This window comes from Cyprinus carpio, chromosome A14, assembly GCF_018340385.1.
Source record: "Cyprinus carpio isolate SPL01 chromosome A14, ASM1834038v1, whole genome shotgun sequence".
NCBI classification, from domain to species: domain Eukaryota; kingdom Metazoa; phylum Chordata; class Actinopteri; order Cypriniformes; family Cyprinidae; genus Cyprinus; species Cyprinus carpio.
Window position 1 is genome coordinate 14,445,486 of NC_056585.1, and position 569,039 is coordinate 15,014,524.

At 36.3% G+C, this 569,039-nt stretch overlaps 9 protein-coding genes across 19 annotated transcripts; 4 read left to right on the forward strand and 5 right to left on the reverse strand.

Annotated features, from left to right (window-relative positions):
- The first annotated feature begins 82,871 nt into the window (after positions 1–82,871).
- On the forward strand, positions 82,872–251,506 carry LOC122147428 (netrin receptor UNC5A-like). 4 transcript variants are annotated; one of them, XM_042769978.1, is made up of 16 exons: positions 82,872–83,478; positions 173,135–173,356; positions 193,142–193,285; positions 202,527–202,630; positions 204,532–204,712; positions 209,475–209,642; positions 218,151–218,315; positions 226,715–226,936; positions 227,640–227,939; positions 229,368–229,455; positions 230,047–230,215; positions 233,444–233,677; positions 243,033–243,182; positions 246,126–246,290; positions 246,961–247,139; positions 248,998–251,506. In XM_042769978.1, the coding sequence occupies exons 1-16, from the start codon at positions 83,388–83,390 to the stop codon at positions 249,161–249,163; spliced, it is 2,748 nt and encodes a 915-aa protein (XP_042625912.1). In that variant the 5' UTR covers positions 82,872–83,387; the 3' UTR covers positions 249,164–251,506. The 4 variants fall into 4 exon arrangements, with proteins under 4 accessions (XP_042625912.1, XP_042625913.1, XP_042625915.1 ...); XM_042769979.1 differs by having other exon boundaries at positions 226,715–226,903; XM_042769981.1 differs by lacking the exon at positions 209,475–209,642 and having other exon boundaries at positions 82,873–83,478; positions 226,715–226,903.
- Positions 251,507–252,318: 812 nt separating this feature from the next.
- On the reverse strand, positions 252,319–290,156 carry LOC109101630 (PDZ and LIM domain protein 7-like). 2 transcript variants are annotated; one of them, XM_019115010.2, is made up of 11 exons: positions 290,000–290,156; positions 287,037–287,135; positions 277,725–277,876; positions 273,667–273,697; positions 271,950–272,125; positions 261,016–261,077; positions 260,285–260,522; positions 258,975–259,155; positions 258,242–258,362; positions 255,077–255,192; positions 252,319–254,334 (listed from the first exon to the last, which is right to left on the reverse strand). In XM_019115010.2, exons 1-11 carry the CDS (start codon positions 290,018–290,020, stop codon positions 254,248–254,250), a joined length of 1,284 nt encoding a protein of 427 aa, XP_018970555.1. In that variant the 5' UTR covers positions 290,021–290,156; the 3' UTR covers positions 252,319–254,247. The 2 variants fall into 2 exon arrangements, with proteins under 2 accessions (XP_018970555.1, XP_018970556.1); XM_019115011.2 differs by lacking the exon at positions 290,000–290,156 and adding an exon at positions 288,501–288,652.
- A 1,066-nt stretch (positions 290,157–291,222) lies between these two features.
- On the forward strand, positions 291,223–297,334 carry LOC122134046 (clathrin light chain B-like). Of its 2 annotated transcripts, XM_019115019.2 has the most exons (7): positions 291,223–291,313; positions 291,422–291,658; positions 292,735–292,784; positions 292,914–293,031; positions 293,742–293,853; positions 294,872–294,925; positions 295,879–297,334. In XM_019115019.2, the coding sequence occupies exons 2-7, from the start codon at positions 291,484–291,486 to the stop codon at positions 296,048–296,050; spliced, it is 681 nt and encodes a 226-aa protein (XP_018970564.1). In that variant the 5' UTR covers positions 291,223–291,313; positions 291,422–291,483; the 3' UTR covers positions 296,051–297,334. The 2 variants fall into 2 exon arrangements, with proteins under 2 accessions (XP_018970564.1, XP_018970567.1); XM_019115022.2 differs by lacking the exon at positions 294,872–294,925 and having other exon boundaries at positions 291,267–291,658.
- A 151-nt stretch (positions 297,335–297,485) lies between these two features.
- Positions 297,486–299,904, reverse strand: LOC109101635 (HIG1 domain family member 2A-like). Its single transcript, XM_019115024.2, has 2 exons — positions 299,657–299,904; positions 297,486–298,427 (listed from the first exon to the last, which is right to left on the reverse strand). The coding sequence occupies exons 1-2, from the start codon at positions 299,838–299,840 to the stop codon at positions 298,261–298,263; spliced, it is 351 nt and encodes a 116-aa protein (XP_018970569.1). The 5' UTR covers positions 299,841–299,904; the 3' UTR covers positions 297,486–298,260.
- Positions 299,905–300,895: 991 nt separating this feature from the next.
- Positions 300,896–305,784, forward strand: faf2 (Fas associated factor family member 2). Of its 2 annotated transcripts, none has more exons than XM_019115009.2 (11): positions 300,896–301,043; positions 301,929–301,997; positions 302,107–302,241; positions 302,526–302,602; positions 302,706–302,844; positions 303,025–303,110; positions 303,206–303,297; positions 303,424–303,601; positions 303,735–303,906; positions 304,637–304,780; positions 305,051–305,784. In XM_019115009.2, exons 1-11 carry the CDS (start codon positions 300,981–300,983, stop codon positions 305,231–305,233), a joined length of 1,338 nt encoding a protein of 445 aa, XP_018970554.1. In that variant the 5' UTR covers positions 300,896–300,980; the 3' UTR covers positions 305,234–305,784. The 2 variants fall into 2 exon arrangements, with proteins under 2 accessions (XP_018970554.1, XP_042625917.1); XM_042769983.1 differs by having other exon boundaries at positions 302,107–302,184.
- A 2,794-nt stretch (positions 305,785–308,578) lies between these two features.
- Positions 308,579–322,967, reverse strand: LOC109101627 (RING finger protein 44). 5 transcript variants are annotated; one of them, XM_042769985.1, is made up of 11 exons: positions 322,675–322,967; positions 318,269–318,470; positions 317,967–318,186; positions 316,746–316,913; positions 315,745–315,918; positions 314,298–314,459; positions 313,017–313,132; positions 312,754–312,841; positions 312,484–312,605; positions 312,309–312,408; positions 308,579–311,517 (listed from the first exon to the last, which is right to left on the reverse strand). In XM_042769985.1, the coding sequence occupies exons 2-11, from the start codon at positions 318,373–318,375 to the stop codon at positions 311,455–311,457; spliced, it is 1,320 nt and encodes a 439-aa protein (XP_042625919.1). In that variant the 5' UTR covers positions 318,376–318,470; positions 322,675–322,967; the 3' UTR covers positions 308,579–311,454. The 5 variants fall into 5 exon arrangements, with proteins under 5 accessions (XP_042625919.1, XP_042625920.1, XP_042625918.1 ...); XM_042769986.1 differs by having other exon boundaries at positions 322,596–322,967; XM_042769984.1 differs by lacking the exon at positions 322,675–322,967 and adding an exon at positions 320,482–321,195.
- A 1,996-nt stretch (positions 322,968–324,963) lies between these two features.
- On the forward strand, positions 324,964–342,676 carry LOC109102670 (cadherin-related family member 2-like). The gene is made up of 31 exons (XM_042769990.1): positions 324,964–325,934; positions 326,477–326,539; positions 326,778–326,843; positions 326,933–327,072; positions 327,210–327,263; positions 327,345–327,434; positions 328,718–328,807; positions 328,892–329,014; positions 329,243–329,389; positions 329,597–329,672; positions 331,130–331,248; positions 331,452–331,676; positions 331,780–331,935; positions 333,652–333,810; positions 333,899–333,960; positions 334,088–334,331; positions 334,611–334,850; positions 335,058–335,130; positions 335,259–335,843; positions 336,344–336,415; positions 336,521–336,570; positions 336,730–336,887; positions 337,035–337,131; positions 337,217–337,305; positions 337,462–337,530; positions 338,682–338,829; positions 338,921–339,042; positions 339,485–339,598; positions 339,708–339,791; positions 341,191–341,254; positions 341,808–342,676. The coding sequence occupies exons 2-31, from the start codon at positions 326,497–326,499 to the stop codon at positions 341,958–341,960; spliced, it is 3,912 nt and encodes a 1,303-aa protein (XP_042625924.1). The 5' UTR covers positions 324,964–325,934; positions 326,477–326,496; the 3' UTR covers positions 341,961–342,676.
- Positions 342,658–345,857, reverse strand: LOC109102103 (G protein-regulated inducer of neurite outgrowth 1-like). The gene is made up of 2 exons (XM_019115421.2): positions 345,546–345,857; positions 342,658–345,063 (listed from the first exon to the last, which is right to left on the reverse strand). The coding sequence occupies exon 2, from the start codon at positions 344,980–344,982 to the stop codon at positions 343,402–343,404; it is 1,581 nt and encodes a 526-aa protein (XP_018970966.1). The 5' UTR covers positions 344,983–345,063; positions 345,546–345,857; the 3' UTR covers positions 342,658–343,401.
- A 4,681-nt stretch (positions 345,858–350,538) lies between these two features.
- LOC109102104 (synuclein, beta) lies at positions 350,539–367,846 on the reverse strand. The gene is made up of 6 exons (XM_019115422.2): positions 367,688–367,846; positions 366,781–366,911; positions 362,743–362,772; positions 361,317–361,435; positions 357,654–357,740; positions 350,539–350,678 (listed from the first exon to the last, which is right to left on the reverse strand). The coding sequence occupies exons 2-6, from the start codon at positions 366,899–366,901 to the stop codon at positions 350,649–350,651; spliced, it is 387 nt and encodes a 128-aa protein (XP_018970967.1). The 5' UTR covers positions 366,902–366,911; positions 367,688–367,846; the 3' UTR covers positions 350,539–350,648.
- Between the last annotated feature and the right edge of the window lie 201,193 nt (positions 367,847–569,039).

A 569,039-nucleotide genomic window follows, 5' to 3' on the forward strand; every position in this document is an offset into this window, starting at 1 on the left:
CACTACTTCATAACAATGGCAGTATGTTAATATTTTGATATTTTGATATATACCAAGTTGAATTATCACTTCCATGTTCATCTACCATTATATTTATATAGTACTTAAAGGTGGATTGAAGAATATCATGCTATTTCTATATTTTGTGTCAAAAAATATTAATAAAATGTTGTTTTGATATAAAATGTGCTGAATGCCCTTAAAGTAATGCAGTGGTACAATGGTGTTAACAGACAGTAATAATTTTCTGGATCTTTTAAAGTACCATTGTACATGAATAACTTGTATATCAAAGTACTTAAATGAAAACCATGTTATTACCATGATATGTCCAAAAAAGCATGGATCACCTTAAAAAACATGGTAATATCATGGTACTTTGATTATACATGGGCCATTCCACCGAATGGGTGCCATTTGCTTGTTGTAACTCTTCAAAAAATGCAAAAAAGTAATTTTTTTTTTTTTTTTTTTTATTTTTTTTTTTTTTTTTTACTGAATTTAGTTGTACTTTTAGATGTAATGTTAGTTTATGTGGTTTTTTTATGTGATTTTTTAGTGGGTTTTGGATGCATTTTTCTCAGTTCTGTTACCAAAACTCTTAAGTCTTTTAAAAAGCATGTGTATATATATGCCAGCTAATTTCTTTTTTTAATTTCTTTCTAATTAGTTTTCCCCCACAAGCAGGTGTTTATTTTAAAGAAATTGATAGTGTCTTGGTCAACATATTTATATTTATAATAAAAAATAACTATGTATCTATGCAAAGTGCATTTTTCTAAAAACAAAATCCCATTTTTTTTATTTTAAAAGCAACTCAAACCTCAAGTTTATCACTTTTTTTGATGTAATTTATTAAACAATGGGATAAATGATGGACCAAACTAAATTTAAAAATAGTAGTTTAACTTTATTTTATTATTATTATTTTTTTATTAATTTCTTACAGCACAGCTCTCACTCAAACACCATTCCATGTGTGGTCTAATACTTAACTGATGCAGGACAGCAATTGCAAGTACATTTTCTGTAATACTTGCAGCCAGGAATATAATATAAAACAACAATGCAGGAACAACCATAAATAACATTGAGAAAAATATGCATTTTCAAATTTATTAAAGATCAGTATGAATGTAGCCCAGAGGACACTACTCACTACTGTTACTCTTACTCAGTCCTGTTACTCTTTCTATGAGTAACAGGACTGAAAGTAACAGGATTGAGATTTTAGGATAAAATAAGCAAATACAAACAGTATAATATAGCCAGATGGAGTATATGCTAATATTATGAGGATATTCAGCAAATTTTAGTGATTTGCAAAATAAAAATGCAAAATAAAGATTCCTGAAGGATTTTAAACATTATATTTCATGTTAAAACATAGAATTAGAGACTGGGGACATAACAAATGCTATATATATATGTATAGGTATTTTAGGGATTTTTTATACATTTTGTAAATTATATATTTTAAATTTGCAGTTAGATTAATGTGCAGGACACTTTGCCTAATAATTAAAGTGTATTTTATAGTTAATTTTCATGCATATTTGTACACATAATGCCCTGGGGACAGAAATGGCACTGATTTGGTGGAATGGCCCATATACCTTAGGGTTGATGATTTCCATTATTCATCTACATTATATTTACATAGTACTCCAAGGTAGATCAAAGAATACCATGGTATTAGCATGGTACATGTCCAAAAATATTAATAAAATGGTATTTGCGGGTACCCTGCTTCTGTGATATTATATTTAAAACCATGGTACAGAAGAATTAACATGGCATTTACCTTGCACTCCATGGTACCATGTCAAAAAATTATGGTTCTTCTGTTACATCTTAGTATTTTATTATTATTATTATTATTATTATTATTATTAAGTATGAAATGATGTGGCAGCATTGAAACAGGTGGACTTACTGTCAAACTAGTGCATGATATCTTGTGACAAACATATGAATCTGTAATCTGTCCCTGTTGAATCTCTGAAGGTTAGCTGTCATCTGGAATGGTGTGAGTCCAGGAGAGAAGGACGATGTTCGCTCCACCTCAGAGGACAACATCTCAAAAGCTCCTTGCTTCCGTCCCATCATTTCACCAGTGGATTGGATGCCAGTTTGACATTTCAGTTTCTGTTTTGTGACATTTGGTTACCAGGAAGACTGAGTGGAGATGGCGGAGACATGTAGTAGCAGGTGAGGCTGAAGAAGAAAAAGACCTGTCATCTCCCCGGTTATCACAGCAGTGTGCAGATTTCCAAATGCCCTCTTTTCAAATAGCAGTGTATGTATTAACCGTTATGGTGTGACATGGCAGTTTTGAGCTGCAGGGGAGCTACTTTCCAGTGCTGCAGGTTCCCCGGCCCTCTTGTTTCCAGTAAGATCTCAAACAGGTGACTTGAAAGACAAATGGACTCTGACATTTAACATGAGGAACATAGGATGGTGTCAGAATTTTATCCCCCAGGTGGCCAATGGGAAGCTGCATTGAAACAGATTTTTATAAGCACTCAGATTTGCATTAGACAAGGTTTTTTTTTTTTACATCAAAAATAACTTCATTATACGTGACACTTTTCCGCCCTCACTATGGCTTTTTGAAGTGAATTATTAAATTTTTTTCCCATGTGTAAATGAATGTAACAAATGTTTGTAATCGTGGGAAGAAGGAGGCTGGAACCGGCGAATATTTAAATAAAACTTTAATAATAACATAAACACAAAACAGCGCGACAGCCCCTCACAGACGACTGTCATGCACTAACAGAAACAAAACACAAAACAGAATCCAGGGGCCCGGTCTTCGTACGTCGCTAACTCAGTTAGCTGGATTTGATTGTTGGTGATTTTGCATGATCTTGGATTGGTTGGTTCCCCCGAAACTCATCCGGAGTTGCTGTCATAGCACCAGGTCCTTAAAGTGATAGTTCACCAAAAAAATTTAATTTGATGTTTATCTGCTTACCCCCAGGGCAGCCAAGATGTAGGTGACTTTGTTTCTTCAGTAGAACACAAATGATGATTTTTAGCTTCAGGCGTTGCAGTCTCTCAGCAGTACAGTGTTTGGCAATGGTCACAGAATCTATGAGAGAAAAAAAAAACAGGCACAGAAAAATCCAAATTAAACCCTGCGGCTCGTGGCGATACATTGATGTGTAAAGACACAAAACAATCGGACTCTACAAGAAACTGAACAGTATTTATATAGGTTTTTTGTTTTACCTCTGATTCATACAATGTCCGAACTGTTAGAACTCTTGTGAACACGCTTCACAGCAGCCTGCATCACCTTCTTCTTTTGGCCTTATGGCAGATCGCAGACTTATAAGTGCATTACCGCCACCTATCTCTCAAATTGACCATTAACACTCTATCTACAATCTCAATCAGGAGTGTCAATGGTCCACTTGAGAGATTTATGTAGTTTTATTCGCTTGGCTGTTTCCTTATAAAAGTCCAGAAATTTGTCATGTTTTTCATCAGGTGTCTTTTTTAATTATATGATGTCATTACGTCTTGCCGCCAGCCAATCGCTGCACTGCTGATCGTGGTTTTGAGTATTGATACATAACCCCTTTTAAACCAAACCATGAGTGTCTAATTATCTCAGATAACTCAATCCAGCCATACTAATCATCAACAACAGGTGTGTTCAAAGAACCAAATTAGCCAGATCCTGATTAGCGCTATGATATCATCTTGGATGTGACATTTCATCTCGGATGTAATAAGCGACGTACGAAGAATGGGCCCCTGGTCCTCTCTCGTCCAACACTGGTGACACTCCTCCTTTTATCCTTCTGGAGCTCCTCCGTGGGACTCGAGACCGGTGAGTGATGCAGGTGTCGCGCATTCTCATTAACTCCACCGGCCTCGCTCCGTTCCCACGGCTCTCGGCACCGTCCCTCTCGTCACAATAATGTCTGTCATTGGCTAAACTCAATAACTGTATTTATTTACTTGAGTTCATTATGTCTGGCCAAGCTGCTAAATACTGAATATGCCTTCATGGTTAGCGTGGAATGAAGGCGTGAACAATATATAAAATCTTCACAATATATTTGTGATGATTTTGCTGATAATATAACAGGATTTAACATTTTGGAAATTATAATAATTATAATAAGCTTTTACCTGTTGTTCCTTGAAGGTCATGTTATTAGACTAGTTTGGTCATGACAACTCTCAAAGTGTTTAACATGGTATTATACATGGCATTGTTGTTGTGTTTGTTCTTGGCAGAATAGATCTGCTACACAAGTATCGAGACTTGCTACTGCCAGTTACATCCACAGACATGCTATTGTGAGCATGTAGGAAATACTGCTTCTGCACATAACATATCATATATGAAATAACCTCCCAGCAAAGCAGGAGACACAGAAATGGACAATGCAAGCCAATATATGCATGTCATTGAGTGTAAGAATATATACTGCTCCATCAGCGGACATGCATATATCCACACACACATAGAAAGAATGACAAGAGATACAGCAAATAAATCAAATGAAAGTAACAGCTGTAAACTAGTGAATGCACACTTAATCTAAAAGATTCTGATTGGAGTTGAAAACTGAACGAGTGTCCCCTTCCTGTGAGAGATGCAGGTGAAGGCAATAGTGGTGTATTTAGTCCTAAAATAATTTTATAAACAATCTTAGCATTTGTTTCCCCCACAGTACCTTATAGTATGCATACTTTATGAAAAGAGAAAAAAAAAACAACAACAACAACAAAAAAACAATGCCAATAACAAAGAAACTACATTTTAACACTATCAATCACAAATAATATTACTATATAGTCTAGCCATAATAAATTATTACCAGAAGATGCATTGCTGATAATAAATTGCATCATTGATAAGAAAGGACATGTGAATATGTCTGTCGATGGGTCACTTATTTACAGCTTACTTATTACATTTACACCTCAGATGATCGTGAACACCAGTGACCGAGTATAAAACATTCAAAACATTTACACCAGAGCAGATATTTGCGAACAAAGGCTAAAAAGAAATTATTAATAAGCACACTATAAAGATCTTCGCGAGCAGAGCCTATAGTAAAGTTTAGTCTAAACATTCTTACCTTAATATTATTAAGATGTAGTGGACAGCACGTTCCAGGGCCCAGTTTATGGCCCTTAGGACCTCTGGATGCAGCCGCAATGGGTGAAACAAAGAGAGATCACAGAGATTCATCCAAATCCATTCATAACTATGTTCTTAAACCTTAAACTGATGCAAACTACAAAACACACATCTCATACTTATTCAAAGAAATAAGTATTCTTAGTGACAGTGATGTTTAGTGCAACATCTTACACAAACTCAGCTGTTAATGGACAAATGAATGCATGCATGACAGTCCAATCTTTTTCCATCATGTTTGGACTTATTGTGTTCGTAACATTGGCAAATGTATTATAGTTTTAGTTTAGTAAGTGAGAAATGCACCGGTAAAACTTTAGTGACACTTTTCTGAATGTGTGTTTGGACTATGCAAATAAGTTCCACACAAGGAAAGAAGGGTGGGCCACACCATGTCCCCTCACTTTGATGGAAACAGCCAATCACAGCCTGGAAATGGAGATGCACCAGATTGCAATCTCCTCCTCACCGGAAAGAGATAAAGATACCTTCCCAAAAGAAAAATTGTTCTGAGTCTTTGGCCTGCAAGGGTGAGACACTAACAGATAAATCTAGGTTCTGAGTACTGCAATGGAAAAGACGTTAATAGATACACTGTTCTGAGTCCTGTTACCAGGAAGACAGCAACAGAAACAACCTGTTCTGAGTCTCCTGTCTGCAAGGGTGAGACAATAGCAGATCAACCTCCGTTCTGAGTCCAGTTCTGTCAAGGAAAGGACTGCAACAGATCACCAACGTTCTGAACCTTTGGCCTGTGAGGGAAGAGGCAATAACAGATACCAAGTCCTGAGTCTCCAGCTTCGAGGCAGCAACAGATACAACTACGTTCTGAGCCGCCAACCTGCGAGGAAAGAGATAATCTATGTTCAGACTTCATTCAGTGTCTTAGGACGTGCTGCATCTATTGTTGTCTCGCTGGACTGAGTCTCCATCCTAGAAAGACAAAGTGGACTGACCAAGTTCAGAGTCTCTAGCCCAGAGAGGCAGAAGACACACAGACATCTGCTACAAGGTTAAGCTCCGGCGAGCAAACCTTCACTCCAAGGTACCTTTGCTTGCGTGTTCCAGGCTAAGGACCTTCTTCACCTACTCCAGGGTTGCATTCACAGCTAACGGACTGCTCACTCAACCACAGTGAACGTAAATATCACTTATCCAAACCTCTTCCAGAGACCTTGGCATTATTAGATATTATTAGTATATGATTTTTCTAATTTACATTAGATATTATATAGCTGATTGCAGTTTATATCAAGTCTTCCATGTATTTGTTTGAATCCTAATAGTGTTCTTCACCTTATTTCTTTCAGAGTAGCAACAGTTTATCTTTCCAGATAATGTATCTCTGACAAAGCAACACCCAACATAATCCCTTGCATTTTATGCATCTTATGCACTTTATTCCTATTTCATTTATGGTATTCATTTAGCAGTTGTTGATTACTCTTGTCTATGTTTTGTTAATAAAATCTTTTTTATTACACTTGTGTCTTCCTTGTGTTGATGATACAGAAAGAGGTTCTGCAAGTTAGAGATCCCACCAATCTTTCTTATGTGATCTACTCATAACCACACCTTAAGTGACACGTGATCCAAATGTCATAATGTCTTCAAACGTCACTACAAACATTATAACTCACATTACTTTTATATTGTTGCTGTCTATTTTATAGAAAATTAAAAAAAAAAAAAAAACATCCTGTGAGACATAGTTGCAGTCAATGAATCTTCATATTTTTTCACTTGATTATACATTTAGTCAGAAATCATGGTTTGGAAAAAGTCTAACTAGTAAAATATGTACAAGTTACAGTATGTCATAGTAACACAATAACAACTAATGCAAAAAGACTTGTGTAAAAGATATCCTCCACTGGATATCAAGCTACCACATTCTTCTGAGGAAAATCCAAAGCTTATTCCTCTTAGCGCTCTTTTTGAGGTGAATTCTGTTTTATTCCTCTCAGCACGTCTTCTTTAGGTAAATTCTGTCTTATTCCTCTCAGTGCCTGTTCTTCCAGAAACGAACAGTAGCCGAGACGAACTTGAGGAAAAGTCTCGTTGCTCTGTTTGCTGTGATGTGGGCGTTTACATGCCACACGTCTCACGTAGACTATTGTAATATCAAAAGCACAGTCGGATTGTGGGCATGGTCATATTAGAGATAATGAAGGCAGATGGGAAAGATTGGACATTGTGTTGGTTTCATACGGATTACTTTATCACAGATTTTTTTCAATAAGAATTGCTTCATTTAAAAGTAGACATATCAAGCTTTCGATAGATATATCTCTCATGTCTCTGTGTCGAGTATTCACTGAGTTTCAGCTCATTTTTGTGACGTGTTTCAAAATGAACATCAAGTAGACCAGCGTTCACTTGTCTTAGATGTTGATTTCAGATGCTTTCTGAAGCGCGTTGCAACTGCTACAGTAGTGCTTGCTGTACTTGAATGTTGAGCAACAAGCTCATTGGCTGCTGACGCGAAAAGAAACCAATAATCTGCCCCATGTGTACAATGATGCAATTATATCAGATTGAGTAAGAACCTATTGGCCTGTGCCATCGAGAGTTTCATCAATTTTTTTATTTTAGTGAGTATTAATAGTGTCTTTGAATTACACTTAATTTCAGTGATTTAGTTCAAATTGTGTTTCAGTGAATCAGTTATTATTTTAGATCTCTGATTTAAAGGGGTTATATGATGTGATTTCAAGTTTTCCTTTCTCTTTGGAGTGTTACAAGCTGTTGGTGAATAGATAAGATTCCTAAAGTTCCTAAAGAAGAGATATTCTTTATAAAAGTCAAGACTTGTCCACTCCCTCCTAAAACACCTCATTTTAAACACGCCCCCACATGTCTATGTCACTGTGTGGGAAGATTTGCATAACATCACCCAAATGTTCACGCAAAGAAAGAATGCATAACTTTTATTCTTGCTGTATTATTGTTGCTGCCACTGCCATGTCGTGGAGACGCTGTGTGTTTCATGTCTATGTCACTGGTGGAGACGCTGTGTGTTTCATTGTGAAAGTGAAACAACTTTGTGGTTACTCCAGCCCAAAATGAAAATTTTGTCATAAATCACTTACCACCATGTCAAGGACTGTTTCCTGGGAGAGTAGCCTACAATGCCGGTGTTCTGACAAATAATGCTGACAGCCTTTAAATAGGCTATGTTTTCATATTTAAAGGATTTGCCACTTACTATTCAAACGCGAGTTTTGAGCAGTGTAGAGCAGTGCTGGTTGTTTGTCGTTTCTCCGATAAAATGCAGTTTGCAGACATGGATTTATGTGTAAGCAGCACAATGCAACGCAACGCGTAAAAAGACAGTATAAGCCATTATAATCAGTAATTATGTCCCCACTGGATGCTACAAATGGCTCGTTTGTAATGGGTTTTATAGTTTTTGTCTCATCACGCCGGCCCGAGACACGGCATCACAGTATGTTAAGGGGCGTAACATTTCTGTCACACACTTGAGGTATTCGGCCAGTCACAACGCACTGGAGAACTGGCCAATCAGCATACACCTCGCTTTTCAGAACGATGAGCTGTGTAAAAATCGACACGTTTCAGAAGGCGGGGCATAGAGGAGAAACCATAATGTACAGTATGTGGAAAATAATGTGTTTTAAGAAACTTAAACCACATAAACACATTTCATTACACCAAATACACAAATTCGAATACAATTTTTTTTTTACATATTTAAATAATTTCTTTGTTGGTATTACAGATTTAATTGTAAATTGTTGTGACTTCATCTTGAGACCTTTGAAATGTTGTGGGTGGTACCACAGTCATGTCGCCGTGGAACATATGGTACTATTTGATTTGTCTGTGCCAAATAACCTCCTGAAAGGCTTCCTAGTGGCCGCACAATATTTGGCCTCCATATAGCTGCCATGAGTCATGATTTATTGATTCATTTTTGGCATGAGTTATGGGAACTTGTGCCATGGCACTGAAAATGAATAGCATAGGATTATATTCCCTAGATGGCACCTGAATATTAATCAGATGCCTTATAATTTATAACAGTCAGCATTCAGCTCTTTATCACATAAATTTGCCATGTTGTGACACTCTTGCTTCCGGATGGTGGCATGAGCTGTTGCATTAATTTTATCAATATTTAAAACACATATGACATAAATATATATATATATATATATATATATATATATATATATATATATATATATATATATATATATATATATATATATAAACAGAGCAGAAATGCTAGAAGTGAATGACGGGAAAAATGTAACATTACTTCCTTTAATTTTCACACTGACGGCAGGCTGTTTTACGCACACAGGAGCAATAATGCGTGAAGAGTGCAAACTGTCATTTCTGTCCTGATGAAAAAGAATTTCAAACTCCACTCAGCATATAAATTGTATGGGCTCTCGTGTGACGATCGTGGAGAGGGAAATAAGTAGAATTGAGAGCAAAAGGGAAATCTTGCCCATCTGCATGCTTCCTGTAGTTATTTGCCAGCGATTACATCCAAGAATAGCAGCTGCCATTAGTGTCCACATCATTTCCATCACTCGTAATCTTTTTGAAAGTCTGTCCCGTTCACCTAACAGATGAATTCCTACTTTATCATCAGCCATACACATTTTATGAAATCTTTAAGTGGTTTTATGAAGATGATGAATGTAATTTCACATGCTATCAGAGTCCGTTCTGCTTTGCCGTCGTCTTCCGATGACCTTTTGTGCCATGTGTGCTAAAAGACTCAAGAGACAAGACTGTGCGCTGTCAGTAAATGGTAGAAGACATCCTGGATGATACACACGCATGGCATGTGTAAATATTTCAGAGCTCTAACATTTTATCAGCGGCTCATTCAGAGATCCCGGAGGTGAACGTGTTTCCGAAATGTTTCTGCATCGGTGCTCTGAAAGCGGGTGACCAGAGCGTGTCGCCACCTGACAAGGGATGCAGATCGGCCCAGGCAGGTGTACCATGGACCGGCATAGAGCCGAGGTCAAGCCCACCTCACACTCCTGACCCCTCTTTCAGCCCCATAGATACACCTGTCCATATTGATTTCCACAGTGTAAAGGATCTTTTGGGCCCCGACAGACCTTCAGAAGAAACAGAAGCCGGCTACGTAAGCAGTTTTGAAGACCATGCTGAACAATGGGAGGTTCTTCGTGTGCATTCAGACTTAATCAGAATATGTTTGTCCTTCTGAAACTGACCTCATTTTTAAGCTTTTAATTAAATTCTAACATCAGCCCTAATGACTTAACTGTCTGAGAATTGCTTTGCAGGTGTGTGATTGTGTGAGAGAAATAAGGCCATGATGTTCACTCACACACACACACACACACACACACACACACACACACACACACACACACACACACACACACACACACACACACACAGACACACACAATACTATAATCTCCACTTTATTTTATTAACCCACACATCTGTAATTGCATTTCAAGTTAAGTCTTCTCGTATTGCTTTGTGAGTCACTTCCTTTGCAAGGAAACGTTCGCAGGGACCTTGGTGTGATCAGTCTGTGAAATGTAACGTAATGACATTTTTATTCTGCTGATTTAATAACTAATGTAAACAACAAGAAGAATTAAATCTCTAGGGAGCAGCTCAAATTTGCTAATCTTCGCTGTGTACACCAACAATGTGCTCTTTCCTCCCACCTTGGGCAGAATAGATATCGGTGTAGTTTTACCCCTGAAACGCATCCTACATCACATTTAATTTATCAACTAGAGCAGTGTTTCTTTAAACATTTCAAACAGGCAGTACAAGGGCTGCAACCTGATCAATTACTCCGTCCTCTTCGCCTCCTGCCTCACTTTGTCATCTCTGGAGTCTGGCAAGCAGCGTTCTCATGTGTTAATATTTACAACGGAATTTCCAATATTACGCTTTCCTGCTTCATTCCCTTTTCTGTGTCGAAATTGGTTCCCTGTAGAACAAAACAGTTATTTATGGTAAAATGCACTAGTGCATATTTTATCATGGCATTGCATAATTGTTTCTTTCTCCTCGCTTCTGGTGGGATCTTTGTGCCTGTGCTGTTTTCCCCCTGTATTTATTTAGCTGTCATTGCGTGACTTTGTTTTGATGGACTGTGAAACGGTGAGCAGTGGCCACAGTTCACCAGATGCCCATTGCTTCACTTTGCTGAGTTTTGTATGCAAAACTCTAATTCTAATGTTGTCCTACGTATGCACAGTCTCTGTGATGTGGCCTTTCTATATTGTCTCTCTCTGGCCTACATAATAGCCAGTCCTCTATTCAGAAGAATCCTGAGGGGCAGGTTTAATAACCCAGATAGATAGTGCTGTTAGATTTCTATCTGCAGGCACTCTGTCTCTGCCTGTGAACGACCAGGTGCCTCACTCTAAGCATTCACAATGCTTCCCCTCACCATGTAAATAACATTTTTCACCAGAGAAACAGGTATTGAGAGAGAGAAAAAAGGGTGTTTGTGTGAGAGAAAGAGAGGGGAAAGGAAGCCAGGTGAGAAGTATCACACTGCTGGTTCTATTTCTGAGGATGAAAATGAGCAATGTTTTTGTTTTGTGTCAATTTTTGATTGTGCAAATGACAGAAACCGTTAGGAATTATTGAGAGAGCTCACACCAACGTGTATTGATACTGAAGCTGTGGCGCATTGTACTTTGTCCTCTAGGCAAGGAGAAATGAGGTGGAGGTAAAACTAATAAGTCTAATTATATTTCAGGTTGTCTGCCATCAAATGAAATTAGAAATATGGCATTTTAGAAAACTAGCTTGCACATAAGGTGTGCCATGTCAAGGTGCAAGTTGAATAATTGGTGAATATGTGAATGATTTGCAATTTAAATGAATATAAAAAAGTTACTATTTTCTAATGCAGTATTCCATTTTAAAGTCAAATTTTCCTGCATTTTCAGTAACCATTCAGAATTTCATATAAACACACACACACACACACACACACAAATTCACACACACACACACACACACACACACACACACACACACACACACACACATATATATATATATATATATATATATATATATATAAGTTTTTCTACGTTGACATATCTGTAATTCGTAGTAAGGAGAATTCAAGGTGAAATCAAGCTGTTTTTCATCTTCCTAGATGTCATTATTTAATTTAACCATCATTCAGCAGGTCTTGTCATCTTCCCCTGGGCTTCACTTGTCCTGTTGCCAGTGTAATCCAGAGTGAATTTTGCATTTTAATATTAACAAGGTTTGTCAATGTTAAGCAATCGTGTGGATGCAGAAAAAGTTGAGAGCTTATTCACCAGGGTTTCACCCTCGAGGAACTGGAAAATATGAATTATTACACCCATTTAATCTACTAATGCAGCCTCAATAAAAATCATATTACTGTAATTTAAACCCAGCTCATTAAACTTTTCCACAGACTCTGAGAGATTAAATAACTGTCAGAAAAAAAGAAACAATATTGAGAACAGTCTAATAAAGTTTGTGGGTAAATGATAAAAAGTGCAGGTTGCAGGATTTTTGATAATTAAAACAGTGTTTCAAAGGCGATGTGAGTTTTGGCAGGTGAATGATGATGTGATTATTATACTAATTGTTGTTATTTATTAAGATGTCTTTCTTGGCACTCAGTTAATACAATCTGAAGCCTAATTAAGCAGTTAATACACCAAATTAGATGTTGTGCCTGTGTAGCATGGATATAATGAGGATAGCGGCTGAAATCGTGATAGTTTCAGTCTAGCATAGCTGGACTTTGGACTGGCATAGTCTTTGCCAGTTTGCAGTTTAGAGGAATTTTGTTGGTTCAATACAAGTTCTGTTGCCAGAATTTGGGATGTAAGTTTTTCTTCCTCAAAATTAATTTTGACACTGTTTTAACTGAGGTTATGCAATCTTTATTATTAATGATTATGCATGTTGTGCAACATCATATCTCACAATGTGTTTATATCTTGCAATTTGACTTAATAATATGGCACAATTTGAGATTGTATATAACAATTTGATTATATGTGACTATTTTATGGCTTAATATATCACAATTTGACAGTTTAATTTTATATTTCAACCCAGTCTTATTTGACTGCATCTCTCAATGTGACTTAATATAGTATATATTTTTAATTTGACTTAATATTTTGCAATTTTACTTTGTATATCACAGTTTCACTTCATATCTCAATCTCAGTCTCAATCTCACAATTAATTTTGTAATGGCTTTAATGGGTTTTTTATTTAAATGGGCTTCCACAGAAATTGTACATAAACAGTGAAATTTCTAGATTTGTTTTCTAGCTACTATGTGTCTCTAACTTAACACTGAATATTTTTTTCAAGACTTTGTCATAAACCTTGCTTTGGCGAATCTGATTTGACTATTTCTTTCCCAGAAACACTCATGGTAGCCTTGTAACTACCTGGCAGACTGATTAAAAACCTGTCCACACTGACTCCCAGAAATTGTGTTCAGCCAGCCAATCAGATTAGAGCATAAGAAAATGGTTTTCCAGGCTGTCTGAGACCTTTGCTTAAGATTATGAATACCATGAGACAGACAGTGTCAAACATTTCTTTTGCCTGTTAATGTTTGTCATCTGAAGACTGTTAGCAGTTTAAACGCATTGTCTCTAGGCTGTTCGCACTACGCTATGACAGATGAGTCTGCAGTAGAAATAGGACATTGTCCTCCAGTGTCATTTATTAGTGAGGTTCTACAGGCCGTGGCCGAGGGATACAGGCTGACTCAGAGGATGTAGATCAGTCACACGGGGCAGTCACAGTCATTCAGCTTGACCAGCAGTACTTCTGGACACAAGATTTTATCCTTCTGGAAGGAGACTCAGATATATCAAATGCTTTCTAACACACCAGATGATTCCCTATAGCCTTGAATGTAAACGATAGATCGGTTAGCGGAGCATGGTAGCGTACAAACAATGTGATATTTCATTCTTAAGAATAAACAAACAGATGAAGAAAATACGTTTTGAGGATCAGTTTGCCATGATGGGTTTCTTTTGTTACAATAAAGCCTGTCACAGGATCAAGGGAATCCATCCTCTCTTTGTTGAAGGGTTTAGAGTTCAGGCGAATGCGCTGCGGGACGCTCCACAATGCATGACTGATTTGAATTCAGCTTATCTACCCGTATCTGTCCCAACTGTCTGATTGAGTGAAATAGGGCAAATCATTCTGTCACCTACAAGGGGATTCTGCTAATGCATCCACCTGTCCATCTTGTAATGTCAACATGTTTATGGTGGGATTGCTTGTTTGAATGTGTGCGCTCAGTTCAGTTCGGCTGGCAGTACACAACAATGCAAGTTCAGTTTTAGGTCATTCACAAAATTTGGTAGCAAAAATGTCCCTGTGCACAGAAACTCCATATATTAGACATCATTCTAAATATTATTAAATTATTCTTCTATATGTTACCAACATGTGCAAAATAATTTCATGATATTTAATAACATATGTTATAAAATTAGTTTTTTTAGTTGTTTCTCGAGGTTAAGCACTGAAGTGAGTCTTTTATGGTGTTACGCTGCCTTCATGTGCTGCAACATCCTACTTTTTTCTGCCTACTTTCCACTTCTGAAGTTGTAAACAAATGTCACGTTATTTGTTTTGTGGTTGGAGAGGATACAAAACATGGAGGACAACCGCTTAATTTTTGTACACTTATTTAAATCTATGTAAAAATGTACTTGTAGATCATAAATGTATCTGATTGAAACTGCAGCAGATAGAAAGTTGTATTTCGATAAATTAATAATTACCATTACCATGCACAATCAAAACCATCCTCTTCTCCACCATGAAATGTTATGGGTCGTCCCAAATGGATAAAATCAGACATTTCACATACGCTTGTGAAATCAGCATAATACTTCTCCTGAAGGAACAGCTCAGTGTACAGTATGTGGATGTGCTCATAGGAAAGAAATAGTTTTTTTTTCCAGTACTTTTTATTTGTGCATGTTTAGACTTCATAGCTTCTGGAAAGGATCTTAATATTTTATAAGGCTGCATCTTTAATGCAAAAATCCAGAAATCTAAGCATTTCTGCCTGTAAAACAATAAGCTAGGAATTTGTGATTACATAGACCCAAAACAGCAGAAACCTTCCTTAAAGCATTACGCACCAAAAAACTTCATACATGCACAAGCTGACTTTGTTCATTATATTGCATTAAACCGATTTGTGGTTAGATGTTAAAAACATGCTTTTACTACCTTATGTAATTATATGAATTTCCTTTGATTTTAATTATATTTTACTATTACAATTCAAATTCTGGAATTCATTTAAAGGCATTCTCTATTCAATTCTGATTAGCACCACAACCCTTGTTGCAATATAATTTAGCCACTTCTTTCAACAGTATTGTTCATTAATGTTCCTAGCATATCTATCATAGTTACTCTACTCTGCTCTGTCATCTGTCTCTGCCTGTTTTGCATGAGAGCAGTTGTTCTTGTCTCATTGGCATGCATCTATTTACCTCCAGGCTGTTGTTTATTTTAATACAACAATAGTACAGTAAGCACTTTGGAGAGAAGCTACGGTGCCACCAGTAGTCACTGATGGAAAGCCACAATGACAGAAATTTATCAGCGTGGTGCAATTTATGGGGTGCCAAGTGCTACACTCGACAAAAACAATCTTGTCAACTCCGACACATCACCTGTGCTGTGCCAAAAAACAAAAACAAATTCCACACACACCCTTTCACACAAAACTATAAGGGAAGAGAGAAGGAGAAAGTTTTGTACTTTATTAGGTTAACCATGTGGTGGTTGTTTGCTAATCCAAGATTGTGGAATTTTTTAATACAGCTTCAGGGTGAAACTGGATCTCATTGAAGAAATAAAACTATTTACACTGCAAAAACTATTTTATAGCTTGACTGAACTATTAAATGTAGAAAAAGTTGAGTTTACTTAATAGTTATTAAATAAAGTCCATTTTAGACCATTTAGAATGAGTTACTTAGTTACTTAGTTATTAAACAGCAAGAACTTGACGCACTCAGAAAATAAAGAAAATGCTACAAAAGCTTTCACTCAGGCAGTACCTTTTCAAAAGGTCCACTTTTATACCTTATTTACCCTTAAAATATGCGTATTAGTTCCCTAAAATGTCATATTATTATCTTGAGTGTACATATTAGTACCTAAATGGTATATATTATTTCCCCTTGAAATGGTACTGCCTCAGTAACAGATTTTGAACCGTTTTTCTGAGAGTATGGTGAAGGTCCAACTATGTTCTGTAAAGATTCTTCCATTTGAATTAGCATAAACCTGATACAGTGTATAGATGTATTTCTGTTTAAACTTTTCAGTTTGCTAAACAAACTGAAAGACAAGTTTGATAAATTCCAAAAGTACAACATAACTTTTATGTAGTGTGCTCTGATTAACCTGAAAAGCTTTTTAAACTTGGATCGTTCCTTAAGAAAAAATATTAGTTATGAGTTTCTAGAACTTATTATTTTTGATAAAAGCATAGGACAAACTTGTTAAGTTGATGCCACATTTTTTTCTATAAGTTGAAGTTTTATTCTATCAGTTCCTTATTCATTATTTTATCCACTAGGAACTGATAGGATCTTGAGTTTAAGTTGAAAAGTATGAGGGATTGGTGCTGTCAGATGAAAATAAATTTTGTCAATTTATTTAGTAAAATGATATCAACAAATGGTGCAATTAAAAAATAATAAATAAATAATAATAATAATTAAAAAAAAACAGTGCTTTAGACATCTGCAATAATGTATTGTCATTAAAAAATTATTTAGGGAGTTTTCTTAGCAAATGTTGATATTTGTGATTTGATTAAACAGGAATTATATTTATTTTTTTATTGATATATAGCTCTACTTTAAGCATATAATATGCAATATCACACTGGGATTACATTTTCCGAAGACCGTAACTTATGGTCTTTGTTTTCTTCATTATCTAGCATTTCTTAGCTCCTCTTTTGCAAAATGCACAGTGGCTAATTAATTCCTCTGAGAAAGTCCTTGTTAGTTTTAAATTGTTAATGACAACAGAAATCTCTGAACTTGTGAATACCCAAGCAGAATATAAAGTCTAAATGGCAAAATGAATGTACCACTACCTGAAGTTTTGGTTTTGTTCTAGGGATCATAAAAGTGAGATATGGAAGCTGGATCACTGTCTTAAAGTTTGGAGCTGGAAGAGGAGGAATAACTGCATTATTAATAGCTTCACGTCCTTATGCAAAATCCTGTGTCAATATATTTATTTAACACAAAATGAAGCTCTCATGAGTCTCATCTCTGCCAAGCATAAAGAGGGAAATTAATGTTGAATCACCCGTGTGAATAATTTCATACACCATGTCAGAATGAGCCTTGATTTCCTAGTCTGAGTGTTTTCTGGATAAAATTTAATCCCCCTTTAGGTGAGAACGAGGGGTTTTTATAGAGTCTCCACCAGTCCACATATCAGTAAGGTGTAGAAAACTTGGAGAAAGCTGTCCTTTAGTATTCCTGTTCATCACAATTGATGCTGCTTGACGGGTGCAAGACACACTGGAGTATGCAACCTGCATACTATCATCTCTGATCCACACGGCTTCAGAAAACATTCAATCCTACATACCCAAATTACCAAACTACGAAATAAATCACAGGTATTTATAAATAGTGTACAGTTTTGCACCCATACATTTTCATATATATACATAGACATGTATAAATGCATTGATCTTATTGACAGCATCTAAAACTTAACCCGGAGAGGATTCTATTTTTACAGAAAATGACAAAATGATAATGATATCGCACTGGACTAAAACATTCAACTTCCCCAGATTATTATTATTATTTTTTGGATAATTTTTTCCCCACCTTGTGGCACTTGTTCCTGGTCATAAGTTTCTTGTTTTTATATATTATTACCAAATATTGGATTCAACCCATTCAAAATTTTTTTGGTGAAATATGGCATAATGAGAGATTTACAAGTGATTTTTAAAAGCCCGGTCATTTCTGCCTGGAAACACCAAATTAGGTAAAGGATTTTCAGCATGGCACAAGGGTTAAATGTTTACACACAAAGAAATTTTACGAAACTGTTAAATGTTTAAATGTTTAGAAATTTTGAGATTTTTTTTAGGTGGATATTTATTACATTATAACAGTTTAATTCTGTTCTGTGTGTATTCAGCTTTTTTATTGGGGGCACAGAAATATGTGTACTGTATGTATAAATGGTTAGGTTTAGAGTAAGGGAGGGTTCAGGAGCCCCAAAATATGTATTTTTTGGTTTTTTTGGTATGATGTTTTTTATGTTTTTTTTTTTTTTTTTTTTTTTTTTTTTACTTTTCTTTGTTTTTTTTTTTTTCTTATTTAAAAAGGCAGATATGCTTTATGTAATGTAAGTACATCCATATTGTGTGTTTCAGTGTATATCTATGAATACTTAATGAGATCATGGTGGATAAATCCATGCTTTATTATGTTATCTGTCATTTGGATGGTGATAAGTATAATATTTACAACAATTTCCAGCAGATAAACTACTGTAACTACTGTCCTTGAATCAGCTTAATGTATTCGCTTTACAGGTTCAATATCTGTCATGTGACAGTGGAAGATTCATTAGTTATTGTTAACACGTCTTTGAATATCTCTCACGCAGGATATTGGTGATTAGCTTTGTTGATTAAAAACATAATTTAAGGCTTTAATTTAATATCTTCATATGTAAGACCAATATTTTAATATCTCCACTGAATGATAACCTCTCAACCGCGTATGGAAATCTAAGTAACCATTCATCACAAGTAAATCTAATGAGACCGTAAGAAGGCTCCTGCTCAGAAATTATTTTCTTCATTCTCTATGTATTGAAGACATCATGTCTTCAGCATGGCTTCCTTGATTTTCTCATTATTCAAGTGGAAACCTGCTGACTAATATGGGGGACCATTTATGAGTTCCATGTATTGTTAATGGGAAAGGAAGACATTGAAGCCCTCCTAAGGCTTTCTGGGAGATTTCACATCTGGTTTGTACGTCAGCAAGCTGTCTGTAACCATAGTGACAGGGGGACATATTTAATGCTTTGAGAAATGCAAGATATTCACAGGCGTCATCAGGAATAAAGACTGTAAAAGAGAGGAGAAGCTTTGAAATCCAAATCTAAAGACAACTAAACATCAGTCAAGAGCCATAAAGACTGCCCCGAAGGATTTCCTCATGCCTGATCTCTGAAATGCTCCTATTCTGGGGTTCTGTTGTGTTTCTGAGTCTGCTGTAGTTAAGGAAAAGATGCATCTTCAAATGCTGAAATCGTTTTGCATAAACCATAACGGGGTTGTATTGAAAGGAAGATCTCGGAAAAAATGCACTATATGGCCTTAAGTCTGCATGCTGAACATTTCAAAGCAAAGTCATTGGCGTTGGTCGCCATGATTTTGCCAAGTCTTTTGTTGATCCTGGATCAACATTACTGTCCAAAAATATAGACTAAACCCAATCCCTACCCCTAAACCTAACCTTACCCATAATTTATTCCTAAAATCAGTGTGAAATGATAGCTGATTAACAAGTGTGTAGAAGCACCTAACCCTGATCGTAAGCCTAAAACAGATAATTCCTGAAAAGTCATCCCTCAGTTCTGATTGGTTAATTGGAATATTATTCCAGGATCAACAAGAATGTTGATCCAGGAACATGTTGTACTTGGTGAAATCACGGTCACTGCGTTGGCGTTAGTAGGGATTTGTTTCTTCCTAACAGCTTCTATCCTTCTGGGAATACTTTCCTCTAGATCAGGGATAGGCAACTTCGGTCCTGGAGGGCCACTGTCCTGCAGAGTTTAGCTCCAACCCTAATTAAACACACCTGGGCGTCGGCTAGATAGCAGCTGCTGCAAATTGGCCCTCCAAGACCGGATTTGCCTATCCCCTAGAAGGTGTGCAGGTCACTCAAAGTTCTTCCACATCAGAGTCAGTAACCCATTTATTTATGGTCTTTCTAGATGAACTTGTGGACAGTAACATAGCCATGGCCAAAAAGGAACATTTCTTTTTAGAATGTTGTAAACACACAGTTCTCTGGAATGTCAATATAGCATTAAGACTAATCTTCACTGGAACAGCCTTTTAATTTCAATTTAATTATAAAAGTGAATGTTCAGATACTTATGGCCATATAGTGTATATTTAATGGCATACTTTCAAGTGATGATTTTATTAACATTTAAAGTTATAGAAAAAGTAAAGAAGTAGCAGCAGACCTTTTTTCCCCATATTGTTTCATATATATATATATATATATATATATATATATATATATATATATATATATATATATATATATATATATATAATTATCAAAAAATAAAAAGAAAAAGAAAATAATAAAAAAATAATGGTGTGCAGGGACTTGATCCATTGGTTGTTGATTGGATGAAGGCATATCTGAATGCAAACTTGCAGTCGATTGTAAGAAAGAGGTGGGGGTTAAGTGGACTAAATGACTGGAGGAGTCTGGCATACATCTCCAGAGAGTCTGTTTATTAAAAATTACGAGGTCAAAATATGAAACATGCATGGAAGAATTGTTCACAATAAGATTGTTAAAATGCATTTAGAAAATCCATTTCAGGGTTGATTTATGGAGTTTGTACACCAGCTGTATACAAGGGTTAAACAGTTTGAATTTCCTTCCCAATAAAGATCTTTAAATCCACTATTTAGACTATTTAGAGGCCAACATTGCTTTCATGGAAATGATAAATAGTGCACATTTGAAGAAATATTTATACATTTTTAAGTTTGCAGCAATAGCCATTTGTTAAAGAAAGAAAGCCTCAATGATCTTCCCAAAACTGCTGCATTTCTTCATTATACTTCACAGGTCTTCAACAAAAAAGACACACAAATACATACATACAATTTTAGTTTGTGATCGTGTGATGAGTGGGGCGGGGCCGAGAGCCGTGGGAACGGAGCGAGGCCGGTGGAGTGATTGGGAAATGAGCGACACCTGCTCCACTCACGGGTCTCGAGTCCCACGGAGGAGATGGGAAGGATACAAAAGAGGAGAGACGACAGTGAATACGAGAAGAAGTAAAAGGTAACCTGAAATACTAAAACCATGAATTACACACTCCGGTACAGTAGGTGGCGGTATGCACCGGAAAAAATTGGTTGCGACCCGCCATTAATACTAGAGAGAGAAGAAGAAGGACGAGAGAGGACCAGGCCTGGTTTCTTCTTCTTCTTCTTCTACTAACTTTTTATTTGGCAAACCATAGGCCTGGGTTTTATTTTGTGTTTGGTTTTTATTTGTGCGCGGCAGTCGCGCGTGAGGGTATGTGATGAGTGGGGCGGGGCCGAGAGCCGAGGGAACGGAGCGAGGCCGGTGGAGTGATTGGGAAATGAGCGACACCTGCTCCACTCATCGGTCTCGAGTCCCACGGAGGAGATTGGGAGGATACAAAAGAGGAGTGACGACAGTGAAGGACGAGAGAGGACCAGGCCTGGGCTTTATTTTGTGGTTTGGTTTTTGTTTGTGCGCGGCAGTCGACCGTGAGGGGCTGTCGCGCTATTTTATGTTTATTTTGGTATTAAAGGTTTATTTGAATGTTCGCCGGTTCCCGCCTCCTTTCTTCCCGTAATTATGGAGTTTTTATAGTATTACACTGGTGAGTGGAGCAGGTATCGCTCATTTCCCAATCACTCCACCGGCCTTGCTCCGTTCCCACGGCTCTCGGCCCCGCCCCACTCATCACAGATCGGTTGGAATGAAATAGTTTGTTGAAAGTTAATTTAATATTGTATTTTGTTTAACACAAGAATCAGTTTGAGATCAAACAATAATTTGCTGGTGAAAAACCCTGGTATACACTGTGAAAAGCTTTTTACATTTTGCTGGTGAAAAACTATATCTGCTTTTTGTAAAACCCTGGTATACACTGTGAAAAGCTTTTTACATGGTTTAAGGGTACATACAAAAAGCAGATATTGTTATTTACTAAAATAAGTGACAAAATGTACATAAAAATTAGCAGTTGTGACAAATTGCTTGTGATGTTCTTTATTTGTGAGTCGCCTTTGATTAAAAGCATCTGCTAAATAAATAAATGTAAATCTAATGTGTAAACAACTTCGTTGATTATAATGAGAGCGGTCTAGTTTTGTCACATTACGTTGCGCCTCTAGCTTCCAGCGTAGATGTGTTCTTGTTTTCTGTCCCTATGTATGTTGGTTTAATTTATGAAGCGTGGTCTGAATTTAACCAATTTAAGGTCTGGATCTGGGCCGTAATTGGCTAATTGTGAAGCGTGGTGCTAGTTTAAGGCAAGATTAATGAGTAAGATGTGTGGGATTTGTTGACATATTTTTCAAGTGTTTTGCGACCTTTGATATAATTAATATAGTTCCATAACCTTCAATACCTGAATATGTTCATTTGAAGAATACACACTGGAAGATGTAATGGTTGCCAGCCGGGCTGACAGGGTTGTATAAATCTTATACGATCTCTCTTTATGAGCATGAATGGTGACTCTCATATATCTTGAGAGCTGAACAGTAGCATGCATCAGTGTACATGCTGAATCCCCAGAAGGCTGAAGGAATCGACTTCTGTCCTGCATGTCAGACATGTCAGTTTTTTCTCTGCTTATTGAAATCACAGAGTATGTGCGGCCTCTTTATTAATGTGCGATTCTCACCATCTTTATCAGAGCATGTGGTTGCCATGGAGGTTGGACCTGTGCTTGGCAGCTTCCATTCGGTGCTTTATAGATCCATGATGATCCCTCTGACATTCGCTTTGAGCCCTGAACTCACTGACCCATAGCCTGGTCTGCCAAATATTTTTTGTTTTCTTTTTTCATTTCTTACTTTACTTTTGTTTAATTTCTTTCAGTAACCACTTTTTTCTTTTTTCTTTAAACAATATCACAGGAGCAAGATCGCTAAAATACTGTTGCTTTGTGTCTGTTGTTTAATCAAAGCTGTGGTGATGTTCAGTAGCTACAACAGCAGGATTGAGAGTGTGATATTGCTTTCATTCAAATGATTTACATTTTTATCTTTATGCATTGACTTTTATCCAAATCGTATTGAAGTCCATTCACTGTATACATTTGTTCAGTATATATTTTTTTGCTTGAAGTTTTGCTTTTAGATTATTATTATTATTTTATTCATTTACATCAACAACAATAATAATGTATACAATGTATTAATTTATTGTTGTTGATGTTTATTATTATTATTATAAAATAATAATTGTGAACTGTATAGACCCAGTAATATTCAAAAACTCACTCAACGTGTTTTCTAAATGTCTTTTGAATTTCAATACTTTCATTAATTTTCTCCTTTTAAAACTTGAAAACCCTATTTATTTTGCTGTCCTATACCGATGCTTGATTATATAATTATTTGTGTTGTAATAGTTGCATTTCGTTTTGTTAGAATCAGATATGCATGATTATTGGGTCACACCAGCTGAGATCCATTGATCTTCATGACTTGTTGAGGATCCGTTGAAAATGAACTCATCTTATTGATTTATACTGGCAAGATTTTATCCTACATATGATATATACAGTAATGGTCTTAACATGAGGAAAGACTGCATTTGTTAATCTGCTCTGTGCAAGTCTTGACTCTTGACCTTTAGAAGTCTAATGCAATGGCATTTTCAGCTATACTGATGAAAAAGAACTTGTCTTCTTTTGTCATTAGTACACATACTGTATCATGTTACACTACAGTCTTCTTTTCAAGTCATGTTCAGATTGCTAGATCTGGTTGTCGTTGCAACCAAACACTGAACATCCACTTGTATTCCAGATGGGGAATCATAAACCAAACCTCTGAAGGCTACAGCCTGAACAACTTTAGCTGATATCGACTATCTGACAGAAGAGAGAAAATTACTCTGTTCAGACATGAGTAACACCAATAAAAAATAAGGAAGCACCATAAAGCATTAACAACTCTCCACTAGCATGGACTCTGTTGACTTGCTTTCTCCAGCACATTTTTAGTTATTTTCAAATGTTCAAATGATGCCCGTTTAGCCGAGTAGATTAATTTACACATGGGTTGTTATAAAGAAATGCTGAATGCGATAAAACTATGGACGGGGAACTCATATGGCTGGAGGAGCCATTCCGTTTCATTAGGAACTGGAGCAATGCCTCATTACCTCCATTAATCTATTAAACAAAGCATTTGAAAATGCAGTATGTTTTCTATAATAACTTTTCACAGGTTTATAATGAACAGGTTTGTTCACAGAAAACATATTGTGTTTTTAATTGCTTTTACACTAGGGTGTTGCTATGCAATTGCTACTATAAGGTGTTGTTTGGTAGCGCAAGTCAAAAGAAACTATAGATGGGCGTTTCCTCTGAGGAGGTAAGGGAGGCTCTTCAAAATATTGGATGAGAAAAAAAATTGTAGTACAAATATAAAACAATGCCAGTATTACAAAATATAACATTAAAAAGTGTATAAATCACAAAAAAACATTGCCCACCAGCGACACCAGCAGTAACAGCTGGAGTCCATATCTCTCTTGCCTCCCCTTAGCCCATTGAGTTTTAACAGACCCCCTAAAGCATACAGTGACTTTGGTGGGGGGTAATTCAGAATGAATGGGGGAATGTCACGTGAAAGGAGGCAATGCCTACATCGTGATATGATTGGATATGACTGGTTATGTTCGACTGTGATTGGTTCATGTGATAAATCCCTGTGATATGATTGGGTTTGAAGAGCTTAATGAAAATAGTGCTAGGTCGATGAAAAGAGTACCTAATTTTTTTCTAACTTAATAAAGTAAAGAACATCATTTACCCAGCAGGTGTGAGACGGAGGATGAGGGCTCTTCCAGTTCAGGAGAATTAAATGCCTAGCCAAAAGCGATAAAAAGGCTACAAAGTCTGAAAAATTAGAAGGCAAAAAGAGACCGGGTGGGAGAGCCCTGAATAAACCAGTAATTGGACAGGGTGGAATATCGACCAGAGGTAATGGCTGACAATGAAACAAAAATTAGCCTCTAAAAAGTAGACAGGGCAGGACAGGACCAGAACATATGTATTAAAGTAGCTGGACCAGAATGACACCTGTCACACTCAGGGTCAGTAGAGGGGTTAATGCGAGCTAGCCTGCTCTTAGACCAATGGGCCCTGTGTACCACCTTGCACTGCACATGCGACAAAGGTTATCAGAGAAGAACTGCAAATGAACAATTATATAAACTAATTTAGAAAGTGACCCTTTAGCACAAGGATCCACACCCAGTGTGATGTCCAGATCCAAAGGAAGAGGCGCATTTGGAATGTTAACAATTTTTTTGTGCACAAAATCTCGAGTTTGTAAATATCTGAAAAAATGGCTTTTGGGGATATTAAACCGAGAGGTCAACTGGTCAAAAGAGGCAAAAACACCAACAATTTAAAGGTCACCAATACAGACCAATCCAAAGTCTCTCCATGAGGCTTAAAGGGTTAGTTCAGCCAAAAATGAAAATTATGTCATTAATGACTCACCCTCATGTCGTTCCAAACCCGTAAAACCTACGTTCCTCTTCGGAACACAGTTTAAGATATTTTAGATTTAGTCCGAGAGCTTTCAGTCCCTCCATTGAAAATGTATGTACGGTTTACTGTCCACTGCAGTGTTGTAAACGCACTCACAACAGACCCGGAAGAGAAGAAAATGCTGAATAAAGTAATAATTTTTGTTATTTTTGGACCAAAATGTATTTTGATGCTTCAAGAAATTCTAACTGACCCTCTGATGTCACATGGACTACTTTGATGTTTTTATTACCTTTCTGGACATGGACAGTATACCGTACATACATTTTCAATGGAGGGACAGAAAGCTATCAGACTTAATCTAAAATATCTTAAACTGTGTTCCGAAGATGAACAGAGGTCTTACGGGTTTGGAACGACATGAGGGTGAGTCATTAATGACATAATTTTCATTTTTGTGTGAACTAACGCTTTAAGCATCATCCAGGATGGAATGGTAGAACAAAGGATTGGAGTGTACTGGGGATAATAAAGGTTTATTATGAAGTCTAAAATGATGCACAAATTGGGTCCGGACTTTAAGACTGTTTTTTACAATTATATTATTTGAATATTTCATTGGGGTCATTGTACATGGGAGATATAAAAGTGAGGCCAAAGAGGAAGACTTATTACATGAGGCATTCTCAATGTGCAGCCAAGAAGAGAGATTGACTAAGTTAGATGAATGGACCCAATGCAGAGTAGAATGCATATTCGCTGCCCAGTAGTAAATTTGAAAATTTGGAAGGGCCAAACCACCCAATTGTTTTGACTTCTGAAGAATGTTCTTCGAATCCTGTTTTTTTTTTTTTTTTTTTTTTCTCAGAGAAAACTGGAAATAGAGCTATCAAGTGTGACAAAAAACAACAACAACAACAACAACAAAACTTTGGAATAAAAATTGGAATACATTGAAATAAGTATAAGAATTTAGGAAGTATGTTCATCTTAATACAGTTAACCTTACCAATCAGGGATATAGGAAGGAGGGACCAGCGATTTAAATCCTGTGTAAGATGATTAACTAACGGGACAAAGTTATGATCAAATAAGTCTGAAAAGTGTTTTGCCACATTTATGCCCAAATATCTAAAACATATTTGGGCATAAATCTGTGGGGAAGATTTAACAGGCAAAGATGCTAATGGGTATTCCAAGGCTGCTTTATTAATGGGCATCAATTCACTTTTATTCAAGTTTAGTTTATAGCCCAAAATTGGGTCAAAATGTGTTAACAGATTCAACACCAAGGGAAGGGAGGTACCAGGGTCAGACACATATAGCAAAAGATCATCTGCGTATAGAGATAGCTTATGCTCCATCCCTCCCCTCCATAAACCAGCCATTGAACTAGATCTTAAAGGGGTCATGTGATGCTTTTTTAAAGATCATTATTTTGTGTATTTGGAGTAACAGAATATGTTGACATCCTTTAATGTTCAAAAAACACATTATTTTTCAAATACTTAACATTATTGTAGGCCCTCTATGCATAGGCGGAGTTTAGGGGGGGCTAGGGGGGGCACTGCCCCCCCAGACGAGAGCCAATAATGATTTTGTCTGAGCTATGAATAAAATATAAAAATTAAATAATTAACATTTTCTCATTTTATTTGTATTATTTTTATTATTTTAGTGGTTAGAATAAGTACGTTTTGGGTTAAATTAATTATTTAAGTCCCATATCCTCCCGAGTCGCGGATGGTTCTTAACTTGAGAGAACATGAGAGGACTCTCTTTTCGTTATTTTCCAGCTTTAGCAAGTTAACAAATATTCGTTGTTTTCTTTATAAACTCGCTAATAAAAATGTGGTGGACTGAGTAATTTCTGGCTGAATTGGACAAGCGATTTGAAGCGATGGCCTTGAGTGTGGCGCGTGATTCAGTATTTAGTTAAAGCACATACACAAGGCTTATTCACCCTTGGCTAGTGACAGCTGAGGTGGATCTTGTGAAATGTGCGATCGCATCGTCGATTACTCTTTAGAAACTTAAAGATGACTGTGCATACCATGAGCGCTCAGACTGACCTGAGATTTGCCCTGCTGCAAACATTTCAGCAGTTTATTATAGGCCCGTCTGTCCCCGCATTTCTGTCGACTGAACCAGCCATGCCATTAATTATGAATTTATCAGTCTTTTGCATGCCAAAGTAAATTTCTGCATATACATATTACGCCAAATAGAAGCAGAAAACCGTGCTATATTTCATCATGAGATCGGGTTAGCCCTCAACAATTAATTTGTTGGCCATTTTACAAATGGGAATACAAATAATTCATGACAATATTTAAAATTCAAGCTGCCCATAAAATTTATAGTAAAAAAAAGTACTTTAAAAGCATCTGGAATGCAATAAAGTGTTTTTAAAGCTGTTTTTAAAGCATTTGCTGAATGGATAATAATTTTTTTTTAAATAGGATAAAATAAAAAATAAATAAAAAAAAACTCTGTGCGTACCCTCGGGAAAAATTTATTTATTTATTTATTTATTTATTTATTATGTATTTTACTGTTGAATATATATTATATAAATATATGAAATATAGAACAAATAAAAAAAAAAGTGTTCATGGCTCGTCTGCCAGTGGGTGCCCCCCCAAGCATAAAAGTGAAACTCCGCCTATGCCTCTATGCCCTGCCTTTCTCAAACGCGTCGTTTTCTACAAAGTCCCTTCTTCTGACAAGCGCAATCTGCTCTGATTGGCCAACTGATCCAGTGCATTGTGATTGGCCGAACACCACAAGCACTCGTCAGAGATGTAACGCCCCTTTCCATAATCGCAAGCTTCATCTTTCAAAAATAAATGTAAAGACAGTTAATAATGTCCTTAGTTTTACCATCAGTTCTAGCCCGAAAGGGGAACAGAGTCGCGTGACAGAAAACAGTGATGAAGCTCATATGTGTTTGCAGTACACAAGACAGCTGACTCCACTGTGTGACCCTCTCTCCCTCTCTCTCTCTCTCTCTCTCTCTCTCTCTCTCTCTCTCTCTCTCTCTCTCTTTCTCTTTCTCTTTCTCTCACACACACGCGGGCACACACACACATACACAACGTGCAAAACTCCGCATTTAAACAGTCAGTAGCAACTTAAACTAATAACAAAACATACTTACAGTAGCTGATTTAGAAGAGCCAGATTGTCATAGCAAAGTCAGAATTACCTTACATAATAATAATATTACAATAATATTACATAAAATGTGTTGCTGTTCTGTTGTAAGTAATCTAAAAGATTCCTAAATGCATCTACTTTCGGAAGGCCAAATAAACTACTTTTGCTTTCGCCTAGATACACACAGCATCCCCCTGACATGGCTGCTTCTAGGGATGTATCGGTACTAGTATCGGTACCAAATGGCTCCCGGTCAAGTTCCAAATGGAAGTGATCATCCTTATCCCCTTGGAGTGGGGAGTTTGGAGTGAGCAGGGCACATGCGTGCCATTAAGTAGTCGTTAGGAATGCACTTGGCAAATGGATCGACATAATTTCCTTATTATCTTCAGCTGGGATGTTCCCGTTACAACGCAGCACGTGTCTGTCAGCAGATTCGCTGATGGACACCGACATAAAAACAATATACATTTTATATTTTAAAAAGTTTTACATATATTAGTTTTTATATATATTATATAGCATATTTTAAAAACTTTTTTAAAATATAAAATGTATGTTTTTTTTGCAACAGTTATGCTAACAATAATAAAAAGACATTTATGACAGTAAAACAGCGACATCTGCTGACTGACACGTGCTTCGTTGTCACGGGAACATCCCAGATAATGAGGAAATTTTGTCACTACTTTCGCCAAGTGCATTCCTAACAACTATTTAATAGCACGCACGTGCCCTGCTCACTTCAAAGTCCCCACTCCAAGGGGATAGGGATGATCACTTCCATGTGGAATTTTCCTGGGAACCGTTTGGTACCGATACTAGTACTGGCACATCCCTAGCTGCTTCAACACTAACTGCAGTTCCTGAAACTATGCCTTCTTTCTTTGCGTGAACATTTGGGCGGCATTACGCAAATATTTCCACATAGTGACGTAGACGTGTGGTGGCGGGTTTGATTGAGCCATTTTAGGGGGGTGTGGAAGAGTCTTAACTTTGATAAAGAATATCTCTTTGGATTTGAGACTTTAGTCTTTGCAAATTTACAGATCTTCTTCATGTACCTTGTGAGCTTGTAACACTCCAAAGAGAAAGGAAAAATTTAAATCGCATCATATGACCCCTTTAAAGCAATTGCCAAAGGCTTCAATGGCTATTGCAAATAGCAGAGGGGAGAGTGGGCACCCCTGTCTAGTCCCACGACCAAGGGTGAAATACTTAGAATAATTATTATTTGTTCGCACACAAGCTGTGGGAGATGTGTATAGAAGCCTATTCCAAGCTATGAATTGATCAGGAAAACCAAATTTCTTTAGTGTGTAAAACAAATAGCTCCACTCGACTCTATCGAATGCCTTCTCAGCATCCATGGAGATAACCAATTCTGGAGATACATTTGAAGAGGAAGAGTAAAGAATATTCAAATGGTGTCTTATATTATGAAAAGAGTGTTTATTTTTAATAAATCCTGTTTGGTCTGGTGAAATTATGGCAGGCAAAAATTTAAAATTTGTAAAAAATTTACTCACCTTCAGGTCATGATGTAGATGAGTTTGTTTCTTCATCAGAACAAGTTTGGAGAAATGTAGCATTACATCACTTGCTCATCAGTGGATCCTCTGCAGTGAATGGGTGCTGTCAGAATGAGGGTCCAAACAGCTGATAAAAACATCTCAATAATCCACAAGCAATCCACATGCCACCAGTCCATCAATTACCATAATGTGAAGTGAAAAGCTGCATGTTAGTAATAAACAAATCAATCACTGAGACATTTTTAACTTCAGACCATTACTTCTGGCCATACATAATATTGTGATTTATTTTGTGATTTTGATATTTGTGTGAACTATTCCTTTAAAGCTTAGGGTTAAGGGTTTGTTTAGAGGTTGAAATGTTCCTTTTTGAGTCTGAAGGTTTTTTTTCAACCACTGCCACATCATCTTTTGACCCGGTTGGAATGTTTTCTTAACCCAAATTTGATCTCCATCCCACAGGGTTGGCCTTTAACTTCTGTTAACTCTCTTCATTGACATATTCCTTTGATGTGTCCACACCGACTGCACTGATACAACAGTATAGTTTAACCTACAGCATTGATTCCGGAAAGACTTGCTTTTTAATTTACTACACTCTCCTCTGGCTCCAACTGGACTGCTATTTAAAGCCTTGCTTTTATAACATGCACATTAAATTAACCTTAATGTCAAAGTGGTGTAGCTACAATTGTTTTTTGAAGGAGTCAAGGATAGGAGAAACAAAATGTTCTCATTAATTATTGCCCGAGTGTTTTGTTCAGCTGATGAAATGACATTTGTGTTTATTTTTGGACTCAGGTGAATAGTCCATGCGCATCTGTTTTTCAAATGTGTCGTGTTAGGATTGAAGCTAATGGATTGAGATGTACGTTAGCATCATGACTGAAGGGTATTGTTTGGAATACATCTGCATTTTATTATTATATAATTTTGTTGATACATATGTTATACCCAGGGATGCATTAAGACCTTACTGGGCCCTGGGGCTATGACTTACTGCATGGCCCCCCATCACAATAATGATATCTATCTATCTATCTATCTATCTATCTATCTATCTATCTATCTATCTATCTATCTATATATATCTACTATCTATCTATCTATCTATCTATCTATCTATCTATCTATCTATATATATCTACACAAAGTATGCAATATATATATATATATATGCCAAATAGGGTTTTTATTCTATTAAAATTTTATCAAAATAGTAGCCCAAGTAAAACCAAGCTTACTGAACCCAAGTAAACAGTCACAAATTATAATAGAACAAAGATACATACAAAATCACCCCTCCCCCCCACACCATAAAATGAGTAAGCTTGAACAAAGTTCTTGTGGGGAGAGGATTTTATTGAAGGTAGCAGCGTAGCAGTTCTTCAAAAGTGATGTTAGCATATCTTCCTTTAAACAATCTTAACCCAAGGTACTGTTTGGGAGACCAGACATTTATACCTGGTAACAAATGTGCTACAAACAATACAATAGCACCCCATGGATAGCCAGTGATAGTGTAACCTCATTATGACCTGATAGGACCTCTCCCATGGAGAGCTCATGATGCATTGACGTAATGCTGACCTAATGGGCTAATTACATGGGCCATTTGGGCCACACTTTTGTAAACAGTTTCAGTTGATTGCATCTGAGGCACAGTCATAATGTAAATACACCTGACTAAAGATACACATAATCTTTCACCGGGCATGCTGAATGCTGGGACACACATGCAGGTTAAATATGTCCGCAATAGTTTTCAAAAAGAATTTAACATGCGGCAAGCATGTGGACGCCGAATGAAAGGCATCATGTGAAATCCTGCAATTTGAGTCTTTTAAAAGCGAAAGTGTGGATTAGCTTTGTGATTATGAGGAGGAAAAATGACTGAGTGATTTGATTAATCTTCAGAAGCCCCACAAGCTCGAAGCTGACCAGCGGGGCTGTCATTTTAGGATAAAATGAGTGCATGTTTCCTGCGTATAATGCTAGTCTCTCAGCTGGCTGTGCTTTGTTGATGTCCAGCAGGTTTAAATATCCAATTAAAACTCATTTCCTTTTTTTCCTCTCGCTCTCTTTCTCTTTCCTGTGTCCCTTCTCTTGCCTTCCTCCCTGCGGTTCGATAATTGTTAAGCACACAGCATGTAAAATTCTTGGGCTAAGTCGGCCGATTTTATTGATGATGTTGTTGCTCGGGCTGGTAAATGAAAGTGTGAAAGTGAAAGTGACGTGACATTAAGAAGTGTATGGTGGTACTCAGAATTTGTGCTCTGCATTTAACCCATCCGAAGCTGCACACACACAGAGCAGTGAACACACACACACACTGTGAACACACACACCGGAGCAGTGGGCAGCCATTTTTATGCTGCGGCGCCCGGGGAGCAGTTGGGGGTTCGATGCCTTGCTCAAGGTGCACCTTCATGGTATTGAAGGTGGAGAGGAACTGTACATGCACTCCCCCCACCCACAATTCCTGCCGGCCCGAGACTCGAACTCACAACCCTTTGATTGGGAGTCCGACTCTCTAACCATTAGGCCATGACTTCCCCTGTCATGCTCTGATCTGTTGTGGCTCAGACGTGACAGTGTCTTCCATGTGTATCATGCTCTGTGAGAAAAATGGAAGAATTTTTGGCTGAGTTCTTGCCTGCACTCTGATACAAATTCAATCTAATTATCTTGACTATTTCTTGGATTTAAGCTGAACAAAATGTGTGACTTTGACTCTACTATCTCATCTACATTCAAATTAAGCAATAAGCCTGAGAGGAGATCGTATAGTGATTTTGTAATGGGTACATTTATTAAGCAAATGTATTAACTACCATCTTTCTGGTAAAAAATGTAGTACTTTTATAATCCTAGACTTCTGTGTGGTTGGCATATTGCACTGACAAATCAGCAGGAATAAGGGCTATTCTTTTGCATAATGTAAGGTTCTTTAAATCACATTAATCGTTGCACAATCACTGTACTGCATGAACTTGAGTGGCTTATTATAATAAAGCGGCAACAGTAATATAATAAAGTATTTTCTAATTATTATTATTATTATTATTATTATAAACCCAAATGTTATGCAAATTTGTCTTTTCTCTATATCTTTTGAATTTCAGTGGTTTCATGAATTGTTTCCTCTATTTTTAAAGATTGGATGCCTATTTATTTTTCTAACCTACCAATGCATGATTAAATAGTTAATTATTGATTCATTATTAATAATTATATGATTAATTATTACTTCTACTATAAAATGGCAGCAACCGCAATATAATAAAACTAATTTAAAATTATTATTGCTGTTGTTAATTATCATAAACTGCGTAAACTCAAATGATATGCAAAATTGTGTTTTTTAGTCTTTTAAATTTAAATGGTTTCATGAATTTTCTCCTCCTTTTTTAAGAAAAGTAGCATGCTTATTTTGCTGTCCCGCCAACGCATGATTAAATGCTTAATTATTGGTTAATTATTAATAATTATATGGTTAATCTTACTACTACTATAAAAAGGAAGCAAAAGTAATAAAGATTTTTTTTTATTAAAATTTTACTTGCTCCACACATATATTATGTAGATATCAAGTAAAGTGAATAATATGATCAGAATCAACATTCATTCACCATGTAATATGTAAAAGATAATTTATCTTCAGATGTAAATTATTGCAAAATAAACCTTGACATGTTGATCAAGAACCCAAAGTACTGAGGAAAAGTTTATTTTGTGATGAAATTGACTCATAAAATATTGATTTAAGCCCTACATAGAGTACTGATCAACCTCTCAGTGTGTATTTTGCAATAATGGTGGCCTGACTGTGCATTATCTGGCATATTATACAACTACTTACATAAAACATAAATATTTGGACATGAAATATTGATTTAAATTATTTATTCCCATAAATGTAGAGATTGTGGAGAGAAAGAACACAGCACATATACTGCAGGAAACAATGGTTTCCCATATGAACTGTCAGTCGTACTGTGTTGCTGAGGGCAATGGTCATTATTGTGAAATACTGTATGTGACCACTGAATACTATAATTGACCAATCAGAATCTAGTATTCCTGAAATCCATGTGATAACATTCATTAGAAAAGAGAGTCTGTTTTTATTATGATGATTGTGATATGGTCACTAGAGGCTACTATTTAATATGATTAGGTTTCACAGACATCTTTAAATGTATATAGAAATACGCCCTGATCCCAGAGTCGTGGATGGTCTTTCCATCAGAGCCCATCTGGATTCTGGTGGGATGACAGAGAGGAAAGGGCAGCTTCACTAAGCTGATTCATTCTACAATGAGAGGTATAGCTACTTTGTATCCTGTGACCTTTCCAGCTGTCTCACTCTACTCTCACACCCCCAGAGTCTGTCAGTTTTACTGATCAGCTATATTATGCTACAGCGTTCTAGTCAGGTTCCACAGCCAGCGGATATCACCACTGAGTGGGCTTCTGGGCATCTCTCTCTCTCCTCTGATTGTATCATGGAGGTCTGATAGGGTGAAACACTAGATTTATAGTCTCTCTATTGCATTTTAGTTTGTTTTATTGCATGCTCGTCAAAGTTCCTTGAGCTCTCACATATCTGAAGAGAACAGATGCTAATTTTAGTCTGTCTCCTACTTGTGAAACCGGATCCAATAAGTTGAGCATTTTCGCTTTAGAGAATTGCATTGCTTTCGGTGAGCTGCACAGTATATGTGGAAACTCACAAACGTTAGCTTTCCTCATCATCATCCAGTGAGAATCGACAGGGAAACAGCTCTCTGAAACAGGAAACGACACTCAGACAGAGGCACAGTGGCGTAATTTAACTGCGGGGTGTTTATCTGACCCCGACAGTGTGCTGATGCTCCCAAAATATTACTTAGATGGCTCAATTTTTGATACCATTTAAAATATAAATATTGTGAATAGCATACTCCAGAGTAAACATTTAATAGTTTAGTGTATAGTAAGTACAGTATGCAAATAATGTGCATGGATAGTGCTACTACATTTGTCATGATGAGCCGTATATGTAACAAACACACTGAGTAGAATAATGTATCCCGCAGTGCAGTGTGCCTGATGGAACCTGACCTTCCATCTCTAGTCTGACAAATGGACCAGAAGTAATAGTAAGTTCAAGTAAAGGTTAAAATGCAAAGTAACTTCCACAATGAATAATTTCCAAGATGATAAATTAAGTTAAACATTCAACAGAAGTTCATATTACATAAATGTAGCATACTAGCATTTAAAACATTTATAACTGTGTATTGTAGTTTCATATACTACTTAATAAACAGTGGCAAGTATACAGTATATACAGTACTCAGTATGTAGTAAGCTAATATTCCATTTTGAATGTGTTAAAAAGATCATAGTACTCCATTACTAACACAGCCTAAATTATACCCTTTTTTCAATTACCCAGTGCAAAGCAATAGGCTTATCTTTGAAAGAATATCTGCTCAAGACAGCTTCTGAAATGTCTGAAATGCATTTTTGGAGAACCATTGTTTCTCTCTTGTTGACATGTACATTATTTGTCAAGATGTCTCCTCAAATATTCCTTTTCGTGATACCATTCTGAACCTTTCAAGTGAACTCTAGTTTAGTAAAGTTGTTAGTCTGAAGTATTGGCTAAGAATAAAAAGGGTAAGTGCACATGTGCATGTGGGAGAGAGTTAATGCGATATGTGCGGTATATCCTCCCGTGCAGCTGATGTGCAGGTGGCCTTTAAAAACAGCCTGAGTGAAGCGGCTTCTGGAGTTTCTCCCACTGAAGTCAGCCTTCAAAGCAGAACAGTGTGAAAAATCCAAAACCATCAGCTCAGATGGAGACTGTGAAAGTTGGGTTCTATAGGCTGGAAATGTGGGAAACCACCTGCAGAAAGTCAATTAACACAGGCCTGACATCCAGAATCACAACACAGACCTACAAACAGCGCATTCAAATTAAGCAGACCTGCATACCTACCGATAAAGCCACGCACATTAGAAACCAATTTACCACCTAATACAGAGCGTGAAAGTGAATCCATCAACAATATCCATTTGTGGCACACTTTTCTACCCCCCCCCCCCCTTCTTTTTTCAATTTTGCAAAGATGCAAGTATTTATTTCCAGTGAGAAATAACAAGATCACTGATCTCAGAGTGTTAAAGTCAATGTTAGTTAGTCTCCTAAGGTTATCTGACTGGACAATTTATAGATAACGGCAAGTTTTCAAGCATATAAACAGAACACTGCATCTTTTTGAACACTGCAGCTTTCCTGTATGAATGTTAGCTATTTCAAGCTAATTTTTTCTTGCTCCATTTTGATTAATAAATCACTCTTTCTGAACAGAATTAATTCTGTTCAGGTTTATAAAAAAGCAAAGCTATATTCTTATTAAAAGAATAGTTAACCCAAAAATTATAGTTAACCCAAAAATTAAAAATAATCATACTCAAACTAATGCTGTTTAAAATCCATATTACCTGTTTATCAATGAGAGCAATTATTACATTTAAACATTTATTATTGCATAATGTAAAATGTTGTTAAAAATTGTGGGTAAGGTTTTTTAAATTATTATTATTACTATTATTATTATTATTTTCTTTTTAGAAATTAATACTTTTATTCTGCAAGGATGCAATAAATTGATCAAGAGTGACTACATTTATACTGTTTTCTAAGATTTCTATTTCAATTAAATGCTGTTCTTTTGAACTTTCTAATTATCAAAATCACGGTTTCCACAAAATATTAAGCAGCACAGCTGTTTTCAGCACTATTTCTTAAGCAGCAAAATAAATATTTCTTAAAAAGCATATCAGCATATTGGAATGATTTCTGAAGGATCATGTGACATTGAAGACTATATGGCTGTTTAAAATTCAGCTTTGCATCACAGGTATAAATTACATTTTAATTTAAATTCTTCTTTATAAGTATATTGTAAAATTTATTTTATATTAAAATTATTTTTATTAAATTTTTTTTAAATTGTTTTAATAATCTTACTGACCCCAAACTTTTAGTATAATACAGTATGTATATTGTACTGTACATAATATGCAGATTTTGGTTTTGAAATATCAGTGACTTTTTAAAATAATCTTTATTTTGATTCATTATTTGATTGGACTGAAATAAAAGGACAAATGCTACATTTGCAGTCTTTTGATGTCTTATGATAGCTTTGTGTAAGGGACAGGCTGAAATTTGTAGTAGCTTCTTTTGTGTTCCATAGAGGAAAGTCAGTCATAAGGGTTTGGAATGCCATGGCATTGAGTAGGTGACTCCATTTTCAGTTTTGGGTGAACTATCCCTTTAAAGCATATCTGACGATAGCCAAATCGGGCACCCTGGGCTACGGATCCAACAAATAGTTGCTTGTACAAGGATCTGCCTATTCTCTTGCTGCATTGCACCTATTATGTCCTTTTAACACATTCTCTGTTTCTTTCAGAAAGCTCTAGAAAGCACTCGGAAGTCATTGTGTCACCAGGAGGCCCTTTGTGGCTCCACAGGAAATGAGTTATAATGTTAACTGTTCTCACTATCACTGGAGAGCCCGCCGTAGACGGCTCTCGCTGGGCTGGTGAAGAAACTGCCGGGGCTTTAATTGATTCCTCTGACTGTCAATAACAACAGAATGTTTTCAATGGAGACCCATTTTGGCTGAAGAAAGGGAGGCTGGGATGGACAGAGGGAGAATTTCTGGGTGGCGATGATGTATATTTGGTCTCCAAACTGCAGGATTCGTCTCTTTTCTTCCTCTGAGCCCAGCTCCAAACTGAGGTTTAGGCAGACTGTCGCCTAGCACAATGCTTAATTGAAATGCTCTTTTGTAAGTGTGATTGGAGAGTGATCATGGGGTCTCTGAATCATCCTCCTTACAATTCTAAGCAGTTCATTGGTAATACTTACATGCTGTGCTACAAGCATTACCAAAACAAACCATAGTGTCCATTTATAGCTTCAGGAAAATCCAGAGTCTTTTTTTTTTTTTTTTTGGTTAGTTTTGTTATTACACTGTAATATATTTAATGTCACAATATAACAATGTTTTAATGAATCTCATTTTTGTTTTGATATGACATGCCATATATATATTATATATATATATATATATATATATACAGTATATATATATATACTATATATATATGACATAAAATAACATTTTTTTGATCAAAAAAAGTGAAAACAGTGAAAACAGTAATGTTGTAAATAATAATACTGTGAAATATAATTGCAATATAAAATAACTTGTTAAAGTGTGAATTATTCCTATGATGTAAAGCTGAATTTTCAGAAGCCATTACTTCTGTTTTACAAGATCCTTCAGAAATCATTCTAATACACTAATATAGTCTTTCAAAAACATTTAAAAAACTTAATTATTCCAAACTTTTGACCACCAGATACTGTAATAAACACAGAACTTTATACTTTTCATATTGTTTATATTTAAAAAAAAGTTTATATTTATATAATATACTATATACTGTTTATATTTTATATTTGACTTTTTTATTAGACTTTTCGGATAGGGACAATATTATGAAGCCGTCTCCATATTAAGGCAGTTGTATTACAATACTGTTTAGATGAATTTAATACATGACAACTTTAATATTCATATCTGATAGTTGTTTTGCACTTGAATTGTAATAGCAGTTGTATTTTCCAAATTCTTTGTGTGCAACTTTCTCACTTGTGCTTAGATAATGCATCAGAGGGTGAAATAGTGGAGGAGTCTTTATACAAACACCCTTTGACAAGTGCTTTTCTACCATGAGCTACACCCTTCATCTTGGGATGTCTGGTAAGCAGATTTGCCATATGTTTGTGTGGCCTATCCAAGCTGTGGTGTGAAAAACATCCATGGCATTTGCCCCCCAACCGAGGTCCTGTAAAAATGATCACAACATTTATTATTTATTTATCATCTGTGAAATTATCTGTGTCACAATGGCAGGCAGGTGTTCCTGTCAAGATAGGACACATCCAGGGTCTTCACCAAAAGTGCGTTCATGCGCAAGATTACACTCATTACTTTAATATGTAGTTCATAGGGCATGCTCTTACAGAGTAACTTAAGTCAGCTGTCCAGTATGATACAGCTCAGACGTCTCAGACGTTTGCTGCACTTTTAGTTTATTGAAGAAAAAATAAATACAAAAAGCTAAATTTTTGTATGGCATGTTTAGGGTGAATGTTTGTCTAAACCAGGGATGTTAAACTCAATTCCTGGGGGGCTGGAGCCCTGCAGAGTTTAGATTCAACCCTAATTAAACACACCCGATCCAACTATTCAAGTCCTTCAGGCTTTTTTGAAAACTACATGGTATGCGTGTTGAAGCAGGGTTGGAACAAAACTCTGCAGGGCTCCGGCCCTCCATGGAATTCAGTTTGAGACCCCGGTTCTAAACGGATGCCATTTCACAAGGCCAAGTTTACCAAGTGTAGCTTGTATTTAAGTCTACAGTCTGTTTTAAGATTAATTTAACCTCACCGAAAAGCCAAACGCCTCTTATGTATTAATCAACCGAGGTTCTTGCTATTCATTAAAGTACCCTTGTACATGTTGATGGAAACCATTTTCAGGTCAGTAATGCATATGGTAGATGATGTTAGAACAGAGGGAGTGAGAAAAAGAAAAGAGAAAGAAAGCGTAAAACAAAGAGGTGATCTGAACCCAAAGAGGGTGAATCTGAGCCCCTGAGGAGTAAACATTCTGTAAAAGCAGTGCAGCCTAGATCTGATGTTATGGGAAGCGGAGTGGAGCATGTTCTTTCTTAACGGGGCCAATGTACACTGCCAGGGGATGTGAACCTGTAATTCCTTTTCCCTGTTGCTTGAGTCAACACTGCACGTACAGACACATTCTCAAAGATACAGCAGACTAGAAAGATAGGTCACTACATTCAGAGTAGCTTTGCACAATAATATTTTTATTATTCCTGCAGCAGTGTTTTCAACTCCAGACGTTTATCTGTGAGTCATGTGAATTTTGCCCATAAGAACTTGTTAACTTGTATATAAGCTGTTAGAGGTGACGTGTGTAATTTTTTTTCAGTGTTAAAATACTATCTTTAAGCCCATGTTAATATGCAGAGAACTGTAGGTGAAACGTTTGTAGGCTGATTCCCCTGCAAGCACTGACTCTGTAGAGTTATTAAACATTTATCTGTTTGTTTAAGTATCTTGGTCTGCTGAAATAGTGAACTAGCTCACCCAATAGAATGGGTTTGTTTATCCATTGTTCACCTCAAAACAGCTAATATTTATTTATTTTTATTTTTCTTTAAAGTGTCTTTTTCTATTGACGATCATTGAAATATAGCCTCATGCTCTTGGAATTTGTAGCTGGGAATGGTGTCACATCTAAGTTGAACACATTTGTTTAGACCAGTTTGCTCCACTAAATCACAGCCTGTAAATTAATAATTGTTGCTCTAATGTTCTGTTGAGTGTGCAAAATATGTAGTTTTGTGCAGTTACAGTGTAAACGAGGACACAATCACATTCCGGAGGGGTGTCCCCCTTGGTTGAAATCGTGGTCCGTGGGCACCTAGATCGGACCAAAAGGGCACTTTAGCACCGGCGATCAAAGGGGCACACTGGTTTTGTGTTTTGTGTTGTGTATACACACAACTGTACAGTAGGTCTCTGGCTAACCCACATTATAGTTCTGCTAATCACCGGTGGTTTAAATACTGCAGTTATTTATCAGTACTCCATGTCTGTGTTTGGCTAACGCATAAACCATTATCCCATCGTTGTTCTGTAGCTTATTAATTAATATTTGAGTGCAAGAACTAAAATAAACTTGTATCTGTGGACTAATCATTTTTCATCTATTAGGCTAACTATTAGGAACTATTAGGCTCAAGAAACATTTCTTATTATTATCAGTTGAAAATGGTTGTACTGCTTAATGAAGTGTGGATAAAATTATACAGCGACGTGATTCTTTGATGAATATAAGTTCAGAAGAACTGCATTTATTTGAAATAGAAAACTTTTGTAACATTATAAATGTCTTAACTGTCTTTTTTTTATTATTTCACGGCATCATTGTTGAACAAAAGTATACATTTATAAAAAAAATAATAATAATAATAATTAATTATAAAACTATTTTTTAATGGTGATGTCATGAATCAAATACCAGAATCAAGTTTAGTCAATGTCATTTTTTCACATCTTCTTGTCTCCTACTGTATGGTGTCTTGTTTTGATGCATACATCTTTTTAGATTGTACAAGAATTCAAGGTACAGAATACACACAATTCAGGAAAACTTTACTAAAAACATCCTCCATGCCTAACATTTTCCAGGATTTTGAGTGTGAATCACTATTGAATTCATATTTTTAAAACAAAATGTCACTGTCTCACATAATATCAAACATCCACAACGTTATACCAACATCTAATTGGTAAAAGCTAATCAAGGCCATGATCCAATCTTTATTCCACCTTATTTTTACGTTTTATTTATTTTTATTTTTTTTATTTTTTTTTTTTTTTTTTTATAAAACTTGCCTCTAATTAAAGCCCAATTAAGAATATATTTGTTTATGAAACTTTATGACTTAGAGATTATGCTAAATGAATGTTTGTTGTGCATCAAAATAGATCATGCATTTGTCTCAACGATCATTGTGTATCATCCAGGTACTGCAACACATGGTCAAAGAACATATGACAGAGAATAACATCAGTGTAGGTTGCAAAATGTTTATTAGACCACTGATATGGTGTTGAATGTTATTTCATCAGTTTCCAGAAGAATACAGTTTTAAAACTTAAACAGTAACAGAAGAGCATTGCAATAAATAATTGAAATGATAGTTGGTGCATGTCTATATCTGCGCTCAGTGCAGATGCAATCATCCAGATATTCTGGGATTTTTGGGTTCTCTGTGCAAATGGATCCTTAAACCTTGTGATAAGCTTGCTGTGTTTATCATGACATTACACAAAGAATGCCAATCAAAGAATGCAATCATTCAGTCAGGGGTGACTGCAAAAAAAGTGCTAAGAACAAAAATGTGCACTGCTAACTAATAAAAGCATTATAAACTGTTGTGACATACAAATGTAGTTTAGGCATACATTTGCACAACACTGGAAATATATTTACCTCTTTTGGAATGTTCCATTAAACCTGCCGAGATAGAAAGAAAGTTAACTAAAATTCTCAGTTCCATGCACATGTCCGGGAATCCATGAATATTCATGTATGCCCTGCCCACTGAAACTGAAAATCTCAGAAACCGAAAATCTCGTAACACTGTTTCCGACATACCCCTGTACACAGTAGACTGGGTCATTGGACCAATCAGAGCAGAGTAGCCTCAAGGTAAGGAGGGGTTTGGAAAGATCTTCAAACGAATTGTTTGAGAGTCGTTGAGAAATTAGGTAAAATTAAATGGATATAATAAGAAAATAAAAAGTTTTTTTTTTTTTTTTTTTTTTTACCTTGCATGCATGTAAACCTGTTGTTGGGGACTCCTAAAACCAAATTATGAACAAAATAGGATAATGGGGCACTTTAATTAAATTTGGTTATTTATCATTATCCTTAAGTATCTTATTAATTTTTACATCCAAAAAACTCTGTTTCATCAGTAATTTTGTGAGCCATGAGAATTATTCAAAACAAAATTTGTGTCACCTAAAACATAAATAACATAAAGCAGTTCTGTCCACTCATAGCCACGTGCATTCATGCAAACCGCTTAGTCCTACAATCACTCACAAACCTGAACATCAGGAGGAGGGAAAGTGGGGCAGAGGGTTTCTGTTAGTGGCTGTGGCCATCCCTGAGGTCGTGGAGCGAGGCATCAGCGAATGCCTCCCACTGTCGCTCCCTCCAGCACAAACATAGGACAAACCGCTCCCCGGCTCCATCGCTATTCTCCTGTTTGTGGGCTTCAGTGTGTGAATCACGATCAATGGCCAAAACAGGCAAAGAAACAAGATGCTGGGTGTCAGTCGGGTAATTTTGTTTACCTAGGAAGTTGAGTGTACCTTGCTGAGATGATTACAGGGTTATGATTGTTGTTATCAAGTCATTCATTGTACTCAACCTGCTGTCGCTTTCAATTATCACCGTTTGGGTCTTTAAATCCAAAGCTGAGCTGTTGCGGCCCCCTGAGAGTCATATTACCTTTAAAAGAAAATCCATGCGCATCACACTCTTTCTGCGTCTTCAAGTTTCAAGTCGAGACAGGCTTTGTTCCTTTGGCTTGCAGGTTAGTCTGGGTCAGCCTCGTAAATTGATGTGGCCTTTTTTAGGGGTCCTTTGTGTTACCTCATCAGGGGCATGTGGGATTAGAGTTCATGGACTGCTGTTGAGATTCAGTGGGCCTTTTCTTGTGGTCTCTGGTGTAAAATGCAACTGATATGTTCATAATGTGTTCATAAAAGTCCTCTGATTTACCGCAGGGGGTAAAAATCAGTGGTGCATTGTAATGTTGGTTCTGTTAGCTCATATTTCACATCACATTATGATCGTTCGTCAGTATGCAAATGGTTGTAGCTCTAATGAAGCCATCTTTGACATGACTGATTCTGCTGTCAATGAGCGTGGGTGTCGCATCGCTTATATAAATGGCGCAAATCAGTGTAGTTGTTCTGATCAATGATTTCTGAGTATGTATCATAACTCTTCAGGCTGGTTGCACATGACAAATATTGGTGAAATTAATTAAGCGTAACAAGCTACGTTGCCCACCGAGATTGCGTTCAATATGCATTTTTCTCATCTTGTGTTTTGTTCTCACCTAACTTACTTCTTGACATAATTATTTTTGAAACATCCTGGAATTTTTTTTTTCTTTTTTCTTTTTTCTTTTTTCTTAAGGGATTTTTTATATATATTGCAATGCTGTTGTCACCAATACTGTATGTGTAATAAAACCGATATCCTGGGGTGGGCAGGGAACTTGTTACACTTTGAAAATGAGGGAAACATTTCAATGCTCTGGATCCAATTAAAACTGAGCAACCAAGTGGCTGCCATCCCATAGTCAGCTGCTCTGGTATATCATTAAAGAGCCTCAATCCAGAAACATAGCTGACACAATGGACAAGACAGAGACAAAACTGTCAGGCTTCCTGCTTTGCAGATCCTCAAATGCCATGTCACGCCTGCTTGTTATGTGCAACAAATCTGTTCATGCAACATTCTGCAACATCCAGCTAAAGTTCAGTTTAGGTAACTAGTGTGTGACAACACTTGTTTGAGCTCAAATGTGGCCTGAGTGGGTGTGTGGCAACTGTAGACTCACTGGGGCTGGTAAACAACTGGGGCTGTCAATTTAACATGTTAATTTAGTACAGTTATTTTTTTTAAATTTTTTTTTTAATTGCCCATTAAAAATTAAAAGCATTTATTAATACCCCCTGATTTTTAAACTAGGGGCTTTTATTTGTAAATATGTATACATGTGATTAATTTAGATTATTTTGATCAATTAGTCAGCATATCATGTACTTTAAGGGCCCTATTTTAACGATCTAAACGCAAAGTGTAAAGCGCACGGCGCAGGTGCACTCAGGGCGTGTCCAAATCCACTTTTGCTATTTTAACGACGGAAAAACGGTTGGCGCGCCCGGGCACATGGTCTAAACGGTTGTCCCCATTTCTCTTAATGAGTAATGGGTGTTTTTTGGCCGTAACGTGCAATAAACCAATCAGAGTCTCATCTTCCATTCCCTTTAAGAGCCATTTGTGCTCGTGCCATGACGGATTTGCTATTTACATGGCGGAATTTGGCAAGCGCAAAGACAGAACGCGTCTCCGAGATGAAACGGTGCTGCTCGTTTGCGAGCAAATAGATAGCCTAATTCTGATACATGTGGTGACTATCCATTATGACATGTAGGCATTTTTATATTTAATTAGTCTACAAAAAATTCTTATGCATTGCAATCCTTTATTTTTTTTATATTTGGCATGTTTGTGTGCTGCTGTGCTTCCCCGTGTTTAATAAGCAGCGTGTATGCGCGTTGTGGACCGGCCTATACTAACACGCTCTTTAAATAACAAAGAAAAAACATTGCGCCAGACTTTAGACCAGGATTGAGTTGGTCTATGGCGCAGTCTATTTTCAACTCCTTAAAATAGCAATGCGCCAGAACACACCTCTTTTTTAGACCAGCACGCCCAAGGGTGCACAAGTGGGCGCAAATGCATTTGCTAATTAAACGACCCGGCACCGGACTGAAACTAGCAAACACACTTGCGCTGCGCTTTGCATCGCATTGCGCCGGGTGTATGATAGGGCCCAAAGTGTTTTAATAGATGGAGAGCCTTGGAAAAAATGAATGCAGTATGTTGTGCTGTAGTCAGATTATCCCTGTTATGAATAGTTAGTTAATTTAGTTATTAATAATAATTATAATAATTATAATTATATATATATATATATATATATATATATATATATATATATTAAAGTAGGTAAAGCATTTGAAGAGAAACCTAACTTAATCATTACTGTGCTCTTGAGGAAGTTGCTTGAGGGGAATTGTTCACTGTAATGATTTTAAAACTGCTGATAACTAACTACTGTAAACTGTGTTGGAATTCAGCAAGTTTCTGCTGCGTTTTAGGATTTTTAGTGAGAAAATTTCAGGGGTTTGAAACTTAAAATGCTTAAAACCTTTCGACCAAATCATGTAATTTGTCATCTTGACAGGCAGGCCTGTAATAAAGCAGTGCACCTGCAAGGGAAATTTACATTTCTGTGTAATCTGAATTTTAAATGTGATTTTCATTTGTACATGTACTGCAGCGAAGAAAATCCTATCTATAGGTTGTCCTGGACCTAATGAAAAAGGTATGGGAATTACTGGACCTTTCACTAGCAAATAATAATAATAATAATAATAATAATAATAATAATAATAATAATACTAATACATTTAAGCCTTTAATGAAGTAAAGGACAAAATAAATAAAACTGTGCAATCTGAACAAATCTGTGCATGTGTTCCATTGTAATTTTCTCTCTCATGAATCATAACTTTCTATTTTGAGATCTTAAAATATTCTGTATTTTACTTCGTTATAGTTCAAAAACTGATTTTTTATTATTATTTACACTACCTCATATGTCAAATTTGAATGCTGTTATTTTTCAAGGGACAAAAAAAGTATTTTATTGTATCTGCAGCTAGCTTTTATACAGTAATAGTTCACAGTGATCACATCTCAAGCTCCAATAAATAAATAAATAAATAAATAAATAAATAAATAAATAATAATAATAATAATAATAATAATAATAATAATAATAATAATAATAATAAATTAATAATAATAATAAAAAAAAAATCACCATAAAAGTAGTACTGTTATATTCCAAGTCTTCTGAAGCTTTGTTGCTTTTTCATTTATTTATTTATTTTTGTGCTTTTGTGCTGCAGGTAACATAAACTGACATATTCTGATGATTTTAAACTTATGAACAACACAGTCTTTAGATATAAAAGGAGAAATAATTTCTGTAAATGTAAAAAATATGTTTTGTATGCACTGTAGTTTTTCTTTGTGAGATTATGCATTCATATGCTCATATGTACACATCAGCACTTCAATATGATGGCATCGGCAAGTTTAGTATGAGAGAAGACATATACCTGTTACTTTAGTTACCTATAAATTTACTATGATTTGGGGTGGGGTGGGGTGGGGGGCATTTATCAAGTGACATTTAAAGAAAGAAGGAAAGTTTTAGGTTTGCATTCCTTCTTTGCCAGCTGGAAATTGCGAAAAAGAATTTGAGAATTGACTTAGACTTGTGAAAAATAAAACTTCAGCCTTGACTTTAACTTTCAGTGCACATAAATCAGTGGCAATTTCAGCAAACCACACTGTTTCATTTCTGATATGGGTAGACATTGTTCAGGTTGCTCACTGTCTGCGCTTGCAATAATTCATGAGAGAGAGAGTGAAAGAGAAAGTTATTAATGAATAACTGTAAACACACTAAGATTCAGAGGAAATTAATCCCCAGATGCATACATTTCCAAAACTGTTACGGAAAACTGACCTTAGCAAGGCCATAAAAGTCCAGAGGGCAGAAATAGAAACAAACACTGATACAAAACTTTTTGTTTTCTCTGTTTTTGTGGATGTTGCCTTGTGAGAAAGATGCTGATCTATTGCCCAGGGTAGTTATGTTTTCAAAGTTTTGTTTGTGATTTAGATTACTCATATGAATGCAGTGTGATCATAATGTCAAGGCTTTATTAGATTATGAGATGCCATGTATTATATCTAGTTTTAAAATCCAAAGCTTTCTCCTGAATTCATATTTATCTTAAACTTGAAAAAAAAAGCACTTTCTGTTTCCTGTTAGATGTTGCTAATTCAACTCAAATTCATACTCATAAAAGGTAACTGATTCTTAAAATTTGAGTTTACAGCATTATATTTTGAATATAGAGTAGTGGGTGAAACAAGTACCCTTCAAATATTACATTAAAAACAAATGTTATATCGCCTTCAGTAGAGGGTTATTAGCATACTTAAGAGATAATATTTCATTTATAGAGTGCAACAGCGGGGTTCCAGAAGTAAAAATACCATTCATTGTCTCCACAGGGAAATTGATTTTAGTGCTGAAATATAAACCTTTCAAGACAGAGGTTGTTAATTGTTGGTATATGCCTCTGTCTAAGCCACAAGTCAATATGAGTCAACATTACTGACCTAATGGAGTCTGTCTGTGCACTCTCAAACAACCTAAATGTTTATATGCATATAATTATTTACAGTTTTACTAATAATCAGTGACAGCATGTCAAAATTCAAAATGTAAGAAGCGCCTACCTTTCAATTCACGAGTGTGAATTTGAGTTGAATTTGCCACACCTTAAATTTTGAAGTGGAATTTACTAGAAATGTCATTTTGGAAATTTTAACCAGAATTAGTATTTTGGAAATTGTCCATAACTTTATTGAATATAAAGAAGTGCATATAAATTGAATGCACAGATCTGACATATGTATATATGTGTCTATAAGGCTTATGAAACTTTTAAAATGTTTTGAAGTCATCATTCAGTTGTTCTTGACTTTTTTTTTCTGAAATTCAAGTTTAAATAACAGATATGCATCTTGTCTTGTACTTTTGTCTTTTTCAAATGCGTCTTTAAAAGCTGGTTGGTGTGGTACAAAAGCTCAGAAGTCTTTACTGAAGAGTTTTATTTTAAATGCCTATGAAGGAAATTATTGGGAAACAGTTGAGGTACAAAGCCTGCTTAAAAAGTGTATGGTCACTCTTGAAATCCTCCATTAGGGTTGACAATGTTTAAAACTGATCTTACAACCTTAGCTGCAACAAACTAACCAGAGTTGATTGTCTACATTAGTAGCAACTAGAAAACATTTGTAACTCCATCCAGTTGTTTCTGCACTCAAGAAGGTTGCACATATTGTTTGGACACCTTTCATTCAAACTCATCAGAACAAAGAACACTCACTAACTCACTTTGGGAAACATCCAAATTCGTTTTTTTTTTTTTTTTTTTTTACTTTTGCAATGTGGCAAAGCAGCTGAATGGATCTGGGGAGTCTGTGAAAACATCTGCCCTAAAGATCTGTCAGGCATGTAATCAGTAAACTGTGTGCTGCCACTCAGTTCCTCATCTCCTGCCGCCATCCGCAGAACCTCCAGAACCTTACAGGGTTTGTGAAGTCTTTTGATGAATTTGTCAGCTGCAGAATTAGTGAACGCTTCCATAACTGCTGTAAGTACTGGTGTGATCTGAAAAAGCTATATTTTGCTCAAGTTTCATGTTAGCTTGTGGTTTTCATATACAAATGATGGGCTGATCCTAACTGTTATTTTGCAGGGCGTTTGTACAAATGAGCTGTCCATGGTGCTGAAACTGAAAACTGCTCTTGGATCAACATCTTGTTTTGGTCAGTTTATCCACTCAGTGTTTGGAATTCTCAGTGTATTTGTTCTATTCGACTGAATCCGCCCTAATAGTCTAAAGGAGCTTTGGTTTGTGTCATTGTTTATCTCCAAAAGGGAGTTTGTTATATTGAAGAGGTTAATAGATGGATTTTTTTATTTTGTCTCTGTAAAGGGTAAAGTATTTATACAACATTGGGGAGCTGAAATGCGGGAGAGTTTGGATGTGACTTGTAAACAGGTGATTATGTGTCTTATGATAAAACAGGTACTTTTGTGACTTATGATAAAATTAGATCCTGACCTTTTCTTTATTTTGCTTCACTCGTTCTCTCTCATGCTCTCTAATGACAACTTGATTCCAGTTTCTGGACTGTATATGGGTGAATCTCATGAAAACCTAATGAAGCCTATTTTTAGGACCATTAGGACCAAATTTTGCATTACGACATTATTTTCTTGACAATTAAACATCGCCAATCCATGTCTCATTACCATAATGCACACAAACACACATATATATATATAATTACAAAAAAAAATTCTAAAGTAAAATTTCTTATTACAGTAATGAGAAATTAGTTGGCATAAATGTCATGAAAATAATGTTACAAGACAAAATACAAATTTGTATGAACATTTTGTGAGATTGATCCAAAAAAATCTACCGAGGGACTTGTGCAAAATAAATAAATAAAAAATACAAGAAAGAAAGAAAGAAAGAAAGAAAAGGAGAAAAAAGCAGTGCAAGAAAACATTTAACAGCCCAAAGTAGCTTGATTAAAGGTACTGTATGTAGGATTGACACAGAGTGGTTGAACTGGTAAAATAAAATATTGGAGAGGGTTTTTTTCACCCGGTCCCTCCTCCTCAGACTTGACGCACACACAGATTGCCAGATTGATACTCTGACCCCTTTCGTTTGCCAGCTTCCATGTGTGAAATGAAATATGCTGTGTATCCTGCCAACTGGCAACCCGGTGTGCCAAAATAAAATTGGGTAAAATGGCAGAGGACAGGTTTCACAAACCAAAACAGAGACCGACATTCCGGCCCGGAACGCACATTTTCAAAAGAGAATAATTGACTGTAGCACTGTTTTTCAGGTAAACAAATATGTTAACTTAGCATGTTTCTTAAATATCTGCAAACATATTATGGTATTTTTATGCTTTAGTAGAGTCAAAACTTACATACAGCACCTTTAATCCTCCCAAATAGTGAGCCGTAGAAGGTTCCATTTTACAAACAAATGCAATTAACATTTATCCTTGATGGGGCATTAGAGTGTTTAAATGAATTCTAATGCCAGCAAGAAGATTCAGACAGGGAAGGTGAGAGACATGCAGAATGAGAAAAAGAGAGGAGCAAAGGAGTGCTCTGATTGGAGAACGATTTGCAATGACAAACAGAAGAGAATGATATTGAGAGAAGCAAGATCATTCTATCTCCACCTACCTGAGACTCCTCATTAAACAGATGTGAGCTAAGATAAATCAGTGGAAATGAAATGGATATGTGTTCAAAACTCAGTATTGCAGCTGAGGTGATAGAGCAGGGAGAATTTGCAATGTGCATTTCATTAAGTATGTTTCCTTGTGCTAAGCGACCAACCAGCAGTGCTGTTTATGCATGCACAACTCCTTTCAGCATCTGATGACCCCTTTTTTTCTTTGCTGTAAAGCTCTCAATCTGTCAGCACTTTGATTCTGCTGAGCTCCTCAGTGTTAGCGTTTAGCGCAGAGTCATGTAGTCTATACTACGTGATTCACGCCTCTACGTCAGATAAGCAATTCAGTTCCAGTGCTTCAGCTCGGTCTAAGAAGTGGTTACTCCGTTGTCCATGGAAACGACATTTCATTCATTTTAGATGAAACTGCCAGTCTATATTGTTCAATCTATCTGTATTGTTTTCCTTATACATTGGGTACATTGGAAAGAAATTGTGATATATTTGTCTATTGGATGTCCTGTGAGGATTCTCTAATTGGTAACTCAGAGGCTGCTGGTACAAACAAATATGTCCTTAAACAAGACTCTTAAACCCAGCTTACTCTAGCAAGATTGTCCTTGTAGTAAACTGCATGGTACAGTGTTGAATATGAGAAAGCATTTGCTAAATTGAATTGATTAATTTATGTTTTGTAGTCCTTATCCATACCAGTGTTAATTTTGACAGGCGATTTTGATTAAGGCCTTAGTCTTTATTTTGAGATAAAAATACTTAATAGTCACATTTTAGTCATTTGAGTCTTTCATAGTTTTAGTCGACGAAAAGTCCATTGCATTTTTGTCAACTTTGTCTTTTAGTCATTACTTTTAGTCAAACGGCAGTTACCAACATTTATTTTGGTAGGTATTTTATATGTAGTTTTCAAACAAAAATAGTCATTAATTCTTCTCTCTTTAGACCAAATCAATTAAGCTTATGATAAATTTGAATCAAGGACTGAATTTGGAATAAATGATGACAGTTTTCATTTCTGGGTGAACTTTCCCTTTTATCCCTCAGTAGTGAAAATGGAGCAACTTATATAAATTATAGTTGTTCATATACTGTATAATATATATCTTTTATCATTTTTGAAACAGAAGCAAGAATAAGACAATAAGACAAATACGAAAGAGATACAAATTAAACTAATTTTTTTTGGTTAACATTAATGACACGGATAGGTACTTAATTAGGAATGCTGTCCCTTTAAGACGGAAGGCATGCATGTAATACTGACATAGGTTCAGTTTTCACCCAGTTTACGTTTACTTAATCCATAACCGACTGTATTTATGTGAGATACTCTACACCAGGGGTACCCAAACTAAGTCCTGGAGGGCCGGTGTCCTGTGGAGTTTAGCTCCAACTTGCCTCAACACACATGCTGGGAAGTTATAAGTCTGCCTAGTAAGAGCTTGATTAGCTGGTTCAGGTGTGTCTAACTGGGGTAGGAGTTAAACTCTGCAGGACATTGGCCCTCGAAGACCGAGTTTGTGCACCCCTGCTCTAGCCTACACAATAGACATTTGGACTGCTGTGTGTGTATTTGAGCACAGAGAACTGATCGTGTGCTGTATATGAGAACTGAAAAATTGAAGCGTGCGAGAGAGAGAGCACTTCTATCAGTGTGATTCCACCTACTGTATCCCGCCTTTACTAACTTTAAGCTAATCGACAACAAATTGTGACTGGCCACCTTATCCCTACCCCTTTGTGTGCTAAGGTCATTGTTTCAGATCACTAGTCCACATTTTGGTAGCCTATCCATCCACTGCGGCTGCCATACTGAGAATAGATATGCAAATGCCCCTTATCCGATTGCAATCCAATGACAGGGACGCACATTTTGAAGGACAAGACAGTAGCCTATAGGATGTATTTTGAATGTCCGGTAATCCTCAAATAACATTGTAGTCTAGTGATGGGAAGTTCAGCTCTTTTCAAAGATCCGGCTTTTTTGGCTCGGCTCCCTTAGAAGAGCCAGCTCTTATGGCTCCCAAATGGCTCTTTATTTAGTATCACTCTGAGCCTTCTATTTTAGCCCAATTTAGCAATTGTGAGTTGTTTGTGTGTTGGTAAGCAATTTTGTATTTAGTGTTTTTATTAATGCCTCATTTTTATGCATTTTTATGTGTTTTTTTTTTTTTTTTTTTTTTTTACATGGATACTATTATTTAGCATTAAAAAAAAACTTTAATAATAACACTTTAGTCTTAAGTGCAAGTTGGCATTCAGAAATATCAGACGATTTCTCTTCTCTGTGATTATTTGTCCTGTTTTTGAGAAGACTCTCTCTGAGGGGAACGATGTTGCAACAAATTGCAGTGTCTTCCTACCTTAACCAACATGCTTGCGTTTAAATCCGGCTCCCCTGTCCCTCTCTGTCGCTCGGTGTACCTGGCCTTTACCACTTACACTCGCTATCTTCGGAGCGTGTGTCCCCATTCCTTCTTTCACATAATGGTATGATCCTAGTCTGTCCTCCCATGTGATTAGCTGCATGCAGGGGCGTCCTTAGGGGGGTGCAGCTGGTGAGGTCGCACCGGGCCCCGCACTTGAGGGGGACCTGTGTTGAATGGACCAAGGTGGAACCACCATCGCACCCCCCTAATATAGAGGGCTCCGGTTGAAAATTTGGATCTCCCTGACGGGAGTTGGCTCTTCTTGTTCGCTACAAATAATCGGCTCATAGAGCCGGCTCATTCGCGAATGACACATTACAATTACAGTCCTGTCTTGTCTTGTTAACGACGACGTGGCATACATTTCGTCATAGTTTTTTTCATCAGATATTAGTTTTAGCTCATCAATGTCTTAGTCACAGAAAAAATGTTTGTTAACAAATATTTTTCGTCGTCATCTTCATTGACGAAATTAACACTGATCCATACATAACCCACTGCCACAATGCCAATGTTTTTGAAAGGTTGCTATTTGTTTGCTAAGGTGTTCTGAGTGGCTTTCAATGTATTGCTATTGGTTGCTTTGTTTGGTCTCCTAAACTGTCCTAACATATTTAACATCAGAGAATCTGATTTCTTTTTATGAATTGGTTTGTTTGGATGAATCACAAAGCAATTTACTTCAGTCAGTTTGCTGAAGTCAAAAGTGCCCAAGCTTCAGTCAGTTGGCTGAAATCAAAAGTGCCCAAGCTTTACAATATTCTGGAGTCTAGACAGAAATCGGCTCCCTCATCCATCTCTCTTTCTCTTTTATTTTTTCAACTTCTGTTCAGAAGTTTAGAGTTGGTAATGTATATGCATATATATATATATATATATATATATATATATATATATATATCACACTATATATATATACACGTGCTGGTCATATAATTAGAATATCATCAAAAAGTTGATTTATTTCACTAATTCCATTCAAAAAGTGAAACTTGTATATTATATTCATTCATTACACACAGACTGATATATTTCAAATGTTTATTTCTTTTAATTTTGATGATTATTATAACTGACAACTAAGGAAAATCCCAAATTCAGTATCTAAGACAATTAGAATATTGTGAAAAGGTTCAATATTGAAGACACCTGGTGCCACACTCTAATCAACTAATTAACTCAAAACACCTTCAAAGGCCTTTAAATTGTCTCTCAGTCTAGTTCTGTAGGCTACACAATCATGGAGAAGACTGCTGACTTGACAGTTGTCCAAAAGACGACCATTGACACCTTGCACAAGGAGGGCAAGACACAAAAGGTCATTGCAAAAGAGGCTGGTTGTTCACAGAGCTCTGTGTCCAAGCACATTAATAGAGAGGCGAAGGGAAGGAAAAGATGTGGTAAAAAAAGGGTATAAGCAATAGGGATAACTGCACCCTGGAGAGGATTGTGAAACAAAACCCATTCAAAAATGTTTGGTAGATTCGCGAAGGGTGGGATGCAGCTGGAGTCAGTGCTTCAAGAACCACTACGCACAGACATATGCAAGACATGGGTTTCAGCTGTCGCATTCCTTGTGTCAAGCCACTCTTGAACAACAGACAGCATCAGAAGCATCAGAAGGACTGTTGCTGAGTGGTCCAAAGTTATGTTCTCTGATGAAAGTAAATTTTGCATTTCCTTTGAAATCAGGGTCCCAGAGTCTGGAGGAAGAGAGGAGAGGCACACAATCCATGTTGCTTGAGGTCCAGTGTAAAGTTTCCACAGTCAGTGATGGTTTGGGGTGCCATGTCATCTGCTGGTGTTGGTCCACTGTGTTTTCTGAGGTCCAAGGTCAACGCAGCCGTATACCAGGAAGTTTTAGAGCACTTCATGCTTCCTACTACTGACCAACTTTATGGAGATGCAGATTTCATTTTCCAACAGGACCTGGCACCTGCACACAGTGCCAAAGCTACCAGTACCTGGTTTAAGGACCATGGTATCCCTGTTCTTAATTGGCCAGCAAACACGCCTGATCTTAACCCCATAGAAAATCTATGGGGTATTGTGAAAAGGAAGATGCGATATGCCAGACCCAAGAATGCAGAAGAGCTGAAGGCCACTATCAGAGCAACCTGGGCTCTCATAACACCTAAGCAGTGCCACAGACTGATCGACTCTATGCCACGCCGCATTGCTGCAGTAATTCAGGCAAAAGGAGCCCCAACTAAGTATTGAGTGCTGTGCATGCCCATACATTCATGTTCATACTTTTCAGTTGCCCAAGATTTCTAAAAATCCTTTCTTTGTATTGGTCTTAAATAATATTCAAATTTTCTGAGATACTGAATTTGGGATTTTCCTTAGTTGTCAGTTATAATCATCAAAATTAAAAGAAATAAACATTTGAAATATATCAGTCTGTGTGTAATGAATGAATATAATATACGTTTCACTTTTTGAATGGAATTAGTGAAATAAATAAACTTTTTGATGATATTCAAATTATATGACCAGCACCTGTGTGTGTGTGTGTGTTTGTATATATATATTGTTTGTTTTTGAAAATGTCTCTCATGCCCACCAAGGCTGTATTTATTTGACCCAAAATACAGTAAAAGCAGTAATATTGTGAAATATCATTACAATTTAAAATACCTGTTTTCTATTTTAAAATATTTTAGAATGTAATTTATTCCTGTGAATGCAAAGCTGAATTTTCAGCAGTGATTACTCCAGTCTTCAGTGTCACATGATCCTTCAGAAATCATCTAATATTGCTGATTTGGAGTTTAAATAACATTTATCTTTTTTTTTTTTCCAGGATTCTTAATTGAGCAGAAAGTTCAAAAGAACTGCATTTATGTAAGGTAGAATTCTTTGTAACTGTCACTTTTAATCAGTTTATTACATCATTGCTGAATACAATTATTAGTTAATTTAATTTAAATTTTTTATTTTTTTTTATTTTTTTAGGTATAATGTTTAATTCTTAGCATTCAAATCCCTTTGCTTGACTTAAAAAAGCAATGAAACTATAATAATTGTTCTGGCTCTTTAACTAGCCTGCATTTTTTGAGTATTGAGTAATTTCTTGCCATGTAACCATGATACTAATATAGTAAGAAGATAAATATGGCTTTTCAAAACACTGATAATAGCTCCTTAATGTGGCATGCATTTGCAAACATTTTGTATTCCTGAAAAACCAGGTACAACCTGGTCTGTCTACATGCATACCCCTGTTGACTTTCATGGCGTTATTGATCCAGGCTATTGATTGGTGGGCAGCTATTATACTGGAATGTGTGGAGAATGTAAGTCCCAGACAGTATAGAGCGTGACTCCGAACTGAACAGCAGGACCCTGGAGAACTGCCTCTCTGCTTTGCTAAATGAGATCCATTACAGTAGAGTTAAATGAGTACATCTTGAAAAGAACGGTAAACATAGTAATGATGTGAAATAATGGCGCCCAGTCCATTTGGAGAGTTTTTCTTGTGTTGTTTTGCTGCTGCTCTTGAACGTTAAGCCGTTTGGGTGACTAAATGTTCGGGCTAACAAACTTCATATCTGAATTTATCATTTCTGACTTTCCCTTCATAGTTTTCCATGGCTATTAACGGAGAATGGATAATGCAATTTGGTTGTATGAAATCACTGTAGGGTGAACGGCAGTTTGGCTCATTTCAGCAGTGCATTCTGTTGATATATTTGAAATGTGCGGTAACAATTAAACAGATGCACTGATGGGGACGGCCAGGAGGCTTTGTTTGGAGAACAGACTTTACCAATGAGAAGTGAAGCCCCTCAGCTGTTAAATCACAGATTTAGGGGTGACCGTGAAGCACAGGCCGCTATATCACTGGGACAACGTGGTTTGACCTATGTTGGGGGAAAATGAGGCGATATACTAGTTATGCTCAACTTAATTGTTCTTTGCGCCATCTGAGCACATTTACCTTGTGTAGTTAAGCCAGTAGATAAGCAGTATGTGGCATATGCATCCGAGAGTATGTGCTATATTTTTTCGTACCCAGTTGATTCGTGTCACCCATCCAGCAAGCTTGTTTACAGTGCACTATTTTGAGGCAGTAAATAAAATTACCCAGACTGCAATTTCAAGAAAACTTATTAATATTTTAAGATGCAAAGTGGAGACCTTGAGGTCCGAATTATCTATATAATAACAGACTAATTACTGTTATTATCTTTCTCCCTATCAGGCGTCCCTTTAAACCCTCCCCATCGATCTCCGTCGCCAGCTGTATTTTGCTTGAGACAATTACATCTAATTGTAATCACTGTTTCTTATCTGTGCTATTAAAGGGCATTAACAGACAAAGATGTTCATTGATTCCTCGCTTTTAATCCATCTTACAGGAGAATAGAGAATTTTTAGCCAAAGCTAATTATCTCTGAGGGACTACCCATAAGTCAAATTCTGTTTTATGTGCTTAAGTTTAATTTGAGAACATTTTGTCTGAGAGTTTGACTATTGGCCAAGTTGGGTTTCTTTTTGATGCATTTTACATGCTCTGATCACTCTTCCTTTTCTGATTTTCAGATGTAGAAACTAATTAAATAAAAGTAGCTTCAATATAAACTTAATTTTCTGGTTAGGAGCTCATTTGAACGCAGCAACAGCAGGCTTCATTGCTGATTTTTAATGTCATATTGTATTTTAAATGTACTATTAAATCTGAACAGTAATTAAACTGTCCTGTCTTATATTCAGTTTTATTTATTCTAGTCGATCGTTCATTCAGATAATTCTCAAAAATGAACTTATTCACTTATTCATTTTAGGTCTTTGAATAGCAGGATATTTGATAAAAATCTTATGCTCATTACTAAATTCTGTGATCAGTTATATCAATTTTATATATATATATATATATATATATATATATATATATATATATATTTAATATATTATATGTGTGTTTGTGTGTGTGTGTGTGTGTGTGTGTGTGCGGCAGAATTGAAATGTTAACTGTAATGCTGACACCATATTTATTTAGAACTTCTTATTGAAAAAAAATAGAAGCTAATTAAGAGGGAAATGTCTTATTAAATTAATATTAATTAATGATTAGTAAAATTTGAATAATAATATAATACTGTGAAATAATAATAAAATGTAATATAATATAATGTAATTATAGTTCATTAAAACCACTTTAGTTTCCTTACTCCTTTACTTTACTTTTCTTTTCTGAAATAAAATACATTTTATATAACATAAAATAAAATATAAAAATGATTTTAATTTAGCTAGTTTTCAAGAAAGCATTTCTCATTTTCATTTAAACTTGATGTACTAAAATAAATAAAAGTAAATCTGAATTAAAGATGAGAACTATATATATATATATATATATATATATATATATATATATATATATATATATATATATATATATATATATATATATATATATATATATAAAAGAAAAAAAATATATAGACACATTTTAAAAAAATAGAATACAAATTGCAAAAACACAACAAAATTACACAACTTTTGACTAAAATTAACATGAAAGCAGAAAATATAACAATAAAATCTAATCAAAAACATTAACAAAAGCTATAATAGTATCCCATATGATACTAAAATGACAATGAATATAATGTATTATATGTATAATAATGGATATTAATATAATTAGAATAATTTAATTAATTGTAATATTAATATCAGATATACAGTATAACTACAGTTTTAAAAATATTTATTTATTAGTATTTTATTTTATTTGTTGCAATTTGCTTTTTCCTAGAGCTGTAGCTTGTAGTAGAGCTAACTACTTCTAAAGGTTAGCTTGCCTGTAGGTGTGCTTACTACTATGGGTAGTTTGCATGCATGACAAGTTATAGTTTCAGACTACATTTCTTTATACTGGTAGCCATATAACTTCATATGTGCGTTCTCACACAGACATACGCACAAAAACAAATCACACACACCAGGCAAAAGGTTGTTTGTTTCACCCGGGGCAAGACACGTGTGTAGGTGACAAGGGCTGAAATACCTTACACATTCCAAAAAAGTCTTGTGTTTGCATCCTCATAAATATTAATGTGCATCATCCTTTTTTGTGTAATACTATAAAGCAGTTACAGCCCACAAGCTGCATGGAACTAACACAGATTTCCCATTATAACTGTACTGTTAGATCACACAGGAAAAAAGGGGCCCTAATTACATCCTCGTCTTTTCACAGACTTTAGCCAAGAAGGTTGAAATGCCTCCTTGAAACAAGCACACAGGAAACAGCTTGTCCAAGGACTTGGGAAGGATTACACTGTATCAGTGCTGTATCAATGTCACCTTTATAATCTTCCTGTATGTAAATGATGCTCGCACATTTGCATCTTTTTTGTGTGTTTTTTTTCTTTTTTCTTCTCCTTCTATAAAAGCTTCTAAAAGCAGGAGTGACCATGAGATATGCCCCAGAGGGAGGAAGGCAAAGTCTCTTGAGGAAGTGCCCTGTCACTGCTGAAAGGTATCGTACCGGGGGGCTTCTCATTAATCTAGAACCTAAATTGGTGGACGAGGAGCCGTGCTTCATCTGCTGCAGAACAGCATGGAGAAATCCTTTAGCCGCCCATTATCTCCCATTTTTTATCTCCGTCTTATGGAGGCAGGTTTGGGAAAATGCCTTTATTTTTCATAATCCTCTCCCTGCCTTATCCATATTTCATGAAGAACACTGGGGGTATGAAAGCATCTAAAACTAATCCACTATATGATATTAAGTCCCAGATTAAAATCTCTCACTCCACTGCACTATAATTTTGTTCGTATTGATTGCCTTGCTTCTCAAAATGCAAGTCAAGTATTTTCCATACGTTTTATTTCAGATTTTTTTTTTAATGCTGTCCTTTAGTGGCTCCATACTAATGTAGTAAGAGAGCGGCAATACTAACGGGAGTGAAATATGAAATTCAGAGAGAGCGATTGATTCTCAGACGAGATGGTATGCATTTAGCAAGTTGTTTAAGGCGAGAAAAAAAGATGAGAGGCTAAAACATTTATTTCCCACATCTCTGAAGCATAAACAACACTAAACATCTGCATATATTATACAGTGAGGTCTGAGACCACATTGAAAATCTTGATTTAGACCTGAAAACAAGCAGAAAGTGTTTTATGCTCACTGAAGATGCATTTACAGTAATAAAAATATATAGTAAAAACAGTAATACTGTTTAATATTATTACAATTTAAAATAACTGTTTTCTATTTTAATATTTTTAACATGTAATTTATTCCTATGATGACAAATCTAAATATCAAGCAGCCATTACTCCAGTCTTCAGTGTCACATGGTCCTTCAGAAATCATTCTGGTATGCTGATTCAGATATTTTGTCTTATTACATTTTCAGGTTTAAATCAGATTACAGTTCCAAGATTTTCAAAGAGGTACAAACCAAACATTTAGACATTCAGATTTTTATTTATATGAACTTTTTACTCAGATTGTTCAGTTAATTAGTTGTCACCTTCCCTTCGAAAATAATGCAAAACCCCAGACATTTGCATTACTGTTCAGACATTTGGACCCAACTTTATATATGTATATGTAAATGATGAGTTCAGTAAACCAGATAAATCATTCAGCTTATCAAATCTTCAGTCTGCTCGGAAGACTGCTAGGCTTCATTTGCACATCTTCACAGCTGTCAGTTACAGATGGTGGGGAAGTGTTTGAGCGGCACAAATCTATGAATTTCTCTCTCCAGTGTGTGAGTCGAGACATTTTTACTTTACTGGGACATGTCCTGCCCTCTTCCTTGCTACTTGAGAAAAAAAAAAAGAAAAAAAAAATTCCAGCTGAAATTAGATGCAAGTTGTTCTCATTTTTTAGGCATCTTTTTATTCCCCCAAGAAAATAATTCCAATATTAGAAGTACATGCACTTCTTTAGTACTGCTTTAGAATAGTGTAACAACTAGTCTAATATTTGCCTGTTCTTTCAGCATGAATGCAATCTCATCTATTTTGGTCCTTAATGAGACTGACGTTAGAATAATTTGGCAAATTTCGCGTGTCAGAGCGTTCAGCCCCCAGAAATATTCTCTTCTATCTATTCTGTTCATTTGAGAAATTAGGCCCATTTCATTTAAAGAAATCTGTAATCTGATTGAGACTGGTTCTGCCATGTCAAGCACCCAGCTTGCTTGTGCAGACGCTCTGCTGTGATCAGTGTGCGAATGTGCTGCGACATATCAAAGAATGTGAAGTGAGTGTTTGTTTCCAGCATGCTGCAGTAATCTGAGTGCAGACTGCTCACTCGGGCTGCTGATGTGTCATGTCTGTTTCTCCAAATGACCCAATATGCTCCCTGCTGAAGATTATGTCATTTATGAAGAGCTTGGCATGCAGACAAAGAAGCGGATTGTTGGCTTTCGTGGAAGGGAAGAGATAAACTTCCAGGATGCAGGATTATTTGTTTGTGTTTCTGCCAGTCTGAATGTGATGCAATCCGGTACTTGTTATTCCTGATTGTCAGGGTTGTAAAATGCCTCACCCTTTTCCCTGATGAATACCTTTAATTGGTCATTATTGATTCCTGTCCCAGAGCACATCCGAGTTGAAACGTACATAATTGCATAAACAGATGCCGGATTTGGCAATAAACTGATGATTGAAATTTCTCATAGCTTTTCTGCTCTGACATCTATCTATCTGTCTATCTATCTATCTATCTATCTATCTATCTATCTATCTATCTATCTATCTATCTATCTATCTATCTATCTATCTATCTGTCTATTTGTTCGTCCATCCATTGTTATCTGTCAGTCTATTGTTCCTTCTATCCATATATCCATCTGTCTGTGTTGTTATTTGCCGATCCATCCATCCATCCATCCATCCATCCATCCATCCATCCATCCAATCATCTACTTACACTGAAATTGTGTTTTCTACTTCAGTTCAAATTCAGGATTACATTGGAATTTAAGGGGCATTCTTTATTAAATTCTAAATGGTAGTGTCTAAATGTTATGACAACATGATATGACTACATTTATCATAACATATTGGAAACATTTTCTTTATTTGCAATAAAGTGCATTGATGAATCACTCATAATAAGCAAGAGCTTGTGTTAAGAAAGTAAACAGGGTCAATTTTGATTTCATGTTGACGATGATGTTAACAGTCCATTGGTGATTGTAGCTTTGCTATTTTTTTTACTTTGGGTTCATTGCAACAGTCCAGCAATAAGTGTAGCATTTTCTCCCTTGGGCTCAAGTCCTATAATTTCACTTTGAAAGAAAAGAACTAACGCCCCACTTTTGTACTGTAGTGCACTAGGACTGTTGATTCCTTTGTGGTGCAGTGTTTTAATGAGGCTTATGGTGCAGGCTCTCAGATTCAAGTACAGTTCAGTGGGACTTCTCGTTTTTAAGGGCAAGTACTTGCCTGCATATACCTGCAAATTCCCTTGACAACTGCCTCTTATGATTTTCCTGCTTCTCCTCGAGAAGGGGAAGAAAACTGTGGAAGATCATGGTGGAGACAGCACAATTCCCATATGATACAATTCGTCTACAGCAATTAATTCACTGAGACACTTATGTTATACTGATATTTTATTTTGCAATCCAAAGTTACATGATTTGTGATGTTTTAGGGTGAGTGGAGGCTGTTTAGAAAGAAAACACATCTTTTATTCAGGATGATAATAGACTCTTGGAAACAAATCCTGTGCATGGGTCATTCCTGTTATGTTGTGCATTTCCATATCCCTGTTTGTTTCGGTATAATGGATAAAATAGTAGAACAAATTTTTAGAGATGGAAATCATTTACTATCACAGTTCAGTGAACAGGGCTGAATTTTAAATATTTCATATATATATATATATATATATATATATATATATATATATATATATATATATATATATATATATATATATATATATATATCTATATATATATATATATGGATTGGATTAGGTCTGTGATGTATGGAATTATCTTTTTGTCCACTCTCATGTAAACTACCTGTCAATCCCTCACTGAATGGCTAACTTTAACTCTTTATTTCCATCCTGCTTATTTTCTTATAATTAATACAGTTTAAAAGCTAGAGTTTGACCAAAAAATCTTTCTGATAGTCTACTGAAATTATAACTTAAATTACAATACAAGCATATTCATTCAGGTTCTAGAGATCAAAACCATATACAAACCATAAATGACCTGCGTAGCAGTGACATTGGTGTTCAGACATCAAATATCCAGTGTATCAAATGAGTTTTAGGTTTTGGATAAGCTATTTGAGGTCTTTTAAAAGACTCCCTCTTCTTTGATCGTTGACTTTGTGACATTTTGTGTTATAGTGGGTAGCCAGTCTTCTTTTGTTTTGTGTGTGACAGCGCTGTTTGACGAACTACAGGACTGGTTCATTACGATTCAATCCCAGTGCCTCTCGAGCCCGGAACAGCTGTTCTTGCCTCAGACAAACTTAGAGGAGGGGAAATGTGCTCTCTGCGATCTGTTCCTATTAGTTGTCTTCTAACACAGCTTAAGCACACAACCCTCCAACAAGAATTGAATGTGTCAGTGACTTGACATAGATCCAAGTGTTGCAGTATATTGTAGGCCACATATCTTGTAGGCAGCTTTCAATGTACTGTACACGGATGGTTTTTCAGTTAAGGGAACTTTTCTTTGTCCTTGTATGATTTATTTTATTTTTTTGATAATTATTTTTAATGTTTGTTATTGATCTAAAAATTGTTTTCTTTCAATTACTTTTAATGGTTTACATATTAAAATTACTTACTTTAAAATTACTTTGAAATATTAAAACCTGTCCCCCATTCAGAATTGACTTTCCATAAAAAAAGAATAAAAAAATAATCAGTACTTTTTTCCCCCTAAGATCTTAAAGGTAAGGCTAATTTGTCTTTATAATTTGTCTTTTTTTTTAATGACAGATTTTTTGGTTTCTATTTGATTAATGAGTTCACATTTCTCCCAGAACAGCAGAGCGACAGTTTAAAGATCAGAAATGTCCTTTATCTATTTAAATGTCATTAATTATACTCATTATATATTAATATATAATATATTAACTTAGTATTTTATTTTTATAATTAAGTTTTATTGGTGTCTTTACAAAACAGGTCACTGGTGGTTAATTTGAGAATTTAAATTCAGAAACAAAAAGCTTATAGCTAACTTTGTTTCTAATTTATTGAATTAACAAGTCCAAGGTCAATATTTTCCCCTTCAAAATCTCAACATCACACAAAATATCAAAAAATCTAAACTGTCACATAGTCTACACTTGATCTGATTTTTATTCCAGAACTCATGCTATTTTAACACAAGAAACTATTTAAGAAGCCTTAAATAGTCCAAAGTGTTACTAATTGCAGTATATCGTTCGCAGTAAGTGTTTTATATATATATATTATATATATATATATATATATATATATAGATATATATATATATATGTATATATATATCAACACTGTCACTCAAATGACTCAAAGCAGCATTGAGTGCAGATTCATGTTTTTAATCCAGCTAAGCAGACATAAGCTCTTGCTGATGAAATTTATGATTGACATCCACCAGTTCTGAATATCGGCCTTTTTCTGTTCATTAAGATGAAATTACAGAGCCTGATGAGGATGTATTTCTCTGCAGGTTTGTTGTAGTTTTGTGTGTGTGTGCACATGTTTATTTTTTAAGGTCAAGCACAGCAGGGAAGTTTGCACACGTAAGCGTATAGGTGTGGGCCGATTGCGTTATGGTGCTGTGGATGGTGTCTGCTGGGACACACTCAGCCAGATTGTGGTGCCGATGGGAAGTGCAGAGCGCATCCTTCACAAGCTGTTCCTAAGCTTTCACTGCCGCCAAATACAGTATAACACTACCCGTAGCTACAGGGGATGTTTGTTTTTGCTGAACACTGTTTATTTTTTTTCTTCTTGAAGTATATTTATATATATTTATCACAAAGACACTATGCCTTGCAGTGATGTAATTTACAAGACTTTTCCCAACAATGTAATTCATAAAAAATACATTTGCTTGAATTGCCACAGCACTCGCGGGTGGCTCTCAGTGGTGGAACTGGTTGGAGCATCTCATAGCAAGGCTTTTCAACACTCGAAAAGATAGAGAAAAATGTAGGGTCTCTGAATGAAAGATATTGCACTTCAGAACTTTTCAATTCTACTATATAATTTGAGATTTTTAGAGAACGTGCTGCTGTTATGCTAGGTGTTGAGAGTGCTAGATGTTTGCTAAGATGTTCTGGTTACAAAAATAAAATGTTCCACACAGAAGTCATTCCGTTCCCTAGATGTGACTCTGGTTTCTCCTTAAATATATGCCTGCTGGATTCTCCCACACTTTTGATTGTCTTCCAGGCAAAACGTTTACCTTTGGTGCATTTGGCAAAAGTTTTTATCCGAAGTGACCTACATTGTATTCAAAGAATGCATTATAATATTCCTTGCATTTCCTGCACTCTCACAAAAAGGTATGAAATCTGTCACTGGGGTGATAGCCTTTCAAATGGTAATAACAGACATCTTATAGGAGTAAATAAGGTACAAATGTGTACCTTTTGAAAAGGTACCGCCTCTCTGACAACTTTTGTATTTTTTCTTGAGAGCATGGGGATCAAACCCATGACCTTGCTGTTGTTATTGTTATTGCCATGCTCTACTGTTTGAGTTACAGGATAGATATCATACAAGTTTGATTTCTTAAAAAAGTGACAGCACAGCTCTCCTCAAGAAGCTGCACAATTTTAAAGTGCCCCTGTTATGGATTTATGAAAATAACCTTTCATGCAGTGTGTAACACAGCTCTAAGTGAATGAAAACATCCTGCAAAGTTTTAAATCTGAAAGTGAACCGTGTATAAAGTTATTGTAGAGTCGATAGAGTCGACTCTGAGTCATTTAAATGAGTCATCTTTAAAATGAATCCCAAGCCATTTCATGTTGACGTCACCCACTTGTTGTGCTCGCAGACCCGTTTGTTTTTTTTACACTGCCAAAGGATGAGGCTGTGAAGAATCGATGGTAAAGGTTAATTTTTACAGCACACAGTATAGCCCCAACCTTGTGTCCCCATCATTTTACTGATGACTGCTAAGGCAATTTTAATGCGTACAGCATGGGATTCACAGTACGTAGGATTCTGATACAGTTCCCACTTGTGCACCTAAATAGTTTCTAAATTAATTTGACTGTCACGTGTATGCTTCAAAGTGCCATAAACAATATTGACACTTACCATTGAGAAAGGTCCTGCTCCAATCGTGTTATCGAATGACTTTCTGGTTCATCAGCAACTTTGGACGCTTCCTCTTCGGATTTGGGCTCGAATTGATAAAGTAAAATTTAAGCCATGTTCCAATCCATGGCCTGGAAGTTCACCCATATGAGAAATTATGGAAAGTAAATAAGTCTTGCACAATGAATCCAATTTATCCACATGGTGAGTTGTCTTTCTCTTGTTTTGATATGGTTCCAATTTATCCACATGGCATGCCATGTCAACCTGTTGGGGGAAAAAACCAAAATACCAAAATATGAACCTTAGATCCATATGAAGTATTCATAGATTAAGTATTTAGTAACAGTCAGTAGCATGAATTTGCATTTGCCATAAAAAATTAAAATAATCTAACTTAGAAAAATTAAATTGCGTTTAAAAGTCATACAAACTTATTGGCTTGCTGTCTTTAAAGAGCCCAAATGATGTACAATAAAAAATCTCATCTTGTAATGGTTCAAAGGGAAAACATTTGTCTTCATAATCTTTGGTAAAATGGCATATGAGAAAAGCATAAGTCTTCAACTCGAGCTTTGTTCATTTGATTTAGTAAACTTATTTGGCTTGCTGTCCAATGATGAGGGGCTTAATGAAGCAGCTTCAACTCGAGCTTTGATTTTAACCACAGAGACTTAATGTAGGAAATGATTACAAAGGGCAAAGTGGAGATTGGAGAGGTGGACTGGAGAGAGGTAAGCAGTTGCTTATATACTCTGGCTGTTGATTGTAAGATTAGATGAGGCTCACTTAAGTTAAGTAACTTTAGTAACTTTAGTAACTTAAGTTTAGTAACTTCATAAAGTAGGCCTACCTTCAGTCTTCTTCCGAGTTGCACTCAGTTTAAACTTTCACCAACATGTTTTTTAAAATGGCCTCACACTTTTTTTTTTTTTACTATTTGTACTTATAAAATTAATCCATTTGTAAAATGCAGGCCAGAATCTGTATGCTGAGATAAAATGTTCAAGCCATTTGTTAGCTCTATGGTTTATTTAAGCTTTTCTTTTGAAGCGGACACTCTGTGGACTGAGTTAAAACAGTTAAGGGGATTTCACCTACATTAATATTTAATTTTTAATTCCTTTTCATCAGGGTAAAGAGTTTGTATGCAGAACCCAGCGGTTTCATTTGCACCTCCCAGCATTTATAGAGCTGTTTTTTTTTTTTTTTTTTTTTTTTAAGTTGCCTGTGTATGAAAGCAGGGATGTTACTGTGGGTCTAGAGGGCATTCGGTTACCCTGCATATCAAAGGAAACACCCTAAAAATACTTTGTTTGAAGGTATGAAAAACAGGAAGAGGTTTGTAGTTTGTGTTTTATTGAGAGGTTTAATTGTGCTCAGTTTTACAGAGGAATAAGTTCACCTCATAACAGTGTATATGCTTGTGGCTGTATAAATATAAAAGGATAATATTGTGTTTTATCTGTTTCTGAATTTAAGCCAACAAATTAAAATGTGTGTTAGAGAACAAGTTACCATAACAATAGCGATTGCATAACCTGTAGAAATATGTACAAAGACGCAAAATAAGCTTCGTTTCAAAACCTATGAGTGCACTTCTTTGCTGTTTACTGTCTATATCAGAGGTCTGCAACCTTCAACATCTAAAGAACCATTTTGGTTGCTTTCCCACCTAATAAATTTCACGTGGAGCCACAAAACCTATTTGATCCCTAAAAGGAAGATAACACTGCATATAGCTAAAGTTTTATACTCAGTTATGTTACAGGGCAGGGAAAATCATTTTAGAAGGGGGACAGAAATGTCAAATGTAATAATAATAATTTTTATTTTATAAATATAAATATGTAAAAAAAAAAAAAAAAAAGTTCTTATTTCTTACTTAATTGGCTAAGAAATAAAATACACTGCTGGACAATAACCAATAATTTTTATTCTATAATATTTTGATATATATTTTCCTAATGACTAATGATTATGATTGGTTTATAATACTAAAAACACCTTTTATATTTGTATCATAGTATAAGGAAGAAAATATATTTTATAGCTTCTGTACTGTAATAAATGCTATGTCAGTTAGCACTATATCATTCATATACTTTATTTATTCTGAGTGTCTATTTACACCTTGTTGGCTGAGGCTATTTACATAGCTCCGCCCACCAACGTGTGGTGCAGATGGTGAAACGTGTGTCATACTAATTTTGATGCGATCAACCCGGGATCGAATCCACCTTTTGGCAAACTTTTTTCTCCCTTTTCAAATTTCAAAAAACATCAGAAAAAGCATTTATTTTCAATTAAAATAAAGGAAATAATCAATAAGTTGAAAATAAAGTATCGGCTATGTTTAGGGTTGGTGTAGGGAGGGCTTCATGTGCCAATAAGGTGGCATCCCTTTAATAATTTGAATTAAAATTTACACTCAATACGTTATTGCATACTGTTTTGTAATGTATTGCAATACTGAGGTGCAGATAATTGCCATTATTTGCAATAAGTAGTATAAAGGTTTGGATTTTAAAGGTGTATCAGTGGCATGTAGAACTAACACTATGATTTATTAGGGCCTGAAATGGTGACAAAGCAAATGCTTCACAGATGGACTGTAAATTAAGAGCTAAGTGGATCATATTAGCTGTAATAGATTGAGAACTGTCCTTTGGAGTTGAGTTTCTCATTTAAAAGGCAATGTTCTTTTGCTGTAGTCTCAGGTGTTGCTTCTCTGACAGCTGCGGACGTTGGAAATGAAGTAAGTTTTTATTACCTTCCTGCTGCACTATGTCTTTAGGAGTGCTGTCTTTATATCCCTCTACATTCACAGCTGTGAATCGAACACTGTCCGCCATACTGTCACTTAATTCTCCATAAAATGTTCATAAAAGTCAGTGTTCAGCTGGTTTATGTAAGGATTGACCGAAGTGCTCTGCACACCTGCTATGGCTTCATACACACAAAAGAACGAGAACTATGGCTGAAAACATGCTATCATCTATTTATTTTTTAAAGTGAGAGTAATTTAATATTAATTGTAAAGGCTTTATTTCATAGGAAAAAAAAGTTTATGTTTTATATTTGCACTGGCCTAAACCGTGTTTGAAAATATTCAGTATAGATTTTGTCTGGGCAGGCTTTCAAGTTAAGTCACTCAAACTGAGGGAAACTGGAGACAGCTGCTGTCTTGATATCCATACTCCATCGATACATATCAATCTTTAAACCGATGCAGTGGCAGATCACGAGAGGCCACAAGTCTAATTTGATTTGCAGCATCTTCACTAAATACTATAAAAGGACATAGAGGGGAGAAAAATTAACTCCGTCAGGAAGCTGTATAAAATTACTCTGACACACTCAACCTTCGTGCTTGTAAGTGTATTGCTATTTCCTGTTGATATTTGATTCCCCCAGAATCTATCTTGGACGCCTTCTCTCAGTCAGATCTGAGCAGATCTTTTTCTGATACATCATTAATCAACTTCTAGTCCTGTACGTGGAATCTAAATACAAGTGAACTTGATGGATGCTTGACATTCAGAACAGCCGTGAACCTCTGCTATGAAATCCAGTTAGCAACATTTCTTTGTGATTGCAATGCAGGTCTTGTACATCTGAGTGCAACTTTATTTACTATACTGATACCTTACCGTTCATCTCAAATGCAAGATTTATTTATTTTAAATTCATTCATTCATTCATTTGGTTCAAAATATTATTGCGATTTCAAATAATTTTTATTTAATATATTTTCTAATTTAATTTAATCTCATAATGGCAAAAAAAAAAAAAAAAAAAAAAAAAAAAAAAAACATTTTCCAATCCCATCTCTTAATAATTTCAAGTATCAAGCAGCAAAAGCATTGGGGTTCATTCACTCATTCATGTGCTCCACTAGAGAGCTAAAATGATCTATGCTATATTATAGTTTCATGGTTGTGGGCAATTGTAGTGTCCAGTGGTTAATATATTTCAGTGCCTTATTTCTAAATGAAGACAAATTGATCGGGCGGATGTTTTGCTGAAGGAGAGCTTCAGAAGATGAAAGATGAAAGGAACCTCTGAGTACCACAGCAATGGCTCCTTGAACTTTTTTTACTAACTTGTTTTCAACAATTGCAGCAAAGGAAGAACAACATGTGGATGAACCCTCTTTAAAAAATGCTAGAAGATATAGTTTCCCTGTCTGTTGTCAAGGTCTGAATCTGATTACTGTGGGATACTGCAGCTTTTACTGTACCATCTAAACCAGCGCACATTTTAAGGAAATTTACTAAATGTATTTAGAAGTGAAAGAGAGCCCTAGGAAATAAATAGCATTACATAAATGTAATAATGTAACTGCTGAAATGGCACCTCTTGGGGCCTCTTTGTGTTTTTAAACTTATTATCGGAGTCATTATTGTTTACTCTTTAAAGTTTAGCACCTGCCCTGACAACAATGAAAGATTATACTGCATGCTGTAAGGTTTTAGGAAGCTCAGTCACCTTTTATTTCCTCTCTCATTTTACTGATGAAATGTATCTCCTTTACAAGTTTTCTTCAGCTTGTTCATTAAAGACAGGCTTTTGATTTATGTGACAGACATCTGGATATTAAGTCCCTCTGGCATGACATGCTCTCGTTTATCTGGATTCAGATGATTTTGAATTCTAAAAAAAGATTAATAGACTTTATAATGGTTGCCTTAAAGGGTTTAGAGGGGGACAGTGGCACTAGCATTAGTAAACCAATACTAACAACACCACATTTGGGTCGCTGGCGTGACATTTTAAGCAGTGAAAGCAGTGTGACATTCTGTATACTAGAGCATTTGTTTAATTCTCATATGTGACCCTTGACCACAAATGTTTTAGATATTTTTGAAATTGAGATTGATACATCTTATGAAAGCTAAACAAATAAGCTTTCCATTGATGTATGGTTTGGACAATATTTGGCTGAGATACAACTACTGTATTTGAAATCTGGAATCTGAGGGTGCAAAAAAAATCTAAATATTGAGAAAATCATCTTTAAAGTTGTCCAAATTAAGTTCTTAGTAATACATATTACATAGTTTTGTGCATACGTCTGTATATTTGTATATTTTCTTTTGTATATTTGTAACAAGTTGAGTTTGAAGGTTTAGCTATATGGAGTATACACAAGACTAGATAATGATCTGAGATATCATCGCTCTGCTGCAGAATTTTAATGGTATTGACATCAATTCCATGTGATAATAATATTAAACCTAAAGTATGATTATGACAATGAGTAGGTCCTGACATGTGTTGGCTAACACCAATAGAGTAGAATGTCCATAAATGCTAATACCAATGCATCATTTTCCTTATCTACACATTAAACTCACCAAAAAAAAAGTCTTTATCTGCAGCCAGCACTAACTCAGACAGAAAATCAACAAATTCTTTGAAAAAGTATGTATGATGCCCTGGTGGCCTGTATACAGTAGCCAGTACAAATGTCACATGGGATTTATCATTAGCACTCATTACAGTCACTCAATGATGTTATATAAAGCACCATTACTTCGAACAAATTATACTTGTAACCAGACCTCTATACTGTTATAAATTGTAGCAACCTTTACCTTTTGGACCCAACTCATGTTTATAACAGTAATCTTGGGGGGGAGTTTAAAGTAACATAATCATCTGGTTTTAGCCAGGTTTCTGTCAAACAGAGCATAACTAGGTTATGATCTTTGATCATATCATTTACAAAAAGTGCTTTTGCCAAGCTTTGTCATCTGTTTATCTGTATTATATCTGTTTTATTATTATTATTATTATTACTATTATTATTTTATTATAATTATTTTATTTGTTGAGCATCAATTAAATCATTACCCTTAAATGGGTTTAGAAGTTGTTTTTTTTTGTATTTGCTAGTCCGGGGAACAGACACAGTCTCTATATTTTGATAGCAAGGTGAAATAGTCTATATGTGCTCAGGTGGCTAGCAGACAGTTGGTTTAGACAGTCTGTTTGCTTCCTGACCTGTGCCCCAGTTAGTCAAGTACAAACTCTAAGACTATGTGCCAAATTTCTATAAAGAAGTACGGCACCACCCCTGGAGGGATGAGGACCATCTCTTTTCAGCAGGTCAGGTCTGCATCAAAAACTTGTCCAATTGTCTATGAAACCTATATTATTCTGAGGGCACCACTTAGACATAACACTGAGCTGTAATCCAAACAACTCAGCAGCACTGCAGACAGGAACCGGAAGTCCAGGACAATCAGAAAAGCTTCATTCACTGATTGGCATTCATTGACTGTTTACTGAAACTGCTTAGCTATGATTAGATCATTTAAAACACTCTTTTTTTTCTTTTCTTTTTTTGATTTGGACTTTTCTTTTGATTTTTCTTCTTCAAAAATATTGCTAGTGCATTTATATTTTTTATATTTATAAATATTTTTTTTTTTTTTTTTTTTTTTTTATTTTTTTTTTTTTTTTGTTTTTTTATTTTATTTTTAATATTTTACAAGATTTGTCTATTTTAATAATATTGTGTTTTTTGTATTTAATTTTGTAGTTTATATATATATATATATATATGCTATTATTTGAACATAAATCTAATGAAGAATCAAAGCAAACAGGATGATCTAAAGCACAAAGAGAGTTACAGCATCCGACCATCCACACACAGAGGACACTAGTTGTACGATCACTCTGGGTAGATATAGTCAGAGCATGAGTTCAACCAGACAGGCCAATAACGTTCCTGTCCAATTGGACTGGCTCATGAGTTTTGATTTAAGACAATGACAGCGATAAGGAAGTTTGAAAACAACTAACTTTGCGCCTGAGATATGATTCAAACCAAAATGGAGCCATAACATTAAAACAAAGCACTGAGAAGGAATTATGACCACTCTGTTTCTTACAGCACATACAGTATACAAGATTAGAGATGTTTTGAGATGATGTGAGATCTTTTAGAAACAAAAGAGGAACAACAAAACTGCCATGACTTCACAGTAGTCCTTTTTTGTGCCGTTTGGCTGGTAGACTTATTTGCTGTAAATGTCACTTGGGACAAGGCGTGACAAAATAATGACAGGTTTTTTCAAAAAGACCAATTTCCCAGAATTGAATGAGCAGGATGTGTGGAGCATACAATATCTGCACTTGCCACTAGATTGGGCTGTCTGTCGATATCCATCTGACATGTCTCTGGAAATGTGGTCAGATAAATGGACAGGGTCCAAGAAGAGAAAAAAGATGAAAGCTGCAAAAAGAAATGTGCGAGCCAAACTATGGAGAACAAGAGCAATGTACAGAAGGTCGCCTTCCTTTTGGTCCAGCTCTGATCTGGCATATGGAATATTGAGTTTTTATTCTACTACTCATAGAATGTAATTTGTACATGCTGGTTAATTATTCCCTTTAGTTAGGAGATCATTGGTCTGCCATATTCCAACAAATTTGGAGATCTCTTGACACTACAACAGTTTGATTTAGTGTTCTATGACATCTCTGTTTTCATTATGAAGTGTTGATGTGACAGGCTTTGAGTGGATATGACAGAATGGGAGAGATTTTAATTAGCGGTTACCTTGACAAGCTTTTTGCTCCACATGCACACTGCCATAGTTTGAAATCTGTCTTATTTGAGATAAAGGAATAGTTCATCCAAAAATTACTATTCTGTCATAATTTACTTACCCTCATGCCTTTCAAAACCTGTATGACTTACTTTCTTCTGTTTAACACAAAAGAGAATGTTCGATGAGTATATTGGTCACTGTTGTCAATATAATAAAGGTGAATGTGGTCCCTGCCACACAATATTTCAACTGCTCATGTGAGGAACAGACTGAAATGACAGAAGAAGTGATGCCTGATACTTGAATGAATTGGTCTTTTGAGTTGGATCTATTCAATGAGCCATTTGATCTGGTTTGAGTGACTTATTCATAAAATCTGACTCTTATGGCTTTCGTGTCACAAGAAACATTACAAGTGAATAACAATTTAAATTTTGCTCTGTTCCTCCCACAAAGCTATCATATGGCTTCTGAAGACTTGGAATATAGTGTATGAGTAGTACGGGCCACTTTCTTTTATCTTGCCTTTGCGTTCTTTTTTGAAGCTTAAAAGCGGCAGTTCCCATTCATTGTAATTGCATGGGAAGAAATAGCCAGTATGTTCTTCAAAATTCTCCTTTTGTGTTCCACAGAAGAAAGAAAATCATACGAGTTCAGAGCGACATAAGGAAAGGATGACAGAATGCTTCATTTTTGAGTGAACTATGCCTTTAAGATCACAGTTCAAGCAAGTGAACTAGTACCCGAGAAGGCATTAAAAAGGGATGAAGCATCATTCTTTTCTAAAACTTTTTGAGTCATCAAAAGAGTCATCCCTAGAAGTCTGACAGCCTCCGTGGAATCAATCTGACAGCAACAATATTGTGAATTTGCTTATTCAGGACAACAGGCTGTCTTTAGACCACTGTGGCTTGTAAACCAGAATGGAGAACCTAACAAAAGTTACTAATTCACAAAGTTGGTAGAGATCTCTAGATCTCTAGTCTTTGCACAAGCACACATAGCCGTGACACCATGATCCAAGGATGAAGTAAACAAACTCACCAGTGTGCCAGTGATTTTTACATAAGAAAAAATCATTTGCACATGACTTTATTCAAAGAAACGAAGACCTGCTGCTAAAGTACATGCATAACTGTCTATTATAAGTTTCTTTTGTTTTATTCTCTTTCAACACACTTTATCACGGTAGTTCCTAAAGCCCTTCCTTTCCCAGTCACATTCAATGGATGTGAATGCTGCAAACTCATAAAACATTCAGCGTCACTCAAGGTCTATGCCCGCATTTACACAATAGGATTGTTTATAAAACAAAGGAACACTGTCTCGGGAAGTGTAGTGTAGGAAATACATTTTTTTTTCAAACCGGAGAGAGTGTATAGAATACATAAAAAGAGAGAAACAAACCACAAGCTTGCATGCTTTTTTTCCACTGGAAGATTTCAGGAAAGCAAGCAAACCGAAACACAACCGTCTTCAGTGGAGTTTTGCTTATTAAAGCATAATCAGTTGTTCGAGGAACCTCTAAAAATAAAACATGCCTCTATTTTTTCCCAAGTTCTATGCTTGCTCAAGGATTTGACTGTTCTGCTGGTATGTCTTTCTAGTATAAAACCAATACCTCAACCTATCCAGAAACACATGGTGAATACTAAAATGGGATGTGGGCTCCATAGTCTCAGTCTCAATTATGATAGACATGGATAGTCTTGTTCAGGGAGGTTGCACAAACATCATAAATTCTGTATCAACTCATGAAGATGTTTATGTATATTGTGTCAAAAGACAATGTCTGTCATTACAGTAATTATATTGCTAAAACACGGGGAGGCACAGTGGCTAGAGACTTGAATTCACATACAGTAACAATCGACTGTCAGTACTTACATTCTCTTACTTCCCTCTCTCTCACACACACACACATATACACGTATGTCTGTGTGTGTCTTTACTCACTGATTTGGGCAAGGAACTGTCACCAAAAGCTGTTCCTGCTTAAGCGTTGACATGTTGTGATACATTTTCTATGCATTTTGATGTCACCGCTTGGAGTGTGAAAGATCCCAATGAAGATCTTGCAGGCGACGTGTCTTGAGCACTTGACATTTTTATTCTGTCTCTCTCAAGTTTCTGTCACAAATGAGCATGTGTTTCAGAGAAAGGCACCTTTTTTGTCTGATCACATCTTACCCGCTGTTCACAGGAGGTATGGTGATGCTGCCATCTTCAACAGCAGAAAATATTCACCCAAACTTAGAGGAAAAGATAGAAATAAATAGAAGCATATTTTTTTCCGGATTCTGCCCTATAACTGAAAATCTGATTAATCCAGTGATTCTCAACCAGGCACATGTACCCCAGGGGGTACTTACACAGGATCCAGAGCGTACTTGAAGATATTTTGGTTTTCCTCTTTGTTAAACCTATGAAATAGAAACTATAATCTGCAGTAAAAAAAAAAAAAAAGGACTGTGAAAAAATATAATAATTATAATAATGTAGTGATTTTTGCTGATTGCATGCAGTTCCTACTCAAGAATATGTCTAATTAGAATATATATATATATATATATATATATATATATATATATATATATATATATATATATACAGTATATATACCAGTGTTATTTTAGTCATATAAATTTGATGTAAAAACTATTTTTAAAATAGAAAGACTGAAATAGTATTTTCTTGTAAAGCGTGCTCCAATAATCTTTGTTTTATTTGAAAATAACTTTGAAAAATAATTTTTACACTTTATACCATTATAGTTTTTGCTAATATGTTGAATTAGATTTTATTTTTTTCACTTTAATTTTACTTTGTTGTGTGTTTTTGTAATTTTAGTAATGTTTTTATTGTTATTTTTATTGGTTGGTTTTAGTTTTAGTTATTTTAGTACTTGAACTAAATACAAATTCGATTTTGATGGCAACCAGCTGACATAAAATTAATTTGATTTTTAAATATTTTAATTTATTTCAGTTAACATCATTTTGTTTGAAGTGTATATGTGTGTGTCTAAAAATCAATAAAAACAAAAAAAAAAAATCAGATGGAGTTGTGGGATACACAACACACACACGCACACACACAAACACACACACACACACAAACACACACACACACACACACACACACACACACACACACACACACACACACACACACACACACACACACACACAAATGCTTAGGAAACACTGTATTAATCTGTTTGCTGTGTCTCTGTTGTACAGCCGCACTTATTTCTAATGTTAGTACTTGATTTTTGGACATTTTAAAGTTCGGAAGTAGGACTAGGAACATCATGAGCCCCCTGATGTGGTAACCTCTTGCTGAACTACATCATCAACAGCGAACTTGATGAATTCAGAAGTATTGGCACTTCATTCTTCTCACATTCAAATTTATTTACAATACTGAGACTGAAAGAAAATTAAATCAGCATATCTTATAAAACGACCCTCTGGTGTGTAATATTAAAAAAATCTATTTTATGATAGATGAGCATTCACTGAATGTATTGTTTGTCCCATTGTTCAAATAATGTGAATGGATACTATTAAAAAGAAAGACAGAGTTGGAAACAAAAATGGTTCATGACTCCCTGAACCCATTTCAGTCAACCCAACTCAGGAACTAATGTAACAGTGCCCTCAAAACTACAGGCAGGATAAACACTCTCTGAAGGTCAATGACCTGAAGATTAGATAAAGGAGAATGAATTTAATATGGTCTGTAAATTGAGTTTCATAGTTCACTGGTTTAGGAGCCCATTTCATAAACAACAATTCAACTTGTTTTATTCGTAAAATGTATTTATGAAACATGTTTCTTTCTTGCTTAAGCTGCCTTTTAAATGTATAGTGAGGAAGATAATTTTAATTTATGTTTTTGATTTAAGAAAATGTTAATTTTATGTTTTTGGTTTTTTTTTTTTTTTTTTTAGTTGTTGCTGCTTATAGAATCTAATTAAACCCTATATGGCATTTAATCCATAGGGGGAGATGGTGCTAAATTGGCTCTGAAAATATTATAAGATCAATTCAAAAGATAACAAGCTTTTAGGATGTAACCTGATGTATGACTCATCAGGACTGACATGAGAAAAGGGTCCAGAATTAACACTCGATAAATGTCAAACAGAGTAAAAGTTTGACATGGCAAGTAACTTCATTCATAACTGCAACACAATACAAGGTTGTAGAATGGTAGGCTGACTCTCACTGGTATAAGCGACATGGACAGATCAAACACACACAAATTGTCTATAAGGACAGTGAAAGGCTAATACTATTAAGTTTTTCCCCCTCCAGAACACCCTGTGACAACACGAGTGACATATTTCTCAAAAAAGATAAGTAAATAAATATATACATAAATAAATAATAAATGCTAAAACCTTGTATAATATTGCAGTTACAAAAGTTAGTATTATTAGGGCCCGAGCACCGATGGTGTGAGGACCCTCTTGTTTTATTTTATTATTTTATTTTTATTTATTTTATTTATTTATTTTTTTATTTATTTTTTTGCCCGCAAAATATAGTTCAGTGATGTGTAGGAACCCAATTAAGTTTTGTGATGTCCTCATAAATTCTTGACCCTAAAAATGCTAAATGCTGTAAAATGCTAATTATTGGTTATGATTATTTGGTATGTTGACCAGATAAGATTAGAGCAACATGTGGCATATTTTTTCAAAGAAAGAAAGAAATGTTCTTACAACCTTGCATTATATTTCAGTTAAATACATATATTAATATTAATATTATATTAAGTTAAATAAAGGATTTTTTTTTTGTTTGTTTTTAATGACTCCAAAATACAGTTAAATGGTGGATAGAAACTTATAGGCAGTAAATGTTCTTAATTTACTCATAAACTCTGGACCCTGCTTGAGCACTTCAATGACGTAAAAAGAATACATATTAGACACGGACCCGCAAACAACAACTGAAGATGAATTCTTCTGCATGACTTAAAACATACTTTAGTCATTTTTTTTCTAGTGTTATCTTCCATAGATTGTTGCTTCCAGTGTCCTCTCCCTTGTTTTCCATTCCATGTCCATATCTGTGAAAGTGATAAATTACTTTAGCAGAAAATGATGGGATACTGGAATATGGTCTCATTAGCAATCTCCAGAATTCAAAAGTGCTCCAGAGCAGCCATGATCAAGGCAGTGCATGCTGAAGTGCCACAGATCCCTTAGAGGTCTTTTGTTATTGGATACTGGTAAATTGCACGCCTTCTGAGATGTAATGGTGTTGAAACGTCTTCATAATGACAGCAATAAGAGGAAATAACTATCAATTTGTAATCTTTTATTGCCCTTCTGAGGGCATAAAAATTTGAAGTCAAATATTTATAAAACTAGAAAATTTATAAATGATACATGTATATATATATATATATAAGCACTTTGTTTTTGCAGATAATGCTAATGTCCATGCAGACAGGCTGCATAAAAATCTACTTTCCGTTGGTTTATTTATTACTTTCACCCCTCTTGTATTTGCATCTCTACTGCGTTTTGTATTTTTTTCGAATTTAATCTAACACTAATATGCCATTACACATGCTATGCTAATGTGCAGTAACACATTACCCATGCTAATTCGAAGATGGCACACAACGAGAGTAAAAGGGAAGTATGCAAATTCAAACCCATCATTTTCCTGCAGTCTGGTTAAGTGACTTTCACTATGATGTGCAATCCGCTGACTAGCTATTATGATCGCACAGTCTCTCAGCCGCTGTGTCGTGGCGCTGAAATCTAATTTGATAAAACACAAGTTCAAACTGAGAGGCTGCGAGCGGAGTAGAAGATGATATGATGCAGCTAATTTGCTTAAAGGTGATCAGTGTGTAGTGTGTGTGTGTGTGTGTGTGTGTGTGTGTGTGTGTGTGTGTGTGTGTGTGTGTGTGTGTGTGTGTGTGTGTGTGTGTGTGTGTGTGTGTGTGTGTGTGTAGGTGTTTCTGTGGGTGTTCTTTTCTTTTTATACCTATTCTAGTAGGAAAATGTTACCCAGGTCCAAAACTGTGCATGTTTTTCTGTGGTACAGTAGTGGGTTTTATATGTATGTATATAATATATGTATATAAAATCATGTATATGTATATAAAATCAAAAAGTTTTTTTGAACACAATTTGTAACAAAATATTTCAAATGTCTCACCACCTTCATTTTTCTACTGACCATAGATGGCACAAAATCTCATCTCAACGCTTTTGATGAATGGCTATGCTGTTTTTAATTTTATCATTTCATCAGAATATCAAAATTTGTGAAATTTTGTCATACAAAACAGTAGTTAATTAGTTTTGTAGTTAATTGATCTATTTATTTATTTATTTTTTGTCTCTGGAAAAGTGATCAATGACATATTATGTTGAAATATCAACGTTTTTTGTGTCTATTTGTTAATGAGGGATTTGTGGACATTCATGTTTTTAGATTTGTGAAGTAAAAAGATCAAATTAGACAATAACATGGGCCCCTCAGAATTGACACAGAAGGTCCCAAGTGGCATGTTGGTACTAGGGTTATTATATTTAAACGTAATACTTATTGTAATTAATGGGGTTATTATTCAGTATTTCCATAAATTTGATGCACATTTGAGCTTTTCATTAAAACCTACAGGTTAATAAGTGAAATTGTTCAATTTGCATTCATATTGTTATTATTATGACACATCTTCAATTAAAACATGAGGAATTAAATATCTAATTATTCATAAGCCTGTATATAAATTTGTCTGTCATCAGTAATTCAAATGTTCAACTAAACTTTCAAAATGCAATTTTAAATATGATTTAATTTAAAATAGTATAATGTAGTATAATTCATAAAATACTATAAAAGTATAAAATAGTATAATTCACATTTTTCTATTTTGCTATACCATTTTGTTAGATGCATGGCCTTTGATGTCAAAATATTGGGAGAACTGTTTTCTTTCTTTGAAAAGTTGATAAGCCATTCTAACTATGCTGTTATTCTAACTATGCATGATTACAAAATGGTATTTTATTGTTTTCATTTAGCATTGTTTTTCCATGTTCTCTGTGACCCTCTGTGAAGAATAATTAGAATTTTTTTTTCATGTTTGCACAAATGAAAATATATAAGAAACAAACAAAGACAGAAGTAAACAAATTTTAGATGTTCTTCAATTTAATTGGATGAGCATGTCTATTAAATAGAGCACTACATTTAAGCAATTATGTAATTTTGTTTATTGAATGCCCTAGTTACTGCCATGAAACTTTGTAAGCAGATGTTCAGGGAAAATTGGAAACACAGCCAGTGAATACAAAGAGTCATGCTGACCGCTTCATACCTCACAGATAATTGCTTTGGGGGGCAGATAAATAATGCCAATTCAGAGAAGCCTATCTTGAATATATTGAAAAGTACATCAAGGCTGAAGTAACTTTTACCTTGATACAAACATCGACTGAACAGAGGCAAAACACCTTAAGGAACAGGCTGCTGGCAAAGCATCTATAGGAAGGCTGTTATTGATCAATGGCTACAGCTTCAGCTGCCTGTACAATTCAATATAAAGTGGTGTCTCTAAATCTGTAATCATACTCAACTCAAAAGGCCTAGATGTGTAGAAGTACAGTATTTTGCATGTTTGCCAACTTAACCCTAAGTATACGCTTTTAATTTCAGTTAATGGTCATGAGATCAATAAACAAACAATTCAAATGCCTTTATTGCTAATTAGCTATTTTGCTCTGAAATCTCTAATCTTACACAAATTGAACTTGATACTCATGCACTGAGCAGATAGTAAGGCAGAATGTCTGGCTCATATAACAATGTATCAGTTATATTGTACATATATGTATATATAAAGTAACCCTTAACAAGCTGCTGTTGGTCAGAAATCTAACTGTTATGTGCAATACAGTGAAATGATTACATTTAATGTTATATTTGCATGCACTTACAATCGTCTCTTTAATCTGGCGAAGTATCTAAAATTCCAGATATGTGGAATGGGATAATGTTTGGGTGAAAAGCACTAAGTTTGATTTAAATTTCATGTGTAATCAGACAAAACACAAAGAACTGGGGAGCTGTAATCTGTAACCTTCTTAATCTTAACAGTGCCCTTAATATCTCTAACTACAAGCCATTGGCAAAAATAGACATCGCATTTGTATATGTGAATTCTATAATGCAATATAATTTGTGTGTAACGTTTCCTTTTTATATAATTTTCTGTTCTGTTTTTTTAGTCTTTAATATGTGTGGGCAGGCAAAACATTTCATGAAGGATAGATAAGATAGATAGACAGACAGAAAGACAGACATATTCAGACAGACCGATCAATAAATAAATAAATAATCGGCCAAAACAATGATCTAATATATTTCCATGTAACATTTTTATGATTTATAGGCTACTGTTTCAAGCTGAAAAATCTAGAATAGTCTATTTAATGGAAGGTTACATTATGACAACATAAACCATTTTCGCCGCTGTTCATAGAAAATGACAGCGTGTTTAATGAACTTTATCTTTTTTTCCAGTAGTGGTGGTGATGTTGTTTAGTAGGATGTTTTTTTTTTTTTTTTTTTTTTAGGCGACTAATAAGTATTATAAAAATTATATTTAAACTTATTTATTTTGGCAAAAGTGTGACAACTAACCCCGGTTTCTTCTATTTATAAAACACTAAAGGCGCTTTTATTCACTTATTCGCTTAAATGCCGCGTCGTATCCAAGGGTCTCCGCACTCCATTCCAGTGAAAGAGCTGGATTCCGCTCCGGGTTTTGCTCCCTCGCTGCTCTATACATCGCGTCTCCTCACTCCTGCATTGCTGTAGCAGCAGATGTTCGTGCACTGAAGCCAATATCTACCGTTCTCTCCACCGGAGCAAGTGTTCTGCAGCGGAGAGTGAGAAGACGGAGAAGAGTTAGGACGTTTGCTCTTTCTCCCCACACGTCTGGAGTGTGTGTATGTGGGTGAGTGAGCTGAAGATATTAGAGTCGCGTCTTTATTTACCACACCTGTGATGCGCTGCTGTCTCTGAGCAACGAAGACGCACTGATGGCCAAGGTACAGGAAGAGGATATGTGTTGAAAGAGGACTTATAAATGCGTTGATCGGTGTAATATTACAAAAAACTAAACCCAGACAGACAGCAAATACTACTCGCAGCTCACTCAGCAGATATTACAGACTTAACTTGAACGAGAAGGTGATAAAGATGCCGTTACACCTGGGTCCCTTTGTCCGCTGGAGATCCGGGCTTGTACTCACGTGGATCTGCTTGTTTTCGTCCGGATTTACCTTCATTGGTGAGTTTAATTCATTTTTAAACGCATGTTTCAGTTTCGACTGATAAAGCCATGTGTAATTGTTTTTACACACAGCAGCTGGCTCCCTTTGTGATGTGATTTCCCGAATAATAACACAATATAATATTTCACGGGGTTCATTTGTATTGCGAAATAAGCAGTTTGGTCCAAATTATCATATTATTGTTACTTTTAATAACCAGAACGCGCAGAAATAGAGGCGAAGAACCTATTCGGGAACTTGAACGTGCAGTAAGTTTGATTGACACGAGACTCTCACGGCGCGCCTGAGACGTTACGGCGAAACGTTTCAACGAATATATACGAAACCAAAGGTTTGTTTAATTGGAAATGAGTAGAAATGTATACCATGGGGTTTAAACAAATACATACTGCTGAATATTGCGCCTTGTATTCCCCGTTGCATTTCTGTGACTGTGAGCGTCAGCTTGAATGAAGTACTCGACACGCGCACATTTCCACGCGCCGACATTCATTCGTTCTTGCTGCATTGGCAGCGTTTTTGACAGCTGTACGAAGTACACTGAGCTCCGATGGTCACTCAACGATGCAGGGCACATTTGTTGTGTGCAGATATATAAGATGAGGTAGCCTGTGCATTCGTGGTCAGCTCAGTGGAAAAGAACGGGAACAAATAATCATGCTCTCCTCCCATTACACATCTTGCACTTGTTTCGGTTAGCTAGTATAGCCTTACAAGGAAAGAAGTACAGATTTACTATATGTTTAAAGCGTTTATAATTATTAATTATTAAATAGATATTTTAATTTCATTATGAATAAATTTGTTTTTGTTTTTATTGTTGTATTTATTTGCAGTGCCAGCAATATGACACATTGTCAGTACTGGTTTCTCAGATAATGACTCCTTGTTATTAGCCTACTCCCACAACAAGAATTAAGACCTTAGAATTTCAAAAATGCCCAGCTTATGTGTTTTTACATAAGAATCAGTGTGGATATGCATATAAAGATTCATTAATGACACATTGTTAATGGCAGACATTTCTTATTGTGTTGCAAACCTTTGTGCTGTATTTGTTTTTGTTTAGTCCCCCCCCCCAACTTCATACTGTAAAGAATGTTGCTTATTATAACACCATAATAACGTCAAATAACACCTTAACCTGTTGTTCATGTCTGGACATAATTACAGTTACAGAATCACAGTCCCCTCCAGTGTTTCCTATACAGATTTAAATATTTCTTTAATTGCTAAGCCTGTAAAACTAAAATTCAAGGCTGTTTATAGATTAAACTAATAATTTGATTGGCTCTTACGTGTTGTAATTTAAATAACCATTTTAATAATATTAGTAATAGCCTATATATAAAATTTATACAGCATAACAGTTGAAAATAACTAATTTAGGGCTGCAGTTGGATAAAAGTTGCTGAAACCTTATTTGGCCTGTGGAGGTCCATAAAACAAAGAAGGCTGGGAAACACTAACCTAGTCAACCCACAATGTGTTTACATGGACCGTTTGGGCATGCCGAGATCTGTACTGCATTTTGTCAAGAGAGTAAGTAAAGTAAGGAATGTCTTGGCTGTGGGAAACTTGACTGTGGGAAAGTTGTGTTGCGCTTCTGGAGGTTTTATAGTAATCATCACCACAGAGCCCAGCTGTGGACTGTTGATGAGTATCCTCAGAGCACCGTCAAAATTTCACACTTGGCTTACATTGTTCTGCCCGCTCTGTGCTGTGGACAGAGAGCTAACTTGTTAAAAAGTTGTGTAATTATCACTCTTGCTTTAGGAAACTCTACATGAGAAAGCAAAATTAAGAGGGTGTTTTCTTGTGCATCAATTAGAGAAGGATTTCACATAAATTAAGATGAGGTAAACAGTCATACCCAAGGGAATCATATACTGTTTGAAATATAGGGCATTTCTGAGGTGTTTAAACATCTTTTCAAATGGAGCATTTAAAAAAAAAAAGTAGATTTATATTGTCATATAAAAATGCCCTAAATTCCCACCATCTTCGCATGCTCTGTTTAATTTGTCAAGGACACTTATCTTGCTTCGCTTCCAAATGAAAAAAGATCAGACAGGAACTTTCTTATTCTCCAGACTTGTAAGAGGAGGAAATGTAAATTGGATGGAGGGGAAATAATGGAAGCATGTGTGCTCGCAGACATTGTTAGTCCAAAAGATCATAGAACACACAAGGTGCTCTCGTCAGGAAGAAATGGGCTGATGGTGCATTTTCCAGTAAAAAAAAAAAAGAAAAAAAAAGCCAACTTGTCTTTCCCCTGAAACATAATCCAGTCAAAAATAAAGGTCGCCCTGTCAGTCTTCATCAGAAAGAACACAAGAGACAGAACAGAGCTCTTCCTCGAACAATGTGGTGCCTTCAGGGAGATCAGCTACCGTTGAGCCGACAGGAGGGTTTTCATCAGTCTGTAGACAAAAGGAATCAGCACATTGTGTTTGTGATGTGTGTGTGTGTGTGTGTGTGTGTGTGTGTGTGTGTTTCTTACTATAGCCTGTGTTGGTGGCTTTGTTGGTTTTGCTTCAGGATTTTATATTGACCCAGTACAGTACTAAAATTATTTATTGTATTATTTAGGCTAGACTTTTTAAATTACAATGAACTGCATACTGACATAGTAATATGCAAAAGTATTATGACAAAACTTGCATGAAAAAACAAACAAACAAACAAACAGTGATTAGACGCACAGGCTTTGAAGTCAATAACAAAAGATATGGAAATGCTATTTTTCTATTTTAAATGTTGATAAGCCTCAAAATTTTGCTATCCTAACTAAAGATTATATGGTTTATTGCATTTTCATGTCAGCATTGAGCTTTTTTTTTCACCTGTTGTCCGTGGTCTTATCAGAAAACAAAAAAACAAAACAAAACAAAAAAAAATAGTAAAAGAGAAAAGCACACACAAAGGTCAAACATGGCAAATCGTATATCCAGGAATGTATTTATGCTGCATACCTGCACAACTTTTACTTCATCAAATTCAGTGCACACTCTGGAAGTACAGGAATCAGTCATTCAATCAACACAACCCTGCAGTAAAGTATGGCTTCTTGTTTGTTCCCATCTCTTTGGAAAAGGAGTGATATAATGGACTTGCTGTTTTCGCTGTGTGTGTGAGAAAGGGGCAGGGGATTTTTGTGGTTGGAGTTTGTGGTGGGCTTGTTTCAGAGATTTTTGGCACTGCTTAGTTGTTCACTGAAAGGGATGTGTTTTGGGGTGCAGTGAAGCTCAAAAGCTTTCTTATGTGGTTAAGAAGCTTCTAAAAGGCCCTCGGACCCTAGAAATGTGATTTTACTTTCATCATTTGGATTATTGCAATTAGGGTGAAGCTAGCGTTTTGGCGTCCTGCCTTTTTGTTGTTGAGGGGAAATTATTTTAACATGAATTGAACATTATTTATGCCTTTCACTAAACCAAACCAGATTTTCACTGTATGCAGTATTTGCAGGATGTTTTTATGGTGATGTGCATGTCAAAAAAAATAAAAAAAATAAATAGAAATGAGGAAAAATATTTTTGCCCTTCTACTTGTAAGCTATAAAATCAAATGATGCATGGTAAGAGTGTGGCTAACCAGTGACTTTTCAGGGTGTACAAGAATTGAAAGAATCAAGCAATGAAGAATTGCAGAGAGAAATGGAAGATTTGAACAGATTAATGTCTGAGAGCAGATTTATTTGGAGTCATGGCAAACGCTTGGAAGCGGAACATGATTAAATCCATTTTTGTTGTGTTTCGTTTCACTCGACACCGGCCACATTGCAATTTCACAACAATCTCAACATGTTTTTTTTTTTTTTTTTTTTAAATAGATGGTATATTTCACCCACTCTCACAGTTTCCACACATATATAATATATGTATAGCCGTATTTGAGTTTGATGAATGGAGAGGCGTGATATGGTGTAACAGAGATGAGGGAAAGGGAAACAGTGTAAGTCAACAGCAGCTGGCTTTCCATAATCCAAGAGCATGCTCCATTTGATGACAAATGTGGTCTTTTCTTATCTCACACTGCTATATATGTCTTCTCCATAAGTGTCAAATGCAAACGGAAAAGGAGAGGCGAGGCAGAGAACATGATAAAGCGTGACATGAAACTTTGAGGTGGGGGAATTCTCCTATCAGATCTCAGAAATGTGCCCTTTCACTTGCACATGTAGACTACTGATAATGGGCCTTTAGCTTTTTGAAATTGCCGTTGTGCCATCCAAGGGGTCAAGATTTGGCTGGGTAGCATACAAAAAGCATCTTTTTCCATTAATGAACATTTAAAATGAACTATCATAATAGTTTTTTGGAAACAGCATCTATAATGCTAATATTATACTATAGTAGATGTCTTACCAGTACTCAATTCAGTTTTGGATAGTCTTAAACATGTGAAATGGTCTTATGTTTTTCCCTGTCTTTCTCAATTATAGTGCAGGATAGTCTCTAGCAAGTATTGTAGTCCATAGGTATTGATCTAGATATGATAGACTGAATCTTATGAATATCATCTTCGTCTGTTGATGATATAGACTTCAGATAGACTTGCTTATGGACCAACTTTGACGTTCCAGTATGGTGGACGGCTTAAGTATATTGCATACAGAAATAGTTGCTAATGAGGAATTCTAAGCTGTAGTACAATCTATGTTGTAGGACCCTTTCGTTCAGCACCTGTTCCTCCTGCAAGCAGGATGCAGGCGACGCCCTTCAGAAAAGATGCGGTCAGCAGGAGGAACCAAAGATCAACGCTGTCACCAGAGAGACTAATCGTGTTCTTCCCCCGAGGTGCTGTCAGTGGCCAGAGAAAGCTGGAGTACTGTTGACCTTGAGAGCAGATGCATTTAATGTGCAGACACTGCTTCTCAGCACAATGTGAGCACTAGAGTCTATGAAAGCCTTGGGTGAATGCCCCTCCAAGAAGAGATAAGAGTGCATTTCCCAAGGTGCTTTTGGCTTGCCTTGCCGACTGTGAGATCTAAGTAAGATCTGTCCATTCTAATGATAAACCATCTGCTTTAATACTCAGTAGACTCAAACACTTTGCCTCATCCTGCAATAGTAACGCAACAAAAGGGGTAATTTTTTTCTTCCAACTGTTATTACTCCATAGGGTTTGTTCCGTGGCGACGGAGAACATAAACATGAAAAATTTGCTGTGGCACTCTGCTTGCTCTCAGCCCATCTGTGGTTCATCACCCAGCATATTTAAAGTTGTTTGGGGATGCTCTTCATTCTCCTGTGATCAATAACCCTCTAACTGTTTAATTGGCCATCAATCAATGACAGGGTAGAGTTAAACATGGAGGTGCTCAATCCCCGCCTTTTATGCAAGTCCTCTGGGTCTTTTTGTAGCCTTTAAGTTTGGCCAAGTTGCATCCAGAGTATTGTTATTTGTATGCGCCGCACAGCAGCAGCAACACACGAGACTTCCAGAGGGCTTCCACGAGGGAGCGTTGTCTTGACTACTACCGTGATGTAGATTCAATGCTCAGCCAACCCATAATACATGTAAGGGCGGACCTTTCTTTTTGAACTGCATAAATGGTTCTGCATCAAAAGGAATGACAGTGCATCATCTTGATACTTTGCCCACTTCAAGTCTAATGAAACTCTCAAGCTCAGCCTGTCTCTTTCACATATAGCTGATCTGAATGAGTTTTGTTGAGTTTAATTTACGCGGTTGACCCTCGTGTTTTGTGAGTTTGAAGTGTTAAATTGTCTTTGCTGTTCTTGGCAAATATATTATAATAAATATTATAATCATGATGGCAAACATGAATGCTTTTCAGGGATTCAACTTATTAGATAACTGGGTATTAAAGCAAAGCTCTTTGGTCATTAAGAGATAATGATATTGGATGTGATTGAGGTTTCTTTGTGAACTTTGTTTATTTTGCAGTTGGAAAGTATAGAGGTTGCTTATACGAGAATATTTATACTCTACATATATAAGCATCTCTATTACTAATGCTCTAGGTTAGAGCTTTCAAAATCAAAAGAGTATAAAAATAGTATTAAACTTCATGGTACATGAATGATACCTGAAAGTGTTTTTTAAAAGGAATTTCAAAAGTTTGAAAAATTATTTAATTCTAATTTTCAGTCTTTTTACTTTTTTTTTTTTTTTTTTTTTTAAATAAGTTTTGGGGTTATATTTGTGACATAAATCTATAATAAAGTGATACATAATGACAGTACTTGGGATAGTACTGTTGTTATGGTTACTTTCTCCTCCATAAATCATAAAGAGGGTGAGGTTTTTAAACTTGGACAGTAAACAACTACGCGAGCACCATAGCAACCACATAGCAACACCCTTAAGAAACACTGGATAGCAGCATACCTGGCATTTTATGCCATTTTGTTAAGAAAAAAATACAGTTTATGTTTTATGTAATGTTTGAATGATTTCCATGTGGCATATGAAGCACATAATCTAGTATGTTGGCATGTGTGTTTTAGCATTTAGTGTGAGTGTATGAGCCTGTCTCAAGTCAATACAAAATACCTCAGGCAGGCTGGAGGTGGTATAAGCTCTCTAATGGCAAGGATATTTGAGGGTGGGTTGGCTCAGAGCTCAAAACATGTTCACCCTTTTCAGAGACAAGAAAGATGTTTAAAATCTAAATATTTAATTTTACACTCTGCTGACTTCTGTTACCTTATTCTGTATTTAAATAGCCCCATTATGGATTTTTGAAAACTACATTTCATGCAGTGTGTAATGAAGCTATATGTGTAAACAGTCTGCAGATTTGTAAAGCTGAAAGTGCATCATAAATACAGTTATTGTCTCTCATAAGAAAGAGTCGATTCTGAACCGCTGAAATTAGTCGTTTTAAATTTGAATCCCATTCTGCGAATTTCACACGTCATAAATTCTTACATTTGCATAATGCCCACCTACATTGGGACATCCTGTGCAAAAAATAAAAAATAAAAAAATAAAATAAATAAATAGCTTCCAAAGGATGAGGCTGTGAAGAATCAGTGGTTAAAATTCATCTGTACTAAGATACCACAGCAGTATGATCACAACTTTTTGCTGTGTTCTCGCCATTTTACTGATGACTGCTTCTCCAATCTCTGCAAGTTCAATGCAGGATGGGTGGGATGCATGGGTCACTACCCAGTTAGTTTGGAACAGTTTGCACCTCCGAATCACAACCTGTAAGTATGATTAATAAATTATGTATGATGTTCTGTCGAGCATGGAAAATATGTAGTTTTGTGTGTGTTGTGTTGTGTATACAGTCAGTGTAGCTGTAACTCACGTTATAGTTCTGCTAATCAGCTGTGGGCCTGTTATTGCGTAGAAATATGTTGATTAATATAAAATGTCTGTTGTACTTGGAGTCATGATAAAGGATGGAGCAATACGTTGGTTTTACAAACTGCAGTGCTTTATCAGTACTCTTTGTCTGTGTTTGGCTAACGTGTATACCATTATTGTTTGGGTCTTTACTACCAAGCTGTGGGTCTGGTTTGCTAACATAAGCATAAAACAACATTTTCCCCTCTGATTCTTTCTTTTTAGAACAGAGTGGAGCACTATTATTATTATTATAATAATGTATTATTGATAAGCCATATTCCGGTACTGGTGATGGTAGACCATTCACAATTAGACATTCATGAGACCAATCAGAGCAGAGTAACATTATGTAAAGGAGGGGTTTGGAAAGATGAATCTTTGAACAAATTGTTTGAGAGTTGTTGAGAAATAAAGTAAATTAAGTGCATATTATAAGAAAATGAAAGTTGTTGTTGGGGACTCCCAAAACCAAATTATAAACATTTCAAATAGCATAATTGGGACACTTTAAGTATTTACATTTTGTGATTTTAAAATGATAGAGTTCTTAAGAAATGACATTTCTGGAGTTATAGTTTGCTGTAAATTATGATAATTTGGTATTATCTACCACTGTCATCTATAAACAGATAAAGCTTCTTACAAAGTGCCTTTTGTGCCAGCTCCAGATACTGTGTAAAAATGTAATGTCGCATAAAATTAAAGTTTGTTGTTGTCATGACAATCAGTGCCGCCTTGTTTCCTGTCAGATCATTTGGATGTTTGCCAGAATCAACAAGCAGTAGCCAAAACTAATAGTCTCATGGCTCTGTTTGTTTTGAGAAAATATCTGGCAGCAGGGTAAACAATAGTTTTAATAATGTACAATAATACAGTGTTTATTACAGAAACAGTTTTAATAGGAAACGAATATATAAAAAATTAGTACCGCAGAGGCCAGAGTTCAGTCAGAAACGTACCATTTGACAATGTCATATGAACCTGTTCACTGAATATTGGTTTAATTTTGTCTTTTTTTTCCTGTATTTATATTTACATTATTACATTATTACATTATTATGTATTTCATATAATAAGCCCAAGCCTAGGGCTATCACAGAATTATATTTGCTTTCTTATGACACATATTTTAGTGATATCATGGACATGTTATACATGGTACAATAGTCCAAAAAATGTTTACAGCAGCTTTAATTTATGATTTATCAGTAGAACAATAACAGTTGGAGCTGGTATTTTGGCAGAAGCTACCATGATAAAACTTTTGTGAGGATAGATGTCAGCATCACACTAGCATTGATAATGACAGTATATTCATTTGGAAGACTCAGGGTTGGCAAAAGTAGCACGTTTATGTTTCCTTTGGCAATCATTTTTATTAGCAGCCTCTAGCTTGTGAAAAGTGTGTGGGTAAAGGATTTAATTTTCATCCTTTTACTTTAACAGAGAATAAAATGATGCCAGCCCTTTGCGTTAAGCTCAGTATGTGTGTTAAATGTGGTCATAGCGGACAAGATTTCAGATTTTAAGATGGAGAAGCAGCATTTCTTGGCAAGGATGTTAGGAGCGGTGAAGCCGTTGAAGTAGATTTAAGACTTCATGCTTGTATAATTAATCATGACAGAATTGCTCATTCTGGGACTTTGCACAGCCTATGGATTTTAATGAACACTGTAAATGTGTCATTTGCTTTTTCTTATAAGCTTATACTTTTTTAATCCCTGAGAAGCGCAGGATTTCAGTAAGTTTCAAAGACCTTTAAAGGTGGTCCTCTCGTCACTTTCTCTTTGTTTGTAGTAACCCAGGGGGCTCATTAGTCATACAGGCGTTCCTTTAGGGACCTGACTGTTCGTGCCTCCATGTAATAGCATACAGAGAGAGTCGGTCCATGTGTTTACTGTAAATGTGTTTTGTGTGTGTGTGTGTGTGTGTGTGTGTGTTTGAGTGTGTGTGTGTGTGGTGGTCTAAAATGACTTTGATCATATTATTTTGGTCATGAAAACATGTTTTCAGGTTCATTTACAAAAAAGTGAACTCATGTTAGCATTTGGCTCTCATGCATGTTGAATGAGCTTTTAACACTGAGAGGATACAAGCAACATTGTTTGTTTGATTTGAAAACCTGTTAAGGATAACGGTGATATATATTCTTACAAATTCAACTCTTGGGACTGGTTAAATGCAATTTGTGTGCTGCTGCCTCTCCTGGCTTCTCCTAAACAAAGCCAAACATATCGGATTAATTTTCAGTGTAAATCACACACATTTTCAGAAAAGGCCTGCCGAGATGTTGCATGTTCACCAAGAGTCTCTAGGGGCAAAAGGATTTGAGAGCTGGATCATATAAATTAACAAGGCCTTCTGTTAATTTCTGTTCTCACTGTGGAAGTGAACATCTTTTAAGCTTTATGTGAGGTGTTTGTACATCCCTAGGATATGATGTCACCGCAATAAAAGGTTCTAAAGTGCCAAATGTTTCATTATGTCACATCCTGTCCTTAGAGGACAGTGTGCCATTTTCCTTCTCAAGTGATTGTCATCTTTAGCACATTTTAAATTATAATATTTAAGTGCAATGCAGAAATGGACTGTTAATAATGATTAATGCGTACTGGAGAAAGTGAGAGAGTTTACCAATGTAAATGGATTTTTGCTGTTTTTTATGACTTCAAAGCCTTAAAGGAATATTCCTGCTTATTTACAACTTAATGCCGCTGTCAGCTCACCTGCAAGGCTTACAGTAAGTGTGTTATGATTAAATTATTGCTGCGGTAATTAAGAGCATGCACAAATTCTGTCTTTAGACATTAAGATGTAGTTAACCCCGAATATTCCCTTCAGCTTCAGTCATGGTCTATACACAAGAAGTTACCATGGGTTTACAGAAGACTGTTTTTTTTATAGGTCTGTGAAACAATTTCCAACAAACCTCAGCAAGGTCAATCTTGTTTTTGAAGATAATTTTAAGTGTTAAAGGCATAGTTTACTGAAACGTAAAAATTCTGCTATCATTTTCTCACTTATGACTTTTTCTTTCTTTTTCTTTTGTTGAACACAAAATGGGAATTTTGATGTTTCATAGTGACCATGTCAAAACCCCAAACATAAGAAACAAGACACCATAAAAGCACTTTAAAAGTAGTTCAAATGTCTTCATTTTGGTGACAAGAACAGGCTGATATTTAAGTTTATATGAAAAAAAAACAAACAGATCACTGATTTCTGTAACCTTACTCTAAATTATAGTTTTGACATTTTGTAGTTTTAAAATAATAAACGTTTTGGCTTTTCTTAGATTTTAATCTGACTTTGCCATGGTAACCACAGTTTCTGCCATTATGCTACAGTCAAGAGTTATTAAGAGTTTACAATAAAATGATAAAGCAGTTTTTAGATTATATTCTTTTAGGGGTTCAAATTTTTGTCAGGAATAGACCAAAAAAATATTATCCTCGTTTGACGTCATTGACACTAATTGTACCTTGCTTGTGGAATAACTCAGGAGTTTGAATGCCTTGAATGGATAATGATATTTCATAGCTGCAGAGAAAAGAACTATTTTGTGATTAACTGAAATTCACACAGTTGTCATATGGCTTCAGAATACTTGAAATATAGCACAAAAGTAATATGGACTACTGTTTTGGAAATGTATTTGTCCTTTTCATAGTTTGACCAGTCATGATTCTATCAACCAGTGTGTATCTCTAAGAAAAACTCTGAGGGCAAAATAAAATAGAAAAGAAATTCTCTAAAATTTCTCATAGTGAGTTCTATGGAAAAATAAAACAGACGGTTTAGAACAACATGTGGATAAATAATGTCAGGATGTTCAATTTTGACTGAGCTATTTCTCATATCTAAATGTGTCCACCATGAGCCAAGTAGGCAGCCTCCCCAGCCTGTAGATCGTCGTTTGCTGCTATTTTAAAAACATTTCAATTTTCAGCCCAGACTTTCACAGCTCCCAGTGTAAGAAACATTTCTGTCTTGCTTTCCTCAGAGAAGCGCCTTCATTGAGAGCTCTATGAATCATCTCCTTTCTTCTTTCCCTGACTCACTGTAGTTACTCAAGACTTCACAATGCTGGGAAGAGTAGAGGTGTCCTGGCATTGTCTCAGTCTCAGTGCTCGGGCCACCTAATTACCCAGCCAAGAGCTGGTACTGTAAGCATGCAACTTCACCCGCTGAATCATTACAATAAATCTCACACTGTTAAACATAGACACACGTGTTTCTTGAAATAGTTAAACACTCAGGGTAGGATGTGTTTTGATGCCAAATCAGGTTGTGTATAGCTTAGGTAGTAACAATCTCAGCTTCTCGTTCATGAATTAACCCAGAGTAAAAAGAGCTTTTAGATTCGCTGGTGCTTCACACATGTACTCTATTATTGCTGTTTGGCTGAGATAGTCATATGGTGAAAAGCCTTTATTCAGCCTTATTTAAAGATTGTGTTAAGGTTTTTAATGTGGTTTAAGTGTAACAGTTTCAAAAGCAGACTTGGCTACTTTTTATTTAATCAAGCATTTTCAATGTATACTTCTTTCAGAGACAATATAAGAAGGATGGTTTACTTATACTAGAAATTGTGCAATTAGCTGTAGAATGAAAGTTCTGCCTTCCAGTTTAAATAGCCTTCTTTTTATAAATACTGTAGATCAATGGCTTGGTTATTTTTTTGTTGTTATTTCAGCTGAAGAAGATGATGTTAGTTTCGATTGCTCCCTCAAACTCCATTGCCATTGGTTGAATTTGGCAGAGACTCGCCTCTGCGTTTTCTGATTGGCTAGCATTTGTGTGCTGCAGTCAGATTCTTAGTTGTTTGATGTTGTGTCTCATATAGTATGTGCGTTCGACTTCATGCAGCACTGCTCAGACCGATTGCAATCTGACATGAAGCAGTGCACACCGGTCACGTGTGGTATCAAAGTACCACGAGAGCGTTTCGAGAGCAGCCGGTGTTACGAGGTGACAGGGACGAGAGACGAGTAGATCCATTTGCAAGCTTTTATTCAAAGACATGGTCATAACAGTTGAGGGTCAGACAATGGGAAACAGGTATATTGAGGGCAAGACAGAAGAGTAATCCAGAACGGGCGTGATCGATCAGTGGCTAACAATATCCTGAGGGTGAAGCAAACAGGAAAATCCAGATAACAGCAATAGTCCAGGCAGGGGCAAACAGAGTCTGAAACAGCAAGACAAAAGAGTAAACCAAAATCACAGGCAAGAATCTAAACACAGGAAAACAGGCAAAGCAAGACTAAACAAGAACTGGCTCCATAGAGTAGCTATCGCTGAATGAGGGATAAACACTAAACAATACTCGGCAGTGAATGGCGTTGTGAGTCTGATTTATATACTGTGTGTATTTGGTAACAGCTGTGTGTGATGGGTTTCAGGTGAAATTGTGATTAGTGCAATGGAGCATGGGAAATGTAGTCCAGGGTGATGTGTAACTGTCTGTGTGGTGTGACAGTCAATATAATGGTAGGGCTACCTTTGGTGGCAAGTGGATGGAAGTTCATGGACAGGATTCATGACAGGAGCGCTGATGACGACACCGCTGTTTTACGATTGGCCAGAATCACCGCATGACAACGATCACGTGTTTCGGGTTTATTCGAACCTTTTCAATTCCAATAATGGCCACAAATCTGTGTTTTTAGAACAGTAAAAGCTTTTTTGTAGTCGCACTGTTGTATTGAGTCACGTTTATCATACAACACAGATAAAAGCATATATACCCCCACTTTATTAGTATTTAAATAGCATATGATTATGTTGAACTTTATTCTTGAAAAGATGGCACTGTATTAAACATTATATAAAAAAGTGTTTCTGTTGCTCATGAAAATGTTTCTGAAACATCTGTGTATTTGATAAATATTGCATTTAATTCACTTCGTCTGTGATAAAGTATGCAAACATGGCGTGAGTGTCACTAACGGGAGCAGAAACTGTCGAACGCATCTTTTATTTCTTTATAGAAGCTTTTATTTATAATGTGCTTTAATAATTAAACATATTTATAATTATATAAATGACACTACAATATATATACTGATCAAGTGACAAATCTTTTGTTTTATTCTAAATTGAGCGTAGTGTTAGTTCAGTCAGGCCATGTAGCTATAGTGCTGTGACCAGCTGATGCAGTCAGCTGTCAAATCGCTCCAATCACTACCATTCTCCTATTAGACACGGGACATATATACGTGGCATTACTGCTCGGTAAGTATGCTCAAACTGCTTGCAACCCTTCCTCCCTTCCCATTATAATCATGAGCATATTACTGTGCACCTTCTGGTTGTCGTCTTCTTTTGTTTCAGATCACTAAGGCTTTCAAGTCCCGGCTGGCATGGACCTCACTGCTGAGAGTCACTCATCCTCATAACCAAGCTACAGTATAGACATCCCACTGCCACATCTACACGATTACCACTGATTGCTTTTAAAGACATTACTAAGTGTCTTAATTGTCTATGTATTTCCAAGCTGATGGTTCTTGGGGGTTAATTTTAAAGCTCTTGTATGTTCAGTTAATTTTGGAGCAAGAACCCCCATAAGGAACCATACCACCAAAGGTAAATTGTGTTTCAATAAACTCAAGTAACTTGCCAAAGTGGTCCTGTCTGAAATGTCTTTACTGCTTCAAATAAATTCTGTTCTTTTGAGCATTGTATTCATCAAAGAATACTGAAAAATATGTATCCGTTTACAAAAAAATATTAAGCAGAAAAATGTTTTTAACAATTGATAAGAATTTTCTTGAGCACAAAATCAGAATATTAGCATGACTTCTGAAGGATCATGTGACTGTCACACTCGCTGGTGGGAGATCAAGCGCACAATGCAGGAGATGAATAACATACAGTCTTTAATAGTAATCCACAGCAAAACAGACAGGTAATCCAGGAGGAAGGCAAACCGACGACATGCTTACATAAACGATAACTGCCATGGAATGAATAGAAATGGGGAGTACTTGTACAAAAGCAGGAGAGGGACTAATGACTTAATTAACAGGACACAGGTGAACTGAAAGAACTAATCAAGGGGACTAAGGAAAATTGGGTCAAGGGACTGAAACGAGGAGAACAGAAAAATACATAACAAGGTTCAAACTGTGATGGAGACACTGAAGACTGGAGTAATGACCACTGAAATAACATGCCTTTTGAACAATAATGTATACACTTTTATAACTATGTATTTAGTTATATAAATTATTACAAAAGGAAAATCTTATTTTTCACTAGTATCTTAAACACAATATAAGATATTTTTGTATCGCCTCATTAAAAACATGCAGCCACAATTTCTACGTAAAATCTAAATTACATTTCTGAGAGGTGTGGTATGACTGATTCAGATTTGCTTCAGAAGTTTTGTTGTCGTTTGTCTAAACAACACACTGCCAGCAATGATAAATTACATTCCTGATTAATTCTGCTTATTTTTCCTTCCTATCTTTTTTTTTTTTTTTGTATCATTTACAGTACATGGGCCATTTTGTACCCTCAACAACTCTCCTACTTGGATTTACTAGAAAGTAGAAAAGGATTTGTCTCAGCCAAATGTTAGAGATTTGCTCTGGGTTTAAAGGATAAGGAATTAAAATTGAATGCTGAAACAAGAAGGAATGAAACACAAACCCTGTCATTTTTCTAAATGATTTATGATTCCCCATAGGCCTCTCTCTTACCTACAAGCTTCGGTCCTAGTCTAACAAGCATCTAACATCTTACCTTTCAGATTCTATTAAGTTAATCAGTGCCATACATTAGCTGTCCTAATGCATTAGACGAGACAGTGTCTCATAGAGAGGGATAGAGATGTAGGATAGTTGGCTTTATATTTCTTTTCTTGAGCCATTCTGTGCTCTCAATTAATGACCTTTTCATTTTTATTTTTTTGATTACAAAACACATCAGTGTTTTAATGAAACATATATTGCTTCACTTGGAGGAAAATATGGCTTTTTTCATATCAGTATCCATTAAGGTTTTGGCTACAAAATAAGATTTCCCCAACACCATTTCTAAGATATAAGACTGTATCAGAGCCAGCTCTTTAAATGTGTTAGATAGCATTGATGTAAACCTCTGATTGTCTTCAGTTCTGTTATCTCCTGCCTGGTAGTTTTATCTAGATGCAAAAATACAGAGCCATATGTCTCTAATTGGAGTTGGAATTGATTTTAAGATTTATCTGTTTTTTGTTGTTTCTTAGTTGCACAGTACTTAGGTTGTTCAGGAATGTATCAGATGATAATACCATAGTGCTTTGATTATATAATATATTAATGTGTGATGTGTGATTGCCATATTGATATACCATTATATTTTCATGGTACTTAAAAGAGTATCACCAATAATATAGCTGCTTTTGTTTTTGTAGTGTATATATATATATATATATATATATATATATGCAGTATTATTTTGGTGAATTTGTTTCTGATCTCAGATATCAATAAGAGTTTCCATTTCAAACATTTTACAGTGTCGCAACCCATTTTGCAGGACTCAGATTTGCCTTAAAAAATTTGCCACAGAAATGTAGCACAGAATTGCATCAGTGCCTACTCATAACAAATCTGCAGTTATCTTGTCACAGAGTTGAAGATCTTCAAATACGATCTAATTAAAACCAATGTTCTGCTTTAATGTGTGTCTTTATAAGAAAGCATTAGATTATACCTTCTAATAAAGTTAAACAGTGATTTAAAAGCAAAGTATTATGATCATTTGATTATGTAGTAAGTGAATGTTCCTGGAAACTGCTAATCCTCTACTATAAAGACAACTGCTTTTGGCAGAAGCACAATCACTCGAGAGTTGTGATCGCTTGATATGGAGAAAACTCTAAAGGCGGCAAAAGAATAGTATAGCATTGTTCTTCCATTCAGATGTCATTTCCGTCCACCTGGTTGAACAAAAACCAGTCATATTCCAGTCCATTTCCTCCCACTTTCCCTTCAGATCTCAGGACAGCAGAAGTCAATGTGAGTTTTTTACCACCTGAGAGCGACTAAAACATGTCTATGGTGCGATTATCCCTCAAATGCTGAGATATGCCATTTTTTCCTCACCATAGAATTTTTCATTCTTGCAGATCGCTCTGTGAGAAGGTGTTATTTGACAAAACATTAATCAACTCGGAGGTGTGTGATATATGCTGAGTCTTTGCTATCACCTCTTTCCAGGCCTTGTAGAGGCCGTCTTATCATATTATCCAGCCACTAGACAAAATTGCTTATGTGTTCTTTTCACATGGCATTAATTTTCCCGAGAAAGGCTGTGTATGGAAATAAATAAATAAAAAAATCCTGTCGATACAGAGAAAGGGCACACGTCTCTAATTTTGCCTGAATTCCCTCACTGTGTTTAACAAGTGACGCTAACATTAAGCAAACTATAGGTCGTCTGGGCCAACACCGCCCCCCCCCCCATTTCCCCTGTCTTCTCTCTGACTCTCGGTCACACAATTAGCTGTCCTGTTTGAAAGAGCTAGAACAAAGGTGATCCCTGCAAGCCAGAGTCAGAGGCAGTGACATGTGAGAAGGCTGGTGACACACTTATGGCTATAGGCTGCTATCTTGACAAGAGAAATTCGCTGGCTGTCAGTACCCATCACTGTCTGGAATGGCACTAATGGCATTTCCTAATAGTGTGGGGTGGAACAAAGGGCAGATTTACAGGGGCGAAATCACAAAGATCCTTTCTATTAGACCATCCGGCTTTGTTAGTGCTCACACACAAAGGTGTGGCCTCAGACATGAAGACGTGGCAGGGACAGAGAGAGTGGACGAGAGAGGCTCAACCTCGAATTTTCTGTGGCAGTTTGCCCACAAGCTGAATGTCTCGAAAAGCTCAAGCACAGAGATGCAGGTGTAGCCAAGCCAGTATAACGTGGGCGTGGAAAACTAAGCATTAGTGCTATTTTTGTTAAACAGCATTTTCTAAGACAAAATTATTTCTCTAAGAGGGACTTTATAGGTGAAGTGTGCAAGTTCTGCAGCAATAACAGCCATTTCCTCTTATTTTGAATTGTTCAGAAATCTCCAGACTTAAGCCATTGTTTGAGACAATGCTATCAAATAAACAGCAATTCCATTTGGTGTCACTAGTCGTGCTGAAACTACTGTTATTCACAAGAAATGACAACAGCAATGCATTAATTGCATTAATTTATAGCCGTATGTGAGATAAGCAGACTGTTCTTGTACTATAAATAAAAAGCTCTACCATAAGTAAAAGCTTGTACTTTCTCTATGAAAAGGAATCTTTAAGAATAATTTTAAAAAAAATTACATAAGAAAATGTAAAAATTACATAGAGCCACTGAATTGGGAGCGGTGAGCGCACTGGCACCGTTGTATTGTGGATGCTGTCGTATCATCCAGGTGGATGCTGCACACTGGTGGTGGTTGAGGAGAGACCTCCTCTTGATGATTGTAAAGCGCTTTGGGTGTACAGCAATCCACAAAGCGCTATATAAATGCCTCATTCATTGATTGATTCATTCATTTTTTTCAAAAAGAACGTATTTTAAGTTTTATATACATGATGCTTTATTTATATTCTCATGAAAAAAAAAAAAAAAAACTTTTTATTTACACTTTCACATTAATATTTTTAGGGTTAAAATGTTGACAACCAATCAGAGCAAGTCTGTGAGAGGTTAAAACATACTGTGGCAGTACGTCAATGCAAGCCTGATTATTAGACTATAATCCGTGGTCATTCTGTATATTGCATGTCATGTATTAATTGAGTAATGAGACATTCAACATTCATTGACAACTGAATTTCAAAACCGTAATGGTCTCACACAGTGAACATTTAATGCCTTTGTAGTGGACAATCATGTGATGGTTGCTCTTCACTCTACTAATTATACTCTTTATGTTGATCTACAATAGATGTCACACTCAGTGCTAATTGGATGAAAAGATGAGCTCATTTGCTCAACATGTTACTGTTCTTGCACATTAATGGATCAGTGTATTAGTCTGTTACAACTGGGATAATGAATCATAATGGCTGGATAAATGGTCTAGTGGTGTGAGCCATGTGGTCCATTACATTCCAGTACACATTTGTATCATGTGATCTGATGCTGTTGACTCAGACTTGCTATATATATTTACACACTTATATATAGCCTTTATATTATGTATAAAAATATATTTTTCTCTCACTTTCCGCCCGTCTCAAAATAGCTACAAAAAAATCTGTCCTGTTATAAAATTAAATAAATGAAACTTTCAGCAATTTTTCTGCCTCTGTTTTTAAGGGTGATTGGAGAGAATCCAGAGAACTGGCATAATGTTTGTTGCTAATTGGCTTGCGAATAATGAATGCATAAAAAAGAAGTCTCACAAAAGTAATGAATCAACTTGTCTCATTTGTTTCTTTCTCTCGTCTCTGCATGACAACGAGAGCTCTGAATATCATCACATTAATGCAGGTTTGTAAATGAGTTATAAACGAACCCCATTTGCATTATCCGCTCGTCATTTGATTTCAGTATCTGAAAACGTCTGTAATCTCCATTTATGCATGAGTTGCTAACGTAATGGGGGACTTCTGCATGTCTGATAATTTAAAGGAGTAGTTCACCAAGCAATGAAAATTATACCATTATTTACTCGCTATTTTTTTTCTCATGGAACACATAAGTAGAACTTTATGAAAAATCAGTTCAAAGGTGCTTCAAAAAGGATGAAAAACACAGAAAAAAAATAAAAATAAAAATATAATATAGAAGCAAGGACAAATTTATACCACACTAGTCTGCTCTTTGTGAATTGAGGTTTCCTATGGAAGAAAATACAGCATATGGCTTTGAAACATGAGGATGTTAAAATGCTGAGAAATGTTATGTTTGTCTTCATAAAATTAAATCAAACTTTCCAGTTACTGAATTTCCATGATTAAAAAAAAAACAAACAAAAAAACACATGTATGATTTGATCATCCTCAATTTATGCCAGCAAATGACTGTGACTGCTGGTAGCTTTTTAGTCATGAAAGTACATATAAAGATAAGTACCCATCAACATCAAAGATATGTGCGGATGTTATCAATCTCATAAAAAAAGCTTGATGTCAGCTGGTTTCGTATTTGAAATCTGCTCTCAGTTCTCATAACCGATTTACACTGTAAACAGATGCTAAGATTGTTCACATATTCTGGATTAATGCAGTCACTGACTTTTTTGTGCCGTTTTTAAAGTTCATGTGAAAGCTTTGTATCATTTCATAGTTGAAGTACTGAGTGAGTCGGGCATGAGCGCTCTAGATAAGAAATTCCAATTCCAGACATCTCCATATCTTGTTTAATCCTGAGAACTCTAGAAACATAAAGGAGGTTCAGAAGTAAGGAATTCTGTATGGAAAGGAAGTGTGCAAACTGGCTTTGCTGAAGGGACATGGGATCTGGCGTTTAGATGTGTGTTGAGATTTTCAAGCGTTGAACAGCAGCACATTGCTTTGCATTGCGGCCACTTTTCTGGGGTTATACACATAGCTTTTGCCACTTGTGTCACATCACATCCAAGTCACAATGACAAAGTGTGTCACCTCTGTTCTGCCGGGACAATCGAGGGGGGGAATTACCAACTTACATCTACACAATCTTTGTGAAACTTCCCATTTGCTGGCCGTCTGATGCATATCGGATAATAAAACTTGTACTTTAAAAGTTTTCTTGCAAACTTGAATATGAATGCAACTTTTCCAGGGCAACTTTATTTCTCCCAGTTTGCCTGCAAACAATGTTGTGTTCACTGGAAAGATTTTTTTTAGAAACTGCTAGTATAATTTACAAACATTTACAAAGAAAAAGCAAGTAACACAATGAATTAAACATGACATTTTGAAATCGAAAAAGTGAATTGGCATTTTCTTGAAAAACCTACCCCAGGAATGTTTTATTTACAACTTATACAACTGCATTTTTTTATCTACAATGTTTACAAGGTACCTGGTTGGTACAAACACTTTTGAGGTTAATCATTGAATTTTGTCAGGTTACTGGCATCAAATCTTTTTGTTTTGTTTGTGGCAACTACATATTCATGGGCAGAACAGTATAATATTTACTTTGTTTTCTGAGTTTTATCACAAGTCTGTACTTATTAATTCTATGTACTGTAATTACTAAAGGAATAATAAGTGCATATATATACTAATTATTATATTGTGTTTCTCTTTGTTCAGCATATATATATATATATATATATATATATATATATATATATATATATATATATATATATATATATATATATATATATATATATATATTATGCCTGTTTGTTTTTGTCCTGTAATCTATTTCAGATAACCCTTCAGTGTCCGGTCACTTTAACATGTTGGTCTAATTGGGCGGTTTCTTGGCGAGAATAACCTCAATGTGGACCAAATTTTTTTGTTTAGTCAAAGGTCTGGCTACATGAGGCCACACATGGGCCAGCTCAATCCCAATCCTACTGGTTTATGTTTAATATCTGAGTGATACCCTCAATAGCTGAAACATATCGTGTTATTTCAGCCCAGTGTGCTCCTGCTGTGCTCCTGCGTCTATATCAGGGTCTGGGCTCTCTTTGATGGGTGGTGTTTCAGCATGTTTCTGAAGAGTGTTATTCACATTCTCCTCCTTGTGCTTTTGTGGCCCATCTGTCTGTGTATGCGAATCTCGTTTTTCACATTTTCATTGTTTATGAACATACTGGGAGGGGAATTAGGCTGTCTGTGCTTTTGATCATGTATTCCCGGTTGTGTCTTTGTACTTTTGTGTGGTATTTCATGAATATTGTTCAACTTAAATTATGCAATTTTTGCTGTATTTTGTATTAAATAAATGCAGAAGTGACTACATTTGTCTACTTCAAAAACATTAAAAAATCTTACTAATTGAAAACTTTTGAGCGGTAGAATATATATATATAAAAAAATGTTCACAAAATAGTGCTATTGAGAATAACAAATATATAATTTTGACTTGCAAATCATGGTTCAGAGTTGTGATGTAGAATAGAACCTACATTTAAAAAAAAAAAACAATAATAATAAATACATGAGACAACCTCTTTGATTTGCTCTGCTCTGCCTCCCCTACTGTTTTAAAAGGGAGTGTGGAGGAACAGGATTGTGAAATGACATGCAATCATCAATTTGAGAGCCATACCTCAAAGTAAAAGAGATTATTAAATGAGGTGTTATATGAGGTGTTATATGTTTTTTGAGTTTTTGTCTAATTTTAGGGATGTTTAAACATTTTTACCCCAAACCTAGTCAGAAATACTGTGAAAATGATTTTTCAAGGATCTGTCAGAAGTGCACTGACAGATTCTTTATTTTTCAGATAGTCTTCTGCAGGTTTCTGCTGTAATTTTTTAGAAAATTAATAAATGTAATACAAGTTTTTTTTCTTTAGTTTTTACCTCTGATATGCTTTTTGATAATGTTGATCGTAAAGCTTGGCAACGGTAATTCTGCTGCTGGAAATGCAGGCTGATAAAATGAGGCTGAGCGCTGGTAATAATGGAACAGCATTGCAGGAACCCTTGACCCTATGATAGAGGCCAGATCGGCTGATATACTAACCCCCTCTCCATGTCTCGTTACTCTGTCCAATCACAGGGTTTCAAACACTCTCCCACTGCTGCTATCTCACTATCTTTAATTTAAAAATGCAGCAGGACTGCTAGAGAGGGAGATAAATATCAGGATCGGCCGTCCGTCTTGTCTCAGCATACATGTTGCTCAGCCTTGTCGAATGCCCTTTTACTTCCAACCTCTGTGCTTTAAATCAGCTCTGGCTCCTCTGCCGTTCCCATCTGATTGACTTCTGCTCATCATAGAGATGAAGAGAAGAGCTGAGAGAGCCATAATGGTGGGTTTGCAGGCTCATTTAGCTCTGGAGCACAATCTTGGGACCCCTCTACACACCCGAAATACCGTGGAAAAAATATAACCAGATCAGCACAAGATGCTTCAAGAATCTGTTTTCAGGGCTTGAATGAACTTGTTTATACTTATACTCAACTATTCAACTTTTAACATTTTGGCATCAGGGTGAAGGTGCTGGTCTTATGGAAATGATTTAAAGGTGAAGTGTTTAATTTCTGACCAGAAATGACAACTGAATGACTGTTTTCTCATAGATTTTCTAATTTCTCTCTGAATGGCTAAATTAAAATTATTTCTGCATTTTAAACATTCATTACATTTTTGTCATTATTTACACTCAAGTTGTTTTAAACCTGTATGACTTTCATGCATGTTTGATTTTTTTTTTTTTTTAATTATTAATATAATTTTTTTTTTTTTTTTTTTTTTTTTTTGGTCCATACAATAAAAGTTAGTTGTTTGGACTCCATTGACTGTCTGCACAAGACAGAAATGTATACACATTTTTAATAAGTAAATATAATAATAAAAAAATGAGCTTTTTTCTCATCATTAGCTTTTTTTCTCTTAATTAGCTTTTTTCTTGTTTTCATTTAGTTTTATTTTGAAATGTTTAAAAGACAGACAGTGATGAGTGACAGGAAATTATTAGAGAGAGAAGGGAATGGGATCAGGATGCATAACAGAGCCATTCAATATATGCACATGCCTTAACTGCTGATATATATTTGCTGAGTTCACATTAAGTCAAGTTTATTTCATGAAAGTAAGCAACTTTTTCATCACATCAGTTCATTTGCAGGAAAGAACTGTATTCTATATAATGTTTTCTGTTCATGAATATATTAGCACAGAAATAAGCAAGAAACAAAAGTATTCTGCCCTACATTTTAAAACAAAGTTCTTTATGCAAGTACATGAATTATTTAAAACAGTAATAAATCATACAATAAAAACCGTCCTTGGCCGCTCTCTGATAAAAAGAAAAAGTTGATCTGACATTGAACAGGAAGATGTGACCAGCAGAATTGTTCGGTAATGCCCTGAAGGTCAGCCCTTTTGTTGAGCTGTAAAACCGCATCTGTTTGCATTCAATATTGCCTCTTGTCATTGTTGACCATCAGTAAAGCTATTTCTAGGCGATGCAACCAAATTTTCCTCTCTAACAGCCTGGAGGCAGAGTGCAATTTATGTAAGCAGAATCGACGGGAATCAATAGGATTTTCATCAGTGTTATGTTTTCATACTTCACAAGAAGCCCAGGCTGCCGTGAGGATAAATGATGCACTATCACTTCCATTGCACTCCTCTTTTTCTAACCCCCCTCTTCTCTCATCCATCCTTTCACTCTGTGCTCTAACAACAAGATGAGTTTCAGCACCGGGAAATAATCCACTTTACTGCTTTTCCCCATGTCGGCTGCTGTCCAGTTTGTTAAAGAACATTTTGGAGGATTTTTTTGTCTTTTGTTGGGCTTTCATGTGTGTTAAAGCTAGTGATTTAGAAACTGCTGCCAAGATTTATATTCTATGTATTTATGTATTTTCCACTAAAGCTACAGTTTCTGAGAGATAGTTTTTAGGTTTATGAAGAGTGTGTCTTAGTGAGTAGAATGCTTTAATGTAATTTGCTTTAAGGAGAAGTGAGCTTTTAATTGATTGAAGTGAACATGTATTTCAAAATCAACTAACAGGTGCCTTTCTTAACTAGTCAGCTAATGCATTCTAAACAAGCCCCTAAAAGGAATTTTCCAGGTTCAGTAGAAGTTAAGCTTAATCATCAATATTAAATATGAAAGTATTAATTGAATTAATACTTTAATTAATTTAATCAATTAATTTTTATTTAACATTATACCACAAATTTTGTGGTATAATGTTAATTAAAAATTAATTAAATTAATTTTATTATTTATTAAAAATAATGTAAATAATAGATAATGTAAAAAAAAAAATTAAAAAAAAAATGTATTTGCCAAAAAGCAAAAATGTAGGTGGTGGAAGCACTTAAGTAAAGGAAGCTGTTTTTTGTATTAATGGCAGAATTGTGAATCTTAGAATTTCAAACAGTATAATTTTTACTGTTACATTTTAGGGTCTATGTCATTGCGTTGTCATGGCAATTTTTGTTTAAATTTTAAAACTTTTTTTTTTAACAATGAAACTATGTCAACACACATTTACACATTGTGGCTTTTGATACTTTTAAAGTATTTTGGCCTGTTCACTTCCATTGTATGTTACTCAATGTAACCCTGATTTTTTTCTTTCTTTCTTTCTTTTCTTTTTTTTTTTTTTTTTTGAGGAGAGAAATAATAAAATAGCGTCAGGTGAAAAAAATAAAAAGTGGAAATTGTTTTTTATGATAATCAACATTATGACACAATTGCTGACAATAAAGTTTAACTAGTACTGAACCTGAAATATTCCTTAATGAAGCTTCTGCTAAAAAATAAAAAACTTGACCTCTGTTGATCCATGATTCTTGTTTCTCGGAGAAATTCATTATGATTTATGTTCATATTATTCATATTTCACCATAATCAGATATCCCATAGAAACAGTCATCAATAATAAGCTGTGCGTATTGAATAAAAAGCCTTCATACTCTTCATATCACTTGAGTTACCTTTTTAAAAGGAAAAAATAAAGTCATATTTCCTGCAAATGCATTTTTTTAAGTGTCTTCATGCACTCATGGCAGTGTAGAGTACTTGCATTGGAATCATGATCATCAAATCTATCTTTCGACAATTAAACCCAGGGGGAAAAAAGCGAAGATCTTAAAGTAGTGTGCTTTTGATGGACTCCCATGCAGGGAATTACAATAAACTAACCATGTCCCTCCCATTGTGATTGGAGAGAAATGCACATAATGCAGTCTGTCATTTTAACTGGCCCATATAATTGGCGGCAGCAACTCTGTTAGCAATGCATCATAATCATCTTATTTTAGCTCATTCATTGCGCTTCATGCCATAACCTCATTGTCCTCTGGAAATAACCTGATGCATCTGGTCTGACCGAGAAAACTGTCCATTCCTATTTCAGAAATTTGCATGCTCTTTAAAAGAGAAACATGATGGATAATTGTTGAAGGCCATGTCTATTGCGTACAAGGATGTGGCAGGGCTTATTTTGGTATGCCTGAGCTGACTCGTGATGCTTCATTTATTGTCTATGAAGTACTGTAGGAGTGGCGATTCCCAGGCAGGGATGTGAATACACCAGGGAGTACTGGTGTATTCGATTTTTAAACTTGTAAGTCTTTACTTCTCATCAAAGTTTGAACAAATGACAGTAAATTCACTTGTGGGTGATTTTATATCCATTGAGCATCTATTTAAATTTCACCATACAAAGAGACTAAATGACTTTTCGTTCTTTAATGTTAATTTCCCATCTGGATTTCATCTCTAAATAAATAAATTTACAGTAGGTTTTTATCGGATAAAGATTTTCAGTGATTGCTCCCAAAGCGCTAAAAACTTGCAATACTCTCTCAAACTCACAGGTATCTTATTAAAGACATGGTTCAACCAAAAATGAAAATTTGCTACAAATTTCGTCACGCTCAGGCCATCCAAGATGTAGATGAGTTTGTTTCTTCATTGGAACAGAAATGTAGCATTACATTTACTTGCTCATCAGTGGATCCTCTGCAGTGAATGAGTGCCATCAGAAAGAGAGTCCAAACAGCTGATAAAAACATCACAATAATCCACATGACTCCAGTCTATCAGTTAACATCTTGTGAAGTGAAAAGCTTTGTGTCTGTAATAAATCCATCAAGTCATTTTAACATTAAACCATCGCGGCTTCTCTCTGGTGAGGGTATTTTTTTATTTATTTTTTTGCCAGCAGTATTGATGTATTTTTTTAAAGGGACCTAATAGTATTAATAATATTATTGACAATGCTACATGGCATTCAATATAATACTTGTTGTTGTTGTTGTTGTTGTTGAAGGGCTACCTTTAGGGAAACACGGCTGTAGAGTTCCCTCAAACAATATTTGGTGCTGATTAGCCCAACGTGTACTTCCTGTTTTATTGCTTTCAGCAATTATTTGTGGTCCTTCACTAAGATGATTTATTTTCTCTGTAGAGGAGGTACAGTAAATGGCAATGGTGATGGACCCCCATCTGCACAGATCAGAGGCATTACTCATATTTTCATTATCTTTGATTTCGTTTTGTTTTTTTTGTTTTTTCTTTATGCTGGACTCTTGATGTCTTATAGATAATTTTATTTTATTTTATTTTTCTTTCTTTTTTTCAAACCAGGTATTTTCTTCATTTTCCCATGCAAGCCTTTCAAAAATCTTCTTAAGCAACTTCAGGGTAGAACTGCAGTCCTTTGACATTTTGTCAGCTACAACAACCTGGCATTAATTTGATTCCAATATGTATTTCTTTGCATGACACACTATTCAGTGCAGTGGCATGTTGAGTATGTGCATTTGAAATATTTACCTTGCAAAAAAGGAATTTCCTTAATCAGTCTTGTTGTCCAGAAAAAAAAAAAAAACTACTAAATATCCTTAAAACAACATGCATTTGCTTGAAAATCATAAGCCTTTTATTTTTAACCACAAACGTCATGCAATGGGTTACAAACACTGAAATTAATTCAAAAATATACTCCCTGCAAGTATTTATCTCATGCAGTCATGCCTCTCAAGTATGTTTAGCTATTTTTACAGAGGGAAAAAGATGATTAAGAAAGCAGTGATTAAGAATTATTATTATTTTTTTTTTCTGTTTAGTCAAACCAAGAAATGAGTCACACACACAACTGTGCCTTTGTCCATATTTAAATGAACATCATTTGGAAAATTTAATTTCAAATGTAACATCTCCTGCTAACCGAGAGTCAGCTTACCAGCAGTCGCCCATGGACATGTACCTGTTTGGCAAATATAACATCATTTGGATTGGTGTCCCATCTCAGTGGTGAGTAAAGAACATCAACCTCTGGCTGTGAGTTCCGTCAGAGTTATCTGCCGCCGAGGCATGGAGCGGACAGATAAAACAGTCCTGAAGGGGAAATGATTCTGCTCCTAATCAGATTTATGTACGCAGCCCATAGAGGGAGATTGATGTCTTATCTGACGCAGAAGATTTCAATTCTCTATGCTACAACACAGATAAACACTCAGCCTTCTGTCTGGAAAGCATTTCTTTAATTGTCTGGGTGTGTGTATGTGTTTCTCAGTGCTTGTTTTGTCTGGGCTTCTCTTTATTGTGTGTACTATGCGCATGCATTTCTCTATTTTTTCTTTCTTTTCATGTTGTTTAGTGTCTCTTATATTATTTCAACCAAACAGCCATTGGAGCCAATTAGATTCAAAATGTTGTAAACATCTAGTTAAAAATATCCAAAGCATGTTTTCCACACCATTTTGAACCACATGAGCACAAGGAATAAAAATGTGAGCCGTTTTTATTTATTTTTACTAATGATACATATCAACGGACCTTAACATTTACCTACATATATATATATATATATATATATATATATATATATATATATATATATATATATATATATATATATATATATATATATATATATTAAAACATTTAAAACATATTTTATAGAGATTAAATTATAAACACTTTGTGAACAGTTCTTTAATTGCAAATCATGAGAAAAATCCGGCAAAATCATCATGCAATATGTATGTGCACATGCATACATGTCTTTGTATGTATGAACATCTGCATGACTCTTGGCCTGAAATGCATCTTTAATAACTGTAAACGGCTAGAGATACTCACTGTCTGTTTCCTAAGCCTTTTGTGGATATTTTGCATGGTTATTGAATTCCAAACATCTGCTTCTGCCTCCCTTGACTAACGTTTGAAGATGAGAGCTCAAATGGAGATCAAACTAAAGCTTGCATATCCCTCCATGTTTACCATATTCTAATCAGCGCATGAAGTACCAGCCACCATTTTAAACGAGAGTCAGTTGAATGCTCACATTTAACCTTGAAATGCCCCTGCTCTAAAGCTCACACTTACAGACCACTATCAGACTGATTATACGGCAGCCCTCCATCAAGACTGATTGGATGACTTTACTGAGATATCTTTAAGTGACTGCATTAACCAAATTAAAAGAAAGAGAGAGAGCGAGAGATTGGGGAGAGTGAAGGATTTTCTCATTTTACCACTCACATTAAATGGCCAATTAATCAAAGAACATAGTATAAAATGACCACAAGATAATGGTAAACAAATCATGACAGTTAGAAAGAAGTGCAGACTGCGGTTTTGGCCTCTAGTTGCTTTTCAGATGTACTGTATTTTTAACGTGGATTACAGGACAGGGCTAATACTACAATGGATCACTTAATTTGTAAATACAAAAATTCATCTTTAAGTTTCTGTTTTGTTCACACGTACTGTTTGGTTATGAATAAGTTGACAAACACATTCTGTGTCTAAACTATGTTGGCTAATGAAGGTTTGAACTTGAAAATTTGCTTAAAATGTACTCACCGTCAGGGCAACCAATATGTACAAGAGTTTGTTTATTTATCTGAACACATTAAGATAAATTTAGCATTATATCTCTTACTTGGTCACCAGTGGATCCTCTGCAATGAATGGGTGCCGTCAGTTTCAATCCATTATTAATACAGCACCCATTCACTGCAGAGGATCTGTTAGGGAGCAAGTGATTTAATGCTTTAATTTCTTCAAATCTGTTCCAGTGAAGATAAATTTTCAGCAAATATTTATTTTGGGGTGATCTATTCCTTTTACTTCAGCATATGACTTGTCCAACACTGTTTGTTCTAGGTAGTGGAATTTTTGAGAAGAAATGTGCTAATACTTTCCTACACAACTAGAGTTTTGCATTTTAAATGAGTAAAATGAATGAAAAGTCTGATTATTACTATCATGAAAACAGAAAGAGTTTCAGTTATTCGTTCATACAGTACATTGAGAGTCACATTTGTTAGTAAATGCAATTGTCAGTCTCCAACACCTACTGTGTAAAAGTAGACTTCGTTTTGGCAGAAATGAAGCCTTTGAAAATCTGTAATCAGGAAAGTATAAGATGCTAGTGTGAAAAACTGTCGGGGGAAGAAAACAGTGATGTGTAACTGTCAAATGCAACTACTGTTTCTAACAAACCATGCCAACCCTCTTTCCTGCTCTCTTCCTTTCCATCTCTGTCTCTATGAATACAAAGAGCATTTTGACGGGCAGTTCACATTTTTTTCTGGAAATAAAAAGCTTCTCTTACTACTTTTTACCTCTGCTCTTACAGAATCAAGGCTGTGCCGGTTTAAAGTGATACGGAGAGCGAGACATGTTGAAGAGATCTAAAATGTCTTAAATCTGTTATCTCAGACAAAAACTTGTCGTCTTATCTACTAAGACATTTAACTTGCATCTTACAGCAGGGCCATAACCCCATCCCCTCTCTCCAATGAAGCCTGCAATGAAAAAGCCTTCTAATTATACATAAACGCAGGTTAAGAGCTTGCAAGAAATATTTAACATGTGGCATTTTTACACAGATAATGATGTGGTGGATTTTAGGATTGTGTCAAGTCTGTGTGGGAGATATTAACTGCCTTTAGTGGACTTTGAGGCTTTTGGTTCCTCTGGCAATAAAATTTATGAGAGAGACTGCTGATCTTCCACTCTGAGCACCATTTCTTTGTTAGTCTCTACACGTTTAACATATTCAACACCTTTTTTCACTTCTCTACCCCCTTCGTCAGACCTGAATTGCTGTCACGCTCCATCTTGGCTTAGTATGACCGGCTTCTGATTTTTTCTCAGAAATTAATAAAGCTAGAACAGTTATTTCTTCCTCACAATGTAAATTGATTCACACTTTTTGAATAGTCACTAATGAGTGAAAATTATAATCATTAATGATTGAACTGGTCCTCCGCCTCCTACTTCAAATTCTTCTTAAAAAATTTTTCTTTTCTTTTTTTTTTTTAAACCAAATGCTCTTTAGGACATATCTTAGTCACACTTAAAGGCAAAGTGTGTAATTTTTTTATGCTGTTAAAGTACTCTTTCTTATCCCAGTTTAATGTGCTAAGACCACAAGTAAGATGTTCAGAGGTTGACTTCTGGTCATGAAGGATCTGTGGTGCTTCTAAAAAATCTCCAGAAAACGTTGTGTGTGACAGAATTCAGTGCATTACTCAGAATTAAATTGAGAATGCTTTTCAAATTCCAATTGATTATTACATTTGAATGTGATTTGAAGTTGCAAGCAGAATGCATATTTGCAATTCAAATTTAAATGTTAGGAATTTAAAAATTAATCGAACGCATTAATTAACTGAACTCATGACTCTCATTTCAACTCGAAAAGCAACATGTCTCAAGACATCCACTGAAGAAAACCTTGTTTAAAAGTTTAGAAAAGTAAAAAAAAAACTTGAAGTTTGAAAGTTTATAAGTTGGATGATATTCTACCCAGATCATTTATTCTGAATTTTTTCCTTGTATATGAGAAGTCTGACATGTCAACTTTGTGTGAGTTTCATATTCAAGCCTGAATTGCCTCGGAGTAAAAAAAAAAATACATTTGTAATTGTGAGTTAAAGTTTAATTCGGTTGTTAAAAAATAAAGTTAGTCTGAGACAGAAACCGACTTCTGTACTTTCGTAAGCTCTAAATTTAAATATTAAATATGTTGGGGAGAGATATGCTGTCTTGCTTATTTTGATTGGCAGGTGATTATTGTCAGAAAAAAAAATTGATAGACTGACATTGATGGAGAGGGAGATTGTCTAGAAGTCAATATCTAGGGACCAGAGTATCTTGGCGGCTGGGCTTCTTTGACCCATAAGTAACCACTTAGCAACCACTGAAAAGACCTTACAAACCACATAGCAATATGTAGCAAAATGTACTTATTTTTGTAATTCCATCTGGTGCGGCTCTTGGTGAAAAGAAAAAAAAAAACACTTCACCTTCAATAACAAAAGCTATACAGTCCCACGTTTACCTTCACTGCAAATCTTGTTGAAATTCAGGCATGTCTGAATGAGTCAATAGAGCTACAGTGCTGAGGACAAAATGTGTTTATGTCGAGCATCTGTTCTGGCTAAGCTGTTTTTGTACTTTTCCCTGTTGTTACTCCTCAGTGTCGGCTGTATGCAAATCCAGTGAGTGGATAAAGACTTAGCCGTAAAGTAAAACTCAACATTTATTCAAACTAACAAATGACTGAGGTAATCTGTCAGCCTATGTAAGGGATGTCATATTTCTCTCGCTATCTCTTGCAGAATGCAAACAGAGGAAAGTTACCTGTACTCTTGCCAGATGTTATCACCAATACAACTATAGAAAGTCTGATAGATTGAATGAAGTTTGAATTAAAAGTAGTTGTAAGAACAATAGAGAGAAAAAAAAGAGGAGCAGTCGCATTGAACATTTTGCCTATTTTATGATTACGCAAACTACTCTGTAGATGGTGTATATTTCCTGCAGAGCATGAACCAAATCACAGATAGATTAGATTTAGAGCCAGTGGGAGTGATAAATCTCTCTCTCAAGCTCTCCATTCAGGCACGCTCTCTTTTTCTCATACCCCTGCACCCCATGAATGTGTTATGTCCTCTTTTTGGGGCTTTGTTTGAATGCACTCTTGCTCTGTGTAATTGCGCTCAATAGGTAGCAAATGCATCATCGTTAGTCAGCGCTTTCCTAACGCGGGCAGGTCAGGATGGAGCTCGGCCAAACATTTACCTAGGTTCTCCAACCCAACCGCTTACCTCTCACACCCCCCGCCCCCACGCTACTGGAATAAGTTCAAGGATATGAAGCTTAATGTTATAATTGCTCCGGAGATATTTCGTTGAATATTCTTCTCAGGATGCTTCATTTAGTAAGAGTAGACCAGTGGGATCAGTTGCTGTCATATAGTGGTTTTCTGTAGGGCTCTATGCCAGCTCTGAGAGGCCAGGGAAACGAACAACCACAACTCCAAGTGGAAACAAATGTTTGGAATTGGAGAGCTCCCGGACACATTATTTACCTTATCTGGATGTCTCTATTTTCTGCTCTTGATGAGGGAAATAGACCAGTCAAACTGTTTTTCTATGCTAACAATTGTGTGCTTTGCCCAGGATTGGCCAATGGATGGTCAGCCAACACTTGAAATGTTGTGTGAAATTGTGCTTTTTTCTTTCTTTTTTTAAATAGATCAAATTTATATAATTTTATTTAATTTATAATACTGTACTATATATAGTATTATACTTTAATTTAAAGTATAATACTATATCCAGGCATCTCAGATAAACTTCTGACAAATGTAAGGAAGATGTTTTCTTTTATAAACAATAGTGTGTCTTCAATTTTGATTTGCTAACATTTATGTATGTTTTTTTTTATGTATTCATTTATTTTTACAATTCAACTCAAACCATATATTATGTTGGTGTAATGCCTTTTTTTTTTTTTTCGCTAAAACAAATGTTTCCAGCTTGATGAGTGTTGATTTTGCACCCTGCATAGAGGTGTTCTGGCTGCTTTCTACAAGCATACGTGACTCGTCTAAGAACTGGCAGCACATTTGCTTTGTTAGGGAGAACAATATGCATTATCATCATGGTGTAAAGCAATCTTGTTTAAAAAAACAATCTTGTCGAACAATATTTAACGCCCATCTTTCAGCTCTGACGCCTCACAATTAATTTATGAAGTGATATTTTTATACTGACCCAACAAAGAATGAGCATTATAGCTTTCAATCAAAGAAGCGAAGCGAGATTAACCTTTTCTAAGCAGGGAGAGAGAAATGAACTGCTAACTAATGATGTAAGATACTTAATTACGGCTCAAACTATCCACCAGAGAGTTGCATGTGACACTTTAATTAATCTAGCAACTTGTACTCGTCATTTTCCTCTGAAAAATAATAGTCAGTGATGGCTGTTGTATTTAATCATATTGAACATTGGCAGGGGTAATTGGTAACTACAAACACTCTAATATGGAGGTTTCAACATGGGAATTGGGGTCACGCAATGTGCAGTCCTCCATGCGGTGAAGAGGGAACGGGAAGCTGACACGTCATGCGGTGTGACATGCTATGCTGAATCTAAAATGACATTAAAGAGCATTTTTAAATTCTTCAATGATTGTGCATGCAGCTTTTATGACTGTTTATTTATTAAAAGGCTACAAGGAATATTTGTGTATTAAAAAATATATTTGTCACAGCAGGACCACATAAAATTAATAGTGGTGGCAAAAAAGTGCTTTAAAATTAAATGAACTGAAGAAAATGAGAAGAACCTAAGTCATACCCTTAATTCATAAAGTGGTGACACTGTCTTCAGGAAGTGAAGACAGGGTAATTGATCCTGAGGCATTAGGTTAGGCGGTCACCTTAGCAGTGACCCGGCTGTGACTCCCTGCACCTGGACCTGAAGGACACCTGGTGCATGCACAGACAACCAAAGATACATGCAAGCTGTGGTGAGTGGCACAATGTGTGTCACGTGTGCTTCATCATGTTGCCAGCAGGGGTTCTGTTGTCACTCCCCTCCTCTTGGCCACCCACTGTTGTTGTGAGTGTGGATGTGGGATGACAATAAGTGGACTATGACGACAATGACTTTGGGGTACACAGATCCTTTGTCACATCCATAATAATTGTTTGGGTACCACAGTTAGCTTGAGCTTTATTTTAGTTATTAAGAGTAGTCTGCTTAATGGCTAAGAATGATGGGAATGTGGGCAAGTATGATGGGTAAAGTGAATTTGTTTATCTTTTTTTTTCCATGCGTCTTGTAGTGTTTGTAAAGGCAATGCACTGTCATCAGGTTATTATTGTAAAAATTAACTTCTGGACTTTATCTTCCCATAATGACCAATGACTTTACATTGCTTATTAATAAATTAAAATAAATACATTATATTTTATACACTTTAATTATGCACAATTAGTTGCTTCAGAAAACATTTGTTACTTAGTTATTTATAAATTTACTATATATATATATATACACTGTATATATGTAATTTTAAAATACCACTGACAACCACCAAAAAACACAGGGTGTAATGTGAAAGCCATATGATGAATCAAAACTGATCATAAGTAGCTGAGGAGGTGACATTCACACACATACTAAACACCATCATGACGACACTAAAATAATGCAATACACATTATTTTTAGAATATAATATGTTACATAAATCTCTTATTTACATAAACTGGTAAGAAAAAAAAATAAGGAATGAAAATCCATTTAATGTGAAGTGTTACACGGGGGATTTTGGAAATGTCAATTAACAGTTTTTCACTGTAAATTATAAGATGACGTTCTTTTTCATTTCCGAAAACAGTAAATTTAACTGTATTTTATTGTAAAAGTTCAAGAAATGTCCTGTTTGATTTATTACATCTTTTGGACCATATATTATAAGGCAGTGGTCTCAAACTCAATTCCTGGAGGACCACAGCTCTGCAGAGTTTAGCTCCAAACAGCTTCAACTCTCACCTGCTTGCAAGTTTTTAATAATCACGAAGGCCTTGATTAGCTGGATCAGGTGTGTTTGATGAGGATTGGAGTAAAACTGTACAGAGCTGTGGCCTACCAGGAATTGAGTTTGAGACCACTGTTGTAAGGGAACTTACCAGTAACCCATAAAAATATTTTACAGTAGCATTTTTACAGTCTTTTACCAGTAAAATTATAAACAACTGTAAATTATACTCATGTTATTATAAATATTGGCACTTTATTGCAGAATGCTGAGGTTGGCCAGTCAGGATCAAATTATATTTATCCATTTAAAAGTAGCTACTGTGTTTGTATGTCCTGTTGAGATCTCAAGGCAAAAGCTTGGCTGGACAGAAGACTTTGTATTCAGTATCGGATGCTGTGTGCCATTAGTTGAAGTTCTGTTTCACTGGAGCATTCTTCATTACCATCTGCTATAGCAGCAGTAGCGGAGCAACATTAACAACAATGCTATAGGGACGACCTACCAAGAAAAGCCTTCAGAGAGGAATTTAACAGAGTCGTTTTATCACGTTCAATGCTTTTTCTTTGCTAAAATAGTCAATAGTTTTCTTTGCTAAAATAGTCAATACTTTTCTTTGCTAAAATAGTCAAGACAACATGGAGTTGTCTTATAGGGTAAATCTGCATGCACATACCCGCTCTCACAAACAGCTAATTTGTTGTTGATAAATTGGTTGATAAATTTCTCAATATGAAACCGTCCTCTTATGTTAACTTGTGCCTTTAAATTGAGCCAAAATTGAGAACAGTTGTCCATTTTTGAAGTAACCGTCTGTTTTCCCAATGATAATGTTCTTGGATAAAGGACTGTGGGAAGACAATCTGTTGGGCGTCTGCTGTTCTCCAAATAGAAAATAATTCAGTGATGAGCAGAGGCAGTAATGGATGTGAATGCTGAATGAATGACGCCTGAATGAATCACTGATTTGGAGCACTAACCTTCAAAACTTTGTTGGCATGGGACAGTGTATTGACCCTGTTAAGGCATAAAAATGAGGTTGCTAATTAAATGCTAAATCTCTTGATAAGCTGCTTTGGGAAACTGATTCAGGCCATTTAGCAGATTACTACTGTTTAGATGAGTTCTGAGCTGTGGTCTCATAGTAGTTTTGAGTAGCATAAAGCATTAGCAGCAAAAGCATTCATCTGATATAAGTGCGGCGAGAGGAATTGCCGTCAAACAGACTGACACATGTAAGTCTAAGGCACTGTTGACAGATGGATAGTATAATCCTCTAATTGGCACGCACGGTGTTGTTTGGCAGTGAAAATTGGTGGCCATTCAGAAAATGCGATCTAAACATACGTGCAATGTAATATCTCAAAGCATGTGATAAAATAACATAATTATATATGAAGCATTTGCCGCCTCACATATTTCTTTGATTCAGTGGTTGTTTGCTACAAGAATAAAGGTAGAAATTGCATGCAATTATGTTTGATGTTTTCATACAGGAAAGCCTTTTTTTTTCAGAATGCATTTGCAGCTAAATACATTTTTACAGCTAACAAACATTTTGTCCTAGACTTCACAGTATTTATATCTAGAACTTTTAATTGGTTTTTGGAGCTTATACAGGAGATATTTATGCCACATTGTGCAGTTGTTGTAGTTGAAAGTTGAGGTCTAATTGTTAGCATTCAGCTTCAATGGCTGTGCTTTATTATCAACAGTATATTACTCTTACTATTTCTGCAGTGTATTGCTTGTATACTGTGCCCTGTATGAACATTTTCTGTATGCATGGAGTTACCTGCAGCCTTGTGAAATGTGCATAATGCACAGAGCACCCTGGATATTGTATCCCTAAAGCCATTGCGCTCAGTTCCATTTTGCTGTAGCTGAAGTTTTCAACATACTGTATTTTTTTGGGTCCTTATATAATTGGACTGTCAAGAGTTACCAGATTTTGATGCACAAATGCATCACATTTTAATGTTATTGGTTGGTATATTGATAATTTAATTGTAAATTCTCAATTTTCCAGTATTTAGATTGCTTTTGCTGTCATCTGAAACTCATTCAAAGTTTATTTATGAAAAACATGAGTAATTTAATAACATTGTTGAATGCCATCTATAGAAAATCTCAAAATTATTATTATTATTTTTATAACGTAAGTTATATTGTTGTGATGCCTAAATATTTTTTTTTTTAGATAACAACTGCAGTTTATTATCTGTTAGCCAATCCATAAAAATAACTAATAAATGACAATATTAATTACATTATGTTTGTCGAACAGAATTGTGTCATTGATGCATTACATCTCTAATTTTGATCCAAAAGTGTAAATACATGCAGAGGACACCTCTTGATGAACTGAAGATAATGCTATGTGATCATGTTTTTTTTTTTTTTTTCATGTGTAGTTTTATGTAAAACAAAACTGAAATTAAAAACTATAATAGTATCTCAGTTATACTAAAATAACACTGGTTTTGAAACCTTTTTTTGTTGCACAGTGTTTACTATTTCACATACTGCTACACTAGGTATACAGTATGTATTGTGCAATATATAGTAGGCAAGTATTCCATTCTGAACATTCTCCCTTTACGCAGACGTTCTTACTCCTACCAAGTTAGTTTGATGTTATTCTGAGACAGCAGTACAAGACGTGTTCCTCATTTCCAGTTTCAGTCAGTGACTCTCAATCTGTCGTTCCACAGATGGCAGGCGTGGAGGTAAGTATGGGTGCATAGGCCAGGTGGACCCAATCAAGTTGCTAAATCAAATGTAAATGGTGGAGACAGTGCGGGGCAGGATGACATATCCTGCTTTGTAATGCATTGGCGGAACATGTAGTGTTCAGGCACTCATCACCCTTGTGACGAAGCGACGGGTTGCGACATCTGTCTGTGGAACTGAACAATTGAATTGGGCGACGCCAGGGGAGAAGGTAGAAAAGGAGCGATAGTTCACAGCGTTTCACTCGATGAGGTTTAGCCAATCTCCTGCGTTTTTTTTTTTTTTCTCACTTCCAAACAAGGAGATGAAAGGGCTGAACCTCACGCCGAAGCTTCAAGGTGTTGTGTAATTACCTTTTCCATCGGCATGCGGTGGGAGCGGATTGCTCTTGGAGCTTTGCCAGTATGGCATGTGAGCCACTTCTACAGTACGTCAGCCCTGAAGATGTTTCACCTTTTTTCATTTTCAAGCTTGATTATTTCACCTTACCTCTTCACATTCACAAACACATGCTGTATGTGCATTCGCATATATAAGGTTTTCAGATCAACAAACAGCACTTGGGCAGGTTGGATTGTCTGTGATTCTTAAGGACATTTCAAGAATGGATGTTTTCATTGTAATCGGCACTTTAAGTGGTAGGAAGGCCACTAATTGAATATTAGGATGAATCTTGGTCCAAAAAAAAAACAATTTGTTACATAGATCCTTAGTTATATTCTTTTTTTTTATTATTTCCATGTTTCCTTGACTTTCCTCTGAACATTTGACTGAGAAATTACCAGTGCTTGACAGTTTCATTGTTTATCATACTGGGGGTTAGAATGTTTGCGGCGCTAATATGTACAATTGCTTTGACTGACAGATGAATTTACATTATGTCTGGGATGAACAAAAAGCGCCCCATTCACTCTAAACACCCCTATCTCTCTCACTCTCTAAACATGGCACGTCCCAACTCAATAACACATCAATCCAGACGACATTTGGACATTTAGTCTTTTTTTCTCTCTCTCTCTATTATCCTCATTTTCCACTCAAAGAATAAAAACAAAATTAAACATTGAGCAAAAGACACAGTAAATGGTGACAACTGCCAGCACAAAACAAAATGCTCTCAATGTTTATTTAAAGAACATATTATGCCAAAACTTATTTTATAAATTAGTATTTTTGTCTTGAGTAAAGAGATGGTGATATTTTTACTGGAAAACAAGACAATTAACTAAAGCATATATATATATATATATATATATATATATATATATATATATATATATATATATATATATATATATATATATATATATATATATATATATATATATATATATTAGGGCTGACAAATGATTAATCACGATTAATCACATCCAAAATAAAAGTTTTGTTTACATAATATATGTGTGTATACTGTGTATATTTATTATGTATATATAAATACACACACATGCATGTATATGTTTAAGAAGAATATGTTATGTTTATATTTTAAATATATTTATATATAATATAAAATATAAGAATATAAATATATAAATGTATATACATGTAAATATTTTCTAAATATATAATTTATGTGTGTGTATTTATATATACATAATAAATATACCCTGTACACATACATATATTATGTAAACATATAAACATATAAACATATATATATATATATATATATATATATATATATATATACTTTTTTCTTTATTTTAATTTATTAATAATAATAACAATAACTAACTCATTTATTTATTTTTATTTATTTATTTAAGTATACACCTCACATAATTTTGTTAGATTTATCCTTTAATAAACGTTGCTTCCCAAGTAAATTTATCTTGTTTAAATGATGTGTATATATTTGTACTGGAAAACAAGTCAAAAATACTTATTTTTGCAGTATACCGAAAGAGTGCTGCTTTCTGTCTGCATAGATGCATTGCAAGTCATAAATGCAAATATCTGAATATTGTCAATTATTATTCATAGAAACGTTTATACCCATGCATGCGGCTTTGCCCTGCTGTTGGGTAAGTACCATGGTGGTGTGTTTCAGAGGCGTTCATGTTGGCTCCCACGCTCTCCTTCTTACTCGAGCACTCCCACCGGCTTCTATTTGTAAACTCTGTTCTCTGGAGCCATGCTCCTAATAAACTGGCCTGATTTGATTTCCTGTAGAAGAAACCACACTCCTTCATGGGGCCTCTCTTCCTCTGCCTTTCTCTCACTTTGCACTAAACCTCTCCACCCACGGGTCCCTCACAGCCTCGGCTCATTATGAATCGCTGTTGGCGTGTCAGCACGGTGATGGAGTGTTGGGGCAACACTGCCCCTCTCTCAGCAGGAGATGTACCTAACAGGTTCTCCTTTAAAGTGCTTCCCTCATCGCCTTTCAACTGCAGCATGGCCAGAGAGATGCAAGGAATTTCCTCGAAGGAAATGGTGGCTGGGGCTGCACAGAGTTGAAGTGGTGTAGAAGGGATGTGCACACATCCATATCATCATAAAATAGTTGGTGATGCACTGAAAAAATTAAGAACTCCAATGCATTTTAATTTTATTATGTCCCTACAACAGTAATATAATGTAATGCAACTGCACTCTAAAAAAAATGTAAATTATATATAAACATATATGTATATATATATATAGTATTTTTTTTACACTACAGTAAGAAATTGAAGATACTTTTGTCTTCATTTTTTCACTTGAAAGAGTTTGAGCTGTTATTTTGGCAGTTTTGCTGTTTAATATTTTTGTGAAACCAAGATACTTTTTTTCAGGATTCTTTGAATAGAAAGAACAACACTTATTTGAAATAGAATTCTTGCGATCAAATTCAGACTTTTATTCAGTAAGGATGTATTAATAAAAATAAAAAAAACCTTTTAAAAACCTTTTAAAAACCTTTTAAAACCCCCTGAATATTGTTTTATGTATACATTTTAAATTACATTAATACAATAATTATTAAAAATATTTAAAGTGCAGCTACTGTATTACTCCGCATAATACATCATAGTCAGGCATATAGGCTGTAACCTTTTATTGCACAAAATTATCATAGTCCTCTCAGACCTGGATTAAACATAATAACAGGAACACTATTCACAGCATGTGATTTGAAGTTTGACAGTAATTATCTTGAAATTTCTTTAGTTGGTGAATTTGTTTCAAAAGTGCTGCTTTGATGGCTCTAACAGCGATGTTTTGGAGGGCATCATTTAAAGACGCAACTTCTCAGGGAGAGTTTTAGTGTGCTGACAGTCAAACAGCATGCTAAAGCACAACACGCTGTCAGCATGCTAACAGCCTCTCTGAGAAGAGGCATCTCTTAATCTATCTCTTTTAAAACATTACAGCTGAAAAACAAATCGAGATAAACTAGCTGACATCATGACTTGTTGACCATCCTGACCCTAGTTTGAAGAGAGAGACGAGAGAGGGCACACATAGCAGTCACTCTTTGTTAGATAAATAACACACAACACATGTCCTGAGGTGATAACTAGCCATCATTGATCTCCATCTACGGAGAGCTCTGAGCCATTTCAGGCTAATACCTCACAGTTGTTTTTTCAGCAGATGCCATATGGTGAGGGTTTCATGCCACCTGCCTTTGAGTGGTGTTGTTGTTGGATTTGGAGGTGAGGTAGAGTGGCAGCCTGATTTTTTTTTTTTTTTTGGCAAAGATTGAGCAACATCACTTTGAATCAACTGATGAGTAGAATAGAGATTGTCTCTTTTACATCTGATCTATACCTGCTTTCTTCAACCGTTCTCCTCTAGAGGGTGGAGCAGGTGTAAGCTGTGTAAAATTAGCACAAACAGATTAGATTTATGAGAAAAGCTATGTCATTTACACTCTTTTAATGTGATAGACGCACTTGGGGGAAATCTAAGGCTTTCTATTATCCCAGGGAGCTGTTTGCATGTCTAGTTTATTAAAAGTATTTTTAATGCAATTTACTCAGGGATATTAAGGGGAAAACTCATTTAGGGAGACATTTGAAAAAAGGCCAACTCATCCTGTTTCTTTTGAGATGTTTGCATAATCTAATGCTAGATGCAATACTTGATGGTTTGTAAGGCCTCTACTTGAAATATCTTTATGAATCGCTACACTGTTGAGCATAAATTCATATGAACAGATCAGAAATGTGTACTAATATAAATGCACCATGAGCAATCTTAAATATTTAGATGAATATTGGGAGTGAAGAGCGAAAAAATTATTTTTTCTTTTCTTTTCAGTGCAGTATTTCAGGAACTGAAAGCCTTTTCCACACTTACTTTCTCTGCTGCAATTGAAACGCAATTATCTGTCTTTTCTAGATGAGAATTCAAGGAGAAATGTCTCGGAATGACATTTGGTTTAATAAAGCAATCTTTATACTAGTTTTCTGAGCACTTGACCTTAGAAAGTCTTCCATTATGAATTGACTAATATTTGTGTTTGTTGCAGGAAAAATGGCAAATACCGTTTGATTTTGTGTCAGGTGATGAACCGCGATTCTTCATTTTTAAAGCACTGCAGTTCAGCACATTGTCTTTTGTGGTGTTCTGGTAAGACTGGATGATAGTCGACAGCTCATGGGCATTTTTCTTGTGCGTATTTGTGATTGTAAATGCAAATATGTGAATATAGTCAGAAATGAACATAAACGTTGCTGCTGGCAGAACAGAGATTCTCACAGGCATTTATCCTGACTCTCATGCTCTGTGTTTTTGCGAGGGTTCCCACAGGCTTCCGTTTATATAACAAAATAATAAAATAATAAAAAATGCAACACTTGATACTACAAGATATGCCTCCGATATACTGCGGTTCAGCGCTGCGCCCCTGTTTCAGTGCCTCTAGACCTGATAAACATCTCTGGAAGTCAAAAGTATTCAGTGCATATGAATGTTTATTCAAAACATGGTGAGTGGTACATGTGTGTGGCCTTATTTTTCGTTCACTTTTCTTTTCTGTTTGGCAGGAGTTTTTTTTTTTTTCTTTTTCATAAGAGCAATGTGCATATTTGCTCTCTTAACAATGACTGCCATTAATTCACTGAGGAGAACAGATGGAGTTAGTTACTTTATGTCAGAGAGATACAATGTGTTGTGTATTCAAGGTACCTAAAGGACTGTTGAATTTTTGAACTAAATCTATTCATTGCGTGGGTAAAGTGCTGTCTCTTAGCCTCTCCACATGGTTTATTAACCGCAGCTTTGCAGATGCAGCGATATTCTTAGTGAAGTAAGATTTTTTTTTTTTTGGAGATTTCAAATACGTGAAATGGGCATGATTTATGAAGGTCAATATAACTTTTCTTTCTATATAAAGTATTGTAATTACCTGTTCTGTCAAATTAGACCTGTTAAGAACTGAATGCTTGAATGTATTTAGTGATGTAGTTGTAAAGTGTATTCACATTTACTTCTGACCGTTACCATTTGAAAATTACTGTCGAAAAGTAAAAATACTTCTGCAAACCAAAATTATTACATTTTGCCAAGTAACTCATCCCACTCATTTGTGTTAACAGACATAAATGATAACTCAAATCATACAACTTGTTGAGATTATCTTTTACATGTATAGGCCTATATATTGTTTGTATTATATTTGGTACCGTTCAAATATAATGCTTCTTTTTTCTTAATGAAAGAAATTAACACTTTTTATTCAGCAAAGATGCATTAAAGATATCAAAAACATCTATAATGTTACAGAAGATTTCAAATAAATGCTGTACTTTTGACTTTCTATTTATCAAAGAATCATAAAAAAAGGTGTCAGAGTTTCCACAAAAATATTAAGCGATATTAAGCAATAAGAACAGTTTTCAACTTTGATCAGTGAAGTGTTTCTTGAGCACCAAATCAACATATTAGAAAGATTTCTGAAGGATCACGTGACACCAAAGACTGGAGTAATAATGCTGAAAATTCAGTAGAACTAAATAACAATTTAGAATGTATTCGATTAGAAAACAATTATTTTAAATTGTAATCATTTTTCACAATATTATAGTTTTATAGCATTTTTGAGCAAATAAATGCAGCCTTGGTGAGTGTAAGAGACTTTTAAAAACTGACATCTTACTGACCCCAAATTTTTTAATGGTAGTGTAAATATACATTTTCTAAGGGGCTAATATATTCATAAGAGATCAGAGTTAAATGTCATTCACATTGGATTTAAACTGAAGTTTTTGGTGGTGTGAGTATAATGTTGCTGTATCAGCGGCTGTAGGTTAAATCCCAACAACTGGACATGTGCTGAAGTCACAGTCATGCTCATTCACCACTGTGCCCGTGAGGAAGTTATTCAGTCCCACAGTTATTCAGAGAGGACTGTGTCTGTAATTAGTATTGCTGTGGATGAAAAATGGCAGCGTCAGCAAAATGGCTGGAGCACTGCTGCAGTAAAGTGAGTATGGTTATCTGTACTGGAGGAACCTGTCTGTGTAAAAGATTGAAGCAGAGAGCATTCGCTGAATTAGACTGAACACACAGAGCTTCAAAACTACATTTTGATGTCTCCTGCCCTGGACTTGTTTGGATCCAGATAGGATTAATGAAAGAATTTACTTCTGATTCATTTATTAGTCTTAGTTTATAGACTTTCCCCTGACAACTTAATGCATTACTCACCCACTACCACATCCAAACTAAGAGGAATGTTCCTTATTCAGCCTTTAATGACTTAAAGAGCGATTGATAGGAATTTGATTCAGATGCAGGTACAATATGGGCCGTTCTAATGAGCGTTATTGAAATCTGAAGGCTGCGCTGTAGACTTCAGAAGCAGTATAATAGAGCTGGCTGCTGCCGGTAATGAGATGCCTCTCCCAGCTCCCCTAATTGCCGCCCAGCCCTTGGACTGCTCATCAGAGAGAGCCTAATTGGCCATCACTGCCCATGCAGGCACAACACCATCCACCCTTCCACCAGACTGGGAAAGAGAATATTTAAAGTCATACATTCATTTATGCTACAGCACATAATGAATGTCACGGTTTCTGATGCCTTAATGTGCTTGTGTGTGTGAGGTGTTTGTCTCGAATGTGCATTCTTGGTTAACTGTAGCTTGTACATTGATAGCAACACCAAAGTCAAGGATTAGATACATACGCAGGGTATTGTATGTTTGGAATGGAATAGTAGCTTACTGTTTGCAGTATACATTAAATATGTTCACATCAGGAAAGTGGCCACATGATAAGTTGGAAAATTATGCAGTGAAGTCTTTATCCAGTCATAAAAACAGAATTCACTTTAACGAGGAATGTCACAGAATTTGTCACATTTTGAATGAATTAATCAAAAGTAAGCCATTACACTTAAATCAAATAATGATATGGACTAGTATTTGTAAATTTAAAGCCGCAAAAGTTGATTTAAATATGAATCCTGCATGTTTAGCTTGTCTCTGTTAATGAAGGGTGCAGACGCGCGGTTTCATTTACTACACACACACTGAAGAGTGTGTGATGCTCGCAGTGATTTCAGCATCTGCCCTCTCACTAAAAGAGGATGTAAACACATGAACAGCATCTCCAGAACTGCTCTGAGAGTGACTTCATGAACATTTTACTGTTTGATTTGAGCAAAACTAGCATCATATCACATACACAGAACTGTAAAGGCATTCACGTTAACCCGTCAAACTAAAAGTCCGGTTTGATATGATGACAATGCGCCGTGCATTTTATGTTGTTTATGTCTCATTTTTATTTCCATTTTTTTCACCTATTTTGTCCTTCGAAAGACTAAAATGAACACAGTCTCGTGTCTCGTCTCGTGGGATAAGTGTTTTGTCACACCCCTACTATGCAGTATTGAAAAACAGTATGTACTTTAAACCTTATTTGTGTAATTTCACCACTTGCATCGTTATTTTGCAATTTTGTGTGTAAATGATTTAAAATGTGCAGTTCAGTCAGATAATAAGTCTGGAAATTTTAAAATAGCAACGGTAGTATTTTAGGTTCATTTGTCATATTGGAAATGGAAGGTCAAGTCAAACCCATTGCATTAGGCTATATAGTACATTCAGTGTACTCTATACTGCAGTACTATGTTATACGTATATTGTATATTTTGTAAATTATCACATTGTGAGTAATCTGGGTATTCAATGCATGTAAAAAATGGTTTTGTACTGGATAATATTGCACAATAAATCTGATTTTTAACCGTGACCACGATCCCAATTTATTAAAAATAACCATCTGTGATATTTGCCCACTGGTTATTTATCCTTAATTTGTGTGTGTGTGTGTGTGTGTGTGTGTGTGTGTGTGTGTGTGTGTGTGTGTGTGTGTGTGTGTGTGTGTTTGCCTTATCTTGCATTGATAACAAGCCTCCACAAGCCTTCATATTGCTTGCGGTTGCCAGATGTCAAGAGTTTAAATCTCCCTACCAGAGCTTTTCTCTTTAATGGATACATTTTATGTTCAGTGGTTTACTTAATCTTTCCAATCTGGCAACCATGTGCACATGCTTTTGCTACATTAGAGAAAAAGCATTAATGAGCTGAAAATACTGGCAAACATGTCAGTTGTAGTCACAGTGTCACACGGTCATTTGCACTGTTTGCAGCGACTAAATCTGAAAAAAACATGTGAGTTGATGTTTTCTTGATTTGTGCAACAACAACAACAACAACAAAAAATAGTCAATAGTCATAATTATATTTCTTGGCCAAAATAATTTTGACTAACAGTTTAACCATTATCGCACAGCCCTATAATATTGTATATTGTATACTTGGAGTAGATACTTGGAATTTAGATACTATACAGTATATTCAGTGTTGCTTTAAGGCATTTGCCAAAGAAATTAAACCTTTCATGAAGTCATCGCTTGGTTATTTTAGATGTTATGTTCTGGATTTGAGTTTGCTTGTAGAAGTGGGACTTTTGTGGACCAGAAGTGCATAATTTCAAAGTACAGAAAACCAATTTATATCACTGCAGGATCAGCTGTATAAATACCCAAGCCTTAATGGTTTGGAATTATGAGGCTTCTACAGCTAGTCAAATATTTTGTAAACTATGCAGAAATGAATGCAGGGTTATTGTGGTTTCAGCAGGCTTCATGTGTTTCCATTAAATTACCTTGGTCTTATTTCGCTAATGCATGCTTTGTACACAAACAGACCAATTAATTTGCGCTTGCCCATACAAACATGCTTACACGTGTGTGTGTGTGTGTGTGTGTGTGTGTGTGTGTGTGTGTGTGTGTGTGTGTGTGTGTGTGTGTGTGTGTAGGTCAGCTGTAAGGATCAACGAGTCCTTGGAAAAGTTGCATTTGCTCAGCGAGAGAAAAGAGGCCCGTAATGTGATATTGATTGATGCTTAAATCAGTTTGATAACAGCTTTGTCAAATCAGCTGTTTTAACAATCAGATTAGAGCTTTTAGCATCATCGATTGGATAATTTCGAACCTGAGAGATGACAGTCCCAGAGTAACACTCGTCATGTTAAAATCACTCATGCGTCAAAATAATAATGGTTAAGAGATCGCATTCATCCCTGGTCAGCATGTCTGAAAATGTATTTTGAAAGACAATTAAATGGGTTGTAACTGAAGGTAACAGCAGCAATGGGTCACAATAAAGTTGTAGAAAATAGTAATTACTGCATTTTGAAGAAAATCTTAAATTATGTTTCCAGAGAAGAGCAACTAAATAAATTCACTCATTGTAATTGCTAAAGAATCAATATTGCAGACTTTGTCAAGGAGGCCCTTAAATAAGCAGAATGGATTCTAGATCGCGTATCATTTCAGCTTGGGGTCATGCTAACTTTATGTTTATGAATTGAGACTGTAGGTTCAGGCTCAAGTAAAGGTGACTCGGGAAGTGGAGAGCTACTGAGATTGCAGTCTTGCTCAATAAACATTGTGCCCTTCAGCAAGGCCCTTGCCCTGGGTTACTCAGGATGTAAAGTTTCTGCTATATGCCAAGTGACTGCATGGCTAAGCTTCTATTCCATCAATCAGTGCTGCCTACAGAACCGCAAAGGACCGATGTACTTAACCCTGCATGCATTTTGAGTTTTAAGTTCCTCTCTCAAAAAGAAAATTTCTCTTTATGACCAAGTCGAGTGGGTAAAGATGTGAGCTGATGGCACCGCTGTGCCTATGGCAGGCTACTGACCCCAGCTTGAGTTGAGAGAACTGCATAAAGTGAATGTGCTATAAGTAGGAGTGGGAATCGTAAAGAACTTAATGATTCCGGTTTTGATTGCAATTCCACTGAACATTTATGGTTATGTGATTCTTTTTAGCATACTAAACTAATCTAACTAATCAAAAATAATAAATGAAAATGTTTTTGCACTGTAAAAATGGCAAACTTTTGTGATCAACATTTTAGTTGGCTAAATAAATAAAATAAAATAAATAAAACCAACACAAAAGAGAAAGGAAAAAAATACAAACATTTATTTAGCTACTTTTAATACAAGTATATGGAAGAATATTCAGGACTTTTTTCAAAAGAAAATGCAAATTGTTTTCAATTGCATTTTCCACATGTGGGTGCATAAATTGTGACATAATTTTAATATAATTGCAAATCTTGCATTACCGTTTGCATTTTCGCTTTCACAAACGTACAGTGACTGCCACATTTCAAATGAAAGAGCAAAGTCCATTTGCAACTGTATATCTCATGTTTTACGAGTTATTAGCCTGTCATATTTAAATAGCAGTATTAATAACCACATTTGCTTTTTCACTCTCTCTGCGTCATGTATGTAACCTGCCAATACTCAAATGGAATTGCAATTCCTTTTGCATTTGAATTTCTGATGTCTACACGGAAAGCTGTCAATCAATGTGAGGGGCGGGACTATACTATAGGGCATGTTTGTATTGGGAGGTGACGTCACTCACAGACAACCGTGCCGAATGCTTTGATCAATGGAGGTAATCAGTAAAGGCTCCGCTAAAGGCAGCTCTGCACGACGCAGAGAGAGTGAAAAAGCAAATGTGGTATTTAATATTGCTATTTAAATATCAAGTCAAGTCAAGTCTGCTTTATTGTCAATTCTTCCACATGTACAGTACATACATACAGAGAATTGAAATTGTGTTACTCTAAGACCCTTGGTGCATACAGATAACACTAAAAGTAGAACATTAAATATGGATAATAAAATATAAAGTACAACTATACAAATATACAAATAGGTCATGAAAAAAAAGATAAGATAAGTAGAGCATTAAATGTGGCAGATAGAGTGCAAACCAGTGAAGTAAACAGTGCAGATATAATGATTGTAGTGCAAAAGAGCTTATTCGGTCTGATTAAAGTGTCAAAAATGAGCAGTTCTTTATTAAAACTGACAGAAGAGGTAGTTGAATGAGGTCAGGTAACTGCTGAATGAGGTAGTGAGCAGATGCTGTACAAAGTGTATGGTGCAGGTCCCAGTGTGTTAATGGGCTGGGGGGGGCTGGGGGGGGGGGGGGGGGGGGGGGCTGAGTTCACCGATGCCTGGGGGAAAAAAAGGGGACGGGGGGCAAGGTCGGGAGTGAGTTCAGCTTCCTGACAGCCTGATGAATGAAGCTGTCCTTCAGTCTGCTGGTCTTGGCCTGGAGACTCCGCAGTCTCCTCCCTGACTTGATGAGGTGCATGACTAGCCGTTCAAAGGACTTCATGAGAATAGGGGTAAGTGCAACTGGACGGTAGTAATTGAAGCAGGATGGAGACGGCTTCTTCGGGACTGGAATGATGGTGCTAGCTTTAAAGCATGTGGGAACAACAGCCAGACTAAGCGAGATGTTGAAAATGTCTGTGAAGACATCAGTGAGTTCCACTGCACAGTCTCTCAGTACACGCCCAGGAATGTTGTCAGGAACCAGAGCTTTGTGTGCATTGATCCTGCTGAAGGATCTCCTCACGCTGTCCTCTAGCTCTGAAGGCGGCGTTCCACATCTTCAGGAGTCTGTAGACCTCCCCTGTCATCCACGGCTTCTGTTTGGCCTGGACAGTGATAGTCTTTGTGACTGTTACTTCATCAATACACTTGGTGGTGTAAGCAGTGACAGTCTCTGAGTACTCTTGGAGGTCTGTGGAGTTATTGTATGTGGCAGTCTGCTTAAACATATTCCAGTCAGTGGTGTCAAAACAGTCTTGAATAGCCTCTGATGACCCTTCAGGCCACACTTTAACGAGCGGTCTGTATGCAGGCATTAGCATGACAGTGATGTGGTCTGAGGAACCAAGGTGGGGGTGGGGGAGGGCTTTGTAAGTTCCTTTCTGGGTCGTGTAAACAAAATCCAAAAATGTTTTACCTCTTGTTGGAAAGTTAATGTATTGGTGTATTTTTGGGAACACACTCTTTAAGTCTGCATGGTTGAAATCCCCAGCCAAGATGAGAAAAGCACCAGGGTGGGCTGTCTGGTGCTCACTGATGTGCTGGTACAGTTCATTCAGTGCCTCACTCCTGTTGTTGATGTTGGAGCAAGGAGGAATGTAAACAGCAACGAGCAGTATGGCTGTATATTCCATTTGGTAGATAGAACGGCCGGCACTTAATAATCATAAACTCCACCAGGGGTGAGCAGTGTTTGCAGACCACAAGAGCATCGCGGCACCATGCACCACGGAGCAGACCGAGATCTTTGGAGCTCTTCGGGGTTCGCGGAGTTTAACTCTAAAAAAGTGGTTCTGCTGACATCGAGCATAAACTCACTACTGTATGCGTGCTTAAAGACAGGTAGACGCGATGAAGACGTACAAAAACACTGCGACTCACAAGACAAAAAACACAAAAACACCGTTCTGACGGGAGCGAGAGAAGCCACTGTGTGTGGACGCGCCGCCATCTTGTTTTAAATATGACAGGCTCATAACTGTAAGACATGGGAAATACAGTTGCAAGTGGACTTTGCTCTTTCATTTGAAATGTGGCAGTCACTGTGCTTACATGAAACCGAAAATGCAAACGGTAATGCAAGATTTGCAATTGCATTTGGATTATGTCACAATTTATGTGCCCACATGTGGAAAACAGAAGAAAAGTGCATCTAAAGAATTTGTTACCTATGAAGTTTAGTTGGTGTAACCTAATATTTAGGCTGATTAATTAATGTTATTGACTTCTGAATAAAATTAGTTAATATAGATATTACCACATGAAGCTCTTTTTTATGGTAACTAATCCAATGAATATGTGAGTCATAAGACTGATTCAAACCAAAAACTCATGTCTTTTTTACTTGCAGATGTATTTTTGTGCATGCATAATCTGTTTGTTGTCTTTTTATTGCACAGTGCCTAGTCTTTCTCAATGCATTTAATTTAGACTGCAAACTTTGTTTTTGTTCTGCTGTAGAGATGAAGGATACACTGTCAAGAGTATTTAAACCTAAACAAATGTCCTGTAAATGATTTGGTTCCAGTATTTTTTTTTTATTCATTTATTGAAATGCCCAACCTTAACTTTGGTTTGCTATGCGTAAAAAGCATCAGCCAAATGAGAAGTCAGAAAAATAGGATTCTCTAATAGCCTCATGTTCAATGAGATGCACCATACCACTGACTACTACGTACTTAATGATTTCATAGGTTGAGATTAAATCTAGATGGTGTGTGTCAGTCATATCATATATGTAGAGCAGTGACTGCATTTACAACCTTATTCTCATCTTGAGGGGTTGTCTCACAGCTTGAGAAGGTGAGCGAACATGGCTATTGTGGATTCCACCCTCTCAGAGGTCACTTTATGGCCCATCAGTCTCTGAGTGCTGCAGAGCCCAGCATGGGGTCCCTAACGCCATCGTCACTTCTTCTCTATTTCCCTGATCTCTTAGCAACACCACCTCCACCTCTCTCATCATTTGCTTGCACTCTACTCACTCACTCTCAGAGAAACTCTGCGTTCTTGCCAAATCCATCTGGTTTGGATGAGGGCAGACTGGGTGAATCTGGAGAGTCCTACTGTGTGACCAAGGTTCAGCTTCTTGTCCTTTCCATTGGAGGGTGGAAGGTGGTCACTGGCTGTCCTCCATACTCCTTTCATTAAACTCTGGGAAATATTGTCAAAGCACTTGATTGTTTTTATAAAGACATTTGTAAAGGTTGAGTCTAGCCGAAGCCTCTTTAAGGCAAGTCAGTTCACTTGGCGACCATCTTCTTGGCAACACCACCAGGCAGCTCTTTTGTAGGCTACTGGCATACAAGTATAGCTCCTGTGTACTGAAATGAAGAATGTCAGAAATCTCAATCTGTTTTTGTTTTATTATTTCTTTTTTTAGTTGTTGTTGTTTTTGGTTATAAATACGTATTTCCAATTTACAAATTTGTTTAAATCTAATTTTATTATTTATTATTATTATTTTTTTAATTTGTTTGTTTATTACTGTATATTATTATTGTATTGTTTTATTATATTATTTTTCTTGTTTTTAGTTATTTTAATACTGTAGCTATGTTTCTGTCCAAGTTGAAAAATATATTAATATTAATAATATTGATAGCTATTTTGCGATTATTTATTTATTTAATTATTTATTCATTATTGTGCATAATTTTATTTTACACACAATATTTATCCACCTCAAGCCAAAGTATATTTAGATTTTTCTTTTATGCACATTTTGAAATATTATATTTGCATATTGGTGTTTTCATACAGATTCTTTTAATGCAACATCCCAAAATATGTGAATGGATATCCTAATAAAAAAGCAATACGTCTGTCAAGAAGCCACTTGGCTTGTTTACCTATACAGTATGTTAACTATAGCTGCCATATTGAGTGTCTATACATTTTTCTTTATGTGGATTTAATATATAACCTTTCCTGCTATAGTATCTCTTGTTTAGCTAAATTTGTTTTAACAGTATTTTTCATTAAGTATGGCATGCACAACTGATTATACAAAGGGTGTGATTTTATTGTGATCACAACAAGCCGTAATATTTCTCTCTAATCATTAGCTATGAAACATAATAAGCTATAACTATTTCTCTTGGTTTTTAATAGCTATTTTCACTCATCAGGTATGCACATATAAATGCGTGCTTTGGCCTGTTATTCCCTTCACAATTCAGCAAACTCTAAACCATCAATGAGACCCGGTGTTTACAATTTATCCAATGGGCCAACGCTTGGGTTTGCAAATTTTGACTCCCAACCTAGCGGCCACCACACATCAATAATCACAGAGTGTTTGCGATTGGGTTAAAAAAAGGGACTGTGAAAGCTGGCACAGCCAGCACAGCCTGGCTTCATGCCCATCGTACTGACCTATTTTCACGTTCAGCTGTGATTATAACTATCGGAGAGGCCACAAGCTTTCTTTTGTCCCGTACGCCATATGATACGTGGGTGAGAAAGCATGCATTGATAAGCTACAATGCAGAGGAATTCAGTTTGTAAGCATGTTGCACCATTTTAAAAGTTACAGTGTACACCACATAACCTTCTCACACAGAAAAGAGATGCTTCATCTGAGCTCTCGACAGCCAGACTGCTCCCGTTTGAGTAAACAGCTTTGGGGTCCATCTGTGGAATTAAATTTGCAAATGAGTTTTGCAAAGATCCTCTGTGTTCATTTTGACACAGAACCGATTTAGCAACATACAGTTGGGGAAAGAAAAGAGTTGTACCTCGTGTTACACGATTTGAAGTCCCTCTTTCTTGGTATCTGTAATTCCCTCAATAATAATTGACAAAATTGTCAGTGCATCAGATTATCTTCTGAGAGGATTCGGCTAATTCTGTATGAATTATTGAGTCTTTTCTTTTCTTGCCGGAAATAATCCTGTTTATTTCTACTAGCTTTAGCTCCTAAATGTCTGACTAAAAAGCACGGACAAGTCCTGCATAATTTCAGACAGAGTTTGCTGGAAACCGGTGTGAGGTTATTGATGGCAGTTGTAAAGACCGGTGAGTGGCATGTCTCTTTAAACTTCCGTTGATGAGAGCGATTAAAAAGTCCAGTAGTTTGCAATACAAATAACAATAATTTTGCAATGTCAGACATTGTCAGACATGGTCCTATCGCCTATATGGCTGACCGCCATCTGTAGATGATGAATACTTGTAGATTCAACGTGAAAAGCTATCAGCTGCATGCAAGCTTATTAAGATCTTTGTTTGCGGCAGATGCTACATCAAGAGCCATTATGATGAATACCAGTGTGAGCGACTATCCGCTTCGGTTTATCCAATCAGTGTTAGGCAGAACTAGTTTAGCACATCATCTTGCTTTCAGAAATTTCTGTTTATCCGCAGAATGAAATCAGTCGCTATTTTTCCATGCTGGCATCTGTGCGGGTGCTCTGAAAGCCAATTGTTTTGACCGAATCAAGTATAATCGAGCTGTCGGTGAGGCCTGTGCTCTGTCACACACATCATTCTGGGCACATTAGTTCTGAGTGCAGCACGGTCTCACATTAATGGAGTGGAAAGGAGAGCATAATTGAATTTCTCCAATGTATGAAACAGTGAGCCACCCTAACGTTTAATTCATAGCTTGTGTCATTGTTTTAGAATAAGAAGAAATCATAAAATGCTCAGTATAATTCAGGATGTCCTTGTTTCAGGTCTATTGTTAATGTTTTGAAGCCGATGCATTAACTTCAGAAATACTGCAACCATTTTTATAGTAGCTGAAAAATACTTAAACCAGCTTGGTCAGGCTGGTCTGTCTAAAAAAGTGCATGTACAGTAATGCACCAAAAGTTCATGCACAATATTTTTTTTTGTAAGGAAAAAAAAAAATCATTATACTTGCTTATCAGTATACTCAATGTTTGCATACTTTCTGCTTCCAAAAAAAATAACCATGTGATAAGAACTTTGTGTCATATTGGTTGCAATGCTATACAATTTCTTGATTTGAATGTGCTTTTGTCATTATATATATATATATATATATATATATATATATATATATATATATATATATATATATATATATATATATATTTGCAAGCCTAGAAAAAAGCCAGTCAACCACCTCTTTAAGTCACTGAATATGAGCCAGAGAACTATAGAGCTGAATAAACGTTAAATATGTTCATTGAGGGGATCCTTACTAGCCGACTACACAAAAGTGAATGCAACTCACTGATATTAAGTGCATTTTGTGACTGCAAATCAATACGCACAGTCAGCAGGTGAATGATGCTCCACTCTTGAGGAGGGTGAAGAGAACAAATCTAGACAGCAATTTGAAACTGTCAATTGTAGCGTTATTTTGGGGCGGTCTGTTTGTTTCTTCTGCTTGTCTAGGATGCTAAATACGTTACTCAGCTGACAGGCCATTTGCACAAATGTTTAGTCAGTTTATCCAGACTTAAACAAAAGATCTTTTTTAATCCATGATGAAAACCAATTTGGTTTTGGTGTTATATTGTTGTTCAGTTTTACATTAGTATTTATACATTTCACAGATGCTTTTTTTAAGTAAAGCAACTTTTTTATCAGTTCATACATTCCCAAGGGAATTGAACCCATGACCTTAGCATTACTATCTCTAAATACTGTCTGTTCAAGAAGAATGTGTGTGTGTGTGTGTGTGTGTGTGTGTGTTATATATATATATATATATATATATATATATATATATATATATATATATATATATATATATATATGATTTAATTTAAGAAAATAAAATACATTTTAAAAAATATACTTAAATAGAAATTGTAACAACATTTTGCTATTACTGTTTTTACTGTATTTTTGATCAAATAAATACAGCCTTTGTCAGAATATAGGTTTCTTTCAAAATCATTAAAAAATATATATTAATTAAATATTTTTCAGAATCTGTTTCTCAACACAGAATTATGTAGACATCGGTAACTTCTTGGATTAAGAGCCAGTTTGTGCACATCAACTAGAGAAACGGTTGTATTCGACATTATCAAAAAGAACACTAACAGGAAATGGAGGACAATCATTCATTGTGGCAGATGGAGTTGGGACATGGCCGAATGTTCACTGGTATTTCCTAGAGAATTTTGGCCCTCACTCAAAATGTCAACTGTAGACCGTAGATTACCAGGGTTGTGACTTCAGAATGTGGAGATATTTGAGAGCATGATGAAAAGTTGTAAAAGACGAGAGCTGTGTAAACAAGCACTGGTTCATGGTTTGTTCAATGTCACACTGAAACACCACCACTCGAATCGTTTCTGTGTTCTTCTTTTTTTTTTTGTCAGTTTTTTTTTTTTTTTTTATTTTTTTTTTTTTTGTTGTGTGGTGGTGTTTTGTTTCTTAGAAGAGTGATACAGTACAAACCCTTGTCTTGAATAATTGAAAGTTGTATTGCATGAGCTGTGATGTTCAAGACATGAGTTAAATATCTGATTAAAGTTTTACACAGAGGATGGTTGTAATTGTCGGTTTAGTATAAATCATATTTTTTTCTATGTTGTGCATGTTTTAAGTCTGAATTGAATATGAAGAGATAAGACTTTGTATTGCAAAGTAATGCCAAGAAAATGCGTCTTTCTATTGAGTTGTTCTCTTGTTCTTCATGCAAAAAAAGAGCATGACACAGCCAGTGTAGTCTGATTTACGAACAACTGGCTGTTATGTGTCAATATTTGTAATGAATCTTTCAACAAAGAATCCTGAATTGACAAAGTTACTGGATGGAATTAGTTTGACGAATCTTTATTGAATAAACTCACTGAATAAACTTTACTGAATCAACAATTGACTTTCTGAACTGCAAGTTATCATGTGATTTAATATTATATATTTTCTTTTTTTCTTTATATTGCATTTTTATTAAATATAATTTTGCTGTACATATACTTTTTTATTAAATTATAAATAGTATATAATTAAAAATGTGTATGTACAGAAATTATAAATGGTATATATTATATATTAAGATTTAGTTTAACTTAAAAAAAAAAACGAAATCTAGTAAATAAAAAAATAACTATATGGACATGTTAAAAAAAATTGGGATTTTTTTATTTTCATTATATTTGCAAATACATTTTACAAAGATATTTTTTTACAACCATGTTTTTCTAGCTTATTTCTAATTGCTAATTACCTAGCACTAGTGTTCTGTGTTTTCAATTTTATAGATCATGTCACTCTTCCATTTACCATTGGTGGTTGTCCTCAAAGTGGGCAAATTGCTAAAGTCTAGCACCAAACAGCAATGAAAGGAAATGGCTGCCAGTAGCAATGGAATCCAATGAAAGTCTGTTGTTTTTGAGCAGTCATTGTAGCTGCAATACAGAACCTGCCTGAGTCCTGCATTGTCGATATTGTCATGGGCAGGCAATAGATAAGTGTCTGCTGTGACAAACTGGGCTGCTCTCCGGCTGCCATGTCCCCGGGTGGTTGCCTCTTTTTGGGCACGGGTGAGTAGTGCACAACACTTGTTCTCATTGCGGTAGATTACTTACTTATTGATTGAAGCCTGGTATTGCACAGATGGATGCCCTTAGAGTATGACAAACACTTTAACCACAGTGGAACCCAATGCACCTTAATGTGACTCAGGGTGGGCGTTAAATAATGTCTAGTCTCTAATTCACCCAAATTCACCGCTGCTCGGCCCTGTGCAGAGAAAGGGATCCATCTTGATGGGTTGTCTGCAGGTCAGAGATGTATGACTGCAATTACACCCAGCCGCATGTTGTCTAGCTTTGGACATGTAACAAATCGCGTGAAGGGGTTTAAGTACACTTTCCTGTTCTCTACCTTCTTGACAGTTAAAAGGAGCAATGAATCCCCTCCTGATCAAGTTGCAGCAGTTGATGAAGTGACGAGTCTCTTCTCCTCCTGCTCATCACTGTCACTTAAGGAGCTTTGAAGAAGAAGGCTTCCCACACACACGGTGAAAACCACAGGATACCGAGACAGGATTTTGTACGATTGCATAGATCATGGGCAACTATGTTTACTCAGTCCTTTGTGTTCTCTTGCGGAGAGGTGGTGCCATGCATAATAAGCTCAGATTTGCATATCACATTGATCCAGTGCTGTGTGAGAGCTTTATATGCGGTGATAAACGCCAGATGTTTCTGAAATCCTTGAACAGAATTATGCCTGGCTCCTTGCACGCACGCTAACAAGTTACCTTGGGCCAGCTAACTCAACAAGGTGTGAAATCTCAGAATAGCCCAGCCCAAAGGAACGTCTGCATGGCTTTCGCTTGACAGCTATTTGGTTTGTGGAGTTTCATTTCATTATATTGTTGTGCTGTGGGAAAGCTTTTAATTAACTTCATGAAAATTGTTTTAGTATGTGCTTTTGTTTTAATAGCAGGTGCATGCCTTCCATGATCTGCAAGGGTTTTTTTTCTTTTTCTTTTCCATGTTTTCGTATATACAGTATATCTGAATAACCTTCAAGTAATGTGGATGTTAAGCTGAAAATTAAAGCTTTCATATTATGTTTTGTCATAAACGTAATAATTTAATAATAATAATAATAATAAAATAATATTAATACTTGTTTCATGTTGCAGTTATTCAAGTTTGTGGTAAGATTAAAAAAAGAAAGAAGTTATTAACAATTAATAATTGATGATGATTTAGCATTAAATCAGCATAATAGGTATTAGGTTCTTATGACACTGAAGACTGAAATAATGGCCACTTGAAAAATCAGCTTTGCCATCACAGAAATAAATTACATTTTAAAATATATTCAGATAAACTTATTTTAAATTGTAATAATCTTTTACAATATTACTGTTTTTATCGTATTAGGTGTGTGTATGTGTGTGTGTGGGTGGGGGGTTCTGTGTGAAATACAAAAGAAAACAACATTTTATTATTATTATTATTTTTTTTTCTTTTCTTCTGCTTATGGATGCATTGATGAGTTGTATTCTCTGCACATAATGCACACACAAGTAGGCTAGTATGGTGGTCCTTATGCATTTTGTCACTTAGTCCAGTCCTTTACTTAATAAATGCAGTTCCTCTGCCACAGTTTGACACTGAGAGTTCTTTGTGATGGATAGGCAGACTTTAAACACACAGACTCTTCGCTTCTGCTTCTATCTCACTTTGACGATAAACTCTGTATTGTGACTGAAACGAGAATGTTCAGCTGCAAAGATGCTGTTCATACTACGCTTTCCACTCCCTTTGCACTTTCCTTATTTTCTTGTGGAAAATAAAAAAGATAACAACGAATACTTGAGGGAACGAAGTAAAAGTGGAACAGAGATCAAAGAGCTCTTGCTGTCTCTCACGCACGCAGCATGTCGGCGAGAAAGTGCAACTGTGATTTTGCTCAACTGAACAGTACTCTATAGTCACCATTTACGGCGTGTCAGAGGTGCCCATCATGCACTAGTCATGAGTGCTGCCATAGTGGCAGAATTTATTTCCAAATGTCTTCTGTAATTACCAAATATCTGTGTTCCACCTGCATTCACCCGTAAGCTGAGACAAAGGCGTTTATCGCAATCGCAATTACAGGGCATTTAAACCATGAGAGAAGTTTTGTCTTAAACACAGAGGAGAGAATTTCCATAACAAGGCCATCATCACCTCACAAAGGAGTTTGTGTAAAGATGCAGTCTGGGGTCTTGCTCGCTGCAAAAGCTATATTTGAATGCTTAATTCCCAGGGCGGCCGATCTCTCAGCACGTTTACAGATGTGTTTCAATTGTTAAAATATTTATGAGATGTTCATTAAAGACGTTGTTACTGGAATCTGAATCCAAACACAAACATGCAAGCAGGTACCACAAGAATACTCAACAAAGCCTCCTTGAACTACAGCATCTGTGGGAGTATTTAGATGGGGTCTGCAAAACCAAACAACTATTGTGTTCCACGTCTCGTACCTTCATTTTCAATTTGACTGCGTACAGGCATTCAATTTATGTACGTGGGTTGATGACTTATCAGCATTTAACTTTACTTTTTAGAAGCTTTTAAAGGCTAGAAGCGCTGTGATATCAGTGTCTTGACGCCTACATGCTGCTTCAGATGAATGTTGTCACGGATGTGTGTTTTTTATGAATATGTAGATTTGATTTTTAAAAGTTTCTTTGCACTTTAGCATGGCAAACTTCCAATTCTGTTCATAGATTTTGTTTAGGGCCATAGCTCCTTAGTCAAGCACTTGCATTTGTAGCTTGTTAAATACAACCCTAAATAGTGACCGCCTAGCTATTTCTGCCCTGTCCGGCTGTGCTGAATGCATTGAAGCAGACTTTCATTTTGATTTTTTTTTTCATTTTGTCTCCAATTTGCCTTGATACTTTCCTGTGGATTTTATTTTATTTATTTGTTTTGCAAAGAGCAGCTATTTGAAATAAGCATAGGTGGGTTTCTCAGAATGCTACACAGCACTCTGCTAAAGATGGAATAAATGAGTAATTTCTTTTGGGTCCAAATAGATCTGTGTAACCACCTCTTGCAGAAATGATTCTGGGATTGTTTGTCCCGCAGAAGTAATGGCTTAGTCACACAAACAGGCTTCCTTATGGTGTTATTTGGCCCTCCTTAGACATTACCTTGCCACAACAGATTTGTTGTACTCGTAAAAGCCACAAATTTGTGGTTTTGTTTAAAGTTGTCAAAAACAACACCATTCAGACGCAGTGATGACTTTATGGCTGCGTTTACACTTGGCATTAACATCGACCTGTATCCAGATTTTGACCACATACACATTGAAAAGACAAGTGTAAACGCACTTCTGATCGGAATGTTATCCGATCAGCATGTCCTGGTCCAGAGGTAGTCGAGGACGCATTGTGATCGGATCTCAATGTAAACGCATTCCAGCCATCGTGTCTGCATTCGCAGGTGGACGTCACGCAAAACGCCGCCCCCTCTCTCACGAACTGTCAGAAAAAAAGACAGAGAACACCCATGTGGAGCAATAATTTTGCAGGATCTAAGAATCATTCCTTTCCCATTTCATCTTGTTAAAGCTTTCTCATTAACATATTTTTTCTTCGATGCAGAGTGCAAATAGTTCAGGATGTGTTTAGGTTCTTATTGATTGCTAATGGCATGTGATTGAGAATAAATGTCAATTATGATGTCATTTTGGACTCGCTATTTGACGTGGATGTCTAAATGCCACTTAGTATTGACCGAGAGCTGTTTTCCAGATAAAGGCTTTCATGTTATGGCACTTTAATCCAACCTCCCAGTTCATAGCTGGGGGATATAGCTCATGTTACATGGATGTAATCAAGAAAAATAATCTAAAATGACTGACACACCAGCCACATACACACTGGGATGTTTTGGGAGTGACAACCACATTATAATGCAGAAGCGAATCCCTTGAGTTATCATTCTGTTTGTGTGTAATACATGACTCACTACTGAGATTGCAGTGGTTGACATGCTCATAACTTTAGCAGTGGTTTGACATCTCACCATTGAATAACAAATCATTTGATATTTTAGATGAAATAAATTTTAGTGTTCTGTCAATAAAAACAAACCGTAATTTAATGATGCTTTGGTTGATTTTATCAGTGTATGGATTGAAAGTGCATCATGACACTTTGAAGATCTCGCTGAGTAATATCATAACAGACGTCAGGAACACATATGAATGCATACGAGAATAAGCAATGGCAGGTTTTGATCATATACATCTGTCAGGTTAACAGGCCTACAGGAAACAGACTCAGTCTGTATCAGTGATGTGTATGGCCCTATGAAATCAGTTTTACTTCTTCCATAATTCACACTTACTGTAATTAGATGGAGTAATGGTGTGCTGTCCGGGGAAGGGCTCTGAGCTAGTTAGAACTCGAAGTGTGGAGATGGGGCGGTGGAGGGATGCTGATAAACTGTTAAAGGATAGAGGTAAGTCTGCTGTATTTATACCTCTTGGTGTTAATTGACTTGAGTGGACTCCTCTTGTGTTAATTAGACTAAGTATCTGACATGCTCCTCCCGAACTTTGTTAATAAAACATAATTTCTGTGTTTTTCCCCCTTTTTTGTGGATGTCATTTTAATGATTTAATTATTTTAATAATCAAATAGCATGCCTAATCATTTGAATTCATGACCTGAATTCAATATTTTAACAACTTAATTTATTTATTAAAATAATATAAACAATAAAAGAGCTCTATGAAATGTTTAATTTATTTATTTTCCAGAAATTCTGTTGTCTTTTGTTTGAATTTTTCTGGTTTCATTGTTTTATGATTTAATACAAATTAATTGCAGAGAACAGTGGTAATAATAATAATAATAAAAAAACAATAAAAAAGCATACATCTATAATGATTTAATTAATCTTTTAAAATGTAGGCAAATAAAAATGTAACATGTAATTTCTTTTCTTTCTTTTTTGGAAGTGCTGGACTACAGAGGTTTACTGTTTAAAATAAAACATGAAAGAAAAGTTGTGATATTCTTTAACAAAATGTTTTAATTTACTATTTGTAATAGTTTTTATTATTATTATTACTTTGGGAAGTACATTCTCATTCTCACATACAATAGTGGTCTATTTCTAGCATAATTTCCTCATATTGAACATAAATTTTGTCAGACTGTAGTGTGCATCTGACAACCACTTTATTAAATGAAATGGTAAAATGTTAAAAAGCGATGTATGCATAGTAGTCGAAAGTACACCGTTCATTCGTGCAGAGACACTCAGATTATTTATATAGCAGTATTGTTGCGGTTTAATACAGACACAAGTTCATATCGCGATATGATTACTTGTACACTGCCATATTTTATTTAATTATCCAAAGTTTGCCAAATTCCATGACATTCCATAAACAGTATATTCCATGTTTATGACCGTATTCTTCCTGGGTTTTCTGTCCCTACAAGTAGTGCCTTTCAAATTTGTGCCAATTATGCATTGCGGTTCTGAAACACCGTCCTGCTGAACCTCATATTCCTTGTCTCTGCAGAAATGCAGGCCTGTGGCTCCACACCAGCTCCTTTAATTTCACCGCTGCCACAGAACAGCCAGGTGGTCTATAATAAATATGACTCCATACATCATTTGCAGCACATTACAGATGAAGAATGAAAGCAGAATTCATTGCTCCAGGCAAGACCGTGCCCTGACCTTTTCCCAGGGCAGAAGCAGGGAACTTTTGAAAAGCGTTGCCCCTCCATTGACTGCCTACACAGCGAAGGGAATACGCAATACCATCATGACCTTCTACTGACCTCAACGCCCCCATTGGTTATAAAACTTTACATTTGTCTGTGCTTTTGATTATTCCTGTGGTAAATGGCCCATTGCTTGTGTATTGGCAAAATTATGCACGTTATTTGCCAACCTATCTAGTTATCTACTAAGGATCCTAATTAGTGTATAATGGCTCAACCTTTACCTGATAGGTCATGCAACTCAATTAACAGATTGCTTTTACTTTAATTTATATAAGGAAGCAAATTAGGCTTGCAGTGAGTTTGTGATGCTAGATGCATTTAAAGGGCACGGGAAGGTTTGATGGCACTGTCAGTGGATATTGGGGATGTATGGAGACTGATTAGGCCATGCGGTTGAAGCTAATGCGTGCTGGATGCTATCATTGAGGTTCAGTCAGACCGCATCAGCAGGGCCATACGTCAGCCAAGGGGAGCACTCTGCACTGCACTATTCACCCAGGTGTCGGACAAAGGCATCTGTAAAACAAATCGCCCATCTCACCAAAGAATGATGCAGGGAGAGAGAGAGAACAGGAGAAAGCCATAAAGAATTCCCTTATTCTCAAACGCTTCTATCCCGTTGCCAAATGATAGGCATCGCAAAGGCTTTCGCATACAGCCGTAAGACTCGTTCGTTCTCCACGGACCACTTAGTTTGTGTGGATTTTGATATATAAACAGACTCGGCAGTTGTGCTCCGAGTCTGTTTGTGCATCTGTGACAAAAACTCGCAAAGCACGTGCTAATATATAAATCTTCATATTGCAGGCCCGCAATTATGCTGAATCTGCCCGGGCTGTGGCACACGAAACACAAATCACTTGATGAATAAATCAATAAATGGGCTGATGAAATAAATAAAAACAAAGCCTGTCACAATATGGAAGATTCACAAACCGTGCTCATGCGAAGTTCTGCATTGTGGCCCTAATTAATTGATTAAAACAAATAATAATGAGGAAATAAACAGTTAAAGGGCATTCACTTCACTGTTAGTTTGCTATCCGATCGTGCATGGAATGGTCTGAATTATACTGGCAAAAAGGCAACAAAAAATGCACAAGGAAATTAATCATTCTAATGTTGCCTTGAAAATCCAAATTATGCAATTTTGTGATTATCTCTACACAGGATAATCGTGGCATCCAGGACAGATGTGAATTTAATTACAGATGTGAAATGGGAACCTATAGTCTGAATCTGTCTAAACCATAATTTGTATATTATGGTTCACTTACTGAGATGTTTTGCACATACTTTAGCATTCTAATGAATTAGCATTCTGGGCATGTGTGCAGTTATATGCACAATAAATCCATGTAAGGGGACAGTTAGCCTTTAGTGATTTAATTCCTATAAACAGTTGATTTGTATCTTTTTGTTTGGCTTCAAACCTTTCTGGATTTGAACATATTTTAAGCAAAGATCCAAATCTACTCCATTTACTTACTCCCTAATGTACACAGATATCTGTAACACATGTACAGTCTAATTAGTCACTATTTCTGGTCATTTGTGTTTTGGTCATTTGATCGTTTCATTAGTATTTAATTTACAGCTCTGTGAATGAAGTATGTTCATCAAGCCATGCATTTGCTCTAAGAAAGAGTTTTTACAACTTGATAAAATGTAATCTATATATTATTATTATTATTACATTCTGCTCTCTGAAGTCAGGTCAGAAATCATGAAATTAATCACAAATATTTGGTTCTGTCAACAGTCATAGTTTTTAACTGCCAGAAATGAATTCAAAACTAAATGTATTTAATATTTGTTTATAATAACATTTATCTCCCTTTCCTTGCAATCTTCATCCATAGTGTTTTTGTGGCTTGCTTGCTGGTGGTTGTAAGGCAGTTTTCCTTATAAAGCTACGCTGATTATGATTAATGTTTTTAAAAAAAATTTGCCCTTAACACAATGGCAAAATTAAAGTAAAAAAATAACCTTTATTTAATTTCGCAAGTAACATGTCTTTATAATATTACACTTACTATTTTTTGAACACTGTATAAATGTGTTTATTTATGCAAATATATTTCTGACTCTGTTTTACAAAGGAGGTCTATTGCAAGGATTATCTTTTTTTGGAGATTATAATGTGCAGTGAGATTGCAATATATTTACGAGAAGATAAGAGAGGTGTGGTAAACTCCCAGGGAGTCGCTGTCATGCTAGCATGCTGTGAATAGCTGTCAATGCTAGCATTAGGAGCTTCATATGTTCACGGGCTCCTCAAGGACCCAGATTTGTCACCGTGGCACATTTCAACACAGGCATTGTTTCTGTGGGCTCAGACCTTCACTCTCTCAGTGATGGATCTACCCATCTATGTTTGAAAGGAAAACGACCGCAGCTTTTGCTTTTACCGGGCTGCCATTAGCTCAGAGGCTAACAAATGGCAGACACAGGTTGAACGATGAGAAAGCTAAGCACTTACTTTTGACAAATATGCTTTAAAAATAAGCTTTCCCTCAGTCAGTAAGCAATCCTCGTTCAGCATGCCAACACAAACTATTTGTATTCTTCCCATGTCCTCTGCTCCCCTCCACCAAATCTGTTTAGGGATTATGCCAAGGCAGTAGTTGAGTTTTTGCGCTCTCATAGGCCTCAAACCCTGGCAACCCACAATCAGAGGTTCTTCTCTCTTGTTTTAGAGTGCTTTACAAATATTTAAATGGAGTACCCTAATGCTATGTTGTTGTTAAGGCTCTTTGTTGACCAGTTCTTCGGTGGTTCACTAAAATCCTTTTGTTTGCCTGGCCTGTTGGACTGTTTTTTCACCTTTTGAAAATTAATTACTGCCTTTTTTCACCTAATAGTTTTTATGGTGCCCACCACAGACCATCAGATAAATGTTTACACAGGCACTGTTTACTTGTGTACTTGCAGGCCTGCAAGAGGGGCTGCATATACAGTATGTGAAGTCCACAAAACTGTAGGTTGTCCTTTTTTTTAAAAATAAATGTATTGGAAATGTGAAAATTTGCGTATTATTACATTATTGCATTATATAATGAAATATTATTAATTAATATAATAATTTGTATTATTTCCATATATACCTGTATATATATATGTAAATAAGAAATATGTAATTAACAAAAATGTATGAATGGAATTATTATTATTATTATTATAGGTTTGTTGGTTGTTGTTGTTGTTGTTTGTTTGTTTGTTTGTTTACTTACCCTAGTGCATTTTTGCTTCTGAGTCTAGACAGATGTTTAATGTTTAACAGTAAACACATCCATGAGCCATGAGCTTTCAGACGTTGAGTGCCATTCATTGACAGAGATAGAGTCAATATTGTTTCATCTCTCTTTCTGCTGATTCCTTTTAGCAATAGCTGAATTGGTCACAGGCCAGAGAGAATCTGAATTCCCAATCTGTGTCTGTGCTGTCTTGTTAGAAAATCGGCATCTCTGTGTTACGTTTCGCTACATATTGAGGGTAGTCTTCCATCTGTTATTTTGAGCACAGTATTATGCGAGGGAACAAATTGTACTAAGCACCAGTCGTCTGGGGTGTAGTGCAAAATTCAGATGAGGAAGAAAAGAGGGCAGCATGTAAGTGGTATGTGCGAGGCCCCCTACTGACCGGGATGGCGGGATGAAATCTGTGCTGCAGGCGGTGACACTGTGTGTTCGCCTGCGCAGCCACAGGAGGTCCAGTTTTAGTCAGACTGACAGCGCAGACTTCACAACTATCACATGAAATGTGGAAAACATAGGGTAGAAAGTTGGAGAAGATTTGAAATAGTAAGTTGTTGAAACTTTTTTTCTTCTTCTTCTTTTTTTTCTGAGCACCTTTTCTTTTCATGGCACTTATTTAGTGATTTGTTGTTTGCCGGTTTGTAGATTTATTATAGGCACTATAATCATTTTTATTTATTTATTTATTTTGTACTATACAGTGAATACAATCTTTATATGCATTTAATATTTTTGTAAATGTATTTAAAAGAAAAACCTCTATTATACAGCATATTTATAATAAATCTACATTATAGAATATTAGATTTTTTTGATAATTCAGTGCATAAAATATTTTACAAGTGGAAAGTGGATTTTTACAGTATATGTTTTTGTATTTATATAATATATTTTTAATATGTAAAATATTTAATTGATTAGGATGGACTAATAAATTCACATTCATTCTCTGTTATAGGCTGATTAATATTACAAGCAAAGTGAAATTGATTCCTTATCCAAAACATTTAGAGTGAACCTTTTGTATAAAGCAACTCCGACCTCAAACACCACAGTAAACATAGCTGCGTCTGGAGACTTTCTGTTCTTCAGACTGTGGCTTAATTCCACAATCTAAAGCGTACCCACCACTCATTTCAGCCACACTTTGCTGCCCATACTCCCAAAGGATGAAGCTGTTATTAATATTATTTTATTTTTGGTGATAAATCATCTTATTGGGTGAGTTAGCCTGCACAGTTGCCATAAATTACCCATCATTGACATGACAGCTGTGTGGTGAAAAAAAAAAAAAAAAAAAAAAAAAAAAAAAAAAAAACATAAATTGTGTTTCAGCACTAAGAAACGTCTCCTTCTGTGCTGAGCAGAGAGATAAGCTTGTCCCAGAGGACATGTGTGTGAGAGAGAGGGATGGAGAGAGAGGAAGAAAGCATGAGACAGACTGAGAGAGAGAGAGGTAATATTGGGAGATATTCTAGAGACATTCAGAGACCTGTTCCCTTGTTATCGGCCAGAGCTTGTCCTCTCTCTCCAATTTGTGGTAAGGTGTCATTAACGGCCTACGCTGTCCCACCCCATCCTGATGCCTGTCAAAAAATCATCAGCCCCAGAAAGCAAATGAGGGCACACACACACTGCTCGTCATGACATATGTGTGGTTTCTCTTTCTTTTTTTTCATTTCTGTCTCACTTCTCTCATTTGTACAATGTTAGATGCAACCTTATCTCTCGGCATGTGCCTCTCTCTCCCTCTGATCTAAGGTAGTGTTTGGGGGCATCTCTGCCATGTAATCACATCTGTAATGTCTTCTGTAGTCTTCTGTTAGATTTCCATAATTCATAGTGTACTGTTACTTCCAAAGAATCTAAATGAATGCATGGTCACAATCAACATATGCTCACAATGCACTTGATCCTAAACATCACTTCCTTCCATCGCAAATGTTCTTACTCTATGCATTTCATTTGGTAAAGGTGTTTTCTGTATGCTTTTAAAAATTCAGTAGAAATGTTTTTTTACATATAAATGTAAAAATACATTAATATATTTTGAAAAAAATTTAAGAAAGAAAGAAAGTATTTTGGCCTCCATATTAACACATGTAACCCTCTCCAGAAATTTATTAGAAAACAAGTTATCAAGATATTATGTAATATGATGTCAATTGTAATTATGTAATATATTATAGTAATATAATAGAATACATATTATATATATATATATATATATATATATATATATATATATATATATATATATATATATATATATATATATATATATATATATATATAAAATTACTATTGTAAGTATACTTACAAAACTATACTCTCTCTCGCTCTCTCTTTCTCTCTCTCTCTATCTCTCTCTATGTATATAAAATAACATCACACATATATTTTAAAGTTAGTTTTTAATACACAAACCAAAAGCATGACAGATTAAATCTGAATTAGATGTATGACACTGAGCCAGTTCTTTCTTTTAATGAAAATTTTATTTCTCAAATCAGCCTCAAATTGAGCTATTGGTTAGAATTGACCAATTATAATCTCTGAATTAGTCAGTCTGATTTTCTAGAGACCATATGACTATATGTTAAAAGTTGTTTAACATGTTAAAGAACATCTGGTTTCCAATAGAGTCACAAATTAATTGTTAAAAACCACTTTAAAACAGAGTCATTAAATGCCTTATGATTCCCATACCTACTTATGAATCATTTTACATTTAGAGGAGGTCCCCAATGCAAAGTTTTGACAGATTTAGCTCACTTCTGGGACAGTTTTTTCCCCAAAGTATAGCTAAGTAAACCCACACACATTCAAGCTCACATATGCACATATATTTTGCCATTTTCTAGTTCACCGCATTTGCTGTTAAAATCTATTGTGCTGAGGTCATTTGAAAATCACTCCAAGTAAGTATAGATTGTAACTTATGGGATCTGATAATTAGTTTTTTTTTTTTTTAATGGCATCCTTATGAATAAAAGTATACATTATGTTTGACATAGTTATTTTTCATGTGGCTGCCAGGCATAAACACAGTTTGAGAGAACGGCTGCTGAGCCACTTGATTAAATTTAACTACAGCATTTGAAAAGGATGACTTGCAAAGTCACTTTTTGGCTCGTTCAAGTTTTCGAGAGTTTTCACGAGAGATATGCCAATGAAATGTCAGCAATAATCTTCAGAATTTATCGACTCTGGAGTTAGCAATTCATTATCTGCGAGGAACTCTTGTCCTTCAATAACTTCATATTAATAATTGTGAAAAATAAATCATGCCGTACCGCCAGGGGTCACACGTGCTTCCAAACTGAGAACAAAAATGGGAGCGCATAATAAATGGCAAAGAAAATACTTTGATAATATGATCATATTAAACCCAGAGCCCATCCATCAGAGATGTGATGTTCACATGCAGCAGAGCTTTTTATGTGCATGGATTTCCTTTATGTGATTATTCACGTCGTAACAAAGCAGCATGGGGTACTACGTGCTCCGGCTTATCTTTGATCTTTGGCTTTAGACGGGATGCTCTGAAGGTGGTCTCCAGTCATAAAAGATGTGCTTTTTACGTCATTTGTATTCATGCGTGATTGGAGTCAGAGGACACGATATGTCTGTCGCTTGTGAAATCAGAGCAATCCGTCTGGAAGTTTGCAGGGGGAAATTAATAGAATTGATCAGAACGGCATTTGAGAGGAGCTTGAGTTTCCTCAGCTGCTGAGGGCTGATATCCTAAACCTGCATGTGAGTCTGATCCTGTCTGTTTGACTCAGAGGAAAACTCGGATCAGATTTCTTGCTTTGTCTTTCATTTCTCTATGGGCTTTACTCTTAACACATGTACCAATTGCCTTTCACTTTCATGTGAGAATCTATTCTCTCTCTCGCTGTGTGGCCTGTCGTTCACTGGGACTCAGTCTCCAGATTAAAATGTTTAAGGGTGAGCTTTAATGTCACATCATCTGAAAACATTATGGCTTTAATAGGCATATTTGACTGTGTAGGACTGATGAGATTGAATATTGAATTCTCTGGAAACTAAATCAACTAACTGCCCTCTGCTAAATTACAATTATAGATGAATTTCAAATGCATCTCCAAAGTTAGTCACAATAGATGTGTTGCCAATTAAAAATGTGTCAGTTATAACAGAAGTCTGACAATTAACACTTAAAAATGTGAGTTTTAGTGGTTTGTGCCTTAATTGCATATGAACTGATAGCAATAATTGCTCTTGAATCATTTTTCCTATTATTATTTACCTGCAAAGGGGAACAATGAGTGTTTTTACATGTACATCTTACACAAAGTATGTTTAATAAACTGACAATGTTTAATGTAATGTAAACACCTTGAAACTGTGTTGTTTTAAATGGTAAATCCATTTTCCCAATTTCTGCATGTAAACTTTTTACCAGTTTTCTGGTGGCTAATTTTATTTGTGCATGTCTTAAGGAAATGGTTCACCCCGAAAAACCTGTTCCAAAACTGCATGATTTTCTTTATTCTGTGAAACACAAATAAAATCAGTGGGGTTTCAAAGCGATATGGAACTCATTGACTTTTTCTGGGCTGAAACGATCTTCAAAACATCTTCTTTTGTGTTTCACACAAAATACAGGTTTGGAACGACAAGATGCTGAGTAAATGATGAAAGAATTTTCATTTCTGGTTGAACTATCCCTTTAAACACACAATATTGCCTCTCATTAAGCATTGCAGGTTGTCTTTAATGGTATGGGTAGCCGTCTGTTGGGAGTCATTAGGTCCAATCATCGCACTGTATGGCTCTGTAACAGCCAATAATATGAGGTCATTTGATAGCATCAAGTGCACCCTAGGGTTCGAACACTCTTCCCTAGTGATCTTCCCATATCTAGGATGATAATGTGGTTGCATTCTGCAAAATGTATTCATCTTGAATCTATGATTGAAGTCAAACACCTTTCATGACTTTCCTAATGACCAGATGTGATTGTTGAACCATAATAGATGTTTTAGAGTGGCAAGTTTTCCATCTCCATTTATCATATTTTACTTCTTGGAGAAAAGTCTTCATTCCATTATTTTCTGATATTATTACTGCTGAGGAAGCTTTTAAGATTAATGGGAATGCTAACAGATAGCTTTTATGCAAGCTTGGATCATCATGGAAATTCTACCACAGTAGATCATGTCGAAAATCACCGCAGAGCCCAGAATGACTCCAACACTTGGAGGTTCATTAACTTGTGTTGAAGAAACTTCATGTGCATTATCAGGTTCGACATTGTGGAACTGGTTAATATTTTAGTGCCTATTTTTTAAAGTTCAATTACCTTTTAAATTCACTGTGCAAGCACAGGAAAAAGAGTACTGTGGCACTCTATTGTTTTGCATTAGCATAGCTTGGCTATAATTAGGCCCGAGCAGGTGCTCAGGTGCTCCTTTGTCTTGTTCTTGTTAAGTATTATATTATGTGCCTTTTAAAAAGGAATCTCTGGTGTACTTGCCTTGCTGCTTTGTCACGCTAATTAAACTGCTGAAGTCAGACTCCACAAAGCTCAGCCAGGCCTGCGTGTGGAGGAGGATGTGGATTTCAGGTGAACAAGTTGACAAGTCGCAAGAGGATCCCTCTGGTTTTAGTTTGGTGTAGTCGCAAAGAAAGCATAATATGAAGCACATTCTCCAGACATAATTAGCTAATTATTTGGATAGTTTTCTCACATTAGTTCAGGCATATATATATATATATATATATATATATATATATATATATATATATATATATATATATATATATATATATATATATATGTGTGTGTGTGTGTGTTGAGCCCAAACACCTCTGACATCACTAAGAAAAGGCCAATGAAAATGGCGAGCAAAATTTACATAGCTGGCCATGCAGTGGATATCCGGGTATTTATAGGCCTTTTGCTCACTTGTTCTGTTCTTCGGCGCAGATGCAGTGTCTCTATTAGAGATACAGCACTTCATTCACCTCTCAGTCTCCTCATTGTTGGATCTATGGCACAAGCAGTGGTTTCTCCCTTACTGATGCACAGATACATGTAGTGAGAGTACCCCTGGGTGCTTCAATAATTTACTCCTGTAAGAGCAATTTCTTTAAAAGAACTTTCTGGAAAAGTGCCTTTCTGGTTGTGGTTTGTACATCTCACCCTCTGTCAGGGGCAATCGCTGTGCTCAGTGTTTGGGCTGCACCCATGCTGAAGCAGCTTTTGTGTAAGGCAGGGGTTGGCAACCTACGGCACGCATGCCAACAGTGGCACGCTGAGGAATAATCGCTGACACGCGAGCAATAGGGAAAACTGCATACTGACGTGCATTTTTAGGTAATAACTTATCATAGTCACACAGCCTATTAGGGGCTATAAATACTTTTAAAGTGTGAGAATTAACTTGCTAGTCTACTGATTAATAAAAGTCGCGTGGCAGTGCTGACAACAAGTTTATGAGCTTCTGAATGTTACTTTTTGCACAGCACGATCTCAGATCTGTGTGCCAGTGGTGTGTGTGTGTATGCATGCGCATCAATTACAGAGCGGTGATTGAACGGTTTTAATGCATTGGCCTTGTCACACACACATACAGTGATGTTCAGTACGGTCACACTGTATATCTGTAATTCAAGAAACTTTTGAAAAGTTAAAAAAGAAAAATTAAAAAATCTTCAGAAATTATTTGCATTAAAATCAAATAGGCCTATTGTTTATTTTTTTGTTAGTTTTTTTTTATCCTATCATTTAAAAATGTGTATGTACTGTACAAATCATTAATGCATTCCGTATAATACAGAATGTCTCTGTTGCCACAGTGGTTAACCAGAAAAAAAAAGGCACGTCATGCCGAAAAGGTTACCAACCCCTGGTGTAAGGTTTATGTCATACTTGTGGGGACATGGCTAATGGCACATTGCGCTTACGGCTCATGTTTATTTTTTAAAGAAAAACTTCAAGTCACCTCAGTTGTTTCCCATCCAGGCCCTTCTCCTTCCAGGTACAATGCATCCATGATATGCACTGATGGAGAGCAAGGAGATGTTCTGGGAGCAGTTCTCCGGATGAATTCCCACGGACCTCTCATTCTTCCAACCACACATGTTCTCCAGTAGAGTTTCTGGGTGAGTTTGAGAACCCGCCTCAGTGTGTGTTTGATCTCTCATTTGGAGCTCACATTGAGAATGGGTTGTCTATTGCAGCATCAGAGGATGGGTCTGACCAATCAAAAGTGGATGACTCTACTGACCCGGCACTCCCAGTGCTGTGTATCAATCTGAGCCTGATGCTGAGATTGCAGCCATGCTTACCTGGGCAGCAGAGAGCGGAGACTTGAGTGGACTCCTCCACCCTGTTCTGGGCTCTCTCAGTTGGTCAGTTCTTGGAAATCGAGTGTGACACTCTGCCTCGCTCTGACCCAGTTCCTTTCTTTCCAGAAGTGCACAAGGAGCTGCTGAAATTGTGAAAGGCACCTTTCTATCATAACACGATACACCGGTCTCTCTGTTCTCACCACCCTTGTTGGTGGCCCAGCAAAGGCTTATATGGGGATCCCCTGATCGAGAAAGTGATTGCAGTGCATTTTGTGTGCAAAAATCACGTTTGATTTTGGAAATCACGCTCCTCACGTTTGATCTTGGAAATCACGCTCCTCACGTTTGATGCACCAGGTCTGATCTCGATCCAGTAAACCCAGGCAAGCTTTGGCTCCTTCGTCAGAGGCTTCTATAGCAGACCTGGGGGACAAGGCTGGTGCTTGGTTCAGCTTGACTATGTGATTCAGTTCACTAGGTGCCCGCCGAAGTTCAGTGGCATTCTGTTACCCCAGTTCTAGGGGACAGTGGTGGTGTTCTTTGGGTGAAAAGAGTTACCCTTCTTGTGAAGTATGCGATCGAGCCTGTCTCCTTAGCTGAGAGGATGAGAGGTTCAGCCCTCACTTCATGGTACCCAAGAACGGTGGGGGCTTAGACCAATCTTGGATTGAGAATGCTGAATCAGGGCACTTGAAGCTCCCGTTCAGGATCCTCACCTTGAAACAGATGGTAACATATGCCAGGAACCAGGATTGATTTGCAGCAATAGGCCTGAAGGTTGGATCTGTTCCTGGCTCCTTGCGTCTTTCAGGAAGTTGCTGAGGCCAGCCTTGCCCATTTTAGGCAAGTGGGTGCTCACACCCTCAATTGTGTCATTGACTGGCTTCTTAGCACACTCTCGATACTTGGTGGGTGTACACAGGGACATGTTGCCACATTTCCCAGTCCAACTGGGTGTTCAGGTCAGCCTGGAAAAGAGTAAGATCTGCCCTGGGAAGAGCGTCTCTTTTTTCAGCATAGAATTGGAATCGGTTTCCAGGCAGCACACTTCGAGGAGGTCTGTGCTCCAACAGTGCTAAGATACTTGGGGGTCTCAATCACGGAATAGCGGTTCCTCTTGAATTATTCAGAGGCTCCTGGGCTATGGCATCCTTGGCCACATCTTGCCACCAGAAGATGCTTATGAGACCGATACGTCACTGCCTGTATGACCGAGTTCTGAGATGAGCATGGCACCGTGGCTTGCACCATGTAGCTTTAACACGAGGTGCTGTTCCATTCCAAACCTTGGAAGGACCTTGGATTCTATGGGTGGGTGTGCCTCTAGATCAGTGTCCAAAAGCACCGCTCTAACAATGGATGCTTCCAGGATAGGTTGAGGTGCTTCATGCAATGGGAGTGCAGCCTTAGAGACCTGTTTGGTTCCTGCCTGCATGGGCATTCGACTGCCCAAAATTGCTTAGATTGATTCAGTCAGACATAGACACATTTGTTGCCCCACGGGATCCCTTCCTTTGCCTATTGTGGTTCCCTGTCTGAGGCCTCCCTTGGTATGAACACACAGGCACACAACTGGCCTGGGGGCCTACGCAAGTATGCATCTTCCCCACTGAGCTTCATTGCTAAGGCACGATTTGGCACCCATGCCCAGGTCTCTAGAATCCCCATACTCTGTCCCTTATGGGAGGTCTTTCACCTTTGATGGTGAACACTATCACTCAGACTAGAGCCCCCTCATGTGGTGGTTATACGACCTGAAGTGGTGCATTTTCATGAGGAAAAAGTCATTCTTCCCAAGGAAAGGACCCACAGAGATTTGTTATTGGATCAGTCGTTCCAAGTGGGCCTGGACATACACCCTTTTGCATTTACACACAGTGTACATTGTGAGCCATGGACCTGTGAGTGGCAGATCGATGGGGAAGCACAATCTGGTTATTAGGTTCTTATGACGTGCACAGAATTTGAATCCTCCTAGACCTCTTTGGAATTCTCATTGGCCTTAGGCCTTACAGGAGTGATCCTTTGAGCCTTCCAGTCAGTTGAATTAGTACCCTCTCTATGAAGATGGCTTCCTGACTACATGCTGAGAGGATGAAAAATCTAAGCCCTCTGTTTACAAAACATGCCTAGAATTTGGGCCGGCAAACTCTTACATTATTCTGAGACACTGGCCTGGATGTGTCCCAACGATTGACACTACCCCCCTATGGATCAAGTGGTGGCCCTGCAAACTATTCCTTTCAAGGAAAGAAACCTGGCCGGTTTCTGTTGTGCCTGATGCGAGCCCTGCGCATCCATTATAGTGCACACAGAGTTGCATGTTAATCCAAATGAAAAATCTCCCACTAGACTGTAGATGCGATTTCCATGGCTTATCAAGCCAGAGGCTTACCTGACCCACTAAATTGAGGGCACTTGACCAGGGGCATATCTGCTTCTTCAGCCGTAGCATGTGGTGCCTCATTAGCAGACAGGTTTAGAGCTTCAGGCTGGGCTACATCTCTACTTTTGCTAGGTTCCATATCTGTGAGTGTCCGCCAGTTGATCCTGGATTCAGGGTGACTAGTAAAGTGTCGAGCTTGCATATAGCACCCTTCCCCTCTCTGAGGTGATAATGTGCACTCTTTGAGTCTATTTCAGTTCCTTTTATGAATCCTGGACTGCCTTTTCATCATTCGAGCACTCTTGCATAGCTGAGTTTGGTGGAGAAACTCGCTGCAAGAACTCATTACTTGTAAGTATCCCTCGAGTGAACTCTCGTAATGGGTTGGTGCTCCATATGTCGTGGCTGACTACAGTGGTCCCATATGCATATTAATCCACTGCCCTGTTCCTAATAAGGACTCAAGTGTTTTCCCTAGACAGACAGCTGGTCTTTCGCCTGTTTCTGTGCTTGGCAGTTCTCCCCTTATGTGGATCTCACCACAGAAACCTTCCCTATGTAGTACTCCCTTTTACTGATTCCATAGATTGTATCTCCACGTTACCTCCCTTTCGGGTAGGATGTGGTCTCCATAGTGTTCTTTCCCACTCAGGGAAACCAACCCCTCCCTAACGTTAACAACCAAGACTTTTCAGCCACTATTTTATTATTTTTTTCAGATGAGAAAAGGCTCCGGCTGAGGTGGCCCCTGCCTTATATGGCAGCTCTCCCAGATGTTAGAGAGTGAGTTCATAAATCTAGGGCATTGGAAGGTTATGAGGAGGAGAGGTGCATTTGGTTGTGAAATGCTGGGCTTGTCAACACCTGTACCCCCATGGACTCGTAATACAGTTCAGGAGCTGTGGCATTTAATATAGGAACCCCTAGTGATGGAAATTTGACACAACGTCTCCGTTCCCTCCATCAGGGAACAAGGGTTCCCTATCTGTCGGTCACTACGAGTTATGTCAAATGACATATGGAGACCCCATATGTCATTCAACATAACGTCTCCGCTCCTTGCATCAGGGAATGAGGGTTACATAAGTAACTAGACGTTTCCTATCTGTCGGTCACTATGAGTTATGTCGAACAACGTATGGGGTCTCCATATGCCATTCGACATAACGTCTCTGTTCTAACGTTTCCATACGCAACCTAGATGTTTTTGCAAGTGTTAAAATGTCTTCATTTAAAACCTTGAATTGTCTAGTTGTTATTTTCCAACAATACACATTAATAAGTGAAATTAAACTAAATAAATCAAATGCTGGTTTTGTATTTTTTTTAAGTAAGCTTGAACAGCTTTAAAACAGATAACACCCTGTGATTGAAAGTAACATCAGAAAAAATCTCTAAACAACATGCACTTCAAGTCAAATGCAGATATGTCTGTGCAGTGCCTTATTAAGTTGAACATGCCTTCTATAGATAATGAAAGTAACGTTCCCCAGTCCTGGTTCGTCGTCTTGCCATACTGTTGAAAGAGATCAAGTGATGTCACTTACTGGGTGTGTAAAGAATATTTATTAGGGACCAAGCACTGAAGGTGTGAGGGCACCTATTGTATCCATTGGCATTCTTTTTCTTCTTCCGTTTCTTCCGCTCTTGGGTCTGTGGCCGCCCATAGAACCGCTTGCGGGAAAGTTGTGAAATTTGGCACACTGATAGAGAATAGTCTCAACATTAACCATAGCAAATTTGGAGTCTCTATCTCAAAGTCTCTCTAGTGCCACCACTTTCCCAAAGTTTCACTCATGTTTATGCTAATAACTTTTGAACCGTAAGGCATAGAAGGAAAATTTCCTCTGAATCCTTGGCTCATGCCGAGTCGAATGAAGTCCAAAATTTTAAAATCGTAAGGTTTAGTTTTTTCGCTATTTTTAATTGTTCAGAAAACCTTCTTTTTTGAACTCGTCCTAGATGGTTCGTCCAGTTTTCACCAAAAATGGCTCAGAACATCTTTAGACCATGCTGGCAAAAATTTATGGAATTTAAGTTGATTAGTCAAGCCGTTCTTGAAAAACATCCAAACTAATTCTACTAAAAGCAAACAAAAATGGATGTGAGCAACAGTTTGGCGTATTCAGATTAAACTGTGTTATAACAACCATGACTTGAGACTGCCTGCACTGTTTCGGCGCTGTGCCACCTAGTGGTCAGGAGATATGAAAAATGCATATTTTTGCTTATACCCAATTGTCCAATGTCAGCCATTTTGGACATCGGCCATTTTGAATTTAGCCAAAAATTCTATATTTTACGATTGCTTTGATGTATCATTACGAAACTCGCTATATATCTTCGGCACCATGTCCTGATGGTACTCAAAAAGTTTGGGGGCAGCACCGCCTAATTTTTTAAATGATTATGACTTTTGCTTACATTATCCTATTGTAATGACATTGATGTTGATAGATTCCTTGGATCATGCCGAGAACACCGATACCAATTTTGGCGTAATTGGCTGAACTTCCTGTCCACCATTTTGATTCATGTTAAAAACCTACTTTTTCGAACTCCTCCTTGACTGTTAGTCTGATTTTCACAAAATTTGACTCGGATCATCTTCAGACCAAGCCAGCAAAAATGTATGGATTTTATGTCAATATACAAAGCAATTTTCGTTTAGCGCATCAACGAATTTACAGGAAAGGTGCCAAACTGCATCTGAGGCTGTATCTCTACAAAGCATATTGACACCAAACTCTGTACGTGTCATTGTCAACTCACACAGAATACACCACATCAATTTGATAACAGCACCACCTATTGGTCAAAAGTGAACTAGTTGTTGTATTTATGATTTTTCAGCCATTTGAACTACAATCATTCTAAAACAGCTTTAATTACTCATTGTTGCAGTTGGTCTGATGCTACATGCCATGCTTAGCTCCTCATTTTGCCTCCGGTGTGCTTGGCCCCATAATTGCTGCTTGCAGCTACATTCATTATTATTATTATTATAAAAAAAAATAAAATAAAAAACCGTGATTCTAATGAAATGAAGAAGGGGGAAAAAATGTGGTTTTGTTGCTGTTGTGTGTAGGTCAGATAATTGACTGGCTTAAGATGCCACAGTTCCTATTTTAAACATTTCCATTCAGGGGATGTTTCGTATGAACCTAAAGACCCAAGCTAAATGAAATGTCATGCTTTATTAGCCTGTACATCACACTCAATTCAACAGCTTTTAAGCCCCCCAGTAACACAAGGCTGTAAGTCTGGTCTTTTATTTCTAGTGCCTTTAGAGGGCAGCCTGTGATCTTCTATTAGGCAAATGACCCTGTATTGTTTCCCTGTCTAGTTTTTAAAGTTATTCTAAAGGAAAGTTGGGCTGCTAATGACAGCCATAAGAAAAGGAATCATTTATGTCTACATTTGCGTCCACTGAATTCGCTTTCCTTGAAAAGTGCATATTTTGCAAGTGGGAATGACCAGAGTGGTTAGCGAACAATCACAATAATTTCAATTTTTGCAACAAGCCCTTGTTTGAAACATCCATTACCATATATATATATATATATATATATATATATATATATATATATATATATATATATATATATAAAAGTAAGGTTTTTACCATTTTTGTGGTTAACATGGGGCTTTGAACCTATGAAAAATAAGCCCTTACTCCTTTCAAGGAACATTTGAGAGACCCTGGATATATTGATCAGACATATCTGGAAAAGAAACTAGATAAAACATATTGGTTCCTGTCTGCGTGTGTAAGGAGAGGAGTCTAGTCTTTTTATAGTTGCTCACTAATCTTTTCTTTAATATATGTCCTTTTTTCTTGTACATTTTTCTTATTTTATCGTGCTTATACTGTATGTGTGAGAGACTGAGCTAAAGAGAGAATGAAAAGGAAAGAAAACTTTGCATTACCTCAAACTCTCACAGTCTTTCACTGTTACTGAAACAAGTACCGCCATGTCACTTACAGGTTAGGTTGCAAGGTTGTAGAGGTTTGTCTGACTAGATTTGTTTGACACCTTGCAACCTCTTGCAGGCTTTTCATGCTGAGGCAGAACACTGTGAATGAGATAAACGATAAAAATCCAATCAAATCTGAAATTTGGAGACATCTGTTTCACAGCACAGATATACTCATTAAGGACTTCACACCTTAACAGCGGCACTCACTTCAACAGTTGGTGAACAAATGAACTGTCATATACATTTAAGGCCGAGATTACTGTTGGCATGACTGTTTTAAGTTAATTGTAGACTCACAGTTCCTTTGGGAAGAGGGTTGGGGGGCAAATTGACCAATCATGGGTTTTTGGAGGTATTAGATTAGAATAATGTGATGGTAGTTTTGGATTTTCACAGGGTGAATAAGTGTAAATGTGTACTTAAAGTGACAGCTGAAGAAAGTGACAGTGAGAAGGCTGCTTTTGTTTGGAAACTTAAAATATATGTTGGCTTTTTATAGTCTCTTATGAATCACTATTGAATATGAGTAAGGCAAGGCAAGGCAAGTTTATTTATAAATATATTTTAGTTTTCAAGGGAATTTTTAAAGGATTCATATAATGATAAAACTATTGGTCTTTGTAAGAAATAATATATTTTAGTTTTCATAAACAGATGAGTTTTTTGATTTAAATGTGACTCCCAGTGTTGTTTTTTTTCTTTTATTATTATAACTAAAGGCGGACTTTTTTTCTAAATTGATCTGAGTGGTCTGTTAGGTTTATATTCAGTGAACATATCTGCAATATATTTTAGTTTTCAAGGGAATTTTTAAAGGATTCATATAATGATAAAACTATTGGTCTTTGTAAGAAATCATTTAGCTATGAAAACAAACTGTAACTCAGTTTTGACCTTTTTATTTTATTATTATTTTTTTTCTAAATTTAACTTACATTTAAAAATGGCTGCCCACATTTTCACATTCAGCAATGCTTATTATTATTTTTCAGAAAGAGGACCTGGATCTGCACATCCTTTCCATAAGATGTTAGGAAAGCTAAAGTTTATTTTTTAACGTCTCATCACAAAGATGCAAAGATGATTTTACCGAAATACTATAATAGCATCAAATGCATGAATGCATTTAAAATTTTTTGCCTTTTTTGGTAAAAAAAAAAAAAAAAAAAAAAAAAAGGAATTTTATTTATTTTTAGGTCTTCTCATTACGTATGTCATCCTATTTATTGGACTCCATTCAAAGTAGTATAATAGATGATCCCAACTGATTTACATTTATACATATAAATGATATCATTGTTTACAAATATCAGTTAATAGCTGATTTGAGTTGAGCAGACCAATTACTGCAGTGCTGTTTTGGTAATTACAGATTGTACCTTTTAACTCATTCAAATGAGCTTAATGAGCGAATTGGTTTTGATGGGTAAATCAAAACCATTCCTCAACATTATGGTTCTGCACTGCTTTGGAGAGAGAGAGAGAGAGAGAAAGACAGACCCCTGGTAAGTTAAAAAAAAGCAAGCCTGTTACTATATTTCATTCGTTCTGTCTTAATTTGCATATCTTGGCTATTTTAAAACAGCCTTGCATGCTGCCAGCTGGTCATTTGTGAATGTTTGTCTTTTGTATTCACGTTACCCCAGAATCCTTACTGAAAGCTTGCAATGTAATTAATCTATCACAATGGGTTTTTTTTGTTGTTGTTTTTTGACACCACCTCAGAATAAGATTTTATCGGTTCTGTGTAATAAAAATGCCAATTTATTTTTCATTTACTGTTGTTGTTTTTGTGAACAAAGAAAACTTCCCTCAAAGACAAAATGATGTACAACAGATAATTCATTGTTTGTTTGTTTGTTTGTTTGTTTGTTTTGCCATTGTACAGTATATCTGGAAATTCTATGCTTTTCTTTAGTGAGATACTGCAAGTCCAATCATACTATGAAAATTCACTATGCATTGCTTGCTTAGCTCTACTCATATGTTTATGATTTTTCATTTGAATCATCCAAGTAGAACTTTCTACAGTTTCTACTGGTGACAGTTTGACCCAGGAATGCTTCCCTCAAGATTTAGCATTTTCAGTTTTAGTGAGGTGACACTCTTTTGACACAAATTGGACCTTGTGCATGATGGAGGAAAAAAAAAAAAGGATATTTCTGAATGTGCCTCGTAGCCGAGTTGTATGTAGCCTTCGATGTGAACTGAGCATGTGAACACAGAAGAGAGGCTGTGGCTGGAAAGATTTCCACTAAACCTGGACTCAAGGCAGAGCAAATATTTGTTGTCTGGTGGTAAACAGGCATCAGTCAGGGCCTCAGACAACACCATTTCCTATCTAGACTGTGCATCCTATGTACCAATACCTGTTATCAATCACTAGAACCATTACAAAAAACAGCCTACTGTAGTTCTCACCCACCAGAATAAGACTTTCCCTATTTTCAAGATTTTCACTTGGAATATTTATTTTACAATGAGGTACAGTACATGCATTATTGTGGATTATTGATTAAATATATTGATTTATTGATTAAATTACAGTTTCCAAGATTTGGCCTTGATTGACTCAGGATTTGAAATAGGACAAATTATTTGAAATTTTATAAAATAATAATATAAAAATATTATTTACAAATTGTATTCCTAATGTTGTTAAAAGTGTATTTGGGCAATGATTATTTATTTATTTATTTATTTATTACATTTGTCGAGTTTAAGATTGTCATGACCTGTTATGTCAGACAAATGAATTAAAATACGGAATAAATTTGCACCTGTCCTTATTAATAGCCTATGTACTGTAGATAGCTTCACTATAAACAATATGCATCACTTTATAATAGCTTTAATTAAATGAATGAACTTTATTGCATTATATAGTGCTTAAGAGATCATTAGACATGCAGTGCTGCTGAAAATGTCTTGCCTGAAGGATCCGGAAGCGCAGATGCCTGTTTTGTGACCTCGCTTTAATTTAATCTATAGATTATATATGAAATTGAGAAAATTAATTTCCCTCAAAACGTAGGGCCGTATCAACACTTTGTAACCACCACCGTCACCATGGTTATGTTGTTAAATTACTGGCACATGAAATGGCTTAATAATCTGTATAGTCATTTTAATAAAATTAATTGCTGAAGACATTGTAAAGAGGTGATGACATCATAAAACACATTACAGCCACCGTTCATCATTGTGATTTTAAATTATGCCGAGTGATTGCTCTATGATGCGTTGCTTGAGGGACAAAGAACTGATAAAGGACTTTAATTGGCTTGGAAAGGGCAGACGAAGTAATAGTGGCCGATGAAGAGAGACCTTACGTGACCTTTCTCTGCCATTGTATGTGACCAGTCCCGTATTTACAGTCTGACAATGATTTATTCCAATTTAGCTGATAGAGTCTTCATGTTTGGTTCCAGTTATCAGAAGATTTCGGCTGTGAAGTCAAATGCCAGCGCTGCATCGTGCATCAGATCAGAGAAAGGAAGTAGTTGATGGGAGGCATTTACTGGCTGATGTTGGACGTTTGTTCCTGGTGCGCTCTGGGTTTTGAAGCTGCGGTCTGATCATCTGGTTCTGATTGGTCTCTTTGGTGCTTTGCAGTGTGGTTTTGATGGGTCACTGTTCAGCTGTTGCAAAACCCTGTTGATTTACCAAACATGGCAGTATTTGGAGAGATACGGGCCTGTCTTTTTTTGGCATTACAAACAACCAAGTCTTTTCACGTAGTGTATTTTAATGAACTTGTTCACTTGGATTCATTATTCACAGTTTGGGAACGTTATGAATTGCATCTACCGCTGACGGCATTTGCATGAGAATATCATTTTAGTATTTATTTTATTGAGCTGACACATTTCTGTGGCACTGACAGAAATATCTCACTCTCATAAATATGTTTCATCACTGGTATAATGTTCAGGGATGAGAATGATCATTATCAGATTGCATAGAAGATCGTATCCATTAGATATTAGTTGTGTGTAATATTGGATTTCAAATTCAAATGTTAACCATTATGTAGTGTTTACTTTATTTGTGAATTGATCCATGAGGAGCCTGTTAAGCATGGACGGGCAGTTGTTTTTCTTCTTTGTATGTGTGTGTGCATGCTTGCATATGAAATAAGTACAAAGAGAGTGATGAATATATTAAACCCTATAACAACATAAGTGTGTGAAGCTCATCAATCAGCCTTACAGAATGACTTTAATTTGAAGCTTTGCATGGCTACATGCTCTCATGAATAAAGGATTTAACTTTGTCATGAGCTGGAACGTGTGTTAACAGAACGTGCAAAATGTCCCACACAGTTTGTCCGTTTAGGGTGTAAAGACGCCCTCCTCCGAGCCAGCTGTTTCAAACATTCTCAGTCACACATGGGCAGCTGACATGACCTGTAATTTTACAGTCTTTAAGGAAAAAGGCTATTCAGATGGGCTTTTTTATTCCAATTTTGTGTAATATCTATTTTTCAGCACTTACATGTACAATTTTACTGAGCTGTGAATGCTCTTATTGCTTGTGAAATTATAAGTTTCATTTTAATGCATTAAATGTATTGCAATTATCATTTTTAAAATGAGTGGTCATTAATGTACGTATTGCCTTAAAGATTAAAAAAGTCTATATTGTTTTTTAACCAATTATTAGTCTTGTGGAGTGAGTAAATAATGAATATGTGCATTTTTGGATATCAGATAAATATACACTGGATGGAAATGCCAGGATGTGCAGAAAACCATAAAATGTGCATTAAAGACGTATGTGCTCAGTTGATGCAGATCATTTTTAATATCCGAAAAGAAAACGTGCATTAACTATGATAGAAACAGATTTACCAAATAAACATTTACACATAAACACGTACAATTTTCCCAGGAAGTGACGATTTTGTTCACATGAGTTTGAAACGGTGCTTTATTCGCAAATGTTTTATGCTATATTCTAATTTTCCGCACTAGCTAAATTCACAACTTTGGAGGAAAAAAAAAATAGCTAATAATGATTGAGAAATGTACAAATAAATGTACAAAAAAAATGATGAATGGATAATCAAGTAAACCTAAATAATTTCAGTCCAGTAAGTATTCTTACATTTACTTTTAAAAAATCAGTAACAATTTCACAGCAAAAAGACATGTATCACACATGGATATTTTTACAGTTATGCTGAAAAAGTATTAACCGTCAATTAGACAACAGAATGCATGTAGAAGATAAAGTAGTATCTATCAAATATAGTATTGATACTTTAGAGGTCTTAGATATTGCATATCAAAAAATATACATATTTATATATTTATAGAGTTAATAGGCTAATATATATATATATATATATATATATATATATATATATATATATATTCAGTTTTATTACGTTTCTGAATGTGCAACTAGTGCTGAATTTCCTGCTTTACTTCATTACAGAGCCTTCAAAATAGAGTTAAGCATTGGCATATTCCAGTAAAAATTATATGATTCTGACATATGATGCAATAGCACTTCAGGCAACTTGAGATTGAGTCCCAGCTCATGGTCAATTCTCGATCTCATTCCTCTCTCTCCTGTCCAGTTGTTTCCTGTCTTTCTCTGAACTCTCCTCTCATAATGAAGGCAGCAAGGCCAAAAATATAGCCTAAAAATTGTCCCATGGGATTCTGGGAATAGTGTGCCTTGGTTAGCAGTCAGTGTCTAAATAAATAAATAAATTATGAGGAAAAAAGATGGACTCTTACTGTGAGGGTATCAATTCAGTATAGTGAGAATAACATAGTGCAATACTTTGAAATGCTGAGAAAAAACAATGAATTCATCTCTATTAAGTCCAACATAGCCTGAAACCATTGAGACTGGTCAGGAAAACAGACGTAGACGGTCATGAATGTTTGAAACCTCATTTATTATTGTCATATTTCACCTCAGTCTTACATTGATCCCACCTGGACGAATTCGGCCAGGTCTGCCTGCTGGTTTACCGAGCTCTCATGTTGTAGAAAAGGTCACCATGAGGAGCTAATGGCCATCATCACTGTGCCAAATTAAGGCTCATTAGACGGACCACATCCCGTGGGCGCTCGGTCTTACATCAGCACAAAGAAAGCCATTTTGACCTGCAATAATTGCCTTGATTGCACCATCCTCTGCTTGCAACAGAACGGCTTGAATTCCCGATTCATTTGAGCATGTTTTTAATAAATGAATGTCCCTGTAAGATAAATTACTTGTCTGTCGTAGCACAAAATGTAATGTAACAGAGGGGGGTGAAACTGGAAAGTGATGTATGTCCTTCATTGGACACAGAACATTTAGTTTTTATTAAGAGTTTAACACGTACACAATACATTAGTGGAGGTTCAATAGCCATAGCTTTGCTTCTCAGTATATTTCACCCTGATGAATTAGCAACTGAGCACACACCATGTAAAATGACAAAAGGAAATGAGCAGAGCAGCATTATTATGACGTGTTGCACCAGGCCTGGCGAGGCTGGGTAATGTCTTCGTGTGGAGGCTTGATGTTTATTACTTTGGCTAATGTTACCTGCGTGACCCGGGTTGTGGTTTTCTGCAGGGTGAGATGAGGAAGGTGATGGAAAGGTCAGCGTTAGCCTTGCTGTTTCATTAGTAGAGATGTGCCTTTTGCGCTCTGTGCCACAGGCCATTTTTGATAGAAAATGTCATAAACAGCCAGTCTTCTAGCCATTGATAATTACTTTGTGAATATCACAAATTAGCTTGATTATGTGATTATGACATCGTGAGACCTCCTTTCTACAAAGTGTGTAATAGTTTAAAGATTCTTTAAGTGATTTTGTTTTGATGTGTCTGTGTGCATGTTTGTAAATGTACAGATGTTTATGTAAACATGTCGGGCAACCTGATTTCATAATAAAAATAAAACAAAAACTTTTTTTAAATTGACAATGATAATTGCACATTACAAATAATATATACAAATAAAAGCTAATTTAAAATATTAATAAATACTATAATAGCACATAAATAATACTAAAATAACACTGGTTTGAAGTTATCAAAAGCGGATTAACATCTGAAATCTAATTTTCAGAGTGTGATATCCTGAGGATCTCAAAACTTCATGTGATGTGTAAATCTATAACACTGTGCGACTTAGTTTTCTTGATGTATTGTTCAGTATTAATCCTCAGAGAAAGCATCCAAGCAGTCTATCATTGCTATTGCTAAGGAATGCAACCTATGTTTGTGAAGGCACGTGAAAATACACACTCTCAACTTCAAAACTAATGTAATTTAATCTCATTCGCACCCTCAGCTGGCCCTTTTCCAAACATGATTGTGTTTTCCTGATGATGAGCATCTGCACAAGCATTCCAAGGTTGTTAAATTCTGATGAAGTCAAAATTGAAGCCAGAGAGAATTTAATTCCTTCTGTTTTTGCTTGAAGAAAATCTACAGTAATGTATATGCAAGCAATTTGTGCCTCATGGCTTTGACGTCATGTTTGCTATTTGCACTCAACAAGTGTTTCCATTGAGTCTAAAAACGGAATAAAACTTGGTAATGAGAAACATGCAGAGGGAATAACTATTTGGCAAAAGTGATCACTTTAAAAACTGAATTCAATCCTGAAGGCTATCAGACATGTAGTATGTGTGTGTGTGTGTGTGTGTGTGTGTGTGTGTGTGTGTGTGTGTGTGTGTGTGTGTGTGTGTGTGTGTGTGTGTGTGTGTGTGTGTGTGTGTGTGTGTGTGTGTGTGTGTGATGTACAATGGTAGGGAACCTCCAGTATGAAGAGGGAATAAACAGCCAGCTGAGGCTGCTTGATTGCTCTGGATTGTGGGCGGAAAAGGATAAATTAGCAATTCATTCTTAATTACAAAGACCAGAAAAACATTTCAGCTAATAAATGAAGCAACAAAATTACTGATAGGGGTGCGCTCCATTTCTGTGCCGCACTACGGAATCGTTCTCCCGTAAGTCGCAGGGCCAAGCTCTGATTAATGATGATTTCTCATTGAATCTCTCCAAACATTTATGAATCCAACCCCCTCGGTGCTCCTTCCATAAATCCACGCAGGGGAGAAACATTTCCACCCACAAAGTCACGCAGATCTGTGATCCATAAACATCGGCGCGTACCCCACCTGATCATGCTACCGGGGGTCGTCGGAATAAAGAGCCAGTTTGTCTCACGTTTAATGCAGCCTATTTGCAACGGCGGTTGTCAGTCAGTGAATGGCTGGCAGTCACGTCACTGTGTTCAGCCCGACCGTAATAAAGAATTGAGTTAAAGCCCTAGATACATGGCCTGCCGAGCATATTTTGAAGTGCCGTGGTCATTCAGCAAGAGGGATTTATGGCCTGTGGTCCATCAGCTCTGATCTTAAAAGGCTGTGATTAACAGCAGAGAGAGTAGAGATGGGATTCAGCACTGCTGTAGGCAAACCCTGACAAGGCCATACCACTCAGAAGCTTTTTATTCGGCCTGTTAACAAGGGGACTCACTCTCTCTTACACACACATATTGTTTTTCTGTGTGGGGTGGAATATCATAGTATATGTCTCTTTCAGACAGACTAAGAACTTATTCAGAGACTCTTGAACCCTTTTAGCCCATATCATCTGAACTTTGTCTTGAAACTGACTGATATTTAATTCTGAGTATTTAAATCTATAGATCTAAATATGTATTTAAATCTAAGACTACAGTGCCTTTTTAATATCTCTTGTGAGAATTATAAACTACTGTATTTAATCATATGTCCTTCATAAAAAAATTATAACTATTTGGGGTCCCAGTAAGTCCAGGTGTAAAAATATGATTAAATGTAATGATTTTTTTACATGCTGAAATGTTATTGATATTATCTTTTGCAGCATGAGTCAAATTTCAGATATGTGTGTGTGTGTGTGTGTGTGTGTGTGTGTGTGTGTGTGTATGTAAACTATAAACTATTTCATAATTTCCTTCATTTAAAAAATAAAAGTTATTTGTGGTCTCAGAGACTCCAGGTGTAAAACTATGATTAAATGTGATGAATTGTTACACAATAAAAAATTTGTATTGATGTACAAAGGTGAAAGCAAACAGAGGCAATTTAAAAAAAAATTTGCTTTCACCTTTGTACATCAATACAATTTTTTTATTGTGTAACAATTCATCACTTTTAATCATAGTTTTACACCTGGAGTCTCTGAGACCCCAAATAACTTTTATTTTTTAAATGTTTTTTGCATTGGATAAGAGTCTCATATATGAAAAAATAAATAAATGATAATAAAAAAAACATCTACTTTGTGATAAAAAAAAATAAATACCATTAAAGCTCCAATAATATCTGTAAACTGAGTTTTTATTCGAGTTGGAATTATAAATAACAGGTTCACTTTCAAATTACTGTTATTACTTTTACTCATTAGCATCTCAAATAATATCAAGCCAACATGTTTTCATGTTGCCTTGAATTCGTGGTGTATTAAAATAATTTGTTATTTTTTAAAATACTTAAACTTTACATGTGAGAGTATTCTGGCAGGTGTAATGATGAAGTTCACAAATAAGAAAAAGAAAAAATAATAAAAGAATGACAGCTCACACAAATCACTGTGCAAACAGACTGAATTAGGCTTGCATTTATGTGTATTTATCCCAGTGAATTTGGTATTGACACTTTTAAGTTGTTTAAAGGTTTTATACATTTGTTTCTTTCTTACAATTTTTATCAGACCTAGCAAAGTCAGTACACTCTAATTAATATTCATGAGTTAACCCTGCACGTGTCATAATGCACATGCACACTTTCGGCATCACTGACCCTACTGTGTCTTAAAATACAACCCCATGCCACTCAGGGAAAAGCAAGCATTTTTAAGAGCACGTCATTAGCATGATCTCCCAGACCTGCTGTAGTGGAGACATTTCATCAGCTGTGTTTGGCAGAATATCTGTGTTCTACCAAATACGGATGCACAAGATTAGTATTGCACTCAGGTGCATGTCAAAAGCAATCTGTCCGCTCACAGGGCTCGGAGTATGAAATTAAATCAGATGCGCTCATTATCTCTTTGCACTACTAAAAGGTTAAAGGCATCGGAACAACTACAATCTGTCTTTAAAGTTTTATCTAACTTGCTTTCACAGGCGGAGAGCATGCGGCCACTGTGACGCATCCACTTCCTGCGGCCTTTTCCGACCTGCTGCCACACTTCCTGTTGGAGCCTGATGATGTTTATATCGTTAAGAACAAGCCAGTGACCCTCACCTGCCGCTCAACCCCTGCCACTCAGATCTACTTCAAGTGCAACAGCGAATGGGTTCACCAGGATCAGCACTTGATCGAGCGTGACGTGGACCCTGCCACAGGTAGACCCTCTCAACACTCTCTCCGAGGTTGACAATAAAGCCGGCTGACCCGTAGCATTTATAAAATGACACTGGAAAACAGGAGAGCCTATAAAGGATACTTTCTAGATATTATGCTCTTTCTTCTTCTGTAGTATAGCACAAAATACAAGGACTTCCTTCAAAGCAATTTTCAAAATGTCTTCTGCCCATATCATGAACAGGGCTTGCTTTGTGTACAGTGTATCATGAAGGGCTGGATTAGTTTGGATGTTTCTTGGTTTTTGTAGCAGAGGCAGCAATATTAATAATTAATCTACAACAAATGTCAGTTTGTCAGTATGTCAGTAATCTATTAATAATATAATTTAATAATAAAGCCAAAATCCTTTGCTTTACAGTGAATTTCCCATAGTTACAAGATGTTGCTATGCATATTGAAAGCTTTGATAAAACTGCAGGAACAGCAGTGTTGTGCACTGTAAGTCTAATGTTCTGTTCTATTTATTAATAGTAATCATTTAGCTTAACCGTAGGCTGTTTGTGGTTGCCAAGCAACATTTCTGTCAAAGTTCATTCTGTAAACTTGGCAAACTAATTTATAGGTATTAAGCTAGACATTGGTGTACGATGATGTCATAATTCTTTACAGGAGCAATATAGGGTCATTCTACAGTAGTATGAATAGCCTAATGAACAATATTGGCCTTAAATAATGTATTGTAGCCTAACAAAGAGTTTGTGACCCATGATAAATGATAACAGATTGAAAGCCAGGTGTTCTTTACTGACATATTAGGCAGCCTATCAAGTGCAATGACTGCAGAAATGACCTTATATTTGACAGGAGAAACTGTGCGAAGTTGAGCGGCTCTGTAAAATGAAAGGTAATATTTTAATAGAGTAAATCAAACAACGCAAAGGTATCGGACCATTATCAGAATTACCAAATGCTTGTTTGGTTAACGACACCATATATTCTGAATCAATGTCAGTTTTAGTTAATATGGCTTGCGCTATTATAAAGGCTATGACCCCATGGCATTTTTAAGTTTCATTTTAAAGTTTCTATTCTATTTTAGCTGCTCAGTATATTTTGGCTGTTAATTCAATTGTAATATTGCCATTAATTTAAATGTTGAACGTTGTTGGCATTGAGCAAGATCGCATACTCTGCAGAATCTTATGCAGAAACCTTTTCAGTAGCATTCGGTTATTGCCAATAGCTTAGCATGGGGCTAATGGGTTAAGAAAAGCTCCTTTGATTAGCTTAAAGAAGATAACGTGCTCCATTTTAATCAGGCACTGAGGAAGGCCATTTTAGGACACTGTCAGGGCATTGGTGTGAATATAGTGAACAGTCGGTGCTCAGTGCTGTTCAGCGATGCATTCTGGGAATTTCTAGGGAGAGAAAAATGACTGGCTCCCTGGGCAGCATATATACTATTGTACTAGAGAGTGGATTGAAACAGCTTATATTAATGTTCAAAGATACTGTGTTTCTTGGCAACTATAAACAGCCCCTGTGGTTGGTCTAATGACTTATATTACTTGGCAGAAGAATTGTTTATTATTATTAATATATGTTCGTTTTTCATATTGCCTTTGCTGCTATATTATGAAAACAATAATTCACTGCCGCATGTACCAACATACTTGGTTTTATGTCTTCAAATGTTGCTCAATAAGATTTTAAAGCTGGAACTATCTGTTTTTTAAAATGATTTTAAAGCATCAGCATTTAAGTTGAAGTTGCAGTTTCCCCAAACAAGTTCTGCATGGCTTCTCTTCAGTTTGTGATTTGTTTCTTGTTTTTAAAGACAGCTTCATGTTGCAGTTCCTCAGAGGTTTAATCACTCTCCCCTCTGAGAGCAGTTTAAGAGATGTAGCAAGCACTGTAGCCAATTTGTTCAGCTGTACCTGTTCGTATGTGGACATCCCTCCGTCTCGTGATTGATTGGGATCTGCTGACAAGTACTCAGCTTGGCTTTCTACAATCATATTGTTCCTAGTGTCAGTAGAATAAAAGAATTTCCTAAAGGGTTTTCTGTGTCTCCCGTTCACTGTCTTCCCCTTGTTCTCTCAGGAGGTGGAGGCGGGGAACGGCTCGTCAGCACTCAGCAAGCGGATGTTTATGTGTTTGTTTGACGCTCCTTGGCAGAGGAAGCGTAGGGGCATAGGGATTCACGTCACGCATGTGCTAGGATTCAGAAGTGATCTGTAACTTAAAACCTTCAATTCACAGCATGACAGCTGATTGGGAGAGCTGACGTGTGGATGACATGCTGCAGAGCAGCTGCAACAATTTTCAGGGGAATGTTGCATTTCTTAAGATGGAGGATATGCTGCTAGGTATTAGAGCAGACAGGCATAAACTCCTGTCATCTGTCTTTAACACATGTACACACTAGACTATTAACATTCAGTTTATTTTCGGCAGACAGTACATTGTGTTTATTTATTTAGCTGTGAGTCGCATTCGTCATTCACCGATGTTAAGTCAGCTATTCTGTTTGATTGTCAGCTGAGCCAGGAGTACATCACTTACATAGTGTATGTTTTGCCACCTTTGCAACTGTCGCTTTATTTTGCCTCAAGTAAATTCATGTTGGGTGTTTAGATTTTTTCTTTTTTTCTTTTTTACTGGAAAATACTGATTAAGAAAACATTCTATTATTATTTTGCAGTGTCTTATCAGAAGCATTGCATGACTTCAGTAATTTTCACTCTGTTTGAATGCAATCTACTGTCAACAGTGAGACGGTACAAGGTCTCAACATGACACCCCCATTCCTCTTGCCTCTGTGTTGCTGATGAATGGCCAGCGTTTGGACAGAGATGAAGGACAAACAGATGTCCAACAGTATAGGTTTCCGAAGGCACCCACATTGATCTTTCCCAACTTCCACATTGTGCTTTTAGCAGTGTTTTGAAAGGCGAGCAGCAGGAGGCATCATCTCCTGTGTAGTTTCAGAAAGTCTGGCTCAAAGTTAGTGCTGGGAAGTAAACTAGACTTCTGACTTTTCCTTTTGAATAGTAAAACAACTAAGACATATGTCACCTCATTGAAGCGGAGAGTACAATGTAGTTCCACTTGTCTTGCCAGCTCTGGTGCAAAGGAAATCATTGTTTGATTTGTTTGAAACATGAAAATTTTTGTGTCTTTGTGTTGTTGTGCTAAATACGTTTTTGTCCTTTGTCATCATGGCATTTACATTTTTATATGTAGCTGATGCTTTTATGCAAAGTGATTTACAATTGAGGAAATGCTACAACAAAAGTAATTAACTTCTGCTGTCGGGGTATTATCATTAGCTAAATCTATTAAAACATTTTTGAAAATAAAACTAAAGCTGAAACAAAAAATAAAATAAAAAAATTTAATTAAAAACATGAAAAACTTTCAGTTAATTTTTAAGTTGTTTAAGTTGAAGCACAAAAAAATACTGGAAACTAAACTGGAAAACTGGAAATAAAATAACTAAAAACTTAAATAGTAATAGGATACAAATAAAAGCTAATTCTAAATATTCATTTAAACAATATTTGTGTATATATATATATATATATATATATATATATATATATATATATATATATATATATATATATATATATATATATATATATATATATATATATATATATATAACACAATTTTCTGTACCGGGTATCTGTATTTACATGCATTTCAATTTTCTCTTTTTCTTTTTCTTGTTTTTTTTTTCTTTCTTTCTTTTTTTTCCTTCATTTTAGATTTTTACACTGTTTTTAATATGTGACCCTGGTCCACAAAACCAGTCTTAAGTCATTGGGCTATATTTGTAGCAATAGCCAAAAGTACATTGTATGGGTCAAAATTATTGATTTTTCTTTTGTGCCAAAAATCATTAGGATATTAAATAAAGATCATGTTCCATGAATATATTTTATAAATTTCCTACTGTAAATATATCAAAACGTAACTTTTGATTAGTAAAATGTTTTGCTAAGAACTTCATTTGGACATTTTGGATTTATAAATCTCATTTCGGAAAATTGACCCTTATGCCTGGTTCTGTGGTCCAGGGTCACATATATGTTTTAATATACGTTTTAAGGCTGCTTAAAATATTTGCCAATCATGGTAGTATTTGTAGTACAGAATTAAATTTATGCTGATTAAATAAGATATTGTGTCCAAACAGGATCATTTTACTATTACTGTATTACAGTAATGAGAATGACATTGTTTCACATTAGAGTGAAAAGTGTGCTTTATTCCATAAAATAATAATAATAATATAATAATAATAATAATATAAAAAGTTTTTTTTTAATTTTGGGGTGAAAATATATTTATATATTTCTTAATTACCCCCACAATATCAATATGTTATATATGCTATCAATACTTTAAAATGTCACAAACTTCATCATGTTTCCGCCCTCACCATTAAGACTTAGACCGCTCAGTCCTTCTTTCTTATCAGGGTTTTAGTCATTGGTACCTTGAGGCAGTTTGATCTCATTGAAGGATGTTTAAGTTTGCAAATATCAAGTTATTGACAACTATTAGATATCTGTCTGCTTGGTGCACGTCTCCTTTATATCTGCAGCTTTTACTCGAATGATGAATTATGTTGCGGTCTGTCCTTCCTCTCCAGTGTATCAGTGTCCACTATCGATTCTTTCCTGGGAGTCTATTGGTTCTCATTACCTGCCTCCAGTAACTTATCTCAATTGTTTTTCTCTGGCCAGTTCAAAGTTTCTCCCCTTCAGCTTTAACACACACACACACACACACACACGTCTGAGGAAACTGAGCTAAGACAGGGGAGAGATGAAGACATATCCATTCAAAGAGAAATCATTGATGACAGTGGATTTGCATGGACCAAATCTGGATGCCGGCTGATCCATTGCGGCAATATTCTCGTTTAACTAACTGCAGTCTGAGACATACATAAGCGGGAAAGATTGCAAACACTTTGGATTGTCCGATTATATTTGATTTGTTGCCTCTGAGAGGCTTTCATGGGAGATAAATATTCTTTTGAACATGATCACTTTTATCTCATACAATCTGTCATACCTGACAATATCTCATTTCCCACTTATATGGTCATTTGTGGCAACACTGTGAGAGTAATTGTCAAAAAATCTGGAATATTTGTCTCTTTAGAGATAGTCCTTTGGAAAAGACACCTCACTGACTAGTAGATATGCATTAAATAATTTTTTCCCCATGAGCCCCTTTGACTTCTTAGAGATTGTGGTTTGAATATATGAGATTTTTAATACAATTTGAATTCATTTGTTATAGTTTTGCAGTATGAATTTTTGTTAATATTTTCTTACTCAAATGAAGGTGAACTTGTTTAAGTAAATTAAGTTCCTTTGGATCAGATTCCCTTCATTTATTTTGTTAATTGACCAGATTATAATGATTTTTTTTTGCCATGCCAACATTTTGAGCTTGTTTTTACTGTTCTTGGGTAAAGCTCCTGGGTTCTTACAGACAAACTAAGATGATTAGCACAATCACTTTTAATTGATGAGACAGATTTCTGGCAATTCCAAAGATCTCAGGTAGAAAATTTGAATTTCAGTGGCCCTTTTACCATCTGAATTATAGGAGGAATGTATAAAAAACAGAGCCTTAGTTTAGCCCGTGGGAGAGGAGAGTGAGGTGAAATGAATTATGGGCAATTTTCAGAAACTCATGAGAGTTATTGCCACCCTGTCCACATAATCCTACATTTACTGAATAACAGAAAGAAAAGCAATCACAGGGTTCCATTCAGAGAAATCATTATTATTCATTGTGGGTTTTTTTTTTTTTCCAAGGTTGAAACTACCTGGAAAAAGTGTGAAGATATTCACACTTGATGTGAAGATATTAAATAATATTATATTATTTATCCGTTAAACAGAACAGAGCTGAGCAAAGCTGACAAACATGACCATGGAAGAGTCCAATCTGGACTGCATGGTGATTTGAAGAGAGAGAGAGAGAGAGAGAGAGAGAGAGAGAGAGATAAAGACTTCTTTCAACAACATAAAAAAAATCGTACAAACTTTTGAGTGGAACCGAGTGTGTGTGTGTGTGTGTGTGTGTGTGTGTGTGTGTGTGTGTGTGTGTGTGTGTGTGTGTGTGCGTGTTTGCATGTGTGTGTGCATAAATTATTTTGTTTTATACAGCAATTTTACAGCAAATATCATAAAGGCTACAAATGTATCACAAAGGCTAACAATGTATGAATACAAAGATTAGACTCAGCAGTAATGAAGCAATCTTTAATGGGTTGTTAGAGGCCTGATTTAGTCAGTAGCTGATGTCTCTACAGCCTGGGCTTTAATGAGCATCAAAAGAATGAGTAGGAGGTGAGGACAGTCAGTGTACCTCTAAATGAACATAATCGTCTCGTGCCACCTGCTAGATATCAATCAGTAGCAATGGGGCTAATTGATAAGGCACTATTAGCAACTTTCCCTTTAATGGGAATTGTATTTCATCCTGTCTGAACGGTAAAGAGGGAAAGTGTTTGGCGTTGAGGCATCAGGAGCAGATGGCAAGGTCAACAGCTCCAGTAATCCTGCGAGCAGACAGACCCATTAACTGGCCTGGTCGGGTCAGCACCAGTGAGGGGATCTGCATTACTGCAAATGCTTCATAAAGACACTGTTAGAAACTGAGCACACACAAACAGTCTAAACAAAAGGTATTATCACTGACTACAAATCAGGCTTCCTTAAGGACAGGCTCTCTGGAGAGTCAGATCACATCGGTCTGTGAGTACCAGTTTTTGATAACATTAGATTCAAGACTAAATTAATCTTGGGTTCAGATGGCATGCCATGGACCAAAAACAAACCATTTACAAAGTATATCATGTAGATTGCGGAATAAAATGCCAGAGGTTTTTTTTTTTTTTTTTTTTTTTTTTTTTTTACAAAATTTGCAAATTTGAACTCTTGTTTGCAGGCTTCTTCATAATTATGGGAAATCAGGGTGTGCAGGTTTCAGTTATTCTGCTGTGTTTTGCTGTGCACAGTGAATGAGTACTTCTAAGTAATACTTTTTGTGTGTGTGTGTGTGTGTGTGTGTGTGTGTGTGTGTGTGTGTGTGTGTGTGTGTGTGTGTGTGTGTGTGTGTGCTAAAGACTTTTACATTTTTATAAAATATTTCCATTTCAAAAAAATGTTGACGTTTCTGTTCGTTATAGAATACTGAAAAAAGTTTCAGCTTCCACAGAAATATTAAGCAGCGGAACTGTTTTCAACATTGATAATAATAAGAAATGTTTCTGGAGCTGCAAATCAGCATATCAAAATAATTTTTGAAGGTTCATGTGACACTAAAGTAATGATGCTGAAAATTCAGCTTTGCCATCACAGAAATTAATTTTTTTAAATATATTGAAACAGTTATGTTAAATTGTAACATTATTAATTCAGTGCAATTCAAGTTTATTTCTATAATGCTTTTCACGAAGCATTATTGAAAAAAAACACATTATTAACAATATTACCTTTTTGATCAAATGAATGGGAGTATGTATTGTCAAATAAGTTTTAAGTTAATGTTCTTAAATGCCATCCTTGTGTTCATTTAGTGCAAAATATTCTATTTTACTTCTCATTAACAATTTTGATCAAATTAGCTACAGTAGCTTTTTGGTGGGAATTTGGGTTCCTCTGATTGAAAAAACACACATTTGAGCCATTTCAAAGCAAATACAAATGTATGTACTGAATTGCCTTATTTACCTTACTACATAACCTTGTGTTGATGTAATGGTTTAAATAGGGCTGCCCTGATCTTTGAGTTATTCAGGTGTTATTATGGTTGTTTTGGCTACCTCAAGCTGGTTTTATTCATTGACCCGGTGAGCCCCAAATCTTCAGCATTTAGAGGAAATGTGTGGCACAGAAGTTCTGTTGGACAATGAAAACAACTCCTCTCGGTACACACAGCCTGCACTCCCACAATCCATTTCGGCTCAGACCATAGCTTACAGCTACAGTAGTAAGTAATTACTTTTTGATCAAGAGCTATGCCCTTGTTGTTGCACAGAATGCAATCTAGACTAACAACATGCCTGTGGTGGTGATTCAAGCATTTATTTTTCTCACTGTGCACTAGGAGACCAATGGATTATCAATACTGTACCATTAAGATGTGTTGCTTTTTGTGGAAGAAAATGAAGATTGACACCATAGAGTGGCTGTGAAGAGCCCCAGAGAGCTGTTTACTTCACAATTAAAATGACAGTGACAGGAGTGAAAAAAAACAACAAATGTATTTCAGGATTGGGAAAATGTCCATGGAATGGCATAGAAAATGGGATGTGGTGTCCTCAGGGCAGGTGTTGGAAATATTCATACATTGGGAGGTTTCCAGTGGCACATGTCATGGATGCTTGTCGTGCACTGTAAGATGCAAAGAAGCACAATAATTGGTGAAAGAAGGTTTTGTCATAGCATTTTACACTTTAAAGTGGATCCATATTTAAGTCAAACAGTTTTATTGTTATATAAAAGTAAGTTATATCACATTACAAAATTAAGTGAATAATTTTATATACTTTTATAAAGCTCTTATTTTTAGTTATAAGTTAATAGTTTTTCAGTCCTTTTTTGTCAACTAGATTAGTGTCACTGTTAATTCATATTTTATTTCACTCAGTCCAGTTGTTTTTTTCCTCCATATATCACAAAGCAGAATGAGTGCTACAGCTCTAACTAAAGGCAACAGCTACTAATTTGACTGACATCTGTTGCTGCTCCGCCTTCTTCCTCCATCTCTGATTGTAATTCTCATTCCCCAACAGCACTGTAGCAGCATTTTGCATCATGATAGACACAATAGTTGGAAACAGTTCTACTGTCTTTCTTGTATATCATCTTCCCCTAAAACCCATCATTACAAATATAGTTAAAGATTGGAATTTTTGCACACATTTCATGTGTAGATATACTGTAAAACAGCATTGTGTGGGAGAAGATGGGTGTTAATACATTACAGATATGCAAAAAAAAAAAAAAAAAACAAGTGCTTCTGTGACTAGTTCTGCTTGTCACTCAAGCCTTAACAAACATAAACAATCCAAAGACATTTACTGTTTTTAATCAAGTAAGATGATTTTCGATGCAGATCAACACCTGTTCAGCTCACGTTGCTTTATAAATAGATCAGCCGCTGGGAGAGGAGAGAAGAGATGTGACAGCTTAATAGTCCATGAAGATTTTTGATAGGCAGAGAAACCGGGTGGATGACAGTTTGTGCTTTGTGTGTACTAGCCCTTTGGAATGAATCAGTATAAACTCATTTAGCACTCAAACAAATATCAAAACATGGCTCTTTTTTGTCAACTTGAGCTCCAATTACATGACAGAGGAGGTAGTTTGGGCCAGGAAATGGTTTCTGAATGGATTTGGAGTAGGTCTAGATTGCCACATGATATTCAGGAAAGCGGCTGGGAAATCTGTGACAGTCAGTTCAGTGTGCTGCTGAATTTATTTGCCCTAAAGACTGATGATTTTAGAAATATCCTTTGTTCATCAATCGTGTTATCTAAAAACAGTTTTCGGCACCTTTACATCTGATATTGACATCCCTCTTGGTCTGTTATGCTCACCAAGGCTGCTTTTATTATTATTTATAAAAAAAAATAATAATAATAAAGCAATAAAAAGTAATATTGTGAAATATTCAAAAAAAAAAATGTATGATGGTTTCCACAAAAATATTATCAGCAAAATCTGTAGAAACATTATTAATAATTGAGCTGTAAATCAGCAGCATATTAGGATGATTTCATGTGGTACTGAAGACTTGAGTAATGACTGTACAAATACTGTACGCTCTCTTACATTTTTTTTTATTTAGATTTTCTTCTTAAGCTGTACATTGCCAAAAAGTTTGGTTGTTACCGTATACCAACTTTTGTTTCTTTTTTCAAAATTTATTTTGCTTATTCAATAGGTGTCATTCTGATGAGTTAAGTGATGTATATAGTCACAGAACCATCCCTTAAAAAAAACTGATCACAAGTGGCCACAGGAGACTTGTTTAGTTGTCTTAGTTGTCATTTGGTTAATAAAACTCTTATTTTGCAGTGCTGTCAAACGCCTGTCTGCTAGGCAATATATTTAAGAGATATAAACTTAAAAAGATAGTGTGATGCCAGGTGGTTTTCATGGGTTGGTAGGTCTTTAGCTTGGAGCTATTTAGAATATTTTGGCCGTACTCAGTCCTTAATTGGTTTACCTTAACAGCTACTTGCTGACAGATATGCCTTCTGGTTAAAAATTCTGACAGAAATCGAGGTTTAATGAGGCTGATATGGTTTTTGTTAGCTCCAGTGCTATTAGCTAGCAGATGGATGGTCTCAGTGTCTATCTGTAGCTTTGATAATTTATTACCTGGGGTGTAAATTGTCAACAGAGGAATACCTTCTGTCAGAGCTGGATTTATTCTTGGATGTTGGCCTGCTACAACCAACCATGGCTCATGTGGCCAGTAAATGTAGCTGTAAGAGGAATGAACTAGCAACTCGAGCACGCACCCACTCACACACACACACACATACACACACTTACAGAAGCTGCTGTAAAATCTTAGGGCACATCCCACCTGTCTATGACTCTTAGGAAACATAAGCATTGGAGAGACTGACTTCATATAGTGCTGTCATGATTATATGAAATGTTGGCTTGCGATTAATTGTAATGTTTTCCTTTCTCTTTGGAGTGTTACAAGCTGTTCGTGAATAGATAAGATCCCTAAAGTTGCAAGTCTCGAAAACCGGTGTCGCGCCGGTATTCTGACCGGGAAACAAAAATATGGCGAGACAGGGTTGCCAGGTTTTCACAGCAAAACCCACCCAATTGCTACTCAAAACTAGCCCAATCGCTTTTCAGGGGCGATCCCACAGTAAAAATCGCATTCCGTGGGGTAAAGTACACTTTTTTTGGTGGGGTTGCCATGTTAAAAGTCGCATTCCAGGGGCTAAATATCATGTTATTGGGGTCGCTTCAACCCGCGGACATGAAAAACATCCTGTGGCAACAGTGTAAAAGTAGCCAATTCTGCAGGAAAACCGCGGCCTTGGCAACTCTGTGGCAAGGGGCGTAAAATTTCCATCAGACGCTTGAGGCATTCGGCCAATCACAACGCACTGGATAGTCGCATTTCAGAAAGGCGGGGCATAGAGGAGAAACAATAATGTACACTATTTGGAAAATAATGCGTTTTTTTAACCTTAATGATTTTCTTTAAGGCTTTATTGACATATACCACAGGGTAGGATTAATGGCATGAATATTTAAAAAATACATATATTTTGGAATTTTCCACATTTTATATTGTCATCACATCATCAAGGTAGATTGACATGAATGATAATGGTATTATAATATTAAAATATTTTTAAAATAAAATTTCTGGAACTTATCTTTTTAAAAATAATTATAAACAGATTACCACCAGTAACAACAACAACTAGCAGTTATTATTATTATTATTGTTGTTGTTGTTGTTGTTATAATACCATATTCCGCTGGGATAGGTTTATTGATATATTGCTCACTATAGTATTGTGCAGCGGTAGCCATAATCTATTAGTCGTACGTATGGTACTGCAGTAGTCATTGCATTCAGAAATTTGTCTCTTTAGTTAATTCATTACTATTATGAGTTGTTTTGTTAAAGAGTGTTTGGTTAAAACAATTTCTGTTTTTCGCACAGGGTTGGTTTTGTATCATTTATCGTCACCAGTTGTTACCTGCAAATGATGTTCGTACTGTATGTGTTGACAGTGTTTTCTTTACTCTAAAAATACTAAAGCAAATTAGCATTTTGTCAGCCACTGTCGATCTGTGAATTTCTGTTCTCTCTTCACTGAAGATGCTATGTGTGTTAACACGGAGCCCCCTTCTGCTGCAGTACATGATCATCACATGCTTATTTTACATCATATCAAACAGACTCTCTCCAGAGGCAATTTAGCATCAAACGTCCAATAAATAACAGCAATCAACAGTGACATGCCAATATGGTGCTACGCGCAGATCAAAATGTTGATGCTATAAGATAAAAAATAAAAATAAAAAATCAATCAGCAGACGAATGACAAATTACACCTTGAGTAACCTTCACTAGCTGCCTGTTGAAATAATCTTACAAAACAAAGGAATCTCAGTATTTTAAAGGAATTATTTTAAGGTCAGAGTGGTGTCTTCATGTTCTGTTATGAAATAGTCTACCAGATAAACTCGCATTCACTGTTGCTGGGGCTTCCTCAGGTTTCAGACGCTTAGCATTTAATTTATTTTCAGTCACATAAAAGTCGACATAAAATCATAGTGTTGTCTTTCATGGTGCTTGTAATCACTCTAGCTTGCTTTCCGTGTCACAGTCCATTTCAGAGCTCTGTAGGCTTGAATATTGGTGTATTTCCCCTTTTTCATGCTGCAGATTGACACGTTAGCATGCCAACCTACCTGCGAGTCATTTCACCTTGAGTTGGTATTGGCCTGAACTAGACTGGATTGATTGGTGCCGCAGACACATGCTGGGTCACCAGCCTTAAATAATCCATAATAGAATGGCGAGTGCGAGCAGGGGGCCTTGAACGTTGCATTCACAGTCACAAATGGACAGTTCAATCAAACTAGAACTAACAAAAATATTCCTGTAATAACTGGAATCCTTGAGGCAAGCCTTGACCCAAAAAGTGTGCTGTTTGGGGTCCATGGATATGCCTGTGTGGGCCCCTCCGTGGTTGATGGATTTAATGTGGACCTTGGAACAGTCTATCTGTCTCCTCTCTTCTTCATAGACTGCTGCTCACTGGAGTGAGCCGAGGATTACAGTATCTTATTAGTGCAGGAAAAGAGACAGCCGTTCACTGAGTCATCCTGTCTGTTGGTCCACATGGGCCACACATCCAGCGTCAGAGCGCCTGAGGACAATGGCTTTTTTATGAGCCACTTAGAGTTTGAGAGGTTTTTTGGGGGCGGGATGGATTCTAGTTTTGATCCTTCGTCTATGTGCGGCATTATTTGGGACTTTTTATTATAGGTGGTGCTACCCAAGATGTGTGTTTGCATTTGTAGTGCTTTTTTTCCACCTAAGTGATTCAACTTTTCACCTGCTAGATGAAAAAATATCCCATATATCTAGTGAAGTAGGGCAACGTGTACTGTACCAGTCATTTTTATTTTATTTTATCATTTAATTATTTTTTTAAATTATATGTTTGATTATTTTTACATGAATTTTAAAAATGGTTTATTATATATATATATATATATATATATATATATATATATATATATATATATATATATATATATTAATTGTTTTAACCTTTGGTCATATTTTCTCATATAATATTGTTTACTATAATATTTTATATTTTCTGGTTATATTATTTTTGTTAAATTTATCATTTTATACATTTATTTAATCTATTTATCTATTCATTTTATTTATTATTTACTTGTGGTCAGATTTGAGCTCAAACATGTTAATTAATTAATGATTGTATTTATTTCCATAATTTATTGTTGTTTCATTATTGTTTTTATTTAATTTAATGTTTATATTCTTTTAATATCATTTAATTTAGTTTTATTTAATTGAATTGCTTTTGGAATAAGAATGATGGAGAGAAGAGTGGAGAAGAGAGAATCATGAAGCACATGTGAACTCAAGCTGACCTCACAAGTATCATAGCTCAGTTTGTCGGCACACAGCTCCAGATTCTTTCAGTGTTTTAATGACGTTTTCGAATTGTTCTTATTATTCATGTGTTTGTTTACCTCTCTAGTTTTGGCTGCTGTTTCAGGGCTCAGACGTCCAGAAGTGATAACGGGTAATGAAAAAAGCGTAATGCATTGAAAGAGAGTGATATGTTTGTCAAACAACATGGTAAACACTACATTATTCAACACAGTTCAAAACACTAATGTGTTTTAAATGCGTATTTACTTCTCTAATTCAACACTAATGATAAACATCATTATTGCCACTAGCTGTCTATACAGGTGATGGAAGCAATTATCCGTAAGATTCAGCGCATCGGAGAGTGACACTTTATTTCAGCTGTATTCAATGGGAAGTCAATAGAAAAATAGAAAGTCCCTGGTGACGGCCACACGCTGACCTTCTGACTGATAGTTGTGTGTTGTGTGAAGAGTAATCCCAGCTCCCATTGATGAGTCTTAGCTTCTCGCGCTCTAGATGCGGTCTAATTGAATTTCCTCGGTCAGAATGAAAACTTACTCCAACCTGCCAGTTTTGGGCTGTGCCTTTGATAAGCAAATGACCCCCGTGGAATTGAGGTCACCGGCAGCAAAAACAAGAGTGAGTGAAAAAAAAAAGTCTCTTCACCAGTCAAGCCTCTGTATCGACTCACAAGAGAATAAGAACAGAGATGTCACTGCGGGTCTGTGAGTCTTGTCTGTATTTCTAAACACACACATGCTGTTTGATTTAGCAGCCTCATCCTCTTCACAATAAAAGTCCTTTATAGCAGTAATGAGAACTGCAACTCTCACATTTGAGTGGATAACATACTCGAATAACGCATCTCTTTGCCACCTAGTCATTCCTCTAGCAGAGTTTGCTGCTCCTTTTGGGAGCTGTTGGTGCAGACACAAGAAACAGATGTTTGCCTCTGCAATAATATGTTGAGCAATCACTGCAAAGTCACGCTGGGACTGAGATAAAGTTATGGTGTAGTGTGTCGGAACGAGATGTTATCATATCCCTTGATTCTACTGTAAATGCACTGCTGAATCCAACCAGGACCCTGCTAGATCCCTAGAGGAAACATCTCATCCATGTTTTTTCCTGTGAGACTCCGGGCTTTCTACAAATACCACAGTTGAACGGATAGTTTAAAACTGAAATGATGAAAATGAAGTACTCACCCTCGTGTTGTTCCAAACCTGTAAGATTTTTTCTTCTGAAACGTAAAAGAAGATATTTTGAGAAAATATTTTGCTTTCCATAGGAGGAAAGTCGTACAGCATTGGAACAACATGAGAATGAACAAATGATGACAGATTTTTTTTTTTTTTGGGGGGGGGGTGAACTGCAAGAATAATAATAATTATTATTATTATTCTTATTATTTTTCAATCTGTTATAAAATAATATTATAATTGTATCATATATTATATAAGAAATAATTTTTAATTTACATTGTTGTTGTTTTAGTGTTTTATTTTAGAGTTAGACTGTTTTAATATATTTTATTAAATTATTTTTAGCCATGGAAGTTTTTGAGGGTGGCCTGGGTTTAAAGGTTTAGCTTACCCAAAACTAAAGATTCATGAGTTAAAGACTGATGTTTGCATTTATGCAGCATCTTTCAGAGTGTTGCATATTTAAAGGGGTCATATGATGTGATTTTAATCTTTCCTTTCTCTTTGGTGAGTTACAAGCTCTTGGTGCATAAAGAAGATCTGTAAAGTTGCAAAGACTAAAGTCTCAAATCCAAAGATATGTATTTTTTATAAAAGTTAAAAGTCAACCACGCCCTCCTAAAACGGCTCGTTCTAACACACCCCCACATGTCTACGTGACGATGTGGGAAGATTTGCAGCTTTGTTTGGCCTTCCAAAAGAGGATACAACTTGAAATCAGTGGTTAAAGGGAAATTTTGTACCCCCATGTCGTTCCAAACCCGTAAAAGCTTTGTTCGTCTTCGGAACACAATTTAAGATATTTTGGATGAAGACCGGGAGGCCTGTGACTGTCCCATAGACTGCCAAGTAAATAACAGTGTATAATTTCACCCAATCAAACTGAATCATTTGAAACGGTTCCCGTCTCCAGTACGCACTAATCCACAAATTACTTAAGTTATTCGGTTTATAAACGTGCCTGACATTCCCTCTGCTAAAATGGTAAAGGAGATGGGATGTGGGGGTGTGGAGGAGCTGGTGTGATTTTTGTCCTGCTGGGAGACGGCATCACAGTATGTTAAGGGGCATAACATTTCCGTCACACACATGAAGCATTCGGCCAATCACAATGCACTGGATAACTGGCCAATCAGTGCACACCTTGCTTTTCAGACCGATGAGCTTTGTAAAAATTGACGCGTTTCAGAAAGGTGGGGCATAGAGGAGAAACAATTATGTACATTATATGGAAAATAATGTGTTTTTTGAACCTTAAACCGCATAAATACATTGCATTACTCCAAATACACAAAATAATGTTCTTTTTAGCAACGGCATATGACCCCTATAAAACACTGAAACCAGTTTAAAAAAAAAATAATAATAATAATTTCATTGTCAGTATTCTTTATGATGCTTACATTGAATTCTCGGAAATGCATGGGAACTGGATGACCTTGTGGTCTGTTATGAAAAATGCACTCGGTTCAGCTCACCCAGAACAGAAAGCAGCATCATTATTATTCTTTTTCAGAATTTTATGTCAGTATTTAATAATTTGTTAGATGTCAACGTAGAAAAATGGGACAGGTTATGAATTTTTAACAATTAATTTTAAAGGTGTGCCTCATGTATTCAGTATGCAGACGCACAACACGACACAAGCATAAAGCAATAACTCACGATTACGATTCAGTCTCCACAGGGCCTTTTTTTTTTCTTTGAGGGTCTAATAAATGTGTCTTCATTTTGGAATAATTTCCTCCATCTGTGGGGGTTTAACAGTATTGAAAGTGGGTGCGGGTGCCAAGAGTCAATTATTCTTTAGCTGTGTGACCTCTCAGACCCTAAAGGGATGGTTTCCACAGCGACCTCGCTCAGGGGCTCAGGGGAAAACATTTTAATGGTGTTCCTAGTCAAAGACTTCATACTCTGTTAATTACTAATTATACAAATCTGCATTAGAGTATTATCCTGGCCTATCATGCAGCTAAATCTGTCATGCAGGAAAAGTGAATTTTCATGCCTGAGTAGCGGTTCAGGCCATTTGGCATATTCACATAAGTGAACGAAACCGAATGTGGCGGTCTCAGTGGTTCATCACGGAGCACAGAGGGAATGTGAGGTCAGAAATCCAGGTAATTGCTGCTAAAAGAAATAAAAAGCAATTAATACTGTAAAATAATCAGTGTTTAAGATTCAGGCATATGCCTGTTCCCCTTAATTATATTTTGCGTTATATTATGAATGATAATTACATTCTCAAAAAAAAAATCACTCCTTTTAGTGGTCTAATATCATAACTATTTCCGCTCAAATTGAATTGGTTACACAATTTGAATTAAATGCAATGCGAGCGGAGCAATTAATTGAGATTGTGCTATTTTCAATGCATTTATTTTTGTCTGGATTATAGAGATTTGTGCATTGAATCTCATATTTTTTTGACCCGTTGCAAAAGTGTTTCGAGCCATCAGTGAGGATTAAAGTTGAGACGTTGTGTCAGAGGAGAGCAGGATTGTCTGAGTGGTCTATTTTGATGTTGACGCCCTGAGTAACACTGGAGGGCAGTTTAAATCTAACCATAATTGCATGTGCTCCTAATGTCTGCCGAGATAGTGAGACACAAGCTCTCTATGCTGCCCTATTTCTTTCCTCCTGGAGACTCTCTTGCCAAGCGGTGATGGATGTGATGTACATAGATTTGTGACAGACAGGTTGGAGCAAGAACTCAAATGACCAGCAGGATTTGAGATGATGCATCTCTGTCATATTGCTGGAGCATCTGACAACACCGCAGCTAATTGCAGAATGTGGTTATTGGATTTGTTTTGTGCTTATTATGATGCATTGACCATGCTTGACTGCTCATGCAGTGCAGTACGAGTTTCAGTCTACCAAGACACCTTATTTGGGCATCATAAGGAAATTATGATGTTCAATATAAGTGTCTGCACATATGATGTGCAAAAATGTGTGTTTTGGCAATTTGTGTGTCAATTTGAACAATGAAATGATGTCCAGAAACCAATTTAACATTTGAATGCAGCTATGATGTACTAAAAATATATTTAAGCATTCAAATTTATGCCCGAAAAAAAAAAAAAAAAATCTATTATAATGTTGGAATGATGCCCAAGAATCTATTCAAACATTTCGTTTTACCCAAGCGTTAGTTTGAACAGTTTTTAAATGCACCTATGGTGCACAAACATATTGTGAAATAGCAAAGAACAAACAAATGTTTGAATATCCAAATATGGACAAAAATAGATGTACACGTTTGATCTCAACTATTATACACAGAAATCAATTTGAACATTCACTAAATGGCTTAGAACACTAATATGATGCCCAAAAAGCACTTTCAGTGTCAAAACATATCTAAAATTATTTCAATGCTTAATTATACACACACACAAAAAAAAAAAAAAATCTAAATGTGAGCTCAAATGCAACTATGATGCACAGAAAACATTTTGATATGGGTAGAAATCTGTTTGAGCATTTGAATGTACACATGATGCACTAAAATTTTAACATTTAAATGGTACACACAAATATTTTTTTAAGTTCATTTCGTGCCCAAAAATCTATTTAAAAAATTTGAATGGTGGCTCAATGCAGCTGTACTGTATGAGGTGCAGAAAAAGAAATGCCTAGAAATCAGTTTGAGCATTTGAATACAATAATGATGCACAAGTATTGTTTAATGATACACAAAATACATACATACATACATACATACATGGTTTTTAATAGAATGTAGAAAATGTAAGCATCTCACTAGTTCCAACCCACACAATAGAAAAAGGGATGAAGAGGGATGGAGAGATAATCAAGGTTGGAGTGAGAGAGATTATTGGAGAAATTAGGAGGAAGGTGGTTGTAGAGGGGGATGTGGACATCTTCAAGGTCACGCTTTCGTGTTGAGATGAGCGATAGGAGAAAAATATCAGAGAGGCTTAGGGGTTGAGGAGATGGTCCAGAGATAATGAAAAGAAAAATGATCTTTGTCTAACCCCCTCCCTTCAATTTCAAAGAGAGCTTTATTATGCATTACACAGTTTGTTTTGCTGGTGTTGGTTAACTCTGATGATGTTCATTTGTATTTGTCAGCTGAAAATGAATCATTTTGTTGGATGACTTCACACCAGTTGTATAGACATTATTCACCCCATTGCAAGTATCATTTCATTCCTCTTTTTTCTTGTCCTCTTTTAATTTTCATTTTCAGAAAAGACCTCTGAGCTTTGATGGGATAATCCTAGCCACTCTTGGAAGCGCAAATATTGAGTAACCAAGAAAAATATCTCCCACTGGAAGCTCACATAAATATTCATATCTGTTTATTTATTAATTCATCCCAGAAAGCGTATTCGAGTTTGGGATTTTCTATTTCGAGGTGGTTTCGCATGTCATACACTTCCTGCATTAAGTCAACAATGATTGTTACAGTGCTCAATCATCTGTCAGTATTCCATGAATTAGCCAAGCAACAAAAATGTTTATTTGCAAAAAAAAAAAAAAAAAAATGTAGTTTGTTAATTTGTTTCCACTTATCTCAAATGGCCGGCAGCTCTTCACTGGATGTGGTGAACCTCCAGAAAAACTTTGCAAACAGTGGACAGTTTGCCACATCCCTGAAACGTTTGACAGCTGTGAAAAATGTTGCATTGTTGGCAAAGTTTTGATGCACCACTGCCAGTAAGTAGCTGCTAATTTCCACCAATCAATTTGCCACACATTTACCGCAAGTTTGACTCAAATAAACAGTTTTTACAGGGGCCTGGCGCCCGTCAGCTGAAGCACTGTTTCTGAATGCCTCTCTCTGTCTCTGTCAATGGCGATATGTCTTGAGCACTGAGCTGAACATGTTTGTTGTGTCTGGTTTGTTCCCAGGGCTGCCGGTGATGCAGGTGAAGATTGACATCTCTAGACAGCAGGTGGAGAAGATCTTCGGTCTGGAGGATTACTGGTGTCAGTGTGTGGCCTGGAGCACTACAGGAACCCAGAAGAGCCAAAAGGCATATGTGCGCATCGCCTGTGAGTTCAGCTCTGCTATCTTATAACACAAACGTTTTGACCAAATGCCATCTTATAATCTGTGGTAATGCGAAAAATGTCTAGCACAGTGGGTTCTCAACTGGTGGGGTCCTTCCCCAAAATGGGTCACAGCTCTGTGCTGATCTGGATTGGAGGGGAAAAAATAAATGCAAAAGCTAAATGCAAATAATAAAGTGCAACTAACAATGCAGCATAATAGTGTATATATAGGATACACTTCCAAAATAAATAAATAATATTTATTTTATAGAGAGAGGCACTGTTGGTTGTTTTTTTTTTAATGTTTTTAAAAGACACTTATGCTCACCAAGGCTGCATTTAAAATAAATATATTTTTAAATAATATTACTATTTCAAATAAGTTTACTGTTTAAATTTATTGTAAAATTTAATTAATTGATTACATTAAATATGGGTTTGTGTGGATAAACAAAGTTTTAAATGACCACAATGTGCTTTGTGCAATCAGTAATTGACTTAATATATAATATTGATAATTAATTTCATTATCATTATTTTAATGATATTTATTTGCCTATTTTTTTGCATTAAAAAAAATTCATACCGTGTTAAGGTCATCATTTCAGCCCTAATGCAAAATCTCGCTATCGTGAGTTGTGCAACTAACATTAATAGCTGGTCTCTATGGGTGCTTTGAGTGAAAAACATAGCAGCTACATTAACAGGTCTTTTTTGCCGTAGATGTAAATGTCGTATATTTGAATACTTTAATTCTAATTTTTAAATACTGTGTAAACAGTGTGTTTTGGTAAAAAGCATGTCTAACCAAATTAATTTGACCCTAATGTCTTTAAAGTGCTCTACATCACAGTAGCATTTGCTCTTTTTTTGTCACGCCACCGTAGAGTGTTTTGATAGTGATATGCTTTGTTAAAAGTTATTTTGAAATTCCATTTAGCCAATCAGTTTTCCCCACGGCTGATTGATTCAGTTGGTTTTATATGACTTATTTAATGTTTGATTGGGAAGTTTGATCAGGAAGAGCCTGTGGCAAGGAAATCTGCTAATCTGCAATATAACACTTTGTAATTGCCTCAAGAGGCCTGGTGGTTTTATATCTCTGTGTGTGATTAAACACCAAGAAACCGCACCACCGCACTGCCTCACTCAAAACAAGCGCCAGCACAAAGTAGAAGAGAAGACATCTTTAAAGTAGCATCTAAGGAAAGATACAATACAGTCGTGTATATATATTACATAATCAGATTCCAAAAATTAAGTGATTGTAATTAGATTAAATTGCATTTTAAAATATTTGTAATAATACCAGTTTTTTTAATAATCATATTACATATTATTCCCACAATAGCAATAAATTATTATTTATTATTATAGCATAATTTATTTATTCTTCCAAATACCTCTTTTTCATCTTTTACATGTTCCTTTTTAAAATAGCCTACTGTGACGGCGGGGTGAAGGAAGGACTGGAAACAATAGCGAGTTAGAATATTTAATGAAAATAAATAAACAAACAGGGAAAAGACAATGATGCTGGAAGACAACAATCCAATATGGTGGTGAGGTGGTGAGGAATCCAGATGATGACGGTGAGAAGGCAGCAGGAGAGGATGGCACAGGAACTGCGGGGAATAGAGCCGAAGGTAAGTCTTTGTGGCTGAGTGGAAGTGAGTAGAGTGGATGAGGTTCCCGGGAAAACACGAACATCCAAACGCAGACAACACTGAAGCCAAACAAACAGGGTAAGCAACATAAAACAACGATCTCACAAACACAAGACGTGAGACAAGCCAATATATAGGGAATGAGTAATGAGTGACAGCTGCTGCTGATGACAATTAACGGAGACGCCCACAAACTAATCAGTGCAGACGCGAAACACACAGACTTCACCACAAAGTGCAAACACCCAGAGATCACGGTTTACCAACCGTGACAGTACCCCCCCCCCCCTAAGAGCTCCTCTTGGAGTTCCCAGAAGGGCCTACCTGCTGATTGTATTCATCAATAAGGGAGTGATCCAATATGTCCCTAGCAGGTACCCAACTCCTCTCCTCCGGACCGTAACCTTCCCAGTCCACCAGGTACTGGAATCCTCGTCCCCTCCGTCTCGAGTCCAGAATACGATTAACCGAATAAGTCGGTTCCCCATCTACGAGACGCGGCGGCGGGGGAACCGGAGTAGGCGGATTAATACGTGCATAAAACACGGGTTTAATTCTGGACACATGAAAGGCGGGGTGTATCCTCCTATACGCTGGAGGTAGTTTGAGGCGGACTGTCACCGGACTAATGATCTTGGTGATAGTAAACGGGACAATAAATTTGGGAGCTAATTTATTAGAGACGGAACGCAGAGGAATGTTACTGGTAGAAAGCCACACCTTTTGACCCACGACGTAAACGGGAGGCTTTGACCGGTGGCGATCGGCCTTGGCCTTAGTGCGCTCCCTCACCCGGAGCAGAGTCTCGCGGGCTCTGGTCCAGGTGCGGTGGCACCTCTGGACAAACGGGTGAGCGGAGGGGACCGCGACTTCAGATTCCAAACTGGGAAAAACTGGTGGCTGGTAACCTAAACTGCACTGAAACGGAGAAAGGCCCGTAGCTGACACTGGCAACGAATTGTGGGCGTACTCCACCATAGAGAGTTGCTGACTCCAGGAAGAAGGATTCTTGGAGACCAAACATCGTAACGTCCTCTCTAAATCTTGGTTGGCTCGCTCAGACTGTCCGTTACTTTGGGGATGATAACCCGAAGACAAGCTAACTGACGCTCCTAGCAATTTACAAAACTCTTTCCAAAATTTGGATATGAATTGAGATCCCCTGTCAGAAAACCACGTCTACCGGGAGGCCATTAAGCCGAAAGACGTGATCTAGGACAGTGACCGCTGTCTCCTTGGCTGTCGGTAATTTGGGCAAGGGAATGAAATGTGCCGCCTTCGAGAACCAGTCCACTACGGTCAAAACGACCGTCATGCCATTAGAGGGCGGGAGGGCGGTAACAAAATCTAGTGCGATGTGGGACCAGGGTCTCGAAGGGACAGACAGTGGTTGAAGGAGCCCATCAGGAGGTCGGTTAGATGACTTACCACTGGTGCAAACTGAGCAAGCCAACACAAAATCGCGGACGTCACGAGCCATACGTGGCCACCAGAATCGTTGTTTAACCAACCCATTAGTTCGACTTATCCCTGGATGACAAGCAACGTTAGAGCAGTGACCCCACTGAATGACTTCGGACCTTAACTCCTCCGGCACAAATAAACGGTTTGGTGGACAACAGGACGGAGGCGTTACCCCTTGTAAGGCCGTCTTGACCTTCGACTCGACCTCCCATACGAGTGCTGAGACCACTAACTTCTCAGGTAAAATACACTCGGGAGTCACTGGGCGGGCGGAGGGATCAAAAAGACGTGATAAAGAATTGGGCTTGACATTCTTGGATACCTGGGCGGTACGATAAAGTAAACTCAAAGCGACCGAAAAAAAAGTGCCCACCGAGCCTGCCTGGAATTGAGTCTTTTGGCAGTTCTAATGTACTCTAAATTCTTATGATCGGTCCAAACAATAAAAGGTACCCCTGAACCTTCCAGCCAGTGACGCCACTCCTCTAACGCTAATTTGACGGCCAACAACTCTCTATTGCCAATGTCATAATTACGTTCAGCAGGAGATAATCGATGAGAGAAAAACGCGCAAGGATGTACCTTATCGTCCGAAGCAGCACGTTGAGACAACACTGCTCCTACCCCCACCTCTGACGCGTCAACCTCCACCACGAACTGCCGTGTGGGATCAGGGGCCACAAGGATGGGAGCCGAAAGGAAGCGGTTCTTGAGGTTAGTGAACGCAGCCTCAGCTGCGTCCGACCACCTGAACGAGAGTACTGGGAGAGGTCAAGGCTGTCAGAGGTGAGGCTAGTTGGCTGAAATTGCGAATGAACCGCCGATAGAAATTGGCGAACCCCAGAAACCGCTGTAGGGCCTTACGGGAATCTGGAGATGGCCAATCTATCACAGCCTTAATCTTGTCAGGGTCCATACGTATTCCCTCAGACGAGACGATATACCCTAGGAAGGGAACAGACTGTGCATGGAATACGCATTTCTCTGCCTGGATACAAAAAGCCCATTCTCAAGTAACCTCTGGAGCACTCGTCTGACGTGTTGAACATGTTCCTGGAGAGATGAAGAAAAAAAAATCAGTATGTCATCCAGGTAAACATATATAAACTGATCTACCATATCTCTCAACACGTCATTAACGAGTGCTTGGAAAACCCCCGGGCGAGTTGGAGAGCCCAAACGGCATCACCAAGTATTCAAAGTGCCCTCTGGGGGTATTAAAGGCGGTTTTCCATTCATCCCCTTCCTGATGCGGACCAAATGATAAGCATTACGTAAATCCAATTTTGTGAATACGGATGCTCCCTGCAACCTCTCGAAAAGCTGAAGACATGAGTGGTAATGGATAGGTGTTCTTTATCGTGATGTTGTTCAGCTCTCGGTAATCAATGCAAGGTCGCAGAGAACCATCCTTCTTACCCACAAAAAAGAATCCCGCCCCCGCTGGAGAAGAGGAAGGACGGATGAACCCAGATGCTAAGGAATCAGAAATGTATTTCTCCATGGCCTCCCTCTCAGGAATAGAAAGAGAGTATAACTTGCCCTTAGGCGGAGACTTATCTGGCACTAAATCTATGGCACAGTCGTAGGGACGATGCGGAGGAAGAGAAGCAGCACGGGACTTACTGAACACTTCCTTCAGGTCCAGATACTCTGCGGGCACGTTTGGCAATACCATGTTCTCTTTCTGAAAAACAGAAACAAGGGACAACAGGACAAGCAGAAACCAGACAAGACTCATGACAACTTTCACTCCACAATGTGACTGTGTTGGAACCCCACTCCACTCGTGGATTATGTTTAATTAACCAGGGGTGACCTAACACAATGGGAGCAACAGGGGAGTCCATGAGGAAAAAGGATATGGTCTCGCGATGATTGCCAGAAGTGAGTAGTGTGATGGGTTCTGTGTGGTGTGTGACGTGAGGCAGTTCCTGGCCGTTGAGTGCGGTGACGTGGATGGGGAGAGACACAGGCAGGACAGGAATGTTCAGGTGATGTGCCAGGGAAGAATCAATGAAATTACCTTCGGCTCCGGAGTCCAGAAGGGCATGACAATCGTGAGAGTGATTCTTCCACCGCAGTTTCACCGGAAGGAGGGTCGATGATGGTGTTGAGGACTTCCCAGCGGAGATCCCACCCGATAGTAGCCTCAAGTTTACTACCGGGCATGCTCTTTTACCGGGCATGAGAAGATGTTGTGTTCCGAGCCTCCACAGTATAAGCATAGTCCATGGGACCTCCGCCGTTCCCTCTCCCTCCGGGACAGCCGAGCTCTACCCACCTGCATGGGCTCGTGGTCGTCGATGGGACCGACCGCGTTCTCTCGACTCGAGCGCCCCCTAACAGGAGAGATGGTATGACGTGTAGGACTGGACTGGCGACCCAGGCGATTAATCCGTGCATCAACTCGTAAGGCCAAGTTGATAAGTCCATTGAGTGTGGGGGGCAGCTCGAGGAGGTCGATCTCCTTTTGAACACGGTCGGATAACCCATGCAGGAATCGATCCCACTGTGCTGCCTCGTTCCACTGGCACGCGGCCGCCAGGGTGCGGAATTCGATGGAGTAATCCGTGACAGATGACGTGCCTTGACGAAGGTCTGAGAGCTGGTGAGCGGCCTCCCTGCCGGCCGCGGCTCGATCGAATACCCTCCTCATCTCCTCCGAGAGGGCGTGGAACGAGGCACAGCACGGATGTTGATTCTCCCACACCGCCGTCCCCCATAGGGCGGCCTTGCCCGAAAGTAACGTGAGCGTAAACGCAACTTTGGATTCCTCGGTGGCGAAGGTGCAGGGCTGCAAAGCGAAATGCATAGAACATTTATTCAAGAAAGTTCTGCAAAAGGCTGGCTCACCGGAGTAGCTTTCAGGCGCCGGAAGTCTCGGCTCTGGCCGGAAGTGATCCTTGGGGGTCTCCTGGGGGACGGGCAGCGCAGGCGGTGCGATGGGCGCAGTGGGAGAGGTGAGCTGATGGATCTGCTGGGTGAGCTCGGACACCTGTGCCACCAGCGCTTGGACAGCGCGTCCGGTGTTCGAGATGCTCTCCTGCTGCTGATCCATACGTTTCACACTGTGGTGCATAAAGTCCGTGAGGGTGTTGGTCCTCGCTGCTTCCATATTGGTGAGATCGTTCTGTGACGGCGGGGTGAAGGAAGGACTGCAAACAATAGCGAGTTAGAATATTTAATGAAAATAAATAAACAAACAGGGAAAAGACAATGATGCTGGGAAGACAACAATCCAAGATGGTGGTGAGGTGGTGAGGAATCCAGATGAGGACGGTGAGAAGGCAGCAGGAGAGGATGGCACAGGAACTGCGGGGAATAGAGCCGAAGGTAAGTCTTTGTGGCTGAGTGGAAGTGCGTAGAGTGTATGAGGTTCCGGGAAAACACGAACATCCAAACGCAGAGAACACTGAAGCCAAACAAACAGGGTAAGCAACATAAAACAACGATCTCACAAACACAAGACGTGAGACAAGCCAATATATAGGGAATGAGTAATGAGTGACAGCTGCTGCTGATGACAATTAACGGAGACGCCCACAAACTAATCAGTGCAGACGCGAAACACACAGACTTCACCACAAAGTGCAAACACCCAGAGATCACGGTTTACCAACCGTGACACCTACTGCTTATATAAACTCAGAAAGTCTTGTCAGTTTTGCGGATATTCACTCAAAGACCAGTCACTAGTCAGGTGGCTACACAGCAATTGACCACTGGATTTAAAAAAAAAAAAAATGTTTCAAGTGTTTAGTTTATATATAATCTGATGGTGTTCAGTTTTGTGTTTGTTTGAAGTTAGGGTGAAGTTATTGTTGTTTATGTGTCTTTGGAAGGCCTTTGTCTTTCAAACACATTAAAATGCACAAATTCACATTATTTCTTATTTACATGTAATGCAGGCATTTCCAAACTGTTTTGTCATCTGAACATCTTTCAACTAATGTATTTACTTGAAGTACCCCTGAGGTTTTAAAATAAATATTTCAAAATTAAGTATCACAATTACATGTTCACGGTTCTCTGACATTGGTTAACGGTCACATGACATGCAGGTTAACAAATAAAATTTTTTAGGAAGTGTTTTATTTAGATTTATGTTACTTTAAAATTATTTATTTTAATTTTACATTACATTACTTTTTTTAAATGTACAATGCACAATATATATATATATAGTGCATTGTGTGACTGAACTGGATTTGGGATTTGCCTTATAAATGCTTATATGCTTATAAATATTTTTAATGGATACTGCTTTTTCCAAAATTATATTCACCTCTGATTTCACTTTTGGGTTTAAAAAGGACTTTTAAATAAATACTTTGCTTGGAAGAAAAAAAACTTTTACTCACCCAAGAATGATTATAGCAGCCAGGGGCTCTGAAAAGATACAATGAGAGTGTCTCAAACGGTTTGTGTGCTACATAACTCCATCTGTCCCTGGACCCAAAGTGCCGAACAACTTCTGAGCACTTTCAATGTAGCGCAAGAGTCATACTTTTGTGTTATTTGTATGGTGCTTCAGTCTTTTTTGGAGCTTGAAAGTTTTCCACTCAAGTCAAGACAATGTCATCTCAGGACTTGATGGCCATCTAATCCTTTGTGCCTCTCCTATTCCCATCAAATCCTATTTAATTAAATTGAATGTCAAAGGCCCCTCTTCACCTCTTAATGTTTGCAGAGGCCTGATTGGTGAAGACAGGCATGACATCTGTTTTGAGGAAATGAAATGACTGGCAGTGCCGTCGTTATTGAGAGCGATTTTTTTCCCCAGCGTCTGAACCGAAGACAAGCCCCCTGTCTCAATGGACACCTTCTTCCAAAAGCTTTTTCGTGTCATAACAGCTATAAACGTTTATGCAAATATTGTTTTGAAATTGTGCCATCCATTGTCAGGAGGGCACGAAAACCCTCCGTCAAGAGTAATGCAATTTTGACAAGCAAATACAATTCGACTCGCATCAACGATTGTCCCAGGGGTTTTAGGTAGAGTAGGTGGTCGTGCAGATACCACAGCCATGGTGTGGTATCGAGGAGTGGAGGAAGATTATGCGATTCCTTTTTGTTCATGCTTTGCCTGGGGGCTGCAGACAACCATTCTCTGAAGCAACCAAGCAGGGTCTAATAAGCACTCGGGTCTGTGATATGTATCCTTCTAAGAGAGAATGTACTGTACACGGGGCAAACAAAGCCCTGAGTTATATATGGAGGAGCTCTGAATCCCCCAAAAAAACACATTGCTTTAATATGACACAGATAACATTAGATTAAATAGCTTGGCAGTTTACCTTCCTGGTGATACATGTACACGTTCTGATCCACTTAATGACTACAGGAGAATTTTAGTCAATAGCCTGGCTTGAGAGCCCAAAGGAAAAAAAATAACTTCCAATCCTTTTAAAATCTCAATTGTTTCCCCTAGACTTCCTCCCTCATCACACTGACAGTAATTTTAAAACTAAAGGTGGCAAAGTCAAAATCTGTCTATAAAAAAATCTACACACACAAAAAGACCTGAATTTAAGACTTATGCATTTGAATTGAAAATAAAATTCATGTCCATTTGGATTATACAGTTTTAACATAAACTACTAATCCTGATGCAAATTTGTCAGTAATACATAAATGAAACAAAAGATTTCTGTAATAGTATTAATTAAATAAATGTGTTTTTAATGCACAATAACCAGGTTCATGTATTTATCATGTATTTTGTTTCAGTCTCATACAGTTTTAACTAACAGAATATTGCTAATTCAACAGCTAGTCATATTTAGCTATGTTTGTACTGTATAATTGAATAAATAGTGTTGTTTTCACAATTACAGTTGTGCATAATGCATCATATCATGCACACATAAGCACCACTGCATATCTTCTGAGAATACTACAAAAATTAATGTTACTCTAATTATTACAAATATTTAATATTAAATATACTGTGCACTAGAAGGTCATACCCAACCATTACCTCGTCTTTATTCTAATATGCACATAGGGAAGCTTATATGTTTTAGTTACGGTTGTGCTTATAAGTTTGAACATATATGTTCCAAATGCAACTAGTAACTAATAAATAAAATGATTTTGCTGTACAGATCTGAGGAAGAACTTTGAGGAGGAACCGCTGGGTAAGGAAGTGGCACTGGATCAGGAAGTCCTTCTGCGCTGTCATCCTCCTGAAGGTGTTCCTGCTGCAGAGGTGAGAGCAACAATTAAACATGTTAACACCCAACAGCTCTACTAATTATCCCCCTCATTAATGCACTCGCACAAATATACCATCGAGCCAGAGATCTGACGTCTTTCACCATATTCCGTCTGTTCTGTGAGCTGGACTTGGATGAGGAACTGCGCAGTGTGATTTGGCAGCTCTGGGAGTCCCATCAATAATACATGTATTTTTGCACTGGTGCAAGACTCGACCAGCCTGCGACCAGCTGTTGCTGCTCAAAATGGCCATCCAAACTTCCAAACCCAACAGTAGCGATGTATCAGTGCTTTATTTTCATATTAAAAAACTCTTTTTTCAGTCAGTTTTAAAGGGGTGCTACATGCACTTTTACAACTTATTTGAAATGAAATGTGTGTTGGCAGTGTGTGTTCACTTTTACATGTTTGATCTAAAGGGTTCATCAGGTGTTTTTTTATTTTTTTATCTACTAAAATTTTTACCCCTTTCTCGAATCGAGCCGATCTCAAATGCCTGTCTTTGTGACATCACACAGACAGGCTCCTCTCACGATAGTTTGGCTGACAGTAGCGTTTCAGCACAGACTGGACCGGGGTCTTACCTTAGACCCACCCTGAGTGATCTGTCATCAGTCCGCCATTGTTTCACCGCCGGAGCAGATGTAGACAAGAATGACTCCTGAACGATTGCGGTGTTCTGTTGTTGGATGTACTAATGAACACAGCAGTCGTCATTTACTCCTGACATCTGAGCCGCTGAAGACGTAGTGGATTATGTTTGTTTCTGAAGGGAATGCCCCCCCCCCCCCCCCCCCCGATCTACATAAATGTGTTTATATTCACGCGAATCATTCATGATCCAGCTTCACCTACAGATGAAGTGAGTAGGTTTTTTAATGAATCTTTGCAAATCTCTTTTCCTAATAATGTGCTAATTAGCAAGTTTCATGATGAAGGCGGCTGAAGTAAACAGTCCCTCAGAGAGCGGCTCGGAAGAGAGGAGCGGGGTCAGCAGAGCTCATTAACATTTAAAGGAAAATGCTACAAAATGGCTGTTTTTTTTAGGTGTAAATTGGTGTTTTTTAAACTAACTTTGTTAAATTTTTTTCATTATGTGTTTAAGGAATCATATCAACTTGTGGAAAATGGGCATTGGATGACCCATTTAAAAGAACATTCCTGGTTTTATACAATTTCAGAATTTGTGGCATAATTATAATTACTGTGGTAAATAATTTTGACTAATTCATCAGTTCATTATTATTATTATTATTATTATTATTATTATTATTATTATTATTATTATTATTATTATTATTATTATTATTTTATAAATCAAATTATAAATCAGTTACAATTAAAGCTGATTCTTAAAATAAATTTTAAGTTTAAAATCAGAAAAGTGGAACTATATAATTATATATATAAATATATTTTATTTGATGATAAACATTATACCACAATATATAAAATTGAAATCACAAATATGTCTTCTTTTATTACCAAAGTATTATCATAGTCCCAATTCCTACTTTTAGTTCTGTTTCTGATTTCAAGGTGCTAAAGAAATTTTCTGATTTCCTCAGTTTTCATTGTACAATAAATAAATAAATAGATGAATTAAATCATAATAAATAAATAAATAAATAAATAAAAGAATGAAAGATAGAAAAATGGATGAATTAAATCATAATAAATAAATAAATAAATAAAAGAATGAAAGAAAGATAGAAAAATGCTAACCCACTTTCCAACTGCTCCATGCTTACATTCAGTGGCTGCCAAAATTGAACATCTTCAGCCCAGGCAGGGTCTTTGGGAGCTGCCCAGAATGGCCGCTGGATACGGAGCTTTCCATCCATTTGAAGGAGACTGAAGCTGTGAAATGTTTTCTCTTGTGTATGTCTCTAGGTGGAGTGGCAGAGAAACGAGGGGCTGATCGACCCCAAGACTGACCCCAATTTCTTCATCACCGTGGACCATAATCTCATCATCAAACAAGCCCGCCTTGCCGACACAGGCAACTACACCTGCGTGGCCAAGAATATTGTGGCACGACGAAAGAGCTCCTCGGCTACCGTGATTGTCTATGGTGTGTTTCTTCTCATACTTTGTTCCATTCTTAAATCACAGATAAATGGACTTCACCTTTCAACAGTCTGACAAAAGTTTGGGATGGTTTTGACCCAGAGTCAGGGGTAATTTATTGAGAGAGTTAGGCTAGCTTTGATGGACAACTCTATTTTGATCAGACTTTGAGAACAAAATATACTGACTCCGTGGCTTTGTGAAAATTTGTCAGCATTTTACTGTAACACCACTAGCTGTAGTCTCCATCCAAATAATTTTGAATATTATCTATTATTTTTTTTATATATATATATATATATATAATTTAAGGGTTCCCATAAACCTTAAAAATATATGGACAAGTGATATTTTCAGGCCTGAAAAAAAAAACATGAAAATTAAGTTAATATAATATGAATTTTATATTTAATATATTACATATAAATTATATATTAAATGTTATTATATATAAAAATAATAATATAAATATATTTTTTTTTTATTTCAATAATATACTATATTATTGTTTTGTAAGTTGTTCCACATAATTTCTGTTTTGTGAATAATTTTCTTGAAATATGGAGACATACATCTAGGGAAAAAAATAACCTTTTAAAATGATTTTTTTTTTTTTTTTATTCAGTCACAATTAACTAGAAAGGAAAGTTCACAGCAATTTATCAAAAAGAGTGGCAACCCTGTCATTATCAACGTAAATATAAATGCATTTGCATTAAAAACCATATATTTACTTTGTGGATTTTGCTTAAGTGTCCAAATAATTAGAGGTTATTATATTTCTTGTAGAGATCTTAAAACTGAATATTACAGCATGGACACTTAGCTTTAGCTTAGCTCCTCTAAAACTGTTCATCCTGTGATCATACATGATTGCAGCGCCATTACAACATATCAATTTGGGTACAAAGCAGCCAGGCAGTGTCTCAGAAATCTCAGCAGAGCTGACAAACCCTCACATTGTAGTTGAGCTTGTTGAATTAATGGCAGAAAATGGCTAATGAATGGGGTTTATAAGCTAGCTGACCTTTATTAAAATGCACAACGGCAGAGCATCACTAACCCCAGAGGGGTCCCAGGACAAGCACTGTTCTAAAGGTAGCATTACAACCCTGTACACGCTCGCTACTGATCCGGGCCGAGTCAATCATACACAACATAGAGTACAGTACTGGGACAGATCTACTGAGAATACTCCTAAACCACAGACAGACATGTTAACAATGGAGAATCTGAACTTGTTGGTCTTTTTTATTTTTTTGTCAGAGATAATGCATCAGGTTTATTTGGAAGCCTAGCCTAAAGATAATAAGTCAAGGGACAGCTGTGTAAAAGTGCTCTGCAAAGGTGAGCCAAGAACATTTTCGCTCTATTGTTTGCTCTTTATGCTGTCAATCAATAAAGCTCTCACACAGGGAAAAAGAGAAAAGGCACATGAATGCTCGGTGCAGATCCTTACAATTTGGCAATTTCAAATTGTGCAGTGTTCCCCAAGCAATTTGCTACCATTGTAGAAATTAATTACAGACAAATTCCTTGTGAATACATTTTGATCAAAAGAACTATTAGATATGGTCCTTTATGCTATTCTTTTTTCCCCCATGGCTTCGCATTAAAATGTCAGTTTACTGATTTGAAGTCTTGCGGTCTTGCTTATTGGCTGAACCATAGGTGATGTGAGAGCTGTTATAAGTGCTGTTGGACAGAGGCCAAAATTAATTTTAACAAGGCTGGACTTGACACAACGGTGTGCTAAGAGGTAATCAGGACCCGAGTTGCTGCGCAATTTCCTTCTTCGTGGTGAGCAATCAGTGGTAGAAGAGAGGCTAAAGAATTGATTCGGTCTGACCAGAGTGAGATTTTGTGGAGAATTACGGAGCAGTTCCAAGCACAATATGGACTCTGACCAGCGATCGAGGCTTCAGGACAACAAATCGGTCGAGTTACTGAGGGAAGAAGAAATCAGATTTGCTCTGAATTCTCCCTCCAAGAGAGAGGAGGCTGGGAACTTGATTAAAAACCCTGCATGAACTTTGGACTCGGGATCATCGCGGAATCCTTGCAGGATTATGCATTTCACGAGTCAGGATATTGGTGCCATAAAAACCATACTGTGTATCGGTGTAGAGCAAAAAACCAATATACACCCCACGTGAGCGTTGTGGGATGAAATCTAGGCCGTTTCCTTTAAGACATCCAGCCCACCATATGTGTCCCCCGATTTAGCAAAGACTTTCGTTAATATGCAGCTTTATAAAAGGGGATTGAGTGATAGCATTGTGACTTGAAGGGCAACTGAGGAAAATGATGTTTGGTTACCACATCCAGATGTGGCCAGACATACGCACACTTTTCTTCTTCTTCCGGGGAAGCAAGGAATTTGGATGAGAAAATAATTGACAGTACAAAATTAAACAAATATTACAAAACAGGGGATCAAATAGTGCGTAGAGGGGCAGTAACATTGCACTTTTCATTCCATTGACTATAAAGTCATGGGAATGCTGAAGACCAGAAATGCAAGCTCATACAAAGAAGTTTCACATTTAACTGTGTTCCAAAGTTCAAGTTTGGGAAACTCTGCCTTGCAAATTTGTGTAACGTAAAGATGTGTGACCAGTAAAAGATCTTTGCTGAATTAAAAGAACACAAACTTTAAAGTTGCAGAAAGATGCTGTAGAGTTTGACGTCATATCATGACAGTTGCAGTGTTCAAAGAAATTTTGTGTGTTCAAAGTCTAGTGTGACTGCCCCTTCAAGTACACAAATCAAAATAAACCTATGAAGTTTCAGACTTGGGTAATGGCAGGATGCAGGCAAAGACATGTCAGAGTGGTGCCTCCACTTCACTGAGATTGGCTGGTTAATCTCTCGTTCTGTTAATGCAGTAATACCCTGTGCCAGTAATTAGTACACAAATCAGCCTAAACAAGTCAAACTGGTAGAAGTAGACATGCAAATTACAGAGTAAACAACTCACCAATTTGGAAACATTAGTTGTGTCCGAAATCACACACTCTCTGAGCAGGTACTTCTTTTGAATAAGTAATTGCGTTGCAACCGTTAAAAAAGTATGTTCTATATTGTATGGATGCATGTAGTATGAATGAAGTCCAGACTTACATTTGTCATGTTGTCGTTGTCATGTGACCTATCAGCATCAGTTGCGTTGCTTTACCACCATTTACAAATCCTCTCCCATGGCCTCATGGGATAGTAAAATGCCATCAGATATGCACTTCAGAATCTCACCGGAATTGTTTTAATCTCACCGCCTATTGTTTTATGAATACTGTGAATTTGAACATACTGCTCTGTCCACATTCTGTTTTCACCTGCTATATAGTAGGGAAGTATGAGATTTCGGATGCAGCCATTGTATATTAAAGGTTCCCTAAGGAATTTTGGTCTTTCTATCGCCATCTGTGGTTGAAACATACAATTGCAATAGATTCGCAGTAAATCAATTTTTTTTCTGTAAGGCCTATAAAACTTCAAAATTATAAAAATGTTTTAAGCTTCTTTAGCCTTAAAGATAAGGCTTTGTCAAGCAATCTCACAAAGTTTGTCTTGACAAACTTTTTTTTTCTAGTTAAAAATGATATTAACATGGATTTTATTTCTTGTTGATTCTGCTTACTTAAAATTGCAATTGCAATTCTGCATTATTTTATTATTTTCAAATTTGGTAATTGAATTAAAGATTCTCAGTTCAGTTCTAAATGCTTTTTATGTACTAGCTGAATAATTCATTTAAAGGGGTCATATGATGCGATTTCAAATTTTCCTTTCTCTTTGGAGTGTTACATGCTCTTGGTGAATAAAGAAGATCTGTGAAGTTGCAAAGACTAAAGTCTCAAATCCAAAGAGATATTCTTTATAAAAGTCCAGCCTGGGGTCGTCACATGTGGTTGCTGCAAGACCAAGGTACGCTCCTTCGTAGAATCCGCCTGCCACACCGTTTTCAAGCCGGCCGGGGCTCACTCTAGACTGCGGCTCACTCTAGTCCTCCGGCCTCTGCTCACTCAAGGCTGCGATGTGTGACGTTGTTTCGTTGAGAAAGCGAAACTACTTTGTTTTTGCCTTCCAAAAGAAAACATGACTAGAAATCATGTTTATAACACGTTTATACTGGGTTTTATGTTTTTGTCTCGTCGCTCCGGCCGGACAAGACTTCACAATATGTTAAGAGGCATAACATTTCCGTCTCACGCTTGGGGCATTCGGCCAATCACAGCACACCTCGCTTTTCAGAGAGATGAGCCTTGTAAAAATCAACGCATTTCAGAAGGCGGGGCATAGAGGAGAAACAATAATGTACAGTATGTGGAAAATAATGTGGGTTTTTTTTAACGTTAAACCACATAAACACATTTCACTACACCAAATACACAAAATAATGTTCTTTTTAGGAGCATCATATGACCCCTAAAATAAGATTTGTTGGTATTGTTGGTATTGAGATAAGTTCTGTTTCATTGACAAAGAAACTGTGTAAACATCAAATGAACACGAATTTAGACTGAATGAAAAAAAAACTAAAGAGATGGTAGCCTCTACACAAATACCTCTAATCAACAGTAGAGTTAGCAGAGCGTTGATAACTGTTGATCTTAGCATAGCTTTTGGATGTTGCCGTTGTCCCTGTGGCCTGCCTTTAAGCACAGAGCTCATGTTTGTGGCTGTTTATCATCCTCGTGCTTGTCGGGTAATCCTGACTCGCTGTGTTCGTTTCCCCCTTTCCTCTGCACTGGGCGCACGAGCAGTGAATGGTGGCTGGTCCACATGGGCCACATGGTCAGCCTGCAGTGCTATCTGTGGTCGGGGGTGGCAGAAGAGGAGCCGGAGTTGCACCAACCCCACTCCCCTGAACGGCGGGACGTCCTGCGAGGGCCAGAGTGTCCAGAAAAGTGCCTGCACTGCCACCTGTCCAGGTAACGTCCACCGGGCGTCGCTCACTGCAGAGTAGAGCTGGTTTGGCATTAGCAGACATACCCTTGCACGGTCCCATAGCACCAATAGGACGGCCAGCTTGATTGGCATTAGCTTTTTTGTGCTTAAGCAAAAATGTTCATGTTTTTCTTTTTTTTTTCTTTTTTGAGTTATTCATAGCTAAACCAGTGTGTCCATTCCGCCCATCATATTTCTTTCAGATTTTGTGTGCTCTGTGCTGTTTTCGCTTTTGCTGCACATGTCACAAGACCCTTCAGAACTCATTATAATATGCTTCCTAAGATACAAACTTTTTTTGATGAATAATTACAACTTTACAAATTTAATGCATCCTTGCTGAATAAAAATATTAATTTCTTTCAAAAAAATTACATTTTTTATGTAATTAGTACAATTAACAAAGTTTTAATGTGGTTTAAACATTATTTAAAATAATAATAATAATTAAAAAATACAGTATCAAGGTACGTAGTTCATTTTGGACCTTTGTTCTAAGCAGGTGGCAGAAACCTAAAAAGGCTTGTCTTTAAAACAGTCAAGCAGGGCAGCAAGACCACAGAGTGATATTTACACTTCTACACATTATATAAATACAAGGATTCGCAAATGATCTGATGTTAGCGTTCTATGTCAGCGCTAAAGAAATTTCCCTGACCTCCTTCACTGCTGCTAGTAGTACTTTCAAGGGTTGAGAGGGAACAAGGAAAGAAAGAGGAAGCAGGGAAGCAGTGTGCCTGCTTTTCCTCAGCCCTTATCGATCGCATGCAGTTTGAAATGGAAGTCAGGCTGCTTCATTTACAGGCTGACATTAGATGGGGGAAGGTATTCGCTTGATTACTGCGATAGGCTCATGAGTGTATTTCAGCAGGGACAAAAATGGCATTATGCAGGCACTGCTGACCGGCGGAAAATATCCACGCTTAGTAAACAGGAGAGGAAATCGAAGCTTTTGTCAGCTGCAGCTTGTCTCCCTCACTCACTCCCTCTCTTCCTCCACTCCTCCAGTGAGAGGGTTTATCTACTTAAGCCAATCTCCTGTTTCATTACAAAGCATCCAGTGAAATTTAATAAGACACCACCTTTATACTGCTCTGTAAGTAACATGCTCTCAAAATATGGCATTTTTGATGAGCAAAAATACAAAGCACGGGGGAATGTTTCTGACAGAGCTCTGTGGGGATGGATTTCACATGATTACAACTTAAATAGCATTTCTGTGGGGGAGAAGATAGACAGAGAAGGAAATATAGGCATGAACACAGTTGGAGGCACTGGAAGTAGAATTTTTTGGAAAGCAGTGATGAGAAGTAGAGAGTACACTGAAAAAAAAACAATTCTGTAAAATGTACTGTAAAATCAATGGCAGCACTTTACCGTAAAAAAAATATGATAGCAACGATTTAGGTTTTACAGGGCTGAACTTAAATTTCTGGTAAAAAAAAAAAAAGTGTATATTTCATTGACTGATATCATTTTGATATTCCATGCAATTCAAGTGGTAAAAGATAATTACATTTCATCAAGTAGCCATTCCACAATTGTGGGAATGTTAGTTTTAGTGTAAATTGTAAGATGACTGTTCAAACTGTTTATTAAAACGTATTTTACTGTAAAATTATATAAAATATCCTGTGAGATAGTTTTTCACTCTATACAGTAAGTTTTAATAAGCTTTAATAAATGTAAGAAAGGTGGTTCACTGGTGGCCAGTGCAGGGTTTAGGGTACGGGACATGCTGAGCAAGTGAGTTGAACGTTGTTCCCATTATGGTCTTATTCCCCTCGTGTTTCTCACACTCCGACTGATTAATCCTGACATGGGTGGCAGCGAGGGAGCCGTGGTGTCCTGGCCAAGGATGACTTAGTTGTGTTCCCAATCAAAAAGCGGGCAGCTGCCTGTTTTAGTGTGCTCACCAGAGGACCCCATATCCTGTCAGCGAGAGAAAAGGAAAAGGAGACAGAGTGACCATCCTGTTCCATTTATCACCATACAAAGACACGCACAGACAACTGCAGGCCCTAAAAATGACATCTGAAACTTCATCCCGATTTATCAAAACGTGACTTCTGACTGCAGGAGGTATAAATCATCATTTACTGACTAGCTGCAGGTAGAGGTGGCGTGTTCCCAGAGCACAGTCGGACAGCAGGAGACAGAAAGAGAAACAGCAGAGCTTTGATAAACGACTCTGTATGTGAACATAGTCCATCGCCGCTGTTCTACTGATCCTCAGGACAGGGCGACTTTTAAGGACGTGACGTGATTCTTTGTGTAATGCGGCAAGTGTGTGATGCCGTGTGAATGCTGATGAATTCTTTTTGTAATGCGAATAGGCTGGAATAATGATTCCAAGGTGCTCAAAATGTTATCCTCAGTACCAAGCCTGCAAAATCAATTGAAATAAAATAATGTGATTACTATAAACCGCATAAAGGACATTAGGCTGTGAATGTAATTAAATCTTATATCTTTTTTTATATCTTTTTTCAAATCTTTTCCAAAGGAACAAACCAGTAACTTAACACAATTGGCCAATCAACTGGATGAGTTCAGCTCTAATGTAATAAGTGGGCTTTAAAAGGCTAATAGACCCTGATGAGCCTCTTGTACCTTGTTGAATCACTGGCTGGTTAGACTTTTAGCACGGTGAAGAGGCTGCTTCGTCAAAGACGTCAGACATCTCATCCAGCACATAGACACACACACAAAGACAATCCTCACCTATGACTGGAGAGTCTGGTGATTTTAATGGTCTCTAAGGAGAGCATCACCTAATATTGAATGCTGTCCCTTGGACATCTTCACATTTCGTTAACTCTTTTCTTTTTTGAGTACTTTTAAAGCTCAGAGCAAGTGAAGATTAATTTGGATTCTAAACTTTAGCACTTTTAACATGACATTGAAATATTACAAAGGGGGAGCAAAACAAAAGTTAACATTACAAAATGGTCAATTTTTCTCTTTCACTGATGCATTATCATTAGTCTGATGGGTTCAGCATGGAACCATGCCAGTGTCTTTACTAATGGAGAACAATCAGGCCTTCCAGCTTGTGTTGCAGTATGTTTTCAGGACCAAATGTTTTCCTCTTCCCTGGATGCTAGCCTAGTCCGTTGAACTTTATCTCTTTTTCCCCCCCTGGTTTCCGTATACTATTCTTTTTACTGACGATATAACTAAAATAATGTTATATCTTGTAAAAAAGTTAACAAATGTCAGTGTTGTGATGACATTTGAGATAGGTATTTACTGTTTTTGCTTAGAAACTTCCATTGTTGCCAGAAATCAAGTTTAAAATATTTTTTAATATTTTAAAATTCTTTAATATTTAATCTTATATATGTTGTCATTTATTTATTATTATTTATTTTAATATAAAAGCTAGTTTAAAACATATGTCCAAGCTTTTTTTTAATGTCACAGAACAAAAAGGCTATTATTATAATGGTTTAATAAACATAAAGTTATTTTGAGCAATTTACATTTTGTGCATAATGTTGCCAAATAATTTTATTTTTTATTTTTTATTTTTACCAACAAAAAAATAGTGGCAGAAATGTTGCAACATCGAGCAACACATAGTACTGTAGTTGTGTTTCATTACTGAATGATTCAGTGTTTTTATATGAACAGGTCAAATGAATGATTTAATGACTGTCACTTGTTTTGCTCCCTTAATGAATCAGCGCTTTAAATGAATGATTCAGTGACTCATTCATAAAGAGTCACTGAGTAATCATTTTTTAATTTAATTGATTCAAAGCTGCTGTGTAACCTGGAAGAGTCACTGAGAAAGCACACTCATGCACAGACTGATTAAGTAGTAACTGAAATAGTAATAATCGGCAATATTTATATTCTTAAATTTGTAATAAATAAATAAATAAATAAAAAGTTTTTAAAAAGTTAAAGCCATATAATTGTCTCTTTCATCACTTTCATAATGTTAAGTCATGCATCTAGAAGGTCTTTCGGAAGGGCCCAGTAGGCTCCAAAACCGTTTTAGATCCCTGTATTTAAAGATCTATTCTTTTTGTGGTAATGTTGTATGATGCACTTGAATACAAGATAGGCAGCAGAGCATCGTAACATCATTCTGACCCGCTCAGGCCCCGCCCACTCTAACTCAGAGCCCATGAATCACCAGTAATCTTGTTGTCTTTGTTTTATTAAACATGGAATGTTTAGGTCCTGGTGAGATTAAAGATGTGAGTGTTGACTCTGTCTCGTCCCTGCTGATCTGAAAGGTAATTGTGTGCCTCTCCCACTCTGTTCCTCCTCCCCGCTCAAGGACAGGGCAGCTGGAGGCATCCAGCATTGGCCATTGTGATTTTGAGCAACGGCGAGTTGAAATGAGGCTTCTTGCAGCCCTTGTAAAGAGCAGTTGTAGATATGCCCTTTAGATATGCCCTTGACAAGACGTCCAAATGGACCTGCCACTGCGTTATTGTGTTACAGGCACCCTACACTTGCACAACAACAACACACACTCGTATTCACCCCTACATCAGGATGATAGGAAATCACAGATATTATCTAAATGGCAGGGAGTCTGGAATGGACAATTATTTGCTGGCTTTGGTTCCTTATTAGTGCATCCTTCACTCATGTTAAGCAGGTTTAATATATGATTGTTGCATCTTTTGAAGGGGAAATTGGCCATCACAGTCTATTTCTGCTTCTCTCACTTCATTACTTTTTTATTTGGTTGTTTAAAGTCAACATGAAATCTAAATTGACCCTATTTACTTTCTCAATACCTGTTCCTGCTCTTATTTTGCAAGATTTGTCAGTGTGTGTTATTACAAAAAAACACAAAAAACAAAAACCTTTGTCATCTTTCTTCAATAACTTGCAGTGCGTTTGAAATGAATTTCCTTTTTGGCAGATGTCACCTATGGCAGGTTGTTGGTTAGTGCTAACCAACTGGTTAATACTAACTAATAACCAAATAGCTGTTTAAGCATCGTTTTAGGCTGCTGTTGCTGTTGTAGATGTACACAGTAATTTAATATAATTTGATGTAAATTTCACTGCAACAGTAGCAAATTATGAAACACTTTACAAAGAGATGTTCTCATTGGGACAGGGTTGGGACTCATTTTCTGAAGAAAAAGAAAAGGCAGTAAAACACCAACGTTCTGTTCATACACATTTCTGATTATGATTACAGGGGCAGATTATTAATTTAAAAACACTTATTTTTGTGCATTTCCTTGTACAACATTATGACTTCAAAACACTTTTACCACAGTGCATGATTTGTAACCAAATACATGATGTTTCCATCATATAATTATTTCCATTTGTATGGCTTTTTTGACGTTGTAAATTTGCTCAGTAGCTCACCTGGTACAGCGCTGCACTTGCACTCCTGTGAAACACAATCAAAGTGCTCAAAGACTTGCTTGAGCAAATGTGTTTTATCTCATGTTTGTTTTATTTACCATTATTGGTTAAGTTTAAAGTAGAATTTAATCTATGTAGTATGTTATTTTCAAATATGATAAAGCATTAACCTTTGAGTGCCACTTACCGTACACTTTATTTCCAAACTACCGCGATACATTACAACAACCAGCGTAATAAAACATTGCCAGATTCACGTTGATCTGTTTTGGATGAAACTGAATGGAATTTTAGTGCCACTCACTAAACATCACACTATGAAAGTGTCATTAAAACATGCAAGAAGCAACGTAATATCATTTTGCAGAAATGTTGCTGCAGAAATGGGCCTCGGTTTCTTTAAAGTGACCAAGTCGTCCTTCACCAGTGACTGCAAGCTTCTCCATGTCCGTTCTGCTACAGAATGTCCACTTTTCATAATCCAATCTATTCCCAAGGGATTAAATAAAGCCATACTTTTTTTTTTACTTAATGAAAAACTTTTTATTTGAAAATGTCACATTATCAAGTCAGATGGGTTGAGAATGCCGTTTTATGTTGACTTTAATGTCTACATTGCTGCTAGTGTTTTATCTGCAACTCTTTTCTTCTCAGATGAGTCAAGAGACTTCCTCTTAGATGCTTTGTGCAGTTTTTCTTAGAGAAGAAAGAGTCTTTTCTCCATCTCTTAGCTGTTGATCTCTCATCACCTGGCTTTTAAAATTCATGTGAAGAATCAGAGACAGGAACACGCTTCTTATTGTAATTAAGTATCAGTTCCCAGTTCAGTCAGGCTAGTCTGATATAAGCCTACCTTTCTCACAAATGAGTCCGCTCAATGGCAAACAAGGACAATTATTTTTTTTGCCTCGCTACTCTCCCTGCCAAATGTTTGATCAAAAGCTGTGTCTGCATCTCTTTTAGATGCACTCCACACATTCTTTGTAAGTACGGATATCATTCTGTGTTGCTTAATAATCTCTCTGTATATTTAAATATGAAAATCCCACTCTCGTTTGGCAGGCTATGACTAAATATCTTCTTTATTCACAGCCATTTATAATAGCAGACTCTTCATCTTTCTTATCACTGAGGCACGCAAGTACTTTATTAGCTGGTTGTTTGGCCAAGCAGTGACCTTACTGTACTGTCAGGGTCGGGTTAGCAGAGTAAAACCGCACAGTGAATGTTCTATAAAGCCAGGGGTTAATGAACAGCCCAGCGTGTCTGATCCTCAGTCTGTCGAAGGGAGTCATCAGTAACTCTGTATCCAAGTACCATAATTCACCCCTGCTCTTGGTCCTGTGAGGGCGCAGCTCAGCGTCCCTAGAGAGCTCATTACCAGAGCTACTCACATTAGCCCTGTAGTAGCCTTCCCCAACCTGGCACAACGTCAGCCCGAATAAGACTTCCAAAATGGCCTCCGGACCAGCTGACGAATAATGTGGCCCTGTGAGAAAGAGAAATGGAAATAAAATACTTCTTTCATGGCTTGGGAGGAAATAGGACATTTGAGTGTCGTTACACTGGGCACAAACACACATACAGAATTTTTCTCCTGCCTTTTGTTCTCCTATGGGCTTTTCGCACTTGAAATTGTAATCTGGTTGTCATAGACGTACTATAATATTGTGAATGCAAAGCTCCTTTTTTCATTCCACCCAGACCATTCATGGTTGCTTAGTTGCACAAATGTGTCATACGTGGTTTTGATGTCACAACAATGAGAAAATTAGCATATGGCCACCCACATTTATATATAAACAAATCAGTATTCAGTAGCTTGGCAAACCCAGATAATTAAATTTTTTATTTAATTTTTTTTATTCAGCAAGGATGCAATTGTTTGAAAATCAAAAGTGACAGTAAAGAAATTTATAATGATACATAAGATTTTTATTTCCAATAAATGTATATATATTTAACATTGATAATAATAAATGTCTCTTGAGCACCAAATCAGCATACAAGAATGATTTCTAAAACTCAGCCTCGCCATTACAGGAATAAATTACATTTTAAAATATATTCAAATAGAAAACAGCTACTTTAAATTGTAATGATATTTAGCAATATTACTGTTGTTGATTTACTGTATTATTATTCAAAAACATGTAGCCTTGGTGACCCCAAACTTGGAGGAAAGCAGAGCAGAATTAAATAATTAAACTATATAATTAATTAAACTAGATACCATAATTAAAAAAGATTGTTTGCTACTGTACTTTTAAGACATGGTTTTAGAGATGGTCATGTAAAACAGAAATGTGAGTGTTTTGATAAAAAAAAAAAAAATAATAATAAAAAAAACCTTTACTAACACATAATTGTACTTCAGGAAAAGGAATGAACTGCCACAAATGTGTTCAAAAAATGTCATACTTCATAGCTGTATTCAAGTCTCTAATGCTTAGCTAAAAAGCAGAATAGTGTTTTCAGATGTGGTGGTTGATGTGCTGTATATGTGAGACTGCGGCTGCAGAGGCGGCACGTCTGCATGTATTTGTAGTGTATCACAGAGACAGGCATTGCATCCATCAGTGTGACAGCACTTAAGTTGCATAAGCTGCATTATTTAATACACCGCAACGTCAAAAACTCTGACTGACATAAGCAGAAGGCAGGTATGTGGAGTGATGTGTGTTGCTGAGGTAGGTTAGCTAAAGTCAAAATATTTATAACTAGCTACCTGAATAATAACAGCTAGTTGAATGGCACTACCTCCCCTCGAGTATTGAGATACACTGACAGCCAAAGGTTTGGAATAGTTACATGTGTTTACATGTTTTTTAATGAATTACATTTTAAAATATATTAAAATAGAAAACAGGTATTTTAAATTGTAATAATATTTCACAATATTTCCTTTTACTGTATTTTTGATCAAATAAATGCTGCCTTGGTGAACATAAGAGAACATAAGATCTTTCAAAAACACTAAAATATTTTAAACTTTTGTCCTCCACTGTTACTGCAGATACAGATATTTGAAGTGTTTGCACTTATGTTTGTGCACTTGAGTTGAGTATGTTTCTGCCCTAATGTGTGGTAGATTGCTAATTGTACTTCCTTTGCGTGTATATGTATATGTGTTTGTTCAGTGGATGGAGGTTGGAGCGAGTGGAGTAAGTGGTCGCCATGCGGAGCCGACTGCACCATGTGGAGGAGCAGGGAATGTACCCAACCTACACCCAGCACCAGTGGGAAGGACTGCCAGGGCCTGGATCTTCAATCCCTCAACTGCACCAGTGAGCAGTGCCCACAGAGTAAGTACCACCATCTCTGTCCCTTGATTAATCAATCGATTAAAACACAGGCTTCCTTTATTGATCACTAAATGTGATGTGAAGCCTGGGATGCATCAGTGAGAGTCCCATTAACTAGCAGACAATGGGAGGGAAGAATCTGGGAAGGGCACCTTGGAGGTCTACATTAACACACTTTGTTTAGTATCTCAGGCAGGGTTTGTGTATCGTTGGGTCGTGTATTTTGCAGGAAGGTCACTTTTCTAGATCAGCAATTCTTGAGCTGTCCAAGGTATTGATGTCCCCTGGGTTACGTCCCCCCTGTTTATTTTCCAGCTTTTCTTTCCTCACACAACCTTTCCTGTTCCTGTTGTTTGTCTGTTCTTTTAATGATTTTAAACCTCTCAGTCCTGCAGCCGCTGTTGCCATAGTACCACAGCAGCACTGAAATGGGCATCCTTGGGAGCAGCAGTGTTATTGCCGTTCTTCCGATGATTGTTTTTGATATCAGAGCTTCTGGTGGCCGGTTATCAACTGTTTGTGCGAGTAACGATTGGTTCAAACAAATGCCAGAGGGCAGACTGTGGAGAAGTCACAGCTTTGTGTGATTTCAGTTTTGTGTGACTTACTGGGGGCAGAAGAGCTTCTAGAGCATCTGGTTTAATGTGCTTTCACAGCTATGCAGTCTTTATGTGCTAAAAGTGTTGCAACTAGAAAAATCCTACTTGAAATATTTAAATCTTGAAATGTTTGTGTTGGCCAGAAAGTGATTTAAAATGCTAAAATTGGAATGAATTTATTTGTTTGTGTACTATAATGCATCATCTGTTTAGGGTTCGTATGATTTTATGTTTTTCTCTTATGCTCACAAAGGCTGCATTTATATGAAAATGCAGTGTTAAAACAGTATAGTATAGTATAGTATAGTATAGTATAGTATAGTATAGTATAGTATAGTATAGTATAGTATAGTATAGTATATAAAAACATGATTCATCAGAAATCATTCTAATATGCTGATTTTCTGCAAAAAAAAAATAAACATTTCTTATTAATGTAAAAAAGCTTTGGTGCTGCTTAATATTTTGTGGAAAAGTTTAAAAATCACAGCATTTATTTTAAAAATTATATCTTTCGTTACATTACAAAATGTCTTTATTGTTTTGATTAATTTAATGCAACCTGTTTCTATATATATATATATATATAAACATAAATAAGTGTTATAAGTGCAAATAAATGGTGATAGTTCGGCAACATTCTCTAGTGCAGCTTGGATAGTTATAGACAGGTTGAGTTTGTTTTAGTACATATTTTTTCATCTTCTCTAAGACATTTAAATATTGCTCAAACTTGTATAGTACAGTACTGTATAAAAATTTATTTAGTGTGAACTTGCAAAAAGCTGCACTTTTAATGTCTTGCCCTGTAATTTACCCAATGGTTATCATGAAATGTGGTGAGCTGAATACTTGTTCTTTATTAACAGTTAATTTGGGGCTGTTTCACTCCCAGCAGAAATCAGGGACTCGTCTCTGCTACTTGCTTCATGTGCTATTCTGTTTAATCTCTCTACGGCCATGATTGTTGCTGATACGGATCGTCGACAGAGATAAAGAGAGGCAGAGTGTGTGCAAACACTCCCATTAGTATGTGCAGAAGTAGAGGTCAAGAGTGAAGAGTTTGTATTCCCGTCAATGCAGTTCTAGAATCCTTAACTTTTCTACTAAGGGCCACATGGAGGCATGTCCAATTATAGCATCATCTCAAACCACCCCAGCATATTTGCAGCATTGAGATTTTACGTGCTAAAAATGTCAATGTTGCAAACAGCAACAACAAAAGAAGGAAAATACTGAATATTGCAACCTGCCAGCTGAGCCCAAGGCCTAGTTATTATCATTAGATGTTTACGTTCCTCTGTTCTGGGAAGTTGCGCAGCAGACCGGATGTTATTAATTGGCCCATATTGCTCAAATTAAAAGCACAGAAGCTGGTACAATGGCAGCCATGGAGCAATTTGCTCAGCTGGGTGTCTGGCTAAGCAGATGGGGATCATAGTGTTGTATTCACATCCTCTTGGATTAAAGAGATAGGACTGGCGTTTTATTTTGGTTTTTGTTCTTTAGGTTTTTGCACATTTCAGATTTTAATGTGAGCCCTTCCAAACATCATTTTCACATGGTTGTACTAGCTCAAACTTTTTTAAAGCATACACTTACAGGCAAAAATCCCTTAAAATTGGAATGCTGGCCGCAGAAAAAATTATTGTCCCAATCTGTTCTCAGCAGATGTCTCTCGCCAGACAATAGACCTGTTTTACACAGTAATGAGCAGAAAATCCTGCCTGCTTTGGCTACCCCACTGCACAGGAAATGCGTTTTTTTTTTCTTCCTCGGAGGCTTTAATTAGTTGTTAGTGGAAACTCTTGTTGAAATAAAAGTAGCATTTAGTGTCCTCGTAATTCAAGGTGGAGATTAGCCCTTGAACACCTGCTATGGGTTAAATGCAAGTTAAAAAGCAACTGTGTGATTTGAAGAGCATCAGACTGACTGTTCACTCTGTACTGTGGATGTGGTCGAGGAGGACAGGTTGATACTCGTGCTTCCATCATGCACGTGCCATAAATAGAATCAATGTTTTTGTTAAATATGACGTGTTTCTTAATCAGCAGTTTGTTACGTTGGTGCTAGAAAAGATATTCCCATCAAAAGCAATTTGCTTTTCCAAACAGTGCTTGAGTTCTTTTTACTAAGGTTGTGAGAATGGAAATATTTATATTCAACGTATCTGTTGCGGCAGAGTTTTTAATAATAAATATTATATTATAATATATAAAAATATATAATATATTGACTTCATAACACTGACTTTATAATAACATTATGCATTCAATATTAATAAATAGTTATATCTTATATATTTTTTTCCTAACCACATGTATACAGAATACTGAATTTATATTTTATGCAATTATCTTTTTTATTTTTATATTTAAAAAAATTAAATGCTAACAAAATATTATATTTTTATACATCATAAATACATTTTTATGAGTAATTTTTTTATACCAGTGCATTCACAATACAAGTAATTTATACCAATACAAGTACACCAGTGTATTTCCTGTGAAAAATAAATTGCATAATTACTCATCTATTTTAATATTTCTAAAGATAGGTTGATAGGAATATTGTTCCAGGATGTACAAGGGTGTAGATTCAAAATCACGGCCACCAAATAGAATTTTATAGAGGTGTCTATTGTTTGATTTTCACAAATCAGTGGATAACTACAGTGTGGATTCTGCATAATGCCTCATAACCTCCATTCATCTAGTCAGGATAATTAACAGTTTGGCGCATCACCACCTGGTGAAATTACACCCAGGTGTTGCTGGGAAAAAAAGTGATGATGGGAAGGAAAATTCATGTTGCTGAATTAATGCAGCCTGCACTGATAATCAGGCTAATTTGTGGAATAAAGTAAATTAAGACATTTAAAAGCACTTTGTTTTTAACCAATCAGCAATAGTGGAAATAACATTTTAACCTTTGAGTGCAAATCTACTCTTTGTCTTTCATACTAAGGGAATAAATCAGTAATACCATTTTTTTTTTTTTTTTTTTTTTTTACCACTGTGATAAGATTCTAAAGATTAAATTTTAGACTTTTTTTAATGACCATATGACCTCCACATTTTTATCTTCTCATAAATAACCACAAATAACTATATTGCAACCAATATCTAACTCTCCATGATGAATGCTTCCTGATAACGCCTCATGCTAGTGTTTTATCAACAGCACAACACAGACAGAGACCTAGCATAAACTTCAACACTGGATCTTCCTGACAGAATCACTACCGTCTCTTTAAATCTCATTGTTACAAGTCTGAACTTGTTTCTGTCAGCCATGATAGAAGAATTGCAGGTTGTCGGCTGTATCCCACCGTGAGAGAAGGGGAGGCACTCTCTGAGATTTACCCACAGGCAGAGTTTGGTCCCCTCAGGCCAGGCCTAACACCCCACTGTTAAACAGCACAAGATGTTGGGAGCCCACTCTGTTACACCTCCAGAAACCTGTGTTTCGACACACCTTACATCAGCCTCTGGAACAGCAGGAACATCGCTCGTTCTGTTTTGTGTTGATTACAGCAAAAATGGAGCAAGGGAGGGGGAATCTGATACCGAAAGCAGTTCGGATGCCTTTTCCCCCACCACCTCCACATCAAGCCGAGGTGAGGGAGAAAGCGATTGAAAGCGAGGCAGAGACAAGGTGCTGTGGCGGCAGAATACTGTTGCACGGAATCAGGCAGAATCCATCCAATTATAAAAGCTGATTAACTGTGTCAATTAAAGCGTGATGGATGTCTGTTCATTTATTGAGCAGGGCAGAGGGAATGCAACTTCGGTGATTGGCTCTTCAATACAACATCTGTTAGACCTGATAAAAAGTTGCACGAGGAGGCTCTGATAGGTGCAAAGAGATTTCCAGGTGAAATAAAGCAGGGAGAGGGGGTGAAGAAGATTGGTTCAGGGTAGAGAAACTTACGGGATGAATTACATCCTTGTAGGATGCCAGTGATTGGCACATTAAGCTGTGGATAATGTGATATACTATTTCTGCATATTGCTTTAAAACCAACACTTTTATAACACTTCTTTATATTGTGAAGGGTAATATGTTAACATAATGTCTTTTATCTCTCACAGTTGAACATTTAAAAAAAATAGAAAGTGGAAATTGTTTTTTTCAGTAAGTGTAGTTAACTAAACACACAAAACATATATCAATTAACCATTTGTAGTTGTGGTTGTATTAAGTGATATAACACATTCATTTATATATATATATTTTTTTTTTATTTCTAGAATGGGTTTCACTGAGCACTACAGCTTAATGTGCTGGATCATGCATATGTGTTTATAATATAATTTTATGTACAACTATGCACTTTATATTTTTATTTAATATTTCTTAATTTGTTTAATAATTAATTAGTAATTATTAGTAATTTGGTTATATAAATTGAAAAAATGCATTTATTTAATGAATACAATTTTAAATTTCACACACACACACACACACACACACACACACACACACACACACACACACATTAGTATTATTATTAGTATTATTGATATTAATATTATTAGTATTGGTATTATTAATATTAATATTCATATTTGTTTAAATGATAGTTTGTTTTGGTTATATTAGTGACAACTTATTCATTTTTTATATAAATTCCCAAAATATGTGATATTTATAAAATATATAAAAAATACAATTTAAAATAGTTTTCAAATGTTGTCAGAGATTTGAGATTTCACCATGTAATTTATCATTTTTTTCAATAATTTCATTTAAATTTGTATTTATTTTATTTTACTTGTTTTTTGCTTGTTTGTTTGTTTTCTCTCTCTCTCTACCAGAAACTGCATTTCATAATTCAGTGGAGAGTAAGTTTGCTTCCACTCTGGAGAGTTTTACAGATTTACAGACTCTTCAGCATATTAATCTTCTTTTTTTCATGCTATTTTCAGCACCTGGAGCGCACATGCTACAGGCACAAACCCAGCCCCCATCGTCTCGCAGTGCAACGACTGTCAGTTTATGATATCATAAGTCCTCTTAAACCATGACAAAGTCACTTCCCGCAGACATACTTAATGCATCGTCAATACAGAGACGCAGAAGCGATTCCTGTTTGCATGCGCTCAGTCATTCACGATTGAGCATCTGTCATGAAACAAGGCCTGATGTAATAGCACTTACTGGAGCTAGGCCACCCTCCTGCTTGCACTGTATCATGTCGTATTGACAGAGTCATCAGTCAAACATGTTCAACAAGACATGTCAGCACATGTTGCCGATGACCCCGAGCAGCATTAGCGATACTTTGTTGTCACGTCAGGATAATGGAACTATATTTGGATGAAATTAACTAGACCAGGCACCTGTAGTCCTGAGAAGTGTAGATTGTCTTAAGTAACAACTCCGCTGATAGCAATGAGGGTGTTTATTGCAACTCTGGTGATTAAGAGTGTGATGAACAATTAGAAGACAACTTAATTAGAGTGACGCAGACTTGCATAATGTTAATTGACAGCCCTGTTTTAATTGTCTGTGTGATTTTGGGCTTGAGGATGATTCTAATTTAATCATTTCCTTTGATAATCTCACTCTCATTTAGTCCAAACAAACCAAGCAGAGAGTGTCAGGATGGAAGTGTGATCGTGAAAGTGAGTCAAACTTCCTGTGCAGTTTTGTTCACACATTGGAAAGTAAATAAAAGGCTAATTAAGGGCTAAAAAAAAGTATTTCAAAAGTAAATTGTAACTTTAAATTTAACAACAATATACAAAAGAATGAGTTTACAAACTAACACAAAATTCGTAATGTAGAACTTCTGTTCCATATAGATTTGCTTTCTGTACTATAGATAGATAGATAGATAGATAGATAGATAGATAGATAGATAGATATATATATATATATATATATATATATATATATATATATAGATGTGTATTACTAGATAGATGTGTATTATTTGTTATGTTTTTTTTATGCTTTTTGATGTGTTTTTTTTTCTATTTATAAAGCAATTTTGCTCACATCCCCAAAAACAGGTTTTGTCAGATATTATTTGTCAGCAATTTCTCTCTGAAGTTTTTTGACTGTTAAAGACATGCACATTTATTTTTGATTTGGCCTTCACTTGGACGTAATGCTCAGTAATATGGCCCATATACACAGCTGTGACTCTCCCCCTGAATTCAGGAGCTTTGGCTGAGCGATTCCTCATAGCTTTAAGCTGTCAGTCCATGGAGCATCTAAACAGGCCTGAATACGCCTCTGCAGTCTCTCGTCACAATGCAGAGCCACTGGGTCTCTCCCAGCGGTGAGAGCAGACACCTCTACCACCCAACAAATCAGCATGCCACAGAGACAGCCCTCACAAATCTCATTTCCCACTGACACAATTGATTAGAATAATTTTAGATGTGATTGTCTCTGGGTACTTATCCATAAAGCTGCAGGCCACAATGAGAGAGGGCACATGAAATTATGTGGATACATAAGGAAATCTGCTTTGTGTCAGAAACACACACTCTCCCTCCCTCTCTCTCTCCCTCTTTTTGGAAGGAAGTGTCTTTCAAAATCGCAGCCATAAATTCAGCAGCTTGAAGAATGCTGATGTAGCAGGCTGCCAGCAAACACTCCTGTATCGCAGCCCCCACAATCTTTCCAACTGCAGAACAACCCACTGAAGCACAGATATGATTACCTTTTTAAGGAGGCAGCAGTAGGGAAGCTGCATATCTACTGAAATGTTTTCCCAGCAGTTAATTCCCTTACACACAATGCAAGCCAAGTCAGGTTTAGGTAATTCTGTTTGATAATAATTTCATGCTTGGAGGGAAAAACAAAACAAAACACTGGCATCTGGCAAAATTTGGTTAACGTCTGATTACAAAGTAATACACGAGAAGAACAGGTATTTCATTCTAAAATTGACATTGATTATCACTTTACTCAGTTTTAAACCATCTATTCAGGCAAATGTTTGGAGTGGAATACTACATGCATTGCACAGTATGCAGTGCTATTATTATTATTATTATTATTTTAATGTGAAACCGTTCACATTACATATTTAAAATAGTTATATAGTGACCTCATTGACCTCTTTGTGTTGATTGGTTAATTCAATGTATGATCCCAGACTAAATGTCTTATATAAATCAAGAAGCTATTTTATGCAATGTTCTCTTTTGTTTACTGCACATTTTGGCAGTTACAGTGGGTTATACAGGAAGTTAATACTTTTATTAAGCAAGGACAGATTAAATTGATCAAATGTGACAGGAAAAACATTTATAATGTTACATGAGATTTCTACAAAATTTTGTTCTTTTGAACTTTCTGTTCATCAAATAATCCTGAAAAAAAGAAGAAAAAAAAATCATTTTCCACAAACATTTTTAAGCAGCACAGTTGTTTTCAAAATTGATGATGATAAATGATTCTTGAGCACAAAATCAGCATATTAAAAGGATTTCTGAAGGATCATGTGACACTGGAGTAATGTTTTTAGCATTACGTAAAACAATTATATTAATGTTTTTAATTAATTAAAAATGTATTTGAAAGAATTACAGAGAGAACCTGGCTTTTTTATATCTCTGTTTTAACCAATAGAATTGCTGATAATATAAATATTATGAATGTAAACCAGATCTACAATCTGTGCTAGATCTACAATCCAGAAGTTGTCCTTTTCTGAAACTCATTGCTGACAAATAATAATAATTAAAAAAAAAAATACTAATATTGACAATATGGTAACCAATATTTTGTGTGACTATTACTGACACATATGTCTCTTTTTCTGTCTCTATGCAGCGGCATCAGGTGCTGAGGATGTGGCCTTGTACGTGGGGATCGTGGCGGTGGCTCTTTGTCTGACTCTGCTGCTGATTGTCCTGGTGTTAGTCTACCGCAGGAAGAAGGAAGGTCTCGATGCAGATGTGGCCGACTCCTCCATCCTCACCACTGGCTTCCAGCCCATGGGCATCAAGCCCACCAAGCCAGGTGTGTGGGCACCGCGCAGGGCAGCCCGCAGCAGTAGGCTATTGTTTCTCTACACTATCCAGCCCATCGTCACGGTGTTTCAGACCCATCCTTTCATCCCAGTGCCCATGTTCCTGTGCCACCTGTGGCCATGGCAATTCATAGTCTCACAATTATGTCCATGTATGTGTGGTGTTTGCGTTAAATGGAGGTAGTCATAGTTTTGTGTGTCATCTTCACAGATGTAAATGAATGTGGTGGTTTTACTTAAATCATCTTTGAAGTCATAAGTGAAAGGAGACCTTCACTCTTCCGCCTGCTATATGGGAAGTGATTTGGTAATAGTAGCATTAAGCTGATTTCCATTGATCTTCCCACGAAACAAATCTGCCTACTGCTGTGCACTTTTATTTTTACATATGTAAAATGTTAAACATAAAAAAAAATAATTGTAAAATCACAAAATATAGAGTTAGATTCTGGGAATTTGAACATGAATAAAGCCACACAGAAAGCTTTATTTAAAGTGTAAAAAAATGTAAACCATGACTGGCAGGCTTTCTTTAAACTCTGAATGGAATTGATTTTGGCTGCTAAGAGGAGGAGGCTACAAGTGAGTCTCTCTCAACGCCGGAGGCCCGGCTACATCCATGGATTTGTGCATTTGCACTGAATTTCAATTTGTGTTGTGCACTTTTAACCACTGTGACCTTTCGGAGTGTTTTTTTAACTTGTTTCTTTCTCTCTGACTCTACAGAAAACTCTCATTTGCTCACCATCCAACCCGATTTGACTACCACCACCACAAGCTACCAGGGAACTCTGCGTTCTCGCCATGAAGTCGCAGGGAAGTTCTCCATGAGCAACGGCCCCCTCCTGGAGCCACTTCCTAACGGCTCCCACACACTGCACAACGGCAAACTGCCTAGCGATCCCAATGACTTCATGAACCGTCTGTCCTCTCAGACGTATTTCAAAACGCTACCGAGAGACAACATCAACACCTCCTACGGCACTTTCAATTTCCTGGGTGGCCGCCTAACCCTCCCCAACACTGGTAAGATTATATGACTGCAAACAGTACAAAATATTTTTTGTGCTTAGTCCAGGAGTGTTGTGAAAGAGCTCTGGAGCTTTGTTAAACTGCAACGTTATTATACCGACATGGCCCAAAATGGAAGGGTGAAGTGATCCAATTACATGGTAATCCAAGCAGTTTTATGTAAATCGGGACACGAGTGAATGCGAACACCTTATAAAGACTCTTTTTTTTTTTTTTTTTTTTTCAAGTAACGAGGCAGAGCAGGCAAAGAAGTGCTTCCATTTAAATACTAATGATTGTGTTATGACAATGACCACCATTTTCCTATTTCGACGAAAATAGCTGTAATTGGGGAACATCTTGTTTTATTTGCCCATTCTTTTTTTCTGAAGGATACCTCACTGCATCTTCTCTGAGCTGAGCCAGTGACTTAGTTGTCAGCCGTGGCAATGTAAGCCGATATGCAGTGTGCACATTCATAGTGTCTGCAACACTATCCACTCCAAGGACACCACCAGAGTATATTCAAACCAATTAGTCTCCTTAATCACAGACAGAAGTTTCATCTGGCTGTCACATTATGAATCGCTCGCGGTCAAAGAGACCGCTCACGAGGCAGTGGAAATGAAATAACCAGGACTCCCTCGACTAAGAACATTGCCCTTCAAAATATAATACCTGCAACCTGTTATCCGTGACTGTTGTTACTTTTATTTGTTCATCTTATGATTATTTTAGACTAGACAAGTTACAAGGCAAAGTTTAATGTTTAGAGTTCAGGAGTTGACTAATTATATAATTATGTAATCACAATAGCATATAATTATTTATTTTTATTTTTTATTTTTTTTTTTTATTTTATTTTATATTAATTAAAAAAAAAAAAAAAAAAAATTTGTGTCATCTTCACAGTTACAAGTGGCCCAGAGTAGCCCATTTTATTATTATTATTATTATTATTTTTTAATATATTTGAATTTAATGAAATTTAAATGAATTATCATAAACTATTTAGGATTTCTGATTTCTTACTTTTTCAAGGTAACTTGTAAAAAAAAAAACCTTTTCTGAAAATTAAATTTACAATAGATTTTCTGAAAGTACACATTGTTTAGTTTCATAACCAGCATATTAACTTCTGAAACAATAAGCTTTGATTGTTTGGCTATTTACTGACAAGAAAGAGACTGGACCTCTTGTAACTTTAATTGAATACCCCTGCTTTAGGCTCTTCCTGCCACTGTCCATATCTCCAGGACATAAAGTGAAAGAGTTTTGGAATTTATACATAGTAGATGACATCTTTGACCTTGATCTTGGATTTGTATAGTGTTAATCACATTTACTTTTGTCACATAAAGGCCCGCTGTGAGCTGTGACAAAAGCGGCATTCAGATGGAACAAATGAGCCTACCTTGTCTCTTTTGTTCCTATTTACATTAGGAATCAGCCTTCTCATCCCGCCAGAGGCCATTCCCAGAGGGAAGATTTATGAGATTTATCTCACCATTCAGAAGAAGGAAGACATGAGGTAGGTCCCTGGAACCAATCTGAGGATCTGCCTCACAAAGAAAGGATGCACAGTTTGAATCAGAATTTAAAAAAGGCCAGGCACAGAGCGTTGAACGTAATTGAAGTCAATCTCCACATGCTCGTGTGTGTGTGTGTGTGTGTGTGTGTGTGTGTGTGTGTGTGTGTGTGTGTGTGTGTGTGTGTGTGTGTGTGTGTGTGTGTGTGTGAGAGAGCCGTTTGCTCAGATTAATGACTAATGCTGACTTGAGATATCAAAAGTTTGTGTGTGTGTTGTGTCTTGTCTGTTATATGTAAATGAGCCATGGGCCACAGAGAGGGAAATGTTCTCCTGTTTTAGATTTTCCTGTCGGAGTGAAGCACCAGGTAATGGTCAGGCTATTTTTTGCTCATGCATTCATGCAGTGTTTACAACCGGCTTCCTACTGGCCTTGAATGCAGAGTGTGAAAAGTCAGATCTGAGCACCAGAGCCCTGATTAATAGTGGAACCTCATCTTGTTAAAGGGTCTGCTCTGGGCTTGACATTGTCCATCCATCCAGACCCAGTTGGTTGAATCCTGACCATTGTGCTCCCCCACTGCCTCCCTCTAGATTGCCCCTGGCTGGGTGTCAGACATTGCTGAGCCCCGTGGTGAGCTGCGGACCGCCCGGTGTGGTGCTCACCCGGCCGGTCATCCTCACTATGGACCATTGCTCTGATGCGTGCCTGGAGAATTGGGCCATCCGTCTCAAGAAGCAGTCATATGAAGGAACCTGGGAGGTGAGCATTTGTTTGTATCTGTGTGCACGTGTAGATATATGTATGTATGTATGTATGTATGTATGTATGTGTGTTTATTTTTATGTATGTGTATTATGAAGGAATATATATATATATATATATATATATATATATATATATATATATATATATATATATAGAAGAATTATATATTTATATAATTTGTATACAGTATGTATATGAAAATATAAAATCCACCATGACACTCGTTTATATGTATTTTGAATGTTTGGTAAGCAGAGTCTTATCAGACTTATCAGCCAATCAAATTTGAGGACCAGTGCATTTAATAATGTACAGTATAAATTATACAATACTAAACTATAGATATTTATATATTAATATCCATTATTTTAATGAAAATTGCAGTTAAAATCCACTTGCCTCAAAAATCTGAATGGCATCAATACAAGTAAAATTGCATTTAAAGTGTTTATTTAATATTATTTACATAAATTTATTTAATAAACAAAAATACTACAAGCTTTTACTTGAAAGCTCGACAAATGTACTTGACAAATCTTCTTTTACTGCAATTACTTTTCTATAAATTGCTTTACAGTAGACTTCTGAGAATTGGAGTGTGGGAGAGAAAATATACTTGAATATCCAGGAATTTAATATGCAAAAAAAATAATCCCGAAACCATGTGCTGCAAGAATAAATTCCATCAGCCCAATTAATCATCGGCATGATGATAAATAAAGATTCTGTTCTATACAGATAAATAAATAAATATTATGTTGCACCTAATTTTAATTAGCATTGAACTGTATGTAGGTAGAATTCTGTACATTCACCTTTCTTGCCCTTTCCCATCTCTTTCTCTCTCATCGTCCTGCTACTGAATTGAATATCTTATGGAGGCAAATGGGATGTATTGTCATAATCATTTCAAATAGCCTTTCAGACAATAAAGCCCTGAAGTGTCTCCATCAGCGTACTCCTCATTTCACCTCCTTCATCTCTCATACCTTCACATTTAATCTCCATTTAATTGTATGGATCTTTTCCTCATTCCATCCAATGGCCGTCAGCACCCACCTTTAAACTAAACTGGGGTGAGTCCTTCATTACGCCTGATGGCTTTTCCAAATCTGCTCTGAACCGCATCGGGTCGGTGCAAGATATATCAGGCACAAAGACAAGGAAGAGGAGGAACCTAGGGAGGAAGGGTGGAGGAAGAGAGTGAAGGTCTTCTTTCATGTTTGATACTGTGCATAAATTATTCAGGCTCCTTGGGTGGCAGCAATGGGGCGGCAGTAGAATGAATAGGCCTGTCTTAGATAGAGGGTAGAGCAGCACTTTTAATCATTCCCTGCCCCAAATATAGCCCATCGGTGGCAGGTCGCCGTTCTTGGCCAGGTACAGCAGACGAAAGAGGGAAAAAACACAAGGAAGTTTGTCCTGGAAGGAGCCTTGGCAGACAGACTCGCAGCAATTAATTTCTCCAGAGGACGCAGATCAGCAAAACGTGAGCAGAAGAGAATGAAATACAGTCCATGTCGTTATCGAACCGTGGGAAGATTTTTTTTTTCTGAGTCATTTAAAAAAAAAAAAGATCATGAAAAAAAACCGAGACTTCATTGTGGTCAAATGAAAAACGGTTAGTGCCAATACTAATTTCAGCGATGAAGATAGTGGCTTATTTTATTGATTGCTGGATGTAATTTCCTGGCCTGGATCCTGAGGTGCACGACAGTGGGGCCGCCTCTCTGTATTTGATTAGATAATGGTGTGAGCGAGAGAAAAAGAAAGACAGTGTGCGAGAAATCTTTCTGATGAGCTTCCTGCAGAAGGTTCTGTCGCCACATATCCCACTTGCCTTTTCTCTAATTAAAGCCACTCAGGGGGGCCATTATGTGATTGTATCTGACTGAAGACTGTGAGAAAACGGCATGTTCCCTCACAATAACCTTGGCCTTTGCTAAAGTCACGTTTTCTGACAGAATGCCTTTTCTTCTGATTTTAATACATTTTTCTTTGCATTAGCCTATAGGACACTTGAAGGCATTTCTGATATCTGTCAGGATTCTTATATCCAATAAAAGTAATTATCTTGCCATGCCCTGACAAGCTCTATATTGCCCATGGCAACCTGTTAATTAGTTTATTCTCCTGGTTATTAGTACAGAAGCAGCTCAAACTGTCAAACTCACTAACTGATTAACACAAAACAGTGGGGTGCAAAATGTTGTAGGATATGGAAAAAATCATTAACGGTCATACTTAGTGATTTGAAACAATTTTGAACAAACTACTAACCTTAAGAATGAAACTCATCCTGTACTGAACATGAAAATACTTTAAATAATGTAGCTTTTTGAGGTGTTTTTGTTGTTTGTTTGTTTGTTTTTGTTTTTTACTCTAACTATAAGGATGATTTCTGAAGGATCATGTGAGACTAAAGACTAAATAAGAAACATTAAAATTAAAAATTAAAAAAAGTTATTTTAAATTGTAATAATATTTTACAATATTCCTGTTGGATGCATTTTTGATCAAATAAATGCAACCTTGGTCACCAAAAGAGACATAAGAGACATTTTTTAAAAATCCTACTTGAATGATATTGTTCAGTGAAGCAGCAACCTAAGACATATCTAGGGATCAGAATATCACAGAAACCTGAGCCTGTAAAGTTGCCTAAAAAAACACATAGAGACACGTAGCTTTGTGGCGGCAAGTTTTCCATCTGAAAGCTACAGAAATTTTATTTAGAATATGCAAAAAATCCAGAAATACTGTTTACAGTCCAGAAATAATAAAATAAATGCATAAAATGTGTTTGTTTGTTTATTTATTCATTTATTCGATCAGTTTTATTTTTATTAATTAAAATGTTTTTTAATTGCTCTTCTTCTGGTATTTAACTTATTGGTATTTTCACATAAGAAGTAAATCTGAGCTGTAGAAATATCACACGATTTATTCCCAGAGAAAGGCAAGCTCCGATCACTTAGTGGGCATTACCATGTGTGAGCATTCAGGATGAACTCCTGCTATTAGTGTCTCATTAGAGCACAGAACACAGCTCATTATGCAGATCTTTCAGTTTCTGCTCTGCCAGATCACTTCACTGTATCTAAAATCTGACACCGAACATCCCCAGGGCAGGAGTTGACCATCTCTCCAATAACTCCACTGACACAGCTGCTCTCTGCCCTCCCCTCTGATCCCTGTGTCATTGTCTCATTGGCTCCTCAGGATGTACTTCAGCTTGGTGAGGAAGTGTTTTCGGAGCCGTACTACTGCCAGCTGGAGGCGGAGACGTGCCGGGTGTTCACTGAGCAGCTGGGCCGCTTTGCTCTGGTCGGGGAGTCCCTCAGCATGGCTGCAGCTAAACGCCTAAAACTGCTGCTCTTTGCTCCTGCCTACTGCTCTACGCTGGAGTACAACATCCGCATCTACTGCATGGATGACACACAGGACCTGCTAAAGGTGAGGCCTTTAATATTCAAAATTTATATTATCTTATGACAAAACCCAGCTAAGAAAAATGTGTTGTAAGAAAGTTTCGCTAATGTTCCCATTAAGTTCTAAAATTATCCAGCTATTCTTGGTTATGTGTTAACGTTAAGGAAACATTCTATTTTATCATTTTGCAAACATTATGGGAATGTTACTATTAGATGTTCTATGAACATTTGGAAGCAAGTAGTTATATTTGAAAAATGTTAAGCGAATATCCAACTAAAAAAAAAAAAAAAAAAAAAAACGATCCATGAAAGATGTATAAATTAATTCTTTGTGCTAACGTTTTAAGAACATGATTAAGTAAGGGATAATGTACATCCAGCTGTGTGTTCTCCCGACAGGGTGATCAGGACCCCGACACGAAGGACCCCACTTATTGCTACTTGCCACATAAGTAAATAATTAGACGCGAAATATTGATTTGAGTTGAAATATTTGAATGCAAAGCTTCCGTGAAGACAGCAGTTGCGAGCAAGCAGCAAATTCAAACTAAACAGACATTTAATGGAAACGGTGCAGTCAAACCACGTATTACACAACATTTCACCACAAAATAATTAAGGCAATAAAATAATTAAGACGAAAATGTTTTAAAACCTTACCAGTTTGTTAGTTCTCTTATAATCCATTACAGCGTACAAAACAATCGTAGCAAAATGGCAGCAGCTGGGTTTGTATGAAATGAGAGCGAGTCTGTGATACCAGGATGATGTAATTAAACAATTGTACACCATTTTGTATCGAGTTTTAATATTTTATTAGCTAAACAAACACAAAGCTTCCACCAAGAAAAAAATTAGTTCAAGCAAGAGTACAGCGCCGACTGCTGTTACCCGGATGAGCCTGTGTTATTAGCTTTTACAGGTTGTTATCCAGGGATAACGTACCTCGGAATGTCGCAACTGACCAATCAGAATCAGAAGTATTCCACTAAATTCCATTAATATTCCTGGAAGAATGTTTGTTCCTTGCCAGAATATTAAAAATTATAACAGAATTTTCATTGTTAGGTGAACTGTCCATTTAATTGCCAGTTGACCAAAGATGTCTTGCTGTTTAAGCAAAAATAAAATGCTTTTCTTTTTTCTTTCTTTTTCATCAGACAATCATATTTTTTCAGTTCCTTCTGGCTTACACATTTTTTGTGCTCCCCCTCCTAACAGATCAGGAATAATCAAGAGCTAATGCCAAAGCAGCCTCCCTCGAGGAGCACGTCTGAGTAGACTGTTAAGATTTCATTTGCATGTCTAATTAGTAAATGAAAAGGAGAGACTCTCTGGCCGTGGCCCCTGAGCTCCTCTCGGCTCTTACTGTCAAAGTAAGAGGTTCCGTTCCCTGCTCTGCCCACTCCAGCCTCTGAGAGCCTGCCAAAAAAGATGACCTGCCCTACCCAAAGCTGCCCGCTGGGCCCCACTAGGGTGGGCTGTTGGGGAAAGAGATTACAAAAGAGATGCCAGGATTTTGACCGGTTTGTTTAAAATGAGCTCTTAGCCATGCAAAGATGAGAAGTGCTCCAGTGTATGATGGATGTGAGCACCTCCCCTCCAATTCTCTCCAAAGGGTTCATGAGAACGCTGACTGTTCTGTCATTTTAAAGAGAAGTGTTGAAGTGATGATTTGTTGGACCCCCCCAAAAAAGGTCCTGTTTATTTTTTTATTTTACAGCAGTTGTTGTTATTTAGCGATTGAAGATGTGGAAGTGTGGTGTGCTTTTATATAGCCAGGGTGTTGAGCTGCTAACATAGATTCTTTTTTAACCCATGACCTCCTTTCAAACTAACCTTGCCTTTGATCAGGAGTGGGCCGCTCCAGGGGAACCTTTATATGTGGACAGACTCAGTCATGCAATGCTCTTGTGTGGTGCTGCTTTCTATGAATCCACCCTATCTGCATTTTTCACTGCATAGACTGCTGCAGTGAGCCACAGTGGCCTAATAGGATATGCATTTTTTTACACGGTGGTTTAGTGGGAAGTCGAGTGGACTGTATGCTGATCTTTGTAAGTATGAAAAAGAAGAGTTTTTTTTCTTCTAATGCCAGAAACATACTCTTTGCAATTACGTGCCTGCGAAAGCTTCTGCAAAATTAAATCAGTAAAAAATGCCTATTCTGAAGAATCTAGGTGGTTTGAATTGCAGCCCAAATTAATGTTTACGTTGACTTCTTTATAAAACATTTGATTTTTGAGTTGCTTTGAATAAAGGCATTTGCTAAATAAATTAATATAAAAACATTTTTCTAGTTTTGCTAAAACTATAACTATAAAGTTTTAATAATTAAAATTCTATGAGAATAGGAAAGTCCACACTACAACTATAATAATAACAATACAGAAGAACGGTATCGTTGGAATCACTTTCAGAATGATTTCCAGCTGATGAACAATGAAAACATCATTGACAGTCAATCAGAATCAAGCCACGTTTGTAGAGTTTGAGCATTTTAAACAGCAAACCACAACTGTGCACAAGCTCATAACGAACAGAACATTATTGTCCGTTGATGTGGACACTAATATAGTTATCATTATAGTTACCATTCTTCGTGTAACAGCTTTTAAACTTGAGAACTAGTGATCAAATCATGTATTTGAGTCTGTTCAGATCAGTTCTTTGGCAAATCGTTCTGAATCAATGATTTATGAAACTACCAACAACTGGGGGAAAAACATTAGCGTGAAAGGTCTACGGTCAGTTTTCTCTTACAAATTAACTGCTGTTATTAATAAGGGTTTTTGTATTTGTACCGCTACATTGATGCAAGAATGTATGTAAAGTAATGTGTACATCTTGCAATGCATTTGCCAAGCATTTGTGAGCTCATGTACAGCATGTTTGTGGCCTAACAGGTGTTTCACCCCTGAGAACCACATCTGAGTCCCTGATTGACTTTACTTCAAAGATGTGAGGCTGATTTATTGTGATGGAATTATTATACTAATCGTTGCTGATAACAGAAGGGGATATTAGGAATTTGCATAGCATGAGAAGCAGCAGTCATGACAAAGATGCATTATTATTTTTTTATGCATCTTTCTCCACCATCGTCTTAGGTGAATATTAATTGCATTTTGATTGCCACAGGGCTACTATATTAATAAGAAACGGTAATGCACCACAAATGAAAGAGATGGTGGTTGGTTTTGGTGGTTCATTGAGCGAAGAACTTGCCACACTATACAAATACTTTTTCCTTTCTCTAACACTCAATTTCTTTCTTATTCACTCTTTATTTTTCTCAGTCATCAGCTTTGCTTGTACCTACTGTAAAACAACAGAAATCTTGAATCTCCTAATTAAACCACATTTAAACAATGTCTTTGTCTTAATCAGAAATATGACATTTAGCAGTCAGTGACATTTCAGCGGGGAGGCTTTCAAAATGTTTCTGAGTCTTATGGGACCAATTAGATAAATATTTAATGCACTTTGGCCTTTTTCAAAACTGCTAACACTGCTGGTTTTACTGTAGCTGGACACCTCATAGTCGCCCTTTCCTAAAGCTCAACTACCTGTGAAAGACACTTCCTTTGATGTGGCTAATTATTGTGCTTACTAACATACTTGACCTCCAAATGTAAACCCCTTATTAGGCCATGTTGACCTTATTTGAGCCTCAGTGTTGAACGCACACACCGCTACACTAAGGCTCTGACCCTTTCATTCTTAATCTGATCTCATCATAGTATTTTATTTTTCATCAAAGCATGATTGGCAGTGTCTTCATCCACTGCAGAAATAGCATTAAGATCCAGATTATGGTGCACTAGCATCAACATGTTGCAAAGAAGGTTTGAAGCACCAGCAGAGGAACATTTTGGGTTCACTGATTTATCTGGCTTTTCACCAGGCACTGGAATTGTAAAATATCCTCTCGTTTTAGAGATGGATGAGCGATGACCTTTGGTGCCTCTTTCCAAATGTTGTTCACATTTAATCAAGACCCGTGTTATATGCTCTTCTCCCTCCAGACCTTTCGACCCAGCAGCCAAATGTCTGAAGAGTCAAGTCTGGTGTTTTCTATCTGCTGACTGGGCTAGAAACAAATATAGAGAGAGGAGAGCAAGTGTTCTCATATTTGACCTTTTGTCTAACGTCTGAGCATAATTTGCGCATATGTGCAGGCATTCACGCTTCCAGAGGAGAAACCAAAAATGGTGCACGACTTTGATCACTGATGTAACATTTAATGAGACAGTCGGCTTCATCAGCCAAAGACGCGAGAGAACAAGACAAAACAAAGCCTGTACTGTATGTTATTTACTGTTGCTCTTATTCTTCAAATTCGTCTCTGTGGAATGCTTGTTTGGAAAGCAACTTGCATGTCGTTCGTGTTTTCAGAAGGGAGAGAAATATTTGAGGTGTTGGGTGGGAAGGAGAAAAATAACCTCATCACCAGCTGGAGAAAACTCACAGACATATGTCTAGATGATTTACATCTGTGAAATATTTGCCTCCGTCATTCAGATCTCTTTTCTGACTTTTCTGACTTGCTCATCAGCTTAGAAAGTGCAAAGTCTGTTTTCTCACGCCTGAGAAGTTGCGGAAGATGCCATGCGGAAATTAGTCAATGTCAGTCACTTTGTTATGCTCTCATATCTTTATGTGCTGGGAGACAGTTGAGATTAAGTTATAAAACAGACTGAAAGAAATCTTCTATTACTGCAGATCTTTTCTGTCATTAAAATCAAAGCCTTTTTATTTAGTTTACTGATTTAAGATGTTGCGTAACAAACTTGTCTCGGTGGTTGTTAATTTATGGCGTGCTCATTTTGAGTTTATACGGTATGATGGTTATTTTTCGTACCTTATTACTGTCAAGCCAGTGGGGACAAAATGGATAGAGCCCACTCTGCATTCATGTTTAATAGCTTTTTATTGGAATAGCTCTGAAATAGATTTATTAGAAGGAATTTATTAAGGCATGCATCATTATTACTATTGCTCATACTTAGGGACTAGGAGTTGAACAAACCCCTAACGACAAGCAACTCTAACAACAGAAAATATAGCAACACACAAGCAACCACACAAATCACCCAAGTAACATTACATATTTTTATTTTATATATATATATATATACAAACTAATATTTTATACTACACAGAATTACCAAGCAGTGACTCAAGTCATGCTAGGAATTATGTAGCAATGAGTTTGACAGGCCCTAGCAACTATCTAGGACAGAACACCCTAGTTACAAAACAAATCAGCCAAGCAACCATATAGCGATGAGCTTGGCAACCATTTAGCAACTACCCAGACCAGTTTAACAACAAAAAAATTACCCTAGCAACCATATAACGATGCCCTAACAACACAAATCACCCTAGCAACATTATAGCAAAAAGCTTGGCAACTATCCAAAATTCTCTAGCAACTACACAATTAAGCCTAAAAGCTACTGAATATAGCAATTAGCTTGATTGTATCATAGCAACTATCCAGAACAGAACACACTAGCAACCTCACAAATCGGCCCAGTATTGATATAGCAAGGCCCAAGCAACTATCTATAACACCTTAGCAACCACACGAATCACTTTAACAATAAAATAGCAACAAGCCTGTCAACACCCAAGGAACTACCGAAAACACCATAGCAACCACACAAATCACTGTAGTTACCATACAACAATGTACTTGGCAACATTCTAGCAACAACTTAGCATGAAGAAGTCACCCTAGCAACCATATAACAAGAAGCTTGTCTCCTGAATTCCCTCAACTTTCCCAGAATTCCATAGCAACTAGCAACACCCTAGCAACCATGTTACAACAAGCTTTGAACTCCCTGGCAACTACTAAAATGATCCTAGCAACAATAAAGCAAAGCATAGTAGCGTAGCCATCACCCAGAACTCTGTAACAACAAGCTTGGCAACACCCTAACAACCACACAGCAAATTGCAACAAAACAAAATTTTGACCGCTGTGGTTCAATCTTCTGAGGCTTGATATTAAGTGTTTTATCTTAATGGAAGTTTGGGTCACTGTGAACTTTGTAAACACATTGCCCTTTTGCCTAAATGGCTTTTAAATGTTTTGCTTGTGTGTGTTTGGCGGAGGAGCGTTTGTAGCACGTGAGTTGCAGCAGAGCATCTAACCTCCTTCTGTCAAAGACAGCGAGGGGAGATAAACTATAGAAGAGTCTCTTGTATTCCCAAATGGAGTGCAGCAGAAGTCCGTCAGAGCCCCGGCTCAGCACACCACAGGAGCTGTCCAGGCCTGTGAGGATGAAGGGTTTGTGGGCTTTGGAGGACTGTGGCCATGCTTCTCATAATCCTGTTATCTGTCTCTCTATAGCTTACCACTATTTTGACCCGAAGACACCAGTGTTAACTGCTGCCTCTGTCTCCCTCCATTCGTTTTTTTCTTTCTTTTTTAATCACTCGCTTGCTTTCTTTTTCCCCCTCTCTCACTCTGGTTCTTAGTTTTTCAGTGAGTAAGATGGTCAAATGGTGGTCTTTGTCCTAGTTTTTTTATTCAGTCTAAATGAACTGTCAAAGAACAGAAAAACCCTTCTATTCCCAAGTATTTTATATGGCTAAGTCATCACCATCTTGTCTTCATCCATGAGAAATTCACATTGTCTCCCCCTTGTATATACTTTAAAAGACTCCTTACAAAAAATACTGTAGTTTCTGCCAAAATGGTGTAGTAACTACAGTTCTTGTCAAGGGCGTCATGCACTTCTTTTTTGAAGAGGGACAAGTGGCAGTTCTGGGTTTCTTGGTGCCCCAGGCAAGAAAAGACATGACCAAACAATTTAATAGTTATTTTTGTGCAATGGGAGTTCAAATCAAAATCATATAATATAAGTATACAACTCTGACCATTTAGATGTATTTTGCTGTGTTTGTTTGTTTATTATTATTACATTTTTTTGGTGAGGTAGTTGCATTCAAAATCCATTTGGCTCATAAATACTGTACTTGTCAGACTTTTGGACCTGTTTTGCCCCCGTAGTTCTTCCTGTGTTTCCTTATATGGTCTTTTTCCTGTTCTTGTGTAGTTTTATTGTTTTATGATTCCATGCACTTGTGTTCCCCTGATTGCCCTGTGTTTAAAAGCCCCGGTCTGTTCATTTTGGTTTTATCGGGTCTACTTGTTGGATGTCTTGTGTTTCCTGTCTTTCTGTTGTGGATTTACCCCCGTGATTCAAGTATTACAGTTTGTTGAACATTTCTCAGCATCTCCATCGTTCCTTCCACAGCGAATCATGATAGTACTGCAGATTAATTTCTCCTTTAAGATCTCCTTTGGTGTGAAATGCTTCAAAATGTATTTAATTGTTACCACATTTTTAATGTGTACAAATATCTACGTATATTGTGTATTGTATGGTATATTGTTTCTAAGGTATATTTTTGCATGCAATTAAGTGGTTTGTCATTGAAAGAAGTCATGTTCAGATTGTTTTAATGAAATTCTGTGTTAATTTATTTACAAGACAATAGGGTGTAAACAGGGCCAATATTCACTCAGCCTGAGACATATGTTGAAAGCAAACACACAAATGGCAAACTCAGTTCTTGGCTGAGATGCAGCAGCGGCGGGCCAAGACTGACATGTTTCTGCTCATCATTTTGAGCTGGCCTTGTTAATATACGTAGGGTGGACAGGCTGTTCTCTGGTCTCCATTGGTATGCATGCTCTTAAATGTTCATAATGGGATAATTGGCATGCTCTTGTATTTCCCATTACTAGGCAGCTAGATAGGTCAGAATTAGGATCAAAAAGTCCATAAGCAGCAATTTGCAATGCTAATTTCCTCCCATAGAGTGATTGTATTTAAGAGAAGAACGTAAAATGAGATGCCTGTAGCCTAAATAAAGTGTCTTTTGTCGTGAAGGAGAGATTCTATTCCTCTTCAGATTGGAGTGCACTTAGCCATTGACTGACATACAACCTAATGGCATGAGAACCTTGACCTCTAACCTATTCAGTTCTCTTAAAATTCACCTCAGTGGCTGGGCTGAAGAACCATGAAAGATGTCAACATCTCTATCTTTGCTACACTAATGGAGAAAGACTGTAGCTTGACTTTCTGACTCTGATAGTAAAAGTTTTTAAACTGCTTTCATTATCTCCCATGAAACCACTTGCAGTCTTTAAAAAGATAAAAAGGTGTTTTATGCCAGAGACAAAGCTCTTGTCTAGAATTTTTAGTTTTAGCTTAGTTTGTTATATTAAGATCGGCCTAATTCTAAGGCAGACATAATGCATTGTGACAAGCTCAACATGAGTCAAATTAGATTAAAGTGTCATCATAATGATAGACAGACAGACAGACAGAATTTTTTTTCCTTAAATTAAAAATTGTCTCCCTGTAAGAAATTGTCTCCCAAAAGACAGTGGGAAGCACACTTGCTTTTGAAACTGTAGTTCAGCAGATAGTACAGTACTTGTACAGCAGGTATTGCAAATTAATAATTAACAGGTTCTGTACTGTTTTAATTGAAACTGGGCCTGCCGATACTTGGTAAAGAGTGCAGAAAATTGAATCGTCCATGTGCAGATAAAAATCACTGAGATTCTCCATCTTAATTAGAGGCGCTCTCAAACTCAATTCATGTGCATCCACATTCACACAGAAAATAATCAAACATATGGTAATAACCGCACCCCCCTTGTCTCTCCTCAATTTGTTGTCTGTTTGTTCAAGTAGTTTTGTTTTAGACACACCGCAGCTCGCTTCTCAGGAACGCTTCACCCGTTTCGTTTTTCTTTAGTTCTTACCTTTGTGCTGTTGTTTTGTTAGCAAGTTTGAATGTTATGAAAGATTGCCGTCCTGATTGGAAAGGTCTGCCAGTCCTCTAACCTTGGCGTCCAATTCATCATGTTGTTTGAGCTGTAGTTCCTCTGTGCAAGCCGAGGTCTTTGATGGGAGTCTTTCAGCTTTCAGAGACCTCTGCTCTGCGCACTCCTTTAGCATGAGAGATGTGCCCTGAAAAAGAATTGATAGATCAGCCAGGATGTGCATGGGTATTATTACCTAATTCCAGATGGCCATTCTGATGGCAACAAATGGCCTTGCCATACCAAACCCACTGAGACGAAAACATTAGACGTGCAAGTACAAATTTCTCCTGGCACAGCCGCAGAAATGAAATTAAGCGGATCTTTGATGCAAAAACAATGAGCACTTGACGAATAGCTCAGCTCGAACCTTCATTACCGCAGCACCCTTGGATTTGGAGTGCATTCGCCAGAGTTGCCGTGACCTTGGAGTGACATTAAAGGAATGTAGAGGGAACAGAACCGGGTTATAAGGGCCGTGGCCTGACTGACTGTGCTGTGCCATGTTGCTCCACAGGAGGTGATGCAGATGGAAAGACAGATGGGAGGTCGACTGATTGACGAGCCTCACGTCCTACTCTTCAAAGACAGCTACCATAACCTGCGCCTGTCGATTCACGACATGCCCCAGGCACACTGGAGGAGCAAACTACTCACTGGCTATCAGGTGGGTTTCTATAAAACACCTTCTCTTTCTTGCAGCACTTCTTGAATTTAATGGTGTTTGCTACAGTGAGCGGCTCTATTGCTATCACTCATACGTGGAGTAAGTGGTTTTTCAAAACCCATAACCTCAAATATTAAATGTATTAAACATTAAATATAAAAAAAAGCCTGGAAGCCTGCACACTTGCAAAAGGAAGGGCTTGAATTAGCTAAAGGTGGAGTAGGCAGTTTCTGTGTTACTAGTGTCACCTGGCAGAACTACAAAAATAAACCACATTTTCAGACAAACATTTGCGCACCACACCTCCCCTAACTCAAACATCACAAACACATCTCTCGAGTCTATAAAAGTGAAGGCATGTCTAAACAGGTAAAAGTAGACAATTAGGCTTCTATTTTTAATAAAAGGTCCATCATACAATACTTTTAACTTGAAGTTTAGCTTACCTGTTGAGAATGAACTCAAGGTCATCATGAAACCCAAACATTCCATCAGACCAAATGTAATGATTGAATGCAATGATTGGACAGACATTTTATGGTCCTGAGCTTTCCACAGATATATATTGATTGCAATATTATTGATTGCAATCAGACCTTTCAACCAGTATAACAAAAATGTTTCTGGTAAAAAAATTATCTACCGTATCTTTAACCTTGGATCATTCAAAACCCAGGGAAAGCTGAGTCCAGGGTTATCTTGTTTAATGTTAAACATTGCTCATATTTTACCCGGGGTTAAAAACCATTAGACAATGTTTTCCTCATGACTGTTTATACAATGCACAGTGTTTCTGTGACTGTCTAAATGCGATTGGCTGTCTGTTGCTAAGCATCTAGTCATGACATTCTAACACTGCATCTTTTTACAGTGTACATGTTTGCCACAGCAATGCAGCTTAACAGCACAAATACAGTGCTAAGCCTTCTCTGGATGGTAAATTATAGTACCTTTTAAAAGAGTATCCAATGACAGCTTTTTTTTCTGTGTACCATTTTTATCTAAGAGTGAAGGCAAATAAATTGCATTCATATTTTGAGAAGCAATCGCTCAAAGTCCTAGCAACCACATGACTATCTGCTTACATCCATGCAGAACAATTTACAGTAGCAACCACATTGCGACCGCCCAAACTGTTCTGCCATTGTGACAATAATTCATGAATAAAGTAGCTACAAAGTAGCTTTCCCTCTGTTTCCATCTGTTTAAAATTCTTTGCTTCTGTAACATGTATTGCTAATGTTATGTTTGTCTTTTTGATCTTTGTTGTCAAAGTCTTTTCTAAGAGTTAGCTAGCCAAGTTGTTTTTTATTGGGGGCAAATTTGAAGTGCTGTGCTCTGTGGCTGCTCTGAGCTTTCTAACAGGTTGTGTGATCAGGTATGTCCTCCAGATTGCTGTAATTGGAAATTTCTTTGGTTTTGCCTCATTAGAGTATTTCTGAACATGCAGGGATGCTAAAGAAGCCCATTATAGAGTGAATTGGCGAGCAGGGACCCTAGAACGTCGGCTCTTAATAACATGCATGGCCTTGGCTACGAGTTAACGGCTTCTTGGGTAAAGAAGGATTGAGAGCGCTGCAGTTTTCTCATATGTCTTCCTCACCCGCTCTGCCCATCTCAGGACTCTTTCCCACTGGAGGAGATTAAATATAGACCAATATGTAAATGTTCAAGGCTGCAGCACCTGATTTTCCTCATATTTCCCTTCCTGGATCATATATGCTGGGCCTCAGAGGAACGTCTCTGGATTCTGGAGGATTCTTGGCGTAAAAAGCTCCTCAGAGGATTTGGAGATGCCAGCTAACAGTGTTACAGCACAAATGTGCATAGAGGAAACATTTTCTCACCTGAACGTCCCCTATTTTTTAGACAAGTATGTTGCTTGGCTTGGTTTTCCTGCAGACTTTTCATTCTGTGTAACAGCTCCCCCATTGGAGTAAATTGAGGTACTGCATATTCACTAATAATACTGCCTTTTATTGAGTTGCTGTTTGATTGGCTCACGATTGATGTGTAGTCTTAAATAGTGTGCGCTTATCTTTGTTTTTTGTGTCGCTCTTCACAATTAATTAGATAATATGAGACAAGAGCATGTTATAAAGCTAAATAATTAGTCCAATCAGACTGTCACACTGAACGTGTTGTATTTGATGGACTAAATGTATTTTAATACATGTTCTTATTTTATTTGACTGTGGATATGCAGGCATATCTGCTCTATCTACTGAATTGTGCTGGTTCATAAATTAAATCCAAATCCCTGGTTGTGAACAATTAGCTTTTAAGGATGTTCTACTGATGTCAGAGACAAAGAAACTATTTTGTTGCCAACAATAGATTGAGCAGAGCTTTCATAGACTCGCACCGGCAGCCTCAGCATCATAAATCATCAGGTGTTGGACTTTTTCTTTGTCTGTGTCTCTTACTGGCCATCAAATTCAGCTGGATCTATTGTTTGCAAGTAGAGAACTTTTAATGAAAAGGAAGCTGTGTATTATCTACCAAGAGACAGAATTGTTTTCTCAAGTTTATTTATGTCAGATGCAAAGTTTGCCAAAGTTGGCCAAAATGAGGAAACTTTTGCATAATTCTTGTGTTGCAAAAATTTAACTGCATCCGCTTGGCACTGAACTGTAGCAGTGCATATTAAGCTATTTACTTAACTCTATATCTGTAGATTTTGCATTGTGAAGGAAAATAAATTATGGGAAATAAATTATATATAGTGTAAAAGTGTATTGTACTCTAAAATGCTCTGTTACAGCCTAAAAATGACACACAATTTAAGCTAATTCATGATACTGTTACTGTTAGATTTTATTGCTGATTTATATGACTTATGTTTTTGAAACAATCAGTACTGACAAGGCTGAGACTATAGATTTTAGAACTGATCTGGTATGAACAGTAACAATTCAGTGTGACATGTCTTTGGTCCTTTAGGAGATCCCATTCTATCACATCTGGAGCGGCTCTCAGCAGACCCTGCACTGCACCTTCACACTGGAGAGACAGAGCCTGAGCACCTGTGATCTCACCTGCACACTGTGTGTGTGGCAGGTAGAAGGAGAGGGACAAAGCTTCACCCTGGACTTCAACATCTCAAAGGTAACTGAGACCACCTGCAGTATGATATACCAGTAAACAGTAGAGACTGTAGTAATAAAGCTGCTTTGCGAGATGTATTGTGATTTTGAATTGGATTTACACTAAGAATCGGTATTGAATTTGTTATTTAAATGGATTGACGTTGTATTGTGTGCACACCGTAGATTCTTTTTTGACATTCTCTAAAACCTAGCTCAGGTGATTTGGATTTGGAACAGAATTTAAATAGAATTTTAAAGTAAAAATGTAGAACATTTTACTTAATTGAATTTGACTTTTTTTTACACTCTCCAAAACCTAGCTGATCTAATTTGAATTTGGAATAGAATTTAATAGATTTATTATTATCATTATTATTATTATTAAAATGTAGAACATTTAAATAAATTTAATAGACTTGTTACTGTGGTCTGTACATGCGGTACAGACTATTTTTAAATTATAAACAGAATTTGAAATTTAGTGTGAACTGAATTGAATTGAACTGTAGTCTACTCCTGCTTTTTTTAAACAATTTCTCGAAATGTTTTGAATTCAGTTCAATTTAATACCCACATTCTATTAAATTATTTTCCAAACGTATTCACATGCAAACGTAGATCTTCTCCATAGATCTTCAGATCTCTGTATAGCTGGAATGAGTAACACATTGAAATGTTCTTGACTCCAGGACATCAGACCACTGGACTCTGATTTCCTGTTAATGGACAACTGCACCCCTGCCCTGGCTGGTCCGAGTGCATTCCAGATCCCTTACCTCATTCGACAGAAGATCTGCAGCAGTCTGGACACCCCCTGTCCCAATGGAGCAGACTGGAGACTACTGGCCCAGAGACTGAAGCTTGACAGGTAGGATCTGTCAGTGTTAGAAGGTATTATCTCTAAGGTCAGGAATGGATCCTGTTTAACAGAATCTGTGGATTCTTGTTGTGGGGCTTTTGAATATGTTTTTGCCCATATCTAGAGCAGATGTTTTTTGTTTGATTGTTTGTGTTGTATATTGAATATTTAATACTTCCAGGGGATTTTAAGGGGGTGTTTTTTTATTACTGTCCCATTGAACTTCCTCCAGGTAATGGAACAAAATGGGCTTCATTTGTCCAATAATGTTTACTTGCTACAATTAATTACAATTTGAAATGTTGTGGTGTGCGTTCAATTAGCACACTTACCCAAAAACGCTCAATTTTAATTTACTTAGTTAAGGAAAAGCACAGAATTTTGGAAACGTTCTTAATGGTTTTTTACTCAAGACACTGTCCTCAGAAAATCTTTTAGGACTTGAAAGCAGCGCTACTAGTGAATACAACCCCGACTGTAAACCTTTTCTCACTGAGCATGTAGAAAACAACACTTAGATCGAACAACCCACTTCAGCTTCCTTCGGGAGATGCATCTCGCAACATCTAATACGCTGCAAAAAGGGGTTGCTTTGTTCTTATTGATCAGCTTTGATCCAAAAGGTTCAGCCTGGTCAATGGAAAAAGGTCACATGCAACCTGGGTTTTACCCTTTTAGAGGACTGAGACCCACAGTAGATAATTCATCAAATGAAAATGCAGGCCTGCTTTAGTTCAGGAGTTAATAAAAGGGCGTTAAGCACGTGCTCTGAAGAACTGAGCGTGAGGTTTTTTTTTTTGTTTGTTTTTTTAGTATATTACAATGGATAATATTGTTGTATATTCCTCCATGGAGCAACTGTGTCCAGCTAATGTGTCTTGCTGGACCTGCATGCATAGATTTTTTACTCACCTTTTGAATGGAATGACAGTGAGGCTGATGTATTGGTTTACAATGCAAGATAAGCTTCTTGATGTTTTATTATATTTTAGAGAATAATGACTTACAACTCTCCTGCAATCTTGATTTACTTTTTACAATGAGACAAACCATGCATTGAGAAGCAAATTCATTACATTTCAAATATAGTTGTTATATCTGGTTAAAAAGGAAAAACAGAAGGCTAGCTGAGTGAATCTCACTAAAAATGTTCAGGGCATCCATTACAAAATTAAAATATTTTGTGTGTGATTTGCAAAGCCACTGGTGGGCTTCATTTGCATATTCAATTTAGTACGACAAATGCTATCATGCTTACAGTTTTACCTTACAGTTTAAATAACGTGTCATTAACACTTTACAGTAGTTAATTTTATAAATGTAAAAACATTAGTTAAATACAATGGTTAACGAACTAACAATGAACAACACCTCTAAAGCATTTATTAGTATTAGCTAATGTTAATACAAACATTTCGTTCAAAGTTTAAAAGTTGTATCTGTTAACATTAGTTAATGCCCTGTGAACTAACATGAATATAGACAAAAGTTTATAAATGCTGCAAAAATATATTGCTCATTGTTCATGTTACTTATCACAACTATTGTTAACAAATGAGACATTTTTGTAAAGTGTTATCAATGTAATGATATATGTTTGGATCCATTGCAACAAGTTTTTCTTTCTCCCCCAATTACTGTAATCTCAAACTACAATTGTAAACTAAACTAAAAAATGTATGAAGGAAAACTAAATGTAACACTGTGCATCACTATAGTTTTGGAATATAATAATATGCATGTTATGATGCTCACGAAGTCAGACATAAACTGCAATATACAATTTTTATACAATATAAGACTAGCTCTGTCTATCCAGACTGCAGTAGTATACTGACGATTTCCTTCCCTCTGTTTTCCTCTCCAGGCACATGAGTTTCTTCGCATCCAAAGCGAGCCCCACATCAGTGATTCTGGACTTATGGGAAACCCAGCACTTCCACAGTGGTAATCTCAATCAGCTTGCCGCTGTGATGGCTGAGATTGGCAAGCAGGAGGCCATGATATTCCTGGTGTCAGACGGGGAGTGCTGACACATTAAAACTGAAGCACCGCGGCTGTCTCTGAGTGATGGAGTGAGGGAAGGACGAGACCCTCTGCCCGCCCCACCATAGATGAGAAACAAATCAAAGAACAGGGTTTACCCAACTATATGAGGCCACTTCCCCAGTGAATAGGGAATAAAATAAAAAGAAAGAAAGAAAAACAAAAACAAAACAAGACCAGACTCAGGAGGAACCTGGCAGGGCTTTAAGATGTACTGTGACTGAGACAAATGCCCCTTTCTCAGAACGAAAATCTATTTGTTTTGAAAATAATGGTGTATAGAAAATCCTAGATTCTATGATTCCGGTCCTGCCCTCAATCACTGACCAATATGTACTTTCTAACCACATTTGCACATTGATATATTAATATCAAAATGGAAACTAAAACAAATCGATTTGAAAGATATCAAGTGGAAAATGTATGCTATGTAGGTAAGGTGAATATTTTGCAAACTAATTCAGATTTGTGACATGCATTTTGTAAATGTGTACCATTTGGCAATATGCAAACACACATATCGATGACAATTTCCTTTGGCCGACACGTTTCTTACCTCACAAAACATTTAAAATTTTAGAGCGATTGCTAAATTTCAGGTCGAAAACATTAAGGAAGTAAAGCGTTTTTGATGAGAGCCATCACTTGTTCCTCTGCCCCTGTGCACTTAACGTGTGTTTCCAAACTCATGAAGCCATAAAGTCCAAAATTCACCTCAATGCAATGATATATGTTCTGATCCGGGTGGATAATCAGTAAATAAGCAAAGGATTCTGTGGATGTTTAGCTGCTGAAGGATGGGTGATCAGGGACCTCAAACATTTTCCTAGCAGGTTTGCAGAACATTACGTTTGTTTTTGCTTTCAACAGAGTTTTGAGAATAGGGGTCAGATGTCCATGGCCATCTTATGTCAATGAAACCCTTTCAAGACTAGAGTCCATAGAATTCTTCGTTTATAAAGGAGGAAAAAAATAACACAAGTTCCCCATTGGAAAGGTTTTCTTATTTTATAAACAGAAAATGCAATACTACCAAATGTTTCACTGCTATTCTCCTTCATATTTAATGAGTCTATGTTTCTCTGAAAGCCATTTTGGCTTCAGGGCAATTTCTTATTCGTAGGAGAAAGAATATTTTCATCACCCCCCAACCAAAAGCAAATGTTCCATCCAAGAAAACTTCACCGAGACTCAGCAGCTGTCGTATTTTTCTAAATTCCTCCATCACACGTGTGGTTTGTCACACCCTGTAGAACAGCAACACGTCTCTGCGTTTGGCGCCATGAATGTGCATTACACAGTTTGAAGATTGTCCGATTATGTTTTCGTGTGTGTTTGAATGTGAGAGTATTTCATTCCAAATGAAGGATGATTTGTGAGAAACTGTGGATCACAAATTGTCCACTTTCGTCTGGACCAGTAATGACGGCCACATCTGGAGATGATTGGAGGAGTCCGGCATGTTCTCTCTGCAGCAAGTGGAAATACACAGTCCTGTTTCACTCAGCTAACAGAGAACTCAAGTTAAAGGCCAAAGTGTGCACACAATGTTTTTTTTTTTTTTATTCATGCTTTGTTTCCATAAGGTTTCACTTGGTGATTTCTGTTCAACAATTAGCCAGTCAGCTATTTTCTTTTCTTTGTTTTTAATCTACAAAAATCATGTCTTGTAGATAAGTACTTTTCATATGATGCATCTCTCCGCAACCAAAGTGTATGAGCCATCTGGAGCATTTCTTTCATATCTATGCCGATTTAATTTTATATTTTTGTGGGGAGAGTACAAGGAACGCGTTCCTAAATTGAACACGCATCTATTTTTCTTTCAAGATCTCATGACTCGTGCAAGCTTGTTAATTTCGAGCATTTCGCTGGTAAAACAATTGAAATATTTAATACAGCACTTTGTAAAATAATTGTAAATGATATTTTAATAACAAGCCAAAAAAGACTAGACAACTGACGTAACATTTGTCGAAGTATAACCTGTGAAGTGTTTGCCTACTGTTCATTGGTTATATAGCACTGAGTTCATTCTTTCTGCAGTGTTTGCGGTTTAGACTGTTTTCGCCATAAGTTTGTACTCCATCGTTTTGTTTAGTCCTGAGGCTGTTGGTTTATTGGTGATCAATCCTCACAACACTACGTCATGAGAAGACAGATGCAGCAGTAAATTATTCCTCTGTCAGAGTTTTAGACAAGGATTTGGTGCAAAATTGTCAAAATCCTAACACTCAGGTTTACAAACAGTTCAGTTGAAACAGACATGCTACGCATTTCTAAACATTGCTGAGCACGCAACAAAATGAATTTTTTTTTAATGAATTGTTCTTTTTTATTTTTCTGTGATATAAATATTTTTAAAAGAGTGTGTTTTTATTATCTCAAAGTGTGATTTTGTAACTGTGTATAGAGCAGATGCCATGATATTCACTAAAAGAACCACCGATCTCTCTTTATGACTGTACATTTTGTCAGCCTCATTCATAGCTGTTCTGTGTAAATGAATGTGTGAGTGTGCTATTTCTTTCCACTGACTTTCTTTTGGAACTGAAAACCGTAGAATTGTGTACCTGTGAATGTTCAATTCGATTTCTGAATTCAATGTTCCTTGCCTTTCTGCAAGTCAAAATGCTGTATTTATTACATGCCACAGCGCTTATGCAATTGTACAATTCTTTTTTTTTGTTATTCTTTTTTTTTTTTTTTTTTGGTAAAGTTATTTTTCATTTTTCTCGTCAATGTAAATTGTCGTCGATGATTTTGTGGTAATAAGAAGCCCTCTTCTGCAGAAGGTGTTCTGTACTTTTTGGACAATGATATGGATTTGTGGGTAGAATTTTGGAAATTCGTTTCTAAGTGCTTTCAAGTATTTACTTGGCCTTATGTATATATCTCTCTATGAAATTTCAGAAAAGGTATGTATAGTAATTGAACCTAAAATGGATGTAAATAAATTATATATTGTTAAAAGAGAGTTGAGTGATTTGTGCTCGAGCCATCCACTTTATTTCATGACACATTTCTCATTTGGATCCAATCAGTAGTCTTGGGAATAATCATGATTTATTCTTTCAGATACATGAAGAAAACCCCATTTCACAGCCATTCATATGATTCAGTAAGTCAGCACACAACAACATGACTGCAGGTGATTTATTGACTAAATGTCTCTAGCACAATTTCTTTATAAATGATTTGCATCATCTGACATAGAAAACCTCTCTATAATATGCACAAGAATACAGCAGTTTATCTTGAATCTCTGAATGACACACAATAGTTAAAGGCTGCAAAGCTATTAAAAAAAGGCACTTGATAGTTGATACGTAACACGTTTTCAATATAAAAAGTACAAAAATTGAGCTGTTGGCTTAAATATATATAGCTTTCTAAGAGCAGGATATTGGAGTGTTGCATTTCTTCCGATTAGAGTGCAGGAGATTTTGATAAGGCAATGTTCCGGGCAGCATCTGGTATTTATTTTTTTTTGTCTCTGAACCATTGTTTGGAAAAGCCATAAGATTATGCATACATTGGTGATATCCATAATCAGGATTGCTCAAAAAAAAAAAAAAAAAAAAAACGCTTTCCATGCCCTCATCTTTGGCACTTGCAGCTTGCAGAAATGGCCAAAATGGACACAGAGCTTTAAATAACAGCAAGCAAATACAAACAAAGGCTCTAAGTGACTCTGCTCGTATAATATTGCCGGATCCATTTGCAGTAACGCAAAGTGTTTTTATGGTATCACAGGCCTTTCCTTAATTAGAACTACCTATCTGATTAGAACAGATGAATGTGACATTTAGTATTTAAGCCATGTAGAGACCATTGGTTGGGTCGGGATGAAACGCATACAATCAGTGCTAATGCATTTCAGTGTAGCTGCCAGGGGCATTTTATTCCTCTGTGGTTTGCCATTACCTTAAGTACCCTGGCACAGCAAATCAGGCGGAGCAAAAAAGTAGGCTGCACAGCATCAGGATTGAGGGGCCACTTTAAGATCCTGTCTGAGTAGATCACATGCTCAATGCTTTAGCCTACAAAATGGATTGTACTAGATTGCTTCACTCATCACATGGGAAATGCTTTGTCCTTATTTGTGACAAGAGAGGATAGGATTTTGACTGAAAACACACACCCGAGTGCAGACAAGATGAGCGAATCTCACAAAAAAAAAAAAAAAAAAAAAAAAAAATCACATTTTACAACAAAATTAAATCAAGAATTTTTTTTTTTCAGTATTTACTTTTTTTTTCAGTGGGACAATATTTTCATGCTAATCACATTTTATTATTTGTAATTCCATTTTATATATATATATTTACTGTATTAAAAACAGCATTAAGCCAGAACAACAAATTCTATTATGATGTATACTTTTTTTATTATTATTTTTGAATTACAGTAATTATAATGGCATTTGGAGGGGAAACATACTCAACTGTCATGGAAATAAAGTCACAAAAAGTCATATTCATACAAATGGTTTAATTTTACTTTATGCAATATAAAATGGGGTAAAATGTGAACATAACATGTTTTGTGAGATTCACTCAGATGCCATATTGGGGAATACTGAAACGAAACAATTACTGTATATCTGAAAAGTGATAGTAAAGTGAGCAGTATAAGAGCGTACTATTTTTTTTGGATTGACAAGGTGTCATGAATTTTGGAGGTGGAGTGGGATGTGGAATAACAGCTAAAATACTGCATCCAAATACCTTGTTATCCGTTCCGACGTCTGGCATTGGTGGTTATAACAGTTCACAAGCTTTCCAGTTGAATGACTGGCATCGTAACATAACGAAACTCAGGGCAGTCTGTCGGCATACTGAAGCAAGCTACCAAAAATTCAGGTCCGTGCTTTGCTGAATGACACATACTTAGTAAATGCTGATCGAAGCTGCTAAAACAGCTGGTGAAAAAGAGCGGAGATACTATATTCATCACTCTGTCAGTCAGCCATATGTTACAGGCTTCAAGTAAAGTACTTGGTCTTGTTTGGCAGAGCTATAGACCCACCAGTCTCCGTTCCGGCCCCTCCTTGACGAACAGCAGAGCCTCACACCGGAGAGAAAGCGTGACTTTTACATAATGGCTTGTCCTTCTTTGAAAAGAACGTCTTCCCCTCCAGATTGATTTGACAGATCTGAGGAGATAGGAGGAGGATTAAACAGTAGAAATCAAACTCTTATTCAATCATGGAGCTACTGCAAAGGGGCTCTTCAACAGCGCTATTCTACAGCTGTGATTCATGATTTTCTACTTGCTAGAAGCCAATAACATTAGGGGGAGAAACATTTTAGAGAGCATTTAATTGGATAAGAGTTTGGGGTGCAGTCATTATTTCTGCTCCATTTTTTATGGTAGCTTTGGAGAAAAATGTCTTCTAAGTTAATAAATGCAGGGGTCTTTAAACTGATTAAGCTCATAATCCATTAGAGTTTTCTGTAAGTTTTTTTTCTGTACGTTTTTTTTTTTTGTATGAATGAAATTAATCCTTTTATTCAGCGAGGACACTAAATTGAGTGACACTAGAGACATTTATGCTTTTTTTAATAATATATTTTGTGTGTCGCTATGAGGGGCATGCATTAAAATGAATAAACTGCTTAAATTCCTAAAAAAATAAAAATAAATGGCAAGAGCATATCCAGCGTTATCATAACAGAAAATAAAATGGATGTCCTAGTTTTTCTGGAATTTGAATAAGGAAGAAGAATATTCTGAAAGTTCATTAATTAAGTGCATGCAAACATGGCCAATGTATGAATTTTGAAGAGAATTGTCTAAAGTTCTCGGGATAAGGGACTATTTCTTGATGTGCTGTGTGGTGCAGAAAGTTTAAGATGGAGTTTCGTGACAGGTCCCAATGCATTAAAATGACTTACGGCACAGACAAAGCAAGTGTCATGCCAGCTGTAGCCCAGCGCCTCAAGGAAACGGTCCCCTGCATCAATCTTGAAGTCACAGCCATGGCATTTGGTACCAAACATCTTTTCATAGTCTGCAAAGAAAAACAAACCAACCAAAAAGGGGTTATTATTGATAGCGTGAGGAGGAAATGCTTGGTCAGAAACGAAGAGAACGAGACAAGAAAGAAATGTTACTGAAAGAAAAAAAAGAAAAGGGATTACATTTTCTCGGCCCTCACATGCTCGGTGTGTGATAACAGACACTGGTCCAGATTCCTAACTAGATTGCCCCAGTTTTATCCATTACAGAAAACTTAAAAGTGGCAGGCTTTACGTCCCGCACGCAAGGTAAGTAGTTTAGAGCACAATCCTTTTAAGGTGCTGAGACTGCAGCTATTTTATCAACACTAGCTCTTTATTTCTAACAGAAACAGCTGCCCACTTGCTGCTGACACAAGACCAAAACTCTTCAAAGCTGTAAAGCACCAGAAATGCAATGCAAGCCTGTTTACATAATAAAGACATGAACTCCCTTCAGATAGCTTAATGTCTGTTTATGTAAGATTAGGAGCCCAACAAATGTGACAATGTGATTAACTGAACTACTTAAATATAAATTAACATGGAAGGTGGCTGAATTTAGCAACTTTCTACCGCTCGGGAAACTAAATGAATGAACAAGCACAGCTTAACATGGCAAATTCACTACTGAATTCAAACTGATTTACAGGTGCATCTTAATAAATTAGAATGTCATGGAAAAGTTCATTTATTTCAGTAATTCAACTCAAATTGTGAAACTTGTGTAGTAAATAAATTCAATGCACACAGACTGAAGTAGTTTAAGTCTTTGGTTCTTTTAATTGTGATGATTTGGGCTCACATTTAACAAAAACCCATCAATCCATTCATTCAATATCAACAAATTAGAATATGGTGACATGCCAATCAGCTAATCAAGTCAAAACACCTGCAAAGGTTTCCTGATCCTTCAAAATGGTCTCTCAGTTTGGTTCACTAGGATACACAATCATGGGGAAGACATTCATTGCCAAAGAAGCTGGCTGTTCACAGAGTGCTGTATCCAAGCATGTTAACAGAAAGTTGAGTGGAAGGAAAAAGTGTGGAAGGAAAAGATGCACAGCCAACCGAGAGAACCGCAGACTTATAAGAATTGTCAAGAATTTGAGTGAACTTCACAAGGAATGGACTGGGGCTGGGATCAAGGCATCAAGAGCCACCACACACAGACGTGTCAAGGAATTTGGCTACAGTTGTTGTATTCCTCTTGTTAAGCCACTACTGAACCACAGACAATGTCAGAGACACCTGCTGGTGTTGGTCCATTGTGTTTTTTGAAAACCAAAGTCACTGCACCCGTTTACCAAGAAATTTTGGAGCACTTCGTGCTTCCTTCTGCTGACCAGCTTTTTGAAGATGATGATTTAATTTTCCAGCATGATTTGGCACCTGCCCACACTGCCAAAAGCACCAAAAGTTGGTTAAATGGCCATTGTGTTGGTGTGCTTGACTGGCCAGCAAACTCACCAGACCTGAACCCCATAGAGAATCTGTGGGGTATTGTCAAGAGGAAAATGAGAAACAAGAGACCAAAAAATGCAGATGAGCTGAAGGCCACTGTCAAAGAAACCTGGGCTTCCATACCACCTCAGCAGTGCCACAAACTGATCACCTCCATGCCACTGTGAATTGAGGCAGTAATTAAAGCAAAAGGAGCCCCTACCAAGTATTGAGTACATGTACAGTAAATGAACATACTTTCCAGAAGGCCAATTCACTAAAAAATTATGAAGTATTCTAATTTGTTGAGATTGGTGGGGTTTTGTTAAATGTGAGCCAAAATCATCACAATTAAAAGAACCAAAGACTTAAACTACTTCAGTCTGTGTGCATTGAATTTATTTAATACAAGAGTTTCACAATTTGAGTTGAATTACTGAAATAAATGAACTTTTCCACGACATTCTAATTTATTGAGATGCACCTGTATGCCATGGTTCTCGTGCGGGGTTGTAGGCTGGAATCCGATCCACAACGTTTCCGATCCCCTTCTCCCACCTGTTTCCTATCCTCCGACTAATTTTTCATAAAAGCATCAAAAAGATCCAAAATAAAAGAACAGCTGTCAGAGGCCTGAACTAGTAGGTAGCACACGAACTCTGATACTTAGAGCTATGGAGCTCATGTTTGCAAAACAGGTTTGAATCTAATGTTTACCATTCTTCTTCCCAATAATTTCCTTTTTTAAAGCTCACTAGTCTGTTAAATGAAAGTGGCAAAAAATAAATAAATAAATAAACACTGGCAAAACAGGTTTGAATGTAATGTTTCCCACTCCTCCCAATAATTTCTTGTCATAATTGTCATTAGTCTCACTAGCAAAGAGAAAAAGAAAAAGTATAAATGTTGGCAAAACAGGTTTGAATCCAATGCATGTTCAAAGCACTCTTGCAATGTTCCTGATGACTTATTTTCATTAAAGTGTATCTCTTATCATACCTATAACAAAAAAATAAAAAAAATAAAACTAATAATAAATTGATGGCAAAACAGGTTTGAATCCAATGTTTCCCACTTCTCCGACCCCAGAATTTCCTGTCATAGTTCTCACTAGTCCTATAAATAAAAACATAAAATCTAATAAAATAAATAAATTGCATGTTCAAATCAGGCTTGCAATATTCCTGATGCCTTAAATAATAAATTAAATCATTTTAATTCTTATCATTCCTCTAAATGTAAGTGTAAAATAGGTTTTTAAATAGGACTTCAAGCTGGGGTGCTCATATAGTCAACTTGAGTTTGAATCAGTCTTGTGATTTGAATCTAATTTGAGTAAACAAAAAAGGCAAAAAAAAACAAAAAACAACATTATTAATGGTTTCATTGAGCACCAAAGCACTTTCTACTAATGGCGTATTAAAAGCAGATTCTCCAGCATAAAAGTTCTCAGCAAAGCTCCTAATCAATGTGCAGGGCTGGTATGGAGCAGGTTTGATGTCTGAAGTGAAGTGGCAGCATTTGAATGATTAAACACCGCAGGAGCCCACGCTCAGCTCTCGGCAGGGGCTGTCGATAAGATGTGCGGCCGGGCGTGCGAGAGGGGCCGCGGTCACTCACCACTCTGGCAGTAGGGCTCTCCCTCCTCCATGTAGAAGGCCTGGTTCCTGATGGGCATTTTGCAGGCAGCACACAGGAAGCACTGTACGTGGTAGGTCATCTTCAGGGCGTGCATGATTTCCTGTAGAGAGGACAGAGGGGTGTGAGGGAGCTGCGCATGCAATCTATGAATTCACACTTTGAAAATCACTCCACTCTCACTTTTAAACTCTCACTCACACACGTTAACCCACTGGAACTACTCTTGCTTACAAGCTTCATACAATCAGAATCAACAGCTTTTGTTTGTTTTCGAGGTCATTTTGACATACTGATGTATTTATAACATTACCTTATTTTGTATTTGCTTTTTTGTGTTGTATTTAATGCATTATATTGATTAAATCCTGGTAATGCAATATCAAAATATATCAAATAATTCAAACAAATTAGTGAATATGAAGATTTAGAACAATATATGAATTTAACATATGGCCCTTATGCTGCATTTTTTTTAATTAAACAAAATGTTATAGTATTATAAAAAAAATATTACAATTGTGTAATACATATTTAAAAAAATAAAATAATTAATTTCTTTAAAAAAAAAAGAATTATAACATAAAATTATGCTAGTATCCTTAATGATTTTACAAACTAGTCCACCTCTCAGTTTAATTAGTTCAGTGCAGATACCACTGTGAAACCCTATTCTAAAGAACTGCATTGTGCGTTTATGTTGCAGAGCAGTTACCCCAGCTATCTTCTTCTTGCATTTGGCACAGTTGGGTGAGTAACGGTTGTCGTAGCACTTGGTGCAGTAAATGGATCCTTTTTCCTCAAAGAAGCCCCCCTCGTCCAACACCTTTTTACACTGACAGCACGTGAACTCCTCTGGGTGCCAGGAACGACCCAGCGCCACCACGTAGCGTCCCCTAGAACACGGACACACAAACACAGTCTTACAACAAAAGCTTTTGCACTGAAGCGAAAGGGTCAGCTCGGGCATCAGCAGCTGGGTTTAGCACTCTTAAGTGTTCAGTGTGCAAAAGCCATTCTAATGGAAATAGTAGGTCAGACGCAGAAACCCACTCCATTCTGTATTGATTCTCCACGGCAGAAAGCCCGAGGATATGGCGCTATTTTTGTGCTCTGTGTATTTTAAGAAATATTGCTGCCTTACAAAGTTTGACACAACCTTTTTTCCCTCCCCATGTTTTCTCATTTTTGTAAGTAATGACATTTAGTGCATAGTCATCATTGATTTGGAGGTATTTTGGGCTGTCTGCAGTGGTTAGCTTTGGGATTTGAAAGGAATAGTTAAACCCAAAAATGACTGAAATGATTTGCTAAAAATGTACTTACCCACAGGTGATCTAAATGAGTTTGTTTCCTCATCTGAACACATTTGGAGAACTTTAGAATTACATTACTTTCTCATCAGTGGATCGTCTGCAGTGAATGGGTGCCGTCAGAATTAGAATCCAAACAGCTGCTAAAAACATCACAATAATGCACAAGTCACCCACACAACTCCAGTCCATCAATTATGTCTTTTGAAGTGAAAAGCTGCATGTTTCTTATAAACAAATAATTTAAACATTTTTAACTTGTTTAGAACTGTTTTGAAAGTTTCGATCTCTACATATTTCTCTTCTTATTCAGACAAGATTAATTTTTCACTGGAGAAAGCAATATGATGGACAGAAGACTCATATTTTAGCCGGAAGCAACTGTTAGGAGTTAAAAAAAAAAGGCTGGATGGATATGCTTCTTTTCACTTCACAAGATGTTAATTGATGGACTGGGGATGTGTGGATTACTTGTATTGTGATGTTTTTATCAGCTGTTTCGAATTTCATTCTGACGGCACCCATTGCACACTGCAGAGGATCCATTAGTGAGTAAATTATGTAATGTTAAGAAACAAACTTATCTATACCTTAGATGGACTGAGAGTGAGTAAATTGTCAGCAAATGTTAATTTCTTGGTGAACTATTCCTGTAACTGCAATTTTCAGTCAGTCCTGAAGTTTGACTCCAGAGGCAGAGTTTCAGCCGTACCTAATGACCTTGTTGCATGCGGCGCAGAGCGGGGTGCGGCCGCTGGAGTCGGCAGGGTTCTGCTGCGCTGCCTGCATGATGGAGCTGCGGTTCTGCATGGGAGTGGGTTGGACTGGCTTCTTGTGCTGTGTCACCACCGTGCTGGTCTTGTCTGGGTGGTAACGGTCTGCAAAACTGGCATCCGTCACCCATGGCGGCCGGCAGGCTGGACCGGAATCAGTTGATGCTTTAGCTGGTGCTAAAAACAAAAAACAAAAAGACAATAAAACTCTATACAGATATTTTTTCAGCACTTTCTCACTATGGTTCAACAGAGACCTGTTACAAGTGTGTACATTTATGGGCTGCTATTAAAACGAGTGCAATTGTAGTCTAAATTGGCTTGCTTTTATCCAGGGACCAACCTATAATACAAAGACATCTATCGAGACGCAGCTAACACCATGAGAAGAGAGCATTAGGAGTGGCTCATGGTTTAATTCAGCTTATATAAACCACATCTCAAGAGAGTGATGATTGACTCATATTATCATCTTTGACTATAAACACCTCAGTGCCATTTATGTCTTACTTTTCCCATTAACAACAGGCCTGCCTGGGCCAGCCAGGCCGCTCCGTGAATGAGTCTGTTTTTTATGGGAGTTAAGTCCTCCCCGTGGGAGCGAATCTGGGCTGTGAGTCAGTGTGTACTGTGAGAGTCAATCTATTCTGTCTGTTCTGAGAATTCTTACCTTGAACTTCATCAGCTTTGTCTGCTGGCTTGGACTTGGCAGGACAGGGAGTTACTCCGTGACTGTAGAAAGAAAATTTCCTTTAAGTACACATGGCATGATAAAACAGCTTTAGCCAGAGCCAATGAAAATGTTTTTAAGCTACACAACACAGCCTCTGACATCTACATCCTGGACAGGAAGTACACTCCTGAACAAAGCGATGAGATTGGAAATACTTCATGGCATGTCACTATTATATAAGCAATTTAAAATGAATTAAAAGGATGGGTGTTTTTTGCTTCAATTGCAAAAAAAAAAAAAAAAAAAAAAAAAACTTAAATTTTTACTTACTGATTTTTCACTGAATATTTTTTATTACAACTTGGCCACTAACAAAAACTTCTTTTAATGCTCTTTTGTCTTATTTTAAATAATTGTATGTGGTCTTGGGACCACCTTGGAATTCAGATTTGAGATTTAGACTTGTGTGGCAGCCGTAGCATTTATGAGCTTTTCATTGCACATCATCTGAATGAAATGAATAAGCATATCCAGATCCTGTACTTCATCATAACTACATGATCACACAAGAATAACACAGTCATGAGCGTTCCAGATGTGTGTTCGCGATTATGTGTGCATACTCTTCCTCATGTTTGATGGCTTCCCTAAAGAATTAATGTCCTAGGCGTAAACATGTCATTCACATATATTCACAGAGTAAGTCAAACAAGTCTGTCTTGTGTTTTCATCGCCAAACACTGCTTTAAATGATACCAGCTGGGCAAAGCAAGATATAGAATGATCAAATCATTAGCTGTAAATTTGTACAGAATTAGAATCAATGCATACTGATTCCAAACAATTTCTAAATAATCTTTTATTTGCATAAATCCCAGTCTGAAACAGATTCTCAGTTCTGTTCCAAATCCTAGTGAGCTGCCCACCTAGGCAATATTTTTAGGCACCATAGCCACAACGGGAAGCCTGTTCCAAACAGTAGGCAGCAAAATTACACTCGTTTCTCACCTTTTGCTTTGGAAGAAATCTAAGCTAAAATTGCCAATCCCAGAATGCACTGCACTGAATTTTATCTAGAAGCTGCAGAATTTGATCAAAATAAAACAGTTCCATCTATTTAAAAAATACAGTATTTTACGTAATACTTTTTCTAAGCAGTGCTTAGAATATTGAGCTTAACTAGCAAAAAGCTACTTAAACCAGCCTGGAGTGAATTAAATATATATATATTTGAAAATTAGTCGTTTTTACCATCACTTCCCCAAAGAAAAAAGAAACAGCAGCGCACAAAATGCTAAAAATGTTGAAATGAAGGAAAGAGAACAAACATAGCTTTAAGAAAATAAAGGAGGACAGCAGAGAGTTTCACAATGTTTTATGTACTCAAGAGACATGAGTCAACAGATTCTTTTATCTTATTGTAGACAGAACCAGAGAAAGAGCGACCAGATGACATCATAATAGTGAATTATGTTAAATTACAGTCAGGAAAAAAAAAAGAGAATGAAATATAAAGGAGAAAGAAAGTTCACAAAATCACAAGGGGGCTACACAACACAAACAGAAGGAAAGAAAGAGCAATAGCAACAGTCCTGTGATGGATAACTCCTCTGAAAAAGCACAAAAATAACAACAACAATAAAATAACATGATTATCAGTTTGTAGAAATGATACCACTTGAAAGAGACTATGTCACACCAACAGCATTCAGATATTCCTAACGGGAACTTGACTGTAGGGCTCAGTTTGTGTGGTTTTTCTGACTATGCCTGCATTTTTTCTCACGTTTGTTTTTGCTATTTTTTACTTTTATTTTTTACATTTTTTCATTAACTTGACAACCCCCCCAATCCCCATTTTTTTTTGTCCTTGTATAGCTGGGGTCGGTGTTCACCCATAGCTGGCACACAGTGTTGCAGTGGTGCATTTGTATCTAGTGCGGCTGTATCTCAGCCACCTCGGCCGTCTGATGCCAGGGAGGCAGAGCGTTCAGGACTTGATGTTGAGGGCACGGGCGGATCTCTCGTGATGCCAGTCTCTCAGCCTGGCATAGCGGGGACTCTGAATCTCAGTGAGGAACTTTTCCCTGCCATTCAGTGCACGACAGAGGACAGGAAATTAGGAGAGCGGTGAGAACAAAACAGAGGGAGAGAAAGACATGCATACAAAAAGACAAAAGAAGCAAACGCAAATGAGGTTGAGAGAACTGCAAAACAGAAAGGAAAGAAGAAAGAATAAGAGATGCAACATATGCAAGTAGTGATGAATTCAGGAAAGAAAAAAAATAATAATAATCAGTGGATCTGTAGATAACCAGTCCCAGACAGAATCTGCAGACTTTTTTCCCCCACGTTTTCATTCTTGATTTTAATAGAAAACCTGCTAAATGGAATTGGAGCTGAGAGTTCTACTCGCTTACTGGCAGCACAATCTAATGAGCCAAAAGTTTTAAGGGCATTTGCACACAAGAGAGAGAGAGTTTTGATGGAAAGCAATGCAAAACATGCAATGAAAAAGATGACTTTACTGTCACTTTTAATCAATTTAATCCTTTTAAAAATCTTACTGACTCAAAACTTTTAAAAAGTAGTGTACTTAAAAGCCTTTTCATATCTAACAACTCCTCTGCTCCTGTGGCCTTATGGGACAGCAAAATTTCTCATGCATTATAGAACTCCATCAACTCTTGCATTTGTCCTATACATGAGGCATCATTCCCATCAAAAATCAATGAATTTGAATTGATATCTGACACATAAACTATCGATAAAACTGTATTTTATACATGACATGTATTCATATTCTGCAGAAATCTGAGGGCATGATTCTGTGAAGGTCTGATTATAAGGCACACAACACTCAAGTGTATGAAGTTATACTGCAAATGCACGGATCAGACAACATAATGCCGATCAAAGCATATTTTCAGCATCTCTCCGCAGAGAGCTGAACACCGTGATCTCCTAATGAGGGTGGTAAAATGTCAAAGCCAGCGATTTAATGCTTCAAACCGCACTTCATTAGCAAGTTCACACACAGCTCTTTACCTGGACCTTTTCAAGTTCTCATCATCTGGGTCCTGCACTGAGGGAAGCAGGAGAGATGCAGATCAGACCAACCATCAGACACACAAAACAACATAAAATCCACTGCCAATATCTGAACAACGCTACAAAACACTTGAGGATTGCTCCTTTTAAAGAGACTGCCCATCACCTTTTAACATGAGAGTCAATCCCGGGGGATGTATAGGTACGGTATGGCAACAATGGTTGACTGCACACCTCTTTCCTACCTCTTACTCGAGAGCAAATCAAAGCCACTCAGGCTCTAGATGGCATAAAGGAGAAAATCTCAGCCATAACCCTTTAAGCTATACATAGACAACATTTCCCACTTCTTTATGATCTCACTCTCAATATCAGATCAGCGGTTGGGTCCTCTAGGACATGCTTTCATGCCCTCCTACACTCAGATTAGTCCCTGCCATTAAGTAAAGATGGGATTTAGGAGAGGGAGTTTTTTAGGAACTTGGGAACAGGGCTAGGAGCTAGAACTGTATTTACTGTGATGCTAAAAATGCATCAACCGGAAGTCTTGTTTAGTACACAACGCAATTTTAAAAATCTGACACAAAGTAGAAAAATAAAGATTTACTTTGACATCTTCACTGATTTATAATTGGAGAAGTTTTTTTCCTTTTACAATGTGTTGCTTCTGTAACTTTACAATACATTAACATCAGTTATTCCTGAAGGCTAAAATGCCTGTAGGCTAAAGCAAAATGTTTACAAACATTATAAAAACAGTTATTAGTTTCTCTCCAAAACAAATCCTCTAAAGTTTAGGCTATAAAAACGTCAATCCAAAAACAAATTAATTTAAGGTGAGCTGATCCCTACCTCTCTCATTCGGCACAAATCCAAATGTTTCCATATTCCCGACGTATCTGGATGCTAAAATATTATTTATTATATAGTGTTTGTACTTTCATCGACATAAAACATCATCTTTCACATCGGCTATATCAGCACAGTGAGGCGCGGTCACGCTGAACGTTTGTTTCTTTAACTTCTTATTTGTTTCTTTAACTGCATTTCATTTTGATAATGAACAGGCTTCAATATTGCAAAATTATGCTGTGTGTGTGCATAAGGCGTCGGCGCGATGGTCATACCAATGCTGGTTGGTTATACAGAAGCAAGACATTATTCAAAGCTGTCAAGCTTTTGCAAAATAATTAAAACTGTAAAGCTTTTGCAAAATAAAGAAAACTACTCTCTGCTGTTTCGGTTTCCTTTCCGAAAACGTTGGAACGTGTCACAATTAGACTTGTGCCGGTATTCGGTAATGTGATATATCGCGGTAATGAATATGCACGATATTGTTATCGTGGGCACTTCCAAATACCGAGAATAATTATATATTACAAATTATTCAGAATTTTAAATGCATTTTAAGAATACTTTTCCCATCAACTGGTCAAAATGCACAACATCGTTTGTATGCTGCTTTAAAGACCCGTATGAACTCTGATGTAAACAAGCATGCACCAGCACATGGAGGAACACGTGAGAGACGCGCTGAATGAAAGCACATTCACTCTCTGACAGCAGATGGCGTACTGCAGAAACTGCAGCCCTTACCCTGGAAACCCCATAAATAAAAGCAGCTTAATTTTTTTTTTTTTTTAATCTGGACTATAAACATGTCATATTGTTTGAAAGTGTTTTGATTCTTTATTGTTCATTAACACTTTACATTAGGTTCATTAGTTAACAAAATGATTATTGTGAAATTTTTATTATTTTTTAAATATTTGTTAAAATATAAAGTTGCAACTGTGTTATTTAATGAGCTAACATGAGCTAAGACTTGTATTTTTTAACAAAGATTAGTAACCTTCTGTAGCAAATGTAGCTATTGCTCATTGTGAATGTTAATGCATTAACATGTCTTATTGTAAAGTGATACCTATGGGTCTTTAAAGTTCTTTTGCACTTTAATCGGTGTAAAATTTTTAACTTTAAATATATTTTTTTTGTAAAAATTGCATTTAAATGTTCAGTTATTTTTGTTATAAGAAAAAAGTTATTTAACCTGTTATACTGTATTATGACCACTTTTTTAAAACTTAATTTCAATACCGTGATAATACCGCATACCGTGGTAAAACATGATCAATTAATCGCAACATGAAAATTTGATACCGGCATATCCCTAGTCACAATAAACCGTAATTTTGCACCTTTTTTCTTTCGTTTTGTTTATCTGTCAATATGAGTGAAATATATTTAGTGTATATGCCTATATTCCTTTTTATGCAAGCCTATAGAGTTTTTTTTTGTTTTCTCCATTCACAGAAGATAACAGAAGATAACGTTATTAACCGGTTAATGACCATTTCAAATTTTGATTCTGTTCGGAACTATAAAATTTGATTTCGTTTCTGTCAAAATTTTGTTCATTTCCGGTTTTCGTTTTCGTTCCTTGAACCGGTTCAGAGCCCTGGTTTTTTTGTTTGTTTGAATTTTTTGTTTTAGTTTGTTTAGGAGTTTGATTTTTATTATTTAAATGTGTGTAAAATGAAACAAAATCAAAAAATAATAAAATAAAATATTTTATCATGAATTTGTGTCAATTAAGTTAAGTCAGTTAAGTTGCAAATAACCAGAGATAATAAATGTTATGGAAACTAAATTACTACTTTGACTAGATTAGTAAAAATTTATTGTATTTAATTTGCTTTGGGTTGGATTTCTGGCACAAATATTCATATTGAGATATGCACAGTATGAATAGTTTTATATCATGATTCAATATTTTGGTCCTAACTCCCACCCTTACTTAGGAATGTCTTTTTCCACATTACTTCACAAAATACTGACTCTCTGAGAAATTATCTTTCCAAAGAAACCCACTGACACAAATGAGCTTATGCTGAAAACCCCAAAATGAGAAACACAACTGCTCTGAGAGGAGTATACGGCGCTGACAGGCTGCGGTCTGAACATGTCTGACTTACTGAAGTCAGTGCCTGTGAGCTGGGCCAGGATTCGGAAAGAGCGAGACTGGGTGGTGCCGGTGCGTGGCTGCCAATCCTCCGTATCCTCGATCAGTCTCTTCTTACTGCGATCATTGGGGATGAAGCAGGGCATGTTTTCCACCCGCAGACCGTGCCTGGAGACATGAGTCCTTCATGACCTCTCTTATTCACCACAACAGCACAGCACACCACAAAAAAATCAGCAAATAGCTTCACGGCACAGAAAGAGACGACTACACCAAACACAGTGAGCGAACAGGCAGTACATGAGGATCCCAAAAAAATTAAATTAATGGGCTACATGACTTCCCTTGCAAAAACTTAGCATGGTAAAGTTTCTGACAAAATACAACAGTTACTACAGGTATTGCACCAAGCTATCACAAATCTATTAGAGTAACTATTTTTTATGGTGCAGAAACTATGATTAGCATTGAAAATTTTGCAAGGTGATGTTTTAGCACTAGGGTTTTCAACCAGGGGCCCTGAAGGTTTTCGAAGGGGTCCGTGGAGAATTATTCAAATTTTTAATGCATTTTTTATTATATATATATATATATAGGGGTCCGTGGAGAATATATATAGTGGAGAATTATTCAAATTTTTAATGCATTTTTTATTATATATATATATATATTTTTTTTTTTTTTTTAACAATTTATTTTTTTTTTGTTTATTATTTTTATTTATTTTTGTTTTTTACATTACTTTTATTATTACTTTATTAATTAAATTACAGCAAAAATTACTACATTAACTTGATTACTAAAGGAAACAAGTAAATTAAAAAATACAAGCAAATAAGTTCATTAATAAGAAAATAAATGATTTATTTTAAAATAAATTAACCAAATAAATAAATGAAAAGCAATGATTAATGAACATTAACGATGTTCATTGTTTCATTTGTCAATTTTATCAAACAACTATTTGCGCTTTTGTTAATTATAGTTAATGTAATTTTTATTAATTCAATGATTCATTATTTAATTATATTATATTATATAATGTTGAGATGTTAATAGTGTTCTAGCTTGTTTCCTTTTCCAGCTTTCTAATAGAATAAATGTCATAATGAACATAATTTAAAAAGTTACACTTACAATCATTATTAATTTTATCATTTAATTATATAATGCAGTAATGCTAACAGTCTTCATAAAGGGTCCATGGGTTGGCTAAGAGGTCTGGTGAGGGTCCCTGGGTCTGTAAAGGTTATAAACCCTGTTTTCACACATCAGATTCATAACTACATGCACACAAAATAATACATCAAAACACCCACGAAATGTGATTTCAGTTCAGGCTCCACATCATTGCCTCATGCTCTAATGAAGTCACTGAGAGTTCATGACTACATTTGCTAATAGTTTCAAATGACCCAGCTAAAGTGCCGCATTTCAATACAGTTCAACTACTGAGTGAAAAGGCAATGAAACACGGTCTAACGTTGTCAAAAGCAAGAGTTTATATTAGTGAGGTCAGCAGCAGGTCTACGTTCTTTCAGCGAGTGCATTCGAGCCACAAGCATTCAAGCACTTACTTCCCCTTAGAGTACAACTCTTCATAGAAGGCTTCTCCTCTAATGAACGGGAGAGTGAAGGAAGACAGAAAAAACAGAATGGAGAAAAAAGGAAGAGGAGCACAAATAACAATAGAAAGGAAGAGTGGCAGCAGAACAACAAAGAACACAACAGTTTCCATTAAAGCAGCCTGGCTTTAGACCGAGTGAATGGAGGCCATCCACTGATCTCCACCACTGCGGTCTGAAATCTCAACATTGGAATAAAGCTGTACATTTACAATCCCTTAATGAATAATTACAGAGTGAGATGGCAGCTTAGATGTGAGAAATCTGCCATCTCCTAAAGCCAATACTGCAACAATGCAGGCTTGGGAATAGGGAAAGACATATATGGAAACGGATAGAGGCAGAGCCACAGGGCTGGGATTCCATAGCCAAAAACAATAATTGCACACATTTCTCAGAACGGGGGGAAATAAGGAAAGGCATTACTAACTTGTCAGGAACTTCCATCTGTGGAATGACAAAGGAGATTAAAAAAAAAAAAAAGAGAAGGAGAGAAAATAGTTTAGAAATAAATCACACAGAAATGCAAAGTAGAATAAACAGCATTTAGAAAGACGTGATGCAGAGACAAACAAAGCAAATTGTGGGTTTTAGTGGGGAAAAGAATCAAAGTGTGCTATGTAAGTAACACAATGGAAAACTTGAAAACATGAGCTGTACCTCCTATTAAAGGGGTCAAATGATGCTGCTAAAAGTGCTTTCAAAGTGAAACACACAGTGTCTATATGACATGGCGGCGGCAACAACAATACTACGAGAATAAATGCTACACCTTCTTTCTTTGCGTGAACATCTGGGTGGCGTTATGGAAATCTTCCCACATACTGACGTAGAGATGTGGGGGCGTGTTAGAACAAGACGTTTTAGGAGGGCGTGGATGAGTGTTAACTTTTATAAAGAATATCTCTTTGGATTTGAGACTTTAGTCTTTGCAACTTTACAGATCTTCCTTCTTTATTCACCAAGAGCTTGTAACACTCCAAAAAGAAAGGAAAATTTGAAATCGCATCATATGACCCCTTTAAAAAAGTTTAACTATTCTGTTCCTTTAATGTGCTTTTATTATTAAAAACATCCCTGAAACTTCAGCCAAACATTACAGCCACTAGATCTTACGGCCACTGAGTCTGTCTTCACAGCACAAAACCAACATTACCCTAAATACATGTTTCCCAAAATTTTGACCAATGATTTATGATTTTTCCAGTCATTTGTGACTACTGGATAAAATCATTTTATAGAGATTTCTAGCCAGTGAATCATCAAATATTTGAAAGTTGAGCAAGTAGAAAAAAAATCTATTTATTAGAAAACGTTAGAAAAAAAGTTATGAATTTGTAATAATTTATGAATTTACACAACTGTCTAGGTCTGGGAATTTAAAAAAATATCCACAACATTCCTAGAAGGACAAAAAAAATTAAATAACTAATTTCTTTGAAAAAGGTTTTATATTTTAATTCAAAATGTAATTTATTCCTGTTAATGCAAAATTTTCAGCAGCCATAACTCTAATTTTCAGTGTCATATGATCCTTCCATTTGCAGCTCGAGAAACATTTATTATTTTATCAATATTGAAAACAGTTTTTGGTGCTTAATATTTTTATGAAAACCGTGATACAGTACCATTCCAAAGGTTGGAGCAAGTACAAAAAGAAAATAAAAAATTTTTTATCCAGTAAGCATGCATTAAATTGATCAAACGTCACAATAAAGACATTTATAATGTTACAACAAACATCTATTTCAAATAATTTATTTTTTTATTATTCCTATTCAAAGAATCCTATAAAAAAAATGGGAGAACCTTTATTTCCCGCAAAATTATTGGTTTTCATTATTAATAATAATAAGAACCATTATTAATAACTGAGCACAAATAATGTGAAACTGAAGACTGAAATAATTAATGGCTGCTGGAAATTAAGTTTTGTCATCACAGGAATAAAAACATTTTAAATTATATTCAGATAGAAAACAGTTATTTTAAATAGTAGTATTATTTCACAATACTGTATGTATATATAACAGAATATAATACTTTTTAATTTCAACAATTTAACCATTTTTGCTGATATCATTGCATCAAACACTGCAAGCAACAGTGCCCCTCAGAGTGAACAGTCGTAAAAACAAGCTTGTAGGCATGCAGTGCTGTAAACATGCTCAGAATACTGACGTGACTGAGGTCTCCATGTTCTCTGGAGATCACACACACACACACACACAGTGCTGGATCGCAAACACACTCGCAACACTCCAGCAGCAGAGCTCTGATTCACCCTCTGTCCCTCCACTAAACTCCAAAACTCCAAAACTCCAGAGCTTTTGACTCTGGTTCTTAGCAGAAAATGTTCCCACAACCCAACTGAATTCTTAGTTTTTTTTCAGCTTTTGAATAAAACAAAGAGGACATATATTTAAATAAAACATCCCCTTCATGCAATTTGTTTGTGAGGAAACTTGTGTTAAGGTGGAATCATACAGGAGCCTTTCCAAGTAAGGCTGTTAAGTAATTCAGCACCGGGGCCGTAACGGCACTTTGAGGGCTCAGCAGATTTTATGGGAGGGTCTCGACTCTATAAACAGCAACAGACAACATCAAGTCCTGGCTTAAAGACAGATCTCAACCTTCTGGACCTGGATAGATCAAAACCTTAGACCTTCACAGACTGCTTTGCATGTTTACGTTAAAAAGCAGCACAATTTTCTGTCTTTAACTCTGCCGGACTTGACTGCTAACATCTGTTGTTTTGATCATCTTAAATAAAAGTGCTCGTTAAAATTCAGGACCCTGGCAGAAAAGAGGTGCAGAATGTCCCTGAATAGAGACGACGAAGAATAAAACAGATGAAGACGGCGTGTTCGAATGGATCCCAGAGCAGTCTGGTCACCAGGGTGGCGATGCAACCGCCTGTTCCAACAAGAAAAACAGACACAGCTGCTTAACGCCTTCTTGTTTACTCCAAGCATACACAATAAATCCAGAAAAACACTACAGGCCAGACTCTTGAACTCGCTGACCCCAAATCTCCTGCCGCCACACCTCACTATGCAGGAATGCAAAACAGACTTAAACTTTCAGAGCCACAATCCAGAAAACCGCGGGATTCTGCAGGCGTTCTTACCCATCAGGTATTGCTGCATCATGAGAAACACGCAGCCTTGGGTATGATGAGCTCATTATTGGGGACTAAGCTCATCAAACATGTCCCATGGTGATCAAAGCTCACTTTAAAAGAAAGAATGAGTCTGAGTCTCTGTCGGAGACCTGGCTGGCTGGTCACCTACCCATTGTGAGGCTGCGGCGAGTTGAAGTTAAGCTTGGGGGCGTACGACACCGGCTTGATGACCGGCCCCTTGCTGGCACTGCCAGGGGCTGCAGAGAATGGCCGTGCCATCTTGTTTATGGTCGTGCTCGGTGCAAATGAGTACTTGGGCTGACTGGATGCAGGTCCGAGTGAATCCTGAGTGTGGAGAAAGAAACAGTGCAAATGCAACACCATGCAGGTCAAATCATGCACACACACTAGCAGCACCACAGGTAAATGCACAATCCCAGATATGTTTTTTTATGCTTAATCCTTTCCAAAAGTGAGGATTATCTGGGGGGACGGGGGGGGGGGGGGTGAATTGTCTTCAGGTTTTCTCACAGCAAATTAAGAACACATTGAGAGTGGAAGGGGATTGTTTGAGAAGTGCGAACACACCCTGGTCACAAATATTTATCTTGAGATCAGGCCAAGGTACAACTAAAAGCTCCTCCTTCATTTCAGTTGCACTATACACACACACCTAGCTATCTAAATGCTATCTAAAAGCACTAGAGACTCGTGCTATGGGCTTGTGCAGCCACATGAGGGCGCAATTTCAATTTCTTTTTCAGTTTATTCTTTTTAATGGCAGTTAAAAATCTGATTAGTTATTAACAATCAGTTATTTATTATTATTATTATTATTATTATTATTATTATTATTAATATTTGTTACTGACTCTTTTTACACTTTTTTTTTTACTAATTAGTTATTAACAATCAGTTATTTATTATTATTATTAAAAAAAAAAAAAAAAAATATACTTTATTAATATGCGTCAAATATTAAATATATATATATATATATGAATATATATATATAAAAATATATAAATATATATATATATGAAATGTTTAAAATTATAAATGATATATTTTATAAAATAATATTTCAAAATTATAAAAATAAAATAATATAAAAAACACAAAAATAAAAGAATGTATTAGGTTTATAATTTGCATTCACATTAACTTGCATTTAAATTCTACAGTTGGAAATATAAATGTAAAGGCTACAAGTTTATTAACTTTTGCTGTTATAGTATGTGCAGATGGCCTACGGGGAAATGTAGATTAAATCTGGGTTTGTGCATTTTGTGATGATGCATATTCAACCAAACCAAAAACTGCTGCAAGTTTAAGCAAGACAGACAAACCACCCAAACTTCCGCAATATGCTGCAACCAGCACAAGAAGGCCAAAAGACCCATGAAACTTACATGAGAATGAGTTATGAATGAGCTATGAAGCACTGTGTATTTGAGTAAAATCAACACTAGTTGAAAGCTGGAATAAGTATGTGTGTGGGAGTTTACTTAGATATACTTTGGGGACAAAGTTATCCCAAGAAATTAGCTAAATCTGAGAAAAACTTCCTATGGGAAGTCCAAGGATGTCCTCAAACATAAAAATGATTCATAAATAAATAGCCAAAAATATATATGAGCTTTCTTTCAGGGGCTATATAAAACAAATTAAACATCTACGGCATGGCATTTAGATAGCTAGGTAGGTGTGTGTGTGTGTGTGTGTGTGTGTGTGTGTGTGTGTGTTCAGTTCTGAAGTATTCAAAGCAGCTGAGAACTTGAGAACTGATCTAAATGTGTTTCTTCAGATATCAGGTGCTGGTTGAGTGGACTTGCGAAAGCTTTGCAGTTCTGTCTGACACAAGAGAAAAAGGGCAACTGTCTTACGTTCTGCTCTCCTCCGGCAGGATTAAAAGCTCTGCAGAGAGAAAAGTAGAGAAAGAATTCACTTAAGCTCATTCATAAAAAACTCATTTAACTGCAACGTTTCAAATGTTAACTAAGGACAGTCTAATGGACAGACAGACATCTGTGCCAAATACAACAAGACTCGTGGGAGTTAAATCGGCTCCCCATTTTGTCAGTCTGAATGGAATGCTGCAGCTGTAAATGTGAACTAATACCTGATGGCTGTCCAAATGATTTTGAATAGACTCAGACATGTGGAGTAGAAATGTATCAGATTTGGATGAAAATTTCTTGTTACTAAAGTCATAAACACTAAACCCTGACACTAAAAAGACTTTTTCCAACTTTGCCTTTAATTTTTTTCCTTTTAACTAATTTTTCTTCTATTAACAAATAACCAAAAACTTATCAAATGCTATTTTAAAGGACCCTAAAGCATCACTTAAATATGACTTATAGATGAACATAGTAATCATACAATTATGCATTTGAATAAAATAGTTAGCACTCTTAAATACATTTTAAAAATGTGTTTTAAAAAGTAAATATATATATATTGCAAGTAAACAAATAAATGCGTAGTTTCTCAATTAATCTGATTTCATAAGTACAGCATACTGTCATTGCTATGCGACCCAGATATCAAAGTACCACGGTATTACCATCCAATACTATCACTGTACTCAAGATAAGCATTGAATTCAAGAACTTCTGCCTTAAACTGGACTGTCTAGGTTAGTTGGACTAGGCTGGAAAAATAGTTGCATTCCATCAGTAACCTCCCCATGAGTCTGCACTTCCTGTGCCTATACACCACTTCCTCTGACAGCAAGGGTGTCCTTTTGCACGGTAGCCTGCTTAAAGATATCAGTGTAGAGAGAAAAATGTAGAGAAAAAAAAAAAACAGCACAACCAGGCTGTTTTACAAGAGTTATCTGTTCCAGGAAATGGCACAGGAAATGAACAGTATCCAGTGCAACTGACAATATAGAAATGCAATATATAGCTTCACTTTATTTTCCTTTTTCAATATGCAATCGATTTTCCTGCAAGATAGGTAGGTAGGTAAGCAAATAAATGAATTAATAAGCAAGCCATACAAAGTTTTCCTAAAATGCATTATACCAGCTTTTCTTTGCTTGGTAAGCAAAGATGAAATCTTCAAAACTAATATGCTTCAAATCAATACGAGACTGAATGTGCACGTCATTTTACATCCATTCCAAAACAGGAACAGTAGTTTAAGCCTAAACATCTGTCTATTAGTAAACAGACTGTGCAGCCTACTTAATGTTAGCTGACCAGGAAACCCGTTTCCCCGGCAAAAGCAAGTTATTGCATTTTGACAAGATTATGAAAATAAACACATCGAGACAAATCCATTCTGATTTCAAATTCAATTTAATTCTTTAAAACAAACACTGACCAAAGCACACAGAAAGGGCAAACTAGGAAAACAGTGATGATCTAGAGCAACAAAGCTAAAAAGAGATTTTGTGCTTCAAAGATCCACTGCCAACCACATTTGAAGTGGTTGCCAAAATGGCTATCAAATGCCATGTAAACCAAAAAGGACACCACCCTCTGTAATAAAAATATATTCCGGAATAAATACAGACATGCTCAGACGTTTGTCTTCAAGCATGCCTTTCCATGGGATGCAAACACTGTAATTTATCTGTGATATACAACAACAGAGAGACACCCTGACATGTCTGACAACCAAAGCTCCCAAAACAATAGTCAAGATACTAGTCATCTATCAACGTACTGGGCAAAGGGGTAATTATGAACTTTGATAAACAGATGTTTTCACAGTTATGTCACAACAAACTCCACAAAAAAATGACATCATCTAACCCAGTGTTTCTCAAACCCAGTCCTGAGCGCCCCTCAGCACTGCATATTTTGTGTGTCTCCCTAATCAAACACACCTGATTCAACTCAAAATACAAAATGTGCAGTGTTGGGGGGCGCCCAGGACCAGGGTTGAGAAACACTGATCTAACCATCGGTGATATGACTCATGAAGACAAGCCCACTCTCATTCACACAGCCAATCAGCTCATTCCGAAGATGTGGCCTGTGACAGACAGTGGTCTGAAGAATCGGGAACATTTTCTGACCGAACCGATGCCATTCATTTAAGTCCATATGAGCCCTGTTTCATATGAGCCCTGTTTTATTGAGGGAGGCGTATTTCTCATAACTCAAGCACACGTTTTTATCCCTCTTCATTAAACAGGCCATTACTAACCGCTACAAGCTCTTACCTATGTGATGACATGTAAACGATTCTCGCACACCCAAAAAAGGAAGAAAACCACATTCATAACTGTGGTTTGGACCATTACACAGGCTCTTCGTCTTTTTGTGTTGATCACAGGGACGGCCTAATGACAGAGCAGGAAGGAGTGCATCTGTCACTCTGCAACTACGCTCATCTTTCCCATGACTCATCTTTTAACCACAGACATTAGACTTTTTCTACCAGTAGCTTAAATTCTGTCTGAGGGCAGTAAGGTCCATTTCAAACTTTCCTTTTTTGGACTCTTTCTACAGTTTTCCAAAAGGAGTGCAATGTAAGCGATTTCAGAATTGCGTCCCGAGGCACTGGAGGTTTCCCATCTCTGTGCTGAAAAGTGAAGGTCAGCTAAAGTCACAGAGTTACCACTCTCTCTCAAATTATCTGCTCTGCCTTTAGCCCAGGGTCGTCTGAGACATTTTATTACGCCACACTTAAAGATTTGTTCTATGCATTTAATACCTGCCTTAACATCTGTCTGCACAAAACAAGAGGCCTGAAGATCTAGAGGCCATTTAGTTCTGCTTTAATGCCACACAAGGTACCATGCCAAGTTATCAGCAAGTAAAAGACACTTTCATTTGGAGTCATGTTACTGCCTGTTAGATCAGCTCTCTAGACACAGTTTTGAGCCAAACAAATTTAAATTAAATAAGGAACTGTTTACAAATCAATTTTCAAAACAACAGATAATTAGTAACTAAAATATCACAACAGTGAGACTGCCCAGTTTTTAAGTGCTTTTGGTTTTGAAGTATTTTCCCCATTCATTTTACATTTATGCATTTGGCAGATGTTTTACCCACAGCAGACTTACAGAGCAACAGTTTGTTGTTACCTGACAATCAAACCTATGATCTTGGCATTGCTACTGCCATGCTCTTCCAAACTAAGCTACTCTTTCTCCATAGGCATTTTTTTTTTATTCAGTAAAGAGTTTTAAGAACCAAACCAACCAGCTCTGAGATAAAAAAAAAAAAAAAAAAAAAAAAAAAAAAAAAAAAAAAAAAAAAAAAAAAAAAAACTACAATTGAAAACAACAGTACAATATAAACATTAGGTCATTATTAAGCATTAAATAATATTTCAAATGGATTTTATGTGCTTATATAAAACATTTATTGTTATTTTAGTATTATTCATATCTTATGGTATTATAATTTTTTTTTTTTTTTTTTTTTAGTTTTAGTTTTAGTTTAGGTTTTAGTAAATTTGTTGTTTAATATTTCTATTTAGCTTTAATTTTTTATTTATTTATTTATTTATTTTATTTTAATTATTCTTATTTATGAACATTATGAACAAAACAATAGTAACCCACCATAAACAGACAGTTACATTAGCATGAGTACCAAAATACTATTAATCTAATAACTACAGTAAATTGTGTCAGAGAAGTCTTTGTTTCAAAGCCCAGGAATCTGCTCCAAGGCTTTTTGACGTCATCACAGTTGTAAATGTCTGAGTATCTTTGTCTTGTTGTTTGTAATGTACCACCTGTTATAAAAATCACTGTCTATTTTTCAAGACTGTAATAAAAGGGTTAACAGTGATGTATTAACCAGAGAACTCAATTTCCTGTGAAGTCATCCTCTCTCCCTTCATGTGATACTGAAAATCTAAGACGCTGATGAAAGATGATGAGTAAGTGTGTGTGTGTGTGTGTGTGTGTGTGTGTGTGTGTGTGTGTGTGTGTGTGTGTGTGTGTGTGTGTGTGTGTGTATGTGTGTACCTGCTCAAAGTGAGAGTGAGGGAGTCGGTTGCGGCTCTGATCTTGTTCTGTGCCTCCACATGGGTCATCTCCTCTGCGTTGGCATCAGAGATGGACACCAACCAATCCCCAACACCCACTCCGGTCTGGGCCGCCTTACCGCCTGGGGTCACCTGAAACAGCCACAGAGAACAAACATTAGTCAGTCTGTATGTAATGAAGTGTCATGAGATGACTAACTAAAAACATTTCAAATCTAAACCAGATTTTTACATTTTTTGAAGAAAATGTGAGCGGTGCTGAGAACAAACACAATACAGGGAAGTTGCGAGTGGTTGCCAGGGTACGCTAAAATAAAGAATGTTGTAAAGCACAATGTTGTGTGGTTGCTAAGGTGTTCTGGGTATTTACTATGTGGTTGCTTAATAATGGGCAAAGCCAAAAGTGGTCACCTCCAAGTCTCTATGACTATTCTGGTCTCAACATACAGCTCATCTCACTCCTACAAATATGTAAATCTACAGGAATATTTAGATCGTTTTCTCATCTGTCAAGTGGAAATCGCAAGTCTCATAGCTTAAAGCAACAGCACACATCTTCTCAATAAGCTGCATAATTTTAGGTATCATTTCTTTCTGTTGCATGAAGAAAGGAATCATCAATAGCATAATTAACTAAAATTTAGACTATTAAAAAAAACATTTTTGTTAATTGAAACGAAGCTAAAATAACAAATGTCAGATAAAAAAAAATGAACATTTTGAAATGTCTCCTAGGCAAATAACTTGAACTAAAACAGAAATAAAAATATAAAACTGGAATAACAATTAATTTAAACAACTACTAAAAAAAAAAAACAATAATAATAATAATAATAATAATAATAATAATAATAATAATAATAATAATAATAAAAAAAAAAAAATCACAAAAGCATGACAAAACTACCAAAAAAAAAAAAAAACATTAAAATGAAAACCGAAAATAAAAAAAATAAAAGCTAATTTTAAAATATGAATTAAAACTATAATAGCATATACATTAACACAGGTGGCATTGTGCAGAACAAATTATCAAAGTTTAATACATAAAGTTAGCTTAATTCTTCTTCTAACCCCAAGTATTACCTATAGCAATAGAGATGCTTGCATCAACACCACTAATATGAATCTCCAAAAGGAATTAACTCATTTATTTGATATCTAAAAGCAGCTGAATTCATTATAATCTGACCCAGATTCTGCTTATGTAGGCCACCAGCAAATGAGAAGATGCGACATTTCTCTGAACCTGCAAACCTGTTCTATCAAGTCCTTGTCACTATTTAATCAAGAATAGAACATTACTTTACAAGCCTTCAAAAACACTTTCGATGCATCATCTTAAATAAATGACAAGCATTAGATTTAAAAGCAAGATCAGCTAAAAATGGATATTAGCCAACCACACCTCAAGATGAGCTATTCAACTATTCAAATCCATGTCAACTCTAAAGGCACTGCAGTGAAAGAAGCAGCACCTTCCAATCAATCAAACCCAACCGCACAAGAACAAACAAGCCTGAGAGGAAGTCAAGTCTACAGCATGGACAAAGAACTCACTATGTAATCCTAAACACAATAAATCCTTCATCATAACAAAAAAGCCAGTCTGAAATAATCCAGCACTTTGATGCAGCATTGACTTTTACAGTCTTACTGTGCAGCGTTTTCAGATAAGACCGACTTGGCAAAGAAGTAAACCACAGCATATAAATCACTCAGAAAAAGGCCTGAGGCATCGCCCAAAAGAGAAAGTGAAGAGAATAGGGAAATATACAAGTGCCGGTGTTACATGGAAATGAACGCCCAAATTTTGGAACGTGGAAAATGTTCTACTGCCGTCTGGACTCTGTGTACAATATGAATGGAAAATGACATTCTGTGTGTCATGTCTAGGAATGCATGAGTCACATTCACATGTAGCCTATGTCACTGACTTATGCTAAAGAAGCACATAAGTCCCAAACTTAGGCTTATCGCTTGTTCACTATTGGAATAGCAAAACCAAAATGTGAACCTAGTCAGCCTGTGTCTGATGCTTTCTGTGAAAATAAGAGCAATGACAATTTCAGATTACTACAGAGCAAAGTGTGAACAACCTGAATAACACACACTGATGATAAGGCACAAAACCCAGCCTCAAGATCCTGCCAAACTGATCGGCCATATAATACTTGTGAACATTCTTTCCAAACCATGTGAGCTCTGCCAAGTTTTGGAGGAATTTTCTGACCTATTGCTGATCTGGCAAGCAGTTCAGCAAGATTTCCGTTGGCGATTAACATTTATGAGGAAACTTTCCTCAAAACTCCCACAGAAATGGTAAATAGGAAAGAGCAGAGTCCCAACCTAAAGCTAAAAGGTACACTCATGAGGTTTTCTTGACCCAAACAACAAGGAGAATGTCTGTCAGCATTCCCATTCATTTGAACTGCAGCTGCTTTGCTTTCATATGGCCATCAATGGAGAAAGATGCTTTAGGAAACACAGTGTAGTTTCGACATCTACCAGCAGGGTTAACAAGACTATGAGAAACCTTGACCCTGTGGACTCCAACAGCATCACCACATTTGGCCACAGATAAAAGCAACTCCAAATGCAAAATGCTGTGCATCATTAACAGCACTTAGTGTGTGTAATAACATAATAAGTCATTTGGTGGTAACACCCTAATGAGATCCAGCTTTGCTGTTGGCATGTATTTGAATGCAATGCACATGGTCTGCCCTCATGTCTATATAAAGCTGTACTCCAACCTTCAACATCTGCCCTGGACATTTCAGGCTCCCTATCCCTCCATTCTCCAAGTTCTACCACATTTCCTGTCTCGGCTGCCTGCTATTCACTTCAACAAACATTTTCAAGTCTTCTCTGCTGAGCTCTAAATAGAAAGCTGGAGTTGTACAGCACTGGGGAAGAGAACAAAAGTTATTGTCCTCGGGCCTCTGCCCTCAACAGCCCGTTTGAGACCATGCAAATATTTATGAAACATAAGAAGCATTGTGACGTCATGAGGACATCATGAGGAAATGGCTGGGTCTGAATAACAAACCCACAGAAAGTCCTCCACCAGGTGTAGCACTTTGGTAAGCATACAGGAAACAGACCAGACCAGAAGAGGTCCTAAAGGAAGAGTTTAAACAAAAATCAACATTTTGTCAAAACTGTTAGTCTTGAACCATTTAGAGAAAAAGCCTAATTGTGATTTCCCCTATAAAAATTGTGATTTGAAAGGCGATTTTGTTGTCAACAGTCTGTTTATAAGTGCTTTTCAAAAGTTTGGGAAGATGGTTGGTGCATGTTGTGTTCCCAAATCCGTTATAAGCAACCCAAATTGAGCTGCCTGAATGTTTAAATTAAAAAAGTAACGATAATAATAATAATAAACATGTCCTGCTTCACTCTTCACTTCATGCCGCCTTTGTGGTTTGACAAGACACAATTGCAACTTCAGTAATATAGCCCTAGCCCTACATCATGTTTTTTAAAGAAAAGAAAAAACAAGATAAGCAGAATGTTGACACTGTTCTTTTACATTCAATGGAAGCAAATAGAGACCAGGTAGCTTTAAGCTCCAAAAATAAAAAAACCCGTCAAAAATCACAAAGTCTGTGTGATTTGAGGTATATTCTGGGTCAACAATACTTTTATGGTGCTTTTGTCATTTTAGAGCTTAACAGTCAGACTCTTCTCACTATTCACTTGCAATGAGAAAGAGCATTGCAACATCTTCCCTAACATCCATTTGCGGTCTATGGCAAGCAAAAAAACAAACAAAAAAAAACCACTAGCACTTCAACAGTAAACACATGGAGAAACATAGGCACAACAGAAAAAAAATAAAAATAAATAGAGACACAAAGGAGAAGGACAGAAAACGAGGGAAATGTGGATGGTTGAGTATACAGATAGAGCTGATGGACACGACCACCTGTGTTCCTGGCTCAAGTTCAGAGCCCAGCTGTTCCTTGACTTGAGTCTGGTGGCCGTAAAGTGCTGCGCTAAGACCTTTTACAAGTCAAAGGGGGAAGAGTTGAGAAACCTTAAGCCTTCTGACAACAAAATACAGGACAAAACAAGAAAATAAACTCGTATAAACAGCTAAAAACTAGGAGGAAAGCCATTTTAGATGTTCAAGGCGGATGATATGGGTCACAATCAACAATAAAACTCAAAAAAACATTTTCTATGCATGTCCTGGATATCTGATACTAAACAGTCTTTACAATCATGGCCTGTCCTTTTGTCCTCGGTGGTGCTGAAAGGTTATGTGGTGACCCTAAAGACCACCCTTGTACTGACCATTAAAATCCTTGCTGCATTTCACTTTCCATTTCCTTATGGGGGGCTGTAAGACTCTGGGCCTCAGTGCAATTGCGTCAGTTGATACGAGTGAGCCATAAATATCTTGGATGCAAGAGCCAAGCTTCAAACCAAACCGTCTTCAGAGGTCTCCTTGAACAGCCACTGCCACATATATATATATAAGCCCCACCCCCCCCCCCCAATATATAAATAAAACAAATATAATTACAAACATAATATATTATATATATATATATATATATATATATATATATATATAAAAATAAAATGACAAACTTGTAAAAATGACAAATTCTGATGATAAGGTCCACGGGCCAGAGACTCTGGGAATATGATCAGTAAATTCTGTACTATTTTTTTTTTAAGTAATAGTTCAGCCACAAGTGAAAATTATGTCATTGTTTATTCACTCCTATGTTTCAAAAATATACTTTTTTTTTTTTTTCAATCCCTTGGGAAACAAAAAAGCAGTGTTTTCTGCTTCAAGTAACTTCTTACAATGACAGTTCATGGTAAGGAGCTATCAACATCAAAACGAACAAAAAAAAATTATCATAAAAATTTACTTGTGTGCTATATTCTAAGAGGAATGGACCAAAATTTTGTTACATTTTTTTAAATTTGACTATGAACATCAATAAAACTTTTAAGTGTCTGCAGTGAATTATTACATTTTCTTGACAGCCAGTAATCTTGAAAAAATATATATTAAATATAAAATATAATAGGATCATGTGACACTGAAGACTGAGTCTTCAGCTTTGCCATCATAGGAAAATAAATAAATTTTAAAATATATTAAATTAAAAAACTTAATTTAATTGCAATAATATCTCACAATATTACGTTTTTCTGTTTTTGCATTTATTTATTTGTTTGCAATTTTGATCAAATACATGAAGCAATGAGCATAAAAGAATTCTTTCTAAACCAAGTCATCAGCATGTAAGGTCTGTTTTCCTTCAAGACTTTATACTCTAATATCTTCAATAAATTGGATAAAGTCAGCTTTTAAAACCACACTAGCATGTTAATGGCCTCAAAGCTAGAAGACATTGACTAAAAGCCACAAAACTCTAACTTTAATTTTATGGGGTCTCTAACCTTCAGACTCATATGCACAAAGTAATAAATGTCTTCATCAAGGGAGAAGACCAGCTTTGGTTCGGCTTAAGGTCACCGAACCGGTACCCCAGGGAACACATCACAAAAGAAAATCTCAAACTGTGCTCTAATCTTCTAAAGATTACATCATATATAATTTTCTAATTGCAGTTGTGTTTCATTTCAGCTGAATGGCATGTTGCCTGCTAATGCAAACCAGATGGACATCCACTGAAGCAAATGCAAATCATAACATTTGTACACTGAATGGATTTCATAGCTAGTAAACAAAGATCCATCCTTCTCTTTGCATGTCATCTGTAGGTTTCACGTTGATTTCACCATGTAAGTATTCCTTTGAGGTTCAAGAACCACGTCATCTGGTTTTGGGAATGATTTGAGACATTAATGGACAGTGGGTGCAAAAGTAGACAAAGGACTGCTCTGTTGCCAGGAATGAGAAAGCAGCTTTAAAATCCCAGGAATGCTGAAGAAATTTGCCGATGTGTGCAATGGAATGTGAACAGGAGGAGGAGGAGGTGGAGGAATAAAGGAAAATGCTCTGAGAAATATTAAGGCCAAACCAGCTTCCGAATACCATCAGCTGATGAACTGAATCCCTACTTATGACATGGGAAAAACTCAATCGCTAATACTGCGAGACTGTATTAGAAATAGACTGGGGTGGGTTTTTTTGAGCATTATGTGGTTTCTAGGGTGTTACTAGGTGGTTACTTAATGAGCCTGGTCCCTCATTTAAAGGCACCGTTCACCCAAAAATGAAAATTCTTGTAATCATTTACTCACCTTCATGTTGTTTCAAATGCTGCACTCGTAACACTATGTTACCAAAACCTAAAAGATCCAAAAATCCATATGAACAGAGTGGATCAAGCCTAAATTATATTTGTTGATCATATAAAGCAATTGTATCTCTTCACAAGACTAAACCTCTTGATTCATATGGGTTTGTTTTACAACGCCTTTGTTTTACAATGTTTTGGTTACCTGGACTTTCAATGGAGAAACACTTACATGAGGGTAATAACATGAGGATAAGCAAATGAAGATAGAATTTTCAATTTTGGGTGATTTACCCCCTATTCATACGGGATGACACTGCATGTTTAGACAAAAAAAAAAAATCCAATTGTTTAGAAAATAATAGCACCTCTCCTCTCCTCAACGGCTATCTTTCATACCTGTATAGCACAATCAATGCAGGATATTATATGGCAAAGTTTAAAACACAAGATTAGTAATTTGTTCAAATCCTTAGCAAGCGCCACTAATTATTATGTTTAACATAAAATGTTCAAGCAGTCTCTATAAACAAGCCACTGCTCCATTCCTTCACTCTCCTGTTTGAATGGCCGGTCTAAAGCCCATAAAACCTCACTCTTTAACATCTTTGTTCTCCCACTGAGGAGAAGGGTGGAAACAGACCACCTGTCTTCAAATTACTCCTCTTTAGAACCTGTGGACAGAGCATATCTTCATTACCTCATGACCTGTTTAGCCCAGTGTGATTTAAAGCTGCATAACTTGACAGTTCAGCACTGTAAGAGGGTGTAGACTTCCATCAAGATGAATGAACCACAGCCCTTCATAGCAGACTAACAAATCACCATAGAATAATAACAGCATAGAATAATGTCAAACGACAGAACAAACACACCTAATGATTCACCTCCTGTCACGCTAATGACTCACTGATGTCACCCTGAACACAGGAAGCCGTCTGGCTGTAACATTCCTTTGAAAATTCATTTTCACGTCTGTCAAGAGGTGAGGGCGACTGAGGAATGAAGTGTTTATTTTACTGTGATGTGCCAAACCTACAGCATGTTCCAGTGTAGGTCATGTGATTAGTATTAAGGTAGTAAATGGTGATAACAAGCCAGTTTGGTGCTTTTTTGGTGCAGTTTTGAGGTCTTACATAGAGCCACTGAACTATAAAATTAATAAATGATCCATCCGAATGGACTTCTCTCTACTTTTAGCAATTTTCCATTTCTTTAAAGCAACGCATAAGTGGTTCCTGCAGTTTTACTCAAATCAGAAGATCGCCTTCATTTTTAAAATGATAGGCATCATTTATTGCCATGTTAGCTCTAGCGTGAGGAGATGCCGGTATCTGTTCAATCCTGTAATGGAATCATTCTTCATAAACACAAGATCCTGCACGGCGCTTTATGAGAAGCTAAACTGGGTCAGGAATGACACGAACAGACACGCTCCTCTATTGCATAACATCTGGCAACAGCAGGCAGCTTTACGACCGGCTCTCACACTGACAGATGAATTCACCATTTTGACTGAAGCAGACATTTAAGGGAGTGTAAGTGCAAGTCATCAGCCCCGACAGACGGCTGAGAGCTAAACAGATATGCATGGCTGCAGGTTATACTACCAAGTCAGACAAATCAAGGGAAATGGTGAAAACGCTGTAAAGTCTAGCAGAGCTAAAACCATAGAAAATCTAGCTGATATTGTTTCCTTGATATTTAAAGCTGATATTCACATAAAAGAATTTCAAAACAGTAAATGAGACATCCATTACCAAGTGGCAACGCTTTCATGAAATTTTGAAACTTTAATCCCATTTCTGGTAACTTTCTCAGCCGAGTGGGAATAGATATTAATCTCAAAAAAGCCAATTCATCAATATCGGTCATTATTTAGATTAGAAGCACATGCAGATAAAGAAAATAAAGACATTACTTAATACTCAATCTAATAAAATTGAAAATGTCGTTGGGCCATATAAACGTCCATAGATGAAGACACAAGACTTGTTAAAGGTGAAGTATGCAATTTCTGCCACACTGACTGTTTTCAAATCATTTTCTCAAACTTGTGCTGAGGTGTGCTTCTTGTACAATGACGTTACTCACTGCTTAACTACTGTAGCATGATGCTTTGTTGGAGAAATGAACCCCCAAAAAAATTAAAACCATGCTTCTAACTACAGGTCGAGAGCTTGCAATTTTGCAATAATGTTTGTGAACGTTCGTTGGAACTACAGTTGCGGGAATTCCCAAATTTTGGTAACAATAGCACATGTGACCACAGCTGTCTAACAATGCTTTTGGGAAACACACCACTGATCAGAAGTCACAATGACAGTAAAGAATCAAATGTTTACAGTGCGTACTCAACCTACAAACAGCTTACTTATGGTTGCCTGTGCATATTAATCTGAGATAGAAGAAAGTATTTTAATATGAAAATGTATAGCCAGCATTTTTATCCAAACCAAAACCTCATGTTTTCATATACATACAAAATGACCTTTAAGGTACACAACAGCACTAGCTACCAGAGCTTGTGTCTATACTTCAAACAACACTGCTCGTATAAGGAATGGAAATTCTGCATCTGGACTTGATCTGTTCAATATGCTCCATTGGAGGTGCTATTAAGACAGGATTCAATGACCTTAAAGAGAGAACAATGCATGCTGGAAACTAAACAAAGCATAACATATCCTTGTGAGGAGACATCAGGATGGAGTTCTGAAGCAGCCCTTTTCTTATGGGGTTGATATCAAGCGCTGACATGTTTCTGAAGGAATGCAAGTGTTGAAATAGACCTCATGAAGCAACGAGCACACTTTTCTCATTAACTCTATTGCATTTCCTTATGAGGTGTGTTTGATGCCTTTCTGCATGCAGAAAACACCTTGAGTGAGTGATGGGTTCATATTATCTAAATTAAGTCTGTGAAACGCCTTGTTCATTTGTCAAACTGAAAAGGGAACAAATTAGATGAATCCATCATTTATAAGCAGCTAACAGCTTAAGCTGTAAACAAAACATGTCTATTACCCATCACTACATCCAAGATGGAGGTCACTTACTCTTGACACGGTCAGGGGCATGTTGAAGTCCTTCCCTCCCTGAAGCCGAAAACCCCAGGGAGCAGGTCCGTTGAGCGTTACACTATATATATTCATGGCCTAAAGAGAAAACAAACACAGAAGAAAGATTATAGTTTCATTACATCACAGTAATAATATTATAAGTGATTCAGAGCTCCTAACAAGGCTGAAACCAAACATTCCAGAACCACACAAGTGAACCATGTCTGGTATGCTGTTGACGTCTAAGTGTCCATGAATTATACCCAACAAACTTTTTTGGACTGGAATTATAAAGTAGAATATTAAACAATACATAAGATATTCAAATTTACCCTCATTCATACAGTACGCTCACATAAAGCTATATATACTAGAAACAATTAAAAAAAAAATTGTTTTTTTTTGGCATCTGTGGCTCCATGAAGAACCTTTAATATCCATGGAACCTTTCACTGCACACAAGGGAAAAAATGGTTCTTTTTAGAACTCTTCACTGAAAGTTTCTTTTGAGGACCAAAAATGGTTCTACTATGGCATCACTGCGAAAACCCTCTTTTGGAACCTGTATTTTTAAGTGTTCATCAGAACTCATCTCTGTGGTCGCTTATATCATAAATTATGTTATCGCCAAGGTCTTTATTTAAAGTCGGATAACCAACTTTATTTGCATACATACAGCACACTGACATAAATCAGTGTGAACTACAGCAAACCTCAACTGCTTGATCGGTTATATCATCACAAAATGTAAACTAGATTATCGCCCAGCTCTAATCTGCTAAATGTGACTAGGCATGAAGATTTCTGTAAAGCTGGTTTGCATTTGGCTCAAGATTAACATTACCGAAACCATCTGAAAACACTTTTATTCCTGCGTGACCAATTGTTCATGGCTAAACAGTAGTGTTCGTGGAGACATTTGAGAACCGGCTTACTTAAATTAATTATCAGGTAGGTGACAGAAATAAGCACCTATATATTTCCATTGCGTGGTGAACTGCAAATTACTGGTCGGTGATACACAATGAAAGTGCACATTATCTACACTCTAGCAAATCTGTGAGTGAAAATGCAATACATTATGACAACCCAGAACATTTTAAAAGCTCAACATAGATTTATAGCACTCAGGGACTGTTCGAATAAAGCATACGCTCAATGACACACTTATGTGTGGTGACAGCAGATTCATTTAACAACTAATGAGCCATTTTATTCCTGAAACACTAAAATAATCCACCTCTGGCACCTCCAGCACACTATTGCATCACTGTGTTAATTATGTTACAGGTTGGTACAAGAGCGAATAGTAACATGACCTAAACTGAAAGCCAAGGACGAGCGGAGACCCCCAAATCATGACATTTTCCCCCTCCATGTGACTTATGGTCCTCAAATTCCAGAGGCTATCCTATCCCACATGGAGTTTACCTGTTATAGGGCGGTGTGCCACACACATACCTTATGCCACAGGCCAAACTTGTCACCCAAACCTCCAGAAAACCAAGTGGAAATCTGGCACTGCGAGACAGCCTGACTTTCTCACTGCAGGCAAAGCTCAACTCCCTCCCCTCCTTCTTTGTGACACGGGTTCGCTCCACATCTCTCTTACTCCACAGGCTATATAAGGAATGTAAAACTACACCAAACTATTTCAGCCCAACACCCACGAGTCACGGAGAGGGGGAAGAGAGGCCGAGAGAGAGAGGGAGGGAGGGAGGGAGGGAGGGAAGGAAGAGAAAACATCTACTACCTCAGATTCTCTGGCTCTAGATGTAACATTTAAACCCATAAACTACTAGAAAAAGTCATCAGAAGGCAGGTTGAATGGGTGGGAAGCCAAATGAACATTCCTCTCAATGTGGATACCATATGTTTCATGGGTGCACCCACGGTTGGGTATATGACAGCAATTTGAGAGTACAGCAGCACTGTTTTGCCCTGCGGTAAAACTGCAATTGAGAATACATTACACATTCTGAATGGTCTTTTCACACTGTGCGAATAACATATGTTTTAGATGGCAAAACCATTACCAAAGCAGGTTATGTCATTGAATACAATTTGAGCGGACAAAACTGCTGCTGTTGTTGACCCTGCAGTAAAATTGTTATTGAGAGGGCACTGTACTTTCTCAAAGGTCTCTTTTCTGGTGCATTTAAATTTTCCACTAACTACCTGCAATTTCATACAGTCCATTGTTTAAAAAAAAAAATACTTTCAAAATAACATTAATTCATAAGTCTGACATTTCGTCACCTAGGGTGAATTAGAATGTTGTGCTTAGAAACTGATAAAGCTGAAAAAGCACATAACTATGCATAAAACAGTTAAGTGTTCAAGCAGTCTGAATTAATTTCTGTCAAAGGGGATATGTGAGTGCAAGAATAAAACCTGTAATTTGCAAACTGCATGCAACTCAGTACTGACCTATAAACTATACATAAACTATAATAATTTGTATAATTTAACTTTTTCTTCAATAAGCGGAAATAAGACAAAAGCCAAGTCCTTTGATCGTTGAAACCAAATACAACCTGCAGTAAACTTGGATTTAACTCTGTAATCATGACAACTAAAAGATCATTAAAAAAATCGAATTTACTATAAAGGAAAAGTTCTTACGAGAATCCAGATTAGATGCAAAACCACATTAAAACGTAAACTAATGTAGCCTATTACTAATTGCTTGTTGGAAAAAGTCCCAAAGTAACCAACGCATTCAAATGAAATTACTGTTTCAACATGCCGAATTATATCAGAAAGCCACATTATAGTAATCTTAATTATTTCATAAATCAAATACACACAGCTCAAACTGATGCAGAAGTTTGCCATCGTAACAATATGTTATACTTCTCATTAGAGAGACTATGTAACCTAGAAACGTGATACAATCTTCTTTAAAGCTCGGTTGCAGCCGGTACTTCCAAAAAGAAGTTGGGAAGCAGTGCGTTTACCTCTTTCTGATCGGCAGACATCGCAGCCTTCTGTCTTCTGATCTGATGGGCTGTAATAAGGAGATCAAGTAAACTTCACAACTTTCTGGACTTGGGCGTCAGGTCGCGCGCAGAAGCCGCAGGTTTACCCTGTTGAATTTCTTTTAGTAGGACTCTGCTTACACGTCATGCGTCACGTGCTCGGTGGGCGCGCCCCCGTGGCCAGACTCACACACGTTTTATGAAGTGTTTGAGTTTGTATGTAAATTCAAATAGACTCTATTACCCTGCAGCAGGTCCTTCTATTATTTTATTTACTCCAATCATTTATATCAAATATGTATTTAAGTAAAATATTTATTTATTTATTTACCAACAATAATTTGGTGTTTGTGTAATTCTTTAACGTTTTTGAGTATTTGTTTGTTTATATTTCAGTAGGATTATATTATATTGTTATATTTCTTTAAAGATTTTTTCTTGAGAGACTAGAAATAGAAATTCAAAAAAATATATATGGCAACACTGTACCACAATAGAAAAAAAGTATATATATATATATATATATATATATATATATATATATATATATATATATATATATATATATATATATATATATAATTTTCTTTTCTATTTAAATGCTGCTATCTATAAAAAAATTCTAATAAGGAAATACATTACTACAATTCCACTTTGGTACAGCATAGCCTTATGGCAACATGCATTGCCATACTGAAACATTGATATTTTCTCAATTTACAGTAAAACTATGTTAGACAAAGTTAAATTGTGAATAAAAAATATCTAATTTACTTAACAAAGATGTTGCAAAAAAATCTTATTGAGAATGTTTAGAAATGAGGTTAACAAAGCAATTTCTGGAGCACTTCAACAGGTGTCTTCCTTTTGAGGGTGACAGTGGGAAAAAGAGTTTTGGACGGACATTCAAATTTCAAATGACTTAAAAACAGCACATCATTGTCTCCATATATATATATATTCTCAGAATAACAAGGAAATTAGTATTAATTCTTGCCATATGGCAACTCCGTACCATAAAGGGTTAAAGATAGTTTTTATAACCAGTAGCTTCCATAAACATTATTAAAGATGAAAAAAGGAAAACAAATCATCACATCACAGTATGAACTGTGGCATTAAAAATACCTTGCTGCAGGGTCGAAGTCTGAATTACGTGGTGTCTCCAGCAGATGGAGACAAAACACAACAAATCTCCTGCGCGTTCACATTACTGTTACTGAAATTTTCCCAGCCCTCCCAACAAGAGCTGCGTGTCATTCAAGTCACAGCCAACCTGCTGCCATAAAAAAAGTAAAAACCATTGTATATACTTTAACAACGCACAATTCTGTCTATGTTTGACCTTTAACAACTAATGTAAGTTTATTTTCCTTTTAAATACTCCGAACTTGCTTGAAGAACAAAACAGCTGGAGGGTTTTAGTGCAGCTTTACACGGAAGCCGGTGTTACTTTGTTAAACATGGCTGACGACTTTGGCTTTTTGGCCTCCGACAACGGAGTTCAAGAAGATCCGGCCGCGGCGTTTCTGGCCCAGCAGGAGAGTGAGATCGCCGTGATCGAGAACGACAGCGCCGGGTTCGGTGCGATGGAGGACGGTGGACCTCCGCCCGCGAACACGTACACGTCGTTTGGAGGTGATTGTGTCACGCTGGCCTGCTTGCTTACACTTAAACATTATTATTATTATTATACGATTTGTATTATATTATTATACGAGTATACGACTCTTCATGTTTTTATTTAGTGTAGACATAATGTAAAATCTAACTACAGTATCCGTCTTACATATAAGTGCCAGTAGTACCATTTTTTGGACATGTAGCCTACCGTGGTATTCTTGAGTACCATGTAAGTACCTTGGTACATGGTACTAAATGAGTGCCATATCACTTAAAAAGTACCATAGTTTTTGACAATTCCTTCAAAAAAACTGAAATTATTGTTGATATTTACAAGTACTTTACAAGATATTTACAAGAATCCCATAATACATGCCCAAAACATATTATATTATAAATACCACAGCAATACCACTGGATAGTGCACATTAATTCAATGACTTACAACAAAAACATCCACAATTGCAAGTTTACAAAATAATAACCATATTTGTTGTTTGTTAATATTAATTGCTATAACTTATAATAACAATATAGCAAAGATGCTCTAATATAAATTGTTTGGGAAATGATCTACAATCATAATCGTCACCATCATCATCAAAATTATCTATAAGCTGACAGTCGTGGAGAGAGATTATTTATGATTGACAACAACCACGAAGACTGATATATATATATATATTTGGATAGTTGAGTTTTATTAAGTGAATAAAGTGCACTCCTAACTAATACAAACTAAATCAAGTTTTCTGGTCAAAGTTTTTCAGTAGTCTAAGATGACATCTTGGTGGAGTTAAAGTCACACCTGTCACACTATCAAGTTAAGACAAGCAAGCAAACTGGAAAAGCGCACTAGTAAAGGCTATTTGTGAATAACAAAAGAGTAGAGACAATCAAGGTTGCTGAACTAAACCATTTTAAAAAGTGAGCACACCAGTTCACCTGCAGATCCAGAAATTGTGAGAGAGCTCTTTACATACTCACGGTCCAACAAGGTGTGCTGCATTCCAGTGATGTCGTTAACGTAGCATAGAAACTGTTGCCTAACAAAAGCTTCAACTCGTGTTGTTTCTTCTACTTGAGCGCAGGTGACTTTGGAGAAGCACCAGCTACTGCTTTAAACGGAGATATGTTTCCAGTAAGTGTGGTTAGAAAAGCAACAGATCTTGTCGTATTAAATGCTCTTGTTTGTTTTTTTGTACTACAACACAACTGGCAGTTGTGCCAGCAATGGACATTATTAACGTTACATCACTTGAAACATTAGGACACCAATGGCTCAACTGACAGCTACTCAGCCATTGCCCAAGTCGACATACAGAGACAAGAACCTGAGAGCCTGCGGAAATGGAGAGAGGAACAAAAGGCTCGGCTTGAGGAATTAGGTATTGAATAATTATAACTGTCAGTAGGAAACTGGGCTTTTTGTGTTTATGTGTTAAAAAACTGGATAGACAATTATTTGGCATATCATAATATTATATGGGGGAAATTTCTCAGGCGAAAGCCTTGGCTCTTATAAGCTGGTTTAATTTTATTTAATTTGAAAAGCGCACTATTTTTATTTATTTATTTTTAAACTAGTCAATTAATAGTGCTTTTGACAAATATGTTTAAAGTTATCCAGTTTATTCCACAAAAACCTGGTCTCTTATTACAGTGGCCAACATGTTTAGATCATGTTTAGACAGTTAAATTCTAATCATTTTATCTCTTTAAAAAATAAATAAAAATGTGTTTTGTGAAACAAATGAATCATGGGAATTGAGTAATTCTACAGTGGCAGTAGTAATCAAAAACATTCACTTTAAGTTATGCCACAGCCACGTAATAGACATCATCAAAACATTAACAAAATGTTACAAATAAGAAAAGGTACACTTCAATGGAAAAACAGTTAAAAGTCTTTATTCAAGTAGCTGATATATAATAGGAATATGAATTTTAAAAACATAAAGGAAAAAAGCCAAATGTATTATTACCTCACATATGAGGATAAATCTTGCTTGCTTGCTTATTGTTTATTACTTAAAAAGAAAGAAAAGAAATTTGTGTGTTGTGTATGAGCTTCCTCTGTGTGTGTCTCGATGTGCAGATGCAGCTTCTAAAGCAGCTGAGGCTGTGTGGAGGGAGAAGGCCCGGAAGGAACTAGAGGACTGGCATGTACACCAGAGTGAACAGATGGAGAAGAATAAAGCTAACAACAGGTATTTTCACTCTGACATCCAGGCTTTATTGATTGAGCTGTATGTGTTTGTTAGTGAAAATTAGAATACAGACAATTGTGAACCACCAGTCCATATGAGAAAAGACTTGTAATGGAGAACTTCTAAAAAATATATATATTTGCCAAACTCTAAAATACAGACCAGTTTTATAGTTTACTATTGATGATAGTATAATTTTAGCTGATTTAAAGACATTTGTTTTCTATGATTGTTTTTATATTTATAATATGTTTTAGATGAGGTCTTATCTTTCTCATACTCACAAGTAAATGTAATTAATCCATTATGAGTCTTACTGCTGGGAAACTAATGCAAGCCACCTCTCACACTTCTCAACAGACTCTCGTATGGTATCTGATTCCCTCTGTTTTTTACTGTAGTTTTTCATGTGCACAAAGAAGACTGTTCCGAATGCTTATTGTTTGTCTGCATGCTTTTAATTCTTGGTAACAATCACATGGACTTTGACTTGTGTCATATTGTAAATAGTTATAATGTTTTATTGGGTGTACCACCCGTTTTATTCACATTACAGTATTGTGTGTGTGTGTGTGTGTGTGTGTGTGTGTGTGTGTGTGTGTGTGTGTGTGTGTGTGTGTGTGTGTGTGTGTGTGTGTGTGTGTGTGTGTGAATTTATAGCAGAGAGAGATACAAAGGCACTTGTCAAGTTAAATAATCAATGGAGGAATGTTCCTGGTTCAATGTGGGTTAAGCTCTCAAAAATTGTAGACTTCGTCTTCAGAAACAAAAGTCTTATTTAAAGTAATGCACTTACAATTCGTGGGATGATCAAACTGATTCGACAGCATATGGTGTTGTATCTTCGGTCTTCTTGGTGTCATGAAAAAGCATTTGATGGACTTTACAGCTTGTATGAGACTGACTTTCTTCTTATGTATCCCTCTCTCTTTCACTCTCTGGCTCCCATTTTTCTCTTCCTTTCATTTCTCTTCTTTTTTTTTGCCTGTACCTACTGTCCTGCCTATTTGTGCATTAGGATCGCTGATAAGACTTTCTACAAACAGCCCAACTCTGATGCCATAGACATTGTGTATGTTTAATGCAAATCAGTAAAATTGCATGTTCTTGCACTCAGTTTCTTGCTTGCATCACATAAACAACCATTCAAAAGTTTGAGGTCAGTACGATTTTTTCAGATAAGAAGTCTTCTATGCTCTCCAGGGCTGCATTTTTTTGATGAAAATATATAGTAAAAACACTTATATTGTGAAATATTATTAAAATGTTAAATAACTGCTTTCTAGTTGAATGTATTTTAAAATGTAATTTATTCCTGTGATGGCAAATCAGAATTTTCTACAGCCATTACTCCAGTCTTCAGTGTCAAATGATCCTTCAGAAATCATTCTAATATGCTGCTCAAGAAACATTTCTTATTATTATCAATGTTGAAAACAGCTTCATATTATTTATGAAAATTGTGATACTTTTTTTAGGATTATTTGATGAATAGAAAGTTCAAAAGAACAGCATTTATTTAAAATAGAAAATGTCTTTACAGTCGCTTTTGATCAATTGAATGCATCCTTGCTGAATAAAAGTATCAATAGCTTCCAAAATCTTACTGACCCTGAAGTTTTGAACAGTAGTGTAATCACACACAGGCTTTATTTCTTACTGCATTTAGAGATGAACCAATGATTGATCTGTTCCACCTACATTTTAACGATAATCACACTTGTCTACTTACTTTCTTGTTAACGGGTCTATAGCTTCCACTTTTCATTCTCAAGTGAGGAACACTTGACTTAACATGCCTACCCAGAAAAGATGAAATATTAACATCAAATATCTTCTGATTGGCTGTTATTGTCAGTTTCATGTTCAGTGTGTTTAGACCTGGTTAGTACAGAAAATATTGGATGTAGAAAATAATATTGGTCGATCTCTAATTTCATTTGAGATGATGATAAGTGACGTGGCTCTTACCTGAGCATCTGTGAAGTGCTGGTTCTCATGATTCTCTTCTATCTATCGATGTAGAGTGTCAGAGGAGGCCTTCCTCAAGGAGTGCGATGATGACAGTCCTGGAACAGAATGGGAGAAAGTGGCCCGTCTATGCGACTTTAACCCCAAAACCAGCCGTCAGACTAAAGACGTGTCTCGGATGCGCTCCGTTCTTATTTCTCTAAAACAGACGCCTCTGCTTCGCTAACATAACTCCCTCTTGTATTCCCCAGGCTTTCTTTCTTATTCCCTCTTGCACTTTATTTTAGTGAGGCTTTTATGGTTTTAAAAAGGGTCATTGAATGTGTATGCTTCACTGTATTTAAACTTCCTATTTATGTACCCTGGTGTTTTGCAATGTCAGAAGACTTTGGCTGTTCCATATGTTGAAGAACATAAGTGTGCCTCGATCATTTGAAAACAAGGCTTTTCCCTTAATACCAATATACATGAAAGGCAGCAGATGTATCCAAATGCCAAAAGTATTTTGGTTAGCTTATGAGATATTTTTGTGATTGTCGTGTTATTTGCAATGCCCACAAACCATTACACAGCATACCTTCACTGGAACCAGTAAGCGTCTTACACAGGAAATGGAAGTGTTTAGTTACAGTCTATACAGGGACAGTTGAGTTACCATCTCTCAACCCTATATAGTATTTTTTTTTCTACCATTTATTTGTCTTCTTAAGTTGAATGTTGTGTTGTAATCAGTATCTGGGTTTGGTATTATCTGGTTTTGTTTATTTCTGTTCACTGCCAAGAGGGAAGTCGCATTTCTGAGCTTGCTGAGGTTCTTGTTTTATTCTAATTCACACATTACCACTTTTCAATATTCAAATAGTTGAGTGCAGTTTTTAATTCAATGTGCATGTTGCCTATAAAAGCTTCTGTTATACTTAAAATAAAAGAAATCTTTTACAGGAGAATTACTCAGATGTAACCTGCTAATATACCACTGCACTGAAATCCTTCATGGCACATTACATAGCAGTTAAATAAATGTTACTATATACATAAGGGACTAATAATAATAAATTTGAATCATGTGCTTTTCTAGTGTATAGTTTGTAATTGTGGCCTCAGTCTACAGCAATGAATCCTGTGCCTAAACCTTGTCTCACTGTGACACTTACTGTCTATCTGTAGGCCTACATCATTCAAAGCTGCCAAAAGTGCTAGAAATAAAACGTAGCACAATAAGATAATGCAGGTAGTTGTATTTTTACTTATAAAATGCTGCGATTTAAACATGTACTGCTTTTTATAGTCCAGATTTTGAATTTGTAATCCATTTTGTTAATTCATGGCACATGTATACATGTTACAGATTATTTGAATAAGCGAGGAGGCCTTCTTTCTATTAAAAACTGAATTTTTGTTGGCTTTTAAGATAACTTTAGTTGCATATTACAACATATGATGGTTAATAGCCAAAGAAACCATCTGTATGTTTTTGACTGCTTCAAATAAACTTTGGGTTCTAATTCAACAATCGAGTGAAAATTAATTTGTAATTTAAATTTGGCTGGATCTCTTAGCCTCTCTTGCTCGGACTCCAAAATGTTTGTGCATCAGTGCAGACCATGCAATAACTATTCTGTATTCAGTAACACATTAAAATAAGTTCATTTAAAAACATATGCATTCAGACTATATTTATTGTGACTTTTTAAAATGTAATATCACTAATTCTCATTATCAATTCCCATTAGCAAATACACAGCACCTTATGTAGTCCTTCTAAATACTAACAGAAAATGTAGGTTAAATAAAAAAACAAAAGTGCATTGTAATGTTTCAAGCAATGGTCATCAACATGGAAAAACAGGTACTATGCCTGTCAACCAGACAATTTTGTGACTCTTTAAATTAAATAGTGGGTATAAAGGGGTACTTAACCCAAAAATGAAAATCCTCATTTACTTACCCTCAAGTTGTGCCAAACCTGTATGAGTTTCTTTCTTATGTTAAGCACAAAAGAAGATATTTTAAAGAATATGAGTAACCACTGACTTCCATAATAATTTTTTTTTTCTCCATACTATTAAAGTCAATGGCTATCATCAACTGTTTGGTTACCAACATTCTTCAAAATATGTTCTTCTAAACTCATTCAGGTTTGGAACAACTTGAGGGTCACTTAATGATTGTAAAACAGATTTTTCATTTTGGGGTGAACTATACCTTTAAATGTTTGTATAAGTGTGGCATATTGATACAATTTGCTAATAGTGCCGTCTACCACCTGTAGATCTACAATAAGAGTTCTTACACTGGACCTTTTTCTGTAAAGAAAATACAAATGCGAAAAATTGCCATTTAATGTTCAGTTCATTCCATATTCACATCACATTTCACCCATCGACCATATAAGGCGCTTGTCAGTTTGGTCAAACAGGGTCTGGTGTCTTCTCTTCACTGCTTAGGCTTCAGTGCTGTGGCAGCTACACCCACTATAATAGCAACGACGGTGAAGCCTTGAGCGAAGATACGGGCTCTCATTAGCAGCTGGGACTGTCGAGTTTTGCCCCGTCTGAAGGCACTGAGGCCGTAGATCAATGCTCCTGCTGTTCCCAAACAACCTGAGGAGGAAAATCACAAGCTTATTCTACTAATCTTATACTATACAAAACAAGAATTATGCATTTACCATACATTACACATTATCAAGGGGTCTGTTCTGATAGAATCTTTCTGTTAAAGATGTTAAAATATTCAAATGTATTTTTATTTCTTCTGGCATAACAGTCTTGCTTTTCTGTTTTTAATGGTTTGTATTTTGAGTAAAGCCAAGCCGGACTGCTGTATGGGTCACATCCAAACCCCACAGCTGGAGAGAAGGGTGTGTTTAGTGGAAAATCCACTGTGTTCAGGGATTCTCGTTGTGATTTAATGTGATTTGATTCACTTACTGCCCACTCAAAACACTACCATTCAAAAGTTTGTGATCAGTTAGGGGTTTTTTTTTTGGTCAAAAGTGACAATATAATATATATTAAAAAAATAATACAAATAATCTATTCCACATATATGCGGTCCTTTTGAACCTTCTATTCATTAATATTAAGTAGCAGAACTGTTTTTGACATTGATAAATGTTTTTTTTTTTACTATATATTTTCACTATATTTTAATCAAATAAATGTCGCCTTGACGAGTATAAGAGACTTCAATAAACATTAAAAACAGTTAAATAAATAAATAAAAACTTACCAGCCCTAAACGTTTGAACAGCAGTACATGTTCGGCAAAATATTGTTACAAAAGCAATTGATAATAGAAAACTTTTTCTAACTTGCTATAGGTACCAAAATGTACTATACATTCATATTAAAATATATCGTTGTTATTTTATTGTTGCAAGAGTATTGCTGTTATTGTTTATTGTATTTCATCCCTTTTTCCCCTTCTGGCTCTGACACAACAAAGACTTTGCATGGCAAAACTTCCAAAGCACAGAGCAGGGAACTCCGTGTATCGACTGCTATATGTTACATTGACAGGGGTAAACGAAAGTCACACTCTGCACATTTAACTTCTGTCAGTGTAAAATGTAAATCTCAGCTGCATGGTTAATAGAACATGGCATATACAGTATATGTCACTGCAAGATGATCACCTTGATCTCAAATGCATGACATAAGAGGTTTCCATGCAATGGCATTGCACTAATACATTAAGTTTATTCAAAGCTCTCTGAATTTGATCTTTAACGGCGTTTAATTGTATTGTTGGTACGTTAACGAAGATCAACTGAAGCTGTATTTGGTGTACTTGTGTAAGTCAGTGTTTACTGTTTTATGTAACTCACCTATAGGGACGAATGGATTCTCTTTGGTCTTCCTGATGAATTTGTCTTTAAAATTCTCCTCCTTCGCTCTTGGCAGCGGGGAGAATCCCTCGATAACCGGAGGCTGAGACAAATCAAACACGACGGGGGGAGAAACTGCTTTGGTCGGTTGATCTTGACCAACTGGGGTCGTTGCAGTTGCCATGATTAGATCTTCTTCCTCTTCTTCTTCTTCTTCTTCTTCTTCTGTTTACTGGCGGTTGGCTGCCTAGCTTATTAGTGCATTACCGCCACCATCTGAACTGGAGTGTAGAGCATCGATGCTTGTATATGTATATAGTTATAAATAAATAAATAAACAAATAAATAAACATCATATTCTTATATATAATTTTCTGTATATTTAATATATTTTAACAAAGCAAATCTTATATTCTTATTCCTTTTTATCTCACTTAATATATCTCCTAATCATGCTTCCACTTTCTTCCATTACTTTAGCTTCTAGCATTTCTCGTTCGTCGTTATATGCTCTACAATGCAACATGCTCTACAGTTTCAAAAATCCCACAATGCATGCAGAATCCATTCGGATGTTTCTTGATTCTGTTTAGATTTCCATTTGATGAAGTATGTCCTATTTTAATTCTAATTATTACTGATTCTTCTCGTCTTCTTAATTCAGTGTCATTGTTACGTATTCCTGCTTCCCTTTGAATTCAATATAGATGTCGTCCAGTCTCCTCCCAAAGTTCCTGCCATGCATTTATAAGAGCTTTCCAAATTATTATTTTTGATTCTGCCTTACTAATTTTTTTGTCAATTCCCATCTGAATCAAGTTCAAAGAATTCTTAGCATGCTTATCTGCCTTCTCATTTCCTTCAACTCCAACATGTGCTGGAACCCAAATACATAAAATAAAAATGCACTGATTTTTCTGCTTAGAAGTTATTTTTCTTCTTATTTTGTGTTTATTGGGCTTAGAACTTCTGTTAACAGGAATTGGAATAAACAGATAACAGGGCATTTCCGCCAGCTGTGCATCACATGACAAAACGATTTAATTTTAGACCCTTTTTTTGTAATATCTTTTTTCTAATACCACAATAGGCTACATAATGTATTTTACCCGCAATAGCACATATAATCTAATTATGGTTACTAGCTGCACTTTTTTCTTTGAAAAAAACAAACAAAAAACAAATGAAGGTAAACTTACGCGACACGACTCCTGCGCAGCAGGCGGCGCAAAACAGAAAGAAGCGTTGGCTCAACGTTTTACGTATTGGTCACGTCAGCACGCTTTAAACGTCAACGCGTTTTGTTAGGGCTCGACGAGGTAAGATGGCGGCGCCAGAAGAACAGGAATTATCTCAGGCTCAAACTGAAAAACTCCTCCAGTTTCAGGTACCAAATAGATTGTCTGGCTAACAAATACCGATTGGATCTTTTATAGACTCAATTATCAGAAAAAATAGTGTTCGCAGTGTCCAGCTCAGCTGCTTTAAGTATAAATGACCAGTCAGCGAGCTAACTGCCGTTAAGATCGTTAGTTTGTACTCAGCCGACACCAGCTTCAGTTTATCTAATAAATACAGACTTAATATGAATAATACCCTTTTGATTTATGCCCACATAAAGACTTTCTCGTGTATACAAGTGTGTTTTGTTTTAGTTGAAATGGCAGCTGTCAGTTAGGCAGCGAGACATTGGTTGTGTCTCAAAAACCTAGAGAGCTGCCTACCTAGACAGCAGATTTGGTTAGAGGAAAGTGCGCATATGATGCCCAAAGTGTTGTCTAGTTAGATAGCTTTCCAGGTTTTTTGACGGCTGGAGGAAGAACAGCTAGTCGTCCGGAACGCTACGTAAAATGCCATCTAAATAGACAGTTTACTAGGGTTTGATGCACAGTGCTAATCTGCACCCGAGTCTGCCAATAACTTAACTTAATGCATTTTAGGGGATTTTTTTTGTTTGTTTTTTGGTTTTGTTTTAAACTGGTAGCAGCAACCACTAGAGAAGTTAACTTGTTCCTCATCTACTCCTGAGTCATAGTCAGAGTAATATAAAAGAAATATGCCCTTGAATAATAACTGATCTCGAAAACACTCACTTAATCTTGAATTTTATAAACACACTGCCTCCCAAATGTTTCATTCTCTAGCAAAGCTGGTCACATATTTCATAACACATCTGCCATGCAACAGCATTTGTATTGTTTAACTTATGACAATAGATTTCATCTCTTTTCCTTTGTTTGCAAATAACGTGAGATTTGTTGTTCTTATTCAGGACCTGACAGGCTTGGAGTCAATGGACCAATGTCGGCGCACATTAGAACAACACAACTGGAACATTGAGGTGAGCGCTGGTAAACCAGATGAATGGATCCTTTCATTCTTGTATGGTTTAACCTTTTGTATTAGGAACATTATTCTTCTTATTGGGGTTAATGGAAATCTTTTTACAGGCCGCAGTACAAGACAGACTAAATGAGCAAGAAGGAGTTCCGAGTGTCTTCAACCCGCCGCCCACCAGACCGTTACAGGTCAACACAACAGACCACAGAGTGTATAGCTATATTGTCTCAAGGCCACAGCCTAGAGTAAGAGGGTCTTTCGGATTTTTATGTTCTGTGTTGTTTGTTTTTTTCCTTTATTCCCAGTGCTCATATCTTTGTACTAGTGTTTACAATAATTATAAATGCTTAAAACATTTTTATGTAGCTGTGGTAAATACTAAAATGCCAAGGAAAGATTCTGGTTCCGACCTGCTATGACATGCAGACAGTTGAGGGTATGCAGCACTATGACAGATATTGCAACATGGTCCTCTATAAATATTAAATAAACCACTTGTATATATATTTTTTCTCTCTCTCTGTTACAGGGCTTATTAGGTTGGAGTTACTACTTGATAATGCTTCCCTTCAGGTTTACGTATTATACAATTCTGGACATATTCAGGTATTAAAGCAGTTAAACTAATCTAATATAAACTTCTTATATTTCACACTACAGTAGTAACTAGACTTTCCACTGATGTTTCTTCCTGTCCTGAATTCTTCAGATTCGCCCTGAGATTCATTCGACCAGATCCAAGGGGCCGTGTCACAGATCCTGTTGGTGATGTCATGTCCTTTATTCAGAGTTTTGAGGAGAAATACGGTCGATCACATCCTGTATTCTACCAGGGAACATATAGCCAGGTATGTCAATATAGAAAAAATCAAATTAATGGAACAAAATGAACTAATGTATCGAATAAAAGTTTAAGAACATCTAACTTTTACACATATTTGACTCATTTACCAGGCAAGACATCTGAAGACTGAAACATCTTGCGTTAAGTAAATCCAAGAATGTTCTTAATGTTTTTTTTCTTCTAGGCTCTGAATGATGCCAAGCGAGAACTTCGCTTCTTGTTAGTTTATCTTCATGGAGAAGATCACCAGGACACAGATGAGTTCTGCCGGTAGGTTTTAAGTTGGATGTTCTTCTCTATTCACATTTACATCTGGTGAGCTTCTGATCTCATAACTAGACCTCTTTTCTGTCTGTCTCTCTTAGAACCACATTATGTTCAGAAGAGGTACTGACCTTCATTAACACAAGGATGCTGTTTTGGGCCTGTTCCACCAGCAAGCCAGAGGGTTACCGAGGTAACCAGCTTCCCATCAACTTCACCTCCCAGTCTCTTGATTAATCCCTTTCTGAATGTTGTTGTGGCGTCGTCGTTATCTCACGAGATGTGAGATCATTATCTTGTCTCTATGTTGTGTGTTCAGTCTCTCAGGCCCTGCGTGAGAACACCTATCCCTTCCTGGCTATGATCATGCTGAAGGACCGCAAAATGACAGTTGTTGGGAGACTGGAGGGGCTGATCCAGCCTGAGGATCTTATCAACCAGCTGACCTTCATCATGGAGGCAAACCAGACATATCTCATGTCAGAACGACTAGAGCGGTAAGATTACGTCATTTGCTTTCTGAAGAATTAAAACTCACCCAGATGTGTGGAGGGCATTTAATTACAACATTAAAAAGAAACTATATTGAACATAATTTATTTATCTGTCTGTCTGTCTATCTAACTCTAGGGAGGAGAGGAATCAGACGCAGGTACTGAGGCAGCAGCAAGATGAAGCTTATCTGGCATCCCTCCGTGCAGACCAGGAAAAAGACAGAAAGAAAAGAGAAGAACAAGAGCAGAAACGTCAAGAGGAGGAGAAGGAACGCCAGAGCATCCTTGCCGAAGAGAAGAGACGAAGAGTAAGTAATTTAAGTAATTTGCTATTATGTAAAGAAAAATACATTTAAAAATGAACTTGACAATTACCATTGCTGTCAATCTTTAAAAAAAAAAATAAATAAATTGAATTACAGGATATACATAATTAATTCAAGTAACTGATCACAGTGAAATAACAATCAAATTTAAATAGAAATTAAATCAACAAAAAATTTGATAGCAGTAAAAAGTTATACTGTCTGTGACAAAAGTAATCTCTGGGAGTTAAAAAAAAATTAAAATATTGTGGAGTCCAACGCGGGATTCACAAAACGTTTACTGTTGAAGTATGGCACAGTATCCTGTTTATTCTGCTCCGCTGAATCACAAGTATGATAAATAATAGATGTTTATATTTTCTATCAAGCATTCAAAATACACAACTATGGCAATGGTCGTATCGTTTCCGACATGCGCTGCACACGGTAGACCAATCACAACAGATTGGGCCATCTGACCAATCAGAGCAGAGCAGGCTCACGGAAAGGAGGGGTTTAGAGAGACTGAATCTTTGAACAGCTTTGAACGAATTGTTTGAGAATCGCTGGAAAATGAGGTGATATTACATGTATAATTTGAGAAAACGAAAGCGTTTTATGACCTTGCATGCATGTAATCCTATTGTAGGAGACTCCCAAAACAATATTAGGAACCGTAAAAATGGCATAATAGGGGTAATTTAATGACTTCCTAATGATTATATAATTACAGACACTGGAAGAAGAGAAGGAGCGCAAGTCTGAATTTCTTCCTCCTGAGCCGCCCCTGGACGACCCAGACAGTGTCAAAATAGTGTTCAAATTGCCCAACGATACCCGCGTGGAGCGGCGATTCCTCTTCAGCCAGTCATTGACGGTAAACACCCTTCATCCTTCTTTTTTTTTTCTTTTATCGTTTGTACAGTGTTGAGTACCATAACAGTATGATATCAGTGTCTGTTGTTAAAGATAAGAAAACAGGCTCATGAGACACTCTGTTTTCAGAGTTTTAACGCTGATGTTTGGGGGAAAACAAAGCTTAGACTTTTATTGTATTATATATATAATGCCTTATATTAAAAAAAAAACTGTGTTTTTAATTTTGAACTGAAAACCAGTATCTAAAACTTCTTTTTCCTCCTTTTAGGTAATACACGACTTCCTGTTTTCATTGAAAGAGACCCCTGAGAAATTCCAAATAGTAACGAATTTCCCACGTCGGGTCCTGCCTTGCCTGCCGACGGAAGAGCAGCCCAATCCCCCCACTCTGAGGGAGGCCGGTCTGAGCCGGTCAGAAGTCCTCTTTGTGCAGGACCTTACAGACGATTGACATTTAGCTAACCCCCTGCTCACCACTCAAGTCCCGCCTCCCCTCCAGTTTGTTCTTCTGTTTGATGGCCTGGACGAGGGGTCACTGAGACAAACCTTTTACTGAATTTAAAAAGAAAAGAAAAAAATAACCCATCCATCCCTGCAGTGAAGTTTTGTTCCGTAAAATGAGTGCAAGGTGAACAGCCCTGTAAATATATGACCTAGATATTTAAGGACAAGCCTGGAAGCCACAACTGTTTTCTTTTTCTTTTTCTTTTCTTTTTTTAATGCAAATCAAAGTCGACCATATAATGTATCTCATCTAACGACCAAAAGAGGGTTGTCGGCAAAGGATCCGATGGGCTGCTTGCGGTTCAAGTGAATTTCCAATAAGAAAACTAAAGGCCACAGCTTTTCCATGTGGCTTTGTCTACATAGAGTATAGTGCAAGTCTGCCCATAGTGTGCCTGTGGTAATTCATAGATGCCTATGTTGCCTGTCGTCCATCTGATGGGTCTGGTCATGTAAAGATGTAATTTTCCAATTCTAAATTAAACATTTTAAAATGTTGTTGTGGTTTGACTAACAATGTTTTGGTTCGAGCTTGTTCAACATTCGCATTGCAGCCTGCTGCACAAACCTGAAGCCATGGCTATTGTAATATTTTTGTAGGTATGTGGAAATAAAATATGGCACTAAATAATGACTTAAAACATTCATGGCAAAATTTCATAAAGTAATTGGAGAGGCAGTAACCTAGATTACCTTGTTTTATAGCATTAAGTCTGTTTGAATGTGAGTTTAAACTGTTAGTGTGAATCTCATAAAGCTGGTCAGAAGATGGGTCACATTTCACTTAATCTAGATTCTGTCCATTAGGACAATTCATTTTTTTATGCATTGTGACATTTTCACATAATTTTAATGTAGAAAAAATGTACAGTATTTATACACCATGGTAGTATTTGTTATACTGCCTTTATTCTGATTGTAATTAATAAATCACGCCAGACTGGTTGATTTATATTACTGTATCATAGCAATGATGACCATTGAGAATATGAATTGATAATAATGCCTCAATGCAATAAATAAATAAAATCCTAAATAGGGATACATTGTTATTCTAGCCAATATGGCTGATATTTTAATTCTATACTTTACTTTGTTTTTGTATACTAGAGGTGAGTTTAGGCAACAAAATGTACAGTGATGTATAATGTATTGTATGAATGTTCATTTTGAAATCTGCTATAGATAAATGTATACTGTTTGATTAAAAAATTAAATAAGCACTTATATTTTTTATAATTAAAAGGAGGGACCTATGGGATGCTGGTTAGATAATAACCAGAATTTGAATGACTATTTGGGTAATATTCCACAACGTTTGTGTGTGTGTGGTCTGAAACAGAATTCACTGCACAATTCAAAGTAACTTCAGTAGTAAAAAATTTTCCTAAATATATATATATATATATATATATATATATATATATATATATATATATATATATATATTTTTTTTTACTTTTTAACATTTTTTGCAGTAATCAATGGATGTTCCTAGAAGATACTATATATATATATATATATATATATATATATATATATATATATATATATAAAGGAAACAATTAATGTCCAATTTCTTCCTAAAATGAATTTAACAACAAAAGAGGCAGATACTGACCTATAAATTATATGTTGGGAATACACTTGGCATCACTAGGTCTAAATTTATAATTTAACACAATTTGTTTTTGTTTTTTTGTTTTTACATCCACATTAAAATTAATATGCTGTATAAACAGATTATGGTTTATTGCTTTTGATTAAATGGGGAAATATGACCTAAACATTCTTTATGAGATTCACCTTTTAACTCTTGAGACACAGAAACCCTCAGCAAAGTAACTGAACTGCAGCACATCTGTAGTGTGCAATACGTTAAAAGCAGTGATTACCTTAGTCAGTGTAGTATGAGTATACATCACACATTTATTAGTGAACAACCCTCTCCAATCAGCCACAATAAAAAAAAAATATGATTGCACTACTCAGTAAAGCAGAACTTGCAACTTTCATTTAAAAAAAGTACAAATCTTAAAAATTTCAATCAGTATACAGATGTATTTATAATAAACTATTACTAGTTATATGTTAAATGCTACAAACAATGATTCCAATGGAATGAAAAAATTATAGCATTAAGAACCATTTCCTATATATAATATATATATATTAGCTTTTTTATTTATTTTTTTTATTTTTTTCCCAAATACAAACATGGCAAAAATGAGGTAACTGTAAATGTGCAAGTACCAAAGCAAAATATCTTCCTAATACAGAACACATGCCCCTGGCCCTGTTGTTGGCTGGGTAGTCTGGAGTTCAGGCAATGACTGACCCCTGAAGGCCAGGAGGAGAATAGAACAGTAAACAATCCACTATCCCACCACAGCAAGAAATCATTGGTAAACAATCAGTGGCGTCTATGGAGCAATCAACAAATCACAAATCCTAAAGTATTTAGCTGCTTATTGGAACACAATTTTCCACCACACAAGCTGTGAGATTATTTATTAGTTGAATCACAGAAAGACTACAAGATTCTATTTATTTCATAACTCATAGGTTTCTTTTTTTTTCTTTTCTTTTTAGTAATTCAATACAGGTAACACTGAGGTCTTTAAGGAACCTTGGTTATTATGAAAACTTCCTTTATAAATCTAAATAAGGATATATTAGAAATAGCCCACAGCCAGTTACCTCAAGCAAAAGTGCTTGTGTGTATATCAACAACTTATTTTTAAACCATAACAGTTACAGATGCTCAAGGTAGAGAGAACCGTACAACAGGTACATATATTTCTGACCGTTTTGGTGAATGAGTGATAACACGAAACCTCCTACTACTTTGATTTAAGGCAGATGTATTGAATCTGATCGCTTGGGCGGTAAAACAATAGTATTCTTTAAAATGGTCTACCAGCACACACAAGTAAAGCTAAATAGTTTTCTTTCTTTTTTGTTTTCTTAATTGAAACCCCTGTTGATAATGTTATTAACTGTTTCTGACCACCGTGAGGGTACTAGTAGCACTGCATGCTGTATGAATAGAGACCCATAACAAACTATTGCATTCTCTTATGTGAATGTAGCATTACACCTAAATATAGAATATCTAGCACCTTTTTTACTATATGGCTTTCCATTATCTAGATTCCAGGCAAGTGTGTCAGTAACTGAGGCAACGATAGAAGCACAAATGTGGTGAGGAGCCTATCAAAATCACATTTTTCCACTGACTTCCCACTGGCATCAAGCTTAACGTTATTTTAAATGTCCTATAATATTATTCTTTTGCAAGTACAAGCACAATAAAATCTTGTAGTCATTCGGTTCTATTACAAATGTGTGCAGTACAGTGCATGGCAGTTATCAGCTGAGCAGAAAGTCCCCTACACCCAGAACCCAAAGCCAACTAGATCTACCTAAAAACCAGTTGGGAGCTGGTTAGACATGCATGCATATTGTGCACAATTAAATACTTGCCCACCCGTCTAGATATCTTTCATTGAAAATACAGATTTCATTTTTTATTTGACCTTTTTTTTTTCTTATTTATTTTAATCCTTAAATCATGCAGACACTGTAAGAATAGTCTTGAAAGTGGTCTAGGTAGGACAGTGTGCACCGTGGCACGTTTTTCAACGGGATTACAACCTTTATGTGTGGTTCAAGTACAAGAACACGGAAAAACGCAACAGCTGGAAAACAGGTTCGAGTAACATACGCTAATGATCGGCTGCAGTGACGAAAAGCCTATTCTCACTCGATACAACATGACACTTCATCTTTTTTTTTTTCTTTGCATGCCAGTCTTATAATGGAATAATATACACCACTATTTATAAAAGGAATATTAGTTCAGTTGATTACATTTAAAATAAGCATGGCCTGAGGAAAACAACCCAGAATACCCAAATATATCTCCATGGCATCAATCCCATTTGAAATGGACTGTTTTCCTTTATTTTTCAATTACAGAGAGGCCCTGAGTGATTTTTTTTTTTCTCCGTTATACTCAAAATATATGCCAGTGAACAGATATGTATACATAGATTACTTATCAAAAGTGTGGATTAAATTCATTACAATGGCTTTTTTTAAAACCTGGCACGCAAACACAAGATTCTCACATTCTCCCTTTACCCGAGAAAGCCAGTGTGTCTATTGAGTTACAATGACTATTCAGTGGACAAACGCCTCATGAATATATATATATATATATTATATATATATATATATATATATATATATATATATATATATATATATATATATATATATTATATATATATATATATATTTAAAAGTCCTATAATTAAAGTACTTAGGGACAAAAAAAAAAAAAAAAAAAAAATCCCAAATAGTTCATAGTTTTCCCCCAAACAAAGTTCAGGTTTGTTTTTGGAATCGAGTGAACCACGAGTTAAACATTTTACAGTGCATTTTTTTTTTCTTTAAACGACCCTAAAACTCCATCTCTGCCGTTTCGAATCCTATCTGGGATCTTCGTGGAACGACTACAGTCAAGTGGCGCACAGGAGAGGGAGTAACTAGAAATACAGAGGGTTTAAACATTCTTTTGTCTTAAAAACAAGACGATAATTTGCAACCTTTCACACCAAGGCTATGCATACAATGTTTTTTCTTTCACATCACTTTACACTGTGAACATGGCCTGAGACCTGACAACGGGAGGCAAACTAAAACGCACTAAAGATGTTTCAGTATTCCAACCAAATCCTTCAAAAACTCTCTCGAAAGAAAGAAATAAATAAGACCACTTAAAAAAAAAAAAGAGGAACTGACAAATGATGTCTGAAGATTAGTAACAGGTTTGTGCTTGTCAAGGTCTTGAGAAGGCAGAGCTAAAATCTTACAGAGTATATTGATTATTTGGCTCACGAATGAGGAAAAACAAAAAGCCCAGTCCTCCAAAATCAGGTCAAACGTTGCGTTCACTTCACACACTCATTGCACGTATTGCTTTCTGCAAAGTGTTCCACCCTTTCCCAAAAAGTCATTCTGGACAGGCAAATGCGAGCTCCTTGGCCTCCGTCGGAAATGCAACGGGTGTGAAAATGGCAAGACGGAGACCGTCCCGACTTTCCTCTTGAGGCTGAAATGTGGTGGAGCTCGTTAATTCAAATATTGCTAGTCTAAAAGAACAGTCCGTGTGAGGCCCGTGAGATGTTCTCCTGGATCTAGCCGAGAAAGAGTTCCACAGCTGAGTGTGAGGGAGCGGGATGAAGAGGGCCGGTCCAGAATCGATGGGTGGTTGTGCAGTGCAGCCAGGTGGGAGCTGGCAGAGGCAGTGTGCTGTCCTCGTCCCTGTGTTCTCATGGGCCAGTCCCATTGGCCTTGCCAGCAAACAGCAAAAGCGAAAACGCCACAGCTTCACAATGTCTCTACGACTGTGGTGAAAGCCCAGCGGGAGTTTTCCCGATGGATTCATGGCTGTCGTTTCGCAGTCCTTTTTGTCTACGTTTCCCTCTTTAACCTCAGGCCTTGGAACTGTGAACCACTGAAAGTCACACCTTCACAACAGCATTCGCAGATAAAAGAGAATCGGGATTAAGATATTCAAATGATCAATACATTATTGCAAAACAGAGATTATTAACAAGTCCCTCAGCCCATCACTTATACAGACATGCATCTATGATGGTCGTTCACTGGCGGAGCGGCCGCGTCCTACGAACTTGTCTGATTGCACAGTAAAGCCAAAAACCACCATCATCCAGGCCCACTCCCGCAGTCCCTAATGACACTAAAGCACGCTTTTAATTATCTGTGATCAAACAACTATAGAATATTCAATTGCGTAAACGAATATGCCAACACAACACGTATTACAGGTTATCTTTGGAATCTGCGAAACAAGGGCAGGTTAATGAAAAAGAAAGATGAAAAGAACCAAAAAAATATATATAATAATTCCAGAACTCGGAAGTGGCTATAGGCGGCAGTAGCTTTCATGAAACTCACAAAATGACGCACAGCAGAGGTCAAACAGTTTCCGTACAAATTCTGAGATTGCTTATTGTAGAGGTGGGGTTGGGAGCGGGGTGGGGGTAGATTTGCGTTTGGCTGGAGATCAGGTGTCCCCACTCACAGAACACACTCAAGGATTTGTGCTGTTTTCCAGTGAAGGACAAAAACCTGAACTCATTCCACATCGCGGTGAACTTCAGACGCGTCGGCTCGACAGATTGGACAGGTGCGATTGGTCTGCAAGACATATTTCCAATTAATTTCTGCAAGCCAGTGATGTTTCCATACATTTTTGATGGATCTATACATCGGCTGCCTATCCAATTAAAGACAGCATAAAAACAAATGACTTCATTTTTTAGTAAATTTGTAAATAAATGTAATCAAGTTACTAAATATTACATATTAAGAGTACATATTGATTTACATCTTTTCATTTAATTTTAGCAATTATCATAAATTATGAACATACTCTACAGATAATTTTTTTTTTTTTAAGAAATTAATACTTCTGTCCAGCAAGGATGCATAATTATTTTTTTAAGTGAGAGTGAAGACTTTTTCACTGTAAAATTTCTATGCTTTCTTTCAGACTTTCTTTTCATCAAAGAATCCTCAAAAAAAAAAAAAAAAAAAAAATCTTGGTTTCCACAAAAAATTAAGCAGCAACTATAATAAATATTTTCAATATTGATAATAATAAGAAAAGTTTCTTGAGCACTAAATCAGCACATTAAACTGATTTCTGAAGGATCGCTTTGCCATCACAGGAATAAATTACACTTTAAAATCTATTCAAACAGAAAATGTTTTTTCTTTTCAAAATATTACTATTTTTCCTGTATTTTTGATCAAATAAATGCAACACTGATGAGCATAAGAGACATCATTGTAAAATTGTCAAAAATCTTACTGATCCCATACATTTAAACAATAGTCTACATAAGCATTTATATTGGTCAGAACACTAATATTACAATGTTTTGCTGTTAGTTATTGCAGATTTTGTGCATTAAAACATCACTTACCTTTAACCATTTGTCCACACATTTTGCATGAAATTCATGGTTGCAGGGTAATACTCGAAGTAGCTGCCTTGACTCAAAATCACTAAAGCATACAACACACCTGTAAGAAAATGAAAGATCACAGTACATCAATACCAAGTCACAATCAAACCTTCAATATTATAAAGACACTTACAGAGTTTGCTCAGATTGGTGGTTTTCTAAATTGAACCTGTAGGACGGAAGTTGCTCTATATCAGCTTTCGTCAGTCCTCGAGGTTTCGCTTCTCCAAGTCTCTCAGCAAGGTTTAATAATGCCTGAGAAAAAAAAAAAAAGATATTCAAAACTCTTCACCCAAACAGTAACAAGATTGTGACACAATCACTGTTCCAAAATTAGCTTTAATTCTATAAAGTAACTCGCTCATTCAGTAAAGTTAACCTTTTGTCAGCTTTCTCTATTTACCTCATAGTTCTCCATCTCCACATCATCTACATCCAAATCCAGACTGATAGCAGGTCCCACAGCAGTTGGAGGCACAGGAAGCATCGAGCTGTTTCACAAACACATAAAACATTAGCATACACTCTATGCAAACAACCTTTTCTTTCACTATAGTACAAAAATATACCAAAGGCTTTATAAAGTCATAACCTTCCAATGTCCATTATTAGAATGTGAAACATTCATACAGCAAAATGTGTGTAAAGAGTAAAAGAGACTCTCACAGGAAGTATGGTAAGAAGCCGGGGTAGTAGGGCGGTGGAGGGGGCGGGGGAGGCAGAGGCTGCTGTAATCGGTACCTCTGTCCAGTTATACGCCTCGGCAGCATGTGTGGATATGGCTAAGAAAACAGATGACAACGCATGAGGAAAACCTTTTCATTATTATTATTCATTTTACAATTCTCATCCAAAGCTACTTTGGCAGGATTTTTTACTACAAAGACAATCTCCCTGGAGCAACCTGAGACTAAAGATGAAGTGTGCAAAATACACTTTCGCTTATTCCTGTTTACTATACAAAAAGGATAGAAATAAGCCACTTGTGGGTTGATTTCCTGAAAAGAGTAGAACTGCGGCTATTTGCCAATTGATTAATTTTATCCAACTGGATGACCATACATCCTTCTTTTTCTGGACATGTCCTGGAACGGATTTCTAATTTGCCTTAAATGTCTGGGTTTTGGCTTTGTTTTCCTATTGTTTTCATACTTGATGACTGAAAAGTGAGCAGATGGGATCTACAGAGAGAATGGTCAAAGAAATGCAAATATGCGTACATATAATGTATGAGGACTGTAGAGAGCATTTCAGTAGGAAAACAAAGCCAAAGCCAACACCAGGCCAATTTAGGCAATTTAGAAAAAAAGAAAAATGAAGACGTATTATCCAATAGCCTGTGCATTTTAAATGACATCAATATAAAGGCAAAGTTGTTTAATTCTACCATTTAACCACACCTACAATAAGACGAGTAACATATTTTAAGTGCATAAATGGGGCCAACTTTACTTTCATGTTGACCAAACTAGATGCAGTCTTTAAAACTGTTCTGACTCAGGTTCCCCATTTCCCATAGGCTTATAATGACTATTTTCTTTCTAGAGCTTTGAGCTATGTTCAGTATTTCAACACAATTTTCTGACATACAAAGCTTAATTTTAGCTAATTGGTTGAACTTACAGTTTTTCTGCAGCACACAATCATAAATCCAATATTTCTCCAAATGTCAACGGTCAAACAGTTCAAATGTAAACACAAAGCTATTGATCCATCTTGTACATATTGTGTACAAGGCCAACATTAGACAAAGAATTTTTAAAAACTTATTTTACTTTGACATAACTTTGTCGAGTCAACATCAAAAAAGTTTGTGAAGACTTTTTTGCTTGATGTCATTACCTGTTTATGCAAAGGCTGTTCATTTGAATCAGTATATCTTTTTTTTTTGACTTGATTACAGTAATTTATATGCTTTGTTGACATTCAAAAGCAAAGACATCTCACCACTCCGTAGGGTAGCTCTTGATGGAGGGGCTCCTGGGGGAGGTACTGGAGGGGCACGGAGGGGGTCATTGCTGGTGGATGGTGGGCTGGAGGATAAGAGAATGTTCCTAACGGATGCTGGTCTCCTCGCAGATCCACTTCATTCTCTACCCTCTGCAGAGGCTGAACACACAAGTATAGAAGACATACCTCTAGCATACAATTATGACTATTATTAATACCATAAAATCATGTGCTATTTTAGAAAGAATTCATTTTGTTTGCAGCAGTATTCAACATTTATTTTTTTAATAATTTATTAAGAGTACAATCAGTTGTGGGGACTAATCTGTTACTCATGACTAATTGTTTCCTCTACATTGTAATGGGATTGCTTTACTAATTACACTGTCTGAATGGTAATGACATTACACATATTACTCTATCCAATCACATTAATGCATGTATGGTTTTGAATCTTGTTTTTAACTAAAGTAGTACATAATGTGAAAATTATTTTGCATGAAAGGAAGACTTATTAATTTATTTAGAACAAGCCTATCTTTTAGTTTATATTTGTCAAGTTAAAAACTAATTTAATTATAAATAATCAAAAGAGGGAAACTCAAATTACATTGATTGGTTTATTATATAAAAGAACAGCACTACTACTATTAAAAAATGTTTGGTTTTTTTGTGTTTTTTTATATTGAATTTCCAGTAAAAGAACTATTCGTTACATTTACGTTTTTTTAAATAAAAAAACAGCACTATGACTAAAATGTTTTTGTGCTGAATTTCCATTAAAAATTACTACTGTATTTTGTATTACTACTGTATACTGTATTACTACTGTAATAATTGCATCACTACATGTACAGCTATCTTGCTATAAAATTACTCATCATGCCACCCACCCATGTTGTCAACAAAATTTACATGAAATGCACAAAAGTTTTCTTTTGAGCAAATTTTAAAAATCATATAAAAGGTAATTTTTATATATTTATACATCTTTAATTATAGTGAAATATGTCTATGTAATATTCTTTTAAATGCTATATTTGTGGTTGTGTGAGAGTGTGTGTGTGTATGTATATATATATATATATATATATATATATATATATATATATATATATATATATTATATATATATATACACATACATACACACATATACATATATATATATATATATATATATATATATATATATATATATATATATATATATATATATATATATATATATATATATATATATATATTATATATATATATATATATATATATATATATATATATATATATATATATATATATATATATATATATATATATTATTTTTTTTTTTTTTTTTTTTTTTTTTAACAGCCCAATACATTTATAAAAATATGACATTCCTTTCAAAATAATTTGGATAGAAAAGAACATTAAGTAGCATTCATATATGATCTGCACTCACCATGCGCGGGTGCTGGGGCTGTATGGGGACAAACTGGTTGAGTGGAGGCAGATGAGGAGGCTGGTGGGGTGGCACTGGTGGACTGGGGTGCAGGATAAAATGCTCACTGGAGATCAATGGTGGAAATGCCTGATAGGACACAGGCAGATGCTGCATGGTGCAGGCCTGAATGAGCTGCAGACAAACAGAAAAAGAAACAGCAGACAACAAAGTGTCACTAACCACAGATACATTCATGAAGAAATGGAAAAAGGGCATTTGAATACGGAATTGCTGTGTAGTTTAAGAAATTACTGTTAATACTGGGAAGGCAACATGCTATGCTAACATACTCTGTGTAAAGCATATCTAACATTTTCATTATTCTGCACTATTTTATTTAGAAATCCGCTAAACCATTGCAAAAGTATTAGTGTATGGATGGGGAAAACTATGATTTTTTTTTTTTCATTTTTGTATAATAATTTTATATAATAGAAATAATAAAAGCATTAATAATAAAAATATAACACAATATAAGACACTGTCAACTGTACATCACCGTGGCCACAGAAAAAATACAGAGGTGGGAATGTTGACACAAATGCAATGACTTGAGCAGATGATTAATTTAGCAGAAAGTACACCTTTGCTATCCATGTCAAAGATAAAATACCCCAGACATTTGCAGTGGCCATACAAGCAAAAACTAAGGGGGTTGCACATTGCCCCTTGAAAGTTGCATCATAAGAAGGTCATTACGCATTCTAGAGACACAGGAAAAGCCTAAATGAAAATCAGAAAGTGGAATGTAGTTGTCTACCAATGCCTAATGTGTAAGCATGAGAGGGACATACAGAACAACACTCATAATAGAGTATCTTTGGCTAAGAGGACAGGTGGGCATAATGGCTGCCTGGGAGACACATACATCGGCTAAAGTAAAGCTGGAGCGATGGGACATGTTAGGTGTGCTCTACACAAACTTCACTGACATTCCAGCTCTTCCTTTTCAAACTCACTGGAGGAGGAAGGCAGCAGAGCAGAGAGAGCTGTCCGCTGAACATTACCGAGCATGCTGGGAGCTGCTGAGCATTGCAGGCTGGGATAGGTTGCCCGGTGTGGATGGGAAAACCATGGGTCGTCACCGTTGTAACTGTGTAAGATATCGGAACTGATCCTTGATGCATTAAACACAACGCAACACAAAAAGTTCAGGTTACATGTTCAAAAAAAAAACAACAACCACTACTTCTGATGTTCATAATCACAGCAGTCTAAGTCTACACATATCACTTTCACATCAAAGTCTGAGTAAATACAATTATTGCCTATATGCTAGTGGTCTCAAAACTACCAGCTTATGCTTTAATCTGGCTCATGAATGTTCAACTTTCATGTTCTGCATTTTGGTTTAGGGTTCAGTCCCATAGTTCTCTTAAGAATTTGTTTTTAATACTTTTTCTAAATTTACATTTATTAAAAGGCCTGAAATGCAAATTGCCCAACTGAAACCCAAGTAACAACTAAAAGTTTGACACTTATTTTAATACATTTATTTATTTTATTATTATTTGTATTTGTAACTAAATGTATTTATTTTTATATTTATTAAAGGCCTGAAACAAACATAAAAGTCCAATTGTAGCCTAAGTAGCAATTAAAATTTCAAAATATTTTATATTTTTTATACATTTAAAACTGACTTTTTTATACTTTTCAAAAAAATATTTATTTTTATAATCAAGGCCTGAAATGCAAATATAAACACCCGATTGTAGCCCAAGTAAAATTGAGAAAAATCCATTAAAAATTATTTTATATTTTTTATCAATTTAAATTTATATTTTTATACATATTAAAGGGCTGAAATGCAAATATAAATGGCCAATAGAGCCTAAGTAACAACAACAACAAAAAATAGTCAAAAATGTTTGATTTAATAGTTTTTATACATTTACATTGATATTTTTACAAATGTATTTATTTTTACATTCTCAAGGCCGAAATGAAAATATATAAATATAATATGAATGCTCAACTGTAGCCTAAAAAAAAAACAGCAAAAAATCCATCCGTTTGATTTTAGTATTTTATTTATACTGATATTACTTTTTTATAACTTTATTCTTCATATACTAAACATATTCATATATTCATATATTAAATATAGTAAACGTCAAATAGCACATTATATAGGGAACAGGAAACTATTGTTTCTAATGGAGAACACCACCTAATACCTGTTCGTGAAGATCCACCATGATGGAGCTCTGTTGGGGGGGTTGTGTGGCAGTATGCAGCATGCGTGGAGGTGCACTGGTGTGGCTATATTGCCTGGACTCATCTAAATGAATCTGCTGATGCTGGGAGAAGACAGGGTGGTGAAAGTTCTCATCCTGATGAAGGGAAGTGTGCACAGTAGGTCTATCCCGCTGTCCCCACTGACGTCGTACTGGAGGACTAGGACATGAACGCACACAGATTGTAAGTAGATACTTTGCAGATGTTTTTTGTTGACTCAAAATGAGGACAGCCGCCTCACCTTCTCCTGAGGTGCAGAGGGGTGATGCAAGGCTCCCCGACGACCCTCCTCTGGTTTAAGGGGGCTGTTGATGGCCGCCTACTCACTGCTACTTCCCATGGTCGCATTTGTGACGTCGTACGAACGAGTCACACCTGCCTGGGGTGGGGAGACCAGTAGTGCAAGAGGCACTTGTGTCTAACAGCCTCAGATTGTCGGAACTCTGTTTAAAACAGAAGAAATTCTAGATTTGTGAATTGAATAATGATTTAAAGAAAATCAGCACAACCCTTTGTAGTCATTTATTGTGCATTTCAACTTATTTTTTGTTCTCACTGTTTTTTCCCAATTCACTGACAGTTCAAACAAACCATGTCTGTCAAGCTCCACAAAGGACCCCATAAAAGTAGTTCTCATGACTTCCAACAGCTTTGAGTAAGGAACATGCTTAAAGTTTTATTATTTACTAAATACCTTTAAATCTGCCATGTTTAAATTCAAATATAGTACTCTCAAATAGGTTACACTGTACATCATTTAGCATTAGTGACAATCACAGGCTTTCAAAACATGAGGCAAAGTAGTCTTGTGGTACATGCAGGGGGGACCTGGTTAAAACCCCAACCTCACATACAATTATTATTATTTTTAAGCAAAAAAAATAAATAAATAAAATTTATATATATATATTATATAATATATATATATATATATATATATATATATATTATATATAGATATATATATATATATATATAACTGCAACTGACTCTGACAGCCAGTGATCACCATGTGTTGCATGGAGAAAAAAAAATGCATTTATATTTTGGTCACAGAACCTTTTGTTTTAGCCTGTATCACAAGCAATGCATGTCAAATGATTTTGAGAACCAATTTTTAGTGAAAATGACTTGTAAGGTGCTTTTTGGAGCCTTCTGTCAGTTATGGTCACTATAAACATCTGTTGTATGGAAAATATAAGTATTTGCATTCTTTAAAATTTCTCAAAATAGATAAAAAAAAAAAAGGGGGCAAATTTCTGGTGAATTATTCCTAAAAAATGACTGACCATGATTTATGTGTGTGGGCTAGTGGTTATTTCTGATTTAAAATGAAAAATAGTTATTTTTCATTTTGAATTTGAGACGAACAGTGTCATAGAATTAACACAGCACCACAATTATGACCTGTTGTGTATTAATTTATGGATTGAGATTATGATTTCATTATGTCTAATCTTTGAAGTACAAGGAGACTGGGGAAGCTGAAATTATACAAACCAAGATTTGTTTTAGGTAAGTGTTACATTAAGACAAACGTTGAAACGCATATATATATATATATATACACACACACACACACACACACACAGATTTCAAGTAAATTTTATTACTTTTCTCTTATAAAAATTAGTGGAGTGTGCAATAATGCCCACAAGCACATAAACTTCTTATCGTGCATCACATGACATTCAAACGTACAGTGCCATGTGTAAAATTATTAAACAGATACCAAATACTTACAAACTGGAAGCGTAAACCGTGGAATGGAAAATGTCATTACTGGAAGGTCATTAATGGAAAGACTGGGTTGATTTGCCACAAAGAGGGGGAGCTGTAACTTCAACAACAAAAGCGTGGAGGGCCATGTGCTTTCACACAGACAAAGCAATAACAAAGGAGTGCCACCAAACCTCGCATGCCTCACTTTATCAAAAATAATCACTCGAAAGGGCTTGTGGGTATGATTGAAACATTATGCATGCTTCAAATAAGAACTGTGCACATTTCCCATGAATTAAACACTTAAAAGTGTCACCGTGGCCCAGCAGTGGACATCAACAATAGCACAAAGAGTCGCGAGGCCGAAGTTTTACAGACGCGCGCTGGGCTAGTGCAAACATCCGCAGTTGCCCTCATGCTCTTTAAACACGTTCTCAATGCTACACGGAGTTTGTACAAAACATAAAAATGATTAAACAAATCGCATGCACCTTCCAAGCCCTTAGCTGCTATCGCTAGCACACCGCCCGAGCAGATGAAGCCCTGAACAGGAAATGCAGGGATGCACCGCTGACAAAAACAAACACCGTTTAGCTTCAACGCCACGTTTAGAAAGTCTGCACGTCATGAATGCAAACATCTAACTACCAAGAGTGGTTTCATTTTTATTTAGGAGGAATAGGACAGCTTTGTGTCCAATAAGCAAAGTATGATAGCACCAACCGAGCTTACTTGTTTTCAATGGCGCGCGAGTTTCCGACTCGTCCAAGCGCTGCTTTTTGGCGACTAAATCGATGCCGTATGTCTCGTTTGGTGGTTTTACAACCTAATCCAAAAGAAATCGTCCGGGAAAACTAGCAGACGGTCATGGTTAACACACAGGCATCGTCCGTTTCCTAGTTCACGTCCACGAGCTTGTTTGTTATTGTTGAACAGGCGTTGATCTTCTTCAGCATTGAAAGAGAAAATGCATATTCCTCTGCTGCCTAGCATCAGATAGGCTAACTTATCTCCAACAAACTTGTTATAGCGTGCACTTGTTGTTTCCTTTATTATTATGTCCGATGCATTCGAAATGGGTTTGGTCTGTAACATGGGTGCAGTTCAATATTGTTGTGGTGGTTGTGTGCCTGTATAGTCACGCCTTCTTCCTCTAAAAACTACCACGCAATAGACAGACAGCCAGTCACTTTTTAGATGCTGATGTTTGGTCGGATCGCTCCAACCTGATGCCAACTTTAAGGATGTTTTCACACTTCCTCTTTACTAAAAACAAGTGCAGACCCCTTTAAGTGGTCCAAAAAGTGAGAAAAATCAATAAGGGCACCAGTTCTTATATTCACACGTCCTTATGCAATAAAACAATATGATATAAAAATAAATATTTAGAGGCAAATTTCTACAGATTTATTTATAAAAACATCATAATATAGTTATTACATATATTTTTGTTTTCCATAGCTTAAAAGAACAAAATGAATGCTTTAACACAAAATGATGAATATATTATATTGATCAGTCATATAGAATAATATAACATTATATTTCTGTCATAATTTAGTTACTTTCATGCAAATGTGAAACCTGGAGGTTTTTTTTTTTTTTTTTTTTTTTTTTATGAACTTCTGATTACCCACAAAGGTAACTCATGGCTCTTGCTTTCTTCTAGAAAAACTGACCATCTCCTGTATGTTCATGTTTCATAGCATTTATAAATGGAAACAAGAAAGAGTAAAATATAGGATTTATAGTTTCTACAGAATAGTTCGGAGTAATTTGCTAAACCACTGCAAAATGCAAATTACTACATTATTATACAAAGTTAACTTTTTCATCATCTTATACAAATTACTACATTATTATATTAAGATAACTTTTTCATCATCTTACTACAAAGTTTAACATATATTTAAAAAAATGTTATTTTAGCCTACAATACAATTATTCTGAAGATGGTGATTATTGCAAAATAAAATTGAAGGGTAATCAGAGTAAAATGCTTAAGTTTTCATGTTCAAGTTGTTTTTTGTGATTTTATTAAGTACATTCATGTATGATATAAAGTGTCATTGCAAAGCATTGTTTTTTAATTATGGTATAATAATAGTAAAAACAATTTTATTTATTATATTAATAATTATTATCAATATTTGTGTTGTTGTTATTATTGTGGACTAAATGAAAAGCAGGAAAGAACATCATGTTTGAGAGCATCTAACTGTGTTCTCTCTAGCATTTCTCATCCGCCTCTCCATCAGAGACAGTGTGACACAGCCCAGTCTGTTACATAAGCCTTGCGCCAAATGGCGAGCCGGCGGACAGAAACACATAAAAGCTTCTTTACTCGAGGGGCGGTCAAAGTAACATCTTCTTTATTCAATGCACTTTTCAAGTTCATGAACTGAAATCTTAAAAAATACGGATTTTACTTGCTCTAGGAAATACATAATGCATGAAGCAGACTGTATGAGAACGATGAGGGCTGTGTGTAGCATTTGTTTTTCTTTACAGTAATCTTTGCGTTTAATTCGTCTGAGTACGCATAGGTCGGAATAATTTTTGCAGCATTTTCAAAGGGCCTCTTCACTGCAGAGAAAACGCCGCAATGCAACCTTCCTTGCTAGTGTTTAACTCACGGGAAAATAACTAAAATAAATCAGATTCTTGCTTAACATGCGCTGCGCGTGCACACGATCACGCACATCTGAGGCAAGCGCGAGACAAGCAAACCCGCGTCCCATCCATCCATGCACTTCCAATCCAATGTAAACATTACAGCATTACAGCAACAAAACAAGGAGGGGCTCAAGGCTTTAGGGGGACAACGCATAAAAACACGCCGATACCTATGTGCGATGCATTCAAGACCGCGAAAACCCACGGAAATCCACGCCATCAACGCGAAGACTCAGGCGCGTGCGTTACCTGATTGTTAATTTGTGAGCATCTCAATCGCGGACATTTCTCCTTGTAATCCTGCACATCTCTCCCATATTCGGTGCGGCATGATCATCAGCTGTTCCTGTTAATGGAACATTCCGTGGATTTCACCACTTGAATTGGGAAAAAGGTACAAACTGGAGCTCGAGGAATAAAGGCAGAATATGGCATTACTCTTAGCATCTCGCGCAAAACTACCACTCTCTGAGTGCATTAGACTTCGGAGAAATCAATGCACTCGGGTGAACCCAGCATCATCCGCCCCGTTTGCGTGCTTTTTTGACATACCCCTATGAGGGGCATTTAGAGGCCGCTAACTTATGGCAAGCCGTTGAAACATTATCCCTATGTTTTATGATACTAGTGTGCTACTTTGTGGAAACTTGTTTCCGCCATGATGAAAAAAAGAAAGAATGAAAAAAAAAATACGAGTTATAAATTTGTAATTCCGAGAGAAAGTAAACTCAGAGATATGACCTCAGAATTATGAAAAAACGGTCAGAATCTGCAAATTTGCGAGTTTATATCTGAGAAAATTTGCGAGTTTATATCTGAGAAAATTCTAAGATAAAAAATGAGATTTGCAAGGGAAAAAAGGTAGCAGTTACCTTTATTTTATTTACCTGGTGGCAGGGACTGGCTTCCATAGCAACTTTTAATTGTTAATTGTTAGTAATAACAATTATCCAACTAGTATCTTTTTCAGTGTAAATAACTGTCTATTAAATACTAGTAGGCATACTTATTGATTGGATATTAGTATTTCAGGAGTATTATACAGTATTGACAAGTATCTATTGAATTAGTCACTATTACTTATTCATAGGTTACAATAAGTTGTACCTTTGCTAGCAGTCACTTCCATAGTGATAAATACAATCAAACAAATCACATAATTTGCAATTAAGTCCTACTGAAATAAGAGCTAGTTTTTATTCTTTAGTTACCTGTAAAAGTTAAAATATAGCACCGCTTTTTATTTTTTATTAAACTAGGTTGTATTCCAGTTGTTAACTAGTAGCCTATGAATTTGTAATGAACTATAAAGTATCCATTCTTACTTCTCAGAGATATGAGACCATTAACAATTGGAGTATATGCTATATTAATTAAGTACTAGTAAAACTGAAATAGATCACGATTGGGACTTTTAATATTAATTAAAAAGTGCTAGTAACCTAGTCTTCTTTCCTCTACATTGAATCTCCCTTCTGTCTGGAAGATTTTGTGACTTTATGTGTGATTTTACTTTCATATAGGTACACCGAATTAACAATTAGTGGATGTGATATTATGATATTCAACCATACCAGGCAAAACTGATACAGAAAAAAAAAAATACTAGTTATGGTATGAATAGGAATTAATGTTAAAACGGCTTGCCACAGATGTCTTGCTCTACCGTAAACACTGGACGAGTTTGTCCTCATGAGGTCCCAATGTCAAGTCTTGGTTAACAATATCACAGGGCTACGATTAGGTCATTGCATAGACTGTCCTATTATCCTGTTCTCCTCATTGAATAAAAACTAATGAAAGCTTAAATCCTCGTCGGGCATCCTCAATGACAAAAATAGATAGCTGACTTGATTATTTTTACTTCATAATGATAATGATGACAATACACCTGTGCTCTGTTTTATTATTAAAGCAGTTTGCATCATGAGGGAGGCATATGTCATTATCAATTTTATTCCTTGCATCCCTTATGGAAAAACTAATCAGGGTCACATTACGTAAATTCCAGTCTATGATTAGAATGTGCTTTGCTTTGTCTCCCCCTACTGGCCAGACGAGGAATTATAGACACTAGATGATGCACCATCACGTAGTTCTCACATTGTTTCTTAAAAAAAAACGTTACAATGTTACAATGTTACTTACCGTGTGTTTACATTGTGTATTATATTTATTATATTATATTATATTTAGTATATATTTAATTGTAATAAAAATACATTCTTTTGGTTTATTTGTATTTTATATTTATTGTATAAGTATGTATCATTGTATAAAACATTATACAAGTCTTTGTATATATTTTTTTTCTTTTACTATTGACACACTTGTCATGTTTTTATATATATATATATATATGTATATATATATATATATATATATATATATATATATATATATAGTATATATATATATATATATATATATATATATATATATATATATATATATATATATATATATACTGTATTATAAATTGTATAAAGTCAAAATAGAGCATATGTTGCTGCTAATAAAAATGTATTTTAGTAATAGTTGATCTTCAGGCTTCAGTTTGATCCCTAATTCCACAGCATGTCCAGCATGGCAAATACCAAACAATTAGAGACAAACAAACACAAGCTCTTCTGTCAGCCTCAGGAGATAGTTCCTCCATTGTTTTTGTTTGGTAGCTGTAAAGATTTTCCCCAGGGGAGAGAAAACTTTTGTCCGTCTATCGTTAATTACGAAGGCCCACGAGGGAAGTGGGCTCATTGAGGGTAGAGCCTGGCAGAGGGTAGGTAGGTCCTTGAATAGCTAATGAGCTCATTTGCTCCCTGGAATCTCTCAGATCACATTATGTCCAGCTCACTGGGGTGCTACAGAAAAATAGCCAGAAAATAAAAACTGGATTTAAAGATGCATGGTTCTATAGTTGGCTTAGAAAGTAGACGCCTTGCTAAACACTTCACTAGAAATGGTGCTCCGCCAGGCCATGCTTTGTCCTCTGGTTTCTTATAGCTTTTATGATATCATCTTATCAGGTAAAATAAATATTTTCTTTTTTCATTGTTCTTTTTTCAACCATAATTGTTATGAATATATAATAAGGAATAATAAAAAATTCTTCTCTCCATGCTATTTCTCTGTGGTCTGTTCCAGCCTCTATTAATCTTGTGTCTTTTGAGTTTGCTCAGGAGTTGCTGAATTAATGGGCTGGATTATTCTGGACATAATGTGTTGTGACATTTGTTTGCCTACCCACACTTGTTGTTCTTCTAAACCATTCTCTGAACACTGTTTTAGGATCTGATTCTGTGGTGCCACTAAGCAGCTTTGTCATCAGGGTGAGAAGACTGTATTAAGCACGCAGCCTTTTATCCGCTGCAATGTTGATGATTAAAGTTTACAACTGAAAGACAGCAATAGCCACTGATGCCCTAGATAGAGGTCTTGTATATTATATATTGTTCCCTAATTTGAAGAACCCCACTTGTTGGAACAGTACTAAGAGCAGATTGGCCACGGTAAGTCTTCATCAGCCTTATATGATTTTCAACTTATAATGTCTATTTACGTTCAGTGACGACATGCAGATCAATAGATTTTTAGAGATTATTCTTTTGTGAATGATGGGTATGTACATTTTGATTGTAGACTATGGTAACTTGACAAATCTAAGCAGGGGACTTTATAGCAAAAGTCTCAGTTTAATCTCATTGATGTCTAGGAGAAATATTTGAGATATTAAAAAGATATAAGCTGTGACTTTAATTAGCTATGAGTATATTGGATGAAAAATCAGTGCAGATTTGTGATATTCAGCAATTCCAGGGATTGAAATAAAGTTTTGAAAAAAAAAAAATTATATATATATATATATATATATATTTTTTTAAAGGAAGATTGATTTGCTTTTATTAATTGTCTTAAATTGCAGCATTGGATTGATCTCTCTTTTTTAGATTTGTGTGTGTGTGTGTTTCAAAACGTTCTATCACCTAATTTTGGAGGTGGAAATATTCTGCATTTAATGGTGATATTGTGTTCTGTTTCTTTGATATTACAGCCTTACAGACAATAGAGGAGATGGGGAAACCATTACTTCTCCTTTTTGCTTTTTTAGCTTCTTGTGAGTATCTGAAAATTAGTCAGTGTCCATTTTGTATATCAAAAAGTTGTGGCTTGTTACACTGCATTAGCTCAAAGTCCAAATCCAACAATGAAACAGTCTTAAGTGGACAGAAGCCAATGTAATTAAGTTTTACTGTCACTTACAGAGGATAATTCACAAATTTAGTTCTTTTAAATAAGTTTATTTTCTTAGAATTGCTGACTTATATGCTGGTTCCTGTTTGTGTTTTCTGCAGCATACTGTAATTCTATCCCTGTGATTAACATGGCTGTGGTAAATGTGAGAGAAGATCATCCAGTAGGTCTGTACATTTTAGTCTCTACTATATGCTCAATCCCATTTTGCATTTTTGTATGCATGTATGCACCTAATTATGTATTTCCCCGGCAGGTAAAGTTGCATTTCAAATCGAAACATTTGATCCAGATGGTGACCCTCTAACATATGGTATCACTGGAACAGACTCTAGTCATTTTAACGTTGACAAAGACACTGGTGAAGTCAGAATCAAGAGTATGCTGGACAGAGAGGTATTTTGTTAGGACTTTAAAAGTCTGCTCTCTATTCCTGAATTATGAATTTTAAATAATTTCCACAACAATTTTTCATCAATTCATAAAAGACAACCAGTTAACTTTGTGTATGTTTATGTGATTTCTTTTTTCAGACAAAAGACCTCTTGCTCATAGAGGTTGTGGTGAATGATGGCGTTTATGCAGATGTAAGTCGGATCTACTAGAAGTATTGCAATGCTCAGAAAATTACATTTCCTGAGTCCTAACATGTCTTTCTGCCCTTTTAGGTGACAAAATCAGTTTATGTTGCTGTTTTAGATGCTAATGATAATGCACCAGTATTTCAAAAGCTGCCCTACAATGAAGAGGTTCCAGAGGTGAGTAGGCCTGTTATCCTTCGGTGTGTATTGTGGATGTAAATATAGATGCTGCAACTGCTCAACTCCTTACAGTTGTTACACTGAAGGAATAATTCACCTAAACCTGACAAGTGTTTCATGTACTCATCTCCTATCTTTCAGAACAGGACCGTGGCTAGGGTTCAAAATGTTTTAAATAAGTACAAATTTTATGAATGACAGATTAGGTATGTCTACATTAGCTATATTATTGAATTGTTATCGGATTCCCCAAAACTATAGGCTAACTTTACAAGGTCACACTGTAAATTCTGCACAGTTGTTTGCACAGAGGTTAGACATAAGTTCACCGAACTGTTTTATTATTACCTATTAAGTGGAAACCTTCTTATTGACAATAGCCCCACCTACTGGCCGAAAAAGACGCTCATGCGACACACACACACACACACACACACACACACACACACACACACACACACACACACACACACACACACACACACACACACACACACACACAAAACAACAAAAACAGCAAGACACCAAAAAAGCAGCGAGACGGGGGCCCCAAAAAAGTAAGTCATAGGTAAAACACAGGCGTGAGTGAGAAGATTTAGATGTATTTTCACTGAGAAGTAAAAGAAGCTGCTACTGGAGCTGCCAAGTTCCAGAAAAAAAAAAGTATCAAGTAGCTTCATAAAAGCAGCCATTATGACTTGTGTACTGTATTTCAATATAAGTAAAATGTGTTATTCACTGAAGCATCTTCCCTAGCTCTCCAGTTTTTGGTCGGATCTTTTTAGTGAATTATCTCAGTAACAGTATCATCGAGTCAGTGTGTTGAACTTTAAAACTGTAGCCTATCTGTCTGATATGTAAATTAATCAATTATTTTGTGAACTGGATCTGGTTGATCTGTGATTTAGTCATAAATCCTGTTCTCCAGTCAGATTAACTCAGTGATAATGTTGCAGATGTAATAATAATAAGAAGAAGAAAGTCAAACAAACAGGTTTGGGATGACATGAGTATGAGTAGCCTAAATGATGACAGAATGTTTATTTTTGGGTGAACTAATCATTTAAGAGGTGCTAAGATCCACAAGCTGTGATGGTGTTGATCCTGTGTGAATCAGCCGGGTTAATTCTGTAATCTGCTCCAGTTTAACTTTCATCTCAGTCTGAGGTGTTTAGCACAGAGAGAGCTTCAAGAAGTGACAATGTGCATTTGTTTATTTGTTTCAGGATAGTTTGAGCTGTTTGTTCAGATTTATATGTTTTTTTTATTCCCTCCTACAGAATGAACCTGTGGGCAGTACACTGTTCAGAGCAAACGCCACAGATAATGATTTTGGCACAGCTTCTATAGTGTCCTACAAAATTGATGACGTATGTTCCCTTCAAGTCATAAATTGCATTTCCACCCCCACATCTCACTTAAATTGTATTTATAACACAGTAAGTTTGTCGTAGGTGACACCAAATGACGGGGCTAGCCTGTTTTCAATCTCTCCGACTACTGGAATTGTTGTCCTGCAGGGACCTTTGAGCTTCACCGACAAAAGTCCTTTCTATCAGATACGAATCATTGCATCTGTAAGTATTTATTTATGAAGTAACTGTATTCAGATAAGTGATGGGGTTTTCTTTGAATGAGGGAAAATATCTGTGTATGGAATGCACACTTTAAAAAAGATGCATAAAAACATTGTAATATTTCTTTTTTATTTTTTACAAAAAAAATAAAATGAAATCCAAAAATCTACAAAAGTTTATCCAAGCTGTTTACTCTGTAATTTTCTAAGTGTTCATTGGTTTCATCAGGATGGTGGTGGGCCACTGAATGATCAAGAAAACGTGGTTCAGTCTTCATCAGTAATTGCATTCATTACAGTTAAGGATATGCCAAATCTCGACCCACAATTTCTGAATTTACCTAACCTTGCTGCTGTTGATGAGAACTCAGCTGTGGTCAGTGGCGTATTTTTTTGTCTTTCTTACTTTTTCCTTTCAATATTTATTTTTAAGGACATTTAATTTAACTTTGTAAACTCAACAATTTTGGTACTGTGGTACTGTTTGGGCACAGCTTGCTGTCTAATGACAAATCTTGATCCACACACACACACTCACACATAATGCTCTTTCACCTTTGAATCTCTCACTGTACATTCTCAGGGTACAACTATCTTTACTGTGAGAGCCAGAGATCCAGACACTGGGGTCAATGATCAGATCCACTACAGTATTGAAAGTCAGTCAATTGGAAATTTTATTTTAAAAATGCACTTGGACTTAATATTTTGTATATTGTATATATATATATACAGAGCTGGGTAGATTACTTATGAATTGTAATCAGTTACTGATTACAGATTACATGACAAAATTTGTAGTCAGTAATATAATCTCTTAGATTACACATTTTTGGTAACGTAATCTGATTACTTTTGGATTACATTTAGATTACATTTGTCCTAACCCTTAATTGATATCACACATATAGAATTAGTCTAATCTGGTACTATTTTGACAAAGAAAAAATATATTCCACAAAATATATTTAATTCACCAACAAGAGCCACAATAACTTCTTTTTCAAGTGCAATGTATGGACAGTTAATACTTAAAAAATACTAACACTAATGTACCTTGCTGTTAGTGTTTGCTAGTAACACTGAATAAAACAAAATCACATCTTATGATTTTAAAGGATATTTACTTATAATTAAGTAAATTTAGAAAACAGCTACATTACATAAACCAATATTAAAAAACATGAAATTCACAGCAATATCACTGCCAGGTCAAATATTTAATCTAATAAAACACTAGAAGTGTATATGAATGTATCAATGAAAAACATAAAAATAGCTACATTGCAAACATGAACTTTGAAAAAGACTAAATTCACACAGCAATGAAATTTCTACCCATTTCAAAACATTTTATGTGCATAGTAACAATGAGGAAAAGACAAACAATATTACAAAAATGAATATTAAAGAACATGAAACTCACAATAATAACATTGCTAATTTATATATATATATATGTTAAAGACCATATCTAAGTTAAATATTTCATCTCAAAACACTTGAAGTGCATAAAGTAGTAAGAATAAAGAAAAATCAACATTACAAAAAATATATTAAAGAACATATTAAAGGCTGTGTTCCCCTCCATTTTCTTGTTACTGATTTCTTCTGAGCGCGATTCTGACATCCCTCCCCCTCTCTGCTGGAAAAACTCGAAGAATCACAAATGTATATATGTGGCAGGTTTAATAGGAAAAAATATAAACGTTTAAGAAAAGGAAATTTAGGAGAATCAGTGAATTGTGAACAACTTATTACCATTGTGTAAATAAAATGTAATCATGTAATCCATAAAAAAGTAACTGTAGTCTGATTACGAGTATTTTAAAAAGTAGTTTACTCTAATTACAAGTACTTGAGTTTTGGAATCTGATTACGTAATCCAGATTATATGTAATCCATTACTACCCAGCTCTGTATATATATATATATATAATGTAATTTGTAAGCATTTTCTTAAATGTCATACTCTATTCTCTATGTCACCAATGATTGAGATATAGTAAGTAGTATTCGGCTGGTCATGTGATCTTAATGTGGAAGCCACCACAAGGAGAGACCACCTTAGAACAGCTTTATCTAGGCCATTATGACTTTTTGTCCTGTTGCACAGGTACTGATGCACCAGACCTGTTCCAAATCAATGACGAGACTGGTGAAATATCTATCAAAACTTTATTTGACCGTGAAGAATTACTGGATAAAAATGCTGTGGTAACTTTACAAATAAAGGTGAGTTACTGACTACTGAATTGAATTGTATCCTGTTATTCTGATATCAGATTGATTACAATTTAACGGCAGCAATGTTTGGCGGCAAACTAAGGACACTGTATACTTTTAGCCTTTGTAGTACCTATCATAATCTATTATTTTTATGAATTGTACTTGATTTGTTTTTGAATTTTTGCTGATTTTTTCTTCCTGTACTTCAGGGAAGTGAAACAAATCTTAATGTGGATGGAGTTATTGCAAGCACAATAGGAGAACTACAGATTTCTATTGGAGATGCGAATGATAATGGCCCTGAATTTTATGAGTGTGAAGGTGAAACTGAAACCTGCACACAGAAATACAGCTTCATAGGCAAAGTTGATGAGAATTCATCTGCAGGACTGTCAGTAAATGAACTGAATATAAGAGTCAAAGATCCAGATCAGGTCTGTAGTTACAACATTTGCATGGTTTCTTCTGAGGAGATTTTTTCTTATTTTGATTATTTATGTTTTTCGTGTATTGATTATTATTTTATCTATGATCCAGGGGCTAAACAGCAGGTTTAATCTCCGTCTTGAGGGACCTGATAAGGATGTGTTCGCTGTCAGTCCCAGCACCGGGGTGGGAGAAGGTTCTGTTCAAGTGATGATAAAAGATTCATCTGCTGTTGATTATGAGAAGAAGACAGTAATGTCTGTTCAGGTTTGTATGAGGGTGTGTCTCTGGAGATTTACCACATAAGATAACCGTGGTCCAGGAGTTTGGCCAGTGCCAGAATTACTGTATCCTAGCATAGAGAAAAGGACCTTGCCTACTTTTAGAGTGATTACAGATATTGAAGAACATCAGTTACAAAGACAGGGGAGAGTAGTGGTCTTTACTGCATTGAGTTAAAGGCACGATATGTACGATTTTTTTTTATTAAAATATCCAAAAACCACTAGAACAGTGTTATATATTTTGCTGACTTGTGTACTTACATTATCCCAAATGTTTCGAAGAATGTTTAAATCCAGAGAAATAAGCAATTTTAACTAGTTGACACGGGCCATGTCCCTAGTGTCATTGTGTCGCCTGCCAATTACGTCATACACCTTCGATTTCCGGTTTTGTTTTGTAAAAAAAACATGGAAACACCAAAGACACTTTAATATATTATGCATATTATTAGACGATCACACGATTTTGTGTGACGACCGCACAGAGTACCATTATAACAAAACTTTCAAATATATCTAGTATGATAAAACAGCGCTGCTTTAAACATATGCTGTGTCCGAAACCGCTCCCTATCCACTATACAGTGCACTATATCGGGTGTCAGCCATTTTCATGACCGGAAGGACCGAAAGCGGTCGATTTTGGCATAATAAAAGCTCCGCTGCTTTCGAGCCGTGTGTAACACTCGTTCAGCGGCCTCGATTCGCTTGGATGGCTTTCAGCCTTACCCTGCTTCATTCTGCTACGTCAATAAATCATTAGCTCATCCATGAACATGATTTCTGCCCGAGTCCCGTCTGATTGCATCGGCTGTGGGGATGAAGACCACAACTCCCATGATTCCACACTCAGTCACGATGTCATCAAACTACGCTTTTTTTTTTTGTTTGTTTAGTTTGAATGCGCACTCTCTAGCGGCCAAAACTTACATATTGTGCCTTTAATAAAACCATTTTAATATTTTTGTATTTTTTTTTAATGATTATTTTAAACTGGTTGGTGTTTATGATAGCAGCCATCCATAAAACAACAATTACCTTAATACAAGTTTCAGCCATAGACATGATGTCTATGGTTTCAGCTGCTTAATTTTACTGGTCAAGCAGTATTGCAAGAAAATAGTTTACAGTACAGGACGTTTGACCCTTTTTGTCACTTCACTTGCTTATGTTTCACTGCATAGAATTTCACTTCTATGGTATATATATATTTACATTTATGCATTTAGCAGACACAGTGTATTCAGGCTATACATTTTTTTTTTACCAGTATGTGTGTTCCCTGGGAACACACACACACACACACACACACACACACACACACACACACACACACACACACACACACACACACACACACACACACACACACACATATCTATATATATATATATATATATATATATATATATATATATATATATATATATATATATATATATATATATATATATTTAGTGAGAGAGAGAGAGAAAGAGAGAGAGAGGTGGTGAAGACAAAATTAACAAAATAGCTGCTCATATTTTGCCTGAAATGTTCTTTACTCTCTATTAACCTCAACCAATGCCATGAATTTAGGTCAAAGCTATTTGTTTTCCTGTTAAACAAGAGCAGCATTCAGAAAACCCGTTTGAAATCTCTTTGCACTGGACAAAATTGTAATAAAATGCCGTTTTAATACTTTGTTCTATCACCCCAGATTATTGCTGAAGATGTCAGTGCAGACTTCACCTCTATGGCCTCTGTCACCATTACCATCAATGACATAAATGACAACTTTCCTAAGTTTGAGGAGGATGTTTATGAGTTTTCTATTGATGAACACTGTGATGACGGAACTGTTCTGGGCATCATAACCGTAAGTGCATCTTCTATTTACTCACTTTTCCTTTTTGTGGTGACTAAGATTGATTGTTTTGACACTCACTAATGTTCTGGTTTGACAGGCAGCAGATGAAGATGCCTTGGATAATGGCAAACTCACTTACAAATTGTTGCCGGAAAGCATGTATGTTGAATATTCAGTCTGCTGTCACTTGGTTGGGACAAAATTACACAGTTAGTTAGTCATTGCAAGTTTGCCATAAAAAGAGACGTAAGATGTTATTTTCTTTCTTTTCCTAAATGTACATCAGGCGGGAGTTATTCGATGTTCATCCAGATAATGGAACTATCGTTGTTAAAAATGGACAGCATCTTGACAGGGAAGGCACCAATTCCTACTCACCTACCCTGCAGGCCATAGATTCAGACGGCCAGATTGGTACCACTGTTTTGATGATCAACATTCTGGATATTAATGATCAGACACCAGTGATGAACAGAGAACTTTATGAGGCCTATGTACAAGAGAACCACAAATTAGAGATTAAAATCCAGGTAACTTTATGGATGTAACGGTGATTGAGAAATCAGCATAGACATCTAAAATGATGAAGAGAGATTGTGTGAATGTTTTGCATGCCACTTTTACTCACGTAACAAGTAGATAGTTGCATAGTGCTAGCAAGGTCATGGACTTGATTGTCAGGGAACACAGAAAAAAACTGTATACCTTGAAATTACTTTAAGTTGCTTTGGATAAAAGTGTCTGCCAAGTGAATAAATGTAATGGAAGTCTCTAAGTCTCTAAATGAAAACCTGTTTTTTAATTTTAAGGCTACAGATGGAGACGACCCCAAAAAACCAAACAGCATGATCCAGTATCGCATTGACAACAGCCCGTTCAGCAGTAACTTTACCATAGACCAAGACTCTGGTGTGCTTCAAAACAATGGTCGATTGGACCGTGAGGCTATGGACCCTGCCCTAGATGGTGTGATTAAGTTGATGGTGATCGCTTCAGATATGGGCACACCATCCCTGTCCTCCACAGCCAATGTGACCATCAACATTGGGGTGAGAGTGCAGCATTTATATAGTTAGAGTATTGATCTTTTGATTTATTGATCATTTATTGTCTTCAGAATTTTATGTATACATTTAAATGTATATAAATGTGCACATATTTATATGCATTTATTAAAAATAGATTCAGAAATATATTTAAGTATAATTCATTAATTTAATTAAATAACTCACTTTTTTCTTTCTATTTTTTCCTAGGATGAAAATGACAATTCTCCACAGTACCTTGATCCTGCTCCCTATGAATTTAAAGTAAAGGAAAGTGAAGGAGGCAAGTAACTTGTGCTTTTTCTGAACAAATTTCATTATGATTCTAAGTAAATTTCCAGAACTGCATAATTATTTTCAAGAAATAACTTATATGAACATTTTGTTAAAATTTTTGTCTCCCCCCTTTAGGCATATGGGTGGGCTCTGTGCGGGCTCACGATGGCGACCAATCAGACTTCAATAATCGTATCTTCTTCAGTATTACTGATGGTAGTTTTGGAAGTTTCATATTATTTAGTGAGGCCATCAGTGAAGGTTACAGGGGCAACATCACGGTGGATCCCGCTGTTGAGCTGGACTACGAAAGTGACCGCAAGACGTATGATCTAACAGTGGAGGCCTCGGACTTGGGTCAGCAAAAGGTTAAGACAACAGTAAAAGTAATTGTGGTTGATGTGAATGACACTCCACCTGAATTCCCATCCGACATGACCCTGAGCGTAAAAGAGAACAGCACCTTGTCAATGCCTCTGGGCACAATCGAAGGCAAAGATGTGGACACTGAGCACCTTCTAGAATATGAGCTTGATTCTACTGAATGCCAATGCAATGGTGTCAGAGGTCCATGTCCCGAAGAGTGGTTTAAAGTTGAGCGTAACGGTGATGTGATAACTAATTCGGTCTATGATATTGACTTTGAGAAATGTGATAAAGTGTTCATGCATGCCAAGGTGGTGGATGTTTTAACTGAGAAGAGGAGAGACAGTACTGAAGGTATGTTCTGTTGCATCATATTGTCCATTAAAAAAGTGTTTTGTTTTTTTCATAGAATCCTCTGTTGTTAAAAGAATAGCTCACCCTAAAAATTTTCCAATTCATATAATTTTATTTTGTGAATAGAGCAAAACAGGTGTTTTTTTCATAAAAAAAAAAAAAAAAAAAAAAATTGGATAGTCCTTTCTAATGACATTTATTTATTTTTTTTTGACAATTTTATATTTCATTTCTGGTCGCATATAGTCAAACACGACCGTTTATGTGACCCTCATTATGTATATGTGATTTCAAACTTGAACATTTAAAAATTAAAGAAAAATACAGGACTTGCACAGCATTAGGATGAATTGTTATTTTTAGGTGCACAGTTCCTTTAAGTTAAACGTATATTTTATGTATTTACCAATTTCCTCGCTCATATTAACCAGTACCATTAATCATTTTGGTCATTATTAAGTGCATTAAATATTCATAAAATATTGTTCACTTGCTTGTAGGAGTTGTCACTATTAATATTGTGGATATCAATGACAACACCCCAGAGTTTGTTGTCTTGCAGGACTTCTATGGTACACAAAAGTTATATTCAAATAACTAAATAAATAAATGATTATGATATAAGCAAATGTATATAATTAATGAAAAAGAGTTTTAACATATTTCTGTTTCTCTAGTTGTAGTCATTGAGAAAGTTGAGGTGGGCACATCTGTTGGCAGAGTTTATGTAAGTGTGATATTTCACTTATTGACACTTCACTTATGTCACTTTTTGTGCTGTAATATACACTTATCCACTGTTATGTTATATTTTATGTTACAATATAATGTCTTTGAGTCTCCATAAAGTATTTTCCCAGGGTTTGTTTCCTCTCACACCTTTAAGGCCATAGACAGAGACACAGGAGAGAACAGGAAAACCAAATTTGAAGTTATCAAGGTGGACTTTGTTAGCAGTGAAGTGAATTCCACAGAGAGTTTGTTTCTCTACGCCGACTCTGCCAATCAGGAAGATGCTGATGGAAGGTTCACTGCACATATACGGTGAGAAATTAAAGTTTCTAACCTGTTTGTAAATTATGAATAGGCATAATGTTCAATGTGCATCAGTCAAAATGTTGATGTGGCTGGTTACACAAAAAAGGAACTAAACTGGAAGTAAACAAGCAAATGTCTCTTCATATTGTCCAGGTCCCGGAAGGCAATGGAAAATAATAAAAGAGGGAAGTTCATGGTGCAGGTGAAGGCGTCTAACCTTGATGGTCTCAGTTCCACCTCTGTGGTCGAGGTAGGGTATTTTCACCCCTACAATTTATTATTAATTCATTCAGTCTTGTTTATTTGAGTCATTTTCTAATTGCATTGTTTTGCAGCTTCTCACAGTCGACAGCACCTACAGAGTCAGTCTCAGATTTAGTGCATCTGTGTCTGAAGTCAATGAGAATTTACCTCAGATCAGAGCGTAAGAGATGCACTTTAAGGTTGATTTGAATCTATTGTTGTGTGAAGAAGTGTTATTTTAAAGGACACTTGGAATGTGATTCATGATTGTTATTTATTTCATTTTTTTTTTATTCAGATCAAAGGGAATAAATGTGTTTGATATTTTTTTTTACAGGATTCTGATAAGTGCTACAAAAGCAACGGTTGAATTCTTCAATGTGTTTAGTGAGACGGTTATTCAGCGGTAAGATTCAATCTCCCATATCCTCACATATACATGTACAGTAAACTTAATTGAATCTCACCAAACTCATGTAAACCTGGAATATCTGGATTTTTCATTTCATTCCTGTTATAATATGTATAATCCAGCAGGTGGCGTGTACATCATAGACTTAATCCAAGTCAGTTTGTGTTTTCTCTCCCAAAGAGACTCAAAACTCCCTGTAGATTTCCTGTCTTGTCAGTGCTTCTGTTAAGCAAACATTTCCTTTATATGGCATTATTACAGAAAATTCTGGATTTAATTTTTGCAAGAGACCAGCTAAATTTTATCTACACTGTAAAAAAAAATTACACCCATTTTAACATAAAAATTTAAGACAGCAACTGAACTTAAGTTTAAAGTATATTCAGTATAAACATCTTAGTCATAACTTGAATGATATTAAACTGACTTAAAAACATAGGTTGCCATGACTTACTGATCTTATAATTTTTTTTTTACAGTGCATTTACAAATAGAATATTTCTATAACTGCTCAAGGGACCCAAAAATGTTCATATACTCCCCCAAACATGTATAACTTTATTTCTTCTGTGAAATATAAAAGAAGACACTTTAAAGAATGTTCAGTGTTGTTATAGTTAAGTAAAACTGTATATAAAAAATATGTTAATGAAAATACATTTACATTTACATTATATTTATGCATATACCAAATACTTTTATCCAAAGTGACTAAAATAAAAGAGGAACAAAAGCTTCTCAATATTTGTAATATACAATGGTTTATTTAATATAGAAAGGTTTATTTGACAACTGGATTAGGAATAAATATATAAATATTATATGAAAAGCTGACTTTAAAAGTAAAAATGACTTTAAAAATTAAAATCAGTAATGTTTCCTTGGCAACTAGCTGAAATAAAATAAGTGATGAACTATTAAGCGTACTATAACTAAAACTGAAATAAAAAATAAATTAAAACTAAAGTGGAAATTAAAAAAAAAAAACTAATAAAAATGACAAAAACACATAAAATAACTAAGATTAAAATTAAAACTGAAAATATAAAAATGCAAATTAAATGTATAAATAAATGGTATAATAGCATATAGATAATACAAAAATTATAAAACAATGACAGCAGAATTTATTATGTCCTTTGCAGAGCTGAAGAGATGACCATTTTGGAGGCTTATTTTGTGTTCCCAAATGGCACAGCTCTTGACTATGATGCAGTGACTTCAATCCTGAATTCAGAGGAGGTCTATAAGGAACATGGATACCAACTAACTCAGCTTGGATTTACTGGCATTGTAAGTAAAAAAAAAATCCCCTTCCAAATACTCCAAAAGTTAATCATGAAGGCTGAAGTTCTTATCAACATGTTTTTAATTTCCTTAACAGTCGACAACTGTTACAGAGTCTACAGATGTTAAAACAGAGGTATTCATCATGATTGGTTTGATGGCTGCACTGGCGATCGTTCTTGTTGTAACAACCACCTCACTCGTGTGCATCAGAAGAAAGTAAGATCTACTGAATTAGTCTTTTAAGTTTCGATGATGTTAAAGAAACACTTACTGATTGGTTTGAATGATGCTCTTGGTACAGCTTATCAGTCTCTGTATTATACCATTCATCTACTTTTAAATCATTTGTAATATTTAAAGGGCTAAAATTAGCAACCATGCCTCTGAAGTTGGATGGGAAGGCACTGTAGGCTGTATATACTATACAGTGAACTTGCATGAACCCGCCTGTCAGACCTGTTCCCAACATCAGGCATTATGGAAGACCCTCTAACCTCAGTCTGGGTCACACACATTACAAATCTACTAACCAGATTCAACAGATTTAAAATAGCTCTTCTTCATGCGCACCCACACACATACGCACAAGTTTCTTTATCCTGTCTGCAACCGTGTCGGATTTACAACTTAACGCTGCTGGTCTCTTTCTACCCTTTAGCTACAAGAGGAGACTGAAGGCAGCCAAAGCCATGAATTCAGCAGCCTCAGTGGTCATCGAGAATCAGAAGACCGGGCCTGTTGTTCCTGGAACAAACAAATACACCAAAGAAGGGTACAAGACAGACATCACGGGTTGCCTAAAATGCAGGCCTGTTATATAATTTTGAACAGGGATGCAGCAGCAGGCTGTTGTGTGAGATTGTCTGATATGTATTCCACAGAGCGAACCCAGTGCTGAATATGAATATTGACACGGCCACAGACCTAGGCTTTGATGAAGATGGCTCCAGCGCAGACAGAGAGAGGTACCATAACAGTGCACTACAGACACTATAAACACTATGGAGAAAAAAAAATAAAAATTGGTACTACTCAGTACTATAAAATCTATAAAATCATGAAGATTTTATAGACTCACCAACAAACATGACTCATTTTATATCGTCACTGTCATTCTATTTTCAAATTGTGCTAAATTACCCCATTTTTTTAATTACTAGGACTGTAAATTTATTAAAATGGCATACTCTACCATTTGGATACCCATTTACTCAAGAGTTTGAAAGAAGTGTTTTATGCTTATTTGTAAAAACAGTAATATTGTGAAATTTTATTACAATTTAAAATATTTTTTTTTTCTATTTTAAAGTGTAATTTATTAATGTGACAGCAAAACTGAAGACTAATGGCTGCTGAAAATTCAGTCACATGATTCTTCAGAAATCATTCCTACATAATGATTTGGTGCTCAAGAAACATTTCTTATCATTAGTGTTTTCTTTTTGTTTTTTTGATAGAAAGAAATAGAAAGTTCAAAAGAACAGCTTTTATTTTAAATCTTTTGTAGCATTATAATGTTTTTACTGTCATTTTTAATTTGTTTTTAATTTATTATTATACTATCACGATAATAAAATTTATTCTTGCTGAATAAAAATATTAATTTCTTTCATAAAAAACGGGGGGGGGGGGGGGCAAACATTGGATTTGAAGTGTATAGATCAAGGGGGTGTATAGAGCATGTGACACTTTACTTATTACTTTTTTATTATTATTAATCATACTAAATTATCAAACACTAAATAAGCAGCCCTATTAGTTACATAATGTAGCACAATTGTCTGGTGTCTGTCTCAGGCAGTTTGTGATTTCATGTAATTACATTGGACATTGAGAGGTGAAATATGATATTCCCTGCTCTGAAATGATCTAAACAAGACGATATCAGATTGCACATTCAAAAACTGACTTCACTGTAAAAGATGAAAACCACTGACCTACAATGGAAGTATTTGCAAGCATGTTTATCTGGTCATGGGAGCCCACATTCTTCCAATGAATTTAAATGGCATCTACAAAATCCATTTAAGATACAGTATGCCATTTGTCCAGGAACAATACTGTGGTTCTCCATGACAGATAGCATCTGTTTGCACTAATCTGTGGGTAATTGTAGATTATAAGTTTCACTAGCAGTAGTTTTAATTAAATGTTGTGATGTTGGTGATCCCATGTTTCTCAGAATCACACTAAGCTATACTACATGCTAACTGAAGCATGTGTTTGATTTTATTTCACTACGTTACTGGTCCAAAATTTCTTTACTGGTAACTTTTTTCACCGTATTGTCCTTTGTGTCTTCATACAGAAGAGCTTTGTGAGATTCTGATTGTGTGTGTATATTGTGTGTCTGTTCTGTTTTAGCCTTAATTCCTTGGACTACAACATTGATATGACCATGGCAGAGAAAGACACTATGCCAATGATGGTAAATGTATTATTAAAATAAAGATAATATACAGTGGGGAGCAAAAGTCTGAGACCACTAGTGAAAGTCAACATAATTTGTGAAACAATGAATTGAAAAAAAAAATAACATGAATTGGAGAATTTCTTACTATTTGTTGTGTCACCTTTTTGCTTTAATAACAGCGGCACTCAGGCCGCATGACCTTCAGAAGTTTGTGTAAAACCTGATAATCATGTTCTCCAGCAGGATTTGAGGCATTCACAAAGGCATTCACATTGTCACTGATCGGCTTATTTGATTAGTGATAGAGCTCAAATATTTCTTATTCCATTTTACTTAAAAACAAATTCAGAACCCTAAAAGTTCCCAAGTTTTTTTTTGAATCACAGATTTTCAATGTGATGGCAGACTTTTGAATTCTACAGGATTTCAAGCATATTTCCAGTGCCACTTATAGTGCAAAGAGACACATTTTTGTCTATAAATGCTGGTGACACAAGTGGTTCTTAAATCTTTATAAGTTCTTTAGCTGAGTGTCTTTTGAGTACTTACTTTTTTTGTTGTGCGGTAGGTAATTCAGGAGGAAGAGGAGGAGGATGAAAGGAGTGAATCTCCATACATTGAACCTCTGGGTGCCGCACTGGCCCACCGAGAAAAGAGGAGAGGGGCAGACAGCCCCAGTATCACTTTTGCAAACCCTTCCACAGACACCACTGATCTCTAACATTCAGCCTCTGACCTCCACCTATTTGCATTTTTTTTTTCTTATACGTAGTCCTGCCAAAAAAGGAGAAAAGTCTCAATTTCACATTTCATTAAATTTGCACAAACTCTAAATCTAAACAAGACCTTTAAAGTTATCATCAATTAACTTTTAAATGTAAGAGTTGGAGAAAAAAATTCTCAGTGCACTAAAAACAAGCAGAAATTCAAACAGTATTTGAAGTCAAATTTTACCTAAATTATTATTTGTTTTTTTTTTTCTTTTTTTTTCTGAACTTTTGGTATCTCCAATATGTTATACCTAATCCTTGATTGCAATGTTTTGTTATACAGAAGAATGGAGCTCTCTTAAAAATGTAATTATTCTTTTCTGTCTCTGAACAAAAAACAGAAACTGCAACAGAAACTAAAGTAAAACTGCTTGTGTATCCTGCCAAATATTAGCTGGCACCAGTCTGCTAAGTTTAGGTCTGAGTCAAATCAAATCAATTAAATAAAACTCATATCTTAATAAGCCAAATTGGTGACCAGGGTGTATATATTTCATAAGCTGTCTATATATGGTGTATTGTTATATGTTCTAAGTGCAATCATTTGTTAGCATGTTCTGTGAATTTAAAAAAATAATAATAATAATTTGTTTTGGAATTTTACTCTAATAAAATGTATCATCTTATCAAAATGAGTCACAAATCAAGTTTTGCTTTTCCCTTAGACATGATTTAATTTCAAAACTATTCACTTTACAGTTCTCACAACAGTCACAAAACATCACAGGGAATGTAAGGCTTGAAGGTGTGTTCGGTATGGGTGTGCTGAACTGAATTGCAAATACAAGACAAAACCGATTTAATTACGAAGTTATACAAAAACCAATAGAAAAAGCTGAATCTGAAACTCAAAGAACACCAAACATTTCACTGTTGAAAAATCAGAGATGTCATCTATTACTTGTTGCCTGAAACACCAATAATTTCTAGGGTCATTTTTGCCTAATACACAGTACTTGGTACTGTCACTTTATAAATGTACATGATTTATAAATTTTAAAGATAAAATTATCAGTGTAAAATATTGTAAAAGGGCACTTTAAAAGTGATCCTCACTGACCACAACAACATCAGGGTAGCACAGTCTTGACAGAAGCAAGCAAAAACACTCAAAGCAGCAAAACTGGTAGGAGCCATTTTAAAGTCAAGAGCGAGGAGAAATTAAGACGACTGTATTGGTTTGCAGTGTATCAAACCAAAACAAAAATGATGATTATCCATATAGGGGCTTCTTGTGACGCAGTGTCATTACAAGTCATTTCAAATGTCTTAAGACTGTTAAAGGGGCGTATCATTGAACAAAACCCAACCCTGTGGACGTCCTAAGTGCACAAAACTTGGAAAGATTGTCTCATTTGGATTATTAAGATGGTTTAGACTACCGTGGCTTCCTTAGTTTTCCTCATCTTGACGTGGTCTTGAACAACAACTTGGCCGCCGGATGTTCCTGAACCACTGGCGAAAATGATTCTGTCGACGCCTGCCACTCTGCACCGTTTTTTCCTCACTTTGTCCTTTGGCCAGGCTGCTTTCACCAAGGTCTGATGTGGGGGGAGGACTGGAAGGCATCGTCATAGATGTTTCGGCTAGGTTTGCTGGCAGAGCATCTGTCGGAGAGGGTAAGGCCAAAGGCTGTATCTTCTGTTTCTTTACCTGTTTCTCCAGGTGTTTCTGGATGGCTGAGCCCAGCACTGCCACCTCCATCACCGCACCGTACACCTCCCAAGTCATTCCTTTTTCATCCCAGCTCACCTCCTGCACGGGTTCTGGCAGTTCTTCCGGTGTCACCCCGATCCGTGGCTCCGGCTCGGGAATTACCTCAGGTGGGGTCAGAACGATCGGGGTCATAGGAGCCGTGGCGACTGAACGTAATTCCACCTGCAAGCCCACTTGCAACTCGGCATCTTTGGTCTGTGCCACCTCTGTACTACACTTGTTGGCGAGTTTTCCAAAGGTGCTTGGAAAAAGGAATGTTGTGGAGCCTTCGGGAGGAGTCATGGGGCTGGTGGCCACCGACTGGTACATCACCTCCAGGCTAACCTGGGTTTGCATGTGCTGTGTGCGTCCAGGCGATCGAGACAAGGTGAGCGTCTCTTGCAAAGGCCGTCCAGCATCCTTGGTTTCAGTCAATTCGGTTTTCTTCAGTTTTACTCCTACATCTTCAGGCTTTGTGGGTTGATCTTTCTGATTGCAAACTTCCACCGAGGCCTCTGTATTAGCGCCTGTGCTACTTGCATCTGTTTTCTGTGGGGTGCTTGAACCTTTGCTTCCAGAGTTTGTCTCATTGCTACTATCCCCTGGATCTCCAGGCAATCTTGATTCGTCATTGGTCGTATTCTGCTCAGTTGATGTGTGGCTTATCACGCTGGTCTTCTGGACTTGACTGACTTCAATCACGTTCACCATGATGATGGAACCATCGAGACTCTCTTCCTCAGTCGCTCCTCCACCCTCAACTGAAGAGACAGTCTCAGGTTCAGCAGGGCAGCTGGAAGTCTTCTGCTCCCCAAACTCCTCATCCTCCTCATCCTCTAAAGTACAGTCATGGTTGGTCACCAGTATGGTAATCTCCTGGTCAAGGTTATGTTGGCCAGATGCCAAGCACATCTTATCTGCTGGATCCTCTGCTTGGTTAACACATCTCTCTTGTTTGCACGCTGCAGCAGGTGGCTCATCTTTCTCATCTGCTGTTGGAGAGGAAGATAAATCTTCTTCTAATCGCAGCTCATGTGGAATTACTGACTTGATTTGATCTGCTGTAACCTCTTGGTCGGGTTGCTCCTGGATGCTGCCACAGATCTCCTCTTGGACTGCGGTCCCAGGGTTTTCAGATGCTTTTGACAGGTTTTCATCAGTTAAGTTGTCGTTCATATGGGGAAAATAGTCAATACTTCTATCATCAGTGTTTATACTTGTGCTGGTCCCCGAGCCAACTTTCCAAACTTCACTCTCTGTCAGAACAGGACCCTCCATGGGTTCAGAGATGGATTTGTGTTGTTCCGGGAGAGGGGCAGTGAAATGTCTGAGCTTCACGGTTTCACACCACTGATGGTTCTGTTGGAAAACATTCACATAAATGGATTAGTGCATTACTGTAGGTGCAATGAATAAAAAAAGAGCACTTGACATGCATTAATGATGGCACACACACAAAAACAATCATTTTGGAAAACATTACTTTAGGTAAAATTCAGTTCAAATCAGACTGTTTTGTAATCTCAGGCACGGAATTTTTTTTTTTATATATAATTTCTGTTCTTGTTATAATAAACAAAAAAATTAAACAAACTTCAGTCTTACAATATTTATACGAAGAACAGTATCGATTGCCAATAAACTGATTCCTCTTTTTCCTCAAAAATTGAGATCCAGTTATGTCATAGCAGCTGTCTGATCCAGTTCACACACACACACAAACACAAACAAAACAACAACACCAACAACAAAAAACTTGCTTTGTTAACAGTATCCTCTAAAAACAAAACTACGATGGCACACAGTGAGACTGTATTTAAAAACACCCCAACTGCACATACCTCAACTCCACGACAGATCAAACGCTGTATCCATATTTTCAAAGATTTCACAGCCAGAACATGTATTCACACTCCCAAGCTCCTCTTTTAGGTGCTGGTAATGACAAGAGGCAGGCTGTAGATGGTTTGTTTTCCAGAAGAATCTCAGTGGATGGTGGTCCTTGGATTTCACTGTGGCTGAGAGTACTGAAAGCTTCTGATTTTTAGTTTCCCTGGAAACCAGATTCAGCCTGGCAGTGAGTGGTAATGTAATGACAAAGTATCTGTAGATTTTTAATCAGAAGCAAATGACGGTGATTAAAATCCATGTGTCGAATAAAAAAAATAAAAATAAAAAAATAAAATAAAATAAGCAAGACTCTTAAGTAATAAAAACTTAAATGAAATACTAAGTTTGACTAAAACATTTGATACAATTTAGTTTTTTCTTATATAATTGAATGAATATATATATAGATATATATATATATATATATATATATATATATATATATATATATTTATATATATATATATATATATATATATATATATATATAATTCACATTTTCATTATTTTTTTCCCATATGAGACAGAAAAGAGCTCAAATCGTTGAATGAACTCACATTTTCATCTATTTTTTTTTTCTTCACATCATGGTGGACAATGTAGGTCACTATACTGCTGCAATTATGTAAAAAACCTTCTAATTACTATTATGTCTAAATTTTTTTAGTGAACTGGAGGAAAGTAGTGAACTTCATGCTTTTTGGATTCATTTTGGCCCATTGCACCTCACCATGAAATGGAGTATGTTCTGGAGAGCTGTATTCTATCGCCTATGTTCCCACCATAAAAATTAAGGGCTTTTGCCAATTGCACGCTCCCACAGAATATTTGTTGCCTAGCAACCAGCCATGTACATGCAGGGGGGGTGGAGTGACTGTGTTCATGGTAATGGTGGAGGAGTGTTCAGACAACACATGCCATATTTTGAAAACAAGACGATGCTGCCTGTCATTGCAGGCGAATGATGAGGAGGAGGAGGGGGAGGATGAGGAGGAGGAGGAGGAGGTGGATAGGGATGTAAAGATGAAGGGAATGTGGAGGTGGAGAATACGGGGGAGAGGGCCAAAAGTGCTGGAGATCAGCTGTAAATTAAGTTGCGGTGAGAAACCTTTCCTCAGGATGAAACAGTTTGACATTTGCATCTACCATAGACATGAACACTAATGGGTACATATCGACTGCTTTTAACGTCAATATAAAACAGAATTATTTATTTAAGGCATTTTTTTTCATGCATCGTGTTTTTTTTCAGACTAGTGTAAAAAAAAAAACATTTAAATTGAGATTTTTCTCCTGTACTGAGCCAGAAAACTTATATGCATATATAATTTTCCTGATTTTATAAAACACATATATATTCTGGCTGTTGACAGTATTTTCTAATTTAGAATGATAAAAAGAGATATCTTTTGTAAAAACCTTTGACTCTAATATGTCAACAATGAAACAAGAATTTAGATTCTGGCTTCATCAAATGTTCAGATTTTTATTCTAGACTTGTATGCAAATTAGTCCATATTTAATTAGGTTATGCCTCATTTGCATATTTAAACATAACATTGCAGAAAAATTCTTAATGTAATGGTGATACCTATATACTCCTTTTTTGTATTTTTTTTTTTACCCTATTCGGATGTCTTGTGTTAATAAAGAGTTCAGGATATTTGTTTCTATTTAATAAGCTTTTATAGATACCTACACATTCTGGCATCGTATGATGATTATTCTAAAATTTACATGCCATAATTGCAAAATAAACATTACATTTTATATTTGTATTTTAAAGGAACCAGAAAGGACCTATAGATTATTCTTACTTACAGCTGCCTGAAATCTGTTCAACACCTTAGGCAGCACATGTCATAAGGTATAATGGGCTCAGCAGCTGCTCTTATGGCAGGTTTGACATTAAGTGCTTGACACAAAGCATATCTGCTCCTGAAATTTGCAGGAAATACTCCACACATTGATTTTAAGGGTGAGAGCTCATTCTCAGCAGCTTTCCATGAATGAAATATATAGTAAGTTAATCTATAGGGCTAATGCATACTAATAATAATTCTTTCTGTAACTACACTGAATTGATAAAGACTGATTTTAAGCTGTGCAACACATTTGAAACAGGAGGCACATGTAGGTGAGTAACAGCCAACATGTGACATGTTATTTAAGGGGTTATTGTTTGTAATCAAAAGCATCATCTCTTGACATCCACAAGAATACTGAATAGCAGGAACTGCCCTAAGGCACTTTTGAATGAAAGTTCTTTCACTGTGGCCTATCTGTGTTATGTTGCCATAGCAACATAACACCGACCCCCCTAACCCCCCCCCCCCCCCCCCCCCCCAGTGACGTGGGAGCTGAGAATAATAATAATAATTTAAGAGGTTCTTTACTAAGAAAGTGGACATGTTCTTGTACACTCTTTATCCTCACATCGTATTTCACTAGAATAGAAAAGCACGTAGGATGGTTATAAAGAGACACTGCAGCAGCTGAACGGAATGTATTGTGTATTTTCAAAACACAAGCATCTTTGAACAGACTTTGGAATATAGGAGGATGACCAACAATTAAACTAAAATTAAATCTTTAGGAAATAATCTGCATTGAAAGGGCAGATGACATCGAGCTGATACATTTACCAAGTCGCTAATACATTTTTTTTTTTTTATGATTCAGTTCACAATGTGTTAAGTTGAATCTGATAACAAGGAATGTCGGATTGTTCGGGCAGTGCAGCATTTATTTGGAACTCAATTTGTGTCCAAACTCCTTAATGGTGTCTGATGCTTTATCTGCAGCTGTGCCTATAGCAGACTGTGTTTGTCTGGACGCCTCCTCAGCAGCTGTTTGTATACACAGAGACAGAGACAGAGACAGAGAGTTCCTTCAGGGATGCATTTGCATATTCTTCATGGTGCAACATACAAATAAACTGGTAGATATAAGGAAAACAATGCAATCAAATTTTAGATTTAAGACATTTAAGACAATGGCATGCCAAAATTTTGCTGAGTATATATAATATATAAAAATATACTGAGTATATTCTCAGTGTACAGTACACTATGATTGTGGATGATTTGCATACACTGAAAAGCTGTGAAATCACTCCCATCCACATTTTAGTGCATCTTTATCCAGATGTATTTAACAGACTCTTTCTCTCACCTGCACTGGTGGTTTCTTTGGAAGACTCTGCCACCTGGTGCACGGCATCTTGCGTTGCCTGAACTGAAATAACATTATCAAACATGCTGGTTGTTTTTCTCACACATTGACAAAGGTCTCTAAAAAGCAGTATAAAAAATCGAATGCATTGCAAAATGTACTACTCACTCACTACTCATTTATATAATTTACTCAATTACTTTAATTTGATGGAAATTTTTAAATAAATCAAATCTTAAAAATAGACATCTTTTCTGTAAAACATTTTAAAACCAAATTGATAAATGTATAGCTAATAATAATAATAAACATGAAAAAAATCAGCAAATAACAGATAAAATAATTTAATGTATTTAATGTTAAATGAAAACGTTTTGTTGATCAAAGTTCACTCCGTGGCACAATAATAAAACATATGTACTAAGTAGACGGCTGATCTTTCATAAACTAAAAATGACTGTTACCAAATATACAATTGACACCCCAGATGAGCAGCGTGGAACCATTAGTACCTGCAGTGTCAGTGACGCCTTTAGTGGCTGACTGTGTTGTGTCCTTCAGCCCCTCCAGAGACTTCTTAAAGGAAGCCATGATACTGAGCACATACACACTCAGTCCTACCGGCTCGGCGTAAGCGGGACACTGCCAGCGGGGGCCCTTAAATACCCTCTGCTGCCAGAGGGCACCACATTCCCCTGTGACTGCACATGCTAATCCATCAATGGTGCCCAGCTTATGCAGGTATGCCAGCTATTGAGCCACGGCACCGCACTCATTCTGCTGGGCTCAGCATGTCTGTAGAGCACTGTGTTCTGTTCTGGAGACATAGCCAGACATCCTGTTGATCCGAGGCCGGGGAGAGGACAGGAGGGAGGACGTCACTCCCTCTGTTTCTCTGTGTAATATTTCTGGAAGCCAAAAGATGGAATAATAATAAATCTGTAATAAAACAGCAAACTAAGTGGTCGATAACACATTTTGTTATTGAATGCCAAGATTCTTACATGCTTATGTGTGATTTCTGTGTGGTGCTGCGAATCTAGTACATAATACTGTATACAGACATAGCTTTTGGGAAAAAAAAGAAAAATATGATTACGGACGGGCATTTTTTTTTTAATTTGTTTTCTTTATTTACAGATGATTCACTTGTCTTGAATGACACAGAAACCTTAATATTGACATTTCCAGCATTGTAAAGCACATATTGACCTCACATCCATGAACATTTCAAGACACATTTACAATAACTTTAAAATCTCCAGTACACAAACGCATACATACACACAGATACAAATTGCCCAATTCTAACAAATAATCCACTGGAATGATATCACAAGCAACTATAAAGTTACAACGTATAAAACTCTTACTTCAAAAACATTAAAGAAATAGCTTGCTTCAATATTAAATAAAAAAATGAAAGTAAAATCCCACAAACAGGCATTGCACACAGCTATATATAATATCATATTTACCCGAAGATATTTTAACCCCCAATATGCCATTGGAAGAGCTGAAACATCTATTACACATATAGAAATGCAGGTACACAAGTACAAAGAGTCACAATGGGAAGGGCAGGTCTCGTTTCATTGGGAGGGAGGCAAGGAAACGAGACAGAGCGCCCTCCGGCAGTCAGCATAGAGCTACATCCAACACGTTACCGTCAGAACATGACATTTACAATAGATCATAATAAAAGTATATATCTGATAGGAAGAACATTTCTCAGAAGGATTAACTGGAATATATATTTTTGTTTTTCTATTTTTTTTTTTTTTTTTTTTGCAACAGGGTTTATTGTGTTTAAGACTTGTACTTGTTATTTGTATAAACTTTTTGTGCTGCTGGCTGGACTTGGACTTGGAATGTGATGTTTATGCCTCTGGCTCATAATCTTGGTTGTCCTGTGAGCAGAAAAAGAAAAGGGAAAAAAATCTTAAAAATGTGAAGAAAATTAAATTTTTTAGCTTAAAGGCATGCTTCAAACATCCATTTCTAAACATACAGCAAGATTATGTTGTATTATTGTCATCAAAGTAAGCCAAATACATAAATATATATTTTTCTTACAAGATAATATATATATATATATATATATATATATATATATATATATATATAATATATATATATATACATACATACATACATACATACACTTTTTTTTGTTTTACTTAAAGCCATAAAACATAAACAAGGCATAAAATAAAAAAGGCATTGTGTTTTTCCCTGATTTTTTTTGTTTGTTTGTTTAATTGGTATACAAATCATTCAGTTTTGTTTTATTTGACTGTTTAATTTGTGTTTGTATTTTTCTACACTGTACTTTTTGTGTTAAACTGAACCCAGATACAATCAATATTACTATAAGCAAACGTTTAGCTTTTGATTATCCCTGAGGAACATATTAAGACAAAACTTTAGTTCAAATGTATTACTTTTATTTTTACACAATACACACTGGGATCCCACACATAAAGTCAGTTTCATCAGAATTCAATGGTTAACTACATCTTATCATGATGTTTTTCCTATTGTATTGATTCTGTTTGAAGGCTGTTGCAGTGCCTCATTTCCCCCAGCAGGTGGCAGCTGATGCTTTCATAAAGTTCATAAGCATCTGATTTAACTAACGAATATAATTGCACATCACGCTGGCGCTATATTATTAAGGTCTGAAAATCTGTCATCTGAAGATACCCTACATCTTAAATGTCAGTATCCAGGGTTCCCACTCTTTCATGAACACCAGATTCAAGGACTTTTTAAAGCACCATTTATTTTATATCAAGCACCAATCAAATTCCCACCCCAGCATATGCAGCATCATGAAAGACCTCTTACAGTACTTCCCATTTCACTTACATTTAACATTTACATTAAACATGTCAGAGTAATGAGGTTTTGAATGTCTAGGTTTCAAAAATTTAGATCATTTTGAGTAGTCGTGTTAAAAGGAATTTAATTAAATCCACTAAAGTCAACACTGGTAATTCAAATTAAAATTCTATCAAATTTTCTCAAATATATATATTATATATATTATATATATTATAGATATATATAATATATATATATATATTATATATATATATATATATATTCTTTCATAATTTTTGCTGTAATTCTTGTAAAAGATTTAAATTTGAAAGAATTTCTCTGGTTAAATAGGGCTCTACACTTACTTTTCTTTTAAAATGTAAAAAAAAAAAGAAAAAATAGGAGCAGAGTCAAAAATTTCAGGAGCACCTTCTAATCAATAATCAAAAATTCAAATCAAATATTATTCTTCCCATTACAAGATGATATTTGACTCCTTGAAGTGATTTACAGGGAATTTAGTTTTTTACACCCTTGTAATGGCATTTTTCAAACTTTATTAAAATTATGTCATCCTTTGTCAAATTCAAAAAAAAAAAAAAAAAAAAACAAAAAAAAAAAAAAAAAAATATATATAATTAGATATATATATATATTATATATATATATAATCTGTTGTTTATATAACATATGTTGTTTATTTATATTTATATTTGTTTTTTAATTTCGGGGTCGATACGATATAATTCCGATATCGATATGAACACTATAAAAAAGCCTTGTAAAAACTGCCAAGAACACCCACAACAGATGTCAGTGTATATACATTTATGAAAAATGAATTTGCCAAGTCTGACACCTCATTTAAAAACCATCAGAAATTATTGAAAAAAAAAAAAAAAAAAAAAACATTATTTTTTGTTATTAGGCTTCATACAAACAATAAATGTTAAAATCACTGTCAAAAAATCATTTCAGTCTCACCTAATTAAAATTAAATATCTTAACTTCAGACTGTAGGCTAATATATACTACCAGTCAAAAGCTTTTGAACAGTAAGATTTTTAATGTTTTTAAAGAATTCCCTTCTGCTCACCAAGCCTGCATTTATTTGATCCAAAATACAGCAAGAAAAGTAACATTTTGAAATATATTTTACTATTTAAAATAACTGTTTTATATTTGGAAATATTTTAAAATGTATTTTATTCCTGTGATTTCAAAGCTATATTTTTAGCATCATTACTCTGATTACATGATGATCCTTCAGAAATCATTCTTATATTCTGATTTGCTGCTCAAAAATAATTTGTTGAAATCAGCTGAGTAGGTTTCTTGATGAATAGAAAGTTTAGAAGAACATTTATTTGAAATAGAAATATTTTTAACATTATAAATGTCTTTATCATCACTTTTGATCAATTTAAAGCATCTCTGCTAAATAAAAATTTCTATAATTTCTTTCCAAAAAAAAAAAAAAAGAAATGATGCTGACTCAAAGCTTTTGAATGGAATAGTGTAATCAAATCAAATGTAATCAAAATGTAATGTTACAAAAGCTTTGTTTCAGATAAATGCTGATCTTTGGATCTTTCTATTCATCAGAGAATCCTGAAAAAAAGTACTCAACTCTCTTAAATATTGATAATCAGCAAATCAGCATAATAGAATGATTTCTGAAGATCATGTCAAGACTGGAGTAATGATGCTGATAATTCAGCTTTGATCACAGGAATAAACTACATTTTAAAATAAAACAGTTATTTTAAATAGTAAAAAAAATTCAAAATTTAACTGTTTTTGCAGTACTTTGGATATAGATTGAAACAAATGTGCTTTAGTCAGTATAAAGAGTATGAAGAGTGCTCTTGAGTTGCTTCAGGAAAAAAAAAGGCATGTTGCTGGAGCCGGGCTTAAATGCAAACTGATTGTCTGCCAGCAGGAGGCGCTGTGAGAGCGGTAGGAACCCAGCGGTTTCTCCAGTAACGGGCTTATAATCAAGGGAGCTGCGCCTATGAATGCTTCTTTATCAGATAAAATGAAAATGCCATCGAAACTTTTCTGAAAACAGTCGTTTCCCTTCAGAGATACATTCATATAAAACCCCCGCGACATGTTTTGATTTTGAAACGTCCGTGCTCATATTTTATTCAATGAAGTCAAACGCCATAAATAAATCAATGTATGGGGAACACTGGTATATCGAAATATCGGAAATGTGTTTAAAAACCATATCACCGTTATTGAATTTTTTTTTATCGCGATACATATTGATATTGAATTATTGTCCAGCCCTAATATATATATATATATATTTATTGAATTTACAAAATCTTAAGACCATGGGATGCAATCGCAAGTTTTTTACATATTTCGCACTAGTGATCTAACCAAAAAACCGGGTTGCAAGGTGTTGCTTCAAAATGCAAAATGAGAAACCGAGTGCCAAAATAACTAGAGAGTAGACAATGTATTGAAAACTGCATTTAAAAGTCAAAGGCTGTTCACACTGATCCAAAGCTTTAAGCCCCATATCCCAAAAAAGAACTCCAGAACAGACGAGAGTGTCAAAAACTGGACTCAGAGTGAGTAGCCCCACTGTTTTGTTGAGCAAAACCACTCGTTTCGGCATTTGATGCAACTGTCCAGGAGGCTGTGGAATGTTGCTCCAGGGTTGTACATGGCTTGCATCATCTGGAACTGACGTCCAAAACTTTTTGCCATCTATCCCAAAAATGAAGAATCAGGGAACAGACGCAAATGGTCCAAAATCAACGGTATACTCAGTTGGAAGAAGTCCTTCGTCAGCTGTTCTTGCAGTGTTGTCCTGTTCAAAGACACAAGTCGTTACGGCAGACTGGGGCCCTCCGGTCAACTGTTTGCAATGCCCGCTGGTGGGAATGTCCTCCATGTGGTAAAGATGGCCTTCACGAAGGGCATCCACGGTCCTGAACTCCATTTTGCCTTTTTTAAATGGAGCCTCCTTTGCCATCTATACCCAAAAGTTCTCATAGTATTGGGATCTCCTTGTCAGGCCATTAACACGGCAGGATGGGTCCATCAAAGACCTCCAGGTTAAATTTTTTCTCGTCAGAGATAAGAATAACTTTTCTTCACCTTGGCGTTTGTGAATTGCAGTGTTGGTCCTGCAATTCGCAAAAGACCCAGTTCATTACGGCACAGGAGACGTGGCCCCTTTCCAAGATGTTTTTATTGTTCTTGCAAAGCCCTTATAGCCAGTGATACAGGCTGCAGAACCAGCATCTACAGTAAGGGCCATTGATTTGAAAAAGCACCGCCTGTGTCTTCAAGCTCCGCCACTTTGTATCATAGAACATCTCAGGTGAAATCTTATTGTTCATTCCATTAACGTTTTTAGTCATCATACCGTCCAGGTTTAAATTTTTCTCGTCAGAGATGTAAAATGACTTTCTTCACACTGCGTTCAACCTCCCATGTTTGGTGCCCTGTTTTCCAAACCTTTGTTTTCTGTCGCTTAGGAATCCGTGGCACTTTGAAGAGAGAAAAACATCAGAATGACATGCTTGAAGGGCAATAATTTGGGGTCAGAGGATCGACCTGTATATGTATGGTCTTCAATCTTGATGAAACAGCATGAAATTTTTGTCATTGCCTACACTTACATTTGTGGTCTCTTGCCCTGTTTCTTCTTTGGGCATTTTAACTTAAAACACTGTCGTTAAAAGTGCTGACAGCGAACCCAGTATTCAGGTGAAAAAATCAGACCTTGTTACTGCGTTCCATTGCAACAGGAAGAACTCAACAAGTGGCTTGATAACCAAGGCCTTGACCATATCTTGACAGGATCAGAACATTGAAAAGCCATGTTTTTGAGGCTACCTTTGTGTAGGCTATGGTGACACTTTTTGAGGCAATATGAAGTTTTCAATAACGTTGCCTATAATGGCTCATGTTTCTTCTTTTGATTTTTGAAAGTTAATGTTTTAAAATGATGCATCCCCTGGTCTTAAATTTTTTCAAGTATATATATATATATTTAAAGCTTTTTAAAACTAGTGTAATTAACAGAATCAAGCATCCAAGTTAAAAAAAAAATCATTTGAAAGTAAAACTGCCAGTAGGCTCAGAGGGACGGCATTTAAATTCATTAATTCATGTTGAGGTTATGTTTTAAATATAACAATTTTGAAGATAAAAATATTAAACTAGTGTATTAACAGAAAAGATCCTTTAAAAATGAGTAAAACTCAGTAGGTGGAATATCACTGAATCATTCATTCAAATGATTCATTGGAATGACTAATTAATTCAGGAATGAAGCAAGTGACTGGCTTTATAAATGGGTAATTGATACAGATTCCTTTAAAAAAGCACATTCATTCATAAACTAAACAATGCTGTGTTTGCTTGGAGATGCTCAGCTGTGACTTTGTTTGAAACTATTTTCGTTGATGAAAACGAGCCAAATCAGGCAATAGTGTTGTAGTCAGACAATGCAAGTGACTTAATATTAATTTCTTGTTTAATGAACTGTTGTATTAAATCTATATCACATTTGCAAAGTCCCTTAATAATCATTAAAAGCTGTCACTCACTCATCGCGATCTCACAAAGTTCCATTATAATCGACGAAGCTCCTTACACTGCACAATGAATCTCTTATTTACACCGCCAACACTTTGTTTCAGGACTCGTGAGATTACAGAACTCAGCACTGAACAAAACTCCGGTGTTCGGTTAGGGTTAGGGTTAACCCCTGAGCGCAAACACAAATATGCTGATCATGTCAGCCTCACTGGTGCTCCGAAAAATTTTGCAGTCGCAAATAAGTTCATGCAGGGCTGCGCATCAGCTCGCATGCTAAGTTTTTTTCTCACGCTACCCCATCTCACCCCCCAATCATTAGCGCCGTTTCGTTTCTTCTTTGACAGCGCATATAGGACAATTTATGAAATAGCACCATTCTACTAAACAAAATTTATTTAAAATTTCATTCAAGCACTTTCAAGGACTTGTATTTGTTTTCAAGTACTTTCTAGGCCTTGAATGCATGTGTCTGATATTCAAGTACTTTCAAGAAGTGTGGGAACCCTGAGTATCATTATCTGATGGCTCTGGTTCCCTGTGAGAGCATCTACTGGAAGAGCCCATCTCCTCATCGGGGCAGGGGGAGCCTCCATCACTACCCACAATGCAAAAGAGCTTTAGACGTCATCATTACTCCCATGCAGGCAGATTCAGCATGGCAGCGAGGTAATGAGAGGGAAGAAGGCAAACAGAAGGAGGGGGAGGGAGCAGAATAGATGCCACACAGGGAATCCCACCATATCTGTGTGCACCAGTGACACGTTTAAGAAATGAATGGGTTAATAAATGTCTGGGGTTAAATTAAATACATCATTAATATTATAACCCTTGATATACACACAATTATGTACGGTATAATGTACAGATAGCTGATTATTGTTGTAAAAGAAAATTGTATTATCACCCTAAAATGCATTTATTAATACTGCCTTTTACACAGCTCCTTACCTTAACAAATAAACTAAAAATGTACATGATATACTTACTAAAATATGATTTCAAGTTCAACTTTTATTATGTGAGAAGAAAAAACAAGTTGCAACATTGTTAAAATAAAAAAGAAATAAAGAACTTAATAAAGAAAGAAATAGAGAGAAATTTGCAAAGAACTTGTATAGAGAGAAGCCTCTTGTGCTATCTAACACTGTATCTGTTTGATCAAAAAAACAATAGCAATAACAATGTCACTTTTAATCAAGTTGATGCATCCTTACTGAATTAAAGTATTAATTTCTGAATAAATAAATATATAAATCCAAACTTTTGAACAGCAGCTTGTTTTAGAGGCCCTTCCCTTGCCGACTTATATCACATTCATTATAGTAATTTTAATTGAATAATCAGTAACAATTAATAGAATTCTCCTTGTTTATAAAACGACACTGCAGTACATAGAAAACTATTTAAAAAGGGATGACTTGGACTTGTGACCATGTCTGACGTGTGCGTCAGGTAGATTTGTGTGCTCCTGTGAGTGCTGAATGTCTAACCTGCTGAGAGTCGTCGTATGTCTGTCTCTCAGGGTCCATGAGACCTTCTCCCATTGGCTCCTCGGTGGCTTCCTGACCAAACTCAGGCTGTGAACACACACGTGATAGCATATCATGTTTTCAAAATCCAACAACAACAAAAGATCTGCTCATGCATAGACACTTCAAAATATTGACATGAATTATATAAGCATGATGATTTCTTTTTAAAGCACCATCACAGGCAGAGGCTAAATATAAGCACTTTTCTTGTGTGCCGTTTACGGTATATACAATATATCATTGGTGCATCTGCTAATGTGCTTTGGTATGCGTGCTACAACTTCATATGTACCTAATAAATGTTTCATCAAACTCCATTTTAGAGAGCGAGAGAAGGAGAAAGAGACTATCATTACCTACATACAGTAGATAAATGTTCTTTACAGTTCTGGGTCACTGGAAGGTTTATTTTAAAACTGAGCTATCACAATCAATTAGGTCATATTCCACCAATATACAGTCCTAATATCACAACACAGCCTGTCGAACACTTCATGTCAATCAAGCTACAACGAAACTGTGCCATTTGTACTAAAACATTTTTATATACCTTCATTTGAAAGAGTTTACTGCTGAATGCCCAGAAAATCATATTTTACCATTATAGACATATCCAAAATTCAGATTAGTTATTTATTTCTATATCAAATCGTGATTATGTCTATTATCCTGAGATATTTACCACTTAAAAAAATATTAAGTTGATCTTTCAGACATATTTAAGTGCCATCATAATTAGTTTGACCTACTGGTTCAAACAGATATGTTTCTTTTTACAATCTTGATCACAATTTTTTTTTTATTATCTACTTAAGCTATACACACACACACACACACACACACACACACACACACACACACACACACACACACACACACAGACACACACACACACACACACACACACACACACACACACACACAGACACACAAACACATATCTATCTATCTATCTGTCCGTCCGTCCATTCGTCCATCCATCCATAGCTTAACCAGGTCATTATTTATGTAAATATACAGAAATAGTGATAAAAGCAATAAAAAGAAACATCTATGTTCCATACAAATTATCTTCTCAGCATAATGTAGATAAACACAATATGAAATAAATGCATAAAACACTTTTAAAGAAAACACAAAGTAAAAATACCATGCATTTTAAATATTATTTTTAAATATTGATATTAATATTTAAATATGTAACCCATTAAATGTAATGGTAATTAATGTGGGGTTATGGAAAATGCCATATATTCAGATGGAAAACAGATTGAAATATTTTCATTTTGTTTCAAAATAAAATGAACGTTTTAGTTGAAAAGTTATTTTGAATGACATGGTAAACTGTTTAATCTCACAAATAATGTGAGTAAAGTCTGTATTTGTTAATTAGATCAATAGTAAGACACACAAAACACAAGTGGCACTGAGATCATTTCCTGAGAACAACCCACAGTCAGACTGCAGACTATGTTCTTGTCTAGTACACAAACAAACACACAAATGGCACAGTCCAGTCCAGCAACACAGTTAGCACTGACCACCCGCACACTTTCACATGTTTCAAAACTGCTAAATTACACACTTAAACCAGCCATCACACTTTTTCTTATGACAATAGCTGCACTGCAAATCATTTGGATAATGAGGGCTTAACCAAAGCACTAGAGCTTTAAAATCGATGACAGTGGCATTGTGTTTTTATTCTTTGGCTCCAGCAGGATTCATACACACACATAACTAAACACCAGAAGAGCTGCAAGGTTCTTATGCTGATTTTCCCTTTAAGTGATTTATGAGATTACTGAGTCACCACAAAGGATAAGACTCATTTTTAAGCCTAGTGGGGAATATCCATGGAAGACCACACATGTAAATATATCACGAATACCACTAATGGAGAAAACCCAGAGTGCTCTGAAATCAACAGTTTGTTTTAACTTAAGCATATATGCCTAAGTTTTTTAGACCGGCAGACTTCTCCTCCTTTAGTGCATTTTTAAGTACTGTGCAAAGTGCTAAGCGACCTTGGGCAAGGTCGAGAGAGAGAGAGAGAGAGGGGGGAGGGGGAAGGGAAGGCAAGGGGGCTCAGCAGAACAGAAACACAAAGTAAGACAGGATATTCCCTGTGGGATAAGCCGCCCTCCATTATGTATCATGTGTTATGAGGTGAAGGTGAATGTGTGAGGTATACAGCCCTCTGATATACATCTACACTCTCTGAGACTTTATTATCTTTTCTAGGGTCATGTACTTCTAATGAAATAATCCATAACCATGTGTGATGGTCATGTGCATGTTGATCTACTATACTGAAAAAATGTCTTTAAAACAATTTTCACTCCAAAATTTCACAAATGAATACAAAGAAACAGCAAGTAACATTGAATTAAACATGATTTTTTAAGTAGAAAGACTGAAATTGTAAATGTCCAATTTTCAATGTTAAAAATGTTTTGTCAGGTAACCTAAAATGTCAAGTCAAAAAATATTATTGAATCAACCTGACTACATTACATCAAAAATAATTTTTAAAGGATGAGTTAACTTCCAGAATAAAAAATTCCTGATAATTTACTCACCCCCATGTCATCCAAGATATTCATGTCTTTCTGTCTTCGGTCGCAAAGAAATTAAGGTTTTAGAAGAAAACATTCCAGGATTTTTTTTTCCCATATAATGGACTTCAATTGGGACCAGCGGATTGAAGGTTAAAAATGCAGTTTCAATGCAGCTTCAAAGGACTCTACACAATCCCAGACGAGGAATAAGGATCTTATCTAGCAAAACGATTGGTCATTTTCTAAAAAAAAAAAAATTCAATAAAAACGTATATGCTTTATAAACTCAAATGCTCATCTTGCACTAGCTCGACTTCATGCATTACGTAGTCAGTAGTCTCGTTGGAAAGGTCACATGTGATGTAGGTCAGAAGTACCGACCCAGTGTTCACAAAGCAAACATGCAAAGAAAGTCAAATGCCATTTACAAAAAAGATAAAACAACGATGTTGGAGGAGAAAATGAGATGGAGTTTTTCGCCCTACCCTACCTTTTTGAATTGAAGTAAACAGATGAAGAGATAACATTTCCAACGTGATTACGTAATACGTGAAGATATACATGCACAAGCAGCGCTAGAGCAAGATGAGCAGTTGTGGTTAAAAAGTCTATGAATTGTTTTTTTTATTTTTTTTTTTTAGAAAATGACAGATTGTTTTGCTAGATAAGACCTTTATTCCGGCTGGGACTGTGTAGAGCCCTTTGAAGCTGCACTGAAACTGCATTTTTTACCTTCAGTCCATTGGGGACCATTGAAGTCCATTATACAGAGAAGAATCCTTGAATGTTTTCCTCAAAAAACATAATTTCTTTTTGACTGAAGAAAGAAAAACATAAACATCTTGGATGTAATGGGGGTGAGTAATTTTTTATTCCGGAAGTGAACTACTCCTTTAAGGGTTTGATCAGGTAGAAAGAGCTCCTACCTTAATAAAACATTGCTAAATAAAAGGTAACAACTGCACATTTTTGCAATGGACTTTTCTGAAAGAATGAACATGGAATGGTATATAATAATATGTAATAACAATTATATATAATGTTATTTAATAGAGCATACGTTCAAGTCACTGGGGAACTCGTCCTTCTTCACCAGGCCGGTGGCAGCAGCGATGTTTCCAGCTCCAGACATCATAGCTCCTCCGAAGTGAGAGGCCTGCTCCTTTGTCTTCTCAGCCACTGACCAGTGATGAAACATACCACGTTTTTAAACACAGACACAACCCATTTTCAACAGAAACACATCACTCTAAGTCAAAAATTCTATATGTACTTGGCAACATAAGAAAAAAAAATGGGAAATTATCTGAGGCTATTGTCCTACACTGTGACAATGTCAATGTGACTCATAAAATGTTATTGGATTTTATTTTATTGAACAAAAGCAGTTTATTTCGATATTATTATGACAAAATCAACTGGCTCACATTAGATTACATCAACAAATGGCCATGTTGTATTAAATACTGTCATCAATTTATTTATGATTAAACCTTGTTCATAGATTTCCTGTGAATGCACTACGGTCTATGAAAAAGAAACACATATTATATTATTATATAATAAAATAATACAATCATATCTGTATGGATTTTTAAACTTCTGTTTCATTAGAAAAACAGAATCGCAGATTATTATTATTATTATTATTATACAATTTTATTCATGAAATTGGTTGTTGAACGTGTTTTATATTAATATAATGTATAATATAACTGCTTAAAATTATTTACAATAACAAACCTATTAGTAGGCATTAATTGGGAATTACTTGTATTAAAGTATTATATAGAGTATACACAGGTTTCAAGTGATGCTGAATTTGGTTATAATTATGTCAGGTATTGGTGACAAGCCAGAGTTAATTTCCTTTTTTATCTATTTCATTATTTTAATATTAATATTAATATACTATAAAAGTTTTTGTTACAATTATGAATTAGCTTTATATATATATATATATATATATATAGATATATATATATATATATATATATATATATATATATTCTGTTTCATTTTAAATTTAGTTAAAGTTTTAGTAATTTAGTTGTTTTTTTGTCATGTAGTTCTTATCAGTTTTTAATACAGTTAATTTTTTTGTTTTTTTTTTTTTCACTTAGGTTTTAGTAATTTTGTGTTGTCATTTTTGGTATTTTTTTAATACATCTATTTAGTTTTTATTTTATTTTTTATTTTTTTTTTTTTTTTTGTTAACTTTTTTTTTCATTTTATGTTTTAGTTAACTAAAATTACCCTGGCTTAAGTAAGAGGCCTGAAAACACTGAAAAACACTGTGACTTTTCTAGATTTCCATCTGTCCTAGACAAATAACCTTCTGAAATATCACCTAGGCAATGGGTACAGAACTATTTGTCTTGGTTCCACTTACTGGCTGTAAGCCATGCCCTTTGAACACATTAAATGAGACGTATTCATTATTTCCAAGACTAAAGACTAAAGAACAATTTGCAGAATCACCTTACCTGTTGCAACGCTGTCTTTGGTCTTGTTACCTGCAAGCACACAAAAGAATATTGTAAAATCATTTACACAGCCCATAACATTTCGGAAACACACATTAAATTAGCCCTCTGAAGGAACTGTGATAAGGCTGAAAGTAGGTACATGATACAGACAGGTAATAAGTAGAAAGACAATGTGAAATACAAGCCTGGAACTCCCAGAGCAGCTTCATTTAAAGGTTCACTGAAAAATCTTTAGTGCTAATAGTACCTGTATCTCAGACCTGTCACCTTAACCGGCCTGCTTGAGTGAACTACAGCTCAGAAACACTTCCTAGGGAGGGAGTTGCCATATACTGTAATGGCAGATAGCACTCTGTGTCTCAGTCTGAGTATGATTCTTACAAGAGAGAGAAGAAGAGGAGTTATTATTGTTGAGAAAGATGTTGTTTTAACTAGAGTCATTCACCCATGACTCATTAGAGCTGATGTGTTTCATCTACAGTACTTGAGTCATTATAACAAATTTGCTTCTTAAAATTGGAAAGACTTGTTCATGATTGCACAGTGTAACAGATATATCATTTTAGATAAAAAGGGCAGATTATGAGTGCTTTATCAGAACTAATTTATCACTAAAGGAAATGTCTATAATTTTACTAGATTTTTCTGAAACGTGGTTGCTACAAGTGAAGCTTCTAGAAGTTTTTTCCCCCAATATGTTGTTTTTATCGGGTTTGTTCCATATATCATAAAATGGAACAAACACAATTATAGCAGCATAATGAAAAAAAAAAACTAACTTCTAGAAGTTTGTAGCAACCAAAAATTTCAGAAAAATCTAGTAAAATTATAGACATTTCCTTTAGTGTTAAATTAGTCCTGATAAAGCATTCCAAACCCATTCCTATATCTATATATATATATATATATATATATATATATATATATATATAGAATATATATAGTATATATAGGAATGGGTTTGGAATGCAGAATATACAGTATATACACATTTTAAAAAATGAATGAATACTTTTTTTCAGCAAGGGTGAATTAAAGTGATCACAGCAACAGTAACAATTTGTAAAAGAAAAGACGATTTACATTGCTAGAAAATATTTATACTTCAAATAATGCTGTTCTTTTTACCTTTCTACTCATCAAAGAACAATGAAAAATGCAGAGGTTTCCCCAAAAATATTAATCAGCTGTTTTCAACTGTTATAATAATTCATGTTATTTGAGCTTCAAAACTTAATGAGCCCAAACTTATATAAAAAACAAATAGCCTATTATTTTTGCATTCCTATTTGCACAAACAGCAAATTGAAAAATCCACTATTGCATCATTGTTGACTGTTTTTTATTTATAATATAAAGTAGTAATATAGTAGTAGTAAAAATAAAACAAAAATGTATGTATGTATGTACGTGTGTGTGTGTTTGTGTATATATATATATATATATATATATATATATAATATTTATTATATATATATATATAATTATTATTATTATGTAATTTTAGACAAGTAATACCACATCTCTTCCCAGCAAGCCACACAATTTTAGGTATCATGTATGAAGCACAAAGCGTGTGGGAGCATTATAACCAATAACCAATAACCACAAAATATACCGCAGGGAATATACAGCTCAGTATGAGGATGGGAAACCACTCAGGAAATAAATGTGAAATGGACAGGAAATTAGAAAAGCCTGATAGCAGTGGGACAAAACGAGTCAGTGGGACATTATCAGCAGTCACTTCTTCTTCAATCTATCCTCAGATGGGTTGGTGCGCATGTGCATGAGGGAGTGTGAGATCGTGCAGCTGCTGTCCAAGGTGGAACAAGAACCTGTCAGCTACCCATCACCCCTCCCTGCACTAACACACACCCGCAAGGCCGTTCAAGCATGGTGTCCCAGATCACCACGGTTGTCCGGCGTAAGTGCAACCTTGTGTTCACCGCAAAGGAAATGACAGCAACCGTACAGGACGGCCTGCTACAGTATGTGCTCGCAAAGCATCCATAGATGGGCTTGCGATATCTGGGCTAATTGTCTCTCCCTGGGACGCTGGTGGCACAGATGTGAGGTTTTAATTTGAAGGGATTCTATTATTCATTCATCCCAACATCAAATCTAACAGAGTATGAATGAGTGTTTTCAGCGGACACTAATGCCCTCTCAGTCTCCAATTACAACATGTCACCAGACGAGATCAATGTCTCGTCTTACTGATCAAAGCACACAGCAACAAGATGAGCGAGCTAGAATCATTTCAGACATACTTGAAAAGACACTTTCTTTTAGCATTATATTCAATTACAATGAAATGATTTGGACTGCCATTCTTATCTGTTTTTAAACTGATAGATTTTTGTCACGGGTGCTGTGCATATAGAGGTCTATGAGCTCATGGAATTGTGTGACATGTGGCCCGTAAGGCTTCTTTCCAACCTGATAGGAGATCAGAGAGATGCTGGATCAGCTCCAGAAGTCAACCATCTCACACAGTGTTATTTCACTCTCAAATTAGCGTGTACATTAAGAATCCCCTTATAAGATCAGGTTACAAGAAATGGATTTTCTCTGTACAGTTTATGTTATATCAGAATCGATATCAGTCCAGTATCAAGAGTGCTTTTAATTTTCCAGATGTAAAATCCATTGATGATTAAAGAGGCATTTCTGGAGGATGTGTGACAGAGAGTGATGACAACCGCTGAAATGAGTATACAAACAGGACTGTCACAGCATTTGTTGTTAGAGTGAAATATATTGCAGTAGGTCAACTTTGATCATATTTACATACAAAAGCATTCTCCTATGAGAAATATTGAAAAGATGATTGATCTAGTGTGCACAACAAACCACGTGGACTGGAAAACTGTACGGAGTGGAGGAGGGGGGGGGGGGGGGTGTTGAAACTGCAATCTTTTGACAACTTTCCATCCCAAGGACCCTTGATATAAAAATATTTTCTTGGAAGCATTTTACATTATTCCTCATCTTGTTTTTTTTTTTTTTTACTTCTATAATGGTAGACAGATCACTATTTAATATACTTTATTTGGAGATAACTATTTCATTTAAAAAAAAATAAAAAAAATTTAGGACAAAAAAAGTTTGTTCCTATAATTATATATATTTCTGTATTTTTTATTGAAAATAATATAAGTAATAAGTAATATCATTATATACTCATAATAGAGTAAACCAAGGGTTTAACATTTGTTTTTAAAAGACTGGCAAATAATATGAACTTATTTTCAACATCAAGATTTTAGGTAAGAAATTAACATCAGGTAATAAGCAAAAGTGTACATTTTCCCATGTAAATGTTTGATGCTAAGGACCCCAAATATGATGATATGCTTGCAAAAGACCTCCTACTTAAAAAAAGGAAAGCTATATATTGTAATGAATAAAAACCCATTTATATTGTTTGAGAAAGGTACATGTTTAAATAAAATTAAATAATTAACTGTTATATTGCCAATGTTCTTGACCTAAATAAATTATTAATAGGTTTGAAGATTCAAAATATTACAATTAAATTCCAAATTTATTTGTAGCGCACTTTCCACAAATAATTTATAATATGAATACATTTTATTCTGTTTATTCTTAATAAATACGAGGCCAAAACTACATTTATAATAATCATTATTCTAAAAAATTGTCTAATGTTGTTTAAAACAATTCTAAAGGTCCTTAGTGGCCTTAGAGATGTGAACATGTCCAAAAATATCCATAATATATACAATAAATGTGGCTCTATATGGCTCTTTAAGAAAAAAAAAATTAAATACGAAGTGGTAGACGTAAGAGGGCTGGAAAACCCCACCCAATATCCCAGCCAATCACAAAATTACACAATAGTGCCTGAACCTATAGCAATGCTCTGAGAAGCAGCAGTGAAACAGATAGCAACCCCCTCCTGGCCCTCAGGCTCTGAGCTTCATGGTCCCTCCCACTCCCACTGAGCTCACGCTTGATTCGTGATATGCATGCATTAAAAAAAAGAGCATTATATGCTCCATGTCTTACCCACAAACATCATGCCTTCCTTGGTCTTCTCTGCAGCCACCGCAACGCCTTCCTTGGTTTTCTCTGCGGCCACTGCCATACCTTCTTTAGCTTTAGAAAACCCCTTCATAAAAACATCCATCTTGACCCCTCTGCATCCAAGAGAGCAAGTTATGTAGCAGGACACAATGATAAACAGAATATGTGTTGCACTGTATATGCAAATGTGGGTTAATTTGAAATTGAGATCAAGTGTGTGTGTTAATAGCAGGCTGTCAGTCGTACAATAAGGAGTCTAATTTCCCTGAAGATAAAACGCCCATTCAGGCACACACAATGAGATGAGAACATTCACACCATCAGCTGACATTATTTTTCGGCTTTAACAGCAGGAGGTGTCCTCGAGATGTTCACAAACTCATTAATTATTACTCAAACGGTTTATTTTATACTGAGCATCTATATGGGCTCCTGGGAGACATATTTTAAGGCTTGTGTAAATTACCATTGCCACATGCATTTCTTGTGATTTAAAACATTTTATAGAACGAAGGCATTGCTAAAATGAAGAGCAACGTGTGTCGACACATTACTGACAGTGTTTCATTTAAACGCAAACAGAAGATGAATCTTGCACTTCTCGTTTGCAATATGGTGTCACCTCTCCACTGTCCTCACACTGAAGAAGTGCTGGACACGACACGGATAAAATAAAACAGTTGCGTGTTTTATCATCAGGTTGCATACACAATTCAACATGCAACGTTTTAATTGTCACACAAGCATGCGTATACTCGTTTCCATCGATGTGCAAGGGTTTTTGTGTTCTTACGAGCACAGCATTAGTATTTTCAAACGATCTCGGTTCATGCTAATATAAACAACTGCGTTTCAGCCTCGTAAACGTGTAATGAAAATTAAAACGTACCTTTTAAAGCACCTTCTTCGTCCTTATGCTTCAATTGCGTGGTAGATTGAAATATCGTGGAAGGAAATTTTACACTACGATCTTGAGGTGGGCCTTCCTCTGGATGCGCTCAGCCAATGAGGACGAGAGGATGAGACGATCGACGTAGCTCGTGGTATTAATCAAGGGGTGTCAGATCCCGGCTGTAATGGCCTGTGACACACTGAGACTAATGCTGCATCTTTAGCCAATAAAAAAGGTGACTTGAGATCGTCAGGAGATGAGACACGTGCGCTTAAATTGCACATCTGCTTCATACTGTACTGTCAGGCATTATTTGTTATTCATCTATCTTGAGAGGAAAACAGATCATATAGGCAGTATTGTGCAATGTTGAGAAACTACAAACATATGTCTTGCCAATGCCATGACCAAACACAAGTGGAGGGATGAAGTCCATCCATATGTTTTTGCGATCGCGTACCGTCTTCTTTTTTGGGGGCTTAAAATCAAGCTGAATATCTAACCTTGAATTGTATAGTAAATTCACGACGAAATGCTGTTAAAGGGAGAGTGTACATTAGGATTGATCATGCATATCTTGTTGGGATTTACTGCAGGGTGATGAGTGTCGTGTCCGCTGTCCATCTGGCTGAAGTGGGCGCATCGTGACATCTGCCTCTGAAAGGCAATCGAGTGACCAATTGATTTTGTCTAAGCATGTTTAAAGTCTTGTGAAGATCAGTCCCAGCTGGTGATTTGAAACTTTCCATTATCAATAATTACTTATGTCGTACGAACTGTCTAGGATACATCTTTTCGTGTTGGCCGACATATGTTTTGATCAATTAAAATGAGGTTTCACACGTTAAAATACATCATGGGAATCGTTGATTTCTTGTAGTGATGTAGCTCTCACACCTATGACATCAGCCGTTAAACACAACTCCTGTTTCTATGCTTCTTGTGCCATCTGCTGTTTTATACTAGTATAACATTGTTTAGGTTATTCAGGAGAAGGCCTATTCGCTAATTCGTTACGATCGAGTGACGATCAGCAGAAGTAAGAATTTCAGCACCGCGGACAGCGATCCCCGAAATACAATAGCTCAACACTGGGCAATAAAAGTCTCACGATATTTAGCTTTTTATACTCCACAATCAGTTAAGCTGCACTGCGTTTTCATTGATGCAGTCCTTTCAGGATGTCATATGTTTGTTTTTTTCCCCTTGTCATATGTTTGTTTTTTTCCCTTTTGGAACCATACATTCATATTATATATACTGTATATATGGTGGTCCATTTCAAAAGTAGCAATGCATATCTTGTGTGTCCACTCATCCTAACAGACTGCACCAGATTTGGCAGTTCTTGCTGTGAGATGTTACTCCAACTTTCCATCAAAACACTTGCAAGTTGAACTTGTCTGGGTGGACATGTGGTTGCAAGGATGATCAGCTGTCCTTCCTGTCTGCCTGTAGCACTGTTTTAGGCATCTTACTTTACAGACATTGCTGTTTATTGCTCTGGCCACATCTGCAGTCATCATGCCTCCCTGAAGCAGGACTATGACATGTTTACAGAGGTGAGCAGGAACCCTGGACATCTTTCTTCTGGTGTTTTTAGAGTCAGTAGAAAGGTTTCTTTATAACACACACACACTAACACACACACACACACACACACACACACACACACACACACACACACACACACACACACACACACACACACACACACAACACACACACACACATATATATATATATAATATATATATATATATATATATATACAAAGAAAGAGAGAGAGAGAACTAAGTTTATATTCATTCATTGTGTTTTTTGTCTTAATTATATAACAATAGAGCAAAATAAACCTATTTGTTTTTATATATTCTTAAATTACAGGTAAAACCTTCATAATCTAAACATGTAATTAGTGGCTAAAATATTTATAAAAGGGTTGGTTTGGACAAAAATGAAAATTAGCCCATAAATTACTCACCCTCAAGTCATCCTAGGTGTATATGACTTTCTTCTTTCAGACGAATCCAGCCTGAGTTATATTAAAAATGGTCTTTGATCTTTCAAGCTGTTTCATGGTACTCAGCACGTGTTGCATTCCCTCAGTCCAAAAGAAGTGAAATACAAAGCGCCCATCCTTAATAAAAGGTGTCTCACATGGCTCCGGGGGTGAACAAAGGCCTTCTGTAGTAAGAAAAATAACCATATTTAAAACATAATAATCAATTTAATCTAGCTTGTGCTCACTGTTGTACACAGAAGCAGCTCTGGGTGGATGACGTATGGAGGTTGGCTTTGCGCATGCACCGCTCAGAGGTGAAGAAAGTGGAAGCACGGGGGAGAGATCAAAAAAAAAAAAAAAATCACTAATTATAAGCAAAAAACGAGGATTTGTAAAGAAGAATGTTGGGGGATTTTGATTTAAGCCAAGGAGCAAAGTGGTTGTCTTTTTCTAATTTGTTATTTCCTTTTTTTTTTTTTTTTGTTTTTATTGTTTTTTTTTATTTTTTTAATTTTTAATGTTAATACTTATAAATATACAATTTATGCAAAAATTTTGCATAAATATATATGTATATAATTGTTCACATTATAGAGATTTTTCATTACAAATTACATTACATTATTTTTAATTTGTTTGTTTATTTCTGTGTTTTAACATATTTTATGAGTGCTCACGCAATGTTGTCAATAGTTTAAGACAACAAGCACTTTGAACTTCATAACATGATAATAAAAAGAATAAGTACATTTTATTTGTACAGTGTTTTGCTTAGATTTTGTATAGAACTCTTTTCAAGTCATAAAAACATAAATTAGCTTACAAATGACCTTACAGTTAATTAATCTGAAAAAGCAATTATTACAATAACATCAGATTTGCCAACATTTTAAGTTGTAAAATAATGAACTGACCTAAACAAAAGTCATGCAAACTGTTCCTTGCATGAGATCTATTTTTTACATTGTTTTGAGAACATTATCATAGTGAGCTGCAGATCTGACATCTGTTGCATATATCCATTTATAGAAGAAAAATGAAGGAAACTGTGATGCATTTTTCTTTGAGTAAAATGTTTACAGAACTAGACTCAATCCCACAGTTTGAGAATAAACATTTACTTACCACTCAGTAGTTCCTGCAATAAACTTGTTGTTCAGAATTTGGAAGATAAGCCCTGAAACCCTCTGATAGAAGTGCAATATCTGAGAACAGGAAATGACAACATTCACCTTTCAGTCTGTTATTTGACAAACGCTGTACTGAAGTCACTTGGGCCTTGAAATTTACTTCACTCACTTTTACATTTTTCCTTTGCTGTTTTAGTATGCTATTTCTTATTATTTTGACTTTGTGTGGTGCTTGATTTACAGCCTCAGGCTCTAGCTTAAGTACTGATCTCTCTCAATGCATCCAGACATAGCTTTCATTCTTAATTCTCTGATCTCTTCCTCCTCACAGAACACCACTGAAAACTTCTGGTCTTCTCTTACAGATTTCAACTCAGAGAGTAACTAGATTTAAGGCTATGCTCCAAGCCTGTCAAACTTGATTTCTTTAAGGTCCTTTCTATTTCCCCAAGATCCAGAACAAATCAGAAGAAGACTTCTGGCTTTGTTTTGCTGTATGATCTTGTTTGCTGTCCATTCTTCAAAGCTTGAAACTTCTTGAGTCAAGGCCAATAAAGAGAGAAAGCTTTAAAACTGACTGTATCTTAAATATTACTGTGCTGTCATTTAAGTGTGGTTATAGTGAAATTCTGCACAGAAAAGCATCAATTCTCATGGCTCCAGTCTGCACTGATGTTAACACATGAATGTACAAATTTACAAATGATAAACAATCTTTAAATAAATAAATAAATAAATAAAATCCCTCTTTGTTTAGTGTATTTCATTTACCACAATTATAACCATGGAGTTTAATGGAGTTGATGTTGTGATATATGGCATTAGTATGAAACTGATAAATCCAAAATATGAAAATAAATTCAAACAATTACTTTTGAATGCTGAATAAATGATGCAAAGAAAATGTACTTTCTTATTTATTAGCGATGAAGAAATCAATATATTAAATTATTTGATATTGAAAATATACATAATATATTGTGTTAATATATTACAATATATTGAGCAATACTTAAAGTATCGCCACTTTTCAAATATTATATAGATGTACATGCAATTCAACATAAATACATGTATGTATATATATATATATACACACACACACGCACACCATCACACGTATATGAAATGCAATATTATATGCAAATTATATGCAAACAATAAAGAGATAAAAGATAGAAAGTTTATGAATATGCAGTTTTTGTCTTCGTTGCTATAAATTTTTGCATGTATATGTACTATATTAAAGTTCTCCATATATGGAAATATGTTCTTTAATGTATCGCATTATATTTTCCTGTATATTCAGTTTGTGTGTGTGTGTGTGTGTGTGTGTGTGTGTTTTATAAGGGAAATGCATTAAAATATCCTCCTTACAGAACAAAACCAGCAGTTCAGTGTCATCTCCGCTACATGGCGACAAAGACCATATTTTCAGCACAACAACGAATAATGTATTCTCTCTTGCAGCTGTTGCAAAGCTGAAACTATGCAGATAAACACATAACACGAAACAGAAAAATATGAAAAGATTTTCAGAAATGTAATTTAAGTGTAAGTTCCGTATTGAAGAATTTTCACCCATTTAATTAATATCTGGCAACATTAGCGGCAACATGAAAGGGTGTTTTAGAACATATTTTTTTTATAATTACTGTGCTGTATTTCACTAATCTTGTCAGTTATGTAAACTCATTACAGTTGGCTGGCTACCAACACAATTGGCTGCTATTAATGTTAATGTTAGTCCACAATTATGTTACATAACATGCTTATGAAAACATTAAAAAATGATAACGGCAGGGAGAGGGCAGCAAACACAATTAATAAATGGACACTCTCTTCCTGTGCAAAACCAGTTTGCCCTCCCTCTCTCTGGCGCTCTCGATCAAATACATAGCGTCTATACACAAGTGAATTGGCTCTGCAGTACTGTGATTGTAAACAACTGCTTGGCGTCCCATTATCTTTCACTATAAATATAGGTAAATATCCCACGCAGCTGCCATATATCTGGAGACTTAGGATAGCAGTAAACTGCAGAAGCTTTAAACTGCCGTCAGTCAGACAGCAGCGCGTGACTATTAATGTGCAAATGATATGCGAACGTGCTCGATGGACAGCTCTGCATCGGTGAAGCACTTCATATGAACTTGGGACACATCAAGACGAGCTTCCCAAGGGTTTCAGCAGACCCCGCTTGCCAAAGTGGAGCTACTTAAGACATCTGCTCGCTGTGATTGGAACTTCGACTCTGTGTTCAGAAACAAGGCTGCATAATGAATGCAAACTCAGGACTCCTGGAGAGATAGTGTTAGCTTTTTGTAAATGCTATTACCATGCTAATAAAAAACTGACTTTTTTCCCCCTGGGGAAAAATTACCGTAACAAAAAACGACTTTGCATTAGTTTATGAAATTATTGGTAGCGCCTCTCAACCCTGGAAGTACCACCAGGGGGCAGTTTAACTATGTGATGCAAGATCATAGCTGCCAGAAGTATTAACGCAGAATCTATGAGTTTATCTGTAGGAAGTATCTCACTCAGGGACGCTATGTTTTCACTATTGCATTTTAAATCAACTCCTCAACCGATTTTTGAGAGAGAAGTGGCGGAGAAAAGCGTTAATGACACAATAAAGAGACGCATTTGGGTGTACAACGAACGCAAGCAGCATTTATGAGTCCAGTAATAAAAAGCAAATATTTACCAATTTTCATCTATAGATTAGACACCCTCTGCGTGGTCACAGTCGAGTTGTAAACTAGCAAATGTGCACTGGGGTGAAGTAAGGGCACAATATGTTCTACTGTGATAAGTCAAAAGGGAATTTGTGAACGATGGCATAATTTGCACTACAAAGAATATGTTTTCCCCAGAAAGCATGCAAGCTTAAGTCATTTTGTAGTAATAGGTCTTCAAATTTGTTGCTCAGGTTTTTTTTTTTTTTTAAGTGATAAAAGTGTATTGGGCTTATTTCCAGCAACATTCCCTGAAACCAATCAAAGGCAATTTTGAAACAAGTGATAAGTTTAATTTTCTTGCTGTCATTTGTCATTCTGAAAAGATGATGAACATATCTTTCACCCATTGCTCTCTAGGGTTCAGGATGCCGTATATTAAATTCCCAGTCAGTATTCATCCTCGTTCCAGGAAACAAAAAATGGAAAGCATATAAAACTACACACCTCTCCGTGCATAATCTTTCATTCCAGCCTTTCCTCATTAATTGAGTGGGGCGATGCGCTCATGCACTTGTTTAGGCAAGTTGAGCCACAATTCATGATTTGCAGTAGAAGGAGTATGTTACACAACCTATCTTTCAACTCATTCCCCACACAGCCAGCAGGGCACTGAAATCGACTTCTGGAGACAGCTGTGGCTTTGAAGTACGACAAATAAGTGCTATCAGGCAACTGGTGAGCAGAGAATTGCTCACCATATTATGTTCTTCGACTGGGGACTGCTAAGCTAATGAGTTTGCTCATCTATCTTCTTAGGTTTGTTCCTGCTTTTGTGTCCAGGCCTTTGAGGATCTAGTGTGTCAGGCATTGTAATACTGTTCCCATTGTCACTGCCTCAATCTCCATTTCTTCTGGAATTTAGGGAATCCTGATGCAAAAATCTTCACATGGGAAAGACAGTAAAGACCCTAGAAAGTACAGAATAGCGTGTAATGCTGCAGACAATGAGCAAACAGTGTTAAAAATACACACAATGGGTAACATACAGTACATACTTGGGAACTCTACAAGGAGACCAGGTTTAAGTCTGGACTCAAGTTGTATCATTGTCCCATTCTTCTTCGCTCTCCCATCACTCTAAATCTATACTGTCCTATAATTTAAAGGGGAAAAAAACAAAACAAAACAATGAAGTTAATATTTAAAGAAAGCATTCCTAAGGGATATAATTAAAAAGGTATGTGGAATTTCTGCAGAGACTTCTGATCTTGACACAACAATACTGTCAAAATAACAGACATACACAGAATGCTTAAACAAATATCATGTTTTTATACACTACATAAGCATCACAACACATTTGAACCCTTGGATTTAATAACTGGTTGAATGTGATGCTTTTGGCAGCAATAACCTGCCCCGAAAGTTTCTTATAACTGCGATTCAGACTTACACAATGGTCAGAAGGAACCATTTTTTGGCACCATTGCTCTTTGCAAAATTGCTTCAGTTCAGCAATAATTTTGGGATGACTGTAGTGAATAGTTCTCTTGAGATCATGCCAAAACATCTCAATAGGTCAGGACTCTTCCAGGGGGTGTGTTTCTTGCAGAAGCTATTCTGTTCTTAGGGGGTTACATGCTTCTTGAAACTGTATGTAAGTCTGGGTCTAAAATATAAGCCAAATTCACAATTTTAAGAGTTATCCAAAGGAAAAGTTGTCACTGGATGAACATACTATATATGAAATATCTGATACTTCAATGCTGCTTACAAAATACCGTATTGTGCTAAAGTGATGCTAAACAGCCAATTTGTGGAGACTGATACCCTTAAACAAGGTTCTAGTCTTCAACTCATGAAGTATGCACAGAAAGCATACAAGAATACCACTTTGTCCACCACTCTTTTCTTTCTCATTTGTTGTGACACACACAAAACCCTTTCCTCGCCTTGTTCTGAGCTCATTTATGTTATTGTGCCTTTCCCTATCCATGACCATCAAGACTGGGATTCTGCTCTTCATAATCCAGGAGACGGCAGCTATTTTCAAAGCTCCTTTGCTGAAGCAGTGGACTTAGAACCATTTAATGTGATCAGATACACAAAAAGAGCTTGAAGTGGAGGGATTTAGAGAGGGGATCACAGAATGTTGAAGTACTCAAGAGGAGATCTTCTGGCAGCTTGCACCTTCAGGCACAATGGTAACATTGATTCAGCTTTCACAAATGAGAAATGAAGTATGTTTTTCTCTATAGGAGAGCATGGCTATCTCCCTTAATGCATGTTCATGTTTGTGCCTGTTTATAGGAGATCACATCCCAGACAGCAAGCAGTTTCGTCCCAGATCCAGCCCACATCACGCGGGCCGGATCTGGGACAATACTATGTTGCAGTCTGGGATTAAATAGAAAAAATTAAAACAGGAACAAATATTTTCCATAGCAAGATTTAAAGGAATAGTTTACACCCAAACAAAAATTTGCTTAAAATGTACTTACCCTCAGGCCATCCATGAGTTTGTTTTTCAACAGAATGACTTTAGGTACATTTAGCATTGCATTACTTGCTCAGTACTGGATCCTCTGCAGTGAATGGGTGCCGTAAGAATGTGAGTCCAAACAGCTGATAAAAACATCACAATAATCCTCAATTAACTGACATGACTCCAGTTCATCAATTAATGTCTTGTGAAGTGAAAAGCTAAATATATTTGTAAGGAACTAATCATTACGATGTTTTAACTTTAAACCATTGTTCACGAGTCTGTGATACATAACGCTTCCTCCAGTGAAAAGGTTAATCTCTCATGGTCCTCTCACATTAAAATCCACCAACATATTTGTTTATAGAAAGATTTGATTTAGACTGTTTTCTCTTAAACTTTGCCTGATCTGTGCATATTTTTCTCCTGATACAGACAACATGACCTTTTTACAGGAGAAAGCAATATTATGGATAGAGGACTCATATTTTAGCCGGAAGCAATGTTTATTTTTGCAGCTTTTCACTTCACAAGATGTTAATTGATGGAATGGAGCTGTGTGGATTACTTGTGGATTATTGTGATGTTTTTATCAGTTTGGCCTTTTATTCTGACGGCACCCATTCACTGCAGAGGATCATAAATTTCTCTAAATCTGTTCTGTTTGATAAGCAACTGATGTCATGCTTTCTGTTTGATGAGGATATTATGTTTTTGTTTTCTGTTGTCTGAACGGTTAGAAGTTTTTGCTTCCACTAAAGGACAAAATGCTTTTTGAATTATTCTCAAGTTAATCAAGTTTTACACAAACCTGTGGAGTTCATGTGGCATAAGTGCTTCCATTATTAAAGCAAAAGGTGGCAAACCAAATACTAAGCCATTCTGAAATTCATCTGGATTTTATAAATCACATTTTTTACTCAAATAGTTATTTTGTGTCAAATTAATAAAAAGAAGTGTCTTCACTAGTGAATGTGCATATCAGTTTGTGTAGGCATCTATATATTCAATATGTGGCATGTTTCCCTTCTTATGCAATAGGCTCATTTGATGAGTCTGTGGTTGATGTAAGAGGGTATCACACTTACAGCTGTAACAAAGCTTTTACTACTGTGCATCAGCAAAAGCAGAGCCGGCCCAATATCAGCAAGGCGGTTTGCCATGTTATGCTTGGGGCTGCATTCTGGTTAAGACTATAGCCTTGTCCATTCCTATTTATTCAACCATCAATGCCTTAGAAAAGACCACAGGGAAATAAAATAAACACTTCTCACCGCATCGCAGCAGTGGGACTCCTTGCATCTCTTTGCTGCAATGATCTGCCACTTTTGCAAAACCTCGACTGTCCTGCGGTCAGACCCTCAAAAAACAAATTAGCTTGTTTCCCTTTACTTTAGCTCATGTATCACTGACACTTTAAAGGCTCTTGAGACTACTTCTACTTTCGGTGCCACTAGTTTAGTGTTTATTTATGCCATACTATGATGGCAGTCTAATATTAGATGTCTTACAGATGAATTATTTCATTCAAGCATTTTAAGGTCACTGTAGTTAAATAGGAAAAGTATATGATCGTGATCCAGACAGAAGCTTATGACCTAGTGACACAAACACACTGATACACACACCACTTCAGACATTACATATGCAATCAAGGCTCAAGGTGGCCCTCCTTATCAAACATATCAAGTTAACCACTGATGTCATTGATCAAAAAGCCAATCCAGTTCTATTATCATGTCAGAGGAGAGAAAGGTTGTAAAATGACTTTGTGAGTTGTTCTGACTTGGTAAACATACCTAGGATCCATTAGACCGAGAGGAGATTATCAAGACTGAATGCAACAATTTGGGGGGATTATTCTAGGCGACCTTCCTCCGCACTTGAAATGCAATTGGAAACATGGCAATGAGCCATTATGCTCACCTTCACTTTGATTATAGCTCAAACATGCTGGTACTACATTGCCATGTGCCCATTTATCCTTATCGATATCCCTTTTCTTCTGATAAAGTCCAGCTGTAGCACAACCCTAATTCCCACCAGATATCACTCTTGGCTCTTAATCACGCCATCTCCACTCCTTTAAAGAGATGCAATATCATGCCCCCATTCTCATCAATAATACTGGGGGAGAATTGACAAAGTTTCCTTATTTCTTCTGCCAGAGCTGGCCTCTGGAGGATCAGTGACCTCTGTTGAAATATTCACAGTTTTTTCAGTGTTCTTCCAAAAGCCCACAGCATATTGGCTGATGAGCCCCCCTCTGTGATTCAAATATTAATGTTGTTTAGTTGAGCATATTTGGTGTTAATGATGACTTTGGTAACAAAAAAGGCTATTAGTTAACATGTTTTACAGTTTACACTATTTAATGATAGGTTTAATTGTCTGCAGACAGGAACAATATTAACCATTATTTCTTGAGGTAATAATATGTATAATACTCTCCTTTTAAAAGTTCAATAGCACTTTCAACTTTCAACACTTTTTTTTTTTTTACATTGTTGTGAATATGTATCTTTAATTACAAGTTGCCACATGAACAAGTCAGTGAATAAACTGATTTAACTTTTGTAACGGTTGCAGGTTAATTTCAAATCAGGCATAAACGAAAATGACTCACAGTTGAGGGAGTCAGTTGTGAACTCTGTAACGGCTCTGAACGATTCACTAATTAAGTGACTCAGATTCAAACAATTAAATCACAAATGAGTTCAGCCCTGAGAAAATTTTTGACTGATTATTTAAAAACAATCTGCTCATGAGAGTCACTGGATAGCGAATCAAACATCATGGCCAAAACAGCGATTAGCATTATGTGCAAAAAACACTGACACTGGCTCTAATGAGACAGATTATTGATATTGTACGCTTACCAACTTTGTAAATGGTTACAGAGAAACACTGGGCATCATACACTAAATGACTGAGGATCACACACTATACCAGACTTTCAAGTTGTTCCCAACATAATGAACTCACGTAGAAACATGTGTCTTGTTGTGAGAAGACACATAAGAAATTAAAAACATTTTATTCAGGGTAGCTCCATATTTAATTTTTAACAGGAACGAAAACGAGGCTGTGAGGGATACAAGTGGTGTTCAATGGACTGTACTGTTTAACTGTTGTTCAGCTGACGAACTGTCTTTCAGTAGACAAAAGTAGTGAAAGTTTTGAAAGTTGTGAGTTGTAAAAAGTATATGATCTAGGACCTTTATACAGTGTTCTCCGCACAGCCGCGTTTTCATCCATGTTAAATCTAATACGACAGTAAGGGGAAGCTATACGGTTTGTAAAGTTTTAAATATGGATATTTTTCTTACACAAACGCATTGATTCACTTCAGAAGGCCTTTATTAACCCCCTGGAACTGGGTAGAGTACTTTTTATGGTGGATGGATGCACTTTTTTGGGCTTCAAAATCTCGACCACCTCTCACTGCCATTACAACACTTGGAAGAAAAGCCTGGACATTTTTTAACGTAACTCCGATTGCATTTGTCTGAAAGAAGAAAGTCATATACACCTAGGAAGTCTTGAGGGTGAGTAAATCATGGGCTAATTTTCATGTTTGGTCGAACTATCCCTTTAAAGTCTCTATGTGTTTTAAAATTGGCTCAGATATCAAACATGTTTTATATGCTCTGACGGGATGGAATCATAGTCAGAAGGTTTTTTTTTTTTTTAAACCATTGTTCATCACATACTATGTGATTTTCTGCAAAATTGTTGAATCCCAAACTGCCTAAAATCTGCAGACTGGCTTTGATTTTCACTAATGTCGACACATCCAGACTGTAAATTAGAGCAAATATCTGTGCCAAAGTCGTGTGGTGTACAACAGCCTTAAATTACAATAGCCTGTTTTATGTTCTACTGTTTAATTATAAAAACAGCATGTGTTAATGGCTTAATCTGCAGTACTTTTATACTATATTGGACACGGTGTTGATAATTGTTACTTATTTAACCATCCGACTTTTAATGTAATGTACCTTACCTTATCTTGGCATTATGTTTATCTTTAATTAATTAGTTTGCAGCTGAGTTGCAATTCGTTTTTTTTTTTTTTTTTTTTTTTAGGAAAATGCTAATGAATATAGAAATGCATTAGCATTATCCCTTATGATGCATCGGTTCTTATATGTGAGTCTGCTTTGACCAGCGAGTTGTCTTCCACAGGGACCTTATGCTTCTGGGTCGGTAGATTCACCCTCTGACCACAACACACACACACACACCAACCGCCTGCTTTTGAGTGACTTGGCCAACACTGCAAACTTGGTTTAATAATAATCCTGTCCTAAACTTGGCTTTGCATAAAGATGAGGAGAGCTCCAGTGCCATGCACATTCATTTCTATTAGATCTCTGGCAGTCCCTGAGAAGTTGGACTGCAGGAGAGTCACACACACTGACTATCCTGGTGTCTTCAGCTCAGGCAGAGATCCAGGAATACGTTCTTGAAGAACACCCCCAGCTCTCTGCCTCCGAATCTGGCAGCACTGCTGCTGATGGCTGAAGCTTCTCTGATGTCTGCTGTATGTCAAACCAAAACCACAAGCAGTGCTGGAGCAATAGAAGCTGGAAGCTTGTTTGTGGAGATGCTTTATTTGGGGAATATTTATAAGGTGCTGCAACAAGAAACATGCATTAGCATTTTCCTTTCAGTTTGAGTTGCATTCGGAGTCATTTGATGCCTTGCGACTTTTGTGGAAAAGCACAAAATAACGAGCAATTCATTAAACTCTTACTATCTTGCATTTCCCTCGCAGATGATCATAAAATCAATGTGCACATCTAAAGAGCAAAGAGCTCTGTGAAAAGAAACGGGGCTTCAGACGGCTGAAAAAGTCAGTAATTTATAATGCTTTGCTTTTAACCTAATAATTATGTTATTAGGGTGCATTTTGTGGTATATAATGCCCTAAAGCTTCAAAGTGTCTATTTTATCTTTTAAGATTAAAGTCAGAATATGATTACAAATTTGGCACAAATGTAACATTTAGCTGTAAACATGTAAACACTCACTGTAATTTTGAACCAAATACTTATCTATGTAGTGTTAATCTTGACAGCCAATAACTAAAAAACAGCAAATACATTTTACATATTTTATCACAGTGCTTTGCTCCAGCTCCATTTTCCACCAAAATCAAGTCACAATTCTGCCTTACAAGCTTTGTTTGACCGCCTGAGGCACATTTAAAGTTGGATGACTTTCTCTAGCTACATGGTAATTGTAAAGTAAAGCTAATTGGTATTAGTCACCACTGTCAAATAATAAATGAAATTACATATTCTAAAAGCATCTTACAAGGCAATTTTACATAGCTGATCCAAGGCTGCTCTGAGGGGCTCCAGATTCTGTGTTAAAATGAAATGGTGCGTAAAAGCAGTACTAAAACAAGCTGCTCTGACCCACCGAAATGAAATGTTGTGCAGTAAACTTTGTCGTTGTCATGACAATCAGTGCCGCTTTATTTCCCGTCAGCTCACTCGGCTGTGTGCCACAATCAACAAGTGGTTGCCAGAATGAAAAGTCTAATAGCTTTGTTTGTTTTGAGAAAATGTCTAGCAGTAGGGAAAACAATAACAGACATACTTTAAAATCATGATGTTTTGAAGTGTTTGTTCCAGGAACAATTTTAATACAAAAAAAGAAGAAAAATATCAGCAACACAAGACAACAGTCTATCATATATTTAACATTTGTGAGTGTGATGTGTAGCACACTGAACATTAATTTATACATTCATATTTATATTTCATGTGTCTGTATTGATATTTTTATTATTTCACAATTATTCAGTGGTGGATCCAGGATATTTCCATAGGGGTGGTCAGGCAGGGTGAGCAACCAGTCTGAGGAGGCACAGAAATCTTATTTTTTTCAAAACGAGTCTCAGTTTGCCTATAAAGTACACTAAAAACATTGTTTAGTGCCTACAACACAACTGAACAAAATTAATTTGTATTTAAAGGGGTCATATGACATTGCTAAAAAGAACATTATTCTTTGTAATGCGGATTTATGTTCAAAAAACACATTATTTTCCACATACTGTACATTATTGTTTCTCCTATATGCCTCACCTTTCTGAAAAGTGTCGTTTTTTACAAAGCTCATCGTTCTGAAAAGCGAGGTGTACGCTGATTGACCAGCTATCCAGTGCGTTGTGATTGGCCGAATGCCTCAAGCATGTGACGGAAATATTACACCTCTTACAATAGTGTGATGCTGTGTGTCCCAGAGCAACGAGACAAAACCAATAAAACCCATTACAAACGAAGCATTTGTAGCATCCAGTGGGGACATAATTACTGATTATAATGACTTATGCTGTCTTTTTATGCGTTGTGCTGCATATCGCGCCACGTAAACATAAAACCATGTCTGCATTTGTGATCAAAGAAACGACAAACAACAAGCGCTACTCTACACTGCTCAAAACTCGCGTTTGAATCATCAGTGGCAAATTCTTTTAACATGAAAACGTACTTACAGGCTGTGAGTTAGAAGCACCAGACTGTCCTTGCAAAGTTGGAACTGCCCCACTTTATAGAAACAGCCTTTGTGTGTAGACGGCATTGTAGTTTACTCTCCCAGGATCAGGAAACAGTCTTCCGTAAAATGCGCTGCACACATCTGTATAATTGGGTTGAACTGTTCTGGAACAGTGTTGTAGATACACTGTAGATACCACTGATTTCTAGTTGTGTCCTCTTTTGGAAGGCAAAACCATGTATTTTCGCTCTCACAACGAAACACACAGCATCTCCACAACATGGCGGCGGCAGCAACAGCGAGAATCAAAGTTACGCCTTCTTTCTTTGCGTGAACATTTGCGCGGTGTTATGCAATCTTCCCACACAGTGATGTAGACGTGGGGGCATGTTTAAACGAGGCGTTTTGGGAGTGTGTGGACGAGTCTTAACTTTTATAAAGAATATCTCTTTAGGTTTGAGACTTTAGTCTTTGCAACTTTAGGGATCTTATCTATGCATGAACAGCTTGTAACACTCCAAAGAAAAAGGAAAATTTGAAATTGCATCATATGACTCCTTTAATTGTAACTGATGGTGGGGGAATAAATCAAATAATACTGAGTGAATCTGACATTTTTTGATCAATTATTCCCCATCTCCAGGCATTTCAAAAAGGGACTTTGGATTATTATTATTTTTTTTTTGCATTTAGTTAGTTTTTTTTTGCATGTCTGCCACCTCAGAAAAGCTGAAAACACACAGCCAGATTGTTATGGGCTGTCTGAAACTGTATCCAGCGAGCTGTTTAAATTTGGAAGCCGGTTTTTGTGCACACTATCATTTAAAGAGACATGCATTGAAATGGGTCCCTGTGAACAGAGCTGTTTCTGACGAGGTAAATGACCTTTGAAGAATTTTAACCAAAGTATGTTACAGACATTTCATGAAGACCCTTCAGAATCATACCAACTTGTTGAAAATGGGCATCCAATGTCCCCTTTAACAGAAAAAAGTCCACACTGCTGCTCTGCAACTTACTCAGTTAGTCTGATTCTCAACATCCCCAAAAACTTGTTCTCCATCTTTGCATCATCATGGATAAGACTAGTTCAAAGATTAGTCAACCTTTATTGAATTTTATATAATCAATGAGATGATAAACTCTTCAACAATTTAATTACAAATTAAAATAATAATAATAATAATCTAATTGTGCCTTACTGTATATTGTGATCTCATATAGCAGTATATTTTAGTCCATACATTTGTGAGACATGTTCTTATATGTGATGCATATAGCAAATGCATGAACACTAAATAAACACAGAAAACAGCAGTTGTGAGTGGTGTGGCCAAGCTTAGTTCAATGGTGACCACAGCCACCCCTGGTCACCCCTATTGCTCCACCCAGTTATTCCATTATTTTCAATAAGGGATAATACTGAATTTCTGTATCACTAGGGACCCAACATGGAAGTGCAAAAAAAAAAAAAAAGATTGTTTCAAGCAGGTTTCCCAAACACATCTACCATCTGCCATTATTCAGCCGATGGCCTCGCCCCAAACTCACACCACTGGTTGAGTCAATGTTGCAATAATGGCGTACTTAATGTTGTCTCTGCAAATCAAACTGGGGGAGAAAAAAGTATTTCCATAAAATTTAACACTTCAACTTTAAACATTAATAATAAAACAAAATTATGAATAGAGAAACATGAAATCAATAATAAAAAAAGGAAATTATAATTGAATGTTAAGTGTAAGACAAATTTATGCTTTCATTTAATCCAGACACGATTACTGTGAATTGTTATTTGAAATGCATCTGCAAAGCTACTGACTTGACCCAAGCTTGACACCACATTACATTTCTGATGCTCGTCTACCATCATCAAATAGCCTATTTCTGTCTGTTCCCAGGTCCTGTTTAAAATTTAAGGGAGACTGTGCCTTCTTCGGTTTGCAGTCCCATTGACTCTGGAACACTATGCTTCTCCTCATGAAATCCTTTCCCAATATTAACGATTTAATGGTTTAAAACTCATCTATCTTAAAGTAATGTGAATTTCCTGTTCACAAAACCTTTTACTGTGTAATGTGACTTAAAATGTGATGCAAAGTGAAACAGGATATTCAATGAGAAAAAAAAATGGTGGAACTTGATTTTATCCAGTTGATTGGATAATGAAAAGTGGTGCAATTACATACAGAATGAAGCGAGACCATGAGCCTAAATTGCTATTTGGTTACTGTTAACATTACCATTAGCCTCTGTGACCTCAGTGAAGAAGGTCATTTCAGAGTTTGTTTAACACTGAAGTGAACCTGATTTGAAATCTCAATGTAATATAATGATGCAACAGCAATTTTGCTGCATGTACTGTACCATTCAAAAGCCACTTGACTCTGAAATCTAAGTGTGAATGGGCATGATGTGTCTGCAAGTAGCTGCTAGTTTCAGCATCATGATAACAATCTGTTAAGTGGCCTTGTCTCTCTGTGCCTGAGCTCAACATCCTCTTAGTGATGAGGAGTTAAAGGGGAATTGACACTCTTTTGTTGAACACTATCATGGGAGTCTATCGTTCATGCTGTGCGCTTCTACAAGACACATCTCAAACCGTGTCCCTGTGCTGTTTTGAAGCATCTCAATCTCACTGTGATCTGCCATGATAAAAGAAGCCACATTTCAGTTGGAAACTTGTCGAAGCCGCAGATTCTTTGTAGCGCACTTTATACATGACACAGTAAATGAGAAGGTCTCAAAGGAGACACAAAGCCATATCTATCAGTCTTATTTGCTTCCTTGTTTTGGTTGTTGCTATAGCAGTTGTGATTTGTTGTTATTGCTGTATGTGTTGAAATAACGAGTGAGCGCAAACAAGCATGTGGTTTGAAGTTGATCTTCTCTGTTGACCTGCGGTAAATTTCAGCTGTCTGGAGCGTCATCGCTCTCATCCTTTTCTTTTCTGTCGAGGCATGATCGACAGGTGGAATATGCACATAATTACCATCAACATTACTGTGACAGGCTACCAGTGAAAGTGTGGTGTCACCTCTCCAGACTTCTCCTCTGACCTATGCTTCATTCTCTGATCACACTCTGGCTGGGTCTTTCAAGAATGACGGCTCAGTGTACAAAGGAAAAACAAAGAATGAGAATAGTTTTCCCTGAAAAGGGTCAGGGAAATTCATGTTTCAGAGACGTATTTGGAGATTTAAATCCTGTCTGAATCAAACCAAACAACCACTGCAAAAATTAAGAAGCAAATCGCTTACAATGATTTTAGGATCTGAGCTACTCATCTGGAATTAGAGAGTTCAGTCTTCACTCCTACTGTCTATTTATCGTTCAAGTTAATGGCATACATTTACCACCTTCCATGAAAGCAGAACAGCTTTCATCAAGGCTAAGAGAAAGAGTTTATTGTTCTTTTCAAACCCAGACAGGATCTTTATATAGAGGTCTATATCAAGCTGACTGTGCATGGAAAGCGAGATTGAGAGAGATTGTAACTCTTTTGACATTTATTATTTTTATTCACATAATTTGTCATGGCTGGAGTTGTAATTAAAACAGCAGGACTGCATATATTGGGTTGTGATGATAAGTGCATCAAGAAAAGATACAAATCAATTGTTTCATGTCAATTCAGTTATCAGCAAGAGTTTTAGGCTAGAACTGAGGTTAGGGAAATCAGTGGTTTCTCTTTCAGTTGTAATTTCTAAATGCATATTTCAAAATTACATTTTACAAATAAAATAAGCCTGGGCTGAAAATTGAGAGTGATTTATCAGGTTTAGGTTTGGGGGCTGGATCAAGGCTTTTAGAAATATTGCAGACCAGAAAAAGCAACTTCAATTGGTTTTGAGCAGGTACAGCCAACAGATAAAGAGATTTGAAAACCAAAGGTGTAACATGAGTATTTCTGGAAACTAAGCACAAATCATCGGTCATCTTGCACAAGTCCCAAGAGAATGATGTGTGATTTGCAACAGAAAATGAGGAGGTTTTAGCCAGAAGGAAAATAAATTCAATTTAAGTTTGAGATTATGAAATGTAGGAAATCTTTTGTTTGACTTTATATAGAGACAGATTTTAGCACAGTAAATACACAGACAATGTCACTGTCTTGTAATGCATGTAAACAGAAAGATGATTCAAACTCTTACTCAGCATATTAGACCTTCAGGCAAAAGATGGTTACATAAGCTTAAGATACAACAGTAGTGCCCTGGAGTTTCTAAAAATAACAATCTAACTCCAATATCCAAGCTGATATTTCTACAGCTCAAGAAACCTGTCGCCGTGATTTTGCCAAGTAAGACATCTTTTGTTGATCCTGGATCAACATTACTGTCCAAAAATACATACTTAACCCCATCCCTACCCCTAAACCTAAACTTACCCATAATTTATTCCTAAAATCAGAGGCAAATGATAGCTGATTAACAAGGGTGTAGAATCCTGATTGTAAGCCTAAAACTGACATTTCCTGAAAAGTTGTCTCACAATTCTGATTGGTTGATAGGAATGATGTTCCAGGATCAACAAGAATGTTGACCCAGGAACATGTTGTACTTGGTCAAATCACGCTCACCTACATCTCTTCACCCATCGTGGCTCCAGGCGGACCTGAAGAGCCAGCGTTCTTCTCCTGTGGAACGACAGCCTTCACAATATTAAACAACTGTGTGTATATACATGGAAAGAAAGAGCAGCAAGTGTTTCTGTGGAAGTCTAAAGCACCTGCACTGCTTCAAGATGTCAGACTAACAGAGCATATGGGAAACTACAGCACGGTTATAAGGAAAAACATTTGCTCTCAATGAATAAGTGATGAAAGGATTTATTTTAAAAACTGTTTATTTATTTTTTTGTCTCTAACTGTAAAACAAGTTTTTACTCAATCTTGTTCCTCAGGGCAAGGCATTACAGCTCCAAATAAAGCAACACTTTGAGGGAAATGGTGTGGACCTTTTTAAATATGGGTTGTATTGACCCATGTTTGCTCTGGGAATGGGCTTAAAATCTTATTTTTTTTTTTATAACATATTATAATCCCAGAAATAAAAGACATGCAAATTAGTTTTTCATCGCACATGCAGATGACTTACAGTAATCCAAAATGACAAATATGCACTTCATGTGCTATAAATATGAAGTCTTTAAAGGAACAGTTCACCCAAAAAGAAAGATTATGTCATCATTTACTGACTCATGTCATTCCAATCCTGTGTGACTTACTTCTCTGGAATAAGAGAAGTAATGCATGTACAATGGGGACTGGAGCATTTAAACTTCAGTTAGGATGCAAAAGCACCATAAAATATAACAGTGGTTCACAGGACTAGTATTCCAAACCTTTATTCCAAATCTATAAAAGTCTGAGATTTTAGTTGTTATTCACTGTAAATCTTGAAGTCCACCCTGAATCTTCTTGGAGCAGTTCTCTAGAGACATGGTGATGAGTGAACAAATCATACAAAACTGGCACAGACCAAAATGTAACAACTTCAAGCTAGAAGTTCTTGGCTTCAGAAGATGTGGAAAGCTTGAAACCTCCTGTTCATAATTAATGCAACTGAATGGGAAAGAGTGATTTATTGCCTTTTCTAATATGAGCATGAGTAAATAATGACAGACTAACTTTTTGAGTGAACTGTCCCTTTAAATAATCATATCTTTGAAGATATGTATATATATATATATATATATATACATATCTTATCTTATATATATATACATACTTATATATATATATATATATTCATATATTCAAACAAAACATTGTTAAATGTATTACAATGAATTTTAAGGAAAAAATAAAAATAAAATCAATAAAGACACCTATACAGACTGGTGTTTATCACTTGCGATTTCTTCAACATTTAATCCTTGTAGGTGATAGCATCACAATAGCAGAAGCTGGGCGTACCAGGGAGCCGAAGGTAATATAATCCTCACAGGTTAATGCGACTAACCCAATACATCCAGCTTATCAGTCTATTTCATTTTCCCCCAATGATAATTTCCAATGCATCATTTAGAGCGGTGCGTGAAAACTATCAGCTTGAAGGGCTTTGATATGTAAGGGCATGGGTAAGCATAATAACAACCTCTCTCCCTGGCAAAAGCTGTATTAAATCAAATAAATAATGCATTTCACGTCTTGTCTTGAATTGAATAACTTACTACAGAAAAACAAAAAGCATCAGAACACTTAAGAGCTGATTATCATAAATCTAATCAACTAGAACTGGAAGTATGCTTTGGTATCGCTCTTACTCTAGGACCAATTCTCTGCTAGTGCTAAATAATCTAAGCTTCGCTTGCTGAAATCCAGTGCCTTTCCAAGCACAAATATATATGCAATGTGTGCATATATATTCGGGTGCCTTCAGAATGAGAATCTGATTAAAGCATCACAATAATCCACAAGATTCATTGATCAATTCATTCCATCAATTCTTCAATTCATTCCATCAATTAACATCTTGTGAAGTGAAAATCCATCACAGTATTTTAACCTCACTACTTTAACATCACTTCTGGCCAAAAATATAAGTCCATAATCTGTAATTAGAACTGTTTTGGATTGTTTTTGCTTGTAAACAGTGCTTGATCTGTAAATATTTCTGTCTTAATTCAAACGAGACACTGAAAAAAAGCAATATTATGGATAGAGGACTTTTTAGCTGGAGGCAATGGTTTGAAGTAAAAAAAAAAAAAAAAAAAAAAAAAAAAAACACATTTTCATGGATTTTCTTAAAAAAATGCAGCTTTTCACTTCACAAGACGTTAAGTGAAACATAAAGATGTTTTTCTCCAAGAATCAGCTATTTGGTCTCACATTCTACCAGCACCCATTCATTGCAAAGGATCCATTGGTGAGCAAGTGATGTAATGCTAAATTTCTCCAAATCTGTTGAAGAAACAAACACATCTACGTCTTTAACGGCTGAGGGCGAAATTTTCATTTTTGAGTGGACTATGCTTTTAAGTCGGTGCTGATGCCACTGGATTACTGAATAGATGAGCTGAACCTGAGAACCGTATCAGTCTTATTCCTGAATGAATCATTCAGGCTGGTTTTGTGAACCAGATCAAGCAATTCATTGAAAAGACTGATCAGTTGACAGGGTTTACAAAATCAGCCTTATGTTACGACTTTCAGTAGACAACAAGTCAATTTCAGTTTGTTTGTCACAAAGTTATCATATGACTTAAAAAGAATATACAGCCCACAAGTCCTGTGGACCACTGTTCCAGCACTTTAATGGTGCTTTTGAATTCCTTTTTGAAGCTTGAAAGCCTCAGTCCCCATTCATTGTAATTGCATGGAAAATACACACACAGATGCTTTTGGTGCAGAGTAGTAACAGATGCTTTTTGAATTGTGAATTGTGAGGAGCAGAAATGTTAAGTGGATGGGAAGCAAAATGAAGCTTCTAGAAACCGACTCACTAATTTTGAAGTCATGGCAGGTCGGTCTGCCTTGAGAGCCCCTAATCACACAGAACATCACAGTATATCTGCAGAGGATTGGCAGGAGGAGGCAGCAGCACAGCGATGAATGTGTTATTTACAGCAGAGTGGCTGCATGTACTCACAGAGGGAGAAACGTGACACCCTGGTCCCAGCATCACTGCTGCTGTTTTCCCAAACCTGAAGGAATGCACAGAAGAACCTCCCATATTTAGTGCAATCTCCTGTTTAATGATAACAGAAATGTACAAGTTACTTGAACATACAGCTGGGGGGCAAAGAAATGCCCTATAAGAATGCACAGAAGAACCTCCTAGATTTAGTGCAATCTCCTGTTTAATGATAACAGAAATGTGCAAGTTACTTGAACATATGGCAGGGCAAAGAAATGCCCTATAAGAAATACAGAGACAGCCGTATTATTTTCCACATCCAACATTTCTGCATTTATCAGATTTGTTTTCGTTTTGTGCCTGTCCTTAGCTCAAACGCTCCATTTTGCTCTTCAATACATCATAAAGCATCAAAGTAATTTGTATTCTGAAGTTATTCCATTAATATGCCCTGCTCAGAAGCATTCAAATGCCAAGCTGATGATTTATGCATTCCAAATGCATTTACGCTCCAATGTCTGGTGCGACGTTCATTGCATATGAACAGGAATGACAAAAAACAAAAAAAACAAAAAAAAAAAACAGTTATAATCATGTAATAGAATGCCATAATAACATTGAGTGCATAAGAGAAATTGATTACTTTACTTACACTTGGTTACTTACACCAGGAGTTTTTATACATTCCACATACCATCAAATACAGTATGACAACCTCCTTGTGACAGACCCCCTTCCAAAAATATAAAATCAGCTATATATTTTCTTGTATAAAGACCCATTTCTAATTTGAAAGATAAAATATTAGGTAACATTTTATTTTAGTGTCCTTGTTACATGTACTTCAAGTAAATTAAATAAGCACATGTTGTCAATTAATATTATTCAGGACATAGATAACTAAACTGTAACAAGGATACCTTAAAATAAAGTGAATCCGAATATCATAATAAAAATATAATATAAAAACTGTGTAAATTATAATCTGGAAATACCTTTGTCAATGCATTTTTTTTTTCTAACCAACATTAAAGTATAAATAATAATACTAAGGCTTTCAATAAAGTAAAATCATTTTGATTTAATCTCATGATTTCTGTGCGGTCATTACAGTGAAAAAGAAAATGGTGTAGGATTTACTTTGAAGAACACATTGAATGAATGATTTTGGAGTATAAAAACTGAAATAATATTTTCTGGTCAAATGTACTTCAATAATCTTCATTTTATTTACAGCTTCTAAAAAATGTATTATTAAAGTGTAGAATTCTATTAATTTTAACACTTTTTTCATTTATTATTTTCTATTTCCACTTTAAGTAATATATATATATATATATATATATATATATATATATATATATATATATATATATATATATATATATATATATATATATATATATATATCATAATTTTTCTGTAGTTCCTTGCAGTCCTCTAAGGGTTTGAAACCCCTTATTTGTTAATTATCATTAGCTTTATGCATTTATGTCACTACATCTAACATTTTATTGTATATCTGTATGCAGTAATTTACATGTCACACTAAGGTGAAGGCTCATGAATACTGAGAACATGTTCTTGGAAGATTACCAAAAAATGTCTGCACAACCCAATTAATAAGCACGCATTATGGCTTGATTTCTTGTCGTATTACAATTAAGTGCAATTTCTCCCAAATCAGTGAGGCGGTCTACACTGTGATTGCGACACAACCTGGAATTAGTCGATATTCGATCAAGTGTCACGTGTAACTGATGTGCACAAATAATTTTCCATATTCCTTCCTTTATTTTTCTACCTCTTTCCCCAACACTACTCTGGGAGCTATGGCATGCATCCAACAGATGGCAATATTGTGTCTGTGGAATCTCCTCCTGCCATGACACACCTTGGTGTGAGAGAGCAGCACTGTAAACCCCAAACAAATGAAGGCTGAGTTAATCTCCTTCAAGCGGGGTGCTAATGATCATGGCTAATTGTGAGTGAGTGGGCAGCACTATTAGAGCAGGACACACAGCTCTGGCATGCCCGTAATCAGCGCAGGCAGGGGGTAGAGAGATAAGGCCCCATCATGCTGCCTGTGGAGTGAGGAAGTGTGCAACTGGGACTGATACACTTATACAGGCCGCACGGGTCCATCTGGGTTTGATCTTGGCCTTCCAGCACACACATCATCCTTCTGCGCTTTTCCTAGCAGATCGATCAATCTTGGTCTGTTTTTTTTGGCTTACAAAAGTCGAGTCTTGTTTACATGCTGAGAGAGGAAGAACTGGGACGTTATTTTTGCATCAGCTCTCGCTGACTCGCTCTCCCCATCTTAAGAGGTCAATTCACATCAGAGAAACACTCACAGATAGTCTTTCTCTTTCTTCTTCAACTTTCCAATATTATCCTCCTTTCAGATTAGGTCATTCTTTTTCTTATTTAAATGTGAAGAGGTTCATTTCTGTCATTAGAGCAATCAGATGAAATTCCAATGACTCCCGCTCCTGCCATGTGTTAGATCAAGGTCAAAAGTCCTAGCTCGGTTTTCTCCATTGATGGCCATTTGAACTTCTGATTCTGTATTCTGATGAACAATTTTATAAGCAGCATATATTATATTCCTATTTCATCATATTATAATATTTTTCAACCAACCCTTTATAGGAGAATCGTTTTGGGCAACGGATGGATGGACAAATAAATACATTATTAATAAAACAAAGAGAACAATCAAAACAATATAGCACAGATTGATTTAAATGCTACAATTTAATTTTGGCAGCACAACATTACACTCTAAAACAACTTTAATACTTTCATGGTTGCAAGTTACAAATTTGAATTTATTACATTTTAAGTTTTGATGAGTTCTGCTGACATAATAATGTTGATAATTGCATTAACTTAATATTGTATGCAATGTCTATTGTGCTGTAATAACTTCTATAACTAGTCCCCACTATGCTTTACATATGATTGGAGAAAAATAAATGTTGAAATTAAATGTTATTATATGTGATTTTTGTACAATGTAATTTTTTTTTTTTTTTGGCAAAGGTAAAGAACTCCATTTAAAAGTGTTGACCTTTTTGTGGTTACTATTATGCTGAAGAGAAGGTAAACTCTACTCTGACACTATGATCAATGACAGTGCTAATGCATTAACAAGTAATATCTTACTAGTTATTTATTTTTTGTTGGTTAAATTTACATGTGCTGATTGTGTTTTTTTATTTTTTGTTTTTTTTTGATATTAAGTCTAGATTAATTGGTTCTAGGGCTACAACTCAATTAGTCAGAACAACTTTTTTTGTGAGTAATCAACTTATTGTTCCTCTAACTCAATGTGGTTTGTTGGTTGGAAATAATTTCCTTAGAGGTTGTCATAACACAAAAAGATATTTTCAATTATTTTTATTTTTTGTTGTTGTTGAGCCAACACATTATTTTTAAGTATATAATCTGCAACATGAACTCTGGATATTCATTTTGAGATTTGCTAAAGATTACTCAATCAAAACAAGCATGTTTTAATAGCATGAAATTAAATGTTCATGGAAATCAAACTTACAAATGATTTACTAAATCTATAAGTTCAGCCATGAATGTAATTTTATTGACTTGACTGAAGTCATGATGACCTGTGAAAAATGTATTTTTTGTATTTTTGTATTTTGAAGGTTTAAAGGAAATTATAAGGAGAAAACTGTTATTTATTATTATTATTATTATTATTATTATTATTATTATTATTATTATTATTATTATTATTATTATTATTATTACCTTGGAATGCAACTGAGAAAGAGCACAAATATTCAGTTTCAATAGCACTCAAGTGCAAGTAGTAATGAAGTACAATTACTCAAGTAGCTTACACCTTTGCTTGCAGCCCCATTCCAACATTGACTAAATAGCCTTTCTAGAAGAGTGGAAGATACTCAAGGGATGGATTAATGCTTACATATTAATAATAATAATAATAAATTAAATAAACACATAACCTTTAAATAAGAAAGAATAAATCAGCTAATCTCAGGCTCCATCTCAGCAAGGTCATGACTTTATAAAAGCGCAATGCAGATATGGATCATTGGATGGAATATTCTTCCTCTTCCTGGATCTGATCAACACTGCTGCAAGCATCATCCCTCATATGTGTTGTGTCAGCACACAGACCTGCTTTCATTGCACAGACTGAGGAAGATAAGAGAGCAAAAATGCTTCTGTAAACAAACAGACACACATCTACAAGTCCCACATACTGAGCAATCAGAAGCGTGCTCATTGTTTACGTTAGAGGAAATGAAAACACACTGTCAGACTTTATCAAGAGTTTCATTTTTACCACAGGGGGTACAGGTGAGTGACGCACTACGCTGGATGTCTGCAGAGTTTCATAATCAGCTATGATTCATCGCAGACTTGGTCTTGCATAGCTAGATTTCTTACAAACTGCATAAAGTCTGATCCACAGCTAATTTTTGCCAAGAATCACCTACTTGGAAGAGACAGTCATGAAGAGAATATGTAAAGCAATAAATCAGAGTTTGTTTTGCTTTTATGTGTGGTTGAGGGGTGTATTTATCTGAAGTAACTGACACTACAATAACAGATCAGCGAAAAACTCATTCAAATAATTGCACAGCAGTGTCAGTCAGCAATTAGTACACAAACACTAAAGAAATTAGCAGAAATGTGTGTAGAATATAGTGAATTTGCTTTCGCCAACCTAGGGAGGCGAAATTGTGTAGTGATGGGTAATCACGTCACCAATGACGTTATGATTTTCGGATCATATGTCACTTAAGGTGCGGTTATGAGTACATCAGATAAGAAAGATTGGTGGGATACTTGTAGAACCTCTTACTGTATTATCAACACAAGGAAGACACAAGTGTAATAAAATACATTTTATTAACAAAAAAGTAATCAACAACTACTAAATAGATACCATAAATGAAAAAGGAATAAAGTGCATAGATGCATAAAATGCAATTGATTCAGTTGGGTGTTGCTATGGTAGAGTTATGTTATCTTCTGCAAAGATAAAGATAAACTGAAACTACACAACCCGTAAAGGTCCCGTGAAGACACGTGATAACAGGGTGTGATGTGTAATGTACGAGTCGAAAACGCTAGGCACATCAACCTTCACTTAAGCTGGCGAACGATCTCAGCTTCAGCGTGGAACTAACTGATCTCTGCTTCGTTACAGTGATGCGTCATCACTACGACACACCCTTTACGGCATTAGTTCTGGCTTTTGTTCACACATCGCTTGTTCCGGGATTGAAACTGGATCAATCCCGGGACCTGTTTGCGTTCACACAGAAGGCGACCCAGCAATATTCCAGCAATTTGCCGGGTCCAATGTGCAGTGTGAAAGGGGCTACAGACTAAAGTACATTGAAATAAAGGTTTGCTCGCCAGAGCTTAACCATGTTACAAATGTCTGTATGTCTTCTGCCACTCTGGGCTAGAGACTCTGAACTAGGTCAATCCAAATCGTCTCTCTAGGATGAAGACTCAGGACGTGCTGCATCTGTTGTTGTCCTAATGGACGAAGACTCTGAACACAGAATATCTCTTTCCTCAAAAGGTGGAGACTCAGGACTTGGTATCTGTTATTGCCTCTCAGTTGGTGAAGGACAGAACCTGCATTCTGACCAATGAGAAGTCCTCCCAGGCTTGGTACCAGGGATCATCTTTTTGCCCTCTGGTTGCTGTCATTGCATCTTTATCTGATGCCGTTGGACAGTTTGCTTATGTTAGTCCACCAAGAACCAATCAAAATGTAGCATACCTTTGTCCACTGTCGTGGTCAGAGAGGGGCCCTGTCATAAACAGGGCATTCAAATTTTTAAACTGGAATCCAAGAAGGTTGTAGGTTGTTTTAATATTGTAATGATTGCACTCTTCACCTTTAAATCAACTGAATATTTTTACACCAATAATTTTTAACATGCATTTTTTTTTAGTAACAATAAAAACACTGAACTTATTCTACTGTGTAGCCAGATGCTATGAATCCAACAAAGAAAAAGGCATGCAAAGCAATTCAAAGATTGAATCAATTCTGTTCGGCCATACTATTTCTTTCAAGACTCCAAAATAACCATGTGTTGTGGATACATCACAGTTGTACAAGGTTCATTGATTATTAACCTCAGAAGAGATGTTTGTGATTGGTGTCAGGGTGTCACGCAGCAAAATTCACCCAATCTCACCCTGTTCAGTACTGCCTGATCTGCTTTTCTAATGTGCACCTGTGCAGCTACTTGAAGGCACCATGACAGTGGATGTGCCCAGAATCTTCTATATCAAAACTGAATTTGAACCTTTACACATTCACCTACCATCAGAGCTGTGGAACAGTGGGAAACATGTCCAATTACCCTCCACTTTCATTAAAAGGAAAAATAGACTGTAAATAATAATAATAAAAATCTATTTAAAAAAATCACCATTACTAATGCTCATACTTAAGGTTAAGGTTTTTATAAACGTATAAAACTATTAAACTTAAGCTCAAATACATACACTACACTATTTATTATATGGACATAAATAATACTTCAAATCATGTAGCTTGTTGAGAGGTGTGATATTACTTTTGTACGCGATCAGACAGACATTTTCACCTGGCAGACAAAAAAGGACATTAAAAATCCCTGGAGACTTTCCTAGGAAAAAAGTAATATATTTAAAATACATTTATTTCATACTAAGTATAGTTCAATCTGTTAACATGCAAACTCCTCAAGACTTACTGACTTACTATAAAATAATAATTCAACTTTACTTGGAGTACTACTTTTGCAAAATGCACATTTCTTTATTTTAGGCCTAAAATGTGTTTTAATGTCAATATCGATGAGGACTAAATGATCTTTGAATAATATTGGTCTTTAAATGCAAGATATTTAAAGTGTACCAGAAGTATATTTGCAATAGTTCCACTTCAGCACAATCAAATATACTTAAGTGTATCTTCAGTTGGACTTCAGCACTGTTTCCACACAATTAAAGTGCATTGATTACAAAATTAGTTGTTTCATTTTGGAAGACTTTAAGTATACCAGTTTAGTATACCAAAAGTGCAATTGAAGGGTATTTTTTATTATGTACATAAATATGTAAACGTATTTGAAGCATACTTAGCATGAAATAAATGTATTTCAAGTGCATTTTAGTATATTTATTTTTCACTAGGGTTACATTCGAAGGAACATTCAGACTTAGAAGTTACATTATTCTATTTTGATAAAAAAACAGTTAATAAATAAATAATTGATTTTATTTATAAGACATTTACAATGTTACAGAAGATTTTTTCCAATAAATGCTGTTCTTTCTATCATTCTATTCAAAGAATTCTGAAAAATGACAATTTTCCAAAAGCATTAAGCAGCACATTTTTCACACTCAGTTTTCAACACTGGTAATAACAAGTGTTTCTTGAGCAGCAAATCAGCATATTAGAAGGATTTCTGATGGGTCATGTGACACTGAAAACTGGAGTAATGATGCTGAAAATGTAACTTCGCCATCACAGTAATAACTTACATTTTAAATATATTCAAATAGAAAAGTTTTTTTTAAATTGTAACAGTATTTCACAGTATTATTATTTTACTGTATTTTTTATTAAATAAATCAATAAATAAAATCATAAAGCAATATTCAATGGATTTTTTTTTCTTTCCATCATCATGGTAGATCATCTCTCTCTCTGTGTGTGTGTGTGTGTGTGCAAGGCCGCATTAACCACTGGCTAGGTAGGGCTGTTTCCCTGGGTCCCAAGCAAGGAGGGGGCCCGTTATTGGCTGAGGAGCAGATTGACAGACATCAGTAGTGCCAATCACCAAAGCCCCACCACGTACCTCAATTAAATTTTTTTTTCCATAAATTCCATGCATTAACATCAGAGATTAAAATGTCACATTTGAATTTGGTTTACCATTCAAATGCATTCATTCTATATTTTACTTTTGAAAGGGCTGTGCACGTATCTCCTATCAGGTAATTGCTGTGTCTAATATCTCATCTCTTCACTTCGTTCTGGTGTAACCTAGAAATGGTCATACAAAGAACATAAGTAAAAAAGATCTTCATAAGTAAAAAAGTCAACTATTCTAAAAAAAAAAAAAAACATAGTGGTCGGGGGGAAAACATGAGTTAGTCACTAAAACCCCCAGTTTATTTTAATATCCAGATTTCAAACATAATAAACACTTTTTTCTCACTTCTGCTGACTGTGGGATGCGGAAGACGTGCAGGTGGAAGATGTATGTGTCGCGCGCGCCTCTGGAAATGTAGGAGTTTTAGCAAAGGGAAACCAGTCTCCCCCTGGCTTATCTAGAGATCCCCCGACGTTTTTCTTTACAAATCCTCATTTTGTGCTTCTAATTCGCGACCGCGTTTTGTTTGGCTCTCTCTCCGAGCTCGTCACTAACCACGCAGAGCTGATGTGCTACGTCATCCACCTGCTCTTGTTCCGCGTCCCACAGTCAGCAGATTGTGCAAAATGTTTATTACGTTTGAAATCTGTATATTTATCTTATAAAAACGCATGTATTCGCTACAGTGGGCATTTATTCACCCCCGGAGCCGTGTGAGGGACGTTTTATTACAGATGCGCGCACTTTATTTCACGTCTTCTGAAATGTTGACAACAAACACCCGCTTACCCCCATTGAAAGGCTTGGAAGAGCAAGTACAATTTTTTTTTTAAATAACTCCAACTGCATTCGTCTGAAAGAAGAAAGTCACATACACCTAGGATGCTTCGAGGGTGAGTAAAACATGGACGAATTTTCATTTTTGGGTGAACTAACTCTAGAGGGGCAGAATTCATTTTGGCAAATGCACGCATTACGGTTTCAGGCGCGCACCTGCTCGTACAGCGTCTGACTAAATTAAGAGTTATTTTTCGCACCTTGTGTTTTAACGTTTGAATGCACATAGTTATGTGTCAAAATGCGTGTCTCCTCATCAGCACAGTTATTTGTGCCTTAAATGAACGTTAATAGTTAAAAGATGCATGTGCACTAGTTGGCTATAAGAGATCCTGGCATTATATGATGAGATTTTAAAGGGATATTCACCAAAATTTAAATACTGTCATCATTTACTCAGTTTCAAGTTGTTCTGAACCTGTATGAATTTCTTTGTTCTCCTCAACATAAAAGAAGATATTTTAAAGAATATTCATAACCACCAGAAAGTTTCTGGTCCATGTTGACTTTTTTTTTTAGACCATGGGGGCACAGAAACTGTTTGGTTACCAGCATTGTTCCAAATATATACTTTTGCATTAAACAGCAGAAGGAAACTCAAACGGTTTAGAACAACAACATAACTTTAATTTTTGGGTGAACTATTCCTCCAAAGCAGCCTAATATAGCTGTTGTTGCCATTTGTGTCAGTAATGTAAATTAAACATTAGAAAGAAAATTGCTCACTGTCCTTGACCGAATCACCTTTGTAAAATAAATAAGAATGTATATATGAATTCATACAGACTATTCAGTCTATTTGTAGTCTAGTCTATTTAATATTTCTTATTCTTTAAGTATTTGTAGGTTGATTTCTTTGTTCTACTCTAATTCATGAATGTTTACTTGTCTTCAGTAAGTTTGTTTTTAAATAGGCTAGTATTTTTTTTTATTTTATTTTGTGATATTGGAATTGGTAACAAGAATTACGAAGTTGCAATGCATCAAACATTTTGATTGGGTAAAAATCCTATTTTAAACTGTATCATTATTGTGATGGGGGGCCCTGCAGTAAGCCACTGAGGTCTTAATGCGGCCCTGTGTGTGCGGCCACGACTAATTTCTTGCATGTAGGATTAATTTCTTACAAATCTCACCCCACGCCTCCGTTGCTAATTCCAAAATGTCATTTTAGACCTAGTAACAGAGGCTTGAGCCATTCACAGCAGACTAATGCAGTTAATAATGCAGTTATGAGAAAGAGAGAGAGAGAGAGAGAGAGAGAGAGAGAGAGAGAGAGAGAGAGAGCAATTAAGCATGTGTGAATCACCGGAGTCTGTGTGTCTCTCAGCAGTGTTTACTACTAATAGCGAAACTGTTAGACTGTCTACTAATAGAGAAACTGCTAAAAGTTCATCTGTTTGAAGAACAGTGCTGTATTACCTCACTAGTGAGAAATGTCATGTACCTTTTAAGTTTCTAAACCATTTTACTGATAAAATCGTCAGAAAAACGCTGACAACACGTTTCTGTGTGTGTGTATCATTGTGAGTTTTGGTTCTTTTGCTGTTGTAGGCTGTCAGGACCTTCAAAATAACTGAAATCATTTGGCAAAGTGATATGGACATGTAATGCTGATAAGACCTGCCTGGAACTACTTTAGACGTGCGTTTCCCTGAAAATAACTGCACACCTTAGAATGTTCGTTCTAATTTTATATTATTATTATTATTATTATTATTATTATTTTTGTTAATGTTTTGATTTCATTCAGTTTACTGCTTAGGACAAATTAATTCAACCTAGATGATAGTATAAAATTATTGCATATATTTTACAGATGACCGAGCGCTTGCAGGTTTTACTTAGTGCAGATCTGTCAGATTCAGCTGAAGCAGTCAAGCATGCTCTTGTTGCTCTGGCACAATTTAGTGCCAACACACCTGAATCTACTTACCAGACACTTCTCCGAGCCTTCATTAGCAGACTCAGGTGTGTTTGTGTCAGACGGGGCACTCAGTAAATCTGAATATGCTGTCACTCCATGCGGAGAAGATCACTGGCCCCTGGTGCTTGAGGTGTAGGCCTCTGTGGTGAATCTTGTGTGAGTTAAGTACGAGATTTCTGTTGTTTGACTGGAGGAGCTGTCTTTGCGACTGAATGTAACAGATCCACATGAGACTTGGCTGTGTTTCAGTGGGCCTGGTGAAGTGTTTGTTTTTCCAAGACAGAGCGAGGCTAATGAGACAGTTGGTAGAGAGCCAAAACACGACTCGCTCCTCTCTTGTTTACTTGCCGTTGAATAATGCATGTATGACAGTTAGCATCACATGATAGTCCTGCATGTTTCCACAAAGAGCCATTTCTCATTTGTTTGTGGTCTTGTAGAAGACACGTTTTGCTTTGATCTGACAGTAGACAGTCTTGCGGAACAGATGAGTGTTGTTTTCGTTGACCTGCCAATAAAACACAAAGACATAGAGGCCTTTTGAGGAGACTTTGAGTGAGATTCAGTTCAGAATCTTTAAAGAGAATGTTAGCTTGTTTACCTCCTATTCTAAACGTGGCTGAGGACTTCAACAGAGTTGTTTTGCTTCGAATCAGGACATTATTATTATGCAGTTTCACCTTGCGTGACTCAATTCTGAAAAGGTTCCTCTCTATGTAACTATCAGTAGGATTGACAAGCACTATAACAAAACAAGTTAAGACAGCCATTAACTGTACATTATTAGGGTTTTCGACCTTCAAAACATTGGGGAGGTGAATTGCTCGCAACCAGTTCCTGCTAATCTGGCATTAAACGGTCGAGTGCGTTTGAAATGAGCTTGATCTGAGTGGACGAGGGCTTGACCTCCAGGCACTGGCACTTCACTCAACACTTTGGATAAAAGGTGACATATTGTAAGCTTTAAGTGCTGCCCAGGATGGAGAAAATAATTGGTTTCAAAGGGAAGACTGCAGCCAGATTCCTGCCCCTCAATTTTTTTTCACACTAACAGGCCTTTGGAGAGGTACCCTCATCAGTCTAGCTGATGACAGATTGTTGAAGTATTCCATTTTGCTCTCTGTATTCAAATAACAGCTGCCATTGTAAGAATGCTTCAGAGTGTTCTTATAAGCTCATCTGTCGTGCAAACATTGGGTTTCAGTTCCCATTTCAGCACGGTTCAGGGTGTTGACTCTTATATTTCCACTGGAAAAGAAGAGATTTTCCTAATCTTGACATCTTGAGAATTATTTTTTTTCCTAAAACTGCCCTGTTGGCCTTTTGTATATTGTAAGGTCTCCCTCCAATTTACATCTCTGTAATCTTTCCCTCACTGACTCATTAAGTTTTTATTGTCCAGCCAGTTTTTCCCCCAATTGCTTTCTGCAGTTATTTTTGTGATGTGGATTCATGCCACTACTTTGCAAAGCCTTAATTAGCGCGCCCACACACATACACATATTTATCTTGTTTCATCTTATTTCTTTGAATCTGTAGCCTTAATGCACATGAAAATATTCTGCTTAGGTGAAACATTATAACATGCTATTCAGATAATATTATAATGTCACAAGCATCTCTAGGTCATATTTTGTGCCACCAAGGGAAAAAATATGGAAATTATTTTTGTCTTCAAGAAAATGTATTTCAGGACTACTGATTTTTTTGTAAATGTTTTAAGTAAATGTTCCCCACACAGTTAATACTGCAGTTAATACTTGTATATTAGTACCTCCATTAAGAAAATTTGCTAAGGAAACATGGCACAAAAAATAAGAGGAGAAAAATCTCTTTTTTTTTTTTTTATTGGTTGGCCCTAATCCGCTTCCGTATAGGACCACTGATTTTGTGTTTTGTAACATTGTTTTCATGACAACTAACCAAATTTTCCTCATCCTAGTTCTCATTATTACTTTTTCTTTTTTTTTAAATGCTGTAATATGCAAAGTTTTTAATTTGTGGGCCATAATTACCTCCGAATCACTTTCTATTTTCTAATTAAACTTCTTCCTATGAGTGTTTAAGGTCGATATACACTTCTGCTTAATTCTGTGTGTTAGTATCTGACTCTGTGCTTTTTGTACCAGATGCTGTTGTTTTTGTATAATTATGTAGCAGCAAACCCATTTCTTTTACTCAGATGCGAGTAATTATTCATCTTTGCACATTGCTGATTTAGGTCTTTTGAACCGCACCACTAGCTCGATGTTTTATGCCTTTGGATAGCCAAATCTCTTACTTTTATTGATTTTAAAAGCGTTAGTCTTAAATTCTTCTCTTTGCAAGTGCTGATATCCGGTGCCCTTGTTTTAGAATCGTTTCAGACGAGCTGTCAGGAGTCGAGGAGTGGATCCGTCCAAGACATTAGCACAAGCATTCATCAGCCACTTAATTTACACCTGTTTCTGCTGCGTAAGACAGACAGCCAAGAAACACGGTGTCACATCAATCTTCCTGTTGGCTGACTTAAGTGTCCCTGCGAGCCAGAGGAACATCTCTTCTCCGTTCCTCCCTCCAGCAGTGTCTTCACTGAAAATAAACCACATCGCCCCAAACGAGGCCCCTGCTGTTACTGACGATACTGATCTCGCTGAAACAGAGAAAATGTTAAGTGGATTACCCCAGTTTGCCTGTCTGAACATGAGGACAAACACGGGGCTCTTCTCTGGGCTGGAAAGTACACGACTAATTGCCTGCAATACGACAGGGCTGGTACCCCACTGGCATCACCCCCTCAGTGACTGTATGGACCCCCTTTTGAGTTGCATCACACTCCATTGGCCAACTTAGCCTTGACGAAGCCATCCGCTGGAAACGGGCCACTCGAGGCACTGGCGACTGCTTCATTCCCAGCGCGGCTTCATTTTCAGTGAGAATCCGAGTGTGTGTGTAGGAGGGAAGCAACCTGGCAATCTGCATGAAGGATTGCCTGAAGAACAGCGTTGGGGAGGACAAGGTCTACCTTCATTTGACGTGTGTTCCACTCGGTTATCGATTTTTATAAAGTTACGTAACTGAAGAAAAGACTACATGGATTTAATTTTTTTTTTTTTTTCCCTGCTTCATCTGCTTTAAGACACCTGGTCTGGGGTTGCTAGGTAACACATTGTACCGGGATGTTTGATGTGTGTGTGCTCTTTGCAAATTGCTTTGATCCCCTAGACACTGACAGTCTCATCCTCAGAATTGCCTTCTCTGGGTGCATTTGGCACTTCATCTTTCTGTGGAGGTAACTACACTTGAAAGCTGAAAGTGTGATAAAATAACTACCTTGTTAGGCTGGGAAAGAAGGGAAAAGCATATAGGAAAAAGGAAGTTTGTTTGTGAACAGTGTAGATGCTCATCAATAAAGCACATGGACTGTCACTGTGCCACACGTCTCCAACCAAACTTTCATCCACCATCAGAAAACATGCACATGTGTCATGTCAGTGTAACTTGGATGCAAATTAATGCATAAACATCGTGCCCCGATCAAACCGAAAACCTTCTTTGAAACTTAGAGAGCTTTGGATATATATTGGATGTATCTTGCTCTACAATCAGTGCTCTACTCCTTTTATTTATTTATTTATTTCCCTCTTGCGTCACACTCTGTATGTCAGGTTTGCTCTGCTCGACAAAATGGGCCTTTAAAAACATGTGAAATAACTCTGTCTCCTTCCCACGGCTTTTATCTGGCTCTCACTCCTGAAAACATGTTTTTTGGCATTATTTTTATTTTTATTATTATTATTATTATTATTTTTTATTTTTTTTTTTACTAATGGAGCCTACATTCATTAATGAATGTTTTGTAGAACAGCCCTTCTTTAGATGCATCATCTTTGTGTGGGCTGCCTGTTGTGAGCATCATGCAGGTTCTAACAGGTTTTTAAATATAAAATTACTGAGCATTCTTAAAGCGCTCCCCTGCAGATAACCCAGAGATAAACAATCTTTGAGACCATTTCAAGTTGGGGGGGGGGGGGGGGTCTCTGTTAAATAGCATATTGTTATTCATTGCTGATTAGGCTGTCGAAGCAATACTAATTAAGTTTATTTATTAATTCATGATATTGATGTTTAAAGCAACATTTGACATTTTATTTTCTGCTGCGGTTTTGTTTGGATATGCCAGTAGGTGGCAACTTAAATGTCGTTTAATGTGATGAAATAATTCCTGTTTCCTAATAAAGGAATAAACTGTATAATGCAAAAAAGAAAAAAAGAAAATAAATAATCTCTCTTTACTGCAATATAAAAGCTATTATTAATATTAAAGTATTTCTTTGTAATATTTTAGTACCGTTTATGCAGTAAATGAAAAAATTGTATTAAATACAGTAACAGCAAAATACAGTATATTTGCATCCTTTATGCTAATTTAAATGACAGTATTTTAGATTTTTGTCTATTTGAATGTGTGTGTGTGTGTGTGTGTGTGTGTGTGTGTGTATATGTATATCTGTATATATAATATAAAAATGTAGACTGTTTTTCAGTGCTTGAGTGCTACTCCCAGCACTATTAATGTCCTGTGCGCAGAAGTTTCAAATGAAGGATTCTGACAGACCCTCATGCCAGCAGCTGTAGTCTACATCTGCACCTAACAGGCAAATTAAGTGCATTTAATTTCTCCAGGTATCAAGGGAACTGCAGGAGGATTAAGAGCAAACCCAATGAAATGCTGGTGAAAATAACTTCCTGCCACTGCTGAAAATGCCAGGGCAGTTTAACTATTCTAACCATTTTGCCATTTAATTCAGAGCTATTTCTGCTTATGCTTCGCTTAATCAGTGCTGGTACAGTTGGGACTCCAAAGCAGTTGGAAACCATTTATAATAATGAAATTGTTTTAAATAAGGATGAAAGAGAGGTGATTAAATCAATGATGCACTACCAGTTCCCTAGCACAAAAGTAAAACTGCAAATTGGCAAAAATAAAACTCGATCTGTATGTTTAATAAAAAGATAACAGAAATAGGACAGGAAATAAGATATAGATGGAATGGGATCAGAAAAATGTCACGAGCTGGACTGGAACTGTGCTTTCCACATGAGCTTCACAGCTCTGTGTATTGACCAATGAGCATGTGAGCTCACACATCATTAATCCTAAAACCAAAACCTTACCAAAATCATAATCCTTGATATCACCTCAAAACAAATGATGTTCTATGAGCATACATGGACTACTGTTCAAAAGATTGAGGTCTGTGCAATTATTATTATTATTATTATTTTTATGTTTTTGGAAGAAAACATTATTCTCATCAGTTGTTAGCTATATATATATATATATATATATATATATGACACCAAACTTTTGAACGGTAGTGTATACTCACATAAAACAATATATACCATGGAGCAAAAATGGCAGCATGTGAATTTTGCAAGCTAATTACTTCAAGCTGCTGGCTGTGAAACAAATTGCCCTTTTGGGGATAATAAAGTTGACCTTGACCTGGATATAAACTGAGCACAATAATTAGTCACACCAACTTTTGAATGTTTGTCAGTGTAGAAACATACCACACATTATAGTGTAGTTGTAACTGCTAGCCAGTCAAAGTAACAAGAACTAATGCTGCATTCTATTCAAGTGCTCTCTCTCTCTCTCTCTCTCTCTCTCTCTCTCTCTCTCTCTCTCTCTCTCTCTCTCTCTCTCTCTCTCTCTCTCTCTCTCTCTCCTCTCTCTCTCTCTCTCTCTCTCTCTCTCTCTCTCTCTCTCTCTCTCTCTCTCTCTCTCTCTATATATATATATATATATATCTCTCTCTCTCTCTCTCTCTCTCTCTATATATATTAATTTTTTTTTTTTTTTCCTACTTGGAAAAGTGCAAAGGACTGCTGCTTAAATGCAGATCTCCAATTTGAACAAAACTAACATTTACCTTTTTCGCAAATAAAATTACTCATAAAACCAGTTTAGCACACAGTAGCAGATACAGTAGTGTAAGTAAACTATACATTATATTGATAATCATACACCTTAAGGAATAAAGCCAGAATTGCATAGCATCTCTTTTCCTGCACAATATGCTAGGAGACGTCTTTGTTGACAATTAGGGGTGGGCGATTTTATTTTTATTTATTTTTTTATTTTTTTTATTAATTTTTTTTATTTTGATTAATTCAAATTTAATGTTTTGCCACAATTGTATTTTTATAAATCGAGGAATCAGGATTTTGAATAGATTACCAATACTGACAAAATGGATATTACCAAAAGTTAGAATTAGACACTTTGACAATATGCCAATGATAACAGTAAAGAGAAAAGAATAATCCAACAGCATATCAGTGCACGTGATTAACTGCTCACGTGTGACGTGCTCTGTGAAGTACAGTAGAATATAGATGCAATGCAATGCAGGCAGTGGAATAGGAAAAAAAATGCAGGAAGATGGGAGTTGAACTTCTTTTAACTTGAGCACAGCATTTTTAGAATGCTGTTTCATGCATGAGACGCTGCAACAGATGCTTTTTTTTTTTTGCCATATCGTCAGCCCTTTTGACAAAATAGATCAAAAATAGATCAAACTTGCAAAACTAATATTAGTGTTTTCATTTTGTTTCTTAATATGTAAGCTTCTGAACACCAGACAATGGAACGTCTTTATGGCTTGAAGGAAGATATTAAGTAAGAATATCCCACATCCGACTTTGAATGTAACTCTGCCTACAGGTTTTTATTTTTTGTTTTTTTTTTAAAAGGCTTGAATTGTCTAGGGGTTGAGAGTCTTTTGGGGGTGATGTTGCTTCCCATTTTGCTGTCTTAAGATATTACCTGCCTAAAACAATCTTAACGTTTGAGCAGTGTGCTCTGATCATTTGCTTGCCGCTGTCAGTGAGGTTGATGCTGTTTGTAGTATGACAGCACAAAAATCTCCCCAGTCGGGAAAAATATGATTGACAAGTTGTGGGATTGCACATGATTGAACTCATAACATTAACAGTAGTCGTCAATAATTTGCCCAAACTAACACAGACTAATCATCAACATGGGAATAAGGCACATCCACGGTTCTTTTGATTGCTATATTGGTCTGAATGACAAATTGGCTGCAGACTCTACTGCCGAATCATTGCTGAGAGAGAGAGAGAGAGAGAGAGAAAAAAGAGGAATGGCTTGCAAGGTTGTTTCCATGCAATATTAATTCACATCTGAGAATACAGCAGCTTCAAGTTGTTTTAGATCAAAAGCTTTTTTTTCAGCATCAGGGGAGAGTGTGTTTGAGTGTGGAGGAGGACTGTGCAGGCAGATGTCTGTCTTTGATATTTCAGCACATATCAGATGCCAGCCATGTAGACTTGCTTTGCATATACTCTTATGCATGTCCTGTCTCCTGCTCAGAGAAATCTGCCTCTGTCAGCTACCTGGGGGTGTAGTACAGTATTAGCTTGAATCCAATTTTCATGTCACCCAAAGTGCCTTGTGTATTGTACATTGGCAACGGTGCACATGCTTTACACGTAGCCTCCGTCATTCATCGCTTTCTTTTCCTCCATGCTTACATAATCACTTAAGTGTTACGCTGTCTCGACTCCCTATTGAAGCTCAGTTTATAATTAAATAATCTCTAAGCAATCTTTTGTCTTATATGGTTCAGAGCTTGCAGATCCTCTTGAACACCGGAACAGATAAAATGCTGTTTGCTTACATTCTCATACCAACGAGCGTCAAAACAAAAGATTGTTTTCCCTTCTAATTTTCAAAGCTCACCCGTGTAAGGTGAAAACCAACTGAAGTCAAATATTCACCACAGCAGACACATTAAATTTTCAACTGTGCATGGCACAGGCAGCGAATAGCACATCCTTTGCATACTGAGATGGCATAAACAGACAGCTATGAGACAGAAACAATGGCATTTTCAAATACAATTACAGTTTTCAAAATTAACTGTTCCATTATGGGCCAATATTCCACAAAATCATGATCCAAATAATTGAGATTGAGAAATTATTACCAATTAAATCAAATCAAGTATAACTGATAAAGTGTTGCTTGCCTGTGCAAATGGCATTCTGAGTGGTTGCTAGGGCATTGCTATGTGGTTGACAGGTTGTCTGGGTGCTTTTGGATGCACCACTAAATTAGCTTTACAAATCAATTGTTAAGAATTAATAACAGTTACAAATAAAACCGTAAGAACTCATTAGGCATTATTTCATGCCCCCTTAATTACTGACCCTGGGACACAGATATAAACATAAATCTACACTATACCCAGAAATTCACATTGATTTATTAATGAAAATCAATCCATTTAAAAGTCATTGCTCTCTCTTTTCATAGCATTTCATGAGAATTTCTTTAGGTATTCCAAATCTTGATGCAGTTTCAATGTTTTCATAACAGACGTGCAAAAACAACCGTAACCCCTTGTGTAGTGTAATATTTAATAAAACTGTTGTGAGACTTGTTGAAAGAATGTCACGGGGAGATGTGTTAAAACACCCAAGATTAAAGTTCATACATCTGTGGAATTACATACTTGAAGTTATTCTACCTCTTGCTGGATGTTTTTCAGACTTTTTCCAAATGAAGAGATTCACACGCTTCAAGCCTGCTTTAGCCAATATCCTATGGTGTTTTTGTAAACATGCTGCATTTCATATTTGATTTATGCATCCCACTTGGAGTTAATTTCTTGCTTCAAAGGAAATTTGTATTTTATTTATTTATTTTTTACTTCTGGGTGGTAAATGAAAATATAGGGTGGCCGTGGGTCCTTAAAGTCTAAAAATGTCTTAAGCCTTCTACACACTGCACGATTTTAGCAATCCTATAAGATCATTGCTGGTCACACTGTGTGACGTGGATCTAATAAACTTGGGTACGACATGCATGTAGACTGTATGATGATGTCACCTATTGACTCGAAGGCTACGACGCACGTTTCTATAGAAGAATAAAACGTCATTAGCATGTGCTAGTGGTAAACAAAAAGAGCATAATCAATCACACTTTGACAATTGTAGTTTTTATGTGCGCTGAAATAAAGTGGGAGTGGCGAAAGTGGAAGAAAAAAGAGCTTGAGGCAAGCAGTTTTATGTTTTAGCATCATGTCGCGTTGATTTAATGTCGCATTTTTACTGAAAAAAAAAATGTAGGCTGTTATCGTAGGCTGTCTTTGGTTGCAAGACTGTGACAACGGCCATCTTTGAACCTCTCTCACTGTACAACATAGGACCACCGATTAGGAGCCACGATCACAGAAATTGCCACGATTGTTTCACAATGCCAATCTTTTGCCTGGGACAGCCGAAAATCTTGCAGTGTGTCTCAGGCTTTAAATATTTTTTTCCTGATAAAAGGCCTTAAAGTCTTAATATCCTAAATTCAGATTTTATGGGTCTTAAATATTTTCGGTACCATTACTGCAAAAAAAAAAAAAATTCTCCAGTCTGACCCAGTGACCATTTACAATCATTGGACAGAGATTTTTCCCTCCACTGTAGTTACTGCATGCTACAGTTAGCTGACCAGCCTCCTAGCTAGTTTAAATGCAAGTTTACTGAAAAATGGCTTGAGAATTTTACTTGCCTGAACCGGACAAATTGCCTGATTAAAACTTAAGTGACAAAATAACCAGTGAAGCATTGAAACATGAGAATGATTCTTCTGGTATTATTACATTTACCACAAACAGCGATTGATAATGGATAGTGTATTTCTGGTATCAATATCGTGCTGTTTAGGCTCGCGCTGCTGTCCATCTCTTTGTAAGAGACTTTTATGGAGAAATCAAATCAAATGAGGGTATGAAATGAGCAAAAGAGCTAAAAGGGACACAAAGAAACTCACAGAAGAAACATGCTGAGGTAAAAAATGTTGACTTTTTTTTATTTTTTTTTTTTTTTATAACATGATGTAGTTAAGCAACATACCATGACAAGGGAGCTTATTGCCGAATATTAGATTGCAAATGTTAAATTGATTTTAGTAAAATAAAAAAGTAAAGTATAGTCACGTAATTAAGATACGTACATTTTAGACACAGTATTGAATATTTTGTTCCGTTTCACCAACTAAAATAGTTCCAACTTCCAAACAAAGATCACAGCAGAGGTATTGCTCAATCTCCAAGCATGCAGCGGTGTTTTGTTACTGATTGATTCAGCGTTTTGAATGAATCAGTTAATTGAATGACTCAATGACTCACATATTAAGTGACTTACCACCACCTACTTTGTATGTTTAAAGGGTAAGTTCACCCCAAAATGAAAATTGTCATTAATTACTCACCCTCATGTCGTTCCAAACCTGTAAGACCATCGTTCAACTTCGGAACACAAATTAAGATATTTTTGATGAAATCGGAGAGCTATCTGACCCTTCATAGACAGCAATGCAACTGAAATGTTCCCAGGTCCAGAAACATAGTAAATACATCGGTAAAGTAGTCCATGTGACATCAGTGGCTCAACTTCAGTTATGCGATGCTACGAAATTTCCATGTAGCGTCATATTTACATGGAAAAGCTATTAAAAAAGCAGTGGAGCTCAACAGCAGCTCAGAGTAATCACGTCATCTCCATAGGAACGATATGATTGCCAGAATGTATTTACCTGTATTTTTGAAAAAGTCCTGTTCGCACATAGTCACTTACCAGTAATTTACCAGTAAAGACTGTATGTATGAAAGGGGCTAAACTCTTCCTCTGCACATGCGGTGAGTTTGGGTTGCTTAACGTTAATCTGGGAAAACTCACGTGATTTGGTAAATCATTTAAACCTATGCCAACGCAGGAGAATACATCAACATGTTTCTAAATATGCGATTTATTGTACATTGCGATTTCAAAATAAAAGTTTCTGACTTTGCATGTGGCCAGATATTAAAATTAAATGGATTTAAACATTGTTGACTTACATTAAACATCACCAGGCCGTTAGCGCCCTCTGCAGGTATTGGTTATAATATAGGCATATTACATCATGTATTTAACACTAACAGTGTTGTTCAATAAAACCATGAACTTGGTTTTGATACTTTATTTGAGACAAAATATTATTGCCTCATCGTTACTTTATATATAAATATAGTCATATTAAAGCCTGTTTTTGACTTAGTTCTGGTTGTATTAGCCTACTAAAAAATATCAGATTATTCGATTGTCAAAATAATCAGTAGATTACTTGATTAGCAAAATAATTAGTTAATCCCTAGATTAGTTAAAACATTTCAAAATGCAACTACATTGTTTTACTTTTTGTGATTAAAAGACAGATATTTTGTCATTTGAAAATTTCTTAAAGTATTAAAACATTGTATCTGCATTTTGTCTCACCTAAGTGCATGGCCACACCCCTGTTGTTTCAAATATATTTCCAAGTGTATGATATAGCTTTCATTCTTCAGGTCAATTATATATTCATGAAAAAAAAAATCAGTTTGAATAAGGGAAGCGATAAATTTGCCATAGTATCCTCTCAAATGTTAAAGTTGCCAAAGTCATTGCATTCTTTGCATGTGCTGCACTTTATTTGTACAATTTTGTTTTATTAATTTATTTATTAGAATTTAAAAGACAATAACAATATTAATTGATAAGTGAGATCTTATTTTAGTCCTTGAAAACCAAAGTAGTGCTTTTGAAGTCCTCGAAGTCCTGGAATTTTATTTTGCAGTATCTGTCCTACCCTGTGGGAACGTAATGACGTGTGGAATTAACCGAACTATGTACTCTAACATGTAAAACATGAAAGGAATATTCTAAAAGCAACTCATGTAAACACCTTAATCATAATATTGTCTTATTCAGAATAAGGTAAATAATTAGATTACTGATGTCCATGTAAACGTACTCAACGAGAGCCATAATGTATACATTTTCCCAAAGAAATGCAAAGCAACTCTGTCAAAAAGTGATAATGAGTGATATCTGTCTCTTTTTATTTCTTGTACAGGATGCATCTGGCTAAGAATTAAGATGTCCTGCTGCTTCACTTTGAGAGTAATCATGTTCTCAGAATGGGGTCTCTTCTCCAAAACTACAGTAAGATATTTGTTTATTAGCATTTTTGTCTAGACTAACACCTTTTGCTATTGTATTATTTTGAATTGTATTGTTCACTTTCTCACTTGGTTCCACTGTTTCTCTTGGGTGCTGCCTTCTGAACACAGCAGCCCTTATCTGACCCACGACTGCAGTGAAAAGTTAATTCCAGCCTTTTCGCACGAAATCCATCTTCTCTTGCCAAATTCTCATCTCCCATGAGTGCTATTAAAGCACCTACATTTAAAAAAAAGAAAAAAAATCACTAGCCAAGGTTTGCACAGTTGGCATCATTTGACCCGTCCTAGTGAGCTCATGTTCCAGCCCAAGAGTCATGCGGTTCCCATTCTGTAAGGGCCTGAGGAGAGATAAACTGGAATTGAAGCCATGACCATTTTAGATGAAATCTCAATCAAACTGTAGTGCTGTTGAGAGAGAAGCATTTTGTTGGATTTAAACACCACAACTTTTCATGCCCTACAAAGTCTGACTTTATGGAGATTAAATATTGAAGGGCAAGACATCCTATCAATAAGAAACTCTAAGTCTATGCGTGTTGGACAGGTGGCCATGCTTTTAGATAACAAACTCTTCTGATAATCTTGGAACTCTGGATTCAATAGACTTGACAGATTAACATCCAGATAAATCTATCAGATGTGGTACATAATTTATTTGTTATTTATTTTTCCCTGCATGAGCATTCATTTAGGAGGGTGTTAAAACGAAAACTCTGGCATTCATACCCAGCCAGTTCAGCAGGGTAAATGTCCAAAGTTTTATAGCCTCTTTGGGGAATCAATTTGTATTATTCATGAAGGGTTCATGTGCCAGAAGGGTCTACAGTTTGCGCAGTTTGCAAAATTAATTCTACTAAAGGGTGAAGTAAGGCTACCAGTTCTTCAAAGAACAAGATGAGGATGTCTGAAAGGTGCTTTGAAAAGGCTAGGAAGGAATATTTAAAGGATTGGCTAACCTAAAAATTAAAATGATGTCACAATTTACTAACTTCATGTCATTCCAAATCTGTACAACTTTCTTTCATTTAACACAAAAAAATACATTTCCCTCCAAAAGCCTGGGAACTCCCTGGGCAAAGCAGGGTTTTGGACAATGAGCACCTTATTATTTATTGATGTAAATGCATTAAAGCAACTTGTGATTATAAGTAAACATGATTTACTTTTGTTTGTTTAAAGACCAAATAGAGGTTTATAAATAGCTCTAGCTCTAGCTCTAAAACCACCCTTTTTCCTAAGGATTTTCCAAACTTTTGGAGGGCACTATATTTTGTAGCACAACTGGTCTGCTGTTTTCTGTACACTAAAGGTCATGGTGATTTTTACTGCCAAGCTCCAAAATTGCACCACAAAACACCATAAATCACTAGGGGTGGGACTTTTGGTACCTCACGATTTGATTCAAAATCGATTCTAACATTTAGTAAGATATACTACACAAACTGAATAATCAAATGTAAAACTAAAACTTTGCATAGTCTTCACTCACTGTATAAATATAAATGGATTATTAATAAAGATACAAAAGTGATTTAGTCAGAAACAATGCAAGATCTTCTCTTTGTTTTTGTTGTTTGATTTAACATTAAATTAAGCAGACGGCAACAAGTGCCTGCTGTCACTTTAATAACACATGCACAGATCCAGTATACTGATACACATCCGATTTTTCTCTCAACTGTTTGCATTCATGTAGGAAATAACGACTGCGTTTAAGTTAATACTCCACACAATGCTCATTTTGACGTATTTGACCAATCAGGTACAATAAGCAGCGAATAAGAACTTATTTTCCAATTGCATGGGGTCTGAGAGGCAGCTTTCTGCACACGCTCCGGGTTTAGGCCTATGTGTGTGTGTGTGTGTGTGTCTGCCAAGCATGAACAGGCATCTTACTGAAGTTAATAATTCTTTTTAACATCAAGCACATCCCACTTTTTCATTCATGCATGGTTTTTTTTTTATCACTCTGTCAATAACTTTAAATAGTACCACAAAGTTAAAGAAATTTAAAGCATTATACAAACCATAAAAAAAAAAAAGAAGATTTTTTAAATTTGCAAATCAATGCCAATCGGCAGAACATAGAATCATGTCACAGATTCATATGTGAATCGATTTTTTTTTTCTTTTTTTCCCCAACCCTATAAATCACCATAAATTACTCTTTTCATTCATCACAGTTCTCAAATCTATGGAGACAATTGCAACTTTTTACCCCCTTTTTTTTCACAACTGCAAATTTACATCTCACAACTCTTTTCTTGTCAGAAATACAAGGGTATAACTTTCTTAAAGGGGTGCTATTTTGCTTTTTCACTTTTTCAACTTTAGTTAGTCTGTAATGTTGCTGTTTGAGCATAAAAAATATCTGCAAAGTTAAAAAGCTCAAAGTCCAGTTCAATAGAAGATATTTTATTTAACAGAAATCACTTTTCAAAAACCACAACGAATGACTCGTTTGGACTACAACTAATATTATCCGGGATTTGTGATATCACAAAGATCAACGAATGGGACGAGAGCTGGTTGAGCTGCACTAGAGAAGGCAACGAGTGTTATCACTATGTCGGAGACGCACTAGTGTTCCCAAGACAGACAAGCTTAGAGTGGTTAATATCATCCGGGTTTAAATCGCGCTCAAATTGTTTTGATGCCATATTTAAACTGAAGCTCGCTTCAGGCTGCTATGGTAAGAGGTAGGACATTTCCCGACCAGGTGCCGAGTGCTGTCAATCACAACACACACTGGCCCAGCTAACCAAACACAGCACATCTCTTATTCCAGGAGGCGGGCCTTCATTTGATACAGTAACTGTTCGAGCCATTTATGCCAGACTAGGGAGAGAGGTGTTGTAATAATGTAAATGTGAAAAATAATGTTTTTCTCGAATAACCTAGTATGAGAGCCTGTTCTAGTCCACCAAAACAAAATGAAGACTTTGTAAACTAGCATAATAGGATAGGACCCCTTTAAGAAAAAAAAAAAAAAAAAAAAAAAAAAAAAACTACTCCAAATTGATGCAATTAGCCTAGCTTTAAGATTTTTTTTTTATTATTTTGTGGCAGAAACAAGCTTCCATACAAACCTCATTTGCAGTCAGATATGCTTATGTATCACATCGTATTTAATATCATATGACTGATCATGCTGATGATACGTGTTTTTCAACAAATAGGAGTTATACACTGCACTACTGGCTGAGGTGTGAAATATCCATTTACGCTACTTGTATTAAAAAAAAAATAAAACAAAACAAAAAAAATAACTTCGTAATTCTGCAAAGCATTGTTGCATGCAAAATTCATATGGGGGCTAGAATGGTAAAGTAAATAATGGCAGAATTTCATTTTTGGGTGAACTACTCCTTAAACATGAGTCATGAGTAACACCCAAGACAACTGTAATGGGCATTTACAAATATGCCATTATATCAGTTCTATCAATTTTGTATTTGACTTCAGCAAACTGTCCCATTAAATTGTCCTAGCTTACATGTATCCTCTCAGGCATTATACAGGGCACTAGAAAAAAAGTGGAACATACAGAGAGAAAAAAGGCAGAAAAGGAAAGAAAGCAGCTGAGCAGGCATCACTCCTAAGGCTGAATCATGGGACAGAAATGCCATCAGTGGCCAAAGAGCAGTGCAGCAGGAGGCCTAAATGTTTCTTTCCTCAGCCTCACAATGACCTGGATATGTATGACATCAGTGCCTGCCTGACAGAACATTTCCTTTGCTTCATTTGGTTGATTTTAGCCGTTGGAAGTTGTCGGCAGAGCTTCTAATAAGCTATATAGGCATTTATGACAAGCTTCCATTCTTTATTTACTGTAGGCTGTTAAGTGGAGTGAGAGACACAGCTTTTGACAGATGGAGATAAAAAATAATGCTGAGGAGCTTCTTGCAGGGCTGACTGCAGGCCTTTATTTTAACATTGACTGCTTCTCTCACCACAGCATGCTGGCATGGCCCTGTATTAGCTGGGAATAGAAGCGCATACACATACTTTGACACAGATGTCATTGGGCAGTGACATGAAATACTTTTGGAAAGCTGACATCCAGTCTGCCATGCTATACTTCATTTAATGTGCTTTATGACCCTCTTATGTTTACAGTTAAGGGACTACAATTTGTATATTAAGAATTGACTGTCGCACAGCTGGACAATTTAAAATGAAAAAGTGAAGGAAATAAGGTGAAAATAGCTTTATTTATAAGAAAGAAAGAGTAACAGAACCTTATAATAAACCCTTTCCATACTTATTCATTTAAATTTGACCTAAAATCTTGAAATTGATAAAAAAAAAACACACACAGCCATGTTAAGCATCAGCTAACCGACTGTTCCATGGCATAACTTCTCTCTCTCTCACACACACACACACACACACACACACACACACACACACACACACACACACACATACATACATCTTTCCTCTTGGTCTTTCTGAACAGAACAAATGATCTTCCACTGCAGCACATTTTTTAGATTTCAAAGGTTTTTTTTTTTTTTTTTTTTTTTGCCTAGGCCAGGCACACACTACATTACTTGTTGTCCTGCGCAGACTCACAGTTTCTTGTTTTCTGTCATGCTGGTGCTCGATACACAACCAGTCACAAACTAAATCATTCTTCTGTCTGAATTTAGCTACAATACCAAAAGTAAATCACTGAATAAGTATTTTTAAAACACCTTGAGGGCTAAAATAACTGAACTAAAACTGAAATAAAAATGTATAAAAACTATATAGACACATTTACCAAAAAAAAAACCCCTTTAAAATTAAAATAAAAACAAAAATGAAAACTAATTCAAAATATTAATAAAAATTAACGTATTATCTGAATAATACTAAAATGAAGAACGACAGTGCTCAGTCCGATTTTAAACTAGTTTAAAAAAAATTATACCTTCAGCTTTTACAGAAAATCATCTGATTTCATAAATCATAAATTCATACACTTAAAACATTAAAGTGTGACATTCTTCAGTCTTGTATTGTATACTTGGCTTTAGCCATGAAACTTTTATTCAAAAATCTCCATTCCGTGGTTAAGGCACAGATTTAGCTTTGTTCTTTGCAAATTTCCATACTGGTCATAAATCGAGCTACCTGTAGACTCCCAAAATAATCTTTACTGTCTTGTCAGAGACAAGAGGTGCATACAAAGGAAACCAAAGACTTTGACCCTGACTGTATCATGTGGGCTGCACAGGCTTCGGTCCAGGGTGATGCAGGGAGTCAGAAGGTGAACGACAGTAGATGCAAAATGTGAAAGGAAGATCTCATGAACAACAACACTTCAGTGAAACCCTTAAGAAATTCTTAAGCAGTTTACATGACAGTATCCTATTCTTTTCTGTGTTTATCTTCGCAGCATATGGGTTGCATAAATCTGATTTGGGCATCCTGCTCTAAAGCTCATTTAGACAGCTCAAGTGTTTGTACATTGCACTGCTAATGGATAATGGACAGATGGGGGGAGTTTTTCACTTCTGTAAAAATGTCACATTATTCTTCCTCGTTATGCACTTTTTGTGTAATTACTTTGATTAATAAAACAAGATTGACAATGGAATAATGTATATAAATACTGGCGGTGAGAATGGAGGTATAAATAGATTTAAATGCACTGAGGTGTGCCTTACCACCTGACTGAATTAGCAGTGGTTAGCCATGGAAAAGAACCATAATTGTAACGTGTGGGAAGTGAAATTCATTTCATTATTATGGAAATTTTTTTAATCTGAATTAGCAGTTCAACAGAACATGTTCTCTCGGCTGCCCACCCTCGCTTGTTTAGTTTTTCTGCATCTCTGTTTGTTTTTTTATTTCCCCCGTCTCTTTTTTTCTCTTTTTCTGATTTCCCTACTGGAAACACCGGCCTGGCAGCCTTGGCCTTCTTAAAAGCATCATTTCTTTAGAGAGGTATCCTTCTGTGCTGACCTCTGAGATATCTGTCTGACTGCCATTTCCTCTCAATGAGCTTATCAATCCATCTGGTTCTTGAATGGACTTGATTTTATTGTCTTTTGCAACATTCATGCGTCATCCTAAATGTGTTTTTTTTCCCCCCAAAAAAATTTAGTCTTAAGCCTGGTGCACTCTGTATGATTTTGGCCACGATTTTGCAGTGTCAGACAAAATTGGGGAATTGTAAATGATTTATTGAATAATAATCATTTATTTAAATGATTATTATTATTATTTATTTTATTATTACTCTCAAATAATGTTGTTGTTGTTTTTAAAAAAAAAAAAAAAAAAAAAAAAATAATTGTTGAAATATATATATATATATATATATATATATATATATATATATATATATATATATATATATATATATATATATATATATATATATATATATATATATATCTTTGCAAATTTCCATACTGGTCATAAATCGAGCTACCTGTAGACTCCCAAAATAATCTTTACTGTCTTGTCAGAGACAAGAGGTGCATACAAAGGAAACCAATGACTTTGACCCTGACTGTATCATGTGGGCTGCACAAAAACTTCAACATCACAGAAAGTCTTTAAATATCAAACATAACAGCATTAAACATGAACAGGTCTTTTTATTTTACACACACACATAAAATAACACTCAATTTCATAAAGTAGCAAAAATGTGTTGAAAGTGTCGCGTTTCCAAGACAGTTTTTTATCACTTTCCAGACCCAGTCTTTCAACCTACTAAAAAAATTTGAGATGTTGTTAAAATGACACTGTGGTAGGAATATAAAAAAAAAAAAAAAAAAAAAAAAAAAAAAAAAATATTATATATATATATATATATATATATATATATATATATATATATATATATATATATATTAAAAACTTCATTCCATAGTAGCGCAACATTTCAGCTCCACCATGTATAATAAAACTTTTATTATCCCACTTATATGATGGGAGTCTTAAATGAGAGTACATGATAATGAACATTTCCAAAAGCACTATTCATTTCTTTATGTAAAACTTTTTAATGAGGAAAAAATGACTGAATGCACCTTTAATCTTCATGCACTGGTTGCTGTCATGCACAATGCCATCAAGGGATGATGAAAATGAATGTAATTCTCTTGACAGAAACAACAACAACAAAAACACTCTGCCCATTTATTTCCCATCCACGTTCATCATTCTTGTTTTTTAGAAAACAAAGCAAACAGATATTAGCAATAACATTCCAGTAGTATTTTTATCTGGACCAATAATTCCAGCAGCCGTCATATAAATAGCGGCCTGGAGCTGTTGCGTTGGATTATCTGCATTCCATGCGATCAACACTGATTTCAATTGCTTATGAGCGGGACTGTCATACGTATGAATAAATGCATGCGTTTAGGCCTCATCTCTCTCTTTTTTTTTTCTCCAAGGAAATGCATTTACTAGGCAACAGCTGATCAATAAATGGCCTCCCCTACCGCCAATTACTTCATTACGAGGGAAATAGAGTTTCAAGGTAAGTTCCTGGTTATATATGGACAATTTAAATGTCAGTCATGCCTTCAAAACCATGCAAGGCCATTACCCACAACACTTCTCTGCTGTGTGTGTAAATAAGTCCTGTGCATATTTAGTCACAGAACACATGCCACATGACCTTCCTCAAGTGAACTTCACTTTTAGATGAATTGATTTCCTTTAGTTTTTAGGTGTGCCATATGATACAAGGTTATTGAACTGGGAGTGTCCATCTCTATGATATATGACCCATCTTTTAAAGGAATACACACACATACACTGTTGCTTACCATGCAGAACATGAAAAAAAGGGTCTACTTTGCACCCTACCCCTTCATGTTCACTCCACTCAATCCCCCACCAGACTGAGACCCAAACAAGAGTGCTTGCTATTGCATTCCTTCAAATATATATATATATATATATATATATATATATATATATATATTATTATTATTATTATTATTATTATATATATATATATTATATATATATATATATATATATAATATATATATATATATATATATATATATATATATATATATATATATTATTTTATTTTATTTTATTTTTTTTTTTTTTATATTATTTTATTTTATTTTTTTTTTTTTGCCCTGTTGGCTTTTGTCTCGGCTTGAGGTCGAGACCACAAAGAATAATTGTGTTTGTACTTCTGCACGTATGCCTGAATGTCTCAGCCCATCCATATGAAAGACCGCTTGGATTTGTATGCCATGCGACAGCGTGACTCTGCACCAAACAAATGTCATGTTTTAATGGACTGAAAACAGGCAAAATGAGTTGAAATAAATGTCAGGGAACGCTCTCGGCACAAACTTCTGGTCTGAAACATGTTTGGGAATTATTTGTTCCATATCTAATCTCTGCTCATATCAAACAAGTCTTTTAGAATATTACGTTATCAACATGTTGGCAACAGATGTATGTCAAAAGCATTGCAGCCCACAGGAACTCCAAATGTCACATTAGTCTGCATCGTATCTGGGGAGCACAGCTGTAAACCTGTAGAATATCCCAAGAGGTTTCACTAAAGACTGGCCCTATATTCACACTGACAGAGCTTCATCTAACTGATCTCAATTTCCTCCTATCCATAAAAAAAAAAAAAAATTAAAAAAAAAAAAAAAATGGAACCGCTGACATTGAAGGAACGTTTAAGGTTCAGTGCAACTTAGGATTCATCAAGCATTTGTGACATGATGTAAAACAGAAAATATTTTTACTCATATACTTCAGTTAAAAAAAAGCGGGGGAACAGTAAGGTAACTTACAAAATAAAAAAGGAAAGATTTAAATATTATAAATGTTGGCATGAGACTATAGTGAGATGGAATTGCATAATCATCTAGTCCAGTAGTTCTCAACCGGGGGCCTCTGCAAACTTCCAAGGGGGCTTCAAGGTGACTGGAGTATGTTTTAATGATGGATGGATGCACTTTTTTGGGCTTTAAAATCTTGACCATCATTCACTGCCATTATAAAAGCTTGGAAGAACCAAGACATTTTTTTTATATATAATATTAATATGTACAACAAGGATGGCTTGAGGGAGAGTAAATCATGGGGTATTTTTTGTGTGTGTGTGTGTGTGTGTGTGTGTGTGTGTGTGTGTGTGTGTGTGTGTGTGTGTGTGTGAACTATCCCTTTAAAGTATTTCAATTAACAAATTATTAAGAATGTATAAAAATAATCAAACTCTAATCTCAATTCAAATGGCAAAAAACAACAACAACACAAACATAAATCACAACATAAACTGAAATCATATTTTTATTTGAAAAACATGCAGTTATTGAATTCCAAATTACAAAGTGTTTAAAGTTTTAAAACCAATAAGCTTTGTTGTACTTACAGTAGAAATACAGACAATACCTTAGCTTCAAATATAATGTTGGACAATAGGGACCTTAAAAACAAAAGGACTAGCAATCACTAATCTGTTTGGTGTAAAGCTTTACTTTTCAACATATCATGATTATATGACACACTAATCTTCACACAAAATGTGTAAGGATATCACATAGGGAGAATATATATATACTGTATATATAAGCCTATTAGCACTGTTAGCACTGTACTCAACCCAATGGAATAATGTCAATGCATAAACTTAAGTTCATCCACCTAGAAAAGTAGTCCCACCTTAAACAAGGGTGCTTTAAAACCCTCTGGAACAGTGACCTGGTTTACTTACTGTACGTCTGCAAGTTGTTTACTACCAAATAAAAGACAAAACAAAAGGAAATAATGTTTTCTTTTACATGAGTTTTCAATGTCTATAAAGATATCTGTATATACAACTAGCATAATGCCAAGAACATGTGAATTCTGTCGTGAAGAAAATGGTGAGAGAAAAACAAGTCTGGATTTGGACATTAAAGCCTCCGTCTGAAAACCACCACAGAGACAGAGAAAGAAGCCATGCTTTCAAAGTGATACCAGCCGAGAATCTTTGTTTTGAACATGAAGAAAGGCTGGAAGGCTCAACCAAAAAGTGGGCCTATTGTTAGCATGTGAAAAGAAACGCATTTACATTTGTTTTCTTGGCAGAAGCTTTCGTATGAAAATGACTTGTAACAGCATCCCTATTTTGTGAGGTGTTGTGTTGATTACTTCAGCAGGTAGTGAAAAACACAAATTAAGCAATGAGGCAAGAACTGACCATAAAAAAAGAAGCAATATGAACACCATGCTGTGTGTGGAGCATGTTTAAAGTTAGAATTACTGTGTGTATTCACGCTGAGGTTTACTAATATTTCAGGTTTACAGATTTTACATCTTTAGCCTCAGATGAACTTAGCATGAAACCAAAAGTTTTGCCAATTTCTGACATCACTGAAACACATACAGTAATAATAAAAAAATAGTATATTTGCCTTGTTTTCCATTTAAAATATCTAAACATCCTTAAACCAAAAAATACATTAACTTGGAGCAAAATTGCTTAAGATATTAACATTTGTTTTCAACGAATATACTGTAATTCGATTGAAAATAATTTTTCCTACTCAACTGTCTAATTGTTTTTTCTTGTTTTATTCAAAACTTTACGCTGAAAACAACAAGAAAAAAAAAAGTTTTTTCCCAAGTGGTATGAGAAATAAGCTAAATTAACTACGTATTGTAAAGACATTTAGATGCTTTTACTGGGTGCAGCTACAGAAAATGATTTTCTGCAGTGTGAAGGAAGGACAGATACAGAAGTTTCTATTCAATGTCTAGTTTGTTGTCATCATTTGTCATGATTTACCTCTTGGATGCTCTATATTTTTGCTTTGCTGTCTGCCTTCTCTCTTGATAGATATGTTTGGAGGGAGTGGGAGCTTTAAAGTAAAATATGCAAACAAGCAACTATGATTTTGTGATAACATGTAAACATAGGAAGATGTGTAATCTATCACACACCTCTTTAATTTACTATGCATAAACACTATTACAGAGAAGGGGAAAAAAAAATCTACAAAATAGTGCAAGATAAGCTCAAGTGCCAAGTACAAACTATTAAAACAAATGCCACTGTCATGGTTTGTGTAAGTTTGGACTCTGTGTTTATGCAACCCTTTGCCTTAGTTTGTTGTCATGGACACTCATTATGCTACGCTCCATGCACTCATTAATCACTTCATTATCACCTGCATTTAAGCTCTCTCTGGCTGTGTCCGAAATGGCATACTTCCCTACTATATAGTAGGCAAAAAGCAGTAGGCAAGCAGATGAGTTTGTTTGAATGCTCAGTATTCATAAAAGAGTAGGTGAAAATTACACTAATTCTCGTGAGATTCGGACGTACATATACTTAATTTGCGTTCTAATATGCCTACTTTACTATACAGTATTCGTAAAAGAGTAGGTGAGAAATCCCCGGATGTCCTACTGCTTCAGCCCAAATTCTGAAGTATTCATCGATGGATACTTTTCAATCCCAGGATGCCACGCGAGAGGATATGTCATCATCGAACAGGGTGGAGAACAGCGACAAGGGTGTTTACAAATGTGAGTATTATAAACCAAAACACGGTTCCTGTGTGTTAAAATCATATTTGTTGAGCTACTGTAAAGTAAACTTTTGATTTTTGTTAAGGTGTAAAGACACTAGCCAGTAACATTACAGTATATTTGTAATTTTATTTATGATGTATAGCGAACAGCGAAGCTCCAGTAAGCACATGCATGTCTCCAAAGTGGATTTACATAAACCATATACATATTAAAGATGATTAAATGTCTATTTAATATGAGACAGGAAAATGTTCTAAGAGAATTGCAAATGAGCAAGTCTCAACATGAACAGACATTTGAGTGAGAGATTATTGCTATTAGGTAGAATTCACTGTTGTCAACACTGCTTTAGATAAATGTAAGTAAACAAATCTACATAGAGTAAGTAAACATAAGTTATCTATTTCGTTTGACCATTAGTTTTGTTGATAAATTGTAGAACATTTGTGTTGGATAAAAAAAGCGAGTGAACACATCAGCAACTAGCTCAACATGTAAATACAGTATTGAGCAGATAAATCACAGAGGAGACTTGACTCTTGTCTGGATCTTACAGGGACAGATGAGACACGTGTTTATCCGGTGAAAAGTGACTGATGAAGGAATGCTGCCATCAAAGGCTCTCAGTGAGTACACTACAGTCATCAATAAAACATCTTTTAAAACTTAAGTTGTAGTTTATTTTAATTATTGTAATTTCAAACAGAGTTATTACAGCACTCTTCTGATTCTTGATTGCTGTACATTTGATGCAGAGCTTTTTATGGTGGAGCAGGTGACGGTGGCATTTGTGAAAAAAAGAAAATGATAATTTTGTTACTTCTAATACAAAAAAAGGAGGCAAAAGCACGCACATCAATCTAAACTGGGTGCTCGACCAAAAAACAAGCAGAAAAATATTAGAATGTAAAGTCAACAACACCAAAGCTCCAAAGGTATCAAAAATGTATTGTTTAAAAACTATCGCATAGCGTATGTGATGTTTCGAGCACGCAGGCTCTTCATCAGACAAAAAAAAAAGAAAGTTACTTCTAATACAGAAATCAAATAACATTGTGCTGTTTAAATGACTGCTTTTGTTTTGTGTTTGTGCATCTTTGCAGGATCTGAAATGTCTGCAGACTGCTGTGAGCACTGAGGATGGAGAAGTCCACAGCATCATCCTGGTAATGGTCGAGTGCCATGGATGAAATGCTCCATCAGTGCATCTTCCCTTGTTGCCTCATCTGGACCGGATGTTTCTGTGGTCTCTTCATCCTCAGTGAGCCCAGAGCCAGAGAGAACATCTAGAGAAAGACCAAAAGTCATTGAGGATGTGATTTTGGTCAAGTTTGTTCTGTTGGTTTCTGTTTATACAACATCAGTTAATGAAACCTGAGTTTCAGAAGCTTACAAAGCATCAACAAATAATGACATGAAGAATCTTAAAGTAAGGCATCATCGTCTATTGTATAAACTCAAACCAGCAGGAGAAACTTGACCAAAATCAACTTTTGTGAAAAAAAAAAAAAAAAAAAAAACATACACGGATTGAACAGCATGGAGGCGAGTAAATAATGAAAAAATTGATATGTTTAGATGTACTAACCCTTTAAAGCCCAAATAGAAACTATGAAATATGCATGCATTCATATTATAGTAGTACCTTGAAAAAATAAACTTTAAGAAATAAGCAGCTTTATTGAGCGTTTGTGAAGCATTGTGAAGTAAAAAAGCATTTACAAAAATCACGTTTATATTTATTCATTTGGCAGACACTTTTATCTGAAGTGACTTACTGTGCTCTTATTACAGGGACCCCAATCCCTCTGGAACAACCTGGAGTAAAGACACCGGTTGTGACAGCTGCGGAGATTGATCCAGCAACCTTCTGCTTACCAGTGCAGTTCACTACACCACAAAAGTAATGAAGCTATATCAAAAATTAACATGCAATTGTAAAAATATGAAATTAAATTTAGCAATAAATAGAATGCTGACAACAGATATAAAGCGTTTTACTCCGTGTAAATGTTTTACAGGTAGTGGTGCTCATAGACAGCAGCAGTCAGATTGTCCCGCATGTGTTCTCCTGCTCTTGTTCAAGGTTGTGTGATTCAGGGTCGTCATCATGGTCTTCCTCATCCTCTCTGTGTACTCGGGCAACAATAGCCTCAATGTCCCTTTCCCATCCATGATCAGATTCAGTCTGACTGCAGCAATGAGGGACGTGATGGACGGCAAAGACAGGTGAAGGTGGACCCAGTGGTCAGTTGCTTCATCAGAATAAAGCTGCAGAACTGGCACAGCTGTGATGAGATGCAGTAGGATGTGGGTTCACTGCCTGTAAATTTTCAAAAACAGAACAATGTTTGAATATCATGTGTTGTTGAATATCAAGTTTTGTTTCATGTGTTGTTGACTTGTATTTATTTATTGTGATGGTTACTTTAATTTATTCTTTTACTCATTTATTCATGTTTGTTGTTATCAATAAGTAAAATATCGCCTAATTGTTTCATTAACGTGCATTAATTCATTACTTGACTGAAAATTGAGATGTATTCACCTTGGCTGCATTTGTCTAGTGTGAAGTCATGCATACTGTAGCTATGGCATATGAAAAAACAAATTACAATTAGTTTGTTTTACAAAAAAATATAATTATTGGTCACCATTTATCATTATTATTGTTGATAAGTGTTGGGGTGGGCTAGCAATGCTTTCTGAGGTAATCTTAAGTAGTAATACTTACATTTTTCAAGTGTAAAATCAACAGTTTTCTCCAAAGGCAAGATCTTTGCGCAGCTGATCGACGTCTCCTTTGTGCAGATATTGCAAACAAGGAGGAAAACTGTACTAGGTAGGGTTGTGTTATTGATGCCATGAGGTGTTTGTGCACCTGGTGTTCTTATTTTCTTTTTATTATTATTACTGTAGAACTTATAATTACAAACAAGCTCAGGGAAAGATGGTAGTATCTTTAACAATGAACAAACAATAAGCAGAAACAGAAACCATAACAATAATGGGTTTGCATACATCATAATATGAGATTATATACACAGGAAAAAAGTGATTAAATATCTTTGAATAATCAATATTCATATAACCATAATGCATTATTAAATTACATTTGTTTTTGTTGTTGTTTTTGTCATTTATAAGCCTCAGGGATGAAACGAGAAATTCAACAAGAAAAAGAGGAAAACAAAGGAGATTTAAGCCAGTTTTGTTTGTAGATTAATAATTTTACACCTAAAATAAATTAATAACAAGATCATTTCATCATCATTTGATCATCGCGATTTTTCGTAATAAAAAATAATATCTTTAAGGATTAAACTGTGCGTCATTTTCGTAGGGTTAAAAATATCAAAACCTAAAATCAACACAAAATGTATTGGTTATACTACAATCACAATAAAAGGGCAGCTGTTTCTTCAACAAAATGAGCAAATTAGATCAACATCAAAATATTTACAGATAGTAGATATTAAACCTGTCGCAGTCAGTCATATCTTTGAAGTTGTTGCGCTTTTGTTATAACGCCATAGGTCAAGTGTCACATACTGTAATCTGCTTTCTGAAATACCCCCGTTGTGCCTTCCTGAACAACAATCTCCTAAATTTTGTTACTGAATGAATCACAAATCAAATGTGCCAATTATTTAGTTACCCATTCATAAAGACAGTCACTTATTTTGTTTCTAAATGAATCAGCCGAATCGGAATTATAGTTTTTGAATTACAGTATCATTTCATAAATAATAATAATAATAATAATAATAATAATAATAAATCAATATTCAATCCCAATATTCGAACCTATTAATGACCATCTAAAACCCATTACACTGTGTCAAAGACTATAGAATACCCAAGACGTGTCACTCGTCAAGTTTTGAATGGGGAAAAATGCAACGCTCAATATGGCCGCTCTATCAAACGAAGACCCGCCTTCTGAGTAAAAGAGCCAATCGGTAATCAGTAAAGTCAGCATGTCACTAAAGCTGCTGTTAACAGTCCCGGTTGCTATAGAAACAGTCAGAATTCGGTTCACAGTTGTCAGATTTCATTGGTGATTTCAAATATGAAATTTAATCTTAAGCTTGGCAAACAGCGGGACTGCACAAAATATTGTTTCAGCATCGATATCATGACGTGCGCATCTGCGATAGTCACATCACAGTATGTGTGATGTTTATTATACTGACCATTATATTTATAAATCATAGATCATTTTCTTTGCTCACACACAGACACTGTTAACTTCTGCATCTATTAATGACACATACGTGCAAAATTATGTCAAAATGCATGCCTTTGCAAGTATCCTTAGGTAAGCTTAGGTGAAGGAAAACAACTGAGAAAGAAAATTAATGGATGTGTGAGAAAAATTGTAGCTTTAACACAGATTTATTAGATTTAATTTGATTATTCAGTTTCTGTACCTGAATTAGACTTACCTGAAAAAAAGTAAAGCACTGTTCATTGGGGCCTGAGCACCGCTGTGCGAGGACCCTCTTGGAATTGCTCCGTTTCTTCTTTTTCTTCTTCTTCTTCTTCTTCTCCTCCAAAGTGAATCGCACTTTTGAGGGCCTAAACATGCTACAAAACTTACGAAACTTTGCACACGCATCAGAACTGGCAAAAATTTATATCTGATATAGGTTTCAGAAGTGGGTGTGGCAAAATGGCTCGATAGCGCCACCTGTAAAATTTCAATGGAGTGCGCTTCAAGCTACGTTTAACGTACATGCATGAAAATCGGTACACACATGTAACACAGCATTACCTACAAAAAAGTCTTACCAACAGGAAGTACGTTATTTTGAATTTCCTATACGATTTTTGTGCAGTTTTTGCCATTTCCATGCCTCGTACTTTGACAAAGTCCTCCTACAGTTTTAATCGGATCATCTTCAAATTTGGTGAGGGTCATCATAAGACGTGACGTTAAATTGCGAAGATCTTGAGTTTTTCGTCAAGGGGCGTGTCCCTGGCGGCCTGACAAATTTTGATGTTTCGGCGTGAAACAGGGAGTTGCTGTAACTCAGGCAAGCAATGTCCGATCTGCCCCAAACTTCACACGTTTGGTAAGAGTCCTGCCATCGCCTTGTGGCAGCAGGAAATTTGGCAGAAATATTTACCATTTTATAAGCATATTGCCCAATGTTCGCTTTTCTCCTATGGCCACTGGGTGGCGGTGAGCCTGGGTGCGAGGGCCCTTTCATCGCTGTTTGCAGCTTTAATTTAATTTGTATCTTTGTTCTGTAATATTTATCTATGCTTATAATTTGTTTATTTTCTGTGCTGATTTACTCACTTACATAATCACCCCAATCATTCATATTTTTTTTTCCAAATAGAGCTATTCAAGCTATTCTATTATTTATTTATTTTTTATATCGCAATATATAAATCGCAGAAAAACAAAATATCACAATGTGAGTTTTTTTTCCAATATTGTGCAGACCTAGCAAACAGTCTTGGAGAATTTGATGTTTCCTAATTCAAAGAGATAGGAGCTGCACTTGCATGCCCGAGAGGTGTTTCAAAGATGGCCACCGAGTGACATGACTTTTGGTTGGGGACATGACTCATGACTTGGGGTTAAAGGGACTTTGACTGTGTCCACCGCCTCCAGAGGAGACAACCCTTAGCTGTTGTGGCACAATGCATTGCAAGCAACTACAGTCACATCTAGTGTAGACGTGTCATAAAATTATTCATGCAATTCTAATTGCAGTGTAAATGCATTCATGCCAACTCTGAACAGTCTGTAAAATGCCACTTCACGTGCAGCTTATGAAAACAATGTTATGACCACACTGTATCCTTAAAAGTTTATGTATTTTTTTTTTTTTTTTAATAAAACCTATTAAAATGAACTGAATTAAAGGGGTTTTAAATCAGCTATTTTCAAAGACTTGATTATGTTTATTGGGTGCACTGTAAATGCATTGTTTGTCATTTTACTAATAAAATATATTTATTCATTATTAAATAAAATATATTTATCAATAAATAAGCATTCTCATTCATATCAATGGAAGTTGGTACAGTATATATTCTGCTTCAACTTCCATTGATATGAATGAGAATGCTAACAGATTCTCCTAGATCTTCTTGCCTCAAACAGAGAGCACTGTTTTGCTAGTGCTACTTATAGTGGTCTATATACACAAGTTAAGATGGATGAAAGTATTCTTAAAAAAAAAAAAAAAAAAAAAACGTATTCTAACATACAAAAAGACCCATTTTAACTTTAAGACCTTTTAAACAACTTTAAAGCTTTTTCTTTTGGATGTTGTAAATTTAATTTTTTCATTATAGGATTGTAATAGATACAGTTTTGAACTGGATTTTTGCTGCTCGGTTGTTTGATATTATTAATGCATAGAAAACTCGAGGAAAGAGCTGAAAGCACCTTTGCTCTGTGATATTCTGTTTGCATCGTGAGAGCTCCATACTGTAGGTAGCCAAAGTGAACAAGGTCAGAAATAAGCAGAGACTGATGCAACCCTCCTATACATCATCAGGATTAACAAATGTCTTGTTTAAAGAATGTAGAACGAACAAGGCAGCATGTGCTACTGGCTAAGTATTCAAATCTATGCAATCAATGCGTTGATGGATTTTAAAAGAGAATCTTCAACGTCGTACATTGCTAGCACATCCCTGCGTGTCACAAGTTTGGTTAGAATCTTCTTCCTCACTCCACGTCTATATTGCAAGAGGATACATTTTTACAGCCATGCTTTCCTGATTAGATTCAGTTAGCTGGGAAAAAGGCACGAAGGCTCCATACATGACTAATCAGATCAATAAACTGTAGCGTGGCAGTCGACCTTTGGGTGGCACTGTAGCACTTTTGCACTGTTTCTGTTCAGTCTTCCTCACTCCTGTCTCTATTTGCTTTCAGTCTCTGGTTTTCTTTCACCTGGTCTCTCCATTTTGTTTTTCTTCTTTTCGCTTCTCTCCTTTTTCTTTCCTTCACTCCTGTATTTTTCGTGCTCATTCTGCCTCTCACTCACCCCTTTTTCTTAATCTCTTAGTCTTTTTTCTCATACACAGACTCTGTGCTGAATAAACCCAGAGGACAATGCGCCATAATACTGACCTGTTTATTTGCAACATTTTTAATTACATTTTTTTTTTTTCTTGAGCATTCACGTTTACAATACACATAGCCTTGCCCGCATCCCTGGAATAAAAACATGTGGGTGTTTAGCCAAACATATTAGCGATCTTGCCAATCGGGTGGGCAGCCTCTAATGTGTTACAGCTCTAGACCATTTCATCATCCTCTTTCTGTTCAAAAGCTTTGGCCCTGGTGCTGAATCCACGGTGCACAGCACTGCAATCCAGATACTAGCTCACATATTACCCCGTGATTTTCATAAGAGCTATTTGCACTGAGAGTCATTATTCTGCCACTTGATCATTTTTGTTTTGTGTATACAGAGAAGAACAACAAATGACAACAAAAAACACCTGTGTGCAAGTGGGTCTACATGCCTTGAGCTCATGTCTGTGGGTGTTGCGAATGCTTTCCCCTCACTTAGACTCGCCACAAGAAGTGAAATATTCATTAACCAGAGAATTTTTGAAGGCAGCACAAATTGCACACATTTAATAACCGGCAAGAGCCCTGTGTCAGTCATCAATTAATACTGAAAATCTTTAATCCTATGATAGTCTGTTTAAAAATTTTACTTTATAATTTAATGTGAATGAACACAATGCACATAATATATTGATCTATCTATCGAAAATATATTAAAATATTTTAAACTAGGCTATATATTTGTCTTAAAACACTATGTTTTGACTGAGGGAAGAAGTGATTTTTAAAAATGTGATTTTATAGCTTTTAAAGATGTGTTTGTTTTTAATTGAAGTTAAATGGTAGCCAATATTAATTCCACATATTTGACATGACAGTACACTATTTGATGGCATTGACACACACACACACACACACACACACACACACACACACACACACACACACACACACACACACACACACACACATATGTTTCTATATATATATATATATATATATATATATAAAACTTTATTATTTATGTTTAAATTAGATGCAGCAAGAAATCTTTTGTGCCAAAACTTATGCAAATTTCTACATTATTTCTACATAAATTATAACATTATACGATCAGTTATTAATAAGGCAAATAATATGGCTAATTGTACAATCACAAGGAAAACAACACTAATATTCTAAAACTCATGACTGCAAGACATTAGATCAGAGCATTGCATTTTTGTATGTTTCATATATATTGATGAATAAAAAAGGAATAAAAAGCCCGCTGGACACAGGAGCACTTTATATGAATTACATAATTTTTGTGGTTCTGCTGCTTGTAAAGGACTCAGATCCTTTTTTCCCCCAATCTAATATTTTCTTGAAACCGTTTGCATGCCCAGCAACATTAAAACATACAGATAATCTTTTCTAGCCTTGTGGCTCAAAAATGTCTCTCTCTATGAACAGATATTTATCTCAGAAATGTTGCAGTGCCAAGAGTACTTCACTCACGGCATGAGCTGTAATCGAGTTGACAACATCCACACTCTAGGGATCAAGTGTAAGAACACAGAAATATGCCAAAACAAATCAAATTCAATCACCTTGTCAGGTGAAAAAATGAAACCACTTCAAAATTTGGATGAGGATTTCCTGTTGTATAAATGCACACTGCTGGCTTTAGGGTAATGGGGCAAGACACCCCTGTTGTAGAACAGCACTCCACCAGTAGTTTCCCACTTAACCATAGATGGCACTCAATTTCATTTCAGCACATTTATTATATGCTATGAAGTTAGAATTTTAGGGTAAGACAAAAGAAGAAATGAAAAAAAAAAGGCTCTCATGGGATAATGAGATGTTTTAAAGAGAATACCTGATTTAGTAAAAAATACAAAAAATAAATTATTAAACATGTCTTGTTTGATCTTTGAATGCATTTATTTTATACATTCTGTAAAAATCATATGACATCTGGGACAGGTTTACCTCAGGCGGTTCTTGCCTCAAGGAAAAGCCTCATCTTTCCCCAGTGATACAAGATGCAACAATTTTCAGTTTTATGCTGTAAAAACTATTTCCCCTATTAATACACTAGATGATTCATCATGAACCTGTATGCTAAACAAATCTCTGTTCATCAGTAAATGCTCTCTGATTTTTAAGGCAGCCATCATTATTTCATTTTTCTGCCCTCCACTTCACTCCTTACAAATTATTTATTTTATTTTATTTAGTTACAAAAATATTGAATTCCCTCTTTGTAATAATTTACAATTAACAAGGTCTCATGCTGATATTAATTAATGATCAAATGCCATATATATTAATTAGTCATGGTAGGTGGTGATAGACACACTGATGCCTGTCATTATTAAACTTGACAATAAGACAGCATGCAATCAAAAAGTATGTTTAGTTCTTGTCAAATGAAACACTATATCCCTTTGTGGTAAGGTCTAAATTATGGCATTTTCTACCATATGGCATGCTGCAGACAGTAGTATTACCTCTCTGCCTTTCATTTGTTTGAGTTGAGTTTGTTTATTCATAAAGTCTCATTAAAACACACAAGGCTTTACAGATATGAGATTTTCATAAACTCCAGAAAGATTTTTGCATGCCGTTGCATGCAGTTACTACAATAATGCTGTTGGGCTGTTTAATCTTTTTAGAAAACTTTTGCATACACTGTCACTAATGGATCTGAATCCCGGTGAATTAGTAAACTGGAAATTTCATACTGACCGACTAAGACAATTATCATGTTGTTCCTTCATAAATAGATCCAGCGGTTAGGGCTGTGAAATTAATTGCATAACACAACGACCCAGTAACCCAAAAGGTGTTCAGCATACAGGTGAGATAGAGAAGGAAAGATAAAGAGAACATGGATTGAGTTTGTCCCCCTGTGATTTTCATAATTAAGGGCACAGTATTTTCTGTGTACAGTCTCCATCACAGCCAGGGGCAAAACTCCAGAGAAGAATTCAAGCAGAGAGCTAAAGTCCAGTCTATTCTCTAGCGACCTGGCCTATAGTTGAGCAAAATAATTCCTGTGAAGGTCCAGCCAGAGTCCACCATCTGCAGGGGGGCCCTCAGGCCTGTACCAGAGTACAGTTATAATGGAACGGAGCAGCACCAATTTGCCCGATGCATGTCCACTGGTACTTCTGCATGTTCTGCTTTTCATTTCTGTCTCTCACTCTTTCCTCTCTGTCTCTCAATCTGACCACCCACCCATATCACCATCTACAAAGCACACCAAAATGGAGTTTCCATCATGCATCAAGCCACTTTGTCTCGCCCCCTCTCTGATTTATAACTCACTACTAATGAAATTAATGAGTAGTAATTAAACAAATCTACTCTCCAGGGTAATATCCAGCTTCTTTTAAGCAGCCTTTGATTTATACAGTTGATTTCAATAAAACAAGTATGACTGGGCAAAAGTAAAATAAAATAAAAATATAACATAAAATAATAATACAAATTCTTATGCTCACCAAGGCTGGAAAACAAAAAGCAGTAATATTGTGGAATATTTGTAATATTCAGAATAACTGTTTTATTTTTTTAATATATGTGATGTGATGGCAAAACTGAATTTTCAGCATCATTACTCCAGTCTTTATTGTCACATGATCTTTCAAAAATTATTTTATTTTTATTTTTTTTATTATTTAAAAAATTATTTTAGTTTAGTTTATTTTAGTTGAGACTGCCATTTTCCCCCTAGGATTTTTTGATGAATAGAAAGTTCAAAAGAATACCATTTATTTAAAATAGATCTTATGTAACAGTTTTTACTGTACATTTAATGCATCCTAGCTGAAAAGTATTCATTAAAAAATATAAATACTTGTGTACATATATACACACACTACTACTGTATATACTAATATATTATTTTATGACAATTCTTATTTTTTTCACACACACACACACACACACACACACACACACACACACACACACACACACACACACACACACACACACACACACACACACACACACACACACACACACACACACACAACAAGTATGGACTGCAGCCAGTGCTTCACCATCATTTTTGGGAGCATGTTGATTCATGATTAACCTGTGTTTGGGTTTTAGCACTGTAACAGTCAAGTATTTTGCAGTTGTCCACACCGGTGAGCTGAGACGGGGCAAGGCACACAAGATTTTGCTGCTACGCATGTCCCTAAAAGGCATCAGTGACACTCAGTGTTCATGCTACGTGACAGCCATTCTATAGTTATATTTGTGCAGAACCTAAGTTAAACCTGTTTATTCTGTATCCTCATCGAAAACAAATGTTGATGCAGAGCCTCTTAAAGCTGTGCATTTCTTAGTTCATCTCAGAAATGTTTTATTTTACAAGTATCTGACTGCAGCCTTCTCTGTGCATGTTGAACATGGAGTATTTTCATCCTGAGCTGTCTTGAATATCCTGCTTCTGTCAAAGACAGGCCGTCATGGCAAACCAACCCACATCAGCGGCCTCCGCAGTCTCAGAACTTTAAAACTGTTTAAACCGAGAGTAAACAGCAAATTGTAGCACCTCTCTTGGGCTCAGGGATCTCAAACGTTCACAAACTCTAGCTGTTTCACTGTAACATGATATTGCCATCTAGTATAGTGAGAGGTCTTTAATTGTGGTTTCACCAGTAAAGGAAACAAGGGTTTGTGACTCAAAAACTTAGGAAAGAAAAACAATATATCTTTAATATCTATTTATTTATGTTTTACATTGTTTCTCTTGAACAGAAATAAAATTAAATAGAGATCAAATGGACACTTAATTTTTTTGTGTCTTATTTGCTTCTTAAAAATAAAGAAATAAGAAAAATCTCCTACAAATTTTCAGAGATCTCAAAAATGCCCCAAACTTTAATCCCAGAGACTGCAATCAATTTGTTTTCAGTATTAACTCAAACAGTTCTAATTAAATTCTCCCAAGACCTATCTATGAGCTACAGTTGTGCTCAAAATTATTCATACCCTTGGTAAATATGATCAAAGAAGGCTGTGAAAATAAGTCTGCATTGTTTATCCATTTGATTTTTCATTCAAAAATGTAAAAAAATCTAACCTTTAATTGAAGTAAAAGAAAGAAAGAAAGAAAGAAAGAAAGAAAGAAAGAAAGAAAGAAATCAAAGAATATATTTCTGATGTGCAGCAAAAGAATGTTGAACTTGTGTAAGAAAAGAGCTAAAGCATTAAAAATCCCCATTTCCACCATCGGGGCAATAACTAAGAAGTTCCAATCAGCTAAAGATGTAACAAATCAATCTGTAAGATGATGCGTGTATATATTGTCCTAATGTACCAGATTGAGAATTGCAGAGATTAGTTGAGTCTTGGGGCCAGAAAGCCAAAAAAAAAAAGAAAAAATCAAACAGCCCCTACATCATCAAATATTGTTTGGGAGGATTTCAAGAGAAATTCTCCTCACTCATTCACAACAAACTCCAGTATATTCAGTTGTCAGGCACGACTGGAAACAGCACTGGCTTCTATGGTCAGATGAAACTAAAAAAATAAAAATAAAAAAATTGCTTTTAGCACCAAACACTGAAGATGGGTTTGGTGCACACAGCGATAAAAAAGTACCCCATGTGTACAATGAAATATACTGCTGGACCTTTAATGCTGTGGGCCTATTTTTTTGCGGGATGTCCTGGACATCTTATTTAGATACATGACATCATGGATTCAATTAAATACCAACATATAAAAAAATAAAAACTGACTGTCCATACTACAAATCTTATAATGGGCTGTGGATGGATCTTCCAACAGGACAATGATCCACAAACAAACATCAAAACCAAAACAAAAATGGTTCACTAAGAACAAAACCAAGCTTCTGCCATGGCCAAACCAGTTCCCTGAGCAGAACCCTATAGAAAATGAGTGGGGTGAACTGAAGAAAAGAAGCACCAACATTGAGCTGTGAATCTGAAAGGTCTGAAGTGAATCTGGATGAAGGAATGGCCTCTGATCTTTTGTCAGATGTTCTCCAAACTTATCCGGCATTATAGGTAAAGATTCAAAGCTGTTATCTTGGCAAAAGGAGGTTGCAAAAAGTATTGAATAAAAGAGTATGATTAATTGTGGCCAATGTGTATTAGAGAAAAAAAAATCATAATGAGATTTCACTCCCATTTTAAGTTCTTATTCTCCAATGAAAAGTTAGATTTTTGTAAATTTTTAAAATAAAAGATCAAAAAGATTATTGATACAGATTTATTTTCACAGCAGCTTTTAACCATATTTACCAAGGGTATGAATAATTTTGAGCACAACTGTATGTTTTTCAAGGACAACGTATTCCGCTGCTAATTCTACAGCCCCACAGCAAAATAAGTCATACTTTACCCAAGTTTGATTTGAATATGCTGAGATAAAAAGGATGTATACTGCAAAATAATGGCAAAAAAAAAGAAGTCCTTAGTTGCTGCACATAACATAGTATGAGCAGTGTAGTTCTATTCACGAACAAATGACTATTATATGCCAGGTTTGGTTTCATTTAAAAAAAGACTGAATCAGTCTGACGAATGCTGGACTGGATAAACACATTGAATCTGTCAGCACACCAAGCTATCATTACATCAGGTCAAGGATTATTTTAATAAAATACATGAAAAGATAATATACACTATACCAATCAAAAGTAGGTTTTGAAACTACTTAAGAAGTCTCTTTTATTCGCCAAAGCTGTAAAATTACAGGAGAAACAGTAATATTGTGAAATATTATTAAAATTTTAAATATACATTTAAAAAATAATATTCCTGTGATGGCAAAGCTAAATCTTCAGTAACCATTATCACATGATCCTTCAGAAATCAGTCTAATATTATGACTTGCTCAAAAGTTCAAAAGAACAGCATTTATTTGAAACGGGAGCCTTCTGTAACAATGTAAAAGTCTTTACTGTCACTTTTGAACAATTTAGCATGTCCTTGCTGAATATTAGTAATTTACAGTATACTGTATCTGTATCGATACCCACCCCTAGTCAACAACTGTCCTATTTGTGTCTAGTTTTATATTCACAAGGAATTGCAGTAGAAACATCTTTAACAAGATTTTATTTTTTTTAACTGAAAACATAAGACCTCCAATAAGTCTCCTGAGCTTTTAAAGAGCAATACATTTTCCCTCTATGGTTTTATATATTGCAGCCGTGACATGTTCAAAGACATGCCATCAACCTTCGGTAGTGTTTTTGTGGCTTATTCACAAACTTAATCATTTAGCCCTCAGTCTGTCGTGAACTCCATAGCGCACCAAGGGAATCCATCCAATCGAATGCTCAGGCATACCTATGCTTAAACAAACAGACATGAGACAAAACAAAAGTTTAAGTATTTGTCACACAAAAAAGTGTGTTTGCTTTGTGACTATCCATACTCCAGAGGAATAACTGTTGCCAAATGACAGAGAAGATGTGTCATTGTGCCCTGTAGTACTTGAGGTATAATCTCTAGGGGTGTATTTGTAATGCTCTGACATCCTCTCTTTGAGTTTCTAAGTAAGCCTCAATATCCCAGTAAAGGTTTTTATTTATTTATTTATTTTTATTTTTTTTTGCTGGTGATTTCTGCTTAAAAAAAAAAAAAAAAAAAAAAAAAGGTTGTTAAAAGAAACTCTGGCACCCACACTTAGATCTGGCTCTGCATTAGATTTCCAGCATAAGAACAGTCAGAGTATTCAGGATCCAGTCTTTATCAGCTGTTCCCTATTCTTTTTATTGTAGTCGAACAGGTTTCAGCATCCAAGAGAATCCCCGGCAGGGGTTTTCCTGCTGTAAATTCTCTGTAAATATGGGGGGAGGGGGGTCATCAGTTTAATCTGAGTAAATGTTGGGACCTGTGTGGGGGCGGATCGGGTCGCTGTGTTGGCTGCGGGGTCCTCCATTGAAATTGACCCTCTCCGGCAGATGGACAGGTATCTAACACCTGCTCCTAATGAGCTCATTAGCTAAACTCACCTCTTTAGCGGCAGCCAAGTTGCCGAGAAGGTGCCAAGCAGCTCAGAGAAATTATGCGATGGCATTTGGCTGGCACGGGGCATCAGCGAGCCTTTTTCACTAACTGTGATAAGAGAAGATTGCAGTGACAGTGTCTTTGTGTCTAATCACCAGCCTGTGAACTTATTCTTGAACGTACAAAGTAGAGAGATATTTAGAATAATACATCATATGCTCCTGAACAGAGCTCAGACTGAACGTTAGCTGATTTTCTGATTAGTGTGTCAGAATCTGCCTCAGGGACTCGAGCAGCAGTTGTGTGTTATTTTAATTCGAGTAATTCAAGCAATACATCTTGTGTGTGTCATTCAATACAGTATGAAACCTGGTCAAGTACTAAAGGCAATTCTGATGTTTTAAATGTACCGATTTGGATACAAAAACACTTCTATAGACACAATATATATTTTTTCTGTTCCTTTAATGCTAGAATGATGTACAGTAGGTTGTTGCCAGAAAGCTGACATGTACTGTTTGTGTTCTGGGTCATTTTTTAAGTAGTCATAAGTGAAGTTGTATCAGTATACATTCATTATAAAGCACTATTAAAATAAGATTTTTATTTGATATGCATTCAAACATATCTTTTTCCTTTTTGCAACAGGATTCTTTCTATAATGTATTATATACATTATCATAAGTCTTATAAATCAGCATCAATCAAACTATATAATATCTTTTCTCAGTGATTAAAGATGAAATGAAAAATGAGAAAAATTATTGCACAACCACCAATTAGTTGGCGATATGCACTAGGTATGTAAATAGCCATTGATCAAAGAAGAAAGCAGCAGTATGGTGCACTTTTTTAGCGTCCGTTTCCATAGCGACTCGTTGCTTTTTTGAGAATGTCTTGTGTGTTAACTGTGAACATAGTCTGGGTTGACTGAACTAACTCCCAGATGCATTTTTTGAACCAGCATACCTCAAGTAAGCAAGGTTTGGGTTAATCAACCGAGTGTTCAGGGTATCTTACTTTCTGGAATACACCCCAGGCCTGTAAAAGGAACTGATGTACTGTACTGTAAGAAAATTATTACAGAAACCTGCATTATCAAATTGGATCCACTTCTCGTTCCCTGACGGAACGGAATGAGAATGTCAGAATTCTCGGTGCGCTTCCAGCACGTCAGCAGACTTTGTATTAACAGAGGGCTTTCTCAGGCATATGCTGGTTCTGGAAGTGTCTCCAATCTCTAGTGTGGGCTGCCAGCAGACTGAATAGACCGTCCCATTTCATTCACAGGACAAAAGGCACTGCACATACCTGAAGAGAAGCATCCAAGTCTCATAGCAACAGAGGTTCCAAAGGCCTGAGTCTGTCTCATCACCCACCTTCCCATGCCAGACAGGGTCATGGCTATTTAAGCAGGGTGAGATTGGTGACTCTTGGCGGGTATGCCTGGTTAACACAATGTACTGTGCTCTACTCCTGCCAGGGCAAAACCAGATCGGGAAACAGAGCAAGCAAAAGCACATCTTTTTACTAGCATGTCAAAATTGGCCATCTCAGAATAATTCATTCCAGTGCAGCATGGAAAGGTTGCCAGGGTGTCAACATAGAGTAGAGAAAATGGGCGAATATTTTTTTTTTTTTTTTTTTTGCAGTCAGACTGCAGAGAACATGCAAAAATATCTGCCAGGATAGTGACTTCCAGACTTCACCCTGTGCATGTGAATTCTTGAAGTTAACCTTACTCTTTACCCTTACAGATGGTATAATTTTGTATATATGCATAAAATATTTACAGACTAATAAAACTATTTGCTAGGCTTGCACAGTACCAGCACAGTTTTGTATCAGATGCCACACTGATGTGAAAAATTTGATATCACAGCAAGCATATGCTAAGCAATCTATTTCAAACCGATATGTTTAACATATACTGTATTAAATGTATAAATACAATCTAAAAATAAAGTAGTAGCTGTCTTCATGATTAATTCATGAGATATGTATATATTATATAGGGTAAGTGGCAAACATTTTACTCCATAATCCTCTCTCAAATTAGGTTTATTATACATTATATTGTCTTGGCTACAATTTTTTAAAAAATGTTTTCACAGTGCAATCAGCCATTAAATTCATAAAACAATAAATGTCAAAACTAACATACAAAACTATCAGAACATTGTTTTGGTCAAATGATACTGCAATTAACTGTTTAAAATTACAACATTTAAAATGCATAATAGCCTGCCTTGACCTGGCATTTATGAAAAATACCCATTTCAACCTTTAGCTTAAAATCTGACTTCATTATGTAGATTACTTGTCTGAATATATTCAAATGTGGTTCTGTTTTATTTATTTGTTTACTCAACAGCTACTGCAAAAAAAAAAAAAAAAAAAAAAAAAAATTAAATACTGGAGTTGGGAAAAGAGATTTAAATCAACATTTTATTTTAAAACAGTTTTTAGCTATGTTTGAAACCAACATACAAACTAAGAAAACAGCCTTTTGTGTAACTAGACTTTTGATTCAAAATCTTACTTTTATTACTGATACATGACAACTTCCTTCTGTGATAAGCAGACCACCTGTATATTGTAAGTATATACAAAATGTATGTCTATGTTTATTTGTCATAGCCTTGAGTTTGAAATTTCTGTATTCACATTTTATAACATTCATCTTTCAAATAGAAGCCGAAACACCAATCAATACTGGGAGGTTTTAGCCCAAGATCTCATTTTGTAATGACTGACTTTTATTGACTAAACATAATTATGGTCTAAAGTAGATTCAGAATGTAGCAGGACTGCATTAGCCAAGGAAGCTGAAAGGTTTGAGAGGAAAGAAAAAAAAAGAGCCAGAGAGAAATGGAGTGAAAGAAAAAAGGAAGCGGGGTAAAAATAGATGAAGTGATTGAAGGAGCAATGCAGCTGGAAAGTTTGTAGACTGAAAGGTGATTTATGGCCCCTGGGAACAAAATCAACAAGTTGAACTTTAATTGTACTCATTGTGATTGGGGGAGGGAGTAGTTAATACCACCTTATGATTGATGGCACGGGGCAACGTCTTTGGCTGCACACTTTGTCTTTTCAGCTTTGGCACAGATATAAAACCGTCTGATAAAAGCAATTAATTGCTGTGAAAGTTCTGTGCTAATGCTAGAAATGAATTCTTGGCGCAGATTTAGAGACAAATTTTTACTGACGAAAATATGGCCATTAATCCAAGGCTGCATGTTTAAATAAGCGATTAGCATTTCCATGATAAGCCCTATCTGGCCTTATTTCATCTAATCGGGCGACAAATGAGCCACGTCCTAATAGATTAGATCATTTTTTGAGTAAAAAAAAATAATAATGGATCTCGTTGGACAGAATACAAAGTACCCTGAACTCAGCAGCATAATGATATCTACCATAATTCTGTTCAATAAAAAAAAAAAAATACAAAAAACATGAATTGATAAGTGATTTGGGTCACACTTTACATAAGAGCATACATAATCATATAATGTGAAATGTTATGGTGAATTAGATTTTTTATTAGAACCAAGCATTTTATTTCTTTTTTATTTTATTATTATAATTTTTTTTTTTTTTGGTCAATGCCAGTGGAAAAGAGGCAATAATAAAGACTAAGTGTGACAGGCTACTAGTAATCCACAGTGACAAATTGGTGATGGGCAAGAAAGCACAAGAGCGGAGAGGTGATCCTGGTATTATTCTAAATCAGCACGGATAATTAGTGTAGCTCTTATTTAAGACAGGAATCAGTCCTAATCGCATTGCATGACATTTAAAAACAACAACCGTCTCAATTTACTCAGAATGTGCAGACTCCTTCACAACTTTAAGGAGTGTAACTTTTACTTCAGGGCTCGACAATTAGGACTGCCCGATGGCCCGAAATGCTTGTTTCTAATAAAAAATCAAATTCACCATAACATTTCACATTATATGATTATGTATGCTCTAATTTAAAGTGTGACCCAAATCACTTATCAATACATTATTTTTATTTATTTTTATTTAACAGAATCATGGTAGATATCATTATGCTGCTGAGTTCAGGGTACTTTGTATTCTGTCCAACGACATCCATTATTTTTTTTTTACTCAAAAAATGTTCTAATCTATTAGGACGTGGCTCATTTGTCGCCCGATTAGATGAAATAAGCGTGAAAGACACTCGGGACAGTTGAAGGATTTGTCACTTGCCCGATTGGGCCACTGCCACTTCATCGCAAAAAGTTTATCATTTGCATCTGTTTTTAAGTCTTGCTAATTGAAAAAAATAAATAAATAAATAAATAAAATCAAGCAATTTAAAAGCATTTCAGCAAGGTGCGAAAGTCAACTCCATTCCGTATACTCGCGCGGTGTTCTGTGAGTAGAGTGCGGTATGGTCCCACATGTGGGATTTTTATTTCTGTGCCCCTGGAAGTACTGTCACACATATGGGATTTAGAACATTTGGTGACGTCACATAACTGCCAAATTCAAACTGATTTTATGCTTTGGCTGGTGCTGAGACACGCTCTGCACTTGTCATATAATTGCAGTGTTTTTAACCACATAATGTTTATTTTAGGTTTCAGACATTAAAATGCACATATGTACTAGTAAAACAATATATTTAGTCTATTGTTTGTAAAATACACAGAGATGTCTATGGAAACATGGAAACATGAGGGGAAACGTTCTAAAATAACGGTCGCCTAAAAAAAACTCACTCTGGGGGGACAGCTAGTATATTTTAAACTCGCCAGGCATTTTTTGTTTTATTTCAGTATATCTATGTTCCGTGCTTGCACACAAACTGCATTGCAATATTTTTTTTTAAAATGTCATTTGTGTGAAAAATTATGTTATTATTATATTTAGTCTGTAAATGGCAGTTAACAGAGGCCAGCGACACTGAAGACGGACGGAAAGAGGAGAAAATACTGTAGCAAGTAGAGCAAAATCACTGTTCACAATGTGCGGAATATAGAAAGAAAAGTCTAAATATTGAATTTTATATGGATGTATTTCTGAGGGGAAATTACTGTTTTCAGAAAAGTTTATATGGTGTTTTCTATTCATCTTAGCTTGGTATAATGCATTTAAAATAGTGCTAATATGCACCGCACTGCTTTGTGTACAGCAGTAACCAAGTAAACGCTGCTGCTCCATAAGCGCCACCTGCTGGCAGAGAGTGAAACTGTCTCTCAATCAGCCCGTCTGCTTTTTCAGTTTCATGCAGGTGTTTTATGTAGCATAATTTCACAAAGTTAAAGTCAGACCGTGCTGTTTTTGCTTCAAAATTTGAAAATATACAGTCTAATTTAAATCAAACAGTGCACATGTTACAAGTGTGTATAATCTTTTTTTTTATTTGTTTGTTTGTTTTGAAAAATGAAAAATCAAGGTGCAACACAGTGAAGAAAATGGAAATTTTATTTCAGATATGATTATTTGATTTCTGTACCTGACCATCTACACACATAAAATCCCAAAGCATCATTTCATTTGTATCTTTGTTCAATATATTCAGTTTTGCTATTGTTTGTAATTTATTAATTTGTTCTTATTTACTGACTGTTCACTTGTCTTTAATAATGATTGAACTTTATATTTATCAGGCTAGTAGTTTTTGGTGTTGTATCGAAATTGAAAATCAAGAACTGTAAAATTTAATTGGTATCTAAAATATTAGTGTCATATAAGCTTATTTATTAGAATACAAGACATACAAGTAAAAATGCTGGCAGGGCAAGTATTAATTTGAACCACTGGCCCGACCAGGCCAGTAGAAAAAAAATCCTTAGCATTGAGCCTTCACTTTTATATATATATATATATATATATATATATATATATATATATATATATATATATATATATGCCGATAAAACGACAGTACACCTTCTTCGATATTGATATAAAAAATGTTCGATATAGCGGACGATATAGGCACGTGCTGTGAGACAGCTAACACAAACGCGAACACATGCTGAAATGAGTGCTGTTCCTGCCTGTGATGAGGAGATTGTGAATAAAGAATGAATATAAGTTGAATTTAAAATTGCATTTAAATGTTATGTGTGCATCAGGGAGCGTCATCAGTGGCGCGTGAGATGCGGTGATAATGTAAGTGACAAATTGTAAGTGAAGTAAGTGAAAATTGTTGCATTTTAATGTTTTGTTAGTCTACTCTAGCCCACGAGACGCGCTGCTGCTGTGTTATTCATTCAAAATATTAGAGAAATATAGTTCAAAAATAAAGTTCAATGTGAAGAAGATCTTGATAAAGGTTAAAACCGAAACCAAGCCATTCACACAGACGCATATTCAGCACATTTTTTTGACGGACAAATATGACTGCAGCACTTGCGTCTCACACAGGATATGTATAGAAACAGTTAAAACAGTTTAAACTTTTAGAAAACACGTCACAAATTTGTGGAGGTTTGTTCCTTTTCACTGCGTCTCATATGTTTTTAAATGCAATCTGTGTGAATGGCGCTTCGGCTCTTTGGATTAAGCAATGCATAAATACATGATGCTGTTTTGTTCATAATTGTTTATGCAATTTACAAAATTATATTTGATTTTTATGAGTTTACATACTACTGTATGTACACATGCTGTGTTTTAATTGTGCAGAAAAAAGAGAAGAAAAAAAAAACCCACTCTGGTCTATCCTGAGTTTATTTATAAAAATGACCTTAGTTGTGAATTACCATAATGAAAATGAAAAGGGAGAGTGGGTTTACATTGGTATATGAAGGATGGCGTGGGCTTAAAGAGGCATAAAGGGAGAATTTCATGGTGCCATCTGCCATTATATTCTATTTCAGCTCTGTCTTTATTGCTTTCCTTGATCTGAAGCACAAAATATCGGATATGTAGAAGGTTCTAGCCTTTTTAAACAAGGTCAATTGATTGACACACCATTATGAAGTATTACACTGACAACCAATCACAATTAGCCATGATCAATGGTAATAATTAATCACACTGAAAGATCAAACGCCTGCACAGTGCAACTGACCCTTACAGCTGCACCCTACTTTAGACATCAGTGTTTCTAAGGAAAGAAAGAAAGACAGTTTAGAGATCTGTAGATGCCACACCAAGCAACAAATCCTCTCAGAGGATGCAAAAAAAAAAAAAAAAAATTGATAGTCCTCACAGTTCAGGAGGAATAAATTGCAGCTTGTGACAAGGAGGGGCAGGGGCGAACTAACGGTACACAGTCAGAGGTGCATGTGATTCCCATAGTGCTACCAGATGACAGATTGGGAGAAGTCTGTTATACCAGCCCTTCAAATCACTGTTACGAGTTACTATTATGGAATATATGAACACTTTTCTGCAGTATTTTATTTATTATTATTATTTTTTCTACTAATCACCATTTAGTTTTACCAGATCCTAAATGGGGGAAAAAATGGAAATAATGCCTTAAATATTTAAATGAAGCAATTATTTACAGCGCAAACATGCACCCTATGTAAATTAAATGATCATAACTCAGGGCTCCAGACTGAGAAACAAATAATTTACTTTTGTGCAGTTTCGGCACACAATGCTTTCAAGAACAAATGGTTCTTATGAACCGGTTCTTTTCACTGGGTGAAACAAGAGAGTGAATCAGACTGAATCATACTAACTTAGTGATTTGTTACTGAATTATGTGTTACTGAGTTAGCAAATTATATTGTATAATAAATGATTATTTCTATATAAAAAAAAGTTTCATCAAAATATTACTTCACATATCCACCAAATAACTCTATTTGTGAGCTTTTGTATAAACTATGAATGACATGTTGGAAACTCACCAGAAGCAAGCATTTAGAACTAAAAAAAAGTAATAACTGTTTGCAGCATTTTGTGTACGTGTTTGCACCATTGCCTGATTTGCATATTTCCCTTACTGAATTGGGCGCAAAAACAACACAGACCGTGTGTGCAAACAAATGGCGCTATCACTGGCCATAATTCATTCCTAGAGCATTCCCCTTGAGCTTGAACCATGTTATTTCACAATCAGCAAATGAAGTAGTGGGGATTTACAGTGGGGATGAACTGGACTCATTCTGATGTAGTGGCTAAAACCAGAGAGTTGCTTGTAGTCTATGAAATATGCAGGGAATTTGCTGCTGATTTAAAATTCAGTTATTTAATATGCATAGGTTTTTTTTTTCTTTTCTTTTTCCCAGCAATTACAACACGCCATTAGTCAGTCGCAGATTCACACACACAGAACCCTGGTGTTAAAACTGAACTTTCCAGGAAGTCGATTACTGTAGTGGCAAACAAAAATTACAAGTCAAACTGGGCAATATTTTCTGTGACTCTTCTGCTTTCTTTCATTTTTCCTCTTCGTCAAAAGGTTTTGAAAGTTTTTAATGATAGGAGCACCTGCAGGGCCTCCAGTTAAAAAGAACACTCATGCATTGGGATATTAGTGATATATCCTGCAGACCAGGAAGCCCCCTTTTCTACACCTTCCTACAAACTCCATTTCTGATACTGGGAAAATTTATACATAAAACCTCCACATCAGGAGAAAGCAATTACACCAGCCCAGAACCCATCCCTCTACACAACAAACTCTTTTATTGATCAGGCAATAATTACCACGGTCACATCATAAAGTACCTGAAACAGATTGGTCGTTCAGGTTATCGATTCTCCCAGGCTCTCCTTCACTTCTCATTGTATGACTGCTGTACAGAGCTTGATGATATGGGCTCTACTCTGCACTACTTTTGGGTTTGTGTCAGCATGCCTGTATGGGGTTTATTCATTTTATTTCTCCTTTTTTTAAGCTTGTGTCAAAGTGATTTTCAACAAGTATATTCCAAGTCATTCTTTTCTCCGAGTGCACTTTTGGCCTGTGCGCTGCATACTCGACCCCATTCTCTTTCGCTCCTGTCATGAACGCCAAAATGCATCTTTATTATTCTCTAAAAGCTAGTTATTTTTTACTTTTCCTGCCCCTATTTTTGTCAGATTAATTTCCTCAAAGCAGAACTACTGTTTCTATGTCTCTTGCTCTTCCATCTCTCCCTTTCTCTCTTGCTCTTTTCTCTTTCTAATGCTGACCTTTCCTCTTGCAATTGTGTAACTCCAGGGATGCCTGAGAATGCACCAGCTGCGTGGAATGCTTCATTACCCAGCTATCTGCAGGCCTGTAACCTCAACTCTTGCTGCCCACAGCAACTCTCACCACGGCAAACCCACCCTGACCCCACCAAACTCATTTGCCCTGCTCCAATTGAACCTGCCAATCTCTCATTTTTACAAGCATAAAGAGTCCGTAGCTGTGTTAGTTTTCAAATTCACCCTAAACTAAGTGATGGCAGACGTGCATAACTGAGAATCAAAAACAAAATAATTTTGCTTCCACTGGAGATGTTGGGGTAAGCAGTTTTGCAATTTTGTGACCATTTTTTCTGCCGGTGCGAATAGCATCTAGCATGACCACCGCGTTTTTCAGCTCATTAGCACTGCCATTTCTGTTGCATATGAGAAACATCAAACTTTAAAAGGAACAAAAGCAAAACTAAATTGCACTGCACAGCTCAAACGAGTAGCGCGATTTAGTTTTCCTTTCGTTTCTTTTACCGCGACACTAAAAGCTCAGAATAGCTTTACAGCACAGCACTGCGAGATCCAGTGAGAAGAGTTTGAATTGGCCGCAGGAGAAATAAAGATTGCTACGAGATCTAATAAAAAGTATTCAAATTCTACACAGAAATCTCTGTTATAAAAAGATCAAACAGCGCTGACATAGAAAACCAGAATACCAGTAACGCTAACTATAACCATGGTGTCATTCATCTCAAGGTCTGTACAACCTTTTGAGAGAGAAATTCAAGCAGTTTTTACTTACTTTGTTGTTACTTTCATATATTTGTGTGTGTGTATATGTATATATATATATATACACACGAGTTAAGTCTATTCATTATCAATGCATTTGGCAGTAATGCAGTTAAAATTTGGAAAATATGTGAACGATTGCATTGCAAGCTGGTTTAAGGTGTGCCCCTATAATTTTCTGCTTGTACTCTTAAAAATTTTTAGTCAGGGGCTACAGTGCTCCCTGAGACTGTAGGGAAATGACTGTAAAATTAGTGTAACGTTAGAATGTTTATTTAGAAGCATTTCCTGATGTTATGGGTCACACTAGATTGTACAGTAATTTAATCTGAAACTCGTTAATGCTGCTGTTACGTAGAGTGCAAAGTGTTACATATTCTTTTACTTTCGTAGTGTAGATTCCAGGAAAATATCAAATATATAAACTATGTATTTATGTAGAAGTTTCATTGCTGGTTCTAAAGATATAAATGAGTCTTTGTTGGGTCTCTGCAGGAGGGTGTGATTGCTAATCAGAGCCTATATAGAAACGTGTTATTTCACAAGTACTTGAATACTGCACACGGACAAATCTTGCACAAACAGTGAGCAGGGACACAGTGTGACTGGCCACGCAGTCGTGTTTGTTAAGAAGCCTAAAGAAAGATTCAAGCTCCATAATGATCAGTAAGGATGAGTGATTCTACTGTTGGATGCAGAGTGTGTTAATTGAACACTGAGAAACAAACATCTTCCAATTAGCACTGTATTAATGTTCATGGATAAACATGCTAATTAAAATGTTGAGTGTGGAAAACATCATGGGATGGAAAACTTCACACCCAAGCATGACACTACACCTCACTCTTCCTCCATTTGCCTTGTGGAGCGTATACTGTTTGATATGAAAGAAATTCACATAGAAAACTAAATTGATAATTTGCAATCACAGCATATTGTTATATAACATGCATGAACACACATGCATCTATATGCTCATCTAATATTCTGCTGATGTATTGAGTGTAAAAATATTGTCTGGATGAGATATGAATATATTTTATTATTATTTGCTAGCTCAGATGTTGTCACATGACATGCACTAGCAACATTTTTAGAGCACTGCGTCTGATATGACAGGTGCACAGGAAAGACAAGCTATGAAATTAAATATAAGAATACTGCTTTATTTTCTGTATAGGGCTTATTTATACAAAACGAATATGCATGGCATATCAAGCAGTATGCTACATTGGTCTAGTTATGATATTGAGAAATTTTCTATTTCTACATTTTAATTTGTATAAAAATATTCCAACTTTTGGATGTCTAATTAAATAGTTGGTTAGGAAGATGTTAACAACTGCTGTATCACTTCCAGTTCAGTCGTCACACTGGGAATAGGTCATGTAAAGTGCATTGCGGGATATGTTACTGTGTGATTTGTTGTAGCTATGCATTTTCAAAAATGTTGTAGGTCATCTTATTCTGAGAAAAAATCAGTATACTGTAACTGCACAAAGTAATCAAATTGCAAAAATAGCAAGAATAGAACTGTTGTATGCAATTCCGAACATAGCCATAGAGAGTGAGAGAGATGGAGACTGAGAAAAGGATTTAGATTGATTCACCTTAGCCGTCTGCAGTGAACCTGATGGGGCAGGTGTTCAGGTGTCGAAGAGACTCAGGTGGGAACCACCTGAGACTTTGTTCATATCTGCCTACTTTTTTTTTTCACCCTTCTACTTGCTACTTTAAAACTTTCTTCAGGTAACTCCTAATTTAAATCTGTTCAAGTGTACAGAAAATGTACAAGTTTCTAACAAAAAGTAGCTAACTACACTGAAGGTACATAAGGATCCTCCTTTCCACATAGTTTTCATAAAATTAAGCAGCATGATTTCCACATTGCTAATAATAAGAAATGGCTCTCAAATACTAAATCAGAATATGATAAAAATTTCTGAACGATCATGTGACACTTAAGACTGGAGTAATCACTGCTGAAAATTCAGCATCACAGGAATAAATAACATTTTAAAATATATTACAATGGAATTTCACACTATTACTATGTTTACTGTATTTTGATCAAATAAATTCAGCCTGGATGAGCACTAAAGACTACTTTCAAAAACATTAAAAACTTAATGAACCCAAAGAGCAGTTTTGAACTGAATATGTCACTCACTACATAAAACATGGCATTCAAGGCATTCCAAGAACATGGTTTAAATCAATCAGTTAATCATTTGAATGAATTCCAAAGAATACTTGTTCAAATGAACCATCTGTACAAAATGACTTGCAAAAGTTAATCACAAAATTTGTTACTGAAAAAGATACACTATATTGAAACAGCTATACTGTAGCTTCAGTCACACTACCGAACAATGCGGTTATTGCTAAAAAATTTTGTTAGTTTCAGCTCTGCAACACTGTTTAGTCACCGCACAGCATTTTGTTCGTTCAGGACTGTTGCTAGACATGAGTGATTTTGGAGGCACAGTTTCATTTCATTTCAATTTAGGCAATTAAAGGAAAGGTCAGGTGGAGAAACAGATGGTTTGCTTACAGCACCGCACCCAGCCCAAAGACACAAAAATACAGTTGACATTTATCCAGTCTCAAGAGGACCCCGTTAAGTGTGTCAGGCAACGAGAGAGAAATTAGACGACTGATAAAAAGCTACACTTGAAAAAGTGTCTTATACTGTGCCGCTGTGTTAGATGTCTATCATGTTCACTCAAGGAGGCAACTGCGAGATTCAAAGTAATCATTTTTCACAGGGTAGGCAGTAATGACTTTGGGTTAACGAGAATACGGTTGGGAGAAAAAGCAACAGATCATGAACAAGCTTAGGGGGAAAAAAGCGAAGGGAAGGAAATTTGAAAATTACGATTATGCAAATGGTGGATTTAAATTTCAAATCTAAATGTTAAGGCAGGGTTCCTGCAGTAAGGGCAGCAGGTAATGATGCCATTGGCGGGAGAAAGTGTGAGTCCTGGAGGTGGGGAAGGGGGAGAGGGAACTCGAATTAGAAGAGGCATAAATTTCTCCTCGTTAGACGATGGATAATTAAAACAAAAGGGAAGCTGCTCGGAGGCAGAGGCAGGACAAAAAGTCTCCCCTGAGGCGGGGAGGACGGAGTGTGTCTTAGCATAGGCTAGACAGCAAGCAGAATGTTGTCTCCGCAGAGCAGCAGGAAAACGACATGGAGCTGTTAGTCAGAATGCTGCCTAAGGGCTCACGGCTGTTCTTTCTTCCTCCCTCCCTCCCTTCCTCTCTCTCTCCCCCTCTCCCTCTGTCCTTTCTTTTCTGTATTTCACCTGCTCTTGTTCCCCTTGCCTGTGTGTAGCTTTATATAGCTGGTCCTGATGAGCTAATTTAGCACAGTGAGGAGACGGGATAATTCTTTTCATGTGAACAGGTACCTTTGTGTGCTTCGGCATCCAGGGACTCTGAATATGCAGTGGGAGTCATGCCACCTCCTCTCTCCATGGTAACCCCAGCCTGGTCCAGCCAGCCAGATGAGGACAAAGTCTGTGTGTGTGTTCCTGGCTTTTATCCATTCATTTTAACACCGCAGTGACTACATACTCTTTATGTAATGCATATTATGTGCCTGAAAGATCAGATCTGTGTGAAAATATTTGCCAGTTAAGTAAGTCACTTATATATTTCGCTTTATGCAATACAGATCGTTTCAAATCAGCTTCACAGCAATAAGAAAATAACCATATTAATGTTGCAAAATTCTTTGATTTTGAAGAATGTTTCATTTTAATTTCAGCTGTAAAGTAGCTCTGAAAAGACAACAATGTCATTATTCAAGTCAATTTAGTTCAGTGTTGATTTAATTTTGTTTAATAACAGAATCAATGTTGCAAGGTTCATCAGTTACAGAAAACAAACTAAACTCAATTGTAGAAACAATTTTCACTCAAAAATTACTGGTACATTTCAAAATTATAACATACAAATTTAAACAAAATAGAAAGACTAAAATTGTATTTCATGGTAAAATGTACTCCAATAATCTTTGTTTTATTTATAACTTAAAATATGTTTTACAGTGACAATAGTGTCATTACTCAACTGAAGTCCAGGGTTCCTACACATTTTCCATTTCGAAATTACATACTGTTCCAGACTTAAAATTCCAGACTTCTCTGTAGATATTTTCATAGTGGAAAAACAAATTACTTAGCATGTAACAATTAAAGGTTTAAATTCAAAATACTGAATTCACAATTTGATACTTTCAAAATACTTTCAATATAGTGTTGTCACAGTACCAAAATGTAGTAAATTTTTAGTTTTCTGTACCATAGCAAAAAAAAAAAAAAACTTTTTAACCATTTAGAAATAAAAAATAAATAAATTTGTTAGCCTAATTATAAGTCTGCATGTACATTCCAAGATCTATTTTGACATCTGACTTTTAATTTTTTTCGTCCTGTCAGTACTCTAAAGCATGCTGAATAAAAACTGCATTTGGAGCTGTATCGAGCAGATTCTCACATGCTCAACAAAGACACACACTCTCTGTGATTGGCTACAATGCTCAATGCTGTTAACACACCTTGTAAACAGAAACGTTTGATGCTCTTCACATGTCCCGATCTGATTAGACTCAGACTTCAGTCATTGAAGTCTCGGAGTCTGATACTTGTATATTCCTAGTGTTTGGAGCAAAATTAAAGTAAATTCAAGTAATTGCTTGGACAAAATGCTGCACATTTCTTTGTAAGACAGAAATATGTCAAATAAAAAAACTAAATTTACATTTTAAAACAAACCCCAAATCTAATCAAATAAGACAAAAAAAAAAAAAAAAAACATATATGAAGATATATATAAACAAAGGCTTTGCCTGTGCTCTTTCAATTCAAAATTAAAAGCAACCACTGCATTTGAATCACAATCCAAACAAAGATTTTTTTTTTTCATCTAAATTAGACTGTATCATTTGAAATTTTCAAACAAAAATAGAATGCTCTGACTTTAGTTTTGTGAATAGTACATAAAACATCTGCACAAAACAAAGACAGCAGATGGGCTGAATGAGACACAATTTCACTCTGACTGCAGGTGATGCTTATGGAACAGCAGCAATACAATATTTCCTTGGTTACCGCTGTAACGAAGCAGCGCAGCACGTATGAACTCTGCTTTAATATGCATTATACAGAGATGAGATGAAAATAAAATATGATCCAAACTTTTCTAAAGACAGTCAGTTCCCCTCACAGTTACATTCATATAAACTCCCACCCCAAAATTTATCGTGATTCGTTAAACATCTCAACAGATTTGAATCATCGCACATTTATATCGATTTTCAGCCGGCGTTCAACACGGTGAATTGTTACATCCGTGTGTCTCATAGTCTGATAGCAGATAAAAGTAAACATTAATTAATGAGTGATTTTTATAAAAGCGCACATTAAATACACTAAACCCAGAAGCTCTAATGTGTGTGACACAGTACATTAGACCTCTCACGCATCACACACATACATTTGAACTACTTATTTTCCTTTTAATGGCGAGTGGTAAACCAATGTAAAGGCGCATACCGCCTTCTAATGCATGACACCATCATGACAGCTGATGATCAGGCTAAGGAGAGCCGATACCGCTCAGTTAAAAAAAAAGCTTGATCGGCCCGATCCTGATTCTTGAGATTGACTCGGGACATCCCTAGTATCATTAAATATTTTCAGTACTGACTTGGTACTGATATACTGGTATTTTTGACAACACTACTACATACAAACAAAGTAGGAAGCTTGCAAGTCAGTTCAGTGTTGATTCACTTCAGTTTAATAACAGCGCAAAGTTCAATTCAGCTATAAGCAGTAGTGTCATTATCCATCTCAATTCAGTTCAAGTTCTTTGTTCTCATCCGATCAGTGAAGTCAAATTATTATTTTTTTTAAACATTACATGGGAAATAACGTTAAAACCAGCTAGCACACTTGTCTAAAGCACAACCTTTTTTAAAGCACAACCTAACATTTCAGAGCGGTTGCCTCAGTGAATTTTAGCTCTGAGATGTGTGGGCTGAGGTAACATAGCCACATGATTTCCAGAGCTTTCACCACACAAGCAGAGTCTGTCATATCCCCTGTTAAGTCGTTGGGAGATGGGTGGCCAGCAGGCTCAACAAAATATGGAAACTTGAACTAGGCCAGACCAGATTGGATATAAACCGGTAATGTGTGGACATTACTTTTATTATTGAGAAAAGCCATTTGGGAAGGCATTATTATTAGCCAATTGCCATTTAATCCAGGAATGAATTTGGCAATCCCGGAGACCAAAGAACCAGCTGCACTCCATATGTCAGTCAACAACTTCTGGGCTAATTTAGCTAAGACCTAAATGCACACACTCTTATACACACAAACGTGTGCATGGCCACTTCATGTCTTTAAGTCAAATACCTCCTCTCAAATCATATGCATCATAAAATTTTATGGCATACAGTCAGATAGAGAAAGTATACAGCTGTCTTAAGTAGTGTGGTTGTCTATATAATATTATGAGCTACATACTGTAGTATTCTAAATGGAACTCTGTTCAGAGAAATACAAACTATAAAATTAGCTTAAACAGCACTAGCCAATGTGGAACATCAATAACCGTAGTTAGCTGAGAGATTATTTAAAATAAAAAAAAACTTCAAACAAAAGTGCCCCCCCCCCAAAAAAAATAAATAAATAATAAAATAAATACTAATAATATAAATAAGATGGAGTTAATCACAGTTTAATGAAAGATTACAAAGACAAACATTTTTTTTCCCTTTGGAATAATGTGCACCAATGAATCTTGCTAAAAAGACAATTTGCATGTATTTAAAAAGTAAAAACAGGGCCTTTTTTAAATTTCAAACTTTGCTAAGCTATTTTTGCTTATGATTGAGCTGTGATGTTCAGATACAGATGCAAGTTTTTAGTTATGACCTCATTCTCACTCCTACAGGTCAAAGCACGAAGTTCACTTACGTAACCGTTCTTAAAGCCCTTCCTTTGAGCAGCCATGCACTGAGGTCTCAGCTGTTATTCTGCATCTTGAACTCTGGGTGACCAAATTGTGTCCTCCTCAGTCCATTTCGATTCTTCCTCTCTAAATGAGATATGCCATCTATCACAGAGGGATCACAGGCTTTGTGTGAGGTCCTTATTTCGTCCTTATTTCATGGTCTTGCTCTCAAATTTCCCATCATGCCCTCCATCTGGCCTGCACCCCCTGCAGGTGGCATGGGCAGGCAGATGTGTTTTATAAATTCAGGCTGAGGAGAAGTAAAGTTCTGTTTTTGGAAGAAGTTTTTAACATTGACACACCTGCGAACCCATGTGAAAGTTTAGTTATTAATAGTATATCTTTTAATATAACTAATATTAAACTTCTTCCACATGTCAATTTCTTATTTTGTAGATTTCTAGATCTAATTATTCGATTTAATTTTAAGATAAGGAGATCCAATTTTATCTGATTCTGTGATAAAGGAAATATTAAGTCCATATTCATGAGGTTGAGTATGGGTCTAAATATAGACCATGTTCCCACTCTTTCCTCTGCATCTTATGCTCTTCCTATAGTGCGTAAGCAAAGGGAAGTTCTGTTAGCCAGAGCAGATTTATTCATCATTAAATGACACAGAATAACTGGCATTATTCACAAGTTCCATTCATTAGAGGCCCTAATCACAGAGAATAATTAGGAAGATGTAATGACACTTTGCAATCTGCAAAATGAAAACTGGCTCTTATCTTGGAAACCGGGAAGTGTTTTAATGAAACTATGCATTAATTTTATATCAGACTAGGATTGTAGTATATACAAATGCTATATCAATGTCTAGATGTTTTACCTTGATATCAGTTATAATGACTACAGTCTTCAAAACAACCCCCAGGCCTTTAAACATCACTCTAACCTTACGAAAACTGAAACAAATCACAGAAATGCTAATTAATCTGCATTAATATTTATTTAGTAAAGTATAAATAATAAAAAAGCAAGCGAAACTATTTATCTGGGAATCTACGTAAACCTAGCTCATAAAGTTGATTTTTCCTGTTTGAACAGTTTGAACTAAAATATACGCCATATAGATCAATTCATGTTAACATAAAAGGCTAACTGTAGCACTGTCATTGTCCCACTCAACTTTTAAAAGCTGAACTTTTAAACTTCTAACAGCATCTTATATATAATAGTGCAAGACAAATCAGTGGCATTTATCAGTGTACACAGACCAACAATATAAAAATAGACCAAATGCAAGAACACGTCCTGTGTGAAAAACACCAAAGTCTTCCTCAGACAGCTTGACTAACTCAATTGCAAAAAAGATTGCTGTGGAGTGTGCTAAAGGCCAGTGATGGGATTATGATATGGAAATGCACAATTTGTTGACTTCTAAAGCCACTTTTTGTAATGTCTATTCAATATCTTTGCAGTGCTATAGATGGACAGATCTAAAATTAATTTCAGGTACGACAAAAGACAGAACAAAAAATGAAGCTCAAAAGACAGGCTAAACATGTCCTACCAATTTGGAGAGAGTGAACATTTATACATCATGCCTGAGTAAAGTAAGTTTCATGGAAATGACTAAAAATAATCATAGTGCACTGAGGCAGGAATTGTGCACTGAGCATAACAAGCTCAACAAAATCCAAAATAGATAGCAAAATAAGAGAGCAGTTCTTCGACCTTGACTCACGTTTTGAGTCAGACACTTCTTGTGGCTTTCAACCTTAATTTCATGCTCTTTCTAGGAAAAGATGTAACTAAACGGTCATGTATTTATGTTTGGGTATAGTTTAGATCTTGTAAATTAGAATTTACACATTGAAAGAAGTCCTTTGTGATACAGCACATCTCATTCACAACTCCATGGTTACCAACAGGCTCCCTGTTGTCAACCTCAACTTTCCTGACTTCAATATTGACTTCCACAAAGACCATTTGCCCCTTTTGTGTGGCCATCACATCCAAGCTGGCTGCTAAAGTCTCATGACACATCTATCATGGTATACAGCTGTATGAGTGCACATTAATTATCTCATCACTCTCTGTAGTGGAGGGAAATTACGACAGCATCCAATGAAAAGTGGTTGAGTGATGCACAGATGGAGGCCCGATACTCCCACCAACGTCTTGAAAGGTTTCTTTAATTAACAGTCAGCTCATGATGAAGAGATTCTGCTCTGGCAAAAACTGTAGCCCACAGCTGCCCAAAACTAATTTTACAGTGTAGTTGCTTCCCAGAAATAATTAATTTCCCTACATGAATCCAATTGGATAGCCACAGTAACCTTTCAGCATGACTAGAAGGCCATGCACGGGCAGTGATGATCCTCTGTGCCGAAGCATGAGAAGAAGAGTGTCCAAATTTGGCTAATTTACATGTCATCCACATTCACAAAGTACCGTGGGGTACAAAAATGTATTTATGCAAATAAAACGGATTAAATTGTGCTTGCTCCAAAAAAAATGTCAACAGCTTATAGCTGTTGCCACAATATCAACAATGAAAAGTTAACTTATGCGTCTCACGTCCGAGATGTATTCAAATGCTGTTTTATTACTATTCAGAATGAGTCAGCTTGACGGGTAAGGGGGGAAAATGTACATTTTGGCCCTGCTAATTTAAATTTAGTGCTGGCTAATATTCACTTTTATTCCTCAGAGCAATAAAGTGATTACCGTCAGCAGAAATGTTAAACCTGAGCTACCCACTTCTTTTTCCATGTATCTCTCTACTACGCTTTGTACATTAAATAAAGTCCAAATAAAAAAATACAGTGGAGTTTGATGGGTCATTTTACAAAAAACTGGTGATTCCTGTGTCCTTCATTAGCAAATGCATAAACAACAACGAATAGCTGATACCAACTTTTACTATGAGTTGTCCCTGACATTTTTCTAAACACACATCTATCCTGTTGGTAGATTTCGTAATTACATCGTCTGGCTCAAAAGAGTCTCTTTCTTAATTAACAGCCAAGAACTTTGAAAAATATAGTGTTACAACCCTCCCAGTCTGGTCAGCTGTGATATTTCTAGTATTTTTTTTTTTTTTTTTTTTTTTATGTAGGTGAAAAGCTTGTGTGGATGTCATAATTAATCAAGAAAACCTGCTGATTCAGATGAGACCAGTTACATCATTTAATATGATCCCAAATCAAATTATAAACAGATTTGAAATTAGTACACAATTTATACTTTTTTTTTTTTTTTATGTACTTTAATTGTTTATACTTTAACCCCCTGTTTCACAGACATGGCTTAAGCCTAGTCCCAGACTAAAATGCATGTCTGTTCAGTTTTAACTGTAAGAAACTTGCACTGACATATCTTAAAATATGTTAGTGCTACTGATTTGTCCCAAGATGTTTTTTTTTTCTAAGGCACGTTTATAAAAGATACCTAAATGTCCTAATTGAACTATGGACTAATCCTGGCTTAACCTAAACCCAGTCTGTGAAATCAGGCCTAAATGTCTTTTGAAATTATATTATAGAAATTATAATACTATCCTTTCTCATAAATTTCTTAAATTATGCTTTCTTAGCTGGATCATTCTCTAAATGCATGTTTTTGTGTCCCCTATTAACATATACAGTACATAAATAACAATAAGTAGGCTAGTTGTTCCCACTTTTCCAAGTTCTTTCATTTAAAATGACTGCGAATTAAACTATTAACCAAACATGAAATCACTTTCTTACCTCAAAATTGTTTTTTCCTTTGTCCTGTTATATTCACACAGAGACTTACAACTTCTCCCATCACCCCAGGATGTTGCTGCTCATGTATGAATGAGATATCACCCCTGTAGTTCATTACTAATTGGCTGAAATTATGGTGTTACAACTTCACCCCATGTTACAACATGCCCCAGTCTTCTCTACTAGTATTATATTACTCAGTCACATGTACAGTAGTTGTTTGATGGATCAGTAGGGATTATTCAGATCAACCACCCCTACCTGAATCTACGCCCATGCCCCTTTAGTCCCTTTTTCCCAAATTGTTATTTCCTTCTTCCTGGAACAGAGTAGATAAAGTTGTATCTGCCATTTTTCTGTCATGTGCAAGATGTGATGTTATATTGACTAATTATTGCAAAGTCATCAGCAGGGGGACGGGGAACTGAGCTTGGCTTGCAGACAGCTGAGCCAAATGGTTCTTTGTCAAGGCCGGCTGGGAGGTGTGAAAAAAAAAAAAAAAAAAAAAAAAAAACTAGAGAGGAGGCTGTCAGATTGGTATGTGACTCACCGGATGTCTTTTCAGTCTGAGGCTGGAGTATGACCTTTTGAAAGCCCTGTCCACCCACAGCAATCCAGCATACTTTCCTCAGATAATAATTTCTTACTGTGTCTGCCTGTCGTTCATGCACAGAAACACAGGATCATAAATAAGTTTACCCTGGAAGGACTGCCATAGGGAGAGGGAAAGAAGCAAAACAACGATCAAGAGAAAACAAGCTTGTAGCTGCAATTCTGAATTTCTGTGAAGAGCATTCCATCTTGTACATCATAATATCTTGGGAGGATGTGATGTATCTGTGCAATGCTCCTCAGCAGAAGTCTAATTTCTGAAAGCTAGCTAAAATGAGACTGCAGAACTGGCCATGTATACCACTGAAAACATGTGCCTGTAAAAATTGTAATCAAATGTGCATATTCACTAATACACAAAATGCAACATCACTATGTTTACACTGAGGGTAATAAATTCTCATCAGCCTGAGGAAATAATTAAACACAGTTCCAAAACTGCCTTCTTGCCTTTTGCACACAGTCATATGAAAAGTTAAAACGTTCAGTTCATTTTAGTGAATCAGTTAATTCATTCAGTCAGTCAATGAATCCATAAATAAACCAATAATAATAATAATAATAAAATAAAAAAATAAAGAAAATATGTAAATGATGACAGAATTGTATTTTTGGGTGAACTGTCTCTTTAAGCAGCTTCGATCTAGTCTGTGATGTTTCTGTGCACTATTTCAAACAAGTAGCTTGACTGTATAATTACTGTTCAAAAGTCAGGGGTCGGTAAGCTTTTTCAAAGGTTTTTGAAAGAAGTCTTTTATGCTCATCAAGGGTTCATTTACTTGGTCAAAACAGTAATATTATTACAATTTAGATAACTGCTTCCTATTTGAAAACATTCTAAAATGTCATTTATTTCTGTGATTGCAAAGTTTAAACTTCAGCAGTCTTCACTGTTCAAGCAATTCAGAAATCATTTTAAAATGCTTATTTGGTGCTCACAAAAACATTTCTTATTTTAAAAAACAGTTCCATTTTTGTGGAAACAGTGAATTTTTTTTTTTTTTTTTTTTTTTTTTTTTTTGAGCAATCTTTGATAAATAGAAAGTTCAAAAGCATTTATTTGAAACAGAATCTTGTTTAAAATCATAAATGTATTTACTGTCCATTTTGAAAAAAAAAAAATTAGTCTTTGCTAGGGGTGCAGCGGTACACAAACATCAGGGTTTGTATCTCCGTTTTGACATCACGGTTCGATACGATTTCGGTACAGCAGTGGGGAAACTAAACAATTTTTTTTAATTATTATTATTATTAAACAGTGGTTTACTGAACAAACTGCTCTTTCTTCAAATAAATGTAATTATAATTCAAATGTTCTTAAGGATAAAAATCTACCTCAGTTTATGCTGTAAACTATAGGAAGCCCTTTTACATTACTAGCCCAAACTTAAATTTAATTACTATTTATTTTTAAATATAATCAACACTCAAAAAAAGAGAGAAAAAAAAGATTTTTTTAAACATAGACATAATAATCACTAACGGGTAAGTAAAATATAATGAGTAGGGCCTATATAATCTAATATTTCGGAAAAAAAAAACTCTTCTCTAGACTCTTGGAGAACTAACTAACGAGCTGTGGACACTGATGACTTGCCTGAGGTAAATAAAATGCTACGTGATATTTTGCTTACAAGCTGTTTTATTGACCCGTTTCTGCAGTTGAAACAATGATTAAGAGATTGCATGAGGCATGAGATGTTAATTCATGTTTATTTTGCATTAAAACTAGTAGTAAAGAGGAAGGGATGATCGTGCTTCAGTTTGAACTGAGGCATTTAAACAGTGAACTGTTACGCCACATTAAAGAGCGTCAAAACCCACATTTATTTATCGTTTTAATTTCCTGAAAAAAAAGACATAATTTGAAAGTTGACACTTTGTTTCTTATCAAAAGTAACAATATAACTGGAAGTTTTCAGTGAAGTTTCACTCATGCAGTGGTTAAAACAACACGTATTTGTTCAGTACCCATGCATACTCAACCGAAAGACCCTTAACGAAAATTATCGATACGAATACCGTTACACCCCTAGTCTTTGCTGAATAAAAATATTCATTTCTTTTAAAAATAAACTGTACTGACCCCATACTTATGGACAGTTGTGTATGTTTATGGATCACCTACAAAAGCTTAATGGTGCTTGCCGGGAGGGCAGCTAGCAAAGCATTTTGAGATTACAAGAGCCTGGAAAAGAAGTATAATCAGATACAATAAGATATGATTTTCTTGATGTCATTAGTGCTGTCAAACGATTAATTGCATCCAAAATAAAAGTTTTGGTTAACATAATATGTGTGTGTACTGAATATATTTATGATGTATGTATAAATACACACACATGCATGTTTTTAAGAAAAATATGTTTTGTTTATATATAAAATATTAATATTTATAATATTCATTTTTTAATATATTCATTTTATTTATATATAAATAATATATATATATATAATCTATATATATATATATATATATATATATATATATATATATATATTAGGGCTGTCAAATCACATCCAAAATAAAAGTTTTGTTTACATAATATATGTGTGTATACTGTGTATATTTATTATGTATATATAAATACACACACATGCATGTATATATTTAAGAAGAATATGTTATGTTTATATATTAAATATATTTATATATATAATATGAAATATAAGAATATAAATATATTAATGTATATACATGTAAATATTTTCTAAATATATAATTTATGTGTGTGTATTTATATATACATAATAAATATACCCTGTACACATACATATATTATGAAAACAAAACTTTTATTTTGGATGTGATTAATCGTGATTAATCATTTGACAGCCCTAATATATATATATATATATATATATATAATTGTTTTTAAAATATATACTGTATGTTTGTGTATTTATATATACACCTCATAAATGTACATAGTACACACACATATATTTTGGAAAGAAAAACTTTTCTTTTGGATTTGATTAATCATGACTAATCGTTTGACAGCACTAGATGTTATATAGCAGGAAGCTGAGTAACCAGGCAGTTGTTGAGACAATGAAAACTAAACCAGGTTTCCTGGCTGGCTCTTATGTTGTTGAGCCTGTACTTCACAAAGCAGCAGCTTGGTACAGTGACGGTGATGCACAGTGTGAATTACAACTCATTTACTTCCTCTTTCACTATTCCAAAGAAACAGCGCTGTAGATGCTAGCACTACAACTCTCCATAAAGAGTCACTTGAATTACAGTCACAGAAATACAGACAAACTGGTACAAAAGGGCCTAATGAAATACAAAATTATTTTATACAGACATTATACAGAATGTCAACAAATTTCCCAGCAATGTAAGTTTGCACAAAGGCTGTATAATGAAAAGAGCTGCCCCAGGCAGGCAAAGCAGTGTATTAGCACTGAAGAGTAACAACACACTAATGATTACAATTATCAATGTTACTTTCCTTTTTGCTTAAGAAAAAAAAGAGAGAGAGAGAGACTTCCTTTGTTAGCTTTGAACCCATTTGTAAGCCTTTAAATTGGAGTATGAGGATTGTCAACATTTACATCAATGGGGCAGAGTTTCCTCTAGTGGGTGAAGTGAATCTGGGTTTCAGCTATTATGCGTGTCCCACTCACACATCATACCGACTTTAAAGGTGAGCTGTCATGCATGTTTTATCAGAAGCAAAAAAAAAAAAAAAAAAAAAAAAAAAAAATTAAATTAAATACACACACACACACACACAACCAGGATATAGCCACAGCCTGGCATGCTTTGACAGGGAGCAGCCCTCCATCAAGATGGAGCTTTGAAGCAGTCAGCATGATTTGAGTGTTGAAGGGGAGTAGCTTGGATGTGTCTGATGAACTAATGAACGAATCGGTATTCTGATTGTGAGGTCCGAATGTGCCGTCTGACATTTCATCTCCCCTGTCTACACACTGGCAGCTGCCTTTATGGACGAATCAGAGTGCGGTCCACAGTAAATTTCCGCCGTCATACTCTTACAGGAGTAAATTAGTTTTTCCCAGTTGTTCTCAAAGAACAAAGAGTGCCGACCGAATGACTGGAACTCGTAAAAAAGCACTATGTATGTAAATATATTTTATTGCACCACTCTTGAACTTATCTTTGAATATAAATAAGAGGGGGTGAAGTGTATATACACGCATAAGCTATACATATACTGGATCTGCATTCATAAGGGATAGCGATCCAAGAGGAAGCCTTGGATTGAAATTTACATCACTACAGGACATCCCTGAACTTTGGAGGACCCAATGGCACGTTTATTGTTTACTCGTGTTCACTGTTCTTTATAATATGGCCCCAAACACACATTTCTTACAGTACATCAGCTGTGGGCATTCAAGTCCCAGACCAGATGAATAGTGAAGTCTAATGTAATACCAGCTAAGTGACAGCAGTAATGGGTCATAAATCCCAAGTTCAGGTAGGGTTTGATTGTAAATCAAAGGCCCAGACTACCGGGCTGATTTAAATCTATCAAGGCCTATTGCAAGGTTTTAAAGGTTTTTAAAGAGAGGCGGGATACTTTATTGCTTGGGAAATGGTCTGTCCTTAGTTCAGCACGTCAGCATACTGTGGGACGAGCATATGGCACAGAGCGAACATGTGAAGCTCTTAAATCATGCATGCTCATCTGTTGGGTCGGGTTGTGAATGGCATTTCTTGTTCAGGCTGATTTCTGTGACCACTTGTAGAGAGATGGCATTTGAAAATAAATGCTCACTGTCAATGACAGTCCGGCTTAGCGCTTTGAGGTGAGGTCCTCACTACCGTGGCATTTAGCGGTTAGCTTCTTTTCACAGCAAGGTCACGATAAAGACAAAAATAATCTCCTGTGACAAATTTGTTTTCTAAAGGCCTGACTCTACTGCTCTATCATCTTTTTGAAAAATTGTTCCAGATTATGCTGACTCAAAGGGAATTTTTGATCGGTCTGATGAATTGTCTCGTATCTGTAATTTAAATGGCTCTATACCGTCTATTTAAGGAGGAAAATAACTGCATGAAAGGGTCTTATTGTATTCCGGTTAAATACACAAGGAATACAAGACACTGACTACTACACACAGAGCAATTCCAGATTTAGAACATTGCATGAAAATGTTATCACAATAGACTGCTACAGGTCTATGCCTGGGCACCCACAATGCAATTATCTCAACAATTTCTGTGCAGAACGAATGTTACTATTTCAGCCCCTTATTTTACATTAGCAGCTTACTACCCATAACCATAATTACAAACAATCCAGAGTATTTCTAAAGGTGATATCAGCTGGAGGTAATGGCCTGTGCCTGACAGTATGTAATCAGACAGGTACAGTTACAGTGTTGTGTGGAATACCCTGTGATCACTCCAAATCTGTCTTGTAAAATATTATTTCACATTTTAACGCCTCAGGCATCTCAGTATAATACCTCAGTATTGATTCCATCACACAGGGTCTACATGGATTTGCAACAACAATGCAGATAGATAGATAAATAAACCGATAAACAGACAGACAGATAGACAGATAGATATTAAACTGATGTTCTACACATGTAAATTAACCACAATCTGCATTATCCACAACAATAAACTGTTTTTTCACTGTCTATCATATCCCTTGACAGTTTATATCAGAATGATTATTATGCCATGATTCTAGTTATTAATCACAAATGTCACTTTGCATGCTGCCTTTCATAATTTATACAGCACAGCAGTTAAGGCAATTATGTATCTGTGAGCAACAGGTTATGGCAGAAAATAATCATTTGGCTCCTAAAAAATTATATGTGTGTTTCAGCTCAGACAAGAAGACAAACTCCTTTGCGAGGACAATATTACAGTATTTTTACTTACAGTAAGTATTGTTTTGTTTGTATCATTGGAGACTTAACCAAAAAGAAAAATTAGATGTCTTATTTCAAATGTAAACGTGCAGAAAGATGCCTGTAAATGGTTATGTATGGTTCATTTAAGAGCCTGATGGAGTGATATAATACTCACTTCTGGTGGGGATTGGGGAAAATTGCCTCTACATGGCCTCAAAATGTTCAGAATATATCATTACATCAACAGCACTCACAGATCATATATTCACTTACGACAGCTTAAAAACTTGTACTTAATGAAAATTAAATTTCTATAACCCGGTTTGTGCACCAGGAAAAATAATGGGCTCCTTGACATAGTATAGATGCGACGACATAATAATCGATGCAGCCTCCAGCCCAAAATATTACTCATTCAAAGTTTACTTGAGAAGGGTATGGCTATTCCCAAAGCTGACTTATTGTAAGACGCTTTCGGCATTATAGCATTCAGTTTTAATGATAGGAACTGTGAGTGTACTGTAATCTCTTTAGAGGGTTGAGGTCTTATTCACTCAAAAGAATCCTGGACTGCCAAAGGCATGAATTGAGAGATGGTGAGGTGTATCGGGCCACTAGACCTTCTTTGTTCACCACGTCTGTGGCATCTTGCAGTCTGAATTTCAATCTGAATTTTAGATGCCATGTCATGTCCTATAAAGTCCCCTTATGATTCCTCTGTGCGCATAAACCACAACAATTCGAGTCATAACATGCTCTGGGGGCAGTACACATAGTACACGTCGAGAAGAGTGTTTTTCCTGCATTTGTAACTCACTTTTGCTGAGGTAAGAAAACAAACACGAACAGCCCACCGAAATTTCCCCTTGGTTGGTGGCAGCTGTATTTTCTAGGCAACAATATCATTTGGCAGACCTCCTTGCCAAAAGAAACACACACACACACACACACACAGAGAGAGAGAGAGAGAGTGGCAAAGCTTATCTCTCCAGCGTCTCTTCATCATGAAGAGAAATAAATTATGTCTGGGTCTAATTCAGCTTTTCAAGAGGGCCAACAGTCAGATTTGCTGGATTTCAGATGGCTACCTGACTCAAATGGAAACAGCACAATATGAATGACATCACACTGGACACTAGTCATTAAAGTAGTGCTCTTGTTCTGGACCCGTTTAGTTCATCTAAATAGTTGGTCAATATTTGCCCTCTCTATATTTGATAGTGGTTTCATTTTTACTTGCTCAGCCAACATTTTCACCAGCTCCAAAACAAATAGGCCTACCATTTTTTTTTTTTCTATAAATACATAAAACATTTTTGCTGGAAAACATCTTCCATGGCTCCACCATAACAAAAAGCTCAATCTTTTTTTATTTACTACAATTTTTATGTACTACAAATATTTTTATTTTACATTGTTAAAAACCTGGAGATTATATAGCTATAATTTAAGTCCATAAATTAATTAAACACATTTGCTTGAAAACAAGGCCATCCAATGCAAAACATTACTGATTGGTTTGTAGTTTTCTTACTGTTGATTTCAAGACTCGTATACTATTCAATACAGTTCATTAAAAAGAACATTAATTTTTAAAAAGAAATATCATATCTATTTTTTTCCATGTTTTAATTTAAACATTCAACTTTAAACTAGGGATGGGCATTCCAAGCAAAAATAATATTTGAGAATCGCAGGGTATTATTCGATTATTATTCGAAAATCGCACCCCTACCCCGCATACGCACAAACACCCATAAACTGAGAGAGAGGGATTCATGCTTTCAATCTATATGATCAACTGTTTAATTCAGAAGATTGGCTACCTTAACTCAAGCCATATAATGGTTGTAACGTGCTGAAACATATTAATATGGGCCTAATAAACACAACTGAATGACGGAACTTATTAACATAACAGTCCGTCGACTGGCATAAATGAACTGCTCATAAGGCTAGGACATTTCCATTTAAAAAAATGGAACCCCTAAACGGACCAAATATGATTATCAAATATCACAGAATGGAGCAGCACACAGTAGTACTTACCACACATTTTACAAGATTATATGTTTGTCAGTGGTGCTCAGGATCTGGAAATCATTCGCTATCATCCTATCAGTCATCACTCCTTACTGTTTTTGTGGTAAGTAAAATGTTATGTACTGTAATGTAACAGGCTACCATTAGCAAGCGGCTAACCATGTCCCTTTATTGGCTCCTTAGAATGCATTATTTGTTTTTTCCGCGCCTTTCTGAATATGGATTCAGCCACACCACTAACCCAGTTGGGGGTGTTTGTGGCATGCACAGAACTCTTATTTGACATTGTCCCAAGTTACTGTAACCGTTATATGCTACACAAATCTTTTTTTATGCCAATGAAGTCTACAGTGTGGGTGTGAGACAATGTGGCCTTCTGTTGTCTTTGACAGCTTTTAGGTGCGTTATTGGCAGCGGCACCCTCTGCTTACATGAATGCGTCACAACCACATCAGCATGGAAAATGTGGGTAGATTTTTTAAGGTGATTTTTTGGTAGCGTATTCGTTTTTTTGTATTTATGTCAACTAATCGAATATTTGAAAATCATGACCCATCCCCACTTTAAACATCACTTTGTTCACCAAAAAATTAAAGGAATTATTTACATTTAATTGGTTACTTTTAAAGGATTAATTAAATTGATAAGTTTTATGAATTCATTTGATTATCATTGTTTTTGATAATAAATTTGAATTAAATTAAAACAGACAACTCAACATTTCTGAAAAAAAAAAAAAAAAAAAAAAATTACATTTCATAAAACATGGTACAGGTTGTATAAAACATGGCTGAGTCCTGGAAATGCACATTGTCTTCCAGTCTGTCCAGATAGCAGCATGAGAAGAGGACAGAAATAAACCAAACTACAGGCACACTGTAATTGGCTAGCTGTGGCGATGGTGAAAAGAGTCTTAAACAAAGGTGCCATGACATTTAGAGGAGACCTTTGCTTACAACCAGCGCAACATTTTCAGCTGGAAAATTGACTCGGTGAAATAGGAACTGCAGACGGAATATTGAAATCCATACTGCAATGAGATGTCTCATTCGTGAGAGGCTTTTTACACGGTGGGAAACACGAGTAATGCTGGCATGCCACACAACACTGATTAAAGTCAAAGTGTCCGTCGATGACTTCAAAGACACAGAAGGAAACAAGATGAAGGAAGAGACAGAGTAATGGAAGCCATACAACCGTAAGTTTGCCACACCACCACTAATGGTTCTAAGATTCCTTGTCATTTGGCAGCATAAACCCGGCGTCAACATTTTCACAATTAATGCATTACAGATCTTAATATAGAAGGTAAACGGCAACAGCATGGCTGCATCGGAGCCAGACAGAGTAAAAGATGCAGGGGGAGTGAAATGGAAAGCCTGTTGAAAGCCTCTCATGCTGGGCTGAATAAACACTCTCCCGTGTGCTCAGAGCCCTAAAGAGTCTGGCCCTATGAATAACCCATCTTGCTTCTTAGCTGCTCTGAAATTGCCTGAGATGAGCTAGTAGCATGTCTGTTTTTCTGGGGTTGGGTTTTCTATTTCGTCTTCTCCCAAAGGCACCTCGATGATCACGGCCGAAGAGACACATCAAAAAATTCCACCTACTCATCCAGGGCTGTTGGCAGCAGGAGAGGAGATTCTTTTTCTTCAGAAATCTCTCGACCAGCAGCACATACCTTGAGTGCAGGAGATGAAATGAAACAACCCACCACAGAAACATTGTGCGGACCAGTTCGACACAATTTTCGCAGCTCTACAATGCTGTGAAAACCTACACCCTATAGAACCATGGACTCTAAGGGTGTATTCACACCTGTCTTGTTTGGTTCAAACAAACTCTGGTTCGTTTCCCCCTTTGGTGCGGATCTTTTTGGCAGGTGTAAATACAGCTATCGCACTCAGGTGCACACCAAACAACCAAACCGAGACCCAGCTGAAGTGGTGGTCTCGGTTCGGTACCAAGCAAACTCTGGAACGGTTCATTTAAGGTGTGAATATGATCCGACCTCAATCCGACCCAATTGCAGAAAGCACTGCGCCTTTTGAGTTAACAGGCTCCCATAGTTGGAGTTGCCTTATGGGAAAGTGTGAAAAATGAGTCGTGGCTCGACCTAGAGCTCTAAAGAGACATGCTGACTCATTGACATTTGGGCAGATTTCTATATATCACAGCTACTGGAGAAGACACATAAAAATGCAGATGTGTTCAGCAAGTTCAGTGAAAGGATGAAGGAGAGGGGATTTGAGCAGTCTCCCGCACAGTGTCGTGTTATTATATGAAGGTGCGTGATGCTCTAAGCAAGAGTGGCAGTTTCGGAGATGAAAAAGACAAATGTCCATAGTACGACAACTGGACAAAATCCTAGGAGCATGACCAACAGTTTGTCCCATGGACATTGTCGAGTCGTATAGCCCTACAGACAAGACCTCATCAAGCCAAATGACTCCATCTCCTTTTAGCAGTTACTCTGAAGAAGATGAGCTTGATGAAAATGGTGAGTGGATTACACTATACATGCGTAATCAATGCTACGATTTATGATTTTGGTCGAAAGTGACAATTTTTCCACATAGATGTGTGTGTGTGTAAGTATGTATAAGTACATAGATTACATAGCCTATCTGAAGTAATCTTGAAAAACATTTTTTTTTTTTTTCAGTTTTTGATTATATAAATTATGTAGGAAGGAACCGCAACTTATTCATTAATGAGAATAGTGCATATCAAAAAAATCTTTTTAATTTTTTGAATCTTGTCGATATATGACTGACAGTTGAATCATATGTTTGGGGGCAGGGGAATATAAACTGAGTAAAGTCAGACATTCGACAGCCATAATTAACTGACCTTAACACAGGGAAAATGAGTAACGAACGCCTCGCAGATACAAACGGGTAGATAATGTTTCATGTTTTTATCAAAAGAAAAGAACTTGAGGGAAACTCTATTTATTTTTTTTTTACAATAGTGCTCTCATTACAACGCTTGCCTACATGATAGTAGTTATTAATGTTCTGCATTTCTGTTTTGAAGATGACCAGTAGAGTGATAGCAAGTTAACTCATCATTTCATATAGAATACGCTTTCGTTATTTATACAACATAACGTTAATATTAGGACTTAGGCTATCTGCAAAAAGGGCCTGAAGGCACATGAACATATCTGCCCAGCTCTGAATGTACTCCTTTTGTGGACGCGTTCTTCACGCAACCACATGCAGAAACACGGCAGCTAAAATCTAAAAATTCACAGCATTTTATTATAAAGGTGTTTGCATTATTATGGTATGTGTATGACAGTCCCAGTCATAGTTATTAATATTCTGCATTGTTGTCTGTCCTGCTCGCGCTGCGCGCTGAAGTGATAATCACCGTAGTTCTACAATGAAACGCTTGACTCAACCAAATGCATCTTATATCAGGTAAATAATATATCCACAATATATATATAAACCGGCTGAAATGTTTTTAAATCATTTGTACCCTATCGGATCGAAAAAATCCAGTCTCTGCCTGTGTCAGTTTGAGTTTTGTTAAAGTTTTAAATCTCTGCCTCCAAGATGCTTCTCTATTCGTTCACGGATTATGGAAAGTGAAACATAAACCTATAGGGATGGTTGGATTTATTTTGGCACTTTAAAATATTTATTTGAAGCTTCTTTCTTTTCAGATTCTTATTTGCAGCTTTACCATAATAGGCTGTATATTAACTTATTGGGAGAAAAACGGTAGTTCTATGTGAAATCAGACATTTGAGCTCCCCCATATAGTCAAAATGGCATAATCATAACACCCCGTGGATATTCGACTGTGAGATTGGTAGTCAAATCGGGCTCCTTGAATTGAAGCATCGAATCGTCAGCTATCCGGGGTCAACCCTAATTTACATATACTGTATTCCATACCTTGCAGCCAGCAACACAATTGTACATGTAGGCTGGTAGGCCTGCAGTAGAATCTATGCTGATCTCTGACTCTGACATACTGTAGACTAGGCTATATAGGCTAATGTAATATGTGTGTGTTGCATTCATGATGTTGCTATCAGAAGCTTCATGGTCATGGCTGAAATGTATTCTGTTTAGGCTACAGCTTTGTGGCATTCACTAAGACGTTGTTGCCTTTTTGAGTTTAATGTTATTTATTATTATATTATAAATTGACAGGAGAAAAGGGAATAACAGCCACCGATCCTGAACCAAATGGCCCTACAGATACCCCTCTTACCACATCCAGTGACAAAGGACAGCGATACTACACCCAGTTGTGATGAGCAGATTGGAGAAATCAGTGGAAGGCTGGCCATTCCTGGGGCTCAAGCTTGGAAGCACCTAGGAAGGAAGCGTAAGGCCAAAGATTGTCAGGCTGCTAGTGGGCTGCAGGCTTATATGGCTCACCAAAGCAAGCAGCAACAGGACATGTATGAAGCTGAGCAAAAACACCCAGCACAGGACAACACAGTCCTTAAGAAACTGCTGAAGGTACATCAGGAGGCAGAGGAAAGGAAATTTCAAGCTATCCAAGCTCAGCAGGAGGCAAATCGTCATGTTTACACACCTAGTGGCTACTCTTGCTAATGCGTTGTCTTCTGGTCAGTCACAGCACCCACCCTCGCAGCCCCCAACCCACTTGATTCCACCAGCTCCAATGAGTTCAACCCCTGCCAGTACCTGGTCCATTCCTCAGCCACCCAGGGCCAAACCACAGCAGCCCATGGCCCTGCAGCTCATGCAACCATATATAGTCAGACCAGGTGAAGAGGCTGCAAATGTTTCATCTATTGAATCACATGGCAACCTGCCTACAGTATGCAGTTGCACAGCAGTCTACCTCATACAGCGTTATATGTTCCAGTTTGTATTCTAATTGTTCAAGTTAGGCTCATTGTTGTGAGTTTACACGTGTTATTGAGTGTAGTTGCATGACAATTTATTGTGTTGGAAACTATGTTTTCTGTTTTATTGTTTGAAATAAGTTTAGGCAACATTTGTGAAATGAGCAAAGAAGGGACATTTTAGCATGTTAACAAAAATTTTTAAAGATTTCAGAGGGCCTAATTAAGGAAGTCCCACTGTGGCCTAGGGCACCTCCTGTGACCTGCTATTTCAGGTCAAATTTTTTAAAAACAAAAATAACATACAAATTGAGCATCCTTTTGTGAACTTCTAGTACAGAGGGGGAAGAACATTTGATTAGCACTGATTTTGCTGGTTTATTTGATGCAAGATGCAAGGTGCTCAGTACTACTTCTAGAGATCTACATTTCTGCAGAATTTAGATCCAACCTCGCCTCAGAATTTAGATCCAACCAACAAAGCTGAACCATTTAATCAGGATTTTGAGGTTCATTAAAAATGATGGGTGTGTAAGAGCAGGTTGGGTCTAAATTCTGAAGAAAGGTACTATAAATCTCCAGAAGCATTGAGAATTTAAGATGTCCTGATAACAAAATATGAATGTATATAATGTTCAATGGTTTGATTGTATAATATGTTGCAAAAAAACAGAAGTTGCTTAAATTTTAAAACTGTTGTTTTATTGTTACTGAAGTCAAACCTCTATCAGAGAGGTACAGGCAATTACAACAAAAGCTTTCATGCATGAAATCCTAGCTGGCTCTTATTGATACATTTCTGAACACCTCCAAAGACTTTTCAAATTACCTCTCCCCTTATTAAAACTTCTCTCATACATTTTCATTTCAGTCAGAGTTCACTGGATGGTAGCCTACCCTACATGCACTTGAGCGGATAGCGGATGCCCACATGCACAGACAGGTTTCATTTATCTCTCACAGAGGAGATGGAAGGCGCTTCATTATACAGAGAGAGAGAGAGAGAGAGCAAGGTAGAGAGACAGGGAGGGAGGGAGAGAGATGCTAACACGCACATTTTGAAAGACTGAATCCGCTCTCCTCTTCTCACAAGCCATTTCAGCATAGATGAGTGCCATTCTCTTTCAGTCCTCTGAAGGTCAGATAAAAAACTGTTTTTGAAGAGTGCGAGACCGCAGAAATCTTCCTCAGAACATCCTCTAAGGGATAGGTTTCATTCCTAATCAAGCCATAATGAGATCTTCTGTCTGAGGGAATAAATATTTTCCTCATAACTAGGCCATTGCTTTCAGAACACATTTAATAAAGACAAGGCAGATCTGAGATTTGGTGGGGTTTTTGAACCACATGTCCAATTTTGTTCAATCTGGTTACAGAGGTAACTCTGGAAATGTTGGTTTTCACTTGGGACAGGTGATTCTCAAATATTTCAGTCCATGTACTACTTTCGATCAAATCAAAGCACCCAAATACTGCCTAGTCACCAAGCAGCATCTTAAACACACACACACACACACACACACACACAAACCACAATAGCAACAATTAGAAGTGTTGTAATCCAATCAGAAGATGTTATTTAGGATGTTAGTTTAGTCCATGTAAAATTTTCTACCATCTATTTAAAAGCACTACTCTGTCTGGTTTCAATATCAATATGATACTCGAAACTGAATGCTGAATCAGAGTCAAAAACAAACTAGCTTATGGTGCTTTTCCACTGCACAGTTCAGCTTGGTACGGTTCACTTTTGGGGGGTTTTCCACTGGGTACAGTACCTGGTACTTTTTTTAGTACCACCTCGGTTGAGGTTCCACGTGAACCGTACCGTTACCAAAACGTGACATGTGAACTCTGCTGATCACGGATTGGCCAGAGAGAATCGTTACTACCAGCATCACTGAACTTGCGACACAAACACAAAAGAACCGCTAGATTTAAATTAGCACAGCCAGTGAAGGATCACACGTAACTGTTTTGAACAAGCGCACCTTTTTTTAACAACCAAAAAGTGGCTGTTTCATTGTCTTTTGAGGAAGTACAGACATTCCTCTCGTTGATAGCAGAGAAACGGATCCAGCGAGAGCTTGATGGGGTGACGCAGAATGAAAAAGTTTTTCAGGAGTTGTGGCAGTGAAGGCGGCACAACTAAAACGTGAATAATCCCGCCCACTCTAAAGCAGTATTGAACTGCAGTGGAAACTCAAATCGTGCCGAGTCATACCACACAGTGGAAAAGTGCCATTAGAGTCTATGAGCTTAAATTTTGTGTTGTATGTAATTTTGTGTGTTTTATGTGTTGTCATTTTGTGCCATGAACCACCTGTAGGGCCCTATGATTTCCGCGATGTGAAATCCAGTCATAAAAACGGAATTCATAGTTTAATGTGGAATGTTACGGAATTTGTAAATTTTTTTACGAATGAATTAAAAGAAGGTAATTACACTTAAAGCATTTAACCGTTTGATTTAGAGCAGGGTTGCTAGGTTTCCACAAGAAAACCTGCTCAATGGCATTTTGAGGTGGTCCCCACTTTAAAATCACGTTCTGGGGGTTAAAATACATGTTTTTTGCCAGGGTTCCCCTACTAAAATTCACATTTCAGGGGATTAATATCATGTTATTGGAGTCACTTCAACCTGCGGACATGAAAAACAACATGCGGCAACATGTTCATGCAAAGCAGGAAATGCAGACAAACTTCAGTTTATTGGGCATCATTTATCATCATGAGAAAAGAAAATTTCACACCAGTGATCACACCAGTTCTTTAAAATTTGCAGATTAACTGCAATTATATGATCATGTGAATAAACAGTAGTGCTAAAGATTGCACAGAGGATTCTTTTAAACTGTACAGAATAATGTTCAGTACCGTGCATCATAATCATGACAAGTAAACACAAATACTTTTTCAACCAGGACTTCTAAAAATACTGGAGAATGTGTGTGTGCGTGTGAGAGAGAGTGTGAAGGGTTTGACCAGGGAGTGATGAATTAAAAATGGCCCTGTGAAATCTCAAAAGTAAAATAAATATATATAACCTAAAACCTAGAGTTATTTCCCGCCAGCCCTCGAGGCCAATGGTGGTCCTGGGTCTTCCAACATGGGACGGGTTAAGTGATTCCAGCACCATGTTGAGAGCAAACCACTTCCTGCGCAGCAGAGAGAGGCAAAGCTCTGCGATAAGGGGGGGATAATAACTTGTGTGCATTGAGTCTAGGAGATAGACTGCCTTCTGTGCATCTGGGCAGGCAAAACAGGGAGGATAAGAGCAAACAAAAGCAGCTTTAGTTTTGATGTTGTTTCATGTTCGGGTGAAATAAGTAATGTGTCACAGGAAGGCTAGTGTTTACCTCTGTGTTGGGATTCGTGTCACAGGTAATAAAGGAGATAATAAGATATCCACAAGCTTCCAGAACAAATACAGCAGCTGTGTTTTAGCAAGTAGCACCTGCTCACAAAACACCTTCATAAAAGTATATACTATGAGTCAGAGTGAATGACAAACAAATTAGAAAACCTTATTATGAATCCATCAAATGATTTACTTCTCAGAGGACACGTTCACACCTCTCGCAGCAGATGTTCTGTAACTACACTGCTGTGTTTAAAAGAAAACATAGCATGACTAACTAGAGACATATTCAGTCAAACACAGGACCCCAAACAGATTGTGATTTGTTTTGTACAAATCATTCGCAATTTAGGCTTATTACCCTGCTAGCACTGCAGCGTTTATCTGCTTAAGAGAGCTGCTCCCAATTTATGCCACTTTAACCTTGAAAGATGGTTTGATGCATTGCATAGTTATTGGTAAAAACTAATTAAACATCCATGTTGGTGGCCTTGCACACATGCTAGATGTGGCAGCTGTTTCAGAGACATTACCTAGTTTTCCTACGTGGAAACAGTTGTATTTTGTGGCAGGAACAATATACAACTGCTAAGACTCAGCAGGGTCTCTTGGGTTGAGTAGAAAAGAACATACATTACACATGCATTTATAGAACCTAAACATTCAAATACACACATTTTCCAGACTCATTAGCATTTAGTGGTCAAAAGAGCTTTGTTTTCCTGTAGAAGTGGATTCTGTGTGGATAAGTGCAGGCTGAAGTTGTTCAATACGTAGATAATGACTACGTTCTGGATTCAGAAAGACTAGTTGAAAATTAACCTTTATTTATAGGCCATAATCTGGTGTTTGCTCATGACATTTCTGTCCTTGCATTTCATAGATGGACAGTATCTGGTCTTTCTCCCTTGGTTACTTTGTTAAGGAAATAAGTAAACGAGTGCAACAGTGTCTGCCCACATTTTAGCAGTCTTTGTTCCAGAAGTATTTTTGCCTTTAATTTTCAATATTTCAAGTTTTAATTTGAAGCAAAAAAGTATTTGAAAATCATACAAAATGACAAAGATACAAGACTGTGTCCTTCACACTTTAATGAGGCAAAAAACAACAAGCCCATAAAATGCAAATGACAATCAAATTATATAGAGAAATAAAAAAAATATTAATTGGAAAATAGTAATTATATATAGAGAAACAATATATTTTTACATATATTTCATAATATGCATATTATACATACAAATATTTATGTCTTTCCATCATTTTTTATATATATTTAATATTTTTTTTATTATATTTAATAATATTTATGTTTTTCTTATGTTTTTCTTACTTTTTTTGTGCTAAATGTGGTTTGATTATTTCTTTTTTATGTTTTTTGGTGATTTTCATTAATTAATGGGAGATTATCATTCAAAATCAATTCTGCTATGGAGAAAATTAATGAGATTTTTATTTCTAGGACCCAGCTGTTGCACTCTATTGACCCTTCACTGTGTTGGCTGCTGTTGCTTAGCCAGACAAGCTTTACACAACATGCCTAGAGTAAACTGGAGATTAAAATGACACTTTCAGTAAAATTTTGTTCATAAAAAAATTATTTCATGTTTTAGACAATATCTGTAAAAACTTTCCAATATACAGATACTCAAATTACATTAGGAAATAGGGCTGGGTAAGAAATATCGATATCTCGATATTAATCAATTCTCTTTTTTACAGAATGATATAGATTCTTAAATCCCAAGAATTGATTAGTGTAGCCTGTTTTCAGTTAATGGGACGGAACATTGAAGGGCACTTCCCATCCAATAAATTGCAGTAAGCATTGTGCTTTTTTGCTTTTATAGGGGTCATATGATTTTGCTAAAAAAACATTATTTTGTGTGTTTGGTGTAATAAAATGTGTTAATGCGGTTTAAGGTTAAAGAAACACATTATTTTCCACATACTGTACATTATTGTTTCTCCTCTATGCCCCGCCTTTCTGAAACATGTCATTTTTTACAAAGCTCATCGGTCTTAAAAGTGAGGTGTGCTCTGATTGGCCAGCTATCCAGTGCTTTGTGATTGGCCGAATGCCTCAAGCATGTGAAGGAAATATTATGCCCCTTGCCATACTGTGATGCGTCCCGGTCAGACATAAAACCATTTCTGCATTTTTGATCGGAGAAATGACAAACAACAAGCGCTACTACACTGCTCAAAACTCACGTTTGAATCATCAGTGGCAAATCCTTTACATATGTAGATGTACTTACACACTGTCAGTCAGAACAGCCAATATTGTAGTCCTCTCTCCCAGGATCAGGAAACAGTCCTCCATAAAATGTGCTGCACAAATCTGAATATTTGGGGAAAAATATTCTTGAACAGTGTTGTAAATACAACTTAACCACTCATTCTAGTTGTGTCTTCTTTTGGAAAGCCAAACAAAGTATTTTCGCCTTCACAACGAAACAGCATCTCCACGACATGGCGCTGGCGGCAACAGAGAGAATCAAAGGTTACTTCTTTCTTTGCGTGAACATTTGGGTGGTGTTATGCAAATCTTCCCACATCGCGATGTAGACATGTGGGAGCGTGTTTAAATTAGGTGTTTTAGGAGGGCATGGACGAGTCTTAACTTTTATAAAGAATATCTCTTTGGATTTGAGACTTTAGTCTTTGCAACTTTACAGAACTTCTTTATGCAAGAGTTTGTAACACTCCAAGAGAAAGGAAAACTTGAAATAGTATCATATGACCCCTTTTATACGAAAATCTCAGGTTTCAATTTATGTCCATTGTATTGCAGTATTCAAACAATAAACGCCGTTTTGGTGCTGCTTATTCTGGAGTGACTGTAGCATCTGTAGCGTCTTAGTTCAACAGACGTAACGTCACATTTACCTCAGAAACAAACATACTCGGTGACCATAAACTCATTAGTCAGACAGAAAAATAAACTGTAGGGAGGGTTATTTTCCTAAAAATATGCACCATATAACATATTCTTTATAATTTTTACTGTTCTTATGTTTCATTTGTTTGAATAAATCCATATTTTTTTTATGACAGCCACCATTTACTTTTTTATATTTAAAATAATATAAATTGAAGCAGAAATATTATTATGTAATTGTAACTTTATTATTTTTATGTTGTATAATATAGCTTACAAATCAGTCAATTTTAACCTTCAATGTTATAGTGATGTAGTACCAAATGACTCTCATGTATATTTTACAGCATTAGTTGAGATATTTTTTTTTCCTTGAGAGAATTTGACAGTACTGTACCTGATATATATCCAAAATAATCGATATTGAATCGGTAATTGAATTGAAAGCATGTGAATGAGAATTGAATTGAATTGTGAAATTTGCGTCAAAACCCAGCCCTATTAGGAAAGATTAAATGGCTGAAGGAAATAGTTGCTAAAGTAGCAGGGGTTCAGACTGCGACCAAATGTTTTCTTCCGGTGCGACAAAATTTTATGAGTGGTCACACTGGTGCGACAAACGGGTTGTGACCAAAATAAGCGGTGCAGTTTATTTTGGTAATGAGAGACATTGAATGGAAAAAGAAGCAGAGTTACTCATTTGAGGTGTGCAGCGCGGACCAATTATTGAGTGCAGAGCAAGCAAGCTGCTCCAAGCTCAGAGCAGGTTTACTCAGGAACCATTGTTGATCTTGTGACACTGTTACAGCACAGCGCTGCGAGATCAAGTGGTACGCATTTCACCGCAGAGTAAATAAGTTTGCTTATCTTGTGATCTAGTGAGAAGCATTCAAATTCTGCTCAGAATTCTATTATTAACAGATCAGACAGCTCTGACATAGAAAACCAGAAGTAATAACGTTAATACCATGGTGTTACAGAAATAGTCCGATGTTATTACTATTCATTTCAGGGTTTGTACAACCTTTTGAGAGAGAAATTCAAGCACTTTTCAATGACTTTCATGTATTCCACACAACTATTTCAGCACTTTAAAGCTTTAAAATAGCAGTATTACCCACAAATAAAGAGTGCTCCTTTTATAATCACATAAGTTGTCAGACAGTTCCGTATTATATAGAAAAACTAATGGTACATTTAATAAGAGTAGAATGTAAATTAGATTTGAAAATTAGATTTTGCACGTTACTGTTGTTAATAAAAGCAAAGTCCCTTTAATACAAGTCATGTCACTCGGCGGCCATCTTTGAAACACCTCTCGGGCATCCAAGTGCAACTCCTATCTCTTTGAATGGGGAAACATCAAATTCTACAAAACTGTTCACTAGGCTTGCGATTACATTTCATATTTGAAATCTCCAAAGAAATCTGATGACAACTGTGTCATAAATGTTGTTTATTTTGCTCAAATAACGTTATAAAAAGCTTATTATTCAGGCTAGATCAGCCAGTGCGCATGCGCAGTCCTGAGCGCATGTCTCAGAACGCTGACTGTTTCTATAGCAACCGGGATGCTTTTAATGGCAGCTGCAGTGACGCGCTGACTTTACCGATCACTGATTGGCTCCTTCATTCAGAAGGCGTGGCTTCCTGCGATTGAGTGGCCATATTGAGCATTGCATTTTCCCCCATTCAAAACTATACGAGTGACATGTCTTGGGTATTTTATAGTCTTTGATAAAGTCAATTTTGCATGCTTCCGAACTCAAGCTCAGTGCTTTACTGTGAAACGTGTATTACTCAAAGAAATAAACATGTAACATAATTTGTAACTGCACTTATTAATGTAAAACAATAGTAATTTTCTGATTAAATTATCTTTATTTTTAATACCCCACAACCTGGCTGATGCCACTGCCCACAAATGTTAGTCTGGAGAATACTGCACCTTGTAATTTATATGAGTTAAGTCTATTTATTATCAAAGCATTTGTCAGTAATACAGTTAAAATGTGGAAAATATGTGAATGATTGCATTGCAGGCTGATTTAAGGTGTGCACCTACATTTTCTGATTGTGCTCCTAAAAATTTTCAGTCAGGAACTACAGTGCTCCTCGTAAAAATAGTTAGTCTGGAGCCCTGAGCAGGAATGGTCAATAACGTTTTTATGCACAAAAATAAAAAAATAAAAAAAAGAATTTAAAAAAATAAATAAACAAACACAAGACCGCTAAAGATAATATCAGTGAAACTGTATCTTAACCTACATACAGACTAAAATGCATTCTCCACAGATTTTACATTATAAAATTTAAAAATGGCGGATGGCAACAGTTGCTAGGGTAGGATTGGTGGGCAACATTTTTAAGGCAGGGCTTATCAAAGTGTCACTGATTGGTTTTCACAATGCACAGAATCAAAAGAACTAAATGAACACATGACCATCTCATCTTACTAAACTAGTTTTATGACCATTACTGTGGGTTCACACCGCCGCCGTCGAGAGCATCCAAAATCGCTAGTGGCTGCCCTGCTAACAATGCTGTAGAAAGATTTGTGGACTCTCTGATGTACATCGAATGCTTATCTTGTGTTTAAAGCGGCCGCAAAGCAAACAAACTTGTTGATCTTGTGCAGACTGACCACAATGAGGGTAACGTCATAAGTTATCCTCATTAAATATTGTTGTGGACGAAGTATTAAGATCCTTTACCTAATAATGTATAAAGCACTTTTACCACACTGTAAAAATACTCTGATGCAAATAAAAGTCCTGCACTAATGTTAGTTATTTAATGACTGCAACATTTTCATATTTGGATGATCTATTGTTTCAGTTATTATTTCTGATCACTGCCTGTATCCTGTGCAGTTTTGAAGAAAATATTTCCCACAGTTTTAATATTTGCTCTGAAACTCCTGAGATATAAGTCACTGTTTGAACTTGTGTTGTGGCTATACAGTCATTCTGATCACAACCTTGGGCCCATATGGCAAATCTTTCAGACAGGATGAGGTATTGTGATCAGAGGCCTGTTGTTCACCTCGCACCCCAAACTGTGCAGGCTCTCCCATCTCAGCTGGATGTTTTCTCTTTTTGTCTGACTCTGATTTTGACCCTGACACAAGCAATCTTCTCCAGCTGGGACCCTCTGCTGTACTTCCTGGTAGAGTGAGTTGTCTGTTTGTTGTGGGTCCATCCGCTAAATTGTCGTCAGCATTCAGGGCTTTGGAGGTTCTAGCTTTGCTGGTTCAAACACAGGTAGATACTTGGACAGCAGCACTGATCGGAAGAAATGGTATGGTGATTTTGAAGTTCAGCATTCATGTGGGTTGTTGGAATACACTTGACTGTATGAATGCGATTTAAAGCCAGACTAAAGCACTTACATGATATTTTATGACAAATTATTGATTAAGTCCAACTGAATTTGAACTTTTAAACGTTTATCAGTGCATTAAGATAGAAGTCCAGGAAGTATTTTAAAGGTCTGGTCACATCAGCAAAATTTTGCAAGAAAAAAGATCCATTTGACATTGTCAAAAAGTTTTTTGTATTTTAATTATTTTTTTTTTTTAATTATGTACATTTATAACACTATAATTTGTATTATATTAACTTTGCTTCAAATTACAAAATAACTAGTTAATGCTAATGTGAGGGTGTTAGTAATACAGCATCTATGGGAGTGACAGTAAATTTGACATTGTTCTCTCTACTGACTGCCGTTATCAGTCTCTCACTTTTATTTTCTTTTTTTCTTTTGCTATTTGAACAAATGGGAATGCAAAAATATATATTTGTGGTGGTCTCCCATTCACTATAGAAGTTTACTCAATGACGACTTCTGCTGCTGAGAAACCCGGAAATTTGAAAAAGGTCAAATGAAATTCTACTGGATTTCACCCAAAAAAATTCAGTAACTTTACCTTAACAATGGGAAAATTACACACAATAAAGAAAAAAATCTGAGGATTTCCATCTAATGTGTTTAGTCTGCAACTCCTAAAACCTTATGATAGGACATTAACAATACCCACTCACAATGCCCTGTGGAGAGAGATTTCCTGATCAGCTTTTAGCACAATTTAATGAGACTAATTAGCAGTAGCAATCCTGAGATTCAAGTATTTAATTAGATTGTTTAACGACCTCTACAAAATGAGCAAATATAATCAGTAATGTGACAAATGTCAAGGACATGAAGGACAGAATGGACTTTTGGTGGACTTTGATCAGTGTTGTGTAAAGAGGACAGCAAATACCTAGCTCAGCTAATCGTGCATTCAGTGCCGCCGCTTGGGAAACTGGCATCCTCTGAAGCCTCTCGTCTGTGAATGCTCCCTGGGGTGTCCTCTCGGCATGATGAAAGGGGAGCTGTCCAAAAGCAGACAGATGTCCGACCGAGTTTCTGAGCAAGGAATTGTTAGATAGCGCTCTGCGTTTAACATATACATGGATCAAACGCAATCCAAAATGCTTGCCAAAGTTCTGTTCTGCATCTCTTTGATGACTTCTTGTGGCACCAATCCAGTGTAAAACATCCAGGCTCCGAAGTGCAAGGCTGAAACAGTTAGCTGTCCCGGTCTAGAAGTCCGGTTAATGAAATTAACATGGGCCTGTGAACCATGACAGACGGCTCTATTGAAATGAGCGAGGCTTGAGTTGTAAAAACAGGATTCTTGTTGGAATGCCAGAACCAATTTAACATTTACAGACAAACAACTTGATAGAACAAAAATGCCAAGCATGTTTAGTTTATTTATTTCAGTAGATTTTTTTTTAACAGGTTTTGCATGAAAACTCAACTTTTACAGTATGTTAGACATCAAGTAGCGACTGAACACAGTACAAGAGTTACTAAAAATGTCCATAAAATCAAACATTGAAATGTATTAAAATTATAATAAACTGCATATTCAGCACTTTTGTTTTTTTTTAAATGTATCTTGAATTTGATTTCATGCTCTCCACCACCAGATTTCAAATTTCATTTGTCTCTCTCAAACACACACACACACATTTTGATATTATAATTATGCAGTTATATATATGAATGCTGTATTTTATTATTTGTATTTTATTTGCCCTGTTGCTCATGACAGAACAGTGGCCATTTTTGGGTCTTGATTCACCAGTTGAGAACCACAGTTGTATTCTTCTAACAAAACAGGACAATCCTTGTCTTCCGCCATCTGACAGCATTCGCAGTTCCTACAAGGAAGATTACTTTCACACAGACACTGTTATGCTCACATATACAACAGTGGCAACAAACAAAGGCATCAGGTCTCCTCTTTGAGGATTGTGATATTCTAGTCTGTTTCAGAGCATGCACCCAGAGGAAGAGAAAGGTTAAAGGAGGCTATGGGTTTCTGGTAAACCGTGGTTGTTAACAGGATCTGAGAACTTGTGTTTTTGTCTGAAGGTTATGTGAGGAGAGACACAATCCAAATGCACATTTGAAATTCTTTTTGAGCTTGCGGGGTCTTTAATCATTCATTGAATTTTAGTAAGTCTACACAGGAAATTAATTCAACATCATTGTGCAAGTATGAGCTTGTCAAAAGTACATATTTTCCCTGAATATCCCACCAATGCTAAAAGCCCTTTGGTAAGCCATGGAAACCGATCTCCTCTGTGACAACTGGGATAAATGGTTCAGGATTCCAAGGGGTTTTCTTTTATTTCCTCTGCTCTCAGGTGCCAAGGGACTAGGAAATTGGGGTCATCGTGTATTACCACCCCTCAAGCAGCTACTTTAAGAAAAGTGTATTATTTAGGAACATTACAGCAGGGCTCTGAACCAGTTTTCTTAATCTCTAGCTCCGAGGTTACCAGTTCATTAGTCTCTAGAGATTTGAACAGCATCCTAGTATCTGCCCTTTAGCTTCAATACTAAATTGTTAGTTCAGATAATTCACTAACTCTTACATAAGGGGTAAGCACTCTTTGTTTTCTTCCCTCCTTTTGCCTGACTTCCCACCGTGGTCCCTTCAAGTATATTCATCTTTATCGCAGTGTACGTGATTAGCTGAACAGACTGTACCAAGCCAACCGCGAGCCTTTGCCCTGCAGATAATGTGTTATATGTGTACGCAAGCTTACTGTAGCATACAAATAAAGCAGCTGGCAAGACTGATGCAGGCATAGGATGTGTAAACTATACAAGATAATTAGAATACCGGTGCTTAGGGGAAATTTAGCCACACAAATTAAATACAGTGTTATTAGTTGGAAAAGGAAGGGGTCCCTTTAGGGATAATTAGAAAAATGAATGGAAACCGGCTGTGAAATGTCACAGATATTTACAGCATATACATTCATTAATAAAATAATAAAATGACCAGCTGTATTGCAGGATCATGACTGGGAATAGGTAGAAAAAATAGGGCAGAGAATGTGTTTTGTACTTAATTATATGATTGTGTTATATAATTATATTAAATTGCTCTTCTTTGTCTTTCCCGATATTCTAAATCCCAACGCCTTTCCAGACTCTAGATCAGGGAAGCTGGAGAAATTAAACTCACTTTCCCAAAGGAAAGCATCCTCGGGGATGTCATCTGTTCAGTAAGTACTAAAGGCACAGAAGCATATACACACATATATATGTAAACACACACACATACATATTCCTAGGAGACTAACTGTATAGGCTAAGAAATTACTGTCGCTAAGATACATGCTATTATATAATGTAAAGGCTAATTTCAGCATGGGAAAGAGAGCAGCAACAGGTTGTCATTGCTGAATATTATCATAAATGTACATTTTTTTTCATTCGCTTGGAAAATATATGTTTGAGGTTAAGAAGCTAATGCCAGTAAAAATTAAATGCAAAATAGGCTTTATATGGAAGTTAAGTTTTAATCCAAACTATTTCTGTTTGACAATTGAACAAAATGATCTGAGCTATTCATTGGCAGGTTACAGTTCTGATTAAAAAGAACTATGAAATTGATGTGCAGATGTCTACTTTATTATCTGCTTCCTAGTGAAAATCATCTTTGTGCATGGCAGATGTATTTGCAGTGAAAATTGCTGTGACCTCTGTGCATACTAATGGCGTGTGTGCTTTGTCTTTCACAATGTGAGAGAATGCCAGATGGTATAATGCTTGGATAACATATTTAAGCTCATAATTTTGATGTGCTATCAGCTAAAGTGCCCAGCCAATCTATCTTTTGTTGATTTCCGTCGATCTGGATTCTTGTGTTAAATTGTGTACAATGTTTACACGATGCATAAAATCTGTGTAGTTTATTGGCTGTTCAAAAATGCACCAAAATATGAGTCAGCACAAAATGGATCATGCTAAACAAACTGAAAAGGGATGATCTTCTTTTTTAAGTAGCCATTTGCATTACAAAAATCATTCTATGCCTGTCATGTTCATTCAGTGGATTTTGGCTTAAAAGGATAGTTCACCAAAAAAAAAAAAAGATATTCTGTCATCATTTATTCCTCCTCATGTCATTCATTTCAAACATCTTTCAACTGAACACAAAAAAAGGACAAAAAAACAACCAAGATTTTATAATGAAAGTCTGCAGGGTCCAATATTGTTGTTCAATTTTATTTAATTTTTTTTTTATTTGTCCTTTATTTAACCAGGTAAAACTTATAATAATTAAAATTTAAAATATTGTAATAGCGTTCTTCATAATATCTTCTTTTTTGTTCTGCAGAGGATAGAAAGTCATTCAGATTTGGAATGGCATGAAGGTGAGTAAATGATGACAATTTTTGGTTTCACTTTATTTTGATGGTCCCTTAAACAAAGGGATGGGAAACGTTGATGCTGGAGAGCCACTGTCCTGCAGAGTTTAGCTCCAACCCTGAAAAAAAAAAAATAAGAAAAAAACCTACCTGTATCCTGAAGACCATGATTAGCTTGTTCAGCTGTGTTTGATTAGGGTCCTGCTCTTACACATTCTGTTGACTATAAGTAGCGTTGCACCTACATGTCTACTAACTCTCATTAGAGTATTAATAGACTGGTAGGGTTAGAATAAGTTGACATGTACTTGCAAAGTTACTTATAGTCAGTATATGTCTGTTGGGAGACCATGACAATAAAGAGTTAGCAGATATTAAGCATTCAGTCTACTAATACTCTGATAATAGACATGTAGGTGCAACATTACTTATTGTCAACAGAATGTTCAAAAGGGACCATTAAAATAAAGTGCAACCCAATTTTCATGTTTGTGTGAACTATCCCTTTAAGACCATCTTCTATGTTTACTGATGAAGAGAAAATGCATAAAAATCAGTAATTTAACATGCATGCAGCCACTATTTCATGAAAGGCATATCAGATTTCATCAGATTCATAATAACAGAGAGACCTGAGGTTGAAATGAACAGTCAGCCTTGACGATGACCCCTTTCTCCAGAAAAGTTTACAGCCAGTAAACCAAAATGCTCTTAAACCTGTTGCTAGGGGCAACCACTTATGACTGCAGAGCTGACAAAGCAGGATGCAGAAATGTCTCCTGTTTAAATATGGCCGAGGATGTGTCAGAGATGAACATTTTTGTTAAGTGGCATTATTTGCCTCCAGATTAGACTTTCAAAGGGGCATTTATAGAAAACAACAGGGCTAAAAGCCACCTTAAAGGGAGGGTTCACCCAAAAAAAAAAAATTTGGTCATTTTTATCCTCATGTGACCTTTTGTGTTCTCCAGAAGAACAAACTGTATTCAGGTGGAACAACATGAGGGAGAGTAAATGACAAACAAGTAAATTACTCCTCAAAGGAAAATTAGATAGCCTAATTAGACATCTTTTCACTTAGTTAATGAAACGTTGTTGATTTAATCACATTCAATAAAAATGAAAATCATAAGCAGGTCTTTTGTCTCAAAATAGATTATTTAAAAATGCATTACATTTTAGATCAATTTACCTCAAAAACATTGTTTTGCCATTGCACTCAATGAAATGATGGCCAGCATATTTTTGCAGTGGATATTTACAGTACAATTAGATGTTTAGTAAAGGAATTCAATACTTCTCTTAATTTTTAAATATCTAGAGCATTTTCTTCCAAGCCTATAGTTGAATTTTTGACCCCGCTGTGCATGTACCAGTTTCAGATGTATGCACATTAAAAATCTAAACGTATCTTAAGGACTGATGTGAATGTCAACGTACCTGTAAAATCCTGTTAACCTCTCCGTCTATGCTGTCATCAAAGCTGTTCTTACTGTGTGAGGATTCATAATAACAGAGAGACCTTATGTTGAAATGAACAGTCAACCTTGACGATGACCCATTTCTCCAGCACTGTTCGTAGTCCTATAAAAACATTCTCTGTGTGTGTCTCTCTCTCTGTGAGGAAGCATCTCTAAACCATTACAGGAAAAAGCCATATAAACTTCTGGAAGCTCTCCACAACTTCATTTTACGTTTTTATGTAGCTACAAGCATTTTATTTATGCATTTCCTCTGTATAATGTAAGCAGCAAGGCACCATTATGTTCATGAGCTTGATCAGCAAGAAAAAAATTGACATGTGATGGCACATCTAGCTAAATCACAAAGCTGAACAACAACTTCTCAATTCTGATGTGATCTTACAGCACGAACGATTAATTGGCACATAAAACAGTGCATTAAGTGAAATGTGCCTCAACCAAAAACTTTTAGATCATCACAGAGCGATGCCGCAATGGGGTTTTGATATTCTCGAAACATTAAAATGTGACATTAGGGTATAAAGTTCTCACTGAGGTATAAAGATCTCATAAGTGCTCAGTCGAGGTAACAACTGATCAACACTGCTCTCATAAAAGGCATCTTATTTGACAAAATCTTCCAGCTGAAACAGTGAACGATTGTCTGTATATTGTCTGCGTGGGTTCTTATGACAGTCACAACACTCAGATAACAGCAATAAAAATAACTGCAAAGAGGTTTTCCTGAGCAGTCAGTCATTAAAGATGCCCCTTCTTCAACACAAAAGATGAAGCAATCCAACCTAAACTCTTTTTCTGTCGTATTTTGTTCATTTCATGTTCAATTTAATGCATTTTATAAGCAAAAAGAACCATTTCCCATTTCTGTCATGAACAGTGAGTAATCATAGCAGTGGATTGATCTTAATTAATTGCATCATGTCTATGGTCATGTGACATTATACACTCACTACAGTCATAAATGTCTCTGTCTAATTCACATATGCATACATCTTAAGAGGTTGTTAAACATGTTGGTAAATGTCCTTGAGCAGGGTCTCGTACTTCAGAGTATTGTACAGTACATTCAGGCGTCTCTGTGATTTAGTGTGAAAGGTGCTTCTTGTGTAGACTCTTCGGAAAAGCAAGGTGATAAAAGGGAGGTTCCTTTAACAGTGATTAGCACCGGGGCTAGATTGCTTCAATTAGTGTGTAATCGTCTCTGACATTAGATGTGAATGGCCTGACGCCTGACCGATTCTCAAATACCATCACCCTCTATCCCCTTCTGAATATCAACGATAATCTTCATGGTCATGGTCCTCATTCCTCCAGTGTCTTCCTTCAGGATATTTCTGTTCTTTTTGACAGTAGATCATATCTTTGCATGTCACTTACATCATTTCACTTGTGTCATTTGCAGAGTCATTTCAATGCTGCCCTTCAAGAAACACTTCTGGTTCATCGAAGACAAATGTCAGATTTTTGACAATTTAAAGGTCAGCAAACTGCACATGGCTCCTGGATTCTGCAGCAGTAATAGGGGACATATTTTGATTGCAAATATTTATTTTAGTTATAATAATATTAGTTATAATAATAATAATAATAATAAATTTATTTGAATTAACTCACCCTGATATTTTAGTTTAATTTACTTTTTCATGTTTACAGTGGGATCCAAATGTCTGAGAAGTATAATCTGGGCATTTTTCTGGGCATTTTATGATTGGCATAGCACTTTAAGATATTGAGCTGCTTGAATTCCACAAGTTTATGTAAAAACTTATGTAAAAACATGATTTGAGAATGATCCAAAGAGCAACTTGTGCTTCAGTGGAAGAACATTAGACATTTACTTACATACTTTTTAATAAATAAGATCAATTAAGGTTTGATTTATACTTTAAATCGCAGTTTCAGAGTTTCGACTCAGTCTGTTGAATCCTACTTTATTTCTGTTCATATATCCTTTGATACACAATTACCTAAAAGCATAGATGTAGTGGTCCATGTCCAACTGCAGATCTTTGATGGAGCCCTAAGGCAATAGATAAAAACACTCTCAAGGATTTTATTCCAACATTATTTAATAAACTGAATTAAAAAAGTTTTCTTAAACAGGAGCTATACCTCTACGTTATATACACAGAGGTTTTCTTGGTGAACATGATTTGGATTCAGCATTAGATTGTCTCTAATCAAAATGAAAAAAATACCTACTCTGAGTCAGATCCGTCAGTGCCTCTGATGGTTGAAACTCGCCTCTTTGGTCTTCCTCCAGGCTTTTTAATTGCTCTCTCTCCTTATTTGACCCCTCATCTTCCGCTCTAAAATCTTTCGATTTGCATTCTACAGTATTTTGCCAAAGGCAAGATACTAATTTTGCTTGCTTATGCAAATAGAAGTACTTATTCAAAACTATTTATCTGTTTTATAAACATGTTAATTCACAGGCAGAATTTATATGTTTTTACCAAATGAATTATTAAGCTAGTTTTTGCATTTAGATCAAAAGGTTGTTTAAGATCATAAGAAACATGAATTCAGTTGAGTGTGTCCAGACTTGACTGGTGCTCACAAACATTTTGAGTAAGCTAAAGAACATAATGTGATATTATGTTAATAAGATAGCTTGACAATAACATCTGTGTAGCTCTTTAATTTTAAAAGTAGACAGCAAGTCTTTAGAGACAGGAAGCGTCTTAGTTTAATTGCTTGTTCTCTGTCAGAGTACTTCTGCTCTGTTGTACAGCAAGCACTTGTGGCTTTATTGTAATGTGGTGCTGGGTCCAGCTTTATCTTTATATGTTTGATCTCTGCGCTCCAAGCATCTTATAACCATGATTAAATCTCAGTGCAGATTAAGATGCACACTGTGACGATAACTGTAAATTATTATTTTACTTCCCAGTTATGAAAACCCAGCTGTGCAGCCCATGTATTACTCAGGATTCAGTGTGGTTTTTGATTAGTCTGGTGAGTGATGGATGACTTCGGCACTGATGAGGTCTATTACTTTCACATGACTTTGTATCTCCCTGTGGTCACTTGCTGGGTGGTAAAGTTGTTCTGATATATATCTCTGTTTTTATGAGGATGGTCACAGGCGAAAAGAACCCATCTGACAAATCTGAAATTAATCCAGCAGTTCCATATAGTAAAAATCCTTCATTTTCTCTCTCTACTATTTTACTCACTTAGTTTTTCCAGAGAATCCTCTCTTGCATTACCTTGACCTTTTGTAGTAGTTCTGTTTGTCATGTTGATTGTAGACATTGGGATTATTGGTGTGTGTACTCACAGGTCTTTGTCCCTGCTGAGTTTAACATTAGTCTAGCATCTTCAAAATCATGTATTATTATACCTTCCCACGCAAACTTGAGATAATCCTATAATCCCCATTCATTGAATAGACTCACATCATCACATCTACTAGTAGATGCCCACACTTGTTTGCTTGTATCTTTTGTGTCTCTTACTGAGTCACTTTAAATGGCTGGAAACAGAGTGCAAGATGTATATTTCTTATTGGCAATGAAACTGTATAATTGAATTATTAACTGGCAAACAGCAGAAGTTATTGTGTCAAACACAGCATTTAATGTGAAACAAGCCTTTTTCTCTGTCTCTAGGTGAAACCGTACCTTTTGTAAAAAAAAAAAAAAATATGGACATATCATGACTATTCAGTATTTTCATTTTGGCCACTTAATGCGAGGAATATTCCACATATGTGTAGCCACATAAAGGTCTGTGGAGAAAGAAAAAAAAAGTTTGGCACTTGACTAATGTTAACTTTGGGCCCTGACAAATAATGTGAACACATACTGATCTATTAATTAATATAATTAATTCATTTTTCAGAGTGTACAACTAAAGTGTGGACCATATGGTTGTAATATATATATATATATATATATATATATATATATATATATATATATATATATATATATATATATATATATATATATATATATATATATATATATATATATATATATATATTAAGTTTATCAAGTTTTAACATCTGTTAATGTTAATTAATTTATAGTACCACTGAAATACTGGTACCTCAAGACCACTAAATAAATAATAAAAAACTTTAAAAACATGTGACTAAATTTTTAGCTTTAAATTAAAATAATTCAGACACATATTATGCATATATATATATATATATATATATATATATATATATATATATATATATATATATATATATATATATATATATATATATATATATATATATATATTCTTCTTCTTCTTCTTCTCCATTTTTAGTAGTACAGTAGCATGAAGTAAAATCCCAAAACTCCCAATTTTGATATCATAGGATCACTAACCTGACATTAACCTTTTGAAACAATAGCATATTGCAAAAAGTGCCTAAAAACATAATGGTGCAAATACATACAGAAAACAAGTAAATAAATGAATTGATAAAGTCTCTTCATTTAAATTCAAGTGTTGTGATAAGTGGATAAAATAGCAATGAATCATGAAAAGTACTTCAAATAATTTTGAAATGTAGCCTCTCAAAAAGCTAGGGAGAGATGAAAAATACAATTCATCATCAGCGCTCGAATCTCACCTTCAATTAATTGTGTCCTCGTATGGCACTGCCTGAAAATAAACCTCTGCCTTGGCCCCACCACACAACCTCCTGATGTGTAGTCATATGTTCTACCTAATCCAAATAAATGTAAATAACATTCAAGCGCAAGTTTTTGTTCCTTTTCCACTTCATTTACTCTGAAGGGAAGTGATGAATATTAAATGTGTTTACTTTGTCTCTCCTCTTTTAGGAAGAGCCCAGCCATAATGACACTGCCCAGATTCGGTGGCATTATTAATTCCACACACAAAAGCAATCAATCAATGTTCTTCCAATCTCTTGCAGCCACGATCCGGAGAGTGTTAATTGTGAAACATGCAGGGGAAGGACGGGAAATGGATTCAGCAATACTGAATTGGTTTTGACACAGTACGTTTTTATTCCTCGGATCACTAGGGGGAATGATACAGTTGTTAATAGTTCAATTAATCATCGTCTAATCATTGCAAACCGTTGGAATGTAGCATTTGAATGTGAAATTAACGTTTACCAGATTATAACTGTAACCAAGTGTTAATGCTTTCGTCAGGTTAATTCAGCAGGTATGTACTTGTTGTGAAATGTGTCTTAAAGTTTACCCAAAAATGAAGATTCTTTCGTTATTTTATTTCAGTAGTTATTTAATTGTTGTGGTGTGTGTAAGCTTGCTTTCAGGATGATTGTTCTCTGTATTTCCAAAACTCTTTTATCCTGAACAAATTGATAGAATGTCTTCAGGTAGGCTTCAAAGATCTGTGCCTATAAGCAGAAATGAACAAGGCATGCACTAGCAAAAGATAAACTGATTAACCAGGACAGAAGCTTGTAAAGCTTTCCAGAAGCTGCGTAGGCCAAGACATGTCAACACTTGAAAAGCCAAAGTGCATTTTCTCTCCCAGATGTTTAACCATGAGACTCAACAGTGAGAAGTTGCATCTGTAACACTGTGCAACTACTAAATATTGCAGCATCAACAACAACATCACCTGTTACATGAAGCATATCAGTAGACTGGACATTAATCAGGGCTGCGCACTATTAAGAAATGAATTAAGAGTGGCTTTCAAATTCCAATTCAATTCCTGATTTTGAACTGAGGTAGGAAATAGGATGGAGTATTGCATTTTAAGAATTGAATTTAAGAAAAATTGAAATTAATTGATTAATTTAAATATAACTATAATGTAACTGTAATTTGTAACTAGAAGAGCAAAGTTCATTGAGACAAACTGGTTTGAAAGTATCTGCAGACAGATAGATTTGCTTGTTCATATTTATAATCTTGCTCTGAAGAACTTTAATTTGATGTACAGTCATCTTCCTCTTCTTTACCTAAGTTTTGTAATTATTATTACCTGATATGACTAAGATGCCATAAAGGGTGGTTATTAAAAGAAAAGTTAATCAGGGTCTAGGATGAGCAGTTCAAACCATTACTAACTGACTGCCATTTAAATATAATATATCATACTGTACATGTTTACTTTTTTGACATCCTTTTAATGTATTTAAGAATGTTATAATACCATTTTCTGCTTGAGAAAATAGTCATTGTATGAATATTAATGCAATATCTCTCTGGGCAGCTCATTTAAAATGAATGAACGCAAGCCTTGGGCAGAGATGGGCCTGTACAAATACCAGGAGCTCATTAAAACTCGATTGTTTTGAAATGTGCACCTGTCTAAAAGAATAAAGAGGTGCAGATGTGGAAATGGACCGATCTAGGACCAGAGGTTACTGGCCTAATGTAATTTAGATTTGAATCATTAACCATGAACCACTTCAGCAGTGAATGCCCTTTCCATTAGGCTGATTTTGTGGAACTTGAATGAAACCTAGAATACAGTCACTTACAGGATATGGACAAATGGTACTTAGGTGAATTTGTTATACATATATTTGCATTTGTGTATGAATTACAAGGCTTGTGTAGGCATGGTCTGAAATTAGCTGGGTAAGCAGATTTTTATTTATTTTTATTTTATTTTATTAATGTAATTTTTTATTTATGTCTTTTCCAACAAAGAGGAAAAACATGAATGTTTAAACTGCATACAAATGTGTGTATCTATAAAAGTCTCAGAGTTTCTAATCTGTATATTATATCATAACATAATCCAAATGTCTGTTCACCCACACTTATTCAAACTAAATCAACACATCATTTTTCTAGGCAAAAGTAAGGATGCAGCTCAGAGTTACTCACACACAGAGACAAAAAATAAATAAATAAATAAATAAATAAATACTTTTATACATCTTGTTCGATGTCGAATGAGTAACAGCCAGCAGTATAAAGAATGAGCTCATTCTGTAGACTGCGCTTGACAGATACACACATGCAAAAGACATCACTCCTACATCTACAACACATTCCCTGTCAAATTAAAGGGGTCATATGATGCGATTTCAAATTTCCCTTTCTCTTTGGAGTGTTACAAGCTCTTTGTGAATGAAAGAAGATCTGTGAAGTTGCAAAGACTAAAGTCTCAAGTCCAAAGAGATATTCTTTATAAAAGTTGAGACTCGTCCATGCCCCAGCGAAACAGCTCGCTCGAACACGCCCCCACATATCTACATCAGTATGTGGGAAGATTTGCATAACACCTTTTATTCTCGTTGTAGTATTGTTGTTGCCGCCGCTGCCATGTCATATAGATGCTGTATGTTTCACTGTAAAAACAAAACTACTTTGTTTGGACTTCCAAAAGAGGACGATATCCGCTTCGTCATACCTGGAGCTGATCCTTGCTGGTCGCTGAGGAAATACATCAACTTTGCACTGTGGATCGCAGAATCAGCTTTCACCGTGGACGAAACAGCGTCCAGCCTGCAGTCGTCACATGTGGTTGCTGGAAGACCAAGTTACGCTCCTTCGTAGAGTCCGCCTGCCACACCGTTCTCAAGCTGCCCGCCTTTGCTCACTCTAGACCGCGGCTCACTCTAGGCCTCCGGCCTCTGCTCACTCAAGGCCGTGGTGTGTGACGTTGTTTCGTTGAGAAAGCGAAACTACTTTGTTTTTGCATTCCAAAAGAAAACACGACTAGAAATCATGTTTATATCACATTTATAATGGGTTTTATGTTTATGTCTCGTCGCTCCTGTCGGACAGGTCATCACAATATGTTAAGAGGCGTAACATTTCCATCACATGCTTGAGGCATTCGGCCAATCACAACGCGCTGAATAGCTGGCCAATCACAGCACACCTTGCTTTTCAGAGAGATGAGCCTTGTGAAAATTGACGGGTGCGTGGTTGTGGGGCATAGAGGATATGCTATATTGAGATCGGTGTGTTTAAGTTGATGTTTTTTTTAAACCTTAAACCGCATAAACACATTTCATTACACCAAATACACAAAATAATATTCTTTTTAGCAGCATCATATGACCCCTTTAAGTTCCACTGGCATATTCCATATACTTTAATATTCTTGTATCGTTTTCTTTTTAAAATCTTTTTGTAGTTTTTCAAATTCATGTGTTATTCCTCTTCAGCTGTAAATTCTGCTCTGGCAGCGAGTAGAGTCTTCGAGTTGCCATGGTAACCTATGTTTTATCAGCAGGGTAGTGTGTGGAGTCGTCAAACAGAGCCACCCACATGGGTGTACGAGTCTGGAGATCATTGCTGTGTTACATTCCTGTGAGTGAACTGTATCCGAAGATTCTCCGTACACAGCACTAAAGCTCAATTAGATTTGCTCGCTTTGGTTTTGTTCACACTGCATTTAATTCTGATGAGGTTGTCACATCCTGACTGTACTGTTCAAAAGTAATTAAACAGATTTGTTTGTTTAGACTGTGTAGTCACTATTAGGTATTGTTACATTGGTTGCCATAGTGATGACATAAAGTGATAGCCCCCCCCCCCCATGACAGTTCTTAACCTGTATGATTTTCTTTGTTCTACAGAATACCAAATGAGGTCCAAAGTAGTTAGTCTGGAATCTTAAATTTTTCAAAATATTTTCTTTCATGTTCTACAGAAGGAAATATGTCATACAGGTTTAGAACAGCATGAGTGTAGACAGTTTTAAGTATCACACTAGCTGTTATTGAGCCTTTGCTCATTTTCATTCATGACATGACTGTACTGATGCAATTATAGGGTACATCAGACATCAGAGCTATTTTCATATTCATGAATCTGTGTCCAACCTGTTGTTCATTTGCTCATTCATCCAATTAATAATAATGATTGTCATGTCTGAGCACAAATGAAAGAATTTAGACACAACTGTAGACGTCATGACTGCGTTTTTGTGGATGGTGCTACAGAAATCCAATCTGACCATTCAGGCTTTGCAGCATTTCCAAAAAGTTTGGATTGAGTTTTAAAAATCTGGTTTGTTTTTTGCTGTTGAGACTACAAACAACTAAGCGGATTTTACTGGAATAAACCAAAAAAGATTGGATTGTTTGGGGCCTGTCTGAAAAAATTCTCCATCTCAATGTAAAATCACTTACTCACACTAATGTCATTTCAAACCCATGTGATGTTCCCTCTTCGGAAAAAGTTAAATTTATGTAGACTCTGCTGGTTGATATTTTCCATGCAAATGACCCTGCAGAGGATAAAGCAGTATGAAAAATGGATGGATGGATGGATGGATGGATGGATGGAAGAACTGAAGCTTTAAGTTTCAAAAAAGACACAAAGGCACCATAAACTATCATAAAACTGGTCTGCATTACCATGTATCTAACATTTATATACGTCCTCTAAAGCAATGATTGCACAGAATAGAAGTCCACCGTATTTTACCAAGGTCCAAACAACTGAAGATTTCTGGCCATTGCTCTTGATACTTACAAGGCTGGTGCAAGTGTTTTGTCTTTCCTTTAGAAATTTATGTTCAGTAAATCTTGACAAATACAGACAGTGGCACCTGTAATAAATGTACTTCAAGGGCATATATTCTTCAGTACATGTCTCCTTGAATACAGTTTGCTTTAATATAATGTTTTACAGCCTGATGTACATCTCTTTGGTCACAGTGCACAGTATTTCTGAAACTAAAGCAGAGGATCTAATCAGAACTGCTCTACACGAAAACACGATCAGAAACAGGTTAGTGAAATGTCTGAATGCTCGAAATGCTTTCTTGGAAGATTTTCGAGGCGTGCAAGACGTACTATGAAATATGAAGGGAATGATCATTATTCAGTTTTAGTGAGGAAGGTCTATGTAATTTGTTTGATATTTTGACTCTGCTATGACAGTTTTCTTTTTTCCTAGAGTCAGCTGGAAATGTCCCTATACGGGTCACCATCAATTCAACAACATACAACATTGTTTGCCCATGACACATCAAGGATTCATGCATCATGCAACAGCAGTTTTGTTGAGTTAAACGTTTAGTTCAAAATACTCTGAATTCCCTTGAGAGAAGTGCTAAAATCATGAAACTGTGACAGAAAAGTATAGCTTTCAAGCATGTCAGTGACCCTGAGCTCACTATTTGACAGGAAACGACTCATTGCCCTTGTCACAGTGAAGACGGCTGATGACTTTCAGAGTCTGTGATGTTTTTTGACAATAACTACCCCGATGAGAACCTGATGTTTGGATAGGAACTAGACTGCATTTTAGGCAGTGCCTTTTTATTGCGATTGGCAAGATGATTAATGCCCATTGATATGGGATTTAATGACTCTGTGCTGCCAAGTGAGTCAAATAGCACTTTAACCAGTATTATGGATTAAAAAGGTATGAATTGTAATGCAGTACATCTGACTTTTTAGATTTCATTACGATTTCTCTTTCCTACACAGGAACAGAGAGCAGTTTATAGGAGTTATCCCACCTCTTTGAAGCTCTGCTCACACAATTTAATATTCCTTTGGATGTCGAATCTAATAACAACGTCCTTTAGAGTGGCATAATTTCTTTGTACTGCCCTGGTTACCTGCCACCCATCCGATAATGGCATCAGAAAGAAAGAATTGTGCAAGGAAATATAGTGACGGCTTTTTGTTAAAAAGCAAGAGAAGATTAAGTCTCCAAAGATAAATTCTGGCAAGAGACAAACTAATAATTACATGTTGACGTGGACAAAAATGTTTGAGTTTGATGTGATTTATCTTAGCACTTGGGGACTTGTAGTTTGTTTACTGAGTGAGAAAGCAGACCTGACATGCCCAGCAAACACATGATTAGTACATACTGTACATTAAACTCCACATGTGAGGAAAAGCTCTTAAGCCTTGGTGCCACAGACTAACGATGTTTAACCCCGGGGTTAACATCATTTTAAACCCTAGGTAAAGGCCAGTTTTAATGCTGCATTAAACAACGTTTCACACTTGTAATTTTGAAAGGGGTTTAGCACCTTTTTTACCCTTAATTAGGAAACACATTTGCTTTGATAGCCCGAACTGCAGTGCCAAACATATTCAGTATATGAATCAAGCTTCTGATAGAATCTACAAGCAACAAACAACCATACAAACAGCTTCAGTGCTTACCTTAATAAATATTTATGCACTGTCATGCTATTAAGGTGGTAGAGCATTGTAGAAGTGCACTATTAACAGTCAGCCATGATTCATTTCGTCCATAAGTGAAAGTGTCCAAAAACAGAGGGTTACTGAGATTGAGTGAGTAGTATTTGGCTAATTTCAGCATATCTTCCTCCTTGAGGTGCCCTACAGTACATATTTTTTTTTGTTTTTTTTAAAAGTTCATTTCATAATAATTACACCTTTAAGTGCACTTTTAAAAAACCAGAGTGAGTCTACACAGCATTTCCAAAGATGGACAAGCAGTAATTAAAACAGGTCGTCAGTCAATATTATTTTGTTTAATTCATCCTAGTAATCTGGTTCATATTAGAGAGTTATCACTCTCATATCAGTTTGTTTGAAGAGATTATGCATATATATATATATATATATATATATATATATATATTCTTACAATTAAAGTGTGGACGCCTTTAAAAATAATCTCATCAGTTACAAGATGTGCACATTGTGAATTAATTTTCTTCCTAATGTTTTTGTAGCGTGTCTCTTGGTAGGACACTTCTCTTAATTTTACCCACTGTAGAAAAAAAGGTCTCAGCAGTATCTGTTTCGAGAGCCGCAACAGGGAGGCATCTAAAGCACAAGGTTCACTTCATCTGAGAGCATCGCATGGCCCTCTGAATGCGTCCTTAATATGATCACACACTGTTACCTCAGCCTCCTATGTTCACCCAGCAGGGATGCTGCTTTGTTTTACCACAATTTCACTTTACACCCAACGTGCTGAGCCCAGCTCGCTTTGAATTAACTCTCCGCTTTACTGCTTGCCATCAGGAAACAATGCACCCCTTCGTGCGGGCTCTTCAGGCAGCGGGACTGAGCCTGAGATGCTGCTGTGGAGAACTGACAGAAGCCGGAATACCGCAGTGCCTTCAGTGTAAATACAGCAGAGATCACAGTGTTCCAGCTACTTTCAAGCTTCTCCACTTAGCTGGGTCAAGTGATGGTAAATGAGCTCGGGAAAGATCTCGCTGAGGGTTCTCATGACCTGCTGTTTGTAGAATGAGACTGATGTTATGCTAATGTACATCTGGAGATCTGTTTTTGTTTTTTTCATGAGTAGGGGAACAATGGGTATCTCTGAAAAGACTTTGAGTTTTCAGTCATTGTTGCAGCTTTAAATGATATTCCATCATTTAAATCAAAACAATTTCTTTCAAGTGGTGTTTGAGCTATTCTCCTGACTCCTCTGCTGTCTCGCTGTGTTAATATCCTCTGGCTCCATAGGGCATTTCATGCTGCACAACAAATTCATTTTTCCCTTGTTCTTCCTCTCATTATATGGTGGCAAAGCAATTAAAATGCTATTTTACCAGCTGAGTAATAAATTGTCTCTTACCATACTTGGCCACATGTCACGTCACTTTCACTTTTATTATAAACCTCCTTGGCTGGGGTGGCAAAAAATGTGTTACAATTAGGATATTGAATAAACTACAATCCAATTAAGTAGCCTAATCAATGCTTTAATCTCTTGCAAAACTATAAAGATCAACCTCAGACTGATCAACTGCCTCTTCCAACATTAATGAAGTATTGATGCTGTAATCGTGACCACCATCCTGTCAGTCGATTTAATTTTTTTCATGAAAAGTGAAATGCTTGCCTGGATGGCAGATAGTTAAGCATTTGGTAATTGTTTTGTGTGAAACTGAACTACAGGGCAGCAGTGGTTTAATGACACTCCTCTAATGTGACACACTTCGCTGAGTGTCCCAATAATGAGGCCATCACTTCTCTTCTTTAGCTAATGCTGACAGAGAGTTATGGACTACATATGCTTGCTTTTAGAGTTAAATCTTTTAGAGTTAAAAAAATGTCTGACGGGTTAAATGAATGAGATGAAGTGTCTGGAAAAGCTGAAGGCAAACAACTGTTTATTAGAGGATAAAAAACCTCGAGAAGAAATTTTTCCGCTTCAATCTTTCAGTCAGGCAGTCAGAATAGATAGACAGCAGGTTATTCTGGACAAAAGCCAGAGAGGAAAAAAATGAGGAGAAATGTTGAAGGCTTCAGCTTTTTTTTCCTGGTGAATAAAATCACCATCATGAACAGTAGTAAATCTAAAACTGACACAAAGTCACAGAGCGACTCCGTTATAGATCGGATAGAAAGTATTAAGCTAACTGCAATTTTTCATACTAAAGGTGCCGTGTAGTTTGTGTCAAGCCAGCAGAATCATCTTTTAGTGAACTGAGAAATACTGCATATGCCTGAAGTTGCTTTTTAATATAAGGATAATGATATAGATTTATTTAGCACCACATGAGTTTAGCTACAGTAGTAGTCATCTTTCTGTGATATTTCATAGGCCTAAGTTTAATTTTTGTACTTCATTACTATGGTATTATTTGGGAGATTTGTTATTGAAACTTATTAATTTATTTCTAAAAATATAAATGTAAACTAACTGTAATTTTATTTTGAAAGTATATTGCATTATGAATTTCACAGAGCTTTTATTTAAATCAGCCAATTCAGATCCATGACAGTACAGTAAATTGAAATTGGCCACAACGTTGGTCATCTGTCATGTAAAGATCTCTGCATGAAAGATCACCATGAAAATGTCTTTAACCTAAAGTAATGCATTTAGCTATATTATAAGACAAACTTGACTCAAGTGAAAAGACAACACGCGGGTGTTCGGTCTATACAGTTATTCAAATTTCAAAGTACTACATAAACTTTATAATCTCTAATCTTTGAATTTAGTGTTTATCAATTTTGTGTAGCATGTTACAGAAAACTGGGTGCTGTATAACATTGGGTTTGAGCCAAGCATTTTCAGGACAGTGAGGAAACTGATTACACAGGCTGCTTTGTACAGTTTGTTACTTCAGTGAGAAAATCTCTCTCTTGATTTCAAAAGTCTTTTTCTTAAGCAAAGTTTTTTTTTCTTTTTTTCTTTTTTTTTTAACTTATAAATAAAGTACAATTACATTTAAAGACTTACTTTTAAACACAAAAGATGATGTTTTGAAGAATGTTGGTAACCAAACAGCTGATGGTAGCCATTGACTTCCATAGTATATATATATTTTTCAATACTGTGGAATTCAGTTGGAACCAGCAGCTCTTTTCACATTCTTCAGTATTTAGTGAACTATACGTTATTAAACTTGTGATGCAAAGTAACTTACAGGTTGAAGCTATGGAACATTTTGCTAACTATCCCATATCTTTCACCACCAGTGTTTACATTCATACAGACCAAAAAAAAAAGTCAAACCAATTCTAATTAGAGAATTGAACTCAAACTTTGAGATGTGTTGTGAACTGTATGTTCTGACCTTCACTTTTAGGAACATGCTGAATAAATGTGAGCATTTGGCATTTTGTGTTAAGAATTGATAGAGGTTATAAATGTCAAGATCTTGCATTGTGATCTATAAAACAATATATTTTCTTAACTAAGCTTTACATCCCGTATATATATATATATATATATATATATATATATATATATATATATATATATTTGTTAATTGTGATTTACGTATATATATATATATATATATATATATATATATATATATATATATATATATATATATAAATATATATATATATATTTTTTTTTAATTGTGATTTACATGCACTTACTGTTTGCTGAAGTGTCTGCCAAAAACATCAGTTTAAATGCTAATCTATGGTCTCTATTTTGAGTAATACAGTAAGCATTCAATTAAACACACACACAAATAATGGAGAAATTACATTCTGTTGGGTAATAAAAAAACTCCCTGTGACTGTGAATTCACAAAACAAAGTGTTTTAGCATCTCAGTGACACAAGGTGGGCAGTGATCATGGTGACAGAAAGTAAATCGGACAGATTTAATATATAACAATGAAAAAATAGGGTTGCAAATGAAAATATGTTTTTCAAAGACTAAGATCAGAACTGAAAGATAAAAAATAGACACAAGCATGAACTGGAATGCTATATGCTGTCAGCTACTTGGAGATTCAAGAGGAATTGGTACACATACAAGTATTGGAACAGTTAAGTCACACTAAAAAAAAAATAGAGGAATGTCATTGGACAGCAAAATATCAAACAAAGAGGTATTCGCAAAATAATGCTGCATCTATTCTCAGGATTCACTTTTCAGAGCCATTTTTGCAATTACTTTTAATTAGGGTTAGATCAAATGACCGTGGGGCCTACTTTAGGTCAGTTTATCCACCAGAAAGTGGTTCTAACAGTATTTTTTCATTGCTGGAAACCAAACAAACTTATATTTTGCTTGTAATGTTTCCATAAATTACATGAATTGAAGTGTTTTTTAATAACCTAATTCACTTAGATTGATATTTTATATCTAGTGCAATGGTAGCCATATATTTTTAAGTGTTGCTTTCCAAATACTTTTTGAAACTATTGGAATGCGATGGTAGTGGGTAAGTACTTGCATATATATAGATGACCAGAAATTCATTAGACTGAATGACGCATTTAAATCCTAGTCAATCTGTGCCATCAGAGAGAAAAAAGTTATTAGTCCTGTGATTTTTAATCAGTGACACTCCTTGCAGTGCAGTATAAGACTTTGATTAGAACATGCTGTGAAGAGCTCACTGTCACTAGTGCTTTGAAATAAAGTGGGAATTCGGATCAGATTGCATTGTTTTCTGAGAGGTACACTCAAATCTGCCCATTGTTTTAAGCACTTCCACTTTTAAAGAAGTGGAATTTGAGTAGGCTGAAAGTTGTAAATTAATAAATATAATTAATAATTACATTTTTTTTTTCTTCCAAAAATTACATATTGAGTTCATAATTCTGCAGCTACGTTTTGGTGGACTTGCACACACAATAACCTAGTGGTTTTTTCCCAAATAGTAATAGACTACTTTATATTGTATCCACTTACAGAGTCTTTCACTTTCATGCATGGTCAGTCTGCATTGATTTAGCAGCTGGTTTACAAAAAGAACTGTGCAATTCAGCTAACACTGCAAACATGCCAACAAAATGAGTGCTAAGTTGTGGTAGATGCAGCGAAATACAAAAATCTGACATACTTTATCAGGACTGTACAGCGATGCTCCACCTCTGCAATCCACAACCCTAAATTGTGTTCTTTTTAACATTACGAAAGTGTTCAAGTCTACACCACCAACTGGATATATGCCCAGTTATAATGCTCTTCTCCTTCATATAACTGCTGCCCTAATCACAAGAAAATGAAAACTAACATTAATTGCACCAGGCAGATATGCAATAGGGTTTTTGTGAATAAGGCGTGATCTATATTGAGCCTAATTAACATTGAAAGGAGACGTGTTTACACTGAATGACAATGAATTAATTGAAATACAGTATTCACAACACAATGCTGTTTGGCTAATTTGCTGCTTGGCTAAATTGGATTGTTGGTGTGTAATAGTAAATGTGCAGTATTTTGCGCTAAAATACCATGCAAAGGACTGTTTCATGAATCCACTCTGCTAACAAAACGTCAAGCAGCAAGCATTGTCCTAATTCATGCTTGTTTCCCTATACAGTATAAGTGATCTATTGTGCTAAACACTGATTTCAGAGTTGCAGAAAATAAGACATAAAATTCATTATTTAAAAGCTTTCTGAGCAACTGGCAGGCTGTCTAACAATGATAAGCCGTTAAGATGTAAGTTCCAATTAGTCCATTAAGGGAAATGGGAAATGCATTCACAGGAATTAAACTAAAAATGGGATTTCCCTTTTGTAAAAAAATGCATTAAAATAATGTGTACATTTAATGTGCATTATGCTGTTCAGTTAAACAAAGTTTCCTCTCACAAAATCTCTGGGTAAAATGTGATAAAATATAGTAGTATTTCTCTGCAAAATTAAGACATTATTAAAATCAATGTGTGCAAGCAAGAGTGGAGGAAAGTAGATAAGACTTGAAGTTATGCTGAGGCACAATCTGTGAAAGGTATTGTCCATGTGCAGAGAAACATTAATAATCAATACAAATTACTCCAGAGGTCTCTGGTGTGACTGTGACTCTGAAAAAAAATATGAAAGGGAGAAAGACAATAGGAAGGAGATGTTCTTTGCTGATTCAGTTCAGTAGGCCTCCATTCATCCTCCTGTTCAATTGACTTCATGTGCTTTTCAGAACATCACCCGCATGTTCCCTTAATAAACATAACAAAGCACCTTCTTTTGATGTTGCTGTCCTCCAAGACAGCAAGACTGAATGGGAAATGCTGTTAAGTCAGAACTAAGAGGCCTCCCTGGAATGCCTTGCAGGAGGTTTGGGGCGGAAGGGAGCTCACTGAATTGGGATCTTTCGGAAACTGTTACCACATCATGCGGCGTGATAAACTGATGTATCCCCAAAGGTAGCCATTGTACTTAGATCGGGAGATGCAGTAAACTGCTTTATCCCAAAGTCTAATCGGTGTTACTAGACCAGAGAGCCTGGTGAGCAGGTTTTATCCCAAGAGGTTATGTCTGTTTTTAGATCGAGAAGCATAATGGATGGCTTTATCTTGAGAGGTTCCACTGTGAACACAATGGACTTTTTATCCCAAAGGATATACTCCTGTTGTGAGATTGGGCAACATAATGAACTGTTTTACTTTAAAAGGATTTTAAAGTTCTTAGATCAGTGAACACAACCAACTGATTTATCTATAGAGGTAAATGCCATCCCTGTATTCCTTTTTTGCTGGCACTTCACAGACCTGCAGAATAAATCCCTTTTGGTCCACTTGATACATGGACAACAGGGACCAGAGCCAAATCCTTAAAGAGGCATGTTATCGGTCCAGATCATCTAAATTTCAAAGTTCAACATATAAAACTCACCTTATATAAACTATATAAGCATAAATTGGCTTCTTCGAATCCACAGCCACCCTGATGGGGCAAATTAAGCCAGATCCTCTCAGACATGTAGCCTGCTGCTTCTACATGCTCCCCTGGGCAACTGTGGTCCCATGCCAGAAACCACATGATGAATTTAGGACTTCTCTCTAATGGCTGGATAGAGAGGCTAAATGTGCAGGGAAGTGGTGCTGCAAACGCTCTCGCTCTCTGTGCCAAGCTAAGAGCCTTTCCACTGTACTCCCGAAGGTCAAACTTAAACAGAGGCTGTTAAATCACCTATTTTACATAAGACACTTCTCATACTTTTTATTACCAGTCATGGCCTAATGGTTAGCGAGTTGGACTTGTAACCCAAACGTTTCTGGTTTGAGTCTCAGTACTGAAAGGGATTTTAGGTGGGAGACTGAATTTACAGCACTCTCTTTTATATTTAAAAAATATAAAAAATTAACAACTTTTTATACAAAATATAAAATTAGACATGGCTAATTTTGAATGGCCATCAATGAAGAAAGATGCTTTTTGCACCCAGATGGTGCCATGCTAACCAGATAAACTTTGACCTCTTGACTGAAAGGATTCAGACAGTGATAAACCATGCAAATCCAAATAAAATCTAACCTTCAGTCCCACATGTTGATTTTGTTTGTTTACAAGGTTTTTCTGTCTGGCACTGTATTCAGCACAGACTCTCGCTCAGACAGTTATGAAAGATTAATGGTATCAGTAATGCCATTTCAGAAAGTCCTCAGATGAGGTATTTGGGTTGGTAAACAGCCTATTCTCTAATGTAGTGGGTTCTTGTATGGGCATATTTTCTGTGACACCAACAAAACAAACATGATTGATTGTCAAATAGGTCTAGTAGCCATGGCCATAACAAATGGTATAATTAGCATGATATATTCTGCCCCCGACATTCTGAACAAATTCTCTGTTATGTTTAATTAACCAAATGTTTTCACCTAACTTGATATGTAATATACTGTGGAAAAGGGGCATTGGCTGTTGAACCTCTTTCTATTCTGTGTTCAGCTCTGTATGATTTATAGGAACACAGCGGTGGTGAGACAAACCAGTTTCTTTTTATGTCCAACTACCTTTTGCTTGTTGACACAGTTGCAAAGGGGACACATGTATAAAATATAATACCTCCTGAGTCATCTATTGAATTGTAAGTTATCCCTCAAAGAAACTCATGGAAAGAAAAATACATAAACAGAAACAAATGTAAATTTGCATTAAGAAACTATTGGACACCCCAAATCTCTTGGTCTTGGTCAGTCTATCCTGTTCCAGTCAAACTTTGTCTAAGTAGTGTTTTATGTTCAGTAAAGATGTCATTTTGACCATGAATGTCAAATGTTCTCCTCATCACCATCAAGATGTGTTAAGGGTAACCATCACACCTTTGGTCTAAATGAGTTTTGTAAGGCAGATTTCCACTCCAGTTTTTGACCCTAAACTATTCATGGAGTACACCAAAAAGCAGTGAATATAACACGCTTTTTAATCTCAAACCAGATGCCATTCAGAAATCCATACCTCGCTCTTCGAAGATCTTCTGTACAATATTTCATGCTGCTAAAAATTCCAACATACTACAGCAAAATTCAGAATTGAAAATTGTTTGAGTTTCTAATCTAGTTGGAATTCACATTAAATTGAACTGAATCTGTCATTCTTTCTGTCCATAAACCATTAAACTTCAAAGCTTTTTTCAAAACTGTCAAACAAGGCTTTGTCAAGCCAACATTCAATGTCTTCCTTGAAAGCTTTGCTTTTCTAGTTAAAAATAAGTTATATGAATTTCAGTACATTTAACTTTGAATTGCAATTTAGCATTCTGTCTACTACATCAGTTTATGTTCAGGAAATGAATGGGAATGTAAGGGTGCTTTCACACTTGATCTCCTGGTCCAAGCCCAAGTTCGATTGATCCCCCTTCCTCTCCTCCCGCTGAATTGTGTTCACACAATGTTTATTGGGTTACCAAGCATGGCCTGTCATCACAGTTGCAGCTGTTTCCCCCTGTTGCTAGGTAACGTCTATACATGAGAAGATGGTTCACTTTCATGTTAAGTATGATTGCTGACATCAAATGAACCTGGGAGCACGCCAACAGCACAACAGCATGTCACAAAAAATGTGACAGCGTTCATCCATAAGAACTGAACTCTGACGTCAAACGAACCTGGGTGTGCACCACAAGTGTGAGTGTGAAAGACATTTTAAATTAAATTCTGAATGCCGTGCAGCCCTGCAGCATATGTCGTGCTCTGGATTTCCAACGGATTCTAACTAGGTTATCCAGCAACATGTGAAAGAGCATGCTAAGATGACCTTTTCAGCAGGGTTGGACACACATGTGGTTTTGTTCAGCCTAAGGGTAATTAAGTTCATAATATCTCAAGAACATTACAAACACAAAAGTTCCACTAATGTCTAAAAGAACACTTATCTTACTGAATAAATCATGTTCATGTTTTATTTCACCAAAATGGCCCTGCAATGTCATATTGTATAAAACATGATTTACACATATGAATAAGTCACATGTTGTGTTCCTGAGGGACAGGGTGAAACACTGTGGGTGTTGTAGGTTTTCCATCTCTGACAGCTTGAGGGGCATTGAGAGGCCCGTTAGGCAGACTGAATAAAACATGCATTGTGGCAGAGAGTGATTGGTTCCACTGTAATATTGATTTGATTGAGGCCGGAGATGTCATTTACTGGCGAAATTCTATTGTGAAATGAAAACACAACACTGAACAGCTTTGAGATGGGATGGCGACGCACTGATGTGATTTGATGAGACAAAGATGTGATGAAGTGGAGTATCTTGTGAATCAAGAAAACCCCAGTGGTTACAAGCATCTGTGTGTCTGCAGGGGCCCCAGTCCCTCTGTAATTTGACAAGGACAACAGCATGAAGAAAACAATGGTGAATAAGGACATTGTTATTAGCTCTATTCCAAAACCTAGAGAGCTGACTTGCTGTCTACTGCCTACATAGGAATCTGGCTTCTAAAACATAGGCATCTGGTATCCTAACTGTCATGGAACCTCATAAGTGACTCTTTTGGCACACTCTACATTATATATTTATATAATGCCTTTCCAAAGATCAAGGTCGCTTTTCAAGAAAATTACAAATAAATAAAATATAAGTAGCATACAGGCACAACCAAAAATAGTAGCACACACATAATTACAAATTATAACCTAACATTTTAACTGAAATGTTATATATACACTTTTCATATATTTTAGAATGTATTTTTCAAAAATATAATATTTATAAAAAATTAATTATACACATTTTTTTTTTATGTTTTTTAACAAGAGAAGTATCTTATGTTCACCAAGGCTGCAATTATTTTATAAACATGCAGTTAAAAAAAGTAATGCTGTGACGTATTTTTACCATTTAAAATAACCATTTTCTAATTTAATATATTTTAAAATGTATTTTATTCTTGTGATGGCAAAGCTGAATTTTCAGCAGCTATTACTCCAGTCTTCATTGTCACATAATCTTTCAGAAATTATTCTAATATGCTGATATGTTGCTCAATTATTATTGTTTCTCAATTTTGAATAATGATTATTTGAATAATGAACTATTTTTGCCACTTGATATTTTTGTGGAATTGTGTGATTCTTTTTTACTTTCTTTGTTTCTTTTTTAAGCATTTGATGAAAAGAAAGTTCATTGAACAACCTTTATTTAAAATATATATATATTTTTGTATCATTACAAAAGTCTACGTATCCATAAACATTCGGCAGCTAAAACTGTTTTTAACACTGAGAAGAAAAAAAATTAATTCTGAGAGATCATGTGAAGTTTGGAGCAATGGCTGTTGACTATTTTTTTTTTATTAATTGAATTTTAAAATTCAAACAGAAAACAGTTTATTTTAATCACTGTTAATTGAAATCATATAATCATAGTTCACAATATTACTGTTTTTACTGTATTTTTTTCCCAAATATATTTTTGATCTAATACATCTTCTGCTTTCAAACTCATTTAAAAAAAAAAAAAAAATCTGAATTATTCCAGACTTTTGGCTGCCAGTGTACATTTCACCTCATTTGTCATAATCGATTTTTTTTTTTCTCACTTAGCTTGTTGCAGTGCATTCTGCAATTCAGTTGCCTTTTCTGTAAAGGATCTATGCAATGCTCCCTTTGAAGAGCTCCCTATAAGATGGCATTAAGTTAGGTCCTTTCACATGATGACAAAAATGCCTAAAATGCTCACCACAGGCAACTAAATATGTTTTTGAAACAGGGCAATTATGTTTCTGCCATCATATGATAAGATATCCTGCAATCTGGGTTTTATACTGTACTGGGCTGAAGTGATCAAGCAGTTTGTGGCAGCTCTTAGAAGAAAAACATGGACAAAAATGAAAGCCATAGCATTAGGGATCCCGCATCTGGTTCAATTACATTTTGTGACATCTTGTGCGTCATAAACAACGCAGTGCATTTATTGTTAAAGTAAGATCACACAGCCCATGCTGTGGAGGAAAGATGGGAAACACGCTCAAGCAGAGATAATTCTTCCCAGGAAGCCATTCCACTTTTAAGCAAATTGTTCACAGTGGAGTGTTCCCTTCAGAATCAGAAAAGATCATCAAAAAAGTTTCATTCAGAGCAGTACAAGCTGTAAATTAAAGACATAAGCGAGACCTACAGTATATTAAATATTAAACATTAAGTTAATAAAATGATACCTTAATTTAGTTTGGTTTTCAAAACTAACAGCCGCATATTATGTTGTTGTTTTTTTCTTTTTTGCCATAAATCAACACAAAATGCACAAAATGCTCTCGTTGTGTCATGATGACATTATGAGTTCAATACGTTAACATGACGTGTGATTGACTGGAACTGGCTGAAGTTGGAAGTGGGACATTTTACCTCGGATGTTCTCACTATTGACCTTGTCTGGAACACAACATAAATACCGGTAAAAAAAGGTGTCTAAAATGTTTTGTGATCAGATAACTGAAACCACAAAGGAAGGCAGTCTAAATAAGTCCAAGATGACCATAGCATTTAAACGAGATTCATCATGAATTCGTTCAGGACTGCAGTGAAGCATCGCTTACTTGCTGCTCCGCACTCATAATGGAGGTGTTGTGAGGACCAAGCAAATTTTATAACAAAACATACAGATTACGATAGAAATCACAGTTGCACAGTTGCATATCCTTTCATTTGTTACATTTGTTAACCACATGGGTTTGTCCATTAAATCATATTTATATGCAGCACTTAGCGCTCTTGTGAAATAGATATATTTTGTTGTCAAAGACACAAATTTGCATATATTGTAAAGACAAAATATGGGCAGCCACAACATAAAAATGTCTTAAAGGGGTCATATGATGCAATTTAACACTCGTCCACGCCCCCTGAAACGGCTCGTTTTAACACGCTCCCACATCTCTACGTCAGTATGTGGGAAGATTTGCATAATGCCATCCAGATGTTCACGCAAAGAAAGAAGGCGAACCTTTTATTCTCGTTGTAGTATTGTTGTTGCCACTGCCACCATGTCGTATAGACACTGTGTGTTTCACTGTGAAAGCGAAACTACTTTGTTTGGCCTTCCAAAAGAGGAAGATATCCGCTTCATCATGCCTGGAGCTGATCCGTGCTGGTCGCTGAGGAAATACATCATCTTTGCACTGTGGATCGCCGAATCAATTTTCACCGTGGTCGAAGCAGCGTCCAGCCCGGGGTCGTCACATGTGGTTGCTGCAAGATCAAGTTACGCCCCTTTGTAGAATCCGCCTGCCGCACCGTTCTTAATCCGCCCGCCTCGGCTCACTCTAGACCGCAGCTCACTCTAGGCCTCCGGCCTCTGCTCACTCAAGGCTGTGGTGTGTGACGCTGTTTCGTTGAGAAAGCGAAACTACTTTGTTTTTGCCTTCCAAAAGAACACACGACTAGAAATCATGTTTATATCACATTTCAGTCAAGTCAAGTCAAGTCTGCTTTATTGTCAATTCTTCCACATGTACAGTACATACATACAGAGAATCGAAATTGCGTTACTCTCAGACCCCCGGTGCATACAGATAACACTAACAGTAGAGCCTAAAAATCTAGGTCAAATATAAAATATAAGATAAAACTATACAATAAGGGAATGTAAAAAAAGACATAATAGAAAAAAAATAAAATAAAAATAAGGTTAAATAAAAGCAGCGCAAGGCACATGGCAGATAGAGTGCAAACCAGTGAACAAACAGTGCATATAAAAGATTTTTAGTGCATAAAAAAAAAATAGCTTATTCAGTCTGATTAAAAGTGACAAAGTGACAAAGGGCTCAGAGCAGTTATTTTATTAAACTGACTGATGAGGAGGTAGAATGATGTCAGATCCATGGTGAATGAGGTAGTGAGCAGACCACTGCTGCACAAAGTGACTGGTGCATGACATTCGTATGTTAGAGGGAGGGGGGGTGGAAGGACCTGGGGATGTGGGGACCTGGGGGGGGGGGCGGGGGTTTCATAGTTCAGTGGTGCCTGAGGCAGAAGAGGGACGGGGGGGTAAGTTCGAGAGCGAGTTCAGCTTCCTGACAGCCTGATGGATGAAGCTGTCCTTCAGTCTGCTGGTCCTGGCCTGGAGACTCCGCAGTCTCCTCCCTGATGGCAGCAGACTGAAGAAGCTGTGTGACGGGTGAGTGGGATCACCTGCAATGCAGAGGGCTTTTCGAGTGAGACGGGTTCCATAAATGTCCTGGAGGGAGGAGAGAGAGAGACACCAATGATCTTCTCAGCTGCTCTCACTATGCGTTGCAGAGTCTTCCGGCAGGACGCGTTGCAGGCGCCATACCACACAGTGATGCAGCTGGTCAGAATGCTCTCGATGGTGCCTCTGTAGAAGGTGTACATGATGGGGGGTGGGGCTCTGGCTCTCCTCAGTTTGCGGAGGAAGTAGAGACGCTGCTGTGATTTCTTGGCCAGTGCTGCGGTGTTGTCGGTCCAGGAGAGGTCCTCTGTGATGTGCACACCCAGGAACTTGGTGCTGCTCACTCTCTCCACAGTCGCACCCGTTGATGGTCAGAGGAGCATGCTGAGTGTGCGCTCTCCTGAGGTCAACAACAATCTCCTTCGTCTTCTCCACGTTCAGAGAGAGATTGTTGTCACTGCACCACCACCGGGCCAGGCGGCTCACCTCGCTCCTGTAGTTTGTCTCATCTCTGTTGCTAATGAGACCCACCACAGTTGTGTCATCCGCAAACTTAATGAAGAGTGTGGAGTTGTGTGACGGTGTGCAGTCGTGGGTCAGCAGAGTGAAGAGGAGGGGGCTCAGCACACATCCTTGGGGGCCCCAGTGTTCAGTGTGATGGTGCTGGATGTGTTGCTGCCGACACGTACTGCCTGAGGTCTTCCAGTCAGAAAGTCCAACAGCCAGTTGCACAGCGAAGTGTTGAGCCCCAGCTCGACCATTTTTGTGAATGAGCTGTTGAGGGATGATTGTGTTGAATGCTGAACTGAAGTCTATGAACAGCATTCTGACGTATGAGTCTTTTTCCTCTAGATGTGTGAGTGCTGAGTGGAGGGTAGTTGAGATGGCATCATCGGTCGCCCGGTTGGACCGATATGCAAACTGGAATGGGTCCGGGGGAGGGGGGAGGGCAGACTTGATGTGGTGCATGACTAGCCGTTCGAAGCACTTCATGAGGATGGGAGTAAGTGCAACAGGACGGTAGTCATATATAGTGGGTTTTATGTTTATGTCTCGTCGACAGGGCATCACAATATGTTAAGAGGAATAACATTTCTGTCACAGGCTTCAGGCATTCAGCCAATCACAATGCACTGGATAGCTGGCCAATCACAGCACACCTCGCTCTTCAAAGCGATAACTTTGTAAAAATGTACGTGTTTCAGAAGGTGGGGCATAGAGGAGAAACAATAATGTACAGTATGTGGAAAATAATGTGTTTTTTTTAACCTTAAACCGCATAATCACATTTCATTACACCAAATACCCAAAATAATGTTCTTTTTAGCAGCATCATATGACCCCTTTGAATTAACCCTGGAGATTCAGTTTAAAGACTATTTTGTCCTTTCCATCATAATGAAATGCTCTGGTAATAAGAAAAATATATAAAAGGGCACACCTGGTTATCACAACATTGTAGAATCACTGTAATGAACCATGATTACATCACATGAGAGCATATGATTGTCACCATGACAACAGCTTAAAGACTGACAGCTACCTTAACTGATAGCATGTGAAGTGCTATGTTTGCTATGTAACGTGGACCTGTTGTGCCCAGTACATTAAATGGCTGCCAGTCATCACTAACATTCATCCAGACAGTTGTAGACTTTCAAAGATTGGAGAAATGAGCTGCTCTTTTGAGTCTCAGTAGGCTCTGCTCCTTACTGGCAGCTGATGATGAGGTCAGTGAATCAACACAATGAATGCACATTATTTGTGAGTGCCAGAGAAGCAGCATAAAGACCAAAGACTCACTCATTGTATAAGATGACAAGTCAATTAGTCATCTGAGAAAATCTGACAGTTTTTACCCATTCACAGCACGGGTCAGAACCAGTTCAGATTTGAACAGTTCAGTGATGTACAGAGAGGCCAAAAGTGGTCAAGTCCACTCTCCGCTCCCTGGTGATGCTCCCCAGTTTGACCTGTGATGACCCCTTCCTTCCTCAGCAGTGTTTAGTTAACAAAATGGAGGGCTTCAGAAAGCCTTCTCTCACTCTCTGTCTATAGATTAACAGATTCTTCTTCCACTCCCAGAATGCAATCTGTCAAAGGTCCATTGTCCCGATCATCAGCAAATAGAACGTGAGTGTTTCTACCATGCATAATAATGTTCCATATACTCTGGCTGAAACAGATGTCCCAGAGAAACTCCAGCAGATTGCAGATTGTCACAGAGAACATTGTCAAGGTAATAACCTTGTTCTCCTTTAACTGGGTACAGCTCTCTTTCCCTTTTAGTTAGAAATCACACAAGTGGAACAATGTCTCATGTTCTGGCAACACATTGATATTTTGGCTTCAGCAGAGATTGGTTCCATTAACAGCCTGCTTGCAAACAGGAAAATGTACGTCTAATTCAGTGTGCAAATTAAGGAATAACTTTCAAAGTAATTTTTTCTGACATTTTCAAGCTGTTCTCATTTCAATGACATGCTAAAGTTTTTTTTTTTTTGTAATAAGAAATATTGCAAAATACAGTGCTGCTTGAAAGTTTATGAACCCTTTAGAATTTTCTATATTTATGCATTAATATGACCCAAAGGATTACCAGATTTTAATACAAATCCTCAAAGGTGACAAAAAGAACCCAACCCAACAATTAAGACAAAAATACATATATATATATATATATATATATATATATATGTGTGTGTGTATTTTTGTCTCAATTGTTGGGTACTTTTTGTCACCTTTGAGGATTTGTATGAAAATCTGATAATCCTTTGGGTCATATTTTCGCCTTTAAATTAACTGCTAATCCTAGAGATTCACACATTTTTGCGACTCATCATTTTCAAAAAAAAAAAAAAAAATAACTATATATATATATATATATATATATATATATATATATATATATATATATATATATATATATATATATATATATATATATATATATATATAGTTATTTTTATTTTTTTCTGGAAAATGATGAGTCGCAAAAATGTGTGAATCTCTAGGATTAGTGTTAATTTAAAGGCGAAATTAGAGTCCACCTGTTCATGAGCGCTCTTCGTCCTATCAGAGAGACAACACAGAAATGACAAGATCTATAGTCTGCAGGAGATTCTCACCCTATGTAGCACAGATAAATGCCATGTTCCACCCCTTGCTCCAGCCTAAAAGAGCAATTTGCTTTAGCTTGTGGTGTGTTGAGTGTTTTTTTGGTGTATTTAAGTGATTGTGCTTCAGGGTGAGATAGTTTTCTTACCTCTGATGACAGACACGATCGCTGTCTCACATGTCTGGGCCACAAGCATGCTGAGATGGCTTTCATGGATTCCATTATGAGGCTTCCCTTGAGCTCTGCCCAGTCCAGTTCCTCTGGTCATAAAGATATTGGGACCGCTTTGGTTAGTTACAAGGGAGACCTGAGGATCACTGTCAGGAATGTTCTGCCAGACCAGCCCCCATGGAAATCCTGCTGATGGCGCCAGGAATGACACTCTGCTTCTTCACTGTCAATGAAAATAGGTTGTGGTTGCAGGACACTTCATTTCCATATGCTCCCCTTGCACCCCCACGGGATCCAGGGAGTAAGGTAAGAGGTTCTCCTCTGCCTCTACTTGGGGGCACCACGCTTCTCGGGGTGGACCCTCTTCCTCCGGAGGGCGGCTCAAAATGCTGCATGTCATTCATGTTCCGGAGGAGCTCAATCATACAGCTAATGCACTCTCACGACACCTTACCCTTCCAGGAGAATGGAGAATGGAGCATCCCTAGGTGGTCTAGCTGATTTGGAGTTTTTTGGGGAAGCCCAGGTGGACCTGTTCGCTTCCCAGAAATCCTTCCACTGGCAGTTGTACTCCCTGACCGAAGCCCCCCACAGCATAGATGCAGTGGCATACAGCTGGCTCCAGGGTTTGCGCAAGTATACCTTTCCCCCAGTGAGCCTCCTTGAACAGACTGTGCAATATAAGGGAGGATGAGGAGGAGGTCCTGCTGGTTGTGCCATATTGGCCCACCAGGACCTGGTTTTCCAATCTCATGCTCCTCGCGAAAGCCCCTCCCTGGAGAATCCCCCTGAGGAAGGACCTTCTTTCTCAGGGGCAGGGTACTATTTGGCACCCAGGTCCCGATTTGTGGAAACTGCATGTCTTTTGGACAGGACGTGGTGGACCTCACTGGCATCTCACAGGCTGTGACAGATACAGTACCATCACTCAGGCTAGGGCCCCCTCTGCGCGGAAGTGGGGTCTGTGGGGTCTGTTCATTGATTAGTGTTCCTCTCAGCCTTGTTCTTTCCAGCCTTGTGTGTTCCTTCCTGTGCTTTTCCTTCCGAGAGAAGTTGGAGCAGAAGCTGTCCCCCTCCACTTTGAAAGTGTATGTCACTGCTATCCCTTGGTATTGGTGCACAGCACCTCTCTAGCAGAGCTGCAGGCTGGGCAACACCTAATAACTTTGCGAGATTCTATCATCTCTGGGTTGAGCCAGTTTCCTCCCATGTGTTGGGTACAAATAGGTAATTTGTGGGTGGAATGGCTCTGTGTCTTGCAGTGGCATTCCTCTGGCTAGGATACACCTTATCTTCTTCTAGTAAGCTCCCCATCTGGTGAATCCTGGTCGATTTCCTCCAGCACCTTGTGGCATGCAGACTCAGCAGAGAAGTCTGTTGCCATGTCCAGTATTTGGGCCATCCCCTGTACTGGACTAGGTGCCAAGCAAGAGATTCTCTTGGTAATCCTGTATGTTCTTCAATGGTACGGTTTCCCTTGGTAAACCCGTGTCTTTCCCTGGACAGTTTTTTTTACTGTCAGTCCCTGTTGTGTTCCCCTGAACTGGGGTCACAGAAGTTTGTTAGACTGTGCTGCGACCAGTCTTACTATTCACATTCCTATTTAGATGTGTCTCCACACCCCAGCGGTTGCTGAAATCTAGTATTGTGAGAATGTAGGAACACCCTTTTTTGGCTTCCCTGGTAAGCCTGTATATTTGATATGTGATCTGGCTTGTGGGGCATTGGGTAGGTTATGGATTGAGGTGGCATCTGTCCTGACACGCTTGCTTGTTAGCATCTGAACCTTCAATTTTCATAACACAGTTTAGGTTGTGGCGCCTTCCATAGGGATTCCTAACATCAGTGTCAACGTAATGTCAAATATGACTGACTGAAAGATAACGTCTTGGTTATGTATGTAACACTCTTTCCCTGAAGGAGGGAATGGAGACGTTACATCCTTCATGCCACAAAAGTGAACTGTGCTCCCCTAATTTTTTGTTTTGACTTAAAGTAGGTGGGGATCAAATCGTAATTACAGTGATCAGACCAAACACCCTCTTCCTATTCTTTTGTATATTTTAGTCAGGCAAAATTTTCCATGTAAACATTTATGTTTGAAGCACATTTTAAAAGCAGCAGCTTGAAAGACAAAATAAGAAGAATGGTCATAAATGTAGAGAACTGTGAAAGGATATTGAAGGTCATGCAAGAAGAAATTGAGCTATGTAAAAATTACATCTTGCAGGCATTCAGGGCTCTGCTTGAAGAGAAATATCCTGCATGTCTTTCAACTCACAGTGATAAGTGATAAGGAGGACATTGTTTTATATTAACTGAATCCTTTTGCACTTCCACTGAATTCAGACAGACAGTCTCAGCATCCTTTAAGTGAGTCTACCCACATTAAATTCTCATGTGTCTTTCTTTGACCAGTGTTCCATATATAACAGAGAGAGAATGGCATACTGTCAGCTTTCAGGTGTGCTATGTGGGTGTTTAACTTCTACTGAGGTAGGGAAGTTAATTTTTTCACAAACTTACTGTAGGTTGGTAAAGTGCCATAACAGATTGTTGAACTCTGTGGGTACAAAACGAGTTAATACTTGGGAAAAGGTCATGGTAATCAATTAAGGATCATTGAGGTTTTGCATTGTTACTTATTCACACTTAGTCATATATAAATATTGTCATATATAATTTTTCTCATTACACAGCCCTGCATCTTCAAAAAAAAGGGTCTAATGTTATCTAAATTCATGGGGGTAAAAATTTCCATCACATAGTTTTTTCTTCTTTTTTTTCACAAAATAAGAATGAAGGTTTTTGATGTCTCACTTTTAATGTACTTAGAAAAAGCTTTCTAGAGAGAGAGAGAGAGAGAGAGAGAGAGAGAGAGAGAGAGAGAGCTTTAATCACAGTCATTTTCTGTAACTGTTTGAAAAATCAGGATTAGGCATGAAATAATTTCTTCAGAATCATTCATACATGTAAAAATCAACTAAAAATGTAACAAATAGTTGTTACCTGACTCAGAGGAAGATGTCTTTGTGGCAGTTTTTCTGGTGATTAAGGGATAATACAAGACTTTTTCACTTTATACTGTACATGGCAAAAATTCAGAAGCAAAAATTCTATGAAATGCCCATTATGTTTTATATGAAAATGTGACATGCTAGAGCAAAGCAGACATTATTTCTGGAATCAGCACCCTAAAATTACTAAGAAACAAGAATTGGATTTCATTCAGCAAATATGATATTGGACGGTGTTGTGCATCATAAATATAGGTGCAACATTTGTCTGGATTTAACATCTACAGTACATCTTTGAGGAAATGTTTTGCACCATCATCTATCTCTCTCCTCTCTGTCTTCCTGCATCTCTTCTAGTGCTAGGGTTAATTAATACACTGGGAATAGCTGTAATTCTTCCCTCCTGTCTTTCTTCCCCTTGAAAGTGGTTTGGGAATACTGAACAGCCGTATATACCTCTTCATGCAGCGGCATGTAGGTGTGATATATGTTTCTTTTCCATAAACAAACCCAACTGTTCCCTCCTTATGCCATTAGATTTTAAAACGTCAGTGTTTAATGTCTCCTGGTCGTTCCTCTGTCTCATCAACACCGTCATAACAGACACGAAACAGATGTTTCAGTTTCTAACTCCCAAACGATTCCGTTTCCGACACTCTCCATCAATATTGAATGGGCACATCAACCTTTCACAGACCTCAGGAGGGATCCATGTGGATGAGAAATGGCAACCTTGTTTGAATATACAATATCATTATGCAACATCGAGTTCTCACCATATGTTGACTCTTTCCATTAAGTATACTTCTCGTTGCTTTCTCAGTTTGCCTATAAATATCTATTCATCTGCTCTTCCTTAATGAGTATTTTAGTCTTGTTTTCCAAAGAAACATCTAAACATACTTTAAACTTTTTCTTAGCCCATAGGCAACATTTTCTTAACTTAAATAAATAGCAAATGTACAGAGATTTATACTTAAGGGAAAAACTCAGTTCAAGTTGTTTTTATGTCTTTTTTTCTTTCTTTCTTTTCCTTTATTTATTTATTTATTTTTTGCAATTTTGCTTCTAGTTGATGTATTTTTTTTTTTTTTTTTTTGTATGTATTATTTCACAGCTTTACACTGGATTTTTTTTTTTTTTTTTTTAATTGTGGAATCCAAAGGCCTGAGATCACATTTCAATCTTGGATATAAAATCCCATTTAAACCTGGAAATAAAGTTTTAGGACTTACGAAGTTTCTTTAAACAAAGAAACATTATATAACGTAAAATAAAAAATAAATATTTAATATAAAGTCACTAATCAAATTAAGAGTTCATGTTAATTTTGATACCTTTTTGTTAAATTGTTATGCTAATAAAATAATCTGCCATTTTAAAATGTTTTAATTTAGATTAAAGCAAAACAAAAACATTTTCACTAGTAGTAAAAATAAGGTAAAAATATAGAGTTATGCTGAATCCGTGTGCAGTATTGCGTGTGCAGTAATGCACTGCACCATAACAAAGTCATCGAACTAGCTCGCCCTGGAGTGCTTAGCTCAATCTTTTGTGTTTTTGGAGCTGTGAATCAGCACAGCTGAACCAAAATAGGCAAGTAGGTCAGTGGTGTTTCAATGCTATTCATCACAGTCCCGCTGGCTCTGTCTTTGTAACCAAAATCTTAAATGAGATACAGAGCATCCATGCCTTTCTCTCTCCATCAAACTCATCAAAAGGCAGTGGTGCTTTTATCCAGACTTGCTGATAACATTTTTTATTTTTTCCCCCTAATTGTTTTTGGTTCACTTACAGTACGAAATCAATCAAGGTTTTTGGGCAGTAGCAGTCATAATTTAGTTTAAAGATTTAGTTCAATAGGCATAATGTTGATTATCATAAATGTGCCTCCATTTCTTACACTTTTTTTTACTGGAAGTGAAAGGGGCCATTTCGTAAACATTAAAAGATTAAGCCACAAGACAATATGTGTATCATCTTGATTTTAGTGTGAAAAAAAGTTACTTTAAAAGTTAACCTTTTCTGTGTTGTTATATCCAGTGCCATAAATACTAAAACAACCAGATTAAAATCTTTTTAGCTCAAATAATACAAGTTTTAAAATATCAATTGATGTGGAACTTTTTATTATATATTTTGCTTTTAAAAAAAAAGGAAAAAAAAGAAAATGAGTGGCGAGTTATTATATTTTTGTCACAAATACTGTTGATTGAGCTTAGAACAGCTTTTACTAATGTGGGTAGATTCTGCAATTGTCTCTTTCTGGTGTTTAGGATAGTATTTATGCTACTTTCTCATTATCTTGCTCTGATTAGTCCAAACAGACATCATTACCTTTCTCTGAACACTGAATAGATGTCATTGATGTGTAACTGTAGTCAACTGTCTAACATTTCATTGTAGTCATTTTTGGTCCTTGATTTTAATAGATGGCCTTTTTTGAACTAGGAAGGAAGTTTAAGTTATGAAAATAACTGTATGTTTTAGTACATCAAACTCATTTCGAAGATCAAGGGAAATTCGATTTTTCATGCTTCATACACCCCCATCAATAGATTTAAATGGACATGATGATAGCGATGACTGAATTGTATATAATTTTTAAGGTATTAACTTTTCAGTGTAATTAAACATTAAAACAGAAGGGTTTAGTGTTATATGGTGGATGATTTCCTTTAGTGCTGTGCTGTGCATTTTTTTTTTTTTTAGCAGTATGAACGGCAATATAGATGAGAATTACCTCTATTATCCAAGGCCTCTAACACTGGGCTGCTCTACCATCTGAATGAGAATGAGAAGCCATAGCTGTCCTGTGTCTTTTTTAATTAAGCCTCATTTAACTTTTCACAGGAAGAGAAATTATTTCTGCAGCTCATATTACTCACCATTAGAAGCTATTACGCCTGCCAGTGATTCCAGACTTAGACAAGATGTGGGTCATTGTGAGTCTGCACATTGTCTGGTGTAGGTTCAAGGAAAATTAAAGAAACCGGTAATTATTAGGTTTTTTGTTGTACACAATGAGGGCAAACACAAAGAACGACTTGAGAATTTATAAATGATTTCTTTTATCCTCACAGAATGTCAAAATTGTCGTGCAATAATTGCGGAAATACCATCAAGGCCATGACGATCAAAACAAAATCTCAGAGAATGTGAGGCACTGATCACTTAACCTTTCCAAACAGTGCTAGAAAAATGTTAAACTCTTTTATGTATCAGTTGAAAATGTGGGATTTTTTCTGAGAATAAGCATATCATTATAACAGTAACAATTTATCCCCAATTTAAGACAACAGAAAAAGGATATTTTAGTTTAGCTGTTATGATTGTTTGTTTCCTGCGTGCAGTGTTAAGGCTGCTTTCTAGTGATGTTCAACCCGCTATGTTTATCCCAGCTCAATCAAAGGAAAATACACAATGTCCTCAGCAGAGCTACAGTACGTATCCGTCACATAGTGACAGTGAGCATGGTTTCTTTCATTACAACACGATCAATACACTCCAATCAATCATTTTCTTGCCAGTGTCAGAGGCCTGCCAATACCTTTACCAGAGCCCACTACACAGACCGAGAGACAGAAACGGGAGGAGGGAAGATTTTCTGGGTTTACAGTGAATGCTTTAATACCTTAACACATGAGCACTCTTTGAAACAGGGCACAAAGGAGACAATCTGTAATCTTTGTAAGAGACTTTGTGATAGCGGCACCACCCTTATACCCGTTGCGCATTCAAGTCGTCTTCAAAAAGGACACGACAGTCTGAGGCCTAGTGGTTAGTGATACTCATGTGGTTCAAATGTGGCTTGTGACATTTCCTAATACCATTTCTGTTCCCTTCGCTCTCCACTGTTGTATCTTCAAAAGAGCAGAAATTAAAAACATGACAGCAGCTAGATTACCAAAATGACACTTATCAATAAATTAAACAAATAGGATGTGCATTCTAAGTCGTTTTATCATTAGATCTTGGGCTTGCAGAGAAGTCGCAGTGTTTTAAATTGAGATTCCTAAAAGGGCTGTTATTTATACTTCAAGTTCACATGTACAGACAGTTCAAGGATGTATTAGCTTGACTAACTACAATATGTCATATTTTCTAAAGACTATTTGGAATTCCCCGTGATGATTAAAACTAATTCAGAATCAATTATCTAGTGTTTTGTTATGAAATATGCATGTCATAAGTTGCCTATAGTAATCAGATTTACAGATGGATCCTAGGGTCATATTAAGCTAAATCCCATAAATGAAATATTCTCAGAGGACAGCGCTGAGTTTCTCTTTTTATGAGGGCTCTAGTAATCCTATAAAGTCTGGATTTGCCTTTCTTTATGAGGCTCAGTGTTGTGTTGGATCTTAGGGGCTTAAGAGCTGCCAAACAGGGACAAATTACAAATCATTGAGAAAAACCAAAGCACTGCAGCTATTGATTCAAACAAATCAAGGGTAAACAGCTTTCTGCATGATCTTTCCACTCCAGCGCATTCACGTCCCTGGATACACAGGGACTGTGTTACCTGTATTCACAGATCCCTCAGCTTATCTCTCATAGGACAGAAATGAAAAATGTGAGGATTTTTTGTTTATTCCGTGCAGTCCACATTGACCTATCGAACACAATATCGTGACTGTGACCTTGTTGTGTAAAGGTTGCATGGCCTGTCCTGAGCAGCCCTTGAGCAAATAAGTGAATCATACACAGACAATCCAAAAGAAATGGCGTGTTAGTTGTTCTATTATAACAATCTTAGATTCAGAACATGAAATGTGTGTCTTCAGGTTTAGGAGAATGTTTGCTTGTCTTTGAATTTAAAATAGCTTTTTAATTAAAAACAAATAGAAATGCAAATGTACATCGAGCAGGAAATGGGTTTGAAGGACTGAATGATGGAATAACTGATGAAGTGTTGATTATATGGTCGTTTGTTTCAGGTAATGATAATACAAGTCACATGACAAAAAGAGGACAGCTGAGAGGATCCTGCTGGATTTTGGCAGAGAATACTAGAGCAGTGCTTCTCAACTCTCCCAAAACAGGTTAGTTCTGAAAGCAAGAGCAAAAAACAATGCAAAATGGAAATAATGTATTGCACCTAATCATTTAATTGTACATATTTAGGCGTACCAGCTTTTAAAAAAGGGGTAAAAAGTGCCTCCCATATATTTTGTTCACATCAAAGGCTGCGTGTCCAATCAAACTCTATGGTATTTTGCTGTTACTTGGTGAAACCTAGCCAAACTAGACAGATGCCAACATGCATGACATCCTATCATCCTCAAAAACAAATCAAAACTAGATAAGGAAAGGGAAAATACAAAGCAGATTAAATGCACTTGCAGCAAAGATAAATATGGTTTGTCTAAACCAAAATATATGCATTGAATTTTTTGCTTAAATCCTTGGAAATGCAGAAGACATTTTAAAACTAAACTTGTCAAGTTTTATATTCATATAGCTTCTGACATTTTAATTTGTCATTTTAATTTGTAGTTTATGATAATGCAGATAAAATAGAACGTTTGATTTAAAAGACTTTTATACACTAACATTTAAAAGTTCTGAGAAATTAATACTTTTATTCAGCAAGGATGCATTCAATTTATCAAAAGTGACACTAAAGTAATTTATAATATTACAAAAAAAACTTATATTTCAAATAAATCATCATCAAATAATCATGGGGGGGAAATGAGTTTAAGGGTTTCCACAAAAATATTAAGCAGCAAATCATCATATAAGATTGATTTCTGAAAGATCATGTGACACTGGAGATTGAAGTAATGATGCTGAAAATTCAGCTTTGCATCACAAGAATAAATTACATTTTAAAATAAACTAAAATAGAAAACAATTATGTCAACAAAAGAAACCAACCCCAAGCATAAAAAAAATTCTCACAAACCCCAAAATTTTCAATGGTAAATTATGTAAAGTAAACAATTTTGGCGATGTTGGGTCACAAAAAAAAAAAAAAAAAAAAAAAAAAAGCTGAGAACTACAATACTTGGACTGATTAGCATGGAATCATTAGCCTGCTGGTTAGATGATCACCATCTGTTGCTTTAAAAAAAAAAAAACCTCTAAAACACCATTTGGAGGCTTTAAAATGTTCAGTGTACTCTGACTAAATTAAAATGGGTGCAATCAACATTAATATTTAATTATATTATAGATATTTGTCAGGTGCCTAATATATTTCAGTGCATATTTTTGCCCTACCTGCTTAGTCACATGGCATTTACTGTTGAAGTGATTGGACCAGCCAAGGAACTGCCATTAAGATAAATGGAAATGCTAACAGCTAGCTTTCTCCAGGTATTACAGACCTCCTTGCCTTTTCTGTTATTCTGTTAGCACCCTTTCCTCAAGCGATTCTGTGGGATTCAATCAAAAATCAGTCGTTTTTCACTCTTTTGTCAGAGGATGCTTTCAGTAAAGATCTGCCTGATTTTGTCAGAGAAAGAGGCTTCAGTGGACTTTTCTGAACTATCAAATTGCACATTCCTTGCCCACATAATAAGATATAAGACATAAAGGTCACAGAGATAACCTTTCCAGAGAGATGTCAGCCTTACAGACATACAGAGAGGGATCTGTGCTTGGTGCTTCAATGAGAAGCACACATTTCCCTACAGCGAGGTTTACCTGTCACCTCTGCCAGCCAACAGTTTACCTTTATTGAGCCTGATATCTAATTGTTTACCTTTTAAGCAATAACCACCACCTTTATGCAATGCCACATCTATTAAATAAATCATGATACGCTGAGCGTTAACTAGGTGTCTCGCTCTCTTTCTCTTTGTCTGTCTGTTTTGGCCATCGGAGCAGAAAGAAATGTTTGAATGCACACTGGTTCCAGAGGTATCAATTAGTCATATGTTAAGGGAGCCTTCAAAGGGGACATTGAAATTCAAATTAATTTCAGCGCTTTCATTAAATGAATTATGCTCTAAGAAAGTCATGAAAGCTGTAGGATCTCTGCTGTCTGTTTAAAAGCTGTGGTTTGATTTGAAAACATTTCTCACAAACACAAAATCATTCTTTTAAATGTAGATTCTCTGAAGTCAATTTTTATTTTTCTTATCTGTTTCTTTAAGTTAAACTGTCCACATATAAGTCATATTTGGACAGGACTGGCTTTCCCTGAAGAGGTCGGGTAAAAATGTTTCACAGACGTACTTGTTGATTTTTAATCCCATCTGAATCAAACACATCTGTTTTTTTTTTTTTTTTTTTTTTGTACAACCTTGGTTAAAATGATGGAGCAAATTTTCAACTAACTCTGAAGTCCTCTGAGAAATCGAATCCCATCCAGATAGGAATGTTTGTTAAAACTACATTTCTCGGTGCACTGCATGGTGAATGGATTTAGTCCTTTTTTAAATAACAAAAGGGGGAAAAATAACCATCAAGGTTTCCAATAGTACTATACTGGAATAATATTTAAAAAGACAATTAAATCAGTAATGAGCGTTTAATCATACAAATTGCTCAAAACAGGTGTGATCTTCATTTTAATTTGATTTAATGCTATAATTATATCACATACCTATATGTTTTGTTTATTTCAGTGGGTTTTGTGACACACACACACAATAACTCCCAGTTAAGTGTACCTTAGTAGAACCTACAGTATAGATATTCCAATCCCATCCAAATCAGTACATGAAATCATAGACATCCGGACGTTAATAATAGACCTTACAGTAGGTTAGAAACCTTACTGATTTTAAAGTGGATGACAACGAGGCTGTGAGTTATAGACTTACCGTCATTACAATGGCACACACTGTATAAAAGTCCTTGATTACTTTTCACAACTCACATCTTTCAAAAACTTGAAAGATGTTTCAAGTTTTTCAATTCCATTAGCTTCCATTAGTTTAACAATCTGTATTTGTTAAACAACAGTACAATCCTTTGAGCACACTGTACATCAATCATTCACTGCCTCGTTTTCAGATTAATTATGGCGCTATCTTGACTAAATCATCTAACTTATAAAACATCACATACAAGAGAAGTCTGCATTGCTAATAAAATGTCTGCATCTCTAATGTAATTATGTAGCATGAATCAGGTGTTAAACATTCCAATATACCTTCATTATAATAAATTTATCACAACTAATCTCAACTCAACAACACATCTCTGAGACTTCCCACTGGAGATTTACAGAGAGTGTAGAGGGATGAATGCAGTGTTTCATAAATACTGGCTGAATAATGAATGCAAGTATTTTTATTTATTTTTTTCTTCTCTTTGTTGCAAGCAGTAGAACAGCCAATTTAGTTCTTCAGACTGCAAAAAAAAAGTGATGCAAACACTCATTATGTAACTAAAACTCACTGTTACTCATTTTTATGGAAAGGGCATGCCACAGCCTACAATCAACAATGCCTTGCAAAGTCTCACAGAACATTGGAGAGCATGATTATCTGTCGCCCTGGATCACAAAATCTTTGATTTTTGAACTTGATTGTTGTTAACATTTTATATGAAGCAGATGTTTGTAATATAGAAAACATCATTTAATCATGGCGTCTGTTTCCCCTATTTATATCAAACAAGTTTCAAACACTGTGTGTCTTGCATTATTTGTTCAAAAACAGAGCCCCGTCTCAAACTTACACGACTGCATGAGCTTGTGTTCTGTCAGGCCTAGTTAGTCTGCTCAAACAATGCAAGTATATAGGCAAATATATACCTCACCTTTCTTAGATACAAATTTAATCTCATTTGCCATTCTTAAAATAAAGTCATATACTGTATAAATAAGGCATAAATAGCACCCATTAGCAAGAGAGGAAACTAGTAGGAGGGCTAATTACTGCATAAACAAACACCACAAATGATTATTAAATGATTGTGATGTGTTGATGTTGCTGCTTACGCATAATATTCTGCTTATCAGCAAAAATCACTTTTCAGATGTACATCATAAAAAACACTCTTCAGTAAACCAACATTAAACATGCATCGCCAACCTGCAGTTCTGTTCTGTACCTTTAAGCCCTGAAATTCTGCAGTCTAATCAGAATTAGCATTCAGGTCTGTCAACAAACAACAGAAGTGAAATATCAAGAATTTATCAATATTCAAATCTGATTATTTCCGTCATCATTTTTCAGATCCACAGGATATCAAATGAAACGCTTAGCAAGCACCGCCATGCACTGATAATATTTTGTTCCTTCTCATTACAGTCTGCTCTGTGTAATCTATTAAGAGTGCACCACACACAGGCGGATAATTTACTACAGTGTTTTGTTTAAAACAAAGCTTGTCATTAATGAATCTATACAATTTCATCTGATGCAATCTCTGTTCTTTTATTGCCATCTTGGTGACAATTAACATCACATACAGTACAGTTTGCTACCTCATCAAGCATCAATTCATTGAAATGCACATAATTGATATCCTAAATGTAATGGGTGCGTGCAAACAAGAGAGGAGGGTCTTTATCACAGAAACTGCATGTATATGAGATGATTCTTGAAGCAGTTCTGTTCTGTTCCCAGGCAGCCCTCAGGTTCAGCTGAGCTGTTGGATAATGGCTGATGACTGTGCTGATGAATTTGTTGAGGAGGAGGGGGGAACCAAGGGGCTGCATTGCTCATGCTTACCGATCTTGGCAATGCATCCATGGTTGGCTAGACTTCATAACAACCCCTATGTAGAATCCAGCCGGGAGTATTCTGTCAGCTCTGCCAGTGCCTGATTTGGAGCCTGATGCGCTACAATTCAACACAATACAATCACAGTCCTTCCAAGCCAACACTGGTAATCCAAACCATGACAAATATGTCAGTAAATCGAACATGTGAGGGAGTCTGTGAGGGAAGATGAGGAAAAAGACTATTTTAATACTCCGTCTGTCAGAAGGCTCGACATGGCTTTTTCATTAGCTCATATAGAGCGGATAATAATGAAGATAGATGTCTGGATGAAGAGCACTTCACTTGTTTTGAGCATTTAGGTGCCCTTTTTTACCACCTGTGACACCCCTTCATAATAGCAAGTGCTTGTGGCTAACCTAAGAAAATGATCTCATTCATGTCATCCATAACTCAGTCATCCACAGTGCAGTATTTCTGACATCTGCCATCTTTTTTTCTCTCCTCTCTTGCTGTCTGAGGAGAGAATTCACCAAGAATAAACTATGCCCACCACTGTGTATTTGTCTCCAGTGTAAATTTTTAATGCAATGTTTTGTTATAGCAGAGGTGCAGAAACTTTTTACTATGAATAAATCAAACTTGATTAAGGGTAATGGCCAAAAAGTCTATTTTGCTTCCAAGTATAATATTAATTATTTTTAAAAACCAAATTCACTTCCACATATTCAATGCAAAAATAAAACAAACAAAAAATGTTGTCAGGCCAAGTCTTTACAGACCAACTTTAGACTGCTAGCCCTGGTTTGGGTATCTTTGAGGTATGTTCCACTAGTCATATTTAGTTATATTTATGGTATTTGACAAAAATATCATTTCAGTTATTTAATATTTCATCATGTAAATACATTTGAGTCAGAATCATATAAAATTTTAGTTGACAAAAATAACATATTGATGATAAAATGTAAAATGAAATCAAATATTCAGACATTTTAGATATTGACTATGATTTATAATAATTAAAAAAATGTTTTGAGGTTATTGTCATAATAATTTATTTTTTTCTTTTGTCTTCGTTATTGTTAATGAATGGTAAAAATAAACCTTCTTTGACAAACATTTTCATTTGCAATTTTGTTACTAAAACATTAGCATTGTCTGGCTGTGTTATTTTAGCATCTGATTCATTAAAGGCACCAAATCAAGTAATGACACAAATATGCCCCAAAAATCTGTGCTGAATGCAATTTTTTTTAATGCTGCAGTTCCTGATCTTGCAGGTGTCTCACAATCTGTACTATTTACGTAACATAAGTCTAATTTAATATCTAATATAATGTCATATCCATATCATATCCAAGTCTACTATAATATAAGACATGTTTGTACTCAAATGACGAAAATAACTCAAATTAGACACAGTTTGTTAAACTGGATTCTGGGCTGTTTGTGAATAAGATGCACATTTTTGCACTGAAATACCATGTGTAAAATTGCCTCAACTGTTTAGTGAATTCACCCCTGCTTCTCTCTCCAGCTCACAATTTGCCCATCTGTGCGGACTATAGCAGTAAATAAGGACTCAGCTCAAGGCTAAAGACCTCTCTTAGTTTCTGTGTTCCATCGCTCCTATTTTTGTCCTTGAAATTTAACATGGAATGGATGTTTTTGAATGCTGTCTTTGCCAGCACCATTACTGAGCCTTGAGCAAATAAGCTTGCCGCCCCCATGCTGGAGGTTGGGACAGTCACTGACCTACTTCTGCACTCTGAGCCGGCAGAGAGGAGGAGAGGCCGTCTGACAGAACGAGGGCGTGGACGTCCCAGGATAAGGGATATCACATCTGCTATGACCCCACATTTCCATTCGTTAATTGAAAGTTAATAGAAACTTTACAAAACTGGTGAATTTCACATCCACAATATACCAAAACAGCCAACACTGGCTTGAAGTGATTTGATTGTGAAAAGAACCCATAACATACCAGTATAGAACCACTGAAAGGCAGTGTTGTTATCGTAAACTAGAACTCAAAACTATTCAAATTTCTGTCCTATTCAAACTATTCAAATTAAGCTGAAAAAAATATATTAGATGAAAACTTTAATTGCTCCTAAAGCAACATTCCTAATTTTCAAAAAAGTTTGTTTAATTCTAGAATGACTAAAATTAAAATTAAAATTAAAATAAAGCTGAATATAAAAATTTAAAAATGACATCAAAAGTTCATAACAAAATTTTACTTAACTTACAATGAAATTAAAAACTGAAATTATAAAAAAAAAAAAAAAAAAAAAAAACCTGTGGGTTCATTCTGTGGGCAAAAAGGTGAGATGATATAGATATTTTTAAAGTCAGGTGGTTTTGGAAAAAAATAAGACTGAATAAGGAATAAGAGAGACTCCTGGTGTCAGACAAAAAGTAAGGTGGTTTCAAAGATGAGAAATGTAATTACATTTTGATGAAAGATTATAAAAGCAAACATGTTTTATTTAGAATGCACAGACAAAATGTCCCAGTAAGACCAGGAACGTTCATTAAGAAACTAAATAGAGACCATTTTTGTCATATTGACTTGTTTTTAAAACTGTGAACCTTTATAGTTACTAATGTATAATGTCACAAATTAAATTTTAGGGTTTTTAAGGTAAGCATGTATTTTGCTCCTCTTGAAGCACATGAAGCAGGTGAAAAATATTATATAGCCTCGCTTTTTTCAGATCTTCAGTAGACCTGAAAGGCATAAGTGCATTCAGTGGGTCATTATGACAAAAGAGGTGATCAAAACCCTGACACAAAGGGTTTATTTTGGGATAATGGGGCTGACATTATCCCACAAACAGTATTAAGCAACCACGTGGACATGAAATATTGATTTCAGTTTATTCGAGAGGAGAGTGTTACAGGAGAGTGTCCTGTTTATTTGAAGAAAGGCAGGACTCTGTAGCAGTGTGATAATTTATGCTACAGATGTTTGCGGCAGAGAACACCCCAGTCTGGGGAGCCATGATTAATTTATTTGTGTTTGGATAAGAGCATGTTTGCTAGATGTATTAATATTGCTCTTTTGCAAAATCAGATCATATCTTGGTAAATTCAATATTGCCTTCTTAAAAGAGTCAACGTTTTACCCTACAACTTACAAAGGACAGCTAGCCACAGGTGTTTGCATAATTAAGAAGATAATGCTTCATATTCAAGATGTGATGCTATACGTGGTGAAGATGTTTTTAAGCTGCATCTCCACCCTACATCACATGTGGAGGCTTGAGCTACTGTGTTACAGCATGTACTGTAAAAGGTTGTTGTTGTTTTTTCATGACATTTAAGATTTGTGTCCTTTGCACCTTAGAATTAATCACTCCCAAACTATAAGACCTCAATAAATTGTACATTGTGTTTTTAAAAAATAAATAAATAAATTGTGGCTGGAACACAATGTCAAAAATAGGAATTCTGTACTGAATCAACATCTAGTATTATTGAAGTTGAATGATGATAGTTAATAAAATATCTCGCCCTATAGCAGCTGAAATGTCAGTATAGATTATTTTTGGTAACACTTGATTTCAATAGTCCACTGTAGACATTCTACTAACTGTAAGTAATTTTACAACTACATTTACTACCAGTCATTAGAGTATTAGTAGACTGTATGTTTAAATCTGCTTAATATCTGCTTACATTTTATTTTGATGGTCCTCCAGCAGACATTCTACTGACTGCAAGTAACTTTGGTTATATGTCAACATATTCAACTTAACTTGTAACCCTAATCCCAACAGTCTACTAACACTCTATTGAGAGTTAGTTGACATGTAGTTACCTATAGTTAGTAGAATGTCTAAAGTTGGCTATCGAAATAAAATGTAACCTTATTTTCAGTGATAATTTAATGTAGTCAGTTCACATGAAGAAAAATAGGCTCTGGTGCCCATACAGATGCCCATTTTCTCATTTGTCGAAGAAAGGCATTAAATTCAAAACAAGCACTTGTGTAGAAAGATGAGAATCTCTTTTTTATTACCCTTATTGTTCTGAAGGACCTTTTAAAATAAATGCACAACAGAACATACACAGTGTTTTCACCCTTCATTAAGAATGTTTATGTTGGCCATAAGATGTAACATGCTTCACTAATTTTGAGAGAAAAGTGAAATGGTCAATATGCCATCAAAAACAATACTTTTAATTAAAAACTAAATGAAGCCATTGAGGCGACATGATGTTTCTTCGTGAAAAAGAGGCAGGAAAACACAACGTTTACCACTTTGACATTGATATCACCTGATGACTCTCTTAAAGACTATAAATGTGTGTAAATCACAAACTAGTGGGTAATTAAAGTGCATTAGCTGCTGAATTTTGTGCGCAATTAAAAGTTATTGGTCTCTTAAAAGTAAATTACTTAATTGGGCAGTAAATTGTTTGTGTAAAATGAAGTATTATGATTCAATAAAGACAAATTTCCCTCAAAGTAAAACTTAATTAACTCCATTTCTAAAAAACTATGGATATTTTCAATGAGCAATTAAAAAAAAAGAAAATGGAAATTAAGGAAATAAGGAATATTTCATGTTTTACAAAGGCCCTATACAGGCCTACGCACAGATTAGCAAATAATAAAATGCAATCAACCATATAATCGTATTAGGATTGCAAAAGAAATTGGCTTTTTAAATGTGTCGCCATATATTATGTTAATGTTAAAAGCAATGCATTTATTCAAACTCCACACTAATTTGTACAAATTCATCTGTCATTTTGAATAAATCAAGGGTACCGTATCCTAACGAACTCTCTCTCTCACACACACACACAAAAAAAGAAAAACATGAACTCACAAAAGCACTAAACTACACATTAAAACATATGATCCAGACAACAGGATCATTGCAACAAGAATTAATAGAGTTTGCCATGTAAAATAAATATATATTAGACTTTTAATGTGTTTGCTTTTGTCAACAAATGTTGATAATACTAATCATATAAGATATGTAAGAATAATAGTATATAAGTTATATAGCAATGTACAAAGACATGTTGGACCACCAACTGATGTCCAGTTGAAGTCAAATCTGAATTCTGATGCAATACCAGAACCAGAACCACTGTGGTTTCTACAGTTTCAAATCTGGAGCAAATGTGATTTTATTTTCCTCCACTATTTTTCACACTTTCAGAAAACACTGAGCTAGCTGTCAAATAAAGTGGATTGAAAATGGATTCATGTTAAATTTAGAGTGTGTTGTCAAAGTGGCATGACTCTTACTAGCAGAAACCAGCTGCAGTTTGGCTAACTTGGGTAATTTATCTCACTGATGGAGCTCTGTCAGTCTATTTTCTTGTATGTCCATCCATCTGGGCTTTTTTTCCCCTCCTCTCTTGTCGTCTATTTGTCTGGTATTTCTTCCCCCATCTCTTTTTGTCTTTGCAATCCCCAGTAAACATTAAGGGAAAATGAAGTTCATCGTTTTATCATTATGTCCTCTGCCATCCTGTATTCATCAGTGGGCCCATTAAAGAGAGACTAGTGTGGAATCTTATATAGTTTTGAGTGTGCTTAATGAGAAAATGCATTGATTTCATTTGCATGCCTAATTTCTTGATTAGAAGTCTTGGATTAATGCCGAATCTGTTGTTATTAAGGGTTTTGGTGTGATCTTGCTCACCAAAGCTTTTAAGCAGCATTTTGTGTGTTTGGCTGCAGAGAGCCTTTTGGGTGCGATAGCTTAAAAGAAAATCAGGATTATATGTTAGTTGACTTCAATTAAACCTCATGTAACACTGCAAGAACAAACTATTCCAGACCATGTGTCTGTAGTACACCAAATACTGCTCAGAGCTGGATTTATGAAGCTGGAATTACAGAGGAGATAAAGCTTAAACTGTATTAAAAGGAAACATTTAGGTGACTATTAGGTGAACTTTTCCTGATGTGTAAAATAAACTGTAATATAAACGCTTCATCTCACGAACAGTGTGCATAAAACAATAGATTGCTACAGTGATGACAGATTTTTTTAGGCCAGCCTGGAAGTTAGCATCACCCTTATTCCCTCGACAAAAACCCAATGGGATTTTTCAATTGGCTTTTGCAATATTGGAGAAAATAAGCTCTGTGACCAAAATACTTATATTTATACATATGGCAGACACTTTTATCCAAAGCGACTAACAGTGCATTAATGCTATACACCATGTGTGTTCCCTGGGAATCGAACACTATGCTCTACCACTGAGCCACAGGAACACTGGAAATAAGTTTATGATTCTTACACATTTTGTTCCTCATGATAATCTTCACAAATGAACACAACATTTATTATTTTTTAAGCCTAAATTCAAGTGGGAAAAGTAAAAAGCTAACCATAGGCTATAAATGACCTCGTTGCATGACTTCAATCTCACCATCATTAAGCTTCGACAACTCTTTCAGACTTTATTTAAAACACATTTTTCTCTGAAAGTTTGAATTAGAACAGTTTGGGAAAAAAATCCTGTTGGTGTGATGATGTTCAATGTCCTCAACAACCTTTGCAGTCCCATTTAGCCACTTGAAAGCCACTGTGAAAGCTTTAAAAATGGTGGTATTACTGATGTATTTTATGTTGTAGAATAAAATGTGAAAACATGCTGAGCTTATGTTAACCACAGCCCTTATTTCAGGTATTTAAACAAAAACCCATTCAAAAAACCCACTGACTTCAGTACGATGGAACCAGAAGTGCTAAAATACTCATTTCTGGGTTTTGGCTCACAAAAATACATCTTCCCCTCAGCACTGTATTTTGCATGGTCTTATGCACGTGAACTACAACTTCAGCGGACAGCGTTTATGACGACATCAACACAGTTTGCTGAAGTCATACATTCACTCAAGGTTTACGCACTCTGATTAACATAATCAAGTCAATTAAAATCACGTTTATTTACAGTAAATTCCTCTTTATATAATACAAATGTTTTCAAAGCAGCTTTATAAGGCTAAACAGGAAAATAATGACTTGAGAATGCAAAACAGCAATAAATTCTGCTGTAAAATAGCTCTAAATTGTTAAGCTGAGGTCAGTTTATTGTTGATTCAGTTCTGATCAATAAAGATCTATAACAGCCACCTGGCTCTAGTTAACAGTGATGTTACATTCAGTTAGTTCAATAATATTGCTGCATATTAAGTGATCAGGGCTAAGACAGAATGGAAGGTTAACATATTCTTCATTTATATATTAATTCATTCAACATTCGGTGAATATTATTGCGCATTAACCTTAGCTTTTTTTGTTAACATAGATAGAATGTGTTTGCTGTTGGCTATTGAAACTGGCCATTTGAGAATGAATGAAAAGGAAGGAAGAGACTTTATTAAATGGACCATAATAAAGGTTAATGTAAGAAGAACCGAGCTGTCTGGTCCTTTTATCCCTAGCTCACCTCTGAGGCAAACAGCAAGTTCACTTTTAATGATACCTTTTCCATTCACCAGATGAAATTCATAAACCTCATGTCTCCAATGCTGTGTGTCTGCGAAATGTGGCCATTTTTGTGGCCAAGCTGTTAATAAACTCCCTGGACAAAAATGTAGAGATTACAGTCTTAGATGTAAGCTAGTAGGTGGTTAAACGAGTATAGTGTATGCTAATCTGTAGTGATATAACATACAGTACATATCCACAAAATCATCCCAGAGTATCTAGAAGTACATTGCTCACTGGGAAAATGATAGAAACAGGATGAGCTTTCATTATCACTCTTGTTCCTGGTCAACCTTTCTTGGGATTAAACCTGTGACTTTGCTGTTAGCAGCCCAGACACTTTACTGTAGGCAGACAGTGAACTTTGCCAACTTCAAATTGCTTTCACTAAAGCATATTGCATATTTAGTTGTAACTAAATAATCATAAATAATAATGAAATAATAACTTAATTGAATTTAATCATTAACACAATAATACATATATGAATACATAAGTGTGTGTATACATAAATTACATAAATCTTCTCCTTTTGAACGGTAGTAAATATGTTACAAAAGCTTTCTATTTTAGAAAAAAATGCTTTTCTTTTCAACTTTCTATTCACAACTGTTTTCACCATTACGATAATAATGTTTCTTGAACAGCAAATCAGCATATTAGAATGATTTCTGAAAGATAATGTGACACTGAAGACTGGTGTAATGGCTGCTAAAAAATATATTTATTTATTAAATTTAATTTATTTATCTTTTATTCAGCAGAGGATGTGTTAAACTGATAAAAAAAAAGTAAAGTAAAATGAGTAAAGACTTACTGTCCATTGTTAGAAACCTTTCATTTAAAAAAAATATATATATTAAGCAGCAAAATTGTTTCCATCACTGATAATAAATCAGCATATTAGTATGACTTCTGAAGGATCACATGACACTAAAAACTGGCGTAATGGCTGATGAAAATTCAGCTCGCTAGTTCTAATATATGTCAACTAACTCTCATTAGAGTATTAGTAGACTGTTAACATGAGTTAACATGTACAGTACTTGCAAAGTTACTTATGCTTTGTAGAATGTTTGTCGGAGACCATCAAAATGAATTGTTAGCAGATATTAAGTATACAGTCTACTAATAGCCTACTCTAATGACTGGCTATACTGACTATGAGTAGAATGTCTAAACTGGACTATCAAAATGAAGTGTTACCATAGAAAATGCACATGAATTTAACACTTGCCTTATGCTTTATATTCTCTTACTGCTGCATCAAAACAGAGGAAATTCAGTTCCAAGTTTGTTTTTGTATACACTAAAGCTGCAAATCCCTCTCCAGTAAGTCTCACTATAGAGAGAAGCTAATGTTTGTGCAGTTATGCATACCAGTGTTTGACTGTTTGCTAACTTTAGAGTGCAAAAAGAAACAAAATATGTACTATCTGAAAAGTCTAGTGCAGAAAGAGTTGACAGCTGCAGCCAGGTACATGATGTGCTACACGTAAAACCCTGAAACTATGCGAGTTAACAATATCCCCAGGAAGCCCTATGGCCACGAATGTAAAGAAAAGCGACGGGTCCATTGAAGACAAATTCTCCTAAAGTCAGACAGAAGCAGGGGCTGTCATCATTAGGATAGATTGCACCAATTCATTATTAATGATTCATAAAATGAGCTCCAGTAGAGCTATTTTAAATGCATTTTCTATTATGGCGCATGACACCCACATCTGCTGATTACACTTTAAGATGTGGGAACAGAGCACTGACTCCTGAGACATCAAAACACTCCCACAATTTCACCTGCCGTTAGAAACTACTGAAACTATTGACATTACAAAATAAAAAAAAATTCACTTTGAAATGACAGATGATGATTAGAATATACCAAATGTGCAATTTCATTTGATTTTCTCATTTTTAAAATCACAATGATCACATTCTCACTAATTGTCCCCTAAAACTATTTGCATGAAATATTAAATTGTAGTAAGTGTGCTTATATTTTCTGTGCCATGATCATGATTAGCTCCATCACACACTGCACAGAAAGTGTACACAATTTTTCTTCATTTTCAGTTTAAAACCACCTGGTTGTCTGAAATCCTTTATTAATTAAAATACATGTCAGATTCCAGATTTGTCATTACTCATATTTGATACATTATTTTAATATCTGACAGAGTTAACTCATAATGAGTGATAGGATGAAGGACAAACATATTTTTATGAGAAAAATAGAGAAGCAGTAGGTTGCAGCCAAACATATGTGAAAACCTCTTAACTTTGACATTTATTTTTTTTTAAGCTCAGTAGTCTGTTTTGTCTCAGTACTCAAGAATCAGTGACAGAATAAAGCATATAAACTTGACAGAAATCGTTTATATCCTGGAGATATTTACAGTAAACTCTAAGGCTGGCTTAAAAGACACTAGCAACACACACACACACACACAAAAAAGACTAACTGTAGTCATTCAAGAGGTGAATAATTCTTGTGCTCTGTAAGGTGGCAGTAGAGAATTGCACAGTGGGGATAATATTCATATGAACATGAATATGATAAGTGTGTGTGATTTACTGCTTCTGAAAAAAACATCTGACTGATGAGTCAGTCGGCCATTTTGAAAAAATCAGACAAATCAGCAGCATAACCCTGTCCTCATTTTGTGTCCCCATTCAGCACATCAGTAAATCTATGTGACATAATCAGAGGATGAGATAAAATACAAACATTTGCTTCCAAGCTCTTTGCTACGCACATTTGTGTGCGGCTTTTTCATTTCCACTGATTCACTGGCTGTTAAAATACCAAGAGACACTACTAATCATGGATCAAACACTTATTAAGCCAGCGTGAAATTTAACATTATACATATTGTCTGTTGAATCCATATCAGATATGCTTGCAGACAGCACCTGCATACACATGAACACACACAGAAACAGTGTGTTGTGATTTAGAGACTCAGACTAGATTACATTTTCCAAGATGGAAGATGAATCATCACTAAGCAGTCAAGGATTAATTTGTTTCTGGAGATCTGCATTAACTAACGACTTCTTTTCATTTATAGAGAGAGTTATAGGAGTGTTAAAGAACTTGAATGAACTGTTTGTTTGTCTTCTGACATTTACAGTTAAGAGCACTCTTATAGAGAATAACAGTGAACACCCACCAGGTTTATTATTATTTATAACACTAAAATATATATATAAAGACATTTTCATTACTTGAAATACAAACAAGTGTAAAAATGAAATATTTTAATTACAACATCACAAATTTTGATGTGCCAGTACAGCTGTAAATCCTGTATGCAGTCATAAATACAGTTCACATGAAAGAGATTGACATCTGGATTCAATATCTGAACTGATTCCTTTTAAAGTTTCAGGACTCACACCCAAGTTCTATGAGCCAGTTTGCTTTATGTGCGCTGTATAAACGAATCTGCAGTCGACAAGCTGTCAGTCACGTCACTGATGTACATGTGACCTGAAGAGCACGTTTCATGCAGTATTGTTGGCTGTCAATCACTAATGTTAGGACTGTCAACCTCTCTCAGCTTATGAAAAATGCCAGGTATTGTGTGTTCAGTGAGCTAGACAAAACGTCTGTTAGGTGTTTCAGTGGAAGAGAGAGCAAGAGAAACAGGATGGAAATCCAAAAATTGTAAATGTATTTGCGGTTTTGCCTGGATGATGAAATCTTTAGAGCATTTAATCACCTGCAATGCACTGTGGAGAGATCTCAGTGAGGTGTTTGGAAGATGTGTAATGCATGCGAATCCACTCTTATGATGCATATCAATTGTTTGTACACAAACAAGATGCTTAAAATAGACCCAGTGCTTGTGGGACGCAATGGCCAAGAGCCCAGTCAATGCCCTGTTCTATTATAAACAAACGCAGAGTCCAATCTATCATCTTCAGCCCATAAAGCAGCACAATGGCCTCGCTAAAGCATGATGTTGCTGCCTGGTATGAAAGGCATAAGGAATGAAATTATAAAAGGAGCCAAAAGAAAAGAAAAAACTACAATGACTACAGTGATTTCTGGTGTGACTCACATGGAAAGTCAGTGGAAAGCTCTTAAATCCTCACTCGGATTGATCTTCTCTATCATAAGAGAATGTAAAGGTCAAGATTACAGTGTCACTGTCATTGAGATTTTTGGTTTTGAGGCTGAATCCAGTAGCATGTAACATAAAAGCTGTTTATGTGGCGAAACAGCCCCAAAAAAACTCTGTAATCTTGATAATCTATTTTTGATTCATTTATAGGTTTTAGGTGTTTTTAGACCCCAGAGTCCTGGCATGCATACAAATCCAATAAAGTTTTTGCAAACTGGAAAGCCTCGCTTTGTTTTTAAGCAAAGACCCCGCAGTAATCATCTATTAATGGTGCAGTCAGTCATTTTTTTGTTATTTTGTGCTTGAATGGATGAAGTTTGATGCATGATCAAAACATATCCATGATCAGCCATGATTCATTTACTGGACATATGTCCACAAATAAGGGCTTACTGAAAAAAAGTAAGTAGTATTTAGCTGGTCAAACCAAGTCAACATGTGGTGGCATGTAAAATAAAAGAGCTTTAAGTAGGCTATTGATATGACTTATGTGGGTGTATATAATTTCAAACATTTTTCATTTGTGTGTAAAACTTTAATGAGTGAAAATTCCTTTGGAAAACTGCAAAACACCTACTTGAGTTCAGGTCTGACAGATTCATCACAATCTGTTTGGAAAGGATTTGTTAATCATAGCCAACTGCCAATATGCTTTACTCTAAATGTTATTTCTTGTAACCAGTTTCACCATGTCTGTAAAAAGTGTGGAAATTGACTGTATGTCCCATTGACTGTTATTTGTACAGATATCCATCCAGTCGTGTCAATCAGTCAATTGCAGGTCAGTGGTTTTTATCTGCAGATGATTAGCGGTCTTGTTTTCACATATGGCATTATTGCACTTGAGGTATAAGGGAATGCTAGCACCAACTGGAAAATGCATAGATCTTAAAAGACTAAAATGAGATCAAATGTATTGTTCTTCATTTTTACAAAGCACAAGACCAGCAACCTTTGTGTTCTTGCGCTGATGCACTGAAATGGTGGATGACATTAACTTGCAATTTTAAGATGCTGCAAATTATCTGCTCTTTGTGAATAATTCTTACAACAGTTTGTCTAAAATGATTTTGAATAAGCAGAGTTCACGAATAAAAGTTATTTAACTGATATATAGCTTAAAAAAAAAAGTTAGACTTGACCATGAGATTCCCATGACATTTGGAAATGTGTTGCATAAGAGTTTTCAAGGACTTAGCAGTAAAACTCTCTGTGAAAACAATGCAAAAAATCATTATCTTAATATTTTTGTCAAGATTCAGTTCAAGGTTTATTTGAAAGAAGATACATATATTTCAAATATATCAGTATACAATAAGTTCCTTTATTTATTTACTTTTACCCCATTGTCTAGGGGTTAGTGTGTGTGTGTGTGTGTGTGTGTGTGTGTGTGTGTGTGTGTGTGTGTGTGTGTGTGTGTGTGTGTGTGTGTGTGTGTGGATAGAGAGATAGATAGACTTAGAAAATGATTATTTTGCAATGTAAAAACTACAGCAAGCAACTGATATCATAAAACATATAAGCGATAATGCAGTAATTTCACCTGTTATGGGTAATTGAGACTCCTGAATAAAAGTAGCAGATGTTGCACCTGCTTCACACTGCAATAATGTTCTTGATAGGAAGAGACATATAGAGATATCTACTACCACTCTCTGAATTTTCATATTTTGACAATTTGAAATAAGTTTCTATCATCACAATCAATACTTATTGAATTTCACCTTCTACATTAAAAATACCTAATCTAAAAAACGTGGTAACACTTTACAATAAGGTTCATTAGTTAACATTAGTTAACTAATGGAATGAACACTTCTACAGCATTAATTAATCTTTATCTTCATTTACTAATGCTTTATTCAAATCAAAAGTTGTGCTTGTTAACATTAGTTAATGCTCTGTGAATTAACATGAACTAACAGTGAACAACTGTATTTTCATTAACTAACATGAACAAAAATTAATAAATACTGTAGTAAATGTACAGTTCATTGTTTGTTCATGTTAGTTAATACATTAACTAACATTAACTAATGGAACCTTATTGTATGCAGCTTCCACATGCAAAAGATTTACAACAGAAGATGTATTTCACTGTGCTAACACAGCTTAGTGAGAGTAAAAATTTGGTTCAAGGCTTTATCAGAGTGGACTTTGTGCAAGTACTTGTGCTGTACTACAAGAGAAATGTCAGTGAAAACACAAAAACATTTTGCTGGAATTAAATATTTCTGCTTTTACTCTTTATGACCTTGGCTTCATAAAGCTTCTTTTATGAGACTAATGAGCACTTGAATGCACACGCTCTATCCTTTGATTCATAAAACAGAGCAGTGATATGTGAACGTCTGATGATTGATTCATAAACCGCTTCATACCATTGCCAAAAATTCTAAATGATCACAACCATAATTTTTTTTAATAACGAGAGGGGTACATTTAAATAAGGAAATAAATTATACGTGCTTATGTTTTTGAAGGGAAAACAGTCCTAAGGCAGCTACGACAAGGGCAGCAAACTTTTGCTGGAGCAGGGAAACAATCTCTGGAGCATCCAGCAACACAAACATCTAGTCACTGAAATAGGGGTCACTTCTCTGGGTTAACAAACTTGCACATCCCCTATCTGAATGGATTCTCAGCTCTTAAAGCTCTGTCCAAAGAGCCCGGGGACAGGCAGGAAGGACGATAAGGGGTAATTCACATAGAAGAACTATATTCTGTCTTATTTCAAGAAGCAAACTGTCCTAGTTTCAGGCTCTTTGACCTTTTAACCCAAAAGTGTTACTGCACCAGTCACCGCAGACAATCACTGGATGGAAACAGTGGCCTTTAAAATGTTTTCAAGGCATCTGCTCAGCAGTCAGAGAATTTGAGCCAGTCGGCTTATTGCTTTAAAATGGTTGAAAAGACGTCTGATCGGGTTATGCTATAGGCATTTAAATGCATCTTTTTGAACAGCGTCAGTCACTGAACTTTAAGTAACTTACTATGAAATTTCACGTCTGAGCCAAGCATTTCCACTGGGATGTGTTGAAAGCCCTGTTCACTTTCATTCACTCCAGCAAAATAGAAAGAAATGGGTTTGGTACAACCTCAGTGCAAGGACAGATTCAGTTCTGCACAGCGTGCACCTGGGAATGCATGGACATGCAGCCTTCTTTTAAATGGGTGTACAGTCACCCTCAAGTCATGCTAAACATCTATGTACTTTTTTTTCCTATGGGACACAAAAGATGATATTTTAAAGAACAACAGGGTATAAATAAGGTTGGACCACATTGGGGGAAAAAAATCAACAGCATATTTCTGTGTTTCACAGAAGAAAGTCATACAAATGAGGGTGAGTAAATAATTGATTTTCTATCTTAACATGTAAATCACTTCTTATCATCATAAATTCATTCTGCAAACAAACATGGCTTAATTCCTTTCTCTTGTGGTTTATTTATATATTTATTATTACTTTATTTTTATTTTTTTTAATTTTAGCAAGTGTTGCTTTCAACTGAAAAATTACTTACATGATATGAAGAAATATAAAAAATTCTGTGTCCTTCAGAAGACTTCTGAGAAACTTTTCTCATCAATGAACAAATACAGCAGTAATAGCTGTTCATTGTGTTGTATTTTATTACAGGGTCTTTGGTGTTTTATATAAATCCACTGCTTTAAAACATGTGGCACTGCGTATAGATATGAAGATCAGGTATCTAATATAATCTGGCCAAGTCAAATAACATTTTACTATGCTGCTTTACAATGCTCAAGAAATTTCAATTAAAGTATGTGTGTGTTGTATACATTAAAATCGCACACATACACAGACAAAGGAGATTTGTAATAGACTAAGAACAATAAAAACACATAATTAGGCATTATGCCAAACCATGATTAATCAGTGTATAGCTCCAACCTGGCATATAAAAGCATTTTTATGTCGTTCAGGAAACCTAAAACTTCAGTTGATTTCAAACAGGGCTACCAACTTTTGAGTTCAGCCTGGAGAATGAAGTCAGTACATGTTATTTTTTCTCAGTTTTTCTAAACTAAACTATAGCCTGCAGGGAACTCTATTTTTAAGGTTAAAAGTAACAGCTGATTTGTATACATGTTCATATTAGACCATTTTTATAATAAAGTTATATCTACATATTTTAATTTATTATAATAAATATTATATATGTTTTCTAAATTCTCCTCTCTAGTGTACATTTTTCTCACTGGTTTATGCACACTGAATGGATTTTCTGAGGTTATGTGAAAATGTTTTCAAGCTGCTGTCTTTCGTGGTTGAACCACTCATTGAGTTATTACATGAGACACTATTCATTCAGTAAGTTGTAGTGTATCTTTCAGTGTTCCCTTGGATGTTCATTCATGTTTATTTCATGCTAATTAGAATGGACTCCTGCTTTGCTTCAACTGAGGTAAAGCGGGAGCGCACATTAACCTTCACGCCACTAAAGAGCTCCAAAACTGTATTTATCATTTTAAATTCTTAAAAAAAATTAAAAGAATTTGAATTCTGAGACTTTGTTTTCTATTATCAAAAGTATCCTGCTCTGTCTGGTCTGTCAGCGCGTTGTCTGTGTCCTCTTTGCTCTGCAATGTTGTTTACTCCGTAGAGAAGCTGTAGAGAGTGAAGATTTATTGAAATGTTTTGCAGCTGTCCTTGTGTCATGCTTTTTGGATATCATTTTTTTATATTAAGTAGACTATTTCTGTTATTATTTTCCATTGGTGTGATGCAAAACCATCTGTGTGACATTGCAAAATAATGAACAAAGCCTGTTCATGCCAGTTTTTTAAAAAAGGAGGGGCCTTAATGGAATGCTACAAGCAGTCAAAAGAATCCTGTTCTACTTAGAAAGTGTGTTTGAAATTCATTAGCTACAGAGAAGGTGTCAACATCATGCTTATTATAAAAATAATCCACACCTCTCCTAAATAGTACACTTAATACAGGGCTTAATGTCACTTCATTGTGATGTTTTCTCTAGAAAAAAGAAAACTCCCTTTTTGTTTTCAAAGAATGAGTCACCAATCGTGACAGCTTCTAGGACAATAAATTCTGTCAATTCATCAATTATTAGAAAGTTCAAAAGAAGTTGGAACAGCATTCATTTAAAACAGAAATCTTTTGGGACATAATAAATGTCACCACTTTTGATCAATTTAATATATCCTTGCTGAATACAAATATTAATTTCTTAAAAAATAAAAATAAAAAATCTACCTGACCTCAAACTTGTGAATTGTAGTGTGCATTGTATATTTGTATATTTGGTCGATACTACATAAAAACCTTGGGCTTGGCCAATAGCATTAGCTTGGGACTAGCGGGTTAGCATGGTTAGTGGCCCCTGCTGAAAAAAAAAATCATCACCTGGTTGCAAAGAGCATCTGTCTCTACTGACAATCGTTCAAAACTAGCTGTGAATTCTCATACAATACAATTTTAATAATATACATCGATAAATATTAATGAATACTTCTTAAATATTGAAACTGCTGCTGTTTTTCCACATCTCATGAGGGTTTGACAGAGATGGGTCTGAGATCGTCTATGTTCTTGGCATCATTAGTAGAGTTATCTACCAGCAGGGGCTAACGGGTCCATGCTAAGCAGCCTGACCTTGAACCCTTGGTGATGCCATTTACGGCTCAGATGATTGGCCTCCTGAACTGACTGCCCGTTAGCGAAGATGGCAGCATGCAGTTTGCAAACTGCCAGAGATGAATAGGAATACTAACGCATAGCTCTATCCAAGTATTACACACTCTCCTGGGTGGGGCTACCTCTTTACATTTCACTATCAGTCACCTATATGGAGTCATTTTTATACCATCTAAGATCATGACATCAATACGGGTGCAAGCAGTTTCAAATTTAAATTATGCCTTTGTTAAAAAAGGTATTATAGCCTTGTCTTGTCTCTCTTGATCTTCCTCCTATTGTTCTCTGTGTCTGAATGCTCCGTACAAGCACAATATGAGATTGATCAAACAGTCAGTGTGAAAGAAGCTGTCTCTTACTACAGGATCAATGCGATAGAGAAAGTGAAGTGTGGCGTCCCGGCTCTCCATTTGCAGATAATGCACGCAGCCGAACACTGCAATTAGTGGCAGGGGGGAGGAGCGGAGCTGCTATGGCGCTCTGAGACAAATGGGCTCATCAGACAGCTCTCTCTGTAGCCCAGAGTCACATGCTGCATTCCAATTACCACTGGCACCACACACACACAGCGTCTGGACGTGATGGAGGGCCGCAGAGACAACCGCAGGTAAAACACACAAGGTGTTTACACTTGATTGACATCAGGATCACAAGGACAAGTGGAGCAGAGGGCTTCATTCCATTTCTCACAGTTGTGCTATGTACTAGTCTGTCTTGTCGCATGTTGTTTGCGGTAGCCTCAGCATGCAATGTCTTTGGGATGTCAGTTCCTTCAGGAAAACAAGAAAACGCGACTAGAAACACATGCATAAAAAGGCTAGTTTAATTAATGAATTGCAATTTAAACTGGCCACATACCACAGTAAGCATCGAATGGAATTTGATTAATAGTCTGCATGTCTGTTAAATGTTGGGAGTCTTTTTGTTTGTTTGTTTTTGAGTCTCTTATGCTCTCCGAGGCTGCATTTATTTGATAAAAATATAGTAAAAATAGTAATATTTCGAAATATTTAAAATAACCGTTTTCTATTTTGATATATTTTAAAATAATTTATTCCTGTGATGGCAAAGCTGAATTTCAGCAGTCTTCAGTGTCACACAATCCTTCAGAAATCATTCTAATATGCTGATTTGCTGCTCAAGAAACAACCATGCTGCTTAATTTTTGTGGAAACTGTGATTCATTTTTTTCCAAGATTCTTTGATGAATAGAAAGCTCAGAACAACAGCATTTGTTTGAAAAAGAATTGTTTTGTAACAATGTGTGTATGTATATATATATATATATATATATATATATATATATATATATATATATATATATATATATATAAACATTTACAGTCAATTGTGATCAACTCTATGCATTCTTGGCGAAATATTAATTTCGAAAAAGAATATCCATCTATTTATTTGTTCGTTCATTCATTCATGACCACAGACTGTTGAACAGTAGTTTATCTAAATATACACAATACTTTAATTTTTTTTTAAAACAAGCCTTTGACAAACTTTGCTTTTTCTAGTTTAAAATTACAGTTACAGCCCTAAATAAGATGGCAGCAGATGACAGCTACAGGCTGAGAACTATATAATGATTAATCAAAGCAAAAACACTATTAGTGGACAAGTAGAATAGAATAATAATAATAATAACAACAGAATTTGAGAACATACACATAAGACTGAATTGAAATGACTTACGTCAAAGAATAAAATTATTTCTGGCATCTTGGTTGACCTGAGAGCATCAACATATTCACACAGTGTTTCTCTATAGAATTGCAACATTGACTAGTTCAATTATGATTTTTTTTTTTTTTTTTTAGAGAAGCTCAAGGACACTGTTTTAATTGCAAATTGAGGTCACTAGGTGTGAAACACAACATTGAACCGCTTAGATGCTGTTCTCTGGTCTCATGAGGATATAGCAATGTTAAGAGATTAATACATGAAATGCCAGATTCTCTGCGGAAAATACGTCAAGCTTGTTGCCTTGCTCATTGCTCTGCAGTTTCACAGTGGAAAAAACAACATCTAATTATTATTCTGCTAGGACAAGCAAAGGAAAGACACGCACAAGTCCAAACAATTATTCAACACTGAGTACGCCAATGTGTTTTCAATGCATTAATTTCAATTCCCTGTTCTTACATGAACATAAAAACCTTTCAACAGTTTAGATTACATGCCTGGGGGAATTTAATTTACAGCACTGCACATCAAAGTTATGCAAGGGGGAATTACTAAGGAAGCTCTGCCTTTGGAAACCTGAAATAAGTCATAATCATTAAAATCAGTCTTTTCCTCTGAATTTCAGTTAATTGGGCCTTGAGGACTCACCGTATTTTACAGCGAGTCATTAAGAGTGTAATGCGTGTCACTTTTTTTAAGCACTAGAGATCGAGAGAGATGAAACACACTGACACTTTGAAACCCCTCTAATCCAAGCACAGTGATAATGACCTGAGCTGCACAAGCAAAATTCACACAAGGTCAAATTGAACTCAAGATTGAATTGGTTACAGTGAACAACTGATGCCCTTCTTCAGCAATAGGTGTCTTAGCAAGGACATTTCTACCATCTCCCCTCAGGAACCCAAAGATGAGATGTCACTTATTTGTACACTGCCGCTGAAGTGTTTGGGGTCAGAAAGATTTTGTTGTTGTTTAGAAAGAAACTGATACTTTTATCCACCAAGTATACATTTGAAAATACACTAAAATAGAAAAAGGTAGTGCTAATTTGTATAAATACTTCACAATATTACTGTTTTTACTGTATTTTTTAATTAAGTAAATGCAGGCTTTGAAAACATAAAAGATACTTCTTTCAAATACATGTAAAAAAAAAAAAAATCTTACCAATTTCTAGTAACCAATGCACATCAAAGAGATATAAAAGTCTTGGGCTTGTTTCATGCAAATCACTAGATTGCATTAATTAACAAAAGGGTCATTTGATTAGATTATTGTAAATTGTTAAAAAGTAAACAATATATGTTAAATGTTCACATAAATCAGTGCAAAAATCAACCTAATCAATCCAGCAAACCATTCTTTAGAAGATCTAACATTTATTTATGCACTCTCAAAAAAAGGTATAAAAGCTGTTACTTGTTGGTACTTATTCAAAAGGTACACTTTTGCACCTAATTTAACCTTAAAGTGTACATATTAGTACCTAAATAGTTCATATTAGTAAAATTTTGAAAGGGTACTGCCATAGTGACAGCTTTCGTAGAAACTACAGTTGTCCCATAACTTCCTGTCAACTTCTTGTCCCCAACTCTAAACAATCATTGTCAACTTTTTCAGAAGAAGGAAAGAATCCTATTTGAAACTCTAGAGCAAATGAACAGGTGATTCTGATTGGGTCTGAAAGGGTTAAGGCAGACAGCCTTCTATTAAAACAAATTAACAAAAGTACATAACTTCAAAGACGCGCAGTGTCTTAGTCACAAGGAACGCACCATGGAAGATTGAGTACGCAATGTGGACGTTAAAACCACAGAAGCACAACCGACATCATTAAAAGCTTTTCTTCATTATCATTTAGTGTTTACACAGTGCCGAGTGTTTCTCTTAGAGGCTAATTCTTTGATAGAAAAACAGACTAATGGCACAAAGTGTAATTAAAGAGTGTGATGAGGCATTTAGACTCCACTGGGGTGAATTGGCTTTCTGTGCCCAAAGCAAACTCACTCTCATTCACTGCCATCCAGGAACATGTAGGCCACCCATTGGCTGTCTGCGATCTCTACAGAATAACACTATTGAGTACACAATGTTCTTTCTGTATAATGGAACAAATCTGCACTAGGAGTTGGTAACCTGTCCAAAAGAACAGAAATCCCTGTGGGACCTCTGTGCCTGCGGGGGTCTTGATCTTTAAGTAACTAACTCCCATGCACAATCCTTTTTTTGCTGTATTTGCCCTCACACAAGGGACTTGGCAAAACAGTCTTTTTGGAGAATAAATTCACCTGAACTTTCAATCTAAAATGAAATCTTTTCCAGTAAATTACATGCATGTGACAGAACAAGTTGGAGACCGTCAATTCATGAGTTATCAGCATGAATCCACAACTGAAGCCTGGTCATAAGTTCAATGTTACAGTATCTGTAATTGTTTTTCAACAGTGGAATATGGAATGAAGGAAGTATAACCTTCAGCTGTTATTACTCAGAAAAGGTGGAACTTTATAAAAGATAGAATCAAAAGGAATTCTAGTAAGAAGAAGACTGCATTTAATGGTAAGCAAATGAAGACGAGACTGAAAAGTGTTAAAAGTTCAATCTTTGGGATTGACCACCATATTTACTACTAATGGCAGTCGTGGGGGCAGTCGTGGTCTACTGGTTGGAGAGTCAGACCGAAGGTTGCGGTTTTGAGTAACAGGTCCGGCAGGGGTTGTTGGCTGGGGGAGTGAATAACCAGCACTCTCTTCCACCCTCAATACCACGACTGAGGTGAGACCCTTGAGCAAGGCACCGAACCTCAGAACATGCTCCCCGGGCGCCAAAGCAATATTTCTGCCCACTGCGCCGGGTGTGTGTTCACGGTGTGTGTGTGTTCACTACTGTGTGTGTGCACTTGGATGGGTTAAATGCAGAGCACAAATTCTGAGTATGGGTTACCATACTTGGCCACACATCACTTCACTTTTTCACTTTTACTAATTATCACATTTGGCACCAGGGTTGGCTAGGCTATGTTTTTCCCACAGAATTGGGCTATTTCTAAACTGTTGCCATGGGTTGATGTTTTCCCCCCACGAGTAAAAAGGTTTGACACATTGCATAAATTATATTTGACTGAAATGCTTGTTTTGAAATATTTTACATTCTAAATAAAACCGATTCTGATCAAACGTGTTTTTTGAAGGAGGGCCACTGGTAGGGAGCCTTTGAGCTGTGTTTATGATCACCACGAAATAGTGGTTTTAAATTTGCAAAACAGTGACCATGAAATATATATTTTAGGTATAGGCATTTTTGAGTTTTGATAGATGAGATATGGTCATTGGGATACTTTTGTGCTAGTTTTGATCCTCTATTCCGCTAATTTTGATACACAGACCTGGCAACCCTGTTTGACACAACATTTTTTTAACTAACCAGTCCAATCGAGATGTGAGTTCAGCTGTAAAATGTTCTTTAAGATCGCACTGTATGACCTGACATGACTTGACCGAGATGTCTAGTGTGGATATTTATTAATCAACAGCAGCTTTAATAGCATAATATATATATATATATATATTTTTTTTTTTTAAACAGCACTCAGTAATCACACTGTATGACTTGACATACAACTTATTGTCTGGTTTGACTCCATTCACACAGCAGAGGCTAATCAAACTCACTCTTAAGTCCCAAAAATTTAAGAGAGTCTTTGGTTATACAATAAAGGTTTTTCCTCTTGTTCATAACAGAAATGTGTGTGAACAAGAGAATTGATTTCATCAAACAGGACTGGCAAGTATGTTCTGCTTCTGTGTGAATGTAGTGTGTAATAGTGTTTTGAGCACCACAAACACCTCCACCCAGAATGAAGAAGAATCAAAGCTGAAGCTTCCTGTTTTCCATCCATCGTCTAAGCAGATTACCTTTTCCCATCCACCCTGCCAGACCTTCCTCTCCCCGAAAAGTTTATCTGGAAATTTCTGCACAAAAGGTTGCAATGTCACAGTCAATATGTCACAGCCTGCGCTGGATACTAGAAAAGGCACATGTGACCCTGGAGCACCGAACCGAAGTGGTTTCATGATGATGGATGTGTAGCGAGAAACCCGTGGTCTCTGTGCCAATCCCATATGTGATGACGCTTGGCCACTGGTTCACTTGGGTTTCCCATGGCAGGCCAGGCCAGTGAGGCCTCCGCTCTCTACCTGCTGTGGTGACTGCATCCTGATTCAGCTGAATTACTTTAGTTGTAATGTGACAAAGAATGTGGCAGACCGCTCATAAAATTGCATTTTGCAGGGGTCTGCACTTGTTTGTTTTTTCCATTTTTTTCTCTCCCTTAGTCATGGTTTCCACCTACAACGAATTTCAACTGATGTGATTTATTTCAGGAAGAGGCGCAGAGACAACCGCAGTTAAAAGGTAAATGGTCCTAATCTAGTGCACAGTCCCATCCTATTAACCTGTGATTTCTGACCATATCACTCCCGGCTAAGCTGCCGGGATACTTCTGCCTTTATGACTCATTTTGGTTATATAGCCTCAGACCTTCACCTCCTCTGTGATTTTATTTAAACTCATTTGCAATTCAGCTGACCACATGCATTCAGTGCAAGGACACCAACTATATTGAGAAAATAAAACATGCTCCATTCATTTTCTTTTAGACAGAAACTGCCTCCCTAGTTCTTTTACGAGTACATGACCACTAAAATTAGGATATCATTGTATAATGACTAAAAATGCATGCCCATTTTCATTTAAAAAACATACTGGCAGCCTTTTTATAGCAGTACTACACATGTACTCGACACACACTCTCACAGAATTGTAATTCTGGCACAGAACCTCCATGTTTCCATGGCCACCCACCTCTGTTCCCGCTCTACAAGAAATTGCTCAATACACCAGATACAGAGATTAAATGTATCAAATAAATGTTCCCTTAATTTCGTCAGCACCACAGGACTAGACTGTTGCCAATCCCTCTTGAGCATTAAAGCCCCACCAAATACTGGCCCACCTAACAATCTGCAACTGCATGACACAGTGGGTTACTTTCATATTGGTTGTCACCTGCTGGCTGTCAATTTGAGCCGGGAAAATAATCGAATGGTTGGGTTGAGTGCACCAGCCGTGCTCACGAGACGCTACAACAGATGGATCATTTACCACAACTTTTTGTAATGAACCATTTGCTGCCAAAACCCTCTTTATCACATTGTAACCCTGGCCCGATACAGAATTACAGAGTGCTTTAATCTGAACGTTTATCCAGCAGATGATTACGTGTCGCTGCTCTAAGCCCTCACGATAGCCATTGCCTGTCAGCTTGAAAAGGACCAATTACGGCATGACTGCACATATCTCTATTAAGCATGTCTACCTCTCGGTCTGGCGTCTATGCTGGAGGAACATTACCATTTATGCATTGTCTCTCCTAGTTGAGGGCTCACAAATAAATGCAGTCAGAACTTACTTTGGCAGTTCCATTCATTTTAAAGGACTTTACAGCGTTAAGCACATCTTACCCGGCAGGTACTTTTATATTTTATTACATATTCACATACTACCCTTTCACTCTGTCTGTCTCACACACAAACTGACGCCCTTAAGACTTCCCATAATGCAAAGTAAAGCACTAGCGTGGCTGGGTTTAAAGCTTACAAACCAACAGTGGCTCCATTTCAAATACTGGTGCACTGCCTTGCTGTCTGCTACATACTGACCCAGAACCTTATAAATGACTGATTTGGACTGCTCTACACATAAATATATCCATATTTATCTGCATACAGTACATTCCAATAAAGCAGTATATATACTGTACTATATAGCCAATCTGAACAGCTTGGCCAGCAGATAATATTGGATATATACATGTCCAAGTTTATCACAGAATATTTGCATAGGTATACTGCATATTGCATATCTCTATTGCTTGTATCATCTCTAAATGTAAATCGTCACCCAGCTCTAATCTGCTAAATGTGACTATAAGGCATGAATTTATTAAACTATTACTATAAACATCAACGATTTTCTGTATGGCTGCTGTGGAGTTAACTCATTGCTAAGCTAATAGAACAATATTCTAGCATAAAACTAGTTCACACACACTAATAAGCCTATTGGATAAAAGAGATATGTTTTAATTTGACTGAACTTTTTTTCAATTAATGCGTAACCATACTGTATGAATTCTTAATAGAACAACATATCCTCCATCTTGGATGAACGTATTCATTCAGTCTGTCACAGTGCATTATGGAAATATCTTCTAAATTAAGTATTGATGTGTTGCTGCCTTTGAATTAAAAAAATAAGGTCATTAAAGTTGCTTACCTGGTGTTGGGAATGTGCTTATGATGCCTCAAAGCACAGTCTAGTTTCCAGCCTCCAGTAAAATACTATGAGTTGTTTACTGAAATTTTAGTTGGTTTACTCTGCAGATTAAAATATTAGTTAAACATAAATAGCTTAACATGTTTTGTAATCTATGAAAAAAAAAAATGTTAGCTCATCTGTGAAACAACTTTCAGTTATGTATTAAAAGAGCAGATGCTTCTATGTTTATCAGCAACACTTGCCAACAACGTCTTTCATGGCTAAAAATGAAACACAAACAAATATGATGCCCAATAAAAAGTTCTGAAATGCACTTTGCAGCAATAAATAGCCTGGAGCAATGCTGAGGACTGGAACAACAGTAAGGACTTTTGCACTTGCGGAACAGAAAAAAAGACAGAGTAAACAAATCAGAAATTCCATCTTGGACTTAATCTGTTCTTGCGCCGGAGGCTTGGAGCTCATGCCCTGGGGACCCCCTGCAATCGACTTGCTCTCCCCGGGGATACCGCCTGTAGGAACACGCAACCGAATGGAAATCTCAATACACAATCCACACAGACTGATATTGGAGGCATTTACAGTATGCTGAGTATTTTGTGCAGTCAAGCATTCATAATAGAAGCACCACAAAGGCAACATTCAGGAAGAAAACAAATACCACGCTACTGATCTGAAACAGGACCTCCTTTATCCGCTCTAGTATTAGAGGATATGGGTGGATGTGGCTTTGAACCTGCTGCAGATTTTGATTTATTGCGTAACTGCACTGTGCAGAACCTGCCCTGCATGTGTTTGTGTGAGTGTTTGACTGGAAAGACCAAGTGGGTCTATAATACATTGAGAAAGCTATCTGTTAGCATTCATATTCATGGCCACAAATTAATTTTTTTTTTTTTGTGATTTTTTATATATGGTGTATTATAAAACTATCACGACTCATCTGCATTAAACATAAAAATGTCACTAGCAATAACACTAGAATGTGCTGAGAAATGTAATTTAAAACTTTAAGTCTTTGGCAATACTAGAACTAAAATAAAAGCTATACTGAAAGCTAATTCAAATCTAATATGAAGACAAACCTAAAGTATGAGACATTATATATATATATATATATATATATATATATATATATATATATATATATATATATATATATATATATATATATTTATATATATATATATATATATATATATAAAACTGTAATACATATAACATATACATACACACTGTAACCAAGACTGCAGTTATTTGATCAGAAATACATTAAAATCAGTAATATTGTGAAAAATTATTACAATTTAAAATAACTTTGTTCTATATCATATATATTAAATATAATGTATATCAGCAGTCATTACAACAGTCCTAGTGTCACTTGACTCTTTCAAATTGGATTTACTAATATTTTTGTGGAAACAGTGATATTTCTTTAGGACCTTTTGATGAAAGGAATGTTTAAAAACAGCATTTACAGTAAATTTCTTTATTGTCACTTTTGATCAATTTAGTGTCCTTGCAGAATAGAATAATAAATTTCTTAAAAAAAACATGTAGAAATGGTTGTAGAAAATCCTGTATTTTATTTAGTCACAATATTAATACATAATAATAATAATAATAATAATAATATACATGGTTAATTTTGAATGTTTGTCAATGGAGAAAGGCTTGTTGATCTACAGTATCAGCACAGTCAAGGGTCCATGCTAACCAGCCAAATATTTAGCCTTTAAGAAAGACAGATTCTGGGACTTAGCATCCCTATCTCCCTTTCTTTATGATTGCAGAGGGTGGTCAAAGTGTTTGGTAGAGCTCCAGGTACCCAGGCAGCCTCCAATTCTCGTTCTTCTGAGGGCATTTAGGAGACTGACAAAAAGAAGGGGAGCGTCACATTTCATAAAACAATTATCACAGACAGCCATGGCAACATGCCTGTTAGTGTTAATTACTTCCATTGCATGCTAGCCTGGTGTGTTTTGAAAAAGTCTGCAACCCGCAGATGACTAAATGATTTATAGATGAAAAGGGATCCAGAACTCAACGGCGCATCACAAAGCCAGCACCAAAGGCTTTGCAACAAACACTTGAAATTGTCCTGGGTATGGAAAGCAGCCGAGAGAGATTACTTCCCAGAAGAGGTGCACTGTAACGGGATGTTAAATGACTAGCTAGCTTTAAGGAAAAGATTACTTGCACTCTGTAAGAAATGGTTCGTTATGGCATTTTTAGCTTTTTCATGTCAGAGCCAGCATATCTGTGGTGTAATGCGGGAACCCAATGAACATATTCATCACCAAACGCTTTCTGTTCCTTTTTGCAACTATGCACCCTCAGCCCGTCGCAGACAACATCCATCGCATTCAATAAGGCTACTAAAGTTGCAACTCTACCCACTGTCAGCCTATTCCACAGCTGAACACATGTAAGAGGGGACCTATGAGAGTCTGAAAGCTACAGAGAGTAAATTAACCCACATACACCACTGCCAAATACAACAGTAATTTCACACCTGGTTGGACAAAAACAGAACCATTCAATTTTCGCTGGTGACAGGAAAAACATAGACATTTTAAACATCTACAATAGTACGAATAGTGTGTTAGCTGTCATTCACACATCCTTAAACTGTGTTTTATGGCTCTGAAATTTTGATTACGCCACTAATGGATCCACAGATTGCGACAGTCTTTCCAATCTATTACATTTACATAACAATAGATGAAGAATATGTAATGCACAAATGTGATTTTGGCTTCAGGGGGTTATGGTCGAATAATCGGACTACAGTGTTTGCTAGATTTAATAACCTCAGTGCAGCAATAAATGCTCGTATTAACACATCTCTCAAAATCAAAAATCTAAATTGGTGTCTATGTAAAATAGGACAAAGAGCCAGTGCAAATCCTCTGGAAATGACTACAGGAAGTAATACATGGACCTGTCTGACACATTAAATAAGAATTCAATAAAAGCAGAGTGTTCATTATGAGGGTATATTGGGCTAATGTGATGTGGCTAATGTCTGAGATTGGAAAATATAAATCTTTTCTGAAAATAAGATTGTTTTTGTCACAGGTTTCTTGGAAGACATGCTTAAACTTCTAGGCATAAAAAACAAATTTTTCAAAGTTTAAAGGGCAAGAACCAAGTCTTTGTTTTACTAAAGTTTAACATGTTTAACCATCAAATGGCCATTTATTATGACCTGCACAGGCGCTGTGGTGGTTCACAACAAAAGAACAAAGAAAAAAAAAGTGAGAAAATAAATGCTCATTAAAATAAGTCAAGCTTTGTCTTTAAGCTGTCACAGTAGCACAACACCCACTACTACAGAGCTACATAAAGTTCAAAACAAACACATCATATGCAGCAGCAGTATGCGAGCAAAGAGGAAGAATAACAATTATAAAATATGGTAAATAAAGAAAAATCAAGGTCTAGGGAAATGCAACAATCAGAACAGAAGCTACTCAATCCACTATCCTTCGTGTGGCATTCCCACTTCCTAATCTGAATCTCCAAGTGGCTTTTTAAAGCCTTGCCTCCACACCAATGCAGCTGCCAGTTGCTGATTGCAATAATTAGAAAATCTCTCTTATTGGTGTATGAGACAGGATTGGCAACTACTAGAAGGTCAAGTTTGGGCTGGCTAGCATAAGCAGTCAGGCCCTGTGCTGGAAGATGCTGTAACTGCACCATTCTGCAAAAAAAAAAAAAAAAAAAAGCCTTCGAAAAGTAGCCCTGTATTATTCCAAAATAAATTATTTTTCAAGCAACATTTATAATTGCACATGTTTCATTCTTATTGGTATAATATTATAGGCTGTGGCAGTTGAATGGGAATGTGGATGTTTTTTTTCCGGGCATTATAGGCCTCCTTGATGATAACCAGCCAAACCCTGACACCCCTGGTCTTTCCAGAATAATAACCTGCAACAAAGGCTATGTTCAGAATAGCATACTAACATGCTACTTTTATTTCTTCAGTGGAGTCACATTTACAAAATAGCCAAAGCTTAAGGTATTAAAACAGACAATGCAGAAACAAACACAGTGAAATAAAAGGGAAAATAAAAGAAAAAATATACAAAATAATATATATATAAAAAAAATCTGTATGCATGAAATGCCTACACCCATGGAAGCTTGTGAGTTTATACTGTATCTCACAATTCAGACTTTTTTCCACGCAATTCATACACTGTAACTTGCAATTGTGAGAAGAAAAAAAAAGTCAGAATTATGAGATAAAATGTTTATATATATAATTGCAAGAAAACAGTCAAAATATTGAGATTAAAAGTCACATTTTTTTTCATTTAATTCCATGTTGGAAACAGGCTTCCAGAAAGACTTACTACATTTGTCAAAATGCCCAGTATACAACAAAGCATACTGCATTTTTCTATTAAAACTAGTACACATGCAGTATACAGTATATACTCTGCAGGGTTCAGTAAGCTGTAAAGTATACCATTCAGAAGCTGAAAGAAACTCATTAATAAACATTCTTCACATTAAAATTGTTTTAATTCACAGACCTGAACATTAATGACATTAGGGTACAATATTTGTTCCAAATTTTCAGCTCCACAGAGAAAATAAAAAAATAAAAAATAAAAACATTTTCTTCATAAACATTTGTAACACTCAAAGTACAGTTACTTATCATTGTGAAAAACAGAGCATCATGGGATGTTGGACAGTTTAAGAGCCACTTTAGTGTTGTCAAAGTTAAAGTGACATCATTTTTTTTAAATGGTTTAAAAACTCTCCATTTGCACTGCCTAAATGATCCCTTAGGCTGCAGTAAATTGGGAGCAGATAACAAGCATTGAGTTTTCAATGTTGGGACTGTTTGTGTTTGATGCAGAGCAGGCAAGGGTACAGTCATGACACTAACTATTTAAGATGTGGACAAAGTAATAACTTCATTCAAGCTCCATTGTGCACTTCAGAGATTTTGCTAGAATTTCAAAGAAACACATTTCAGAAATAAGCCTAAATTTGAGTCGAGAATTATGCATAATCGGAGGAAGGATTATAGAGCTGCATGTTTCTGAATACCAAAAATGAGAATTAAACAAAAACACTGAGTGTTATGGTGGTTAAATTGTAAACATGCATGCATAAAAGAATATTTTTAAAACCATTTCAAGAGTCTTCATGTTATACAAGCACACTCTTCGTTAAGCAACAGGATAAGACAACACAAACATTTTTTCTCCCACATCACCCAGAGGGATGCTGGGTTTTCATGAACAACGGATATCAACTCCTACAATGTCCGAATGAAAGAACGGAGCTGAAAAATAAGCACAAGAACTGTAAATTTGTGGGAGGTCTCAATAAGAGGTTTGTTATCACTAAGATACAGTTGCTATGGTGAGGCTAATTAGCGTGGCTACATGAGGGTGTGACTAAGCACTATCGGTGTCCAGTGGGAGCCAGTGAGTAACCAGAGAGAAAAGGGAAAATGAGAAATAATGCATTGTTTGTGCAGCTGCACTTTCAGTCTAGCCAGCAGGACTGCATTTCAAATATATCCCTGTTTCAAGATCAGAATAGGTAGCTTTCATGGTTTTCGGTTTCTGTTGTGGCTTTTGGAAATGCAGAGTGGAAGACACATTCTGTGGGGATAGAGGATCTGTTTAGGATAAGATTTGCACATTCTTATTTTTAGCTGTAAGAGTACTTTGGATTGCTCTCTGCATATGCGTATTTAAAGGAGATTATGGTCTTTGTCTTACATTAGATTAGTTATTTCTGGAGGAAATAAGCAATCATTCTTTCTCGTTCTATTTTTTTCTCTTGGTAGTCATTGGATACGAGTGATCTGACATGTGTTTTTGTTTACAGATGCCAGTTCATTTGATCCTACATAAAGAATAGTGCTTTGTGTGTGTACAGCCCTATGAGGTGTTTTTATCAATGTTGAAAATAGTTTTTGCTGCTTAAAGAAAGAAAGAAAAAAGAAAGAAAGAAAAACTTATTCAGCAAGGACACATCAAATTGATCAAAAGTAACTGTTAAGACATTTATGTTACAAAAGATTTCTATTTCAAATAAAAATGATGTTCATTGATCTTTCTATTCATCAAAGAATCCTAAAAAAAAAAAGGATCACGGTTTCAACAAAAATAAGACTGGAGTAATGGGTGCTGAAAATTCAGCTTTGATATCAAGTTTAAAATATATTAAAATAGAAAATATTTAAATTATAACAATATTTCACAATATTACTGTTTCTACTATATTTTTGATCAAATAAATGCCACCTTAGTAAACAGTATCATACAAGTACACACACACAAACACAGAGTTTCCAAATATGGAAACATTCTGTTTAATTGCAGTTCTTATTATTTCTATGAGAGTGATCAGACGTACATGTTTGTTTACTTAAGTGCTACACACACTAAAAGACAAGACAAATGTAACATTCGTCTGTCAACATTCACACATTCCTCCATATTTGTCTGGTGGGTTCTGCCTCTGGCAAGCACCAATGTATCAATGTCAAGTCATTGCAGGGAGACAGAAAAAAAGCAAATCTCAGCAAACACTGAGCCACGTGGCTATTGTTGGGCAAACAGCTCTTCCATGACATTGAGATGGAGATGAAAGTGGCTGTAAGGCAAATGTACTTCATATTTGGAGTGAGATCATAAAATTGCTTTCTTCCATCCGAGTTTTGAAATCCTGTTTAAAAAGATATTGCAGTGTCCTCGAAAATAAATATCTGAAGGCAATCACAAACAAGCACTAAATAAATACCCAGCAAACCTTATGTTCATCTGTCAAGGCTGACCAAGAGTACTATTAGAGTTGACGGGGGTGAAAAATGAAAATTGGCCAAGGGTTTCTCCTGTCTGCACATATAAACGTGATATCTGCCCCCAAAACTTTCTGCTTTTGGAAAAACCGGAGACCAGTGGCCACAATTTTTTGCAGGTCAGTTAGTCAATTTGTTGGCCCGAGGCAAAGAGCAAAACACCAATTAAGAGCACGGAGGGTCGAGCACTCAGTGTGTGAGGAGAGATGAAAGTGGTGGCAGAGTTTGGCCACCGGAGCTCACTGTTAGACCCTGACCTCAGAATATATCAAACACTATATATTTCAAACACTCTGTTCAGCTTGCAACTCTGCTCTCAGGGTCTCTTTATTCAGCTTTGGAGGGTTTTTTAAGTGACAAGAAGTGAAAATTGATCATTATTTTCATCAACAAAAATTTATTTTTTTCATCTACACTACTGTATAAAGGTTCAAAGGTAGTTTTAATTTATTTATTTATTTATTTTAACAATTAATATTTCATTCAGCAAGGAAGCATCACATTATTTAAATGACAGCCTTCACAGATTTCTTAAGGATCATGTGACAGTGAAGCCTGCTTTGCCAAATAAATCACATTTTAAAAGATATTCAAATAGAAAACTGTTATTTTAAGTTGTAATAATATTTTCACAGTATAACATATAAATGTACAGTTTTGCTGTATTTCGGATCAAATATGTGACCCTGGACCACAAAACCAGTCTTAAGTCGCTGGGGTATATTTGTAGCAATAGTCAAAATTACATTGTATGGGTCAAAATTATTGATTTTTCTTTTATGCCAAAAATCATTAGGACATTAAGTAAAGATCATGTTCCATGAAGATATTTAGTAAATTTCCTACTGTAAATATATCAAAACTTAATTTTTGATTAGTAATATGCATTGCTTAGAACTTAATTTGGACAACTTTAAAGGCGATTTTCTCAGTATTTAGATATTTTTTATTTATTTAATTCTTTTTTTTTTTTTGCACCCTCAGATTCCAGATTTTCAAATAATTGTATCTCGGCCAAATATTGTCATATCCTAACAAACCATACATCAGTGGAAAGCTTATTTATTCAGATGATGCATAAAGCTCAATTTGAATGAGAGCATAAGAGACTTATATAAGAGACTTAATTGACATTTTTATGACTCCAAACTTTTGAATGGTAATATGCATTAATGAATAGTCTATTTACAAATATGTTTAAAACAGTGTTCCCTCCAGGGTAGTGCACAATTCAAAAGTGAATTGAGAAGTTTTTATACATTCCCCTTAGATTCCTTAATTTGAATTGAGGTATCAAGCAAGATGGAGAATTTCAACTGAAATTTGAATGTAACAATGTGGAATCAAAATTAATTCAAAGAATGACTGTCATTTTTAACCAGAAAAGCTCATTTACATCCCGTCACACTGGCCAGCAAAACGCCAGTATGCAAAATAACGAAAAGTGATTTAAAATTAATAAAAAGACAAAATATTACAACACAACACAAACCATCACATAATTATTTCTTCAGTATCAAATCTTCAGTATATAATTATCTAAAATCACAGCAGGTGACTAGACACGTGATGTCTCACCATAAAGAGAGTCAGAGTATGTTCATGTTTCACAATAATAGTTACCAAAAAACCTAGAGTGGGCCTACAGCCCTAGTCAGCTTAGTCTGTAGGGGAAAAAATGACCACAAAGACTGGAGGCTCCAAGGGAAAATCAGTCTTCCACCATGGGAACCAATCAGTCTCAAAAAACCAATAAGTATTATCAATATTCTTCACATTCCCATATATTGTGCCATGTATATAATTCCATAATCCATACTGTAGTAATGCATACATCTGCAGAGTGAAAAACATGATGTAACACATTGTAGTATCACACAAATCCAGTCGACATATACTGTACTGCCTACTTATGGATCTTTAGTATATTGCCTGAAGATGTCCACTGTTAGCCAGCTACTGTATCAGGTTAACCTGTGTCATATTCAAAGCAGTTCAAGAATACAAATGGAGAGGAAATCATTATAAGGGCAACTGTACAAGCTTTTATCAATCAGTATTACATGCAGCAGGGAGTCATTAATAAATGTTGTTTTGATGTCTTATATTTGCATGGTATATCTCAAACTTTGATATAATATTCAAATATTTTTCAGCTACAAAAGTTACTTTGAAATCTGCAACTTCTCTCTAAAATTTATAAAGTCAAGTACAAAGAGTGCTGCCATTATCACCTTCCCAACTGTAACACTAATTGAAAAAATAAAAATATGTTTAATATTTGATTTTTTTTTTTTTTTATCAAATATAATGTTCAAAATAATTAAGCTTCTATTAGGAATGCACAATATTGAAATTGGATATTAGCAAACGCTTTTATCTCAGTTTAAACAATGGTAATAGCAATGCCACGATTATGGGTTCGATTCCCAGGAAATGCATGAACTGATCAAATGTGCACTTTGAATGCAATGTGACCTGCTTTGGATAAAAGTTTCTGCCAAATGCATGAAGGCAAATCTACAAAACTTTTAATTTCCAAATGTATCAGTATTGGGAATTAATTGTTCATGCTCATATCTTTATTTTCACATTTACTGTGAAGTAACTTCCAGTGCTGACTTAAGGTTATCCTTTAAAAAAACAAACATTTAATAACACTGATGAAATGTAATCTTTACTAAATTTTCATACTGTACATTATATTGATGCCTACATCAACTAATGTAAAATGACTGATTTTATTTATTGATTTTTTTGTGTGTCATAATTTATTGAAACAAATTAGAATAGAAGGTTAATATTGGTGCATTTCTAAATTCTACATTCTGTAAACAAGACTTACAACTGCTGTCACCTCAAAAAAGCCAGTGGTCATGTATTTCACTCCATTACAACGCCCTGGCCTTTGCATTTATTATGGTAAGTGACAATGTTTTATAATAACTGTTAACTCTGCAGGCAGCATGATTTATTCTACACTTTCACATCAAAACACCTCTAAAATGACTGAGTAATTCAGACCTCCCAGAACTGAAAAGACTGGTTTTCTCCAAGAGCAGCACTGATACGGGTCAGGCACGTTTTTATCTTAAGTTATTTACTGCTGTCAGAGAGGTTGACTGGCAAAGGAATGAATGATTGCTTGAGTTTGAGTAGCTACTGGCCCAGCAGTCAATTTCTGTCAATGAGAGTGGAAAGTTTAAAGGAGTGGGATAAAATGAATTGCCATTTGTTCATAGATGCCCTGAAGAGAGAATTTAATTGCTTACAACTTCCTAAAAAGGTTTTCTTGACAAGAACAGCTTCTATGACGTTGTGAAATTGAACATTAAAAATCCCCAATAAACTTCTGAAGATCATATTGTGAAAAACAAATTCCACATGAAAGTCAGGGAATAGAAGTTCATTAACTGATTATGAAGAGCACAGAAAAACAAAGCTAGTGGGATATGTCGTCAAATAATTCACTTCTATATTTGTTTCAATATGAGCATTAAAATTCTATAATTTGCGATTAGATTTAGCAATACAATATGTGCATCATTTCCTCTCCCATCCACACATAACCACAGTTATCTGTAAAGCAACAAGAAATTTAAATAACTGTTCAGTACATTTAAAAATGATCTTCTACTTCATTAAACTTTGCACTTTGGTATTTTCTGGAAGTTGAGCAGAGTGTTTACTCATTGCTCACTCACGTACCCTCTAAGTCGCATGACGAATGTTAATTTTGTTTACAAATCTCATCTGATTTATACAGTACGTTAAAAACATTTGTGCTCACGAGCCTTTGAGTGTAGATAGTCCTCTGAATAATATAAGCTACTTTTTTCCAACTACTTAGGTGGGCTAATCATGAAGAGATTTAACCGAAAACCACTTCAGCATCAGCTTCTGAATTAATATTTTACAGTGAAACTTCCCCTTTATATTCAAAGGTTTACAACTGAAGAAATAGCGGATATCTTGAACTACTCAGACGTGCACAAACTCCTTTCTATGGTCTGATGGGGCTTTGTGCCCTTCATAAAATATACAGTCTAACAATCAGAGTGATTTAATGCCCACAGGAAGACATTATTATAGTGCAGACAAAATCAATACAACTGAAATTCCTGCAACTTTTTCCCCCTCCTTTTCATCAGTTTCAGCCTGCTTGACTGAAAGGCTTATCCCAGCATGCTGTTGTGCTGCCGTTCAAAGAGAGAGGTACCGCAGGACATGGGGTTAGTCAGGATGCATAATCCTCCGGACTGTCATTAAACAAGAGCTAGGTTCATGGTACCCATCATGTTCCCAAATTACCAAATGTCACTTTTAATTAAGAGTGGTAACAGCTCATTTTAATGAAGGCTTGATGTGCTCTGCAGATTTTAGCCCAGAACTCTTCATTTCACTTTTATGTACCTATGCATTGATTCTGCCCAGTCAAACTTACCATGAACCCTCAATATAGATTACAATTTTGAGCAAACTAACTGATTCAATCAATCCAATGCCTCAATGTTTCATTATAGAGGTAAGATTTAGGAGAAAATCGCAATTAAGAGATATCAAGCCATATTTGCCAGAAACACACATCACAGTTTTCAAAAATTCATACTGTATTGATTTAAGGGTCAAGATTTTTATTTGTCACACACAGTAATATGCAGAATAAAACTTGAAGTAAATGTAAACCCTGTTATCAGCTACTTAGACCGTGCATTAAATATTAAAATAGTAGATACAATGGTAAGATAATATTACCATGAAATAATCAAATAATGGTAACAATAATTTACAATAAAGGTCTCATTTGTTAACATTAGTTAATGCATTAACTAACATTATCAAAGGTTAGTAAATGATGTCAAAATGTAATGCTCATTGTTAGTTCATGTTAGTTAATAATGCTGATGTTCGTACAGTGCATCACTGTACCCAATGTTAAAAAATACAGTTCCCTTTCAGTCGGTCACGTTCGACGTTACGAATGGGATCTCGCCCGAGAGCCCAATCACCTTCGAGTGGTACAAAACGAGCCAATGGTACGCAAAGTACCTTGGTCTGCGGGATTTGCATCGCGAGCTCCGCCCCGCAAAGCGGGTATATAAGGAGCAACGCGAGCAACTCGCATTCAAGCTTTCGCTTCGGAGCCGAGCATATCGCTTGCTGCTATCACCGGAGTGTTACAAGAGCTGGTGTTGGTGTGACGGCGCGATTCAGAGGTTCGTCTGGGTTTCCTGCGACAGCTCCCGCGTTCCCCTGAGTGCTTCAACACCTCTGAAAGAGCAAGATTCTTTCACAAAAAGACGATTTGCGTCTTTTTAAAGATGTCATTTCGCCCGTGCGTTTCTGGGTGCGGTCGATAGATCGCTCCTCGTGACGGTCACGATCGCTGTGTCACGTGTCTGGGCTTTCAGCACGCTGAGACTGCGTTCGTGGATGGCTCATGTTCTCATTGCGGGCACATGACCATCTCGGCGTTGAGATCGAGACTCGATTACCTTAAAAGGTATAGAGTTCCCTCTGCCACACCCCGTTCTAGCTCTTCTCGTAAGAGGGCTACTTCGGCTGGTGGCCAGGGTGATCTGAGGGTTACGGTGTGGGCTTCCCCGACGAGCCAACCTCCTCGGACCACACCCCCCTCACATACGCCGCAGCCGGTTGAGTTTCCGGATGAGTTTGCTGGACCCTCTCAGGCTCCTGACATCTCATTCGGGGCTCGCGAAGAGGACCGTATGTCGATCGCCGCATCACAAGGCGGGCTTGAGTCCTCGGGAGATGAGGGTTCGGCTGCGTTGCCTCCCTCGGGAGTGCCAGCGTTGTCCGAGTCCGATCCCGAGCTGACGGCCGTGCTTTCCCGGGCAGCGGAGAGCATCGGACTTGAGTGGAATCCTCCGCCCTGTCAAGAGCGCTCGAGGCTGGATGATTGGTTCCTGGGGGCTGCTCATGCGGATCGCCAGCACCCCCCCTCTGGTTCCTTTCTTCCCGGAAGTGCACCAGGAAGTAACCAGTTCATGGAAGGCACCTTTAACTGCCCGAAACCGTTCTGGTACTTCCTCCGCCTTCACTGCCCTCGATGGTGGGGCGGCCAAGGGGTATGCTGGGATTCCCCCGGTGGAGCGTTCTGTTGCGATGCAACTGTGTCCACAGAGCGCCTCCGCTTGGCGTGGTGGTCCCAAGCTGCCCTCCAAGGCCTGTAAGTTCTCATCCACTCTTGTGGCCAAGGCTTACAGAGCTGCGGGCCAGGCCGGCTCTGCCTTGCATGCCATGGCCTCACTTCAGGTCTATCAGGCCAAGCTGCTCCGGCAGCTGCACGAGGGCAGTGCTGACCCAGGGGTTTTGCAGGAGGCGCGCACTGCTACCGACCTCGCTCTCCGGGCGATGAAGGTCACTGCGCGCTCCTTGGGTCAGGTGATGTCCACTTTGGTGGTCCAGGAGCGCCACCTATGGCTGAACCTGGCAGATATGAGGGAGTCTGATCGGGCTCAGCTCCTCAACTCCCCGGTCTCCCAGGATGGCCTCTTCGGCGACTCGGTAGAGAGCTTTGCCCAGCAGTTCTCTGCCGCCCAGAAGCAGTCTGAGGCCATCAGACACATCCTGCCCCGGCGGCCCACTGCTGCTTTCACCCCCCGCCGCCGGCGCAGCAGCCGCCGCAGCCTGCTCGTCGCCGAGGGCGCCCCCCTGTGGCCTCCTCCACTCCCGCTCGGCCACAGCAGCAGCCTTCACCCCGGCCGCGCAGCGAGGAGATGGCCGCAGAAGGGCGGCGCAACCCGTCTCTGCCCCTAAGCCTGCCAAACGCCAGGCCAAGCGGCGTTCCTGAGACGGGCGACCCGGAGTTGGAGACGTCAGCTCGTCAGGAGATGGTAGCAGGACCACTCCTTCCCCCGGAGGAGGGCCGGGGAGAATCCTTTGTTCTCATTTTCATTTTGTTCCAACCCTTCACTAAAAGAGCTGTTTCCTCTACCTCCGGGTCCCAAGAGGCCACGAACGACAGTTGGCGACGTGCTTCCTCGCCGCTCTCGTTCTCCTCTCCCCTTCCCAGTTTCCATGCAAAGCCGGCTCGAGAACGCTTCGCCTTCTCATGCCCTCTTTGCTGCTTGGAGTCAGACGAGTGCCCGCACTCTGCCCCCGCTAAGGGACGCTATGCCTCCCATGCTGGGGCTGTCTGCTCCACCACGCTGCCCCACCGTGGGTATGCCTGTAGTTCCCTTTGCCCCTGTTGGTTCGGTTTCTGGGAGCCTGGCTAGAGCTCCCCAGGCCTTCCCGCTGGCTCATCCAGACGCTCAGGCTTGGCTACGCGATTCAGTTCGCCCGGCGTCCCCCCAGGTTTCGGGGTGTCCGCGCGACGATGGTGGGCAAGGATGCCCCTGTCATGCGCGCGCGGAGGTCGCGACCCTGCTGGCAAAGGGCGCGATAGAGCCGGTCCCTCCAGCCGGCATGAAGTCCGGCTTTTACAGCCCTTACTTCATAGTACCCAAGAAGACAGGTGGGTTACGGCCAATC

What these genes read in the sequence shown, in the direction of transcription:
- LOC109102103 (XM_019115421.2), bottom strand. Translation starts at nt 344,982, where the DNA reads ATGGAGGGTCCTGTTCTGACAGAGAGTGAAGTTTGGAAAGTTGGCTCG.
- faf2 (XM_019115009.2), top strand. Translation starts at nt 300,981, where the DNA reads ATGGCGGCGCCAGAAGAACAGGAATTATCTCAGGCTCAAACTGAAAAA. An exon ending in ACCAGGGAACATATAGCCAG is followed by an intron (nt 302,845 to 303,024) that starts GTATGTCAATAT and finishes TTTTTCTTCTAG; the next exon opens with GCTCTGAATGATGCCAAGCG. An exon ending in CAAGCCAGAGGGTTACCGAG is followed by an intron (nt 303,298 to 303,423) that starts GTAACCAGCTTC and finishes TTGTGTGTTCAG; the next exon opens with TCTCTCAGGCCCTGCGTGAG.
- LOC109101630 (XM_019115010.2), bottom strand. Translation starts at nt 290,020, where the DNA reads ATGTCTGCCGATCAGAAAGAG. An exon ending in TGTCTGCCGATCAGAAAGAG is followed by an intron (nt 287,136 to 289,999) that starts GTAAACGCACTG and finishes TTTTCTCTTTAG; the next exon opens with GCCATGAATATATATAGTGT. An exon ending in TCGCCGCAGCCTCACAATGG is followed by an intron (nt 261,078 to 271,949) that starts GTAGGTGACCAG and finishes TTCTTTCTACAG; the next exon opens with TCACGGAGTAACTCCCTGTC.
- LOC122147428 (XM_042769978.1), top strand. Translation starts at nt 83,388, where the DNA reads ATGCCGTTACACCTGGGTCCCTTTGTCCGCTGGAGATCCGGGCTTGTA. An exon ending in TGACGTGGACCCTGCCACAG is followed by an intron (nt 173,357 to 193,141) that starts GTAGACCCTCTC and finishes GTTTGTTCCCAG; the next exon opens with GGCTGCCGGTGATGCAGGTG. An exon ending in CAGAAGAAGGAAGACATGAG is followed by an intron (nt 229,456 to 230,046) that starts GTAGGTCCCTGG and finishes GCCTCCCTCTAG; the next exon opens with ATTGCCCCTGGCTGGGTGTC.
- LOC122134046 (XM_019115019.2), top strand. Translation starts at nt 291,484, where the DNA reads ATGGCTGACGACTTTGGCTTTTTGGCCTCCGACAACGGAGTTCAAGAA. An exon ending in TAAACGGAGATATGTTTCCA is followed by an intron (nt 292,785 to 292,913) that starts GTAAGTGTGGTT and finishes TTGAAACATTAG; the next exon opens with GACACCAATGGCTCAACTGA. An exon ending in GGCTCGGCTTGAGGAATTAG is followed by an intron (nt 293,032 to 293,741) that starts GTATTGAATAAT and finishes CTCGATGTGCAG; the next exon opens with ATGCAGCTTCTAAAGCAGCT.
- LOC109101635 (XM_019115024.2), bottom strand. Translation starts at nt 299,840, where the DNA reads ATGGCAACTGCAACGACCCCAGTTGGTCAAGATCAACCGACCAAAGCA. An exon ending in GAATCCATTCGTCCCTATAG is followed by an intron (nt 298,428 to 299,656) that starts GTGAGTTACATA and finishes TTTCCTCCTCAG; the next exon opens with GTTGTTTGGGAACAGCAGGA.
- LOC109102104 (XM_019115422.2), bottom strand. Translation starts at nt 366,901, where the DNA reads ATGGATGTTTTTATGAAGGGGTTTTCTAAAGCTAAAGAAGGTATGGCA. An exon ending in GGAAGGCATGATGTTTGTGG is followed by an intron (nt 362,773 to 366,780) that starts GTAAGACATGGA and finishes GTGTGCTTGCAG; the next exon opens with GTAACAAGACCAAAGACAGC. An exon ending in AGTTCCCCAGTGACTTGAAC is followed by an intron (nt 357,741 to 361,316) that starts GTATGCTCTATT and finishes GTGTGTTCACAG; the next exon opens with CCTGAGTTTGGTCAGGAAGC.
- LOC109101627 (XM_042769985.1), bottom strand. Translation starts at nt 318,375, where the DNA reads ATGCGACCATGGGAAGTAGCAGTGAGTAGGCGGCCATCAACAGCCCCC. An exon ending in TGGAGATGGAGAACTATGAG is followed by an intron (nt 312,606 to 312,753) that starts GTAAATAGAGAA and finishes TTTTTTTCTCAG; the next exon opens with GCATTATTAAACCTTGCTGA. An exon ending in GTGTGGACAAATGGTTAAAG is followed by an intron (nt 311,518 to 312,308) that starts GTAAGTGATGTT and finishes TATGTCTTGCAG; the next exon opens with ACCAATCGCACCTGTCCAAT.
- LOC109102670 (XM_042769990.1), top strand. Translation starts at nt 326,497, where the DNA reads ATGGGGAAACCATTACTTCTCCTTTTTGCTTTTTTAGCTTCTT. An exon ending in ACAATGAAGAGGTTCCAGAG is followed by an intron (nt 327,435 to 328,717) that starts GTGAGTAGGCCT and finishes TCCCTCCTACAG; the next exon opens with AATGAACCTGTGGGCAGTAC. An exon ending in AGGTTCACTGCACATATACG is followed by an intron (nt 336,888 to 337,034) that starts GTGAGAAATTAA and finishes CATATTGTCCAG; the next exon opens with GTCCCGGAAGGCAATGGAAA.